Below are 571,701 nucleotides of genomic sequence, written 5' to 3' on the forward strand. Positions count from 1 at the left end.
GGAGAGGATGAGGAGCAGAGGAGAACAAGATGGCCTGGGAGGGGCATCATGTGCCCAGTGGGCTACCACCTCCCAATGAACAGGAGCAGAGCACCTCCCAAGTCTAACCCGGAGCCCGTGTGACTCGACTCGATGGAGATGTGCAACGTGTCCAAAGGAGAAGGTCAGGTGCATACCATGGGAAAGCCGTGGTCCAGTCATGGCAGCCCGCCTGCTGAGATGACGATGCTAGCAGGAGTGATGACTGGGCTGAGGTGCACCAAAAACGGGAGAGGACGGGGTAGCCAGCATTCCTCCAGCCATGTAGTGGCATCCAGCAGGGGCCAAGGTCCCAGACAACGGCAAGGAGGAGAGGTAGTGGACAGGGTGGGGCCCCACGCATTTCCCACTGTGTGGATCAAGCTGCATCCACCATGGGGGCTCTCCAAGCATTCGGTTTCCAGGGAACAGAGAAGAGCGGGCCCTGGGTCGCAGATGCAGGACCAGGCCCTGGAACTGGTTCCGGGACCCGTGGCCCCAGGCCATGTTCCATTTGGCTCCTTTCACATCTACTTGGTTATCGTCCATAACCTCTCTTGCTTTCTTTTTTTTTTTTATCTCGTTTTATTTTTAAGGCATATCATACATGGCTGTTTTATATCCTCTATCTGAGCGTGCCAATCTCTCCAGTCCTTGAAGGTGTGAATCTAACAGGCTTTTTGCAAACTTCAGCTCATTTTAGCTGCTTGTGCACCTTCTGGTTTGTCATTATGAGTTCAGATTAGGATGACGTGAATCTGTAGGATCACTTAAGGGACAGGCCTTAAGACAGAGACCAGCCTCTCGGGGGCTTCTCGCTCGGTTCTTCCGGGACCCCAGGCACCACCAACACTTTCTTCCCCTTGGGGTGCTGGCTTGAAAGGAACCGAGGGCCCATGGCTTCCTTCCTTTTACCCATGGGTCAGTTAAGATTTCTGCTGGGCAGCCCCGCCTCTCTTACTCACCTGTCCGTCTGTCCCGTCTCAGCTCACAGCTTGTTTTTCCGCTTCTCTTTAGACACTCATTCACTTTATCACAATCCCAGCTGTGTCCGGAAAGCAGTTTTCCTTGTCTGCCCAGGATCTCGTTGTACGGTAGCAGGTCATCCAGGACGTCATCCTGCAGAAGTGGGAGTCCACATGTCCCCTTGTAATGAGCGTCCCGCTTCCTTTGTGTTTGTGTGTTTATGAGAATCCCCTGCCCTTCTGTGCACAGGGCCGATTTCCACATCTCTAAAGTCCACAGGTTCAGACCTTGGTCAGAGCTCATACCATCAACAAGTCCTGAATGCACTTGCGACCTTATATCTAGGGGTCACCTGGAGGCCAGGGACAGACCACGGGGACCGAAGGCCACTGTCTCCACAGTTCCCTCCAGGCCTGAGGGCAGAAAGGAATTGGGGAGCAATCTTGCCCTGCCTCCACGGCCCTGGCACTCACCACTCACCTCCTGTCCTTTCTCAGAGCCAATGAGGACCTCTGCCCTCAGCCCTAAAGGAACGCATTTAGGAAAAGCAGCAGAGCATCCTTCTTCCACCTAAGGGCCCGGAAGCCTGTGGACAGGAGGCCCCGTCTCCCCTTTAGCTGATCCCTTGCCTCAGCCACACCTCCTCGGAGGGGAGGCCTCTCTGGTCAAAGGCAGGCTGCAGCAGCCTTGACCGGGCCTGGCCGGCCTGAGCGGGGTTGCAACCAACGGCTGGAACACATCTCAGGGTTTCCTTAAGGTCCAGCACAGCCAGTCACCCTCTGCAGAGGCCAGAGCATCTTTGGTGGGGCCTGGTATGTGCATCCTGCCTCTCTGGACCATCCCTCGCCTGGTGGCAAAGTCATAGTCAAGGTCGTCAAGGTCAAAACACGGCCTGAGCTGGAAGCCTCTGGCCCAGGCCACAGCAGACAAAGCCTCGCCCAACAGAAAGCTTGCAAACCCTCGAGGTCACACGGTGCTGCATGTATCCAAACCCAAAGGCCCGAAGCCACGCATCCTCACCAGGCGAAGCCCCCTCGCCTGTGCATTCTTGCCTCCCTCTCCACGCCTTCATTTCTCAGACTTCCTACCTCTGGGCATTGGGCGTCAAGTCTTCAGCTTATACTCAGAACCCTTCTTCCCTGCCCCAGCTCAGAGCCAATTGAAAGTAGGAGAAAAAAGAAGAAACATGGAGCCCAAATTATTGCCCTTAAGACTAATAAATTGAATCTCTGCCTGGCCCTCTCAGGACGCTCCCCTTGGCATCCGCCACCATGTCGCGAGAAGCCCCAGCCACGGCAGAAGCTGTGTGTTGCTGCTCTGGCCAACAGCCCCGCCGGGGTTACCAAGCCCCAGACTTCAGATGGCCCATGGTAGGCTCCAAGCAGCCCCAGCTGATGCCACGTGGGGCCCACAGGAGCCATCAGTGCCCAGCCCTGCCCCAACCTCAGGGTCCTGAGCAAAATAACTCTGTCATCCATCACTTTGAGCCAAGGAGCTCTGGAAGTTCATGAGGAACTTGGGAAAGGATGGCCAGAGGCTTCCGAGAGGGCAGGAGGGGTCCACCGGAAGTCTGTCCTGCCCACCGCAGCCTGGTGCCTGGGGTCGGGCCCCAGCACCCTCCCTCCCACCTCTGGTTCTGATGCTGCCGTCTGCACCATCGTCTCCCCACCATTTGTCTGAGCATCTCAGCCCTGGGGCCGCCACTCCCATCACACCTGATTCCCGGAACCCAGACAGACCCAGCACCCAGCCCTGAGAGCCACACAGGAGGGCGTGCAGCGTCTCTCCCCGCACAGGGTTGCCCTAATGCTGAGACAATTTCTGCTCCAGAGTGCCGCCCAGGCACGGCAGCCCCACAGAACCCTAGGACATTCCAAGCCAAGCCCCCAGCCTGTTTTGCAACTTCTGGCTGACGGCTGCACGGCCAGATGTGGGCCAGAGCATGAAGTACGCTTTGATGTTTCTTTACTAATCTCTGGGGAATCTGCAGCCACCCCCACAGCGCACTACCCCTCACCCCCAGGAGAAAAGAACCAAAGAATCGCTTTCCTGGGCCTGGAGAGGAAGGGGCCTGACGGGCGGCCGCTGAGGGGCAGCAGTGTCGTCTGGCCAGGACAAAACTGGAGTGCATGGGGGCAAAACTACGTCGGGGTAGATGCAGCTGGAGGCAGTGAGGTGTGGCAGGAGCAGCCTGAAGGTCTGGCCTCAGGGGAGGGGCAGGCTGCTCCCACAGTGGGGGCCGGGGCAGTGATGACCAAGGAGGGACCTGCCCAGGGGCAGCCCTGACCGCAGGAGCCCCACCTGCTCCTTGTACAGCCCTGCAGGCACGCGGAGGGATGCAGGAGCGGGGCACACTCTGGGGTTCAGATCCGGGAGCTTCCTAGGGCCCCCGTTCCTCCCCCTCTTTGGGCTTGCTCAAGATTACACTGGGGAGAGCATCCGTAGAAGGTCCTCTGGGGTCCTGGGGCGCTACGTACACAGACTCCAGCGCCCCTCAGCCCCACTCTCAGCCAGGCAGGCCCAGCAGCCTCGCTACACAACCAACCGCCCTTGCACTGGTTTTCTCTGTCTTCGTGGAAAGATCTCCTTTCTCACTGCGGTGGGAGGCGCCAGGAAGCGGAGGGGTTAGGTTTGACACCATCAAGTGGCAGCCATGACCAAACCGTGTGACTGTGCGTGCAGGACAGCGTGATCCCTCCTTCAGGCAGATACACTGTGTGCCGCAGCTCGCATCGTATCTCAGCTCCATCAACCACCTGCCCCAGGGTTACCCCCATTTTACAAGTAAGCGCACGCTTGTCCAGGACACTTAGGTAAGGCTCTTGAGATCGCACAGCCAGGAGGTTCTGGAGCCTGGGCCCGAGCCCTCCACCCCGGGGAGAGGCAGTCCTTAGCTGGGGGGAGGTGGGAGGGCACGGGACTGCACAGGGTCTCAGGCACCAAGGTCTGTCTCCTCCATGCAGCCGGTCCCCGGCCCGGTCCTGGGGTCCCGGGCAACAGAGACAGGGCTGGGGTAGGTTCCATCCATCAGGGAGGTGTAGAGCCGACTGAAACATGGTTCCCCAAACACCTTGGAGACCAAACCAGCCTGCCCCGAGGTTGCAATTCCAACACCTCAGATACAAACAACACAGAGAAACCCCCCCTGCCTAAAACGTCTCTCTTTGGGATGCTAATTACGTCCCATTTTTTTACATGAACCCTGTTTTCACGGGTGCTCAGTCTGTGAAAGTTCAGGAGCTCCACACGGATGATATGTGCACTTTTCTGCATTAAATTAGATTTCAATAAAAGGGTTTTTTTTAAAAACTACATTTCAAGGCAATTTTCCCCAGAAAGGTCTTCCTGGCAGTTGCTTTTGAGCTGTTCTGCTCCCTCCCTGAGGCTTCAGGCAACTAGAGCCTTGGTCCTCATTTAAATCAGAAACACAATATTTAAAGAACAATTTCCCTTTAAAATGATTTATAAGCCATGGAGGGCTGTGTCACTGCGACAAAGAATGTGACAGCTCTTCATGAAGCGGTGTAAACAAGTCCTCAAGGCTCGCGGTTGGGGCATAGAGTCAGTGTGTAATCAGGTATTGCTTGCTTTATTAACGAGACAAAACAAAGGAGGAAAGAGTATGTATGTTCCTGGCTGTATATGCATAGACGTACCCGGGACACAAGAAGCTGGTAAGTCTGGAGCCTCTGGGAAAGGAAACTTCTGGATGGATGAGGACTGGGCTAAGAGAAAGATGCTTCTTTCCATGGTATCCATTTCATACCTTTGAATTTTGTGTCAGGTGAATTATTACCTATTAAAAATTAATTTGGAGTCCGGCCCCGTGGGCTAGCAGTTAAGATCAGTGCGCTCCACTTCGGCAGCCCAGGTTCACAGGTTCGGATCCCAGGCACAGACATACACCACTCATCAGCCATGCTGTGACAGTGACCCACGTACAAAATAGAGGAAGATTGGCACAGATGTTAGCTCAGGACGAATCTTCCTCAGCAAAAAAAAAAAAAAAAAAAAAAACACACATCACATTAATTTGATTACTAAAAAGGTTAAGCCTTATAAAAAGAAGGTCATGTTTTCCATTATCGCTCATTCTCTAATCAGGTTCCTTTTCATGGGCTTCTCTTACCTAAAAGGAGGAATTCGAAAATGCTTCCCACAAATGCCATTTGTAATAACAGATGCAAACATTGTAAGCGTGAGGAATTGGGGCTTGCTCTTCAGTAGCTGAGAGAAAAGACAATTGTTTTCCACATTAAAAGTGTACGGGAATGCACACGCTCAGTGCACACGCTGATCAAAATTCCCCAAATGATACTCAATCAGAGCTCATTTTCCCAATTAAAAAAGGCATATTTAAGCTGCGGAAAACAGTGTAACAATTTCTCAAAAAAATAAATGGAGAACTCCCATAGGATCCAGCAGCTCCACTTCTGGGGATATATCCAAAAACATGGAAAGCAGAGTTCTGAAGATATTCACACAGCCGTGTTCAGAGCAGCGTTATTCACAACAGCTAAAACGTGGAAGCAGCCCAAGTGTCCATCGAGGGATGAATGGGAAATGGAATGCTATGTATCCACACAAAGGAGTACTATTCAACCTTACAAAGGAGAGGAATTCTGACGTGTTACAGCATAGGTGAACCTTGAAGACATCGTGCTAACAAACCAGATACAGAAACACAAATAGTGTACGATCCGGCTTCCATGAGGGGCCGCAGTCATCAGATTCACAGAGACAGAGAGTAGAAAGGTGGGTGCCGGGGGTGGGGGATAGGGGTGAGTGTCTAATGGGGACAGACTTCCAGTTTGGGAAGATGAGAAAGTTCTGGAGATGGATGGTGGGATGGCTGCACAACAACGTGAATGTGCTTAACGCCACTGAACTGTGCACCGAAAAATGGTTAAAATGGTAGATTTTAACTTATGAACACTTGATCACAACATTTTCTAAAAAGCGTATATGATGAAAGAGCCTTCCTTAAACAGAGTAGCCATTTCTGTCGTTCCAGGCTACAGCCCAGCTCAGGGGACACGCACAGCATGATCTGTAAGATTCTGCCCCAACTTGTAAAAAGCCGGAGGCGAGGCGTTTACAGACCTGACCACAAACCGCCCGACAGCCCAGCGGCCGCCTGAGAGTTGGTCCGAGAGCTGGTCTGAGAGCTGGTCTGCAGGGTGTCGTTCTTGCTGCCCAGGTGCCCTGGCCGTCGTCTTCCCAAACAGCTCTGCCGTGCTGGCTCCTCTCCAACCCACCCCAGGAGCTGCCCAGTCACCCGCCTCCTCCCCTTTAACTGTCAGTCACCAGTCACGGAGGGACTTAGGTTAAAAAAAAGATAATTTCCCCATTTTCAATTTTCCAGAAGCTGAGAGCTTCGTGGGTGGGATGAGAAGAAGGAAAAACACATTTTCCACCTCTTCCATCTCAGTCCACTCTCGTTCATAGGGGCCACAATCAGGTAAACAGTTGCAGATTCTAATACGGACATTAAAGCTCAATTTGCCAGGAAAAGGGAATGCAGGAAAGTTGCTGTGAGGTGGGTCACAGTGGCAGAAACACTTCTGCCTGCACGCAGAGACCTTGTCACTCGTGCAGGCCACAGGAGCCCTGAGTGGGACAGCTTGGTCACTGCACGGCCACACTCAGGCCCTGCTGGGGCTAGGCAGGGCTCCGGCAGCTTCTCCCCGGGGTTGTGCTCAGAGGCGGCAGTGGGCTGCAGCGCCGGCCTTCTCTTTCTGCATCTGTGCGTGATGACCATCCCATACCAGGTTCTGTGCTGGGCGAGAGAGCGTCGAGGACCAAGACGGAGCCCGTCTGGGGCTCCCAGAGCCGGTTGTCAGGGCAGCGGTGGCACCTGGAGAGCCAGATGCTCACAGACAGCCTCTCAGTTCAGCCAGCCACCCCCACCCCCCACCTCAGCAAGGAGGAAACTGAAGCTCCGGAGGTCAAGGGCCTGCCATCTCTGACACATTCTCTTTATCCTGGGCGCCTCCAGAGGCAGAGTTGAGTCACAGACTTAGGAGTGGGTGGTCTACTTGGCAAAGCAGTCCCAGGGGGCAGGAAGGCCTGAGACGGTCGAAACGGGAGAAGGGGATGCAGATCCAAGGGTGGGATGGCGCTGGCCAGCACTGCGGGGATGTTTGTCCTCCAGGTCCAGGACCCACTGGGCGTGAGGTCCCGTGGGCTGGGTGTGCAGAAGGGCCGAGCAGGGCATCCGGCAGCAGAGAAGCCCCCGGACATACCCGTACACAGGGGTCTGCCAACAACGGCTGAAGTAAAAAGGTGGAGAAGAGGGAAGGTGGGGTGCAGAGGGACCCATACAACAGCTGAAGGCGTTGAGGCCCGGAGATGCGAGTGCTATGTGGAGAACACAGAGCCACAAGGGAGGCCAGCTGCCCGTCCCCAGGCCCACGCTCTTCCCACCAAACCAGCCACCAGTAACTTGAAACGGGAAGCTCGGCGGCCCCAGGGGGGCCCAGTAAAAGTCACTGCTGTAGAAGCACTGGGCACTGATGCCACCACTACCAGGAGTGCTGACAGCCCCACAGGCACTGAGCGCCTGCTGTATGCCTGACACAGGCACTGGGATCCAGAGAAGGGTACAGTTAGTCCCTGCCCCCGAGGGGCTCACAGGCCAGAAAAGACAGAAAAACTTGCAAATCAAGAAGAGATTGAAAGATATTTTAATCTTTGTTTGCTGGGGAAACAACAAGAAATCAGGGGATTGGCCGACTTTTCCTGGAGAGAAAAGAGGCCCTCAAAGAGGAGGGGACACCTACGGAGACTCAAGACGAAAAGGTGTCTGCAAAGCAGACCTAGGAAGGGGGGCTGCAGAGACTGGGGGCAGCTCGAGAACAGAGTGATGACACAGGACAGAGGACTGGGCATGGTTAGGGGGATGTCAGAGTGTTGGGGTTTATCCTGTGGAGTGAAGATTGGGGGAAGGTTTGGCCTGAGAAGAAACCAGAAGCTCAGGCCACATCTTGGAGTGCCTCGTATGTCATACTCAGTGCATCAGTTAGCTATTGCCTTGTAAGAAGCATCCCCAGGCCTAATGGCTTAAGCAACAACTATTCATCATTTCCCACACGTCCGCGGGTGGACGAGACAGCTCCACTGACCTGGGCAGAGTCCTCTCATCTCCACCGGGCTCCCCCTGAGCTTAGCCTGAGTCTGGCTGGTGGTTGGCAGTCTGGGGCAGTTTCACTGCTCCCCAGGTGGTCTGTCATCCTCCAGAAGGCTCACCCTGGCTTGTTCTCGTGGTGGAGGCTGAGGTGTGCAGACAGGAGAGCCACAGGGCCCTTGACCCTCTGCTCTGCACCAACACACCCCACTTCCCCTGCACTCTGTGGGCCAAGGCAAGCCTCAGGGTCAGGCCAGATGCAGGGCGTGGATGCTGACTTCCCCTCTGGATGGCGGGAGCCACCGGTCACATTGCAGAGAGAGGTGGAGACAAGCACCACTTTCTCAACGCACCACATGGCAGAGTACAGCACCCTCTGACGCTGGACAGCCATTGGGGGGTTTTACTGGAAAGTGAAAACATCAGATTTGTTTTTGGGAAAAAGAATTAGCCAGTTGACTCGTGGCTGCTGTGTGTCCAAGTGACAAGCCCTGGTCCGTCTGCAGTGTTCTTGCTCTGTGGTACAGCATCAGCAGGCGTTTTTCTCCTGGAGGTTAGAGTTCTTCTGGGTGGAAGCCTGGACTGTAAGCACTGATGGTCCTCATCCCTTTACTCTACAGACAGGATGTGGATCCGGGGAGGGAGGTGACGGCTCCAAGGCCAGGTGTCCCCTTGGGAAGAAGGGGACCAAGAGCTGGGTCTGTGGGCCACCAATCCACTCTCTTTCAACCACAACAGCTTCACCCCAGTTTTCTGGCACGCTCCTTCACGCCTTGAAAAGATAAGTGGCAACAACTACAAAGGCAGTTGGAGAGGAGTTTAGATACTAAAGTCCTGGTTTTGACATATATTGATCAGATTCAGGGCTTTTGGATGTAAACAGAGAAAACGAACCAAAATTAGAAAGAAGGAAAACCAGGGCGGGCCTGGTAGCATAGCGCTTCAGTTTGCACACTCCACTTCGGCGGCCCAGGGTTCGCGAGTTCAGATCCCAGGTACGGACGTACTCATCGCTCATCAAGCCACACTCCGGCGGCACCCCACATACAAAGTGGAGGAAGATGGGCACAGATGTTAGCTCAGTGACAATCCTCCTCAAGCAAAAAGAGGAAGATTGGCAACAGATGTTAGCTTGGGGCCAGTCTTCCTCACAAAAAAATAAACAAATAAAAGAAGGAAAACCTTGGCTAGAAACTTTTCTAATAAAACACTCACAGCTTGATACACAGACATTGTTAACTTTAGTGGGGGCCGCTGCCAACTTTTCCCAGGCCATTGGTGCATGAAAACAATGTAATATAGTGATTCAATTTTCTCAAGAATCAGTTAGCAATTAAACCGAGAATGTTTGGGAACAGATATTAAATTCTAAAGAGAATTGCCATTTAAACTTTAACTTTTCTGAGCAACGAAGGGATAATAGGGAACAGCAAGGAAGTTTCTCTTGAATCTCAGTGAGGAAATTATAAAAATTGAGGTCAAATGCCCTTTGGGATTCTTTAAATGAATCGGTGACCTTGATATGGTGCTAGAAAGCAGCAAGGGCATTGGGGATTGTCTAATGGGGTGTTCGTCTGCCTTTGTCCCAATTATCAGATCTGGGGACATCCAAAGAATTCTTGGCACATTGGTTATGGGTCATTGGAAGCATCAATTGGTCTAAGCAGATGGTTCTAGAAATATAGAGTCTGTCTACTGTAGGGAAAATACGCATGAGCAGGAATCATTCCACCTTACCTTCATTTCTTCATTCATCCAACAATTTTCAATGTATACTTAGAAGATGCCACATATTGGGCATAGACAAGGCCCCACAACACAGCAGCGAACACTGTGAGTGGGGACCCTGCCTTCCAGGTTCAGAAGCCTCAGGGAACTGCAGGGGAGACAGACAGGAACGCGGTGCTCAGAATCCTTATCTTTGTTAGAGAAGACCCAGGCTCCGCTGCCGGCTGGGGTGTGGACAGTTCACCTTCTTCTTGTCTGTTCAATGAGGGCTAGCCTGGGTTGTCTCCAGTCTCTCCATCACCCCATGGTTTGTCAGCAGCGGTTAAGAATCCACAACACGGAGTTTGAGGTTTAATAAATCCTCTGGCCTCCTCTTGTTCAGCCAAACGGGTCTGACCCGTCCATCCGGCTTTTCCAGGGCTTGGTTTTGGCGCACACACGCAAACACTATGTGAATTTTATCAGGAAGCGCTTTAGAAATGTAATTAATTGTTGTGGAAATTTGCTATTTGCGTGGACTGTCGATTACTCACGCTTATGTATGCCAAAGGGCAACAATTTCTTCAGAACCAGGATAACTGGGACCAACAGATCAAATACCCCCACACGGAGAATCGTGTCGTTGCTGGAAATTCTGGTTGAAGGAGGAACATGGGCAACCTAAATCTCCATCAGGAAAAAAAATGGTCTGAAAATGCTAAAAAAACACAAACAAACAAACAAAAAATGAACACACACGCAAACAAAACACTCTGTAGAGAACAGTTGAGGGAACTTTGTGTCGACATCCCTCTTCCGTAGGGTTCCATGGTAGGGCGTCAGTACCAGTGGTTGGAAGCTACAGGAAAGTTGGTTTTTTATTTGATATAAGGGAAATCTAAACTCTGAACTGTCTGAAATAGAATGGATTGCCGTAGGACCCACATTTCTATTCCTCTAAACTATTCTTCCCACCTGCTGAATTCAACAACTCCCTTCAACTGGCTGTTTCTCATGGCTTTTCAACAAAACCCTCCACACATGTACAAGATCATGTCACCTGCAAACAGAGAAAGTTTTGCTTCTTCCTTTCCAATTTGGATGCCTTTTATTTCTTTTTCTTGCCTAATCGCCTTCTCTCTGTCTTAAGCTAACCATCACGGTGTCCCTTCCTCAGCCAGGCCTTCCTGGCCGTCTGGTCTGTGGCTCTCTGCCGCGGCACCACGTTCATTGTTTGCATGGCGCCTGTCACAGTTGATGATACAGCACTGACTGAGAGGGGTGTGTTTACTGTGTGGTGGGCAGAATAACGGCCTTCCAAAGATGTCCACATCCTTATCTCCAGAACCTGTAAACAGGCTAGGTTACATAGCAAAAGGGAAGTCAGTTTGCTAATCAGTTGGTCTTGAAATAGGAAGATGATTCTGGATTATGAGGTGAGCCAGGTGTAAAGCCAGAGGAGTCTTTGAAAGTGGAAGAGGGAGGAAGGAGAGGGAGTCGGAGGGACCTGCATCTACAGAAGAAGGAGCAGCGTGTGTGCTGCCGGCTTTGGAGCTGGAGGAGGGGACCACAGACGAGGATTGCGGGCAGCCTGTAGAGTCTGGAAAAGGCACAGAAACAGACCCTCCCCCAGAGAAGGGGAGAAGGAACCGGCCCTGCCAACGCCAAGATTTTGGCCCCGTGAGACCCATATCAGACTTCCAGCCTCCAGAACTGTAAGATGATATATTTGTGCTGTTGACGCCAGTGTGTTTGTGGTAATTTGTTACAGGAGGAACAGAAAACTCATCCATGTGTCTGTTCTCTCTCTCTCCGTTGTCAAGTCAGCTCCACAAGGGCAGCGATGCCTCCCTGCACTGCTGTTCGCACAGACTCTAGCAGAGCACTTGCAATATAATTGGTGGTCTGGGAATATTTGTTGAAAGAATAAATGAATGAAGAATTCAAAGAAAACAATCACTAAGATTAAAAGGTACATGTGTCTTCAAGTCCACACGGGGATGGCAAAGAGTGTAGCAACTCCAAATAGAAAAGGAAGTCAATCTTGTCTTTAAATGTGTTTTGTGTTAGTGAGGGGGTTCCGTTCATCCTCTGACCCCACACACTGCTCCTCCAAGGAATCGAGACCCTTTCACCCCGTTTACAACGTCCGCCGCACACTGTCATGAGCTTCATATTTCCACAGAATTGGAGTCTGGCTCATGCTGGTGCTTTTGTGAAGAGGCAGATCGAGCTTTGTGCTGTAGCCAGCACCCTGGGCAGGTGTCAACGTACAGGGAGCCCAGCACCTGAGAAGGGAAGGCGGATGAAATGAGCTTCATCTTCTCCATCGTCTCTCCGGCCTCTTCACATGGAAAGAAAAACCCAGTGATGCATAAGGCGCTGGTTCCAGTGATGGAAGACCTGGTGACACAGTGAAGGGTAGAGACGATGAGGACTGAGTCACCTACAGGGAGGGAACGCCGGGGAAAAGCAGACATCTCTCTCTCCCTCCTTCTCTCCTCCTCTTTCCCTCTCCTCCTTCTCTCTCTCTCCTCCTCTCCCTCTCTCTCGTGCCCTCTCTCTCTCCCTCCCCCTCCCAGCCCCCAGCATGGAAACACATCCCCAAGTCCCCTGGGAAGGACTCAAACATCCTTGGGAAGGTCAGTAGCAGTTTGGCGTGTTTGGTGAAGAGAGACCAGCCAAATACGTGTAATCAACAGGTGAAAGTGAAGAGGGCAGGAATTGAGCTAAAGGAGAGAGAGCACAAAAAGGAGAAACGGTAAACCTAAATAATGGGGAACTTAAATTAGCTATGGGAATAAACAAAGGTGTAGGCAGTGGACAATTGGACCCCTATCTGCTGGGAGAAGCAGGAAAGGGACCCTGAAGGGTTTCTGGGGAAACTGGAGAAGGACCCTGGGGTGACCTGGAGCCTATGCCACTGGGAGTCGGGTCCCGGCCCTGTGCTGGCTCAGCCCCACACCCTGGGGAAGTGGGCAGGCGCCCCGTGGGATGATGGCCCCACCTCCTCAGGGTGACAAGGGGTGACTGAGGGGAGAACGTCTCCAAAAGGTAGGAGCAGAGTAAAATGAAGCCAAAGGGATGGGAACAAGATAGGGAACTGGGAGTGTAGCTGCAAGAAGGAAACGACACGGCCGTTCATCGGGAGTCAGCCCTGGAGGCCCATTCTAGAAGATGACACCCTACAAGGCCCTCGTAGCCTTGAGCTGATGGTTCCCCACTCGGGCACCTGGCCTGATGCGTTGGCATCTTGTGGGAGGCAGCCTGGGAAGAGTGACCAGGACAGCTGCCTACTGATGGTTCTGTCCCTTCTCTGTTGGGGACCACCCCCCCGAGACCCTGGGCGAGCACTCAAGGGCCTCAAGCCCAGGAGCCCACAGCCTCCTTCCCAGCCTCCTCAGATAACCCTGCTGCCTCCCTACAGGGTCTGGCCTTCTCCTCTGCAGGGGACAGAGCAGGCCCTGCCTGGCTTCCGGGGAAGGGACGGTGGGAAGATGGCCCTTGGAAACACTGTCGTCCTTCTCACTGACGAGTCCACAAGAAAAAGGAAAGTAAAAGTCAACCGTAAAATTCTATCTGAATCCTCGCTCTATGATGTGCAGGTCTCAGAAACCAACAGCGAACAGTGTATTCTGTGCCGAAACCCTAGAGTGTTCCCCTCGGGGTCAGCGCCTGCCTTCTCCTCCCCTGCTGTTGACCACTGAGGTTAAGTCACAGCCAACGCGACAGGAGAGAGAGAAAGGGGACGGATGGGGACAGAGGAAGTGAGGAGAGGGCGAGGGAGGAAGGGGAGCGAAGAGGAGGGTAAGGGAAGGGAGGGCAAGAATAACCTAGAACCATTTGGCCTGGGGAGGCACAGAGAGGCTGTGTTATGGGAGTCGTCCTGGATCTTCACAGCGGATGACACGTGCACACCACGATAGCTTGACCTCTTCCATCTTAAGGTTTGCGTGTGCCTAGGACTGAGTGCTGTGGAAGAAGCGCTGGGTCATTGATTTTGAGGCCTTCTGCCCACCATCCCCCTATTACCCGCTTGTCCCCAGCCTCTGCATCTCCTTAAATACATTTGCATTTTAATCTGTAGCTTGCTCCTCTGTGTTTCTCTGCCTTGGGTCTAGCACCATCACTTGCATACCTTTCGCCAGCCAACACAGGTCAGAAATATTTGCCACAAGAAAAAGTAAATAGAAGAATAAGTTCGTTCCACAGCCATGGAATGGATCCGTCAACTCTACCATGTTGCAGAATTCCTCAGCTCAGGGCAAAGGCAGCAAGCTCGTTGGCTGGGAGGGGTTACCATTACCGTATATGATCAAAGAAACGGGCGTGGGCAAAAGCATGCTGCTTTCATTGGCTGAAAGTATAGCAGAACTCCCAGGGCGTGAGGACCACGGATGATGAGTATACTGTAGTGGGTTATTACAATGCTTAAAGGAAAACATTTCAGAGACAAACAGAGCTATAATTTCAGAGACAAATCGATGCTCCTTGGGTCGGCCTTCAACACAGGATGCATGGATAATCTGTCAGAGTGTGACATAAAGAAAGACCCTCCCACAAACAAAGAACGAACACATGTAAAGATTTATTTCACTCATTAGTGAGAGAACCAACAAGACGGCTAAGCTGGTAAAGAGCATTTGGGGGACTGGACATTTGTAAGCAATGGAGAAAGAATGTTGAACCAAGATGGCTGGGTTAGATGCAAAATTGGTTCGTAAGGGTGAGAGCGCCATAGGTTGGAGTCCTCTTTTCTAAGAGTCGGGCACCATTTGCGTTCCTACTGAGCGAAAATCTGCAAGTTCACTTGAAATTTCACAAAGTCTTGGCTCTACTTGGTAAACAGTGGGTCAAACATAGATTCGTTCCCCTGGAGAATTAAATAATCTTCAGGTAGGCTATTAGACAATGCTCCAGGATGACATTGAAAGGACAGCAGCCACCTTTTGGCTTTATTTACAAATTTTTTAAAAAATAATTGTTCTTAGCAGGATGTTAGAAAAGGGGAAATAAAATTACCGTTGTTTGTAGGAGATACTATTTACACATAGACAAATTCAAGGGAGTCGCTGAGAAGCCTTTAGAGCGTGTTATGGGCTAAATAGGTCCCCTCGAGTTCATCAGTTGGAGTTGTAGCTCCCAGTACATCAACTGCTTTTGAAGATTGGCCCTGCAAAGAGGTGATTAAGGTCACTGAGGTCACTAGGGTGGGCCCCGATCCAATGTGACTGGTATCCTTATAAGAAGAGATTAGGTTGCTGACACAGACCGAGAGATGACCGTGTGAAAACACAGGAGAAGACAGCCATCAACAAGCCAGGGAGAGGGGCCTCGGAAGGAACCGGCCCTGCCAGCACCTTGATCTCAGACGTGCAGCCTCCAGGCCTGGGAGACGACAAATGTCTGTTGTTGAAGCTGCCCAGTGTGTGGTACTTTGTCACGCAGCTGCTCCAGCAAACTAATAGGGAACAGGTCACCCAGTGTGACGAGTCAGGGCCAGTGTGTCTGGGAGTGCAGAAAGCCCCAGGGGCAAGAGGGGGGAGATTCATCCAGGGTCCACTGTCCACCCCACCTCCCGGGTGGGCCCCTGTCCCCCAGAGCAAGGGGGCCCCTCACTGCCACATCCTGCACCAACAGGGCTGCAGCCAGGGCCAGTGCTTTCTTCTAATTTGCACGAAGGCGCCGTTCAGGCCAGCTGCACCCCTGAGCAAGGGATCCAGTATGTAGGAAAGACTGAAGCACCCCACTGACATGTGCGAAATGTCACAGAAGAGAAATCGTGTTCTTATTTGGAAGAAAAGCCATAAAGTATCTGGCAACATGTTTAACAAGAACGTTCATGAGCTACAGAAAGAAAATTAGAAAATTTCCCTGGAGGGCTTACTGTTCAACCAAAGACGTGTCTTGTGGCCGGATGTGAAAATGTGCTGGGTGAGGATGCGAATCTCCCAGACAGAACACGAAAGTCCACCTGCTGCCAACACCATGAGAGAGTGGTTCACTTGAAAAGTTGATTCCAAAATTCTACTGGAAGCATAAATATATAAAAATTGCCAAGAAATTTATGAAAATTAAGGCTATCTTGCAAGACTTTGCCTATTGTCAATAAGTCAAACTAAAAAATTAGATGCTGGCACAGAAATACACAAACGGATCAAAGGGATAGACAGTACAAAACGTCCTCCAAAATGGCCATTAATTATAATATTATACACAATATAGCTGGCTTTTCAATGCAGAATGGAAACTATTCATTAAATAGAATCGGAAAAATATGTTTCCCATTTGAAAAGCAGACTCTTATTCCTATTCACGTCATACTGAAAAATAAATTCCTGACAAATTAAATATCTAAATATTTTTAACTACAAAGAAAGCAGAAGAAAATATAGGGAAATAAATTTTTATAATCCTGGGGTAAGGAAGGTCTTCATAATCAGGAAGTGAAATCCAAAATTCATAAAATAAAATGTCGACACATTTGGGCTCATGCCTCTTTTAAACTTCTGCAGAGTTAACAAAGTTAAAATGACGGACTAGGAGAAAACATCACTAATAATTATAACAGGCAAGGGGTCGACATCTCTAAAACCTAATTCATAACCTAAGAGGATTGTGTAACCTAAAAACTTTGATTCTAAATTTCTACCGAAAGCATAAAGATCTAAAAATTGCCAAGAAAATTTTATACATCAATAAGAAAAATTTAGCAATTTGTTGGAAAAGGTGCAAAATGGGAGACCTATCTGGGTCATGGCAAACATTCTACATGTCCACCTGGATGGAGGATTCCCGGGTGCAAAACTTTGTAAATACATAAAATGTAAAAATACGTACAAATTCATCAGGCTGTACACAGAGGACGAACGTACTTTATCACTTTACTGTGTCACGTTATATTTCAATAAAGGCAGTGTAGAAGCGTGGGGAGAGCATGCGGATATCAGCCGGAGAAGAGAGGATGTAAACACTGGTGACACGTTCTCATGGTCCCCCCGTTCCATGTCTTATCTCCTTTAAACGCTCAGTCTTGTCACTTCTCACTCCCCCCATCACCCCCCCACCAGATGACCAAGCTCTATCTTCTTTGGCCTCTCCAAAATGTCATATGCAAAGAAAGCGCCAGGCAGTGGCCGTTTCCTGTGGGTCTGCTTGTATTTGGGGACCAGCTGGGTCCAGCAAACTTGGCCAATGGCTACAGCTGGGGGTGTTCAGATAGTAGTGCTTTTCAACATTCTCCCTGCGTGGCTGGGCCACCCTCCTGCTCGGACCACCAGCCCTGCCACGGCCCCGTGCCCTCTTTCGCACAGCTCTCCCCAGAGAGTCGTACATCGATGGGCCAGATAACCCCAATTTGTAGTAGTGTGTGTATGAGTGTGTGGTGTGATGTGCCTGAGTATGTGTGTTTCTGTGGTAAGGTTGTGAGTGTTTGCGTGGTGGTGCACAAGTGTGTGGGGCTGTGTGTGTGTGGTGTTTGTGTGGTGGTATGTGTGTTTCATCCCAGCCTAGAGCACGTAATCAATATTCCAATTTGCCTCCGCCCATCCTGAGGCTAGGACCACAGGAGAGTCAAGAGACAGCTGTGAACTCCGAAGCCACCGTCAGAACTCAGGCAAGTCAGCTTTCCCCGCAAGGGCCCCGGGGATGGGCAAGGGATCCTTGGCAATGGCTCCAAGGGGAAGTTCCCAGGTGGAGGAGCAGAGTTAGGGCCACGTGGTCCAGACAGACTTCCATCTCTGGAAACTCTCCCACCTCAGAGCATCTGGGTGCTATTTTTATCAAGAAAAGTGGTGTTTTGTTAAGAAAAGTGTCTTTTCTCACAACCTCATGCCTAATTGACAGAGAAGAAGAGGTACTGGGATTGCCCAGAAGTCTCGAGCCCCTCTCTCTGTTTTCAGAGCAGGCAGGTCCTCCGTGTCACCTGGTTGTCACTCTTCTGTAGAGGGCAAATGGTGTGTGTATAACACTAAATAACAAAACTAAATGAATGTGAAATACTCCACCTTGCACATTATGTACAAATTCTGCACAAATCCATTGGGTATGCACAGTCTCACGAATGCTCTAAAGGCAAATGTTATTATAGAAACTTGGTATAAAAAAACTGGGGCTCTGAAATGTAAGAGTCTTGCCCAAGACCACACCACACCGCGAGCGGAAGACCCACATGCACACCGGCCGCTCAGTCGCTCTGGGGATGCTGATGAAGGTGTGGCTTGAAGGGGTGGCGTCCGAGACCTCCGTGGAAATGCATATCATTCGAGGGAAGTTAAGGTGCGTCTGGACCCCACTGACTTTCCCAGATGACCCCACCGAAGGGTCAAGGCCATCAGCGCCGTTGTTGGAGTCCCCTCGGCCGTCCTTGGAAGGGGCCTCACTGTGCGGGCTTCTAGTCAGTGCATCTCTCAGTGTCTGAACGAGGTTCCAGCAAGAACCAGCTCCAGAGGCTTCCTGAGAAGGCACATTCCGCCTCAGAGGAGAAGGCGCCAGTCTCTGATGGCAGCCCTGCACCTTTAAGTTCCGGGGGGTTTAGTCCATCTGAGCTCAGCATTCTCCTCAAGACACGTTGAAATGAATTTCCATGTTTCTAAAGTCATGAATTATTGAAAAGCACTCAGGAATTTTGTGTTCCATTTATACGAATCAATGAACAGAGAGCTATGTTCAACCTTTGCTCTGCTGCTTATGGCTTATAAAGACAGCACAACCCAACAGCATCAAATATATTTAGAGAGCAATCCTCGTCACAGTTGCAATAAGTAAAAAGAATGCCTTTGAAAGGAAGGTGCACAACCTATAGGAAGCAGACTAGGTCACTAGACACATGGATAGATTTTTTTTTTCAATTTTCACAGATATTTTCAAAGGTACACAAGAGTAAAGCAGACGGCATGATGAATTTCCAGGAGACCGTTGGCCGGCATCGATATGTACCAATTTTGCACTTCTTCCTGTATCTCACTGTTCCACTCGCCTTAAAACCACAATGTATTGAGATAAATGAACTGAAGAGCTGGACAATGCAAATATACTATGCAAACGTACATGGATAGTAAATGTGAATGTTCTAAAAATGACAATAATCTTAAATAAGACCTACTGCAATCCCAATGAAAAATTCCAAAGGGAATTTTTTTACACTGTTAAAATAATTCTAGAATTTAGGCAGATAAAAAATGAAACACATTAGGGACCGGCCCATTGGCATGGCAGTTAAGTTGGAACTTTCCACTTCTGTGGCCCAGGGTTGGCTGGTTCGGATCCCGGATGTGGACCTACACACCACTTGACAAGCCATGCTGTGGCAGGCGTCCCACAGACAAAGTAGAGGAAGATGGGCATGGACATTAGCTCAGGGCCAGTCTTCCTCAGCAAAAAGAGGAGGGTTGGCAGCAGATGTTAGCTCAACACTAATCTTCCTCAAACAAAAAAAGAAGAAATACATTAAAATTTCTGAAAAGCACTTGAAAAAGAGGGCAAGTTTGATGTACTATATATTGACTCATAAAGCAATGAAAAAACACCATCAGGAAAGCAGACCTTTTTGATAAAGTTGGGGTAGAGAAGGGCTTTCTGAGTCTAACATCAAAGCCAGAAACCATTGAGAAAAATATTAACTAATTTGGTCTTATAAATATGTAAGGGACCGGCCCCATGGCTGAGTGGTTAAGTTCACTCGCTCCACTGCGGCAGCCCAGGGTTTCCCTGGTTCGGATTCTAGGCGTGGACATGGCACCACTCATCAGGCCACGCTGAGGCGGCGTTCCAGATGCCACAACTAGAAGGACCACACAACTAAAACATATACAACTATGTACTGGGGGGATTTGGGGAAAAAAAAGAAGATTGGCAACAGTTGTTAGCTCAGGTGCCAATTTAAAAAAAAAAAAAAAAAAAGCGTAAAACTTAGAAGGGCTGGCCCTGGTGGCATAGTGGTTAAGTTCTTGTGCTCCACTTTGGTGGCCCAGGGTTTGCCAGTTCAGATCCTGGGTGCAGACCTAACACCGCTCATCAAGCCATGCTGTGGCAGCGTCCCACATAGAAGAACTAGAAGGAGTTACAACTAGGATATACAACTAGGAACTGGGGCTTTGAGGAGGGGGAAAAAAAAAGAGGAAGATTGGCAACAGATGTTAGCTCAGGGCCAATCTTCCTCAACAAAAAAAAAAAAAAAGGAAAACTTATCCACATACTTATAATCTAAAAGAAGGTAAAGACCAACTATTATAATTAATAACTGAATTTGGTAAACTTGACTGATATAAAATCCACGGGCAAAAATCAACCTCATTTCCATGTGAGTAACACACAGATAGAAAAAGAAATTTAGCAAAGACAGTATTTATCTGGAAATAAATCTAACAAAAGATGTACAGAACCTTTCCACTGAAATCTACAAAACACGATTGAGAGAAATTGAAGACGTTCTACGTAAAGATAGATCTAACAAAGGAACTACAGAATCTCCTCACAGAAATCTGCAAGACAGTAGTGAGAGAAATTTTGAAAGTTCTAAATAAGTGGAAAGCTTTGCCTCCACCAGCACAGCTCTCCCCCAATTAATCTATAAATTCCGCACAGCCCCAATTAAAATCTCAGCAGATAACTTTTGCAGAAACACATAAGCTGACTCAAATACTCCTATGCATCCAAGGTAATCTTGAAAAACAAGAACAAGGCTTGTTACAAACACGATTTATTATGAAGCCGAAGTGATGGAGCGAGAGTGACATGGGCACAAACACAGACAAACCCCCCAGTGGTACAGAGTAGGGTCCAGAAGCAGACGCACACGTGCACAACCAACGCTGTGGGGAAAGCACTTCTTTTCCATAAATGAGTTTGAGTCATATCTAAGCATATATTTAAAAGGATTTTGTGCATTTGAGCAAATTTCCGTCTAGAAAAGCTGTGCAAACTTAAAAGCTATTAAATTCTTAATCATCACCATGTAGAGTCAGTTTTAAAAATCTTTTCTAACTTGACAAATAACAACTTTTTTCATCGTTTGCGAGCCTAGATGTTGTCTTCATCTCTTCATTGTACATTGGTGTTGCTTCTTTTTTTCTCCCCCCCTGAGGAAGATTAGCCCTGAGCTAACATCTGCCAATCCTCCTCTTTTTTCTGAAGAAGACAGGCCCGGAGCAAACATCCGTGCCCATCTTCCTCTACTTTATATGTGGGACGCCTACCACAGCATAGCTTGCCACGTGGTGACATGTCCGTACCCGGGATCCGAACCGGCGAACCCCATGCTGCTGAAGCAGAACGTGTGCACATAACCTCTGTGCCACCAAGCCAGCCCCTGGTGTTGCTTCTTTAATGAATCATCTGTTTGTGTCTGTTGCCCATCTTTCTATTGGGATGTCCACAGTTTCTCGCGGTGATTTGTGGCACACTTTGTAATCTCTTTTCATATGAAAGGTTTATTTCTTTATCTGGTGCATTTTGAAAATGTCGTCCCAGCCTTGCCTCTGGCTTCTGGTACTCGTTGAGTTGTGGGTGGTCGGTGCTCTGATGCGGCCTCAGCTGGCTGGAAAGAGTAGCTTGGATGGGCCGTGTCCCCTCCAGGCTCTTCCAGTGACCAGTGATACGAAACCCTGGCCCAACTCTGAAGGGCCACCTGCTTCTGACCTCTCTGCGGGCTCCGCTGCGGCCTTCATTGAACCGCATGGGGACCCAGCTTCTCCCTCTGCCCCAGCCTGCCTCTCTCCTTTCCTTCCTCCGTGTGGACCCCAGGGCCTCCCAAGCCAACTTGCCACCTGCTCATATCCCTCTCAGAGCCCGGCCTGCAACGGCGCTCGACGGGAAAGAGGACCTTTATGTTGTCAAATCTGTTCATCTTTTGTTTTACTGGTTTTGTGTGTTTTCCTGCACTCCCAAGACAATGTGACTATTAAATATTTAGACTTAAAGTGTGAAGACACCTGGAATATACATGGTATAAAATATAGAGTCGAGAATCTAACTTCATTTTTCCCCTGAAGGCTTAGGTGGAAGTCGCAATGCCACTTATTGAGCAATCAATCCTGTGCCACTGATTTGAAATATCACCTTAATAATAGAGTAAATTATTAAGGATACAGGATTTGTTTCTGGGCTTCCTACTCTGTTTATCCCGCCTGTCAGTCTATTCCTGAGCCAGCCCACGCAACTCTGATTCTGTAGCTCTCTGCTCCAGCCTCTGACACGGCAGGACCTGCGTTACTCTTCCTGTTTATTAAGAGTGTTTGTTCTGCTCTGTGCATGTTTCTCATGCTGTTTTATTTTTAATATTTTTACAATCCTCCCTTTATCCTTGGATCTCAGCCTGGCCGCACCGCCTAAGTCCGGTGACATCTATCTACTGACTCATGACAGCCGTGTGTCTCAGGACCCCTGCACGGCACCAGCAGAGGAGCACTGAAGACTGGTCCCAGGACCAGGTGGGGAGGAATTCACTGATCTTTCACTCTAAAGCGCTTCCCATTGCCCCACACTGTCTCCCAAGCAGATATCTTGTGTTAGGACTAATTTCAGAGAAACGTCCTTCTCTCTCTTTCCACGGTTGCTCAGAATCCATATAATCGCACAAACTCTTCATCGACTCGATTTCTTCAGCTTGGGCGGCCCCCGGTCAGAATCTCCAGCCCCACAGATTCAAGCACGCGTCCGGAGGACGTTCCCAGAGTGTTCACCCCGGTGTGGACATCTGCACGGCCCCGTCCTGCTCTGCGGCTTCTCTCTCCCTCTCTCTCCTTGCTTCCTCGGATCCTCGTGCTGCAGAAAAGGAAGGAAGACGGTGAGTGGGCTCCCCGTGGGAAACGAAGGCCCAGTGTCACCCAGCAGGCAGACCCCATCGGCTCCTCAGCGTCCCGCTCACCTGCAGGAATCTAGAATTTTCTTTCTTCCGGTTGCTGCGGAGGCTGCTGCCCTGTTTCCACTGCTGCTGTTATTTTACTCACTGCCGCTGTCATTCGTCTATTCTGAGCCCATTATGTGCAGGCACGTAAACGCAAGGACGGGACAGAGGGGCGGCGTCTGAGATTTCTGCTCTAGAAACACAGACAGGCCTGGTTTCCATCGTCCTGATGGTCTTGAGCACCTGAGGGTGGACGGCTGAATGGGGTTAGCAGCCGCCTCTGGGGACAGAAACTTTCAAGCCTTTTGCTCCCTTTTCAAGTACGTGAAGTCTTCTCTTAGTTCCAACCACGTTAGAACATCTGCTCTTCGCGCCTCACGCTCGCTTACCAACCCTCATAAACAAGACTAAAAGGAAGAAAAACGAACAGAGTCTGTTTTCCTCCGCTGGCAAGTAAACTCTGAATTCACGAGACCTGCAAAGGCTCCAGGATAGCTCGAAAAGCCGAATTCCCCCCGGCTCACGGCTTCGCCCAAAGTTCATGCGGTGACAAGCGCCCCCAAAGGCAAGTTAGGCTGGAGGAGCTGGAGGACAGGAGGCAGCCACAGAAGGCGCCGCCACGCTCTTCGCGGGACGGGCGCGAGGTGGGAACAGGGAGGGAGGGCTTGGGGGTCTACTGGGGTTTGGAATTTATAAAATCTCTATGAAACCCTAGATCCAGATGGGTCCGGGTCTTCATCTGGCCCCCATGTTGGGGAATCGTCACACACAGGCAAAAGCCCCCAGCTTCTCCTGGTCAATGCTCCTGAATTCACCTCGAGATCACATCCGCAGCTTCCTAATTGCACCACCTTGGGCAACTTGCCTGATCCCTGACCTTCAGCTTCCTCATCTGTAGCAGCATATTAGTGGCGTAAATTAGGTGCCACATCCCAAGCAGATGTGGGTACCGGACTCCTCTTATGTGCCTCCCTGGGTCCTTAGCCCCATGGCCCCTTGGCCAGTCTTCAGCTGGCAGAGCCACGTGGGCAGACAGGACAGCGACACACGTGCCCCCTGCCTCCTGCTACCAGGAGTGAGCAACACTGTGCAGCCTAGACACGCAGAGGACGGGCCCGCCAAGTGCAGCTCGCAGATATATTCTTCCCTCCTCCCCTGGCGGACGCCCCAATATGCAGTCGTTCATAGGCATGGTGGGGATCGTTGCCCAAGGCCGGACCCCCGGGGCCACACAGCCCTCATGCACACTCTGTCCCCTCCTGCCTGCAGCGCTTGCTCCCCACTGTCATTGCTCTGGGGCTGCAGTCCCCACTAAAGTCCAGCACACAAAGTCCCCCGGGCTGGTTTCCAGGGATGTGCTCGAGAGTTCGATGGGCGGTCAGCTGACAATCCTGAGGGGCCCATGGCCCTCTCAGATCTCTGCTTCTTCAGTCTCTGCTTCCGAAGGAGGAGGACGTGGGGGCTGGGAGACCCCACAGTGCAGCCTGGCCCTCCAGCTGGTCTGGAAGCTGCTGCCTTGGATGAAGGAGGTTCAGGCACGGGTGAGGCCCTGTCCTCCAGGCTCTCAGACCCTCCCTCCCTCCTGCACACCCGCTGGGAGTGTGAGCGGAGGCCCCTGCCTCCCACAGCAGAGGTTTATGTGGATCAAGAGATGCCGAATAAGGGAGGCTTATGGACTCTGGAGGAACCACAACTCCACCAAGAGCTGCGTGAATGCAGGGCCTCAGGGGTCTCCATGGGGACGTCCACTGAGTGAGGACAGAGTGAGGTGATGCTCAGCTCTTCTCCTCTCTGTCTAGCAGCTCTCACCTTTGAGTCAGAATCCAAAATAAGCGAGAATGAAATTCACAAGGGATGTCCCCCAGGCTTCCTCTGGATCTTCCGAGACCGAAGCCGGTGGACGGGGCACCCGAGGGCCCCTGGGAGGGTGGGGCTCCCCAGGGGGCCATTCTCTGGGTTTGCTCTGCCTGCCTTCAGAGGGAGTTTGAAAGCCCTGGGTTGTGTGGACCAGGCAGTCATTTCCAATAATAATAACAGCAACAACATCAACAACACTTTGGTGGCGGGACGAGAAGGGAGGATGTGGCTGAGGATTCTTTTATAACAAATGAAAGAGGGCAGACGTGGGGGCACCCACAGGCCTGCAGCCCAGGGTTCTCTCCCCTGAGGGCTCAGGTCAAAGCTCTGACCCCAGCCCCGTGCTGGGGAATGAGCCTCCCGGGGCAGGTGGAGATGCCAGTGGCCACCTCTGGACACACTAGGACCCACCTCCCTCCATAACCCGCCTGGGGTTTCATTTCCTCGGGCCCAAAATGGGAACCGTGGCGGCCTGGCAGGGCTGAGGGAGGATCGGTGCAGAAGGCTCTCTTGTGCCATAAGTATCAACAACGTGACTTCTTTTTTTTTTAATCTTTCTACTTTGAAATAGTTTCAGACTTATAGAAAAGTTGCAAAAACACAGCACAGAGAGTTCCTTCATCCTTTCACCCAGCTTCCCCTAGTGTTGACGTCTCACCTCCCCAGGGTGCAAGGATCAAAACGGAGAAATTCACATGAGTCTGAGAGTGTTAGCTAAATTACGGACTTTATTGGATTTCATGTTTTCCACAAGTGTCCTTTTTCTGTTCCAGGATCTCACATGGCATTTAGCTGTTATGCATGACTTCCTTTCGAAAGACTCCAAGAACTTATTTATTTTTTCAGGGTGTCTTTCGAAGGACCTCATGCCACCTCCTTGAGAAAGGAGTGCGGGCGTGGGTGTCCTTAGGGGACAACCGACCAGTTACCCGATATGGCAAATGATTCCTCCTGCTATGTGCCAGGGAGTGTCTCCTCCAGCTTTGGTAAAACAGCTAAGTGGACATCTGGAGCCTGACCATCACAAGGTAGCCTCGGGTCACTGCCATCCAGGGGGACAGAGGGAAGTGCCCAGTTTTTCTCCTGGCCAGTGCAGACAGCTGCCTACCCAGCCACACATCACATAACACAGTCATTTGGAAAGGGTCCTAAGCCTGCCCTGAGCTCAAGAAGGATAACAAATAAAACCTGGAGCCCATTAGGGTACAAGGATGCTTGGAAGGCCAAGTGCAACTCTGCCTGGTCCATCACTGAAATGATAAACCATCTGCTGAAGAGTCTCCCTAGGGTTGCCAGAGATGTGGGCTGCTTCCAAGTGCTCTGGGACACTGTGGAAAGTCTTTCCATGACCGGCGTCTCCAAGTGAAACTTTGAAGGAGAATGCTGCCAGCCTCGTGGCTTCCCAATTCCAGGATGACCAGTCAGTTGAACCAAGCACATGGCCAGGTGACTGTTGAGTGCAGGTTGGGAACCTAAAATTCCAAAGGAGGTAAAAAGCACAGCCCTGGTCTCAGAGCCTTTGCCCTGGCAGGGTCCTGGGGTAGAGGCAATAGTTAGTGACGACCTGGAAAGGCTTCATGGACAAACACTCAATGACTTAGCCGTCCAGGCTAAGAGAAGTCCAGCAGGAAAACCAAAGGAGACAGAGGAAACAAGGTTTGGTTCAGTTCCCAATCTAGCCTGGCTGCGGGCAGGCACACGCCCCTCTCTGTGCTTCCATCGCCCCTCCCCAGCTCATCCCGTCTCCTGGCACAGGGAGTTTCCCAGCTGCTGTTCCCTTGTTCCAAATGCCTTCCACATCTCTGCTGCCTGAAGAACTGCTACTTGTCCTTCTAGGCCCAGCACCCTTGTCGCCCTCCATCCGCATAAACCCTGCGTGAAGGGGGCGCCCCCACAGTTCGTTGCCAGGGCTCCGCCGGAAAGCTCTGGCTGCGTTTTGCTGAAATTCCGTGACTGCCTGTGGTCTGTCTCCCCATCCCACTGGGATTCCATGTGGGCGAGGTCCACTTCGAGTTCTTGTCTGATGCTTGTGTTCCCAGCCCTGAGCACAGGGCCTGGGATGGAAGGGGGGTTCCCCAGAAGCTGGTTGGAGGAAGGGAAAGAGGAAGGGAGCAAGGGAGGGAAGAGGACTCATGCTATTTCCCTAGGGAGTTAGAGAAGGCGCTGGCAGATAGGACTCAGCTCATGGCCAAGCCTGAGGAGCTCAGACCAAAGCCTCAACAAAACTGGTGGAAGGGACATCCAGGCCTTTGCATCAGGAGTCCTTCCCTCCCGCTGACGGACCTCAGAAACATCCAGATCAACTGCCCTGTGAGGTCAGGCGAGGAAGCGGAGCCCTAAAAAGAGAAAATGGCTCAGAGAAACTAAAAGCTGCGTCTATAGATGCCTTTCTTCAAAGTTAGGGACGGGCTCCTAAAACTAGAGGTACCCAGAGCACCTGTGGGGGCCCGAGGCTGGAGGGCCAAGACGCAAATCAGCGCAGAGCCAAGCTCCTCAGAGAACAAAGGAAACTCCGGCACTCAGGCTGCCCGGGAGCATTTCTCAGAAGTGACTTTAGCGGTAGCAGTAAATAGTCCTGGTAAACAGTCAATGTAACTGCAGTCACGCATCGCTTAACAGCAGGGGCTCCTTCTCCGAAATGCATTGTTAGGCGATGTCGTCATTGGACCAACACCACAGAGTGTACTCACACACGCCCAGATGGTACAGCCTGCTGCACACCTCGGCTACATGGTACTGATCTTATGGGACCATTGTCATCTATTGGGTCCACCTTTGACGGAAACATCGTTGTGTGGTACATGATGGTGAATATTTTCAAAGCTTGACATTGTGGTGCAAAAATTGCTTCTAATCGTGTGGCAAATATTTGTTGGAAGTCCATTATGTACCTGGCACTGTTTTGGAAGCTTTGGGACTTGGGTGAACTTAGGAACCAGCGATCTACCCTGCAGAGCCAGCGTTCAGGAAGAAACCAGGCCTTCTGAGCGCCATCAGCAGCTAGATTGTACGTCTGGTGCCAACGTGCCCGCACGGCCTCGGCTCTCTGGAGTCCTCTCTCCTCTGACGTTCTCTTCTTCTCCTCGTTCTTTATAATCTTTGCCATATCTGGACTGAAGACAATTTATCAGAGATATTGATAGAGATGCTTTTGGACTTTTTCCCTCAAGAAATAAGGAGGCAAAATTAACATTTTGTTTTTAATTCAACCTCATAAAATGCAAAGAATGCTAAACAAGCGTTGTTCAAAAGACTAAAAATTAAATACGACTTGTAAAGCTTATTTTGTTTAATTTTGTAAAGGGTAATATACCTCCCGCTTCAAAAAACCTCCAAGGGCTAGAAGGATAAAGGAATCGAATGCCTCTTATTCTGCCTGGTATTATTACTGAAATGTTGACTTGGAAAGGGTGCAATGTCCTCTCCAAAGTTATCTAGACAAGCACCCTCTACCCACACATTCATAATAACTGTCGACCTAGCTTCCTGTTTATTTAACTATTTTAAAGTGCTTAATAATCTGTGTAAAATTAACCGCTTTCCCAAACATATTAGTTATTGTGGTATTTTAATCTTTCTCTAATAAATATACATCTTGATTTCAGCTGACGTGAAATTTCAACACATTAAAAAAACGAGGAGATTGCCACTCCGAGTTCCCCCAGCGTGTGTCCCGTATTAGAATGTAGAGACATACTTCGGTCACATCACTGACGCTGTGCTTTGCTTAAATGACTCTGACGGCCACCTGGGGGACTGCGATCCTCGACGGCCCACAAGTTCAAGACAGTTGTGCTGAAGTCGGTGTTCAGCTGTTGGGCCAGACAAACCCCGAGGTGAATCTCAGGTTTTGACGCCAACATTCCCCTTGCACAAACCTCAGGCTGGATTCAGAGGGAGGGTCCGTGAGTAGGACGGAGGCCCGGGCAGCTCTGGTGGGGTCCCGAGAAGCCAAGTCTCGGGCAGGAAAGTTGCAGCTGTTGCACGTGAGGGTCACTGGTAAGCCCTGGGCAGAGCTGTTTCCATGGAAGATGGGACAGAGGTCACAGGGAGAAGGGGCTGGACACGGCCTGGGAGGTGAGGAGATGGAGCCAGGGAAATGGGCCACAGCTAAAGGGTGATGTGGGACGAGGGCACTTTCCCAAGAGCCAGCAGGACCTGCCTGTGTGAGGGGGCGGATAATCCTATAAAACCGGAGATGCAGAGACTGGAGGAATGACGCTCTCAAGGAAGTGAGAGGGCACAGCTCCGAGGACAGACAGAGGGCTCGGCGGTTGTCAGGAGCACGGACACGCCTCCCGTGTAATGAGAGGGAAGATGGGCAGACAGGTGGCAGATCTGGGACAGGAGGGATGAAGAAACTTCTGGAAGCTTCCATTTCCTCAGACAAAGAGGAGGTGATTTCCTCTGAAACTGAGGGATGGGGAAGTATGAGGAGGGAAGAGAAAATAGAAAATAGGTTTCTCACAGATAAGGGATGAGCAGAACTCCTGGGGGCCCGTTTGAGGTTTATGGTCCTGAGTTTAAACTATATCAGAAAAGGGGGGAGAGTTGGTCTGTTGGGGTAAGAGTTTCGCCCGGAAGTATAACCAGGGGGAAGAAATGGGTGAAAAGTGGAATTGCATGCAATCGCAGCTGGGAAGAGCGGCAGCCAAGACAGGAAGCGGTGTGGGAATGATACCAGGATGCGCTGCAGGGTCCTTCAAGAACAGCCTGAGCTGGGCGGAGGCATCAACTCGGTGACCATCCACCGCCTCCTCGTGCCGGCACCACGTTAAGACCCAGGCTTAGGGAACTCTGCTGCCGAAATCTACATCAGTGTCATGAGTGCCCTTGTAGAAAGGAGGCAGAGAGATCTAAAAATGCAAATCTGTCCTGTTCCTCCCAAAAACTGAATCTCAGAGGAGGTCATCGTGGGGACCCACCCATGCTGTTTTGCCACGTCACCCACCCCTGCTGGCATGAGGCACCATTTTCCGTCGGTGGCAGACGGAATCCATGGGTCAATCCTGACTCGCCTCTAACCCACCACGAGGTCGACCTCGCCAGCCTGTAGGAAGGGCCAGCTGAGCGTCACGCCCAGGATGACAACCCACGAGAACCACCCCACAGGTCACCCTTGACTTTCCTGAGAAGAGATGGTGCACCAGGCCCGCTTCTGAGCCCCAGCTTGCTGGGGAGCCGGCGCCCAGGCCCAGAGCTGGACGAGTCCACCCGGCACAGCCAACACCCCGCACGGGTGTAGGAAGCCACCAACCACCACCAGTTCCGTGCTGATTAGCAACAATGTGTTTAATAGAAATTTCAAGGTTCATTACGGAATGTGGATTAATTAAATGGAGAGGGAACATAATGAAAAATATTCCCGCTGGACACATAACAGTAGGTCCGTTGCCACCAGAGGAGAGGGCATGAGAATGTAGGGACCTGCCAGAACTCTCCAAGTTTGCGCACTTGAAAACGAGCGAGGTCTTCCTGCCACGTCCTCTAAAGCAAAGATGGCAGCCGTGGGAGGCAGACTGGGCCTCCCTCCCGCTCTCTGTCGAATTCGAGGGGAGCTGAATTCACCCCCCAGCAGGCTTCACATCACATTCCAAGTCATTGGCTAATGTCCCCCTGGGACCTTGGAGTTGGCTGAGCTCACGTTGATGCCTCTCTGCACTTCCTTTACCGAGGGTCCTGGGAGGGAGGAAGGAAGGAAAACACACATCGGAATTCGACGGATGCATCAACCCGGGTGGGCGCGCAGCACCAGGAGGAGGCGCCACAGCGGCTCGTGGCTCCGCATGTCCTGCTGGTCCGGGAATCCTGGAAGGTCCCCCAGCGTCTCCTGGGGATGCTGCCAAGGTCACCTCTGAACTTACTGACGGGCCAGTGGGAGCACGAGGAGCTGGTCGAGTTTGAAAAACTGAAATACTGAGGTAGAAACCCCAGTCCCCGGGGGGATTTGGGCTTGAGAGCCCATGGCCGTAAGGACAGTGGCGCCAGTCCCTCCTCCAGCTGCCTCCGGGCCTTACCTGATCCAGTCCTCGCCAGAACCCGCCTGTAAGCGCTGTTGTGCCCATTTTACAGCAAAACACTGTGGGCAAACTACTGCGACACAGCACAAATAAATCTCACTGACAGAGTGCTAAGCGGAGAGCAACAGAGTTAGCAGAGTGCAATGTGTATGACGTCGCTCATACGAAGGTAGTGGAAGTGTTGAAAGATGGTCGTTACCTTGGAGGAGGCAGGAGGGGATGAGAGGGGAAGGGGGTGAATGCTTCTGGGCCCCCGTCAATGACCTAGTCCTCCTTGTGGTGGTGGCTCCGTAGAGAAGTTCACTGTGGGATCGTACATCCATCTGAACACTTGCGATGCGAGCACTTTTCCATTATACTTCAATTAGAAACATCTGTTTTAAGTATTACTAAGTACTGGGTCCATCAGTTGTCCTGCAAACAGCATTTTCCTTTGTTCGTTTCACTAGTTATCCTTCCCAATTTGCCCAAAACAAGAAAGTTTAATGCGTCATAAAATAAATGTATTTCTATTACAGATGGGGAGAATGTTGGTAAAAATGTATGCAGGCTCAGAGCAAGTGGCTTCCCCTCGGTCCTGGAGCCGGGCCGATGTGGGTCTCAGCTCCAGGTCTCTGATGTCACATTGAGGGTCCTCCTGGTGCTTTGCACCAGAGTGAAATTTCGCTTTCCTAAAATGAGACCAAGGGCACAGGTGGCTATGATCGCCGCCCGCAGAGCTATTCTGAGAGGTGTTTGTTGTGGCCCATGAGGGCCTCAGAGCTGTGATAGAAATTACAAACTCATGACCCCAGGGCTAAGGCCAGGAATGCATCTCAGTTCTTGACTTCCGGACTACTGTGCTGACAAAGTCAATATTCCAAGCACCCAATTATCTCTGAATTTTCCTTCATCCTCCTAAATCAGCGGGATTTGCCCGGAGGTATAAAGGAGGTTAAAATCCTTTTCCTATGCAGCAATTACTCACACCAGGCCAACCGCATTCAGCAGAGGTAAACTTCTTACCCAACTTATATTCCATGACTCAACCCTCTTTAAGTAAGAGAAAATGACAGTCCATTTCTGGGGGAAGACAATTACTTTATAGGGATTTCAAACAACTTAAGGTGCTCTTTGTTTTTGTATTGCATTGTATTTACTGAAGTCTTCAAGAAGGATGCAACTCAGGGCTCAGCTCACAAGATTTCGCACCCGGAAGTCAGCCTGCCCGTGATCTTCCCAGGCCGAGAGGAAATGAGGCTCAGAGAGAGGAGACCACTATGCAGGGCCCATAGGTGGAGGAGGTCATGCTGCTCCAGAGCCAATTTCCTCTCAATCCAAGGCTGGTGACCCAAAGCCCCCTCCAAGATGGGGTCTGGACCAGTCTGCTGCTTCCTGCTAAAGAGACTGATAAACCTGGAGGCTAGACCCACACACAGGGAGTAGGGAGGAAGCAAAGCCCAGAAACCACCCGTGGATTCTTCTCTCACACTGAGGAGGAATGACAGGCACAGAACGCCTATGCGATTCATCCTTAGTCACCAGGACTCTTAAAGCCAGACCGGGGACGTGAACATGGGCTTCAGGAATTCATACACGATAAACGCCCAGAGCCAGTCAGCAAGAGACGGGGAGGAAGAAGCCCACAGCAGGATGGGGGCTGCAAGACACCGAGAGAACATTAAAGAGCGAAGACTTCATCCGAGCACCTCGGGGAGCAGGGAGGGGTCCACACGGCATGGAAGGGCCAGATTACAATCTTTTCCTCATGCAACCCTAGCCCGTCCATTTATGGAAGGCAGAGACTGGTACCCAGTGGTCTCTCTGTTGGCTGGTCAAGCCCACATGGAGAATTCAAGGCAAGGCGGTCCATCCTTTTTTCATGTTTTCACGGTGTATTTAATACTTGGACATCTCTAGCTCAGGCAGCTTGTCCTGAGGTTCATTGCACTAAGTCGCATCCTGGGCTCTGGAATCTTTGAAGCAGAAACAGCAAGAGTTACCAGCAGCAGACCCAGCCCTGGAGCAGCTGTAAAGGCAGTGTTTCAGGAATAGGGAAAATAGTTCCAGAACGAAGGTCTTGGGGGGCAAGAAAAAGAGGTGAGTAAGGACTAAAAATGTAGATAAATCTATATGAACACTGACATAAAAATTATGGTAATAAACCCTAATTAGGTGAGAGAGAGAAATAAAACATTAACATCAATAATACTGCTGGCAATATGATCAAATTTAAAATAATCTAAGTTTTTTGGATTGTTCAGAAGGAGGGTGGATGTTCTAATGAAGTTTAGGTTTTGAGTTCAGTTTATATGTTAAAATTCTAAGGGTTACCACCAGAGGGATAAAATAGACTGTAGTTTCGCACAGTTGGAAAATATAGAGAAGGGAATATGGAATTTAAATATGTAATCAGTTCAAAAGGAGGCAGAAAAAGACAGGAGAGGTGTAGAAAAAAGAGAAATCACAAGATAAGATGGTAAAAACAATTCAAAATTTATCAACGATCACAAAAGAAATAAACGGAAAAATTAGACAGTTAAAATAGTGGTCAGATCAGATTTTTTAATTTGAATCTAGCTATAAGCTGTCTAAAAATATTTAAAACTTATGTAAATAAAAAGTTGGAAAAGAGATATAGCAGACAAATATTAGCCACATATACCAATAATTAGATTCTTTTTTTTTTTTTTTTTGGAGGAAGATTGGCCCTGAGCTAACATCCGTGCCCATCTTCCTCTGCTTTATATGTGGGACACCTGCCACAGCATCACTTGACAAGCGGTGTGTAGGTCCACCCCCGGGATCTGAACCAGCAAAATCTGGGCTGCCGAAATGGAACATGCGAACTTAACCACTGCGATCTTGGGCCAGCCCCTGCATGAATAGATTTAAAGATTAAAATATTGTGAGATAGAAGGAGTCTCCAGTGAATAGCGGTGAAAGTTCAGTTCACCAGGAGGACATAAAAATTCTAAACAAAATGGACCTATTATGGCCTTAAAATGTGTAAGACTGACACTAACAGACTCTCAATAAAAAAGCGGTAAATCTACCATCAAGAAATTTTAATGCATCTCTCTCAGTAATTAAAAACTCAAACACAAAATGAATAAAAGTGTGGAAAATTTGAATAATCCTATAAGCTGGATCTGATGAAAATACATAGAATCCTTCACCCAACAATTTGAAAAGACATATTCTTCTCAAGTACATATGGAACATTCGTGAGAACTGACCACGCACCAGTTTGCATTTAAAAAATTCTTAAAAATCATTTTCAGACAGACCACTCTCTCTGACCACAATTCAATTAAATTAGAAATCTACCATAAAAATAACATATGCTTTGGAAATTTAAAACCACATTTCTAAATAATCACCTCAGGATTCATGGATTAAAATTTAACACAATTTTTTAAATTTAAAAATTCTTAGAGCTGAAAAATTATGAAAAGCTTACATATCAAAACTTATAGATTCAGTTTAATTTAAAATTTTAGGGCTATTCAGTGTCTTCACTGTGGCGGTGGATTCGGGAGCCTACACGTGGGATTAAATTGTGTAGAACTAAATACACGCACAAATGAGCGCATGTGACACCGATGACATCTGAAAACAGTGGATACATTGTATCAAGATCAATTTCTTGGTTATTGTATTATGCTAGAGTTACCCAAGAGGCTACCTTTGGGGGAAACTGGGTGAAGAGTACAAGGTACCACGGATCGCTCTGTGTTGTTTCCTACAGCGGCATGTGAATTTACAGTTATCTCAAAATAAAATGATTTTTAAAAGGAAACTAGGTGTGGTGTAAATTCAGTGACGGAGACGCGCCTAAAGCAGGATCTGCCAGCATCCCCTCATGTGGATTGTATTCGCTTCCTGAGGCTGCTGTAACAAACTGCCATAGACATGGTGGCGTAAAACCAGACGTCTATCATCTCACAGTTCTGGAGGCGAGAAGTCGGAAATCCAGGAAGGTCCCACTCCCTCCGGGGAAGAATCTGCAGCCGCATCGCCCCCATCTCTGCCTCTGTGGTCCACGGCCTCCTGCTCTCCCCTCCGTCTTCCCTCTTCTGTCTCAAGCCTCCTCTGCCCTTCTCTTATAAGGACGCTTGTCATGGAGGCCTCGGCTGGATGATCCAGGATGAGCTCATCTCAAGATCCTCAACTTAATCACATCTGCAAAGACCCTTTTTCCATAAGACAACATTTACAGGTGCCCGGATTAGGATGTGGACATATGTTTTGTGGGGAGCCACCATCCAGCCCACTGCGTGGATGAAGCCATATGTGCCCTTGGTTTTGAGGACCCCAGATACGGTGGGATCCCTATCATGCAAAGAAGTCTGTGCAACCTCGGGAAGAATTCGAACCCCCTCACCGCCCCCTGCACCCCACCCCAAACCATCCCACCCCTGGATGTTCATTGTCCAGGTCTCAAGGAGAGGCTAGCTGTCAGCGGGCTGTGGGGGCCTGGACTGGCCTCTTGCTGAATGAGCAGCTGCCCCTGCGGACCTTCCAGGATGCCCTCCCAAAGTGCCCCTCGGGCTCCCGCTGCAAGTCCACAGGAGCAGGAAGTGGAGAAGAAGCTGGTCTTGGGATGGGGATTCCTTTGATAATCAGGAGAGGATGCAGATTTGGCCTGGGCACGGGGACCGTCTGCTCCCCGCAGGCATTCGCGGATACAGCCCTGCCTGGAGCTGCAGCTCTGAACCTAAACCCCGAACGAGGACGTTGCAACCATTTGGGAGAGTTCAAGTTTTTAATTATTCCAGGAAAAGTTAATTACAACTCAGTGGCTGCTTACTCGGCAGTTTTCTGGGAGCAAACAGATTCTGAGCAGCCGATGGGGGGCTGGGAATTTCCTGTGTGGGGGCCACATGGAACTCAGGAAACCCGGTGCCAGCCAGGCACTGCCACCACCACCCCGTGACCCAGTGCGAGTCTCTTCTCCCCGCTGTGGTCGATTTTCTTTACTCACTGAAACGAGGGAGTGGACCATACTGCTTCTCCTGCTCTAAGATGCTGTGTCCTGCTCTGCAAGGCTCCTCCACGACGTCGTCTGCCTTTTGCATACGCACCAGTTCCTTGTTGCTTTGGAACAACCACTGCTCGCATTGGCAGGGCGTGTAGCAGGCTCCAGATTCAAATTCTGACTCCGCGTCTTATTGCCTATGCACCCCTTGGCAAGTGACTTAAGCTGCCTGAGTCCCTGGGACCACATTTATAAAATGGGGATGATACACCACCTGCCTCATTAGGTCGTTGTTAGGATCAATGAGATGGTGCGTAGGGCACTTAGAATAACGTCTGGCACGTGGTGTGCACTCAACAGGTATATTGATGATGGCGATGGTGATGGTGATGACATCATCGTTTGGGGCTGTGGCCCAAATAACATTCTCCTGGTCCTTCTGATGCCAACCCCTTGTTCATCCTCCCCACTATCTGATGTCCCTCTCTTAACAAGAGAACACAAGAATACATCATTCAAATCAAAAAGGGGCCAGATCAGCTCGGCCAGGGTCAGAAAGACATGAAAAAGGGTATATAGAGCTCATTCCTTTGCCTCTGCAGGCCTGGCCAGACATCGTCCTGTTCCAGCCCAGCCTGCAGGCCGCCCCACTAACCAGCATTGAGACCTGCGAGGAGAGGTCTGTGCACCCGTCCAGCTTTCTGCAGTGATAAGCTGGACTCGCTGGGCTCCCATGTTTCCTCCTCACAGGAACCTCACCACGGGAGCCCGGCTGCCTCTCTGCACCCCGACATTTGCAGGCTCAGGGTGTCCCCCAGGTCTTCCCCGAAGGTCAAAGCTTAGGGTTGAGGGTGAGATGCAGAAGCTGAACCAGGAAGGTGGGTTATACTGTGGGGCTGACAGCCGCCTGCGTGTGCCTCGCGCTCAGGGCAGCCCGGAGGCGTTCCTGAAGACTTCAACGTGCCTGCCTCGAGCGTTCTTTGAAAAGCCTGAGGCAGCCTTGCGGTGAGAAGCAAAATCAAGTTACTGTCCTAAAACAAGCCCACGTGCACTTCACATCTCTTTAACCTGCTGCATCCTGCATTCACTCGCCCAACACGCACAGGGCGCCTGCCCATAATGGACAGGTGCTTGGGTCCAAGGCAAATACATAGGACAAGCTTCTGCCCCCAGGCACCTAGTGGAGTCACAATGCTGGGCCATGGGTCCTGGAGCACCCAGTGGGCCAGGACGCGGGCAGGGGAATTGCTCTGCTCAGGGAGTGCTTCCCCAACCGACATCACAGTCGCAGGTGTCCCAGGCAGAACGCAGGAGCCCCAGAGCAGAGCCTGGGCATCTGCATTTCAACAAGCAGCCCTGAGTGGGCGAGGGTGCAGGGAAGGGGCTGGCCTGGATGGGGAGCAGGAGTGGAGCTGTGGGCCTGGTGACCCGTCAGGGTGGGGGTAGCATGGGAGGGTCCCTCCAGGGCAAGGCAGAGGAGAAGACGCCCCCACTCCTGCCTCATCCACAGGCCCCCCAGGACCCCAGTTCCCTGCCTTCTGACTTTATCTTAGGGCACAGCTTGGGGTCAGCACCCGTGTGGTTCACTTCTGGGAGGGCAGAAGGGGCATTTGGTAGAATAATGCCCCAGGGTGAAGGACCCCCACCCCCGGCACCAGGTTGCCATCATCATCAGTCAGTCCCTCAGGCCACACACATTTATTGAGCACCTACTCTTTTCCAAGTTCCATGCTGGATTATGGGGGTTCCAAAGAGAAACCCCCCATCAGGGCCGGGGGGCTCGGCCCTGATGTCGGCTCACTGGCCTACTGTGCCGATTGGTCCGAGGTGGGTCCAGGACACGAGACAGAAAATAGAGCATCATCTGTGTGAGCATGAGCTCGGCTCCAGCAGAAACCAGAGGCGGGCTGTGTCTCAGAGCACCTCGCACCGTGTTAGTCAGTCTGCAGCGAAGGACGGCCTAGGGGGACACAGGCAGGGCGTGGGAGGGTGGGTGGTCTGGTCTCCCTTCAGGGAGGGCGGGCGCCGTGCTGAGCTGAACGGATCTGCAGGGGCTGCCATAACTCCGGGCCATCACAGGCCCGGCAGGCTCATGGGTAATCGGCAGGAGACGTCTTTGCTCAGGTTCCAACTGGCTGGCCAGTGGCGCTGAAAGGGGCTTGGCCAGCAACGTCTGACCGATTGTGGACAGTGTGGCTCCGAGCACCTGCGTGGTGGAGCTGGCAGTGGCCTTTAGCTCTTTGGAGGGACAACCTGTTCGCTAAAGTGGCGTCTCCTCCAGGGGGTGGGGATGGCAGGCAAATAAGAGGGAGGCGGGACACCGAGGCTGAAGTTGTCTGCTGGAAATCTTCAGTCATTCTCATGTGACATGTGGTTGTGCTGCAGTTACTACTGCTGCGTGACAACCACCCCAAAGTGTGATGGCTTCAAACAGCCACAGCATTTCTGTAGTTACAAACACACAGTGTGGGTGGGGCTCCCTGGGTGCAGCTCGTCTCTGCTCCACACGGGTCAGGGAGTAGCTTGATCAGGGGCTGGAGGATTCCCTTCCAGAACAGCCCCATCACAGAGCTGGCAAGCAGGTGGGAGCTGCAGCAGCCGGGGCTGGGGGCTGGGGACTGGGACCGGCCCCTCTCCACGTGGGTCTTTCCACAGGCAGCTTGGGCCTCCTCACAACATGGCAGGTGGGCTCTGGAGCGAGTGCCCCAAGAGAGAGGAAATGGAAGCTGCCACTTCTCACAGCCTGGGCCCAGAACTCTCACAGCGTCCGCCCTGTCTTAGTGGGCAGGCAGTCAGAGAGCCAGGTTCAAGGGGAGAGAATTCAGACCGCACCTCTCCAGGAGCGAAGTGTTGAAGAATTTTGAGATCACGTTTCAAAACCATCACGTGGAGAAAAGCATCTTTTGATTGTGACTCTGGGCATGTCAATCACCCTCTCTGGACCACACTTTGCAATCATTTTTTAAAACAATCAAATTAATAATAGCTAACGCTCTGCGTTTACGCCGTGCCTGATTCTGCTCTAAGCACATAGATCAAGTCTTTGGATCCCGGTAACAACCTGAAAAGCCGTCACCCTTCACACTCGGGAAAACTGAGATTAAAATTCGGAGCGACTTGCCCGAGATCACGTGGCCGACAGGTAGCAGGTGTGAGATTAGAACCCGCGCCCTTGGGCTCCAGGATCAGGCTCTCCACACGGCCCCAGCTCCTTCTCCATCCTTGTGCACAGAGCTCGAGAATTGCCACTCGGTCAACTGCCTGGCCCTACGGTTGAGTGGCTGGAAGAGGAATGAGTCAGTCAGTTAGCCCCTTCCGTCATGCCCATGAACTCGCCTAAAGGTGAGCGGGAAATCCAGGAGGAGCTTCACCCAGCAGACTCACCCACCAAGAGTATCGAAGATCCACATCCAGAAAGCGGACCCATGGGGACTCCACAGTCACCGGGCTCAGCCCCCCATTCCTGGAGGCCAAAGACAGGGATGGGACCGGGTGTACCCAGAGGGGCTCGGGGACGGCCCCCTGGAAGAAGGGACGACTCAGTGGGGAGCGGAAAGGTGAGTGGAGTTTGTCGGGACTGGGGTGGAGGGAGAGAGTGTGTTCAGACAGAAGGGATCCGTGGGCCAAGGAGGGCGGAGTGGACACGTGGCTCAAGGGGCGCTGAGGGCCCAGAGCGCAGGGCAGGCAGGGTCACAGCAAGCATGTTCCAGTGCCCCCTCCGAGCCAGGCTCCCCGAGCTCACCACAAAGCTCCGGCCAGCATGTTTTCTCGTTCTTTCCGCATCTGGGCGGGAGGCGCGAACGTGTGGGTGCCCTGCAGCTGCTGGGGATGGTGTACCCCGCCTCCACGCCTCCCTGTACCTGCCCAGCTCACCCAGAAAAACATTTTATGGACACATTGTCCAGTATTTAAAAAAATTATCTGTAGGATGTAGAAGCCATAATCAATCCGTCTGTACCCCAGAGGCTTCGAGCTACTGTATACATGTGGACAAACTTACTAACACAAAGCGGTAGATAGTTCAAGACGTGCTGGGGAGACAGGCATGCCCCGTGACCTGGCGCAGCCTAGGGAAGCTGAGAAAGGTGTGGGGGGCTATGACCGACACCAGGCCAAGTGGAGAGAATCAAGCCAGGTCTTAGAGGACATGAGTGAGTTTCTCAGGTTGGATGGGGAAGGGTGTTCCAGGCAGGAGGCACAGCACATGAAAAGGTCCTAGGGCACATTGCTGGGACATAGCACCAAGCTTCCAAGTGACCAGTGACTCAGACCTGAACTCTTCCTCATCCTGAGAATGGAGAAGCAGAGTGAAGGAAACTTCTTACCGCTCCATAGACAAAATGCTGCCTGGTCAGCTTGATCTTGCTGTTCCTGATCCCCATTTCATACTGGACCACTTCTTCTGGTGTCTCCCTGATGCTGCCATGACGGAGGGATAGGAGCCTCTCACTTATTCTCCAGATACCATCATGCACAACTCCCTTCCTGGAAGAGGGCATGGCCTGGGGTTTGGGAAGAGTTCCTCATGGCAGGGATGGCAGGGCGAGTTCCTGCTCCACGGGGAGAAACTTGTACCCCCTCAACCCCCTCCAGGACACACCACGCACCTGGATCCCCTCCAGCTCTGCCCCGATGGGCATGATGGGATTTCACTTCCCTGTCTGGGGCCAGTTTCCCCATCTGTGAAATGAGATGATGGGACCAGATCGAAGAATCCCAAACCGTCTCCAGGGCAGCTCGGAGGCCAGGGGAGTGAGGGGGGAGCAGGTGACAGGGGGGCCCCAGGAGCTCTCCCCAGGTTCACCAGCCCAGCTCCTCCATGATCTGCTTTATATATCGAGGCTTCACGCACACATGCAGACATACCCACTGCACACACACACATGCACGCACAAGAGGTTCTCGTGTTCAGAAAGAGAAAACTCTGTTGGTAACAGGCTTTGGACTGGCTGTTCCCCGGCGCCCCTCTGACCCCCACTCCTGCGCGGCCATCTCCCAGTCAGCAGGTCGCCGCACCACACGAAACTCGGAGGAAGGCAGAGCTGTTTGGAAAGGTCAAGAAGGGATGCGTCATTAAGGGAGCCGCCTCCCCAGGGACGGCTGATCGAGGCGCTGCAACGAGAGCAGGGTGGGGTTTTCATGGCTCGGGAGGACACGTTAACCCAACCTGCAGCCCTGCATGTTTGGCAGAGGCCCAGGGCCCCGGCCAAGCTCCCTCACCCAGGTCAGCGACTTGGGCTGGTGGGGCAGGATGTGTGGACAGCTGGCGTCCAGCAAGCTATCTGGGCCCTGCCCATATTAGTTTCCTGGGGGCTGCTGTAACAAATTACCGCTACCTGGGTGTCTTACAACAGAAAGTTACTCTCTCACAGTTCTGGAGGCAGAGGGCCAAAATTCATGCTCCCCCCCGAAGGCTCTGGGGAGGAGCCTTCCTGCCTCTTCCTGCTTCGGGTGCCTTGGGGCATCCTTGGCTTGTGGCCGCATCTCTCCAACCTCCGCCTCCATCTTCACCCGCCTCCTCCCCTCTATGTGTCTGTGTTCTCTCCTCCTCTTATAAGGACGCCAGTCATTGGATTTAGGACCCGCCTAAACCTAAGATGATTTCATCCACGATTCTAAACTATTTACATTTGCAAATCGTTTTCCCTGTTTCCAAGAAAGGTCACTTTCTGAGGTTCCGGCTGGACGTAAATTTTGGGGCCACATTTCATCTGCTACCCCACCTCTCCAGTTCCTCTCCAAGCGGTTCCTGGGAAGTGCCTGCCCTGCCGGATTTGAGAAGGTGGGAGGGAGGAGGGCCAGCACTGAGGGTGACAGTGGGGGGGGCCGCCCTTTGGGAGGCGGGTCCCCGGGGTCAGGTGGGAAGGGGTCCCTGACTGCTTCCACTGGCCAAGGGCCGAGTCAGCAGGGCCTCTTGTGTACTGGTTTTCCTAACTCTTTCTGGCCTCAGACATCTCTGGTACCCAACAGAGCTTGGGCCGCCCTTCCCGTCCCCACCGAGATAGGCAAATTATACTCAGAACTGGAGGGTCTGACCCCCTTACTTCCATTGGAACCGCCGCAGTGTCAATCAAACCGACTTGACGGGGCATGCTGGCTCCCCACCGAGAAGACGTAGACAGTGTTTTACCAGGTGTGGGATCTGCCAGTTTAACAAGTGTGGGGTTCATGACTCACATGTTTTATGGAATAACTTTGAAACCCCATGATGCCACGATAAAAAAAAATTACTCCTCCTCAGCTCTATAAAGATTTTTGGCCACGCTACAGGTCTTAGTAAACACTCTTGCTCATTTAGGCGTCAATTAATTGCATGTGATTGGCAGAGGTACAAGCTGATTCTTCATGGGCCTCAAACGCTGGGCCGTGAGGCAGAGCAACGACACCATCGGCGCCGGGTGACAGCTCTGTGGACCGTCCGTAGCATCCCTGCATTCCAGACTGGCCTTCCCGGCACCTAATGCGCGTCCACCTCGCGCTGGCCCTGGGAAAGGAAAAGCGGGTTTGGAGTGAGTTGACAGGAAGGCACCGGGCCGTTGATGACGAGGTCAGGAGTGCAGCCACAGGAGGGCACGGCTGAGAGGAAGGGGACAGGCCACCAAGTTGAGGAGGTCACGGGAAGGTCCTGGAGAAAGAGGACAAGAGCAGCGGTGTGGAGGGGGGAGCTGGGGCAGCCTATTCAGGAGATGGAGGAGCAGCAGGAAGTCCACAGAAGATGGCATGCAGAGGGACAGCAGGCAACACAGGGTCCACGGGTGGGCTTTTGGAGGACAGAATGGAACGTTCTAGAATGGGAACAGAAAGCAAGACATACCCTGCACCACATTCCAGCCCTGAGGTGGAGCTGGGGTACAGGGACGGTACCACCTGGTTCCAGCCAAGGCCAGGAGTGGACAGAGGTTCAGAGGACGCTGAGGACACACGGACTGGACTGCTCTCCTCGCCCTTGGAGAGCTCCGACCTGCCCCGGGCACGTGGCCAGCCCAGCCTGCGATGGCCGAGCACAGACTGAGGCTAAGTCCTAGCCAGCAGTGGCACACACCTGTCACACAGGCTTCCCATCCTGGTGCCTCATTCCTCTGGCCCCACACTTGCCCATGGGGGATGGGATCCCCGAGGGCCTGGGATTTGGGTCTCGGTTCCACCCATGACCCAGGCCTGAGTGTTTTCGGAGCACGGCTCTGGAGTTGCAAAGGGCACTGTGACTGCCGTGAGGCGGAGAGAGGGCGGGAGGCAGTTGAGATGGAGGCGAGCTTCGGGTAGGCACGATGGTGGGAAGGCCCACCCCTGGGTGGTCCCTGGTGAACAGGGACGTGAGGCCCGCCTCTCAGGAGGTTCAAGCTAGTCGAGAATGCCCAGCTTGCAGGGGTGGGACCCAAAGGGCTGCTCCCTCCGGCAGAGAGATGGAGCCTCCAGTCCCGACCCCTCCAGGCCTGGGTCCTCTCTCCAGCAGTAGAGGGTATGGGACTGGATGATCTCGAAGCTTCTTTCTGGCTTTTGAGCATAAATGACCTCATTGCTGCTCCAGCCTGGCTCTCCTGAGTCCTTGCAGCTCTTTTCAGGACCCCCGAGGGTGAGGCTGCATGCTCAGGAGTGGTGGGGAAGGAATGTGGACATCAGGGGACACTCCCGATCAACAAGCTCACGACTTGTCCTCATCCCCTCGCACCTCAGAAGGCCTCGATTCTTTCAGCATCATTCCAAGGGGACGCAGAACCTTCCTGTGGCCCTGGAGGCACCACAGGCCATTTCCGGGTGGCTGGTCCACCTCCCTGCAGTGGGGCCACGGTCCGGAGCCCTTTGGTGTCCAAACTCGAGGCTGCGTGCACCGGCGGGAGAGCTCCGAGCCACGTACGGAAAGAGCACGTTCATCTCGGTTGTGTCCTCACCAGCACCCTCTGCTCTGCCTCCACCACCTGCAAGGCCAACTTTGTAAAGAAAAGCGAGCCGGTTCCCTGGCTAAGCCGCTGCCTCTGCCCTCTCCTCCTCTCCTGAGAGGGGAACGAGCTGCCTGAGGCCGCGTCTGATGAGCATCCTCAGCACACATTGCCGTCAGAAGCTATTACGAATTTCGCTTAACACAGACGAGGGGCGCACCGCCTGGGACAGCAAGGAAGCAGCATCTTCAATAAAACCGTCAGAGATCTTTCCTCTTGACAACAGACCGGCGGCGTGGGGCAGAGCAGAATCCATCCTTCTGCTTCCATGGGCCCAGATGACTCCCTTAAAAGATGTCAGATGCAGAGCAACAAGACGTAGACCCTTGACACTGTCTTCTGAGGGTTTCTGAAGACGGCTGTGAATGGAGGGAAGCTGGGAGACCACAGACTTCCTGGTGATCAGGGCTTCGTGAGCACGTCCGACGATGGCCAGCCCTTCTGTGTCGGGGCTCCACTGCCCTGTGATGGGAAGACACAGCCACCCAGGAGCCAGCCTGCCTGGCCCCATCCTGCCCGGTTCTAGTCGCCCAGCCGGCCCCTGCCGCGCCCCCGCACCCACCTGCCTCTGTCTGGGCTCTAGAAGCGCGTGCTGCAGCTCCAGTCTGCACTGCAGCGGAGGTAGGCTCGAGAGTGGATGGAGGACGCATCAGACATCCGTCCTACAGGTAACAGGGGCACCTGACAATAGATGCGAGCTGCAGGCGATGAAATGGGGTCCAGGGCACCCGCCATCCACACCTGAGCTTGGTGTGACCCGGGCAGTGCTCTGGGCACTCTCCTCTGAACGTCTGCGTGTGCTCCAGTGGTCACTCAGCCCAGGGACTATGGGGGGCATCCTCCAGGCACATTCTGGTGGCCTCTGGCTCCCAGCCCCAGGCTGCAGGGGCAACTACAAGGCTCACGTGTTGCTGGCTTTGGACATCCACCCAGAATTCCAGTCTGCACCCTCGATGCACACTGCAAGCAGCTTTAAATTCCCAAACCTCTGAGATGAGGACCGAGGTCCAGGGTTGAGAGCCAGGGAAGGATGGCTCCCTCTGGCCGCGTCCCAGCTGAGGGCTGTTCCACGCTGGGCCCCCAGGAGCCTCTGCACAGGACTAGCCAGTTGCTGTTAAGCCAGGCTAACCAGTCCAGCCCAGGGAGTCTCGTTCCAAAGGTGGAGGCACGGAGGGGAAATTTTTGTCAATCCACAACAATTTTAAGAGCTGAAGTAACAGTTTCTCAAGTTTCAAGGCATCCACCCACTGGCCTAAATATGAAACAGGAACCCTGGGCTGGACGAGGTTCTAGGGGTTAGGATGATGGCGCTGGCGCCCTGTTTATCCCCACCCCCAAGCCCGGAGCATCCGCAGAATAATGAGGCTGGAAGGGTGGGCTCCTGTGGCACAGGGCCAGAAGGAAGAATCTGCGGAAGTTTCTGGAACTGGCTGCTTTCTTCTCTGCCCATCTCAATGATTGCCCCCTGGCACTGCCTGGTTACAGCAGGGTCCCGAGCCTTGGCACCCCATCATCCTGCCATGTGGTGGGGGCCCAATGCCCTGGGGTGTGGGAAGGTGAGGAGACAGCCTACGCATCAGGGACGTCTCTCAGTCCAGCCAGTCAGGAAGAAAGAGGTTTGCGCCCAGGACACCAATGGCACAGCTGTGGGGCAGGGCGTCAGCTCACCCTTCCATAGGCCTTGGGACACCAATGCACAACCATCTGCGTGGCTGGTGACCCCTTCTTCCCTGCACACCCCCAACACACACACACACCCTCTTCCAGCCTCCTCGAGAAAATCTGCTCCACCAACAGGTAAGGTTGTTGTCCAAACCCTATTAGCCCCTGTGATGGCTGATTTTAGGTGTCATCTTGGCTGGGTCACAGTGCCCAGTGGTTTGGTCAAACACCAGCTAGTAGTTGCTGTGATGGTATTTTTTAGATGTGATTAACTTCTACAGTCAGTTGACCTTAAGTAAGCAGATTACCCTCCATAATGGGGGTGGGCCTCATCCAATCAGTTGAAGGCCTTAAGAAAAAAAGACTGAGGTTTCCTGAGGAAGAAGCAATTCTGCCTCAAGACTGCAACATCCACTCTGCCCTGGATCTCCAGCCTACTGGCCCGCCCTGCCGATTTCAGACTTGCCAGACCCCACAGTCACAGGATGGGTGTGGGTGTGCACGCGTGTGTGTGTATATGTCGTAACAGTCCTGTCTCCACAGAGTCCTGGCCGATACAGCCCTTTAATGCAGGAGACATTTTTACAGGGAGGACACTTAAACATGGAGAAACACATGTGCACACACTGGTGCTAGAGGTCTCACGATGTTTGCATCGTAACTAAAGGGACCGGGGGCTACATAAGGCCCAGCACATAAAGGGGAAGTGAAGCGGGCCAGGAGGGGTCCGCCAGCTGGTGGGGCCCATCTTTGCTCTGTTGCCCTCCTGGAGCTAACGCACCCGTGTCTTCCTGGACGCCAAACTCATCCCCTCCACAAACTCTGGGCCCCCTCTGCGAGGATTTTGTGGGAAGGCTCCCGTGCTAGGGGGCTCATCTCCCACCCCAAGCCTCACACACCCACATCGTAGTCACACCCCTCCATGTTGGCTTCAGGGGCCCCACCCCCCCACCTCAGCGGGCCGGAACTCTCACTGGCCACTGCAATGGGCACTGGATGCGCTGCCCAGATGCCCCCTGAGACAGGACTGCTGGGCACATCACTGTCCCCTGCCGGCCCCTCCACAGGTGGCCTCAACTGCACACAGCATGTCCTTCCCAGGGCCACCAGATCCGATGCTGGCTCAGTGGGGGGTGTACAGGCCTGCCACCTGAGCCGACTCAGCACAACTCTCAAGGTCATTCTGGCGACCCATGGAGTGAAAATCTAACACTGAGCAACATTATTTCATTCAACAAACATTTCTGAACCTCTATCACGTGTCAGGCTTACATTCTAACAAGCAAATAATCAAGAATACATGAGATGGCGCTAAGAGCTCGAAGGGCAGTGAAGCAGCGGGAGGTGGTGGGGACAAGGTGGAGGTGGCACTTGGGACAACATCACACAGGACGGTCACCAGCCACCTCTGAGGAAATGGAAGGCAATCACTTTGGTTTTAGAATGTTCTATGCAGCCACTTCCTGGCGATAATCAGATACTAAGGAGGATGGTCTCCCAAGGCCACTCTTAGGTTGAGATGGGGACAGACTCCCCCCAACCCTTGAGAAAGAATGGATGTCAGTCTACCTGGAGGTCTTAGGGCTCATTTCACAATCAGTTCCTTTTCATAAAGTCAAGGGCAGCCCAAAAGCTGCCATCAGTCTCCTGCTATCCTTGATCAACCTTCCCATAATGTGGTCTGCGGCTGAATGGCCATTTCAGTGTGCCACAAGGAAAAGCTCACCCCCAGAACCCTAGCTGTGTGCTTGCCCACTTTGGGTGGGCCGTCCAACAAACCACCTGTCTGCTCTGGGGAGAAGGGAGATGTTCTAATTGGATCTAGTAGCACAGCCCCAGGCTAAGGGACGGAGCCGCTGGCTTCTGTGGCTTCCATGCCCTTCAGGATAAAGCCAAACTCCACCCCATAAAACTGCAAATAAGACTTCCGCTTCTGGCCGTCCTGCCTAAAGCAGCTAAAAAACCAGCAAACTATAGAAACAATAGTTTTCAAGACACTGGAGTGCAGGGAACAAAAGACAATGATCCCAAGACGGGGAAACAAACGATGCGAGGGCTGTGGTTGGCTCCAGGTCATGGCACAGGGAGGGGAGACACAGATAGAGCCCGCAGACCCCCCAGATTGAGGGGCTGAGGGTTCAGGCAGACCACAGTGCCTGAAGTGCTCATGTCAGGGTGCTGGAGGTGATGGACAACTCTGGAAGTCTGTAAGGCCTCCTGAATTCTCGGCTGAGTACCCATAAGTGCCTGCATGTGAGGAAACTGCTCCAAACTGGAGAAAGAACCACCTGAAGTGGGGAGAGAAGAGTGCTGACATTCACACAGGGCCAGGAGAAGCTCCCATCCACACCAGCGAGAGTGCAGAACCCCACCATCCACAGGGACCAGGTGGAGGGCTCAGAGGGGTTTGCCCCAGTAACCAGGCAAAATTCACGCCAGGCTGAACACTGCTCTGAACCCACCTGACAACGCTTGAGAGCAAGACCCAAAAGGATTGAAGTTTTTCCAATAGCTTCACTGTATTTCAGCACAAAGTCCAGGAGTATTCACAGGAAGACAAAAATATCCAGCACCCAAGAAGGTGAAATATACAATATCTGACATCTAACCAAAAATTGCCAGACATGCAAAGAAGTAGGAAAATATGACTCATGATGAGAAGAAAAGTCATTTGAGACCAACCAAGAAAGAACACAGATGATACAAAGATGGGGCAGTGAAAGAGTTATTCTAACCGTTTGTTCAGGAAGCTGGAGGAAGGATTGAGTATGTCAAGTAAAGACATGGAAGGTACAAAAAACAAAAAAAATAAACAACCAGTGAACTTCTAGAGACAAAAAAACCACAATGTCTGAGATGAAAAATACACTTGATGGGATTAACAGCAGATTAGACACTGTAAGGGAAAAGATTAGTGAATTTGAAACATCACAATAGGAATTTTCCAAAATGAAACACAGACAGAAAAAAACTGGAAAAGAAATGAATAGCGTATCAGATGGCTGTGAGATGACTTCTGACCATACATCCAGGACAAACTCTGCTCCTCTGCACCAGCCACCAGGACACCTGCCCAGAGCAGAAGATGGTCTCTAGCCTGGAGGGCATCAAAACAAGGAGGAAAGCGAGGTTTGCAGAATGAGGGGCAGACCTGCCAGAGTAAGGAGGGCATGGTCAAAAGCCACTGCAGCTGGCCAGTCTTTACCACCCAGACTGCTATTCTGGTGCACACATGTGTGTGCACACACGAGCCATGCATCCACATGTGCAACATACATGCCTGCACACATATGCACGCAAACATGCACCCATGTCCACACATATACACACAGTACATTCACCCACTCCTGCAGGAGGGGTGGAAGGTCCCCAGGGAAGGTCAGGGAGGCTGTGTTCCAGGTAACTGGCTCCCAGAGCTGCTGACACGGATCACGGAGTACCACTGGGAGGAATCTCTCATAGTGAAGAGGACACACCCCTGCAGCTTGCAAGCTCACACGCCAGAGACTGAGATGGACTAAAGAGTGGTGGTTGGTTGGCCAATGCAACAAATACCCATCGCATTTGGGCACCCTGTGGTGCAGCCCAGAGGGGTCTCTCAGACCTCCCCTGCCCACTTTCAGCCCAGGAAAGGGCTGGAAGGGGGCAAATGCTGCGGAGTGGTCTGGAGCACTGCCAGCTTGCCATCAGCATCCCTCGGGAACCAGGAAAAGTCCCTGAGGGAGGAGATGAGGGAGGAGCCTGGGCAGAGCTGGGAGCACGTGCAGGCAGGTCTCCTAGTCTGAGAGCCCACCGCCCGAAGCAGGGAGTAGAGGGCCTCTGTGATTCGATTTATACGACAAAGGCACAGTTTCACAGACACGCGCTTCCCTCTGAAGAGAGGTGTCAGCAGCACAGACCCCCGTTATCGCTGCTCTAAATCACATGGTGCCCTGGGACAAAAATAGAATTCATTTCAAATCTCATTTCAAGAAAAACACAATGTAAATAAAGAGAAAGAGATGAATTGCTAATTAAATCCTTTTTAAATTTAGTATAAGATTAAACGGAAACTTATGGAATCTGCAAGTTGGCATGCGGCAAAATTTTTTTTCCTTGAAAAACACTAATTTAGAAGTGACGGACTTATTTAGCCACAACTTGATATTGCTATTCTGAATAACGTGCTCTCAGGGAGATTCCGAATGAAGCCCGCAGTGTGAGTATTATTCCTGGAGAATGTCTGCCTCTCCCGAAGGAACAGGATGCAAGGAATGCACGGCCGGGATGACCCTAAGATCTCAGCACGAGCCCTTTCACTCTGGAGCTCCGAGACCAGAAATAAATCCGAGGAAATAAAGCAAAAGAAGGACAGGCAGCCTTCACCTCTGCGAGGGGCGGGTGGTAAGCCGTTGAAGCGTGCAGTGAGGGGGCAGTGGGGTGCCGGGGTGCCCCCACTTCAGGAATGCACATGCAGCTCCTCGTTAAGATCGTAACTTATGGAAAAGGAGCTGGTCCTCCTCGGTACAGTACCCATGGCTCCTCTCGTCAGGGTTTTAAAAGGAGGGGCATCTTCATGCTACAGCAACATTCCCTGGGCCCTTTCCCCCCTTCCTAACCATCCTGCACCCCCATGCTGCTGGGGACCCTCCCTCTAGAACCCTGCATTCCCCAGCTCTGACCCCAGCTCTGCACACAGGCCCCAGCCTTCCGCTTCCTTCCTTTCCCTCCCGCTTCCGACCTGTCCCTCACCCTCTTGATTCTGCATGAGAGTCAGCCAGCGCAGGGCCGGCAAATACAGACGTATGCACACGTATGCATGTGTCCGTGTGGGTGGGTGTGAGTCCACGTGTGTACGTGTGTGCCCATGTGCCTGCATGTCCACAGGATTGTGTGTGTACATGTGCCTGTGTGCGTGAACACACGTGGACATATGTCCACATGCATGTGTTTTATCAAATATTTTATTCAAATGCACAAATTACAGATAAAGATCAAGCCATATGTATTTTTCAAAGACACTTTTCATCTAAAATTCAAAATTATTTATTAAAATGAATGGTGAAAACAACCCATAATAAATATTGAAATTTTAAATTAAAATTATTTCAACAAAGCTGACTTTTTATTTAGTTTGTTGAAAATTAAGTCTCTACTTGGAAATGCCATTTTACTTTGCAAAAGTCCCTTCCTCTCGCGCTCTCTGAGGAGGAAGATCGGACCAGCTGGTTAATCTGTCTGATTTTATCTAAGCACCTGGGCCCCCAACCCTCCTCACCCTCAGAAGGGGTTTCCTCCACACTGTCAGCAGCTCACAGACGGCACAGCCCGACACGACCACCTTTTCTTTCCGGGACACAGGGCAAGAAACGTGGCGAGGCGTTCCTCCAGGGCCTGGACCCCCAGGTGCATGTGCATGCGTGTGTGTTACAGTGTCCTCACAATAGTGCAGGGCCCAGGGCAGGAACCCCTGTGGCTGGGTCTAAGGGCGATAACCTGTGTGTGCAGTCACGCACACACGTGTGAGGGTGTGCATGGCACGTGCACATGTGAGAGGGTTGTGTATGCACATGTGCATCAGGTGGGCAGTGTGTTTGTGCACGTGGGTGTCCGTGGATGTGTGTGCTTGGGTTTGCGGGTGCACACGTGTCTGAGGGTGTGTGCACATGTATGCACAGACACACTCATGTATGCGCGTGGCATAGACATGGAGGACGACCGATCCACCAGGCAGTCACCACACTCTGCTCCACTTCGTCTCCAGGGCACAGGGACTCAGGCCCCGAGGGTGTCCCTTTCATTCTGTCCAGTTTCCCTCCTCAGGCCCCGCTGGCGTCTTGGGCAGTCTGACCCGGGAAGGAATCACTCTGACCCCCGGCTGTCCCCCAGGGGGTGGGGGCACAGCCCTGCACAGAGGGGTAAGTCCTCTCCCCACCCTCCAGGGGCCTGGGGGCCTGTCTGAACCCTGGGACCACCTCCTCCATGTTGGTAATTTCACTCTTGGGGGCATGCTGGGTTTCTGTTTGGCTTTGTTTTTTAGCTTTTGGTAGTAGTTATTAATGTTTCTCATTTCCTCAAAAATTACAGCTGTTGGATGTTAATGGAGTTAATTGTTACTATTCAGCAGCTGGAGTGGCAATTTAGCACCTGCTAATAAAGACGTGTAGTGTGAGGTTTGCACGAAATGACCAGATGATCCCGTGTTAGCATGTCACTCCGTGGCAAGTGGAAATTACAAAGGCAGAGCGAGGGGCGGGCACCACTGTCTGAGAACCCGCAGGCGTGTGGCACGTCTGGGCCGTGAGCAGGCCTTCTGTGCTCTGCGCACAGCACAGGCCTTGTGCAAAGTCCCCTTGTGGCTGTGACGTTTTCTACGAGAGTTTCAATCAGATGCGCACTGAAGAGATGTCTGTGTGTCACAGAACAGAAATGGAACCAGATCCTGGAGAGAACCGTGATGGGCCTGCCCGGCCGCTGTTCATCCTGGGCCACAGGTGGGGCCCGAGGACCGAGGAGGTGGGCTGCTCGAACATCCCAGGCTGGCACCGAGCTGTCTTCACTATGAGGTCTGGGGCAGAGCTGGTAGGCGAGTGGTGGCTGGTCTCCTCTTGGAGTGACAAATAGAACACAGATTTCTCCTCCCACGCTCTTCCCAAGGGGTCTGGGGTCGAGCCCTCGGGGTGGTATCCCCCAGGAAATGATGGACACACTGTGGATCCCAAGCCCTGTGTTAGCAGGTCTGCAGAGACAACCATGCCTCGGGGGTCACGAGCCGTTCATGGCACAGGAGAATCGTGAGTACGAGCTCCCACCTTGGCTCCCGCACTGCGCGCCCTGCCCCTCAGTATGACTCTCTCAGTCATGCACGAGCCCTCTCGGGTCACTGAGAACCGGGTGGTAGGCTTCACCTGGGACAAGGAAGGGTCTCTTCTCCAAAGCCACAGGCTGCAGCGGTGCACTGGAGGCGGCCTTCACCACCTGGCAAGGACAGGTCGCACGCCATCGCCTCCCAACTCTGCAGTGAGGACCTCGTGCTGTCAGCGTGAAAGCAGCCACGGCGGGAGCAGAGCGTTTGCTTTTAGGAGAGCTGGTTGTTTACCCCACACCAGCACACCACAGGCCTGGGGCCCTGGAACACCTGTGATGCTGCCTGGGGGTGCCTTCTGTGCCAGTATCTTCTTCCAGGTAGACAGATGCTATGCCTTCTTGCTGTCTTGAAAAGCAAGAGCAGAATTGGAGGTTTCCAGGAAAAAAAAAAAAAAAAAACAGGAAAATAAACTTAAGGTAGAACATTGCATTTTTCTCGAAGCGTCTGGCCTAACGTGCCACATGCATGAGCTGTGTGGCAGCTCTTTAACTGCTCCAGGCCTTATTCCCATATGTCCTGGTGTGTGGCTGTGTCCAGAAGGTCGGCGTTCCTGACACCACCAGGAGCGGGGTTCTTACACAAAGCAGCTTTTCGACAATAGATTCTTTGCTTTTAAAAGTTCAAGATGGGGGGCTGGCCCCGTGGCCGAGTGGTTAAGTTCGCGCGCTCCACTGCAGGCGGCCCAGTGTTTCGTTGGTTCGAATCCTGGGCGTGGACATGGCACTGCTCATCACGCCACGCTGAGGCAGCGTCCCACATACCACAGCTAGAAGGACCCACAATGAAGAATATACAACTGTGTACCGGGGGGCTTTGGGGAGAAAAAGGAAAAAATAAAATCTTTAAAAAAAAAAAAAGTTCCAGACAGGAGGTCTACTTTTAAGGGAATATCTCGGTTTATCATCCGTTAAACTCATTCCGGCGTTTGCACAAGGAGGGGGTAAATATTTAGAACACAGCTCAGACGGTCGCCGCGTGCGGATGAGCATCCGTGTCTGCTGCGTGCACATGCGCGTGTGTACGAGGTGTGGCTGAGTCTGTGTTGTCAGCGAGCTGGCGCTCAGCACACCGGCAAAGACCGAAACAGCCTTTGTGGATTAACTGGGTGGGAGGCTGCTTTCCATGTGGTTCCCACGTGGCAAACCTTGTCTGTGAGCTGTCACCTCTCCGAACGTCACATGTCAGCACTTGCAGAGGCTGTGAGGAGCTGCTTCCTAAGGAAGACCGAAGGATGAAACGTGGGGAGAAAATTGAATCGGCCCAGGCCAAGTGTACACGGGTATTGGATTTTCGGGGGGAATCAGATTTGCTTAGCTCTCTTAGGACTTGCCGAGCGCCAAGCAAAAAGTCTAAGATTTTGAGACACAGACAGTCCCACAAAGTTTGAGGCTCTTGCATCTTAGGGGAATTTTTTTATAGCCCAGAAAAATCTAAGACATGTGACTGTGCAGGCAGTGGGGCACCGTGAAGCCAGAAACCTGGCAGGCTGGCCGGCTCTCCTGGTCACTGGCCATGGGCCTCTCTGGGATGTGGTCTGTGGACACTTGAGGCAGTTCCAGCACAATGCACCAGGAGTCTGTCACCCCCTCCCCCTTGCTGGGCTGGGGTGCAGCCAGGAAACCAGTGGGAGTGGGCACTGATGGAGGTGTAAGGCTAAACTTATGTGTCAACTCAATCGGACACCCAGATATTTTGGTCAAACATTATTCTAGGCGTTTCTGTGAGGGCTTTGGATGAGATTAACATTTAAATCAATAGACTGAGTAAAGCAGATGGCCCTCTCTGGTGTGGGTGGGCCTCATCCAATCAGTTGAAGGTCTGAATAGAACAAAAAGACTGAGGAACAGGGAACCCCTCCTGCCTGACTGCTGAGCTGGGACATCAGCTTTTTCCCGCCTTTGAACTCAAACTGAGACTTCGACGCTTCCTAGGTGTTGATCCTCCAGCCTTTGGACTGGAACTTCCACCATCGTTCTCCAGGGTCTCCAGCTTGTCAACTGCAGATCTGGGGACTTGTCAGCCGCAACAATCATGAGAGACAATTCCTTATAATAAACCTCAGATATATATTATATGTATACATAATAAATATATACTTATAATAAATGTATGCATATGTATAATAAATCTCATATGTGTATATATGTATGTATATATATATATATACGGTTCTGTTTCTCTGGAGGGTCCTCACTGACACAGGGGTCCAGCGCCCCGAGGCCACAGCTGGCTGACCAATGGTCCCCTGGCTCAGGCTTTAGCCCCGGCTCTCATCCAGGGCTTCCTGCATGGATACCTGGGAAACGTAGCTTGGTACCCATCTACCTGTTGCTCCAGCCCTGCTTCTGCCACCCCACGGGACAGCGTCCCTTGCCTCACCTGGTCGCCATCCCACAGCTCCTGGCCGCAGTGGCTGCTGCACGAATGCCCAGCCTGACCATTCCCCCACCCAGACACCACCGTCCTCCCACAGTGGGCTCCCGCCCCGCTCTCTTCAGGGGCTAGGCTCTGCCCTTGGCCGCATCCTGTTGCTGCATCAACCGTCTAGTCTAGTCCTGCCTGGGACGGGATGGGGATGACTCAGAGACCCCTGCTGGGGGCGCATTCATCCGTCCTCCAGGCCCTGATCCAGCGCAGTGCCACAGCCACGGGCAGAGCAGAACACCCCCTGCTTCCAGCAGCTTGAGTTCTGGTGCGGGAGAGGGGTGTCCTTCCCACCCAGAGGGACAAAGACCATTGGGGTTGGAGTTCTGCCTCTTCTCCTTTACAAAGCTCTCCTTGCCCCCCAACCTGTGTCCCAAGGCTCAGAGGGAAACCAGGGTGATGTCAATCCATGCTGAGGAGGGTGACTCTCGTGTGCACTTTGAACTCACCTTCCAAGTGAGTCAGACACGGGACGAGGCACGTGGACCAACTCAGGGCGTCCTCTGGCGGAGGGCGGCCGGCCAGCTTTCCTCGCCTCTCTGGGTAAAGTGACGAGTGCAGATCACACTAGAGCTGTTTGTACTCTGGCGGAGTGAAAGGATGGACCGCCACCTCCTCGGGAAGAGAACAGGCAAGAACCGTGGGCTTCTATGGGCTGTCGTGGGTTAACCTCACCACCCGGATCCCTCACAAACCTGCCTCAGCCTCTGGCAAGGCTGGTAGAGCTCCTGGTGTGCAGGCTCACTGCTGGGGATGGCGGCGGGGATAGAGAAGAACCAGCGGCCACATCTAGAGCCGTGGATGGTGAGTCAGCCACCCCACCGAGGACGAGGGCAGGAGGAAGTGTGCAGTGTGCATGAGGGGTCGTGGGCTCCCTGTGGAGGTCCCTCATGGGTTCAGGGCATTGGAGAGGCTTCTGGAAAATATCAGTGGGAAAGCTGATTTCATGGCGGCCTGTAGCAGGAGGCCAGTGGAGACCATCCACCCATGCACGACCGAGCCTCGCAGCCTTGGGCCTCACAGCCACACACAGCTTCAGAACCACTCAGACACCTTAGATCCCTTGCAACAGGCGGCCCCCATGCATCCACGTGTCCGTGGTCTCCTCAGATCCTCGCCTCCCTGTCCCGAAGCTGACTTCAGTTCAAATCGACAAGCTGTGGACAAGATTTGCATGAGCTCATTCATTCCATTACTCCAGCACACAGGTGCTGCTGAAGTGAGCAAGCTCCTCGTCCATGGGAGTATTCAAGCCTCGACAAGACAGATGGGGTTTTCAGCTGGGCAGCTCTGCATTAGACAGGATAGCAAGCCCAGCAGCATCCAAGGGTCCTCCGGATAGAGATGCAGCTAAGCTGGGCTTACCTATGGGTAAGACAAGGATGCTGATGGGCAAGAGGGCAGGGCAGAGCCAGCCACCTGGGCAGTGATGGCCAAGGGCTGCTCCCGGGGGGTCAGGCAGCACCAGGACCTGCAGACCTCTCTCTACTGAAACACAGCCTACCTCCTTGACCACAGAGGAGCAGCCCCTTGTCCAGGAGGACACTGTCCCCGCTATTCCTGGTCCTCAGCTCAGCTGGGGAGCATTTCCAAACAGCAGAAGAATCCAACAAGGAATGCCCCCGTTTAACTGCCTCTGCGCCACTCCAAACCAGAGTTATCTCCATTCCAAGCAAGGGAGAAGAGCAACAGCATGGTGAGGCCCCGCCAAGTAGAAGTCTTTCTCACCTGTGGCACCCCAACTGTCCCCACATCAACCCTGCAGAGTATTATTAGACGCTCCTTTTTAAGGAAGTTAATTTTCCCGAAGTCGCACAGCCACCAGTGATCCAGAGGAAGGGTCCGTGTCCACTGGGAACCCTGCCTGCTGTCCCGTTGTCTGCTCTCGCTTCTTGCACAGAACGGAGTGGCCCATAGTGACGCTGAGTCAGCCCCGAGCTTCTCCCGGCTGCGTCCGTTCCCTGCCCGCCCTCACCCCCGGCCTCCGCCATTGAGGGAAATTTCCACTGAGGGTCCGAGAGGGAAGCTGAAACTGCTTCCAGTCAGTTTAGTGGGTATGGCATTTCCTTTTGGGGTGAAGAACATGTTTTGGAACTTGACAGAGGTGCTGGTTGCAACACATCGTGACCGTGCTCAATGCTGCTGAAACATACGCTTGAAAATGGCTAATTTTATGTTGAGTGAATTTTACCTCAATTTTTTTAAAAAAATGGCTTCAAGCAAAATAACAGTTGGACCTCAGAGACAGGTCAGCAGAGACGTCAGCAAACGTCTATGGAGCCAGGCGCCCCTGCTCTGTCACTCGCATCCATGAGCTGAGCCAGGGATAGCAACTGTCCCCATTTACAGTTGGGAAAATGGGGTCCATGGGTCCCCGAGGTCAAGTGTCACCCCACCACCGTCTAGCAGTGACCCTGAGCAAGTGACATGGTCCCAGACTCCTGGGAGATAGAGAGACAAGACAAGACGGGGCTCTCATCGAGTTGCCCTCTGGGGCCGATGAGACACATGTGAGCTGTGTGTCACTTGTGAATGGTCCCTGGGACCTGAGACATGGGGACCACCCAGAATGGGCCCAAGAGGAGTTTCTCAGGCGGGGTTCCTTGGAGACGTGGCGCTGCTCTGTGGCTGGGGAACCATGGATCCCTCTCAGTCAAGGTCCATCCAAAAAGCCAACACCCTGGCCCTGGGAGGGGGCTGGACGGTCTCAGCATCCAGACAATGGGAGAGCAAGGATTACATATGAACATTCCTCCTGGTCCAGGATTCTGTGCTGAAGACATGACTCATTCCAAACCGCAGAACCTTCAAGTTAGACAGATGGGGAAAAACGCGCTGAAATGTGCTTGTCTGCCTAATTTAGAATAATTGCGATCCCCTACATTAGGGCATCAGGCTTTCGGCATCTAGTGAGATGCTTGGGGTGAGAAGGGGAGAGCTTTCTGGCAAATTAAGATGAAGCTGAAAAGGCCAGTTTGCTGGCTTGTACCCAGCGCCTGTCATTTTCCCTTCATCCCCGTGTGGCTGTACCAGGCTACACGTCAGGCACAGCTCACCAGTCAAAAACAAATCGCTAGGAAATCAAAAGCTGAAACCCTAAAAAGAGAGAGAAGAAGAGAAGCAGGCGGTGATGGCCCTGCTGGATCTGGGGGTGAGCACAGCCCCCTGATCCCTTTCTCTGCCCCCCACACCCAAATGTCCCAGAGAGATGCTGGCTTCACCTGGCTCTGTGCCTCCCATGCAACGGGGTCCGGAGTCACTCCAGGGTCTTCTTTATCCAGGTCTTGGCTCCCGGCCGGCTCCTGCTATAGCAGAGTCTTGTTTTGCCAAAAACTCAAGGAAAGAGAATTTTACAGCTGGGACAGACAGCATGTCTCCAGTGTCAACAACCTCATGCCACAGATGGGGGAACTGAGTCTCCCCATCCCAGGCCCGAAGGAAGGAAACTGGGTCAAGATCACCAGAATAACTGAAACCCAGGCTTTCTCCTTGACGCTCTCTGTTGAGACCTGCTCCGTAAGCATCCAGAGGAGCCGGGGGCTCTCGTCCCACCCACTGCTTGTCCCCATTTTATTTGCACAGATCCCCACCAAATTCCAAGTAACTACAAGCAATGTAGAAATAAAGACCAGGATGGCACACCAAGTTAGTCATCATTCTTGGAAGTCCCAAGTCTTCCTGACACCTTGAGACTGAGGATCCTTCTATTTAAACCACAAACTGGGAAGTCCCACACGTGGCCTGTAGGGGCTGACCCTTCATCTTAGTCAAGCCATTGACTGGAACACCAACGTCAGCAGCTCAACCACCATGAGATACAGAAGAGACAAAAGAACAGTCACCATGTCGTTTCCGTGGAAGCAGGGCTCTGTTGACATTCTTCCGAGTTCCTATTCAACCAGGCCCAAGGAGGAGCCCGCTCCCCCCGTGTTCCAACGCGGCTGCCATGAATTGAGCGGAACAAGCCGCCTCTGCTCCTCTGTGGTCCAGCCACTGAGTCCCGACTCTCAGAGCCCCTGGGAGCCACCCTCCATGTAATTCAAGTTTTCCTTCCTGATGGGCGTAGAGGTTTTGGAACACGAAAGTGAGCAAGGCAGCAGTCACACCCAGGCGTTAATCGTTTTTCCAGCCTTGCTCTGAGTCACTTTGCAGTCTTGTCCATGCTGTTCTCAGAGCCCAGTGTGGGGCCTCACACAGCACAGGTGTTCCACAGGTGCACACTGAATTGAACATCGCCTTAGACGCATTTGTAATTACTGTTTAGTTAGATAGCTTAGGCTGCCCTCTAAATTTTCATTGTTATGGATCAACCATCAATAGCCAATGACGTGCTGACGTGGTGGACCACGTGCGGGGCCAGGCTGGCTCCACCTGAGTCAGTTCCTGGACGTCCTCGTCCTGTTCCCATTTCTGGCGCGTGAGGAGCAACAGCTGGGACTGGAGGTGGTGAGGCAGAGGAGCAGGGTCTGGCCTGGGCGCCACCACCTTCTTGATGAGAGACTTTGGATGCTCCAGGCCACTCTCCAGGCCTGGCTTTCCTCCTCTGCTACACACAACACAAGGGTCTCAGGTCCTCACAGGGTCCCAGCTGTCCCAGAAGGGTGGTCTGTCACTGGCTGGCTGGCTCGCAGAAGCACAGGTACTGGCGGGAAGCTGTAACCAACTAGGGTCATTTTAAACACAGTCCTGATGATTAATTGATTAATTTTTGGCCATGGCCAAAATGCCATTGGCCTTTTCCCAAGAGGACAGCCTCTTCTTATGCACACACAGGCTTCCAACAAGAACACGGTGAGGTGGCTACCTCCCCCACTGATACAACTGTTTGTCATCTTGACCTGAAACCCTAAGAGTTACCCTGGTCCTGCTTATACCTGGGCTAGGCGCTAACCAGGATGATGGTTGGCATTTTCTTTATTGGTAAGGTGACAGCCCAGCGTGTTGAACATACGTGGATGCTGGAGGCAAACCTCAGCTCGGCTCTTGCCTCCTCCACCTCATCTCCAGGAACCCCGGCTCATTCGTCTGTGTATGCTGGCAATCACATTGCTCTCTGCTAGGACCGTGGCAAGGATTCAGTAAGACCACAAGTACAAGGGCTCAGCTGAGGAAGCCAGAGGGAGGGCCAGGCCACCACAGCTCCTGTCTGTAGGAAGGCCCCCTCGCCAAAGGAACAGACACGCTTTGGCTGGTTGGCCCTATTTGTCAGATGCAAGGTTGCACTTAGGGAATCCTGCAGAACCCGAATTGGCTCACCTTGAGCAGCTATTCTTCTTCAGGACATGCCTAGGACAGAGTTTCTTTCCCTCTCTGTTTCTGCTGGTGAGCAGTTCAGAAGGCACTGGAAATTTACGCCCTGAAGGGCAAAGTTCTCTCCTTCCAACGAAGATGTCCCCTTGCCGCCCACACGCCACATCTGAATGCCATGTTTGTGTTGGATCATAATTAAGGCTGATCACGTTTTGTACCTAACGTGGAGTGACATCTTTTGAATCTCTGCATATTGCTGTTTTCACTGAGCCACATGTAACACTTCAGAGTGCCAAATGCTTTTTAAAAAATAGATCTGGCTCTGAAAGAGTGCTACAGAATAGCACTGATGGAATATGGCTTTTATGAAAACACAAAATGTTAACAGAAAAAAAAAAAGAATTGAAAGAGTTCTTTGGAAAGAGATGTTTTGCAAAGAGCCGTTTGTTCTGGGCGCAGATTTCCGGGGTGAAAGCAGTTGGAGAGGAGTCTTCCACGTGGTTTCCGGGTCTTTAAAATCCCGGTTCCCCAGACTGAGAGCAGTGTAGACCAGATCTCACTTCCCACAAAGTGGAAGAGCCCCCTGACTCTTCTGTGTTGTCCACACGTGGACAGGGTTAGAGAAACAAGACGTGACATCGGAGACCTCGGAAGTAGAAGCCACGCTCCCAGGTAGATCCTTTCCCGCTCACTGCTGGCCTGACAGGCCCCAGCTTCCCATCGTCCACTAGCACTGTGACCCTCTTGGTCCCCGTCCTTCCGCCACGCAAGCCTTGCCAACCCGGCGCTGCGTTTCAGCTGGTTTTAGTCACTTACAAGCCATGGTTTCGAGCCTTAGAACATGCTCATTGCTGCCCAGCGAGGTGTCTACGTGTTCATCGTCTGCTCTTTCTCACTGTCCCCTTTCCCCTCGGAGACAATTCCACCACCTCCTTATGTGCCTGGAGACCCCACCAGCCTTCCCAAAGCCCTCTCTAGGTCAAAAGGGTTTTTGTCTCCAGGACAAAGGGCTTTGCTCTTCCATCGCAGGCTGCTCTTTGCCTTTGCTTCACCTTCTCCGGGCTTCCCTGGGACCTTACTCCACCAGGCATGCACCCTCTCTCCTGAATCTCCAAGCTCTCTTCTCTTATGGCTGTCTCCCCTCATCCTATAAATGCGATCTGTTATCCCATCACAGAAAACAAACAAGGCAAGACTACAGAGACAGTAAAAAGATCAGGGGGACCAGGGCTCAGCGGAAAGGGGAGAAGGATGCATGGTGGAGGACAGGTCAGTTTCGGGAGGCGAAACTATTCTGTAGGATGCTGCAATGGTGGATATATCACAGGATGCAGTCATCAAAACCCATAGAACTTTAGAGCACAAAGAGTGACGCCTAAAGTGAACTACGGACTTTAGTTAATAATAATCCATCAATATTGGTTCATGGGTTATAACAGGCCTACTGCACTCACGCACGACGCTAACAAAGGAAACTGCGGGGGCGGCAACTCTCTGTACTTTTGGTGCCATTTTTCCATAAACCAAAACATGCTCTAAAGAAATTTTCTATTAAAAAAAAAAGGCAACTGTTCCCTAGGTGAGTTTCAATTAAATGGCAGAGTGAGAATAGGTGTTTGGCTCACAGAAGCCAGTGGAAATCACGTTGGAGCTGGAGAAGCCCGCGCCACACAGGAGACCGATGCCGTCGCTGCAGGAACTTCTGCTAGAAAGCCCAGTATGTCTGCATCGAATGAGAGAAAAGAGACTGCTCCATGGCAGCCATTCTCTGAAGAGGAGCAGAGTTCAGAATTAGAGGGACGATGCCGTGGCCTCACCCCACCGATACCCTCGTCTCAGAGGCACCGGACAGGCACCAGGCAGAAGGGCAACTGCCAGGACCTCTCCAACACACACCGTGATGCAGGGAAAGCCAGCAGAGCAGGGGTTCCTCACAATGAGAGAGTAAAGAGGGGAAAAAAGGTTTTTGTCAAGAGAAACTACAGGGCAGAAGACACAATCAACAAAAAGGGGCCCTCTGAGGTCAAGCAAGACGACATGACATGAGAACAGGATTGCTGAGCTCTGGAACATAAACCCTCCAAAGACCCAGGCCACTGAGGCCACTGACCCGAGAGGGGAGGCTGCAGCGGAGGAATTCTGCAGGGGGCCAGTTTTCCATTCCACGGAAGGGCATTCTCAGACACGCAAGATTTCCTCACATCGACCGCCCAGGAACCCCTCTCCCAAAGACCTTTCCAGAGGCATAGGCAATCCCACTCAAAGTGCAGTCAAAGTTTAAGAGTTAAGAGTGGGAGACACATGGGTAAAAGGTCTGCAAGGAAGTACTGAACCCATCTGACCCTGGATTTCGGTCTACACGCTTGCTATAAACACGGCTACACGAGACGCAAATGTTAGCAATAATTCCCTAAAGAGCATCAAACTCCCCGATTAAGTGGCGAGGACTCTGCTAGAAATAAATCCAGCATCTCTGTCTGTAAGGACCAGGTGACATTGTTCTCAACCAAAAAACCCAGATAAAATTGAAAAATTCTCAAAACTAATAAACATACCAGCTAAGAAACTAAAAAACATAAAAATCACCAGCATTCCTATATATTTGCAACTATTAGAAAAATTAAAACAAAAATGCTATTACTGAAAATCAGCAAACTTTTAGGAACGAATCTAATGGAAATTATGTGGAACCTATTAAAACATGCAGGCTTTACTGAGGCAGGTGAAGAGCATTGGAAAAAACAGAGACTCCTTGTTCCTGGGAAGGACGTGTCCACGTTGAGAAGACATCCATCCTCTGGAATTAATGGACATGTTTGGTACCATTCTAGTACAAATTCCAGTCGAATTTTGGGAAGAACCTGACAAAATAATTCTAAATTTTATTTGGAAAAAAGTAACCAAGCAAGATTGGCCAAGAAACAAAATTTCAGGGTAGGAGAGATGAAGAGAGTTGTAGAGAAAGACAATGGATAGTACCAGTATCAAATATTATAGTATCTCATAGAGTCCCAGATAATCACATCAGTGGTACTCAAGCCAGATGGTGTCCAGGATGCTCAGCTGGAGCTTCTCTCTCCACCTCCTTCTTCTCCTCCTCCTCCTCCTCTCCTTCCTCAGTTTGTGACCTTCAGTTTCCAAGCCTGTGGGTTGGAGAGGGAAGAAGGTGAGGTGGGCCAGGAAAATCTCTGAATGGCTCCCTTGTAAGTTGGTGTAGCGGGTTGAATGGTGGTCCCAAAATGATATGTCCAAGCCCTAACCACCAGAGCCTGTGACCGTGACGTTATTTGTGAAAAGAGTCTCTGAAGATGTAACTAAGGATCTCAAGATGAAACCTTACTGGATTACCCAGGTGAGCCCTAAATCCAGTGACAGACACCCTCAGGTGAGACAGAAGAAGAGAAGCCACAGTGAGAAGAGATGGCCATCTGAAGACAGAGACCAGGGCAACATAGCCACAAGCCAAGAAACACCTAGGGCCACTGGTAGCTGGAAGAGGCAAGGAAGGAGCCTCCCCTAGAGCCTTTGGAGGGAGTACTGCCCTGTCAACGTCTTAATTAAGGACATCTGGCCGCCAGAACTGTGGGAGCACGTTTCTGTTATTATAAGCCACCCAATTTGTGGCCATTTGTTAGGGCAGCCAAGTAAACTGAGACCGCTGGTCCCTGGAAGGGGTAGGTGGTCAAGGCCAGCTCTTTAGTGTCTCTATTCCAGCAGGTCCCTCTTCATCCTTCAGGTGCTCAAATTCCCACAGAACCTCCAGCTTCTCTCTGTTGGGGATATTTGCCCTCCGAGGTGGGCTTCTTGAAAAGGTCCTAGGGTGACCCTAAGCCTGCTCTCACACACGTGGTCCATGGACCACACAGTCAGTGGTCCTGGGAGCACCAGACAGGCATTCTCCACCCCACAAACACCACCCACACAGGCTCCCCCCCAACTCAGCACAAGCTCCTCCTCCCATCGTGGCCTGTTCATCACCCTTTGATGCCTCAGGAGGAGTCACTCTGACCCCCAACTGCAAGGGACAGATTTTGAGCTCTCTGAGATGCCCTCTGATGCCCTGCTCCCATGGCTGGAGGCGAGGAGTTGGGGGAGGGCTCCAAGCCCACAGCAGCAGCTCCAAACATCACCCCCTCAGGTCCTGTCCCCATCGCCAGTCTCACCCCACTCCCCTGGAGGAGTTGAAGGAGCATCCAACCCCTTCTTAGCTGCCTGCCTCCTATGAGTCCTTCAGAGGGTCGGTCCACCATCAATATTTAATATCTACTGCCTTACCTCCCTGTAACATACATAAAACTTCTCTCTTTATAAAACTGACATCACAAATCAGTGAGAGAAAGGATGGAGTATTCAATCCCGGTGCAGGAAAAATTGGTTTGTACTTGGAGGAAAAAGTGAGGTAGATCCAGAAACAGCAAAATAAATCCTGATAGATGAAGAGTTTAACTTTAAACATAGTTAGCATGTGGGTGAGTATTGCCCTGATTTGGGTAAAAAAAAAATCTTTTCTACCTCCAAGTCCAAAAAGGGAAGCCATCAAGGAAAATGCTAAAAAATCCAGATACATAATGACAAATAGACATGATTACCCCAAAAGTGAATTAAATCAGAAGGCAAAGAGCAACCTAGGAAGACGTCTTCAGCAAACATGACTCAGCAAGACAGGATTAATGGCATTAATCTTGAAAGAAATCTTGCACATGAATAATGTGGTTGGAAGCCTCCAAGATGTGCCCCAATTACTCCCACCTCCTAGTATTCACGTCCTTCTGTAATCTCCTCCCCTTGAGTGTGGGCAGGACCTATGACTTCCTTCTAACCAAGAGAATATGACAAAGGCAATGCATGTCATTTCTTTGATTACACTACGTGAGATTGTAACTTTCATCTTGCTAGCACCCTCTCTATTGCCTTCTCAGCTTGTGTGCTCCCATGAAGCACACTCTCCACGCCTTCTCAGCATGCAGAAGTTGAGGTTCAACTTCATGAAGTTGGGGGGGCCACATGGTAAAGAACTGAGGGCAGTTTCCATCAAATAGCCAGCTAGGAGCTGAAGCTCTCCGTCCAGTGGTCCACGAGGAACTGAGTGATGTCAACAGGCAAGTGAGTGTGGAAGTGGATCCATCCCCAGTCTAGCCTTCAGATGAGACCCCAGCCCTAGATAACACCTTGACTGCAGCCTGTGTGAGACCCTGAGCAGAGGACCCAGCTAAGCTGTGCCCAGAATTCTGACTCATGGAAACTGTGAGATAACAAATGTGTGTTGTTTCAAGCCACTGCATTTGTGGTGATTTATTATGCAATAGTCAATAACTAATACAAATAGTAAAAAGACATCCAGCTTTTTGGAAGGCGGCGACAGAGTCTGTGGAGCCCCCCAGGAGCCAGAGCTCTTGTATCCCCTCTTCTCTTCTACTTTCCCTTGCAACCAATAAATGCCATTTGTACCATAAAAAATAAATAAATAAGTAAAATAAATAAAACTAAATGAAAGATAAAAAGACGTCAAATTAGAGCTGGACCGTTTCACACTCCCAACCAAGATCCCTCCTGTGCTTTGCAGGTGACCCCTCTCCTCTAAGAGGGTCCCACGAAACTCGCATAACGAGCTCCCTGGAAGCATCCAACCCACCAGGAAATAGCCCCAGAAGGTCAGGGGCATCTCAGCACCACCTTCCATCAAAATCATGGTGAAACCATGAGTGCCGAAGTAGTGAAAGAGCAAACACTACAGTGTTGGCTAACCCTCCTCGAACACATTTTTACAGGGTATGCTCAGATCGAGATTTCTTTTCCAGGAGGTGGTGGAGCAGGGAAGAAAGCTGACCCGCATTCAGATCTTGACGGCATTCATCAAGAGTATATAAGAAAAAATATATAATGCTCTAGTATAATGGAGACCCACAATAGGTGTCCAATAAAAGGCAACGAGTGTTTCACATGGTTGTCCTTGATCTTAAAAAGTCCCACATGTAGTGTTTGAAGACGTGGAGAGAGATTTCATGGTTGGCCCTCCCTACCACTTTTTTGAAGGTATAAGTCCAATCTTCGCTAAAGAAAGTTTGGGTGAGCAGATGGTTAGATGGAAGAGTGGATGGGAGGACAATGGATGGACAGACAGATGAAGGATGGATGGATGGATGGATGGTGGGTGGATGGACAATAGACAGATAGATGCTGGATGGACAGATGGATGAATAAACAGTTGGCTGGAAGACCTGATCAACTGATCCATTGGTTAATCAATTGGCTGCAACATGCCTTTTTGCATGTTTTGTTCGGGCCCCAGCATGCAGAGTTCCTGAAGGTGAATGGATGTGGGCTGGCAGGCTGGTGCCCTGAAGCCCACCTGCAAAAGGCAAATCTGAGGAGCATGGACTCATCCAAACACAAAGACAGACGCAGAGGGGAGTGGATATTCTGTTAACAGATTCATGCCTTCGAGGACTCACGTCCATACCCTCTGGAGAGAGGGCTACCCGACAGCAACTAGCCTCGAGGGGAGCAATGTCACTTGCCTTCTCCAGTAAGCTGGGCCTAGAAGACCACTGACCCAGGACAGCAGCACAGGTCTCTCCCTGTCCACGTCCCCTGTCTCATCAGTTGGGTGTCACTAGGAGCCACAGGACTCCCCCCCATCACCCTCCAGGGTAAAGAGAGCTTCCCAGCAGTGGCCAGGGGTGGATCCCCAAGATGATGGCAGAGAGGGACAGTCCAGCACGTCCAGGAGGAATGAAGTCCGAGCACACAGGAGAAGGTCTGGGGCCACCCAGGAGCCAGAGGGAGGAGGGCTTGTCAGGCCAGGTCCCTTCCTCTGCCACCCCAGGCTCCCTCCCACTGCTCTCTGTTCTCCTCAATGTCCCGCCCCACTTTCCTTCCTCTTAGGGCAAGGTGCGCATCTCTCTCAGCTGGGGCGAGTGACAGGAGAAGAGTGACAGGAAGAATGACAAAGTCAAACTCTCCAGGCTGGGGTGGGGGAGTCATGGGGGGCGCTGGACCACAGATGCCGGGATGGAGGATGTCCATACAGCTCAGAGCAGATTAGATTTGGATTTGTGTGTTTTCTGGGAAGGGGGGCAGGGGTGTGAAATGGGAACTCATCTTTAAAAGATCTTAGGGTGAAAATACATAATCTTTTAATTAAAATTTTACTGAATTTTAACTTGAATTTCCCCATCTGCTTCCTTAATTATGCCTAACCCTAAACCTAACTCTAAGCCATCTGCGTTCTTGTCTCATTAGAGTGGGGTTATTTGTGTGTTTGTCCGATTCCTGCAGGAAGCAGTGAGTCCCTCTCTGGGGACTCAGGGAGGAACCAAGTCTGAGACATTCTGGATCTTTAGAAGAAAACGGATGTCACACCGTGGGTCTCAGAAAGGGTTTGTGGAACAGACGCTTTATCGATGGAGGTCGGAGGAGTGGACAGAAGCCTGAAGGGACGTGAGGACAAGCAGAGGGATGGAAAAGTGGGTGGATCCCCCTGCACGCTGGGCGAGCCATCTTTGGTGTCACTGTCATTCGGCTGTGACTTCGAAAGTCAGGTCAAAGGAGAGAGCGAGCCAGAAGGGAGGTGCCGCCTCTTACACAGACATACTTGTAAATTTTGTGTAAACTTACTTAAATGCTTTTTTCCAAGAGTCACAGGGTTTGTTCTCTGTCAACGGGGCTGAATCAGAAGGAGCAGCAACAAGACCTTGAGCTTGGAGTGGAAGCCTTCACTCTGCAGCCCCTGAGGATGGACAGGGATGGGCTGGGCGGCCGCCGAAGCCGAGAAGCATCAGACTGGACTGAGCTAAGAGTCCTTATTTATTTACAGATACGACCCCCACACAGGCTGCCACGCCCAGAGCCCGGGGGCTCCTTGAAGTCAACCACTTACCACCGGGATGACGCCATGGAAGGCGCTCGGCTGTGGCAGGAAAGTGCTGACCGCCCTTTACGGCATACTTATGAGCATACACTAAGCACTCAGTAGATGCTCCCAGTGGGAGTGTTACCATGTGGGATCCTGCAATAGGGCTTGCTCAGCGAAAGAGAGTGGGCTGAACTCCAACTTTGGAGACACTAGTCTTGTGAGCCTGGCACTCTCTATCTGGGCGCAGGAGAGAGGGGGCACCCGATTTCCTCAGAGTGCCCCTGTTCCTGTGTGTTACCTGCCCACGTCAAATATTTACATGGAGCCACTAAAACGTGTGCGAGCCCGGGAGTGGGAGGAGGAAGAGGAAGGGGCAGACGCTCAGGAGCCCTGGGCAGGCGGGACCCCAGAGCAACCTGCCCCTCCCAACTTGCGATGGCTGACGGTCCCTCCCCTGATCTCCCCAGCAGATGGGACAGAATTAACTCCCAGGCAAGGTAACCGTCCCCTTGTCAAGTGGACCCTTGCACGAGCACATACGTATGTATACACATGCATATGTGTGCGCATGCATGTGGCACTCGCCGTGTGCCAGACCACTTGTAGACACAAACTCACTTCCTCCTCCCGAGGAGGCGGGCACTGTCATTACCCCGCTTCACAGATGAAGGAATGGAGACACAGAATAGTCAAGGGATCTGCCCGGCTGCACGGGGTCCCCATGGGGGGATCCACACGGCTGAGACCCGGCAGCTGGCTGCAGCAGTGGCTCTAAGGTCAGGGGTCTCACGATGGGCCTGCAGTCCCAAGTCCAAGTTCGGCCGACCACAGTCCCCAGGCCTCCTCCCACTTCCCTTGCCCTCCATAACGCCCCCATGAACACACTCGCACATGCACACACACACTGCTGATTCAGAAAACTGACACAGGACTTTGGGGAGTAGGCAAGAAACGACTGTATTTAAGTCACAAATGCTCATCGATTCATAAAAAAAGATTTTTACCCCCCAAGAGTAGGAAAGACATCACCCAAGAATAAAGGGCAGAGCTTTAAAATCAACCAATTTTTCTCATTTAGCTCACCCCTGCCCTTGTCTGCCTGTATCTCCTCCCACTGGATCTGGGGGACTCTCGCTGTGGACAACAGAGGTGGCCAAGACTCCAGACAGGGAAGTGACAGGTCAGATGTGCATGGGAGATGGCCCTGGACATGGGAGAAGGACCTGAGGCAGGTGGCCGGAGTAGGTGGGGACTGGCCGGCTAGGAGACAGCGGCCCGGGGCAGGCAGGGACCGGAGAGCCCGCCCTCGCTCCTGGAGCTCCCCCACAGCCTTGGCAACATCGGGTTCCAGAAGCCGGGGGGCCTCCAGACTCCGCGTGGACAGTGGAGGGGATTCTGTGCCCTGCAGGCAGGTCTGCCCAGACGCCCCCGTGGTGGCCCTTGTCACTACCAGAGAGCAGCGTGTGGAGGATGCTTCAGTGAGATCCGAGGCCGACAGGGCGGAGAAGCCCACAGGCTGGCCCCGGCCCTGGGCCCCCCTGTCCCATGCTGCCCTGGAGGATACGAGAGTAATTTCAGGCTTTGGTTGAAGAAAAGCTCACTAATTATGGAAGAGGAAAGACTGTTTCTGTTCTCAGTAGGAGGCAGATTTACTTCCTTGCGTGAAGGTATTTCTAAACACAGGTAATTATAAAAATCATTACCCCCTCAAACCAGTGTGGGAACCATATGGTTGGTGAGACGTTCATAAATAACGATCCTGCGCAAGCTCTCTGAAATAATATTTCCTATTTGTTTTACACCTTTCTGGGGAAAATAAATCTTCTGGCATTCTCTCACTTGGAAAACAGGTTGGCAGCAACTCTCCCTTTATCAGTGGAGAAAGCAATGAATAGAAATTGCTCTCGGTTCCCAGCCGGTGGACGTGGAGGCGCAGCTCCTTGCCTCTAAGGCCTCGGGGCCCAGACTTGGGAGACAGTCACAGGCCGCCCGGGGGTCCTGGCTCACCCCACAGGAGCTGGTCCTGGCACCCTCGAGACCAGTCACTCTCGGGGCTGCCTCTGCTGGGGTCCCCTGGCCCCAACTGGGTTGGAGCTCAGCTTTTCTCCAGGTGACTTGTCAAGGCCCCTCTGTTGGATGTTCTGAGGACGATGCTTGTTTTACACTGTGGAGAATTTCAGGTCTATACAAATGTGGAGTGTAAAAAGCCCCAGGAACCACACTGGTCTTGTGGGGACAGGGTCCTGCCCAAGCAATAGGGGAGAAGGCCATGCTGTTTGGCCAGGTCGGGTGCAATGGTGAGTCAGCAAGATGAGGCCTTGGCAATGTTCCACCCTCTCCCCACCCCACAGCTCCCTGCTCCCACGGGACCCCCTTTGACCTTCTTTGATCATTGCTGGGCTCCATCCCACTTCTGTCTTCCCTTTATTCTTCCAGGGTCTCAGTGTTTTGGTGTTTTTTTGCTTGAATTTAGAAAGTGAATACTATTTGTAACTCTCTGCTGAGGATGCTGAAGCATTCTGCAAACTTTCCCAATTCTCCTTCTGTAGGTATAGCTTTCAAATTAAAAAAACAAAAATCCTTTGACCTGCTTTTCGTGAGAGACAAGTCCGTGCATTGGAGGGTCTCCCGCTCCCTCTGGACATCAGTCCCCGTGTCTCCAATACTTTCACCTGGTTCCCTGAAGCGCCATCTCTTCACGGGCCTCCGTGCAGTTCCATTTGGGGGTTTTATTCATTTTCTCAGGGTGAGCTGCCATCCCACTCATCACCCCATCAATGGCAACGCTCATTCAGGAAGTTTAGAGCATGCCCTCAACGAAAGGGGATCTGAGGGGCAACCACGTGACAAAGTCCTTTACGGCTTTGGATGACACCCTCGGTGGGCAGAACATCCTCCTCCATAGACATCATCCCGCCACCTCTGCTCTTGTTTCACCTGAAGCTGCAGACGTTTCTGATGGGTTCAGTCCACTCCACGAGTGTTTATCGCGCAAACACGTGTTGGGTGGTGGGCTGAGCTAGGGGACCCAGCAGGGGCCAGTTCATTGCACTTGGCTTCTGGAAGATTCTCTTTGATGTTAGACATTTTACAAGGATGCATCTTGTCCCTCAGTCACTGCTGATTCAGTACAATAGGGATTCCATGACTCTGCTTTTTCCAATCTTCGTTATTTCTCCCCTACCCAGAAAGTCCCTTGTGATGGCACTACGATTTCAGCATCGTCTTTCTTGCTTCTTTGGAAAGAGCTGCTATTATTTACAGATTGGCACTTTATATTCTAGTCTCAGTGCTTTTCAAAACCCTGCTCCTTTATCTAAATTTATTCTCATCCCTTTTTGTTCAGGAGCCATTGCCTGAGTTTATCTTTTGTTTCGCTCACCAAAATTTTGGCACGGTCAATCGGTTTTCACGCCTCCTAACAATGACCGTAGTGACACCAGTGACTCCAATGGGGCAGCTTTTGGTCCAGACCCTCTGCTGTTTAGCTGTAAGACGCCCTTACATTTCTTTTAAGATAAATTATGCCCATCCTGCAAGGTATTCTTTTCAGAGAAATATGTGAGATTAGCATTGCTGGTTGCCAGTTCCAATTTACTGCTTTTTCCTTCCCTTTTTAGGAAAAAAGATTTTTGATCCAAAACTTTCTCTTTGTTTGCTGATTAATATTTCCTTAGAGTTTACTTGTTGATTCTGATTGTGGTTCAGCGACTTAATGTACAAGTACAATGCTCAGCCTCGTGCCTAACACACATTGAATGCACACTAGGTGTTCATGCCGGTCGTGACTACTGACGTCCTCGCAGCCCATCTATTAGATATTCCACCGTAACTGGTTAAATTCTTGGCATATTGTTCATTCCACCATCCCAGAGGCCCCCCGGGTTGACCAGCTATAGTCCTACTCGGAGACAGCTCTCATGGCCAGACCATCATCCATCTGAAGATGGGGCCCTCATCTGTGGGTTTCTCTGGATGCAACGGCTGCAGAAGAAAGCGCTGGAGAGAGAAGGGAGCTGAGGTTGGCATGGGTCTTTGGGCATCCACTCCCAGTGTCCCAACGGGCAGACGCCACCAAAGGTGACTGTTTGACCAGAATGCCTGTGGCCTCAACCTGAGTAAAAGGGTGTCTCCGACTGCTCAGAAGAGCAAATGATGCATCTGCCTTAGGAAACTGCCATCCGATGTGTCCGCTGGGCCTCTAGGTGCCCTCTTGGCATCAGCTCTGACACTCACAGGCCACAGCCCCGTCAGAAGGATGCTCTGAGGTGCTGTTCTGAATTTCAGATTTCTAAGAATTGTTTTCTAGTGGACACATGACAGCTCTAAAAGATTGTTGAAAGGGGCCTCAACGCCCCCATTTTTCACGTTTCAATGTCTGCTTTTTGCCCACGTTGCTTCTCTGCAGGCTCATTTCAGTGTCGAAGATGATGACCAACAAGGATGCCCACAGCCAGCTGTCCTCTAGAGATGGTGAAGGCGGGATCGGTCCACCTATGGAGCACCTGGCAGCACCGTCGTCTGATGCGGTACCCGTGCCCGCCCTCCTCCAGTTGCCACCTCCAGCACTTGGTTGTGTGGTGTATCCGACAGCGAGATGGAGCTCCATTATGGTTGCCAAGACAATGACTCAGGTCCATGAAAAGGAGGGGTCCAAATAGCATCCACAAGCTATTTTTAATGCAGTATGAACCTTGCGTCTGCTGACAAAGAGATTGTCAGGGAAACAGATTTACTTCAAGTGTTACATATACTCACCATGGCTACGACTTGGCACAAATATTCAGTATTTTATGTCAATGGGGCAAAGTTCAAGTAATCACCATAAATGTGCACTTACATTGTGAAATTATCGCCACAATCAAACTCATTGACATATCCATCACCTCACATAGTTACCATTTTCTTTCTGTTTTTGTGTAGTGAGAACACAAGATCTGCTCAAGCACACAGCGCAGCGTTATTAACACAGTATTATTAACTGTAGCCCTCACGCTGCAATTAGGGCTCTCAAACTCATCTTGCATAACTGAAACTTTGTACCCTTTGACTATCTCCCGATTTCCCCCTCCCCCACCCTTCTGGCAGCCACCATTTCTCTCTCTGTTTCCATGAGTTTGACTATTTCAGATCTGCATATAAATGGGATCATGCAGATTGGTTCTTCTGCGACTGGTTTATTTCACTTAATGCCCTCAAGCTTCACCCATATTGTCATAAAAAGCAGGACTGCCTTCTTTTTTTGAGGCTAAATAATATGTTATTGTATATTCACACATTTTCTTTATTCATTCATCCACTTAAGTACATTAACGTTGTTTCCATATCTTGGTTATTGTGAAAAATACTGCGATGAACACATATCTCTTCAAGATCCTGATTTCACCTCCATTGGATATATACCCAGGAGTGGAATTGCTGGACCGTGTGGCAGTTTTATTTTTAGTTCTTTGAGGAACCTCCATACTCTTTTCCATAATGGCTGCACCAATTTATATTCCCACCAACAGTGCACAAGGGTTCCCTTTTCTCCACATCTTTGCCAGCATTTATCTTGTGACTTTTTTATGATAGCCATCCTAACAGGTGTGAGGTAATACCTTATTTTGTTTTGATTTGCATTTTCCTGATAATTAATGATGCTGAGCACTTTTCCGTGTGCCTGTGGCCATTGGGATGTCTTCTTTTAAGACGTGTCTATTCAGGTCCCTTGCTCATTTTTTAATCAGGGTATTTGGTTTCTTGCTATTGAGTTGCATGAGTTCCTTATATACTTTGGATATGAATCCTTTATCAGCTATATGGCTCACAAATATTTTCTCCCATTCCGTAGGTTGCCTTCTCACTCTGCTGATCGTTTCCTTCACTGCACAGAAGCTTTTGAGTTTGATCTCGTCTCACTTGTTAATTTTTGCTTTTGTTGCCTATGCTTTGGGGATCATAGCCAAAAAAGCTGTAGCTAAGACCAATGTCCTGAAGCTTTCTCTTATGTTTTCTTCGAGGGATTTTATAGTTACAGGTCTTACGTTTAAGTCTTTACTCCACTCTGAGTTGATTTTCGTATATGGTGTAAGACAGGAGTTCAATTTCATCCTTCTGCATGTAGATACCCAGTTTTCCCAACACCATTTGTTGAAGAGACTATGCTTTCCTCATTGTGTGTTCTTGGCACTCTTTCAAAGATCAGTCGACCATAAATGTGTGCGTTTATTTCTAGGCTGTCTATTCTGTTCCACTCCTCTACGTGTCTGTACCGTACTGTTTGGATTACTGCAACTTTTTAAAATCAGGAGATGCTTCCAGCTTTTCTTCCTGCTCTAGATTGCTTTGGCTATTCTGCTTTTTCTGTAGTTCCATATGAATTTTAGGGTTGGTTTTTCTATTTCTTTAAAGAGTGTCATTGGGATTTTGATGGGGATTGCACTGAAATCTGTAGATTACTTTGGGTATTACGGACATTTGAACAATATTAATCCTTCCGATCCATGAACATGGAATATCTTCCATTTTTCTGTCTTCTTTAATGACCTTCACCAACGTTTTACCATTTTCAATGTACAAGTCTTTCACTTCTTTGGTTAAGTTTATTCCGAAGTTTTTCATTCTTTTTGTTGCTATTGTAAATGAGATTGTTTTCTTAATTTCTTTTTTGGATAAGTCATTGCTAGTGTATAGAAATGCTGCTGATTTTGGTATCCTGCAACTTCACTGAATCTGTTTACTAGCTCTATTACTTTTTTTGTTGATTCTTTAGGTTTTCTCCATATCAGATCATGTCAGATGAAAACAGGGATAATTTGACTTCTTCCTTTCTGGTTTAGATTTCTTTTCTTTCTTTTTCTTATCTAATGGCTCTGGCTAGAATTTCCAGTATTATGTTGAGTAGAAGTGGCGAGTGGGCATCCTTTCCTTGTACCAGACTTAGAGGAAAAGCTTTCAATTTTTCCCCATTATGATGTTAGTTGTAGGCTTTTCATATGTGGCCTCTATTGTGTTGAGGTAAGTTCCTTCTGTACCTCTTTTATTGAGTTTTTTTTAATCATAAATGGATGTCAAAATTTGTCAATGCCTTTTCTGCATCGATTGAGATGATCATGTGATTTTTATCTTTCATTCTGTTAATGTGGTATATCACAGTGATTGGTCTACACATGTTGAACCATCCTTGCATTCCATGGATAAATCCCTCTCTGTCATGGTATCTGATCCTTTTAATGTGCTGTTGGATTCAGTTTGCTAGTATTTTTTATAGAGGATTTTTTAAAATCTATATTATTCAGGGACGTGGGTTAGTGTTGGTTTTAAGGAGCTCACCATCCACAGACCTCCAGCTTCACATTCAGAAAAACAAGATGCCATTAAATCAAGAAGTCAAAGAGAAAGTTCCTACCAAAGATTTATATGCAAAGCATCAACCTATCATACTTTGACAGTTCAGGAGAAGACGGCTCTGTACAGAAAGTTCCCACCCTGGATACGTCCAACCTCAGACTTTGACAAAATTTTATTGTGGAGATTCTTGGTAAAATTCCTTTTCTCCAATGAAAACCATGGTTGTCTAACACAGATCTCCCAAGGGGGTAATCAGAATCACTAAGTCACTGTTCCAAATACTGAATGGATTTTTAACACAGCAATTTTTTTTAAAATGTAACATAGACCAAAATTACCACTCCTCCATTTGCAAAGATATTTTAATTGACTTATACTTTTCTTCACTGCAAATAATTTCCTCAGATATCTTTGTCCAGTCATTCTGTCTTTCCTTCAACAAACTCATGTCCCAGGTTCCACACTTTGGGAACAAACGTGACCAAAAGACCAGGTTCCCTCCCTCGGGGTCAATCTGGCCCAGTGTGGGAGACAAACAAGGGGTCAGGGGACGCACAGGGCCAGGGAGCTATCTCTGCTATGAAGGAAGGATAACAAAGCAGGGTGAGGAAGCAGAAGAGCAGCAGGACATGGGAGGAGCAGGAGTCGCTGGTGGGAAGGCAGAGCCAGGAAGACGGGGGAACCGCAGTTGGGAAGGACTGAGGCAGGAACATGCTTGAAGACAGCCAGAGCAGGGAGAGCTGGATGAGAGGGCGGCAGACCAGGCAGGAAAGGCAGGAGTGGACCAAAGCAGAGGCCTGGGTTTTTTAACTGGGCAGTGATGTGATCTCATTTGGGCTTTAGAAACAACCACTCTGTGGAAAACAGTATGACAAATCCTCCAAAAATTAAACAAAATTACTGTGTGATGCAGCAATTCCACTTCCAGGTATACATCTGAAAGAATTGAAAGCAGGACTCAAACAGACATGTGCACCCATGTTCACAGCAGCGTTATTCACATAAGCCAAAAGGTGGAAGCAACCCAAGTGTCCACTGAAGAATGAGTGGATAAAAAAACTGTGGTATATCCATACAGTGGAATACTATTCAGTCTTAAAAAGGAAGGAGATCCTGTCACATGCTACAACTTGGATGAACCTTGAGGACATTATGCCCAGTGAAAGAAGACAGTCACAGAAGGACAAATACTGTGTGATCCTAGTTATCTGAGGAACCTAGGACAGTCAAATTATAGAGACAGAAAGTAGAATGGTCAGGGGCTGGGGGAGAGGGGAGAATGAGGAGTTAGTGTTAAATGGGTATAGACTTTCAGTTTTGGAAGATGAAAAAGTTCTGGAGACGGATGGTGGTGATGGTTGCCAACTCCAGAGACGGGGCGGGAAGGCGGGCTCAGCGGCACCCCCACTATGTGTGCAGAGCCCACTGGCATCTTGGGGGAGGTGGCAGGAGCCAGGGTGGCTGCCAGCGGGTCCTCTTGGCATGTTTGCCACAAGGCAGGTGCTGACATGGCCAAAACCACCAACATCATCTTGGGGATAGTGGACATAGTAACAGAGATGAAAACCCATTTTCCTGCAGTTAGAAGATATTTGTACACCACCTTCAATTAAAAGATATGCAGAAATTCTATTTTAAGACATAACAGATGGCCCAGACAGAGGGGAATACATTGAGCTTATATAAAAAATAAAGTCAGGCTCTGGGCGTAATAGGACAAGGAAAGAGTCCGTCTAGAGAGCAAACCCCCTCAAATCCTGAGGGGGATTAACCCGGTTAGTCTGGCTCATCTAAACACTCGAATAATCAATCCATGCCCTGCCTGTTACCCCATGACCCTGATTTCACTATTTGCCCCTTTAACCTTCTGTTTGTGGACAGGAAGTGACGTGCAAGAGAAGCTTCTCATGCAAGTTAAAACTCAGCCCTTTGAGGGGAGAATGCATCTGGGCGTCTTGTCTGTAAGACTGAGAATGACCTAGAACCTCAGCCAGAGGGCAGAGGGGAAAAATGCAGAAGTCGTGCATCCGGCTTGATGTCTCCAGCCTGTCCATGGCCACATTAGTTTCTGTGGCCACCGTAACAAATTACCACGACGGGATGGGTTAAAACCACAGAAGTGGATTCTTTCACGGCATGGGGCTCGGAAATCGGAAACCAAGGCATTGGCGGGGCCTCCCTCCTCCTGAAGGCTCCTCAGGGGGTCCCTCTCCGCCTCCTCCAGCCGCTGGGACTCATGGGCGCTCCTTGGCTTGTGTCAGCAGCCCTCCTGTCTCTGCCTCCGCCTGCACACGGCCTACTCCCCTGTGTCAGCATCCCTCTGCCCAAATTGCCCTCTGCTGATAAGGACACCAGCCGTGTTTCAGGCCAGCCCTGCATCCGTCACTGCTGCGGGTCCATCCCTTCTCCCCTGGCTTCTCTCTGCCCCCGGCCCTTTCTGCTCAGCCTTAAACATATGGAATTTTCTCATGCTCGAGACTTCCCTTACCCTCCACCCCCTTCTACCTCTTATGCCTTTTCTTGTCCCTTCGTATTTGGCTGCTGGGGTTGCCATAACAAAGGACCACAAACTGGGAGGCTGAAGGCAACAGAGCTTTATCGTCTCACCATTCAGGAGGCTGGAAGTCCAAAATCAAAGTGTCCACAGGGCCGTGCAGTCTCGAAGGCTCTAGGGGAAGAGGCTTCTTCACCTCGTCCTGCTCCTGCTGGTTGCCAGCGACCCTCGGCCTGTGGCTGCATCTCTCCAGCTTCTGTCATCCTCGTCACCTGGTGCTCTCCTGTGCGTCTGTGTCTCCCTCCTTAGGAGGACACCACTCACTGGATTCAGGGCCCGCCAGCATCCAGCGTGACCTCATTTTAACTGGATTACCTCTGCAAAGGTCCTATTTCCAAATAAGGTCACAGTTATAGGTTCTGGGGTTAGGACTGAACACATCTTTTCGGGGGACAACATTCAACCCAAAAGGGTGACCCATCCAGCTAATGAAGACTGCAGACGTAACAGGGAGTACAAACGTCAACTGCCGTGTTTGTTCCGGAAGAGAGTTTTGAAGGGGACGTGTTTCCTTAGATCAGACAGCAGGTTCCACGGCCAAGAGTTGTAACAGTTACCATGTCTCGGGCTGGAGAACGGTTTCCGCGGGGCATTAGTGCCAGAAATTAGTCTTTAGATTTTGTGAAATCAAGTGAATCCATTCATCTTGACAAATATTTGTGACTGCATACTGTCTGCAGACATTCATGCCGGGCGCCACAAGGCAGGGACAGACCCGCCACCACAGGACGAAAGAGAAGGTACAGGGACTTTCCTGGGTGGGGGGGAAGGGCCAGGACCTGCCTGGGTCAAGGCAGCTGGCACAGATGTGGGAGTCGGCTGGATCACTGTGTGTTGCTGGGCGACACCACATCCGAGGGTCAGGAGGGAGCCAGGGCTGGAGGCACTCAAGGGTGCCTGTGAAATCCCAGCACAGAGGTGACCACGAGCCCTGATGTCCCCAAGCACCCAGCAGAGGGGACCACGAGCCCTGATGTCCCCAAGCACCCAGCAGAGGGGACCACGAGCCCTGATGTCCCTGAGCACCCAGCAGAGGGGACCACAAGCCCTGATGTTCCTGAGCACCCAGCAGAGGTGACCACGAGCCCTGATGTCCCTGAGCACCCAGCAGAGGTGCCCAGGAGCCCTGATGTCCCCGAGCATCCAGCAGAGGTGACCACGAGCCCTGATGTCCCTGAGCACCCAGCAGAGGGGACCACAAGCCCTGATGTTCCTGAGCACCCAGCAGAGGTGACCACGAGCCCTGATGTCCCTGAGCACCCAGCAGAGGTGCCCAGGAGCCCTGATGTCCCCGAGCATCCAGCAGAGGTGACCACGAGCCCTGATGTCCCCAAGCACCCAGCTGAGGGGACCACGAGCCCTGGCAGTCTGGGAGGGCAGAGAGAAAAGAGGTGCCTTGGATGGGAAGACACAGGCAGAAGCAGCAAGGTCTGCAAAGAGGAGGAAATGAATGGTCAGTGGTGACCCCCAGGTACCATCCTAAGGAGGAAATCTGGATGTCATCACGGACACTTTACCCGATTGCAAACCTCCATACCTGGGCATAGCCAAAGAAAATAACAACACAGCGGAAAAATGTGGCAGACGCAGGGGTGCTGCCTCTGCCATCCCAGCTCCAAGCACCCACCAGGCCACTGCTGACCCGGCCTCATGTTCACAAGTGGCACCTGTGTGGGAACAGTGGGGGACATTGGGCTAATCTGGGACAGGCTGGCAGTGGGCTCAGGGCCGTCTGCCCCTCCAACCAGCAGCCTCCCTTATCAATTTTATGAGAACGTCCCTCCCAGTGAGCTTGTCTTTGATAAAGAGGCCCAGAGGGTTTAAAACAAAAACAAAGATTTGAAACGAGCAGGACAATGGGGGCCATATCAGCAGCTCGTGGATGAACTCGGCCTCCTCGCACAGCGATTCCAACCTTTGCACACGGGGCACATGTGGGAAGGTGATTGCAGCTGCGTGGCACGCAGTGGTGACCAGAGGGACAGAGACCACTGGCCCGCCCTTCCCGACCCGCCGCCCCCGGGTCTCAGCGGAGGGGAGCAGAACCTGGTCACCTTGGGAGGCGGACAACAGGGCCCAGCCCCTCAACAGGGAACGCTGCCTCGGGCTGAAAGATCGCTGGTAAAATCGTGAACTTTCCTCATTTTGCGAACCCTGGAAAGAGGAGTCCCTTGGAGATTGAAAGCCTTTCTAGAAGATGCGGCAGGAAGCCCTGGAGGCCTGAACAGGAAAGCCAGGAAGTGTGAAGAGGCCCCTCCTCCCAGGGGGCAGAGCTGGGACACACCCCCCCCCCCCCCCCCCCCCAGCTCCCGGCAGAGACCCTGGGGAGGGGAAGGGGAGGGGTTGCTGGCAGCCAGAGGGTCTGCATCCGGAAGGCCAGCACGGCATCCCAAAACACAGAGGGCGGGCAGCACTCCCAGAGCGCCTGCTTCAGCGGGTCTGGGGGTCCCAAGAACCTGCATTTCTAACAAGTTCCATGGTGCTGATGCTGCGGCTGGAGGAGCCCGCTCTGCGCGTTCTTAAGCTGGGTGCTGGGCTCCTGTGTGCTCTGGTTACTCCCAGGCTTCATCGCCTGTGTGTGAAACAGACTCTGAGTGTGCATTACCTATTTCAGGGGCCTTTTTTAATGTCAAGTGGAAGGAGGTGGAGGAGAGTCCCCCGAGGGCCCCAGGAGAGGCTGGCGGTGCCACAGGACCACGACTCAGAAGCTCCCTTGTGTGCGTGGTTTTGTTCCTCTGTCACCCACAGAAGGGATGAGGGATGTGTCCCAAAGAGCTCCTTGTCTGCCCTTGTGTAGGCAGGGCGGGGTCTGTGTACAGTGCCCCCGGTTACGTGGACCCGCCAGTAGCACTGTGCAACCCCGAGTCAGGCCCTGTGCTGAGGATGGAGATGGCTCAGTCCTGGCGCCCAGGGGTAACTCCCATCACAAGAGGCAATAAGGGTGGGAAGACGTGGAGAGAGGACACGGAGCCTACAGGGGGCATTGGGGTGGCTCAGAACCATCCAGGGGGCACTAGGGTCCCGCTACCCACATCCTCCCCCAGCAAGAAGCCCTACACAGTGCCCACGACAGCCTCTGGAGGATTTTTTTTTTTCTTTTTGTAATTGAAGTGAAATTCACATAACATAAAATTTACCTTTGAAAAATGTACAATTCAGGGGCATTTAGCACATTCACGATGTTCTGCAACCCACACCTCTGTCTAGTTCCAAGACATTTCATCACCCCAAAAAGAAACCCCTACCTATTAAGTAATTAGTCCCCATTCTCCCCTCCCCTCAGCCCTCAGCCACTAATCTGCTGTCACCGAATTTGCCTGTTCTGGACGTTTCCTATAAATGGAGTCATACGATACGGGACCTTTGTGTCTGGCTTCTTCCACCGAGCATCGTGTTTGTGAGGTCCATCCGCCTTGTAGCCAGCATCAGCGCTTCGTTCCTTTCTGTGGCTGAATGAGAGTCAGTTGCATGGAGAGACCCCAGTGACTCATTCCTCATCGTGGCCATCGTGTTGTGTCCACCCTTCGGTCATCGTGACTATTGCTTGCGTGAACATTCGTGCACAAGCATCGGTCTGAGTCTCCGTTTCGGCTCTTTTGGGGTCTACACCCAGGAGTGGGATTGCCGGGCCACGTGGTGATTCCATGTGGCGCTTTCTCAGGAACCATTATGCAGTTTTCCCCCGCGGCTGGAACCCCGCCTGCCCAGGACAGCACACATAACCCGGCTCTCGGGCCCCCGTCCCCTCCACCCGACTTGCCCCGGGGAGAGGGATAAGCTGCAGGGGAGGCCATGGAGGTAGGGGACAGGGAGGGCACAGGGACAAGCATCGGGCACGTGTGGGGTGGGTAATGGGCACCATTTGTGATATTCCAACCAGCCGACTGCCAGAAATCAACCCACTGTTCCATTCTTCTGAGACGAAAGGTAATCTAAATACTTTTCAATTTGCAAGCGGGGAAGTATTAATGAATGATTTATTCTCCAGAGATTCATATTGCTTCTGTTTTTAACTCGTAACCATTAAGTTTAGCTTGCTTTAGAGAGTGACCTAGTTGGGTAGCCCGGTTTAGCCTGGATTCACAGTGGCCCACAAAGCAGGCTGGTGCCGCATGGGGACACGGCCTGGCTGCACACTCGGCAAAGCGCTGAGATGGGGGAGCTGGGGCCGAGTTCTCCGACCTGCGCGTGCATCCATCTTCCTCAGGCGCAAGTCCAGCCCTGAGCTTCCCTGCTCTAAAACCTTCACTGGCTCCCTGTTGCCTTACAAACCAGACCCCAGCTCTCGAGCAAGAACCTGCATGGGCTGGTCCCAACTCTCCCAGCAAGGCCCCCTCTGTGTACCCTGCAGCCCGGGGTCTCCCTCCACGATTCCTTGGCTTCTGCTTGTCTTTGCTTCAGCCCATCCAAACCATCACCCCTTGTCCCACCTTCAATGCCACCCCTCTGAAGCGTCCCTCCATCCACCCAGCCATCAGGAGTCCTGGCAGGTGGAACCATCACAGCAATTTCTGCTTCATATGCTGAAGCACAGGCCCACCTTGTCCCACTTCATTGTTCTCCCTGATGACCTTGGGCCATCTCTCTGTTGACCTTGGGCTATCAAACTTGCTTCCTCCAGCTCAGCTCTCCAGGCTCTTTGAGCCCACAGTTCAGATTCATCCCTCCGGCTCCCTAACCCCAGGAACCTCGGGGAGAAAAGCCTGTTTGGGGAACATCTCAGTTCACCCCACTCCTGACCAACGAGTGCACGGTATTTTGTGTGACTTGATGGCCCCTGTGCCCATTTCTGGGGCCACACAGACAAGTGGACAGCGTCCTCCAGTCTCTATGTCCATGGGAAGGTCAGTCTCCCTGGGCGTGGGGATCAGGGTGAGGGCGACACCATTAGCCCTGCACTCTCTCTCAGCCGCTTCCACCTCCACCCATCCCAGGGCTTCCTCTCGGCCAGTGCCAGAAAAATCCCAAGTCCACCAGGCAGGAGGACTGAGCCCAGCTCCCACAAATCTAGAGCCCAGGGAGCCGGCCCTGCTCTGCCCACAGCCTGTGGAAACCCTCCTACTGGGACGTGAGGTCCATGGGGCAGGAGTGCCCCACAGGCTCTGGACGGACCAGGCGCCCAGCGAACAGCCACTGAATGTATGAATGAATGAATGAATGAATGATCTCCCCTCAGTTCATCACAAGTCCTGACTGTTCATTCACTCGGCACATTTTTTTTTCCAATTATTTTATTGAGGTCATAATGGTTTATAACACTGTGTAATTTTAAGTGTACATGATTATATATCAGTATCTGTATAGACTGCATCGTGCTCACCACCAGTCGTCTAATTTTTATCCATCACCACATCAATGTGCCCCTTTACCCCTTTTGCACACCCTCCACCCCCTTCTCCTCTGGTAACCACTGATATGTTCTCTTTATCCATGTGTTTATCTTCCACATATGAGTGAAAGCATATGGTGTTTGTCTTCCTCTGTCTGGCTTATTTCGCTTTACATGATACCCTCAAGGGCCATCCATGTTGTTGCAAATGCAATGATTTTGTCTTTTTTATGGCTGAGTAGTATTCCATTGTATACATATACCATGTCTTCTTTATCCATTCATCAGTTGATGGTCACTTGCGTTGCTTCCACGTCTTGGCTATTGTGAATAACGCTGCAATGAACATAGGGGTGCATAAGTCTCTTTGAGTTGTTGATTTCAAGTTCTTTGGATAAGTACCCATGGTGGGATAGCTGGATCGTATAGTAGTTCTATTTTTAATTTTTTGAGGAATCTCCATACTGTTTTCCATAGTGGCTGCACCAGTTTGCATTCCCACCAGCAGTGCATGAGGGTTCCTTTTTCTCCACATCCTCTCCAACGTTTGTTATCTTTGGTCTTGGTAATTATAGCCATTCTTACAGGTGTGAGGTGATAGCTCACTGTAGTCTTGATTTGCATTTCCCTGATGATTAGTGATGTTGAGCATGTTTTCATGTGCCTGTTGGCCATGTGTATATCTTCTTTGGAAAAAGTCTGTTCATATCCTCTGCCCATTTTTTGATTCAGTTGTTTTCTTGTTAAGTTGTGTGAGTTCTTTGTATATTTTGGAGATTAACCCCTTGTCAGATATATAGTTTATGCATATTTACTCCCTGTCAGTGGGCTATCTTTTCATTTTGTCCATGGTTTCCCTTTGGCACATATTTTTTGAGTGTCTGTCTGTGCCTGGCACTAAGGAAGTCATGAGGGCTCCAGAATTAGCAGAAGCAAATATGGTGGCACCTACAGTCCAAAGCACAGACCAATAGTAACCAAATGGTTGTGTCTAATTACAAACAAGAGAAGGAACCCAAAGGGAAAGTACCCGGTTATCAGAGGCACCTGGTAAAGGAATCTGACCCAGACCAGGGAGTCGTATGAGGGTCCTCTAAGAAATGATATCTGAGTTGAGAACTGAAAAAGGAATCAGAGTGAACCAGAAGAAACTAAGAGAGGAAGGAAGAGCACTCTAGTGAGGATAGTACATGCAAATGCCCTGTGGTCATGGGGAGCCCAGTATGCCCCAGGAAATGAAAGGAGCACAAAGGGGCTGTGGTGCCTAGAAATCGGGGGATTGAGGTGACAATTAGGTTGGAAAGCCAGGCAGAATCTGAAGCATGCGTGACCTCAAGTAGGTCAGGTCAATGAATGGAGTCAGTGACTTAAAGGAGGAAAGCTTTGAGGGGAATTGAAGGACCTCTAAGAACCCCACGAGGAGATGCTGAGTAGCAGGTGGCACAGAGGGTGGAAGTCCAGCGAGGAGAGCTGAGCAGAAGAGCGAACGTGGAGCCAGAAGCGTGCAGGTGCAGCTGGGCAGGGGGTCAAAGAAGCTCACCCAGAGAGACACTGGGAAGGGGAGAGACAGACGCAGGCTGTGCCTGGCTGCCCTCAGCACCCAACGCAGGACAGGGGACCAGCCCACAAGGAGGCAGATGGCACAACCACAGAGGCAGCAGGGCGGGAGGAAGAAAACACGATAGGAGCCCGCCTCACTCCCGCTCGATGCACCACACTGGGCCAGTCATTGTCCCCCCCACCCCACCTCACCCTGCATGGGCCTGCCAACTGGTCCCCCACTTCAGTGCACTCTGTCTGTAGCCCACTTGCCAGCCACGGTCATCCTTGAAAAATCATGTCCCTCCCCCTTAAAAGTCTTCCCAGCGTTCCCATTGCGCTGGAGTCATTTTCCATCTTCTCTCCACGGCCCCCGAGACCCACGTGACGTGCCTCTGCAGTGTCGACGGCCTCGTGCTGTGGCCCCCTCTTTCCAGGCCCCCAGGACTTGTCTCAGTTCACGGAGGTACCAAGCGTGCCCTCTGCCCAGCCCCTGGGTGGGGACAGGGGTACCAGCCGGGGCATCTCCTGGTCCGGGCTGTAGTCCATCCTTCTAATGACCATCAAGGAGGCTGCCCAGAGCCCCAGAGCAGAGGGAAGAGGAGCTGAGAACACAGAGCCCAAAAACTTGTCGGACTCACCCAGCAGCACACTGGCAGTGCCTTTCCACATCTCAGAACATTCTTCAGTCCTGGGCAGACCCGCAGCTCCCCACTTCAAGCTGCCTTGGCCATCCTACAGTGTGAACGCTCCTCAGCCCCCCTTCAACTCCCCTTCTGTACCCTGGGGTCCAGCCACCATAACCCTCCCACAGTTCCCTAAACTCAGTGTCTTCTTGAGGACTGTTTTAGTTGCAGATGCCAGACTCTGTACTCCAAGCAGCTTAAGCCAGAGAGGGAATTCTTTGTCTCCTTTAGCTGGGAAGGATGTTGGGACCCCACAGAACTAAAAAAAGAGCTACAGGACTTGGGGCTTCATAAATGGGAACTGAGATTCCACTTAGCATGTCCTCCCCCGACTCTACTTCCTCTTATGAAACTCCTATTCATCCCTCAAGACCCTATGCAAGTGCTACCTCGTCCAAGAGGCCCCCACTGCGACTCCCTCAAGCAGAGTCCCTCTCCGTCCTCTAGGATTTCAGAGATCTGTGTGTGTGCCTCTTTTATTGTACTTTTCACAGTGTAGAAGTATTTTTCACACACCCACCTCCTCCAGGAACCTATGACCTCTTCAAGGATGCAGACCACGCTATATCCTCTCCCCCAGAGGCAGCCCATTCAGGCACGCATAGGCTCCCAAGAAACGGACTGAATCAGACTCAGACTTCAAATCCCGTGCTCCCTCACTCTGCCTGGGGCCAGAGGACATAAAAGAGCCTCGTGAATGTATGGGGATGGCTGCCCACCAGGCCAGCGTCAAGGCATCTGCAGCCCCCCCAGCGGGGTTCTGATGCTGCTCCCCTTACACACGGCAACCCCCTGTGTTTGCTTACTTGATACACGTCACACACGACCTGGGTAATTACAGGCTGCTGTGGATTCGTCTCAGCCGTGTTGGGAAGGTCCAAAAGCAATTACCGTGCAGCCTCCCTGTGCCTGGGAAGACGGAGTAATCAGGGCTAATGACACAGCACTTACTGTGTGATCGCCCCACCGCCACACTGTAATAACCATGTAATTAAGTGGTCACCAGTTCCCGCGTAAACACGGCTTACCCTGGATGGGTCTGTGGCTTAAACAGCCCCACGCGCTCATTTTAATTTCAGAGTCTTGAATGGAAAACAGTCGGTTGGCAGAGAGAGAGAACGGGATGGGAAAACGTGAGGACCTGGGGAAAGAGGAACATGCCATTTCAAATGGCAGCCTCACAGGTGTGGGGCAGAGGGAGCAACAGATCAAGGAACCCCAGGAAAGAGGGCACAGAGGGGGTCCCTGCGAGAACAGACCAGGCGCCATGTGCACAGCCCTGTGTAAGCTGTAAAGTGCCAGCCGAGCGCACAGGCTGTGTGATTAGATTATGGCGGGCCCTTTGGGACTTCAGTTCTAAAAAGAATACATTCCAGACCAGGCAACAAAATGTCCTAAGGAGGACCCCCTCTTGCCCAGGGTAAAATCCTGGGTTGGGCTGTTCAAAATTTCTATTCTATTTCTGAAAAATCCCAGGTCATCAGAATGGCACAGGAGTGGGGACGTTCTCTTACTTCCCAATATCCTGTGAGCACCAGGACGGCAGGTACCCTAAGGAGGCTGTGCCAAGGGACAGCTGCTCCTCGCTCGACCACGCCCCAAGGACTGGACCCTGCCTCCTCTGGGACAGATCTAAAGGGCCATCCCCACCCCAGAGCTGCCTACGGGATTGGCCGAGGCCCCGCGGCACCTGCCTCTCGGTTCACCCTCTCTCCACCAGGTCCCACTCCCCTTCCCCGCTTACAGGCGCTGTTCCTGAGAGAGGCTCTGAGATGGAGCTCATATGAAGTTTGTTCCCTGGGGAACCAGGTCTGGGCAGGGGGCACCAGGAGGGGTCCACCAAGCAGGCCCTAAAGGTGGGTTTGCATCTGGATCACCTCCTGGCCAGCTGGCCATGAAGACCCAGCATGGCATAGGTGACCGACTCGCGGCCCTGGTAGGCTCTGATGGCACTGTTGCTAAGACTTTTTCCAATCTTGAACCAGAGGGACCTTTGTGACAATGAGCGTGCTGTTGGGTGCCACATCTCAGGTGATTGAGAGCTTGGGGAAGTTGAACGATAGGGGCTGTGGCATCAGACAGCTGTTGCTGGAGCTGTTGATGTGTTACAGAAAGACAGTGAAAGACCAGACATAATCAATCACCATTTTAAGGCAAAGTGAGAAAGTCAGAGGGCCTCTTGATAGCACAGAAACAGATTTTCACCTCCCACAGCCAGAGGGCAGAAAACTCTAAGGACCAAGTGCAGGATGTAATTATGGTGAATTCACTTCCAGTTGCCATGGTAATAAGTCACCACAAACTTAGTGGCTTAATGCAAATTTAGTGTCTTACAATTCTAGAAGTCCTGAGCCTGAAATGAGTCTCACTGGGCTAAATCCAGGGTGGGCAGGGCTGTGTTCCTTCTGGAGGCCTTACAGGAGGGCCCATTTCCTGGTCTTTTCCAGCTTCTAGAGGTGCCCACATTCCTTGGCTCGTGGCCTCTTCTTCCATCTTCAAATCCAGCAATGGCACATTGAACCACTCTGACCTGCTTCCATCATCACGTCTCTGTCTCCAACTCTGGCCCTCCTGCCTCCCTCTTCCACTTACGAGGACCCTCATGATTATATTGGCCACCCAGACAATCCAGGATAATTTCTTTATTTTAAGATCACCGATTAGCAACCTTAATTCCATCGGCAACCTTCATGTCCCCTTGCCATATAACATAACATAGTCATGGGTCCCAGGGTGCCATGGAGACAGGACATGGACATCTGTGGGGAGCCATTATTCTGTCTACCCTACCAGATGGGGTAGCAGTGCTCCAGTCGAGTTTGAATTCCCAACCACGGAAGGTTTTCCAAACCAAGGTCAAGGCCCTTCTTGAAAAGAATGGGACCCTGAGACTTAGGGTGGGAAAATCTGGGTGGAGGCACTCAAGACCTTGAGTCCCCAGGTCCCCCTGAAGTCTATGAACCTACGAAAGAGGCCGCCCCCTCTCTGTCAAGGTCTAGCGCTCGCCTTTGCTTGAAGACAATGCAGAGACCTCTCCTCTGCAAGAAACACATGTCCCCACCCCCACCGCATCCAACCCTCTTTCCCTTCTGGCCACCAGACCAATCACCAGGGTCAAACCACAATGTAACCTGGCTGGGAACGTCCTCGGCCTGAAAGGGGAGGAAGGAACTACGCCCCAGTGGAGCTGCAGGACCGGCCAGCACGAGCCAGCAGGATCCAGGACAGCATATACAAGACTGCATCCCGAGGTGCTGGATCCAACAGGGAATATGAGAGAAAGCTGGATGAGGGAGCTCATGGATCTGGGGCACTCACCTGTAGGACAAGATGTCACACCCTGACAAGGCCCCCAGGAGATGGTGAGACATCAGGGCTCACACAGAAATGCCAGCACTACCATGTCAGACGGTGGAAGAAGGACGGAAAGGCTTGGGGAATTGGGAACTCTGGGGTCGACAAACCACGTGAGGCTGGAAAACCCACCTGCTGACCATGTGCCACATGGAAGATGCTGGAGGACGCTCCATTTACCAAAGCAAGAAAGGACATATTGGTGACAAGGGCACCAGTGTCATTGAGAAGTTCGGTCGTGGTGGTCCTCTGTAGCAATGGGATGACAGTAGGAGCTGCTGTTTCAGAATGTGGCTCCCGTATCCACCCCTCCCTCATAGCCATGGGGATGACAGGACTCCCAAATGATGGAGGCTGAGCGGTGGCACTTAAACGTCACAAGCAAGGTGGGCGTAATTACCGTAACAAGCAGCAAGATGAGGAGCAGCCAGGAAGGCCTGACCTACAGAAAGCTATGAAAAGGGTTGAAGGAACCCAGGTTCTCAGGGGCGAGGGAGATGAGCATCCGTCCACTTCCAGCTGTTCACCCAGAAGAAGTGAAAGCAGGGTCTCGAAGAGGTGTGTGCACACCCGCATTCACAGCGGCACTATTCACAACTGCCAAGACGTGGAAGCAACCCAAGCATCCCCTGAGGGATGAATGGATGAAAAAAATGTGGTCTATCCATACAATGAAATATAATTCATTCTCAAAAAGAGAGGAGATTCTGACACCTGCTACAGCATGAATGCACCTTGAGGACATTACGCTCAGTGAAATAACCCAGACGCAAAAAGACAAACACTGTGTGATTCCACTCATATGAAGGACCTAGAGGAGTCAACATCATAGAGACAGAAAGTAGAATGGTGGGTGCCCAGAGCTGGGGGGTGGGGTGGAAATGAGGAGCTGTTAATGGGGACAGAGCTTCAGTTTTGCAAAGTGAAAAGGTTCAGCAGATTGCTTGCACAACAATGTGAATATATTTCATACTGCTGAGCTGTACACTTAGGAAAGGTTAAGATGGTAAATTTTATGTTGCGTGTTTTGGGTTTTTTGTGGGGTGTTTTTGGTGAGGAAGATTGGCCCTGAGCTAACATCTGTGCCAGTCTTCCTCTATTTCGTGTGTGGGACGCCTGCCACAGCATGGCTTGATGAGCAGTATGTAGGTCTGCGCCCAGGATCCGAACCCGCGAACCCCAGGCCACTGAAGTGGAGAGCGCGAACTTAACCACTACACCACTGGGCTAGCCCCATGTTAAGTGTTTTTTACCAGAATTAAAAATAATTTTTAAATGTAAATGAGCATCCCATAAGCATATTGCTTAAATTTCACAACCAAAGAAATCAAGAATGGACGATCCAGGGCTAAGGGCAGCCCTCTGATAAGGAGTCGTGGCCCAGTGACCCAACCGCCAGTCCATATGGTTATGACCCCTGGTCCTTCCCCAAAGCCAGCAAAGCGACAGAGGTCCTCGCTCCCGGGAAGCACACTTCCACCAGGGGCCGGCCAAGGGAAGGAGCTGCCTTCCCGGCAGGACAGTCACCCTGATGCTCTGAAGGAGGGGAGGGGGGGCTCTCCCTAGGTGGAGGCCACGCCTGCTGGTTCCTCCCGCCCATTTTCGATGGTAAATGGACACAGGTGGCCCTAATAAGGGCTGCAGCTTATCTCACGAACCTTCCTTGTGAGTTTCTCCAGGAAACCATATCAACCTCATGTATGTTCCCGGATGGGGTAGCTGCAAAAGAGGAAGCAAGGAGATGGAGGGCAGGTGGACAGACCACGTGAGCACGGGGGAGCACCCCCACAACCCCCTTTAGGATGGGGGCACTTTCCCGCTGCTGCCAGGGCACAGCCAGCGCCTCTCTGCAACCTGCCCCCAGCCCAGGGCCGCCTCTCCCAAGGCGTCCCCCCAACCCCCCTGAGGGCTGATGCAGGACCCTAAAGGGCCATCTCAGCCCCGTGGGGGGCACTGGCTGAGGCTCCCCCCGCCCAGTTCAAGCCCTCCCCCTCGCTGACGCCGTCCTCACCCCCTCCAGGCGTCTCCTCTGTGCTCTCCCCTCCATCTCAGGCCTTCCCCAGGGAACCCCCCGAGGAACACGTCCGAAAGCGAACCGACTTTCTGTCCCAAACCTGCTTCCCCAGCACGTCTGTCTGCTCCGCGCGGGAGACGGCACCACCATCGGTCGTTCGCGCAGACGCGGCATCGAGGCGCCAGTGTCGACCTCTCTCCCCTCTGACCCACCCGGACCTAGGAGCAAGCCTGTTCGGATCCGCCTTCAAAACGTGATCGGAATCCGACCTCCCCCGCTCCGTCCCGCCTCCGGACGCGGCCTCCCCGTCTCTCAGCGGGAAGACTGCCCCGCGGCCGGCCCTCTCCTGAGCGCGCCACACACTCACGTCACACGCATCACACACGTACTCACACACGACACACACTCACAGACACCACACACACACACATACTGACACACACTCACACACCACATATACACTCACACGCAGCCTGTTCTCATAGCAGCACAAGCAGACATCTTCGCAGATCCAGATCCCGTCACACCTCCGCTTAAAACTCCCCACGGCCGCATCACACCCAGGGGAACCCCGGTCCTTCCCGTCCGTTGGAGACCCCCCCCCACTCTGACCCGCCCCCTCACCCCCCCTTCCTCAGCCCCCGCGGCCTCCTTCCAGGATTGAACCCAGCGCATCATCGGCCCCGCCTGGCGCAGGCCGCTCCCTCTGCCTGGAGAGGTTGTTCCCTAAGATGAGTACGGCTCGCCCGCTCACCTAACTGCCTAACTCGGGTCGCAGCTCCAGCGCCACCTCCTCAGAGAGGCCTCCCCTGTCCGCCCCAGCCAACACCGCCTCCGTCCCCCTGCACCCTCGGCCTCCTGCCGTGAATGGACCAAGGAAGCGCCGGCAGCCTGGAGGCAGGGCGCCCGGACCGTCCGGGAAGGACTTTGCAGCCTGAGCCTCACTGTCCACTTCCGACCCCAGGCAGGGCCGGGTGCACCAGCCGAGCTAACTGTGGAACATCCCCAGGGGTGATTTTCCCTTTTCTGCGCTCACTCCCTTGGTACCAAGCTGATTCCTGCTACAAACAACGAGCGCCTGGACATTTACCAAGTGAGGGAGAAGTGACCGGGGCCTGGGACACCGGCCACCCGCTCCAAGATGCGAGCGGACCGCTGGCGGGTGGGAGGAGCGGGGGACCACGCAGTGGGGAAACCCGCGTGCCCGTGTGGCCAATGGGTGCCCTGAGATGAAGACCACGCCCGCCCGCGTGGCTCCGCGCCCGCTCCCGCTCCTGCCTCCTCCTGGTTAGCGGCTCCCCCCCAATTACAGGGGCTTGGAGGGCATGGCGCCCAGGAGCCACGCTGGTGGGGAAGGGAGCTCTGGAGCCTGACGGAACCAACTGGAAATCGGCCATGAAAGATGAATTAAAGGGGCGCGGGCCCACCACCACCCCGTGAGGGCTTCTACCAACCTCTGCGGAGAAGCACAAAACGCGAGAGCTTTGGTCTTAGTTTACTCCATGTGGCTTATTTAACAAGGAGAGACGAAAACGATGGCCTCTCCTGCTCCCCAGCCACGAGCGCCTCACACCTTACAAAGGGACTGGGGTGGTCTGGGTGGGGGTTGAGGGAGCAGTGAGGTCCGCAGATGGGCCAGCCAGGTGCCAACCAGGTGCCCCCAGGAGCTCGCCGGGTGCCCGCCTGGGGCTCTGGGCACACTCTGCCTGGTCTCTGCCATCTCCTTCCCCAGAGCCCGTTACTTCTCCAGGCCCCCATACGGAGGCACAGTCCAGCGTCTTCTACTCCGAATGTGGTTTCTGACGACTGCAGCACACGCGCCACCTGGGAGTTCATCAGAAATGCCACCTTGGGAATGCAAACTGGTGCAGCCACTATGGAACACAGTATGAAGATTCCTCAAACAATTAAAAATAGAAATACCATATGATCCAGCTATTCTACTTCTGGATATTTGTCCAAAGAACACGAAAACACTAATTCAAAAAGATCTGCGCACCCCTATGTTCATCACAGCATTATTCCAAGATGTGAAAGCAATCTAAGTGCCCATCTACAGATGATTGGATAAAGACGACGTGGTATATGGAATACTACTCAGCCATAACAAAGGATGGAATCTTGTTGTTTGTAACAACATGGGTGAACCTCAAGGGTATTATGCTAAGTGAAATAAATCAGACAGAGAAAGACAAATACCATATGATTTCACTCATATGAGGAAAATAAACAAACACACAGACACAGAGAACAGACTGGTGGTTACCAGAAGAGAAGGGCAAAAGGGGTAAAGGGGCACATGTGTATGGTGACAGATAAAAGCTAGACTATTGTGGTGAGCATGATGGAGTCTATATATAGACAGATAGGTAGATAATATCTGTATATATAATAATGTACACCTGAAATTTACACAATGTTATAAACCAACGTGACCTCAATAAAAAAAAAAGACAAAGGAATGCCACCTCGCTGTACCCCCAGCACTGTTTCTGCCCCCTCCTCCTCCCCCTCGCCCCAGGCAGTGGTGTGCATCAACCTGAGGCTGCACCCCACTGACTCCTCCCCAGCCTTCAGCTGGGACCTCCCAATAGAGACGACCCACCCAGCCTCTCCTCTGAGCTCACAGGACAGCCCCCTGGAGGCCCCATGGCACCCGGAATGGAGGTCTCACCCCCACACATCTGTTTCCTCTCCAGGCTCCTTCCTTGCTGAGGGGTGCCCCTTGTCCCCACTCCCGATTGGGGTCAAGTGAGCCCCTTTGCTGCCCTCTCCATTCTCAACTCCTCCTGCTGTCACCCCCACCTCAGCCTCCCCTTGCTCCCCAGATTATGGTCACAGCCCTACCCTTCAGTGCGCTGCAGGCCCTGACCCCATCTCCTCAGGGATGTCAGGAGGGAGGACCCCTGGAGCCAGTAGCTCCCTCTGTCTTTGCTTAGATGGTGAATAGGTTTCAACCTGTTTGTCAATTCTGAGTGATTGGGAGGGGCTGCCAGGAGCATTGTGTTAAGAAGGATTCTGAGGCGGCATCTGCTAGGTTAGCCACAGCTGTCCTAGGACAGGGAAGCAAGGGTTGAGGCCACCTGGGATCCAGGCTCTTAGAGTCCACAGGTCGTTCTCACCTTCGCTGGCTCTTTGTGGCTCCCCTCTCCTGCCTCTCTGCCAAGTGGAGCCTCCAGCTATGTGACGGAGTCGGCAGGTGGGACCAAGGAGCCACCCCTGTGAGGTCATCATGCCAGAAAGTAGTGACGTCAGCCTGAGACCCCGACATCAGAGTCCACACTTTCTCATCCAGGGAGGTGAGGGGCGAGGGTGTCCCCTGCACCCCTGGGAGGCAGCCTTTCCTCCTGAGCAGGCCGTGCTCCCCAGGAAATGAGCCACACCCTCTCTCAGGAGCAGCTAGGAGCTTCCATGCTGGCCGGGCGAGTGGACTCGGGCCAGGAACGGGGGATCCTGGGCTGGTCCCCAGCAACCTGGGCGCACCCGGACCCCTCCAGGGCGTCCCCAGCTCTCAGCCAGCCCCACCCGACTTTCCTGGGACCACGAGGGCTTCGTTTAAAGGGTGCTTCTGAGACACTCAGTCCAAAGCCCTCATTTTACGCACGACAAAGCCAAGAGCTAGAGGGCAGCAGCCAGAGGCACAGACCCCTGGGAGCAGAGACCCCAAAGGGGCCTGGAGAGGACGCCGGGCTGTGGCGCAACGTCCAGCTGTCTCCTGGGGGCCCGGGGCCTCAGTTTCCCCAGCGGGGAGCACCCACCGCTCGCGGTACCAGGGCCCCGCCCTCCCTGCCCCGCTTTCCGGCTGCAAATGGCTGCAGGCGCTCCGTGTTAGTAGCCGCGAGCGCCAGGCTGATGTTCAAGAGCCTATTTAGAAAGATGACCTATTTTTAGCTGAATCTTCTGCCGGTTGCTAAATATCTGTTTAAATACATGAATTAACACATCTGTCAACAGTACTCAGAGTGGGACTAAAACACGCTCTCACGGCAGAAGGTAATTTAAAACAAAAACGCGCGGCGTAATGAGCAGCTTGGAGCGCGAAGCCTGCGGGTGGCGGCTCCCGCGCGGCGCCCTTGTTCTGGCTCCTGGGGGGCCGTGTCCATGGCAACCCCAGCAGGGCCACCGCGGGGGGCCACGACCACCCCTCCAGACAGGACAAAGGGTGCCACAGGACTGCGGAGGGGCGGCCCCGCGGGTGTGAGTGCAGCGGCTCGCCGCCACCTGCCCCATGAGTAGCGGCCTCTCGGTGACACCAGGGCCGTGGGCTGCGGCTGAATGGAAAGAACCGGTGTTTGAAGTCGGCTGTCAGAGCAGCGCTGAGTGTGGGCGGTGGAATATTAATTACACCCCGCAGGGGAGCTTCAGCTCAGACGTGACAGTGGCACTGGGGACCCGCCTGGAGCTGCCGTCCCTGGGATCTGAGAGGAGGCTGCAGAGGATGGATGGACAGAAGTACTTTCTGGGGCCCAGGTGTGCCCTGGCCAGCCATCCCTCCTCCCCTTGCCCACCAGCAGGCTGCAAGGCCACCCCACGATGGCAGCATTGCTGACCCCTCCAGGGTGACCAATAGGACAGTCAGCCTGCACCCTGGATTCCCGGAAGGATGGACCCTGTCTAATGGGATCTCATCTTGCTCTGTGTGGGGATAGTTCTGGGCATGGATGTAGCAGGCACCAGAGAACCTGAGTTGTCAGCCCAGACTGGCCACTGCCTTGTCACATGGCCTCCAGAAAGCTTTTCACCCCGCTGCCTCGGTTTCCCCATGGTTGCAGTAACAGCGACTCGGTCCCCTCCACGGACCGTTGCATTGATCAGAAGCACGTAGAATAGTTCAAAGATCTTAGAGTGGGCAAAGTCAGGACGGTGTCATCTTCCCTCTGGTGTTGTGAAGCCACTTACCTCACCCATCCTTTGCCTCAGTTTCCCTCATTGGATAATGAAGGTGAGGGATGCGAAGGAGAGAAGTTAAGAGGGTGCCCTGGATGGTGGGCAGTTGTGAGAGAAACGCCAGGCCCTGGCGAGAGAAGGGAAAACAAATGAAGATGTTCCCACTTATGGCACAGGGTGTTTCAGAGATGTCTGGGCCAGGAATAGACAGACGGATGGGCAGAATGACCCTCCACCCTGCGAGGCTGCTCCCTGCCAGCTCCATTGGGGATCAAGGGGCCGTCCCTTCAGACAGGGCAGCCCCCGGGCCTTTTCCGGGGAGGGCTTTGAGCCGGGGCCGGCTTTCTAGTCCTGCACCCAGCACAACAGGGATGCTTCTCACGGCCTCTGCCAATGAAAGGGAGGAGAAGGGCTGTGGACACCTGTGAACACACGAGGTGAGCGAGCTCGGCCCCTTCGGATTCCCCAGGGGGGCAGGAACGGGATCAGTGGCTGCGGAGTCAGCACGTGCACCCCAGCAGAGCTGACCTCTCCTAAGAACTCGCCACGGGGTTGTCCACCCTGTGGGGAACCGGCCCCTCCATCTGCGGGGTGGGAAGCCCAAAGGGGAATCCGAAAACAGATCCTGTAACACCAAAAATAATTTGGGGAAGCAGCTGGGAGGAAGACTGCGAGGAGTGATTCATACCACTCAACAATCTGGCCAGGAAACGGGAGGATGTCCCTGCTTTAAATGAGTTCCTGCAGACCGAGATCACTGGATTTGAACGACTGAGCCGTGACCTTTAGTCAGCAATAAAACGCCGGGCGGGACAAGTGTGTTCGCTGGTTAACTGGGGAAGCACGGACTCAACGCTTCTCATCGTCTTCCTTCTGCTAAGATTAAAGGCAGCGGGCAGATTCCAGGAACAGAAATGGATCGATACCCCCCAGTTCCTCTCTGAGCTTTGGGGGTACCAGTGTCATGATTACTATCCCCAGTTAATGGGACAGGAGTGATGGAGGGGCCCCCAGGGGCCCAGGGGAAGGCACATTCTGTCTTATTATAATTACCTACTGTTACTTCTGAAGATGAGAAATCTCCGAAATTACAAAGACATTTCGTTAATATGCCAACATCAATGACATTGATGGGACTCATCTTAGCTGTGGCCGCCTTCGAGAATCCAAAGGTAATAATAAAATTTCCAGGGGAAATTCACATACAATTTTGTCATCTAGAAAAGAGGAATGATACGAAGCCACGAGGCTGTTTTTGAACAGATACACCAAATCTTATGTGTCTCTGTGGTCCCGAGGAGAGTAAGGACCGCTCTCAGGAAGCACTGGGTTGCGTGGAGCTCCACCAAGAGAGGGGGGGTTCCTTCAGAATGGCACCAACAGGAGCTGGGAGCTTGTTAGAAAGGCAGATTCTCAGGCGCTACCCCAGGCCCAAACCCCAGCCCTGTTGAGTCAGGATCTGCATTTTTATAAGACCCCAAAGACATTTGTGGGCACGTTTGAGTTTGAGAAACGCTGAACTAGAAGACACCGCTGTGTCTTAACCACCGTTAACCCCCAACCACGTGATCCAGAGCTGACCATGGTCCGCTTCTCCAGGTCTGGGTTTTTCTGTAAACTTCTTCCTCCTCCCCACACCTTCCATTCCCTGGTTAGTAGGGAGCTGCGTGTGGACAGACTTCATCTTCCCGAGGGTGGTTCATCTACTTCCATTCCTCACTGCTGTTGCATGAATGTGGGCCCCCCGCCCCCAGGACACGCACGGCCTGCGGAGGCCGCTCTGCAGAGCACGTGGATGGCTCCAGCTGGGCAGGGATGGCTGCCTGGGCTTCAGACGGAGACAGGTGCGGTCTGAGCTGACCGCTTCCTGCAGGACTTTCCCACTTTCTTTATATGAAATTTCTTCTCTGATTTTTTCCGTTTCCCATCATTAAATACCTCCCTGGCAGCAGTAATGAGCACTGAAGTCAGCCTGCCTTTAAACTGTTTTCTCCTTCCGTGTGTGTCTCTGCAGGTGGAGAAACAGGTAAACTGAGGTTCCAGGAAGGGACGAGAGGGAGAGCCGGGTCCTCTGGAGGTCTCCCAGCTGCTGTCCTCACTCACAGAATCAAGCAGAACATCCACGTGCTGTTTCTTGGCTCTTCTTCCGTGGCCGGGGGTTGGTTTGTTTATTGTTTGTTGTTCCGATCAGAAAAGGCCATGAAGACCTGAGACATCTTGCGCCCATGTGTTTGCTTCCATTTTCTGAAAACCCACTGAAATGACCTAATAAAGGTAAAGTAAAATATCATCTATAGCAACACCTAGAAACAGAGAAGCATGGTCGATGAAACAGACTTGGAGAAATCTCTGGAACACATGACACGGATGCGATTGGCTGAGCACAAGGTGGATCGGGCCAATATGACCCAGGATCAAACACATGTTGGGGGCAAGTGGTGGGGGGGCACACTGGCAAGTAACTACTGGAAAATCCCTCAGCCCGGAGTGGGAGGGTCAGGAGCCAAGGCGGGCTGGGGACAGTCTGAGAGATCCACTTGGACAGACTTCGTGAGCCATGCCAGGCAGCAGGGGGCAGTGGTCAGTGGCTCCTACTTCCCCAGGCAGAACCCTTGCTGAGTGAATACGTGGGAAAAGGGTGGCCATGCCCTCTGTAAGAGAAGGCCACCAGAGCAAACACAGGAAAAACAGAGGGCTCCCTATGCCCTTGACCGCCACGGCCACTCCTCCCTTCCATGCCTCTGCCAAAATATCTCGTTTCAGATGCAGAAGCTTCTGAGATTGCACCAGCCGAGGAAGAGGCATGGAAGGGGGGCCTGGGAGCGGTAACTGAGGAGCAAAGACAGGATGTGGGAATTCCACCAGAGCCCCAGGTCCAGGGCAGCTGGCCAGAGTGCCGGCACCAGGATGCGTCAGGAAGGGACAGCACAGGGAGTGAAGTGAGGTCTTCGTCACCAGGAGCCTCCACAACACCCCAGCTCACTGAGGAACTCTTCCTGGCCATGTGCGTAGGGGGAAGTCTCCAGCAAGCCCACCCGCCCACTCACTGCACCCGGACACAGCCCAGCCATGCAGCCCACCGTGCTAGAGGGAAGAGGAGAGAGACTGCTGATGGGGAGATGCAGTAGCGCCCACATCAGTTAGCCACATGGACACGTGACACAAACTCAACGGAAGCGTGAGGCGCAGCAGCGGGGTGAAGAGGCGGCAGGTGGGCAGTGAGAGCAAGGACCCTAGGGAGACAGATATAATGCATAAAACAGGAAAGAAGTGTTGAAGAAGCCAAATTTGTAGTCACCAAAAAATTTGAGACAATAAAGTAATTCTAACTGGAAACACTTGGGAACCCCATAAACAGTCTATTAACTTTGCTTTATATATTTTGAGAACTATAGGAAATTTTGATAAATACACTTTATAGTAATAATCTTCAATATACCTTTTTGATTACTGATAAGATTAAAGTTAATAAATATAGAGAATATTTGAATGTGATTATAAACATGCTTGATTTAAAGGCACGTGTAGAATCTGCCCTAGCTGTTAGAGAAGATACATTTTTCCCAAGCACATATTAAGCGCTTATATAAAAATTGACCATGGGGCCAGCCTGGTGGCGCAGCAGTTAAGTTCACACATCCCGCTTCAGCAGCCCAGGGTTCACTGGTTCAGATCTGGGGTGCAGACCTATGCATCACTCATCGAGCCATGCTGTGGCAGGCATCCCACATAAAACAGAGGAAGATGGGCATGGATTTTAGCTCAGGGCCAGTCTTCCTCAGCAAAAAGAGGAGGATTGGCAGCAGATGTTAGCTCAGGGCTAATCTTCCTCATTAAAAAAAAAAATTGACCATGAACTAGGTCATAAGGTAAGTCTCACCAAATTTCAAAAGCTTTCATACAGATAATGTTTTCTTACAAAAGCAACTAAATTCAAAGTCATTAACCAAAACATATATATTTTTAAGGATACAATGACTTACAATGTCAGAAATGGCAAACTAGGTAATTCTGGAAAATCCTCCACTCAGGACAAATAGAAAAGGTGGATAAAATATAAGAAAATCATTTACTTAGTGATGTTAGCAAGACAATGAACATAAGATAGTAAACATAAGATGACAAGGTAATGAAGAATTACCAAAAGAAAGGATTCCACAGGTGTGAGCCCAGTATTTGGATCCACTTTCACGCTTTTGACAAAAATTGGATACTGGCACCCATTGAGGGGGGGCACTGTTAAGCCCTCCATCATTTAGGACAAGAATCAAAAATGCTGTATCTGAAAGTAAGGGTGAATTAGAAGTGAAAGAGTCCTTGAACAGCCTACAGTTAGTTTTGAGGCCTCTGAATAGCCCAGAAAAATCTCAGGTGATCCGCCCATTGCTACTGTCTCTAGACACCTGACAGCCACAAATAAACACATTTTCTGAATGAAGATAGCATCATCCTAGCTCTTTAATTACTTCTACAGCAAATTTTCCAACATAATGTCCAGCACAAAATCAAAAACAACCATGCATAGGAGATAAGACAATATGAACAAGACCCAGCAGAAATAGCAGCCAATTGAAAAAAATAAGCATGTGCTCCAAATATTGAGATGAAAAGAAAACAGACTCTAAAGTGATTATGTTCAAGGAGGATAAAGACAATATTTAAAATTTGGCAGTGAACTGGAAAATAGTTTTGAAAGACCTCAGAATTTTTTAAAGTATTGAAAAATGAAATAACTGAACTTTTTAAAAAAAAAACTACAGGGATGAGTTTAACAGCAGTTTAAAAACACATAGCTGGAGAGAGAATTGGTGAACTGGAAGATAACAAGAAGGAAATACCCAAAATGAAGTATGAAGTACAGGGGAAAAAAAATAAAGAAGGTGACATATGGAGAATTGAGTGAGAAAATTTAACATACGTTAAGTTGAAGTACCAAAAAAAGAAGAGAAAAAGAGTGGGGCAGAAGCAATATTTGAAAAGATAATGACTGAGAATTTTCCATAACTGATGAAAGACATCAATTTACAAAAGTTAGTGAACTCCAGACCAGATAAATAAAAAGTAAATCATACCTAGACACTTCAGAATGAAAATGCAAAACAAAAAAAAGACAAGAAAAACTATTTTAAAAGTGACTAGAGGGGAAGAAAATATTATCTACAAAAAAGTAACTATTACTTGATAAACAGTTGACTTCTCAACAGAAACAGTGAAAGTTAGAAGAGAAACGATTTGTATCTTTAAGATACTAAAAGGAAATAACCATCAACCTAACATTGTATTCCCAGTGGAAAAAAATCCTTTAAGAATGAAGATAAAATAATGACTAGATACTCTCAGACAAAAACTGAAAGAATTCATCACCAGCAGACTATTATTTTAAAAAATTCTAAAGTTTTCTTTAGATGAATGATTTGAAGGAAGAAAATGATTTGAAGAGAAAGCTGGAAATACAGGTAGGAATAAAGACCAAGAAAATTAATAGGTATGAAGATAAATCTAAATAAATACTGACTTTAAAGATAATAAGAAGAAATTAATGAGATTTTAAACAGAGAGAGAATTAAACACATGAGAAGAGCATATAAGTTGAAAGGAGAGTAGATGGAAGAGATGATATCAAAGACCAGTCCTGCCACATGGAGAAGTATGATTAGAGACTCGCATCCTTCATGTCTCCAAAATTTGGACTAGAAAGGACTGTATCCTCCTAGGTAAGGAAAAACCAGAGGAACTAGCAGAAAAATCATCCCGGTCCTGATCAAAGCAGGAGAAATATAGTACCTGAGAAATTATAACCATACCAACACTTGTAAAATTTGCAGCCCAAATTCACGTGACCTGTATGGTTGATAAAACCTCAAGTTTCAATTTATTTTAAAGTATTGCTGTATAGATATTCCCACAAATACTGTACAGAAACAGATGCATATTCTCTCTGGAGGAGTACATCTTCACCTTAGGCCTCAAAGACTATCCACACTAATTTTTAAGAAAAGAGTGCTTCCCATAAAAAACTAATCAGGCACACAGCAAAACAAGTCGCCATCAGTAAGACAAGTAGAAACAGCAACTTGCAAAATCAGACCTGAAAATCTTCAGACATTGTCATTTTCAGTCACAGTTTTAAAAACAAGTCTATGTACTGTGTTTAAAGAAATAAAACAGGGCCAGCCCTGTGGCGTAGCGGTTAAGTTCGCACGTTCTGCCTCTCGGTGGCCCAGGGTTCACAGGTTCGGATCCCGGGTGCGGACATGGCACCGCTTGGCAAAAGCCATGCTGTGGTAGGTGTCCCACATATAAAGTAGAGGAAGATGGGCACAGATGTTAGCTCATGGCCAGTCCTCCTCAGAAAAAAAAAAAGAGGAGGATTGGAAGAAGTTAGCTCAGAGCTAATCTTCCTCAAAAAAAAAAAAGGGGGGGGGGCCAGCCCTGTGGCCGAGTGGTTAAGTTCATGCGCTCCTCTGCAGCAGCCCAGGGTTCAGATCCTGGGCACAGACATGGCACCACTCATCAGGCCACGTTGAGGCGGTGTCCCACATCCCACAACTAGAAGGACCTGCAACTAAGATATACAACTATGTACCAGGGGGGATTTGGGGAGATAAAGCAGAAAAAAAAAAAAAAAGATTGGCCACAGTTGTTAGCTCAGGCACCAATCTTTAAAAAAAAAAAAAAAAAGAAAAGAAAGAAAGAAAACACAAGCTTGAGAATCTCTGTAACACACAGGAAACTATAACATGTGACTTAGCAGATTTGAAAGAGATTCAGATAGAAATTGTAGAAACTAAAAATATAACAATCAATATTACAAATACAAGGGGCAGAATTAACATGGTATTGGATACAGCCGAGGAGAGAATTAGTAAACTGGAAGAAAACTCAGAAGAAATTGTCCAGAATGTATCACAGAGAAACAGAGAAATAAAAAATATGATAGAAAGGTTGATACGTGCACAGTGGAGTGGGAAGTTCTAACATTATCCTCCTGAGTCAAAGTCTCGACAGAAAATAGAGAATAGGGCAGAGATATTAAAGAGAGAGTAGCCAGGATTATTCGTAACGTCTGAAAGATAGCAATCTACAGATTCAAAAAGCCCACTGAATTTCAAGTGAAAGAACTAAAAAATAAATCACAACTAGACACACTCTTTAGTGAGACTGCATGTCATGAAAGACAAGAAAAAAATCTAAAATCTGTAAGAAAAAAAGACTAGCTTATTCAAAGGAATGTAAGTTAGCTAACTTCTTAACAAGAACCACAGAAGCCAAACAATAGTGGAATGAAATCTTCAATGTATTGAAGGAGAACATGGCAATCTAGAATTCTAGAATGCTATAATCAGAAAATATATCTTTCAAGAAGGAGGAAGAAATAAAGACATGTTCAGATAAACAAACAAAACACAACAGAGAATTTCCCATCAGTAAGGGCTAAATAAAGCAGATCAATAATCAGTAAGGATATAGGTCTGTACAATAAAATTAACACCCTTATTGAATATATAGAAAATACTCTGCCCTTCAACAGCAGAATACACATTTTTCTCAAGTGCATATGGAACACTTACAAAAACAGTTGACCATGTGCTGGGCCATAAAGTAAGCACTGGCTCACAGAGGGCAAGTTCTCTCGCTTCAGAGATTACACTACAAGTGACAACAAAAAGATAGCTAGAAATCTCCATATGCTTGGAAATTAACGTGCTTTTGAAGAACCCACAGGTTCAAAACATCACAAATGAGATCAGAATTTATTTGGACTAGACAGTAACAAATATTACACAGCAAAACTTGTGAGATGCATGTAATGCTGTATTGAGAGGAAAAAAATATAGCCTTATGTGTCTATATTAGGGGAAAAAACCTAAAAGTGAGTGAGCTAACCGTTCATCTCAAGACATTTTGAAAAGAAAAACAAAATAAACCCAACAAAAATATCAAGAAAGAATATTATTCATGGGACCATAAAATAAAAAGGAAACATTTATGAGAGCAGATAAACACTGATTATTTGAAAAAACTACTAGTAATGTCAATTCTCTGAAGAGAGTCATTAGGAATAAAGAAAGAAGGCATACATGGACAGTGTCAAAAATGAGAAAGGGGACGTCACTACAGGCACTGCAGATATGGAAAAGGTAGTAAGAGGATACTGTAAAAACAACTCCAATCATTTTTGCAAATAAATTTGAAAGTTTACACGAAATGGGAAATTCCTAAAAGTTTATCAAAACTTAAGAAGAAATAGAAAGCCTAGAATCATTAAAGAAATTTAATCATTAGTGAAATTTTTTCCTGTCAAAGAAAACCCACTGGAAAATTCAATAGAAAACAGGATAGATAAATAAATTGCATGAATTCCATATACTGGATACTATAAAGCAATAAAAATGATCAAACAGCTGCACTTAAATAAAACTCACAAAAATAATTTTGAATGAAAGAAGTAAATACCAAAGTACACCTATAGTAATATTCCATTGATTTAAAATTCAAAACTACTGTAGGGGCCGGCCCAGTGGTGTAGTAAAGTTCTCATGCTCCGCTTCGGTGGCCCAGGGTTCACCAGTTTGCATCCTGGGCATGGACCTACTCACTGCTTATCAAGCCATGCTATGGCTGGCATCCCCCATGCAAAATAGAGGAAGATGGGCACAGATGTTAGCTCAGGGCCAATCTTCCTCAGCAAGTAAACAAATAAATAAATGGTAAATAGATAAATAAATAAAAATGTAAAACTACCCTAACAGATTGGGAGACTCTTGCTTTCTGAGAAGGAAGGACAACCATTCTCCCACAACCGGGATGGCAACAAGAAACTTTGCCTTCTTCAGAACTAAACCACAAAATTAATTCCAGGACCTGAGTCAGTCTGTGAAGCTGAATTGTGTGTAACATAATGAGTCTACCCTCCCCTCCCAGCCGTCACCATTTGATCCTGGCCTATCACTGCGCCTGGTACACCGTGGATGCTAAAAACATTGCCACTTGTAGAAAAAACCATCAGGGCCTCTTGCCACTTCTCAGACATAGGTCAGCTACCAGTTCCATCAAAGCTGCAAGCTTTGGCAATTTGGGAGCTACTGAGAATAAAGAAAAAAGCTTCCAAGGCACACCCTGGGAATTTTTCAACATCCCCTTTTACAAAAATCTCCTACTTGACACTCCTGAAAAATAAAGTGCCTCTTTAGGACTTCCTTTTAATGCAAGGAAAAATTCCTCAAGATGAGACCAGCTCTGCCGTCCATCACCAGGAGGACCAATTCCTCCTACAGGATCACGTCACTCACATTAATGTATGGTAAAGATATAAAGTGTTATAGCAGGCCTTGTGAGCTGACTTTCTAATTATAAATTGGGCTTTTCTTTTCTCTGCTTAGTTATCTAATGGGGAAGTCCCACATTCTTAGCACATTTGAAAAAAAAAAAAAAAAGCCCTCTGTTGCCAAGAAGTTTTCAAAAGTTACTATTTTTGTAGGGCCTATAAAAATTCAGCATATTCACTCTCCCTGCTGACTCAGCAGAAGCATTTAAACTCGCAGGCCCTATTTCCAGAGCCCGGTTGCCATCTGGGCCTTGCACAGATGTTTTGGCAGGACGAGAACCCTCCAACACAAGTTTTTGTTCATTGTATTAAACAAAAGCGGCCCTGTTAATTTCAGTTCCATTCAGGACCGAGTTTGGAGCGGGGGAGAGAATCAATATTTGCTAAGAGGAGAAAATCAAAATCAGTGGGAGGAAAACAATTATTTTCTGGCTTTTCAGAGAATATTACAAATAATGATGGTTCCAAACCAGAAAAAAACTGTTCAAAGAATTGCCTGACATGAGCCTTTAATCTGTGGTTCAGTTTACCCTCCGGTTCATTCTTTCTATGAAGAACTTGAATCCATGAAAATTTTTGTAGGAATACAAACTAATTGCTATGCAAATACCAACCTTCTCCCATGCAGAATGCTTTCTGCTGGAAGGGATCACAGAGCAGCCAAGCTCATTGCGACAAGCTAGGGTGGGCAAGGGGGCGAGAGATGTTCGCCATGTACGATGGGCAAGGTTTGGGTGGCTGCACGTCACGGAGGTATAGCGTGTTTCTCAATTCCAGGCATTAGACAATCCGGAAAATGAACCCTTCCCAGCGGACTCCTTCAAGATCAGCCAAGAAAATTGTATCCTTTTCCTTCCACACCCCTCTAAATGTTCTTCCTTAAAACGTTATTAAGGCGTGAACGCTGGTGGAAGAGAAAGTAATGGTTAATCAGATGCAATCATTTATAAATAGATGATCACTCATCCAAAATCATTTTCTCCCTGGAAAGAAGGGATCATTAAGCCCAAGTATGAGTCACTTTGTTCACCTGGGGATTCAGACTGGGTTTCACAAAGACAGAGGACCGCATGTCTTAAACCCCAATCCATCAAGGACTTCGGAAATAAGAAAGGAAAAGGGTCCCGATGCAGAAATGGAATGTAAGTGTCTCTCCCTGCTGTTTCAGCCAAAGGGCCTCCCCAAACAGCTGTCGACCACTCCTGGCGCCAGGTGCCCACATCATGGATTTCTCTTGATTTAAGCCACTTGCCCAGTGCAGCCAAGGATGGAGCAGGTGCTGATAGTCACTGACTCCGTTTGATAGATGGGGAAACTGAGGCAGTGCTCACTGAACTAGCACAGCAGGAAACCAGCTTTATTGACACAGCACGGCAAAGGAAGCTCTCAAATTCCTCCCCCGCCCGTGTCTGATCCATTTAAAGAGCCATCACCTGTGGCTACTGGGGCTGGGCTTTGCTCCATTTCTTTCCCCGGGTGGTTCCCATAATCCATGACTCCGTAGGTTGACGTTTTACTCATCTTTCCCTAAGTGTGTTCTTTTTCACACTCAGCAACGTTTAAATACACAGCTCAATGGCGGAAGGGCCAGGACCAGGACTCAGCCCACTTGACCCCAAGGCTAGCGTCCCGGACTTCCATGAGTGAGAGAAGAGTCAGGACTCCCCCGGAGCATGAGGATCGGTGAGCAAACCAGTATTTCTTGCTGGGTTGGTCATGACTCCACTGTGACTTCACAGCCACCGGGAAGGAGACGCAAACACATTTAGCCACCGCCCGACTGTGGGTGAGGAACGGGTTGTTTCGGCCCTGGGAGCACACAGGCTACTCCTATGCGAGTGAGACATGGAACCCGGCCCCATGTCAACTCCAAGGTGCACTGGGCAGCTGCTGTGGGCCAAGGACTCGGTGACACGGGGAGGAAGGATGCTGGCCCTACTGTCGCAGCCCAGCTAGGAAGGCCAGCTCCGCATGTGATGCGACTTGAGAAGCAGCGAGGACGGGCTGTGACCCAGAGGTCCCCGGGGTGGTCCCCAGAGCTGCCGGAGTTTGGAGCAGACAGGCAGTTTCAGAAAGAGGTGGTCCTTGGGCTGGCCTTGAAGGATGGCAAAAGTGGCCTCCAGACCGCAACAGCAGCCCCAGGAGGAGAGCACCTGCCGAGGCCTTCGGTTAGGGAAACGGGAGTGAGAAGGGGAGAGAAATAGTGGAGGCTGGGAAACTGGGCAAAGGACATCAGTGACGGGGACCCTGCAACCCGCCAGTAGGAGCATGCCGAGAGCAGACAACAGGCTGAGGGATGGACAGGGCCATGGGCGCTGGTCCTGGCTGTATCATGGGCAATTCTTGGAGCTCTCTCTATGGCAAGAAATCAATTTTGTAGGGATTTTTAACAATTTTCCAGGTTGCTTAGGTGTATGTAGGAGGTGCATTTGGGTTTGGGACGTTAAATATCAGTTCCCCTAAAGATACCTTCCTCCCAATCGCAAGGGCTCCACTTACTTAGAGGATGCTCAGCAGAGACTCCTGAGATTCCAACAGGGAGGAGCACAGGACTGTGGCTCTTGGCTAGAACTGGAAAGGGGAGCTGAACCCGAGAAATCTTAGGGCGTCTGAGAGCTAGTGTCAGACGCTGGAAACTTTTCATGTAGAAGGTAGAAGAATGTTATCTGGTGTAGCCGCATAGCACAAAACAGTGATGGAAGGGAAGGAGTAAGGAGACATGGACTTCAGCTCAACAAGTTCTCCAATGAGCCAGACTGTCCAGCAACGCGGGGCTCCCAAGCAAGGCAGGGAGCTGGAGGACCACCTCCCAAAAGCAGCCCTTCGAAGAGTCCTGCTTTGACCCAGAGATTGAACAAAATGACTTCTGCAGCTGCCTCTGTGCCAAGGCGCCAGGATTGCCCCTATGAGTCCCTGGTGCTGCTGTGCACAGGAGTTGGGTCCAAAGAAGCTGGTCCCATCTCTGTACACGTCCAACATCCCAAACCACATGTGCCCCATGCAGGGACGTGCTGGAGCCTGCTCGTTCCTGCTCCCAAGACGTGAAGTGCCCTGTGGACTCTTACCCCCTTGACCCCTGACCTCGGTGTCAGATGCCTTTCTGGTGGTGTTTCACAGCTAGCTTCGACTCCCAGAAGCCAACTGGGCATCTTCCCAGCTCTGCTTTTAGTGATGTCACATTAGCAGCTTGACATCTGCCACAGTGGGAGTCTTTACACCAGAGAAATTGGCAAATGCTACAAATTAGGGCTTTTTGTTTGTTTGTTTGTTTTAGAGAGCTGGTTGTTAAGCATTTACCAGCACACCACTGGCTCCAGGGCAAAATGCCTAGGTTCCCAAAATGTTAGAGTCTCGCTTCTCCTTGACATCCCATCCGGGGCCCTCTCCATGCCCTTCCTGATGCTGGAGCTCATGTTCAACCTCACTGAGGCAGCTGTGCCTGTCTTCTCTCTCCTCCGCCTCTCCATCCTCTGCCACTCTGCATACACTCCCACCGTCTTGTGACACGCAGAAGATAAGGAGCACCCACTCAGCGCCTCCCATGACCCAAGGCCTGAGATGCTGAGCTGGCTGAATCACCCTGGGGGCAGGCACTCTCCTAGCACTGTCCGCAGGCCACAGAGGGGCAGCCTGAGGCTCGGAGATGCCCAGTGACTCGCCATAAAAGGCACAAAATCCAGACAATCCGAACCAGTGGTTGATCAAACATTGGCTTTTCTTTAGGGGAGGGTTGGAGTCCCTGCATAATTTCCTCCTAATAGCTCGTGCTTCACCCGCTCCTTCAAGGAGATTGTATTCCCCTGGGCAAGAGGGAGAAGAGAGCCCAGGATTACAACTTGCTGAAGGAAATCAGCAGAAAGGATCATTTACGTGGGTATCAAAGGCGTCACAGATACGCACAAAGGTAGCAGAAGCCCATTTTAACACTCGCTCCTGGGAACAAGAACAAAGTTTTCCTTAGACACTTTCCCTCTGACCACAGAGGTGCCGCCTCATATCTGAGAGTAATTTGACTTGTAGAAAGGAGGGGTCTTGGGCAGTTCCAGAAACTTCTGAGTCTGTTTCTTCATATGGAAGAGGGGACAATGCTGCCCCTCCCTCCCCCCCCCCCCCAGGACTGTGGAGGAACCAAGAGAGAAAAATGCATGTGAAAATACAGTGCAAATTATAAACCCTTCATAAATGTTATTCTGAAGAACCAAGTGAAGCCATCGTGAGGCCAACTGTAATGACAGCTTATAGTTTAGATTAGAAAATGTAGGCAATGGAAACTTCCAGATGTTCCAAACAGAAACTCAGGATCAAAGGGCTTCTTTGGGTTTCAAATTATTACGGACACTTATCCAGAGGCCCAGATCTCGACTGTCGCGTTTTATGATAAAGGCCCAAGCTCACAGGGGCTGCATGGCAAATGGTGGGCATCGGGATCAATCTTTCCAGCTGCTCCCGCCTGACACGGTTGCACGAGATGTTTGGAAAAATGCAAAAGGAAAGTGCTGGCAGATGAGGCCCGAGGGCACTGAATGACCCACGGGAGGACGTAAAATTCTTTCTGTCCTCCAGGCCTCTGGGTGGTGTTTCCACCTTGGTCTCTCCCAAGGAAAGGGGAAAGCTGAGCTTCTCTCCCGGGCTCTGGAATATCGGCACGTGTGCGCCTTGGACATCAACGCCAAGCGGAGACTTCATGCGCGGGCCAGGAGGACTGACCCCACGAGTATTTTCACAGCTGCAAGAAGACTTTTCCACTTGAGCCTTTAAAAATAGGTTGTCATCCCCCCCGGGAGGGGTAATGCAAGTCAAATCCGTGGCTGATTCCAACTCAAAGAAGTTTACAGGCGTGTTCTGTTTGTTTGTGCCTCATCACCCAACCCAACCGAGCCTCAGTCACCACCCGGCCCCCAAGGGTCTGATGCAGCCCCTATTGTGTGCTCTGTCGGGGGCATCTCAGAGTCCAAGCTGGCGGATTCCTAGTGGCCCATGCCAGAGGGGGAGGCGCAGGCCCCCTGCCCGCGTGGCATTCAACAGCTCAGCCCCAGGGGGCCTGCCATCCTCCGTTTGCCAGCAGCGGCATCCAAGCTGCCAAGATTCAGCTTCAGAGAGAGAGCAGCTGGGCAGAGCCAAGGATGGGAGCTGGCTTTGTTCCCCGGCCTGCTGCACCACCAGAGCTGTGCCCCCCAACCCGGCATCGGGGCCAAGGCCCATCTAATTGTTGACCCACGTGTATCTCCCACTCTGTCCCGCAGTGCAACAGGCGGCCGCCTGGAAACAACACCGACAGCAGTGTGAGGAATGATTCTGCTGCTCGTGTTGGTCAGACAGACAGCGCAGCTCAGCTCCCTGGGCAGAGTGGGCGCTGAAGGCAGCAGAGAGCCTTCCATTCTGAGCTGACCCTCTCTCCCTCTTCTCTTTGCCCTTCCACCCAAGCCGGGCCACTGGTGGGCAAGGAGACGACAGATCTGGGGGCTTAGAGATGTATTTTATATGCAGTTCAGTAATTTTCCAGAACAGCTGCAGCGAGACCTGGGTAATTTCTCTGGGAAGACACTCTTCCAGCTTTCTGTTAACCCACCGAGGAATTCTGACTGCCAGCTCCTTGGGAGGCGGCCTAAGGATCTGATGGCGCAGGAAGAGGTCAAGGTCTGGGCCCGGAGAGGGCAGCTGGCGCACCCACTCACTGATTGGGCAGAGTCCCTGCACCCAACTCAGCATTGGGAACTGGGATTCAGACAGGACGGGCACTCGCCCGCCTCAGGGAGCTTGCAGGCCGTGGGGGAGACAGGCAAGTGGCAGAGGGACCTGGCTAGGGTGCAGGGCTCGGGCCAGCCACCCACGTGAGCCATGGCTGAGGGCCCATAGGGGTAGATGGAGGTGTGATGGTGCAGTCTGGGAGACGAGAGCTCTGAGTGCCATCCTGGGATGGCTTTGTGGAATGACCCAGCACACTAGCAGCAGCCGGCGTCCAAACCTCGTGCTAATGTCAACCTGTGCATCCCTATCACACTGAGGGAACCGAGGCAACAGCCTAGCGTCTTTTGTGAGCTACCACCATCCACACACCATCAGCACCACCGCCCCTGGAGGGAAGAGAATGTCATCGGATTTCAGAGACGTGGAGACAGAGGCTCTGGGAGGTCGATAATTTTGCCAAAATGTACCCGATAGGAAATGCTGGAACGGGACCCAAGCCCAGAGCTCCTGCCCCAGTTCTAGGTCCTTCCCAGGACATCCTGTTGCACCTGCAATGATCCGGCTCCTCAGATGCCCGGAAGAACTTCGACCCGGAACTCCCGCCTTACGTGGCTGAGCCGTCCAGTGCATCTCAGAAGTTCTTGTTGCCTCCAGATTCTCCGCACACAGAAACACTCAGGAGCTTCTGTGCAAAGCACATAGTTTGGTCCTCCCTTCTTTCCTCATCCTTCCTACAAGGGCATGGAAGGGAACGCAGACCGCCGCCCAAATGAGAAGGGCAAAGGCTGGTGGCGCAGAGCCTCCTCCAGCAAGGGAGGTGGCACCGTCACTGGTGTTTGCAGAGACTCAGGGACGGAGAGCTTGACAGTGGACAAAGGGGGGCGCAGGTGGGCCCTGCTGGGAGGCCGTGGCTCTGGGGAAGCTGTGAGTGGGCTCACTGGAAGCAATACATCCATGGGATTGGTTGGGGTGTATACTTGGCTTTCTCCAGTTGGTCCTAAGTTGGAAGTGGGGACAAAAGTTAGATATGCTGCCAGTGATTACTCAAGTACTGTGGTTTGGAGCCAATTGTTACAGGGGTTATTGTTTCCCTTCCTGAATTGTTACTAGAGATAGTCCCTGACTTCCTACCATAATACAAGTCTGAATTGTAGACAGCGGGCTGGCTCCTGGGAGGGTGACTGTCGATAAGGGGCTGGTGTCCCGGGCTGGTGGCTGCAGGGGGTGGTCAGACTTCTATTTTTATATCTGGTCTGGCCACTGTCGCTTTGCATTTCAGTCTCTCAACAGAGAACACAGCCCCCCAACCCAGGGGCCTGAGGATACCAGAGGGGCTTCCCCACCGGGCAAGTGAACTCTGGGAGAGCTGGTTGACACGTGGACCGAACAGCCTCTGGGGCTCCAGCAGCCCCACTGCCCATGTTAGGGTCAGGCTGTGCATTATTACCTACAACTCAGGGGAGGGTGATGTCACTTTTCTTATTTCATTATAACTGGATTTAACTTTGTTTTGAGGTCTCCAAACTCAGTCACTTCTGGTTTAAAACTTATCCTCTGTTGGTCCAGGATTCTCGTCACTTCTTCTCTGCTCTTCAGGTGGCCACTGGGTTCCAGGGTGCCCCATTCCACACCACCGCCATCACTGGTGTCACTTGCAGGGGTGTTGGCCTCCACAAGGCATGACTCCTCCTGCCCCACCTTGGTCAATGAGCAGCCTCTGTCCACAGCGTGTCTGGAGCTGATGGGAGCCTGTGGCCTGGCACCGCCCCAGTGAACACGAGGTTGCCCACTGGGTGTCTTCCTGACCCTCCAGCTGGCCAATGCTCCCTCAGCTGGCCTCTGCACACCTCTCGGACGCCAGGACCCCCCTGCCCTTCTCTGGGAATCTGCCTGGACCTTCCCTGCTGTGATTGCTCATCCCCTGAGACCAGACCAGCCTGGGCTTCTCCGAGGAGCCCTCACCCCTTGGGCTTTACCTGAGCAGTGAGCCACACCCCCCGGCTCCATTTGTGAGCCCCTAAATTTATCCAGGGTCCCTATCCCCACTCACAGGGATTAAAGCCAGCAGGGGAGTTGGGGAGAGGAGGGGCATGCTCAGGGCTCTCCATTCCAAGTTCTCCGAAGCTGCTCCTCCAACCTAGAATCAGTTCTTATCTCCCCATGCCGCCTGCTCCTCCCCCATGGGTGTCAGGCGGGGCGCACCTTCCACAGCAGAGCCGGCCCAACCAGGAGAGGGCGGCCCGGGTCAAAAAGTGACCGGGAGGGCCAAGGTCCAGTGAAGAAGGTGCAAGAAAAGCCTGTGCCCAAAAGTAGCCACATCTAGGAGGCAGCAGGCAGGTGGGCTATGGTACAGAGCTAGCAGTGGGGGCCAGGGGTACAGTGGAAACACTGCAGACCCAGCACAGAGGGCCCGACTCAGGCAGGGTTCGGAGAGCTGTTCACATCCCTGTGTGGCTGTGGGAAGGTGAGTCCATGTCGAGATTTGATGGTGAGGTTGAGAAAAGAGGAGACAGAGCCCAGATCTGTTGTTTGGGTGGGCCCCCTGACTTCTCTGAGCCTCGACTGCAGAAAGGGATGCTGTGCTCCCTTGAGCCAGGTCCACGCCAACGAGGGCCACGGTGAAGTCCTGGTGCAGGGGAGAGTTTGGGGACCATGAGCTCACTGAGGCCTGGCAGTGTCCCAACACCACCTGCTCCAGCTGCACCCTGCACAGACAGCCCTGCCTCGCCACCGGGCGCCACCTCCATCCTTTCTTCCCGATGTCCCTTCTCTTCTGACAGGCACTCTGGGGGAACCCTGCTTCTTCTCCATGGGGGGCCAGCAAACTCATCCTGTCTCCCGCCAGGGTTACAGAGGCCAAGGGCCACAGTGCCGGGCCTGCTGGATGTTTCCAACTGGGTACAGAGCAGGGTGGCGCTGTGCCTGGGTGAGTAGCTGCAGTGATGCAGCCCCCACCTGAAGGGGACAGGCAGACAAGAGCTCAGGGTGCACCCGGGGCCACCGCACCTCCAGCCAGTGCTCAGAGTGTCCCAGAACTGGAAGTCCGCTCCCAAGAGCCTCCCACGCCATCCTCTCTGGGATCGTCCACACATTCAGCCTCCAAAAGCGAGATGTGATAATGAAGCAATTTTGTGCACACGCGGCGCGTCGTCTTCTAAAGCTCTCGGATTGCCGCGGCTCAGCATTCTGCCTCGTGCAGCTGCAAATCAAAAGCTTCAGAAACGTGTATCAACTCAGACCGTCTCTGAGATTGCATGTGATTTCCATGAGAAGATGCTTCCTTTCTTCCCCTCATCCTTTTCGCTTGGCTCTTTCTCTCTTTTAAAGAACACAGTCATTAAAGAAGATCCCTGAGAAGAAACAGAATCTCAGATATGTGTTAAGATATCGCAGAAGTTCTGATTTTTCAATACCCAATTCCCCCAAAAATTTTGAATTAAGCCGGTTAGTTCCACATTTACAGAAACGCTGGAAATTTTCTGGGAAAATTATTCAGAATGAAATGAGTAGCTGATACAGTCTCTCTCTCTGCTCTCAATCTGCCCAAAGCTATTCTTTCACTCATGAAAGTTTTATGAATGAAAAACACCAAGACCACCGGCGGCTTCAGTGTGTCGGCAGCCACAGCCGGACCTCAGGTGGGACGAGGCCTTGAAATGTGCATTACAGGACCTTCTTGGTGTCATCTGAGTCTCTATCGAATTTGTGTCCTAGGACCTTCCTGGACATAAATGTGACTCTATATCTTAACAAATGACCTCATAACAGTCACCTTCCTGTTTAAGTTCACTAATTTCTAAAATCACAAACCCCCACCCCATCTCAGATCAAAATAGCATATGCGATTATTGCCAGCTCAGTGTTAAGCTCTCTTGGTAATTACATGAGAGCGAATTTAAAATATGTATGTATATTTGAAAATAGTCTGATAATATAATACCTTAGTTCAATTAAATATTTCAGTTCCATTGCAATATAATTATCAGAATTTACTGTGTAATGGCATTGCCTAATGGCGCAATATGAGACTGTGATCATTTCAATAATTCTTTACATTTCATGATTCTTCAGAAAGAATAATCTTTGTTATACTGAAATGGGATGTTCATTATAACCAGGCTATTTTTTCCATAAGACATAGTCATAGCACCCTAATGAGATATAACTAATAATATTCTGTCATTATATTTGTGTTTGATTATGTAACATATAGTTTTAATTTTCCAACTGGCCTAAAGTAAAGTTGACCTCAGATTTTAAAACATGTATGGGGGAAAAAACTTTGTGCAGTTTAGAAGTAATTTTCACGAGGCATTTGTCAAACACTGATGTGACAAATACGTTCTAAAACACTGTCTGAACACTGTCACTGTGGAAAAAGAGATATATTCTTTATAATATTCGAAGGACAGCCAAGAACACAATGGTGAGTGAAGAAAAGCTGAAAGTACTGTGCTCTTGTAGACAATTCTGGATCTTCCAATACAAACACAAGAAAAAAAGGAGAGAGAGGGTGAGAGACAACAATTTCTTTGACTATCATTGTAACTTGTCAACTCTGGTCGGAATCTTCCCTTAACAGCCTTATGGGTTCGTCCACATCACAAAATCTGTGTGCTGCCTCCATTAGGTGTTCTGCCTGGAAATAAGTGAGAGTAAACAGAAAAAGATGATAATAATTTAAAAAAAATTTTAACAAGTCAGAATGAGTGAGCTTTTACATGAACTAACACTCAGTTGAGAATCTTTAATGCCTGTGAAGGAAGATGGTTGAGTTTTAAGAAAAGTTTTGAACTGGTCCAGATGGTGAAGCCATAGCTCCCTTTATATACTATGACCTTCTCATTCTCCTGGGAATAAATCCAGGATATTTTTTTTTTATTTTATCAGACTCCTGAAAATCACTTTAAGGAAAAAAAAAGATGAGGCTTCAAGTGTGCATAAAGAGATGCAGGGAGAACAAATCTCTTAGCAGCTAGAATCAGAACTGTTTTTAGGGCAGAATCTACTTTTACGGCAAACTTCCCCACAGAAGATGAATCACCAGTTTGCAGTTTTGAAGAAAGAGCAAAAGACTAACCTGCACGAGGCCCAGAGGACTTTGCTGGCTCTTGGGTAGATCGAAGGAAAAGGAGAGAGAGAAACACACAATGTGTGACCTGTGCAAACAGGCTTTCTGTTTTCGAGCTCCCACCTCTGCTTTCAGCAGATCCTTTAGGTTGAGTCACTCAACACCAGCTCCAAATCCCCTTCCCACCCTTCTGTCTCTGCTATAGGGAATGGAAATTAATAATTCAATCTCCCCGCTCCTCCTGAAGATAGTGGTTGCCATATCACACCAGAGCAGCACGTGCTGTCCTGAATAAAAAGATAAAACCTTACCCGAACACAGCTCTTTACCTCTTTTTCCTTCCCCTTTCTGCCTCCCTGAAATGTGCATGAAATATGGAGAGGCAGCATCCCTATTATGACCATGAGGACAAAAGCCACAGGTTAAGAATGGTGGAGCAGGAGGGTGGAAAGATTCTGGGTCCCTAAGGACAGACTTGAGTAGCTTCACTATCCCTAGGCTGTTTAACTCTAGACTTGTTGTCATGTGAGGAAAAAAAAAAAAATGCTTTCCTCATCCAGAGCCTGAGGCAAGGGTTAAGTGCTGGCACTTAGTTTGCAAGGTAAAAGAGGCATTAGGCCATGGCAGAGTGAGAAGGAGGCAAGGTGATGATGTATTGTCACATTGCCCACTGCCTCACCAAGGAACACAGGCTGTTTGGCAGATGCATCTAACTGCACACATGGGATATCTCTGGACAGAGTAGACAGACAAATGTCTTGGAACAGTCTGTCAGAAGAAGAAGAAAAAGGACTCTATCTGCCTAACTCCCTCCCATCTCTTATTTCTGATTGGTCAAAGATTTCCCCACAAGCTGTTAACTCCATCTGATTCCAGGTTGCATCCTCAGACCCCTTCGGCAGCTGTTCAGGATGCCCGATTACACACCCTATGGTATGGGGTGAGGGGTAAAGGAAGCCAGAACTCCAGGGGCACAGCTGGTCACTCTGACTTCACAGAAGCCATCAGGGGGATGCCTGGCTCTCCCTGGGCAAATGAGTAGTTCATCCTGATGGCAAGTACCAAAGGCTGAGCAGAGCCAGTGTCCCCAGGGGTGGCTAAGGCAGAACAAAAGTCTGAGGGCCCAGGGGTGGCAGCACCAGAGGGAGGCAGGGAGTGCATGGGGCCTGTCTGAAAGGCCCTGTCTGCTGTCACTGGGGTCAGTCTAGCATTTTATCATTGGCAGCTGAACTCTTTCTAGTTGATAGGCTCTTTACTCCATGCCAAATTTTTATCAAAGTTTAACAATTCACAAAATGCTTGGTCAAATTAGATTTCTTTGGGAATTGTGTGTGTGCGCGTATGTGTGTGTGTGCAAGAGACTTTTCATAAAGCTAAATATATTAATTTTAATTTTTGAAATGTTTCTTTTGTTTTTAAATAATTTTGTTTTTACTTTATAGATTTTAAAATGTCCTTTATTTAGTGACACGTTGGTGACAGTAGATGGTCAATTGTATTCACATATTCATCCGTTTCTTGTTAAGCAAATAAACAAAATTTTCTCTGTGTAAAAATTTCAAGCATTATAGAAAAATCTACAACCCCCTTGACCATGAGCCGCGTCACCATCACCCTCCCAACGGCAATCCAAGGCCTGGCTTTGCTGGAGAACCTTTTGGTCCTTCCCTATGTTTTTGTATACGTGCATTTTTCTTCTGAGTTCTGTTTTCTGTTCCATTTATTTACTTTTCTGAATTGATGGAAGAAATAAAAAGGAACTAAATAAACTATAAACATGAGAGAGGAAATACTTGCAAATCACATACCCAACAAAGGACTTGTATCCAGAATATACCAAGAACGTGCAAAATTCAACAATGAGAAAATAAACAATCCAGTTTAAAAGTGGGCAAAAGAATCAAACCGACACTTTGCCAAAGAAGATAGACAAATGGAAAACCAGCAAGTGAAAAGGTCCTCACCATGACAAGGAATTAGAGAAACGCAAATTAAAACCATAATGGGATGTCACTACACACTTACAGAATGGCTAAAATGAAAATAAAATAAGTAAACCTACATCCGTACATAAATAAATAGAACCTGACAGCATCCAGTACTGACGAGGATGCAGAACACCAGGCACTCTAACACACCATTAATGGACATGCAAAATGGTACCACCACTCTGGAAACCAGCTGGGAGTTCCTGACGAATTTGAACATACACTTACCATATGACCCAGCAATCTCACTGTGTTTATCCTAAAGAAATTAAAATATAGGCTCACCCCAAAACCTATGCATGAATGTTTACAGTAGCTCCTTTCGTAATTGCCAAAACTGGGAAATGACGGAGTGACAGCAACATTTAAGGTTGCTTCGCCAACAGTGGACTTTAACTGATGTGGAAGCAGAGGTTAAGAGGTTGGTTTCTACATTTAACAGCCTTGTCAGTCTTGGGGACAAAAACTGGAGTCTGGGGCCTGCTGAGGGCAGGGAGCCTAGTAAACAACCCCACACTTTAGGAAGAGACCCCACAAATCTGAACCCTAGGAGCACTCATACAGTAAGAAGTGTTTAACAACTGGCTCTCCAAGATAAAAAATGCTAAGTGATAGCATTTGCTAATCTCCATGGTATAAACGCTCCCAGGAGAGCCAATTGTGAGCTAACAATGCGACCTCACTGAACACGTAGTTGGGCAAAGACGTGCATAATCAGCCCTCACAAGCCACTGCCAGCTGGCGCCAGCACACCGCTTCCTAGAAGTTAGGATGAACTCGAGTTCACTTGAAGTGGCTCTGTGCTCAGCTCTGAATCATCAAAATGGTGCAGAAGATCTCCCAACTCCTGAAATTGGATTAAAGTGATCGGAGATTCGCAGTGACTCTCAGGGGCCTCACAAGAGGCTCACAAATAAATGAAACTCCTCTGCAAGCAGAAAGCATAACACGGTTCTCAACTTTCTTCTGGGGAAAAAAAAAAAAAAGCACTGGTCACCACACCAGCAATGATAACCAGGTGGATAAGTAAACAAGACCACATGAACGAGAACCCACACAAACCACAGACTAAAGACACAGGCCTCCAGGTACTCAGAGAGCAGAATGACCAGGAAAGAAGCCACACACTAAATCAAACACACTGTATGGTTGGTTCCATTTACACAAAGGTCAAAATGGCAAAATGAAATTCCAGTGTTTGGAGATGCAGCTTTAGTTTGAAAAGTATAAAGAAAAGAGGAAGCAAGTACAATAAAAGTCATGATTACAGCTGATTTCAATGGTGAGAAGGGGCTAAGACTAGGAATGGGTCTACAGGGGAGGTTTCTTTGCTGGATGGTGATAACTCTGGTGCTTAATGTGTTGTAATTTACTAAACTGGAAATGTAGGTTTTATGCATTTTTCTCTTTATATTATATTTCACAGGAAAAAAGTTGACAATAATACATCACATTCAAGTAGTCTCTATCCAAGTAATCCAGAGGTGATTCAATACTTGAAAATACATCAGTGTAACTCTCTATAATAATAGATTAATGGAAAAAGAATCTCAATTTTTATTTGCCAAATGAGAGGGCTTTGATGAATTAAAACCACATGTGCATGTTGAAAACAAAACTCTTAGGAAACTAAGGATAAGAGAAAACTTCTTTTCCTAATAAAAAGCATCTACCAGAAACCTAAAGCAATGACCATACTTAACGGTGAAGTAGCAGAAGCATTTTTCATTAAAGTCAGAGAAAAGGAAAACGTGTTCATTTTCCTCACTATCATGCAGCATTGTACTGGAAGTTTCAGCTAATACAGTGGTAAGAAAAAGGAATACGGAGAATAGCAATTAAAACGGAAGAGAAAAAAATTGTCATTCTTTGCGGCTGTATCTACTAGAAAACCCAGGAGAGGCAAGCTGCTCCGCATAGATGCTCACCTCTCAGGGTGCCATTTGTACGGAATGCAAAGTGCGTGATGCTTCCTGGAGTTGTGTAGAGATCCTGATCAACAAACAAACTAGTAGGCTCATAAGAATTCACAAGAAGATAGGATAGCAGGTTAAGATACACAACATTCACCCTGAAAATGTAATAGTAAAAGATTTCTCGTTCACAATATCAACAAAAACTATAAAATACCTAAGAACAAATCCGATAGGAAGTGTGCTTTGTCTGTCTAAAGAAAACTGTAAGACTGCATGGAAGATTTTTGTCCAGTCTGACTCCAAGAAAATAGAGAAAAATATCAAATCATACAGACACCAACTCTTCCCAAATTATCTTGAAATTCCAACCAGAATCCTAACAAGATTGCACATGGACCCTGAAAAACTGTTCCTAGAATTCACGCATAAGTAGACGGTGCATGAATAGTTAGGAGGATTTGGCAAAAAAACAAGGTGGGACACTTGCCAGCCAGATATCAAAATACCTCACAGAGCCATCCTGAGTAACGCATGACCTAAGTAACAGCATGACCGACGCCCGACCTGCTTCTATTTCCTGCGGAAGCTTGTGGAAGTGCCTGGCTTCTGCTCCCAGGTGGATGTGGGAGTGGACAAGATGCAACAGGGGTTCCTGGGGCTCCTAGTCCACAGGTGTGCTCAAAAATCTTATAGGGGACTCTGGACTCTACTAGAACATGGAACTGGGGAGTTGGTAAGTGGGCTTCTTTCATAATGCAAGGGGCAGGAAGTTCCCAGCTAAGATGAGAGCCCAGTATGTGTACCTGTCGTTAAAAGGGATGCAAAATCACGGGGGACCCCCATGAGACAGAGAATTCATTAACGCGCGTTTGAGCTTTCACCTTCATCATAAGAATTTTCTGAAATTTCTTTTCCAAATATTTATTTTGCTTCAACTTTTAAATTTTGGGGTTTTTATTGTGGTAAAATATATTTAACATAAAATTTACCATTTGAACCATTTTTAAATGTACAATTCAGTGGTATTAAGTGCATTCACATCGTTGTGCAACCATCACTGCTATCCACCTTCAGAACTTTGTCAACGTCCCGAACTGAAACTCTGTCCCCATTAAACAGCTCCCCATTCCCCCTCCCCCAACCCTGGCAGCCCCCATTCTACTGTCTGTCTCTATGAATTTCACTACTCTAGGGACCTAATATGAATGGAATTTATATACAGTATGTGTCCTTTTGCAACTGGCTTATTTCAGTGAGCATAACGTCCTCAAGGTTCATCCATGTTGTAGCATGTGTCCGAATTTCCTTCCTTTTTAAGGCTGAATAATATTCCATTCTTCGGATAGACCACACTTTATTTTTCCATTCCTCCACTGATGGACACTTGGGTTGCTTCCACCTTTTAGCTGTTGTGAATAATGCTGCTACAAACATGGGTTTCCTAATATCTCTGAGTCCCTGCTTTCAATTCTTTTGGGTTTATTCCCAGAAGTGGAATTGCTGGATCGTATGGTAATTCTGTGTTTAATTTTTTGAGGAATATTTCAATTTTTAAATGCATTGTTAATCTACCATAATGTGTTAGTTCTATCATAAGTATTCATGTACTTTTTTTGTGTGTGGTTTAGAAAGAATCCCAAAGCTTGGGACAGTTTGGGAGAGGAGCCTTGTTTTTCAGCTTTAAGTACGGTGTAATGTGGCATTTGTAGAACAGACAGAATGCTGAAGGATCGCACAGCTTTTATCAGAGCAGATCTTTTACACTTTATGAAGCTGACAATTGCATCTGGCTTATGATTGGGATGATTGGGGAATGGCAGCCCCTTGTCTAGGCTTTGTCCAACCAAGGGCCACCTCCCCAAGGGCCTGAGGAGCTGTGTGGCCTCAGATCCCAGCCTGGCCATGTAACGGTTTCTCCCATGAGGGTCCTTGGGCCAGATGCACGCCTGGCCGCCTGCAGCCACCCACTGCCCGCTCTGCACTACCTGTCCGCATGCCAATCCAGGCAGCTGCTTTCCATCTAATCTCACACCCCAGGAAGGGCAGCCCAGGAGCCTCCTATCTCCGCTGTTGGCGGGCGGAGAGAAGATGGCTTCGATTGTTCTCCCCATCTGTGCCTGACGTGGGAAGGAGAGCAGTGCTGCTTCCCTCTTCCATTGAACCCACTGTCCTAATCACGAATCAAGAGTTAAGGGAAATTTTTAAAATTAAATCTGAAACCACAGGATATGTACAAGAGGGTGATGATTATGCCTGGGAGTTTTGATCAGTCACAGCTGTTCCATTATGTTTGTTTACTTTAGGGTAGAAATGGCCCTTTGAAATACATGACCAAAATAAACACACTGGCAGCTGGAGTTAGCCTGGGTAAGTGAGCGAGCGAGCAGAACCAGCCCAGGGAGGCCGCCGGTTCACAGTCCCCGCGTCAACGGCAAAATAAATACTCCCGTGCTTTCGTCCCGGCAATACCCGAGAACAGACATCTTCTATGAAAAATCCTATTGGAATCTGGAAAGGATGAAATTTTGTGGAATGCCACATTTCCAGCAAAAGCCAAAAGTTTTAGTAAAACACAGAATATGTAACTAATGTGGGGCTACAAAGAAGCCACAAGGATAGTATAACACATTTATACTATCAATAATGATTATATGCAAATATTTATTGAGCACTCCCTGTGTGCCAGGCATTCTACTCTGTGCTACACACCCAGCAATGGAAAAGAAAGTCAAAATTCCACTCTCACGGGAAAACCAAAATCAACAAGAAAACCCGTAAATAATATAATTTCGGGTAATGGTAAATGCTATAAAAAGTTTCAATAACAATCAATTTAATTTAAACTCTTACACTTGGTTGATCACATATGTGTAAATACATGTTCATTGAATTAGGATAAAAACTTGATATTTTTATAAACCCAAAATCATCTGTCATCAAAAAATCAACAGAGGAAGATAAAAACAAAGAAAGTCTTACATTTTCCTCATCTACCCATAAAAACGTGCATTGTTTATAAATTCACCATATTTCACTTCCTTTACATAACTCTTTTTGGAATGTTAGGAAGGTTTTCAGATATGAAAATTTTTTATTTCAAGGAAAATGCTGAAAAAAATTAAATTTGAAACAATGGCATTTGTGTCACAATCAGCGATAATAAAATGACGGTTTCTGACAGTGTTTCCCTGTTTATTGTAATTGAAACCACTCTATGAATAAGAAACTACTTATAAAGACATGCTGTGTTAAAATGTCTGTTTCCAAGATAGAGGGGAATCTCAGTGGTACCACGGTTCTCAGAGCCAATGACCCGGAGAGAGAGAGAATTGTGTTTGCTTCTCATTCCCTGTAACACGAAATGCGTCAAAGGAGAGAAAACAGAACCGGCAGAACAGTTACACGAAGAGAGATTGTGTAGGGATCTCTCTACACATGAATGACTTGACCTGATTCTGATTCTGATTTTGCTGGAAGAGGACGGATTGGAAGAGGTGCATAGATCTCTGTTTGTTTCCATTTGAGGTGCAGACTTATCCATTGGTTAAAATTTATACTGCATGTCCCTTATTCTGGATAAAAATGTGACTGAATTCAGTAGAACTTTTCTAGATTACAGACAGCTAAATCATGTCCACCATGGTCCTGTTACCTCTGAACATCTGTGAAAAAAATTTAAATGATACTTCCTATCATTTTGGAATGCTTTAGGCTGCAAGTAAAGATCACCCAACCTCAGTAGCTTAAACTCATTGGTGTTTATTTTTCTCACATGCAAACAGTCAGGGAGTGGACCACCCAAGGCTGCCATAGCTCCTCCTTGGCACCCTCCAGGATCACAGGCCCCTCCTCATTTTCTGCTCCAGTATCCTTAACAAATCAACTTTCATCTTCATGCTTGTTGCCTCCTGATTACGGCAGGCTGCTGCACCTCCAGCATCACCACCAAGTTCAAGTGAAAAAAAAAAGAAGAGCAAAGGGAGGATGGCATCTGAGTCTACCCCTTTTCATCCAGAAAGAAAGGCACCACTGGTAACTCACCTCACTGACTTCCATTTACATCTTGTCGTCAGCATCCAGACTCCTGGCTGCCCCTAGACCAAGTACTGACCACAAGAGATGAGATACCAATAATGGGTTAGGTCACTCAAGATTGAAGCCTCATTCCGAGATGAGTGGGATGTCCCTGAGATCTAGAGGATGGAATTTCCAAAGGTTTGGTCTTTTCTATTTCATTCACTGTTGTGAAACTCTATTTCCAAAAGATGTTACTGGCATCACAAACTCTGAGCCTGTAATTCTCTACTTCCCCAGTGCCCCGGAATCCAAAGTAAAAAGATGTCCATGTTGCCCAGATATCCAGGACAGGAGGGGCTCAGGAGCGGTAAGTCAATGACCCACACTGAGATGACAGGAGCCACCGTGCCTGGGGACAGTGGAGGAGGAGAGCGGAGAGTGTTGGTTCTGAGTGCTGGTGGTACAGGAGGACTAGAACTTCCACACCCAGACTTCAGGCTTCAGTGTGTCAGCAAACCACTGGCTCCTCCTACTCCGGCTGGTCAGGTCCTTTCAACCCTTGATGGGAAGTGCTCATGTGTGGCCATTCCACACGCTTCTTTCCAAACCTCCTCTTATTTCCAGGAGATCTCTGAGCACATGTCCGGAGAACACCGTGTTATTTCTTCAGATGCCATGTTTGCAGGCATGATGTCAGCGCAGCGGGTGGCTACTGACAAGAAAAGCAGCTGAGCACCAAGAGTCATGAAGAGCTATCCTCTTTTCGTCCTTTGGGCTGCTGGTCCTTCTTTCTCTAATTCTGAAACAGGCTGTGCTGTGTGAGCCAACATAGGAACATGGCTGACGGCTTGATGGTTGTTTCTCTCTCTCTATTAGAAAGGTCACCAACCAGAGTACAATAGCTTACTTACTCCTGGTGACGCCCCAACTCTGTCTCCAGACACTCAGCCTCACCCCCAGCAGGGCTGCCCTTGATAAAATCCGCATTTTCATTAACATGCAAATCTTGGTGTTCGCAAACCATCTTTTTCTGTCCTTTGTCTAAAACGACCTGTTTGACGTAAACCTCAGTCTTTGATTTTGTCTCACAAATGATACTTTTGGGTCTCGTGCCCTCTTTTTTAAAAACACCTAGGCAAAGTTGTTTTCCACCAGGGCAGACCGCTGTGCCCTTTGCCTCAGCCACCAGGCTTCTCCCACCGTTAGTTCTGTTCACCTGGCCTCTCCCTGGGCCGGGCCCTGGGTATAGATGGCATTTTCCCACCGAGTCCATCCATGGGTGTGTGCTAAGTCTCCACAAATGCCCTTTGCCAAAACTAATATTCTTACAGAGAGATCTTGGCAAATCACGCTTTTAATTTCCCAATTATATTTTGAACTCACTGTGAAACTTCTACTGGGAAAAACCCAAAAAACCTCCAGATTTTCATATGCTCAGATTCATCGTTACACCCCCAGGGGCCCTGTTTTCCACCCACTTTAACCGTAGAAGGTAATGTGCTGTGTGGGAAAAGCCCTGGGAGCTGGCGACAGAAGGTCCGCCCCTGGCTCTCCGTTATCAGCTGTGTGACTTTGGGAAGCTGCGCAGAGTCTCTGAGGATTCAGCTTTCCTCTCTGGAAAAGAGGAATGATAATAGAGAGATTTCGGGTTGCAGGAAGGGTCATGTGGCCCATACGCAAATGCCGAACACCAAGCCCGGCAAATAGCAGAGGTTCACGTAAATGTCAGTTCCCTTTCCTGACCCCTCCCTTAAACCACTCAGAATTTAAAAATAGAAGTCTTATAGGGAGCAATAACAGACTATCGGTAGGAAGACTCCCCAAATTATCACTCAGTGTGACTCTTCTGTTCTCAAAATTCACCAATGCTGGCAGGATCACATCCAATTGAACTTGACCTTTAAGAAGAAGAACTGAGAGGTCAAGAAAGATGCCGAATCAGGAGCCCAAGAACTTCATCTAAATGGGAGTGGGAACTCTGTGAAATGGCCATGAAGGGGGTTGGGAATCAGAAGTGAGGGGGCTCTGGGTGAGTCCCCTAGGATCGGAATCCTCCAGATCAAAATCTCTCAGAATCCCCCGACAGCAGGGTGAGCCCTCCTCTGGGGCTGGAAATCCAGTGCTACTGCAAAGGGAGGCCACCCTGGAATGCCGGGTCCAGGTACCGTCCTCTGAACCAGCCCTGCACTTTCCATTTCTGCCCGGAGCTCTCATGCCTCCTCTCCCCGGCAAGTGTTTCAGCCACACCCATCCTCTAAAGTCTAGCTCCCATCCTACTTCTTTTGTGAGCCTTCCTAGGCATTTCACAGAAACCCAGGGGGATTTCCTTATTTGCCAGTCACCTAGCACAGCTGTTTGCAATCTTGGCTGTCCGTTTGACTCCTTGATGAGCTTCCAGAATTACTCATTCCCGGGCGCCACCCCCAGAGGTATATTGTGTGCGTGAACTGTTGCGATGGGTGCTGGGGGAAGGGAAGATGAATAAGACACCTCCAACCCACAGATATTTACAGTCTGACAGAAGAAGTAATGCATGCATGCAAATAACCATTACACAAGATGGGATTTGTCAGGGGCTGAAAGAAAATAATGCCATGTTCTCAGAAAAGCTCAGACAAAAGATTTCTTCTGGTCAAAAGATCAAGAAGGCTTTGTGCGGCTGGCCCGGTGGAGCAGCAGTTAAGTGCTCACGTTCCGTTTCTCAGCGGCCCAGGGTTCACCGGTTCGGATCCTGGGCGCAGATATGGCACCGCTTGGCAAAAGTCATGCTGTGGTAGGTGTCCCATGTATAAAGTGGAAGAAGATGAGCATGGATGTTAGCTCAGGGCCAGTCTTCCTCAGCAAAAAGAGGAAGATTGGCAATAGTTAGCTCAAAGCTAATCTTCCTCAAAAAAAAAAAAAAATTAAAAAAAAAGGAAGGCTTTGTGGAAGAGAAGGAATTTAAACTTCCCTTAAAGCATAAGAAATATGGGGATATATGTATGTACACCTTGTCCTCCCAAACAGTCCTTGGGGGTGGGCACACAAAATCTGTAAGTTTTTTTATTAGTATCTTGAGCGTTTTGAGTTGGCCTCTAAATAAGTTCTCATTGATTGAAGAGAGATCTTAAAAACCTTAGTCTAGAGCCAGCCCTGATGGCCTAGGGGCTAAAGTTCGGTGCTCTTACTGCTTTGGCGGCCTGGGATAGGATCCTGGTCAAGGACCCACACCACGCATCCGCCACTACCCGTGCTGTGGCAGCAGCTCATGAAGAACTGCAAGGACTCACAACTCGGCTACACAACCCTGCGCTGGGGCTCTGGGCAGGGAAGAAAGGGAACAGAGCAAGGCTGGCCATAGATGTTAGCTCAGACAATCTACCTTTCCCCTCCCCCACCAAAACCAATCCTTACTTTAAAAAATACCTTAGCCCAGGGGCTGGCCCCGTGGCCAAGTGGTTAAGTTCATATGCTCCATGCACGCTTTTTGGGGGAGAAAAAGGAGAAATAAACAAATAAAGTCTTTAAAAAGAAAAAATACCTTAGTCCACAAGACTATAGGGTAGCCTATCCATCGTTACTTCCCACTTCAGAAGACTAAAAAAAAATCCAGCATCTACTAACGGCGTTTACTTAAGAAGTGATTCCATGAAAACAGAAGTTCCACGTAGAAAGCAAAGGCAAACCGTATCAAACGCCTTCCCATCCCGATGCTGGAATTCTTTTGGGCCCAGGTACACAAGCATGAGCTTGCCCGGTCTCAGTCTGGGCTACAGCTACAGGAGGCCAACGGATCAATGCATGGGTTGTGGCATTGACCCGACTACCTGGTGACCTGGCACTGAGACTCCATTCACTATTGGACATTTGTGATTCACTGGGTGTTCCAAATGACTCAGTCTGAGTAAGAGTGCTGACATTAATTGCTGCCATATCATTGTGTTCCTTCCTCCCTGATCCACAGACATAACCTTTGGAAAGTGCCACGACGGTTGGCTTGCATTTATAAACAGGAATTGGCTATCAGATCCCTCGTGAATCTGTTTTGATAATAAAAGAATTTTACAAACTCAAGGTTCATGCCGGGAGCTGGGAGCCTTTGTCTTCCTTCTGGCCCATGTTGTGGAGAGCACTCCAGTCTCCTCGTGCTCTGCAGGAATGAATTATCAAGAGGGCATGTGCTGGATAGGGCCTTCAAGGGCAACAGACAAAACACAGTCTTTTAGAGTAAGAGTGAGGATTTATAGGTAAAATGCAGCTATTCTGAGGCTCCTCAATGAAGATATACAATCTGAACACAAGGTGAGCATTTCGCTCAGTCTGTGAAAGCCTGGGAAATTTATTTTTTGCAAGCTTTTACAGTCCATGGCCTTCCCATTCAATCTTGAATAATAGCACTGAATTGAGCTGTAAAAGCTTCCGAAGTCTGAAGCCTTTTGACAAGTTAATTTAGCAGTATGGTAAAAAGTTTTTCCCCCAAGATAGAATAAAGCCATCATATCATGAACGTAGCAGCCATTCAGAGGAAAGAAAACACCATTAGGATTAGAAATGATGTGCTTTATGGAGATAGTTTGTGGTTTCGTGTAATCTACTATCAATATTTCAGGAGAAAGACGCTGCACTCATCAGTCAGCTGGAAGTCAATATCTCCACTTAAAACCAACACCCAGGGGCCAGATCCCATATATATTTTATTGGAAAAATAACATTCCCTATGTAGTTTTTCTTTCTACAGTCCTTTAGATTCTAATTGGGGGATGGAGGACCGTGTGTATATGTATATATGTGTATACTTGTATTACAAAGAGGTCTTTTTTTTTTTTCCCTAGGAAAAAGCAAGGAAAAGAAAGAAGCAATATTTTCTTTGACTCCCTCCTGCACACACATACCTCCCACCCACACTTTTCCCCCGGCTCCTGGAAGTTGCTTTTCCTTGTTCATTCAAAGGGAAATAAGATGAACTTAGTCACTTTCTTTAGATAAGATGAAAGTCAATGGAGGGTGGTTTTTCATTTGTTTGTTTATTTGTTTTTAGAAATTTAAGTCAGTAAGTCAAAGCACCTGGCTCAGGGTGTTTCTCCATTTTGCGACCCGAACACAAGAAAGGAAACAGACCTGCTATCTCCCCTCTGGCATCTCAGCGGGCGGTTGCTGAGAATCTTCGGGGAAGGGAAATATTCACCTATAAATAGGATGAATGGTACAGATCCGGCTTTGTCATGAGGGAGAAAAAAAGCCAAGAAAAATTAATTATATTTAACAAAGAAATGCTTCACATGCCATTTGGTCTTGTGCCCTGAATATAAATCTCCAAATGTTTCTCACTTGAATATTTTAGTGGAGAAAAAAATAAAATTAAAATTAAAAAACAGATGCCCTATTATTGTGTTTATCTAGTGACTGCATGGGTTGCTTTGAAGCACTCGTGGGCGGCCAGGCAATTTCAGCAATGGTCGAGGGGCCTGACCCCTCTGGTTCCTGGGTAGAGGACGTCTTACAGACTCCAAGTCACGCATCCACAGGAGGGGAACTGCTTCTAGGTGACTCTTACCTTTGGTTTATGGAGCAGAGAGTGATTTTTCGCATAATAAAGGAGAGATTATTTAACGATTTCTCTTCTACCAGAGCATTTTAGGAAGAAACTGCCCAATGGGTTGGGATTGAAGAAAGAGAAATAACAAAATTTATGGTGCTGGTTCAAAAAAATAAGTGTATGCTTCAAATCAGCTAGATCTGGTTCCAGACTCTACCGTCATCTCTTAACAGATGTTGCTTGAATAATTCACTCAGCGGATGCTCTCTGAGTGCCTACTATGTGCTGGGCAGGATGCTAAGGGCTAGGGCTACAGCAGGGACTATAAAACAGCTTAGTCTCCGCACACCCTCACCACCCGCCATGGAACTTAGAGTCTAGACATATGTCCTTAGGCAGGTTCTGTGTCCCCAGGTCTCCTGGTCCTTGTCTGTCCAACAAATAATAAGAGCGCCTATCTGGTCTGGTTGTTAGGAGGATCAACTGAGAAAAGACTTGCCCATGTGCCCTTGCACGTGGCAACTGCTCACATGTTTAAATGGCGATCAGGTGGCCCTTGAATTAGTCTACTGATAAGTGATGGCAATATCTGGTGGGGAGGGGAATGTTAAAAAAGATTCACAGAATAATAAGGAATATTTTCACTTAAAAGAGAAATTGTGATAAAACACCATTTCTCATAATAAGTTCCTTCCTTCTAAGCAAAAATGATTCAATACATTGTGGTCATTTGAAAAGTAAATTTGACTATTTGCCCACATATATGTATTCATTTGAATTATCATTACGATCTTTTGGAATTTCTTTTGTGTCTAAGAATAGAAACTACTTGTTAGTGAAAAGATCATTTGATCTTCATATAGAAATAATGGACGGCAGTCGTGTCCATAGAATTTAACTCTTAAGACTGATACCCAATGAAATTTTGTGTTTCAATTGTACAACTACCATGCTCAGGATTAAGAAATAATGCACAGTTCTTGTCTTTTCTGGATCACAGAAATGATGTTCATTCAACATGCATTTGTTGAGGGCCAGGAGCTGTGCAAGGTGGAAAAAGTAGAGCAGTGAATGAGAGAGACAGTTCTAGAGAGCTTCTTGTCTAATGTGGAAGACAGGCATTGAATAAATAGCCACTGGGTGTTTAAATACTAATAAAATCTTGAAAGGGAAAGGCTCTGTTCTTTAAACTGCCCTCCATAATTTTATTATGTGTGCATGTATTTTGTTTTGTGTGTCACTATCAAACATTTCAAGCTTACAGAAAGGTGGAAAGAATAATTAATGAGCACGTGTTCAGGCATGTTGTTGCGTGTTCATTCCATTTTGTTGTTGTGCAGTAAATATTGTGTGGTTATTGTCGGTACGGATAGACCTCTGTTTGTTGATTCATTCAATTGTTGAAAGACTTGGGTTGTCTCCAGTTTTGGGCTGTTAAGAACAGAGCCGCTATAAACACCGTGTATAGGCTTTAGTGTGAGCATCTGTTTTCGTTTCTGCGGGGTGAATACCTGGGCACAGGATTGCTGGGTCATACGGTAGGTGTACGTCTGCCTTTGGGAGGAAAACTGCAAAACCGTTTTTCGGAGTGGCTACACCATTTTGCATTCCCACCAGCCATAAGTGAGAGCTGCAATTGCTTTGCATCTTTGTCTGCCTTGTTGTCATCATTCTTTTTCACCTTAGCCACTCAAATAGGTGTGAAGTGGTATCTCATCATGGGTTAATTTGTATTTCCCTAATGGCTAATGCTGTTGAACAATGTTGTCTAACTTGTTATCTTCCTTTATAGTTTATGCTTTTTTATGTTCTATATAAGAAATCCTTCCATGGATCACAAAACTATCCGTCTCACATTTACTTCTAAAACTTTAAAGTTTTGCTTTTTACCTATAATTTTTTTTATGCCAAGTTTATGTGTTTGGTGTGAGATAGGAATTTTATTTTGGTTTTTTCAATACGGTTAGCCAATTGTTCAAGGGTCAATTATTTAGCAGTCCTTCCCCACTGCTCTGTCCTGTGATCACTGTCACAGAGTAAGTTTCCATACACAGTGTCTGGCCTCTACTCTGTTACACTGCTGTCCCCAAGCCTATATCACACAATCGGATTCCTAAAACTTAGAAGAGATCTTGATAGCTAGTAAATACAGCTTCCCTCACTGCCGTGTATTTATCAGAATTGCCTTGCCTATTCTGGGCTCTTTGCTATTCAATCATTTTCAGAAGCAACTTGCCAAAAACTGCACTGAAGTTATAAAACAAATTGGCAAGAACAGCCATTTTTACAATTTTGAGTCTTTCCATCCACAGACGTGGTGTTCATTTCATTGAATCCAAGATGCCATTGAGTAAAAGACACACCATCATCTTACATGCTATGAAGAAAGAAAAAATGCTGCCACTTGATCTATGACCTATGACACAAAGCTAAGGCACTGTTGATTTTAAGACATGTCTGATTTCTGAGATGTTAAAAATGTGAAAAAATGCATCTTTCAGAATTGATGAAATTTGGTCTATGTTTCCAGTTATTTGGGTCCTTTTTAAATATCTTTCAATAAAGTTTCATAATTGTCTCCATAAATACCTTAAATTTTGTTAGATCTATCCCAAGGTATCACAAGGTTTTTGCGTTATAAATGGCATCTTCTTTACAATTCTGAGTCTTTCTAAATGGTATATAGGAACACAATGAATTTTGATATATGGATCTTATATCCAGCAATCTTGCCGAGCTCTCTTATTAGTTCTAATAATTTGCCTAAAGGTGTTCTTGGTGACATCTTTTTGTAATTGGCTTCCAACTCAATCACATTTTGGTGAAAGCAAGTGAGCTGTATGGTATTAAATCTTTGGAAGATGTTGAGATTTGCTTTGTGGCACAGTATGTGGCCATGGCCAGGTTTGTAAATGTTCCATATAAACCTGAAAAGAACGTGTTTGCTAATCTAGAAGTGCAGAATTCTTTCGATATATGAACATTCATATAAACTTGTTAATTTTATTATTCAAATATTGTACATCAGTTACTGAAAGACCAGTGTTCTCCACTAACATGGGTTTATAAATTTCTCCTTGGAACTTTTAAAATTATTGCTTCATATTACTTTGAGACTAAATTACTAGATGCAAAAAAGTTTAAACTGATATACCTTACTGATGAATTGCCCCTCTTGCCATCATGTAGTGGCCACTTTTGTCTCTAAGGCGTTCTTTCCTTGGAGTCAATTTCTACTGATATTGTAATAACAAAGACTTGTTTTGATTAGTGGTGGTCTAGAACACCATTTTTGACTCGGCATATTATCAACTTTTCATTATTCTCATGTTTATGACCATCACTTATAAAAGTAGGGAGACAGATTGTAATTTTAAACCCAGTCTAACAATCTGTCTTTAACTGGAAAATTTAGCCATTTACGTTCATTGTGATACCTGACACATCTGGACTTAGTGCCCAGTGTTACTCTGGGTTTTCTGCTTAACCTGCTATTTCCATGCTTCCTTTATTCTCCTTCCCTAACTTCTATTGGACTGATAGGTTTTTTCCCTCTTTTCTTCCTTTATTCTCCACCCACCCCGCCCCTCCCCCACCCTTCAGCCCCTCCCCCACCCCCCCGCCACCACTCCGCTTTGGAAGTTGTACATTCTATTTCAGGTCTTTCAGTGTTTCCTTTAAAATTTGTAACAAGCATTTTTCCTTTAACAAAATCTAGAGTTAAACCTCCCAGATAATACAAGAATCTTAAAATGCTTAAACTCTAATGTCCCCTGCTCCCTTGTAAGCTCCACTTTGTCATTATACATTAGAAAGCATCGATCACGTTATTTTATACCATTGTCTGCTATAGCTCTCGCCCGCTTAGATTTACTCACACACTTAAAATTTCTTTGCTCAGCATTTTCTTGCAGCTGACTTACTGTCTTGGCCAGGACAGGGGCCAGGGGGGTGGGGAGTCCTTTGCTATCATGATAACTCTTACTCCACAGGGGAGAGAACTAAAGAGAGGGCTCTGCCATCTGCTAAGTACACCCATCCCAAGATTAAACTAATGTTCACATATCAAAAGGATTCTGCACTCTTAAATTAACAAACAGTTTGTTTTTCAGGCATATATGGAACATTTACAAACGCTAGCTATAGCCATATTTTTGTTTATTGTTAGTGCCGTTGAGTCAATTCCGACTCCTAGTGACCCTGTGGACAGCAGAGGGGAACCATACCCCGTCTTTCTGTGCCATCCTCTGTCCTGCCGGCGCTCTGTCAGACAATGGTCTGCTGCTATTCATAGGGTTTGCATGGCCGAGTTTTCTGGAAGTGGGTGGCCATGTCTTTCTTCCTCATCAGTCTTAGTCTAGAAATGCCACTGAAACCTGTCCACCATGGGTGACCCTGCTGGTGTTTGAAATACTGGTGGCATAGCTTTCAGTATCATAGCAACATGAAGCCACCACAGTATGAAAACCAGCAGACAGGTGGTGTGGTTCTCTGACCAGGAAACGAACCCAGGCCGAGGCAGTGAGGGCACCGAATCTTAACCACTAGACCACCCCATGGCCACATACTAGGCCACAAATAAATCTTAACATGTACCATGAATTGATACCATACACACTCAGGGACTGGGGAAAGGACTGCAGGGTGGGTCTGCAAACCCTTAGATGCCCCCATGAGAGAGACTTGGCCTGGGAGGAAGAATTCCTATGTGGCCCCAAGACTCAGAGCCACCTAAATCCCTTCCAGCATGCCTGCCTCTCAGAGCCACCTAACTCTCAGGGCCGAGGCAGGTGTGGCACCCGTCTCTCTTTCACTGTTGGCCACTGTCTCCAGGGGATCTTCTGGCATCCTGTCAGCTCTGGCTCCTGGTGTCCTTGCAGGATGTTAAATCCTGAGTCACAGAGGAGCACCCCATGTCAGTACCCTCTCCCCTATCCGGCTTCTGCTCTGCTCTGCCTGGGCAGCACCCTCAGGATCGCCTGCTGCTGTCCACACACTACTGGTCAACTCCTGCAGCTCTTTATCTGATGATCCCTTTCTTCCTTTAGCAGGAGGTGTAAGTCCCCCGCCCGGCCCACGCATGGAGTTGACCTTTGCTCTAGAACCAAGGAGGGAAGATGAGGAGTGTCTGGAGCTGGGCGAGCATCACCTTGTGAGGCATCCTCTCAGCTGAGGCTTCGCTGGCCCCTCCTCCAGCATGCAGGAGGCCGCTTCTGCTGGCCCAGAGCATTTAGGAGAATCCAGAGGCTTGAGGTTCTCAGCTCATCTTCCCTAATGTTCCTTTTCTACATTCAGGATCCCACTTCTTCCCCAGCAGGCCCTTGACTTTAGCAACAGAAACCTGCTGGGGTATGAAGTCCACCTCCATTGTGATTCCGCCACCCTTGTGCTCAAAGCGGATCCCGGTTTCCCCTCCAATGGCAGAAGCTGACAGCCCCTTTCACTGCTGCCTTCTGCATCATGCCCTGAGGCATTTCCTGGCTGGCACCTTTTGTTGTCTTCCTTCAGAGCTTCTGTTGCCGCCAATAACCGGGAAATCAACTCCACCATGCTTGTAATTGCGATTTCCTCCGCATCTTCCAAGTACAGAACACTGCACTACTCATAGCACTCTCTTCCACTTTGCTTCATCCCCATCCAACTACGGAGATGCCAGTCTTTGTAACTGTGATGTCAGGACACACCAGGGTTATCACTGCCCCATGTCCCTCCAGCTGCAGGACCCTATCCTGAAGGTCAGCTTCCTAGGACCAGTTCTGGTACCATGACTTAGGTTGGGCTCCCACCTGTCCCTAAGACAAGGGTTTGAGCGCAAGTCATTTACTGGGGAGGCGACCCCAGGACACAGGTTAGGGGAGTGGCGACATGAGAGAGGGAAGGAAGGTGGCCAACAAAGGGTGTGCGGCTCGTTGCTCTGGGCTCCTGGGGCTCATCCTGATGGGACGTCTGGAAAACGCCCAGAGCACCTCTCAGAGTGCGGTTGATCTACAAGTCCTCTCAGTCCTTAGAAGGCTGTTCCAGGGCTTCCTCCCCGGCACTTCCAGGCTGCCCTCAGGCAGAGGCTGCAGGCGCTGCAGTGGGAGCCCCAGTCCTGGTGCTCCAGAGCTGCGAGTACCCAGGGGTTTGGGTGAGGGACCCACATTGTCTGCTCCCTGGTGTAACGTCCTTCCTGCCCAAGTATATCCTTGCTTAGCTCTCTCAGTGTTTGGAAAACGTCATTATTTTACCTTCAGCATTGAATGAAAGTTTAGCTGGCACAGATCTCTGGGCTAACCAATACTTTCTCTTAGCACTTTGAAAATGTGACTTTTGACAGTTCCTTAGGAGGCAGTCTGTTGTGTCTTCAAGTTGCTTTGTGCAGAGCTGCTTTCTTGCTGGCATTGTGCAATACTGCTACTGCATGGCCTGGGTGTCGTTACTTTTATTTCTCTCATCCTCGGAACTTGTAGGACTTCCTGAATCTGAGCTTCCTCTTCGTTAGTTAGTTCTAGGAATTTCCCAGCCATTTCCTCGCCCCTCCTCCATTCTCTCCTCCTGTAGCGCCCTGTCGGAGATCAGATACCCCAGAAGCAGACTTTGGGGCGAGCATTCTTGTGCAAACGATTTATTGAGGAATTGCTCTCGGAAGAAACTATAACAAAGTGAGGGCAGGGGAGAAGCTAGGCAAAGGTGTGATTTAGGCTCAACCCCAGCTCAGGAGCGTGCCTTGTACCATGGGAGGTTGGGCCTTTTCTACCCCTATCAGTCATCCGCTGGCCTTGGGAGCTCCCCCTCTGTGAGGGGACGGGGTAACCTCGCCAGCATTTCTAGGTGAGGGGACTCCCTTGTCTGGAGAAGGACGCGGCTGTGAGCCATTAGCAGGCGATTCTTCCTGTAGCTTGGGGTTGGGTGCCCCACCCCTACCTGGGTAGAGGAGCTGGAGTGAGGGCATCAATGCAGCCACGATCTCCTACTAAATATTTCCTTCCATATCTTTTCCTCTGTGGTCTGCATTTGGATAATTTCCTCGGATCTATCTTCCGGTTTGCTAATGATGTTTTCTGCTGTTTCTAATGTTTTTTTTTTTATCTTCCCCACTGAATTTTTAATTTTAACAACTACATTCTTCATCTCTAGAAGTTTTATTTGGTTCTTTTAATAATTCATCTTTTCTCTTTCCTTTTGTCTTATTCTTTTGTTGCATATTCAATTCTTCCTTAAGTGTGTTCCTAATCGCTAACATATGTTTCTTAAACTCACTGATATTTCCTCGGTTTCCTGGGTGGAGGGCTATATTCCTGCTCTTTATGTATCTGCTGACTCTTGCCCATGGCGACTATTTCCTTTGGGTTTTACAATTTTAGGTCGTGAGCTCATTTAGAGTGAGGCTTCATCTGCAGGTTGAGGGTGCGTCCCTCGTTAGTCCGTCCGCTTCTGCCGGATGCCACAGAGCACCCCATACTGGACTTCTTCCTATGTGCCTTTCTTGGCCCGAGGGTTCCCAGATCCCACAGGTGATATGAATTCAAACCCAAGCGAGCACAGCGCTGTGGCGAGTTCTCAGGGGAGCCTTTTCCCCACTGAGAGCCGAGGTGGAGAGGGAGATGCTCTTCCTTGTCTCTGCTCCAGGAGGCAGATTTCTTTCTGGTCTGTCCTTTCACCAAGGATGCAGAGTGGACCTGAGCATCACGCAGGAGCCCCAGTGTGGCTCTCCAGTGGGGCATTTAAACCCAAGGCCCTGGATCAGACAGATGGGCAAAACCTTCCTCCTAATTTAAACATGCGTGGAGGAGATTTCCAATCTTTACTTCGTTCTTCATTTTCAGCCTCTGGGGATTTCCCTTACTTTCTTATACGCTTAGCCATGTGTTTTTCAAAATGCTGTCTTTTAGGCAGAGTCCCTAGGTCTTCTGTAACGAGAATGTTTTCAGGGAAACTAGCAGGGCACCTCGCCAGAATCCTGCACTTTGCCCTCTGCTGCACCACTGAAATCTTAAACTGCAACAGTAACCTCCTTCCACAACCGCCCACATCTCCAGTCCTTCTGGTCCCTTAAACTGAGCTGCTCCTGAGGCATCTCACTGAAACCCCGAGTTCCTCCATTCTGACTTTTTCTATCTCCCACCCCTTCCTGTCCCATCCAGCCTGGACCCCATAGTGGATCACGTCCACCGCTGTGGCTGGTACCCTCAGGGTCCTCATTCCTTTCTCTTTCATCCCAGCCACCTACCTTGAATCCATCCATCCAGGGGAGTTCATTGCAAGTAGGCTTCTGAGCCCTACTAGAAAAAACAAATGAACTTGGTGTCATTACAAACACACCGCCTTTGACTTTGTGGGGCCCTTGGCACCACTCAGCAATCCCTTTTATATCCCCACTCAGCTCTCCCTTTGCCACCCTGCCAAAGCTGTTTCCAACAGGCCTGGCTTGTAGCAGGCACACCAAACATTGCTGGTCGCTATCATTACTGGCCCTCCCTGGCTCCTGTTGCTCAGCTGGGACGGTATCTATTATAAAATTAAGGTGCCATCCTGACCACACCTAGAAACATGTCTCTCTCAGGATGCACACTCTCCTCTTTCCCTTTAGAGTCTTCTCCTGGTCCAGGATTTTTCTGTCTGGGCTTTTCAGTACTCCTGAACAAGAGGGCCCCTGGCCTGGGCTCACACTCCCCAGGACCCACTCTGACGCTCCTCCAGCAAATCTTTCTCCCAAGGTGAGAAGTCTGTGGGGCCGAGTGGTGGTGCCCATCTGGGGCCCGTGCTCACCCTTCTACATCCTGCTCCTGGGTGACTGGGGCCCAGGGTTCCCTGCCCAAAAGGCCAGAACCCATTTCCTGAGCCCATGCAGGGGCTTCTTCCTCAGGTCCGTCTCTCCCAAGTTAGATGGCACCCTGGGCTGCCGCCCTTAGGGCTGGGGGACACCAAGTGTGCAGACGGCAGGAGAGCTTGGACCAGTGGGCTGGGGTGTCCGCAAGCATGGAAGTGAAGTGCGTTAAGGTGCGTGATGGGGCCAGAGGTAGGAAGACAGAGGGGACAAGCCAGGGCCAGGGCTCCACTGTGACATGGAACCCCGAGAAAGAGCTCTAAATTCCAGACAGTTACAGAGCGTGTGTGTCAGAGAGGGGGACACTGTGCACATTTGATTGAAGTTTCTTAGCCTGATTTGCTCTTTCTACGTTTTTAGACATGTGGTGTGTGAGCCTGCACTGGCCTCTTGCCCCAGGACCCACGTGTTAGGGATGGCCTGGAGCTTCCATCTCGTCCTCCACATTGCCGTCTGGAACCATCTCAGGCCACCGCCCACTCCTCTTCCTTCTCCTCCTCAGCCACAGACATGTTCAAGGCTCTGCACAGGGAGAAAATAAAATCCGTCCCCCAGGTCTCCCCACACTGGCTCCCTGACTCCCTTTTCACTTCACGCATCCGCCGGGTGACCATGCAACTTACCACCCACACACCTTTGAGCCTGAGGGGGTGCTACCAACAATTTCACTGGGACGGCAGGCGAACCTAGACCTGGTGGCCACCTGTGTGCGGGACCTGCCTGGCACACCACTTCCAGCTCTCTTGGGCCCCATCCCATCCCAGCTCTGCTGCGGTGGCCACTCTCCACAGGCTCTGCAGGTGCCACCTGGGGCCCCTCACTTTGGTCACCTGCCCCAGAACTTCTCTGATGCTCAGGGTGGGGTGTCCATGGGACTCTCTCAGAACTTGGGTTTGCTGGACCTGGAAGTGGAGGGACTTCTCACCTGGGGGATAAGCCTGGACCATTAGGGGAAGGTTGCTAATGGATAAATGCCCCCCTCTCCTTCCCCCAGGCAGACAGTTCTGGCCAGCTGGGTAACACAGCCCGGTCCCCTGTCCCTCATTCCAACTCCCTTACTGTCCACCCACTCCCTCCCTGGCCCCTTCAGCTACTCCCCATATGCTGATGGCTCCAAATTTTATCTCAAAGAAACCTAACAAATGAAAACCAAACAAACAAGAGGATATCCCCATCTTTGGTAGCTGTTGGTGTCATCTGCCCAGTCAGGGGCAGCTTCATTTAATCAAGGATCCAAGCCAGAAACCCTGGCAGGAGGAGCCAGGCGAGTTTCCATACCAGCTCTTCCCTATGAGGCAGTTCAGGACACGGCTCACTACTTATTCTAATCGCCTGGCTGAGCATCCTGCTCTGGAGAGGTTCTGGGGAGAGAGCCTTGGGACAAGCTGCAGGGAGCAGGTGCCTGGAAAAGACGGAAATCCTAGGGCTGGGCGAGGAGCCTTGAACTCCCCCTCCACTGTTCCTACCTTGGTCTGTCTTTGCTGTTTCCGTCTCAAACTCAACAGCTCTTCTCGCACCTGCCCTGCACCTGCGCTTCCGTGACCTGCCTGGCTCTCTCAGCTACACCTTCCGTAGTGAACTTCACACCCTTTTGGAGGCTTTTGTTTTTATTACAAAAGTAATGCATATTCACTGGAGAATTTGGAAAGCTGGGACGAGTGAAAAGAGAACAGTACTCTCGCATCTTCCACATAGAAGGCATCAGGAACATTTTGACAGACTTTCTCTGTCTTTTCTGTGTCTATAAATGTTTCATTTATAAAAACTGTATCACATCGTAATGATATTTTGTGGTCTTCCTTTCCACTTAAAACTAGTAAGAATTTCTTTCCATGATAGAAATCCCCCATTTTAGTGGAAACTGGGACATATATATCTCTATCTCCCAATCGTTCTTGCTGGGAATCTTTTAGCTAAATCTTTATCAACATCCATATTTATTTCATTCAAAGGAAGTTCTAGAAGCGGAATCACCAGGCGGAAGATTATGCAAAACGTTAAGGTTTTATTTGTGTCTAGTAAGTAGCCGTCTAGAAGTCTCCACCGCTGACACTCGCTGTTGATGTGCAAGTGTGTCTGTTTCTTCACGTTGGCTTTCATCACATAGCTAGAGAAAGCGATGCGTCTCTCTCGTGATTAGGGAGTAGAATGTCTTGTCATGTTTATTGGGCGTTTCTCCTTTTCTGTTTTGCTTGTACATGTCTCTGCCCGTCTTGGAACGTTCATTTTTGTCTCTCAGCTCTGAAAGCCCTTCTTCCCATGAGGGAGATGTAGCCTTTAGGAAACATCATGCACACGCTCTGCACAGTACTTGGAAGCTTGTGTTGTTCCTGCACCGAGGGGTTCCACCCCTCCCCCCGAAATGGGGCAGCCTCTGCCTCTAATATTTTTTCTTTGGAGGTAAAATCTGCCTGTGAAGGGCACAGCCCTTAAATTCAATGAGTTGTGACAAGTGTTTACCCCTGTGCAAGCTCCACCCTGCTCGAGATGTATATCCTCTCCATTGCCTCAGAAAGCTCTCTTGTGCTGGGTTTCCCAGTCAATCCTCTGCCAAGGACCAGGCTTCTGATGTCTGCCCCCACTGATTCTTTGGGCGGGGTCCTGTGCTTCACATGAATGGAGTCACAGAGTATGTACTCTTGTATCAGACTTCTTTTATGACATTTTTGACGTCCATCCATCTGGATCAGTAGTTCATTCTTTTTTATTGCTGAGTAATGTTCTTTTGTATGAATATGCCAGAATTGGGATTTATCTGTTTCCCTATTGATTGTACCCAAAACTTTAATTGTAACGTAGTCAAATATATTAATAATTCCCTTTACAATTGTTGATGGTATTTTGGAATTCCGTAACCCTATGCAAGGTCCACTAACATGTTTTCTTAGTTTTTTTTTTTTTTTGCAGGAAAAGATTTGCTCTGAGCTAACACCTATTGCTGATCTTCTGCTTTTGTTCTTTTTTATTTCCACCCCACAGCCCCAGTGCAAGGTTGTAAATCATTGTTGTAAGTACTTCCATGTGAGCCACTGCCATAGCATGGCTACTGACCACACCCGGGTGGCCGAAGCAGTGTGAGTGCCAAACTTTAACCACTGGGCCATCAGGGCTGGCTCTTTCTTAGCACTTTTATGGCTTTTGTTTTTTCTAACAGTTACATCTTTCCTCCATCTAATGAGGTCGGATTCCAATTTTATTCTTTTCCCTCCAAATGATTAGCAGGTGCTCTCCCACATGATTTTCTCACCGATTTGAAAAGGCACCTTGATTATATGTCATATCCTTACAGGGATGATGTTTGAAATACTTACCAAGTGATATGGCGCAGGCACTGACCAGCCTGGAAGGATGTCTGCCATGAGCAGCTGGGACGGAGGAATCCAGTGGCTGGATATCAGCCGGATTCTTGCATTTGCTGGGGGCTGTACTTTCCTTTATTTTCCATCACTCTTGGCCAGTCCACCCTGTTTTCATTATGCAGCCTAGATAATATGTTTTGTTTTCTCTCACATCACTCTTCTTTTTGACTGTTCTCAAATGTTTATTCTTCCAGATGAACTATTCAACCATTTTGTCAATTAACTCCTATGAAGTTCCATTGGGATTTAGTGTTACCTTTAGGTATTTAAAATGTTTTTTTTGTTAATGTGATGGGGAATTTTCCATCTTGTTTTTCTAATGCATATAAAGTACTTAGCATAATGCCTGCCACATAGCGAATGCTCAAAAATACGAGCATTTATATTATCAAGTGTTGTTAGTATATCTGAGAGTTATTGGTTTTTTTGGAGTATTTACTTTATAATTGGCCATCTTGGTGAACACCTAATTCCAGATTTTTTTTTTTAGTTTGAGTCTTCGGGGCTGTCTTTATTTCTGATGGAAGGATTCGTTTCCTTCCCTTAACACTGGGATTCATTTTCCTTCTGAAGCAAAATGCTTTGAGTTTGGGACTCTCTGGAAAAGGCCTTTGTATGAGCCCCACATGGATGTTACCTCGTGTTTTGGCTGTTGCTGACCTTTCCCCTCACGCTCAGCTCCAGTGTTAGAGACTTTCCTTCCATCACGTAGATCTCTCTTGTACTCACTCTTCATATAGGCTGTGGATGGGTCTCCTTCAGCCAGACAGCCGCTCAGGGATCTCAAGACAGCCGCCCAGGCTTCCAAGTCTCTCTTCTCCAGCAAAGGCAGGTAGGGATGTCCTACACACTGGGCCAACAGTTACCAGATGCCTCACTCTCCGGAGGGCTCTCAGGACTGCAGGCGAGGAGGCCTGACTGGCACACAGCAATGGGACCACTCATCCCTCTGGATGGAATTCTACCGTTTAATGAATGACACTTAGGAATCCCAGAACTCTTCCATGTGACTTTTTCTTTAGGCATAGAGCTCTCATTTTGTACTTGTAAAATTAATTTTACTAGGCTTATATGCAGCATTTCCCCTGCATTTCTCTTGATTATTGTATACTTTTAATAATCTGTGAAATGAATTTGTACTTAAAATTTTTTTTTTAAAGATTTTATTTTTCCTTTTTCTCCCTAAAGCCCACCTGGTACATACTTGCATATATTTTTAGTTGTGGGTGGGTCCTTCTACTTGTGGCATGTGGGATGCCACCTCAGCATGGCCTGCCAAGCGGTGCCATGTCCGCACCCGGGATCCGAACTGGTGAAACCCTGGGCCACCGAAGCGGACCGCGCAAACCCAATCATTCAGCCATGGGGCCGGCCCCTGTACTTTAATTTTTATCATCTAAATATGACTCAGCTGCTGATCCTATCTCACCTTATATGAAAATTGATGAATGTACTGCTTCTATCATCAGCCAGATCACTAGTGGTAATTTTCTTCAGCTATGTCTTTTGTTTTAAAATTTTGCAATTCACCATTCATTTGCTTTAAAGTTAAGCTGTCTCGGGGCAGGCATTTCTACCTACAATGCCCAAGGCTTTCTTTTTGGTTAGTGCCATCGAGTCGATTTCAACTCCTAGTGGACAGTGACCCTGTGGAAAGCAGAGTGGAACCCTGCCCTGTCTTTCTGAGCCATCCTCTCACCCGCCAGCACTGTATCAGACAATGCTCCACTGCTATTCATAGGGTTTTCACAGCCAATTTTTTCGGAAGTGGGTGGCCAGGTCCTTCTTCCTAGTCTGTCTTAGTCTGGAGGTTCCGCTGAAACCTGTCCACCATGGGTGACCCTGCTGGTATTTGAAATACAGGTGGCACAGCTTTCGGCACCACAGCAACATGCAGCTGCCACAGTATGACAACCCACAGATGGTTGGTGTGGTTCCCTGAGCGGGAAATGAGCCAGGCAGAGGCAGGGAAAGTCAAATCTTAACCACTAGACCACCACAAGGTTTTCTAATCATTACTTATTATTTTAAGATAGTAAACATACTGCAAAATTGTGCATTTTCATTTTGAAAGTTTTACTTTTACCCACATAGCTACATTTTTTCCTCCAAAAGTCAATGATCAAGAACGAGATGAAAACTAGTCTTTGTTCATTTCTAAAAGGAAAGGCTCTCAAAGTAAGCAATCACACATGTCTGCCAACATCCCATGGGCTGACTTTGTCACACAGACTCCTGCAGGCTTCAGCTCTTTGCCTCTGGGGTTATTCTAAGATCGATAATTAAACTGAGCTGCTTTCTGATTTTCTTTTAAGTTCTGGAAAGTTAAAAAAAAATTCAAAAATTCCTCATTACAAAACAAATAAAAGAACATAAAACCACAAAGGACTGATTTTCATTAAAACAGATATGCTTCTTTTCTCCCCTGAAAAAACATCTGGGGCATAAAACTTGGAAAAGCTCAAGTTTAAGTTAATGTGTGATGAAGGTTTGTCAGTGTCTTTTTTTCTTGATGTGACAATGAGCACTAAGGGTGTCGGTGAGGGATGGGTGTCTCCCTCCCTACCTCCAGCAGGTAATTTGAGATAACCTAGTCACCTCTGGCAATTTCTCCATCAATTTTTCTTCTTTCATGACCAAGTTCTCAATATACCCAATATTCCTTTTTCCACCTAACATGCTTGTACATCTTCCTGTGTAGTTCAGTGTGACGCTGTCTCCTAGTTCATGCAACCAGAGCACGAGAAATAAGGACATTTCTGTACTTGAGGTAAAACTCCCTTGGATGCGGTTCTCAAATGACCTACCTCGATTCTGCTTTCTAGGAAAGACGCGGCTTCAGTTAAGCGCCAACATATTTAACAGAATTTGCTTATTAAGATCCCAAGCTTTCTGAGCAGCGCTCATCATTTTCGTGAGTTGTGAAACACGCTCAGAGGTCTCAAGGTATCCTGCAAGGTATAAGGTTTCATGGAAGCAAGTTATCTGGACAACCCTTTCAATTAGAAATATAGACGTCATACAGCACTTTCATTGAAGGAAGTGTTTTATCAACACAACAGTGATAAGATGCTGCAATCTGAATACCATTGTTTCAGTCTCTCACTCTATCAAGATTCAGTCCTGCAAGAACTGCCAACAGGTGTACCCTCCTGTGGGTCTGAACACGCACGACGGCCTCAGCCACAGGAACCAGGCGGGACTCACGAGGCGGGTGCCTCACTCAGCCTCGCTTGGTGAACACATGGGGTTCTGACAAACACTAGGGGCACCGAGGCTGAAAAGCTGTCACTCCCGTCGGAACGAAATGGCCAGGGGGGTGGTGGCCGGAGACCCCACCGCGGCCTCTGGGTGAACGGCGTACGGTGCCTTACTGCGGTCCCCGAAGGGCCACGTGCGGGACACGACGTGGTCATTTAACACGGCTCAGACCGCCCCACTGGCAGCCTGAAAATACTGGGCACTCGGGCCAAAGAAGCCAGCCAGGACGCCGGAGCAGCGCGACACGGCTGGCACCACCGGGTGAGTCCGCCGTCTCCTGCAACCGACCCTCGACTTGCGGCCGCGGCATCCAAGTGGCCGTCACCTCGCACGGTCAAGGCCCTTTCCCGCCGGCGCAGGCGCGGTGGGTCGGCCCCACGCCCCTCGCCCCGGAGGCCGCGTTCCCGCCGCGGGGCAGGGCGGGGCCCGCCGCGCCTGCGCGCTCATCCTCCGCACCGCCCCTGCGTCCCCGGGCGCACGCAACACCACGTGACCGCTGCCAGTACCCAAGATGGAGGCCGCGGCCAGGCCCGACCGGCTCCGCGCCTCATTCCGCTCCCCAGCGTGCGCCCGTCAGGCCCGCAGACCCGCAGGCACGCGATCCTGACCGCCGGGCTGGCGTGGGCCAGCTCTTCGGGGCTGCCGAGTGGGGCTCGCCAGGGCCAGAGCCCGTGTTTACAGTCACCACCGATCCCGGCTCCCTATGCTTTCTCAACCGCGAAGCGCCCAGCGGCTGCCGCCTGGAGCATCCTTTAGTAGCCCCGCCCTCTGGATTGACAGCTCCGACAGCCAATGGGGTCCAGGACGTGTGCGGGAAGGCGGGCGGGGGTGGAGCATCCCTGCCGTTCGTAGGGCGTCCGGCATGGCGGTTGGCCGCGGCGGGACGAGGGGCGGGAGCCGATGGGGCGGTACCTGGGGCCCAAGCGGGCCAATGGGAGGACGGTCGGGCGCCAGGGGAGGGCGGGCGGAGGGCGGGGCCGAGCCGTAATTGACGAGCTCTTCATTAGAAACCGGGCGGGCGGGAGCGGCCCGTGAGGGGTGGTGATGCAAGGCCGCTTCAGCCAATGGCTGCAGCGCCGCCGGCGAGGGGGCGGGGCCGGAGCGGCTGACGGGCGTCGCGGCTAGCCTATTAGCGCCAGGCTCGGTGCTGGCGGGGGGAGCAGCATCATGGTTCAACGTGGGTCAATTTTTTGTGAATGAGGAGGGGAGGTTGTGGGGCCGCCGCCGCGGAGCACCGTCCCCGCCGCCGCCCGCGCCCGAGCCCGCGCGCCCGCCCGCCGCCCGCCCGCCCGCGCCGCCGCCTCAGCCGCCTGGGCCCGGCGCGCCGCGGCCGCGTCTCCGCTGTCGCCGCCGCCCGAGCGCCCGCCGCTCGCCCGCCCGCCCGCCGCCGGGGTGGTGGTGGTGGCGGCGCAGGCTGAGGAGATGCGGCTCGGAGCGCCCGCGCGGGGCTAGAGCGCCCGCCGCCGCCGCCGCCGCCGCCGCGGTAAGCGCAGCCCCGGCCCGGCCGCGGGCCATTGTCCGCCCCCCGCCGCCCGCCCAGGCCGCCGCTCCACGCCCCCCGCCCGCCGCCGCCCGGCCCGGCAGGTGGACGCCCGGCTCCGCGCCCCCGGCCCGGCCCGGCCCGTGCGCCCAGGCCGCGCGCGCCAGCCCGGTGCTCTCCGGAGCGCGAGCCGAGCCCGCCGGACCTCCCCTGCAGCCCCGACGGAGCGAGGGCCACCGCGGGGCGGGGGGCGGGCGGCCGGCGCTCCCCGGGGGCGCACGCCGCCCCGCGCCCTCGGCAGGTGGGCCGGGGGCCCCGGAGCCCGCCGCACCGTTTATGTAACTTTGTCACGGCTGTGAGTTTGCAGAAAAACGTCCCTCCCGGGCCCGGGGCGTGGGGCGCGCCGTCCCCCGGCGGGGGTGCCCCCGGCCCGTCGCGGGAGGGGCGGGGTCTGCCCGTGACCCCGAGGGGTTGCCCGCAGGATGTCCACGGGCCGAGCCGCGGCCCCCCGTCCTGCCCGGAGGATGGGAGCCGCGTTTCCCGGCATCGCAAACACACAGCACGGGATTATAAGCAAATTATCTCGTATTTACATTGAACGTTGAATTATTTGACACTGTTGTAGCAGGAGACCGCGCGTATCGGTTGGCAAGGCCGGGGGTGGAACCCAGTGTACTCATTTAATGCACATCAAAAATTTGTAATAACTCGCAGCCGCTGATATGAGTGTTTTCTTTATTGCATGTTGTAAATTGACCTGCTGTGACACAATTTTCAAATAAAGCGTGGCAGAAATTAAACTTAAGTTATTTTAAAACTAATGACTTTCTTAACTAAATCCTAATTGCATTACTGTAGAGACCTACCTAATTGCTTGCTGAGAGCGGCTCTGCCTGCCCTCGTGGGGGGAGTGGGGGACAGGGCCTGTTACTTTCCTCGCTTTACTCCGGCTTTTCTGTTTATTCCCACAAACCACCTAAGCATGGCAGGCCTGGGAGTAAACGCGTAAACAGCCCTCGCCCAGCGCCAGCCCGGCAGGCTTGAGGGAATACTTACTGGTGGGTTTGCTCCTTGGCCTGGTTTCACTTTTTCTTTTGTAATATGATCGCGGTTGCCTGGAGTTTTAATTGCTTCTGATAATTCGGTGCATTATTTTAGGGACTGTCCTAGGAAAGCTGGTGTGGTGGTTTCAGAATCGAGCCAGGAAACGTGGTGGTGGTGGTGGTGACTGGGGAGGAGGGAGAGAGATGGAATTAAGAAAACTCAGCTGCTTGTACACAAATATACACTACAGCAATTACAAAGCAACAAAAGTTATTGCAGAATTTTGCAGTAACTATGGCAACACAATTACTCTATTATAATTGGAAATGCAAAATGCCACCCTGTTAGAAGTTTCATCAGAATGGAGTTTTGGATATCCAAAAGATGTGAGATTTAATTTTTTTTTCAGGTAGCTCCTGAGAATTCTACAATCTGTGTTCTATTATCTATTTTTAATTCCGATCAAGCTTTCCGAGATATTCCACTCCCTTGGATCTGTGGCATCTTTCCCCAGAACTCACATTTGTGTGGGAGGGAAGTATTTTCCTGCCTTAAAAACACACACCCTGACACATTGTAAGACTTCTCTAGCTTTCTGTGTTCTGGGCTTTTATTTTAAAGATCAGATACTATCCTAAAGAGAGCAGTAATCAATCAGGAAAGAAGCAGGATTTATGAGGCAGGCAGATGGGACACTGTTGGCAGCGTGAGTGCTCCTGGGGGAGCCTTGGGGCTGGGGTGGTGGGGTGGTGGATGACTGGTCTACTCTAGGTCTGGAAGGCCTAGGGACCAAGGACAGATGTGGCCTAAGCAGCCCTGAGCCAAGAGAGAATGTTCTGTGGTCAGCAGCTTCGTAGCCATGCAGAATAAACATCTCCAAATGCCATGTTCCCAGAGGCCTTGGGGGCTGTTACTGTAGCAAGATGGACAGAACAACATGGCACCGTGGCTGTGTGCAGCTGGAGCGGCAGATCTTGACCTTCAGTAGTCAAGAGACCTGCTTTATAAGGATGCCCCTCTTGATGTTTACCAGGAGGACTCTAGTTCTGGAAGTTTCCACACATCGTGGGGTTGCTGCAGTTTAATTTCGTTATAACTCTTTCCTTTTAACTACTGCATATTTATGCCCAGTAATCGACTTCCATTTTCCAGCTTCATTGTGAGGTTTCAATGCAGCATGAATGGCTTTGAATTCTCATCCTTTGATGTTGGGGGTGGCACCAGAGGAAAGGGACTTTGTGCCGTCTTAACTGCCAGAGCAGAAGAAACATGTCATTGCTCCTGTAGAATTCGTCCATACTGTTCTCTATTGAAAACGGCTGTGCTTTCATTGCTCAGAAGCTGCCACGAGTAATAGATTAATACCTGATGTAGGGAGCGAGGGAGAGGCAGGGAATGAGAGCCCACTGCTGCTGCTGGGAGGCCGAGGGGCGACAGCCTGTGGCTGGGCTTTGGGTCCCTGGACCGGAATCCTTGACTGTGCAGCTGGGGATACAGCCGGCCCAGCCTCCCTGGAAGCTTCGGATTTTACCCTCGCGCTGCAGCCAGCGAAGCTGGGCCTGAGCCCCTGCTGTTCTAGCCAGCGGGCGAGTCGCTCCCCATTGCTTGCAGCTGCCCTCGTGGGTCCTGGGCGGGCGGCAGGGATCCAGTTTGGAGGGGCTTTGCTTCGATCTCAGATGGTCAGCATATGCTGGAGTATGCAGCGGGCCTGGAGCTCTTGGCCTTGACCTTAGAGGAGGGTACAGCATCTTCTCGTTCAAGTCAGACGAGGGCCTCTGTGTCTAAAGCAAGGCTGCCTTTTAACAGACCTTAGCAACGTATGTTTACAGAGCGTTTCTTAGGGGAAAAACTCACTGAACTAAGATCAGTGTGTTCTCTTCATAAGGTCACTTTTCCTCTCTTGGGCTTATATGAGTGAGGAGGGGGTGGGTGGGGCCTGTTTAGGGTACAAGGTGGGCTGCGCATCTGCAGCTGCTGGTGGCCTCTCTGCTGCCTTTCCTGACACGCCTCCTACTCACTTCCTGGAAGGAGAGTCCAAGGCGCAGGTTGCCTCCACTGTGACCCTTCACGTAACCGTGGGGACACATCAGCATCTGCATCAGCCGACGCAGAAACCAGAATGTCTTTCCCAGCAGACGTCATAACACTAGCAATTGTAACAGACCAGTAGCTGACATTTAATGAGCATCTACTTGGGCCACATGCTGTTGTGCATACTTGACGTATATGTCTCAGTTATCTCTCCCCGCAGCCTTAGGAGGTGGCTCCTACTGTACCCATTTTGTGGAGGAGGAAGCTGAGATAGAAGTGAAGTGGAGCAGCTGATATCCCTTGCTGGATCAAGTACCGGATTGATTCCCTCTTCCCATGCCTCTGCTTCCTGGCCAGTGATGCTCTTAAAGTTGAAATTCATAATCATCGAAGTGTTTGGGAGAGCACAGCCTCTTTGGGAAGAGGACAATTTGGAACACCTTTTGGGTGTAGTGTTGTGTTGGCTGTTGTTGGAGCTGTCATAGCTGACTCTGGGTTTCGGTAGGGCCTAGGAAGTAATTCTGGCTTTCTCGTGCTGTCTTCTGTTATGTGTGTGGCATTGTAGAGCTGGAAGGGATCTTAATTATATTGGCTGGTGGGTGTTGCATCCCATCCTTGGCTCTCCCCTTGAGGCTGCTGGGGGCGGGCGAGGGTGGTGGAGGGCGCCTGGTGCTGCACATCCATTTCAACCAGGGCAGTTTGCCGTTCCCTTTTTTGTCTGTAGGATTGCCTTGAAGGTTTTATTGGAAGAAAGCATTCCAAGGACCAGAAAGTTTGAAAAGTCATTTATTTAATCTATTCTTATTATAACAACCGAGCCAGAAACCTTAAAGAGAAACTATTCACAGATTTAACAGTATAAGAATTGAAGTCTCTTTGGCAAAGGATTCCATAAGCGAGGTTAAGAAACAATGAGAAAAAAAATATGCAATGTATTATGCCTATATGAGCTTAATAGGCAATATGTAAAGAGCTTTTACAAACCAATAAGAAAAAGGATGAGCATCCCTATTGTGAGATGAGCACAGCACATGAATACTCAAATCACAGTGGCTAATGATAGAAAAGACTTAGCTTTACTAATAAAGAAATTCAGCTGAAAGGAGATTCCATTTATGCCCATCGTGTTAGCAAAGGTTGAGTTTGATAACACCCATTGATGGTGATAATAATACTTCCTATCTCATATAGTTTTTTGTGAAATTTAAGTAAGTTAATATATGGAAAGTGCCTAGAACAGGGCCTGGCACATAGTAAGCCCAATGTAATTGTTGGCTATTATTATTGTCAATACTTAATTACTCTCCAGAAAAGTTTTGTGTGTCAAATTTTTGAATGGTCATTCCCCTTGTCCCAGCAATTCTTCTCATTGGAAGTTATTCTTAGGAAGGAATGTGATACCAGCATGGAAATCCAGATATGTATAGGATGTTATTGCTATCTTGTTTATAAAGGTGATACTTACTGAATACATGTTGATGTTTCCATCGTGTGGAATATCTATGCACAGGCTCATAGAGAGGCAGAAGTGTGCAGGGTGCTAAGTGAGGAAAGCAGGTGCCAAGCTCACCCAGAGGATCCCTTCTGCTTTTTAAGTACTTCAGTCTCTAAAGTGGTAATGGTGGCCCAATAGGGTCTCAGGGAAGTGGGGGGTGAGAGGCTTTCCTTGTCTTTTTATTTTTTATTTATTTTTTTGAGGAAGATTGGCCCTGAGCTAACATCTGTGCCAATCTTCCTCTGTTTTCTATGGGACACCACCACAGCATGGCTTGACGAGCGGTGCTACGTCTGCGCACGGGATCCGAACCTGTGAACCCCAGGCCACCGAAGCAGAGTGCGTGAACTTAGCCGCTACACCTGCCACCAGGCTGGCCCTCATTGTCTTTTTATATCTGTTGATATTGTATAAATTTCTGCTGTAAGCATGTGTTACGTTTTAATAGTAATACTTTTTTAAAAAAAAAAGCCTGGTATTTCCATTGGGGAAAATACTCTTCGACTTTATTATTTATAAAGCAGAAAAAAACCAAGTTCTTAGGAAGTTGATAAATATGCTTAGCATTAGAAAAATCTAGGGGATTTGTTTCTCTGACTCCCTCGTAAGCCCTCTGAGGGGGTGTTGGCCTCCTGGGTCTGGGCGGGCTTTGCACAATCCGTGCTGCAAATGGTACCTAAGGGGTCTTGGCCAAAGCAGGTCTGTACCCATCCTTTCCTTGCTCAAAACCCTGTCATCGCTTCCCATTGTTCTTGGGATCCTGGAAGGCTGCCTGCCCCTAGCCTCTGTTTCACCAGCCTCATCTGATGCACCTGTCCTGTCTGCTGGGCTCCAGCCCCCACCTGCTTTGCTTCCTTGCTGTCTGTAAGCTGCCTTTGGCCCCAGGGCCTTTGACACACCGTTCCCATTTCTCGGAACTACCTCTTTTCATCTCCATCTTCTGTGAGTGCTCAATCCATACTCATCCTTTGATTCCCTGTTAAACCTGGCCTAACATCCTTTTTCCTCTGTCCTAATAGGATCACTTGTGTAATTTATAGCTCCTTGTGACATAAGTGGCTTAATGTCACCTCTCAACAGCTGGGGACTCCATGGGGTTGAGGGGCCTTGAGGGCCTCATGCCTGCTTCGTGCCCCGTGCTTGGCAGTGTGGGTGCTCCCTGAATGAATGAATGAGTGGCTGGATGAATGGCACGGCGTAGGCCCCAGGCGGAGAGCCTGGATGAGGGCTGGTCCTCGGCCTCCTGGCCCCTCTGGGTTTCTGCCTGTGCTCTGGAATTGCCTGTTTCCTCCCTGCTGCAAGCTGGGAACGTCTTGGTCCTGATTTTGGAGATTACGTGCTTTTAAGTAGATGCCATAAATACAAGTCAAGTGGGTTCTGTGATGCAGAGAGGAATGAGAGGAAGAAGGGCCTGAAACACACAGCTGTCAAGCGGCAAATGGGGCCATTGTGCGCGGCCAAGGCGCGTGCGCATGCTTGTCCTGCGCCGGGGCTCGGGTTCCAGGTGGCCAGCCGCTGCTTTCATTAAAGGCGTTTTCCTGTGTTTATTTCAAATTGGAATTAATGACATTATTTCATCATTTCTTGTTCAAACTCAAAACTTTAATCTGATACCTCACTGTGGTTGCGTGTATGAGCCTTTTGGAGTCTGCTCTGTTAAAAATGTGAGTGTTCGGCTGTGTGCGTTCACTGTTGTTTATGAAGTCTTCCGTCTGGGTGAGTCAAGTGCTTTTGTTGGATTGATGTTTGAGCCTGAAACAATAAATCGGTTCTTACGGCCTGAGAGCCTGAGCTGGCCCTCCAAGTGGGAGTGTTGTTCAGACCGTGATGGAATTGCGTGTTCCCTCGGGAGCTGCTGGCATCTGGGTGATGTGCTATTTGCTGGAGTGGGTCTTTTTCAGACTTGGGAGGAGAAGTTTTTGTGACCAGCGCCCCCCTCCCCTGCCTTTCTTTGGTGGGGGTGGTTGGGAGCGTGTTTCCTCAAAGTTTCTGATTGATCAGTTATTATTTTGCAAATGCAAAGCCTGCACCTACCCCAGGGAGGAAGTTTTCCGTGGGAGGGGGCTGAGAGGATGGAATCGGACCAGTGCTCCTTGCAATGGAGGACTTGATGGCAGGTGCAGAGGCAGCTCCTGTGGCCCCAGTCTTGATCAGGAAGACCCGGCCACTGCCCTCAACGAGCTTGGATGTTGGTGGGGACAGGGAGGAAGAAGATAAACAGACACAGGTGTACCAGACCATGGGGGGCTGAGGGCTCGGCGGAGACAGCGGCCGGGGAGGAGGTGGGCCCTGGTGAGGGGGAAGACAGGAGGGGTGCTGGGAATGGGTGTGGTTCCTTTTAGCCAGAGCCAGAGTTGTGGGGCTGCAGCTCTGGGTGGAAGAGCCATCCGGGTCAGCTGGTGGCCAGGCTCTGAGGGCTCTAAGGCTGGAGTGTGTGAGGAAGGATGAGCAGATCAGAGGGGCGGGCTGGCTGGGGGGTTGGCTTGGGACGGACTTCTTGCTTCGTCCCGCGTGCACAGTCTGCTGGTGTTTACTCCAGGGTTTTGAACTTCTTTTCTTTCTGTTCCCTGCGAGGTGTGATGTCTCAGCCTCTCTTGGTCCATCTGGTTGGGGCAGCATGGTGACGGAAGTAAACATGCGTGGTACCTCCCAGAGGGCCCCCAGGTGGCCCTGGCGCAGCCAACCCCTCTCTGGAGTGTGCTTGGCCTGTGACACTGTCGTGGAGGGCTCTGGGTGGGAAGCCAGGGCAGCTTGCTCCGTGACGGGCACGGAGGTCCTGGCTGCTCCCCCCACCCGCCAGGGCCACATCGTGAAGTGAGGTGGCAGCTGCTTTCCTTCTTCATTTGGCCAGTGTGACTGAGAGCTTCCTTTTTGTCAGGCCCTCTTCTAGATCTGGGACGACTCAGAGTAGCTCAGGACCTGAGCTCCATGGGAGTCAGTGTAGAGAACATTCTGGAAGGGACCTGAACCAGCCTCTTGCACTGAAAAGGTCATAATAGGTGGTTTCAGTCCTCATTCTTTGGAAACCTTTCTTGGCCAGCATAAGGGCTGTGTCGTAATTCCTTCCCAGGCGCTCCAGGTTGGAGGGGCACACTGAAGGAGACATCACTGGGGCGCTTACTTCTTACTGCTGTCTCCTTGTGAGAACCTTCTCTGAAGCAGATTTCCTTTGAACGTTTATCACCTGGCCAGTCAGGCAGCAGCCTGAGCGCATCCCTAGTTGTCAGCTTGGGTGCCGGCGACCTGCAACATCCTACTGTGCTTCCTGCTGAAATCCCCAGGGAAGGCTGGGCTGGCCTGCCTGCCTCTCTGGCAGCTGCTAGTGGCCTCCTCTGCCGCCAGCGGCCACGAGCCTCAGGCGAGATCAGGCCCCAGCAGAGGAGCGGCCAGCTCACCCCCCGGGCTGATGGGAGAGTCGACCTTTCGGGATGTGCAATTTACAGACAGCAGTGTCAGATGTGTGCCTGACTCCTTCCCCAGGATGACGATGTCTTTCTGTGTCAGAATGGATAGTGTTCTTCCAAATGTGGGTTGCATTTTTCGGAAGCTGTTATTTTCAGAATTCTTCTAATTAAGTAGAGGACGAAGCAGAGAGAGCAGCAAGGCGGGTGGAAGGACTCTGCTCCTATTTCGGGTGCTTGCTTATCCCAGCTGGTTTCCTTAGGGGCATGGGGCTAAGGGTCTCACTTGGGGATGTGCTGATGCTGTTTATCGGGGTGTTCATTTGCCTATAGCATAAAGAGGGGTTTCCGCAGGTGCAGACCTTTTGTTTTTCACGGCTCAGGGGTGCTGAGGACTGAAGGTGGGTGTCAAGTCGGACCTGGATTGAGAGCCCAGCTCTACTGTGACCCTGTGGTCTGGCTGGCGGTGCCTCGCCTCTGTGTGTGCGGTGTCCTACGTGTAGGATAGGAGAAGGCCTCCTCCCCGCGGCCAAGGGGAGGCCAAAAGGGGGTGCTGGGCGTGTGAGCCCCTCCTTGACGCTCGGCCCTTCTCCCCTCCTTGCAAGCAGGTCTCAGGTCGGATGTCATCTGCTAGGGGACTATTGCTGCCTGGGCCTTTGATGTCTGTATGTCCCTGCAGGACTCCCTGAGGCCTCTGCACCAGCTCAGGGCGTCTCTGCTGTGTCTGCTGAGGTCGCAGCAGGGGGAGCCTCTCCCAAGGACCTCAGTTGCATTTGGGAGCGAGGTGTTCTCTGTCCTCATGGGCACTGTTTCATGGCTTACAGAGGTCCTGTTCTTGAAAGCTCAGCAGCACCTGTTCAGCTGCAAGTGGAATGTTGTGATCTCCGAGTGCGCCACTGTGTGTGTTAGGCACCTGAATGGCTGAGTGTCTGCGGCCCGGCACACGGGGCCTGGCCACAGCGGTGGCTGTCCTGCTGCACCAGCGCCTTGGCTGTGGTATGATTCGTCCCTAGGCCAGTGGTGCTGAGGTCCCTGGCCCGGAGGGTGATGCATGAACTGGAGTGATGGACATTTCGTGCCGGGTCTGTGCTGTCCACGACACTTCCTGATATTCCCAGAAAGGGGACCGTCCCAGGCTGACGTGGACCTGGGGTGACGTGGATGCATGTTGCAGATGCGGTTTCCCATCTCTTCACTGTTCTTTATCACGCGCCAGCAGGGAGCCTTAAGGACAGAGTGCTCCTCACCCGCTGCCACTGTCGGAAGATGACTCCATGTGGCAGCAGTGGCTCGAGGGAACCTGTGTTGCCTGGGTGCCTGGGCTCTGGGTGTAGTGGGCTGCAGGTCTGGCACTGGCTCCTGGCAGGGCGAAGCGTCAGTGCTCCCTAGGGAGGGTGGTGAAGGACTTAGACATGAGAGCGGCTGGGTGCTTCTGGTGCCCCATGGGCACAGCCCTCCACAGGTGGCTCTGTGGGGGTGTATGCAGGGGCAGGTGTGACCATGTTGTAGGTCCCTAGGTGGTCTCTGGTGAATGGAGGAGCAGGGACACCAGGGACTAGACTGTGTCCTCTCTGGGATTATGGGAAAGATGCTTTAAGAGAACAGTTTGTGAGCAGCTCTCAGTATTGAGCAGGAAGATGTTTCTGGTAGCTCTCCATCAAAAAGGATCTCTCCGTGGCAGGTTCAGAGAGTACTGTGTCCTCCAGGGAATTGATTGACTTGCTTTCTGGGAAAGTTTAGGTAAAGAAAGCGTTCAGGTGTGGCTTGATCCAGCTCCTCCACCATGTCGACAAAAACTTGTTTCTTTTCCCTATCTTGGGAGAGTTAGCTTCCTGGTCCTAAGATGGCCCTGCCAGCTGCTCTCAGGGCTACGCATTTCCTGGTTCATGCCTACCAGGAAAGACAGCATCTTTGTCCTAGTGGAAGCCTTGGATTTACTGTGCTTGGTCTGGCTTAGGTCACTTGTCCACCTCTGAGCTGTCACTGTGGCTAGGGGTATGGAATGCACAGAGTGGCTCAGCCTCTTCCAGAAGCTTGCTGGGAAGTCAGCTTCCCTCATATGAAATTGCTGCTGGCGGGAAGGAAGGGGAGAGAGGCTGGATGATGAGGAGGGAATGGCAGACAGCATGCTCCATGGAGCCCCTCGCTTTCCACAGCCCCAGCGGCAGTTCCTGAACAGCCTGTTGTATGGGCCCACTGTGTCTTGTGGAATCCCACAGCAGCATCTGTGGAGGAAAGGATGGTCCCCATTCATAGGGGAGGGAGGGGCTCAGCAGGGTCTGGAAGTGAGGCCTTGACCAGGACTTCTGTGACAGCGGATGTGGGGCCCATCGGCCTTCTTGTGTTTCCTTCTTCCTGGGCATACCCTGGGCCCTGGAAGTCAGGGGCATGTGGCTGGAACTGACCCGTTGGCAAGGTGGACGAGGTTACAGAAGCTCGTCAGGAAGAGTCCTCCCCTCTCTCTCTCTGATGGCTGACTCACTGGATGGAGGGCCCTCGGAGTGGGGACAGTGGAGCCACAAGATGGAAGGGGCTGGGCCTCCCCATGCTGGTGGGTACCTCCAACTGACTGGTCCCATTGCCCTTGGTGCGATGGGCCTAGGCAACCGAAGAGGACCAGGGCAGCTGTCTGATGATGCTCTGGCAGGGGAGTGAACCCACAGCAGCTCTCCTGCCGCTGCCGAGGTGTCCATTGCCGATCAGGTGGCATTCTGAGAAGGCAGGGTGCAAGTCCTGCTGGCTGGAACATGGCCCAGGCCTGGCAGTTCCGGAAGCCTTCCCCCTACCCCCGATCTCATCTGCCTCCTGCAGGCAAGGGGTGCATTGGAAGGAATGTACTTTGGGATCAGACAGATGGGCAGTCTGGGCTTCAGCACCCTCCGGTGTGTCAGTGTCAGTTATCCAGCCTCCCTGCGCCTCAGTCTGCACATCTGCAAGGTGGGCCTGAGAATTTCTGCCTGGTGGATTGTTGTCAGGATCAAGCGAGATGAGGAGGCCGCTGGCCTCTCTTACACCTGCTGCGTGGCGTGAGATGGAGGGGTGGTTACCCTTCCTTGGGTTCAGGTGCCCATAGGTTGGGAAGGACCCGCCCAGCTGCCTCCTGCGGTATTTCTTTAGTGCTGGGTGCTGTCCTGCTATTAACTACTGTCTGTTAGTCCCCAGCACCCCTGTGGCTCGGATACCCTTGCTCCTGCCAGCTGATGTCGAGGCTGCCGACAGCGGCTCTGCGCCCACACCTCTCTTACGCACTAGTGGGAGTGCACGGTAAAGCTGTCTGCCCCTGGGCGGAAGTGCGGCGCATTCTGGGATGCACTTCGGGGGTCGGAAAAGCAGGGCAGTGAGGGGCTCGGTTTTAGAAAGGGGCCTGGCTGTGCTCCTGGTGCAGCCGCGGACCAGCTGCTGCCAAGGATTTACCCAGCCTCTCCCAGCTTCAGTTTTCTCTTCTGCACAGTCAGAGCAAAGAACCCCTGACCTGGCCGAGCTGTTGTGAAGATTAAGTGTGATGTCCCGAAGGCGGGGGTGCAGGCCTGGCACAGGTGTGCGCTCAGAGGCAGCAGCTATTCCTACTAACGGAACACTGGGCCCTTTCACGTGTGTGTGGAAGGTGTGGAAGGTGTGCGAGGTGGAGAACCTCAGACCTGCACACCCACAACCCCCCAAGGAAGTTTGCCTTCTGGGGGAGATGGGGGCCTTTCAGAGCGGTGGGAGGTGAAGGCCCTCCTGTGCATCGTGTCGGTGGTGGCTGGCCCTGTGGCCTTTGCTGGGCAGGGGAACAGCCAGACAGTGTGAGGAGCCAGCAGCCTGTATGGCGGTGCTGAGACTGGAGGTGGCCTCTTGGCCTGGCTGGGCGGGGAGATACCCTGGCCCCTTGCTAGCCCCTGTAGGGCCATCTCTGCTGTGGCCACACTGGTGCTTGTGGGCTGGACAGCTGCTTCAGTGGCGACCTCGTCCAGGCCTTGTGGTACCCGGCCCTTCTTTCCCTCTCTGCCGCAGCTCACAGTTAAGTTCTGGGATGTATAGCCCTGGCAAGTGCACCTCCCCACCCCCTGGACACATGACAGGTGTGTACACACACGTGCAGACATGTACGCACAAGCAGGGGCGTGTGTGCAATATGAAAGTCTGGCTCCGCTCTCGTGATTCCTCTTCGGCTGACTTTAGCCGCTCACCTCCAGCCACCCACCGCTTAATGAGGAACAGCGGAGTTTCTGGAAGGAGGGCATCTGATGACGGTTGGGGTGATGAAATTCTCCCTCCATGGAGTGCAATTCTCCCCCAGTTCCTCATCTGTTAGCGTACATACTTTGTTTTTAATCTCTCCAAGTTTGGCTTTCTCAGAACGGGGCTGTGTGCTCCGTCAGTGGTCTTGCCCCGGGGAGTTTCAGTCTGTGTTGTCCAGTCAAAGGGGCGGGAGCTTCCCTGGGGCCAGGGTGGCTCCCGTGGGCCCCTGGGACGTGGTTCTCTGTCTTCTAGACTCTGGCTGGTTTTTCTCATGAAAGTTAAACAGTTACTCCTGCAGCTGGTGTGGGCGCAGGCTTTCCTCCAGGCTGCAGCTCTGCTGTTACAGGGTCCTGTATTATGTTCCCGGGCCCGGGTGTGGTCTGGAGGCTGGTCCGGAGGAACCTGGGGAGCGCCACGGAGGGCTGCAGCCTGTCGGTCAGCTGGAGTCGCCCAGGCCTCTTCATGGCCCTTTTTTTCTTCTCCAGTATCTGGGATGCCCTCGCCGCAGCCGTCTTTGCAGGAGAGCTGCGAGCCGGGTCAGGCCATGGGGGCTGCTGCCAGCTCGGCCCCTTGCGGCCGGGGTGCCAGAGCTGATGTCTGAACTGTGGAGATGGCATCCATGTGGTGCTGTTTTATTTGGAACAGAAAGGAATAAATTGTCATTGATTATCAGGCAATCTTTCAGCGTGGTGGATTTGAAAATGAACTTTTCTTTGTTGCTTCCCTGGGGCAAATGTGTTTGCTGTGGACTTCTCTGTGATTCTCGGAGGAGCCAGTGCCGAGACACCTGTTCTGGTTGAGTTAAGAAAGAGGCCCCTGGGCTCAGGCCCCTGCCCCTGCTCTGGCCCCTGTCTGCCGGGCACGATCTCCCAACAGCCAGTGTTAATCTCTTCCTTTTCGGATTCCTAACTCACAGACAGGGAAGTTTTCTCACAAACTGTCAAACCTCGGAGGTGAAGTGTGAATGACAAGGGTCTGCTGAGTGACTGTGCCCTTTACAGGAAGAAGCGGAGGCTCGGAGCAGTGCAGGGCCTCCGGCGGGTGATGGTGGCAAGGGCACTGAAGGGGGGCGCGGGGCATGGGACACGAGGGAGCTGGCGTGGCCCCTCCACCTGTGCTGCTGGGTTGGAGCTGGTGAGGGGGCGGCCACAGGAAATGGGTGTGTCTTCCTGGGCATTGAAGACTGGTGAGGAGGGAGTGAAATCAGCAAGCTGGGCAGTTACGTAAAACTCCATAATACTAGAACACACATGCGTGTGACGTGGGTGTGTTAGGCAGCAGAGTGGACATTTCACCTGATTTTTTAGATAAAATATAAGCTGTTAGAGAAAGCCCCCACCTGGGGTGCGCTGGCTTCTCCTAGCCTGCCTGGCCCACGGGAGCTCTGGGGGGTCTCTGGGGAGGAGTCTGGGAGACCCGCTCCCTGTGGCCCTCTGTGCTCAAACTCCTGTTGGACCCATAGAGATGAGAGCCCTGTGACTCCAGGGGGTTACCTAGTCCCGGGGTGGGACTGACCTAGGTCACTACTGGGTGGTCCTGCAGTTACAGAATGAGAAAGGTGTCTGATGAAGATCATTTCTCTCTCTCTTGTGTTGCCTGAGTGTCTTTATTAAAGAATTGCCAATATCGTTAGTATTAAGGGAACTAAATTGGGAGAATAGACCAGCAATACAAATAAGCAGTTACTGTAATTGGGAAAAATACTAATGATTAATTTGCATACGTGGCAGAAGCATTTTTTTACGACTGCCTTGATAATAAAAGACAGCCTGAGTATCACAAATGCAAACAAATAAATCCATTAATTCTCCTATTCATTTTTTTTAAAAAAAATGGCATCCCCGGCTTTTACGGTGACAGTTTAATAATTAGGGTGCCTAATTTTAATCTGTTACGTGGGTGCGTGCCCTGCCTAGCTTAGGAAACCAGCTTCTGTTGGTGTGATTCTGGCTGTGGTTGATTCCGTGCGGAGTCCCGAGATCCGGGGGACCTCAGGTGAAATCTGGGCCTGTCACCCGCTGGGACCGTGTGTGATTTGTATCACTCTGCTTTGGGGGCCTGAGCAGCCCCTGAGCTGCGTGTCGTACAGAGCCAGCCAGTCCTGGCCCATGGAGGATGTGTGTGTTACGTGGACTTGGCGGTCGTGCCTCCACCACATGCCCTTTCAGCAGGAGTCGCACACACTGGAGGCTGCCTCGGGTTCTCACCCTGGGACATTTTGATGTCCCTAGTCCCAGGTTGAGAATCCCTCTTGTCATAGAGTGCAGAGTACTAGCATTTCCTGTAGCATTAGAGTAAGTGACACTGCATTCGGACCACGATGGATTTGGTTCCGCTGCACAGTCATCAAACTTCAATAGTAATTTTGAAACCACCGGGGACGAGTTACGCACGTCATTTACCAGGTAGGGCGAGGAAACGAAGTCAGCTTTCCTTTATGTTTTTTTGCATGTGATGCAAGTGTACTTTTATTCTCTCCTATTTTCTCCTTCTCCTTTCTTTTCATTTCTCTTTCAAATTTAAAAAATGGGTTTCGATTCCCCCAGAACTTAGGTTTTCCTAGCTAGAGCGTGTTTTGCATGCAGATGCAGTTAGAGATAACAAAGAGGCCTGTTTGTGTTGTAGTGACTACATAAAAAGAAAGGATATTGCTGAATTGTAAATTGCATTTTTAGAATATGCTAAAACGAAGAGCCAGAGTCGTTTGTCTCCCGCTACAGCTCCACTCGCCGTGTGTTTTCACTGCGATGATGGAGAAAGGCGGTCCAGGGAGGCAGCGCCCTTCCGCCCGCTTCTCAGACTGTTTCCTTCATCAGAACATTGCGTGGCAGTCACGTGTTCAGGTGACAGCTCACTTACCAGCAGTCTACTGGAAACGTCCTGATGTGTGTGCCCGGGGGGGGGGGGGGGGTTGATCTCAGTCACTTCCAGTCATTTTCTCAGGGTATCAGGACACAAACATTTGTTTGTTCTGTCGCATCCTGGGGATGCCACCAAACGGTGGCCTCCCTTGGTGGTAAGTGGCTGCTGTGTGCTGGGAAGTCTAAACTGGTGCATTTCCTTATTTTCTGAACCGGGATTGCAAGGCTCGGTGGAGAATGACACTTAGCATGCTTCTGTGAAGTTGGGGACAAGGGAACGGTCCATGTAATAAGCAGTTTGGACAATTCATTGGATTTGTGTGTGTGTATATGTCTAGCTTTAAAAAAAAATTATTTTTAATTGTGGTAACAAACACATAACATAAAATTTGCCAGCTTAACCATTTGTAAGCGTACAGCTCAGGAGTGTTAAGTATATTCACATTGTTGTGCAACTGATCTCTAGAACTTTTTTGTCTTGCAAAACTGAAGCTCTGTACCCATCAAACATCAATTCTATTAGATTTTTTTTAAAGATAGGTGGTTCTAAGGAAACACAAGGTTACCCTCAATCCCATAGTTCACATAAATGTTTACTAACTCTAAAGGAAAAGATGTTTAATAAACAATAACTATACATGTATGCATCTATATAAAATGTGTATGTATATGTATGTTAATATCAGTATATAAATAAATGTATATAATGACATGTACTATATATCAAGTTAATATAATATTATATTAATTATATAATATGTTAACTGTGCACACATGTGTATGTGTGCGTGCACATATATTCAATTTACAAGGACTGTCCTTACAAGGAGATCTCAGTTGCGTGGGTCACTGCTGAGCTTGGCCTTCTGCAGCATTATTCCTCTTTAGGACTGTGGTCCAAATTCCCAAGTCCGATCATGTCATTCTCTTTCCCCAAATGACGCGGCTTGTGAGCTGCTGATTCTCCCAATACTGTGTCCTCGACCCCAGGTCCTATCACCTTTTTCCCGCCTGACCTCCCAGCCCAGTGAAGTGGTTGCGTTCCTGGCTGGTGACGTGCCCCCTCACCTGCTTCCTGCTGGGTACCCCCCCACCTGCCTTGGGACTGAACCCCTCTACTGCCATACCAGCTGCCCTGCAGCCAGGCCATGAAGGGGATGTGGCCACCCCCCACCGTCAGCTCCTTGGTTCAGCAGCATGATTCTGTCCTCCCTCTTTCTGGGTGGCAGCACTGCTGGTGCGGGGTTCAAAGGATCTTGTGGTTTCCAGTGGAGGTATGACTGGGTGACCCTGCAGCTGAGGGGAGCCCCGAAAGGGTGCGGCACCCACCCTGGGGCCCAGCAGGGCTGCTTGGAGTCTGCCGGCCAGGGCCGGGGACCAGGTGAAGGAGGTGGTGGGAGGGCATTTTGGGTGGAGAAGAGGCCCAGCAGAGCCAGGGCGGCCTGAGCACTGGCTGGGCTCTGGGCTGGCTCCAGCCGAGGTGGCCTCCTGTGCCCCGGGAGCTTTCTCTTGTGGGAGCAGGGAGCAGACCCTTCAAGGGCTTTCTGGAAGTGCGGGGGGTGCAGGGAAGGGCAGGCTGGAATTGGAGTTTAGGAACCGTGTGGAGGCCTGGCAGAGGCAGACCATGGTATCAGGGCGGGCAGGCCCGGGGGTGGGTGGGGGCTCTGTGTGCACGAGGAGTATTTGAGGTCTTGATATCTCTTGATAATCGCCAGCATGTCAATTGTCACCACGTTTTCTTATTTCCCTGGATGCAGCCTGATTGTGTCCCTCTGTGCTTACACACCTGCAGGGGGCCCCTGGACTTGCAGGAGGCCCTCCTTCCCTGCTGGCCAGCCCCCTGCACCCCAGCCGCTGTCCCCCGTCCCCTGAGCATGCGTGCAGTCCCTTCCCTCCTTCTGGGTTCTCCTTCCTTTTCCTTTCAGAGGACCAGCTTTTTTTCTGGACTTGTCTCCTCCCCTCCGGCCCTCCGGCCCTCCCACCCTCCCCCCTTAACTTAAGCAAGCAGGAGACTTGCTGCTCCGGGCTCCCTGTCCCCTGTAAACTGCTTGCTCTGTGTGTTCCCTGCATGTCTGTCTCTGCTGGACTGGGGCGGCCCTGGTGCTGCCCTCACATCTGCTGCTGTGGGTCAGGCGCTGCAGGTTCTCGAACTTGCTCAGGTGAGTGGGTAGGCTGAGCAGGAGTCATTTTCCTTTGGAATGAAAGAGGGAAAAGAGAGATGGCTCCTGGGTGACTAGATGCAGGTTGGAAGTCTGAAGAGAGGTGAATTTGTTTCCCGTTGGTTTTGGAAAGGCATTTGTACCTAAGGCTGAATTGCCTGATTCTGCCAAGGCAAAGGGGAACATGAGCTACAGGGAAACCCTCGAGTGAAAGAGGGGGCCCGGGGACAGTGCAGCCAGAGGGGCTGGCATCAGATGTGTGACTGGACCTTCATCGCCCAGGATCCCAGGGCTCCCTCCGTCCCTCCGTGGCGCTTCCTGGCATCACCTGGTCAGAGTGGCCCTGACCCGGGCCGCCCCCCATCCTGACCGCTCCAGGTTTCTCCCAGCCCTCCTTACCCCTCCTTACCTCTGTGTCTGCTTGCTTGTCTCCTTCAGGTAGCACGAGGCCCAGAGCTGCCACATACGACCATGGGGACACCTTCCATGGATGACTGGGGCTCGGCTGTGCAGCCACGTAGGGAGCAGCTGGCCTGATCTGTGTGGACAGGGCCTGCTGTGTGAGCCGCATGTCCCCACTGCTGTGCCCCATGCTGGCCAAGCGGAGGGTGCTGGGCCTTGTGGGCAGAGGTGCTGCCCTGAGACCAGCATCCCCCGGAGCCTCCACTGCTGGCTGACAACTTGCCTCCCCCCCAGGCTTTTTGAAAAGCAAGGAAAGTTTCAAATCCAGGCATTTTGATTTCCATAGAGCTTCAATTTCTAGAGAAAATTAGAGGTCATTGAGATGAGTAAAAATTGGGCAGGTAAGGTGCTCCATCTGGTATTTGGAGATACCGTCCCAGCTAGCAGCTTAACGACGTGGGTGGAAAATTTGGGTGCCTCAACAGAGCATGGCTGTTTGTCTGCCCCGACCTGTCCACTGGCCCCATGCTCGTGGGTCATGTCCGTGATGCCTGCCCCAAGGGAGGGTAGCTATCCTGGAGTCAGGGCACACCTCACCCCTTGCACCTCTGTGCCAAGTTCTGGCACCAGCTGGGACATGCTGTGCGGGCTCTGTCCCTCATTAGCAGATGATGATGAGCATAGAAGGGTATGGGGGCTCCCTGCCTGCTCGCCTCAGGACCGAGTTCAGGTTTGTCCTGTGGGACCGTGCTCTGCTTGTTTATGGGAAAGTGAGGCAGGACACACTGGGGTCTCAGGGGGGCTGAGGGCAGGATCCTGAGGCCCGCCTTCCCTTACTGTAGGTGACACAGATGTGGGGACATCTCCGCAGCGTAGACCCCGTTGGTGGGCGGGAGGACCTTGGGGCCAGGCGCAGCCAGCAGGACAGGAGCGCTGTGTTTGGGGGTCACAAGTGTGCTTCTCAAACTGACTGCATGTGGACTCCCGAGAGAGGGAGGCACCCGGACGTCTGGAGGCTCCCAGTGCCACTGTGCTGAGAACCTCCTGGCCCGACCCTGGCCCGGGGACTTGGGGCCATGGGGACAGCATCCTGTCATTGTCACGTAAATGCACTGCTGCCATGAGCAGGTGGCAGCAAACCGTTGCTGATGGGACATGTGCAGGCGAGGTGGAGCTGTCAGGCGACGTTTTCCTGGGCTGGTGTAACTGATGTCAGAGGTGACTTCTTTCATAGACAAGACCAGAGACAGAGCCAGAGGAGGTGACATTTGGCAGAATTGCTAGCAGCCACAACTGCTGTCACTCAGGGGTGGTTGGGAGGCCCTCAGGAGGAGGCGCCAGATGCTGTGGGCAGCGCCTCCGCAGACTGGGTGTGTCCCTCAGCTCCATGAGTGTTCACAGGCATGCAGTGTGGGTCTGGTGGCCGTGCCACGGCTGCTCGGGGTGTGCAGAGGTGTCTGTCTGGGAGGGGCTGCCCTGGAGTGACTGGCCTTTCCAGTCAAGACCTCTGCTGGAAGCCACCTGTGTACGCGGTGCTTTCCCATTGTCGTTGTCATGTGGTCACTTTTGTTGTGTGCTCATCTCCGTGTGCCAGCGACATTTGGCCTCGGGCTTGCTGGAGTTGGAGTCCACAGGGATCTGCTGCCCAGCTGCGAGCTGTGTCCTACCCACTGGTACCAGTCTCCTCGTCCTCCTCTGCTCTCTGCTGGGCCTTGCGTCTGCCTCGCCGAGGTGTGATTGACAGGTAAAATGGTGTACATGTGCGGTGTGCAGCGGGATGGCGTTATGTACATATACATCGTGAGATGATTGCTGCCGTCGGGTTAGTAGCATAGTAACACGTCCTTTTTTTTTTGTACGTGAGAATGCTTAAGATCTACTCTTCTCAAATTTCTAGTATTCAGTACAGACCTAACTGTGTCACATGCCGCACATCCCATCCTCAGGCTTGTCCATCTCATAATGGGAAGTTTGTACCTCTGACTGCCATCTCTCCATGTCCCCCACCCAACCCTGCCTGCTGTTCTTTTAGCATCACTCAAGTGTGGTCGCTCGGCTGTATTCAAGGACACTCAGTGAGCTCAGGAGGATCAGGGTCCAAGGCACAGGAAAGAACTGGAAGGCGGGAGAGCAGGCCCCGGGCCCTGGTCTCGTCTGCTCTGTGTCTGATGGCGTTCATCACCCCACCCGGGCCATGATGCACAGTGGCTGTGAGGTCGCAGGTCTTGGGTGTGGTCCGAGGAAGGCCTCGTTACTAACAGCAGTGGACACACGCTTTAGGGCCAGGCTGGTCAACAGAGTCCGTCTCCTGCCTCTCATGGCAGGCAGCGACAGCCCAGAGGACTGTCTAGAAGTTTCCGCCTAGGGGGCCATGACCAGACAGTGCCTTCCTTGGGGGCAGGAGGGGTGGAGTATCGTTGCCCAGACTTGTCAGCCCTGCTTTAGGGCCAGTGCTGGAAACAACACAGTGTGAGACGAGCAAGGGCCCAGAGGTGGCCCAGCGGCTGTGGGGATGACGATGATGTGATGACACCTGTAGTCGGATGGGGTGGCCACCAGGCACGAGTCCTTTTATCCAACACTCTCTCGACAAGGAACAGAGACAACCCGGGCTGGGTGGGTTTGCCCGCAGTCCAGCTGGGTAGTAACTGGTCAGGGTGGAGCCTGGGGACCCGCATCTGCTTGGGCATCCAGACTCCTCTGGCCTCCTGAGTGCCGCCGAGGAAATGCCATCCAGGACTCCTGGCAGTGCTGGGCAATGGTGCAGCTCCGCCCCCCGTGCAGTCCTCCACACCCAGCTTCTCCTCGGCTGGCTGTTGGCAGCCTTGTGTTAGAGACGAGTGAACAGTCTGGACTGGACAGAATAGTGAGTTACTGTGTAGTGTGTCATTGCAGTGTGCTGTTTGTGAGAGGCGAGGTGGCGGGTGGCATCCAGTGCCACTTTGTAGATGGCTGTGAAGTGTCACTCAGGTCGGGTGCTCTGTGTGCCAGTCCTGGGGCAGGACTCCATCCTCGCTGCGGGCCACCAGACGCCCCAGCCTGGCTGTTAGGACAAGTGATGAGTGGTCTAGTCCAGAGTGCCAGGCACAGGGTGGGCGTTCGGGAACTGTTTGGGGGAAGTGAATGGACCTGGGGGCAGAGAGACTGGGGGTTCCTGGCCTTCCTCTCACACCTGTGACCCCCTCCTGGGCCCTGGCTCCCACGCCTCCAGCCTCGCCGGCCTCCTCCTGTGTTGCTGCTCTGTCCTGCTTGCCTTCCCTTCAGCCCCTTCTCCCAGGTTGGCGCTCCTCACAGCACCCCAGGCCCTCTTCTCACTCTGCACGTCCTCCTGGGCTGAAACCCTCAGATCTCCTGAGGTGTCCAGCACCACCCCTAACAGACAACTCCCCCATCTGCTGTCTAGCTCACGTCCCTCTTCAGTCTTAGACTTGCATCTTCAGCTGCCCCTCAGATGTCTCCCCTTGGATTCCCACCGACACCCCAACCTCCCTGTCTTCACTTCTGAGCCCACCGTCTCTCCCCTCCCTCCTGCCCAAGTCCTGCTCTCCCTTGCATGATCCTTCGTGGTACTTTCATTTGGTACGGAATTCTTGATTCAAAGTTAATTTTCCTTCAGAACTCAGAAGCCAGTATGACAGGGCAGGCTGGTCCTGTGTTGCTGACGAGAAACCTAATGCCGACCTGTTTCTCACTCACTTTCAGGTGTCTTATTTTGATTTTCTCTAAAACTGTAGGATCTTCTCCTCAGTCTGGCATTCTGGAATTTTCTAGTGTGGGACTTTTTATTCTGGTAACATTGGTTTATAACATTATACAAATTTCAGGTGTGCATCATTATGTATTTTGATTTTTGTGTAGATTAAGTCATGTTCACCACCCAAAGACTAATTACCATCCCTCACCACACGTGTGAGCCTAATCGCCCCAAAGACTAATTACCATCCCTCACCACACGTGTGAGCCTAATCACCCCTTTCGCCCTCCTCCCTCTCCCTTCCCATCTGGTAACCACCAATCCAATTTCTATTGCTATGTGTTTGTTTGTTGTTGTTTTTCTCTTCTATTTATGAGTGAGATCATGCGGTATCTGACTTTCTCCCTCTTACTTATTTTGCTTAGCATAAGACCCTCAGGGTCCATATATGTTGTCACAAATGGCCGGATTTCATCATTTCTTATGGCTCAGTAGTATTCCATTGTGTATATATACCACATCTTCTTTATCCGTTCGTCCCGTGATGGGCGCTTAGGATGCTTCCAAATCTTGACTGTTGTGAACAATGCTGCAGTGAACATAGGGGTGCATGTATCTTTACACATTCGTGTTTTTACGCTCTTTGGATAAGTACCCAGCAGTGGAATAGCTGGATCGTATGATAGTTCTATTCATGAGTCTTTTGGGAATCTCTATAGTGTTTTCCATAGTGGCTGCACCAGTTTGACTCCCACCAGCAGTGTGTGAGAGTTCCCTTCTCTCCACATCCTCTCCAGCATACATTGTGGGACTTCAAAAATTTATCCCAGTTGGCACATAGAGGACCCCTTCATTTTAAAGTCTTGTATGTTCATTTGGGGGAAGTTTCCTCCTCTTCCTCCTGTCATCATCATCATCATTCCCTTCTGGTCCCTGATGGTGGAATTCCTGAGTCCATTTAGGGCCACCTTTGTTCTCTAAGATTTACTCCGCGAGACCCTCGGTCCCTCTGGCTTTGGTCTTGGCTTTTGCCTGCCTGCACTGCAGGACTTCCTCCTGTGGCCTGACTGCCTGTGTTGGCAGCCGTCAGTGCTGTTTGCTGCCATTAGGGTCTCCATCCTCTCTTGCTCTTGGTAGAGGTGCTGGAATTACCTCTGTTTCTTCTGGGGTCAGTTTTTCTATTTATCTTGGTCATTTTTTTTCTTGCTTCAACTTTTCCCTAAATGACTGGTGAATTATCTGTTCATATTTAAGGGTGAAAGGAAGATAAATTCCAGATGGACTCAAGGTGTGAATGTAAAAAGGAAAGCAAGGACTCTGCCGGGATGGCCTCGGCATCAGGGGCCCCTCCTCCTAGGTCCAGGATCCCCAGGAGCTGTGAAGGACACATCGGACAGTGTCACATTTAAAACTTCTGATTGGATAAAGATACTATCAGTAAAGTCAATAAGTAAATGAGAGTTTTGGAAACATGTGTAACATCTGACAGCTGTAATAATATTTCTGTTATCCAGAGGCTTCTCACAAACTGGAGAGAAAGACAAGTGTAGAAGCTGGACACAGACTGGGCAGCACAGGGGAGCAAATTGAAAGGGAGAGATGCTCAGACTCCCTGGTACATCCTGGGGAGAGGGGGCACAAGCGCTATGGAGAGGGCTTGCACTGTTTACCCAGAGTGGCAATAGGTAGAAAGACGATGTCTGTGCAGGAGGGCTGTAAGGGGACAGTCTTCTCAGCCGAGGCTGGAGGAGGGGCGGGCAGTGCAGCCTCTGGAAATCATTTGCTTCCATTTTCTGAAACGGGAAACACACACACAGATCCCTGGCCTCGGCGCGCACTCCCAGGACTGTGCCCCATAGGAGCGCAGGTGCCAGCACGGAAGGATGCTTGCGCTCGGTGGTCCTGGTGATGAAACAATGGGAAGAAAGTCTGTGCCTGTTAGTAGGGGAGTGGTTGGCTAAATTTTGGCACAACCACACGATGGAATATTCCAAGAAATACTGTTGAATGAGAAAAGTAAGATACTGAGAAAACTGTTTGATAAAATCACATTTTTGTCAGGCAAACAGTGACCACCTGGTGGGTGTATCTACGTGTATATATCTGTGTGAGTGTGTGTGTGAGAAAATGGAGAAAATTGTAGCCTGTCCCCATGCAAAAGATCACCTGTTGGATGATTGATGTGGGGAGAGGAGGAAGAAGAAAGAAAAAGACGACTGCTCTAAGAATAAAGCGGTGTGTCTCCTGTCGGTTTATGTAAACTGTCCATCCACGTGCATTTGTGCATAGATGACGTGGAAAGACGACAGCCCGGCTGCTGGCCAGGGGGCGGGTTGTGATGTTTCCGTGGAAAACGAGTTGCGGAGCCTTGTGGGGTGTGGGTCTCTTTCTGGTAAAGACAGAAAGGGGGCCCATCCGTGTGTTTGTGGGCTTGTCTCCAACTGTAGGAGCAGTGGCAGACCCCAGGCCCGAGGGAGGACCCTGGTGAGCTTGCCGGGTGACTGGGGAGACAGATCACCCTTGTATGTCTCTGCTGTCTTGTGCACCTTGTCAATGGAAACGTGGGTGAAGAATCGCTTCGTCAGGGAATGAGGAAGCGGAGGGCTGAGTGAGCTGAGGGGGGCGTGGGGCCGACGGGAGCTGGGGGTTGGTGTTGGGCGGGATGGACTCTTCAGTGCTGAGTGGAGGGCTTTTCTTCCTGGACTCCCTGTGGGGCAGCCAGCTAGCCTTCCGGGAGCTCCAGAACTGGACCGTCACAGAGGCCCTCGTCGCCCGTGGCCCTGGCGCCCGAGACTCGCAGGGATGGCCTGGGGAGGCGGGGCGCCGCGGACTTTGCGCCTCCTTGGTGCTGCTGCTTGCTCTTATCAGTTTGCATCTTCTAGATGTTTGTGGAACATTTGTTGAAATCTCTGACTGCCAAGGCCTCCTGACTCCCACGGGCTCTTCACTATTTTGGGTTTATATCTGATTTATTCTTGACCCTCATTTAATGAGACAAGGAAGGGGTGGCCCCTGAGCTCAGCTCACCATCTTGAGGCAAAATGCCCTTGGCGATACTATAGTCAAAGCTCCAGGCCGCTGCCCCGCCTGTGCCTGCCACGCCTAGGTGAGCAAGGTCTCCCATGCTGGGCTGCACTCGTGTGAGTGTGTGAGGGCGTGTGTTTGCTTGTGGGCATGCATGTATGTGTATGAGTGTGCGTGTGTGATTGTGTATGTGTGTGTGTCATTGAGCGTGTGTTTGTGTGATTCTGTGTGAGAGTGCGTGTGTGCACCTGTGTAGGTGTCGGCAGCAGCCGTGAGCCCGGCCTTCGTGGCCTGGGGCTGGTGCAGGCTCAGAACAGGTGTCTGCACGGACAAGGTGGCGGAGTCCCGAGGACCAGGAGCTCTGCCCAGAGCCCACTCCCCATCCAGGCCAGCCTCTGCCTGTGGCTGAGAGGAGGGGCTGGGCCCTGTCCACCTCTGTAGGGGATCATGGCCTTGTGGGAAGCCCTGTGGTGGACACTGTGTGGCACACTGGCTTCTCAGAGGGCGGGGGTGAGAGCCATGGTCCTAAACCACAGCTGGTGTCACTTGTCAAATTAGGAGATCGCCCTGTGTGGACACTCCCCACTCAACCCTGATGATTTAGTTAGCTGTCTGTAATTTAGCCTGAGGATGGTTTTAAAGTAATATTTTAAGAGAAAAAGACCGAGTGCCTTGTGGAGATGGGTCCCGAGGACAAGGAAGAATCCTGAGTGTAGTGATGCTCGCCCTGGGCCCCCTGCCCAGCCCCTCCAGGGCCCGAGGCCACCCGAGCGCCCAGCCTTTCCACCAGGTGCCCGGAGTGGGGGCAAAGGCAGACCAGGAGGCGGCTCTCCGCCAGGACTGCCTTTGATCGTACGATATCGAACGTCACCCGAAGCTCCGGGCCGCACTTCACAGGCCACATGGCTGGTGAGGCAGACGGGGAGTCGGGACTCGCGTGCTCCCTGGGTGGGTCCGTCTTTGGGTGGATTCAGCTTTGCAGGTCTGCTGGGTGACAGTCTTTTAAAATGCTCCTTGGGTTGGTTTGTCTCCTGTCCCCGAGGACCACGCCTGCACTCCCTACCCTGGGGGCCGCTGGGCCCCTGCCTGATCTTCCAGTGGGGTCGGGGTTTCTGTTCCCGTTCAGACACTTCCAGAACTTTGTGATGTTCCCATCAGCATGGAGCTTCCACCTTACCCTTCACTCCCCAGGTGGTTGCGGGTGCTCCGTGGTCAGGTATCATAGTAGCGAATTTGTATTTTTTAAATCCATTTCCCCGTGTGACCCCTTGGGAAAGATCAGGAACCTGCTGGTTACAGGTTCATGGAGCGGGCAGGCGTCTGTCTGGAAGTGAACTGCGCAGCCAACCACATTGCAGATTGTCTGTTTTCCAGGAGAAAGAACAGAGTGGAAGTGACAGGACTGGCTCGTCCTGGGAGTCCCTGTGGCCCGAGGTGGAGATGGGAGGCTAATGGTGGAGGGACTCATGCACTGTTCACGCAGTTCCACAGGTGGCGTGGGCTCCAGCTCCTTCTCTGCACCCTGAATTGTCCCCTCTTCTCTTGAGTTGTTTTTTGTGAAAGTGACCACGTTCTCTGCTTCTTCCTGAGAGAATGGCTGCAGGCCTGCTGGCACAGGATGGGGCGTGCTGTCTTCGCAGCGCGGGCCCCAGGTGTGTGCGCCCTCTCTGAGTACCAGGTGCCTGCCATAGGCCCGTACGGCATGTCCCTCAACGAAAGTGGGGGCCGGCTGTTAGCCGTGACCTGATGATCTGCAGCAATTTTGTTTATTTTTTAAATAGAAGTGGTTTTGCTTTTGTCATTATAATAAAAGTGCTCCTTGTAAACAGTGTCACAATAAGTAAGTTTAGAAAGTAGGAACTTAAAGGAACCCCTGAATTCTGCCCATACTTCCTAGGAAACTGGGTCAGTGATGGAAATACCCCTTCCGCATGTCCAGTTGGCTCCCAGCCACCTGCCCTTACTGCCAGCGGTGTGAGCTCTGGGCACGGACTCGCTCTTGGTCCAGACACGCATTTATTGGGACTGAAGCTGAGAACTGTGGGCAGTTCAGACACAGAGGCCCTGGCCCCTTCACACCGCTGTCCCTCTCAGGGACCCAGCTCTCTGTCCAGAAGGAAGCTGACGGGGGCAGGTGGGTGGGCCCATCCATTTCAGACCCAACAGTCAGGTCTGTCTCCAGTTTTCCAAATTTGTCTGACTTCTGTCAATCCTGAATTATTTCAAGAAGCTCTTCTGTTGCCTTGATGAGACCACCTCCACATGAAGAATGAAAAAATAAAATGGTGCACAATGGGATGTTAAACCTTGGGATCTCAATTCAGTTCAGGGTCTCCTTAAGTCGCCTCTGCCAGTGTTACTTGAATTCCTCAGTTAAGTTCTTTCTTTTCTCTGCCGGCTTCACGTCTCGTATCTGGCATTTAGAGACGTCAAGCGGAGTCTCCTAAGGAAGAATGTTGGGAATACGTCTACACAGCAGTGGTTCTCCAACTCTGGACTCAGGGGCCCTTACACTCTGAAAATTAGTGGGGACCGTAATGAGCTGTTGTTTAAATGACTTATATCTATTGATATTTACTGTATTGGAAATTAATACAGAAATTGAAAAACTATTCATTTAAAACTAAACAAACCCATTACATAGTAATACAGATAACGTACTTTTTAATGAAAAATAATCATTTTGTAAAACAAAATATATATGAGAAGAGAGGCATCGTTTTACGTTTCTGCCATCCCTGGAATGTCTGGCTTGGTGAAGACAGCTGGATTCCCTTCCCGCCTCTGCATTTAATCTGCTGTGATTTCACCCCTCATGTAGCCTCTGGTAAACTCCTCTGTACACTTGTGAGGCAATGAGGGCGAGGAAGGCAGGTCACATCTTACTGTCATCGTGGGAACAGTTTCGACTTCACGGTCCCCTGTCGTAAAGGTCTGAGGGAGGCGGCCCAGGAACCCTGGACCACACTCCGACAACCACTTTTAGAAGCAGTGGTTTCTGTCAGGTTGGGAGAAGGATAAGGAGGAGGTTTAACCTTTATCAGTGGAGTTGCTCAGTCATTTGGCCAACGCAGTCCACTGTCACTAAGCTGGTTTTCCTTCTCATCTGACTGTCAGTGATGGCGGGTTTCATGTGTGCGGGCGGTGAAGCGGTGTGTACTTGGGTTTATGGTGAGACAGTTGAAAGGTTATGAGGCTGTGTGTCCCCTTCCCTGGGGCTGTCCTGTGTGTCACACTGATCGCAGCCCCATTTTTCGAGGGGGTGTTGCTGCCATCTGCCCGGCACACCCCTGACCTTTGGTTGTCTCATGTGGGTTCACGGCCACTTGATGTTAAATGATCCATTGAGTTTTACACTTAAAAGTCAAATCCCCCGGCCCCCTGTCTGTCTGCCTGCTGGAATCTTTCCTCTGAAATTATGTTATTTAGCAGCTAAAGGAAACAGGTATTGTTTTATCTGGACGCTTTATCCATTTGGACCCTTAATCTAAAAAGTTTATTTTATCAAGAAGTTTCTACATGTTAAAGCTAGAATGCAGCTTTTTATCAATAAATAGACATGGCCATCTGGAAAAGGGATCCAGAAGGTTGGGAGCTGTTTTCTTGTGTAGAGAGAATTGCTGCTGTGTTGCTCCTGACGGATGACTGTTCCTGTGTGTGTGCATGCTTGTGTGTGTGCGCGTAAGGGTCCCGATGGCCCTCGTGTTGCTTGCTGCTGCTGCCAGTCTCCTTGATCCTCTCAGCATCCTGCTGTCTGGCCCCGCCAAGGTGGACGGAAGGAGTCTGGGCTGACGGAACCCTCGCCCTCTGTTCAGTGTGGCTTTGGTGTTAGTCAGATTTAGTGAAATGCTTCTTATGTTACTCCTGTTAGAGCGCACTGAAATGGAGTTTTATTACTTTCAAGTATAGAGCCTGTTATAAAACTAAAATATAAATTTGTCCCAACAAATTATGGCAAAAAAATCTTGTCTTCTCCTATGTGGCCATCTATCATAAAATGACACTCTTATAAAACATAATTAATTGCTAGACCTGACAGCCCATATTTCATTGAGAATGTTTCCTGAGCAAAACAATGTTTGTTTAAAAAGCTCACCATATAAATAAGATGCAGAAAAATCACTTAGTCAAGAGTTTGTTTTTTGATTAAAATTTATTAAAATTTAAATTAGTTGTAGTTAATTAAATTCAAATTAAATAACTAGTCAATTGAAAAATATTCCAATTAAAAATTATTTCATGGATATTTTTTCTGTCCGATAACAACTTAGGATGTCTTTGGGACTTGCATATATTCCCTCAGTTAAAATTGCCCTCCTTGTGTTTGCATCGATCGTCATGGACTTGGAATGAGTCCTGTGCTGTTTCCAGGAGGTTTAATTCTTTCAAGAGGGGGTAATTTGGCAAATATTTCCCATGTCCATGCTGACTGTGAGCATATAGCTGCAAGAACTGTATAATATTTGTCATTGCCCAGAAAGTCTAAGTAAAATAGTGCAAGTGAAACAGAGCAGCCAAGCGTTGTTTTGGATCTTTCTTTGATGCGAGATGGTGTTTGAGTGGTCGATTCTGTGCCTCTGTCTCCTAGCCAGTGTTCAGACGGCTGAGTTTCCACCAAGGAAACCCTCCCCTGACCTTCGCTTGAACCAGGAAGCAAATCGTGACCAGCATTCCTTGCGCCCCCTTGTTCCTCCTTCCACTCGCTCCCCCCACCTGTCTTAACTGCTAACAGCATGGATTAGTTTTACCTGGTTTCAAGTTTTATACACCTGGAGTCACACAGCATGTGCTCCTGTGTGTGCATCTGCTCCTGTCAGCATGATGTTTGTGCGGTTCATCGGTGCTACTCCTGGGTGTGGTTTGTTTATTCTTATGCTGTAGAGTATTCTGTCCCATGGCTGTACCACAATTTATTTGTCCATTCTACTGATGGACGTTTGGGAGCTTTCCAGTTTTTGGCGACCGCAGCTAATGCTGCTGTGTCATTCTGGTAAGTGACCCTGGTGACCAAATGTGTGTATTTCTGTCGAGTATGTCCTCCGGCGTGGCTTTGCAGGGGCACAGGTTTGTGTATTGTTGGCCCTGGCACGTGTCACGCGGCGGGCTGCAGAGTGGTTTGTCGTTCGCACTCTTGGGGCGGAGAGTGACAGTTGAAGTTCTTCCGCATCCTTGCCAGCACTTGGTTCTGCTTTGGCTTTTAAACTGAAGCCATTTGTAGTTTCCCGCCGTGGTTGTAATTTGCATTTCCCTGTGATTATGGGTGCCAAGCCCCTCTTCATGTGGTTAACCATTGGAATCCTCCTTTGTAAAAAGTACCTGTGCATCTCTTTTGCCCATTTTTTATTTGGGTTGTCTGCCTTCTTCCTAATGATTTTAGAAATTACTTATGTGTTTTGGGTACCAGTCCTCTGTGGGGTGTATGTTGGGCAGACTATTTTCTCCTGTTCTCTAGGCTGACTTTTTACTCTTCTACAGGGCCTTTGGGTAAACCAAAGTTCTTAATCTTGTTGCACTAAAATGTATCATTTTCTTTCTATTATGGTCAGTGCCTTAAAAAAAGATTTTTAAAACCTATTGAGGAAATCTTTATTCACCTGCAGATGGTTTTCCTCGTTGTCTTTGGGCTAGGCTTTGTTGCCTTACCTTTGACCTTTAGGTCCATGGTCAAGCTCACACTAGTTTTCATGATGGGGTGCTGCCCTGGTCATGGTTCATTTCTGTTTCCATATAGATAGCAGTTGACCCAAGCACTGTTTATTGAGAAGACCCTGATTCCCTGTGGATTTGGAGTGCGCTCTTCCAGAATAAGATTACTATATTTGTGTTGGTCTCGGGCATATTCTGTTCCTTGTTTTGTCTATTCTTACGCTAATATCTTAATTACATAGGATTATAATAATTACTGATATTTAATAGTATAAGTCCTCCAGGTCTGTTTTTCCTCAAGATTGCTAGACTTTGTGCTTCCATGTAAAATTTAAAATTAACTTATCAATTTTCAAAAAAATTCTGGTGGGATTTTAATTGAGATTGCATTGACCAATAATTTGGGAAACATTGACATCTTAACCATATTGGATTTTCCAATGCATGCACATGGTATATTCCTTCATTTATTTAATCTTTAATTTCACTTGGAATGTTTCATAGTTTAATGTGTAAAGTTCTTAAATATCTTTCGGGAGATTTAGCCCTGGATATTTGCTGACATTGTAAATGGTATCTTCTTTCAAAGCTTATTTTCTACTTGTTTGCTGCTGGTATGTAGAAATACAATAGATTTTTGTATATCGACCTTGTAACCAGTGATCTTAAGTTCACTTAGGAATTTTTATGGTTACTGGTAGATTGTTTTGAGTTTTCTATGTACACAGTGTATTGTCTGTGAATAATGTGGTTATCTTTTTCCTTTCTACTCTTTGTGCCTTTCATTTCTTTTTCTTGCCTTGTTACCCTGGCTAGCATCTCCAGTATGGTGTTGAATGGAAGTGGTGAGTGGGGTATCCTGACCTCATTCCCAATTCAGGGAATGGCTCTCTGATGCCTTCAGCTGATGATTTGCATCCTTCATTCCACATTGGGGTGCTGCAGGCTGCATGGCTCTTGGCCGTCTCTTTGGTTTGACTAACAGCTTGCTGTACCCCCCCCCCCCCCCCCCCCAGCCAGGCAGGCTGAGGCTGTGGTGGGGAGGAGTACGGACTTTGAGCTGTGGTCATTCTTTGCCCATGTGACGGGATGCGGAGGACTGTGGTGAGTGAGAAAACATGTCCTCCTTGCACTGCCACATTTCTTTGTGGTCACCTAATGAGATTTTTAAAAGAATGTTCTCTTAGGGATTTATAGTTTCTAAGACTTTTACTCTTTGGAAGGTTTATGGCCTATTCCGTGAAATTGGGTCAACTGAAATTTCCGAGGGCAGCTGCAGGCGGGAAGAACTGTAGGTAATCCTAGATTCAAACGTTTGGTGAAGGAAACGTTAGCACACACTTAAGCTGTATTGACGCATTTAGTTTCATTTATTCTGTATGGAGCAGAAATAAAAATAAAGAAAGAGATGACTTTAAATAAATACATACTAGTGTCAGTGGCTGCCTGGTTAGTGGAGCGACCATGCCTTTCTTTCTAAAGGTGCTTCTGGGTCAGAATGACAGACTCCTCAGTGCTCTCACCCTCCTGAGTGTGGGCTTTTGATTTGTGTCGTAAATCAGGAAAGAAGGCCGTCATAAAAGTAGTGTATTTCAAGTCATAATATGCTCAACATTTGCTAACATTTATCAGAAGGATCTGCTTTATTTAGAGACTACAGATATGAATTTCAAATGTTCTTCATGAATAGGTTTCAGAAACCTTAAGCTCCTGTAATTTTTGAGATCTTAGTACCATGTGCTGTCTGTGTGTTTTCTTAGAAAAGCAATAATCTATTGGTTAGTAGAGTATCACACTTGAATTTTATTTTATTAAAATGTTAAGTTCCTCGTGTATTTTTACATTGTGAGCATTCCTTGGGTTGTTCAGAGACGTTCCATCTTAAGAGATGCTGATGCAAATGGGAGAAAAGAGGAGAAAAATGGTAAACGAGTCAGACTACTTTAGTGATAGGCTCTCCTCTTGGATTGAATGGGAAAGATTTTTCTTTCCTGGTGGGGCTGAGGTGCTGTTGCTTTCTTTGTCAGGAGTTTAATGTGGTTTTCAGCGATAAAGTAGTTTGTTCTGAACTCCTTAATTTCCGCCTCTGTCCCACCGTCTTCACGAAGGTGTGCGGATTCCTGTTTAACCTGGGTGTGCTGAGGGATGAAAGGCTCTTTGAGTTCCTGTCGCCTTTCTTTCTAATCGCACGCAGCCCCTGCGGTCCTCTCTGAGGCAGTGGCTGTCCTGAGGCCCCCATGCTTGGATTTCTGGAATCTTCCACATTAGATGTGGCCCTTAGCCTCTTTCCTGTGACCTCCAAAAGGTGGAGCACTGTTTCTTTTGCAATTCGCTTTTGACTTCAGCCCCTTTTGAGGTGATTTCTGCAGTGGATTCAGGAAAACTTTTCAGAAGTTTGTTGAATTCAGCACAGTTTTGTTGCATGGCTACTGTGTGCGCATCCCTGGGCTCCAGCAGTGCAGCCGCATCCCTGCTATCATGGGGGTTCCATTCCAGCCGGGGTGGCAGGGGCTGACGATGGAGGAAAAATGAACAAATACAGTGTAGCATGTCAATATCAGAAAAAAATAGAGTTTTGGGGGAAGAAAGCAGAGTGAGGGGAGCGATGCGTGGGGTGGTGGGCTGCGGAGATAGGTCAAGAAAAGTGGGGGGCAAGCCCCACGGATGTGTGGGTGCAGACTTCCAGAGAGGGACGGACGCAGGAGGTCGGCTTCTTGTGCCTGGCTCTCCAGGGCCGCTGTGGGCTCTTGCGCATGGCTCTCTAGGCGGTGCTGGAGAACGGGCGTTTCCCAAATGCCTTGCCCGCTGAGCCTTTTTGCCTAAAGCCTCTCCCGTGAGTTCCACTGAAAGCACTCTCCGAATGCCAGCTTACTCCAACCCTGTAATTTTACAGGGGAAAAGCAGCCCAGAGAAGGCGGGAGACTGGTGCAAGGTCATCCAGCTCGCTGCAGCAGCCTGGGCCAGATGGAGCTCAGGCCTCTCCCAGCCTGGTCCAGCACTCTCTCCTGAGCCTGTACGGTGGTGTGAAGGGACAGTGTGTCCCTGTTGGTTCTCACGGAACTTACAGCGGAGCGCAGGAGGCAGACGTTGCTCAGCCGAGCCAGCAGATGCCGGCTAGAGCCCAAACTGGCCGAGTGCTGCCGCCGAAGCTGGGAGCTGGGAAGACCTGAGTAGTCCCAGCTGTGGTGGCTGCTGTTGGGGCCCCGCTGAGCCAGTCTCCGCAGCTCCGACCTGGGGGTCCCCTGCGGCGCTCTGTGGCATTTGTCTGCCCAGTCCTGTTCCTTTTTCTTCTGGTCACAGCGTTTCGGCTTTCTGGGAATGACCTCTTTCCCATTGGGTTCACTTTGGTGGGGCTGCCAGGCAAGGTGTCTGTCCCTGCCCTGGCCAGGAGGTCTGACTCACACAGCCCAGCAGGTGTGGGCCCCTTGGGATAGGAGTCCCAGACAAGCTTCCCTTGGGGACTGTCCATTGCTTCCTGCCCCCCAATTCCTCCAGCCGGCTGGTTCTCCAGCTTCCTTCCAGGAGGTTCCTTTGTTTGACTAGATCCTCCAGGGTCCATTTCTGTTGCTTGTAACCATGAGCCCCTGACAGGTGCACCATGTTCTAACAGGCCCGCGTTCTGGAACCCGAGGTCTTACCTCTTTTGGTTCAAGCACTGTGTTCCGGTTTCTCGCCCTTGGAGGAAGGGCTCGCAGACCGGGCAATGAGGTTCCAGCTATCGGGGTCTAGAACTGGTCCTTCAGCCTCCTGGTTCTGGGTCCACTGTCATCCAGATTCTCCTGTCTCTGCTTCTCTGAACCCCAGCTCCCACTGCCTTTCTCTCGGGGCTGTGGGCCTCGGCACAGCCTGGCTCTGAGACAGCCTTCACCAGAGGCAGCCAGGAGATGGCCAACTCTGGGCTGGCAGGGGCCACTGGTGGCCACAGGGGAGCCCCAAGGCTGGGAGTGGGCTGAGTGGAAGGATGTATTCTCCTTGGCACTCCTCAGGGTCCGAGCCCTGGCTCTGGGAGGGGTCCCCTCTGGGGAGGGAAGCCATATCCGGGTTGGTACTGTTGCCTTGGCCTGTCCCAGAGCGCAGCCTAAACTCTGTACTGCTCAGTCACCTTCAGGGACCTCTGCGTCCCGGGGTACGGAGGACAGGGTATTCTGCAAAGCCCCACTGTTTATCACACAATTGGATTCTGGAGAAATTACGTCAAAGGTGTTTATCTCATTAGCTTGGCAATGCGTTTAAAAGTAAGAAAAATCTCATGTGGTAATTGGGTTACACAGGTGTACCCACTTTCAAAATTGCACATTTGGACATTTCACTGTGTGTAAAAGGGGCCATAGGTGAAGCAAGAATGTCAGGAGGCTGGTGGTTGTTGAAGCTGGTGCTGTGGACTCATTATACTATGCTGTTTACTTCGTACATGTTTGAAATTTCCATAATACAAAAGCTTTTTTTCTTAAGCAGGAGAAATTTGCATTCAAACCCTGTAAAATCTTAAATTTAAATTGCAAATATCAATATGAATACATTTTTTTCCCCACTTAAAAAATTTGTATTTCTTACTCTTCACATATCCAAAAAATAAACAAACAGTTAAAACCAACCAGGATGTGGGAGAGCCCAAAATGAAATACAAATCCTGACAAATGAATCGGGCTCTATCGCAGGTGTGTAACCGACTGCACTGAGGGGGACGGGAGACAAGAGCTGACATGCGGGACTTTGGAACACTGTGTCCTGACCGCATACTGTGGGGCTGGAGGCAAAAGGAATTGGATATAAATGCTGGATGGAGTCTTGTCCGTGGATGTGTTTCTCATGTGTGGGGGCCAACAATTCTCAAACGACTTTGTGTGTATCCTAGAACAAATCAGAAAAAATATCATAGATAATAAGAACCAGGTTTCTCACTGTTGGAGAAATAAGTTGAAGATAAGGAAAGGGGGAGACTGAAATCCACCCCGTGACCTTGGATTGGAATCCGAGGTCAGGATAAATTCATGATTTTAAAAGCATAAACATAGGAATATAAATGTGTGAGTGGTACGCATGCGTGCTGTCTGCTGGAAGGGCCTACGATGACACATCTGGCACCCAGGTCTTGGTGCCTACACACAGTGCTCCAGAGAAGGGAACCAGGACTCCCTGGGGAGGTGGGTGATCCAGGCCTGTGACAGGGACTTCTTGTGGAACCAGAAAGTAAGGAGGTGCTAAAAAAAAGAAAAAGATTGGGGTGTGGGAGCTTGTCAGAAAAACATAGGAGCTGCCAGTGGCCAAAGCTCTAGCAACAAAATACATAATGATAGTATTGGAGTATAACACACAGAATAAAATAAATGTTCATGAGTGCATACTGATAGAAGTAATTGATTAAATAGAAAGATGGAGAGGTGACAGCTCATCCTTGCAGCAGAATCCTAATTAATCAATGCAGAAGAAAGGAAGGAAGTCAAATATCATCAGCCTCCATAAAGATGCCCAATGCATTGATTGTGGTCTCTCTCTTCTTTAGTGAGCTCCGTAGTTTGGGTTTTAAGGCATTTGTTTGTTTCGTCTAAATTCTCAAATTTGTTGGCATAAAGTTGTTCGTAGTATTCCCTTACTGTGCATTTAATATATGCAGGGTCTATAGTTAATCCTCTCTCTCATTCTTGATATTGTTAATTTGTCTTCTTTCTCTCTTTATTTTTCTGGATCTGTTTAGGTAGAGGTTATTCATTTTATTATCTCAAAGAATCAGCTTTTAGTTTCATTGATTTTTCTCTTTTCTATTTCGTGGATTTCTGCTCTTTGTTGTCTCTTTTTTTGCTTATTTTGGGTTTGATTTATCCTTTTTCTAGCTTCTTAAGGTGAAAGCTGAGGTCCCTGACGTGAGACCTTCATCGGTAATATAGGCCTTCAGTGCTGTAGACTTCCCTCTGAGCTTTACAGATGTTGATATGTTGTGTTTTCATTTTCCTTCGTTTCAAAACACGTTCTAATTTCTGTTGTAATTTCTTCTTTGACCTATGAAGCATATTTATTTTCTAAATATTTGGAGTTTTCGAGATATCTTTGTTATTTATTTCTAATTTAATTTCCAGTAGTCAGAGGACATACTTTGCATGACTTGACTTGAGTCCTTTTAAATTTATCCAAACTTGTCTTATAGCCCGAAAGATGGTCTCTGTTGGTAAACATTCTGTGTGCATTTGAAAAGAGTGTGAGGAGTGTGGCTCTGCTGCTGTTTGTAGAGTCTTCTAGAAGCGTCCTGTCAGGCAGGTTGGGTGGTAGTGTTGTTCAAGTCCTCCCTGTTCTTACTAATTTTCCGTCTGCTTGTGCTAACAATTGCCGAGAGCAGGGTGTCGAAATTTCCAGCTAAAACTATAGGTTTGTCCATTTCTCTATACTTCATTAATTTTTGCTTCATGTATGAAGTTCTGTTATCAGGTGCATAAATGTTTAGGATTGCCATGTCCTCTTGATGAATTGACCCTTTATCATCATGAAATGGCCTTCTTTATCTCTGGTGATAGTCTTTCTTTAAAACTTACTTTGATGGTATTAATGTAACCGTTAGAGCGTCATTTTGCTTAGTATTTGCATGGTATGTCTTTTTTCATCTTTTACTTTTTACCCATTTGTGTCTTCATACTTAGATGGGTTGCTTGTAGGCACATATAGTTGGCTCTGTGATGCTCGGGGAAGGTTTATTTTACGTATAAAATGCACCACCTTCCCCTCCGAACCATTTTCAGCCCTGCCTCCGACACGGTTCCTCGTTACACTCTGACAAAGTAGGGTCTGGCTTTTTTCTCCAGTCTCACCATGTCTGCCCTTGAATCAGCGTGTTGAGACCACTTGTTGTGCTCATTGATGGAGCTGGCTTTAAAGCTGCCAATCTGCTATTCGTTTTGTGTTTGTCACTTGTCTTTTTTGTTCTTTCTCCTCTTTTTCTTTCGTTTGCATTGAGCATTTTTATGATTGTAGTTTATTTCCTTTACTGACTTGTTAACTGTTTATATGTATATATGTAACATATATGTATAACTTTATATATATTCACACATATGTATATATATGTAGAATGCTATTTCTTTTTTTTCTTTAAAGTGGTGCTTTAGGGTTTATTGTGTCGTCTTCAGCTCATCACCACAGTCTCCCATCAAGTGATGTTACCCCACTTCACATCTAGTGTAGAGACATTGTATATACTTCCATTTCTCCCTCCTCGTCTCTGTTATTTTTGACATGTGTTTTATTAATGCATATGATATAAACTTCTCAATACGTTATTATTTTGCTTTAAACAGTTCTCTTTTAAAGAGATTCAACATAAGAGAAGAATCTTTTGTATGTATATATGTCCCCTATATACATATAAACTTTTATAAGTTTACCTACATGGTTGCCATTTCCGATGCTCTTCACTCTACGTAGATGTGTGTTTCCACCTGCTGCTGTTTTCCTTCTGCCTGAAGGACTCCTTTAATATTTCTTTAGTGCAGGTCTGCTGGTGATGAATATTTTCAGCTTTTGAATATCTGAAAACATCTCTGTTTCACCTTTGTTTTTGAAACATATTTTCACTGAGTATAGCATCCTAGAGCCAGCTCTGGTGGTCTAGTTAAGATCTGGTGCTCTCCCCGCTCTGGCCCAGGTTCGTGTCCCAGTCAGGGAACCACACTGCCTGTCCGTCGGTTGTCTCACCGTGGCAGCTGCATGTTGCTGGGATTCGAAAGCTGTGCCACCGAGATTTCAAATACCAGCAGGGTCACCCATGGTGGACAGGTTTCAGTGGAGCTTCCAGACAAAGACAGACTAGGAAGAAGGACCTGGCCACCCACTTCTGAAAAAATTGGCCGTGAAAACCCTATGAATAGCAGTGGAGCATTGTCTGATAGAGCACCAGAAGGTGAGAGGATGGCGCAGAGAGACAAACAGGGTTCCGCTCTGCTGTACGTGGGGTCCCAGGAGTCGGAATCCACTTGATAGAAGTAACAAATAGCATTCTAGGCTGACAGTTGTGTTTCTTCCCCTCCCTCTTTGCTTTGGAAAGTGTTGCCCCACTGTCTCCTGGCTTGCATTCTTTCCCCTGAGCAGTCTGCCGTTGTTCTAATTTTTGTCTTTCTGTCTGTGATGGGACTTTTCTTCCCAACTGCTTTTATGACATTGTCTGAAGACTCGTGTTAAGAAATTCGACTATGTTGTGCCTTGGGGAGTCTTCATGTATTTTGTGCTTGGAGTTTGTTGAATTTCTTGGATCTATGGGTTTATAGTTTTCATCAAATTTGGGAACTTTTAAGCCATACTTCTGCAGATGTTTTCAGTGTCCTCCCTGCCCTACAGCCGGGACACTCTCTCCGGGCAGACACCCGGGACGACTGTGGGGCTCATCTCGTTTGTTTCTCTTCTCCAGGATTACCATCCTGTGTTGCCTGGTTTCCAATGTCTGAAAACCATAGTTTCATTTATTTTATCTGTTTCATGTGGGAGAGTAAATTTGGTCTTTGTTACTCTGTTTTGGCTAGAAGCAGAGTTCTGATTGTCTCCAGGGAAATTTTTAATTGTCAAAACTTTATTAGAAGCTTTTGGTTTAAAATAAATAGCGGTAGCATCAATAGCTAATATTGGGACTCTTCTGATGTGCCAGCGCTGACGTGGTGCTTCTCCTCTGTTAACCCATTTAGAACCACACCCCTGTGATGTTCATAGCACTGTTTCTCCATCTTCATTCCCATTCCTGTAGGTTAGGAAGCGGGGCACAGAGAGACCACATAACTCTCTCAAGGTCACCTTCATGTTAAAATGGGGATCTGAGGTTCAAATCTGGAGCCCAGGATCCTGGCATTTCTCGTTTTCACCTCTATGCTCTTAGCCGTTAAGCTGTACTTCCCACCAACAACTGACTGGAAGTTTCTGAAAAGCCTTTCGGGTTCTCCTCAGAGACCCAGGGCACAGGGTCTGCTGATAGACTCACTGTGGCTGAAGTCGGAGGACCTGGGCTAAATGATGCCGATAGCAGTTCACCTGAGAGCAGGGAGGGAAACCCTCCTTCCCCTCTGTGTCTCCTGTGGTTTATGGTCACCCTCCAAACCAGCTGGAACCCTGGGAAGCTGTCCCTATGCTGCATGGAGCTGCTTTTCAAACCCTATGTCTCTCTGCCCCATGTGGACCCCTCCATTGATCCTGATAGCTTCCAGAAGGGGCTGGTCTATGTAGAACATGGTCTGGGTACAATGGAGAGCATTGTGAAATGATGGGCCCAGGTTGCTTTCTGGAACCATTTGAGTTCCTACAACATTGGGTAGGCTAGTATGGGAGCAGTCAGGAAGGGTCCTGGGTGCAGTGCGTACCGGGTGTTATGGGTTGAATTGTGTCCCCTCCAAAAAAGATTTATTGAAGTCCTAACCCCAGGACCTCAGAGTGTGACCCTATTTGGAAATAGGCTTGTTGCAGATGTGATCATTTAGGTTACATTGAGGTCATATTGGAGTCAGTGAAGCCCCTCATCCAGTGTGACGTGTGTCCTTATAAGATATTGTGGAAAATAGCAGCAGCAATGTGGAGAACATACTTGAGAACAGGCCTGGGAATGCAGAATAAACAACAGATGTGCCAGTGGTGAGAGAGGCCAGATACGATGGCGAGCTGCCAGCCAGATAGTAAGGAGTCTCAGAAGATGCCACAGCAAGTTTAACACAAATAATCATCATAGTTTCCTTGGGGAGCATTTTCCTGAGCAGAGAGAAGACCTGTATGTCTTGAAAGGTTCATGTTTGGAGCAAAATAAATGCAAAGAGACTCTTACCGTATATCTTCTGACAGCAGTTTTGAATTTCAAGATTAAGGAAAAAAAAATCCTAGCAGAGTCCTGACAGAAGAAAATGACAACAACAACAGCATCACTGGAACTCGGTCCCCAAGGGTGACCTAGAAAGGAGATGCTGTTAAGCTGCACTTGGAGTTCTCTGCCGTGCAGAGGGTGGGGCAGTGTTTAAAGATTTGGAGGGAGAAATGTTTGTGATCTGAGACTTTTATACCCAGCCAAGTTGTGATTTTTGTGTGAAGGATACAGAGCCATCTGAGATTTGCAGTGGTTTGCAATATACCGTCTACGTTGCCTTTCAGACAATGATGTTTCATTCTGATCAAGAGATGAGTAAGAATTCTGAACCTGAGATAAATAAGTCACTGTGTTGCCTAAGGAAATAACCAGATATAGAACAATAATCGTAAAGATATTATTCACAGAGTTACAGATAACATATAATTGGAAACCGCCTCAATAGCCGACCTTCAGTGAGTAATCCCTTACATGATGAGTTAGTTAGGATTCTTTGGTTATAAGCAATAGGGGGGAAAATCCTTGAATAATTTAATCAAGGACAGGGATTTGTCTCATGGTTAAAGGAAGAGATGAGAGAGAGGCCTCAGAAGCGCCTTGAGACAGGTCAATAGGAGAATCTTCATCCTTACCGTTTTCTCGATTTCCATAATCTAATTATAAAAGTAATACCTGTGAGTCACAGAACAGTTTAAAAAGTCATCCATGAGCCCATCACAGAGGCCAAGCCTTGCTGTCTGGACTTCTTGGACTTGTCTCTGGGCCCTTCTGTTCCGTGACTGACCTATGGAAGAGTCTGGTCTTGGACAGAGGATCTGATGAGCTGAGCTAGAGTCACGTGCCACCCTTTGGTCTGGCCACAGTGCCCTGTGACGGGCAGGCTCATCAGGACCACCTGCAGTGGGGAAGGGGCAGCTTCTATCACAAATGGACGGGAAGCAGCCCTTCAAAAGGTACTACCAAGAGTTGTTAATGACACTGGAAAATTCTCGACTGTGAAATCAACAAAGAGAAGAGGATGTACAGCTGTAGAGCTGGCAGTCTGTATGGGCAGAAGGCAAAGAAAAAAATGTCAGAATGTTTAGCAAGTGTTGGCCTCTGTGTGATGGCATCGTGGATGACTTTTTAAACACTCTGATGAGCACGCGTTACTTTTATCATTAGAAAATGGAAATACACTGAGAAAATGGTAATTATAAAGATGGAAACATGGGGAAACATTTAAGGTGTGTTAAGTGAGGGAAGCTGAAGTCAGACTTAAATTCTGTGATTGCAACTGTGTCACAAATGTTTGTGGATACAGGCTGGATGGGAGTGTGCCGAAATGAAAAAACGTGTGACAGGAGTGGGCTTAACCTGATTTTTCTTTTAAAACACTTTCTGTCGATTAGTGCCGAGACTGAGAAACTCTACTCTACAGACACCATTTTACACATAATATGTATTTTACACGTAGTAAATACACATATTTGCTAACAGATTCCAAGTGGTTTGTATGGGTAGAAACTATTCCATATGAACTGTTTCACCAATCCATGGTCAAAACAAGAGAGAAAAACACTAAATCAGTTTCCTTAGCTGGATGTTGCTGTCCGGACAAGAGCCCTGCATCCTCACGGAAGCCTCTCTTCTTTCTCTAGCCCCACAGGTCACCTCCTTCCTGAGAGCCGGTGGGAGACCCTGCCCTCCTCTGGGATTACGTGGCCTGGGAGACGTGGTCAGCGAGGCTCGGAGCTTCTGTGGCTGTGGTCCAAGCCTGCCGTGGCGGTACTTGCATGTGTTGGTGGAACTTTGGAGCTTGTTTACGTGGAAATTCTGAGCCATTTTGAACCGCTTGAAGGAGTGAGCTGCTAGCATGAGCTCCCAAAGCCATCCAGGTAAGGCCCGGCCCTCGTCCCGGCAGACAGCGTGCTCTGCTCCACGGAAATGGGGGCGCCGTGCCCGCGGCTTGCTTGCCGGATTTTGGACTTTTGCTTTTCTTAATAATGGCCACTGTTGGTTTATGACAGCACCAAGTGCAAAGAAGGTCGTTTGTGCTTCCTCTCAGTGAAAGGACCACTGATAAAGGCGTTGCGGGGATATGGGGTGAAGTCTCTGGCCTTGCTCTGCAGGCCGACTTGCGTGGCACACACGTTTCTTTGATGCCAGGAGAAAAGCATTGCGCCTTAGCAGGGTCATGTTTAAAGGTCAATTTGAAATTTGGAGAGTGGATGTCTTATCCAGTTTCTTTGGTTCTGGGGTCTCGGGGGGACAGCATTGCTCCTGTAACCGGGCCTCTGGGCTGAGTCTGAGAAGCACAGAGGTCGCGCCCCTCCGGGTGGCCTCAGGAATGGCTCCTGGGATTGAGTGCTCCTCGTTAGGTGCTGTGCTAAGCATTTTACAAGCACTTTGTCTTCACGCTGCCGCAGCGGTCTCAGAGCTGGAGGGAGGATGTGACTTGTCTAAGGTCACAGAGCTAACACGTAGCCAAACAGGATTGAAACCACCTTTGTCTGGCTCTTAGCTTCAGAAGCGTGTTATGGGCACATGTATTTAGGATGTCTCTTTCTCCCCTGGCAGAGTCACAGTGCACACACCCGATGGAAGCCTGAGTCCTGCCTTGGCCTCCTGACAGCTCTCAGCCTCTTGTGGGACTTGCGCAGTGCTCTGCCCAGCTGGCATCTGCTTCCAGTGCAGTGAGGGCTTTGGGGACACTTAGATAGTAGGTCTGTCCTGAGTTTGTGTGAGAGGGGAGGTTGCGGCCCCCGGACAAATGCTAGACATCCAAGAGACCCCGGTGTCTCCGGGTTCGGCTCAGAGTGGAGGCTGAGGCTGAGGATCTGGGTCTCTCTTTTGGGACTTCCCCAGAATGTTCTCACACCTCCCCTTGGCCTGGATTGGAGTTATCTGCAGGCTCTGGAAAGCAGGACCCTTGGTTGTATTTAGATATAAAGGCTTTATTGATTTAAATTGCTGACTTATTGATTGATATAAAGAAATGATATATGGTCATTGTAAAACAAAATTAAGCAGTCTGGATCGAAGCATGTAAAGTCAGGACTGAATGGTGCCCAGCTCTCTCCCTCCCACTCGGAGGGGCCGCTGTGGAGCTGGCAGCCTGCCTTTTTCCTGTGCCTGAACGTATGGGGGTGTGTGTGTAAACGTTTAATAGAGAGTAATCATCCCATGTGTGGGTTCTGTGTTTTATTTTTCACATTTTAATGCATTATGAGCATCTTTTGATGTTAGTATGGATATCAATCTGACTTTCTCTTTTCCATAGCTTGTAGATGGCTATTTCTGTGGTTGCAGCACTATTTATAGTGCAGCCCTATTTATAGCCCCAAATTGGCATCAGACAATTACTGTGCATACATTTTGCACATACACTTCTATAAGTATCTCTGTTGGATCAATTCCCAGAAGTAGAATTGCTAGGTCGTTGGGCATGTGCATTTAAAACGTTAGGTTTACTGTCAGATTGCTCCGGAAACTCTGTCTCAACTTATCTGCTTAATTACAGTTTATGAGGATGCATATTTTTCTTCGTCCGCACCAGCACTATGTCAGCATGCTAGGGGAAAATTATTGTTTGGATTCACATTACTGTATAAATGGGGATGCACATTTTTGTTTGACCTGGTATAGACATAATCAGATTTTGTACGTGCCACCCAGGCATTTGAGGAGAAAGGATGCTCTTTTTTTCCCTTTTTGTTTCTTTTTTTGGTCTAAAGAAGTCTGTATGTATACATCAATGCTGTGTGTAAAGTTCTCTAATTCATATACATTATATACTTCTGTATAGGAGTATATGTATGTGTTCTTTATCTGTTATTTTATCTATACATATTAACTCAATTGCGTTATTTAAATCACTGTAGCTTTACTCTTTTTTTTTTTTTTTTGGTCTGCTTGATTTCCGGGAAAATGTGAAATTTTGATTATAATTTATAATACTCTTTTTGCATTATTGACCGTTTTTTGCTTTATATATTTCAGTGTGATTTTCAGTGCTTAAAAATTAATGACTATCTCTTGGTAGCCCAGGTCTCTTCATAGAATACAATGTGTTTCTTTTTGTTTAAGGCTTCTTTGCCCAGAAATTTATCATGTCTCCTAAAAGTACTTCTGCCCTTGGTTTCTTTTGGCTAAGAAGCATTTGTCAAACAAACAAATCCACTTATCTTCACCTCCCAGGCCTTTTCTTTGAGGCTTATCTCTGTGGACAGCAGAGAGCCGGGTTTTGCTTTTTTCCTCCCAAGAGTCTTTGCCTCTTACGTGGGGAATTCGTCCATTGATGTTTATTGCAGTGGCTGTCCTGTCAGGTTGTGTGTGTGTTGTTGCCACCCGCTCCCCTGCTGTCTCTGTGCCTCTCAGTGGGTCAGAGACTGCGGATGAGATGGAGCTGGTGAGGGCAGGGCTTCCTTCCTGGCCTGAGCATCTTCCCTTCTCTTCTGTTTGTGGATGTCTGTTATGGTGTGCTAGGGTCGTGAGGCTCACTGGGCCCTCCCACTTCTCTCGAGTGCTCAGATCTCCTTAAGGGGTCTACCCTCCCTCCCAGAGCTGCAGCAGGGTGCCTGCCACTGCCCGGATCAGCACACAGCCCTGTTGCCCCACCAGCTGCCCCAGCACTTCCTCTCTGCAGTGTTTCGGGCCGGGAGTTGGACTGAGCTCTGAATCTGTTTGCTCCCTCATTTTTGAGGCTGTCCCCTGCCTGGGGTGATGGACTGCTCGCTAAGATTGTTTTCCCATCACTTTGATCCCATGGGATTTATATTTTCTAGGAAATTCCTCCAAGTTTCTTGTCCTTTGATATTTTCCTGCTGTCTAACATTGTTATAAATCCTTTCATATTTTTGTTTATATTTTGTCATTTTAGTAGATTTTGGGGAGGAAGAGAAATAATCCTCAATTATTCAGTTTGCTGTTTTGAAGGGAAGTTTCTAGGTGTTCTTTGTCTCTTTTCTTCAACCCAAGGAGCGAGTCCTGTTTCTGTGTCAGCATCACTTGATGTGCAGTCCTCAGGCACTCCTGGCTGCATGCCCTCCCTCTCTCCCCTGCCTTCTTCCCCAGCCCGCCTGCCCGCCTGGCACGGGGCCCTGCTGTGCCCTGCGCCTGTGTGGCCCTCACTCGCTGCCTCAGCCCTGTCTGGCCCAGGTAGACTCCAGCGGCCGTTGGCCCCTCCCCTCACCCTTGCAGTGCAATCTGGCTTTGCCTTGATGGTAAAATGACCTTTTTATTTGATGTGCATAGTTTTTCTCTCCTCTGCTTTTCTTTAAACTCGCTCTGGTGTTGGGTGAGGTATGCATTATGATTTTATTGCTGTTCCTTCTCAACTTTGCCAGAGCCAGGCCCTGTCCTCTGACGTAAAAGCTCTTAACGGTTGGGCTTTTATTGCTCTGAATAACTATTTCTAATGATGTGAGTGGCCCGGGGAAAGGGCCTGAATTGATTTAGCCTAGAAGAACTCTTCTTTGATAGTAAGAAGAATGAGAAGAGGTTCTGCAGTGTTAGGCTTCTTGCCTGATCTGGCTCTCCAGACCTTTTCCTGTTGGGGCTGTGCTGAGACAGGTCACGATGGGTTTATCAGGACACAGGGCTCTGCTTTGAAGGTGAGTTCCGGGCTCAAGACTGAGGGAGCGTGGACTCGCTTGGGGGCCTGCTAGCAGGACAAGCAAGGGCTCTTTCTCCCCTCCCTCCCTCGTCTCCCTCCCAGAACGGCCTGCAGTCTTGCTTTGTGGTTCAGGTGTGCCTAGGATATTGGTAACTTGGATGGCTTACAAGAAAACCAGGCACTGTCACTCGGTCGCCTTGTTTTTCCCTGCTTTTTCTCCCCAAATTCCCCCAGTACATAGTTGTATATTTTAGTTGTGTGTCCTTCTAGCTGTGGCATGTGGGACGCCGCCTCAGCGTGGCCTCATGAGCGGTACCATGTCCGTGCCCAGGATCTGAACCGGTGAAACCCTGGGCCGCCGAAGTGGAGCGCGTGAACTCACCCACTTGGCCACGGGGCCAGCCCCTCGGTCGCCTTTTTAACACCACTCACCCCACCAGTGCAGTTTACCTTCCTTGCAGTAACGTTTCTGTCTAAAGTCCTGATGAGACGTTGTAAATCTTCAGGAGCTCCATGATGGAGTCTCTAGGACCCATGTGTGGGCTTCCGGACCATGCTCTTGGTGGAAAACTGGTCGAGCAGGACTGGAATCGAGTATTTCAAGTGTCCTATCTCTCCTGCATCTTGGTCAGAGGCGTGTGTATAGTGTTTAGTTAAAAACAGAGTAACTGTGTTGAGGGAAACTTGTATATGTAAGATCAGTGTTTGAATTTGGACCATTCTCCGATTCTTAATATTCTGTCAAGTCTGAAATACCCCATCCACATGAAAGCAGCTAGAAAGTCTGTGCCGACAATAACTTAGTGATTTGTGAGTTTCGACACAGTTTGATCTCCTCAGACCCTCGTCCAGTTTTCAGCCTGTGCGTCTCCCGGGAGAAGGCTCTGCCCTGTGGCTGGGCCGAGCTGGGAGTCGGGCTGCTTCATCTTCGTGCTCCAGTCTTCCTTTCTTTGATCTTGAGTCTGTTTATTTCAACCAGCTTGGCCTCCAAGGTTATTATATTTTGATATAGAAATTATCTCAGAAAGAAACATTTTTATCTCATTTAAATCATGCTTTGCAATGATTGAATGTTTCAGGAATATTGCAAAGTTTTAAGGAGAGGAAATGAGTTTTGAGGACCTGCAGTTAACATAAAGAAAATTCTGAGCTGCTGGGGACAGGCTGATGGTGGACTCTGAGTGAGGCCCCGGGCCCTACGAGGCAAGTGGAGAGCTGGGGAGCAGAGTGGCCTTGAGTGAGGCCAGGGGAGGCCCAAGCCCGGGGAGGCCCAGTATGAGTGGTGTGCAAGGCAGCAGGTGCAGCCAGCTGGCAGGAGTCCTGGGAGCTTAGGCAAGGAGACAGGGTCTGAGTTGACGCCCATCAGAAGACGGGGAGCAGCTGGCGACAGCTGGAGAAGAGCTTCTTCGTGACCTTTCTGTGAAGGCATGAGAGTCCCCAGTGGCTGGCGGACCTGGGGGAGTTCTGGGCAGAGGGGACTGAGGCTCAGGCCTCAGGACTTGGCGAGAGTAAACTGTTCCTTAACGCCATGCCACATGCAGGTATTTGAGAGAGGGCAGATGGAAACGCCTCGGTTCTTCAGGATAGTGTTGGGATGGGGGAAGCTTGCAAGCCTCTGGTGCTGCTTGCTCTGCTTTCTAAAGGAAGGGTTTCAAAAATACCCCTGTGTGTCTTCTTCTGTAGCGCGTGCCTGCAGGCCTTCTCCGGGCGGCTGGCACAGGAGCATTCGCAGCTCTTGAATTGTCACCGTACCGGATCCTCCATGCCATCATTATCTGAGATCTCAATCAGACAAGGTTTGTTCTGGAAATCATGGAGACGTAACGACTTCTTTTTCAACCTACTTTTTTTTTTTTAAATTCTCAAATTGTGTTTTGTCCTTTAAAAATCACGGATACTCACTCGTTATGAAGAGCTCAGAAAATTCACTGTCAATGGAGCATTGATGGTTTGTTTTGGCAATCTCTGAAAATTCTTATACAGTTTGTGGAACATTTGCATTTATGTCCTTTTTTTCAAAGCCACCATTGTGGAAATGCAAATTTCTGAGTTCCGAGATGCTGAATGTTGGATGATTAATGATATTGAAATTTAAGAATGAACTCCTGGTATGTATTTGACATGGAAAACCTGGTATGAGAGTCATTAGGAGCCATTGAGTGCAGCTCGGTGGTGGGAGAGAAAAGCTGTGATTGAGGCGCCTGGCGAGGGGGCAGGTCGGAGGTGGGCAGATGTGCAGCCGCCTCCAGACGCTGGGACTTGTGGGGCTCTCTGGCACCGGAGATGTGTAAAACTCACAATAGTAATAAATCCACACTGGTTACTCGCTGACTCCAAGTCAAACCCTGCTGGGCTGTCAGGTGGCCAGGAGGCATTAAGACTTGGTTCTGAATTGTGTTTTAGTTATTTCCTTTCTTTTGCGTGATAACCCTGTGAAGTGAGCTCGAACAGCATTGTTCCCGTTTTATAGATGGCGAAACCAATGTTTATTGCTGTCACGTGCTGAGCCTAAGGTCGGGCAGCGAATCAGAGGCCAACCTGGAACCAGAGTTGGTCATCTGCCCTTGAGAGATGTGTGTCCCTCTGCTGGGAAGGTGCAGGGCACACTGGACCCACTTAGGAATTGATCCTGCTGACTTGCGTGGAGCTGCCAGACCAGGCCAGGCAGAGACAACAGGCCCCTCAGTACAGTGTGGTTCATGTGGTAAGAGGGTATGGGCAGGCGGGCATGGAGGCCCCCTGGAAGGGATGTGTGAGGTCAGGACTTGTGACCTGAGTCCAGAAAGCAGGGCAGGAGCTTGCCCGCCTAGGTGGGGAATGGAGGGCTGAGCCCAGGACCCTGGAGTAAGTGCCTGGCACGGCGGAGGAAGGAGACTGGGAGCGGAGAGATGGGCGGCGGGCATGTGGGTCTGGAGCAGGGGGCGCTGCTGCTCCCTGGGTTGACGCTATCCCATTTCCCTCTCAGTCCCAAGACCCTGGAGGAGTGGAGAAGGGATTTTGGGTCTCGTGTCCCCTGTCCCCTCCCTCACGCTGTGCCCTCTCCTGGGACACGTGCTGTGTGTCCTGTCATTTAAATGAGCGTAGTTTTGCTGTGGTTGAAATTCTTGGCTTTCGTGCAGCTTCCTATGTGTCTTGAGTATATTTCTGAACTTCTTCTGAACTGCTCTCTGCCAGTCCTTAGAAAGCTGGGACGGAAAGAGCTGACTGGGTGACCGGCATACCAGGTTATTTTGGGAGATTTTGGTTGAAACTTTTCATTTTTCTTCCACTTAAGAACCTTTTGTTTGCTTATTTCATGAGAACATGATAAAAAATAGACACTTTTAGGAAAATTATAATGATTAAAAAAATCAAATGAGACAAATAACTGTAAACTTTGTAGAATTATATCTGGCTTTTTGTTTTTAAATTGGTTTGTTTTTAGCCACTTAATCAGTAAGATATTGGGAATACTGGCCTTTAGGAAGGTGTGATAAGCAATGGATGATGAAAAGAAACCTTATCGTGTTATTTTCATATTTGCCTCTCCCTTCTTCCTGCTTCCTACCAAGCAAATAGAAATAGAACAGATAAATTCTGCCTCTCACGGACCGGGCACTGGTGGCCTGGAGCCTGGTCTGTAGGAGCGCGGCCTGGGTGTGGCGGCGGGGGGGGTGGGCCGCTTCCCTGGAGGACCGCCTGGGGTTCGCGGCTCTCAGCCGTTTGCTGGGGCCATGAGCCCAGATGTTCGATGGCGGCCTTCGTCCTGTTGGACTTCAAGCTCCATGTCACCCTCAGCTCTTATCCTCTCCTCCTCCTCCTCTGCCCAGTGTTGCCATTGCTATTACCTGAATGCGATGATCTAACTCAGAACTGGAACGTTCCATGCTGAAATGCAACTTTAGAGCGTTTGAGATTTTAATGTGAAACACAGTGTGCAACTTAACAACCATTTTCTAACTTTTACTGTTACTGTATACTTTTAAAGATAGTGATAAGGCTGATTTAAAAGCACTTTCTTTTATCTATTTATCTTTGTTCCATTTGAAATAGCATTTGTAAAGAATTATGTAAAATTGGTTTAAGCATCTTGATGCTACTTATTTTGTGGTCCCCAATTGGGGGAATTTGACTTCTGCGTATAAGTACATTCTCCTAAGTTTTAGCTGAGCTCTTTGACTCCGTGTACACGTTTGATGTTGAGGGTTGTAGTGGTGAAGCCGTCGTCTTCAGAGCCTTCCGCTGAGGGAGCTTGTGTGATTGGTGGCAATTTGTTTATTTTTTTAAGCTTTAAACTCAGGCTATTTTTGAGAAGATTGCTCCTTACGATCCGGTTGTTAGGTGCTGAAGCCAAGAGAGCACCATACATTTGAAGAGGTACAGATTCAATTTTGATTTGTTTGCATTCATACCCAAGTTTATTCCTTTTTAAATATAGATGAATTTTCCTAGGAAGTCCTTTGTAGAAGTTGGACATCTGTTGGAACCGTGTCTCTCCTTGACTTGCTGATTCAGTAGGATTTGTGAAATGCTGTTGGAGTTACAGAGGATCCCATGGGTTGTCCTTAGCACACTTGGGTTTTCTAGACGTTGGGCAGGGCGCCCTTTCTGACCTGTTCACGTCTGTTACAGTAATGGTGTGTTTAGTGGAATTCCTCCAGGATGGAACAGTGTGACGGAATTCTCGATGCTCCCCCTCTTCACATCCACGTTGATTTACTTCACATCCAGGGCTGATGGACAGATCCCTAAAGCCCCGTCTCCCCGCCTCGGTCTGACGTACGGGCTGCAGACCTGCTTGCCATTCTTATGTGCTTGCAAAGCCCACAGCCCAGCGCTGTGCTTGCCTGCGCACCTGTGGTGTCCACTTTGTGTTCCTGCTCACCCGTGGACGGCTCCAGAGCACTGGCTGCTGGACTGTGGTCTCACTGGAAGGATCGGGGAAGGGAGCGGGGCAGGGTTAATTGATTTCTTTCTTACGTGCCCTTAGATAAGGAGTTTTTAGAAAACTTGAGAAGGTACTAGGAGAAAGTAGAGGCATGAGAAGCAGAGATTGTCATTGGGAAGTGTTAGCAGAAGCGAGAAATGAGGAAGCTTATTTTCTGTAGGGCCAGATACTTCTCATATGTTGAAAATCGAGTCATTGGTGGCGATGGTGGTGATGGTGGGATCGGGATCCCCCTTGGAGGCATGTGATGGGTGTCTGCAGTCACTGGTTAACTGGCACTGGGCCCAGTTTTCTGAGTGACAGGGACTAGGGTGTGGTTGCTAAAGAGGGAACCAGATCTTCAGTGGCCCTCGTCTCCGGCAGGCTCCCTGTCCTTGGTCTTCTGCGTCAGGAAAGGGGTAGCAGGGTGCCTGCTCTAGACCGGAGGCCGTCAGCGCATCAGTGGGGTCTGCATGGTGGGGAGCCTTGCGTCTTTGCAGGCAATGCTTCAATCTTGGAAGGTGGTTCTTTTCTAAATATGCGTTTTGACGTCAGTATCCTTGAAGACTTTTGAGAGGAGGTGTTTGTCTTCACTTGCATCAGCTACAAGGGGAAGATAAAGGGTGAAGGCATTTGATGGCTGGAGGGATGCAGAGATAAATCTGAATTCCATGTGGATGGAGGACGTGCCGAGTCCGCAGTGCAGTATTCCCTGCCCCAAGCAGCCCAGCCTTTAGGAAATGCACCAGCTGGGATCTGAGCTGCAGGCTAGGAGTTCGGTTAGGCCATCCGCGTCGGGGCCTCCGTGCCCTCTGAGAACTGTCAGATTGTCCATGGGCTTTTACATCTTTCCATGATTTGGTTCCCTTCTGTTATTCCCCAGTCATAGGCAGCATTTTGTAAAATGTTATTTCTCGGAGTGGTGTGGAAAGTCGGGTGGGGCTGTGTCGACACTAGCAGGTGAGTGGCACAGGTCAGCCTCTCTGTGGCCTGCTGGGCACAGCAGTGGTTCACAGAAGGGCTGGGGGCTCCTTGGAGGCAGGGGAGCAGCAGCACCTGGCAGGTGACTAGCAACTGTCCTGAGCTGGGAGACGGTGTGCCCTGGCCGGCTGCAGAGACTGTCCCAGCCCCAGGGTGTGTTACAGTGGAGGACATCTGGCAGGGGACCCTACCCTTGCTTGTTCCCTGTTTAGGTTTCCAGCCTTCTGGTGTCCCAACTTGGTACCTCCATGCTCAGCTGGCCAGCACCTGTGTTGAGGGTAAAACTCACATGGCCTAGTGGCCCTGGCCTGGATGTAGAGGTCACTTTCTCAGTTTTTGGCTGAGTTTTCCTGAACTCTCCACGAGGTCATAGGACTTGATGCCTGAGCACCATGGGGAGGGATGTTTCTTTGCCTTTGTCACTGTTCTCACGTCTTCTGACATTGCACAGATCCTGTTATGAGTGGGTTTGCTGGACCAATTTGCATGGATGTGGCCTCAACAATTGTAGTCCCTGAGGAGATGGTGGCTTTTTGTTTGTTTGTTTGTTTGTTTTTGGTGAGGAAGATTTGCCTTGAGCTAACATCTGTTGCCAATCCTCCTCTTTTTGCCTGAGGAATATCGTTGCTGAGCTAACATCCATGCCCATCTTCCTCTGCTTTGCATGTGGAATGCCACCACAATGTGGCTTGATGAGTGGTGTGTAGGTCCGCGCCTCAGATCTGAACCTGCGAACCCTGGGCCACTGAAGCAGAGTGTGCAAACTTAACCTCTCGGCCACTGGGCCGGCCCCCGGAGAGGTTGTTTTTAGCGCCTTCCTTGTGGATTTTGGGGGATTCTGTGTGACCCTATGGGATGAGTCTGCTCTGGAGCTCGGCTGAGGGACATTATTTCAAGCATTAGTACTATCTATGAGAAGGAAAGAGCAATTTGGGTGTTTCTCAAGTTGTTTAAATTGCCTGAGAGAACACTATTTTAGCATTTCCCCGCAGTTTCCAGTTCTGAAACATTTGGGCTTCCCCTGGGGATGGGCCGGGGGAGGGGCCGGGTGGCCACTGGGCGGAGGCAGCTGCGTCCATTGGCCTCTGTGTGCTGAGCGTGCGTCACTGCTGAGGGCTTTCTTGCCCTGTCTGCCCCCTAACGGTGGGGCCGCGTTCCTAGTACCAGCCCCTGGCCCTTCAGAAGCACACCTACCGACTTGATTTTGGCCCTCAGGCCGGTGCTTGCGCGTGCAGCACGATGGAGTCGGTGGTCGGGCAGACAGGCGATTGCGGGTCTTCTCTCCCAAAGACCTTCACTGGGGCCCTGGGGAGTAGAGTTCTGGGCAGGATGACCCTAAATTTACAGTCAAAACCCAGAGCCTTTGACAGCGGATAGTAGGTGGACGTCCAGTGTACCCCAGGCCTGGCCCGCGCGGCTGGTCACACTCGTCCTCGCCTGGAGGGATTTGGATCCAAGACGGCAGCCATTGTTCACCTGGACAAGAGTGGGCAGGTGGCTCAGTGTATGAGTTCCTGTATTCATTGCAAGACGCTGGTTAAAATCACTCGTCAAGAGAACATCTTTACCGTTGTTTTTTATAAAGCCAGGTTCTATATACTCTGGTTTTATGTAAACTAAATACATAGTTTTCACAAGTTTTTGTTAAATACGGGTTTCCTATGCCTTCACAATTTTTTTGGATCCCTTTCAAGTCAATTTACAAGCATGTTCTTACTGGAAACAAAACTACCACTGGGAAGCTGAAACTAAGCTCCTGTAGACTTAACATGGGGCAAGAGCTGCAAGGCTCTGGGCTGTGCCCCGTGTGACACGAGAATCCTGCTCCAGAACCTTCCACCAGGGGCTTCTGAAATGCTCTCCGTGGCTGTATCTCCCTTTTGCTTGGGATGCTTATGAAATCTTCTGGATTGACTGAGCTCAGAATCTCATTGAATACAGTGGTCTCTGTCAGTTCCAAAGTATATCCATCAAAATCCATGGAAATCCCATGACAACTGCAGCAGATTTAGGAAACTACCCAAGAAATATAGTATGAACTTATTTTCTCATGTCTTATATAGTGATATGTCAAGTTTAAACGTCAAATTCTAGTTTTGGATTTGAAAAGCAAACACGAACAAACTTTGAACTTGAATGTGACATTGCTGTCTAGCAGCATGTGAGTTAGTGACTCCATGATGTTTGATGGTCACACCAGTCGGAGGGGGCAGCTGAGGGTCAGTTTCGAGAATCACATGGAATTCGGTGTGCTCTGCAGAGGTTGGAAAAGGCGTCACGATGAAGACGTTTCAGATACTGCTTGAACATGGGTAAGTGGGGGCGGCGGCCATGCTTGGGTGAGAGGAGAGCGTGGTGGGAGAGGCTGCGCTGCCCAGCGTGCAGGGGGAGGTGGGGAGGTGAGGGAGAGGCAGCCAGGCAGGCCTCCAGGATGCACTAGCTTTGGGTTGCAGGGAGGCAAGCTGGGAGGTGGAGGAGCAATTCGTTTGGGAACTGAGATAAGACAGATGCAGGTGGTGGCCTGGAGCCCCCAGCTGATAGCTGAGGTTTCTCTCTGCTCATCCTTGGTACAGGCCTCTTCTCTGTGAGCAGCCTGCCCACCTGGCTGGTGGGTGAGGCTGAGCTGCGCCCTACTCCAAGGCCATCATTGTGTCCCGGGGAACGTCATTCTGCATGCTCAACCTGGCTCAGACCCATCTCTGGTTCTTTCTCTAAGACTAGCCCCTGGGAGTAGAAATCTGAGACGTTCCCTCCCTTTTTCTTTTTCTTTCCCCCCTGCAGAGATAGCAGTGCACAAAAACAAGCCAGCATTCCTTGTTCTCATTATTTGTCACTTGTCCCGAGCCTGGGCTGGGTCCAAGCTGCTATTTATTCCGCCGGGGCCGGGTCTGAGCCCTCAGCTGAAGCAGTTGTCCTGCTGGGCTCGCGCCTTTCCTGGAAAGCTTCGTCACGCATGGCCAGGGCCGCTGGGGTGCATCCTCTCTCCTCTGTCGCCGTATGTTTGGGAGCAGACGTTGGCTCTGGGCTGCTATGAGGATGTGCTGTGAATTCATCCTCCTCCTTGGAAGCAATTTGGGAGCTCAGAGGAAAGGAGGAGCCACAAAATGTCAGACCCAGCAGCGGCCATCTGACTTGGTTGCTAATCACCACGATGTGTGATGAAGATGGAAGCATTTGATTTTTTTCCCCTCGTCTGCCCATTGTAGGCCTCAGTTTGTTTACTCTCCTGAATGCTGATTTCTTCCAGTTAGAAAAGAGGTAACTGTTTTCCGCAGATGGAGCTTGTGTCGGTGAGACAGGAGGCGCGGGAGGGCCCTGGGCGGGCAGTGGCGGTGCTGGTGTTAGGCAAGGGCACCGTGCACGCTCAGCCTTCCTGGAGCCCGGGCGTTTATTGTCCTGGTGAGGACAGCCCTTTGCTCACTTGATCTTCCTCCCCCTAACCTAGAACCCCAGTCTCGCCATGAGAAAGAGATCAGATTCCAGTAGAGGCGTGTTCTCTATTTACCTGCCAGGTCCCCTCAGTACTGTCAGGGCCATAAAAAGAAGGGGAGTCTGGGAGACTGCCGCAGCCAGGAGGAGCCTAAGGAGACGTGATGAGTAAATGCCATGTGGGATCCTGGGTGGAAAAAAGACATCAGGGGAATCCGTGGAGGTCCGGATGAAGTATGGACTTTAGTTAGTAATAATATGTCAGTGTTGGTTCGTTAGTTGTGACTAATGGGCCAGAGTAACGTGAGATGTTACTAAAGGGAGCCTGGTGCAGGTTGTTGTTAGTGGGGTATATGGGAACCCTCTGTACTGTCTGCTCCATTTTTAGTAAGGTCTGTTGATGAAACTTGAGCTACAAAATAAAGGAGATTTGTAGACATTCTCTCTCGCTCACTCTCTGGGCGTGAACGCTGGTACACTCGTAGATATTGGGGCTCCTAACTTGTACATTTTTCCCTTGGGGATTATTCTGAATCAGTGGAAGAACAGCCTTCTTCTTTTTCACGGCTGTGTGTGGATGTGATGACATTCATTGAGCAAGTCCCATGGTGGGTAGTGAGTTTGTTTCTAGCCTTTCCACTGCCGCTGCTGTAGACCGTGCTGCCCTGAGCGCCCCGTTCCACCGTGAACTTGTTATGGGCGTGTAACAGGTGTCCAGAGGGCGCACACACCGTAAGTCCTCAGCTTGATGGAGTCTCAGCCAAGGAAACACCTGTAACTGCCGCGCACATCAAGAAATGGAGCATTCCAGCCCCCAGAAGCCCCTACGCGTGTCCCTCAGTCCCGGCCCCATCCTCCCCCTGCCCCCGGCAATTGCTTTTCTAGCTTCTAACAACTTGGATTCATTTTTCCTGTTTTTGACCTTCTATAAATGTGATCATAAAATATTTACTCTTTTTGCCTGGCTTCTTTCACTCAGTATGTTTGTGAGACTTACTGACATTGTGGCTTAGAGCCTTTTGTTCATTTCCATGGGTGTGTAATATTTCATTGCATGAGCATGGCACAGTTTACTTATCTGTTCAATTGTCAGCGACATGTGGGTGGTTCGTGGTTTGAGGTTGTTACATATAATGCTGCTGTGACATTCTTGTGTACGTCTGTCGGTCCGCATCAGTATGCATTTCCTTTGATAAGGTGTGTGTGTACCCCTCGGTTTTTCCGATTGACTGTATCCATCTGTGCTCTGAGCTATGAGAGATCCGCTGGCTCCGCCCTCGCCAGTGCTTCGTACTGTTACTCTTTCTCATTTCAGCCACTGTGGTTTATCTTGTATTTTCCTGATCACTGAAGATGTTGAGCATCTTTGCATATATGGACTGAACAGGCAGATGTCCTCTTGGGGAAGTGGCTGTTTAAGTCTTCTGCTCATTTAAAAAGTGGGCTTGTCTCTGTCTTCCTCACTGATCTGTAGGCGATATTTATAGACGAGGGATGAGTCCTTTGTTGGCTACTGTTTCCTTCGCTATTTCCTCCAGTCTGTGGGTTGCCGCTTCAGTTTATTAATGATGCTTTTTGATGAACAGATGTTCTTAATTTTAACATAGTCCAACTTATTGGCTGTTATTTATGCCTGCTTGAAGGCCATGGAGATACTCTATTATTTTCTAGGAGCTTCATTGTTTTACCCACTCGCATTGAGACCTATGGTCCACCTGGAATTGATTTTTTAAAAAAATACAGTGTGAGGTAGTAATTGAGGGTTACTTTTCCCATTTGGATATTCAGTTGGCACAACAGTGTTTATTAAAAACATTCATCCTTTCCACTGCTCTTCAGTGTCACCTTGTCATTAGTCAGGTGTCTGTGTATACGTGCGTCTCTCTCCGGAGTGCATCCTAGTCCATTGGTCTACTTATCTCTCTGTGCGACAGTGTAACCCCATTTTAACTAACTGTAGCTTTATAATTAGTCGCAGTGCCTAGTAATGTGGCTTCTCAAACTTTTGATCATTTTAAAGGTTGTCTTGGTTCTTCTTACCTTTTGCATTTTCACATGAAGTTTAGAGTCTCTTTTTTCCTTAATATTGGCACCTGAGCTAACATCTGTTGCCAATCTTCTTTTTTTTCCTTCTTTTCTCCAAAGACCCCCAGTGCATAGTTGCATATTCTAGTTGTGGGTCCTTCTAGTTCTGCGACATGGGACGCCGCCTCAGCATGGCCTGATGAGCGGTGCTAGGTCCGCGCCCAGGATCCGAACCAGCCAAACCCTGGGCCGCTGAAGCAGAGCACGCGAACTCAACCACTCAGCCGTGGGGCCAACTCCTTCATATGAATTTTAAAATCAGCTTTTCAGTTTCAACAGAATATCTACTGGAATCTCTTTTTGGAGTGCATTGACTTGCATGTAAATCAATTTGTTTCAAGTCTTCCAATCCATGAACATATCTTTCTATTCATTTGGGTCTTTAATTTCTTCAATCACATTTTGTAGTTTTCAATGTAGAGGTCTTTTGTTTCTTATGATAGATTTACTTCAAGGTATTTTTTTTTGATGCCATTCTGTTTTTAAAATTTCTTTTTTTCACTTGTGTTTTGTATTTAGAAATCTAATTAATTTTTGTATAGTGACCATGTCTATAGACAGCTTGCAGAGTTTTCTTATTATTATACTGGTTTATCTTAGATTCTTTTGGGTTTTTTTTGAATTGGATAGTGAATACTTTATTCTTTGCTAATTTTTAAACCTTTTATGTCTTTTCCTTGCTTTGTCGCCTTGTCTAGGACCTTCAATCAGATGTTTAACAGAATTGATGGTGGTGGACGTCTGTGTCTTGTTTGAATGTCAAGGGAGAGGTTTTCAACATTTCCTGGCTGTGTATGAAATTTGCTATAGGCTTTGTGTAAATAGGGTCTATCAGGTTAACGCAGTTCTGTTCTTAGTTTGCTGAGTTTTTCTCGGGAAAACCGGTGTTAAAATATTAGGTTGGACCATGTGATGTTGCAGATGGGTGATCTTTTTCAGTCTACACAATGGCACTTTCATTTGGTTCAACTTAATGTATTAGATTTTTTTCTGCTTCTATTAATCGTATGATTTTTCTCCTTTATTTGACTCATGGGTTAAATTTTCATGATTGATTTTTGACTCAATTTTTGATTATTCCAACTTGATTTTAAAATATCTTGTTTCTTATATACTGCTGGATTTGTTTGATTATATTTGGTTTAAATTTTTTCATCTAAGATTGACCTGTGGTTTTTTTTTTTCTTGAAATATCCTTGTTAGGTTTTTTTTTTAATGAGGAAGATTGTCCCTGAGCTAACATCTGTGCCAGCCTTCCTCCATTTTATATATGGGACAGTGCCACAGCATGGCTTGATGAGCAGTGTGTAGGTCTGCACCCGGGATCCAAACCCATGAACTCCGGGCCCCCAAAGCGGAGTGTGCAAACTTAACCACTGTGCCACCTGACTGGCCCCCGTCAGGTTTGTTATTAAAGTTATGCTGACCTCTTAAAATGTGATGAGGTTGTCCTCTTTTTCTATTCCCATGATTGGCCGGCTCCTCATTCTTTATATTGTTTATTTGTTCTTTCTCTTTTTTTCCTCATTAGAGTTGCTAGGATAATTTTATTAATATTTTTAAACAACCATGTTTAATTTACTTATCTTTATTAGAGTTTTAGAAAGTCAATTTCTACTCTTACTGCTATTATTTCATTTTATTCTTTGGCTTTACTTTGCTCTTTTGAAATAAATATTTAGATCATTGAATTTTTTTTAAACTTTCTTCTTTTGTAATATATGCACTTAAGACTACTAATTTCCACCTATATATAGCTTTAGCTGGATTGTGCAAGTTTTTTAATATCATTTTTCATTATAATTCAGTTTAGAATAATACCTAATATCTGATTTCTTCTTTCACACATGGGTTATTTAAAAGAGTATTTCTTTATTTCTATCATTTGTGAATTTTTTAGTATTTTGCTTTGGTTATGGATATCTAGTTTAATTTCACTATGGTCACTGAATTTACTTGTATGTAATTTCAGTTTTTCAAAATTCTTTGAGTTTTGCTTTATCCTTGTGTTGTCTTTTGCGTATGTTTTGTGTATACTTGAAGGGACTATGTTAGTTAAGATTTGTCACTTCCATGTATGTCGGTTAAGTCAATTTGCTCCTTCCTCCCAGTGCAGTGGCCTCTCAACTGTGAGCTGGGTGTTCACGTGGACCCCTCGCCTTGGCAGGCGCTGACCCTCTTCATCCCCCAGGGTCAGCGCCTCAGCCTCCAGGCAGAGGCTTGTATCTCAGCAGGTGCCCCTCGGGGAAAAATGAGCTCAAAGTAAGCCCCCTTCTTGCTTTCTTTCTCTCTCGTATTTTGGCCCCTCAGGTCCTGGCTGCCCCAGTACCTCTCTGATGCCAAGGCTTCTGTCATGCATACATGTATTTTATGTGTTAACCAGTCCTCTTGTCCTTGGCTCAAGGGTTAGCCTGATATGAACTAGTTTGCTGTAGCCAAAGTGGAAGGCGAGGTTTCCCTGTCATTGCCTGGTATCGAGCTCTCAGTCTTATGATGGAGATGTGTAATTTTCAGTGTGTTGTCTGCGTCCATGTTCATTCTTGGTTAAGATTTCCCAGGGTGGCTGGACAGCTTGCACTGATCTTTCCGTTGCAGGGGAATAACTGCCGGACGTAATTTAAAGAGGACTGAAATGTATCTGCTGCCTTGAGCTGCTCTCATAGCACTTTTATTCAGATATTTTATGAGGTGATTTATGTCGCACCTTGTAAACGGTCACATCGCCCAGATCTGGCTGCGGCGCACTTGCTGAGCGCCTGTCTGCTGCCCTCACTCCCTCCCTCCCTCTCCCTTGGTTTTTACCAAGTTTCCTTTTCTTCCCCCAACATGAATGAAGAATTTATTCCAGATTTAGCTTGAGACATAATTTGTAGGACATTGCTTTTCATGCCATTAATGTCATGACTGTAGAGTCTTTGGTTTCCCCACTGGGCAGGGCGGAGCTCATATGCGACCTATGGTCTCTCTTGGCCTCATTTTTGTCACTCGCTGAGCCAGGGGGCTAAATTAAATGATATCTTAGTTCCTTCCGACTCAGATTCCATGATCCTCACTTGCATGAGGCAGCCAAGGCCGAAAGATTGGAAGTAAGCCATAGGTCAGCAAATAAACGTTCTAGGGATTTTCGTACCTGGGGGCGGGAGTGCAAGACAGCGGCTCTTCATCAGGGGAGGCTGTGGGTGGGAACTATTTTCCCACAGTAAAATTCACCTTTTTCTTTTTGTAGCCCATGCACTCCATATAATATGGTTCAGTTATAAATACCATGTTTGGTCTATTATATTTGGAAGTGCATTTTATTCATATAATTGCTAATTTAAATCATTTAAGGATAAATACAATTTTATTTTCAAATTGGGTTACAGATTGCTTCCTTTTAAGGAAGCCAGCATTTTTATCCCCGCAGGAGGCGAGGCTTTACGATCATCTCAGCTTTGCACTAAAACCGTTATTTGGTTATTTTGTTTTTCCGGAATGCTGGTCCTCCTTACAGATAACAAAACAAATACAGCGTGAAGGTTGGCTGACAGGGCGGCGGGTGGCCTTTGCCACTCCTCAGGCTTCATGGCGGTCTGTTTCCTTGGTGATGGAGAGCAGACTCTTAGAGCAGGGGGAGAGCGTGCTCGCAGGGAGGGCCAGGGCTGGTGGCATTCCTGGCTGCACCTCTCCCTGTTGCCTCCTGCAGCCCTGGATGCCAGGTGGGCACTGGGGTTTCCAGGTAGCTGATCGGGGTCTCCAGTGGTCCCTGTGCAGAGGGCAGAATCTGCGGCTGCCACTTGCTGTGGTTGCTCATGCTCAGCGGCTCCTCTCGTGGCTTGGGGTCCCTGTCCTTCTGAGCATGGGCTCTGGCCCCCTCCCTCCCCATGGTCTCTCGGGTGTCTTGGTCCAGGTGACAGCGGCCCCACAACCAAGCTCTCGCCTGTGGTCTGGGAGGTGCCAAAGTCAGTGCCAGGCCCGCCTCCGCTGCTGCGTCACCAGCATCCAGGGTGGCGAGTGCATCCCCAGTGACGTCATGGCGTAGGGGCACTCCTGCAGTAGCTGGCGCGTTGTGTTAGGCCTGGCGGAGGCAGCGTCCCCGTCGGCAGCGCTACAGGGCTGTAGTGTGTGTTGGAGGCGTAGCTGTGCGTGTTCCTTTTGGGTCAGAGGAGGCCGCTCCAGCAGATCTTGGCTGGGGAGGAGCACCCGTTTCGTAGCTGCCATTGCCCCTTCTCAGTGTCCTCCTCACAGCTGGCAGTGAGGAGGGTATGAGGAAGTGAAGCGGAAGGTATGCGGGTGACAGTCGGGGGCACAGGAGTTGGGCCTACTCGGCTGCAGTGCTTGGGCCACTCGGGACCACTCACAGGGTCCCTCCTGTTCTCCCCTTTGCTCTCCACATGCAGCCTCTGGACATGGACAGCTTGGGCTCAGACCCCAGCTCCTCCCTGCCTGACCAGGGACCCTCCCTCTGGGCTGGCTTCCTTCTCTGAAAAATGAGGACACAAGAGGCCCCACCTTATAGGGTCATCCTGAGGATTAAATGAGGCAGGCATGTCGCCCAGTGCCTGATTGTGCCCAGGACGGCAGCTGCTGTCATCATCACGGGAACCTAGAACCATCCGAAGCCCAGGGCTAGAGCGCCTGGCAAGCTTCAGGTCGGTCAACCTTGTCAGACTCATGCCCTTTTTGATAAATATAAATACCCTGTGTCCTTCAGTGTTTGGAACTTCAGAATGACTCTGGGATCATTTCTCAAAGCCAATTCCAGCAAGGGTGTTTGCACATGTCAGTCTCCCTCCCCCGGCTGAGAGCCACCTGCCCGTCTGGCCTAAATGGTCCCACCTGCGGCTGCTCCCAGGGCCCAGGCGGCACAGAGGAGTGGAGCCCGGCCGGAGAGGAGCCGGGGCGGCGTTGCTCCCCTGCCCTCCTGGGCATGTTGCCCAGCCCCACCGGGAGGCCCTGCTGTACCGAGACAAGGGACCAGGAGCAAACTTGTGTATTTTAGCTCTTTTCCTTTGGTGTAGTGATTGTAAACTTTAAAAACCAACTCTGGAGAAAGGGATTTTACTGACAGATGACAAAGATCCGGGCACACATCATTCCAATCAGAGTTGGCAGTGGTCCACTCGGACCATCAGAACGAGGCCTTCTGGAGTGGTCTGGGCCTGGCGAGGGCGGGTGCACAGCCCTGGCTTCTGTTGGGGAGGTGCGGCTGGCAGTGGGCAGGGCCGACCATGCAGCAGGACTCCCCACCCTGTTCTGGGGCCCTTGGTTTCCCTGCCCGAGTGCTCTGCTTGAGCTTGACCCTGTGGCCTGTGAGTCCTGGGTGTGCTGCTGCTCCCTGGCGGCCTGGGGCCTGGAGGAAGAGCTCAGCTTACACTGTCAGCCTTTCAGGCAGGGCAGCGGCCGCCAAGTGGTTTCTTAAAAAGAATTCCTCCTCCCCTGATTAATTTCTGGCATGCGGTGTCAGGGAGCTCTTGCGTCAGTAAATCGTCATAAACCCTCCGTTGTCTGGATCAGACATAAACACCAAGCCCAGCTCCACCGCTCCTGACACTCGGCCAGCGCTGGCCGCCCTCGGAGCTCCAGGATGGGCAGCTGGAGATAAAGGAGCCGAGCGCCTTTCTGTCTGTGACAAAGCTCTTTCCCAGAGGGCGCCCAGCTTGGCAAATGCACGTTCTGTCGTCGGGGGAGGCTGCTGGGCACAGATGGGATTTGTTTACTGGAGTGTTTCTGTTTCTTCCTCCCAGTTCCTCATCTTAGTGATACGATGTCTTCACCATTGGGACCATTTTCCTCCTTCCAGTGGGTCTTCTGTAACAGTTTAGAAAGGCCCCTGCGTGTGAGGTTTCAGAACGTCATTTCACCCTCTGGGAAGCCCAGGGGTCATACAGCGTGGCCCTCTCCTGCATCAGGACCCCAAGGCTTCCTGTGACATTCTGTAGAACTCTTTCTAAGGCTTTTTCATCAGCGTTTGAGATCTTCAGAGCCCCTGGGCTGAATTTGTCCTCATCTTTTTTTTTGTATTTTGTGGAAGCTTTTCATCTGAGGTGCCCTCCAGTGCTCTGCCTGTGTCATCAGAAGAGCCAGAGACAAATGAATTGCTCTCCTCACAGGCCTCAGTTTACTAGTTAGCATGCTCCCGACGAAAGGGAGTAAAATGTCCCTATGTCCAGGCTTCTCTGGGGTTGCTTAGGAGAAAGAATTTGGGCCTCTAGCTTTTTCTTGGGTGGTTCGGGCAGTTGGCAAATGGTAACTGAGCTGCTAGAGGTGGATGATGCCAAAGTTGTGGCTTCCAGGATGTCTTCAAGAAGCTGCATTCCTAACAGGCACGTGAGACGACAGTCCCAGAAGGCAGCAGCTGGCAGATGCTGAGGGACGCGTAGCGAGGGCCTTGTGCACGTGGCCCGGGGTAGGCCTACATCGACCTTCAGGAGAAGGAATGCATGCGAGCTAGTGGAAGCAGGAGCGTCAGGAACTGGGGGGGATTTGGCCATGCCCTTGAGCTTGGCCAGTGGGTCCCTAGGCTTGCTCCAGGGCACAGGCAAACTTTAGGGAGGTGTGTCAGGGCCTCGTGTTCTGACTCCCATCCTGTGAACCAGGCACAGTTCCCTGCAGAACGTCCCTTAGATAGAGCCGCAGCCCCAAGACCCCGTCCACTCTCGGCCCTGGAGCTGAGCTGATCATCTGATTTCAGAGTCTTCAGTTTCTGCTCATTTTCTGCCTGTGCGCATAAGCCGTGGCAATGACCGTGATTCTAAGGGAGATCCCTCAGTGAAAAACAAATCCAAGGTGTCCTGAATGTGAACTTTGTATAAAATTGAGAAGAGACTGCCCTGTTGCAGTTGCACAGCAAAGAGCCGCGTCCTGCCCCCTGAGAGCGGGACACGACTGAACGGCTGGGAGAGCAAGTGTCTGACCCCAGTGTGTCCTCTACTGCAGGAGGCAGGGCCACGCCACTTCTCTGCTGTGTCCCCCGGCCCCTCGGGAGGAAGGGGATGCTTATGAAGCCTGAGCTTGTCTCATTTATGCCATCAAGTCATCTAAGTGGGATGGGGGGACACTGAGGCTAAGCTGTGGGTTCGAAGAAACCGGCTGGCTGGTGAGGGTAGAGCCAGGCCCCGGGTGGCCTATCTGAGCCCCAGCTCCTTGGTTTCCTTGGGGCGCTGCATATCAGAGATTCTGAAACGTTTGTTCAGGAAGGCCGTTAGTTAATCGTTATAGTCAATAGTCAAAGCGTGGTATTTTCCAGAAACAGGTGCAGATTGCTAGGAACCCCTAGTGAGTGATGTGGTCTGCCTTGCTCTTTGTGTCTTGTGCCTTGAGCTCGCAGGGCTGGAGAAGGTGGAGTCTGTGGGTTTGTGTCAAGCTGCTCTTTAGGAACACGGCTGGGAGCATCTTCTTTGTGGTCGGGGGTGGCGTGTGGACCGCTCACCTGCCCCACGTCGCCGTTGAGAGTCCTCAGGTGTTGTGGATGTGGTGCTTTGGGGAGGGAGAGGCAGATGGAGAGGGGAGGAGTAGCTTTGCTGGGACGCCCACGAGAAAGGCCCAGAACTTGAGTAGATCATCCGGGTTTTAAAATCGTGCCGCCAGTGGCTGCTTCTTTCAGCCCCTGGCTGTCTTCATTTGTGTCTTGAAGGTGATTCCACAGCAGTTAATGAATCAGTCCCTTCTTCTCTTTTGACACTTGGGTGTTATTTCAGTCTATTTACCAACTTGTTGGTGAATGTCTTTGTTCTCCACACTTCTTTCTTTGTTGTGGTAAAATATGAATAACATAAAATTAACCAATTTCACCTTTTTTGAGTGTGCAGTTTGGTGGCATTAAGTTCTTTCACAATGCTGTCCAGTCACGACCGCTCTCTATTCCCGGCACTTTTTCATCTTCTCAAACTCTGTCTCCAGTAGACAGGAACTCCTCTCTGCCCTCCCCCAGCCCTGCTCACCTCTCGTCTGCTTTCTGTCTCTATGACGGTGTCTGCTCTAGGTGTCTCATACAGGTGGAATCATACAATATTTGTCCTTTTGTGTCTGGCTTATTTCACTTGGCACAATATTTTTAAGATTCATCCATGTTGTAGTATATATCAGTACGTATTCCTTTTTAAGGCTAAATAGCATTTCATCGCGTGCATCTACCCCATTTTGCTCATCCAGTCACCCACTGTTGGACACTTGGGTTGTTTCCACTTTTTACCTATCGTGAATAATGCTGCTGTGAACATTGGTGTGTAAGTATCTGTTTGAGTCTCTGCTTTCAAATCTTTTGTGTATATACTTACAAGTAGAATTGCCGGGTCACATGGTAATTCTATGCTTAACTTTTGAAAAACCGCTAAACTGTTTTCCACGGTGACTGTGCCATTTTACATTCCTACCAGCAATACAGGAGGGTTCCAGTTTCTCCACACCCTTGCCAACAGTTGTTATTTTTATTTAAAAAAAAATAATAGCCATTCTAGTAATGTGAAGTGGTATCTGATTGTGCTTTTGATTTGCATTTCCCTAATGACTCACAAATTGAGCATCTTTTCATGTGCCTCTTGGCCGTTTGTATATCTTCTTTGGAGAAATGTCTGTTCAAGTCATTTGCTTATTTTTTAATTGGGTTTGTTTTTTGTTGTTGAGTTGTAGGAGTTCTTCATATGTGCTTGATAAATGCTTTGTAAATATTTCACCCATTCTATGGGTTGTCTTTTTACTCTCTATAGTGTCCTTTGATGCACAAAAGTTTCTAATTTTGATGAAGTCCAATTTATCAGTTTTATCTTTTGTTACTCGTCCTTCTGGTGTCATATCCAAGACCTCGTTGCCAGATCCAGTGTCATGCAGATTTTCTCGAATTCTGCGAGGAGTTTAATGGTTTTAGTTCTTAGATTTAGGTCATTGATCCATCCATCTTGAGTTAATTTTTGCACATGGGGTGAGCTAAGGGTCCATTTATTCCTTGTTAGTGGATGTCTCCTTGTCCCGGCTCCCTTTACTGAAGAGGATGTGACTTGCTCTTGCAGTTTCTCTTTAGGAGCATCATGAGCTACAGCCCCGGGTTGGTACAGGTCCTGCCGTTCTTAAACCAGGATGTTGCAGCCGCATCGACAGTTTCTCCTCCTCTGGCTCCACTTCCTGCTATCGTGTCCTCAGGTCGGCACCTTATCCACCACACTTCGGTTTTGCCCGAAACTTCTCTGGGGATGGAGAGTTTGGGAATGGCCGACATGGCATTCTCCAGAAGACAGGACAGGCAGCACTTGTCGTAGGGTCACTGTTGAGGCCGACCGCTGCCCGTTGCCCCACGTGAGTGGGGTCGTGCAGGCCACTCTCTCAGCTTGCCTACACCGAGTCCTGATCGGTGTCTCCTGGGGACCTGTAGTGTGGTGGCGGTTGCGAGGTGGCAGGTGGGCTGTGAGTGGGGAAGCTGCAGTGTGCACACGCGGACCTTTTGGCCTTGCCTGACGCCTGCCAGAGCAAGCGCACAACAGCAACAGACTTCCCAGGGAGCTTGATTTACTAGTTATAGGATTTATTTATTTTATTTAAATGTTTAAATATTGCTATTCCTGTATTTAATTGAAACTACTTAAAGACCCAAATTACTCTTGTTCTGTTGTTTTGATTTTCATTCCTTATTAACCTTACTGTCTTGGGGAGTGGGGAGTGCAGGTCTTTCTCCACACTAAGTTTGCACGGGTGAGTTGTAGCAGAATTGGTTTTCTCATAGGACGCCTCACAGCTCTGTTTCTGTTGGCTAATTGTGGTTAAATTTTTGCCTCTGCATCTCCAGTTTAGCTTTGGAATTGAGGCTCTTCCGAGAACTTCTGTTCGAAGGTACCCCTCAGATACCCCAAGGTCCCTGTTGTTGTGCTATGGCTGTTTGTTTTTGTAACTGCCATCCAGTTTCACACTTGGAATTGTGTTAATCCTCAGCGTTCTCAAAGTGTCATCAGCCTTTGTCAGTGTTGAATAAATGCACCCGCTTGTGTGTGTGTCCCATTCAGAGACACATTTCGTAGCTTGTGTTCTAGGTGAAGCAACAGAGAATAGATTTCATTCTGAAATTTTCACTGTTTCTTGTAAGATAAAAAATTTAAGAGCAATGCATGTTCTTGTCTTTTTTTAAAAAACTGAGTGTTTTATGATAGTCCTCTGCCCTGCAGGCCCTGTGGCTGTGAGACCCAGTTGTTCCTGAGCTCCTCCTTCGGGTGCTTGCTGCTGTCCCACAGGATCTTCCTTCCCCTGCAGGCCTGCCTTTGGAGGAGACGAGGGAGAGGCAGGAACGTGGCCTCTTCCCTGCACCCATTTCCACATGATGTGTTGTATTGTCGGGCTGTGAGTTCTGGCAGGCGGCACCTAAGCTGTGTGCCTCTGTCCTCTCTGGCTGAGCACTGGCAGCCGTCCTTCCACAAGACAAGCTCTTAAAGCATCGGCCGGACTTAATGGAGTGGTTTTGTTTCTGTGAATGCACTTTATTTAATAAAGGAGAAAATACTCCCTTCTCCCTGGTTTTAAAAGTGAAGATGGGGCTGGCCCCATGGCCTAGTGGGTAAGCTTGCATGCTCTGCTTCGGTGTCCCAGGTTTGCAGGTTTGGATCCTGGGTGTGGACCTACACCACTTGTCAGCCATGCTGTGGCAGCAACCCACCTACAAAATAGAGGAAGATTGGTATAGGTGTTAGCTCAGGACCAATCTTCCTCAGCAAAAAAAAAAAAAAAAAAAAAAGTGAAGATACCTTATCTTAACTTAAATTCAGACTTTGCTGAAAGATGTAAAAAAGAGAGGAAAACACACCCGTTACCTCACCAGACTGATTAGCTGAGAGGGATGCGGTTCTGAGAAAAATCACAGATTACGTTTTGTATAGATTCTCCAACAGGGTGTCTGTATGCATATGTATATCTATACCTATACCTATTGTGTATGTAATATAAGAAAATGGCATGTTTTAATAGCTGCATGATATCATTGCTTGAAAATCCTCTATTTATGGGATTTTAATTTTTTATTCTGTGGTACATACCACCATAGTGGGACATTCTTGAACACGTATCTTTGGATTTGTGGTTGATTGTTTTTATTATTATTGTTTTATTGGGATAAAGGCCTAGAAATAGCGTTGCTGGGACAAAGGGCGCACATTTGTAGTACTTCTCACCAGGCCGCCCTCCAGGATGTTAGTGGCCACGGCCCCACCAGCTGTTTCTGGGGCTGCCCCTCCGACAGCAGCAGCAGCAGCTCGTCGTGGGTTCCTTCACTGCAGGACAGAGGAGAGTGCACAGGAGCCTGCCCGGCTGCTCGCAGCAGAGCTCGGTGTCGTCACTTGTCTGTCCCAGGGGTGGGGCTGTGGGGGATGGGGCCAAGGGACAGACCCAGGCCACCTGTGTGAGGTCTCGGCACCCCGCACCGAAGCAGAACAGAAGTTGCGCAGAGAGCTTCCCTCCGCTGCGTCCCCTCCCCACCTCACCCACTCATTCAAGCCAGACGTCTATGGAGTGTCTCCTGTGTGCCAGGCAGTTCTGAGCCCCGGGGTCTCCAGGTGAGCCACTGGGAGCAGCCCCACCCAGGGGCACTCAGTGCTGGCGGGGCAGTCAAGCAGGAGACGGGGAAATAACCGTGTAATAGTAAAAGTGGCCAACAGTGAGTGGGCCTGCCGTGCAGCTGGCCCTTTTCTGAGTGCTTTCTACGTATTTGCAGATTTAACTCTTGCAGCAGCCGAGGGTGGGTTATCATCCCTCCAGTTTCCCTGTTTTACAGATGAGAAGCTGGGGCACTGGGAAAGGCCGCGTGTGCCCTTAAGCGTGGGCTTTGCTGCAGTCCAGCGTGGCTTCAGGTGTTGGTGGAGCCGAGAATACTGAAGGTGAGGCTGGGGAGGGGCCCCGGGAAGGTGCCTGGCACGCTCAGGAGCCTGGATTTCTTCTGAGTCTGATGAAGGCTTTAGAGGGTTTTGACCAGCAGAGCGACATGTAAGTTTTGACAGTGTACTCTGGGCTGCTCGGTGTGAGCTGACTGTACGGAGGGGCATGAGGGCCGGCAGGGCCAGCGAGGCAGCTGCTGCGGGATCCCAGGCGAGAGCTGGGGTGCTCAGCCGGTGTGGGGTCGGCCTCGGCTGAGAAGTGGCTGGAAGGTGGAGCTGATGGGAGCTGTGGGTGGCTAGGAGGTGGAGGAGAGAGGCGTCCCTGACTCTGGCAGGGCTTTGGCGTGGATGTGGGGTAGGCATGGGGACCTAGCTGGGGACGCTGGGCCCCTGTTTCCAGAGGGGACTTCAATTGGGCAGGTGGAGCCAACAGGCTGGGATGGCTTCTTCCCGAGGAAGGCAGAGGGAGGCCGGAGCTGCGTGTCCTCCACCCAGGCCTCACTGACAAGCAGGACGGAGAGCTGGGTTCTGCTGCAAACCACGGGGCTCGCGCTCTCGCTGACCAAGGGTGTGGTGGGCCCAGAGACCTCACTGAATAACCTTGTGAAGAAGAAAACCTGGTCTTCAACTGGCTCCCCTTCCAGGCGGTAGTGACTGAGACACTGCATTTTCTTTCATACATAGTCTTCTGCTTCAGCAGGTATAATTTTCTTTTAACTTCATTCCAAGATTTGTAATGTTTTTCTCCTTTATATATAGCATTGCTTTATCGTACTTTTCTTCTAAACGAATGGTCCTCAAGGTGTGGTCCATAGACCCCTGGGGTCGCCAGGCCCCTGCAGGTGGTCTGCAAGGTCAGCATGGTATTAATAAGAGCACTGAGCCGTTGCTTTCTTCTTTGTGGTGTTGACGTCTCCACCGGTGGACGGAAACAGTAACATCGGTGGCACTGCCAGGCCATCGCAGGCAGTGGGCCCTGGCTCCACACTGCACCAGGGGTCATTGGGGTCCTCACCGCCCGCCACTCTCAAGGAAAAAGGCAGTTGCACTCAGGAATAGTCTCGATGAGGCAGGACAAGTATTACTTTTATTTTATGTGTAAGTCTTTCCCTGGGGGCACGCGTCTTTTCTGAGTGCTGTGTGACGAAGTGGGCGGTGCACGCAAGCACTCCTGCTGCAGACACAGTGCAGTGATCAGCGACTGGACTAGGAGGAGGGTGTGCCCTGCACTGCCGCTGAGCCACCCACTGTTTCCATGGGATGCCGTTCCTACTTGGAAGAGCAACCTACAGGCAAACTGGAGATTCAGCCTTGAGGACTCGCCAGATATTTTCTTTAAAGATGAAGTGAGGCTGCCACTTTAAGGAAAACAGCTGACAGTGTGTGTTGCCAGTGATGACATTTCAGCTTTCAGTGAAAATGAGAATTTTGGAGCACGTGCACCCACCACATCTTGTCTGCTGACACGTGTCAATGTTGGGGAAGATCTGAGTGACACGGTTCTTTCCGCATGACCACGTGCTGGTGTCCCAGACTTGCTCAGGGTCAGGATCCCCTCACAGTGCCGGGTTCTGGTGCAACCAGGTCCACACTGCAGCCAGCAAACTGCCATTGAGCGAGCTTTCATGGGGTGCCAGACAGGGATACCCACAGTTTTCAGAAAAGTCTGTGGAGATGCTCCCCTTTTCCAGTCGCAGCTCTGTGAGGTGGGTTTCCTTCGTCACTGCCACTGAACAACCTGTCACAAACCACAGAGCACAAAAGCAGAGGTGACAATCCCGCTAACCTCCACTGTGCAGACGCTGCCGAGATTTCAAACGTGAAATAGTACCTCACTCATTGCTTTGTGTTTTGGAAAAGTTACTTATTTTTTCATAAAAAGAGGTAAGTTATGTGAACATTCAATGGCATTCATTATTATTGTTGAATGAATATTTTAAAAAGTCCTAAGTTTTAACTTCTAATTTGTGAATATTGATGGGTATAGCCAGATAAACAAAAGCTCTTTGGGGTTCTCCGCGATGTCTGAGAGGGGGGAGGGCCTGAGACTAACCACTGTGAGAGCTGCTCTCCTAGGCCGTCTTGTGTTGCCATGCATGTATTTTTAAAAAACACTGAAAGATGCTGTGTCCTCGGTGTTCTGACCCTCAGGCCTTCAGGAGGCTGAGAAGTCGTGATGTGTGGGCAGGGGGACGTTTTGGTCTTATTGGGGTGCGTGTGCACCTATGGGGGGCGGTCCGCCAGACCCTGGGGGTTGGGGCTTCTGCGTGGCTCCGCCGTGGTGGGCAGGCAGCCTTCTAGGACGACCGAGCTGCCCCAGTCCACAGGCTCTGCTAAACAGGATTTGCGTCTATTTAAAATGTATGCTTCGTATTTATGTTACATTTAATTATAAATTATTATGGCTTAAATAAATTGTAGTTGATGAAGAGTAAATTTGCTGGAAGTTTTGTTCTCATTTCACATTTTGTCATGTTGCAAAAAGGCAAACTTCAGGGAAGACAGCAGCCTACTCTGGATCTTTAGAATCCTTCTGAACCCAAACTGTCAGAATAAATATAGTCACGCTGAAAATAAACGATGATCATGTTAAAAGTGCCAAGTAATAAAGAAGACAAACAGGAAGAACCAGGAGAGATCTAAGAACAGAGAAGAAAGTCCATCCAATAAGAAGTTTAGGTAGAAACATTCTTAGTAAGTGAACTTTTTTTTGCCATAAAAAAAAAGATGCCAATATTGGCTGTCTTTAAGATTGCCTAAACCTAGAAAAATGTAATCTAATTTTGGGAGGCTTAACGTGCCTTAATGCTAGAATCTTTTAGAGACAACAGTAAAACAAAAATTATAAGCACATTGTACTTATGAACAGAGATGTAAGGCCCTGAACAGAATATGGGAGAAAAGAATACGAAAGCACATTATATGGTTATTCATTACCAAGAATTTTATTGCAGGAATGTCGTTATACAAGGAAAGTGATAGAATTTATGTAAATGTGGGGGAATGTTTTAAAAAAAGGTGAGATAAATACTCCAATTTTCATAATTGCTAAAAAAAAAATGCCCCCAATTGGGAGGAAATATATAGTTTTGTAAATAGGTTAAGGATGTTCAAAAGCAGAAGCAAACCTTTTTCACGCTGGGGAACTCTGAGCGAGCAGGAGCTGTGTACTGAGCACCGGTCTTCCCTATTGCGGGAGATGTCGACAGTTTCATTAGGACAGGAGAAACCAAAATAGATTAACATAAAAAACCCCGAAAGACTCAGTGAATTCATAGATTGTAGGAAACCCACGGTAGTCAGCCTATTCTGTATTTGTCAGTAATTAATAGAAAAGTTCAATGACAAAGTAGATAGTTTTGATTACGTAAAATTCTAGATTTCTGCTTAATAAAAGAGACTCATAGTTGTATTTCCTTATTTCTATATTTAGCACATTTGGGCTTACTCATATCATTTGTCAGAGGCTGGTGGAGTTCAGCGTTCCATTCTCTGTAATTCTCTCCACATTTATTTTGTGTGTTGATTTATCATTTTCTTAGCTCACTTTACTCATTCTTACTTGATTTTTTCCACCCATTTATTTTAAATTTTAATTATGAAATATTTTAGCTACTAAAGAACATACATCGACGCGATGGCATCATTTAAAGAAGAAAATAGAGCCAGCAGCAGTGTGCTCCCTCCCCTCTATAAGGCAGAGCCCGTTGTCAGGACTTCGACATTTTTGCTCATCATTTCTTGGCTTTAAAACATTTATGTACTGTTGTTCATCGCTTAATGATGGAGATACATCCTGAGAACTGCGTCGTTAGGTGATTTCGTTGTTGTGCGAACATCACAAAGTGTGCTTACACAACCCTAGAGGGTACAGCCTGCTACACACCTAGGCCACAAGGTACCGATTTCATGGGACCACCGTCCTGTGTGCGGTCCGTCGTTGCCCGAGACGTCATCATGCCGCGCGTGGCTGTACGTGTTCCTCAACAATACGATTTTAGCTTTATATATGGTTGAACTTTGTGTAGATGGAATCATACTGTATGTTTTACTTTATGATTTCTTTTTAAACAAAACTATTTTGGAGAATGATTCCTGTTCAGGCATGTAGCTGTGATTGACTATTTTCCTTGGTTTTTAGTAATCCACCTTTTGAATTTTCATAACGCATTCATTTCCCTGTGCATGGCCATGTGGCTTGTTTTCCGATGTTGCTACCCTCAGACATAGTGTTGTGAACATTCTCTTGTGTGCTGTCTGGTGCACGCGTACATGGGTCTGTCAGGGTCCCAGTGCCTCGTGGTGTCAGACCATCTCGTGTTGGCCGGTCTGGTGAAACTGAATCTCACTGTGCTTATTCTAGATTGCCAGGAAACTTGAGCATCTTGTTCTGCGCATTTATATCTTCTAATATTAAGTACGTTTTTCTGTTCAGTTGTTTGTTTTATTTTCTTATTGATTTATAGAATTGATGTGTATGTGTGTATGTGTGTGTCTGTGTGCATGTGTATTTCCTTCCAGCAGCTGAATACAAAGCCGTTGTTAGATATGTATGTTGCTTTTTACAGATGTTGCTGTCTTTCACTCTGTGGTCTCTCTTGATGAACACTACTTCTTAATTTTAATGTTGTATTTATTAATCTGTTATTGTTATTGCTTTCTATATTCTAGGGAAATTTTAGCCCTTAACTTGTTTTGTTTTTCCTTTTAGTTTTTAATTTTGCTATAATTTCAGACTTGCAGAAAAGTGAGAATCCTACAAAGAATTACTGTGTACATTTATTTATACAAATTTTTTTTTTCAGAACCACTTGGAAGTTAGTGGTTGAGATGATGTCCTTCCGCTCACCTAATCCAGTGTGCATCACCTGTAAACAGGGGCAGCCTGTCACCTGCACTTGGCACAGTGATCAAAATCAGAAAACTACCACTGACACACAGGTGTTAGCTCATCCTAGGCTTTATTCGTGTTTTGCCAATGGTCCTGATGATGTCCTGTCTCTCAAGAGAAATGCCGAGTCCTACGTGGCATTCAGACCTCATGTCCCCAGGTCTCCTTTCCTCTGGAGCAGCGTGTGTTTCGTGACATGAACATTTCGGAAGAGTGCAGGGCAGCTGTTGTGTAAGATGTCCTTCACTTTGGGGTTCTCTGAGATTCCTCCTGACTGGGTTCAAGTGACGCCTTTTGGGCTGGAGTCCACAGCAGTGGTGCTGTGTTCTCAGTGCCTCATGTCCAGTGGTCCGGATGTCCACCTGGCTCATTTCTGGGGATGCTGACTCTGACCCCTTGGGAAGGTGGTGCTGCTGGCTTCTCCACTACAGAGTGACTAGTCTTCCCTTTGTAATTCAGAAGGATCTCGGGGGAAATTCTCTGGGACTGTGCTGACACCCTGTTACTCCCCAAGTACTGACCCCCAGTTTCCGCCTCCATTGGTGGTTCTTGCCTGAATCTGTCATGGTGATGCTGGTAGCTGTGGAGATGTTCTAGTCCTGTCATTCTTACTCCTTTAAGTAGTTGACTTTCTCCTGTAAAGAACTTGCCTTTCTTCCTTATTTGCTTATTTGTTTATTTACGTTTGTTTGGACTCATGGACTATTTTATTAACTGAGTTATATTCCTTTGTTATCATCGTCCGTTTTAGTGCCCAAATTGTCCTGGTTTGGCTGCTGGGCACCCCTTCATGCTGGCTCCTCTGGACATCTGAGCCCTCTTTACTTTCTGATCCAGTAAGATGGTCTGGTCTCTCCTGGCGCTTCCCCTGCCCCAGCCCTGGAGCCAGCGGTTTCTCCAAGGAAGCCAGGTGTCTTTGCAGGGACTGGTACTTAGAAAGCACGTTCTGTGAGCTGCACACGCTCATAGCTGCTAGGCCATTCCAGCAGACAGAGCTGGACGTCCAGGGAATGGATGTCTGTGCACACCCCACCCCCCCACATACACACCCTATCCAGATCTGTTTCCATATACATACACATAAACTCCGTGAGCTCACACCTGTACTTCCAATGGCAGTCCAGCCTCACAGTGGCTGCTAACGACCCTTTCTCTTTTCCGTGGTTGTTACTCTCTGCTCTAACAATGCGAAACTCAGCTCCCGGCCTCCATCATCTATTTATTTATTTGTTCAATCCCAGAATGCTCAGAAGGAAATTGTTAATCTGTGCCTCTGTGAAAAGACACCCACTAACTGGAGTTCACCCTTTGTTTGGGGCGTATGGTCCTAATATAGTCCAGATACTGTGTCCCAGAGCTAATTTGGGTGGTTCTCACCCCTGCCCTGCCCCACGCCAGTGTGGTTGTTATTGGCTTGAAAGGTTGTTGGGTTCATTTGTTTCTATTTGTATTTCATTTTAGAGGGCCTTTTTTTTTTTTTTTTTTTTTTGCCCTCCACATACCTTTTGATTTTATTTATTTTCAGTTTTTGAGTATATAAAACATGCACGCGGTTCCTAAAGCTAGAACTGCAGGAGAAATTAGACTCAGAGGAGTGGTGTCCCTCCACTGTCCCCGCCCCCAGCCCCGCCCTTGCCCTTCTGAGTTGCCTTCTGCGAGAATGAGCAGATCCAGGTACTGATCTCGCCTTCTTTCTTGCACAAGAGGAACGCCATCCTGCGGGTACCTCTTATGCACTTGGCTCTTGCCACCTCAGATCACATCTTGGGAACCCCTCTCATCCCTCCCAGAGCTCTTCCTCGCTCTCTCCGACAGTGACATGTGCTGTGACTTACGCAGCCTCTCTCCTCGTCTGGACGTCTAGGTGGATCCCAGCATTTACCCTAGAGAAGGGTGCTCCGTGGATAACCTTGTGCCGACTCACGTTCCCGACGTTGGAGTTGTGTCCTCAGACTTCATTTACACAAGAGATTTCCATCAGAGATGAACAGATAGATAATTTTGTTAGATTTTGCCAAATATTCCTGCATGAAGCTTGTACCAATTTGCATTCCCCCTGGCAGCGTACGAGCGTGCCTGTTCCCACGCGGTTTGGAGAGCAGAGGCTATTACATTTTTGCCCATCTGATAGATAAGAAATGGAATCTCAGTGTTTGGGTCTTTTTCTCTCTTTATGCCTTTGGCCCATTTTTCTGTCTGGATTTTGGTCTTTGTTCCTAAAGTTTTTAAGAGTTCTTTATACATGAGGGACATTAGCTTTTATCTGTGAGATACATTGTAAGTCATTTCTCCCAGTTTGTCAGCTGTTTTTTGAATTCTTTTGCCACATGCCCCCCCACCCATGTTTCAAACTTCTCCGTTTATTTCCTTTTTCTTTTTTAACTGCTTCTGGATTTTGAGTCGTGTTAGAAAGTCTCCTTCTCCCCAGTCCATGCTTCCTTCTGGTGCTTGTGTGCTTTCCTTCCCTACAGTCAGGTCCCTGATCCATGTGGAGTTTACTCTCGTGTCTGTGTTAGGTTTGGGTCTAATTTTACCTTTTCCCAAGCGAGTACCCAGTTGTCCTGGCACCATCGATTCCACAGCCCTTCCTTGGCCCAGTGATTATCCTGCAGCGGAGTTCTGCGTGCTTCGGGTCTGTTTCTGGACACCCTGGTCTGTCTGCCTGGTTATGTGCCAGTCCTTCACAGTCTTAAACACAGGGACTTCCTAGGGTGTCTTAATGTCTGGCCGGGCTCTTTGCTTTTCTTTCTGAATGCTTTTGTAGCCCTCGTGCATTTGACTGAGTGTCTCTCCCGTTGTCTTCCTTTCCTCCTGGGACTCTGCCTGGACGCGGTTGGCGTACCTCCCTCTGCCCTGCAATCCTCCAGCCTCCTGTACTGTCATCCCGTTGTCTTTCTGTGCTGCCTTCTAGATTATTTCCTCAGTGCCATTTTACTGTTCGCCGATTCTTTCGCCAGCTCTAAGTGATTATTTAACGCCTTCATTTAGTTTTAAATTTTAATTCTTAGAGTTTTTATTTCTACAAGTTCTATATGGATCATTTTCAAATGTGCCTGATGATTTTTGATGTTAGTAATAATAACCAACACATTAAATCTCAGTTTACCCCTTACATGTCCCGCTGGGGAAGGTTTCGGCTGTTACAGTCACCCTTTAGCAGGTGAGAAGCTGAGGTACAGAGGGGTTAAGGGACTCAGGGTTGTGCAACTGCTGAGTGACGGTCCTGGATAGTCGCTTGCTCCCCTGGGACCCTTGGATGACTCTGTTTGTTTCTTTGAGCCGTTGTGGAGATGTCTTTGGTGGTCAGGTCAGATTTTCCTGTAATCCTTGGGAGTTTCCCCTGCTTTGTGATTTCTGTTGTGACTTCATGCCCTTATAACGTTCTGTGGACATTCTTTTGGGGTTGACAGTGTGCTCCTACAGGGAGGATGCGTGTCTCTTTCTGCCTAGTGCTGGCCAGAAACACGAGTGGGGACCCCGGGATGCACGTAGGTGTTGGTTGGGTCTCAGGGTCATCTGGATTCCTCCCCAGACCACTGCAGGGTGACCTCTGGTTACGGATTTCAGGGCAGCCTTCTTTCTGGATTTGCCCCCTCCAAGCCAGCATCAAGCCCCGGCATGAGTGCGTCCTTCATCAGGGCTGTTTCCCGGCTTCCTCTCCGGGGGCAGCCACAGTCCACTCCCCTCCTGCCCAGGCCCCCAGCTTGGTCTCCTGGCCCAGGTGGCCTTTGACAGTGACCCAGCAAGCTGCAGCCAAGGCAGGCGGCCTCAGGACAGGCTCCATGTCCTTTCCTCTCTGATTCACCCTCCCATGAGAGTTCCTGCCTTCTGAGGGGGTTCCTTACTCTCCTATCAGCCCAGCTGTGCATGTTGAAGGTCTTAAAAACTCACCTGCCACACTGCCAGACGCAGAGGCCTCTCCCACTCCTCGCTCTGTCCCCAACGCCGTAAGTTGGCGTTCTTCTGAGGGCACTTATTTTCACAAGAAACAAACTTTGTATGTAATGTCAGGCAGAGAGCCTGGAGCATCTGCGGGTACGAGGATGCTGGGGGCCTGACCAGCCGTGTCGGCTAAGTGATGTGGAAAACTGCAATGATTTCTACCTGCCCTTGGCCTCTCGAGAGCCTGTGAAGGGTCCAGACTGTTATGTCAGAGCTCTGTGCCAACAGCCGTGCCCCGCCAGGGAGAGCATCCTGCGGTGAGCTGTGCGGCCCAATTTGGTCTAGTCCCGATCTCTGTATCTTGAGAGAGAACATTCCTCGTGGGATCATCCCTCGGGCTCTGCTGTAAGCCCCTTACTTGTACGCCGCTAAAATTAGCCTCTGGCTGCTGCAGGGACATTTACTTCAGCTGGTTTTGTCAAGTGCTTTTGTTGCTTTTCATTAGGAGTATATTTAAAAATGTGAAATGAATTCAAGCAGGAGCCAGACTCTGCTGCTAGCACATCTGTGTGTTGGTGAGAGGAAGAAATGAGGGCTAGATAAGGGGGCGGAGCTTCCGACCCCCCCTTCATGTTGCCAGCGACCTCTTCACGGTCCCAGGCACAGAGGTTAAGGCTGAGCGAGGGAACTTCTTACCACCAGCTCCTCTTCTAGCCCCCAGCCCTCGAGCACCCCCGTCTGATGGCCTAGCCACCTGCAAACATCTTCCAGGAGCTGTAGAATTTCATTCCATAGATGAAGAAGACAAGAAGGAACCTGGTTTCCCCAAGGTCACTGGCTCGTGCCAGCCCCGGGCCTTGGGCCAAGGGCCGGGCCTTCTGCTGGGGCCCTCTCTCCATGTTGCCAGGCTGTGTCCGCAGGGACAGAGCAGATGGACGGTCACCTGATTTCTGTCATCCGTGCTGCAGGACGGAGTGGAGAGCTGTGCCTCGAAGGACCGGCACAGAAAAATTAACTGCACATCCTTGGACGTGCTGGCCAAAACGCCACGGTCCTTGTTCCAGACGCTGTTTTCCATTTTCATGGAAGGCAATATGAAAGTTTTAATTTAGTTGGACACGTAAAGAATGAATTTGGCTTTCCTCTGCAGTAGTTGAGTTGTTCATTTTTCTTAACAAAACTGTAAATAACAGTCAAGTGTTTGCTTTAGAATGGAGGACAATAGGGGAGATTTTTACTCCTGGATTTACTGTCTGGCTTTGGCCTTCTTTCAAGTAATTGAGGAAGAAAGGGCAACATGTGAAAGCCGGCCTGCGTGCGTGCGTGCGTGTGTGCCTGCTTGCGCTTTTATTTTTGACCCTGCGGTGACCAGAGGTAGAGATGTACGTTCTGTGCTGCATTCCACGCAGGGTGTGACAGCCTGGGGGGGTGGGCTTTCGTGGCTGTCTCATGGACTGTTTAGGGGAGGGATGACGGTGTCTCCTAGCTGTGTAACGTGTCCTTGGAACCCAGGGCAGAAGTCATAGCAATGGCACTGAGGTCACTTAGTTATGAGGGAGCAATTGCTGGGGCTCTGGCGAATGTTCCCCCAGCGCCACGCCGCTCTGCTCCACAAGCTCACCTGGCCAGGTCTGGTGTCCAGTCCTTGGCCTGGGTGGCACCCCTGCTTGGACTCCCTCAAGGTGACAGTGCGTTAGGCCAGCAGTGAGCACTTGCTGGCATCTGGGCTTGCTTACGGTGACGCTTTTATCTTATTGCTGAGATCCCTCAAGTCCACACTGAGAATATCTGGTTGTGGTTTTCGTGACTTCGGACTTGCATGAAGACTTTTATTGAACAGGCTTCTCGGTCTCCCCCCACGTTACTTTAGAGCTTGAGGGACCTGCGGACTCTTTGCTCTGGGGGACTTAGGAAGTAATCCTTTCTGAGCTCTTTGTTCTCGGGGGAGGCCCAGAGCCTCCCGAGGGACATAGCCAGCCCGGCTGGAGTCCCCCGCAGCATCACCCTGGGGAGAAGTGGCCGCGTTGTCATCTACGGTGCTGTTAGAAATTCTCGCACGGGAATTTGTGTAAAAGTGTAGTTTAAAATATGCTTTTTAGCCTTTATTTAAAACAGAAACATGAAGTTATATAAGAAACTGAGTTTCCTGTGTGTGATTTTGTGGGAAGCAGACTGTCCTCTCCCGTCGTGTTCTACTCTGCAACTTACCTGTGAAATCCAGGTCAGGGGCTTCCATTCCTATGAAGTCCTCAGTATTCACGTCGTTTCATGTCTTCGGTCTGTCATTTTCACCTTGCTGGTAATGCTCAGGCCTTTCCATTTCCCGGATGTTCAGAAAGAAATGCTAGGTGTCATGTGTCTGTGGATCGAGACAGCTGACGCTAGCTAAGAACACTTCAGCCTGCTGTTTGCAGAGCACGTGACAAATGCTGCCCTGTGTAACGGACCACATTGGCTGTCTTGAGGCTGTGCTGCATCACTGGTGCCAAACATTGCAACATCGTGCAAAACAAGTGTGCCAGTGACCCTGGGCATCTTGACTCGCATGCCATGAAGGCTGCTGAGTGCGAGAGTGGACATGCTGGGTGCCCAGGGGTGAGGAGAGCTCTGGATGGGGCTGCATGTTGGGAAGCTCGGCCATGAGGCTGCCGAGGGGGTCTCCCCACTCTGTGAGATTCTGTCTTCTTTGTAAACCAGAACTGACACCCTTGACCTGCAGAAGAAACTCTGAACCAGACAGTCTGTCCCATGCCTGTGTGGCTGTTTTAAAATGTTGGCAAACAGCATTGGCACCTGTTGGAGATGATGGTGGGGTTGGTTTGCAGGGTGACCTGATCAGGATTCATCCTCTCTCACTGGCTGATTGAGTAAAGTGTAGTGGGGAATGCCAGTGACTGTCCCCTTTGCCCTGAGGCCCCAAGGGCTGCCTAGCGGCCCTGCCCAGGCTCAGCTTCCTGGTGAGAGGCAGCTGGCAAGGAGTGAAGGTGCAGGTCTGACCCCAGTGGTGCCAGTGGGCACCTTCCTTGGGGACCTTCCCGCAGGCTCAGGCCGCAGCTCTTGTCGAGAGTTCTCAAACAAGGCTTGGGCACTGGGGGGCCTGGAGCAGGCACTGGTTTATTCTTTCTCTACTTTTATAGGAGATGCACCCCTGCCCCAGGGGAGGAGAGCTTGGTCCTGGGTAGGAGTACCAGTGGCAAGCCCCTTCCTTGGGGGTCTTCCACATTGGGGCTGGGGTGTCTGGTGGTGGAATTGGGGATGCGTAGGCCCAGGAGCCACCACACTTGGTTTTGAATGCCAGAGAAGAAGCGAGATGGGGCAGAGGGCAGGCAGACCACTGCTTTAGGCAGACCTGGGACGTTTGGTGGCGCTGGACCCCAAGGCTCCCACGCTGCCTCATGTCCACCTTTCTGAAGGGTCTCCCGTTTCTGGGAGCTGCCCTGGGGACTCTGCAGCCAGTCCTCCTTGCTGCTTATGCAGGTGCAGGTTTGGCCTCCATCCTGGGCAACCCCCAGAGCCTGGACTTCTACTGAATTCAGATGACAGATGTGAACCTGAAGGAGGCAGGAGTGGAAGGGAAGGGTGTGTCTGCAGTCTGCGCACATTGATATGCAGACACTGCCCCGGGAGAGGAAACTGGGACGTCCTGGTCAGCGGGGAGAGAAGGGGGAGTTGAGGCCCGTGGGAAGCCCGGGAGGGGAGCTGGCCGGGAAGGGCTGGACCTGCTGTCCCGGCAGGGTTTGCTGTTCTGTCCCATCCGCCGTCCCTGTTAGGACCGTGGGGCCGGATCCGTCTTCCCACTCTGTGGTTCAGGCACAAGTTTGCGGTTGATCCTAATGCTCAAACCAGCGCTCCATGCCCTCCAGGCCTGCACACTTCTGTGGGGACCCTGGTTGTGAGGGGCAGAGGGTCTGTTTATTTATTCGGGGGCTTTCTTGTCTCAGTCTGACTGCCCCTCGACGGAAAGCTCCGTGAGAGCAGGGCCAGCACGTAGTCGGTGCACGGTAACGTTCGAGTGGTTTCGAGTGAAACTGCAAGTACTTGAAAAGCTCTGCCAGGGTCAGCCATCCATGGGCGTCCGCCGAACGTCGAAAGGCATTTCTCAGCCTGTGGCTGCACGCTGGGGTAATCTTCAGGTGTCAGGTCACAGAGGTGCCATTAAACCATTTCATCTAGGGGCTTTTTTAGGGAAAAGTGTGTTTTTCAGTGGCCCTGCTTTGCCTACGGCGACCCTGGCCTGGCCTCCGCTGCTGGAGCATATCAACTCTTCTCGGCTGCTCGCCTTGCCCTGGCCGTAACCAGATCGACACAGTAAGCAAAGGGCAGCACGACTGTCCACAGCAAGGACCCCAGATTAGGAAAATGGCCATATATTTACAGAACATTTTCCAGAAGCCCCTCACCTGTTAGCTGGGGACATGGCTGTCACCGCAGAGGGCGCCCTGACATCTTCCACAGCCATCCTGCTCTCTGAACCTCTTGCTCACAGGCGTGTTTTCCGTCTGCTCCGTGGTGTTGGGGTCTAGCTCCTAGCTATGCTTTGGGGGCCTCTGTTGCTCATCCCCTTTGGTGACCCTTTGCCCTCTAGGGGGCACAGGGCCAGCCCTGCCTATGAGGGGCTGGCTGCCTGTGCTGTTTCCTCTGCCTGAAGTTCTGGCCCGCTCTGCCTGTGGGCCTCAAGGACCTGCCATTCCTCAGCCAGGCCTTCCCGCAGCCCCAGCCTGAGGTTCCCCAGGGGACACTGCCCTCTCTTACAGCCAAACTGTGCCATGGCGTGTGGAAGGTTGCACTTGAAATAGCTCTTCCCCAACAAACACACACGGTCTCTGGTGTAGTGAGGAGGTGAAATCCAAAATCATTACACACAGTGTTGTCCTTCCGACTGTGCGGAGGCCTCGACCAGCCTGGGGGAGATGAGAAACACGAGGAGCCCTGGGGCTTCCCCCCACGACTGGGACCTGCCAGCCCCCAGCCCCTGCTCCTCGGGTTTTCTCCCAATCAAGTCGGCCTTGCTGCTCCTGTGCGTTAATAAGAAAGTTTTCAGTTCTCACTTCCCCGTGGGCGTAGCAGTTCACCTGGCGGCAGAGCCATGGCCCTGGACCCCTCAGCCGACGACACTTTGCTGGCTGCGTGGTATGATTTCTGCCCTGCAGGGAGCCCTTAGCAGCCTTGCTGTCAGATGAGCGCCTCCCCCGTGGAGGCTGATTCTTCGTGACCGAACTCACGGGCTGCTCCAGGCGACTCTGGAGAAACTCCGTGTCCCTGGCACCCTTGTGCCAGATGCTGGCCACCAGGCCTGCCCTAGCCACCCTCCCCCGTGCTCCGGTGGGTTGAGATGGCAGATGGCAGCCCTGGAGGGGCAGCTTCCAAAGTGCATTCTCTAGAGGGGCTCCTCGCTTCCACGCTGGACGTCACGACACTGAGAGCTTGAAGTGTGCGGTGGCATTGACAGTAATCCTCACAACCTCCCAAGTAAGCCGAGGGGAAGGTGGAACATTTGCTTCTAGATAAGGCTCCAGAGCTTCTAGAACATTCGCTCCAATGTTCTCCCTCCGTGTGCCGTGAAGTCCTCCTTCTGCCCTGGGTTGGTCCCACCCGTCTCCTCGCTGGCAGGGGCTCCTGGCCTTTTCTCATTCGATCCTCCATGGTCCACTGTGCGGCCACCTTCCTGCACATCTTCGAGGCTGAGGCCTCTTTCCAGGTGCAGGAAAATTATGTTCAGGCCACAGATGACTTCTACTTTGCCCACTTTGAATGTGGAAGAGAGGAAGAAGTTAGGAACGGACCTCAGTCCAAATCAAAGCCTCCAAGCAGGCGGGGTCTCGCTTCTGGCTCCGAGGGCGTCAGCTGGGAGTCCTGAGTTTAGCTTGGAATGGTGCGGCTTCCGCACTAATTCAGATTTGGTGAACTCTCGTGAGCCCGAGTATAAACAGCCTTCTGGGGCGTTCTCTGGACATCTTGAGCCGAAAGTCTTGTGGCGACCCCGCGTATCATCTGCTTGTTATGTAATGTGACAACATGGGTATGAAATAGAAACCAGATGTCGGGGCGGAGCGAGGCATTCTTCATCAGCGAGCGCCGGGAGGGCGCGACGTGAGCGCTCTCCTCTGTTGCGGGCTGAGCCCCGGCAGGACCGGCTTCTGAGGGGCTCCTGGGATCTCAGCAAAAGCCTTGGCTGAAGGTAAAGTCCACGTTCAGTGTGATTAACTCTTTTTTAAGCAACTCGTAAAGGATTTCCCGGCTCTGTTATGTAACTGCAGAGCGTTGTTCTGAGGAACCTGGTGACTTGCTACCTAGAGTCAACTTAGGACGTATAAACTCAGTGAGTGGGGGAACAGTGGCATTGTGCCACCTCCGCTGGCCTCGATGCGTTCTGGAGGGGTTTGGGTTCAAGACTGAAGGGGATCGGAGTGTCGGCTGGTGAGGGGCTTGACCGCGTGGCAGGGAGTGGACCTGAGGCCACATGCAGAGGTCCGTGGGGAGAGACGGCTGCTGGCAGACGGAGTTCTTGGTGTAGAGGGGGACTCAGTTACCCAGCTGCCAATGCTAGAGGTCTGTGGGGCCAGCCCTGCGTCTGGCTGCAGGGTTGCGCTCGATCTCCCTGGAACCCTGAGGCCACTCTACTCTACATGGACTCTCCCATGAACACGGCCCTTTGCCCTTTTGAAATATGCAAAACTAACTCACCTACATCAGAAGTATGGGGCCTCACTTGCTGGGAGCCATGGACGGCTGAGGATGCTGGTTGCGTATTTTTCTTTTGTGTAAACACCAAAAATATCTCCGTTATTGTTATTTTCCATTGGTGCCGATCTTCCAGAGAGATCTGCAGATGCCTCCTTTGTTCAGAAGACCCTCTGGAAACAGAAACCTAGGAATCTTGGCCATGGTGCTCACTCCTGAGTCGCCGTGAAGCCTCGTAGAAGTGTGAAATTCTTATTAGGAAAATCCGTGCTCAGTGCCACTCAGGTTAGACTGTCATTCTGTGTCACCAGCCCAGGGAGGCAGAACCAGGTCTGTGGCTAGTCCCAAGGGTAATGGCCTTCCCCTCCGGGAGTCTCACTCTGTCATCTATAAAACGATGGCTAGTATTTATGGAGTGCTTTCTGGGGGCTAGGCCCCGTGCTAAGTGTGTGAATGAAATTTCTTACATAATCCTCAAAACACACCTGTAAAAGTAGGTCCTTTTATGACCCCCATTTCACAGAGGAGGAAACTGAGGCACAGAGAGGGTGGATGCCTTGTGCAGGGTCTCAGGGTTAGGGGCTGCGGCTGGGATCAGCCCTGGCAGGGCTGCAGGAGCAGGGCTGTCTTGCTTCTCTCAGCCCACGCTTGTGTGGCCTTCCTTTCTGGCTGGACAAGGGGCCTTCCTTGGGCCTTTGCTGCTGGGCCTGTGTGTTTAGTTTGTGTGTGAACATCAGAAGCGAGAGGCGGAGATCCTGATGTTGACAAAACATGATGCTGTAGAGACCAGCGTGCGGCCATTCCTGAATCCACGGAGCTGGGAAGAAAATGTACAACTCTCGAATGGCCTGACTCCGTTTTGCTGGTTCTAAATGAGAACTTGAAAAAAATCCCCCCCGACAGTTTGGCAGGCCCACTGTGGCTGTTGGAACATTATCTGAGTAGGTGGAGCTTCTCCTGATCATTCTCTGGAGCGACAGCGGTCCTCGGACCGTTTAGATGGCCGTGTTCAGAACCCACAGCAAGTCCTGGGAGGTTTGGGGAGCAGCAGCGCCAGTTTCTGGGGCAGTGTGAGAGCGGCTCGAGGATGTGGAGGACACGGCCTCCTGACCACTCAGCCCAGGACCTCTGGCCACCCAGCCCTCCGGGGGTCCAGGCACCTGCTCCGAAAAACCCCTTCTGTCCCAGGTCCCAGCAGGGGCCGCCGGTGTTACTGGGAGGCCGCTGTCATGTCTTCAGGCTCTGTGGTGCTTTGTTTCTAAATATAACCCCTTCTTCGTGTTTCTAAAAACAACTCATGTTTCCCTGAGGGTCCTGGGTGCAGCCCCCGGCCTGGCCGAGGATGGCCACTGGGGCATGGAGCCCACTCCGGTTCCCGAGCTTTGCGCCCGGGGCTCTTCTCTTCCTTCATGCCAGGTTTCCAGACCCTTCCAGGCCCCTGAGGCCAAAAGAAAGCAAAGTGCACGGGGGCACAGCCTGGAAAGGATCATTCTGACAGCTCAGCCCTTGAAGGGCTCGCTGGAGTGTTTGAGGCCAAAGATGAACTGGAGGAGAATGCACAGTGTCACTCCCTGGCCTGTGGCCCCTGTGACTCCTGCTGCTCCCCAATCCTGCCAAGCTTGGGTACGGAGCTCCCTGGGGAGATGGGGACAGGAGGCTCAGGCCCTCCCCATGAACCCCCAAACATCCCTATGCATCTCAGCAGCCCTTCCAGAGGGTTCTCTCACTGAAAGTCCCCACCAGGCATGGGGCTTGGTGGGAAATGAGGCTGGGGTTACCTGGTTGTCATCTGGAGCATCTAGGGTGGAGTGGGGTCCTGCCTTTGCCCCCCATCTCACCCCCTTATCACCATTTAAAACCAGGCAGGCACTGGGGCTAGGCTGTGCTGTGCCCGAGGGCCTTGGTCCTGCCGTCAGCTGGGTGGAGCCAGGGGTACAGGAAGGACACTTGGGGAGCTGGGGACCTTGCCCCAGGCATCTGGCCCTGCTGTTGAGCAGGCATCCAATGGTTTAAATGAAGAACACATTTTCCAACTTACGTTTTGCGTGGTGATTGTGAAGACCTGGAACCGGAGTGTGGTCAGTGTGGCGCTGACCTGATGACTAAGACAAGGTCTGCTGTGGGGCCCAGATGCGTGTTCACACAGGCTCGCTTGGCCTCGGATCAGGTATTAGTCAAACACTACCAGCCCCCAGTGGGTGACATTTAGTGAACAGGCCTGGCTGGGATGGCCTCTGAGACCCTTGTGTCCATCAGGAAGTCTGTGTCCTTGGTTGCAGTCACTGACCTCTGACCTGGGTCAGTGGCTCACATCCCACCAATGGGCCTTGGCAGTCACTGCAGGAGCTGAACTTTTCCTGCCTTCTAAGTGTATGAAGAGATGGGAATGATAGGAAAACAAGGGGAAATCAGGGATGTGATCAGAAAAGTGACTTCCTGGGGAGGAGCTGGGTCCTTATAAACCCAGAGCCCTCGTCAGTTCCTAGAAGCAAGACTGACCACAGGTGGCAGTATTCTCTGAGACCTTGAATCATTAAATAATTATGTAAATATAATGATTCTCACCTACTAAGCCAGGCAGTCTAGAACGCTAGCAATAATTTCAGCGAGGGGGGAGTCACCATAACATTGAGTTTACCCACAATACTTCGTTAATCAGATACTGGTGACTTGGTGTTTCTCTGTTTTTGCTGCCTGCGTGGTCGTCCTGAATGCTGCTTGGATTCTTGGCCTGTGAGGGCAGTGACAGCTGTGTCCCCAAAGGTGTCTAGGTAACGGACGTCGGAAAAGTGTTTGCTAACTTTAGATTCATCTATACAAATTTAAACATGTGCACACGTCTGTGTGTGTGTGCGTGTGTAAATATATTTAAACTTGAAATACAAAAGTTTCATTGGTCCATTCGTCTAGGGATGGCCAGACTTTAGTAACTAAACAAAACTAAGCTGCACATATGCAAATAATTTGAACATGATTGAAAACCAAACTGAGTTCTCATTTATTCTGCCTACAAATGTGGAAACTTCTAGAACTTATTTTGGCATTTTCTTTTGAAAATAGTTCATGCAGAAATAGTGTTATATGTACAAAAATAGGAAAAAAGAAAAAGAAAAATGAGAAAGCCTCTTGCCCCTTTTCGGGCCCTGGCAGGGTGGCTTCTACAAAGAAAGGGGGAGAAGCTGGGCCATCCTGCCACCAGCTCCTCGTGCCTGGGGAGGACGCCACCAGCATTCACTTGCTGCCATGGCATGGCTTCAGGGAGACCCCGGCTCCCCAGTGAAGGAGGTATAGACGCATAGAGCGTCACTGAACTGCACTCAGCAAAGCTGTCTGGGCAGAAGGAATGAAGAATGTTCCTGCCATTGCCCGGGAAATGTAATGAGGATGAAGGTTTGCCAACCAGACTCTCGACATTAGCTACCAGTAGACCTGCCACCACTTAGAGAAACCTACAGACACCAACACGCAAGAAAACTGATCACTTGGTTATTGTAATTACAGTTAGAAAACACAGCAAAAAAAATTCACATGAGTGTGGCTATATTCGTGTTATTCAAATTAATTTATTGCCTCTACTTAAATTGAAAAAACTCTTAATGAGCCTTCAGCATGTGCCAGCACGGCGATGGGTGTGTTTGCCCCACACGAGGGTTTTGCTAAGAAGACAGCCTGCTGTACAGGCCACTGCCTCCTGACACACCCCAGGCCAGCTGGAGGAAAGTGCTGGACGTTCCCGAGTAACGGGAAGGGATGACGTCTGGACTGTGTGGACCTCGCCGTTTGCCATTTGCTGGGCTGTGTGGGTCACCACGAAGATCTTGGCTCTAAACTATTTGCATTTTCATATGGTTTTCTTTTTGCTAACTTTAGAAAATCACATGTGGAATCTTGTTCCTGCTTGGGACGTACGCACTGGGTCATTCCTAATCCCTGTTAAATAGATGGGGAGACAGACAGTTACCCTCAGTGTCCACAGGCATAGGGAACAGCACAGTGGTTGGGCTTCTAACGGGATGCAGTGGTGTTTACGGAGCCCGGCAACAGGGAACATCGTCAGCTGTGTAAAACTTTTCCTCAGGCCCGGATCCCCTTTTAAAACAGCACGCCTTTTGAAGGAGCAAGAAGTTTCAACAGACTTGAACAATTTATTTTGCACACTGAGTTCTTAGTGTGTTTGCCTGTATGTTACGTTCTTCCAGCTGAGCCTCACGGGAGCCCTGAGAATTAAGTGGGGCCTGGCGTGTTAATCTGCTTTTTCAAATTATTAATAATGGAAGTGACACCGAGCCGTCACCGAGTATCGTTTCATGCTCCTGACTCGCCCAGTGTTTACATGGCTTATGTCATTTGATCCTCTCAGCGGCAGATACTAAAAATTCTTGGAGCAGGTACTGGGTTTGCTGACTCCTGCCGAAGCTCACGTGGATAAGGGCTTTCCAGCTCTGGCTTTGCACATTTGCTGCATTTAGCCCATTTTGCATATGAGGAACAGACCCAGAGAGGTTAGGCAATTTGTCTGAGGTCAACTGTCATCACTGGGGAAGCTGGGGGTGGGCCACAGGCAGTCTGGTTCCAGAGCTCGGCTGGCAGCCTTGCAGGGTGTACTCAGCGAGGGGAGGGGCTGAGGTGGGAGAGGGTAGGAAGGATCCGGGAGGCCGATGGATACAGAGGCACACGTCAGGAGCTGGGACCTTGGTGCTGAACATTGACGGGAACACCAGGGGAAGGGGACCTTGGGAGTTGAATAAGTTCCAGGGTCCCCAACAGAAACTCTTGTGCCCGGGCCTTCCCAGGAGGTGTGGGTGACCGCAGGGCCCTGCCACGGATGCAGAAGACACAGTTGCCAAAGGTCCTTTTTAAGAATGGGGAACGAGGGCTCTGGTTGCCGCAGGTTGCAGTTTACAAATGAGCTATTTTTACAGATACACAGGCAGCGCAGGGCTGACTTGAATTTTTCACTTGATTAGCAAATCACTGAGGCAACAACTCAACTGGTTGGTTTCCTCAACTGTGAGCTAAAAAAAAAGAGGCTGAAAACGTTATGATGACAAGAGGATTTCAAGAAGAGAACAAAGCAAAGCAGCTGTAGTGAGAAAATAAGTGGAAAAGCAAACGGGTGGGCGGCTGCTCATCCACCATCACGGCTGCCCTCACACCCCGGGGTCTCAAACCCTCAGGGCCACGCCAGAGACGTTTGGAAATGATTGCAAAAGGATGAAGAATATTTCCCTTTACAACTGACGGACAGGTCTTGATGAAGAGGGGAAGTGAAATTTCAAGCAGGCACCAGAGAAAAAAATAAGTACGTTTGAGTAGATAAAAAGCAAGAAACATTTATTTCAAGTCATCAAGCCCTGGGGGCTGCCAAGGAGCCCCGCCCCTCAGATCCGCCGATGCCTGTAGTTGCTCTGTCTTCTCACCGAGCCAGAGAGGCTGGTCCTCCAGGGCCGGGCGTCCATACACCAAGGTGGCCTCCAGGTGCCCGCTCAGGACAGTGAGGCGATACTGTCTCCATCCCCTCCCTGACTTGGGCTCCTTCCTCTCTGTCGTGCTCGGGAGTACTAGTTTTCATGTCCCAGACAGCAAGGACCCTCTGATGGGGAGGAGTCCTACCACAGAGGGACTTCAGGGGAGAATAATGGGGCTTGCTTTCTTAAGAGTGAACGATTTTCACATGGTTTTCTTGATGGACAGCTCGTTTAAAACGCCTCCCATGCCTGTGGCCGCTGCTCTCAGGCCCAGAGGGAAGCAGAGGAGGGCGCTCGTCTCTTGGGGAGGGGGGGGTGCCTGGAGCCAGGGTTTGGCGGCTGGGCCATCTCTACCACATGTCCCTGGGGTGCTTGGTTCCCTCCACTGCACAGCTAGCAAAGAGACAGGACTGGTTGAGAAGTTTGGAGCACGTGGGGTCCTCTCCAGGGTGAGAAGCTGTTCTTTCCTGATGTGCTAGGTATCTGTGAGGTACATCAAGGAGAGGTGCGTTTTTCGAGAACCTAGATTCCCTGGAGAGACCTCCACTCTTTGCCTCCATTTCCCAGTGGGGCGAGCCTTAGGGGTAGTCCTGTGTGATTGGTCTTAATTTGACCAATTTGCTGGCACTTGCACCTTGCGCTGACTCTGAAGCAGACCCACCCAGAGGTCCCTGGAAACTTCTGAGTCGTGGCTCCTTTGGCCGACATAGGTGTCTGGGTTTTGCCACCGCCTGCCCGTTCACTGTGAAAGCTCGACACACTCCTCTGGAGAATACTGTTTTCCACCCAGAACAGAGTCCTTATTTTTTCAAAGTGAGACCTGCAGGAGTCAGAGCTTCTTCTCTGTCGGCAGAGAGCTGTGGCATTAGGGGTTTTCTAGTCCATCTGGTGAGCTGTCTGTATCATCAGATGTCACTGACTGCACCGATCCCTCTTTCCATGGCTATGGAATCACTTATTCCTGACTCCACAGTGATGACGTGCTAGCAGAGGACTCGAGGCCTCCTTTGTGTATTTTTTTTTTAAGAAGAAAAAGCTGAGTAGCTTTGGTCTTAGGCATAATCTCTTCAACGGTAGTGAGCAACCAGGCTTCCGACGGAGAAACAAACCGCGGTCAGAGATTCCGTCCAGCAACCACAAGTGCAGGAGCACTGTAGCGTTGATTACATCTGCCTCCTACATTTTTCATAAACAAATGAATAAAGCATCAGCAGGATTCAAAATGTGGCCCAATGTGGAAGGCCCAGCTTGGCATCGTTAGCTGTTGGCCCGCTGCTCTTGTCTGAGACTTGTGGTTACTTTAAGAGCAGATAGAGGACAGTTACATTTGGGCCAAACAGGCAGGAGGAACATTCCACAGGAGTGAGAACCTCACGAACTGTAAAAATACACCACAAAACCTGTTATCATTTCCGATAGTGGCTGGAATGGGAGGCAGGCTTTTCAGAACGAGAGCACAGCGAGAGAGGAGGTGCTCTCCTTTCCAGAGGGTGCCTCCGTCTGGTAAGTGAAGGAGGTGGGAGCCAGGCATCTCCCATAAGGGGCTCCCGTGGAAAGGCATAGTTCCCCATCGGGGCTGAGGGAAGAAATAGGAGCAGACGTGGCGGAATAGGCACTGCCAGGGCGTGGAGAAGGGTCAGAGCTTCCTTTCTCAGCCCTTCTGGTCCCCGAATGGGGAAAAGCAGAGAGCAAACGCCCCTTGCCTCAAGGGAGGGCTCTCACATGGCCCTGTGGAGACTGGTGCCCCTGCAGCCCTGCGGGAACAACGTGGATATGGATGGATAGAATGAGTAAAATGGGCTTCTTGCTTTTTCCTTCTCCCTCATTTCTTCCCACCGTCAAGCAATATGCAGTCATGGAAAAGGAGAGAGGAGGAAAAGAGCAGTCTGGAAAAACTCTGTAAGAACTGGTGAGGGGAAAGTTGGGCGTTTTTACAACTCCCTGGGGTTCACTGGGAACCGAAGGTGTGCTATTTCCACTTCTGTACTTCACTCCCATTCGGCAGGAAAACTCAATCCAGCTTAATCCACATTTATAGAACAGAGTCAAGTACGTTTGGGAGGGTTTTTCCCCCTGCTCGCTTGGAGGAAGAGGGAAAGACACTGGAAACAAAGGCAGCCTTATAAAGAAGAGACCTCCTTGGTCCTCTAATCTAGAACTTTCTGCGAGGATGGAGATGATCTGTAGCTGCACTGACAAATTTGGTAGCCACAGCCACGTGTGGCTGGAGAGCACTTCAGATGTGGCTACGACGACTGGGGAACTGAATCTTAAATTTCATTTAATTTTAATTAATTTTAATTTAAGTAGCCACACGTGGCTGTGGCTACCTATAGCGCAGCTCTAAGGAGGCTCTAGACTGAGGGCTCGAGGATCCATTCTTTATTCAGTTATTTGAAAATAGAAGGTTTAATCCTTCTGAATTTCCCAGGTGGGATCAAAAAGAGAAGGGGTTGTGTTGGAGTAGGGGTATTGGAGCAGTGAGTGGCCTGGGCAGTGTCAGTCCTGCTGAATTTTTGGTTCTTCTCAAGGCTGTTTGGAAGATGGCATGAGGGATGTCCTGAGATACAGAGACAGACGCACTGACTGTTCTAGGCAGGGTGCATTTGGTCGAAGGAACAGACCTTCCCTGAGTGGCACGAGAAAAAGGGGTGCATTGATGGAATTCAGGAGGAATGCATGGGACACAACTGCAGAGGTCCTCGGGCAAGATCATCCACTCTTCTCTGTCTTTCTCTTTCTCCCCACCCGCCACCCCCGGCCCTGTGTTGGTCTCCTCCCCCTCTCCATCTGCTCTGTCCTCAGCTGTGTCCCTGCAGGCTCTCGGCCAGAGTCCTGTCGCTGGTTTGGCTTGTCTGGTGTGTCCCTCTCATGTTACACGCCCCGGGAGCAGGCAGCTTGAGCAGGGCGGGGAAGCTGGACATGCAGGCAAACGGACGACCAGATGGGCTGTACTCAGTTTAGGGTCTGTGAAGTCACTCACTGGGAGTCAACCAGTGTAGACGGAGCTCGCTCCTCGATTCCACCCCTGACTCTTCTCACTCAGGGGATTCTATTCTGTTGCTGTGGATACTGTTGAAAATTACTTAGCCAATAAGTAAATGTTGGTCACTAGCCTGTTAAACATCAATACAAATAAATGCACATAGCTGCCCTCGAATCGCACACGCGTGATAAAGGGCACCCCGCCAGGGCGTGCTCACCTCTTCTTGCTTCTGCCTCCAAGCACCGTTGCTGCACGAGGGGAGCCGGAGCATCTGTCTGGGATTATGCCACGCAAGTGTTTCACTTGAATTGTTCAGATAAATTACAGTGCCTTTGTCCTGGCCATCGCGCCACGTCGTGCCCGTCTGACATAGCTTTGCTTGGTAGTAGCCTTTCTGCTGTTAAAAGAAAAATTTTTGATCATTGATGTGTTGACTTTTGGGGACTATTCATGGTGGCCGGCTGCCACTCACTCCCAAGGTTTAAATATTTGACAAAGAAGGGGTGTTTGCTGACACAGTACATTTTTGAGCGAATAATATTATTCATTGTAGGACACAGTTAAGTCTAGGAGAGGTTCTTAGTAATTAGATGAAAATAATTCTGAAGTGTTGTGATTTATTGAGGTCTGTGCCATGTGCAGCCCCTGTAGGTGAACTGTGAGGATTTCCACCTTGGTGGGTTCTGGGTAAGTGGCTCTAACGTGGTTTCGGGGCTTTGTCAACATAGCGGATGTTGCTGTTGATCCTTGACGTGCTGTTCATTGGGATTTAGAGGAGGCAGAGTTTACAGTGAGGATGTGGGGAGAGGGGCCGCTGCCCCCCAGGGTGGTTGTGTAGGTAAATGAGGAATCTCCTGTAAAGTGCTTGCAACTTGGGAGACTTGTGAGCTGGAGTGACGATGGTGACAAAGGGATCGCGACAGCGAGGGTCACTGGACCCTAGAGTTATGTGCAATGCGTGCACATGAACTTAAGATGCCCCATGTCTCCCCTGAGATGCAAGGGCTGCGGTGCGTATGGGTCCCTACTATGAGTCGGGTTCTGGAAGCATCTTGTCTCATCCCGCTCTGATGCCTAGGTGGCCTGCTGGTCTCAGAGAAGCCACAGCTTGTCCAGGGGACCAGCCAAATCAGTCTCGCAGCCTGGCTTGGAGCCAGGTCTGCCTGCTTCCAGAATGCCCAGACATTCCCCTACTGAGCTCCGAGCTCGCTTTCACCCCAGCATTTGGTTAGGAGAATTATTTGGTGTTTCTTATATATGTTTTGGTCCACTGGTTGTTTTATTGTGTGAATATATTGTGTGTGCATTCGTCCCTTGTGGTTTCAGCAAACTTCCAGACCCACGATGCACGGGTATCTCTTCTGGTCTTTGCTTAGTCTCTGGCTTTTCTTCGCACCCTCTCGTCCACATTGGTGATGGCGGTGGCAGGGTAGCGGCATGCAGCAGCAGCGGTCATGATGTTGGACTTGGGCAGCTGTGGGACGGGCCTGTCGCTCCATCATCGGAAGAATCCTATTTACCTTTCTGTTTTGAAAATTATCTGTCACTCACTAGGTCTCCATTTTCTCAGAGTTTCTCGAAGTTCTGGAGTGGTGAACACAGTCTTCCTAAGGTTCTGCTCATGTTTGTGGTCTCTGAGGTGGCGCAGCCTGAGCAGGCCTGTCCCCAGCCTGTGTCTGCTGGGCTTGAGCAGGGGATGGCACTGCCCCGAGCAAGGTCTTGGATGACAGTGACTGGTGGCTCTGTGGGGAAGGTCTGTGTGATGTTCGTGTGGCCTGACACCCACAGGGCCTCCTTAGCTGATGACAGATGGGGCTAACAGTGAGCGAACTCAGGCAAGGTGACATTCTCACACGTGTTTATCAGGTAGGTTTCTCTTACGGGTGGGGAAGCTGCAGCACAGCGATGTGGCCACTGGGCTGTCACGTGGGCGGTATCTGAAACAACAGCAGTGAACCAAACACAGGCATAAAGGCAGAGCCTTCACATGCATGTCAGGTCGTGGTCCTGCTGTGCCCTGTGCCGTGGAAGAGGTGCTGGGTGCCGTGTGGGCTCTGGGGTTTTCTGTCTGCGGAGCTGGGGAGGGGTTCTGCTTCCAGTCTGAGCTGCTGCTCACCAGCTGGTGACCTTAGGCTGGTGACTTAACCTCTACGTGTCTCCACTTCTTCCCCGTAAGGTGAGATCATGTGACACTGCTCTGCTAGGGTGTCTGTGAAGAAGCAGTGGGAGAAGACACTGGGAGGGGGCACTGAGCATGCCGCCGTGGCCGTGGCCCACAGGCGTGGCTGCCCTTCTTTGTCCTCCCCCGAGTGTTTTCTGGGTCCCTTCTTAGTGCAGAGAGAGTGTGCCATCCTTTTGGGGGCACCCAGACCCAGCAGAGGCGACAAGGGGGTTTGCAGAAATATGGTTACCAGGCAGACAGTGTCCTGCCTGAGGGATGACTCCATGGGGTCAGGCAAGGTTGGGGCTGGCTCTCAGGCTGTCCTTGCTCACGTGGTGCCTCCTGATATCTTGTTTGAAGTGGCTGCTGTATCACGGTGGCCATTTCTTTTTTTAACTCTAAAGAGGATGCAGAATACTTTGAACAAAAATTCTAGTTAGAGAAAAATTGGGGCTGACACCTGGAATGATTACACTTGTCCCTGGGCTGCTAAGAGCAGGTGCAGAGGGGTCGCAATTGGTGAAGAAAATGCCAGTGGGTCCACGGCCCTGGGTGGTTTTCATTTTTAAGGGGTATGTGTGTGTGTGTGTGTGTGTGTGTGTGTGTGTGTGTGTGTGTGTGTGTGTTGTTTTTAAATAAAACTTGGGAAGAGCTGTGCTCCTCCTTCTCCTGGGAAGTCTCTGTGGGAGACTCTCTGGCTGCTGCTGTTGCCGAGGCCTGGCGCTGGTCACCGTGCCCTTTCTGCCGGACCACTTCTCCTGTGCCTGTGGTTCCTGAGCCACAAGTGAACCTGGGCAGAGTGGAATGCTGAGCGGGGACGGTGGGCTCTCCCCCAGCGGCAGCGTGGGGCACTGCGTAGAGGGATGGGCAAGAGAATCGCCACTGCTTCCGAAGGGAGCCCTGCAGTGTGATAGTGACCCCACAGACTGAAGGTGAGCAGACCCCCGGTGTGCGGCTCCACCCTCAAGCCCCTAACTGTACTGATGTACAAACTGTGTTTTCCTTTGTGCTTTGTGTTAAAGTTTGCTGCTGGTTCTGTTACCCTTGGTCACTTTTTCAGAGAGGTTCCAATTAGGAAGTAGACAAGAACAGCTCCTTAATCATCATGTGGTGACCAGGGGCAGAAATGGAAGTGTGCGTGTTTTGGATGCGTCGGCGGGAGTGTCCCCCTCCCCGAGGAGGCAGAGCAGTGCGGGCTCCCCTGGGCAGGGCGGCCATGGCACCTGCCGCAGCCTCCAGGCGGGTGTGCTATGTGGCCTGGGGTCTGGCCAGAAGTAGCAGGTGATGGCTGGGGCAGAGGATCTGCCTTCTCTTGAGGAAAACATGATGCTGTGAAAGGAGACCCCATGGGCTTCTTCAGGGCTCACACCAAGCTCTGGGTCCCCTGAGCACCAGTGCCCAGCTCACGTCTTGCATGAGGCTCTTTTGTGGCTTGCCGGCTGGCCGGTCAGCAGCACCAGACACAGCTTTCCTGAGTCAGCGTGGGGTTCCTCTCTGCAGTGCAGTCGACTTCAGAGTCCCACCCTCTGAGCAGGCCACCATGTTGATGGAGCTACAGATGCCCCTCACCCCCATTTCGGAGGTTTGTGCGAGCGCCTGCACCTCAGGGAGGTTTGAGGCCACAGGAGCTTCCTCGCTTGCTCATCCTGGTCCCTGTTTCTGGCAGATCGTCCGCAAAGTGTCTCAGTCAGGCTTCTGAGGCTGGGAGGGAACCCTGGCCCCAAGGGCCTTCCGATGCTTCCATCCTGGCTTCTAAGAGGGCCTGCCCGGGTCCCTGACAGTGTCTGGGGTGAGGGCGCAGACCAGCCCTTATGTTAAGTAGACTAAAGCTAATTCCTTTTTTTAAATATAAAAATAAACAGAAATGAAACTTCTGTTATTTTTTTCTGCGCCCCAGGGAACATCTTTTGGAAACCATGTAGATCACTGTTTCATTTCTTTGGCAAGAATAATCAAATATTGAATGTCAAGGGAAATTAGAGCAAAGAGTTCTAAGATAGTCTGATTTGGATAGGCCTGGTGAGTGAGTTTAACCATTAATCCAGTGTTTTCTCAATTTATCTGCCACCAAGAATCTCCTGGGCTCCATGGAAAACCCCGATTCCTGTGCCCCAGCCTCAACCCCGTGGAAATGCCTCTCCAGAGTCTGGGGGTGTGGCAGCTCCCATGTCATTGTCCCAGGCGAATTGGGAAGGACTGCGGAGGTTTGTTATTTAATGAGTTATGTTCAAGGAAAAGAAGCCAGGAATGATCATATAAATGCTAAGTCCTGCAAAAACAGGGAGAGTTCTCTTAAATGCCAGCCGGCATTGTGTCCCTGACCCCAGGAAGCCCTGCAGGGCATCTGAGGCCGCGGGAAATGCCATGACCTTTAGCATCTAAGTGTCAGTGCTCTGCTGCTGGCCGTGTGCATTTGAAAAAGAGAGACAGTAACCAGTGAAACGAGGGAAAACAAAAACCGAGCTGGGCTTCGGTGCTGCAGGACAGGGCTATGACCTGAGCATGAGGGCAGGGACCCCACAGCAGGCTGATAACGAAGGCTCCTCCTTGGGGCAGCGACGGCATCCCTTCCCAAGGCGCCCATGTGGCCAAGCCTGCCATGTGTGCACGTGTGCGCGCGCCTGCCTGGGTGAGTGTGAAATCCACAGGTGCAAATGTGCCCTCTGAGCGTGATGGCTTTCTGACTGTGCAAGCAGAGCCCTCAAGGGCAAGGCCGCTGGCATCAGTCCTCTGAGGCTTCTCCCTGGGGACCCTGGGTAGTCTTGGAGCTCTCTGCGCCCCAGTGGCCTCCTCTGTAAAGTGGGGGCATTGAGGCTGCTGGCATCCCCAGTTCTCTCGTGTGAAGATTCAGGTCGGTTCGTGGTCGAGTGCTCGTTGCTGGTGAGCCCCAGTCACTGGCTCTTACCCGAGGGAAAGGTCAGAGCGGTGGCGCCTTGAAAGAAGCTACTGCAAAGGAAGTGTGTGTGCAACAGAGTAGTGGAGCATCTGGAAGGATCATCCAAGTCCCTAGGTTCTGGGGTCTTAAGAAGCCCCTTACCTGGTTCAGAAAGAGGGTGGCAGAAGATGGCCCTTCGCTGGTCTCTTGGTGCAGAACACCGTTGGTGGTGATTTTGTTGTTGCTGTCGGTTTTGGTGAAGACATTTTACTTAAATTATAAAATGAAGCTCAGTGGGAACAGTGGACTAGACACAAACAACTTTAGAGGGGGTAAGAGGGAAAGAAGCAGCAAATTGTAAAGTAAGAATGACCAGAACCTTCTCTTTGAACAAGCAATCATGCTTTGTTCTTTTTTTCTAATCATAAATATGGCAACTGTTTATTTTAGGAAATTTTTCTTTTAAACTGAAAATCTTTTTTTTTTAAGTTTGGCACCTGAGCTAACATCTGCTGCCAATCTTCTTTTTTTTTTTATTCGTCTCCCCAAAGCCCCTCCATACATAGCTCTGGGTCCTTCTAGTTGTGGCATGTGGGATGCCGCCTCAGCATGGCCTGATGAGTGGCACCATGTCCACGCCCAGGATCTGAACTGGCGAACTTAACCACTTGGCCACAGAGCCAGCCGCTATTTTAGGTAATTTTTAAAAGAATAAAAACATCTGAAGATGGGATAAAAGATCCCTCCTAATCCTCTCCTAGTCCTGTCACTCCGAGGTCACACTGTGACCACTTTATTGTGTTTCTTTCCAGTCCCTTCTCTTCTGTCCTTGTTCTGTCTCCGTGGTTTCTATATAACCGGCTTCTGGATAAATGTAAGATTTTGCTGTTTTGCAGTTTACACAGTTTTACTGCATTGCTTAATGACGGGGACGCGTTCTGAGAAACGCATTGTTAGGTGATTTTGTGGTTGTGCGAACATCATAGAGTATGCTTGCACACACCTAGATGGTACAGCCTACTGCACACCTAGGCTATGTGGTGCTGATCTCATGGGGCCACCGTCGTAGGTCTGGTCTGTCATTGACTGAAACGTCATTATGCAGCGCAGGACTGCATCAGAAAACCCTTTGCGAATGGTTAGCAGTGAAGCTTGTACTAGAGGGCTCTGGTCCCAAAGTTGACCTGACAATGTCTCCACTGTTGGATGGGTCGAGCCTTCGAGGCTAATTGTTGATTATGATCATCCCTTGAATAGGAACGGGGACATAGCTTTTCTGGCCCTCTGCCCTGTGCGAGGACTCACCAGTTCTGATCATGTGACTCTCACAGTGTCCCCGAGGGAGATGCTGAGGAGCCGGGCTGCCTCTGAGGTCTTCCAGGCTCCCCCGCCTCCTGCTCCTGCTCCTGCTCCTGCTCCGGCTTAGCCCTGACAGCTCTCTTTTCTGTGTCCAGCCCACCTGGACTGAGCCTCGCCCATGATGGACTTTGGGGCGCCCGTGGACATGCCCTTTGTTCCTAACTGTTCGGCACCACTGTTCTTCCCTCCCGAGAAAGATAGCATCCCTCCCCTGAAACCTGGGCCAGGCAGGACTCCCCACTCTTCCCCACCCTCAACATTTCATCAGGTTCCCAGATGCAGTTCTTTCTTCTAAAAACCTGCTTAATCCCTCTGCTTTTTTGCTGTCCCCACTGCCACCACCATCTCTTTCCTGGAAGCTGAGTAGAATCCGGGTTTCCCACCAGCCTCTCCCAAGGCTTCCAGAGGAAGCTTTCCAAAATACACATCTGATGGTGGGTTTCATCGTCCCTGGAAGCAAGGACAGGTCCCTCCAGGACTCCCCCAGCCCTCCAGCCTCAGGGTCTCGCTTGCTTTCCCTTGGGGAGACACGTGCGTGGTTAGTGTGGTCCTCCTCTGAGTCACCAGGGGATGCAGCACATAAATGTGACTGAAAACACCCTGTCTTGGGAGAGGTAACTACTGTTCGTATGGCAGGAAGTGGAGGTGGGGGCTGGGGAGAAAAGGGGGGATGATTGTAATGGCTCAGCTCTTTCTAGACATGTCTTCTAGCAAGATTGCTTTCTTTTTTCTCACTGCAAGTGGCTGACTTAAAGTCCCCGTGTTGCTTTAGCCCGCAAGGGCCCAAGCAGGTGCTTAGCAAGTCTTTGTTATTGCTTGTTTCCCACTATAGTCTTCTGAGGCAGGATGGAGCCTGTGTTTCTGCCTTCGGGTCTTTGTGCCATCCATAGTACATACACCTGAACTGTGTGTCCGGGCGCCGCAGGTTCGTATCTCAGTGCAGGGTGTGGATGGTCCCGAAAAGAAGGGCAGCTGGTGGAGGGTATGCCCAGTGGTGCCTGCACACGGCAGTGGGGCCTCTTCAGGAGGAGGGCTGGGCCATCCCTTCATGGCAAACAGCGTGGGGGTCCCAGGCTCTGCCCTGGCTCGTCTCCTGCCCCTTGACCTGCAGCTGCTCTCCGTGGTCCTTCCACGCCTCTGCTGGCATCGGGTCCCACCCTGCGGGTTGGACTGACCCCCTTTGACTGCAGAGTGTCGGGCAGCTCTGCTCAGGCGACTTGCCCAAGCACCCCTATGTCTGCGGCCCCACCCAGCCCCACTTTTCTCCCGCTGCTTGCCAGTTGGGGACCCCGCCTGCGCCTCTCCCGTGGTCAGTGGGAGCTGCCCTCAGGGATTCACACCCACCGGATAGTGCAGGGCAGCACTTCTAAGATGGGGTTTTCTGGAAGCCCTGCGTCTTGCAGGATGTTTACAATTACTCACTAGCAGAGCTGGGCGGGAAGAGGTAGGCCCTGGAGTCTCAAGTCCCTGGAGCTCAGTGGACAAAGAGCCTTTCCAAGCCCCCTATTTCCGGGTGCATGTAGCCCGTGCAGTCGTGGGCCGCTCAAGGGGCGCGCTGGGAAGAGCGGTTCTGAGGGTGCTGAGTGGGAGCACACACAGGGCAAGAAGCCCTCTCCCAGGCTGACTGCTGGTGGTCCCAGTGCCAGCGAGTCCTGGGGAACGGGGACCATGGGCCACCGGGTAGCTGCCACTGGCCCCAGATCTGAATCTGCAGGCCAGGTGGGTGGTCCCACTTTATTTCTAGAGGGATGTATAGCTCCTTTTTATTAAACAAACAAGCAAACAAACTTTATGTAACGGGTCCTGTTTATTGTTTGGGTGGTAACGAAAGTTGAAAATGTTCTTTTCCCTCTTAAGTGCCTAAATGGGCTTTGCTTTGAGTGCTAATGGGCTGACTTTTAAAGGGGACTGCCCACCCCAAAATCCACACAATACAGAGCTTCCATCCTACCGCTTTTCCAAAAAAGGAAACAGTATCTCCTCTACCCCACACCCCTCTTTACTAGTAGTTCCTGTTGGAGAATTGGGGTGTTCCTGAATTGCACATGTTATTTGGCCTGGCCCGTTATTTTGGCCTTAATGTCCAGATAGGACACTGTTCTTTGCTCTTCTGGAACTAAAGATACACATTTTAAGTCAGGGGGCTGGTGAGGCAGTCTGTAGTTTGCAGACCCTGCCAAGGGTCCCGGGGCTGCTCTGGTTTCCTGCCTGGGTGGCCCGGTCAAGGCCAGCCCGTGAGATTCCCTGGCCGCTGCTCCACTCCAGGACAGCCGTGTTTACCCTCCATTGCCCTGCTCATCGCAGAAGCTCTCGAACGCCTTTGCGTCACGCCGAGAACAAACAAGTGCTGAGAGGGTTTGTGTTCTGGCCATGGAGGAGCAGCCAGAGCTCTGTGTTTGCTGCGAGGCAGGCCTGGGGGCCCTTTGATCCTTTGATGGGAAGGGAAGGACAGGGCGGGCAGGTACTCCTGGAGCTCGGGGCTCTGCCACACAGCGGCTCTGGGACATTCTGCCTCCGAGGGCCCGTGGCTGTGCGTGCCACATCCGCAGAGCACCCCACATCCAGGGCCCCACCTGCTTGCCCTCTGCAGTGCGAGCTTGGGCCCTGAGAGCAGCATCCTGCCAGGGATGCGCGGGGGTGTGTGGACACAGGACAGGGCAGCGGAGGAGGAACTCCTGGGGACACGGGTGCTATTTTCATGCAGATGCAGCCAGCCACTTCCAGGAGGCTGCCAGCCTGAGTTCACAGCTAGAGAGGCTGTCGGAGCTTAGGCCCTTTTTCCGGACGGTGCTGGCGTACGTGTTAAATCTTTAGGATATATAAAATGTGTGGACTTGGAAGAACAAGATAAAAAGCCCCCACATAGATGTCTCCAGGGTGCCCCCCCCCCCCACCTGCCAGCTAGCACTGAGAAGTAGAAATTAACCTAAATTAGGAAGATAATTGTTCCCGTGTTAATTGTGGGTTGTCCTTTAAAGCTATTTTCGTTTGTGAGGTCCCGGCGGCAGGCTGGCTTCGGGCCCTGCCGTGCCTGGCTCGCGTCGGCGCCCCTCAGAGCCAGTGTTCGAGAAACGGGTGTCGAGTTCCGTTGTTTCCCTTGCCACCTGCTTGCTCCAGTCTCTGGATGACCTTCCCCTGAAGTCTCGCTGTTGACTGAGTGTCCCCCAAGACCCACCCTGACGCCGGGCAGCCCCTCCCAAGGGCTGCGACGCTGTCTGTCAACACAGGCGACATAAACAAACGCCTGGCTATTTTCAGCGCCTGCCCGGGTGGTGTCACAGCTGTCGGCTTGCGCGCTGGCCACCGTGGACTAGGCCCCAGCTCTGTGTTTGGCCCTGGCCAGCCAGCGATGACCTGAAACCTCTCTTTGCCATGGCTTTTGGTCTTCTTGTAACGCCCCCGGCACTTGGCACTGGTTTCATGATAAAATGATGTGAGCAGGCCCTTGCAGGGATGCTATTAGGGTTTCTCTTCGTTGGGAACTTGGGTTTCTGTGTGAAAGCACTCGAGTGACATGGGGTCATCTTTGTCCTGTGCACACACCACCAGGTTCGGGCAGGGGGCCCTCCGAGTTGCTTTTTTCATCAGTTTTCTTGCTGCCTGGCTCGACCAATCTATCAGTCATGACTGGATGAGTCTTTTAAAGTAAAAAACTCAACCCCTGTCCTCCCTAGGGAATGAAGAATTGCTGACTGAATGCTGTACACCCTCCCCACCTCAGAGGCCAGGCAGGAGCAGTGTGGTAACAGGACGTAGTGCTGTTAGTGTGTGTGTGTGTGTGTGTGTGTGTGTGTGTGTGTGTGGGTAGGTGTCCCTCCATTGTTGCAGCTTGCCTTGCCTGTCTGCTCGCTCTGAAGATTGATCCTCCAAATCCTCTGTCCCTCCAAACTCTCTATCCATGATGCTGGAGGCTCCCAAGATCGTCACTTTGACCACCACCTGCCCTTCAAATGCAGCAAAGTGTCTGTCGACACTGTAAAATGGACTGCTCATTGGTGCTGGTGTCCCACATCACTGCTGCCGTGTGTCCCACAGTCATTGGTGCTGGTGTCCCACGTCACTGCTGCCGTGTGTCCCACAGTCAATGGTGCTGTGTGTCCCACGTCACTGCTGCCGTGTGTCCCACAGTCACTGGTGCTGGTGTCCCACGTCATTGCTGCTGGGTGTCCCGCATTGCTGCTGGGTGTCCCAGTCCTTGGTGCTGGGTGTCTCCATAGTCTGACCTTGTTATAATTGAGGAATTAACTTAGAAGACAGGGAACCACATAACAGTAAGATCTGATAATATGGGAAATGTTAGTTCACATTTGGAAAAGAAATAATTAATTTTAGTAAAAATTGTTGATACATTTGAGATTTTAAATTAAGAGTGTTGATAAAGCCAAGTTTTGGAGTCTAAATTTGTATGAGCTCTTGCTAGCTTTTTGCTGTTTGGGGTGCTCTGATCAGAAAATAACACGTATTCTCTGTTCTTGATAGAGCCCCGTTTATTTTATCCTCTCATTCACTTTACCTGAAGCTAAAATGGTGAAGAAAGATTGTGGTGCTTTTTTAAAATGAGCGGTGGTGGACCCCCATAGGATGGGTTTTGGGGTCACCTGAAGGATGATCACGCAGCAAGAGTTATGTCCGCTTGTGCACCCGTGTTCAGAGGAGGGAACTGAGCTTACGAAATGAAGGAGTGGTCTCAAAGCCGGCCGGACTGCGGCTGGGCAGAGCCGACCCCCATGGGTCGGAGTCCTGGGCCCCTCCACTAGGGCTGGTGGCCTTGGGAGGTCATGTCGGTTCTTGTGGCCTCAGGTCTCAGAGCAGGCGAGAGCAGGGCCTGTTTGCTTGGGCCGCTGCGCCCACGGAGAGGGCGGCCCGTGACTGCTGCTCCCACGGCGTTTGTTTTTATTCCATCGCCCATGCTGCCTCCCCTCCCTGAATTTTAACTGTCCTCTTTCCGTTTCAGTGGCACAGTGCTGGGCTCATGGTCAGAATTCGGAAAGGCTCAGTGAGTAAAGAAGGAAGAAAATGTGATTTAAAACATTTGAGTCAGCTTAGTTAGCACAGAAATAGACATACAAATGCGTCCACGTTATAACGCACAAAAAGGTTATATGCCAAAATTGTTCCTCTCAAATCACAACTTGCCTAAGCCACGAGCAGACCTTTGCTTTTGTAGTTAATGCTTACTAAAAAACAAAACAAAAACCTTCCATACCTCGAGGTCATAAAGGTCACCTTCTATATTTTCTCCTGTAACTTTAAGTCTTGTCTCTCATATTTCAGTCTTTGATTTTTGTGTATGGTGCAAGGTAGGGATCCATTTCATCCCCCCCCCCCCCCATTTTGATAACCATTAGCGTATGAAACTACACCGTTTCCCCAGCATAGCCACACTGCCAGCTCAGGCATGGATCAAGTTCATGCTGTTTCTGGGCCTCTGCCTGCTCCGGTGGACATGAGCCCTGGGCCAGGACCGCACTGTCTTCTTACAGGTGCTTCCTTCCTGCTCTCCCTCCTTCTGCGGGTGTCCCAGCTCCCCCTGGCCGGGACTCCTCTGGAGACGAGAGTACCCTGGACAAATTCCTTTGAAAAACCGAGATGGGTATTTTGATTGGCATTGCATTGACTATATGGGTGAATTTGGGAGAAGCGGCATCTTTCCAGGATTGCGTCTTTGCCTTCCTTTGCACACTTATCTTTCTGTTGGTAGATCTTTAAGATCTTTCAGTAGATTTTTCTACTTTTCTCTATAAAGGCCTTGCACATGTCACGTTGCATTTATCCTGTGGTAGATTCTAGGGTTCTTTTCCTCCGTTGTAGATATCTTTTTTTTTAAGTTTTTAAATCAAGCATATGGAAATGCAGTTGATTTTTGTATTTTATTTTTATATCCAGATTCCTAAAATCTTACCATTTCTAAAAGTTTTCCTGTAGCTCTCCAGGGTTTCTAAGACAGAAGTCATTAACCATAGTGATGACAGTTCTGCTGCTTTCTTCTAATGACTGTATTTATTTCCCTTGTCTTATGCTCTAGCTAAGGGGCCCAGTTCAGCTTCAAACAGAAGCACTGGGCTTCCTCCTTTCGTCCTTGACATCGAAGGGAAGGCCTCTGACCGTTCCCTGCTTGAGTGGCGGTTGTCGTAGGTTTTTGTAGATTCCTCTGTTCAGATTAAGTTCATGGATGAGTGTGTTTCAGTAGCTGGGAGCTTTCACTGCATGTACTGTGATGATCACATGATTTCCCCTTTCATTTCTTAATGTGTGAATTATACTAAGAGATTTTCTGCTCTCAAACGTCCCTTAATTTCTTGCAATAGATCCACCTTGTTTGTGATAAATACTATACTTTTTGTACTCGGCCAGATTAGGTTTGGTAGTACTTGAGGATTTTTTCTCTCTCTTCTTTAGTTGTATTGGCCTGTAATTTTCCTTTTTTAAAATTTTTTTGCTGAGGAAGATAAGCCCTGAGCTAATATCCATACTAGTTTTCCTCTTCTTTATATGTGGGTCGCTGCCACAGCATGGCTGACGAGTGATGTAGGCCTGCGCCCGGGATCCAAACCTGCGAACCTGGGCTGCCTAAGACGAGCATGCCCAAGTCAACCACTACGCCACAGGGCCCACCCCACATTTTTCCTTTTTCAGTGTCAAAAACCTTTATTCTCTGGGAGAGTTTGTATAAGGTTAAAATGATCCATTCCTTGCAAGTTTGGAATAATTTATGTCAAACTATTTGAGGTTCCCATTTTCTTAGTGGGTTGATTTTTAACTGTTAGTTAATGTCTTTAATAGTCACTACTAGTCTGAGTTTCTACTTCTTGTACTAATTTAAGAATTTTTTAGGAATTTGTCCATTTCATCTACATTTTAATTTTTATAGCCATGGAGTTGTTCATGGTATTTTCTTATCTTTTTGAATCTCTGCTGGATTTGTAGTTATGTACCTTTTTTCATTTCAAGCATTATTTATCTTTCTTTTTGATCCATCCTCATTTTAATAAATTTCCACTTTGACTTTGTGGGTTCTTGTAGCTGTCAGTTTGCATTCTAGTTGTTACATGTCTGCTCTCATCTCCTGCTTCCTCTGCCTGCAGTCTTGTGTCCTTTCTCTACCTTTTGAGGTTGAACAGCTCATTCAGCCTCTCTCCTGTGGTACAGACTTTCTCCTTGACGTGCAGGGTGAGGTGTATCCAGCAGACACTCAGTATTGTTATTTTCTCTCTGGTTCTTGGAAGTCTTGTTGACAGTATGCACCTTTGGTGTGATAAAGGAGAATGGCATGTCACCACTGTGGTCTTCCTTCTGGAAACGTACAACCCCAGGCTAATCATGAGAAAAGCACCAGACAAGTCCCAGTTTAGGGACATTTGACAGACGACCTGCCCAGTACTCCTCAAAACTGTCCAGGCCATCAGAGCGAGGGAAGTCTGAGAAACTGTCGCAGCCACAGGAGCCCAAGGAGACCTGAGACCTAATGTCATGTGTGGTGTCCTGGGTGGGCTTTGGGCCAGAAAGAGGGCATTAGGGGAAAACTAAGGATAGCGGAAGATAGTGTCGGCCTGAGGTAATAATAATGTCACTGTGGGTCATTAATTGTGGCTCAGGCGTCATCCGAAGGTGGGATGCCAGCACACATCTGTCCTTCTGGTCCAGCGCTCCAGCCCCAGGACCCTCAGCGCTTGGCCAGGTTTAGTTCTGTGTCCCGTTTACATGCCGTTCACTCCTTCCTGTTCCTAAACCCTGCTTCTGGGGTCGTTTTCTCTTTTCTTGATGCATTTCCTTTAGGAATAGCTTTAGCAGATCTGTTGGTGATAAAAATTTGTTTTCTATTTACCTGAAAATGTCTCTTTGTTGCCCTCATTCTTTTTTTTTTTTTTTTTTTTGAGGAAGATTAGCCCTGAGCTAACTGCTCCCAATCCTCCTCTTTTTGCTGAGGAAGCCTGGTCCTGAGCTAACATCCGTGTCCATCTTCCTCTACTTTATATATGGGACGCCTACCACAGCATGGCCTGCCAAGCAGCGGTGCCATGTCCACACCTGGGATCCGAACCGGCGAACCCCGGGCCGCTGAGAAGCAGAACGTGCGAAACTTAACTGCTCTGCCCCTGGGCCAGCCCCTCCCTCATTCTTGAAGGATTGTTTTACAAAATCTCAGGATGATTTGGCCCCCCCCCTTTTTTTTTTGCTTTGTGGTGAGGAAGATTGGCCCTGAGCTAACATCTGTTGCCAATCTACCTCTTTTTTTTTCCCCCAAAGCCCCAGTGCATACTTGTATATTCTAGTTGTATGTCCTTCTAGTTCTTCTGTGTGGGATGCCGCCTCAGCAAGGCTTGATGAGTGGTGTGTGGGTCCACGCCCAGGATCTGAACCGGTGAACCCTGGGCTGCCGAATTGGAGCGCACGAACTTAACCACTATGGCACTGGGCCAGGCCCTCTGTTTCCCTTTCGTGGCAGTTAGATGTCTTCCAGCTTCTGTCTCTGCAGTGGACGGTGTGACATCACTTAGTGTCTCTCCTTCCTCGCCTGTCTCTTCTGACTGGCACCTGCTGCACCTTCTTCTTCTGGAACACACCACGGTTTGTGATGATGTGTTCCGGGGGATGCTCTTCATTCTCTCGATATAAGTTTTCTTTCTGTGCCAGTGAATTTGTGTTTTTTATCAACTCTAGAAATTTCAGCCAATATTTCTTCAGCTGTGGTTCCATTATCTGCATTCTTCCCGGGGTCCTGCATGGACAACTGTTAGGCCTTCTCATTTTATTCTTCATGTCTTTCAACTCTCCTTGTATTTTCATTCTCAGTGTGGCCTCCCTCTGTTCACCTAATTTCTTCATAACCGTCTTCTAACTCAGTTTTCTTTTTGGTTTTGCATGGTATCTATAGCAAACCATCCTGTGAGATTTTTTTTTTAATTTATCCTTTAGTCTTTTGTTTTTTTCTAAAATGATTGATTTTGACAGTTTTGTTACTTCCTCTTTTTTTATTTCTTAATTTTTTCAAATATCTTAGTAAACTTTTTATTAACTCAAAACATACATACAGGAAAATGCACATAAGTGGATAAAACATTAACGGTTTTTTTTCTTTAAAGTTTCAGAACTAGTCACTCGATATGCTCTTTCTACCAGTGAGTGTCCGGAGTTGTTGTCTGACCCTGTGTTCTGCCGTCGGTGCTGCCTTTAGTCTTGTCTTTCCGTGTCCACTTGTCTTTGGTTGGGGGCTCTGGTTTAGTTGGTCTGCACATGTGGAAAATGTAAGGATGGGAGTGGAGGATGCTTTTCTTCAGACAGGCATTCCATGCGCTTTTTTGGGGAACCCGTTCTCGATGTCCTGTTGGGAATCCCATCGGGGGCACTGTGGCAGGACCAGGCACCCCACGTCCTGAGCCAGCACCTCTGGGTGCTGCGTGGCCTCATCCTCGCTCTAGTCCATGTGTCGCTGCCCGGCTCAGTTCAGGTTGTTTTTATTCTCTTATTTATTTCTGGCTCCTTGGAGGGGTCCCTTCACTGTGGTGAGCCCAGCCACACCACAGAAACTATATTTTATTCCAAATGTAGGTTTTTCCACAGCCCCAGAGCTTGTAAGACTGGTTCCGTCTCCCACACTCTCAGAAGAAGAAGCTTCCAGAAGCCCTGCCTCTGCCAGCCTTGTCCCCTTCTTCGTTTTCTCCATTGAAGCTGAGATTCCAGGTCCTCACTGGCGACCAGCCCCTCGCTTAACGTCCATCACATTCGCCTGGCAAAGCTGCGGCCTCTGTGGCAATCCATCGTCCCCATCACCGCATCCTTCACCAGGCAGGCGTGTGCTGCTGGAGGAAACCTCAGCTCCACTTTCTGGTCTCACTTCAGAATTGTGTCCCCCACTGCCACCAAGGCTTACGCCCTCCTCCCCCGCCCTGTCCTGGTGCAGCATCGGCCCTCCCACTCTCAGATGCTGACTCTGCCCCTAACGTCCTGGACTTTGAGCCGGGCCTTCTAGGTGCCCCGAAGGAGGATTTGTCAAGATGGGAAGGTGGGGCACGTTGTGCTTAGCCGTTTGCTAGATTGGTGGATAAATTTAGTTTACTTCCTCCTTGCTTTTGATCCCACTCCCTCCTTTCACCCTGAATACACTCTCATTTTTCTTGTATTTTCAGTCACCTGTCTCTGGCTTTCTTTCTAAGCCTCTAAATATACTCTAGTCACTTACATTAAAAAAACACAACAGAATGAAACTTGGCTGGTCCGGGGTCTCCCTCCGGCCCCAACTCTCTCCTTCACTTCCTGCGTGACTTCCAGTGGTGATAGGATGGTCATATACTTTATTGTCCAAACTAGGACACTCTTAAGAGTGAGAGGGCAAACTGGGATGTGTGGCTGCTCGGCATGTGACGCCTCTGTGGGCCCTCGCAAATCCCCTTGGCCTCAGCTCCCATCTTGCCACTACTGGGGCCATACTTCTGTGTACGCTGGCCCGGCTTCACGCAGGTGCAGCCTTGGCTGTCCCCTGCCTTTCGCCTCCTCCCTCTGCTTCTCTTGGTGTGGACACCCAGGGGCACTTCACTGGCTTTCATGAACATCGACTGGCCCCACATGGAAACTATCCCACAGGGTCACCCCTGCCCTCTGGGGGATGGGAGCCAGTGGAGGAAGGCTTGCTCCTTTCTTTCCCCAGGGAGACAGTCCTGAGATGCTCGCCTAAGGCTTCTAGGTGGGTCCTCTTGATGGAGGATTCTGTTGGCCGTAAGTGGCCCAAGCAGCAGCTACTGGATGATGCGTTCTTGTGCTGGCTCACTGCCACCCTTTTTCGCTCCCTGCCTCTCACACCCACTCTTGCTTCTGCCCACGCCCTAAAGTCCGACTTCGCTCTGGAGAACCTAGAACGCCAGCCCCCTCCATCAAGAAGCCAGCCTGTGCTGCCGTCTGTCTGTCTCCCATTTGTCGTCAGCTCACTCAAGTCACATTTGGGTCCCCCAGTCCCCTGACCACAGCCGCCCACGTCGGGGGACTCCTTCCAGTTCTTCTCAGTTTGTCAGTGGCCTAGGACGAGGAAGAGGGGCAGTGGACATTGAGAGCCGTTTGCAGCAATTGGACATTACACAAAATGTCCTATTTTACAAAAGTGCTGGTGCAGCAGATCAGAACTACAGCTGGCTGGAGGAGCCCTGGCCGGGCTCTCTGAGCTGGCCTCACCCGCTGCAGGTGCGGCCCTGTGGGGCCAGCTGTCCACTTCCATATCCAGAGGCAGCTCCATCTCACACGGCCGAAACAGCACCCAGCTTCTGCATCTCACTGTGGCCCCCCCCTCCAGCCCAGGTGTTCAAGCCAGAAGTCCAGGAGATGTTTTTTATTTTTCTCTTTTACTAACCCTGACCCGCAGACGGTCACCGCTTCCTGACGGCTCCTCCCCAGAACTCTGTGGGTCTCGCCTGTTTCTTTCTTACTGGCTCTTGAGAACCGATTGCCCAACACAGCCATTATGAAAATGAAATTACGTAAACTTACAGCTAAATAAAGCATATTGAAAACAAAGGTAATAAGTACTTAAAGCTCACCACTTCCTCATTACTTGACGGCGTTGCTCTCTGATCCACTCTCGGTCTGTAGCGTCTGAATGGTGGAGATGCCCATGGCCTCACGGGGCCCTGAGGACTCTGGCTCCAGCCGGGTCTGCACTGCGCCCACTCGCTGTGAGCTCCAGCACCCCAGGCTCCCTGCCCCTGGCTACTCCCTCTGCCTGGAGTCCTTTCCCTCCTGATTTTGGGATCCCCAGGGACTCACCTTCATTCTGGCCCTAGCTTAATTCTCGGCTCCTGAAGCCTTTCCAGCCGCACCCCTGCATCCTCCTCTGCAGGCCACTTCTGACTGACTTCCTTCTGGATGATGATTAGCACACTCTTTAGTTTATTCGCAGGCTTCCTAGGCTGCGCATCTACCCTGTGTCCTCAGCTGCCGCCCCAGAGCCTGTGTGGACACGGACGACGTTGGTGCCTAGAAAGAGCGCGGGTTTTGTTTTTAAGATGGTGCACACACACACAGGGACAAGGGTTGAAAGACTCTTATAGTCTTCTGTAAACAGCGGACACTCTGGGGATGCTGACACTGACGTTTCCTAAGGCAGGGCCGAATCGCTTCGTGTGTCTCTGGCAGGAAGGCCACAGGGATGCTCCCACGCGGGTCAGGTTTCCTTCTCCACCCTCTTTGAGTCGCTTTGAGGCTTCAGTGTTGGGGCTGGTGGAGAGCAGCAGCCGCCCGCTTCATCTGTCATGTGTTCCGTGCCCCGCTCTGCCCCTCGGAGGATGCGGCGGGCTTGGGTTAGTCATGCTTACCAAGACCGCCTTGTGCGGTGGCCACCGACTTCCCAGAAACAGCGTCGTATTTATCCACCTCCTGGGGGGTTTCAACGTGAAGGAGGTTTGGCTAAAAAGTGTTCGGGGGTCTGGGGCTGCTTTCTTTAGTTGAGCATCGCAGGAGGATGAGGCACACAGGCATCTCCCTTCCGTCCCTGTCTTCTGGGTTGTCAGCATAATTACAAGTGAGAGAATGTAAAATGTACATTTCTAGATGGCGTGTGTTTTTTTTGTTGACAACCATGTTTTCCCCGATTGACAAACAGAGCCAGAGTGTGCCTCAGGTGACAGGAAGAACTGGGTCAGTCCGTGGCTAGTTCCTTAGCCCGCAGACCTGGAAGCCCAGCGTTCTTGGAGACAAGTGCACCTTGGAGAGAGGGTCCAAGGGTCCCCTTGTTTGGGGTCACGAAACGAGACACTCCTAAGAGGGGATGCACATTCTCCATGGACCACGGTTATTGATTCTGGAATGTAGGGAGGGAAACTTCTCAAGTGCCATCCTCACAGCTTTTGGCCTCGTTTAAAACGTTTGTAAACGGTCCTCTAGAAAGTGTGGAGGACCCCAGCGAGAGGGCTTGGCGTGTGCTCTTGTTCCCAGGACGGCCACCTCTGATGAATGACGCAGCCTGCTCGGCGGCCGGCCGGGTCTCTTCTGGTGAGGGAGTAGACACGTTCCCCACGTTAATAGCCTTATTCCGATTTCTTCCCTCCGCCGGCCTGTCAGGGGCTGGTTCTGGTCCTACTGGTCACCACTTGCAGGAGGCCTTTCTTTGTGTTGGGCACAGTGGCTGTTTCACTGGAGATTTCCTGCTTTTGCTGCTGCTGCTGATTTTGTTTCTTTTTGAAGCCCCCTCGTCCCTTTGCCTCTCACACCCTCCCTTCTGGTTGGGCCATGTCCCTCCACGCTCTATCTAGGGGATAGAGACTGTCCCATCTCTGCTGAGAGAGTGAAAAAGAGTGACTTGGAGTCAGCCAGGCCGTTCTGAATCCCAGCTTTGCTGCCTAGAGATTGGGAACTTTACTTAGTTTCTCGGAACCTCGATTTTCCTCTTCTGTGAGGTGGGTAGAATGAGAGCCACCTCGTGCATTTATTATAGGGCTTAGGGGATGGAGTATAAGCTTGCAGCCTACTGCCGGGTAGACAGTTTGTTCACTGATTCACTTAACAATTCATTTACTCAGTCCCTGTCTTCAGCACAGAAAAGTAAGTGTCTCCTGCAGGCACAGGTTTCAGGCCCCCCCACCACCAGGAGGAAAGTCTCATGGGCAGCAGCAAATCATTGCTTTGTATTCACAAGTAGAGACTGTTATTAAATTTGAATTTGAAAATGCGCTGAGAGCAACGTTGTGAGGCTGGAGGAGGGCCCAGTGCGTGTGGGCCACTGCTGCTGTGGAGTCCAGGCTCTTCTCCCTGCCTCGGGGACGTGTGGCCCCACACCTGCTCTGCCCCTCTCTGGGTTCCAGTCTCTCTGCAGCCGCCCCTGAATCTCAGTCTTTCCTGTTGAAGGAGGAAGAGTGCTGCCTCACTGTTCACGGGCAGGGGGGTGATTGTGGACGGAGGGTCTGGAATCTTCTTAGAAGGTAAGTTAAAGCAGGACAAGATCCTCTGCAAGTTACTTTGACACACGGCGTAAGATATGTCTCTGTACTTAAACGTTTTAATTTTTCTTGGGAAATTAGATTGTCAAGCATTTTTAAAGCCAGTGCGTCTGCTAGCCTTGCGGAAAATCTTGGTTGGTGGAGACACCTCACCTATGAAGGCCCCCGCTGGAGGAACAGGCCCCACTTAGTGGGACCACACCCTTCCTCACCCTGTGGCTTGACGCTGTCTTGCTGATCTGTTCTCTTTCTTTCTTTCTTTTCCACGTGGAGGGGCTCAATGACCTAACAGTGCTACACCAGTGGTGAGCACACGTTTATTTCTCAGAAACCCTCCAGTCTCCCGGTGGCCCTGGGTGCCGGTGAGCTCAGTGTGGAGGCGGGCCTGCTGGGAGAAGAGGTCTCTTAGTTTCTTGCTTTGTTCCCTCCAGACCCGACAACTTGAGTGCTAGGAGTTGCTTCAGGCCCGTGGCTACCGGCACCGCCCTGGCCCCGGGATGGAGCTGCCTGGAAAAGCAGCAGTACTTTCTGTCACAGCTGTGCTGTTAATGTCAACACTGGGGAGGCCTGAAGTGTGTGCTTCCTGCTTGGCCGCTCAGGCCTGCTGGGGTGTGGCCCCGTGTGCCCCCTTGGGCCTGCACTTCGAGCTTGGACTGAAGGCACTGCTCTGCCCGCCTTCCCTCCCGGCATTGGCCCCTCATCCTTGTACCTTCGGGAAGGCCCAACGAGACAGGGAACAGGAAAGAAATTGCCCTGCCTGTTCTCTGGGGAAGCTTGAAAAGCTGCTCTTGGCTGGTCTGTATGCTCTGAGCCTGACGTGCCTTGCGCATGCTGTTCCACCTGCCCACCTGTGACCTAGTAGGTTCCTGCTCATTCTTCAAGGCCTCTCCTCCTCTGGGACGCCTTTTCAACCCAGACAGGCAGTGGGGGGCTGTGTCTTCCTTGCCCCTTACATAGCCCCTTGGGGTGGCGCTCGGCACCATGGGAGGATTTCCAGGGCCCCTCTGTCTTCTCACCTCCCCATGAGCTCCTGGAAGGCAGCAATCCCGGCTTTCCATCTCTCTTTCTCCCCATCCTAGGTGTTTGTGGCACCCGAGGGGCTGGGAAGTGGGACCAGGGGCTGCAGGAACGGGGGAACCTGGGGTGAGGTGGAGCTGGTGTTCAAGGGCGCCAGCATCCCCCAGCACACATGCATATACACACTGGCCGTGCAGGCACAGGGCTGGTTGGTCACTGCCACTGCCACAGCCCTCTCCCCCTTGTCCTCCTCGTGTCTGCCCTGCCTCACTGTCTGTTGGCAGGGTTAGAATCGGAGTGCTCTTGTCTGTAACTGTAATACTGCCACGACCGTTGCATTTTTAGGAGCCTGTATGTATGCATATATGTAAAAGTTCAAACTGGCACTGCTTGCTGGAACTCGGGGACATTTCTTGGTGACTCAGCAAGCTTGAGCTCCTGCCATTTCTGTGTGAGCCCTGTGCTTGGACAATTATGAATCATTTGCTTGCCTCTTGATTTGCGTCAATCAAACCACATGTGAAGAAAGCAGCAGTGAGTGAGGCTTTGCCGGCAGCCTGGCGTCCAGCGCGGGGGACACTCGCCAGGGACAGCCTCAGAGGGCCGGCCGCCGCTCGTCCCGGTGGTCTGGGCTGCGGGCCTGGGGTGGCTTCCGGCCCGGCCCCCGGCCCCCGGCCCCTCTCTTCCCCTCCCGAGACCGCCGCTAGCCACGCGGGAGATGGGCGCAGCAGTAATTACGGCTCCCTGCGCCTCCTGGTTTCCTCTGTGTAATCCTGCGGCGAGGGGACATTTTGACAGTTATGGGAATGTTTACAGTTTCACAGAGCGCTGATCTTTTCTTCCCTGTCACAAAATCATTTTAGGACATGGCTCTTTGAAAAGATTCCTTGTAAGAAAGACTTAATTAAAACGGAATGTCACTGTCCCCCGCCCATTACAGCTGGGAGAAGCGCCATGGAGAGGACTGTTTCAGAACGGGGAGGGGTAGGCCCGAAAGGATGCCCCGGGAGCTGACGTGGGGTGGCCGTTTGTTTTAATGTGAGCCTCAGGTACTTCTGAACCTTCTGCTTTTGGAGCAGCCCCTGGGTTGAGGTTTGCACTCGTTGGAGTCACGGCACAGCTGTGCTCAGCACCGCCGAGGAAGCCCCGCCACCCAGGGCCGCTGGGACACGCTTCCCATCACACCAGCAGTTCTGTGGTTTGGTTTGTTTAGTTTTGTTTGAAGTAGGCAGATTAGGTCCTCATTTTTACTGTAAGGGTGACTTTTGTTATTATTTTAGTTTCAGTTTTAGCTGATGTCCTAGTTACCTGGCTGATCACTGGAGCAGCCTCTTAGAAGAAGGTTACCCTCTCCCCGCCCCGGGCTTCAGCTCTCAGGAAATTCCACACCTTTGCCCTTAAAATGCGGTGGAACTGCAGGGCACATTGGAATAGTCCTAGTTTTTACCGCCTTGTGGCAGTGACCAGAAATATGCTTAGGAGCGACTGCTCCGGGGAATCAGACACTTAAGTGCATGCGAGGCACTCTGTCTGCGGAAGTTTCTCTCTGGATCAGCTGAGAGAGTGGCCCTGCCATGACTGTCAGTCCATGTTTGTGTCTGCAGCAACCTGCAGACAGCCGGTAAACACCAAAACAGCAGCAACGAGACAGAGCCGAGCAGCAGCTGAGTCCACATCTAGCCTGCTCACTGGATATCTTTCTATTTTTTGTTATGGAAAATTTCAAACATTTACAAAAATGAAAGAAGACACAACCATGAGTGGCTAGGCGGCCATATGCCGGCTCCAGCGACGACTGACCAGGGCCGGCCCCACTCCATCTGTGCCTCGTCTCCCGCACTGGACTGTTAGGAAGCGATTCTTGCTGTCATACAGGTGTCTCCACAGTTCGGCCTCTTGTTAACGTGTAACCATCACACTGTTATCATAGTGGAAACATTGATACTTTAATGCTGTCAAATAGACACTGTTTAAAATCCCCAAATTTCTCTAAATGTTTTCAGTTTCTTTTTTTTCTGGTTGCTGTTCAAATCCGTGTTCACTCAGGTCCATACGCAGTTTCTCTCCCTCTCGTCCCTTGCAGTTTAGTTGTTGGAGAAGCCGGCTGGTTGTCCTGGGCATTTTGTGTCCCTCTCCCTCCGTCTCTGGTAGCTCAGTGGTCCAGTCTCTGGGCTGTGTCAGATCAGGCCGGCTCTGGCGTGGGGGTTTCCACAGTCCCCTGGCTGGCTAGCAGTTCTGCTGGTCATTGCCCCGCCTCTTTCGTTGCTTCTGGGGCCTGCAGAGCGGTATTGGACACCTCCCTCGCTCCTCAGGCCGTAGGTAGAAGATGAGGGCGAGAGGTCAGATTGGAATGCTGTCTGCATTTACCGGTTTTTGAGTGATGAACTAGTTTGATATCAAAGGGCGACCAATAGGTGATATCAACTTTATTTTTGAGTGTAGCTGTGGCTCGTGGACTTAGGTGTGTCTCGTGTGTTCTAATCCTTGCCTGTCATCACCCTTATTGACATTCAGCTTGTCCCATCTTTGACCAGTGGGAGCCCCTTCAAGCTGGCCCTTGATTCCGTTGATATGACCCCTGTCATCTTTGATAGCTTCCTGGCTTCAGTATGACAAGATGTTCCAGGCTCCCCAGACTGGAATCGGCCACTTATCTGACAATCTCCCATCTCAAGATCCTTAAGTTCATCACGTCTGCGAAGACTCTTCTCTCATCTAGGGTCACATGTTTTCAGGTTCTGGGGATGAGGATGTGGACATCTTTGGGGGCCATTATCCAGCCTTCTGCCTGCCCAGACTTCAGATATACGGTTCTGACCTCTGACAGTGCTGGCCACCTGTAGGCGGCTCTCTGGCCTGGTCACCAGGGAGGGAAGAAGCCGTTTCAGGAACGTGGATGCAGCTCAGGGTGAGAGGGCAGACCAGCGAGGGCCCGTCTCAGAATCTGGGGGCCAGAGTGAGCCCTCTGCTTCCTTGTCCCTTGCAGGTGCCTGCCCGCTCTGCCCGAGTTCAGATGGCGTGGGGCTGTGGTGCCTGCATGCAGGACAGCTGTGCCCTTGGGGAGGAGCTGCAGTGCTGGCGGCGATGGTGGTCGTGGCAGGCCGGGTGCGGGAGCAGAAGCCCTGGGAGATGTGCACTCTTGGGGCCCTTCTCACCTTCTCACCTGTTGGCCTGCAGTCTCCAAGAGTCTGTTTGCCCTAATTGTTATCCTAACGTGTTGTGTTCTGAGAGAGCATGTGCTTTCCCATCACTCCCTCTGTCAGTTTCTACGTCATAGCTCAGTGTTGTTTTCCTGACAGTGAGCGGGTGTCTTCCCCGCCCCCCTCGGCCCCCGGTCCTCCCGAGGCACGGTCCCTAGCACCAGGACATGCCCAGTGCGTTTGTCCCACCAGCTGGCTCTGCTGCCACCCAGCCTCTCCTATGTTCCCCCCTCCCGTACTGCCAGAGGGCGTGGGTCCTGCCCAGCTCCCTTCTGTGGAGGAGAGGAGGGTCTGTGTGCCTGGGCTGGCACTCACAACCGGGTTCCCTGTGTCTCACCAGGACTTGACTGGAGAGTGGAGGACCTTTGCGGGGGAGTCTCTTCGGGAGCCTGGCTTTGCTCCGGGCTTAGCTGCCTGGCTCCCGTGCTCTCTCCACGCCCCAGGAGCCACCTTCCTGCTGCACTTGTCCCATTTGAGAGCTGTCGTCCATTCATGCTCTGGGCCAGAGAAGGGAGAGATGCAGACCTCTTGTGAAGGTGGCATTCCCTTCTGGATGTGCCTTTGGGTGCCCTGCCCAGGCGTTGCCGTGGGCCCTGGGGATCCCCCGCGTGCTGGCCTCCTCGCTGGCCCTGCCTCCTGCAGGTGCACAGCAAAAGTGCTGGAACGGTGACCAGAACAGGCAGTTTGCTTGCAGAGGCGAGAGGGGTGGGTGGGTGCTCCTCAGGGACCTGAGAGGGCCTGAAAGCTCTGGGGCCGCCTGGCTCAGGCAGGGCAGGCCTCCGTCCACTCGGGGCTGCAGGGTGCATCCTGGAGGAGGGGCACCATCAAACGGCAGCCTGTGGGCTGCATGGTGCGCAGAGCACATGCCCCGTGATCTGGGCTGGGCCTTCTTCTCCATCTAAGTGCCAGGCAAGGCGGGCCTCCTCGCTCGGGAGCCAAGGCCTGGAGTGGCAGACAGTGTCCCAGGCCTCTGGATGAACTGTGACGAAAGGGATGGGCTCCTGGGTGTAAAGAGAAAGAATGACGCTTTTCACTGCGGGACTGACGAGAACAGGGAGACGAGACATTTATTTACTGACTTACTTCGTGACAGCTTTACTGAGCTGAGTTCGCGTCCCATATGACTCACCCACTTCAAGAGCACCATCCGTTAGTTTCTAGTGTACTCACAGAGTCGTGCACCCGTCACCACGGTCAGTTCTAGAGCTGTGCTGCCCACCAGCAGTCGCTCCCCATTTCACCCAACCCTTCCCCAGCCCCGGCAACCACTAATCTACTTTCTCCCTCTATGCATTTGTCTCTTCCGGGCATTTCATTTAAATGGAATGATACGGTATGTGGCCTTTTGGTGACTGGCTGCTTCCGTTTACAACATTTTAGGTTCATCCGTGCTGTAGCATGTATCAGTACTCATTCCTTTTCATTGCTGAGAAACTCTCCATTGGGTGGATAGACCACACTTTGCTAATTTCTTCATCTGTTGATGGACTTGGTTTCTACTTTTTGGCTGTTAGGAATAGTGTTGCTGTGAACGTTCATGTACAGGTTTTTGTGTGAATATGTGTTTTCATTTGCCTTGGGTATATGCCTACGAGTGGAATTGCTGGGCCGTGTGGTACCTTGATGTTTAACTGTTGCGGGAACTGCCAGGCTGTTTTCCAAAGCAGCCGCCCCACTTTGCGTTCCCACCGGCTGCATCTGAGGCTCTGATTTCCCCACACCCTTGCCAGCCCTTGTTGTGATCTGTCTTTGACTCTAGCCATCCTAGTGGCTTTGAGGTGGTAACTCATTGTCGTTTTGATTGAAGTTTCTCTGGCGGCTGATGATGTTGAGCTTCTTTTCATGCACTTACTGCTCATTTGTACATATTCTTGTGTCTATTCAAAGCCTTGCCTATTTTTTAAATTGGGTTATTTGCCTTTTTATTTTCGAATTGCAAGTGTTCTTTGTGTATTCCAGATACAACTTATATATGATTTGCAAATATTCTATCCTACTCTGTGAGTTGCCTTTTGATTTTCTGGATGGTGACCTTTGAAACTCAAAGTTTATAATTTTGAGGAAAGCTGTTTATTTTTTCTTTTTGTTGCTTTTGTTTTTGGCTCCATATCAGAGATATTTATTGACATTGAATCGGATTGAAGGTGATGATGCAGGCCTGCTCTTAGGCCTCCTGGCTTTTGACTGGTGTCAAAATGTAAATGCTAAGGCTCCTGGGGCTGTTAGGAGAGCAGCGTATTTCGTGGCCTTGCTCGGTGCTGTGGTGTTCTGACAGTTTGCTGTTCCCACGGTTGTTTTTAATTGTACATCCATGGGAAAATGGCCAAGTAAATTCAAGGTTTCACAGAGAGGCCGACTTTCTTTGTTGCGTTTTTTTAACTGCGGTTTTTCATCATTATTGTGCACAGTGTTTCAGAACTTGACATCATGTGAATTTTCATCGAGATTGGCCTTGCTGGTCTTGTTGAACGTCCCAGCTTTGGAGAGTTCCCCCCTAGACAAAAGTTCCGGCCATTCTAAGCCTCCGCGCTGTTCAGGTGGACAGTTCCCCTGGTCAGTGGGTTGATTGTGGGGCACAGAGCCGTTGGAACCGCGTCTGTGAGATGCACATCCTGCCAACCGAGGCTGGGAGCAGGGACTCTGCAACCTGCCTGCCGGGTGCAGACCTGACCCCCCCAGTCACCTACTGCCGCCAGACTCAGCCACCCAGTCTTCGTGTCTGTAAAATGGAGGTGATGGCAGCCGCTGCCTGAGTCGGGAGGGTCCACGGTCAGTGGATGGGATCTGTGAGGAGGGTGGGTGGCTGCTGTTGCTGTGAGCAGTCACCCACAACACGGAGGCGTTTTCTCAGCTCCTGGCTCCGTCCACTTGAGTGTCTTGGCAATTTGAAAGGGGCCAACATTTGACTCCTAGAATGCAGCTTGTGAAACTTGGATAACTTTAGAATAGGCTGCTGCTGGCTTTGGCTGTTTGAAAACAAAACATTACTAAAGATCAATCTTTTTACTAGTATTTAATTCTGAATCGTTCATTTCCTTCAGATGCAGTTTGATGAGAAAGTGAAGAGTTGTGTGTCTTTGTCAAATAAACCCAGTCCTTTGATTTGCAAGTAATATTTGAGCTGTCCAACTAATTAGGGTATATGAATATTAATCCAAACATTCACCATCTTTCACAATGAGGAAGTGTTGCGTTGCATTGTCCTTGCCACAAGCAAGCCTCCCAGTGTGTCATTTGCTCTGCATTTGGTTTTTCCAAGGTCTGCGTATGTATTGGTCTGAACTAAGAGCCACTTGAGCCCACGTGTGCTGCTCACAGGTAGTGCTCGCTCCGGCGGACGTCACTCAGCCGCTCACCGTACTGCTTTCCGTTAAGCGCTTGGTGTAGCGGGTTAGAAACAGACAGCTCCCTATTTGTGTGCCTAATAAATTATGAAAATGTCAAGTGAACAGGGAGCAGTGCTTCAGTTCCCAGGGGACATTAAAGTATTGTCAAACCCCTAATGAGGGTGTAAGTGTTTAGTTTCTTAGCTCCCCAGCAATTTCATGCTTATCCTGCACTCTCCTTTTAAAGGTCTCCTCCTTTTCTTCATTGCTACACTTCGCTCCGGTTCACTGCAGTAATTGCTGATTTTTTGCATGTCATCAGCTATTTGTTCTTTCCAGTGGAGCCCATGGGGGGACAGCTAATGACTGTCCCATTGAGGCTACACGTGTGTCCCTTCAGCTTGCTAGGAATTTCCCTCTCTGTCCCCCCTGTGTTTCCATCGGCATCAGTGAATGTCTCTTTTTATTCTCCATGAATTTTGGGTATTCAGATGTGGGAAGGGCAGCAGGGTATGCGCACAGCTGCTTCAGGTCTGGCCGATCCCTGGGGATGTTCGGGTTCCAGAAAGGTGGCGTGGCTCTGCGACCTCAAGGGCCACCTGTACAGCACCGACTCTTTTTCTCGGAGTCACCTGTTTGTGCTGCGTAAGGACCTCATTTAAGGGGAGAGATCAGGTACACGCACTGTGCTGGTTTGAGGAGCAGGGCCCTAGGAAGCCTTGGCAAGTCCTGGTGAGGGAGTGAACGCGAGGTACCACGCGGGAGCCAGACCCTCATTGCTGGCCTTGGGCTGGTACTTTGTCACGTGTGCACAGTGTGCACTTTCCCCACTTAACGTGTACTTGTCGGAGTTGCAGTGTCTGGAGGTTTAAATGATTTGAGTCGTCTTCCCATATGTCTTCAGGGCAGGAAGTCGGCTTCTGAACACGTGGTGATTTGGTGGTCCTGGTGGATCAGGGGAGCCCTCAGGAGGGCATCCTAGTAGCTGACCTGGGGGGGCAGGTGTAAGAACCTCTCCCTCCTGAGTTGGCTTAGTGATGGGAGGCCCCTGTCTCCCAGGCTGTTCTGAGATAGAGCAGGTGTGTGTTTGTGGAAATGCTTGGTGAGAGTGAGCACTGATGAGGTGTTGCGATTCCTTTTGTGATAAAGTCAGAACTGGGGAGAGAAATTTGTTTACCTTCCTGATGAATATCTTTATCTTTGACATGTGGCTGGCTGTTCACTCAGCATCTTTCCATAATCACACTTTACCCCGAGAAATTCTAAACCTTACTCTAATCTCTGATCTCTTGCTTGCTTGCTCTTTTTGAAGTGCAGAGGGGGCCTGCTGTCTCCAGGATGGCCACTGCCTGGCCCCAGAGAGGTCAGGCCTGCAGTGGGCTGTCGGTGGCCTGGCCTGCTCTGGCCGCTGGTCATGGCCACCGCCCTGGCCTGGGAGCGCCAGCACTGTTGGGGTTCCGGGCTTGCTGAGAGCTGTGTTTGCCCCCTTCCAGTGCCCTTTCTTACAAGAGAAGGGGCTCAGCAGAGGGAATGAATGCAGAATTAGGCAAATAAAAAAGTGACAGTCGAATGAATATTTTCTGCTTATTTTGGTAAATGTTTCATTTCGTTTGGACAAGAGTTAGAGAAAATTCTGATTTGTGCATGGAATTAAAGTGTAGCTTATAGTTTGGGGAACAGTGTTTTGAAAAATGCTTGGCGATCTTTGTCTTTTTAGGAAAACGCTTTTATTCTTCGATGAGATGGCTTTTAAAAGACTACGTGTTAGGAATACAAAGAATTACTATCCAAAAATCCAGAAGCTAGAAACAATGAGTAACAGTAGACTTCCTGTTGCAAACTGACCAACTGATCTAGAGTAGTCTCTGGTCATTGGCAGAGGGAGAGGCTGGCAGGGCCGTGTAGGAGGCCTGCACCCGGGTACAAAGGCCCCAGGGACGGACCACCATCTGGCTTCTCCCCCATGATCTCATCCCCGTCCTCATGTAGTGAACACCTGGAGGCAGAGGGCTGCTTGTGCGCAGGCCCTTTCATGTGAGAGCCCTCATGGTCTGCTTGGCCCCTTAGCACCCTCCTGGCACTGCTCCTGAGGAAGTGCTACGGAGCTGTGGTTTGATATTTCCGGCTGTGGCTAGTTTCTTGAGTGTACAACTCTCTCTATAGCTGCTGTATTGTGTGGAGTCCTTCCGGGCGCAGTTACAGATGTTTGCTACCCTCACGGTGTCCTGAGTGGCTGGGAAGTCTGCTGACCGCTGTGTCGTGGAACCCTGGGTGGTGGCTAGGCTGTGACGTGGCCCTGGTGGCCCTGGCAGGGGTGTAGGGCATCAGTGCATTTCAGACCTGATCAGCTTCCCCGCGAGGGTTCAGTTCTGTCTGAGGCCAGCGGGAGTAGGATGGCCTGTTCAAACGGGGACAAAGACTCGGAAGCAGGTGGCTGCCCCATCAGCTTTCACTCACCCACCTGGGGCTGCCCTTGCTGAGCTCAGAAGGCGCCCGGGGGGAGCTGAGCAGATTGGCTCTGTGGCTTTGAAGGCTGGTGCCGGCAGGTGACAGACGTGGGTGTTTTTCTTTGTTTTTAGAAGACCTGTTTGTGAGTGTGAGCCTTTGGCTTCTTGTGAGGAGTAATTTTTTTTGAAATCACACCCATTGACGGTCTCAGAGAGATTTCCTGATAGGAAAGTCTGTTGCTGTATTTGCTGAGAAATCATAAGTTTGAAAAGGAAGTGTTTTGCAGCTCTGTTTATGAAACCTCTGGAATGTTATTAGAAACTGTAATTTGTCTCTGAGAGGTGTGCTTGACCCTGGGGGTCAGCACACCTGTGTGGGGAGGGCCACTTGTCACCCAGGGGTCAGGTGGCTGCGTGCTGGGCCTGGTGCACAGGCTGACCTGGGGCAGTGGCATTCTTTCCTTGGGTGCCACTGGGCTGGGGGTGCAGGCTCACAGCAGCCGAGGGAAGTGGGTGGGCCCCAGGGCTCACTCGAGGCCCTTGGCTTCGGCCGGTCCCCAGCTGCCAGGCCTTGCTTCGTGGCCCGCCTCAGTGGCTGATGCCCCGGCAAGGCGCAGCCCTCTTAGGAGAAGACCCTGCCAGGCCTGGAACCTGTGCCCCCTCTTTTCTGGGACTTGATGGGGACAGAGGTCTTATGAAGGGCTTTGAGTTCCACTGAGAAAGGCTGATTTGTTCTTCTAACTATGGCACCAGCTCCCTCTTCCTCTGCAGGTCAGGGTAGGCATATAAATACAGTATTGTTAAAAGCCCTTTGTTGACCAAATAGGATCGGAAGAGCCTTAATTCATCTGCAGGCCATTTGTCCTGTTTAGTCACGTGTGGTTGGCCGTCCGGTCTGTGCCGTGGGCAACCGCGTTTCTTTTTCCAAGATAAACCCTCGCATCTGCCGAGTGACCTTTGTGAGGAGTCTTGCATTAGCACATTCTTAACAGACATTTAAAACCAACCCAACAAAACCCATTTCCTGCCCCCATGCTCTTTCAGCATGCTCATAAATGTAAATTGCATTTGGAAATGCCTGTGTTTAAATTTGCAAACCGAAGCCTAATTTAACCTTCAGTGATGCTCCAGAGTCTCGGCTGACGCCGGCTGAACTGATGGAGGCGAAGCGTGGATAACTGTGCCGGGAGTCCGGCTTTCCTTCTCTGGAGTTGGCGCGTGTGGGCAGCTCCCACGGTGGGCAGGCTTGGGGAGAGCGGCAGCCCAGGAAGGACATCAGGCTGGGCTCCCTGTTTGGATTAGTGAAGTGGGCCGCTTTTCCTCCCCAGGGCCGTGGACCCGTTCACCTTCCCTTCATCCTGCCCTGCCTTGGGGTCACCGGGTAGCCACGTTAGAGGAGGTGGCTGGGAGGTGATGTGCAGCTGAGCGTTGGGTCACCCAGGCCAGCTGCTGGCTCCCCGTTCCCATTCCAGGACAGCAGCACCTACAGTGTCATCCTCCTCTCTGCCCCTCTGTCTCTTTCGAATCCTTTCAGATGCGGTAGATGCCTTCTAAGGCCTTCTCATCCTTCTCCACCGGCCCTTCTAGAACATGCTCTCAGGCGATTGCTTGTGAGCTGTGTGCAGGAGGCCTTCTTCCTTCCTTGCCCTGCTCCTGTCTGCTGGCTCCCCCGTTCTCCCACAGTGATCATATGCAGGCCCTCCCCCAGGCCCAGCAAAGCCCCTTGGATGTTGGTACCAAGAGCTGCCCTGCCAGGGGAGCTCCAAGGCAGAGGTGGACACCGACGCCCGTGCTCCGGGGGGGCAGCATTGACCTGCTGGAGGGGGAGCAGTGGGCTGGGCTGGGCGTTCTAGTGAACGAGCTTCAGGGCAGCTGGTCAGTGGCCCCTGTGTCATTGGAACCACTCTGATTTCTGGGTGTGGAGGCTGGAGCCCTGACAGTACACAGATGCTGAAGAAATGGAGCATTTTTATATTTGGGTATGAAGCAATGACTGCGGCGGTGTGCGTGTCAGGCACGGGGTTTGTCTCTGTGGGGCAGACCCTGAGTCCTTCAGTCTCAAGTGTCTCCCTCCCAGGTCTCGGCTTCTCCTGGGGTTGACCTGTGGCCTTTGGTGGAGCACAGAAGCTTCTAGAGCATCTCAGGGATGCTCTGACCTTCCAGTGAGGACCGTCCCCTGGCCTGACACTCATCCTGCTCACCCAGGACACCAGCTCCTCAAAGAGATGCAGGCCATCCAGTCTCCTGCGTGTGTCAGGGCAGGCTCAGAGTCCTTCCCCGCACTTGTGGACCCAGGGTGTCCTCGTGTGGCCCCCACACTCCACCTGGGCCTGACCACACCTCTGCTGGGTGTGCTGGGCATGAGATCTCAGTGCTGCAGCGAGGCCAGGGACTCTGATGCTGGCACAGGGCATCAGGGACAAGCCCTATCTCTCGGAGCTCTGCACCCCACAGGGCAGAGGTGGGTCCTGGGCGCTGGTGGCATTACCTCATCTCTGATTTGGTCAAGCAGGGGGAAGGGCGGTCTCAGGAGACCCTGCTCTGCTTCTAATTGGATTTTAGCTCTGCCTTCACAGAAGCTTTTCTCTCTCCCCTTCCTCCATTATTATTTCTAAAATCTCAAGGAAAATCCATCCCTTCCATTTATAATTCCACAGAGAACCAAATTGCTACTCTGTCCCTAAAGCGTGTTATTGTGGCCTCTGGCAGTAAGCCAAGGTGTTTGTAATCCCACTAAAATTCTGGAATCATGGAAATTTAGGATTCCCTCAAGGAGACTCTGAAGCGGGAGACGGTTGCTGCAGAATCGCCCCTGGAAGCCCTGTGGGATGGCCGGCGGCCCTCCCTTGGCGGGCACTGCCAGCCCCTGTGGGGAGCGGCTGGTGGCCTGCAGCTTCACCAGGGTCACGGGTGCCTCCACCCACCAGGGGGCCATCGCCTCTGTCCTCAGTCAGAGACTCTGTCTGAAGCGTTTGAGGGGCAGGCACCGTCCCCTGGGGGTGGGACCTCACAAGGGGACTGTCCCCCGCGGCACTGTCATGGTGCCCAGGGGACCCGAACTCTGGCCTCTTTGGGCACATACCTTCTTGAACTCCTTGGTCGCCACAGGTCACTGGTGGCAGGACATGCTGCTGAGTTGGGCGGAGGCTGGCCCTCCAATAGGGGCATTGAGGGAAGATTCTGGAGGCGGTTGCCCTCTGAGAGAGGCCACCAGCACATCTGACCCCTGTCCTGCCCTGGGGGCAACACCTGTGTCTCAACCATCCCCCATTAGGAAGCCGCCCCCGGTTTCCCCAGGGGCTCCCGTGCTCTCAAGGAAGGAGAGAGGCGTCCACACCTGCCTGGTCTCCTTAACGCTCCTCAGGTTGTGGAAGGAACCAGAAGGCTCTCCCCGTGAACCTGATTGCCCTTGGAGAGGCTGTGGTGGGGCGTCTGTGTGATACTTAGTATGCTAGCAAGGTGTCGGGTTTTGGTAATAGTTGATAAGTATTTCATCACGTCGTCGCAGGCTGTCACACAGATGTACATAAACAGGAGTCCTTGAGGACTGGCCCCCCCCTGGCTGGGAGCCAGCAGCCAACAGACCGGCTTTCATCTTCATGGAAGCAGTCGAGCTCATGGGAGCCACAGCAGCGCGTCCTCCCCAGTGGGAGGCTGGACCGTGTGCCCTCCTGACTTTTGGTCTGAAGACCCTCTCTCCCTCCCTGTTCTCATCTCTGGCATATTTTATGGGTTATGATGTGTCCTCAAGAGGGAACTGAGTTTCCACAGTGAATTCCAGGTTTGTCAGTGACTCTCTCACATGCACATTTCTTGTTTATTTACCTTCGTAGGATGGGCTATGTGCTATTAGTCTTCACCCCAACACACACCCACAGGGGTAAGGAAGAGAATGGCCACGTGAAAACTTAGTGCTCACACTGGGTGTTGGTGTGGGGGCCGGCGTTCTGGAACTCGGGGAGGCCTGCTCAGTTCACAGGAGAGCTGGGCCAACCCTTCCCAGACCAGCTTGTCTGTGCCAGTGGCAGAGGGTGACCCTGCCCGCTGAGGTGGCCCCCCAGCGCTCCGGCCCCAGCCCTCCTCACTGGGAGCAGGGCTTTCTCTGTGGCTGCTGTCCATGCCTCTCAGGTTCAGGGCGAGAGACCCCCATCAGGAAGGACAGGCCGGTTAGCACAGGGCCGCGGAAGCTGCCTTCCTGCCCTCCGTGGGAGGGGGAGGCAGGGCGGGGCCCAGGTGAGGGCATCCCGGCAGGAGGCTGGCTGGGACTCCACCGTGGGCAGGGGAGCTGGGCACCCCACTGGTGGGCTGTGGGAGCCTCCTCTGCCCGCCAAGCACTCCAGACTCCATCCTTGAGGGGCTAGGGAGCCACTGAAGGCTGCTCTTCGCAAGAATGATCTGCCCCACTGTGCGTTTCTAGAGGCAGTTCTGACCTCAGGACTGGGATCGTGGGAGGGAAGAGACGAGGCCTGCAGCCCCTGGGACATTCTGTGCCATGTTGAAAGATGGGGGGAACTGGGTCATTCACTGGACACTAGACCCTGTTCGAGATGCTTTATATGGAGTGACTTCTTAATCCTTACAACAAGGCTGTGGGATCCAGGTGTCATCTCCCCATTTGATGCTGAAGAAATTGGGATGCATAATGGTTAAGGAAGATGACAGGGGTCACACAGCTGACCGGGGAAGCCAGCTTTGAAGCGCGTGTCCAGCTCCCCGTCCATGCTCGTACACAGAGGGCTTCCAGTCTTTGTTTAGATGGGGTACCCCAACAGGCGTGCACGTGTGCATGCACATGCACATGTGTGAGCGTCACCAGGCACCTGCAGACAGGCCTGGACACGTGGCCGGCAGAGGGACCCCATTGCCCATGCCGCCCCGACGGCTGCCTTTTAGCTGAGGCTTGCCGCCCGGCGTTCCTCAGCTCGCAGGGCCAGTGCCCAGGGTCGGGTTGGGAAGGGAGGCAAGGGGGTGGTGGTGCGCAGGGAGGGCCAGAGAAGTGCTGTCATTGGCTCCCGGGTCTGTGGCCTCCCTCCGTGGTGTGGGCTTTACTTTGACAGCTGGTTCTCTTCGGTGTCATCAGATGCCCTCAGAGTAATAAAGGATGCCTCACCTTCGCTTGTGCCCTCCCTGGGCCCCCTCCCTCTCTCCATGGCCGTATTTCCCAAATTCCAACTGCAACCTGGGGCGCAAGCTGGCCCATAGGCTCTGGGCTGAACAGAAAGGACTAGAGAACACCAAGGCCTCCAGTGGGAGGAGCCTGCAGCTTGGACCCTGACCGGAGTGAGCATTTATTAAGCCCCTATGGTGTACCCCTGCGCTCTGAAGTCTCCAACCTCTTCTGGCCGCCCTGGGCCCTGAGGAGTGAGTGGCTTGGTTGAGTGCTGTGTACGGAGGGTGCCTTGTGCTCCTGAGACCCCCTGCCCCCATGCAGGGCACACGGGCTGCTGCTCATCAGCACGGACTTGGAGTGGAGGTGGGTGTAGAGTCTGGCAAGAGTGTTTTAAGTGGATTAGGAAGAGGAAGCATGGGGCGGGAAGCCAGGGGTCGTGGGAGGAGCCCCGGGTAAGTGTCTGAGCAAGGAGTAGGACAGAGAGCCGGGGGGTGGCCCCGTTCAGTTGTTTCCATTTATTTCAGCTACATTTCCTTGTTTGCTGCGGAGGCTTTCCCCGTCGTTAGACATCTTCCTACGTATTTGATACTTTTTAATGCTACTGTCATCGGTTTCTATTAGTAATTTTTATTTTCCGTTGGTTGCTGGTACACAGAAATACAACAGAGTTTTGTATGTTGACCTTTGATTGATCTTGCTGAATTCTAGTACTATCTGTAAATTCTTTTGGATTTTCTACATGCTGAGTGCAAATGATGACATTTTATTGTTCTTTCCATTTCTTGTCTTTTATTTCTTTTTCCTGCCTTAGTGCACTAGCTGGGAGCATTGGTACAGCTCGAGTAGGGGGCATTCTTGTCTGGTTCTGGTCTCAGAGGGCAAACTTTGACTACATTGCAATTGATAAGACGTTAGCTACAGATCTTCTGTCTGTTTTATAAGTGCCCTTTATCAAATCAAGGCTGTGCCTTTCTGTGGTAGTTTCCGATGAGGTTTATTTTTTCCTGAACGTATGTTGAATTTTATCAAATGTTCCTTTTGTCTCTGTTGAGGTGATATAAATTTTCTTCTTTATTTCATTAATGTAGTTAATTTCCCTGACCAATTTTTTTTTTAATATTAAACCAGCCTTTTATTTCTGAACTGAATGCACATTGACCAACGTATAGGTAATATCCTTTCTATATGTTGTCAGAATCAGTTTACTAATATTTTGTGATTTTCACTTTTGTGTTAATGAATAAGTTTGACTTGTAATTATTTTTCTTGTAATCCTCTTGTCAATTTTTGGTATCAAGGTAATGCTGTCTTCATGGAAAAGTTGAGGAGTGTTTCCTCTTTTTATGTTCTCTGGATGACTTTGTGTAAGGTTGGAATTATTTCTTAAAGGCTGATAGTACTTTCCAGTGACGTCTTCTATGTCTGGAGTTTTCTTTATGGGGCAATTTTAAATTACAGATTATATTTCCTTAAAAGTAATTGGACTATTCAGGTCTTCTATCTCTTCTGATGTTAGTTTTGATAAGTTGTGTTTTTCTAGCAATTTTTCTATTTTATCCATATTTGCATACAGGTTTTTTTTTAAATAAGATCTTCCTGTTTATCTTTTGTTTTCTTTTTTTTTTGCTGAAGAGGATTAACCCTGAGCTAACATCTGTTGCCAATCTTCCTCTCTTTTTGCTGAGGAAGATTCTCCCTGAGCTCACATCTGTGCCAGTCTTCCTCTGTTTTGTACATGTGTCACTGCCACAGCACGACTGACGAGTGATGTAGGTCCTCGCCCTGAACCCGCAACCCTAGGCCGCTGAAGTGGAGTGTGCGCACTTAACTTTTCCACCACAGGGCCAGCCCCTGCTTCTCTTTTTAATATCTGCACGATCTATAGCAGGGTTTCTTCACCTCCGCACTCCTGACATTTGGGGCCGGTTCTTGGTTTTGAGGTACAGTCCCGTGCCGCCTAGGATGTTGAGCAGTGTGTCTGGAGCCTGCCCGCTGGATGCTGGTAGTGTTCCCTCTCCCAGTCGTGACAGTCGAGATCTCTTTTCTTTATCATTCTCATCAGACATCTTTCCATTTTATTAGTCCTTTTAAAAAACCAATTTTTGGTTTTGTTAATCCTATTATATCTCTTTTCTGTTTCATTAATTTTTGCTCTTTATTATTTCCTTTTACTTTCTTTGAGTTTAATTTGCTTTGCTTTTCTAAACCCTTGAAATGGCAACCTAATATGTGCATTGTGGGCCCGTTTTCCTCTCGTGTGGCTCTAGCTCCTCCATTCCCTGTAGTGAGACTAGCTCGAGTGATTGCTTTCACCTTTATCTCGTGCTCATATTTTTTGAAGAAATCATGTTGATCCATCAAAAATTGATCTTCAGGGGCCAGCACCATGGCCAAGTGGTCAAGTTCACGCGCTCTGCTTCTGCAGCCCAGGATTTCACTGGTTTGGATCCTGGGTGCAGACGTGGCACTACTCATTAAGCCGTGCTGAGATGGCATCCCACATAGCACAGCCAGAAGGACCCACAACTAGAATATACAGCTATGTACTGGGGAGCTTTGGGGAGAAGAAGAAAAAAAGAGAAAAGAAAAAATTGATGTTCAGAGTGTATTTTCTCAAAAATAAAATCCCTTCCTGTATGAATTGGAGGAAGAGAAAAGGCATAAGATGGTTAGCAGTGTGTCTGGGAAATTAGTCAAGTTGAGATTAAATTAATAACTAAATTAATTATTAAAGGGGGTTATTAGAAGGTTTAGTCTGTTATTTACCCCAAGAATTATTTGTCCAAATAGGTGTTTTGGAGTTTTAATGGCAAGTTTATGTGAGAGCAGATGTTTATTTTGAGGGACATCTGGAAGCTTCCAGGTTCTTCTCCTTTCTTCATAGTCCATTCCGTGAAGATACTTGGTCAGGTGGGTCTGATCAGTAGTATATCTGCCTTCCAGGCAAATGGAACAGTAAAGTTAGCATTACTGATGTCCTGAGGTCAGACTGTTTCCAGGTACTCTTGGTTGGGTAGAGATTTTGAAGTTGAATATATTTGAAATCTGAAGGACCTCAGGTCAGTTTTTTTTCATATTATTTGTTTCCTCATTTGTAGCGTGGTTTATTCATCTACCCGCCCACCCACCTATCCACTCACCCGTATTCATCCATCTGTCCACACAGTCTTCCTGTTGCTGAACTAGTTATTGTTTTAGGTCATGGATACAAAATTTTGTCCCTTGTAGGAGCTCTTGGTGTTGTGGCAGAGGCAGAAAAGTAATAGTGGCGTGATCTTAGGATGTCGGTGTTGGTGGGGAGCCTTCTGGATCACCACCCTCGTCTGCTGCAGAGTGAGGTCAGAGCCTTCTGAGGGGAGCCAGCTTTGGTTATGTGTCGGGTGCTCTGATGGCAGCCTGGTGCCTCCCAGTTTTTCCTTTCCAACATGTGTTGTTCTTCTGAGTGTGTTTCCCAGCAAAGGAATTTATAAAAAGCAATCCTAATTTTCTCTTTAGTCAAAACTATTGAACAAGCAAAATCCCACACACAAAGCCAAACCTCTGCAGAAGTAAATTCCGGAATTCATTCTTGGATTTGTTTCTCTCTTGCCTTAAAAGTGAAGAAGCCTCCCCAGGAACCCCACCACACTTGCTTGCTTTCTGTTCTCTTCAGTGAACTTCTTTTTGTGACTCTGGCTCTCTGGAAATCTGTTTCAAACTCTAAAAAGCAGCTGGAACACACTCGAGCTGCTCAGCACAAACTACAAAGTGATGGCATTGACTGTGCAAAACAGATGCTGTTTGCATTCAAATAAAAGACAAACATAATATTTGCATTAATAGAGAGGCTTTGCAAAAGTATTTGCATAAAGTGGTTTATCCTCTTCCAAGAGCTGGTTACTTTTCACTAATTTCTGAGTGTAGCAAAGGATAAGCAATCTTTTGCTGATTATTTCTCACAAAGAGTTGCTTTTACACAAGTGTAGCTGATTTCAGAGAAGGGCTCTCCGACATGCAAATGTGGTGTCAAGTGGAACACCGCATTGATTGCTGTCAATCAGATTCTTGGTCGCTTTTTGTGTTTAAAAGGAGGATTGATGAGCCATTACTCTGTTCTCAGTGGTACTAAACTCTGCTTCTGCAAAGAGTTTTGCAAAGAGTTACTCAAACTGGGCCATATTTCAGTGGTTGCCTCTTTAGAATGAGAAGAAGCCAGATAGTGGGTGTGTCGAGTGCTTTGGTACCTGTGCAATTTCAAGGACAGCTGTGCTTAATTCTTATTTCATTGATGAAGACTGTTTAAGAGTATGGATAAAGAAATCAGAGCAAGGTAAAAATGATGGTCTGTCAAAGAGAAGTAGAGCCCGGAAACGCATGCTGTTAAGTCTTGCATAATTATTCAAAAACAAACAAATTTGCACATGAATTTCCTAGCCTTCAGAGTGAGGAGGGAACCTTGTTTATTTTCAGGATTTACATTGTTAAGAGGAAACCAACCAGGTGTTTCACATAGTGGCTTTGAAGCCCATGCGCGCACAGACACTCACACAACAACAACAGTTTGAGGAAACGGTATTACGGATAATGAAAGCAGCCTTTGTAACTGTATGAAACTTTGTGTTAACTTAGTATCCAGTACTTCCCTGTATCTACTTAAATGTTTGCTAGTGTTTCACCTCACCCTTGCTTCTAGCATCTTATTCTTTTCACCATGGATGTGATTGTCTTCTTTCTGAAATAATCCTTTGTTGTTTCAGCCATGGTTTCTGAGTGGTAAACACTGAAGTTTTGTCAGAAAAATGTCTTTTCTCTGGAATAATAGTTTAGCTGGGTATAGAATTGTAAGTGGCAAGTTTTTCACTCAACAGTTGAAAGCTATTTTGTTGTCTTCTGGCTTTCTTTGTGGCTGTGGAAAAATTAGCCCTCAGTCCACTGTTGTCTCTTCTTAGGTGGTCTGCCTTTTCTGTCTTGGCACTTTCACCATCTTGTTCCACGTTTGATGGATCTATGGATATTTTGTTGCAGCGGGTCTAGATATGGATTTGTGTTTGTTTATCCTGCTTGGGATGGAGCATGCTTTTTAAAGGTAGGGACTCTTCTGTCTCTGGAATTCTGGAATATTCTCAGTCTGGAATATTCTATTTGACTATTACCTTTTCTGCATTTCCTCCATTCTTTAATGCAGGAATTCATGCCGTAGCTGTGCATCACTTAATGATGACGTTCCATTCTGAGAAGGGCAATCGGGGATTTTGCTGTTGCGTGAATGTCAGAGAGTGTCCTCACACAAACCTAGACGGTATAGCCTACTACACACCAAGGGCCACATGGTACTAATCTTATGGGACCACATCCTATATATGGTCCATTGTGACCAAAACATTGTTGTGCTCCCTGTGACTGTAGATCTGTGTTGGACCAGCCTTTCTCTTTTATCTTTTTTTTTTTTTTTTGAGGAAGATTAGCCCTGAGCTAACTGCTCCCAATCCTCCTCTTTTTGCTGAGGAAGACTGGCCCTGAGCTAACATCCATGCCCATTTTCCTCAACTTTACATGTGGGATACCTACCACAGCATGGCTTTTGCCAATCGGTGCCATGTCCACACCCGGGATCCAAACTGGCAAACCCCAGGCTGCCAAGAAGCAGAACGTGCTGCGTACTTAACTGCTGCGCCCCTGGGCCAGCCCCTCCTTTATCTTGTTTTCCTTTTTGTGCTACACTCAATGTAGTTATCTAGATCTATCATCCAATTCATTATTTCTGTCTTAGCTGTATCTAATCTGCTATTTTCAATTCTAAAAAATTCTTTTTCACAACTTTCCATTTCTCTTTTTCTAGGGTTCCTGTCTTTTATAATTGTTTCTTTCCTTCATTTAACTTCTTACTTTTTAAACACATGCATGTTTTGTAGTCTTTTCCATATTGTTTTATTCTTTGTAGGTATTTTGGAGTTGTTTCTCTGTTTTGTTGTCTGACTGATTCCAGCGTAGTGGATTGCTTCCATGTACCATTTGTGACTTTCTGTTTTCCTTGTTAACTCCTCATCAGCAGAAGGGTGTTTCCCTCCTCCCCCGCCCCCTCCCCACCTGGTTCTTCCTCCTTTGGGTGTCTCCGTGCCCCGGATGGTGGCTATAGCCCTGGAAAGCCATTTGTCTTTGCTTTCCTGGGGCTCCAGGGCTTTCCAGGCTCTGGACTAGTTTCTGCCTCACTTCCTAGACCTAGGATTTCAGAACTGCTCAAGTCCTGTGACTCTGGAGGCCACACCCATGTGGGCGCAGGCTTGGGGCTTCGGCTTCTCTGAGGAGCCTCTTCTAGCCACCCTCTCCTGCCTCCTTGGCTGGGGGTGGAGTTGTCCAGCCCCATTGGCATAGACCTGGTGGCCCTTCTGGAGTTCCATCCTTATGCAGGGCTCTCAGTTCCAGCTCTCTGTTGGGCCAAGCTCATGGCCACCTCTCCCGCCCGCCCCTGGGGCCAGTTCTGATCACCCTGGGATGGCAGCTGGATCTGAGTGCACTTGCTCAGAGTACTCTCTTTGCTTTTCCCTCCTGGTAGCTGGGATCTTCTCTTTCTTTAAGCTCAACTCTGTATATAATATTAGGGCAGGATTTAATGTATCTTATACTGACTATTTCTATGTTCTTGAAGTAGGGGGTGAGGGGTCCTTACTGATTAGGTCTATCAAGATAGGTTCAGGTACCTGAAGTTGAGATTGACTCTGTTTAACTCTGTGTTCTGGACACTAGTAGGACCTGTGTTTTCCAAGGTGTGAGTTTGGTTTTGCCACCAGTGTCCCTGTAACTCAGAGTGTCAGCCAACAGCTCAGAGTCCCCCACTGTTACCTTCCGCTTCCTCTTCTCTTGTGGATGAATCGAAGGCTTGCCTTCTTCCTAATTGTGTGGATATTTTAATGCTGGATCAGTCAGAACCGAGTACCCACCTAAGGGAGCTCATTTTAACTAGCGATTGCCTTCATGCCCACATGTCGGACATAATCTGTCTCTACAGGTATAAAACTCAAAGAAATTGCTTACAGATTAAGAAAGGCTGTTTTTTGTTTTGTTTTGGTGTAATTTCTACAGATTTCCTTTGCCTCACAATTCTGCTCATTGTTGGCAAACTAACATAGTGGTACGGGATTTTTCATCTGCGTTGAATGTTGAATAATATAAAATGGATCTATTCCAAGAATTATAATATCTTGTGAGATGATGAAGACATGTCACCAATTCATGTACTCTATAAAGGAGGTAAACTCTGGGCATAGAAGTGTGTGTCAGGCCCCCGCTCTGCCCCAGGCCCCGCTGGGCAGTGCACAGCGGGCAGCTTAGCCAGGGGAGCCTCCAGCCTCCTAGGCCAGTGGGCCCTTCTTCAGGAACCAAGGGCAAGCAGAGTGTTACCTGGTGGTTTGCTTGTAGAGAACAATCTGGATGGTAACAATGGGCATGTACTTGTAGGGGGGAGCAGGAGAGAAATGATTTTATTTCTACTTTTTCTTAATTCAAAAATTACTCCATTATAAAACATAGAAGTCAGGCCAGCCCTGTGGCTGAGTGGTTAAGTTCGTGTGCTCCAGTTCAGTGGCCTGAGGTTCACTGGTTTGGATCCTGGGCACAGACCTAGCACCACTTATCAGGCCATGTTGACATGGCATCCCACGTAGAAGAACTAGGACAACTTACAGCTAGGATATACAGCTATGTACTGGGGCTTTGAGGAGAAGGAAAAAAGAGGAAGATCGGCAACAGATGTTAGCTCAGAGCCAATCTTCCTCACCAAAATAAAAGAAAGAAAAAAGAAGCGATTATAGTCTAAAAATTTGGGTATATATGTTCTTAGAACTGTGAAGCTTTCAAAATTTGGAAAGTTTGTTTTTAGAAGCCATTTTTAACGTACTGGCTATTTGGACATAGTCTGCCTCTTTCTGGTTTGGCGTGGGGCCACGTCTGTCCTCTGGAGGAGGAACAGGGAGGGAGTGGCAGTCAGGCCCATCGGTCTGTCCATCTGACAGGAAGACTCCCCTGGGACAGCAGGGCTCTGGCAAGCGAAAGCTTCCTTGCTGTTCTGTGCTTTCCCTTGTGTCTTGTGATTTTCCTCTTTAGTTATTTCTGAAACCTTGGAAATTAGCAACCTGCTGGTGGAAGTGAACGTCGGAGGACCGGCTCCCACTGTGTTAGTTCCCGTGGCACGTGATGCTGCTGTTTGTGCGCAGGTCCTATGAGCTGGGTGTCAGGCCGGTGGCTTATGCGGCGGCCTAATCTATTCCTCTCACCTGGAGGTGAAGAGTATCATTTCACCCATTTTGCAGATGTGGAAAATGAGGCGAAGACTGGCCTTGTCGTTTGTGTGAGGCCGAGGGCCCCTGGGAGCGGGTCTGGACTTTGGTGCCAGGCACTCAGCTCTGCATTCGCAGCCAGAACCTCAGTGCCACCTGCCGCAGGTGCCCGGGACTGCTCAGTAGTCGTGCGGAAACCACAGACTGAAAAGTATAAAAAGGACAGAGATCCATATCCTGTCACCGACAGCAGCATAGTTAACATCTAAGAGCAAATTGCTGCTCCTGTCAGTAGCTCTATTTTTAGAAGATTAAAATAGAACACGATTCAGTGTAATCACTGTATTTTTAGAAAGTGAAGTTTGTGGTGTATAAAAACGGTTACAAAAGGAATAATGATAAGGTTTAGTTCGTCTTGATTTGGGGGAAGTTGTATCTGTAGGGTGTATCCATATTGTGTGTAACAAAAATGTAACAGTGTTTCCACAGATTGCACGCCAGCTTTTCAGAGGACCCAGAAAAGCTCATTTTCTTGGAGGGAGGGTGTGCTGTGGTATTCTTGAATCAAATAAGAAGATGCAATTATCTTGAATGCACATTTACACCTTTGAATAGCTGGCAGCCTTGTGCAGTGGGGAGAGCATTTTCTAGGCTTTCTCTAGGGAGATGCCTGTGAGCGCATAAACCAGGAGACAGTGTGTGGGTCACACTGTGGTCGTAGCTGCACACGACCTCCCTGGGGGACTGGAAATCTCCGTAAATCAGCTAAAAGGCTAACAGCTGGGGCATTTGGGAGGCGTAATTTGTGTGTCCTCCTCTTGTTTTTATAAAAATTATGTTTTAAAAACTTTGGAAAATTTAAAAAACAATGTGCTGTATATTATTAGGTCGTACAAAAATTAAGGAAAAGAAAACTTCCTGCAGTGGTTTACAGCTTAGGACACAGAAACCAGTCCTCTTGAAAGACCCTCCCTCGCTCTCCCGTCAGCCCTCGGCCTGGTGCTCGTGTGAGCACATGTGAGCTCAGGACTACAGAAGGACCAGGTGGCTTTGAGGAGGCCCTTTTGTGTGCCCGCTGGAGGTGGAGGGTACCACACGGGCAGAGGAAGGCCTTTACCCAGTCCCAGATCCAGCAGCTTCCCCTGGCGTCATTCACGAGACAATCTTCTGTTGTCTTCCTTTTGCTGCGAGCCCTAACAGCAGGGCCCTCCTGGAACGTGACAGTCCGGGGTCAGGCTATGGAAAATGGTCTTTCCATCCAGTGTACCGGCAGCTAGGTGGAGCGTGGCAGCTTCCAGGGAGGAAGGTCCTTTCCTAGACGCTCAAGGGCTGGATCCCTTGAGATCCACTTCTCCTGAGAAAGGTTGAGATGTCAGGAGAGCTGAACGTCAGGTGTCACTGCTGAGAGGGAGCACTGAAACCATTGGGACTTCTGGATGCTTCCACTCAGTGGCCTGCAACTTGGAACAGTATTGTGATTGTGAACCTACTGCTCTTGCCCCAATGTGAGCTTCTAGAGGGAGTCTCAAGCCCATGGCAGCCCCAAGCCGCAGACGGGGACAGGTAGCCCTGACTGGGCCATGGGAATGGTGGGTAGTTCTCGAGTCACATGGACATGAGTTTCTGGTCACATTGGCACTGTCTGCAAGTCGCTGTCACCCCCACTGGTTCCGGCAAGGGAGTGCAGGGTCTCTGGATGCGTCTCCGGGGCTGGAGGCTGCATGCTGAGGATGAAATGGTGCTATTACCTGGTCGTCTCCTCTGAGGCCTGTGTCTCTTGAGGGCGGACGCTGTGCCTCAGTCAGCACGGGCCTCCCAGCACCTGATGCCGTGTCTGGAGCACTCAGCTCCTGACAGTGTTTGTCAGAGAAATGGAATTAAACCAGTGTGCTTTATTTACCCAGAGAACATCTGTGCGTCACAATGGGAAACGTGTAGCGACTTCACAGGGTGACAGGTGCTGCAGGCTGCCCAGGGAGATGCTCCGGAGGCTCAGCAGCAGCGCACCCCGAGGCCATGCCCCCAGCCCAGGGCCGTGTTCTGAAGCACAGAGCTCCCGCTGGGTGCCGTGCTTCAGTGGCGGAAGCTCGTCTGTAGTGGGGCAAGAGAAACGAAACCGCTAGGAAGCGCCCAGCCGGATAAATGACACATACTTCACCACTTGTGTCTATTTTACTCGCTCTCTTTCCTGACACACGATTTCTGGGTGGAGTGTGTATCATTTAACGTTAAACCACCTCCCACTATTTTTTTTTCCCCAACAACTCAGCTAAAGAAATTAATAAATATTTCAGAAGATGCTGCTGGGTCTCTGGATGGTGGGAGGTAGGACAGCAGTCAAAACAATGCTGTTAGGGTTGGGGGAGCAGCATTAGGACTTACAGACTGGCAGCATGAGTGGAATAGTCTAGACGAAAATATATATTAACGTGAATTTTGAACCATTGACACAAATCCTGATCATTTTGGTGTTTTGTTGGGGGTTTTTTTGGTGAGAAAGTCATAAAGTAACTATCAGAGGAAGTTTTGAAGTTCTGTCTGCTCTTCAAAAGGACAAGTAGGTCTCTTAGAATTAACAAGGTCAGTAAAATGTGCCTTCTTGGTTTCCACCATTCTCCCCCAAGCATAATACCACCTGCAAATCTTTTTGTTGTCTTTGCACCTTAGCAAATGGCTTTGCCTTGCAACACCCAAATCTAGCCCATCCAAAGTCCTGATGGATCAATATAGGTCCCAAATCGGACCACTTCTCCCAGCTCCGTGGCAACCCCCTCCTCTGAGCCCTGGGCCCGAAATCGCCCTGCTCTCATTCCTGCTTCCAATGACCCTCTGCTCCCTGGCCCTGGTGGACATTCCACACGGCACTGAAATGAGCCTTTAAGGCAAAAGACAGAACTCAAGTCTCCCAGTGGCCTTCAGGACCCGTGGCCTGGCCCTGGCGCCTCCCCGACCCCATCTCCTCCCGCTCTGCCCTGGTTCCTCGGCTCTGCTGCGTGGAGCCCACCAGGCTTGATTCACCGCAGGCCTAAACTTCTACTCGCTCGTCTAGGATGCCCTTCCCTGGGGGAGTTTACACGGCTCCTTCTCACGTGTCATTTAGGTGTCTCCTCAAATGTCACCACCTCACAAGGGCCTTTTTTGGTCACTTTATGTACAGGAACGACCCCCAATCACATTCTACCCATGTGATTTTTGTTTCCAGCACATGATGCCACGTGATCTCTTGTGCGTGTGTCATTTCCTCTTCATGCGTGGAAGGTTGGGGTGCAGGGACTCAATATTGTTGAAAGCTGTATCCCTTCACACGTTAGAACACGGCAATGACAATTGCTCAATAGCTAGCTCAGTGAAATTTGTTGAATGAATGAATGAATGAATGAATGAATGATGTGGTATGGACCCTGTAGCTTGACTGGGTAAGTGTGGAGAGACAGAAGTGCGGTTGGTTCTGACCTTGATCAAGATGACCTTCATGCTCTCTCTGTCTCTCTCAGTTTCATCGTCTTTAAAATGGGGCAGTAATAGTATTTATGCCATTCGTTTCCCTGTGAGGACTGAATGAGCTAATGTGCATGAAACAGTCCGACGAGTGTCTGACTCATCATTAGTGCCCGATATAAGTGGGCTATTATTTCTAATTTAGAATGTAGACTTTATTGCATTGTTGTTTAGTTCTGGCAAGATCTGGCGAGCATAATAGTTTAGAAAGATGAAATATGCGTTTAGTGAATTGAAGTAAATATTGTCCTGAAGAGTACTCGGGGAGAAAGTCCTTCAACCCAGGGTGCCTGTTGGCCGTCACTACAGCACGCTGTCAGCAGACATTTGCCAAGCGGACCACCAGGGCCGCGTGTCCCTTGGGCAGCTGCACTGGGGGTCAGGCCGGCTCCTCCCGGCCCCTACATGCCTAGCGTGGTGGAGCATTACTTGAGTCTGCCAGGTGCTGACACTTCTGAAACGTTGCATTAAGGAAGCAGGGCAAAGAATCCTTTTTCTCTAAGAACGGGAAATGCTTTAGGGGCCAGTGTTGCTGGAGAAAGGGGGAGCCAGGCCCCCGGCTCTGTTTTCCATCTTGCCCAGGCCTCCTGGGGCGCATTCCCCCTTAAATGCGATCCAGCCGTGGACTCAGCGCAGGTAGCTGCGCAGACTTTCTCGAAACAGCCATTTCTGGTTCATTGTTCTGAGTTAGTGACGCATTACTCATTAGCTGCTTATTAATATGTACCTATTTTCTGGCTTCCTGTCACTTAACCACAAACACCTTTCAGCTAAATTTTAATGCTCAGCATTTCGGAAAGTGTTCTGGGAGGATGCTCATCCATCAAGTGGTTTTAGTTGCTGACTCACATTTTCAGGAGACGATTTGGCCTGAGTCAGATTTGGCCTGACGTGGGACCACACACACGTCCCGTGTTCTGGCAGGACTGTGAGTTGGCGTCGCTCAAGTGTGGGAGGAACATACTTTGTGCTCTGCTCTCGAGGAGGTGTTTTATTTACTCCCTCCATCAGTCTACGTCTCCACTTAACAGATGAGGAGCCTGAGTCTGAGTTTAAGTAACGTGATTACTAGTGAACCTGTACATGGGTGGAAGCCAGCCTGTCTGACCCCAGGTCCCAGGGGGCCGCGCGACCTCCAGGACACAGCCTCCTCCCTCGCAGGAGTCGCTCTGTCCAGGTGAGGGCTTGAATTCAGGTAGGAATTTTGTTCATTAGGCTGCTTGGCAGTTAAGAGGCATTAGTCCAGAAAATCAGACGCCTGCAGAAAAACCGCCCTGATGGAGACACTTAGAAAGTTTGCCTTCGGGTTTTCACAGACGCGCAGGTCGGTCTGAGCAGTGGGAGAAAGTGTGGTTATGCACCAGACATAGCAGAGCTAATTTCCAGTCTGCTGATAACTACCTTACTTTTTGTCCTTACTAACTTCATCCAAGGGAACCCATCCAGAAAACTTTCGTGTTAGTCATCGAGATACGTACGAATTTGCTGTGTGTTCTTTGCGGTGGCCCCGTGTCAATTCTGTTGGGTATTATTTCTTATACAGACTCTGAGAAATCTGCTCATCTTACTTCCGAGGTTATTTTCCCCTCCTCCGCCTCTAGGACTCTACAGACAGCTTGGGAATGACTCAGCCGGTTGCATCCTCCCCACAGGGCAGATGGACATCCTCTCCGGAGCAGAGACGGATCTGTTTTCAAAGGCAGGCTGGGACATTTTCTCCTGATTTTCTAAATCACTTATTAACGGTTGAGCTGGGCTGTGCTGCTCGGTGGGGAGCAGCTGAGAGCTGTCCATCTTGGTGTTGTCTCACTTAGGGAGCAAGGAGAAGGACCAGACCAGTCCCTGGAGAAGTGTCTGAAAGATTCCCTGAGAAGCTCCCTCCAGGAAACGTCCCCTCCAGCCAGAGAGAACAGAGTGCGGCTTCATCTGACCTTCCAGAACGCGGCTGCCCGGACTCCAGCAGCACCCACCCGCAAAGCTGTTCTCTTTGACTCGCTCCCTCGTGTCCCTTCTCTGTCACTCGCTTGGTCAGCGTTGTCCAGCTGTGTGCTCGGGCCAGGACTCTGTGGGGACAGGACAGGCCCCACTCTGCCCTCGGGGGGCTCATGACTGTTCGCGGTCTGCATTATCCGTATTCCTCCTTGCAGCTGGTGGTCAGGGCTCGCCGTAGTTCCTTCCTCCTGCCCAAAGCTCTCTGGTTTTGTGGATCGTATCTCAAACAGGTGTAGGTGAGGCAGCAGTTTTCCACTTTTGAATTTTCCCAAAGAAAACTCCCGAGTCCTGGGCTGTGACTCTTCCTTCCCTGTTTTCTTTTCTCTTAGCTTCAGCCATCCTGCTTGGTGTCCAGCGTCTGGGGCCGAGGCCATTTGCACGCTTGGGCCTGTTTGCCCTTCATGAATTCAGGTGTTAGAAAGTAAGCCTTGGTCGGGGTGCAAGAGAAGCAGGGAAGGGCCTGGGGGGGTCCACCGGCCAGCGTCACGTAGACCCCGTGTCGGGGTGCACAGCAGGCCAAGGCCCTGCCCACACGAGCTGAGTTCAGCTGGACTTAGGCAGGGCCCCGTGTCCTGTTCATCGTCACATCTCAGCTGCCCAGGACCTGTTTGCTGCGTGGAATGTTAACTGGGACCGTTTGCTTGCTTGCACAGCTAGGGCTGGTAATAACCTGAAGATTGTTACGACTATTAGTGAGACAACTAGTTAGACTGATGATCGAACAGATGTTAAGGAGGACAAGTGCTATGGAATAGGAAATGAGGGCTTGTCTTTATTCTTGGCATCGCTTGAAAAGTTTTATTATGAAAAATTTCACACACGTAGGAAAAAAGAGAGACGTTAGTTCATATAGTGGTCCCCCTGTGCCCATCTCCAGCCGTCAAAATCCTGAGCTTTTGCACCATTCCCACTTCATTGGTCCCCCTTCTCTACCTTAATTCCTGGAGCATTTAAAACAAATTCCAGATGCCACAGCATTTTCCCATAAATACTTCTTTGTGGTTCTAACGGATACATTTCCATTATCACACTCAACAAAGTGAATAAATAATTCCCAAATATCATCTTATACGCAAGCTCTGTTCAATTTTTACTGGTTGTCTTAAAAAATGTCTTTTGACAATTGTCTATTCCAGTCAGGATGCAGACGTGACTGACTGACATGTCTGAGATCTCTAACCTGTAGCAGGTCACCCCGTCCCCGTGAAGGAGCTGGGCCACTTGTCCTGGAGTTTTCCCGCCTGCACATCGTAGCCCCCTGGTCTCCCTTGAACATGTCCCTTTAAACTCATATTTCCTATAACCGGCAGCTAGAGCTAGTTTTGATTTTTAGAGGAAGACAAGAATACTCCATAGATTAGCCTTGACGTTTTAAAAGTCTGCCTGATTTTCCTGAAGGAAAAAATATTGCTTAGAAACAAGAATATATCTTCCATTTTCATTTTCTGTAATAAATACACATAAACTGTGTGGGACGTGCCTCAGGAATTCACAGCACTTACCTCATTAAAGTTTAATTCATATTAATGGGCAGACACAAGCTTTATTACAGAACTTTGGTATTTTTCAATAATTTGCACGCTGAAGAAAAGAAACATTTAATGGATTGGGACTCTGGAGGCTGGCAGCAGAGCTCACCCAGGGAGGTGCCCGTTTGGTTGGCCTGAGTCTATGGAGCGTCAGGGCAGGTGCGGTCTGAGCTGGGCCCAGGGCACTGCTGGAGGTGGGCTGTCAGGGAGGGAGGACGAGGGCTGGGTGAGATGGAGGAGAGGGATTGGGGGGGGGGGTGCCCAGAGGGATGGAGGGGCATTCAGCAGAGGAGGCTGGGAGCAGAGAGGAAGGAGATGGGATAGGAGGGGCAAGTTCTGCTTGCAGTGGGAGTTGGAGACCCCTCTGAGCCGTTCAGGTCAAGGGAAGGGGGAATTGAGTGTTTTGCTGACCTGATGAATCATTTCCATGTATGAGCTGACATTTCTGTGTACTGAGTCCCCTTTTATCATTTAAATGAATAAGGGGATCAAATTTCCAGTAAAACAGGTCCATAGGTTACTCAGGTTAGGGGCAGGAATTGTCACTTCACGTTGACATCCTAGGAAGGCATGCTGGCTGCTGAATCCGGACAGACACGCCCGCAATTCCACCCTGACTTGCACGCTATGTGAGGGGGGCTGTGCATAATTGTGCATCCCACCAGGCCCTCCAGAAGATGGGGCAGTGTTCAGCGGGGGAGCCTCTGCCCGCAGTGCTTTCTCACAGACACCTGCCGTGTGCTGTTGGCCCGGAGGCTGTCTTCCTGAGACCAGGCCTGCAAGCAGACAGGCTTCCCTTCCATCTTCATTCAGGTCACAGACAGGCCTGAATGTCTTTCACTAGAAGAGAGAACCTCATAATTGTTTGTCCTTGTAAAGGCTAATCTGTTTTAAAAAGCTTTTTTCCTGCGTTGAGTTTAATAACAACACACACACACACACACACATTCCTACTGCACGAATTCTGACTTTTCTCATTAAGTTGAAGTTTAAGGGTACCTGGGGCCTCTGCTGTTCCACATCAGCCCTCGGGCACATACGCATTCAGTATCCCCAACACATCGGAGGGAGGCCGCCTTCACCCTTCTAGAACTGCAGATGGTTCCAGATTTGAAATGACAGGAAGGGCGCGACGCCTCCTTCTCAGCTGAGGCCCCCCCATTCAGAACATAGTGTATCCACCGCGTCTGCTCCATCTCGAGGCCGCCTCCCTTGGCACAGTGCCCGGCCCCCAGTCCAGGAAATGGTGCCATCTCCCCCTCCAGAACCTCCTGCTTGTCACACACGTATGAGGGAGCAATAAGCGGATCCCAGCGGCAGCATGAAAGCCGGCACCAGACACTGGGGCTCACACATTTACTAGGGAGGAACTCATTTCCTTTGCAGACATTCTAGCAAGTTCCCTCTTAGATTAGAGTTCACAGAAGATTAGAGGAGAGGGGGAAGAGGAGGAAGGGGGAGGAATACCATCATTCTTATGACTAGAAATGTGCTGACTACTCGCCAGGCCCTGGGTAGCCCTTGAGATGCAGAACCACCTCTCACACCCATCTTCCAAGCAGGGCTGTGGCTGGCCCTGCTTCAGAGAGCCTGAGAAATTCAGACTGAGGGCCAGGCTCACGGCTTGCGTGCAGGCAGAGCTGGCTTGAACCAGGCTGGTGACTTCAGGGCCTTCACACCCTGCTCTCCCCGAGCACCAGCAGCGGTTCTGGTATGGTTCTGGCCTGGCCCTTCCTGTCTGCACCTTGGCTCCTGCCCTCTCCTTTGGGACCCAGACCTAGGCTGCCCTCTGTCTCGGGTGTTCCACGCTGCCTCCCTGAGTGGGTCTGCTCATCTTGTAATAACTCCTGAGAAGTAAGGGAGAAGGAAAGCTCGTGTAATTTTTAAGTGTCTGATGGAAAGGATAAAGAGCAGCTTCATGGTGGAGAGACCTGAGGAACACACCTCAGCCAGGTGATCAAGGTCAACATTAACGGTGATGTGTCATCTTGGTGGTCTCTACCCTCAACATGATGTGATGAGAATGGCGCTTCACCTCTGTGGTCTTTCTTCTGAAAACACGCAACCCCGCTCCAATCACAAGAAGAACGTCAGACAGACCACGATTGCGGGACATCTGACAAAATCCTGACCAATTCTCCTCAAAATGATCCAGGCCATCAAAAACAAGGAAAGTCTGAGGAACTATCACAGCCAAGAGGAGCCTCAGGAGGTGTGACACCTAGATGTCATGTGGATTCCTGGATGGGGTCCTGGGACAGAAAAAGGACATCAGGGAAAAACTGGGGAAACCTGAATGAAGTCTGGACTTGAGTTAATGATAACTCAGACGTACCATCCTAATGTAAGATGTCAATCGGAGGGGAGGCGGGGTGCAGAGTATGCAAGAACTCTCTGTATTATTTTTAATATTTCTGTAAATCCACAACTGTTCTAAAGTAAAAAGTTTGCATAAAAAAATAAGAATGGATACTAAGATTGGCTAGAATAAAGACTTTGAATTATTACTGCCGCCAACACCCGAGATTCCGTTACTGTGTGTCTGAGAACCAGCTCTGTTAAAATGATGACATATGTACACGGCTGTTATGTAAAGTGGGTGACATGCAGCTCTGTCACCCCCAGTTCACTTTTTTCATCTACATTAAACAATCCCCACTAAACACATTTGAGAATATTATCTAAGTCTTTTATATTCATGACCACTGATGAAGTGTGAATTAAGACTGAAATGTGGGGATAGGTCTCCAACTCTTTGGAGTCAAAAGTAGAAAAGCTCCTTAGCTGGAATCCTAGCTGGCCTAGCTGGAATCCCTTAATATCTGTATGACTTTATTCTCTGCCTCAAAACTCACTGGACCTGACCAAGTTGGTTTATCGCAGGAATGCAAAGTTGGTTTGACGTGAGAAAAGAAATTTCACCATATTTCCAGATGGAAGGGGAAATTATTTATTAATATGAATTGATACAAGAAAACAATAAAATTTGGCATGCGTATATGACTTGAAAATAGTCTTGGTGGACTAGGAATAGAGGGGAACTTCCTTAACCTAATAAAATTATCTGTCATAAACCCACAGCAAGCCTGATACTTACTGGTGAAACATTGAAAACAGTCCCAGTAAGATCAGAAACAATACAAAGGTGTCCTCTATCCCAGTTTCTATTCAATAATACCATAGGTCCCAGCCAATAGAATAAGGCAAGAAAAAGAAAGAAAATACCTGAGGTCTGGAGGGGAAGACACAAACTGTGATTATCGTAGGTGACAAGATTCTGCATGTAGAAAATTCAGAATAACTTCAGATAAATGATTAGAATGAATATAAGTTTAGCAAGATGCTGGGATACAAAACCAATATATCAAAATTAATTGTATTTCTATGTACCAGCAGACAGAAATCAAAATTTAAAATACCAATTATAATATTTTACTTAAAACATCAAATACCTAGGAATAGATCTAGATGTTCAAGAGCTCTACACTCAAGATTCTAAAACTTTTCTGAGACAGATGAAATGAAGTGATATTCTAAATTCATGGATTGGAAGACGTAATATTCTTAAGATTCTCTTCTCCCCAAATTCTAGATATAGTGCAGTCCCGGTCAGAGGTTTCTTTTTCTTTTTTTTTGGTGGAACTTGACAAGCTGATTCTAAAATTTGTGTCGTGGAATAAAGGACTAATATTGCCCAGATAATTCTGAAGAAAAAAGGGATTCTTGCCTTGCTGGATCTAAGAATTACTATAAAGTTGTGGTAGTTAGGACAGTATGATTATTGGCACAGATATAAACAGATTGGCCAGTGGGACAGAGATCTGGCTTGTTGACAGAACTAATGTTGCTGATCAGTGATGAAAGTAAGACATCTTAATAATGGTGATGGGACATTTGGCTGTTCTCGTGGAAAAAGACAGAAAAACAAAAACCCCTGTCTCGTACCGTATACGAAAGTCAATATCAGAGAGAAATGTACACATAAAAGGGAAAACCACAAAACTTTCAGATGACAGTATGGTAAAATACCTTTGCAACCTCCAGGGAGGGAAGAATTTCTTAAATCTGACACAGAAAGTGTAAATAAGCTTTACAAGAAAGATTGATAAATGCGACCTTAAGGAAAGAGAAGGCATAGTCTCTGAGATGATGTCTGCAACATGTCATTGACAGAGGATTCCTGGTCAGAATTTTTAAAGAATTCCTCTGAAGCAGTAAGAAAAAGACAACCCAATTAACAAAAAAATGGACAAAAGACTTGAATTCAGAACAGCCAGTAACCATGTGAAAAGATGCTTGGTGTCATTTGTCATCCGAAAAGGGCAAATTTAACCTCAGTGAGATGCCCCTTCATCCCACTAGGGTAGGCTGGGTAGTGTGGGGGGTGGTTAGGAAACTATTTCCCAATTGTGGGAATCACACAGTTTCTCCCTCCTCCCTTCCCCTCCCCCTCCCCTCCCCTTCTCCTTCCTCTGCTCCTCCTCCCTTCTCTCCCCTCCCCTGCCCTCCCCATCTGTCATTAGGTAACCTGTGTGTGTGTTTTTCATGTCCTATCTTTATTGGTCCAAGAACCGTCATTTCTTGTTGGCAGTAAAATGCAGATCCTCTTTAATTATGTGTTTCAGGGAAGGGCTTGAGCCTTTTCATTCAGTATCTGTAGTTTTTGTTTTGTTTTTTTTTGTCCTATAGATTCTGTGGGAGTTGTCATAGAAATTGCCCAGTGTCTGCATTATGCGAGTACCCACTGGGTGACTGCATGGTCTGACCCCTGACCCTGGTCCGTGCTCTTTGGGATGGGCCGGGGCTGGCTGCTGCGTAGGTCTTCATTGTGGGGCCTCCCTGGGCCTGTGGCTCTCTACCTGCCTGATTTTCCAGCGAGTTCTGCAGAAGACCTTGTGGGCCTGAAAAGTGAAGGAGGGCATAAATTATAATGGTGATGTGCCTTCATTTCTTTTTTTTCCCCCTTTTCTTCTCTTTTTCCTGTTGTTGTCTCTTCTTTTCCTCCTTTCTTCCCTCTATCTTAATCGTGATTAGGGCACATTCCTGAGGCCAGGGGGAATTCGGCCTTTGTGATTTGAAGCCCTGGGTTGAATGGCACTGGTCTTGGTGAGTAACCTTTTGCCCCAGGTCCAGTTCAGGCTTGTGACTGGTCTCTGTGACACAGAACTGGGGTCTAGGGGCACTAACTGCATGGCCTTGGGCACAGCGCTCAGGCAGGGGAGAAGGCCGGGCAGGTTGGAAGGTTCCTGTGGCTCTGAAGACCATGATTCTAGTTAGCTACACCTCCTGCATATCACACAGGGTGGAATTCTGCAAGCCAGCTGTGTCCATCGGGAGGACACTGAATTACAGCGAACCATGACATTTAAGCTGGATCCTATAATACCGAAACTGACCGTGCTGTTCCTTTGCAAGCGTGATTCAGTCAGCTCCATTTGCGTGTGCGACTGTGTTCTGTGTGCACACTCGTGGTGAGTCACATGGTGGAGGAGACACGGAGGACACTCGTGCTCCCAGCTTCCCCTCTTCTGCATGTGGGGTTCATCTTCTACTCCCTGAGCTAATTCAAACACCATTTGAGGACATGAAGTACCATGGTCCCACCAGTGGGGTTCCACAGTGAGATCCTCAGGTGGAGATGGCTCAGGAAGGAAGCCTGCTTGCAGCTGGTGTTCAGTGTTCCATGGCCCGAGGGGAAGTGGTACTTTGACTCCCTTCTTCCCTGTCTCCTTGCATGTAAGTGTTTAGTTTCCTACCACTGCTTTCTCCCCAGTATTAGAAATTTCAACAAAGAGGCAGGTAAATGTGGAAATTACGCTCCTCATTACTCATTTCCTGTTAGCTCACTCTGGAATGTGGTGTCTCAAGTAATAGAATATCAAGAAGCAGTTGTGCGTAGTTTCACAGGTCAGAGTGTTGTCTTCTTGGGCACGGCCACATACTCCACGTATGTTTAGATACGGCTCTGGTACCCGTGATGCAGAGCGACGATGCTGCTTCACTCCGTCGGCGTGGCCAACTTTCTTGTCTGTGTACTTTCGCATCGGTGCTGCCCATCACCCGCACACACAGGGCCCCGCTGCAGGGGTCATGGGGAGTTGGCGCATCTTTTCTCGGTAATTAGATTTGAATCCTCAGAGGCTAGAGGAGGGCCCTGCATGCCTCTCTGCTCCCAGTGGCCCCAAGCCTGGGTCTTTGTCCTGTGATGTTGGGGTCCTCACCACATGCCCAGGGCTGTACATTCAAGACTTGAGGTCTGGGCACCCGAACCAGCTAACGCTAGGCCTCCGGAGCCAGTATTAGGAGATACTGATGCCTGTCTGGATACCCAGGAACCCGTTCCTTTCTCTGTGCACCACCTCCCTGCATCTGGTCTGTGCTTGGTGACTGTGCCATTGCTTGCTTCTGCCCAGAGACACCTCCCAGGCACTGGGGCACTGCCCAGCTCTGTGGGGCAGGGCCTGCCCATTGCTGTTCCATCAGCACTCTTCTGTGAAAATACCTTGTAGTTTTTGGCTTCTGTAACCCTCTTTCCTAACGAGGAATGCGGCGTCTGCTTATGGTGTCTGGGTGAATGGTGATTTGCAGAGGAGCCAGGAGAGAGAACAGCACAGGGCTGCTGGTGATGTTTCCAGCTATCGAGGGCTCATGCTGCTTCCTGCTTTGCGCTGGAAATGTTGCGTGACAGGCCGATGTCCATGATGGCTCCTCTGCAGTACATATGTATTCAGAGACCCTCCTGCTGTTTTCAGACAGTTTCACATGGTGGCCCTTCTCTGGAGAGGCGAGGCGCTTAATATTAACCTAATGCAAGTCAGAGTGGTTTTCACTCCAGATCTTTCTAAGTCTGACATCATTCCACAAGGATGTGAAACTGTCAGGGTCAGGATTTAAATTTACAGGGTGCCGTGCCAGCCAGCCCAGCAGTGTCCCTCTCACTGAACCGGGTGGGGCCTGTCAAGCTTTAGGCTTATATATGGAATCCATCATGCTCTTATCAAACGACCTTTTCTGGTGTGCCAGCTAGTTCATACATACGATTAATTTACTTCTGATGACTAACTGGGACTTAACCCCAGTCTCAGTGCCCAGAAATTTCGTGTGAGCTGACTCAGCTGAGCCATACATTGATTTAAAACACATGGGCCATACTTATGAATACACTGATACCACATATCCGTAACTTACACTCTGAATTGATTGCACTGAGATTTGATGCATCTTCCTGCTTTAGCGTGGGTCAAAGTAGAATGTATTATGCACCATTTGTGCACATGGCTTTGGAGTAATTAGCCCTGCAGGGCTGGGGGCAGACGTAAGCAGCTCACTCCCAAACTCGAGAAAAGGTCACTGCGTGAGCTGGGATGCTGGCCCCGGGGCTGCCTCTAACTGCCACTGGAAGCTGGACTTGCCTCATTTGCAAAACGAGGACACTGCGTTGGCTTCGGGGTTCCTAAACTGTTTCTGCCTCTAGAGCTTTCACTCAGATGGAATCTGAAGGTGGACATTGAGGAGGTGACAGTGGAAGAGGGCAGTTCAGGGGACATGTATTGGCTAGTGGGAGCCACAAAGAACGCTCCAGTCCCCACGGATCCCCAGATCCCAGTGACGAGCCGCGGACAGGACCGCTTTCTGAGCACCGTGCTCCTGACGCCAGCCCAGGGTAGAACGGCAAGCTAGATCAGGGTTTTCAAGAGCACCTTCTGGTGTTTCTGAAAGTGTTTACAATGGGACTAGAATTTTATAAAATATGGACATGCTTCTCTGAATTGTTTATAAAGGAAATAAGTTCCATGTGTTCATTTTCAGGAAGAAAGGTTTATAAGAACTTCCCACCCGTGTCTCGAGGTCTCTTTCTGGGTGGCAGTGAAGGTGCTGCTGCGACACGGGTGGGACTTGCCGTTCAGGGTCCAGGCGTCTTGCGGGGCCGTGTTCCTGAGCAAAACCATCGGTGCTGATGGTTGGGGTGATTGTTTGCTTCCCAGATAGAGCTCGGGCCTGTTGCTCCTCTCCTGACTCTGGGGCCTGGGCTGTCTCAGCCCCCAGTGCCTCGCATCTTCTTAAAGCTGTTTAACGTCTTAAAGTTGCCAGCGTCGGGGAGAACGTTGCTGGTGTGGGCGAGGGGACTCCAGGCACTGGTGTTTGGTCCTCTGGGCTGCCCTGGAGCACCCTTGCTGCGGGCGGCAGGCCTGGGCAGCTCCGTCCCTCTCCCCTGGGTGCGGTGAGCGTGGCTCACGCAGGCCTCCGTGGCAGGCACCTCAGAAGGCCTCATGTCTCCCTCCTTTCCTCGGGCGGGTTCAGATCTCAGAGCGCACTTTTTGATCTCTTCGGGGTTTCGGATTTTGCATGTCTCCAAAGACACTAGGGGCTGTGTAACACGAAATTTGCAGGCTGTGCAAGGTAATATCCATTTAGGGTAAAAAGCAAGCTTTTGTTACAAAGTCAGTGGACCTGATGTTATTTGTTTTTGTCGTGATTTGAGAGTCTGGCTAAGGGAGCTGATGGCTGCTTTGTGACACTAGTGCTTTACCCCGAAATCAGTAATGAGGATGACCGCCACGTCAGCATCAGTGAGGACGTGCCTGTTACTGCAGGCTGTGTTACACCGCTTGTCAGAAGCTAATTTTAAAAGAAAAGTGTGATTCCTGGAAGTTTCGCCAGAGTTTTCTTTCTCCGCTGCCTGAGAGAATGTGGAGGATCTGGGCAGTCTGCATGCAGCGCGCTCCAGGTGTAGGTGTGGCTGGGAGCCAGTTCCGGCTCTGCAGTCAGTCTGAGTACAAGCTAAAAGTGGACTCAAAAGACGTGATTCCTTCGCTTGTAAATACCTGGCCAAGTATTTCCCTAAAAGCGTATTTGTGAGTCGTAGTCCGTTTCCTTGGCTGTCCTGCAAGCACACCCCACAGCTGTTGGCACTGGGCTCCCGGGGCTGTGTTTCTGTTAGCACCCAGGCCTTGGGTCCGTATCTGGGAGGAGGCTGAGTGGCTCTTCTGCTTTTATTATCTTAATGTTTGTGGGCTGTGCAGAAAAGCTGACTTCTGATAAACACAAGTAGGTATAATGTGGTTGCTGAACTGAAGTAAACCAACGAGGCTGAGCCAGATGCCCTCAGCCCAGAAGTCTGTGTGGCCTATTTCAGTAGAGGACTGTTTTGGTTATTCTATGCAAAGGGGCTTTCGTTTTCTGATTCAGCAAGTAAAAATAACCTGTGATGGAATTAAAACCGTTCTCCTTTAAAAGTAAGGACGCGTCCATTCCATTGTTTGCAAGGAGTCGCTCCTTGAAGACTCTGAGTATGCAGTATTTTCACTGAAATGCGAGCAGCCTCTGAAGCCACATATTTTCTCTGTCCTCCAGATGGACTTTCTGGCCGAGACCAGCCAGTGGAGCTGCTGAACCCTGCCCGCGTGAACCACATGCCCAGCACAGGTAAGTCAGCGCGCCCAGCCCTGGTGAGGCCGGGCTCCCCTGAGGGGCACTTTGAGGCTCCACTTCACTGGGGGAGTATGGAGAGAAAGGGGGTGTGTTATCAGGTCCGTTGAAGTCAGGTGCTCTTTTCCTGGGGCATCTGTTTTGGAAATGAAATGGGCCTGGGCTTGATGCTATTTAAGTTTCGGAGAAACGCACATCCTTTCTGTCGTGAGCTCTAGAGTGTGTGTTCTTCCAGGAGTGCAAGTTGCTCATGGGAGGTAGAACCCCAGGCCCTGATCTGCGTGAGAGCCTGTGGGCAAGGGTGCTGAGCTGGACCAGAAGCTCCACACCGTGGTGTGGCCGGGCTGCTAGCTAGCCTTGGGACCCCGGGCAGGTCACACTTTGTCCACGGGGCAGGCATTTCATTGGTGAAGTGAGTCAATGAGATTGGCTTGTAAGCACCTTTACATTCTTTAATTAACAAAAAAAGCATCCACTGTGATTATAAATCTCTCATTCTATCTGTAATATTTCCAAATATTATGCTTTAAGCAATGTCTTCCAAATCTGTGTGGCCGTGGAAACTTTTTTTTCCTTTTCTGTAAAACATCTCACCTCCTGCTGTCTAGTGTCCTCCAGGATTTCAACCCAGAGTACTGTTCCTCACAGGCCACTGGGCCTTCTGAGAATAAAACGACGCTCCTAAAGGCCTGGGGTGTAAAGGAACTGTTGTCACTGCTCCACATGGATTCTTCAGCCGGCGTTTTGAGGGCAGCTCTGCTGGACCCTTGCCTTCTCCGGGCCCTGAGGCCTCCGTCTCTGTGGTTTTTGCTCTGCAGCACCTCCTGGACCCTAGCCTTCCTGTGGCCTGCTACACTCGCTCATTCTGTGGGCAGGGCTGGCCGGGACAGGGGGGTTCACCTACCCCAGCCTCCGCCCTGGCCCCGTCAAACCTCCCCACTGCCTCACCTTCCCCAACCCCTTCCAAAGAAGTGGGAGCTGGAAGTGAGTCTTGAGGTGTCAAAGAAGAGATTTCTTTCTTTGCATAGTGATTCTCTGAGGGCTGCCAAGGATCGGTTCTGGCCTTTCCCCAAACACAATGGCCCCCTTGTTCCCCTGCAGTGCTCCTAGAAGGCGCTCCGTGTCCCTGGGGCTGGGCCCTGGCCCCCCGCAGGGATGCCCACAGTCTCCCTTCTCTCTCCTACCGTCACACTGCTTCTTCACCCTCCACTCCCACCCATCAAGAGGAGACTCTTTACCCCAGGACACTGGGACCCATGGAGGGGGCTTTAAAATAGTAGATGAAGATGCTCAATTTTTCCTTCTGGCCCATGTAAAGTACACAGTGCTGGTTTGCATTTTCTCTGGAGTTCATTTTGCCAGTGTTATTTTTTGCCTACACACTGAGTCCTTGTGTAGCTGGGCATTTTAAGACAATTTCCTGGTGCTCACCCAGGTGTAGGGTGGGGAGGGATGTTCAGAAAGCTTGATCGGCCGTGGAAAGGTGGGAAATGTGTGTCGTTTTCCAGTGAACCCTGGAGAGGTGGGCTTCACATTAGTTTTCTGGATTGGGAAGCTCACCCTGCCTGTTGAGACTTATGTGGACTCCTGGTTTAGCATAAAGACAAACCATGGACTTCAGTTTTGGATGGAGGGGACCTGAAATCCTGGTGACCCATTGACTCTGTGACCTTAGGCAAGTTGCTCAATGTCTCAGTTTTCTTTTCTCATTTCTCAGAAGGGGATAATAGTGCCTTCTCTGCAGGCGTCTTATAAAGATCAAATATATGTATGTGATTTTTAATAGTTCCTGAATAAATGTCTCAATGTCCCACTCACTAGTCCTAAAGACAGTATGTGACAATGACAGTTCAGGGTCGTAGGACAGTCCCTATGGTCTGTTACACCCCTTCTCTTCCTTTAGGGGAACGACCCAACTTGAGAGACGGCGCGTGGGGCAGGGTGCCCTCGTGAAATTGAAGCTAGTTGTTTCACTCGCTCGTAACCAGATTCCCATTGGTCAGAGTCGAAGGATAATGCTGCGCCTACTGGTGTTTTAGCAATTTTTTTTTTCTTGCATCATTCGTGGTCAGGGTTTGCAGCATGATTCTAAACTAGTCTATAAGCAGCGTCCATGAGCAGCCGGCAGAGAAAGGAGGTGCACTCACACAGCAGTAGGCGTAAAACGCTGATCAGGAAGCCTGTGTGTTGAGACGTGCCTTAGAATCTGCTAAAGTGAAGGGTGTTCTTTAAAACTCCATTGATGGTCATTCCAACCTGCTGTAAAATACATTCTACAAAGAAATATTGATCTCAGTCTATATAATAGTTTGCAAATTAATTTGAAAATTTCTTGAAAGCCGTGTTTTTGTGATAGGGGAGCAGGAACATTTTTCGGTGCATTTTTATGTTAATCTCAGTTTGCTGTTGCACACTTTCTAACAATTGAGTTTAATCTTAAGTACTCTTTTGACACTTGGCAGTGTGAAAACAAGCTGATATATATATATAGATCTATAAAATTTGCGGGAATTTCTCCAACATTCACCATGGGAATTGTTCCCTGGAACACACACTTCTTTGAGGAGGAAAAGTGCCCCATGGCCTCCTCACCCTTGACCTCGTCTCATTTCTTGGCTGTTCCTGGTTGTGAATGGCACGATACGCAACACAATTTTTTTTTTTCTGATAACGGTACTTTTTAAATACAGTTAGTCCTTATAAAGTCTTACTTCAAATGAAAAAGCACTAGTCTGACCTTTTATTCTTGTGCCATCTCGAATTGTGACTTTAGATAATTCATACAAGGATAATATCTCGTTAGAAAAGTCCATATCGTAGAAAGAAAAAGCCAAAAGGCCATTTATTTTGGACCCATTCTGAGTTCTTCACCTGCCCTCTTCACTTCTTACACGTAAACAAGCCTTTCCTTCTTTTCATATTTCTCTTTCTTTTCTTGTTTTTTTAAGGTTTATTTGTGAAGTTGTGGTACCGTAAAAGAGAACACACAACCATTTGCCTAGCACTCAGACATAGACATTCCTAGTGCGGTTCACTGTTAGCATCATATGTCTTCACTGTGTGAAGCAGGGGCATGCCATGAGGCCACACCCTTTTGCCCTTCCCGGGGGTTGGCATTTTCCTTCCCGGTGGGGCCTTGGGGCTCAGACACCATGGCTGGGAGGATGTGGCAGGGCTTGTGGACAGGTGTCCCACCAACTTAGCAAGCCACGTCCTCAGTTCAGAGTTAGGGGGCAGGAGAGAAGGTGAGAGATGGCCATCTGGGAGAGTGAGAGCTGTCCCACGTCACCCCCACCGGTGCCATGTGCTTGGATTATAGGGAACTTGAAAAGATTGAAGTCATTCATTTCCACGTCATCGTAATTTTGTTAAAGGAGTAGACTTTTTTCCTGATTATCAAAGAATGTGTCTTTGTTATAGAAAAGACACGTTGTACTGAACGCATTGGGTGTTGGTTTCCAGAACTGGATGGTGAGCTCTCTCAGCACTGGGCAGTATAGACTGTCCTCAACTGAGTGAAGGGGTTGGAGGAGAATGCCCCAGTGTCCAAGAGCAAAGTGGAGGAAAACAGACCCTGAGTGAAACAGGATGCATGTACTCAGCCCTTACTGTTAACTCAGTGGCGGGCTGAGGGTTTCCGTCCATCATTGCATTTACTCATCCCAGCAACCCAGTGCCTTTGCTGCTGTTGGCACCTCCGTCTTCTGCAGGAGGAAAGTGGGATTCTCAGAGGCACGGCCGCTCTCCCAGGTCACCCAGCATGTCAGTTATGGGGCAAGGACCCCTTTCTGCTCTTCGCGTGTGCTATAAGGAAACAGCAGCCTCCGAGAATGTCATGAACCTCTGTGCCACCAGGAGACATGGCTGCTGATCCTCACGATGGGGTGCTGTGCTAGAGAGAAGCATCTTCCACAAGTTCCTCAGATACAAGATGCTGCTCCCTTGTCCTCGGGACATTTACCGCTATAAACATGTGCTTCTGTCAGAGCTAGGGAGATTTCTTTTCAAAGCTATGTAACAAAGGAGCAATTTTTAAAAGAAAGTTCTGGAATCTTGAAGAAACTACAGAAACTCTAGCGAACTTATCCAAACTAATAAAAAAAGTGAGGTTTGGCCTTAGCCATGGATTCCCAAATCTTAAAGGGTATTTGACCACCATGCTGTCAAAGGGGTTATTGAGTTTCTTGACACTCCTTGAATTTTGGATGAAGAGCTGTTTGAGGTTGGCTGGTGCCTGACGCTTATGTTGCCTCCCGGGCTTGTCTTGTTGTTATTGTTGTTTTGTTTGGTTTGCTGGGAGGAAATGTGAAGCCAAAACAAATAGGAGAACATATGTGACCTCAGGGAAAGCTTCCGGAAATCTCCCTTCATTGGCGCAGGAAGCCATTAATTGCCTTCATAAACAGATCTCCAGGTAACAAAGCCTTAGTTGTAGTATTTCTCACTTGATACTCCTTTGTGTGTTTTGAATGTGAAGCTGGGGCTTCCGGGTTTTGGAGGGAGTACAATAAAGGATTAGAGGCCACCTTTGGTGGTTCCTAAGGGTGCCTCCTGTGGAAGTACACAGGCGAGAGCTCTCTTTGGTTTCCTCCTTCTGGTGCCCATCTCAACTCTCTGAACTATCCTTGTTCTCCTCTGCCAGGTGGGTGGGGAGACGTCCTCAGTGATGAGCTCAGGCCTGGCCCACAGGCTGGGCTGCCCCCTGGCTGCTGCAGGGCGCGCGGGTGCATGGCGGGGCGGGCAGTGCGTGTCTGCCAGCCTGAGTCCCCATGTGCACCAGCGAGATAGGTTGTCTGCTTTTCCTGTTCACTTGTTCGTTTTAATTTTTGGAGAAAAATTAAATATAGATCAAAAAGACATCAAAGTAAAATCCAGCAGTTTGAAAAACTTAAAAAAGATTCCCATAGTTTGTCTGCTTAGTTTAAACAAGTGTTGAGAATTTTTCCACTTCCTTCCATCCAGTTCACCTGCAGGCCTGTGTGAGTAGCTGTGACCTACAGGCCACATTTAGACGTCTGCAGCCCACATCACTTCCCAGCCTGAGGGTGATTACAGCTTTATCCGTGGAGGCCGTGCAGGTGTCATGTGCGTTTATGAGCTGTTTGGAAAAGCCTCAGAGTCGCTTAGGGAGAGGAGGTGAATTTACAGCGGAGAGTAGCTCTGGACCAGAAGGGCGCTGTCCTGCCCTCTCCTGCTGGGTCACCGCCTTCTTCACTGGGTGTGGGGCTGAAGAATCCTCAGATTCCTACTTTGCCTCCACGGTTGAAGATTTATTGCCACTCAGAATGTAAAAGGTGTTACTTTCCAAGCCCTGCCCATTGCAAACATCTTCTCCAGTCCTTCCTGGTCTCCAGCCCTCCTTCCTGTGAATCTGCAAGCAGCCCTGTTTTCTCTGCTCCTCCCCCACTCCTCGGCCCCTTCCCGTCAGATCTGTGAGCTCCCACTGCCTCTGTCTTGGAGTGTGGTGGTGCCAGGAGCAGCCTCGCGTGTGGTACAAAGGCTCAATGTCTTCCTGTCCCATTTCTTCTCCTCCTTGTTCCATTCAAGAGGGCCCCTTTCCTGCCCTCCCACTTTGGGTTTCGTATGAAAAGAAGTGAGCGCCCGATGAGGACTGGGCCCAGGTGAGCCAAAGCAAGCTGAGAGCCTGGCAGACCTGGGCGCAGTGAGTCTGCCTGCCTCTGACTGGCCGCGTGGCCTCAATCAGCTGGCTTGTCCTCTGAGCCTGGGCTGCCTCTCTGGCGTCGCGTGGCTGCTCAGCCTGATAGAGCATCAGGTGACCGGAAGGCAGGGCAGGCGTCTCAGGCACACTGTGTGGAGCACAGGAGGGGCTCTGTGATGCTCTTCACCCCTCTTCTGTTTCACTGCACTCTGACTTCCTGCTGCACTCAGGATCCCCAAAGTCTGGGATCTGCTGCTTCCTCTGGTGTGACCACCTCCACTCTGCCAGCCCAGAAGCCCTTGTGATGGCGTCCTAGGCTGCTGTTGAAAATGAATCAAGACCAGCCAGGGCAGGAAAGCATAACAGCAAAAATGCTTTACATTACGTTGAGAAAGCCTCTGGTGAGGATTCGCATCTGCCTGCTTTTCTTTTAACGCTGTATGTTATGGTTAGAGACACGTCTGCTTTTTCCTATATCGAGCACCCAAACCTGCTTCATGTTTAATGCTCACGTGTCTATCCTTACTGCTGAGCCTGGTGAATGGGCCCTGGCCACAGAGGGAGGGCTCGTGTGGCCGTGAATCAGCTGGCAAGTCCCGGCCTCCTAGCTGCCGGCTGTGAGGTGCACGTGTGGGCGTGACTCCTGTCCACAAGAACCTCAGGTGCTCGGACCGGACCTGAAGAGCTGGGCTGTGCTGACCCTCAGAAACCCAGGGCCGAGGCAGTGCTCACGTGCCCATCCATCCTTCCGCTGGGGGACCTGGAGCTTCAGGGAGAAGAGTGACCGAGGCTGCTGCTTCAGGACGGACCTGGGCGCGCAGCACTTCCCGTCAGAGCCTCTGCGAGTCCCTCTTGACTCCGATGAGTTCACCTCTGGGTGGGATTTACAAAATAGCGCATCGCGTATTTCCCCCAAACGCAGTTCTTTAGGGGATAAAGTTTTGGACTTTGTGCTTTTGTGCCTCAGAATGGTGTTTCCTGAGAACAGACAAGCCCTGCTCTCTCGTTTGTGCTTTCTGTGACATCAGCCAGCCCCTCTGCCTCATCAGTCCCCATGTCACTCCCCGTCTTTGGCCTTCATCTTTGGTTGTAAGGGCCTGGGCTGCCACACTGGGAGCTGAGCTGCAGCCTGGCTTCTTGGTGTCTTAGAGCTGGGAGCCATTGGGAGGGCCTGGCTGTGCTGGCCACGTCGGGGTTTCCGCGAGCAGAGCGCTGTGCTGCTTATCTCCTCTGGGCTTTTTTTTTTTTTTTTTTTTTTTTATTAATGTTATGATAGATTACAACCTTTTGAGATTTCAGTTGTACATTTTTGTTAGTCATATTGTGGGTACACCACTTCCCCCTCCGTACCCTCCCCCCACCCCCCCTTTTCCCTGGTAACCACCGATCAGATCTCCTTCTCAATATACTAATTTCCACCTATGAGTGGAGTCATATAGAGTTCGTCTTTCTCTGACTGACTTATTTCGCTTAACATAATGCCCTCGAGGTCCATCCACGTTGTTGTGAATGGGCCAATTTCGTCTTTTTTAATGGCTGAGTAGTATTCCATTGTGTATATATACCACATCTTCTTTATCCAATCATCAGTTTCTGGGCATGTAGGCTGGTTCCACGTCTTGGCTATTGTAAATAATGCTGCGATGACCATAGGGGTGCAACGGACTCTTGAGATATCTGATATCAGGTTCTTAGGATAGATACCCAGTAATGGGATGGCTGGGTCATAGGGTATTTCTATTTTTAACTTTTTGAGAAATCTCCATACAGTTTTCCATAGTGGCTGTACCAGTTTGCATTCCCACCAACAGTGTATGAGGGTTCCTCTTTCTCCACAACCTCTCCAACATTTGTCGTTCTTGGTTTTGGATGTTTTTGCCAATCTAACGGGGGTAAGGTGATATCTTAGTGTAGTTTTGATTTGCATTTCCCTGATGATTAGCGATGATGAACATCTTTTCATGTGTCTATTGGCCATATTCATATCTTCTTTTGAGAAATGTCTGTTCATGTCCTCTGCCCATTTTTTGATCGGGTTGTTTGTTTTTTTGTTGTTAAGCAGTGTGAGTTCTTTGTATATTATGGAGATTAACCCTTTGTCGGATAAGTGGCTTGTAAATATTTTTTCCCAATTAGTGAGCTGTTTTTTTGTTTCAATTCTGTTTTCCCTTGCCTTGAAGAAGCTCTTTAGTCTGATGAAGTCCCATTTGTTTATTCTTTCTATTGTTTCCCTCAACTGAGGAGTTACAGTGTCCGAAAAGATTCTTTTGAAACTGATGTCAAAGAGTGTACTGCCTATATTCTCTTCCAAAAGACTTATTGTCTCAGGCCTAATCTTTAGGTCTTTGATCCATTTTGAGTTTATTTTGGTGTGTGGTGAAAAAGAATGGTCGATTTTCAATCTTTTGCATGTGGCTGACCAGTTTTCCCAGCACCATTTGTTGAAGAGACTTTCTTTTCTCCATTGTAGGCCCTCTGCTCCTTTGTCGAAGATTAGCTGTCCATAGATGTGTGGTTTTATCTCTGGGCTTTCAATTCTGTTCCATTGATCTGTGGACCTGTTTTTGTACCAGTACCATGCTGTTTTGATCACTGTAGCTTTGTAGTATGTTTTGAAATCGGGGATTGTGATTCCGCCGGCTTTGTTTTTCTTGCTCAGGATTGCTTTAGCAATTCGCGGTCTTTTGTTGCCCCATATGAATTTTAGGATTGTTTGTTCAATTTCTGTGAAGAATGTTCTTGGGATTCTGATTGGGATAGCATTGAATCTGTATATTGCTTTAGGTAGTATGGACATTTTAACTATGTTTATTCTTCCAATCCATGTGCAAGGAATGTCTTTCCATCTCTTTATGTCATCGTCAATTTCTTTCAAGAAAGTCTTGTAGTTTTCATTGTATAGATCCTTCACTTCCTTGGTTAAGTTTATCCCAAGGTATTTTATTCTTTTCGTTTCGATTGTGAATGGGATAGAGTTCTTGAGTTCTTTTTCTGTTAGTTTATTGTTAGTGTATAGAAATGCTACTGATTTATGCACGTTAATTTTATACCCTGCTACTTTGCTGTAGTTGTTGATTATTTCTAATAGTTTTTCTGTGGATTCTTTGGGGTTTTCTATGTATAAGATCATGTCGTCTGCAAACAACGAGAGTTTTACTTCTTCGTTACCTATTTGGATTCCTTTTATTTCTTTTTCCTGCCGAATTGCTCTGGCCAGCACCTCCAGTACTATGTTGAATAGGAGTGGTGAAAGTGGGCACCCTTGTCTTGTTCCTGTCCTCAGAGGGATGGCTTTCAGCTTTTGTCCATTGAGTATGATGTTTGCTGTGGGTCTATCATATATGGCCTTTATTATGTTGAGGTACTTTCCTTCTATACACATTTTACTGAGGGTCTTTATCATAAATGGGTGTTGGATCTTGTCGAATGCTTTCTCTGCATCTATTGAGATGATCATGTGGTTTTTGTTTTTCATTTTGTTGATGTAGTGTATCACATTGATTGACTTGCGGATGTTGAACCATCCCTGTGTCCCTGGTATAAATCCCACTTGATCATGGTGTATAATCTTTTTGATGTATTGCTGTAATCGGTTTGCCAAAATTTTGTTGAGGATTTTTGCATCTATGTTCATCAGTGATATCGGCCTGTAGTTCTCCTTCTTTGTGTTGTCCTTGTTAGGTTTGGGGATCAGAGTGATGTTGGCTTCATAGAATGTGTTAGGGAGTTCTCCATCTTTCTCAATTTTCTGGAACAGTTTGAGGAGAATGGGTATTAAGTCTTCTTTGAATGTTTGGTAGAATTCTCCAGAGAAGCCGTCTGGTCCTGGACTCTTGTTTTTGGGGAGGTTTTTGATTACCGTTTCTATTTCCTTACTTGTGATAGGTCTATTCAGATTCTCCATTTCTTCCTGATTCAGTTTGGGGAGATTGTAGGAGTCTAGGAATTTGTCCATTTCTTCCAGGTTGTTCAATTTGTTGGCATATAGTTTTTCATAGTATTCTCTTATGATCTCTTGTATTTCATTGGTATCTGTTGTGATTTCTCCTCTGTCATTCCTGATTTTATTAATTTGCGATTTCTCTCTTTTTTTCTTGGTGAGTCTGGCTAGGGGTTTGTCAATTTTGTTAATTCTTTCGAAGAACCAACTCTTTGTTTCATTGATCCTTTCTATTGTCTTTTTTGTTTCAATATCGTTTATTTCTGCTCTTATTTTTATTATTTCCCTCCTTCTACTGACTCTGGGCTTTGTTTGTTCTTCTTTTTCTAGTTCTGTTAGGTGTCGTTTGAGGTTGCTTACGTGAGCTTTTTCTTGTTTAGTGAGGTGAGCCTGTATTGCAATGAATTTCCCTCTTAGGACTGCTTTTGCTGCATCCCAAATGATTTGGTATGTCGTGTTCTCATTTTCATTTGTCTCCAGATAATATTTGATTTCTTCTTTAATTTCTTCAATGATCCATTGTTTGTTGAGAAGCGTGTTGTTTAGTCTCCACATTTTTGCACCTTTCTCTGCTTTTTTCTTGTAGTTGATTTCTAGTTTAATAGCGTTATGATCAGAAAAGACGCTTGATATTATTTCAACTCTCTTGTATTTATTGATGTTTGCTTTGGTTCCCAAAATATGGTCAATCCTTGAGAATGTTCCATGTGCACTTGAGAAGAATGTGTAAGCTGCTGTTTTTGGATGAAGTGTTCTATATATATCTATTAAGTCCATCTGGTCTAATTTTTCATTTAATTCTATTATTTCCCTGTTGATTTTCTGTCTGGATGTTCTGTCCATTGGTGTTAATGGTGTGTTGAGGTCCCCTACTATTATTGTATTGTTGTTGATGTCTTCTTTTAGTTCTATTAAGAGTTGCTTTACAAATTTTGGTGCTCCTGTGTTGGGTGCATATATATTTATAAGTGTTATGTCTTCTTGGTGGAGAGTCCCTTTTATCATTATATACTGTCCCTCTTTATCTTTCTTTATCTGTTTTGCTTTGAAATCTACCTTGTCTGATATTAGTATAGCGACACCTGCTTTCTTTTGTTCGTTATTAGCTTGGAGTATTGTTCTCCATCCCTTCACTCTGAGTCTGTGTTTGTCTTTGGGGCTGAGGTGTGTTTCCTGGAGGCAGCATATTGTTGGATCTTGTTCTTTGATCCACCCTGCCACTCTGTGTCTTTTGATTGGGGAGTTCAATCCATTTACATTTAGAGTGATTATTGAGACGTGGGGGCCTTCCACTCCCATTTTGTGTCTTGTTTTCCGGTTTTCTTCAGATTCCTTTGTTTCTCGTCCCATGGTTTAATCTGTTCTGATGTAGAGCTGCTACTCTCTGTTGTTGTCCTTCTACTTATCTCCTCTGCTCTTGGTTTTGTAGCCCCTTTCCTTTTTTGGATTTTTCAGGAGTGAGGGTTTTCCTGAGGATTTCCTGAAGAGGAGGTTTTGTGGCAATAAACTCCCTTAATTTTTGTTTATCTGGAAAAGTTTTTATTTCTCCATCGTATTTGAAGGATATTTTCGCTGGGTAGAGAATTCTCGGCTGTAGATTTTTGTCCTTCAGATTTTTGAATATATCATTCCACTCTCTTCTAGCCTGTAAAGTTTCTGCTGAGAAATCTGCTGATAGCCTGATGGGGGTTCCTTTGTAGGTTAGTTTCTTTTGCCTGGCTGTCCTTAATATTTTCTCCTTGTCGTTGACTTTTGCTAGCTTCACTACTATATGTCGTGGAGTTGGTCTTCTTGCATTGATAAAGTTTGGAGATCTATTGGCTTCTGTCACCTGCAGATCCATCTCCCTCACCAGATTTGGGAAGTTCTCAGCCATTATTTCTTTGAATAGGTTTTCTGCCCCTTTCTCCTTCTCTTCTCCCTCTGGTATACCTATAATCCTTACGTTGCATCTCCTAATTGTGTCTGATAATTCTCGGAGAGTTTCTTCATTTCTTTTAAGTCTTGCTTCTCTCTCCTCCTCTGCCTGCAACAATTCTATATTGCCATCTTCCAAATTGCTAATTCTTTCCTCCATATTATCGGCCCTACTGTTCAGAGCATCTAGATTTTTCTTAATCTCCTCTATTGTGTTCTTCATTTCCAATATTTCTGTTTGGTTCTTCTTTATCGTATCAAACTCTTTTGTGACATAGCTCCTGAACTCGTTGAGTTGTCGGTCAGAGTTCTCTCTTAACTCATTGAGAATCTTAATGATGGCTGTTTTGAAGTCGTCATCATTTAGGTTATATATCTCATTTTCTTTGGGATTGTTTTCTGTGTATTTGTTACCTTCTTTCTGTTCTGGAGATTTAATGTATTTTTTCATATTGCTTGATGTTGTTGATTTGTGCCTCCGCATGGAGATAGAGTTTAGTTGCTCCTTTCACTTGTTTCAGCTGCTGTGGTGGGGGGAGCCGCTGTTTATACTTCACCAACCAGGAACCCTGTCCGTAGTTGCTAACTGGGCCTGGGCCCCTCTTCGTAGCCACAGTGGCCCTTTGTATTCCCTCCTCTGCCGTGGGGGCCGTCACAGGGGGGCTTCAGGCTGCAGGTGCCTACTGTTGCAGCCCACCTAGATGTGCTCTCTCCTTGGGGTCTGCAACGGTGTTATGGGCTTTTCCTGCGGCCAGGGGTGGGATCACTTATATTTGTCGCTCCGTTGCTGTCGGCACCCACCAAATCTCACTTGTCCTCTATGGGTCGCAGGAGAGCTATTGGCATCTTCTACAGTCTGTGGTTAGTACACCTAGCTATGCTGCTTTTGCCCTGGGGTCTTCCAGCCTTGTGGCTGGCGGCTGGGTGCCTTCTACTGGTGCTGTGCAGAGGCTTTCCCTAAGGCTGCTGTGAGCCTGTAGGGTTTCCCACTAGGCTACTAAGCTGGGTCTCTGGAACTCTCTCCAGCCCCAGTCCTCTCCGAGATCTCCGGCAATCCCTAGCCTCACGGGGCGGGCAACGGCAGCTGGGGGTCGCCCCGCCCTCAGGGCTTCTCTCCGGGCCTCTGCCGGAAGCCCTGAATGCTGGGCGTGGCCCCTCTGCTAATGGCAGACAGAGAGTTTTGTCTGCTGCCTGGCGGAGCTCCGGCGCTTCCCCTCCGGGTCGCAGGACCGGCCTTTGAAAGTTCCCCCCGCCCCGGTCCTCTCCGAGATCTCCGGCAATCCCTAGCCCCACGGGGCGGGCAACGGCAGCTGGGGGTCGCCCCGCTCTCTGGGATTCTCTCCGGGCCTCTCCCGGAGCCGTGACTGCTCAGCGTGGCCCCTCTGCTAACGGCAGACAGAGAGTTTTGTCTGCTGCCCGGGCAGAGCTCCGGCGCTTCCCCTCCGGGTCGCAGAACCGGCCTTTGAAACTTCCCCCCGCCCCGGTCCTCTCCGAGATCTCCGGCAATCCCTAGCCCCACGGGGCGGGCAACGGCAGCTGGGGGTCGCCCCGCTCTCTGGGATTCTCTCCGGGCCTCTCCCGGAGCCGTGACTGCTCAGCGTGGCCCCTCTGCTAATGGCAGACAGAGAGTTTTGTCTGCTGCCCGGGCGGAGCTCCGGCGCTTCCCCTCCGGGTCGCAGGACCAGCCTTTGAAACTTCCCCCCGCCCCGGTCCTCTCCGAGATCTCCGGCAATCCCTAGCCCCACGGGGCGGGCAACGGCAGCTGGGGGTCGCCCCGCTCTCTGGGATTCTCTCCGGGCCTCTCCCGGAGCCGTGACTGCTCAGCGTGGCCCCTCTGCTAATGGCAGACAGAGAGTTTTGTCTGCTGCCCGGGCGGAGCTCCGGCGCTTCCCCTCCGGGTCGCAGAACCGGCCTTTGAAACTTCCCCCCGCCCCGGTCCTCTCCGAGATCTCCGGCAATCCCTAGTCCCACGGGGCGGGCAACGGCAGCTGGGAGACCTCCGTGCCCTCCGTGTCTCTCTCTGGGACCCTCCGGGCGCCCCAAGCACCAGGCTGGGTCTCCCCGCCAATGGCGGGGAGAGACTCTCCCCGCGGGCTCAGGTGTGCAACTCCAAAGTTTCCCTCTGCGTTTAGGAGTAATTGCGGGGGGTTTAGGTAGGGTTCTGGTCACCTGTTTCCACCGTCGCTCCTCTGTTGTGTTCTCGCTCCTGGCCTAGATGTGTGTGGATCCTCTGGGGGCGTCCGTTGGAAGAAAGCCGCTTGCGGGTACTAGGCTGCCCATCGGGGTCGGAGAGTTTTCACCTATTTCCACATCCTCCCGGAGGAAAGTCCATCCGCCTTCCGATGTATAGTCGCGTGGGTGTCTCAGACGTCCTGAGATGTTGTCTGGATATCCTTTGTCAAGCGATAAGTGTCCAAATAATTGTAGACTCGAAGGGCAAGAAACAAAGAGGACTACTCACGGCGCCATCTTGGATCCTCCCTCCTCTGGGCTTTTTTTAGAGCTGCAGGCACACAGGCCCCGCTGCGGGACGTCTGGCTGTGCAGGAGGGCGAGGGGCTGGCTGGATCTGGAGAGAAGACAGAACAACTCCCCTTTGCTTTCCATCCCTCACTCCTTGGGCCACTTCTTGATTTCTCTTTTTTTCTCTTTTCCTACTTTCTCTTTTCTTTTTCTTCTTTGAGTTCTCCTGTTTTTTCACTCAAACCTCACCAAACCAGGGGCCTCAGGGATGCAATTACGAATGCCGGGACACTCTGGAGAGAAGGATGTGGGCATTGAGGTTTGCGGGCTGCGTGTGGCAGGAGCCCCCTTTCATCTATGCTGGGGAGGAGTGTGTCAGATTCACGACTGGGTGTGAGCCCTGCTGGCAGCAGGCCGCCTCCCAGCATGGCACGGCACGCTACTCTCCTGGGGACGGAACCAGGGGGGGCGCAGAGGCGACCCTGGGGTGGCAGAGAGGGGGTGCCGTTTGCTGGGTGCCTTCTGCTCTCACCTGCAGCCCCCTGCGCCTCGTCTCGGGGAGGTGACCCGGCACAGGTCACCCGGTGAAGCAGGTGACATTTGCCCTCCGAGTGACAATGTGGTCCACCCTCTGGCTTGAGGACTCTACTGTGTGACTGTGGAGTCCACTGAGCCTGGGAACCAGTTTTCACTCGGAATCCTGGGGTGTGGTGCCCTTGCCTTCCAATGGTTGCCTTCTGTCATGATTGACGTCTGATGGCTTGTCCGCCCTTCTCTCTGGAGACAGCCCCGTCTGCCTGTTTCCTTCTTCCTGCGCAGTGGGCTCCCCCAAGCTCCTCTTGTCTGTCTGTCTGGGCTCTGCCTTCTGTGGTGACAGTCTTCTTGGCCTGTCTGGTGACCCTGCTGTCTACTCATCTTTAGGTGAGGGCACCCAGAGGCTGAGGGACCCTTAGGGGTGTGGGTGGTGCCAGCAGCTTGGGGCTCCCCTACCCTGCTCAGGCGTGTCTTCCAGGGTGCTGGTCAGCCCCACCAACCTCGCGGAGGGGTGTGGGCATCCTGCAGAAGGAGACCAGGTGGCTTGCAGCAGCACACCAGCTTCTCTGTACTCAGCCTCGTCCGTGTGCTGCCCTCTCCCTCCCCACCAAAGGAGTCTCTGGGCTTTGCCAGCTGTGCAGGCTACGGGAAAAGATCTGGGGACCCCTGTTCTCCTGGAGCAGATGTTCCATCTCCCGGGTTGAGGGTCCTGGTGCTGCCAGCTCTCAGCCCCAGAGGCTTGCGACTGAAACCAGACCCTGCTCCCCTTGGCCCTGGGTGTGAGTCAGGTTCTGGTATCTGATAAGGCAGGTACCCATTACTCACCTCTGTTCTCTCTGACTTCCAGAACTTTGTTCTCTCTGCTGTTTGCAGAGAGATTGATTTTTATTGATTTTTTTTTTTTTAATAATCCACATACTGTTTTAGTGGGATCTTGGGGACGCAGGAATAAATGATGGTGTTCAGTCTGCCATCTTAACTAGAAATGTCCCACCTGTGCCTCCTCGGTGCACCCACGGCTGGCTGGCTGAGCCCAGTGCCCACCCCCCTGGCCGAGGCCCCGTTCTGCCCAGCACGTCCTCATTCCCCAGCTGTGTTCTTTGAATCTCCCAAGTGCTCGAGGGAGGAAGATAAAGGCCTTCCCTGTCCTGGGTGGGAATTGATTTGTTTGGGTTATTTGTGTTTATCACACGCTGTTCCACTCCATTAAATTTTGTATTGTCGTTGTTGCATAGACCCACAGAGTTATATAAAGCTTACCGTGTGACCTGAAGAAAGGCACAGAAACTAAGAAAGAAAACGTTGAGAGGTTACAGCATCGAGGGCCGTCGGGGCTGTCTGAGAGGTGTGTCAGCTGGCTGGTGCGCCTCGACCCGTCCGCACGTCCACACAGGCCCAGAGCAGGGGCGGTCAGCAGCTGGTGTTTCTCCATCTTACAGGAAGGATGTGTGGCCCTGGCAGCGGTGACCTAAAGACCTGTGTTGATACAGAAAACTGCCCCTTAATATCCTCATGGGATATTTGAAAGTGACTATTAGGTGGAAGAAAGGTTTTTTTTCCAACTGAGATTTGGTTTGGTTTGTGCATTGCAAGTGTCACTGAGGTCAGAGGTCATCTGGCAGCGCATTGATGTGCAGGACAGCGTTTTGCAGGTGAGGTGCTCTTTGTCTTTTCCTCTTTTGTTTCCAGCTTTGTGTCTATACTTCAGAGTCGCAGAGTGGGAGGGACGTGTTTCCTGAGTCTATGACTGCCTTAAACGGCAGGTGTTTGAAGGCACGTTCAGCCCAGAGCAGGGGGACGATCCTTGTTAACTCTTGTCCCTGTTCTGCTGTTGTCATCTCACGGAGGGGATTTTCATTTTCGGCAGTCATGCTTTAACCCACTGTAACGTTTCCATCACACCAACAAGCTGCCTTCCGGGAGGGTCAAGTATCATCTAGCCTCACTGCCCTGTGGACTGTCCAGCACGCCCGAGACCCGACCCAGGCCTGTGAGTTCCCCAGCCGGCTCCCGAGTGGCCCAGTGGAGCCAGGGTCTGACCAGTGTCCCTGGAGAGTGGGTGGTGGCGGGAGCAGATGGGAGGAAGCAGGAGGCCTGCCGCTTCAGTCAGGAGCCCCAGGGGAGGGCGCTGATGCTCCTTTCAGTCCAGCAGATGCCTGCTGATCACCTGGTGCCCCGCAGCCTCAGGGAAGGACCCTGGAGGGGAGGCCACAGTGGCCGTGTGCCATCCTCCTCCCTCTCTCCCCTGGGGCAGCCCCACCCTCCCTCTCTCCCGCCTCCCTCCTTCTGGTAGTGGTAGGAGTCTCGACCCTCTGATGAGCTGTTGGGCTGGGCAGGTCTGGTGGTAGTGGAGCTGAGGGCACTGTATCAGTCACCTCTAGCTTTGTCTGTTTCATTATCTTTCAAAGCACCAACTTCTGCCTCTGCTGGTGCTCTATTGGACATTTATTTTCTGCTTCATTAATTCGTGTTCTTATCTCTATTCTGCTTTTTTGGGGAGGCTTATTCAGATATTCTTCTTCTAAATTCTTAGGTTAAACTTTGAGCACATTCATTTTTAGCTTTTCTTCCCTTTGATGTAAGCCTTTAAGGTCGTATACTTCTCTCTGGGTACAAATGAAGCTGCTTTTCATAAGTTCTAATTTGTAATATTTAAGTTCTAATTTATAATATTTAATCTGTAGCCTCTTTAAAATTTGTTTGATGGTTCTTTTTTCTTTGAACAAATGAGAAATTTAGAAGTGTTTTTCATCTGAAGGTATGAAGTTTTTCAAGTGATCTTTTTGCTATTCATTTCTAATTTACTGTATATGGTTAGAAATTGCTAAACGTCTGCATTTTGTTGAGCCTTGCTTTATGTCAGTTTGTGTGAACCTTCAGTGTGTGCTTAAGCAGAGCTGCGTCCTCCAGCTACTGAGTGCTGGATTCTAAAGGCACTCCTTCAGTCACGCTTGGGGGATCGGTTATGTAGACCATTAGAAGGTTTTAGAAGGTGGTAAATGCCAAAAAGGACAGATGGAGTTCTTGTGGGGGTGGGTTTGTGCAGTTTTAAGTAAAGTGGTCAAGGAAGGCCTCCTTGTCAAGACGTTGGGCTCATCCGCTCATTCCCTCATTCATTGTGGTTGGGCCTTCTAGTGCCAGTCACTACCCTTGGCACTTGCGATACATATATTTATGAATGAAACAAAGATCCCTGTAGTTGCGGAGCTCGTGTTACAGTGGGGGGAGAAGACAACCGATAAACACAGGAAGTAGACTTTGTAGCAAGCAAGCAGGGTGGGGGGGTCAGGAGTGGCGAGATTCAGAGTCGTGCATGTGGGGCGGGTAGGCCTGGTGGAGCTGACATGATGGAGCAGAAATCTAACGGAGAAGGAGCAGGTCAGAGGACCTGCAGGAGCAGGAGCGGCCAGTGTAGAGCCCACAGAGACAATGCCTGGACGAGCCAAAGGCAGAGAGGAGAGGAGAGGAGGTTGGCCCCATGACTGGAGAATAGCTGCGGTGGGCTGCCGTTGGTCACAGAGGGACTGGCGGGCCATTGTAAACAGTAAGGCTCTGCCTTTGAGTGAATGGGGAGCTCCTGGAGGTTCTGAGCAGAGGAGTAACGACACCTACCTTATCTGACTTAATGACTGTGGTGCCTGCTTGGGGGAGGTGAGGAGCAAGAAGCCTGGCTCAGGCAGGGTGGAGACAGCGGGCGCGGTGAAAATTGTTCAGATTGTAGAAATATTTGGATTTACTGAGGTTGTGGATGGGCAGTGAGGGAACAGAGGGGTCAAGAGTGACTCCAGGATTCGGACTTTGAGCATCTGGATGGCGGAGTTGACATGAATCGAGGTGGGGAATGTGGAGGAAGCCAACCTTGTGGGGATGTGGAGGGCTGGTGTTGGGCATGTGGATTGTTGGAAAGTCATGCCATCTTAGAGCTGTTGAGTAGGCGGTGGTGAACATGAGCCCCACCTTGCCAGGGGGCTGAGGCTGCGGGCTTGAAATCGGGCGTCGTTGGCGTAAAGATGGGATGGAAATGGACCCCCCCAAGGGAATGGATCTCCATGCAACGTCTGTCAAGCAGGCATTGTTAGTAATTGTTTTTTACAGATGATCTTTGCTTAGAGTTAACCAGTGCGTTCTCCGCCAAGTCATACTTTGTGCAGTGTCACTGTTTCCCAGGAGAGTTACCTCCTCCGGGATTTCTGTTTTACCTGAGAGTGAGGGTGTGTCCACTCTGGAAGCAGGCCGGCACACCACCGTAAGCAGGAGAGGTGGGTCACTGAGAATTACAGGAGTGTTGCCATGGTGATGGTACCAGGTAACCGTCCCAGTGCTGCCCCATCCTTCATCCAGGCACTGCGTGTTCCTGGCCGTCAGTTCTTCCCAACTAGGATGTGTAGTAGTAGCTGCAGGTTAGGAACCTGGCACTGCGAGAGGCTGAGTAACTTTCCTGGTTACACATGCGTTGTGGCTGGATTTTGACCAAGCGTTCCAGGTGTTTCTTCTAGACACTGAAGTCTGAACGTAACGCCCTTTCTCCTTCTCTCCCCCAACTCACACTAAAGTCCCACATTTCCAACTACCTGTTGGATTATCCCCCACGACCCACGACGCCCTCCATAGATTCTGCTTTCCTCGTCGGACATTTGAGGTTTCCAGAAAGCCCAGGTGGGATGCTCAGTGCTGCCAGGAGGGCAGCCCCCCGTCTCTACCCCATGCTGGAAGGGGCCAGCTCACCCCGAGAAAGACAGCTCTGCTCAGGCCGGTCCCTTTGTTGCCCTCTCTTCTTCTCCTTCCACCAAGTGGAAGAAACACCTTCTATTTTTAAACATTTCAACTGTTACTATTAAGTAATAGTGCTTCCTACTGCACCCAGCTGTTAGGTGAAACAGAACCAAACGTTGGGAGGTTGCTAAGAAGGAAATTCTGAAATGTGTTCTTTGTATTATGTAAACTTGACCTTATGTAACTGAAATGGCAAGGATGCTTGCGGAGGAGATTTGTGGCCTTCCTAGACCACTGGAACTATTTTTAATTTGCAGATAATGTATTTTTATCCATTGAGTTTAGAGTAATCAAAATGGCTTTCAGAGGGTAACTTGTGATTTATGCTGCCTGGTGGGAGCACAGCCAGGCCCAGGGTGTGGGCAGGTAAGGGAGCAGGTGTTCCAGGGGGTGTAGCCGGATTTGAATCCAGGTGTCCACACTTACTTGTTGAGCGACCTGGGCAAGCTGCTAACACCACTACAGCCCGGGTTTTCCCATTTCTGGCATCTGGTCACCACTGGGACCACTTCCTGGGTTGTGAGGACTAAAGGATCTAACGCCGGTGGAGCGCTTTTAACAAGGGCTCAGTAACAAACATTAGGGTTTTTTGTTACCGGTTTTGTTTTATTGCCTTTGCATTGTAACTGTATAATCTTAGAGTCCTTGTCCGGTAACACCTTGTTTGTGAGAGTAGGACACAAAGTCTCAGATGGACTGCTCTGTCACTTGTTTCTGGAGGTCCTGTTTGTCTTTAGTGGCTGCATTTGTACATGAGACCTTAGAGCACGTTTCACCATTTTTTGCACGGGGTAAGGCCTGGTTCTATTTATAGTCTCCCGGAAGTACATTTGTACACTTCTTGAAAGCCAAGTTCCTTGCATGCCAGGTTTTTATTTACAGCTCTTGCTCAATTTGAGCTTGCAGATATTTCCAAAAGACAGTTTTTCTTCTTGGGGGATAGAGAACAAATTAGAAACATTAAAAGGATTTTCTAAAGAGCTTTCAGGATAGTTCTGAAATGGGGGGGGGCTGTCTAACACTTGCTTCATCGTGAAAGCACAGAGCGCAGGAGCACAGATGGTTTTGCTCTCTCCTGCTAGAACCCTAGCTGGTAGAGCCAGCACACAGGAATTTACGCACACAAGATTCCGCTCAAATAACATCATGGGCTGTCACGAAAGCCAGGAAAGTGGGAGTGACGTGTTGCATGTGTTTCTGGACTAGATTTACTTGTGGCAAGGTGGTGTCCTCTGAAACCTGGGTGGGAGGATCGTTGAAGCCCCAAAATGGCAGCCCGTGTACAGCCACATTTGTGTCTAAGTAACTTTATTTTGTGTAGAATCAGATTTGGAACACGTTTTTGAGTGAAGGTTTTCTGCATTGATACAGCTTATTACTCTGAAGAAAAAACTATTTAAGTGATCTGTTAGAAACGTTTTCTTTTTTCAAAGTTCTTAATAACTTCAATAGTTTCAGCTTGTCATTTAGCAGGACTTTCTGAAGACATATGCACCAGAAAAGAATCAAACCAAGTCTTGTGGGCTGTATGAAGATGGCTCGCCCACCAGTGAAGACTGGCTGAAAATGAGAGTTTTGAGTTTATCGTACATTTCAAGCAATCCTTAGGAATGTAGACATACGTGGAAATAGCTCCTCTTCTGTTTGAAGTTTTCGTGTTTCCTACTGTCAACGCACATTGAAACGCAGTCAGAGGCAGAACCTGGTTGAAGGGTATATGGGACATCTCCATTATCTTTGCAGCTTCCCATGAATCTATAATTAGTTCTGAAGTTCATAACATTAATGAGAAAAACCTGTTTTTAAAAATATATGACTCACTCTTTTCCATCTTTTATCAGTTTAAAGTTGAGATATTCTATTCCATGAAATTACCAAAAAAAGTGAACGTAAATAGATGAAAGAAAATGGAAAATGTTGGCGATTGTTAAAGCTGGATCCATGGGAGTTGGCTGCATTCCCCCCCTCAATTTGTGTGTGTTGGAGATTTCTGGAATGAGAGGGTTGTGTTTCTAATGCTGTGGGCTGCTTCCTGACAGCCTTTCTCATCTGTGAGCCTCTCCACGTTCTCCCGTCCCCTCAGAAGCACAGCGCACTGTGTCTACGCTGTGGGTTTTACCAATTCTACTGATTTTCTGTTCCTGAATCATGAATTCCTTTAATTTCTTTCATCTTTATCATCTTCTTCCTCTTTTTCCTTTCACACCATCTGCTTTAATTTTCTCTTTCTTTTTCTAACTGTTTTAGTCCAATGCTTCATTTATTTGTTTGATCCCTTTTTACAATTACCTCAGCGTGTAAGATTATGGATTACTCTCTGAGCTCAACTTTAGGCCATTCCTAAAATTTTTGATATGTGATGTGTTCATTATATTTATTTTATAAATTTTCATTTTTACTTTGGATTTGAAGTATTTAAGAGACAGGTATTCAGTTTCCCTATAGTTGGCTCTTTGTTTTTCTGCTGGCTTTATTAATTTCTGGTTCTGTTGCAGTGTGCTCAGGCAGATGATGGTCTGTATTTGGTGTGTTTGTGTATGTATTTGGAAGTTTCCTGCGTTCTTTATGTGGCACTGATTTTTGCAAATGTTCCACGGGGGCTTGAAAAGAGAGCCTAGATCTTTCCTGATACGGAGTTTGAAGCGTATCTTAGCTGAAGTATTAACTATATCATTCCAGTCCTCTGCACGCTCATGTTTTGTGCAGTTGGCGTCATAAGTGAACAAGGGCAAGTTCAAATCTGCTGCTAATGCTGTGTTTCTGCCGTTTCTTCTTGTCCTTCTCTGTCCTCTGTGTCCTGTCTTTCTCTAGAAGGCACCCATCTCCGGGACTGTCAGATTCTGTGAAAAGGGCCTGTTCCTTCTCCAGCATTTGCTTTCGGGTTACTCTTGGCGGTACTGATATTTTGACCTCACATTCTTTTGTTCCTTTTTGCCCATGGTGGCCTTTTTCCATTCAGTTTGAGTCTCTTAGCTCTCGATGCTTTCTGTGTAAATGATATATTGTTCAGTTTTTTTTTTTACCCGATCTGATGGTTTTCGTGTGAATATATCCCATTTACATTTGGTGACACGTGGATATGTTTGGCTCTAAGTTTTTCACCCAATTCTATCTTCTATTTCCTGTGTTAAATACTTCTGTTTTTGACTTCTTGTTCTTGGGCTTTCTGGAGTTTTCTTTGGTTTAGTGTGTGTAGTTGTGTTGTCCTTCTTGTCGTTTAGAAGGCAGCATCCTCTCTTTACTTCTTATTATGGGACCATTGATAGGTTCATCTGTTTAGCTGAACGACTGTTCTGGACACGGCGACCTTCGGCAGGATTTGTTGAATTGCTCTGAGAGTGGGTCCCCAGCACACTACGCTTCCTCCCGTTTCTTTTCTCTTTGTCGCTCTCTGATTTTGTTAGCTGTAGTGTTAATTTTAGTTCTGGTGATTCTCTTTATAACATATAAATATTATACTTATACTACCATTTATTGATTTGTTAACCTTAAAATAGCCAGCACTAGTGGTCTAGTGGTCAAGATCCGGGGCTCTCCCCGCCATAGCCCGGGTTCGTTTCCCAGTCAGGGAACCACACCTCCCGTTTGTTGGTTGTCGCACTGTGGTGGCTGCCTGTTACTGTGATGCTGAAAGCTGTGCCAGTGGCATTTCAAGTACCAACAGGGTCACCCGTGGTGGACAGATTTCAGCAGAGCCTCCAGACTAAAACAGACTAGGAAGAAGGACCTGGCCCACCCACTTCGAAAAAAATTGGCCATGAAAACCCTCTGAATAGCAGCAGAGCATCATCTGATACAGCGTTCGAGGGTAAGAGGATGGCGCAAAAAGACTGGACAGGGTTCTGCTCTTCTGTCCACAAGGTCACCAGGACTTAGAATCGTCTCAGTGGCACTAACGACAACAAACCTTAAAATGGTATTGGTTTATCACTAAGAAAGGTGAGAAAAATAATACATTAAGTTTCTTCCCCCACGTTGTGGTTTATTACTCTTTCCTTTTAAAATGCGAAGTTAACTCAGGGTTTCCAAAAGTTGGGTGTAAAGACACCATTGGTTTGATCATCACCGAGGGGAGTAGCTGCTGGCTCTGGAAACCCTCCTCCTGCCCGTGCTGCCCTCAGGTCTGCCTCCGCGGCCAGGGCCCCTCCAGGAGCCAGGCAGAGGGTGTCCTCCTCCCCAGGCCCCATGACCTTGGCTGCGGATGCTGCTTGGGCTCTGCCGCTGCCTCGGGTCCTACGTCCAATGTCTGGTGGCTGCCCTCAAGTCCTCGGGGTGGCCAAGGGGGTTCCATTTTTAGTGACCCACTCTTGGGGATTGTATACCGGGGGAGGGGAAATGGCGCGAAGTGGAATAGTTCTTGAGAGTTGTCCTTAGCTGCCTACGTCTATCCTGCCAGACCAGGGATTGTGGCATTTAGAGACTGTTGAGTTTATGGGGTGCCCAGAAAGGCCCTCCTTCATGGGCAGGTTCTGCGTCTGCTGAGAAGCTGCCAAGTAAGGCAGGTGGAGCACAGAGCGTCACCTTTCTGGCCGGGAGCCCTGAGATTGGAAGACGTGGCTCATTTGTGGGACAGTGCTGTCCAAATACTGAGACCCTGCAGGCCCCCGCCTAGGGTGGGGGCCACAGTGATGCAGCCCTCCCTGACCTGGTCCCCGGTGGGAGCAGGTCACCCCTGGGGAGAATGCGTTTAAGGGCAGAGTGAGGGCAGGTCACGCTGGTAGAGCTTCACCCCACGAAGGCGACCTTCAGACGCTGTTTCCTAAAGCACCTTGCGTTCCAAGAGAAACCCGTGAGTGCTCAGGCCATGAACCTGCAGTGCAAGATAAAATTTAAAAACCAGGTTAAACGAGCCTTCGTTTATACACAAGGTTCTGATTATGAGTGGTCCAGGGCACGGCAGGTATGGGCCACAGAGCACCTCGTCCAGCGTGACCTTGCAGCCGCTCTCTCCAGGCACCTGCGGTGAGCAGGTGGACGTGCTCAGCAGATGGCAGTGTCGTTAAAGTGTCATCGTCCTCATCAATCCTGTTTATTCTAAGGGCATGCAATTAAAATATAATTTTTTTTTTTGAGGAAGATTAGCCCTGAGCTAACTGCTGCCAATCCTCCTCTTTTTGCTGAGGAAGACTGGCCCTGAGCTAACATCCATGCCCATCTTCCTCTACTTTATATATGGGACGCCTGCCACTGCATAGCCTGCCAAGCAGCGGTGCCATGTCCACACCCAGGATCCGAACCAGTGAACCCTGGGCTGCCGCAGCGGAATATGTGTACTTCACCACTGAGCTACTGGGCCGGCCCTAAAATATAATCTTTTAGAGCCAATGGTTTTTGGAAACTTTTAGTTTTTTTCTCTAGGAAGCTGAATGAGAACGTTCCATTTTTGTTCTTGAGTGGAATTCAGCATATGTATTACGTATATATAGTGTATGTGTTTGTATGTATATGAACATATATGTGTCTATAAACGATATGTGTATTTTTACATTCAATGATGTGGAAAATGTTCATGGTAATTACTAGGAGAAAAACTGCATTATATGTTCCTAATTAAAATGTATAAACTATATAGAATATAAGCATATGTGTGTATACTTAAGAGCTTATATATTTGACTTTTTTAACAATTTAGGGTTTCATGTGTTAAAATATATTTTAACAATAAATTTGGGTGCATGATATGGATACACCACAGCTTTTACGAGTTGAGTCAAAGGTATAAACATTTATATGGGGATTTTAATGCATGTTCCCAAATTGCCTTCCGAGAGGCTGTTCCTTTTGTATTTATTCGCAATGACTTCTGGTGACCCAACAGTTGTGGACTCTTTGACTGTCTGTGCTAAGCTGGGACAGCGTGTGCACAACTTGGTAAATTTTCTAAAAAGTCCTTGAACTGTACATTTGAAAGGGGTGGAACGCAGAGTGTGCCTCAGTAGCAGAGCCTGGCTACTTCTCACTCCCTCCACCACTTTGATGGTGGTCCAGACCACCACGCCTCTCCCTGGACCGTGCAGGTGCCTCCCCACCTGTCCTTCCTTCTGTCCTGGCCTCCCAGTCTGATCCCACCCTAGAGCCAGAGTGTAGTAGAATAATGGACTGCCCCCATCCTCCCCCCAAATGTCCACGCTCTAATTCAGAATCTGTGGCTATGGCACCTTATATGGCAAAAGGGACTTCACAGGTGTGATTAAGTTAAGGATCTTGAGATGGGAGATCATCCTTGATTATCTGAGTGGGCCCAGTAGGATCACGAATGTCCTTAGAGGGGGGAGGCGGGGGGGCTCAGAGTCAGAGAAGGAGACGTGAGGACAGAAGCAGGGGTCAGGCTGATGTGGTTGCGGCTTTGGAGATAGGAGGGACCAGGAATGCAGAATCCTCCAGAAGCTGGGGAAGGCCAGGGGCAGATTCTCCCCTAGAGCCTCTGGAAGGAGTGCAGCCCCACTGATGCCTTGATTTGAGCTCCCTAAAACCCATCCCGGACTTCTGGCCCCGGAGCTATAGGATAAGTGTGTGTCATTTTGCGCCACTAAGTTTGTATGAGCTTCTTAACATCAGCGGCCACAGGAAACTAGTGCACAGGATGACCTTGTTAACACTACGTTGGGCCTGGTTCAGCTTTTCTACACCCTATCAGTGTGATCTCCAGAAGGTTCCTCTACTTCTCTGTGCCTCAGTTTTCCACATCTGTCAAATGGGGGTTCGCAGGCAGTTAGCAGCATCTACCTGTCCTACTTGCCACGTGATTCACCTAATTACCTCCTTTGTTGTTGCCTCCCGGCCAGGCTGTGCACTCCACGGAGGGCGAGGCCTGTTCTGTGTGTTCACTGCGGATGCTGGAGAGGCTCTGGGAGGAGGCCCAGCCCCGTCCCTGTCAGCTAGCACTTGCATGGTGTTTTCATTTCAGTGTGTGTGCAGCCTGGAGCTGTCCCAGCATGGTTTCCCAGCATAAGCACACCTGGCATTTTTGTTGCTGAGCTGGGAGAGAAGCTCAGGCCCCTTTCAGAGCTGAAGAAACCAGACTTGTTGTGAATATGTGGCCCCAGCCTCGTTGGAACAGAAGATCGATGGGTCTCCAGCCCCCGGGTGGATGTGGCCACAGTGGCAGGCTGGCTCGAACGTGAACTCTGGGGTGGGTACGTTCTCCTGGAGAGGGAGGTCCTGGAGTGAGGGTTGGAATTTTAGTCTCAGTCTTCAGAGAGCAGGAGGTGGGTGCTGATTCTCTCACCTGGCACCTGGCAGTGCCATTGACTTAACTGTGTTTTCGTTTGGTTTTGTTTTATTTTGGTCTAAGTGGGTTCTTTTTACATCCCACTGAGGATGAGTTTTCAGCAGTGTGGCCAGGCAAGCAGCATCCGTCCGTGTCGCTGGTGGTCCCTTAGGTCCCTCCTTGCCCTGGCCCAGCTTTGCGGGAAGTTCTGCAATTCTGGGCTGTGAGCAGTGCTAAGCCCGCCTATCCCCCTCGCTCTGGCCTCTCCATGTTCCCAGCACAGTTCGGGGTTCTAGGGGGACCACAGAAAGCAACACAGACTGCAAGCCTCTTCCCCACCCTTGGGTGTTTGGGGTGAGTGAGGGGGCAGACAGTAAGCTGGTGCAGGCTGTGCAGAGAGCATCTGTTCCATTTGCCTTTCTGCATTTCACACCAGAGGCTGTCCTCAGTGTCTGCCCCGTGGCTAAGAGTGGGTCTCCAACAAGCTGGGGTGGCATGTTGACTGGTTGTCTCCCCGGCCAGCTGATGGGCAGGGGCCTGGTCATTTCCCAGGGGTCCCAGATGCCCTGACCTGTTGTCCTTTTCTCTCAACACGGTCCTTTTACCAGAGAGTCCCAGCTCAGCTCCCTCCTGGGGTGCAGGCCTCGCTCCCACTGTCCTTACCCCATAGTGCATCAGCTTTCACTGCCCCAGCATCATTTCTGCTCTGCTCTGCCAGCTACTCATCAGCTTCCAGAATTCTATGGCTGTTTCTCCTTGCATGATTGGATTTTGGGGACAGATTTCTATCTTTTTGTTGCTGCTCTTGGGGGCGTTTTCAGAGGCAGTCAGATGAGTGCCATCGACCCGTGTCCTTTACAACAAACAGTTTTTAAATGTCAAGAATGCACCCCCCTTGGGGCCAGCCCAGTGGCGCAGTGGTTACGTTAGTTCACACGTTCCGCTTCGGCGGCCTGGGGTTTGCCAGTTAGGATCCCGGGTGCGGACATGGCACCACTTGGCAAGCCATGCTGTGGCAGGCATCCCACATATAAAGTAGAGGAAGACGGGCACGGATGTTAGCTCAGGGCCAGTCTTCCTCAGCAAAAAGAGGAGGACTGGCAGCAGATGTTAGCTCAGGGCTAATCTTCCTCAAACCGCCCACCCCCAAAGAGTGCAATGCCCTTGGCTCAGCCAGAAGGTGGTTGGGTGTAAAGACCTCTTAAACTCATACTTTCGCAATTTAAGTCAAAGGCTACTTGGATTCCTAATAATACTCCAGAAATTTAAAACATCCCAGTTCACAATCATTTCTATCCATTTCTTTTTAAAAACACTTGTCAGTTGGCTTCAAAATTAAAATCTTCATGAAACGAACAAAAACCTGCCATCCCCACGTTTTCATTGATCACTTTAGGACCTTTTAGAAGTCTTCCGAGCAGTTTTCATTTGTAAAGGAGATATTATTTAAAATGACCCTCCACTCGATGAAATGATCTTTATGAAACGTTAAGCAAAGGGGAATGGGCTGCATTTTATCTTCTAACTGATGTGTGAACTCGATGCCCACAGAGCGCTCGACCCCGCCCCACAAGGCCTTTTGTTTGTTTGTTTCTGCGGTTTTTGTTTGCTTGTTTTTAAAGAAAAGGCGTGAAGGGCTGTACTAGCCCTCGGATTCTGGGGAACACGTCAAGTAGCTTAAGAATGTCTGAGGCTCAGTAAATGCAAAGTGGGAGAAGTCCCGCCTGGATTTAAAGCTGCTTTTGCAGCTCTAGCTGCTGAATGACTGTGGGTGGAGACCGCGGGCCTCCCTTGAGACAAAGCCCCAGGGACCCGGTCTCCTGTAGTTGGCTGGGGACTGCATCATTCAAGTTGAGCAAAGTAACTTGAAAATGGCGTTTTCAAATGCAGATATCATTGACGTTTCTCTCCTGTGAAGATAAAACTCGACACTATTGACTTCTTCATCTTCATTTAATCCCCAGTCAGTACGATTGTAGGGGCCCCTGGACCCGCCTGGGCACCATCACTGTTGGGCCTGTCAGACTCTGGGAGGAGCAGCTGGACCGGCCGGCCCTCGGGGAGGCTAGAGCGTTCCTTAATTGCGTCCAGCTTCCTGGAAGCTGGATTTTATGCTGCTTAGTGATTTTGTATTGTGAGGGTGCCAATTCTTTGTTTATACTATTAAAAAAAGTAAGATGGAAGAAACAATATATTTATTTCCATCTGTCAGAAATTTTCATTTAAAATTAATTTTGAGTAGATCAATTTAAAATGGAATTTAAATGCCTTTTTTGTGAGCAAGTGGTTTTAGGCGATTAAAGCTAGATGATGTCATCATGCAATAGTGCTTATAATTAATTCCCAAGTACGTAGCATTTGAGATTTCTTCATCTCGCCTTTCGAGGAATGCATAAACAGGTCTTAACAAGCGAATGTCTGCCCCTTTTCTGAGGACAGAGTTAAACATAAATGGCCCCTGGGTACCGTGGAGTGTAATGCAAAGCCTCTGCGATGGGACTCCTGCAGGCAACGCTCTGTAGGACCAGGTCCGGTGCCTCCCTCCCAGGTGCCCTGGTTGGTTTCCACGGGAGCTCCGAGCGCCCCCACCCCAGCCTCCCACCAGCTGTGAACCCAATGCTGATCGTCGTGTGAATGTTGTTCTTGTTCGGGCCGAGTGTGCTCTGTTCCTGGGAAGTCAGGAAGGTAGGATTTTGAGCTGTCATTCCGTCCTTTTATCATCAGAGGACCCAATGAGCCATATTTGGTGAAAAGCGGAGCGAGGCATTTCCCTGGCTGATTTCTGAGGGGCTGTTCTCCCCAGGGGTCCCCAGGCCCTTTTGCTCACAGACCTATCAGGAGTGCGACTGCTCACGTTCACAGAAACCCGTTCTCAATTTTGTCTTTGTCACTGACTTGCTTTCTTTTACAAACTAGTTTTGCCATAGATGTTTGCTTCCTCTTCCTCAAACAGCGTACTGTTTGGTTTTACTCTTTTGAGCTTTTTAAAAGTGGTATCGTACTGATAGTCTTCTGCAGTTTGCTTTTTTTTTGTTAACTCAGTATTGTTTCTCAGATTCGATCACATCGTTCTGTGTGCTGTAAGTCCTTCCCTGTCGCCACTGAAGACAGTTCCACACTGAACATCCTACCGTGTCTCTGCTGATGGCTCTTTGCGCCGTTTCCAGTTAGTACTGCTGTAACGAATAGTCTTGCTCACTCTCCCTCTGCACATGTGCAGGAAGTTTTCAGGTCTGAATATACCTGGAGTGGAATTACTGGGTCGTAGGACCAAGATTCAGCTTCATAAGAGAAAGCCGGTGGTTTTCCAGAAGACCCTGTCTCGTTTGTCCCGCCCACTGCCCATGGCCTCTCCAACCTTGGTACCCTGACAACGTGCAGGTGTAAACCAGGACCTCATCGTGGTCTGGTGGGCTTGCCTTCATTGCTAATATGGTCCAGCTTTTTAGCCTATTCATTTTCTGCTATTAAGAGCCCTTCTTCTGTGAAAAGCCTGTTCATATCTTTTGCCATTTTTCTTTGGTCTTTTTTGTACTGATTTATACGAGTTACTTATGTATTATAGATACAAGTCCTTTGTCGAGTACTTGTCAGTTGCGTATAGTGTTGACTGTCTTCTCCAGGGCTCAGCTTTTCCCTATGAAATAGTGTGTAATGAGTGGAAATTCTTAATGTAAATGTAGTGAGATTGGTCAGTGTTGTCTTTTGTGGTAAGGACTCTTTGCACCTTGAGTTTTTCTTTCCAAGGCCACAGGTATATTTTCCAAGAGCATCTTCTAAAAGTTTGCGAACTTTACCTTTCACTTTTGAGTCTTCACCCGGGTGGAATTAATTTTGGCCTGTGGTGTGAATAGGGATGAATTCCATCTTCCTTCCGCAGACGGAGGCATTAAAGACTACCTTTCCTGTAGTTACCTGCAGAGGACTCCTTACCGCCTTCTTCAGGAGCCCTGGGTGCCTTTGGGTCTATTCTCCCATAGTCTGAGAATCCGCCTGTTAGGCTCATGGGAAGCTCTGCGTTGGATCTAGCGGTCGTCTGGAGAGAGCTGACCCCTTTATGATAGTAAGTCTTCTCGTCCTTGAACATGGTCTCTCTCCATTTAGTTCAGTCATCTGGAATATCTGTCAACAATCTTTCATAACATGTATCCATAAAGGTGTCTCCTATCTTGTGTTAGATTTAATTCTTGGTATTTTTTTAACATTAGGTTTTCTACTTGGTGCGTTATTTTGAAACGCAGTTGTTTGTGTGTGTTGACCTTGTTAACTTGTACTTCTGTTAACTTCTCTGTAATTCTTTGTTTACTTTTTTCTTTCTTTTGTTTTGTTTTGATGGGGGAGTTCTGTACTGGCAATCACACAGTCTATGAATCGTGGCTGTTTTCTCTTTCCCTTTTGCTCCGTCAGATAGCTCCGCTGGGGTGCTGGTGGCTGGAATCTGGTCTTGTTCAAGGTTCACCCTTAAAAGCACTATTTGCTGTGGCTTTTTTATAGATACCCTTTTTCAAGTTAAAGGAATTCTCTTTTATTCCTAGTTTGCTAAGAGCTTTTATAATGAATAGTTGTTGGATTTTATAATATGCTTATTTTCATTATTAATGTAGTGAATTACATTTATAGATGTTCTATATAGATGTTGTGTTTCTATTTTAAAATACTACCTATTTTGGTCTGTTATCTTTTTCATAGACTGCCAGATTAAGCCTACTAATAATTCATTTGGGAATTTTGTGGCTATATTCATGACTAAGACTAATTTTTCTTTTTTACACTTTGTCTCGTTTTTGTAACAAGGGTTTATAGTAGCCTCATAGAATGAGCTCAGAAGTGCTCTTATTTTTCTGTTCTCTATAAAGTTTTATTTAAAGGTAAGTGAGCATCAGGGGCCAGCCCCGGGGCCGAGTGGTTAAGTTCGTGCGCTCTGCTTCGGAGGCCCAAGGTTTCGCTGGTTGGGATCCTGGGCGTGGACACAGCACCGCTCATCAGGCCGTGCTGAGGCGGCGTCCCACAGGCCACAACCAGAGGCACTCACAGCTAGAATATACAACTATGTACTGGGGGGCTTTGGGGAGAAAAGGAAAAAAAGGGGTGAATGATCAGTTAGTGGTGAGTTTGATAGTACTGTCCCTAATATGGTCTTTGTGGAAGGATTGGAAAGTATTGAGTCAGTTTAGTTTCTGATTAGAAGTTTACTCTGTTTTTTCTATTTTTTTTCAACTTGGGAAAGTTATATTTTTCTAGAAATGTGTCTGTTTTATATAGATATTGAAGTTGATTGAGGGGCCAGCCCAGTGCCGCGCCAGTTAAGTGCGCACATTCTGCTTCGGCGGCCCGGGGTTCACCGGTTCGGATCCCGGGTTCGGACATGGCACCGCTTGGCATGCCATGCTGTGGTAGGCGTCCCACATATAAAGTAGAGGAAGATGGGCACGGATGTTAGCTCAGGGCCGGTCTTCCTCAGCAAAAAGTGGAGGACTGGCAGCAGATGTTAGCTCAGGGCTAATCTTCCTCAAAAAAAAAAAAAATTCACTGGCCTAAAATTTTTCCTTTGATTTTCTTATATTTTCAATTTCTGTCATCTCTCGTTAGGTGACCTCTTTAATTCCTAATGTTTTAAATTTGTGCTTTTCTCTCATGTTCTAAATCACTCTTATCAGAACATTGTCTATTTTATTGGTCTTGTCAAAGAACCAGTTTTTTATTGTGTTGGTATGTGTGAATATATGGAATGAGTATTTTCCATTTCATCTATATATTTATTATCTCCTTCCATCTGTCTTCCTCGAATTTCTTCTAGTGTGGTTTTCCTAGCTTCTTAAAGATATACCTAGCTTATGAATCTGCATCCTTGGTATTGTCCAATGTAAGCATTTAAGACCATCAGTTTTCCTCTAAGTACAAGAAGAGCAGAGCCTTGCAAGTTATTATATGTACTTTTTCCCTTATCTTTCCATTCTAATTATTTTAAATGGTTGTTATGATTTCTTCTTTGACTCAGATATTTAGAAATGGAATTAAAAAAAATTTTTAACTTTGTATCATAGAAAATTTTAGAGACATGCAGAAGGGAGAAAACAGTAGAAGATGCCCTCATGTTGTGGTCCGCCGGCTTGGGCAGTGTCAGGTCGTGCCCAGCTTCGTGTTACCTGTGCCCTCGCTCACTCCTACCTGCACCCCCACAGTCATTTTGCGTGAAACCCCACTGTATAGTTTCTTCTCTGGCCGATACTGTTCTAGTCCCTGTCTCTCTAAAAGATGGGGACTCGGTTTTAAACAGAAGTTCCATGCCATTTTCATATTTAGACAAGATGAACAATTGTCTTATTTCATCAGATCTTCACCTAGTGTTGATCTGTCCCTGATGGGTCTTTCAAACATTTTTTTTAGTTTATTGTTTGACTCAGGATCCAGTCACTGTTCATACGTGGTGACTGGTATGTCTCCTAAAGTCTCCAGGGAACCTGTAGCTTTCTCCTCCTTGCCTTTTGTTGTTATTATTTTTGACCCTTGCAGTTTGTCTTTGAAGATACTGGGTTGTTTTTCCTGTAGAGTTTTCCTGTGTTCTAAATTTTTTTTTTGAGGAAGATTAGCCCTGAGCTAACATCTGCCACCAATCCTCCTCTTTTTATTTTGCTGAGGAAGACTAGCCCTGAGCTAACATCTGTGCCCATCTTCCTTTATTTTATATGTGGGACACCTGGCCACAGCATGGCTTGATGAGCAGTGCCTACATCTGCCCCCAGGATTAGAACCAGAGAACCCCGGGCTGCCGAAGTGGAACGCACAAACTTAACCTCTGTGCCACTGGGCTGGCCCCAACATATTCTAAATTTTGCTTGGTTTCATCCCTGTCTTGTCATTTAAAATGGGTCTCTGGGTGCCCTGTAAATTGGTAGTCAGATCTAGAGGTTTGATCAGATTCAAGTGTGATTGTTTTTGGCAAGACTTTATAGATGGAACGTGCACCCCCATGGGGTGGTACCCAACTGTGTGTGTGTGTGTGTGTGTGTGTGTGTGTGTGTGCTTAGCAGCCATATTTATTTTTTTCTCCTTAAAATTCTTTTTGATCGCCCTACCCTGTGAAAGTCATCTACTCTATTTCTAGCGGTTAAGCGTGAAACGTTTACTCTATGAACTTAAATGTGTGAAGTCATGTGTCCTGCCCCGGGCTCCAGGGCCGTGGCGGTTGTAGGACACTGCCGCTCTCCCCACCCTCCCCACTTGCCTCTCTGCAGTCTTTCCGTTGTCTGGTCTAATCACAAGGCGATCTTGTATTGTTCTTCTTCCTCTTCTGTTCAGGAAATGTTTGTTTGGACTCATCTTCTATTTATCAGGTTCTGTGCTCACCTTTTCTTCCTGCATCCCAGACTTTGTGGGCTTTATCTTTACCGGAAGGCACGTCGGTGAGTTTCAGTCTGGCCCACATCTGCATATATTCTGCGTTCATTCTTGACAGTTTCCCTGGGCACATGATTCTAGCTTGATGAGTGTGTTCCCTTGGCGCTCAGAGACAGCTCACTGTTTTCTGCCTGTGACTGCGTGCCCCTTGTGGGGCAACCTCTCTTGTATTTCAGGGCCTGCTGAACTTTTTTTTTGGTGTCTGCGGTTCTGCTTTGAAAGTGTCTTGATTTATTTCTTGTTTTCTCCTCCTTGGTTGTGCTTTCTGTGTCTGCAGATTCATGTCTTCCACTGGTTCTGGAAAATTCTCAACCATCTCTCTGCAGAGGTCTGACCTAAGTGGAGGTTCCCAGTTGGGAGCACATATCTAGAACCCGACATCCAGGACTGAAGCACAGGCCCTGACCCTCCCTGGCTGGGTGGTGGGAAGGCCGGGCGGCAGGGTTACTGTCTCATTTCAGTGGTTGAGGGGAGACAGCCGGGCTGGAGGATTCGAAGTCTCAACAGTCAGCCTGGGGCCCTGTTGGGGGTGGTGAGAAGGGAGGGGAGCAGAGCGTCCTTAGAAACCGTTAGAACCTTAGAAACACAGAAATGTGAAGACGGCCTAAATTCTGCTCCATTGCCTTAATTCTCTTCCCTTCATTCTCTTGCACTACAAAGAGCTTTTTCTTACTTTCGGGAAGGGAGAGAAAGAGGGAGAGAAATCTGACTTATACTAAGCAGCTGCTGTAGGCTCAGCACTCAGACCTGACGAATGAAAGCCAGTGTTTTTTTCTCCCTCTGCATCAGAAACTAAACAGACTCTTGTTTCTTTGGAGCCTTATAAAGCTAGAGTGTTTCTGGGTCCTCTTCCTGTCACCTGAAGCTGACAGTTCCCTTTTGGTCCCCTGTCTGTCTGTACTCGGGGACCCCTTGCCTGTGCTGCTGTGAATAGCGCAGTTTGCAGAGCAGGAGGCTGGGCCAGGGCGTGGGGGCAGGGCCACCGGGCTGCCTGCTGCTTTGTGTTGAGTGGGGGCGGCCATCTGAGGTGGGCTTGGCTAGGAGGTGGCCTGCTCCCTCCTGGGGTTTGTTTGTGCTCCCGGGACTTGGAGGCAATGGGCAGATCTGGTCACTGTGCTGCCCCCATGAGGTCATAGCTAGAGAGGACGGTGGGTGGGCTCCGTCTTGCCCTTCCTTCCCAGCGTCTGTGCGACTGTCCTCAAGCAGTAACCACACCGCCTTTTAAAGAAGATGGTCCTGCGACGGTCAGTCTCAGTCTGTTTGTTTGTAAAACCCCAAGTCTATTTCAGTTAATGAGCTTTTCAGTCTCAAAACCAGACGACCTGTATTGATTTCTGGTTCTAGGAGAGGGACATGATGCTGCTGGTCCTTCCTTTTGGGATCCTGGAAGTGTGATCCCTCATTATTGTGTTTTCCAATCAGACTTCTTCACTTCTGGTTAAAGTACAAAATGGAGTTTTCCAGAATCAGCATGGTCACTCATGTTTTTATCCTTTAGTCCTGTATGAATCTACAGCTGGTTTTGCTGGAAATAACTTGATTATTACAAAGGGAAGCTCCTGCTCACGTGAAAAGGAGAGTTGTCCTCCTTAGGGTGCTCGCCACTGCCGCCATCCCCACCCAAGGGTGAAGGTGCTTCCTTCAGACAGGGAAGGCCCCCCAGGCCCGACAGTGTCTGCTCTGGGCCGTGGAGTCTGCCGGGTGTTGGGAACCTGCTGGGCTCTGCTGCTGGGAAGGAAGGGGCTCCAGCGCTCTGTGCTCACCAATCCCACCCCGGACACCAGGCTGGAACATTCTCTCGTCTTGTCTCGCTCTAATGTGTGGAGCTCATGGAAGGCTGTGCTTCTGGAAGCTCCTGGAAGCTTCTGGAAGGCCAAGCTGCCTGAGGGGCTGGACACTCCAGTGCCTGCTGTCCTGAGGTCTACAGAATGGCTGGTACCCAGGAATGGGTGAGAACAGGGCCTGTTTGCTGGAATACTCGAGTCTGGGGTGCAGGTTGACTTGCCCCGACCCAGGCGGTTATGGGCTGCCCTCTTCCTTGCACTTATCCGTCAGCTCTGCTCTCACTTGTTGCACATGCAAACTGGCGACCTCTCGGAATCACTCCCGGCGTCCTGACCACCAGGTTTCATCTTGCCGTATTCCCCCAGTGTCAAAAGCACTTTCTGGGTCCTTTGTGGGGAACAGGGTTCAGGACCGTGTGAGGCAAGATGGGCTCAGCTCCGCCCGCCCCTTGTGGGTATTCATCCTGCTGAGTTGGACGCCCCGAGCAATTTTCTCTCCCCATTTGCACGGTCCCCGTGATGGATGACTCCAGGTTCAAGGGTGCGTCCTGGTTCTGGGATGGACCCCGGATCACACACACAGCACCAGCGACATGCCAGCACTTCTCACGTTAGCCTGCGTTGCTCTACAACATGCAGGCATCCTGTTGTTACCCTGATTGACAGAGAAAAAAGACCAGAGGCCAGGGTGCCTTCTCCCAGGACATCAACTGAATTTGAGCTCACACAGGCCCATAGGTCACATGCCTGTCACACCCCAGGCTGCAGGTGTTAGCCTTGTGGTCTCCTCGTCCTCCGACCTCACCTTGTGGGCATTTGGACAGCCCAGGTCCCTCCAGTGCATGTCTGAGAGGTGGCATCCCAGTGGCCCCAGCCTAGATTTCTCTCATTGACTTCCTTGGGAATTCCGCCCTGTTGCCTGGAGCTGGAGGCCACAGGATTGGCTCCGTGAATAGTCCCCATCTCACACTGACGTCCCACGTTGGTCTGCGGGATGTGGATGGAGAGAGTGCGTTTTCAGGGCAAACCCTTCCGGGAGCACCTCGGCCTTGCCTCCCCCACTGGAATGTTCTCTCTGGTGCTGGTGGACAGCTTGGAGAAGCCCAGTCGGGACCTTGTTCGGGGAGCGGGGGCGAGGGGAGATCCTCAGGAACTGTGGGAAATCCCCCTTTGGTGCAGGTCCTGCGGCTGAGTTCCATGCCTTATTAGTGTAGTGACGGATCTTAGACTTTCTGCCAGGGAGAAACGTTTGGAAAACTTGTAGTTTGGGGAGGTGGTGTGAGTTGGGTGGAGGTGAAAGCTGACTTAGGTAAATAAAGAGACGGTGGAGTAAAATATGCACCTGCTGTTAATTGTAGCTTTTTATTTTTAGCCTTGAAAATGATATTTCAGCGATTTTCCGTTTCTATCTCTGTGCTCAGCAGGTTTGGCGCACTTTTAAACCTGCCTTCCTGGAGCTGGCTGGTGTGCAGACTCTGCGGGCTGTGCCTGTGGGGCCGTTGTCTCAGGCTTGAGCAGAGCCTGGCAGGCTGACCCGTGCCTGCCCCAGCCCCGGGAGCTTTTCAGGAAAAGTAGAGAGTTGGGTCATGAAGAGCACTGAACTGCAGGGCGCCCGAGCAAGCCAGTAATTACAGGGGAGACCCGGCCCTTGGTCAGGACCGAAACCAAAGCCGGAGCCACGGGAGGGAGCCGAGGGGTCAGGCAGGCCTGCTGGGGGTGGGAAGCGCTCCTGTGGGTGTTTGCACAAAGCTCCCGCGCAGGGGTTCTTGGGGTCGGGGTGTCTGATCACCCAGCATCACGGGAGCACAGAGACCCTACTCACCGCAGCAGAGCAGAGCCCCGGCCCAAAGTTGTTCCCAAGTCCTATGCTGCTGACACCACCCAGCCTGAGAGCCACTGCCCCAGGGTGACCTTCGAGGCCCTGGGCTCCCCCGCCCTCTCCCCTGCCACACCCTGCTTAGGATACCTGGGGTCCAGTTCTGAGTTTGCCTTTGCGTTTGCTGTGTGGCCTTGGGCAAGTTACCTCGACTCTTTGCACTTCAGTTTCCTCGTGACTCAGACAGGGATAAGCTGGTATCTCTCAGGATCCAGACTCATTTGTGTGTACATTAATTGAGTTAGCACATCTCGAGCCTCAGGCAGGGTCAGCCCACAGGACCTGTGATCCCGCAGTGATGACCAGGAGGAGGGGGAGGACGGGGTCAGCCCACAGGACCTGTGATCCCGCAGTGATGACCAGGAGGAGGAGGAGGAGGAGGACGGGGTCAGCCCACAGGACCTGTGATCCCGCAGTGATGACCAGGAGGAGGAGGAGGAGGAGGACGGGGTCAGCCCACAGGACCTGTGATCCCATAGTGATGACCAGGAGGAGGAGGAGGAGGAGGACGGGGTCAGCCCACAGGACCTGTGATCCCGCAGTGATGACCAGGAGGAGGAGGAGGAGGACGGGGTCAGTCCACAGGACCTGTGATCCCGCAGTGATGACCAGGAGGAGGGGGAGGACGGGGTCAGCCCACAGGACCTGTGATCCCGCAGTGATGACCAGGAGGAGGAGGAGGACGGGGTCAGCCCACAGGACCTGTGATCCCATAGTGATGACCAGGAGGAGGAGGAGGAGGGCGGGGTCAGCCCACAGGACCTGTGATCCCGCAGTGATGACCAGGAGGAGGAGGAGGACGGGGTCAGCCCACAGGACCTGTGATCCCGCAGTGATGACCAGGAGGAGGAGGAGGAGGACGTTTGCCTTGCCGGGACATCATCGCCTGCGTCCAGCTTGGAGCAAATGCTCTGCTCTGGTGTATTTGCCCTTGATTTTGAAAAGTAATCAACTCCCTTCTTGTCTAGATGACAGAAGCAGGGGTGAACCACAGCCTACAAGTGTTCTGCTCTGATTTCTAGAACTCGCATGCACAGAAACGCAGCTCAAAGGGTTACATTTAAAATAAGTGCATATGATGCGTGTCTCTCCCTGCCCACACCAGCTTGAACAAACCTTCCTGTATATACATCTGTAAAATCTATAAATGCCTGCATGTGGATTTATATTTATTTCTTACACTTTACCTCAGTTGAAAACAAAACAATGCAAAACACCTTCTTGTACCATAATCCTTTTTATTTTTATTTAACTATAATTTATATTAGTGAATTGTTAGCATAAGCTTATTTCTTTGGCATTGCATATATACATCTAAATGAGGCAAAGAGAAGCGATATATGTACCCATTTACATATGAAGCTAAGGTAGGAGGCACTTATGTTATATACATTCCCTATGAATATTTTTAAATCTTTACATTAAAAAATACTTCCGACTTCTCCACCTCATCACTTACACACACTCGATGTTAAATAAAATCGCTGTAATTCAGTTAAGAACACCTTTTGGGAAAATGTTACTGCATATAAATCAGTATTTTGAATGGAACTTGATTATGACTGTTCAATCCTTTTGAATGATATTTTTAATAAGTTAGGCATTCCCAGGTTCCACGGCGAGATGGCAGATTGAACACATGTCTAGTTTCACTCTGCTGAAACACAGAAGAACGCCAGGAAATATATATGTGTCATAAGCAGTGCTCACCCCACACCCAGACTGTGGTCTCTAAATACTGTTTCCCACTGAAGGGACTCACTTCTCCTTGGAGAAATGTCTTGATTCCATGTGGGGATCAAAAAATTCCCAAGAAGAGCCCAGAACATCTTGTCACAGCAGAACAGAGGGCTGTTCCAAGAGCGCTAGCGGAGCCAACCTGAAGGGCTCCTGCTGTTTGATGGGGGACCATTTGAGTGTTAGTCAGAACAGAACTGTGTGGACTCAGTTCATTATGATCTTGGAAAAACAAAACCTTTCTCATCGCTCACATATGGAGGATGCTGGGAGACCAACTCATTTTTTTTGTTTTCTTTAGTGAAGAAGATTGGCCCTGAGCTAACCTCTATTGCCAGTCTTCCTCTTTTTGCTTGAGGAAGATTGTCACTGTAACATCTATACCCATCTTCCCCTGTTTTGTATGTGGGATGCCGCCACAGTGTGGCTTGATGAGCGGTGTGTAGGTCTGCGCCTGGGATCCAAACCCACGAACTGGGCCACCAAAGTGGAGCACACAAACTTAACCACTACGCCACCAGGCCAGCCTCAACAATTCATTATTTTTAAGAATTGGCAGTAACGGAAAAGAGTCAAGCACTTGCCCTGTCTTTGTTCTAGAAGCCGTCTGTCAGAGTAACAAGCTAGTTAATGTGGGATCATTTCTCATTAGAGAAATGGTGTAGCTAGCAAACAGGGAGGGGCTGATGGAGGTAGAAAGGCACTGCTGACAGCTCTGATGAAATCATTAGGCAGTGATTACATCAGCTGCTCACAACGCAACAAAGCCGTGGAGAGAGCAGGAGCTCGTTCCTGGACAGGTGGGTTTCTGGTAATCAGGCCTCCAGAGCCCACGCCCAGCATACAGCAAATACCGAGACAGGGAGTGGCGCTCATGTGCACCCCAGATGCAGTCAGCAAAGTACAGACGTGCAGACTCCATGGCCAGATGACCAGTGTCTTCAGCCCATAAGTTGGTGGAGTGCAGGGGCAAGGGAGAAGAAGCCGGAACCTTTAGATTGGAAAGAATGTAAGAGAGGTATCAGCCAATTGCAATGTATGGACCTCATTTGGGTCTTGATTTGAACGAAGTTTAAAAAACATGTATGAGACTCTCTAAAACATGGGGACACTTGCTGGCTCTTTGATAATATGATAATATGAAAGCAGATGCGTAAGTCACAACTGATTTGGCGGCCCAGAAAAAACCAGAGATCAAGTGCAGGTGAAGCCAAGAGCCCGTTGGATCAAGGCCACCATGCCACCAGCCTCGAAGAGCAGCCCCTTTCCCTCCAGAAGTGAAAAGAGAGTGGCCGAACGGGAGGTGGCATAGAAGCAGATGAGTTAGACCCCAACCACCTGCCCCACTGTGCTGGGTGATGGCCCCCCGCCAGGTGGTGGCCGACTGGAGATTTTTTTCTCTGGAGAACATAATCCAGAGGCCCAGCCTGGGACTCTACAGGAACAGGGGCATGGGTTAATATGTTCTGGATGAGACCAAGCGCAGAGACCCTCACTCAGGACCCTGAAGGCTCAGCTCAGCCTTTCCCTCCAGGCCACGATTGGAAGGCTTCTCTCTGGGGACATATTGCCAGCCTAAGCGGGAAGGCCTGTGGGTGCTGAGCCTTGGGTGTCCTGACTAATGCCAGCTGCACGCACCCTCCCGTGACGCTCAGCGTTGAGAATCTCACGTGGTCCACCTGCAGCTCCCAGCTAGAGTTCACGCCTCCGCTCTTGCCCAGGGACATGGCAGGGGTTGTCCGGCCCCTGCCGGCACCTCTAGCCAGGAAGACAGAAGCAAAGCAAACAGAACTTGGAGGATGCAAAGCCCATGCAGAGAGAAGAAACTCAGTAAGGCATCCTTCCTGTCCTCAGAGATTGGAGAAGATGCTTTGTTCAGAAATAAGAACAGGACGGCATAAGAAAGGATATCTGGGGTCTTGTTTCCTGAATGTGGCTCTTTGATTTGTCAGTTGAAAACTTAATAGCAGAAATTATGCTAAACTCGATGAAAAGGTTAGAATATACATTTAAGGAAATCTCATCTGAAGTTGAGCATAAGACAAAGAAAAAGAAAATGGGGGAGAGAAAAAGAAATAGGAAAGAGGGAATTAGAGGATGGTTCCGGGAGATTTGCCACCCAACTATTAGAATTTTCAGAAGGAGAAAACAGAAAAAAGGAAATCATCAACAGAATAATTGAGGGACGTTCCCCACAGCCAGAGGACAGCAGCCGCCACGTTGAACGGGCTGCCTGAGAGCCTGTGCCCACAGTGGATGAGGGATCCTCCCCAAGCTGTATTGTTTTGAAATTTCAGAACACTGGGGACAAAGGAGAAGATCTTACCAACATCTAGAGAGAAAAATCAAGTGACAGGCAAGGGATGCAGAATCGGAACAGCTTCACATTTTCAGTATCGGGAGCGAGACCATAAAGCCGAGCCTTCGCAATCCTGCAGGAAATGATTTTCAAGCTAGAATTCTGTATGCAGCCAAAGTAACAATACATTGAGAGGAAAATAAATACATTTTCAGACAAGCAGAATTTACCTCCCATGCCTTCTTCTTCAATAAACGATTGGAGTTCCTGCCGAATGAGAGAGTGAACCAAGGAAGGAGATGAGTGGATGGAGGAATTGGGCCATCTACTCTAGGACAGAGACAAAGGGGATCCCCTGGAGAAGGGGAAGGCTCCCCCAGGATGGGCTGTGCAGGAGACACTGGGACGCTGGCCTGAGCTGGAGCTCTCTGGCAGGTGTGTGGAGGGAGGGCTGGCCCCCAAGCTGCCTGTGCACTGTGCCGTCCCCTTGCCATGCAGACAAGCCAGTGAGCCTGCCCTAGACCCTTCTTTGTTGCTGACCTTTCTGGACCATGTTGTCCCTGCTCCCCTCCCTGCCCTGCTGCCTCACCCACCTGAGAACTCACATTTCTCCATGGGGCCTTCTGCCTGGCTCACTCCTGAGGACTGGAGGCAGGCCATAGTAGATGTAGAAGCAGGATGCTGGGCAGTTGTGGGTCATGTGACTACCCTACCAGATGCCACAATGCAGGTGGCCCTTGGTTTCCCAAGGGTCACTCACGACCTCACCCCAGAAGGTGCTCTTTCTTGTCAACTGTACATCCGTGGATGTTATCACCATACAAGAAGCAAGGGGATGCTTAACAAAGCCAGAATGTTGAGGGTTGGGGGGGCATGTGGTTTGGAGGGCACAGAGAGCAATGCCCAGCTCCTTTAGGAGGAGGTGGTTCACTTCATTACTCTTCTGTGACCTTAACATACATGTTCTTCAATGTGTATGACACAGTTCACAGTAAAAGATGGAAACATTTTTCAGTAAGTTATGCATTTCTAATATACTCTTTCCGTCTTTTCCCCTCCCTTTCCCCCCACCCATCTCCCTCCCTCCTTCACACACAGGCAAAATGTCAGTGTCAGAGGAAATCGTGGTTACATAGTTGAAATATCTATTATTTTTCCCTAGATTTGAATGAGTCATTCTTGACTTGAACAGACGCTAAACTTTGGCCATGTTTCTAAAGAATAGTGCCTCTCTTTATTGCAAATCTATATGATGGCATGAAATGGTATTCTGGAAGAGGACCTACCCGTGGAATGGAAAATTAGTGTCTTTTTTTATGATCATTTATTTAAAAAGAAAAGAGAGAGACTAACAGATTTTTTTCTATTTGTGATTGAGAACTTGTAATTCACAGCAGAGGCTTGCCATTTCTTATTGAAACCCTGAATGTAGTCTTTGTGCTGTGACTAACGTCATGAGTCTGATTGTATTAATATGTTTCTCAAGGCACAACCTATAAAAGCAATTTTCTGCTCTGCCATAAAATATTCATGAGAATACAGGCTTTTTTGTTTTGATGCTGCATTCTTTAAGTAGAGAAGGTTTTATTGTTTTCTTCAGGGCGCTTTGGGTCAAAAGCACCAGCAGCTTCTGTTGGGAACTCATGGCATTTCAAATAGTTTTTGATACCAAAATAGTACAAGTCATGTTTGACGCACCCACCAGCAGCCGGAATGAATGGGGATTGTGGTTCTGATCTCCACAGCTGGTGTGCAGGGCAGGGCCCGGGGACAGCGTCAGCCACTGCCCCCGCCCACCTGGCCTCCTGATGTTGAGCACATTAGAAGTGAGAAGGCCGCATTTCTCAGGGGCCCTCGCGTGGGTCTTCTTGCCCCATGAAAGTTGAAATGCTTGTTTTGGGGTCTGACTGTGAATGCAGCATTGTTTTCAGGGGTGAAGAAATGGCAGTAGCTGGTTATGGTATATCTGATGTGGGTAATGTATAGCTTTTCATTCTTCTTGCTCTGCCTTTAACTTTATCTTTAGCAAAAGAATGAAGTTTTGTGTGATACTCCAATGGAAAACCGAGGCGGGACTCCCATCCCTTTGTAACATTTAGGAAATACATAGGAAATGTGGCAGGGAGAGCATGGTGACATTCTGCTGGAGCCAGCATTTGCTCATCAACCTCCACACCCACGTACGCCTTCTCTCTGTTCCCCCTGGGTTGGGGGGCTTGTCGGCAGGTCTCCTCGCCATCTTAGCAAACTCTTCATCTGGACCCATCCGCTCTGTGGTGTCTATGGAGGAATTAACAGGGGCTGCCAGGCAGTGTTTCCTTATAAGATTCCCTGTGATTCCAGACCCAGAAGAATCTGAGAAGAGTTCGCATAAACAAACTGAACCTCACTGGTGTGTGGTGGGTGTGCACAGCCTGACCCACCCCGTTTCTGAGAAGGAACCATCGAAACAGCCCAGGCCTGACCCGCCACCTGAGTGTCTGTTTTTGCCTGCAGCATCCTCCCTGAGGCCACCACCCTCTTCTCCTTCAGTCCCCAGGCCCCTGCCGCCAGCCCCCGTGCCTGAGGCCCGCCTCCCCCACACTGCCAACACCCTGCCCAGGCCTGCAGGCATGCTCCAGGATTTGCAGACACAGGCCTGCTCTCTGAGCGGGGATCTGAGCTCCTCCTCTCCATCAGCATCCCCACGACCCTCCACTTATGCCCGGACCCCTGGGTTCTTGCTCATGCTGCCCCTTCCGTCTCGGGAGATGCAGCCCCCGTGTGGACCCTCCCCAGGCCTCCCATCGGCCCCACGGCCCTCTCCTGTCTGGTGTCCCACACGGGCCTGCTCCAGGCTGGAGTGGCAACTGTCCGCCAGCGCTCAGCACAGAGCAGAGACCCCACACGTTTCTTCAGTAAGTGAAAGCATGCGTGGAAATGTTTGGCTCATCATGTTTTTGAAGTTAATAAAAAAGATACCTTAAAAGCTGTCTTATGTTCAGTGTTTAAAGACATTAAGTACTAGACATTTCTGATGGTCCCCTGACCCCCACTATGAACAATTAGAAATAGGAGAGGATGTGCTAACATGAGCAGCACACGGGTCTTCCTGTGCCAGCTTCTTCGGGACTGCCTTGCGTAAGATCTTAGGTCACCTCGGCACGTCTTAGAAGTGGGGGTCTCACCTGACTTTACCCCCATGGAGCAAACTAGGTTATACAGCGTACAAAATGCAGGAAAATAAGATTATTTTATTAATTCCCCCTACTTATTAAGCTAAAATATCGCTGCTTAACCAGATAGATGGAGTATGAGAGATTATAGGCCCGTCTCACCTGCAAATGTACTCAGACATTCTTGATAAAGCGGTTGTGGCTGACTCCATCAGTGACTGTGCAGACCCGGCGAGAGCGTCAGGCTTATCCCAGAGAGCAGAGGCAGGCTGACCGAGGTCTGTGAGCCACTTGCCTGTGATGTGTGAAGTCACGAGGCAGGTTAACAGGTCAGTGGAGAACAGCTTTCCGGTGGCATCGGTGGATGCCGAGAGGGAACCGGGAGGACCTGGCGCCCGTCCCAGGGGCGATGTTTTAGGAAGTGTCGGCACTGTCGTGCTGTGAAGGCAGGGAACGTACCCCACCTCGAGAAAGCAAGACGTGAACCGAATTTCCTTCAGGAAGTCGGGTCACCCTCTCTTTTCCTTTTCTCTGAGCCTGTGTACTGAGCTCTTCTCCCTGTACTCCATAATATTCCTTAAAATTTTGAAAGTCTGAAGCAAATGGGGGGAAATATTGAGGTTTTATAAAACTGGTATTGTTTCTGCATTTTGCTGTATTTCGTAATAAAAATGATCTAAGAAAAGAAAGGAAATTAATGAAATCCAGCCTTGAGCAGCTTGCGGGGAGGGGAGGCAGGGGCCGGGTACCACCATTCCCAGCCTATTCATGAAAACACAGTTTGTGTAGGTTTTTCTCACATTAATATCAAATAAAACCCTCTTAATATGTCAAGCCTCATACCCAATTAGAAGAAAAAGTGCATTTAAAAAGTTGAGGGTTGCCCTTCACTGATTTGGGGAAGAAACAGAAGAGAAACAATCCGCTGGTATTTATCCTGCACTTGTTGGTGCTTAAAAGGGGAGAGAATTAGATATTTTCTTAAAATGATGGAATGTGAGAATTTTCTAATCTCCTCCTGGGTGGTTCTGTCTCTTTCTCCGTTCCCTACAGCTGCTCCAGGCTCTGGGCCTCCAGCACCGGCCCTGGAGGCTCCAGGTGGGAAGAAGCGGGGCCTTGGCTGCAGGTCCTGGGGAGGGAAAGATGATGATTTCAGTCAAGGAGCCAGGGAGGCTCATGTCCTGGGCTCCGCTCCATCCCAAGCAGTGTCCTGGCCTCTGTCTACCTGAGCTGTGCCCTGCAGGCATGATGACTGAATTTCAGTGGAGGACCCTGGGGCTCAGAGAGGCCAGGTGACTGCGTCGGCTCGGGGGTTGGAACCTGGGGCTTCTGCCTCCCAAAGCCGGCCTCCCCATCAGCAGCAGCGCATCCCAGCCTTGCCTTGTCCGAAGATCGGCCCGCTTGGGGCCTGCTGCCTGGGAGCTGACCACAAAAATGCTGTGTCCCAGGGGCAGTTCCACTGATGGGCCCTTTTACTAGAATCCACGGGTTGTAGGGCTGTGGATCACAGACTTCCCAAGGTTTGGGGTCATGTTTAGGACCAGAGGGCCCTATGATCTGGGTGGCAGGTCCTCGGGCATGTGGGTGGGCCACTCCTAGGGAGACACTGGGACAAGGTCAAGTGAATGACATGGCCTGATGTGCAAGAGTCTCGCAGAGATGGTCCTAAAAGTGAGGAGCTGGTCCTTGGTGGCCCTCGTCTGTTGAGTTTGGGCTCCCGTCTGAGCCTTGACACTCCAGAGGGTGAGGCCCTCGTCTTCTGACCCAGGCCCCATGGGCCAGTGTGCATCAGTTGATGAAGAAATGAGCCCAGAGCATGTTATGGGGGGAGCTTTCTGGAAGGAACGGGAGAGCCCGTGGGCCTCTGTGCTGGGATCTGTGGGAGGAGCACAGGCTGGTGGGCTCTCACCTCAACCTGCCCCCGGGCTTTTATGAGCAGAGCACAAGGGGTGTCCATGGCATGTTCAAGAAGCTTCACTACAGTGTCCCCGGGACTGCGCTGGAGGTCACACTGGCTCACAGGGAGCACCTGCATCCTTCTCATAAGTAAACCGTCATAAAAGGAGTTATTTTGTGATATCCACGATTTAAAACTTTCTTTCTGCATCCTTTTTTCCCTTTAATTTAGTGTTGAATTGTAAACGGTGAGATTGATTCAGCTTCTGTTTCTAATCAAAGTCACTCGTAGCTTGTGTTTGGCAGTACGTCAGTCCAGTGAAGGAAAGCCATTTCTCTGTGAATTAGTCCAGTGAAGGAGACCGTTCCTTCGTGAGGTCCAGCAGCACGTACCCCTGATGAATGGACTGGTGCAGGCGAGCCGGGGAGCGTTTCATTGGCTGCAGTCGGTAAACATGTTTTCCGAGAGGGCGCTCGCTTCGCCATGGAAACGGGCTCCCCGTCCTGAGTGTCTTTCTGGACCACTTCAGGGGCACACACTGTTCTGTGGTTCCTGCGCAAACTCTTCAGTGGCTTCGTGAACAAGAGGAAACGCGCAGGCCAGTTTGTTCTCTACTTACTGGTGTTTAGCTCTCTTCAGAGCCTTTGTCTTTCTCTTTCTCTTTGTTGACTTTCAAAAATGATGTCAGAAAGGGCATTGGGCCTGCAGTGGGGTCCTTTGAGAGAGCGGGCCTCCCCTGTGGAGAGTGGGGTAGGAGGGGAGAGAGTTTGTGCAACTGTATCCTGGTCTGACCTTCCACTGGTTTTTGCGTTTGGGCAATGGAACCCCTCAAAGGCCTCCAGGTCCTGCATTTTGAGCCTGTTGGGCAAGAGAGGGGGAAGGAGGCATGGGAAGGGTGACATGTTCTTTAGCACGTGGGCACCCCTTGACGGCTGCAGTGGCTCTCTAGGGCCGGGTGGAGGGGCTCGGGGCCGGGGATGCCGTGCTGCTGCAGTGACAACGGCGCTTCTGTGCTGTGCTCTCTCCGCAGTGGACGTGGCCGCGGCGCTGCCTTTGCAAGTCGCCCCCCCGGCGGTGCCCATGGACCTGCGCCTGGACCACCAGTTTTCGCTGCCCGTGACGGAGCCCACCCTGCGGGAGCAGCAGCTGCAGCAGGAGCTCCTGGCCCTCAAGCAGAAGCAGCAGCTCCAGAGGCAGATCCTCATCGCCGAGTTCCAGAGGCAGCACGAGCAGCTCTCCCGGCAGCACGAGGCCCAGCTGCACGAGCACATCAAAGTAAGTCGTGGCCGGCCGGCCGGCCGGGAGGAGCCGTCCACCACGGGGGCCTGCAGCAATGCCACGCTCTCTGTAGCACCGAAATTCCGCTGCTCAGGACTGCTCCCGATAACCATCTGTAGTGCTAGGATTTACATTCAAGGGTATTCCTTGTAAATAGTGGCGGGTGTGGCGTCTAGTGGGAAACAGCACTTGAGAGTCACGGTGTAGAAGCGGCCTTAAAATAGGGAAAATGCTTATCTAATTTCGTCTACAAAGATAGGATGTGTCTATAAATAGAAGAATTAGCAGCCAGAAGCAGCATCAAAATATTACTTTATTTTTGTACTTACTCTCTACAACTGTTTAATCTGATCCCAGATTTTAAAATAAGATACGTTGGAAAGAAACAGTTATTAGTGATATGTAATGAAGTCATATTATGTAGTTGACAGACCAGTTAGAATGTCTGTGATCATAATAACGCTCTCACTGTATTTAGAACTACATAGAGCAACAGTGTCAGTAGAAATATGCAGGGTATATTAAAATTGCGTATGTAATTTTACATTTTCTAGTAGCCATCTTAAAACGGCAGCTTGAAACAACAAACGTGTTATCTCATAGTTCCTGTGGGTCAGGAAGCTGGGAGCTGCTTAGCTGGTTGTTGTGACTCAGGGTCTCTCATGAGGCTGTGGTCAAGCTGTCAGGGCTGCTGTCTCATCTGAAGGGTTGGCTGGGGCTGCAGGATCCCCTTCTGAGCGTGCCCAGGAGGTTGTGGGCAGGAGGCCCCAGTCCTCATCACGGGGGCCTCTCACGGGCCCAGCTTCCCCAGAGGGAATGATCCAAGAGGCCAAGATGGAAGCCTCAGTGTCTCCTCTGACCTAATCTTGGAGTGCCATACCCCTCCTCTGCCTTATTCTGCTGGTCACACAGACCACCTTCAGTACATCCCGGGAGGGGCATAGGCAAGGGGTAAATACCAGGAGGCAGAGGTCACTGGGGCCTTTGGGAGCCTGGCCACCAAAAGGTAAAATTAATCTAGTTTATTTAAGCTCGTGTTTCTGCAATATAGTATTTCAACGTGTAATCAATATAAAAGTTCTGCCCGTGCTAAGTCTCGGTAAACCGTTGCGGTCTGGACACGCAGGGCACCCCTCCCTTTGGACCGGCTGCATTTCAGGCGCTCCGTGACCGCATGCACTTAGTGGCTACCGTGCTACACAGCACTGAGGTGACTAATTAACAGCCCACACTGTGTGCTTCTTGATGCTTCCCAGATGCCCTTTCGAGAGAACAACATGGCCCATGGATAGATGTCACTAAGTCGGCCTTGGCTTCCTCAGACATTAGCCTGCACCCAGATGGCCTGTGCCCACTGGTGCTGTGCAGAATAACTGGTGCATCTATGTCTGTTTCTGCCTCTCCCCAGTAATTCCCTCAACTGCAGGATCCCGGTTACCCCTCCTTATAATGTAAAACACTTAGCTCACTGCATTCATTTAATAATCGTTGGGAAGGTAAATGTGACGGGCCCGTGCTACCAGTTCTGTCTGTAGACTCCCCAGCAGAATTGCTGGGCGAGGCCGCCCAGTGGTGTCACCTGGCTCAGCGAGCTGCGTCACAGTGCCCAGCGCGCCCCTGAGAATGGAGCCAGAGGCGGCTTGGAGTCCACATTCCAGGCTCCGAAGCACGTGTGAGCATGTGTGTGCTTCCGAAGGCCTCATGAGACCCCAGAGTGCTGGAGAGCCACCTCGGGGGCCCTTGGTCTTTGGAGTTTTGGTTATCACTTTGGTTTTTGTTGGTTTGGGATCATTGTTGCTGCCGCTGCTGCTTCCCCCTGACTCAACTGGCCCTCCCAGGTTGGCACCAGACAAAGCCAGGAGAGGATGGCCTTCCTGAGCTGCTGGACGTCCAGGCCTTCTCGTTTTGCTGTTAGAATTCTGAGCGACCCCGTGGTCCTGTGTAACAAAGATGTCACCAGTCTCCATGGAGACTGGCCCACGAGCAGCCATCGTGATCCCTTTGCCTTTTAACGAGCGCACTCGGGTTTGGGGTGGAGCGGTTGAGGGTCCTCAAGGGCACCCACAATGCCTTTGCTTCCCCGACACTGAGCACAGATGCTCCCTCGCCCACTCTTCCTGCTGGGACGACGGAGAGGGAGGACCCTCAGGATGCTGATGTGGCGTGGCCCGTCGGAGCCTCCGTATCGCTGGCAGCTGCTGCTCTGCCCTGCAGTGGACTGGCCCATGTCCCGCTGAGGGCCCCAGTCCTGCTGCGTTTGGCTGTGAGCATAGCAGCTTGCCTCTGGTTTCCAGGGCTGGGAGAAAGGTCTGAGTTAGGCTGGCTGGGGAAATGGTCACAGGAAAATGCAGTTACTCCAGGTGACCGCCCGCAGCCCACACAGTGGCCTCGATTTGCAGGCGGTCATAACTGACAGGCGCCCCCTCAACAGGCTGCTGGTTTCATTTTGCCTTTGAAGCTGTAGCCTCACATTTCTGTGACTCCTAAAAGCAATTTAAACAATCAGACTTGTGGCGCTCTCACATCCAGTGCGTGTGCTCGCCCGTGTCGGGCGTGTGCTGCGCTGCTACCCGACAGCATCCTTCTGAACCTTTGCCCTCACAGTCCTGCATCTTGTCTCACCTTGGAAGTCTGCAGGATTGCTGCAGTCTCTCTTTGCCTGTCCCTCCAGATAGTCCCCTTTTACCCAGCCCTCCCCGACCAGCGGCCCAGTCACTGCTCTCCATCTCTCGAGGCCGCAGCACTGAGTGCCCTGAAGGCCCCTTTTCCCCACATGCTGCCCGGCCTGACACTGTCCACAGCTCTCACTCTGCGCGCAGCCACGCCCTTCCCGTCTCCCTGCAGGCCCCGCACAGCGCCTGACTGAGGGGCGAGCTCAGCAGCTACTTGTTGAATTGCGTGTTTTTGAGGAGTCCCGTCCTCACCTGTTAGTAGAATGGGGAGCATTCAAACAGCGTGTGATTGGAAGATGGGCCCCGGACTTGCACTGTCGATTTTCATGCCCAACTAGGATTAAGGAAGACACTCATTTTTTATTTCTCCTTTATTCAGTTGAATTCGTAGCTTTTACAAGAAAAAAAATGAATGAGAAACTGAGAGATGAACAAGCCCCGTGTATGTGAGAATCGTCGGGGGCGGCAGTAAGAAGCAAGAAACGTCAGGAAGACCCCTGAGACTTGCCTTTGGTGCTGTCACCTCAGGGCAGGGCTGGACTTCCCCTGGCTGGGGGCCTCCGCCTGCGGGGGGGTCTTGCTTCCTGGACCCCCTGTTTCTCCCCCACTGGTGCTCAGGAGTCATGTCACTGCTTTGGGGATGGACGAGTCTCCTTGCCGTCTCCTCCTGTCAGCCCCTGCAGCCTCCAGAGCAGGCTCCGTGCAGCCTGTGCAGGGCAGTCTAGCCAACCAGGCGCTGCGCACGCACGGTGTCCCCAGGGGAGCGTGCCCTGACCGCATGGCAGGACAGGCCGGCGGACAACAGGAGCCCTCAGCAGTGTGGCTCGAGGCCTGGTTCTCAGAAGCACGAGACGAATCTCAGGGCTACGTGTTGTCTGCATTTTAATCATTTGTTTTATTTTTCCATTTAAAACGGAGATCATAAAAGCTGTTTAAACTGTGTAATTGTATCATTACATCCGTCGCTTTTGTTTTGATGATTTAAACTCTTCATGAGCCATCATACTGTTAGTGACATTTGGCAATGGTGTTTGTCAGACAGATTTCTTGAGCACACAGTCTAATTAGTGTCATCAAATCATCAGTGAATTTGGATAGAATTTTATAATTAAAAAGGAAATTGTTTTTAAAATCCAATTTAAATTGTTAACTTGGGATAAATAAGATCTTGTGTAAGTTTCAGCGTGAGAATTGCCCTCGCACTTGATGGCGTTTCTCTGCTGGTCGGGCTGCTCCACGCCCATCCTGCACAGCTAGTTCTGCTCTCTAGGATGGGGTCCCCGGTGAGCCTGTAACCGAGACAGAGGGCTGATGGAGTGAGAGAGTTTGGGGGTGGCAGGTGTTTATGCCCAGAAAATTGTTAACATTTGAGCAACTAGGACAGCGTGGACGCTTCAAAGACCATTATGTATGTTTGCCACTTTGGGGGTTTGTGGTGTTATTTTTAATTTTTTAATTTTATCAAGAAATACCTGTTTCTGATGTTTCACGTGCAAAAGTATCATAGTGTCTGCCCCTCCCTGCTCTGCCACCTCGCTTCCCAGGCCCGAGGTCTGTTCTGACACGTGCTCCCTGGTCTCCATGGCCAGCTCATCCTCCTGTCAGAGATCCCATGCAGTGATTTCTCCCTGGCAGCAAGGACTTGGCTCCGTCCCCTCCCACACACATACACGTGCACTGCCACTTCTTGGGTGCCTTCGAATACTTAGACCAGCCTTCTGATTAGCGAACTGTTCAGGGTCTCCGCTCCCGTGTCTGTGTGGTGCATACTGCTTGCACACGCCGTGCAGTGACTGTGGGTCCTTGCTCATGCAGCTCTTGGCTTTCACTGGAATTAATCGTTTCCTCTCTTCCCACTGCCTCTGTTCCCTGTGCCCCTCATGCAGATCCATTCCACAGGCTGAGAAACCCGTAATCTCTATTCAGTGTGGGCAAACACAGGGGATGGCACTCACGGCTGTCAGTCTCATGGTTCTTGTACAGCAGACTAAGTATGATGATACAATAACATGATTTTTGTATTTCAAAGTGTCTGAAATCTGAATCTGCCGCATCTTTAGATCAGAATCAATGATTTAAATATTTATTTTATGGAGAAAGGAGAACAGTTGTAGCATATAAGCCAGCACAAGGTCCTTCCTGCTTGAGTGGTGATGGCAGCCACTTTATAAGACTGCAAAGACGCTATTGCAGGAGTGTCGCAGTTAACTTTTGCTGTGTAACAAGCCACCCCAAGTAGAGTGCTTACCACAGCAGTCATTTTGTTTGTGGAGGGTCGTGTGAGGTGCTCTTCAGGTCTGGGCTCGCTCTTGTACTCCTGTGATCAGCTGTGAGCTGCCTGGCAGCTGGGTGACCAGGAATGGCCTCACTCTCTGCTCTGGTGGTTGGCAGACTGTTAGGGCTCAGCAGTTTATCTGCCGGTTTCAGCATTCCACTCTCAGCAGGACAGGTGTGATCTAAGCCTCTGCTTATGTCACAGATGCTATTGTCCAAGCAGCTAAAGCAAGTCTGAAGACCAGGGTGAGAATTCACATGGCAATGTACCCAAGGGAATGGCTGTTGGGGGGCATGCAACAAACAGGGGTGTAAGCAGTAGTCGTTTCCAGGAGGGATCCTCACTCTGGTTCAAAGAGGGTGGGAGAGGCGCCATGACGGGACTGACTTGGACGGGAGTCGGGGTGCATCACGAAGAGGAAGAAGTAGGCAGGGCTCGGGGCCTGGCTGGTGGAAACCCACAGTGCAAGCCAGAGTCACTGTCTTGGCCGTCTTCTGGCTCTGGATTCAGGCCTGCCGTCCCTGCACCTCCAGCCATGGGCACTGCTGTTCTTAAAAATGTATGTTGTTTTCATGTTTTGCACGTATTTATATTTTTGTATTGGGAATGTAGCCCACATTTAGCTTCACTGGTGGAAACATTTTAGGCGTGGTTTAATAGAACGCAGTGTTGACCCTGATGTTTGGGTGTTACCAGAAGTGCTGCCACCTCATTTCCCTGGTGGCTGCCACAGCCTTCTCTGTTGGGGGCATTTCTTTCACTCACTTGCTCTGCATCTTCTAAAATTCTGATGCCAAGCCTGCTGTCCAGCCCTTCCTGCGGTCTCTGTTCTGTGGATTTGTCTCTCTTTTTTAAAAATATTATTTTGTTGTCCGTTTAGTGGTTTTAGAGAGGAGTGACTGCAAATGCCTGTGTTCAGTCGGCCATGTTCACCCAGACGTCTGCCCTCTTCTTTAATCGTTCACTTTCGGGGTTCACTTACGGGCTCGGCCCCGCAAGCCTTCCTCGGAGCCTGCCAAGCAGTGAATCCTCTGCACTCAAGGAGGAAGAGCGACTGATAGCGTGGCCTGAGCATCAGCGGGAGGAGGAGGAAGGTTCCGGGCCTCCGGGCTCCCCAACAGTTGTGTGTGAGCAAGAAGCAGGGTGGGGCCTGTGTTTGCGTCCCAGGCAGTGTTGTTTTTACAGGGAAAGGTTTCATCATAATAACTCTCTCTTTCTGATCACCAAAGTCATTAACGTTAATTATTGACTAATTGGAAATTACAAAGAAGCTGCTGCAGTGCTGTTAGCTGGGAGAGCTGTTCCCTTTTGGAGTGACTCCCCTAATCTCACAGATCGTGTGTGTGTCGGTATATGGAACTGGGATCCTTCTCTGATCTGTGTTTCTTATTTACTAAATTAACATTTCCCTGCACCATTACACAGACTTCAAAAAGATGATTTTGTTTGTTTTGTTGTATTCTTACGATGCACCGTGATGAATTTAAACAACCACTAAGAGTTGAACATTAAGGTTATTTCCAGTTTTCATCCGTGTTTACCTTCCTTGTGCGTGAATCATATGCCTTTGTCTAGACAAAGTAGAAATGGGATTGCTGACCCAAGATACAACTACTTTTCTATGTTTTGTTACTGACTGCCGTGTCTCTCTCTAAAAGCTGTATCTGTCCTGAGTGTGCATGTGTCTGTCTGGTGTGTGTGTGTGTCTCTCTCACACACACACCTTGTTTATTCGTAGGCAAAATAGCAAGCAACAGTAACTATGATAGTGAGCACTTACTGAGCCACCCCAGGTGGTGGCCACCTGTGCTGGACACCCCACGGGCACCCTCACTCCCACCCCCAACCTGACCCAGGAGAGGGGCATGCTGTCCTCGCTCTTCCACTGCCAGGAAACAGCGGGCGGCCAGTGCTGTGACTGCCGCTCCCAGAGGAGGGAGCCGGACTCGCCCCGCAGTCCGATGCATTCATCGGATGTGTTCATATTATGTTTTAAGGGTTCTGTCTCACATCGTGTCTGCATTTCCTCTGTTGTGGTTAACCATATTTCTGTATGCTTAATGACTTTTTACATTTTTCCTACTGACTGTTGTTTTCTTTGCTGTGTTTCTGTTGCGATGCTGGTCCTTTTCTTCTGGGTGTAGGAGTGCTCTTTGTAAATTAAGGGCATTATTTCAGTGTCCATCATGTGGTGTCATTGGCTGTTAGTTTCGTTTGTAATCAGGTAGTTATCCACTTGTCCTGTCCTCATTCATGGATCAGAACGTTTTTTCTAAATGGTTAAAAATGCCACTTCTATCCCATAATAAGTATGTGTTCATCTGGCTGAGCCCATCTCCCCGTTCTCTGTGTCCTGCAGCCACACCCCGCAGCGTCCCGCGGGAGCCTCTGCATCGTTTCAGCATCTGACTGTGCATGTCTCCCCCCCACACACATTTTCTCCCCTCTGCATTTCCCTTCACTTGCCTTGCCCGTTTATTCTTCCAGACGAACTTCAGAATCATTTCTCATAAAGTCTTCCAAACTTGTGCTGGAAATTTTTTGAAGTTACAGCAAGTTAATAAATTAGCATGAGGTCTACTAATAACTTTCTGATATTAAGTTTCTAGTCTAGGAACATGCTGTTACTGTCTGACGATTTGGGGCTTCTTCTGTGCCTGTGAAAAGCCTTGTTTTAACTTTTTCACGTAAGGCTTATAGATTTTATATTTAATTATTCTTGGGTATTTTATGCTTTTTCTATTATGAATAGAATGTGTTTCTTCATTTTATTTTCTACTTGGTTACTGTCAGTGTACAGACGAGCTCTTGATTTTATTATTACTTTTTAGCCAACCAATATGCAGAATTTTCTTATTAGTCCTAATAAATTTATTGTTGGTTATTTCACGTTCTCTAGGTAGACAGTAACGTCATCTGCAAACAATAATTGTGTCCTCCTTTTTTGTTTAGCTGCATTGCCTAAAGCTTCCATAACCACGTTGAGATCTGGGAAAGTTATCTGTGACAACCTCCATGGGTTGGGGCTGCCAAGGCCGGACCCCCAGGTGTGGATAGGTCACTGCCTCGGGTCCTGAGGCCCATTCTCTCATCCTGCTGTGTGGCTTGTAGGAGTACCGGGAAGGGTCGGACCTTTTTTCCCCATGCTGTGGATCTCCTGCAGGGCCACCTCGGGAGCGTCCCTCTCCGGGTCCCATACCGTTTCTCCCATAGCGCTGGGCCAGGCACCCACACTCCTTGGCTCATCAGTGAATGAGAGCAGCTGGCGCTCCGAGGGCAGAAGGTCTCTCCCGGATCCTGTGTGGAGAGACACTGGCCTTGTTCTCTTAGAAGAGCTTGTTCACAGGGTGGGTGCTAGGGAAACGTCGAGTTAAGTCATCTTTTGAGCTATTTTGTTGTTTTCTAGTACTAATGAGGGTTTTGGTCAGTTTCATCACATGTGAGTTTTCCCGTTTCCTTTGCCAGTTCAGGGTGCTGTCTCCTGATGCCCGTTAGGCGGGATGGAGCGCGAGACTGAGAACCTGGTGTCTGCCTGGGCTTCCTCAGCCGCTCTCTGCCCCCATTCCTGTTAACCTGTTAGCAGCAGCGCCGCCGTGAGGCCCCAGGAGACCCTCCAAGAGCCTGCAAGAGCAGGGCGCGAGCAGCAGCCGTGCACTGCCGTCGTCTCACGCACCGCACCCTTCTCTCCTGATGGAGCCCAGAGACACGCGGATTTCCCCATGAGAAACAGCTGTGCTTTTTTTGTCTTTTATGACAAACATTGTTCCTTCATGTTTTTTTAATGGTAAAATTCACATGACATAAAATTCGTCATTTGGCCATTTTAAAGCGCACAGTTCATTGACGTTTAGTACATTTACAGCATTGTGCGGCCACTGCTACTGTCTAGTTCCAGAACGTTTTCATCCCACTCGTAAAGAGACCCTGCTTCCTTTAGGCAGTCGCTCCCCGTTCCCCCATCCCCCAGACCCCGGCTACGCTATCCTGCTTTCTGTCTCTCTGAATGTGCCCATTCCAGATATTTCATGTTAATGTAATCATAAATACGTAGCTTTTTGTGTCTGGCTTCTTTCACTTAGCGTAACGTTTTCAAGGCTCATCCACGTTGTAGCCTGTTTCAGAATGTTACTCATGTCTACAGCTGAGTGTGTTCCACTGTGTGGCTATTCCTCAATTTGTTCATCCATCCCTCTGTTGATGGACATTTGGGTTGTGTCCACCTTTTGGCTCCCGTCCACAGTGCTGCTGCGAACACTGGCGCACAGGTTCTGCTCGAGCACCTATTTTCAATCCTCTGGGGTACGCACCTGGGATTGGAATTGCCGGGTCATGTGGTAACTCTGTGTTAACTCTTTCAGAAACCACTAAGCCCCTAACTCATTTTTTTAAAATTGTGGGTAAATCTGCATGACATAAAGTTGACCACTTTATCCATCTTTAAGTGTCCAGTTCGATGGCAGCAAGTACATTCACACTGTTGTGCAACCATTGCCACCATCCATCTCCAGAACCTTTTCATCCTCTCAAACTGAAGCTCTGTCCCCGTTAAACACTTTGACTCCTGGGACATCCCTTCTCCCCCAGACCCTGGCAACCACCTTCTAGTTTCTGTCTCTATAAATTTGACTACTCTAGGCACCTTGTAGAAGTGGCATCATATATTCATCTAGAACTTATTCTTAATTCTAATGTGGGTTTAATTATAAATTACAAGGGTTTGCGGATTCAAGATTATGTGCCTGTGGCAGAGTACCTAGAATAAGGCAGTGTCATCTGGCAGGCACAGTCATCACACATGGCTCTGTTCTAGACCCTCATGTGCACAGCCCGGGGCCTTCTTCATCGCAGGCATCAGGTTGCAAATGCAAGAGAGAAACGTCCAGAGCCCTGGTGCCACTGCAGCTGCCCCTCCCCATGGCTGGCCACACTCTGGCTCTGGGGACCCCCAAATCTGGACTTTTCTCGTAGTTCCTTAGTTGATTTTACATATGTACATGAAGTACTCACATGAATAGAAATGAATCGAATGGGTGACAATCGGGGTACGATATCTTTGTAGGAATATTATGTTCTACATGTTGGGTAATGCCACGAGGGGAGAAATAAAATAGCTCCGTTCAATTCTCTCCCGTTCGCTGTGTTCGGAGAGCACACAGCAGCAGCTCCGCCTGTGGGCTTTCCTAAGAGTGTGGGCCTCTGAGGCTGGATGTTGATCAGTAAACTGATGCTTCAATGTGGACACAGAGGTAATCGACACCTAATTCAACCATCGGGCATTCTATTGTGTTTCTAACAAGAAGGGCAGAAATGAGCTGGGGTGGCGGAGTGCGTCAAACCTCTCACAAAGTAAATGGGTGGGGCATGGGTGAGTAATGAGCGTGGTAGGGGTTACAAACCGCGTCCCCGTCCTCAAGGAGTGCCCAGAGAGCAGACAGAAGGAGGCGTTGGCCAGGTCATCCTCGGAGCACAGTGAAGTCATTGTTCTCTCCTGGTGGTCAGGGTTCAGGGGTCCCCAGGGCTGGCTTGTGGCAGGCTATGGGAATGAGCAGCTGCCAGGGGCACTCCATGCTTCCGGAAGCTTCCCTCTTGCATTTTGGCTTGAATGCTTCTGGGGTGTGTATGCAGAGGGAGAATACAAATGTGTGTGTGGAGAGAGAGTCCAGTGGTGTCTGGAGCCCCGGGGTCTGGCAAGTTACAGCAAGAGCGGGTGTGGGGAGACCTTGAGTGCAGGACTGATCCGCAGCACATTCCTGGGGTACGCGTGGCCCCCCAGACTCCTCCGCAGCTTTTGTAGCCCCCTGAGACTTGCCTATTTGGGGCTCTGAACAATAGTTCTCTTCAGCCTTTCTTCCACTTATTAACAGAACTGTCAGCCCAGCAGTTGCTTTTTGCCAGTTTTTCGTAGTTCCTGGTGGATTTCACTGCATCATCTTAGAGGAGAAATGCGACTCTTCAGTAAAGGATGTACTTCCAGGGATGGTGTTTTAGACAGATCCTGTCCCTGCCAGCACCAGGACCCCATGGGTTCGAGGGCCATGGGCAAGGAACCTGGGAATGCCCAGTCGGGGGCTGGTGGAGCCCCACGCTCCCGGCATCAAATGACAGCCCCACTGTGGCACTGAACAGCGGAGTCAGCGCTGAATTCCGGAGCCCAAGCCTCCCTGTGCACCCTGCAGTGGCACCAGGTGGCGACAGGGCCTCCATGCTCCATGCCTGGTGCAGCTGTCTAGCCGGTGCCGTCCCGGGAGACGGGGCTCGTCCCCCAGGCTTCCTGCTCGTGAACTAGACTGCAGCAGCGTCCTTTGGGTAGGTCTTGGCACATCTGTCCAGTTTTATTTTCTCAGAGCGAATCCTTTCATATGAAAAATATTGTATGCATGTTACACATTTTAAAACATCTTGCAAATTGCCCTCCTGCTAGGTTTGTGCTCCCTCCAAAGGTGTCCTCAGCCTGGTCCTCTCCCTTCCCAGGCCTCGCAGGATATTTCCCGTTTAATTGGTGAAAAATAAAAATTATTCCCACACTGTTTTAATTTGTGCGTCCTTTTTTACTAGTAAGGATGAATTTTTCTATATAGCTGTCCGTTAGTGTGATTTGTGCTGTTTCCATGGCAGGAGAGATTTTTAAGAGCCATTTAGTGGAGAGTATGACTCTTTTCCTTGCAGGGAGAGGGAGAAAATTGAAAGGAAGCCTGGCTTTATGGCACCGGGAGCCTGGACATGGTGTTTACTCTCTTTATTACCTGTTGCAGGTGGCTGAAGGATGTTGCCCAGGCCCCGGCTTCCAGGTCACTTGAGGCAGCAGTTTATGAGCCAGTAGGACACACTTGGGTTGTTGTAACCCTGGTACCTGGGATAACTCAAGGCCACGTGGTGCCAAAGTCCTGCGTCACCCCTGAGCCTGTCTGCGTCTAATTAGTGTGCTTACAGTAAGGAATTGCTTGTAAACGCAGTGCTTTGGGCTTCTAGGAAGTTGTTTATGAGCAGGTGGATGGCCTTGTGTGACCCGCTGCCCCGAGGGGCATGTATGGCCACTCCGGCTGCCGTCCTGGGCCCTGCTTTCCCTGTGCTGCCAGGAACTCATGGCACATGAGTCTCGTGCTTTATAAGGTACCCTGCTCACCTTTAATTGTGCCCTTTAAACTGTAGGCTGCTTGTGGGCTGTGGAAGAGCAGGAACTTTCTATTTCCAAAGGTGGCAGCTGGGGAAGCGTATGTTCTCCCAAGAAAACCTTGTCCTGCATTGACCTGCAACATCATTTTCTCTCATTGTTCCTCACTGTTTGCTGATCGAATTTGCTGCCTTTGATCTGCTTCTTTACCCTCATGGGCTCCCTTAGACTTGCTGTGTCACGACAGTAAGGTCTGCAGAAGAGAAGAAAAGAGGACAGACACAGTCTGAGTCTGCTGACAGCCTGGAAGCCCCCAGGAAGTGTCGCAGCTGGTGGTGAGCCCGGGAGGGGAGGGAGCCAGGATTCTCTGCAGAGGGAGAAGACCCCCCCAGTGGTCTTCAAGAGGATGCAGCTTCTGGGAGCTGAACCTTGTAGGAGAAAGGAGAGTTACACCAATGGAGATGGGGGGTGGGATGGAGGACACATCAGGGAGTTTTGAGCACTGCTGGTCGTGCCATGAGGCAAGAGGGAGGAATGACTTTGAACGTACTGAAGTGAGGGTGCCTCTGATTTGAGCCAGTCAATCCAGTGAGATAAAGATGGAAATGGTTCCATTTCTGAGGGCCCCGTAGGGAACATTTTAGTCCCAAATGCTCTATAAATTCCGTGGCCAAAAAGCATATGTTTCTCGAGGTCAACAGCAAGCCCCCACAGGGAGAGAATACTCTCTATTTGTTTTACTCTGTGTCAAAAATTATGTTCTGGCAGATGAGGGTAATTGAGCCTGTCCTGTACTTGCCTCAGAAAGTGGGTGAGACGACGCCTGAGGAGCTCCTTGAGCATCTTCAACAAAAGCTCCCCCGCCAGCGTGTAGAGGCTAGAACGCACAGGGGTCCCGGCTCCACTTCCTGGTGGACGTGGACTTGCACCCTTGTGGTCCAGCATTTTATACCGTGTTCTTCTGTTTGGCGCTGACCACACCAGGCTCTTAAAATGTCATGCATTCCTCAATGAAGAAGGCGCTTAAAATCTGTGGGTCTGTTTTCAATTTAACCTTTTCAGAGTAACAGCGAAGTAGGTGGCGAGAGCAGCCATTAGTGTCGGTTCTCCTGTTAGTGATGGCAGGTGCGAGGACCTGTTTGGGGGCGAGGGGCTGTGGGACAGGCGAGCTCCCCACCAAGGAGGGGTGTGCTGAGGAGATGCAGCCTGCAGCCCTGACCTCACCGCGCCCCTTCCTTGTGAAGTGGGGTCCCTCTGTGCTCAGGATGGAAGGGAAGGCCTTGCCTGCCTCATCTGCTTAGCTGGGACCTGGGTTACGTGGGCACCTGGTGATTCCACCAGCCACTTCATCCGTCTCTGGAGCCTGGTCCGGCTCTCCGTCCTTTTCCTCCTGGCCCCAGTTGTCCTCTGTTTAGGTATGGTGTCTCACCAGCTGACGCTGTTGCCAGCAAAGCAGGAGGAGAAGCAGAAGTGGAGGGAGCCCGTCACTAATGATCAGGGCCACACTGAGCAGGGTGAACTGAGCCTGTGACGCCCTTGTCCTGGGAGCAGGCAGGTGGCTGTGGCTGGCTGAGCAGGGTGCCCTTTGCCATGGGCCCCGGGACAGGCTCAGGCCATTTCCTGGTGCATTGTTTCTGTGTAACTAGCATAATTTTAGGGGCAGACTGGCACAAAACATGTTGCACCCTTAATGGTTAATAAAAATCCAACTTAAGAATATTTCTGTTGAGGCCAGTTAACATAAGAGAGATGGGAAAATGCTGGTTGGTGGGTTTCTATTTGAAGTCAGGTGTGTGACTAGGCTGCAGATGTCCTCAGACATTGAATCAGTATCTTCCAAGAGCTAGGGTTATGGGTGACTTTTTATGTTGTTCTTATTTTCACATTTGCTCCCCTGAGTCTATGGTGCATTTAAAATCAGGAAAACGCTCTTGACTTTAAAAGGAAGCCCACTGTTAATTCATGGGGACATTGGCCCCTGTGGGAGTGGGTGTGTGTGGCCATTAGACATCCTTGGGCTCTTGAGCAGGCTGTGGCCGTCGGGGACCCCGTTCCCAGGACACATGTGGCCCTCACACCCCCCTCAGCACATGTGGCCCTCGGGACACCCCTGTATGCTGAAATGCGGGCACCTGCCACCCCTGCCCTGCAAGCACCCGTGACACGGGCCACCTCAGGCCAGGGAACTTGACAAGAATAAATGTCCGCGGCCTCGGCACTAAGTGTTTTGCAGAATCCCAGGGCCAGGGCGATGGGCTCTGAGCAGCTCTGCGAGCAGTCCCCGTCTCAGTTAAGTGTGGGGTGTTGATGTGCTTTCATCGAACTTGACTGCTGCTAGTGATCGGTAATCACTGATCGGTCGTCATTGATGGTTAGGACAAAACAGAGGCGCTCCGAGCGGGTCAGGTGCCCAGAGCCCAGGAGGGTCTCTCCTCTGCTGGCGCACGGACGTGCACCTGTCCCCAAGTTCTGTCCTTCACTGTAGCGGGGTTTTATTTTAGTTTACTTTTTAAAGTAAAAATCTGGTTGAGTTTCCACTTGAATATTTGTAATTAAATTCCAAAGTCAGAGTCAAAGAAGCGGAATTCTCAGGATCTGATTTTTTATTCTGAGCTCAGTGTTGGCTTGAAAGTGCATTCAGTATGAAACTCTGGTTAGAGTAATGTGACCTATCTTCTCATGGTTTTTATTTTTTCTTAGAAAAATTAAAGAGTAGACATCTTATTTTAAATTGCTCATGATAGTTCCTGCAAAAACTCGCTTCTCGACAATTCTCCTTCTCCCACAGGATGGCCTTAGCCTTCGTACGTGTTAGCGAGGTACTAGCTGAACATAACTGTATGGATTTCACCTGAGTTAAAAATTAGCACATCTCAACGTTCTGTTTCTTGTTGCCTGAACACTGCACCCCATGACAGAGCTCCGTTCACTCCCCGCGGAGGGTCAGTGATGTCCCTGCCCTCGGGGAGATGTCTGGGGGCAAGGACGTGTTTACGGTGCCACACTGGGGTGAGGGAGTGGAGGAAAATAAAGCGGGCTTCCTTGCATTGAAATTCATCTCCACCTTCCAGAAGCCGTGGGCGTAGAGGAGCAGTTTGTCTAAAGACCAAGAGACAGGCCTGAAGTGCCATGTGACATGTGAGTGAGGGGTGTCAGGGTCTGGTTTGTTCCATCACCTCTGGTTTGTGCGCTTTAATATCCAGGGTATTACCTTCTATGAATCTATAGTGTAGAGTGCCATCTGAGTGGAACGGAGCGTGAGACTGCGCGGCGTTGCTCTGGGGGCCTTTTGGGGGAGCCAGAGTCACTCTTTGTAATTGCTACTTTCGTTAAAACTCCACGACAATATTGTTTTCCTGGGAGTTTTGTCATCCCGCGAATTTCAATCACCAGTGTCTGTGGTGGTGGTTTCCAGTCTTTTTGTAATGATAATTGAAAGATCTCGCTTTCCTTCCGGGTTCTGGCTGGAAAGTAAATATTTTGAGACCCTATTAAGCGAATTTCTACCTGGTCCTCATTTGTGCATTAAGTGAATACTGAGCAGTGGAAAGGGAACTCAGGCCTGTACACAGCAGTTTCAGGGTGTAGGTAGTACCAAGAGGGGAGGGATGCTTAATTATCAGGTCCATTGCTCCAGATATCATGGTATTGGTCTCCCGACCTGAGCAACACCAGGAAGCCAAGTTTTGTACATTTCTTAAGACTGGCGATGCAGGTGGAGTCCCAGAGCTGTTGACCGTGGCCTGGTAACACCTAGTGAGTGCATTTACCCATGGACCCAGCCATGGGGCCCTTTGGCGAGGTTCTCCAAATCCATAACAAATATTTCTCTGGCAGAAGTACCTTCTTTGGTGTGCGGCCCTGTGTTCAATCAGAGCGAGTGTGACTTTCCCACAGTACGGCTCTGAGTACAGAGTCTCTTGGAATGAAACTGATAATGAGGGACACGTTTCATCCCCATTCAGTTTGCTCTTTTGTCGCAAATTTGGTTTTCCTCTTAAAAGGTAAGAAAACCCCACTGTTTTGACATTGTTAGTAGAATTCTTGAGCTGATCTTACAGACGTGCACGGCGATGCAATTCAGAGGGACTGAAGCCCTCATGGTCAAACCAAAGTGTATTGACTGTTGGCAACAAACACTGCAAAATCAGGAAACCAGTTTTGAGATTTAAAAAATTCATTCCTACGTTCTGTCCCACTTGTGCTATGTTTCCCTGGAGTCCCCTGGGCGGCCTCAGTTTGATCTTAGGATGACATGGCTACGTCCCCAAGAAATGAAGCTCTCCGGATGCCATCTTTCAGAAGTAAAAGTCTGACAATAATGATGATGACAGAATACAGGCGTGAGCTCACAGCCAGACCTGTTCTAAGTGTTGTCTACTGTCATCTCAGTTAGTCCTCACAGCAGCCTGAGCAGACAGGTCCTGGGACTAAACGGAGGCGTGGACGTGGGATGTATTCGACGGAGTGGGAGTGGGCAGAGCTGGATTCACGGCTGGGCTGTCTGGCCTCAGCACTCTCCTCTGACCATGCTCAGTGGTGCCACCAAGAAAGTCCCTTGGAAATCAGTGCCATCCAAGTGGCAAACCAGGGCGTGGTGATGAGAAGAACAGGAACAGTGCCTGCCTCCCTGTCCACTGTCCCCAGTTCATGTAGGTGGCTTGTTCGGAATGTATTTCTTTTTCTATAGGAAAGCTCTTGGAAGAGACACTCAGTGTCCATGGGCCCCAGAGCTGGACGCTGAGCCCTGACGGCCCCACTACTGGCCCCTGCCCTGTGCACACTGCGTCCTCATGTGGTCTGCGAGCCTGGGGCACCTGCCTTCCAGGAGCAGCATCCCCAGGGGAAGTGTGTGCTGCTGCCTGAGGGCTGGACACTGGCTGTCTGTCCCCTGTCCTGGGCACCTTTGGGGCCTGTGGCCTCTCTGCCTCCTGCTGCCTGTGTGGCTTTTGGATCTAGCTACGCCCCCCTCTCTGCTATTGTGTCCCTGTGTTCCTAGCCGGAAATGAATCCCCTCCCCTCTGTGGAAGGTGTGAGGTGACCAAGATTGTGGACAGGGGCTGCGGGTCCCCTGTGGTCAGTAATGCTGACCACTTAGTCTGCACTCGGTAAACCCTTGCTGCATGTGTGACCACAGGTGTGACCAGACCGGCCCGGGCAGAGCTCGAGGCCCTGCTGACAAGTCCTGCCCTGGCCCTGTGTCCTGCGGGGACTCTGCCATCGGGCCACTTCCACAGCAGCAGGGCCAGGAGGCTGGGAGGCTGGCCGTGCTGGCTGCGGAGGCACAGCCCAGGTGGGCCGGCGAGGGCCGCGGTGTGGTCTCTGTCTTGAGGCTGGGCACTGGGTCTCCAGCAGCACTGTGTGTGACGTTGTGGCAGGGCCTGTCTGGCCCGTCACTCTGCCCTCGGGTTGGGTGGGTGGCTGGGCACCCGGCAGGGCATCCGGCACCCCCTCCACACACACGGGCGTTTATAAGTTGGCGGTTCTGTTCTTTTTGCTCATTCATTGTTATTGCCAGTTTCTTCTGAAATTTTGCTGAATGCTGTTTTTACTGGCTAGCACACATGCGCCCACGCCGGGGTTGTCAGCTTTATTTAGAGAATGAAAGAGTGAGAATTTTCACCTTATAAATTTTCACAATTGATGTTCTTTTTCTGTAACGTTTTTGGTAGAATGTGATTTGAACTTCACAGAAGTCACAGACATGGGGTGACATATTGCATCTTTAACAGGAAGGAGCTCTAAGCAATCTGAAATCCTATTCTCTTCATTTACGTGTTGCTCTAGTTGATGCAAAAAACTGAGTGATTCCACACTCACATTGACAAAAGGCCACCGTGGGAACTGGGGCTGGGAGCCAGGTGAGGCCCCTGGGCGTGGGAGCCTCCACATCTCCCAGGGGGCCTGTGGCCGGAAGAGGCTCAGCCCAGGCCTTCTCTGCAGCCTGGACCCTTCCTCCCCTCGAGGGAGGTGGCTCCCAGCAGTGACCACCGGGGTTGGCATGGGGGTGCAGCGTGCGTAGGGGCACTGAGCCGGCTGGTCAGCCCAGGCTCTGCCTCTGAATAAGGGGCCAGCAGGAGTTTGCACATGTTCCTGGACACACAGTGCCTGCTCCCCAGGGCTGGCCGGACATCACCGTGAGGGCATGCGCCCACAGAGGAGGGCAGCTGCATCGCACACACACACAGGTGGCTCACGTGTCTCCGTGTCGAAGTGTGTCTTCTTGGGCACAGTGGGCAGGAAAGCCTCCCTCCACCCCCAGCACATCGCCCTGTGCGCCTCACTCTGTCCTGGTTGTCCCCTGGCTGTGCCCTGATCCTCTAAATCTGCTCCTCTGCCCCTAAACCACTTCCTCTTGTCTTGTTAAGCGTGTTGCTCTGAGAGTACAGCGTGTCATCATAGCACAACTGGAGACAGCAGAGAGCTGAGTGAAGCCCCTGGATGGGCCCCAGGTGTGTGGGCCTGCCCTGGGGGCTGCGCCGTGTCTGCACCGGGCGCCCTCCAGAGGGAGCAAGCCAGCCGCGCTCATGCTCACCCACTGTCCCCCTCCTCTGTCTTCTTCATCCCCAGAGCCACGCGCTGGGGGCAAAACTGCCATCTGCACAGAGGCCCCGACCACTGGTCACCCTGTGGCTCAGCATCCCTTCTGAGACGCTCACCTCAGAGGAGGGTTGCAGCCACTTGTCAGCTGTCAGTGTCACCTGGGAAGAGCCCTCGAGAAATGTCAGTTACCAACAACTGTGTCAACATTGCTTTTGTTGGCACCACAGTCCCTCTGTGAATGCCTGAAAGGAGGTTTCAGTCTGTCCCACTCCCCCGACATTTGACAGCTTACATCTGGGGGAGAGACACTTGCACGTTACGTGTCCTCAGTAGAAAGTTCTGGGGCTTCCTTGGTTGCCAGATTGCTGGCTCACCCAGCGTCCTCTTTCCACCCCCGCCTAGTGGGGGAGAGACCACCAGAATCAAATAATGGCAGGGAGACTAGGTGCTCACATGGAACATGCTGGATGGGGGGCCCTGCTTGGGGAGGTTACTGGGGAGGGAGGTGACACGCTGGGGAAGCTGGAGGGGGTGCAGGAGCCAGGCTGGCCATCTCCGAGGGCTGGCCCTGGGGCCGCTCATGCAGAGGCCCTCAGTTCTGCAGGAGATGGCAAGTGGCTTGTGTGGAAGCCAAGGGAAAGTCTGTGTAGGCGGAGCCACGGAGAGAGAGAGACAGAGACAGGGAGAGACAGGGAGATAAAGGGAGAGAGAGACACGGAGAGACAGAGAGACAGAGAGAGATAAAGAGAGACAGAGATAAAGAGAGACAGATAAAGAGAGATGGAAACACAGAGAGAGGGAGACAGAGACAGAGGCAGAGAGACAGAGTGAGACCAACTGAGACGGAGAGGCAGAGGCAGGTACCAGTGGGGCCTGGGCGTCCTGAGGTGCTGCACGCGCCAGAGCTGCTGGCGGCTGCGGGAGCCCCCTCGGAGTCCCCTTTGCCACCCCTATCCCACACACCCCGGCCAGTGCTGCGCTGCACTGGGCTTCTTCCTTTCCATCTTGGCCACTGTGAGGGGTGAAAACGGGGTTTGATTACTGGTGAGGTTGACATCTTTTCCCGTTCATTTTTTTTATGTATACTTTTTTTTTTTCCTTTTTCTCCCCAAAGCCCCCCGGTACATAGTTGTATATTCTTTGTTGTGGGTCCTGCTAGTTGTGGCATGTGGGACGCTGCCTCAGCGTGGCTTGATGAGCAGTGCCATGTCTGCACCCAGGATTCGAACCAACGAAACACTGGGCCGCCTACAGCGGAGCGCGCGAACTTAACTCCTCAGCCACGGGGCCAGCCCCTCCCGTTCATTTTTGACCACTTCTTCTGTAACTGTCTCATCCTGCTTGCTCACCTTTTCTGTGGGTTCTTACCATCTTCTTAATTTACAACAGCCATTGTGTCACGTTTATCTGCGTATCAGAAATGTTGCAGAGAGTTTTTCTCTTCATCTTTTGCCTTTTAATTTTGTTAACAGTATGTGATAAAGATAATTCTTTATGTGGTCCATGAGGTCATTTTTGAAAACATGCAGTCTGACTTATAAACAGCAGAACATTCAGATCATGCAGATTGAGTGTACTGTCCAGTGCGTTTTGACGGTGTGAGCGCCTGTGGAAACACCGCCCCCACCACAGTCCGCAGCCTAGGAAGTCCCCTCTGCCTTCGTCTCTGCCTCGCCCCGGGAAGCGGCCTTCTGCTTTAGCATCATGAGGTGGTGGGAGCTCCTGTTCTAGAACTTGCTATGAGTAGAACCTTTGCGTGTTGACCCTTTCCCTCGCCCTTTCTCGTGCCCCCGTCCGCACCAGGCGTGCTGATTTTTCTTGGTTTACAGCCCGTCCGTGTTTCTGTGGTTTGTTCTCTTTCATTGCTAGGTAGTATTCTAGCATCTGAATACACACCCTTGTCCGTGTGTTCATCTCTGAGGGACATGTGGGGCGTGTCAGCCGGGCTGTCGTGAGCAAGGCAGCCGTGTGCATTCTTATGCACGGCTTTGCACGGATGCGCCGCCGTGTCTCTTGGGTAAGTCGTAGGAGCCAGATTGGACACGTGTTTAACTTGGTAGGAATGTGCCAAGCAGTTTTCCATTTCATACTCTTTTGTCTCATTCTCAAAAGGACGTTCCCAACTTGCAAGACTACGTAAATCATCATGTATATTTTCTTCTAGCAAATCCATGGTTTTTATTTTCATTTTTAACATTTAAAAGGTCAGGAGACATTTGGGGCCTGGAATAGACCTCTGTCGTAGGATTGAGCAGAGCCAAGGTAGTCTTGTTAGAAATGCTGGCTGTGTAGACGAGAGCAAGGCCCCGATGACAGCACCAGCGTGGAGACGAGCTGGTCCTTCAGTGATCTTCTTGTATGTGTGTCTGTCTTGTTCTTCCTGATTCGGAGCGAGGCTCTGACCATCTTTGTCTCCTCCTTCCTTGCTCGCAGCAACAGCAGGAGCTGCTGGCCATGAAGCACCAGCAGGAGCTGCTAGAGCATCAGCGGAAGCTGGAGAGACACCGCCAGGAGCAGGAGCTGGAGAAGCAGCACCGCGAGCAGAAGCTGCAGCAGCTCAAGAACAAGGAGAAAGGCAAAGAGAGTAAGTGCCGAGCCGACCACCAGGGCGCGCTGCTCCCGCCTCCCCTGCACCCTGCCCCAGGAGCCGCGCGGGGTGGGGCCGCCTCCCTGGCTGGAGCCTGCAGGAGTCCCTGCACGTGGCTGGGTTTCAGGTCACCCTTAGCTTCAGAGACATGGGGAAGTCCAGGGCTTCATCTTCATGTGGCGGCTGCCAGGGCACTCAGCATACTTTTGGTTTGATTTAAGCATTTTAAAAAATATTTGGCAGACTCCTAATGGACTGAAAAGATATTGAAAACCATGGAGTGCACCAGATGCCTGGTGAGTTTCCCCTGGGAGCTCAGTGCTAAGTCTTTGAAATTTGTTTCTTTTGAGGGCATCTTGTGATTGCGTGAAAACCAGGTGTTAGCTTGTAGGATGGCCCGCAGCTGAGGGGACAAGGCTTCAGGCTTCCCTCAGCTTACTTGTCACATTGGCTCTTTCGACCCTGATTTCTGGTGTCTGGTAGTGGCTGTGCATGTCCATCTGAAGACCAGTGTGGTCCATTATCTTTCAAGAAGTGCCCAGATTTCATCTTAGCGAGGCAAAGAGACTATTTTGTGTGCTGTTCCCTCTTTGGGAAATTAGGGTGAATCCTGTATTTCTCAGGGAAGAAGCCACGGCCCTCTCTGACCACCCGCTGCCGGGCAGAGCGCCCTGGACTCGCACACTGAGGACAGTTCCAACATGACCCGTCTTTGTATGGCCTGGCATGTCCTCCAGTGGGCGCCGCATCCTCCCCAGGTTGTCATGAGGGAACACCTTCCTCGTCTGTATTTGTGCTTCCTTCTTTTGACAACTTCTTGTTGTCAGTGATGACCCAGGACCAGGTCAGTGGGGCGTGTGCACGCTCACGTCCCAGGTTCTGTTAGTTTCTGCCCAGGACCACAGTGCTGTGCTGAGCATGTGTGATCCTTGGTAATACGGAAAATAAGTCAAGATGGACAATTCTCTCCTGGATCGGGATCGGGGTAATGATGGTAGGACGATGTACTCTTCCAAGGTTCCTCACTAATACACATAAACTGCAAAAATCCTTTATCTTCAGCTACTGAAAATGGTTAGCCGTCTACACAAGTCATTTTAACAAGCTTTTGTTTACATTTTAATTTACGTATGCGCAACAGCATAAGGTGTTGTGTTCTCAAAGCTTTCCTGTCAAGCCTGTTCTCTGAAGTTGTTTTAAAAATCTTTTTTATTGGTATAAGATACATATGCAGAAAAGTACCCGGTCTGCAGCGTATGGGGACTGTCGGGGAACTTTCCGCAGGTGCATGTCCCCGTGTGCCCACCACCCAGTACAGCACCAGCAGCAGCACCCCGAGCCCCTCGTGCCCCCCTAAAGGTAGCTCCTCCCCCGACGCCAACGCCGAAGAGCAGTTTGCCTGCTTTTGAAGCTTATGGCAGTGGAATCATTATGTGGAGGTTTCGTGTTTTGCTTCTTTCCCTCAGCATTATGCCCGTGAAAGCCGTCCTCACTGTTGTGTAGCAGGAGTTCATTCATTTTCCTAACCGCGTGCTGTCCCACTCACAGACACGCCGCCATGTTCCTCCATTCTGTAGCTGATCCGTATTCGGGCTGTTGCCTAATCAGACCTGTTACAGGTAATGACACTCCGTGTGTTCTTGCATGTGTCTGTTGGTGCGGACAGGCAGATGTGAAGTGGCACTGGGGAGCCTAGGGCGTGCGTGTGGTCAACTGTCACACGTGAGGCCAAACAGTTGCCAAAGTGCTGGTACCCATTTCCACTGCCACCAGCCTTGTGTGAGTTCCAGTTGTTCTGGATCCCCGCCACCACTCGTCACTGTCGGTCACTTTACCTTCAGCTGTGAGCAGTACCCGCTCGTGGCTTTCGCTGCATTTTCTGACAACCACTGAGACTTAGTGCCTTTTCCTGTGCTTACTGGCCAAACAGATGGTCCCTTTTTGTGGAGTGCTTGTTCAGATCTCTTGCCTATTTTTCTGATCAGTTGTCTCTCTTTTTCTTGATTTGGGGTTGTTCTTTTTATATGCTAGAATCAAGCCATTTGTCAGTTTTTCGTGTTGCAAATATCTCCTTCCACCATGCTCTCCTCCTTTCACTCTCCTAATGGTGCCTTTCTCAGTGCCAATGCAGCCTGATTTATCAGTCCTTCCTAAATTAGAATTTGAATGTAATCTAATCTGTTTTATTATGCCTATAGTATTTTGTACGTTTTTATAAATATTTCCCTTTCAAAAAGAATATTTTTTCCTAAAAGTAAGTAGCTAATGGATTCTCTTCATTTTCAGTTTATTTCTTTATTTAGCTGTTTGTAAGTTCTTAGTAACTTTTTTTTTTAAGATTTTATTTTTTCCTTTTTCTCCCCAAAGCCCCCCAGTACATAGTTGTATACTCTTCGTTGTGGGTCCTTCTAGCTGTGGCCTTAGTGACTTTTGATGTATACATTAACAGCTTTTACAGTCGTTAGTTCCTGTAGCATTTTACTCTTAAAATAGTATACTTTAAATGTGCTTTCACTTTAACTGAAAGTTTTAAGGTAGAAAGCACATCAGGAACGTTTTTACTCCACCTGAGATCTAATTTTTGTACCAGTATTTGCAAGGAATTACTAAATCTGGGTGGTGTAGCTTGTTCTGTCGCCCCGATTAGGTAGGACAATGACCTCCAGGCTCAGTGATTGCCCACAGTTGAGATCGGAAGGGCGGACAGAAGGCCATCAGGCGAAGCCCCGTTGTGGAGTCTGGTTGGCTGCATATGCCCCTGGTCTCTGAATAAAGGCTGGGGCCCTCTGCAGTGGCTGACACGGCGGACACCTCGGCACTCGTCTCTCTCACCGCCCAGCCCACTGGCTCCGAGGACACTCCTTTTCCACACCACCTCTTATGTGTGTTGACTCCCTTGTGTCCAGGGACCCTGCTGGCTCAGGGTGCTGCCCACATAAGTGATGCGTGAGCAGAGCCAGGAAAACCCCCAGGTGTCCTGACACACCAACGTGGAGTGGAGCGCGGGCAGTACTGTTTTCATCTCTAACCCCCCTGGGTGATTCTAACGTGCAGCTGGGCTGAGAACCGTTAGGAATCTGAGTGCATAGAGGCTCCACGGCCTGCTACCTGGGGCCTGCCATTGGGTGCTGCCTTCCACTTGAGACAGTCGCCCCTGGGGACAGCAGCACCCGGTCCTCAGGGGCGCCCTGTGCTAGGGGCTCTGCTGCGGGACAGGATGCGTGCTGAGGCTGCATCACACGTGGCCTCCAGCTCTGGTCCTGCTCCATTTCCATTCTTCTGTGCTTTTCTTGTACCTCAACACACATCCTACTTACGTACTTTTCTCTGGAGGTGGGAGAATGGTGTTTATCAAAGAATGGAAGTTCCGATTGTGAGTATCAGCTGGTTGATGTGTGCCCCAGCTAACCAGCAGACACCAGTTTTTCAGATTGCTAAAAAAGCAGCTTGGTCTAAGTTAGTCCTCGTAGTTAACCAGAATCTTCCACTAAGAAGAACATCTGAAGGCTCACAAAATATGAAAAGACTTAACTCCAGAAACGTGTTAGATCTGTTTACAAGTCAAAAACAATTTCTGCAGTACCTACGAAGCATCGCCCTCTTAACTGGAGCGCTGGAATGTTCTCTGCGTCCCTCCAGGCTCGTCACGAGCAGCCACCCGGCGGTTTTCAGTTTGTGGATTTGGGTGGTCAGGTTTTATTATTAATAATAAACTGTGTACAGTGTGGCATTTGGCACGCCATGTAGGCTTCGCAGCCTCTGAGTGTGGTCTCGGGAGGAGGCAGGCCCGGCCGGCCGCTGCGGTGGACGCCACTCGGGGGCTCTTATGTAAGCGGGGCCGCGGCCGGCGCCCTCACCTATGAAAGGGATTCTTGTTTATGCTTAAAGGGCGTTTGTGGGGAAATGCAAATGGCATTAAGCGTCTCCAGTTTTTAAGCATTCGAGAATGCAGTGTAAAGCATCTATTGTTTCATTTTTGGGGTTTTTTTTTAAATTAATTTCTTATTGCATATTTAATTGTTTTGTTACACTTGTAAACGTTTACGGTACTTTTAGTTTTAAATAATTGTGCAGTTTTCTTAGACTTCTTGATACCAGTTAATGCTACTAATTTGATAGAACAATGAATTCTCAGAATTTGTGGCAGTTTTCATCTCATTCAGCATGAACACACCATCTTTAATCAGTTAAGTTTTGTTTAGATTAGTTACATTTAAGAATCTAAGGTACGCTGTATTTTAACGTAAATGTAAGGGGAAAAGTCCCGTAGAAGGCAGCTTTTGCCTTCCGAGCAGTTTGGAGCTAATACGACTGCATTTGTTTTCACTGTTGCTTACGAGCACAGCACGGCTGGGAACAAGGTGCCATTGCTTGAGAAGGCACTCACTTTGTTTACAAATGGCTCCAAAAGCTGGAGTTAAAAGATGCTGCACCTGATCCTGAAGGGAATCCTCTATCCCCTTTGTGAGGCCGCGCCTTCCTCTGAGGCGCGACTCCCAGGAGAAGCCAGACTGGAAACATGGGACAGATTTGTCATTCGCTCATCGTGTCCAGCTGCACATGCTCCTAAGCCTCCTGGGACCCACTGCAGCTCCTCGGCCCGCCCCACCTGGCCAGGTCCTCCCACCCTGTCTGCAGCCCCTCGGCCCTGCCCCATCTGTCCAGGTCCTCCCACCCCACTGCAGCCCTTCCGCCCCACCCTACCTGGTCAGGTCCTCCCACCCCACTGCAGCCCCTCCGCCCCACCCCACCTGGCCAGGTCCTCCCACCCCATGTCTGCAACCCCTCAGCCCTGCCCCACCTGGTCAGGTCCCCCCACCCCATCTGCAGCCCCTCGGCCCTGCCCCATCTGGTCAGGTCCCCCCACCCCGTCTGCAGCCCCCGCCGGGGGCATCTGCTGTTCTTGGTTCCTCCCTTCCCTGCCCAGTTTTCACCTCCTCACCTGTCTCAGATCTCGCTCCCACAGTGAGTGAGGGGCTTGGCCTCTTTGATTCACTTCTTCATCCCCATCAGCCAGATCAACCCTGGCACTTAGTCAGGTTCTGTAAACCCTGTCAAATTGAATGGTAATCAATGTGAATTAATTTAAAAATAAAAATAAAAATTAGAGACATTTGGTATTCGGTTATTGGATGTGTTTTACTGATTCTAGAACTTTTACTTAAAGTGGAGAAATCTGTTGAGAGATGAGTCTAGAACTAGAAGGAAGAAGATCAGAATCAGCATCTTCCTTTTTGAATTCTCTCCTTATAAAGAGCGAAGAAGATTCCCTTTGTGCGCTACACCGTCACGCCTCTGTGGCTGAGCGTTACTGCATTTGCTGCAGGCCAGGCCCACGTGGCTGTGTGAGGACGTGAACTCCAGTCTTGCCCACGGCGCCCTGCGGGGAAGAACCCGGTCAGTCAGCCTCCACCTGCAGGCAGCTGGGGGAAGTCTGGGCAGGGTCCGCTCTTGTGAGCACATCATCGTCTGCCCCCTCTTCTCAAGTGGCCTTAGTCCAACATGTCAGGGGGGCGCTGTGGCATTCATTTAGTTCATTTAAATCAGTACAGAACCTTCCAGATCATTTTATAAATGGGGAAGTCTGAGTTCTGGGAGCTGGGCTCGTTTTCCTTTGACTCTCTAAGAGCCTGGTGAGGTGCCCTCTCCCACCCTTGAGCTGGTTGAGGGGCCACACATGTCCACGGCCACCCTGGGGACCCCTTGGCCCTGCAGATGCACCTCCTCCTGTGAGGATTCTGCAGGTAGCCTAGGGGACAAAGGTACCCTCTGTGTCCTGGCCTGATAGGTGCCTCAAAGGTACCCTAGCCCCAGCCAGGTTCGGGGGCCAGCATCTCCTCTGGGTGGGCAGCTTCCCCTCACCACGTCTTGCTGTCCCTTCCTGTCACTGGGCCTTAGTGCATACCCTCACTGCTGGGCCTGGGCATGTGCTCCTTGCGCTTCTCGGAGTTCGGGAGCCCATGATGCGAGCCTGAGGGTGCAGCCGAAGCAGGGACAGTCAGAGACGTCTGAAGGTGGTCCGTGCGGCTCGCTGTGTCCCTAGAGCGCTCGCAGGGGACAACAGGTGAGGGAGAGTGGAGCCACAGAAACAGGTCTTTCCTGAGAAGGTCGAGGCTAACTAGCACCCAGCCTCGGTTTGCTGGGGACTTTTGAGGAAGTCCTTATCCTGCACACTGACACTCTGCTTCTAGTCCTGCTTCCAATCACCCTCTCCTTCCGGAACAACAGTTCTGGAAGGACCTGAAGGTCATCTCCTCTGACTGACCATTTGGGTCCTCCCCCTCCTCCCCCTCCTCTCCGTCCTCTTCATGCAGTCTCACCACTTCCCTGCGCTGCCAGCAGCCCTGCAAGGTGAAAAATATCCCAGATCCTCATTTCACTCTTCCTGTCTTTATCAGCGAAGTCACGTTGCTCGCAGATGTGCGTCTCCCCTGCTGCAATTGCTCCCTGTACCCTGTGTCCTCGTCTCCCCACCACCCTGCAAGTCCTCTTCCTCCTGGTTGGGAGGCACTCTGTGTACTGATAAGCTTAACCCTTTGTGTCTTTGCTCAGTGTCCACCTGGAGCTGGCAGGCTGTTGTAGGAATGCCCAGTGACTGCGTATCTGGGTGTGAGCTGATTCCGTGTGTCTGGGAGTGTAATGTTCTGATGGGTCCACTTACAGACAGGAAAGATAATTAGGCTAACAGTGTTTAGAGGGGGCATTCAAGTCTAGCCCTGGATATGTTAGGAGGAACTGAGGAGCGTTGCTTGGAAGTGGATTTTGTACCTTCAGCCGCTTCCCATGGCCTGGTTCGGTCACCCCTCCCCTGCGCCCTCTGCACCGAGCATCGAGCATCACTGGGTCTGTAGCCTCTCTGTCCACTGCCAGTGCTGTACACTGCGTGCAACTCTTTACCTAACATGCAGAGCTCCTCTTCTTGAGTGATGATGAGGTTGTTTCCTCGGACCTAAGAAGACCTGAGAAACAGCTGTGTGTTATGACGGAACCTTCCCAGCATGCTTTGGAGTCAGTTTAGAGAACTTTCTTTGTGTTTTTCTGGATGATCTTGTTCAGGTCCCGCCACAGCTGTTCCCAAGGGGTTTGTTGCTACCTGACCCTCGTCCACAACGCACTGAAGTACTGATGGATAAAGATGAGGATCAAGTGGTACTCCTGAGGACAGATAGATGAAGACACAGGGTCGAGGGTAATCCTGAAGACTGATAGATGAAGACACGGGGTCAGGGGGTGATCCCGAGGACCGATAGATGAAGACACGGGGTCAGGGGGTGATCCCGAGGACTGATAGATGAAGACACAGGGTCATGTATAATCTCAGTACTCATAAAGATGCAGGGACCCACCTGCATTGTGTGGCCGATGGCATGGCACAAGGTGGTCAGTTTGTGGATGCACTTTGGGAAGCACTTTAGAAGCTGCTGCAAGGGCTATAATGTTTCTTTTGTTAGATGTAGTCATTTTACTAATACCTCCCAAGGAAATAATTTAAACATGCACAATGATATTTACTCATAAATGTTCTGCAACATGGTTTCTAACATCAACAACCTAAGGAATAATCTGAAATGCCTCCCAGTCAGAAACTGGATTGTAATCTCTGCTTTGCTCCCCTTGTGATGTGTTTTCTCACTGTACAAATGCTGTGCACATTCTGTATGGTGACATACGGGGAATACTTAGGCTCTTTCCGAACGGAAGCCTGGATACGACAGTGCTGCGTCGTCTGATTGTGGCTCTGAGGAAACAGAGTCTGTGCTAGCAGGTCTTCTGAGGGGGCAGGCTTGGCCTTTTATTTGTGTGGGTCTATTTCTCCAACTTGCCGGTTTTCTTTAATGGGGCTGTGACTAATGGCCACCACCCCAAGAAAACCCCAAAACACACAGTTTCGACTTTGGTCCACTATGGTGAATACACTCTGGCTAAGTACTAGCTGCTCAGCTGGGAAGAACAGAAACCTCCCTTTGGGTCTGTTGGGAGTGAACTGGCGGCTTGTCTGCAGGAGCGTGAAAGCGAGCTCTTCCTGGAAGCAGCCTTCATCCCCGTCCCTGGTCCTGGGTCCTGGGTCCTGGGCTGATGCTCAGATTGCACAAAACCTCCTATGTCAGATTCTGCTTCTTTTGCTCTAGTGAGAAAAGACCCACCGGGGCTGCCGGTGCTTAATTCAGAATGTCCTTTTATGTAAGAATATGAAAACTTCCTTCAGAAGTGGGTTTTGTGTTAGGTAACAATAAGTCTTTATGCTGATTACACCTGCGTTTTAAATAGAATGCAATTATGTAAAAGTCTTCCTGGGAAGAAGCCCTCTTATTCAAACTCTCCCTGTCCCTCTCCTTCCTTTGAGGAGCTTTCATGGCGTCAGCAGCAGCATCCTGAGTAAGAGGCCCCCTCCCTTCCCTGGCACACAGCTCCGCGTCCCCCCACCCGCTGCTTCCTTGGGGCAGAGCCTGCAACCCCCATCTCTGTGCCTCCTCCCACTCCAGGTGCCGTGGCCAGCACGGAAGTGAAGATGAAGTTGCAAGAGTTTGTCCTCAACAAGAAGAAGGCGCTGGCCCACCGCAACCTGAACCACTGCATTTCCAGCGACCCCCGCTACTGGTACGGGTAAGTGGGGATGTGCAGGGACCGTGGTCTCCTCTATGGGGCCCCCGCAGCATGCGATCCATTGACAGAGTTGAGCATCCAGTCCTTCCCCTCTAGGCCCAGGTGGGAGGGTGTGGAATTAGAGGCCCCCTAAGCACAGTAGCAAACAGGAGTGTGATCAAAGCCTCTGATGTCCATGCGCATGGCGTTCGTCCAGTTGGGAGTGGGCTCGTCTTTAAATGACTGAGTGATGCTCAAGGGGTCGGCACTTGCCCATTACAATTCCTGGCTTCTCATACTATTCTTTTGGCCACAGAAGGAATGACTTAAACTGGACCTCTGGTCTAAATTGTCTGTATGCACCTACTGAATTTCTACCCAGTGTTTTACTGATTCTTAGGCAAGTCAATAAGCACTGGTGGTATTCTTACTATTTTTATGCTAAGAACCCTCTCCCAGAGCCAGCATAACTGACAGAGACCACAGAAGAGCCTGTTGGTGCTGAGAACTGGAGAAAGTAGATGTGTTGTAAAAAACTCACCTTGGGTAATGATGCTCGTGTGCAGAGGGATTGTCTCTCCAGGCCTGTGCATGGTTCTGTGCGAGGTTCACAGATCACTGGCCGATGACACAGGCTGAGTTTGAAATGGAGTGGCAAGGAGATCATGTGGCTTTAAATAATGATCAAAGGTGACTCACAGATTTATGCCGAGAAATACAGTTTTCTGCTGCTTTCAAGGGTAATTCCATTTCTTGATGCACCTCCATAGGGTAGTTTTCATAATCAAAATGTGATTATCATTCATTTCATCAGGAAAAAATGTAGCCATTCTCAAGCCCCAAAGCAGACAACTATTTCTAAAACACCACCAAATCCCACTGAAGTGGCCGCATTTTTTTCAGTAGATGACATTATCATAACACAGCAGGGCATTCTTACTCCAAGCCTATCATCTGCTCCCCTTAAGCCCTTTGTAGCTGTTACACGTTGCACAGGCACTTAAGCTGCGCTCGCACCAAAATGTGCTGTGGATGAATTAGGAAATTCAGCCAGTGACACAACTGGCCCAGAGGAGTGAAGGCCACAGCGGTCCATGAAGAGCCGCAAATGACAGCCACGAGCCGCAGAGCGACCTGAGCGTGGGAGGATTCGTTAGAAGCGAGGGTGACAGCGCAGTTGGAGACCCCGTGTTTGTGGGGCACCGATCCATGGTCTCCCCACTGGTGATAGCCACCGGGTTTAGTTGTAGGAAAGCTCCATTGTCACCCACAGGGGACAGGTAGATGCAGCAAAGTTTAGTAGTTTGGGTAGCGGTTGAGATGGCATCCATGAGGTTCAAGGTGAAAGCAGCAGGAAGGGAAGCTGAGGTGGGACGGGTGGGGCGGGTGGGGCTCAGGGCTTGGGAGGCACTGGAGGAACCTGGGGATACAACCTGTAAGGATGGCAGGACGGGGAGACGCGCTCATGGATCTGCCAGTGGGCGGGAGGCCAGGACCGCTGGGGATGGAACGTTCGGAAGACGTGATCACCGTAGCGGGAAGCGCTAGGGACCCCTCCAGAGGCGGAGCGGCTGTGGGGGAGCTGAGGCTGGCGAGGGGCTTCAGGAGCAGTGGTCAGAAGACTGTCGGCCGAGCAGATGTCAGGTGCTGGGAAGCAGGAGTTGCAGTGTCCACATTAGAGTTCTTGGATGATGACCACAGTGACATGGAGGAAGATTGGGGCAGCCAGTGCCAGGCTCCCCCATGAATGGGCAGGAAGGTGGGGCTGGGAGACCAGATTGGCAGGACAGAGGCTGTGATGGTGGCTTTGTAGGTGAGGGGAGGATGGAACCCGTGGGCTGGGAAAATGCCTCCCCTCAGTCCAGTGGGCTGTGGGGAAGGGGGTCTCAGGCAGAAACGGGGAATTGAGGAAGGAGCACGGCGGGCATGTACTGAGAGGTCGAAGTGAGGGAGCGGCTTTAGGAAGCAGGGTCAACCGGGAGTGCCTGGGAGCGGAAAGCGGGAGAAGGGCCTCGGGACAAGAAGCTTTGCCTCCAGAGCTGGCCGGGGTCCCAGGAGGAATTGACACAGCTACTCCCTAGTGAGCAGGGCGGCCCCGAGGTAGGCCCCCCACCCAACGAGGCTTGCTTGCCCTGGGTTCATCGTGTGGTGGGGTAGGGCGTGCAGGCTGGAGTGGGAAGAGCTTGGTCTGGAGGAAGTCAGCAGGGCCGGGTTTGTCTGCGTGGAGTTGGGCAACTACCTTGTTTTGTCACCCTAAGCCAAACATGGAGGGAACTATCCCATTTTCTGGCTGTGTCATGTCAAAACTTTGTCAGATAAAGGGGTCTTCGCAGGGAAAGAACCACACCTTGACCCCAGCTACAACCACACACGATAGTTAGCACGAATGTTGAAGACTGAACATAAGAGCTAAACCAATGGAACTTGTAGAAGAAAACAGGGTGAGTTTTCGTGACCTTGGAGGAGAGACAGACAAAGAGTTCTTAGGACACCAAAATCGTTAACTATAAACCAAAAACTCAATTAGACTTCATCAAAATGAAAAACGTCTGTTCCTTGAAAGGCACCATTAAGAAAATAAAAAGGTGAGCCACAGACCAGAAGAAAATATTCACAAAGCATATATTGACGGAGAGCTTGTATCCAGAATATATAAAGAGCTCCTACAACTCAATAATAAAAAGACAAGCAAGCTACTGAAAAAATAGAGACAAAAGAACAGATCTTTCACAAAATAAGATGTACAAATGGCCAGTAAGTACCTGAAAAGATCATTAGTCATCAGGGAAATGCAGATCAAAGCCACGGTGAGAGGCCACCTTGCATGCCCTGGGATGGCTGACACGTAATAAATCAAGTGTTGGTGGAGGTGGGGAGCCCCTAGCCTTCCACACGTGGCCCGTCAGGATTGAAAGGGCGCGACCACTTTGGAAACCATTTGGCAGTGTCCTATAAAAGTAAACATACACCTACTCTATGACCCCGCCTTTCTCCCTTTGGGGTTTTACCTAAGAGGGATGAAAACTGTCCGGACGACGCCTTGTGTTCTTATGGTCATAGCGGCTTTATTCGTTATTGCCAAAGTGTGGATGCAGCCCCGCGCCCGCCAACAGGTGAATGTGAGACCCCCCCAAGGGCACCCACACCCTCGACAGCTGCTCAGCAGGACACACGTGGGCTGCTAAGCTCTGCACAACTCGAGAGGGTCTCAGAAACGTGACGCCTGGACAGAGGAGCCAGACCCAGTCATGCCTCGTGATGCCGCTCCTGTGCAATTCTCGAGTCCGCACAGCCAGTCTGTAGAGGCAGAGCCCGTCGGTGGCTGGGCAGGGGGTGGAGATTGCCTGCCAAAGGGCAGAGGGAACTTTCCGTGGGGGTGACACTGTTGTCGTTATTGGAGTGCTGGCTCCATGGTGTATACGTGTGTCGAAGCTTCCTGCTTTAAACTCCTTGTACTAGACTGTTCTGTCCATTGTGCAGCCACATGCCACTTGTGGCTCCTGCGCATTGAAACGTGGCCATTCTGAATCGAGGCGTGCTGTCAATGTCACACACACCGGATTTCAAGGCCTCGGTATGGAAAAAAGAATGTGAAATATTTCATTAATAACTTTTAGATTGTTACATGTTGAAAATATTTTGGATATGTTGGGTTAAAGAGAATACAAAAGGTAATGTCACCTATTTCTATTCATTTTAACGTGGCCACTAGAAAATTTAAAGTTGCACACGTAGCTCACATTATAATTCTGTTGGACAGGGCTGGTTTAAGCGATTAAGAATTTTATTTACTGGGACCGGCCCCATGGCCATGTGGTTAAGTTTGTGTGATCTGCTTTGGTGGCCCGGGCTTCACCCGTTCGGATCCTGGGCGCAGACCTCTGGCACCAAGTCATGTTGAAGTGGCATCTGCCGTAGCAGAACTAGAAGGACCTGCAACTAGAATATGTACTTCTACCTACTGGGGGGCTTTGGGGAGAAGAAGATTGGCAACAGACGTTAGCTCAGGGCCAATCTTAAAAAAAACCCAGAATTTTATTTATTATATTTTTTATTTTTATTTTTTTTGGTGAGGAAGATTGTCCCTGAGCTGACATCTGTGCCAGTGTTCCTCTATTTTGTGTATGGGATGCTGCCACAGCGTGGCTTGATGAGCAGTGTATAGGTCTGAGCTTGGGATCCAAACCTGTGAACCCGGGCTGTCAAAGTGGAATGTGTGAACTTAACCACTACGCCACTGGGCTGGCTGCAAGTTTATTTATTTTAAATCACTTGCATAAATAAGGTATCATGGGAAAAGCCAATTGTTGATAGAATTTAAATGGTTGAATGTGAGTTGAGCTTTATTTTGTATGACGAAGTCGTGTTTAGAGAGAGCAAAGAGGTGCTCCTTCCCCCGTCTTCATCAGTGAGGACTGCCTTTATGGTAAAGCGCCCTTGTCTCCCAAGACCCTGTGGGGTGCCGCACAGCTGCTTCCTCCCCAGGCCGGTGGTTACAGGTTGGAACCGTGGAGGGTCACTGCTGGTCAGGACGAGGTTGATGGAAGGAACCGCTTTTCAGGCTCTGCCCGGGTATAAGGGTGTGGCGGGTGTGTACGTGTGACTGGGGGCAGTGTGAGTGTGTGTATATTTCAGAGTGTGTGAACGTAGGAGGTGTGAGTGTGCAAGTGCGTGTGCAGCCAAGTTGGACGTTACTTTTGCTCACACTCCCAGACCCTTGTTGACTGGGGGCACGGTGTTGGCCCCGACTGTGGCGTGAGTGGGCATGGGGGCCCCAGCAGAGGGCCGGCGGGTGCGTTTTCCCTCGGGAGGCCCTCAGCCTCTAGCGGAGCTTGTTGGGGGCCCCTGTGATAAGCGGTTTTTCTCAGTTTTGCACGTTTCGGGGCAGCCAGGCTGTGGTGACCTAAGTCTCTGAATTTGCCTGTGATGGGTCAGTGCAGCTGCCGGCTCCTGGCCCCCAGGATTCTCTGCCTGGGACGATGCCGGGCACTTTAGCCCAGAGCTCTCAGGGCCGTGGCACAGGCAGAGACCATGCCTACTGCCTCCTGTTCTGGCTCATTTGAAGGCTAAACGAGAAAGCGAGGACTTTAATGCTGACAGCATCTCAAGAGATCAAAACAGAAGAGAAAATCCAGTAGATCTTAAGCAGATCTAGCTTTTCCAACTTCTGGCTTGATTATAAATAAACTCTACCATTAAAGTATAATAGCAATACGTATTATTGTTGATAATAATATCCTATTAATAATAACTTGTACTTTTAAATCACTTGAAACACCTCAGATCTTTCCGTGTTTCTTATGAAGGAGGAGGCGAATTCTTTCCCAGGTTGTGACCTGACGTTGAAGGAGAAGTTTACGCTGGCCAAGGCCACGTTCCCTAGGATATAAGCTGAAGATGTCATTGGGTAAAGGGAGTGTTGCTTTCAGTCGTTTAATGAGATTGTGAGAGAATGGCCCTCAAGGTGAGGCCTAGGGTTGTCCTGGTAGAATGACAAGTTGAAAGGAGGGCTTCCTGCCAGAGGAGGTGACCCCACAACAAGGGCACAGCTGGCATGTGGGTGCACCTGCCCCAGCCCTGAGCTCCCAGCCCCGAGCTCCCAGCCCCGGCTGCACGGCAGTCGCCCAGGAAGGTGAGAGCATGTCCTGTTGGAGGAGTTGGCGCTCTTGGCGGTGGTGGGGGCGCAGCCAGGCAGGGCTGTGTTCCAGGGCTTTCTGAGCTCTCCTCAGGGTGCGCAGCGGGGTGGTCCCCGCAGCCCAGACATCCGGGCTGTGCCCACTGCATTGGTCTCCACGATCAGCACGTTCTTCACACGAGTTGACTCTCAAATATTTAAATATCCACCTGTCAGCAGTTAAGAGCTCACATCCTTAATTCAAATAACACCAGGTGTGTGGATGTGGAGTACTGTGTATTCAAATAAATAGTCTAACAAGTTCCAAATAAGTAAGTTGGCAAATTTGTTTCAAGTCATTAAGCACATTACACGGTTTGAAGACTCACAGAATTCATTACACCTTCGGTGCTTCGGGCAAGACTCAGCTGGCGGCCTCCCCAACAGCAAGTTTGCTGATGGTCATCCTGAGGGCGGCCAGCACCCCATCATCTCACGCCCCTCCCTCCCTCCTCTGAGACTCCTGTCGAGCCATTTTAAGGATGTTGAGTCGTGCCTGGCTGTTCCTGAAGGAGGTCAATGTCCGAGATCACCTCCCAGGGCAGAAGGTGCTGGTTGGTGCCAACCCAACCCCCGACAAGGAAGAGGAAATGACAGGGTCAGGGTGATTCTGTTCTGGTGAAGGCACAGATGAAGACTGGGTAGTTTCTGCTGAAGGGAAGTCCCCATGTGGCTCCTGCCCTCAGGGACCCCAGACGTCCCTAGCACTCATTCCTGAGGTGCCCCCACCAGGCCTCGGCCACCTCCAACCACACCTTTACTTCTGACACCTGGAGCCTGCCTGTCTGCCTCTGCCCCTGTGCCCTGTGAACAGGCCCCTCGGGGCCGATGGTGAGCCTGGTGGCCAGACAGCAGGCAGTGCAGGAGGCGCCTGCGAGGCACTGGGCAGGGCAGAGTGCGCGCCAGGACCGCGGCCGCATCCCTCACACTGCCAGTCAGGCAGAGGCTGCGGTCAGCGCTGGCTTTTGTTTCCTTTCAGTCTTGCCCCAGAGAGGAGGCCAGTCTGCCAAGGTGTCAAAGGAGGGACCATCCGTGGAGACCCCTGCTCGGGCTTCAGTGGACGCTTCTTCTGAATAGCTGTGCTGTGCCCAGGGTTCACTAAGGCAACTCTCTTTGCCTCTTTTCTCCAGGAAAACGCAGCACAGTTCCCTTGACCAGAGCTCCCCGCCCCAGAGTGGGGTGTCGGCCTCCTACAACCACCCGGTCCTGGGAATGTATGACGCCAAAGACGACTTCCCTCTCAGAAAAACAGGTCAGTGTGCGGGGCCTGCCGTGGCTGGGGCGGGGTCTCGAAACTGGCACCCCCATGTCCCTTGAGTGTGGAGCCACGCTGCCATACTGCACTCAGAGGAACGCCCCTGCTCGTCTTGAAATATTTGCTTTTTTAGAGCGTCATTTAATATGACACCCTAAGCATTCCCTTATGGTTGACACCAAAAGCAATGAGCCTCATGCATGTACACCTACTTTTTAAAACTTGAACTCATTTTAAACAGCATGTAAACTCACTCTTCTTTTGGTGGCGTGCTGTACTTTGTCACAGCCAAGCATCCCCTGGTGGCCGTGGGGACACAGCAGCTCCTGCCCATGGGCCTCGAGGTCTTTCAGCAAATGAACGAGCCAGCCAGTGTGGCCCTCAGCGCCGGCTCTGGGCAAAGCCCAGGCAGCGGGGGTGGCTGAGGGTCTCAGGCGGGGGGAAATCTGGATTAGAAAGAAACGCATTGTGTCCTGCAGGGACATCTCAGGGTTGTGTGCAGCAGTTCTATCATAATCCAGAAGGAGAAGGATGTTTAGACATAAACTGCTCTCTTGGACTTTCTCCAGAGGTGATGGTTTAAGTGGACAGTGGCTTTTCAGAAAGATCAGAGTGGCCATGGGCAGTGCCTTGGGGTGGCCAGAAGGGCAGCGGCCAGAGGAGGAGTGCCTTCCGGAGGCTTTGCTCTCGAGAGGTGAGGGTCTGAGCTGCAGCAGGCTACAGAGCATGGGAATGCCCTGGTCTCAGATGCCGCAGGTGGAGTCCACGGCTGCAGGGCACTGTGGGAAATTCTGGGGCGCCCGACTTAGTGGAAATGAGGCCCGTGTGACACAGCTCTTTCTTTGGAAACACAAATTTTGTTTTATCCAAAGGATTTTGGTTGATTCTGGACAGAATGTTTGAAAGCAGCTCCTTCACTGAGTGATGAGGCATTGGAGGGCGTGGCTAGGGGCTCACATGCCGCCCCTTCCTAAAGACGGAAGACTTGGGGCCTCTCGGCAGGTGGAGCTGTGCCCCAGAGAGGACTCGGGGCAGCAGGCCAGGGAGCAGACCCAGAGTCGGGAGCTGGAGGTCGCAGGGAGGGAGACTCCTGCTCAGCCTCCATAAGCCTTGACCAACATTCCAGGTGTGTGAGATGGAGTCACCCCGTCAGTAAGGCCACATCCCTGGCACTGGACCTCAAAGGCCTTGACTATGATGTTCGAGGGGTTGGCAGAGCCCCTCCAAGTAGGAGGGGAGGATCCTGCAACCGTGGGCAGGGTTTCATTTGACTGTAACCCCTTATTGGTAACAGCGAATGCGTGGCTTCTGTCTTTTTCTCTTCAGTGTGAGCGTGTGCTTCTCATTTGTCCGTCTACTGAGCATGCTCTTGGGTTTCACCAAGAGAGAGCCCATGAGCTCGACAGACAGAGGCATCTGTCGGGATCTGGGATCCTCTCTCCCAACGGCCCTCCACACCCCCTTTCTGGAGACTGGTGCTGTAATTAACCAAACTCAGATCAGCAAAACGAGTTCACGGTGAGCGGCAGGCACTGTGGTCAGAGAGAGACTCCCAGGACGAGGAGACAAAGAACATGCCTGCCCGGGTGCCCTGGCCCTGGACAGAGTGAGGACAGGGGGTGGCCCCACTCTGGGAGCGTGAGGGTGGTCAGGTGGGTGGATGGAGGTCATGGACTCCACGGTTGGACAGCTTGGGTACATCTTTCCTCTTGTTTTGTAGCTCTGTGCCCCCATGACAGATTCCTTAGGTTCTCCTGGCCTCACTTTCTCCTCACTAAAGTGGGGCTAAGCACACCCATGTCCTCCCAGCTGTGGGTGCAGCACCCAAGGTCCTGGAGCAGTGGAGGCAGGAGGGGGCGAGGGCCGAGCACCTGGCCACCGAGCAGAGCATCTGTGTCTCACTAAGGGCCCCTGCTTTTCTGGAAACACATCTGACTCTTCCTCTGAGGTCCCAGGAAAGGACAGTGAACACCACCTGCCCCGTCTGGCCCCAAAGCAGCTCCCCAGCATGTGCCCACACCCCCAACTCAGAACAGAATTGGGAGGGCCCATCAGCGGGTGATTGCTCTGGTCCTTCCCCTCTCAAACCAACAATGTCGGCACCGCCTGGGGACCGGCTCCTGTTATAAGACACAGAACCTTGCACGGGTCATCTGTAGCAAGTCCTGGGAGACTCAGGGTGTGGGACAGTAGACTCCTGCCTGGCCCTCAGCCCGCTGCTGCTTGTCAGAGCTGTGTGGCTGTGATCTTTGTCCCATAGGCCCCTGACACTCCTCCACTTTTCCTGGCTGCCGGCTCCTGCGCTGGCTTGTGCTTCTAGGTCCACTGGAAGCACAGCTCTGTCTGCCTCGAACCTCGTGGTACAGCACCGCCCCCAGCCCTGCTTCCCTGAGAGCCGAGGAGAATCTCCTCTCCACGCTGGGGAAGAGCTAGTGAGAATTCACAGTGCTCCAGGAGAACTTAATTAAGGCTTGATTGCATTATCAATTTTTTAAAAAGGCATCGCTAGCACATTAATAATATTAATAATATAAGGATTTCAGGGGAAACGTTTAAACTACTTAAGGGAATGAGTGTAGTTAGGTGTCCTGCATCACCCGAGAAGTGTCCACTCTCAAACCCTTGACGTCGCTAATTCTAAATAATTTACGTTTGTGCATTTCTTAAAGAATCGATAATATGAAAGACTTCATTAAATGAAGTTTTAGTTAGAAAATGCCTGAATGAATTAAAATGACAACCTTTCATAAATGTGACGTGCACTTAAATAATTCCATGGTTTCGAGTTTACCCTACTTTATGTTGACCTTGCACAGTTGCCCACTTCTGGGTCTTTAAAGGCAGTTACATGATATGTAAACAGAAAAAATGCACAGCCACGCTCTTGCTGTTCTTCAACATGTCCTGCATTTGTGGCACGTGCTTGGTGGCCTCCCTGGGTGACATTCACACCTGTTCTGCCTCATGAGAAAAGCACATCCACTCGTCTGAGCATTTGCATCTTCCAGCGTTTATGCCTCCTAGCCCGCGGGTGCTGCTGGCATCCACACCCAGCTTCTTCACCTGCTGCCTGTGATTTGAGGGAAACCCTTGAACCTCTGTGCCTCCCTCAGTTTTGCCAATGACCCATTCCTGCCAGTTAGCACCCCCCAGACCCTCCCCTCAGTGCCCACAATTCAGCCGGCAAGAGGAGGGAACCAGCTGCTAAACGCCCCTTCGGGAAGGCCACACGGAAATAAACAGTAACATTTACAGGCAGGCATCTGGCCAGCAAGGTGTGCCTTGTGCTGCTGGGGTTTCAGGGCTCGTCTCCTAGCTCTTGGCTCATCCTCACCATCTGAGCACCCACCTCCCTGATCTGGGAGTCCCACTGCCCTGCCTGAGGCCCAGGGCCCGGCTCCTACTTCCTGTTGGAAGCCCTGCCCCTTTACTGGTGAATGACAGCAGGGGGTCACCACTTCCCACCAGAGTGTGGCTCAGCTCGTTTCCTGGACAGGTACAGAGCAGGCGAGGTGGTGCTGCCCCTTCCCACTGCCCCCTCCAGGTGGTGCCTCAAAGACTACCCTGACTCAGAATTTCTGAGCCTCTTCAAATCTTGCAATGAAAGACATATTGGAATTGTTCAATGTCACGGATCCCCACCACCATCCACAGATCCTTCCTGGGGTTTGTGGGGCATCAAACAGCTTAACCAGAGAGTTCATTTAAGCAAAGCAGCAACCCCACATTCATACTGAAGAAAGGATGCTTTTCCACTTTTAAAAGCAAACTGAGTTTTGTCCTACTCATGATGTTTAGGGACTTTATTTTTCTCTAGTAGCCTCTTCATCTATACATTTTTAAAGATATTAGCTGCCGTGAATTTTTTTATAATGATTCTTATACTGCCCTCTTAACTTCTGATTAATGAAATGAGGCCGGAGCAGAACAAAACAATCTGTCGTCACCTGCCACCGCTCTTTCCTCATTCTGTCGGCGACTTCTGGGAGCTCAGCACAGAAAGTCGTGCACTACATGGAACCCTATATCCAGGCCGCTGACCAGCTCCTGGGACACAGCGTCCTGTCGGCAAATGCAGGGCCTGGCTGACGTTGACCCGGATTGTGCTCGCCGTGTATTTTAGGAAGCAAGCCCCAGGCTGATGCTCAGTGAGAAGTCGCTCCCCTCGGCCTCATTGAGAATTATTACACTGACCGCAGGCCCCGCCCTCAGCTGAGTGAGAACTGGGAGGAGGCTGGGCTGGTTCAGGGCACCGATCTCCTGATGGTCCTGCCCCGGGGTGGACCTGGTGGTGGATACTGAGGCTAATTGCGCTGCCTGGCCATCTGGCAGTAAGTTGGCATGCGGGCACAGTTTCTTTCCCGCACTTAACCGGGAGGGCCTAGCTGAGGTTCAGGGATGCGCTGCCTCCGAGGCAGCACGGTGGACCCGAGCCAGAGCAGCAGCAGCTTCGCCACCTGGTCCTGTGCAGTATGTATGTAGTGAGCATTTGTCAAGTGCATCCTGGGTACTGGACCTTGAGCTGATGTGATGGGTAAGGGACAGACCGAGATTCTCAGTTGCCTCCAGTCCCGAGGGAGGAGGCGAACGTCAGGGCAGATCCAAGGGGCCGGGCCAGGAAGGGAGCCCGGACACGTCGGGGCAAGGCTAAGTATTCCCCCAAATACGGATACAGTGGAGTGAGGCCCCATCCCGAGTGTCCACAGAGACCCTGACCCTATTGGGCTGGCCTCCGGGCACCAGGGTGCCGTTCCGTCACCAGAGTCCCAGCATGGCCCCACCGTCTTCTGCAGGGTCTGCGGGAGGTGAGGCAGTAGGCAGGAGTCTGCAGAGGACCGGGGTGGACGATCTCCCGTCCACCCCGCAGCCGCAGAATGTGTCAGTCAGCAAGTGAGTTCCCCTGCGGACTCGGGAGCTGAATGGGATCACCAGTAGTTTATCTGCATCAGCGTGGAGTCCACTGAAGTTACAGCGGACGAGACAAGGCCCTGTTTGTCATACCTGACACAGGCCTCTACAGCTTGGGGAGGGGCTGTGTCATGCACAGCCAAGGCTACTCACCGACAGCCTGTGTCTTGCATGCACTGTCTTGCGTGCACTGTGTCTTGTGTGCTCTGTGTCTTGTTCCGATGCAGTTTGCAGGAGTGACAGCACAGGTTGGTGGTGCGGGCAGGAATGGGCCACACCTGCACTGCCACATTCTCAGAGGTGGGTTTTCTATGTGTCATGTGCAGTGTGAGCGGTGGCCCTTCGGCTCTCACTCAGGGCCGGAGCTGTGACTCTGCCCTTTCTGAGCTGCCTCTGAGCCAGGAGAGGGAAGAGACTATACCTGGCAGCACTGGCCTGCTGAGCTTCTGGCCACCAGGTGGGCAGTCTCCCTTGGGACTCGGGGGCGTTTGTGCTGGACTGTCTTCCATCGACTTTGTGCTCTTAAAAAATAGGTATGAATGTGTTCAGAAGGATTTAGAAAGGCTTTGTTCTGCTTTTCCAAAGAAACTTCTAGAGACGGCGAGTATGGTTAGAAGCTAGGCAGCTTCTATGTGGAGAAATTGGCTCACACCTTCTTCTGTGCTCCATCCTGCAAACTCTGACGTCTGTCAAACTTGAACTCCCTCTAATATGAAAAGTACCTGATGAGAAATTGAACTAGTATTTCTCAAATACGTGTGTTTGACTGTCCAGTGGTACCACACTGGGATCGATGACCAACTGAAATGAGCTGTGGAGACATCGCTCGATTGAGCAGGAAAGAGAGAGTAGAAAACCCCTGACTTCTAACCATCATGTAGAGTGCTTTTTTAAATTAAAAACACATAAGTGATGCGTGCTTATAATAAACTCAAACCCACACATCCTGAATCTTACTTCTCAGAGACAGCTCCTGTTGCTAGTTTGGTGTCTGTCTGTCCAGATATTTCTCTGTGCCTGTGTGTCAGGGTGTATCTGTGTGTGTATGCAACATGTGTGTGTAGTTGTCTTTTTGTTAACAAAAGTACCTGCTTTGCATTTTGTCCTGTAACTTTATTTTCCAATTAATATTATAGTGTGGACCCCATTCCACTTCAGTGTATAAAGATCAGCACCTTTTTTATATTATTCCAATATGTGGATATTAGATGAGTTGCAACTGTTTTCTAGTTTTTATTTTGCCAACAAACATGGGTACCTTTGCTCACTTGTGCAAGTATTCTGTAGGATAGATTTCCTAAAAATGGAACCGCCAGTTCAAAGAGCACACATTTTCTAACATGCTGAGCAAATTATACCGCAACAACAGCTTATCAGAGTCTGTTATCCCCCTCACTAAGAGGGGGCGAGCACAGTTCATGCTGGCCAATTTGAGGCCTGAGTAAATCACACTCCCTTTGATGCTTTAATGAGTAATTCTGTCATCGTTAGTAAAGGTTGGGTATCTTTGTGTGTGTTTTCCATCTTCCTTACCAGAACGTAAGCCAGATGCAGCAGGGACCAGGTGGCTGTGTGGCAGAGCTCCTGCATTCCGTTCCTGTGGCCCACAGTGTGGCCGCTGCCCCCGAGCTGTGCAGCACAGGGTCCTGGCCAGAGCCTGTCTGTCTTGTCTGCCCCTTAGGCGCAGCACCTAGAACCATCTGGACACACCGGGAGAGTCCCTGAATGTCCACTGGATGAGTGTTTGTGGCAATTCATTCATCCCTTTTTCAGTGGCTGTTTGAGAATTTGACGCCCTTCTCAAGGCTGACCCTGGGTCCCCAGAGTTCTGGAACTTACAGGACCCGCCCAGCGAGGGGCTGGGGGCCTCAGGTGCCCTGGGCCACGGAGAGCCCGCTCCACACCAGGTCTCCCCTGATGGAGCAGGACGTCTTGAATTACTTTGTGAGCAAATTTCCCTGCTCTGCTTATTCTGTCCCCTTCTGGTGCTTCTGTTAATTTGGTGTTGGACTTTTTCACTGTTTTTCAAATTTCTCAACTTTTTCTTCGAATCTCTTCAGTGCTTTGATTTTCCGCCTCGTGGCTTTATACTCTTCAAAGTTTCCTGCCCTGTCCTTTCAGGATTTCAGGAGGGAGCGGCTGTGAGCGTGTGCTCTCTGCGCTGTCCACGTGCCTGTGGCTGCAGCCACACTCTGAGCTTCCTGGTGGCTCGGTCTCTCCCTTCCTCGCTGGCTGTTGGGCGTGGAGTCAGGCCCATGAAGCAGTGCTGCTTCCACATAAACTCACCTCTGTTTGTGTGCCGAGTGCCCTTCTGATCCCTCTGCCCACCTGACCGTAACCAGAGACAGCGTCCTGACCCTGGACGCTGTTCTGCTGTGCCTCGGTCAGGGAAAACAGAAGCGTTCGTCACATCAGTGTCCAGACAGTGGGGTCGCTGCGAGGGCTGCTTCTCGACAGAGGAGCTTCCTGCACACAGAGGGGCCGGGGCCGGGGTGGAATCGCAGGGTTGAGAGAGGATGGCTTTGTCTGCCTTCGTCTGTCATCAGCCTGATGGCCTTGAAGGAGAGACAGCCAGCCCCGCCTCCATGTGCTCCAGGACGGGCAGGCACTGTGTTCATGGACAGTTAGTGCCCACCATTGCCCCTTTCCTGTTAGCCCTTGCTCGCCTGAGCCCCTCTTCAGAGACGCCCCAGTCTGTCAGTTTACCTGCAGCCCTGTTAGAGGTACAGAACGGTTCTGGAGTCACTCTGCTTGGCCATGTCCTTTCGAGGACCTCAGGTACAGCAGGAGCCGCTCTGTGGAGCCTGTGTGGCCACATGGTCTGTGTGTGGCAGATACGATCTTGCAGCCTGCCCTCGTTGGGCAGGTGGCGGCACGCCTGCATCCTGAGCTCTGGCTGTGGCGCAGAGCTGTTTGGGTTACAGGCTTTGTGCAAGTTTTGAGAAACGTGCTGATGAATGGCAAGACTATAGATGCCCAGATGCTCTGTGGAGTCCATATAACTCATGTCAGTCTCTCGGTCCCAGACCTGCGGCAGCCAGAGAGTGGGCCTTCTTGGGACGGAAGTGATGGGAGGGAAGCGCGCCCTCTGCCACAGCTCAGCGCCGGCTGACCGGGGGCTCCCTGGGAGGGACCGCCACCCTGCCCTCCTGGTCCCCACGCCTGCTGCCAGCCCCCTCCCGGCCCTGCCCAGCACATTCCATAGAAGAGCCCCAGCGGGACATGCAGGCCTGGCTTCACATATCCCCAGGCCATGGCAGCATGGAGCCTCCTGCTGCTCAAACCGCCCTGCAGGCAGGGCCGCCACTCCCCCGCCACTCTCCCCCACCCTGGTTAACGCTCTGCTGTCTTGTCCTGAGTGAAATTCTTCACATCCGGGACACAGGCCTCTCGTTTCCACTTTGCCCGGGCCCTGCTCGCTAGAGGGGCCACCAGGTGGAGCCAGCGCAGGACAAGGTGGAGTCCTGCCTTGGGTCTTCCCCACAGGAAGGGCACTGCTGAGGTCCCCTGGAGTCAGGGAGGCTGCACATACCCTGCAGCGTCTCATGCTCAAGTGTGGGGGTGGGAGGGAGTGGAGGAAAAAGATAGCAAGATAGTTTCAGCTAGTGAAACGGCGCCCTGAGGACAGTAAGGTCCTGTGGCCGTGTGGGGTGGGGTGTCAGGAAGCCTGGGGAGGGACGTTGAGCTGAGGCTGAGGACAAGCAGCAGTGGCTGTGGGAGGTGGGTGGGCAGGGTTGGGGGGAGGGGCAGGTGCAGAGGGGCACAGGGCCCGTCCGGTGCAGTCTGTAAGTCACACCAGGGGTCCCTGGTCCTCGGGCTGGGGACATAGGAGGATGAGCGAGGCCCAGGGTCTGGCCGTGCTGTCGCTGAGCCAGGGGCTTTGAATGGGAGAGGACCTGCGGGGGTCGGGGCTGGGTCCCGGTAGCACAGCCAGTCCATAGCTGGCCCAGGGTGACCAGTCAGCACCTTCCACCCGCACGCCATCTCCTGATGCTACACGGTCTCCGCTCCGCCATGTCGGGGCAGCCACCGAGCAGGGACCTCCCACGGGGTCAGGGGCCACTGACTCCCCTCGTGGGGACTGCACTGCCCTGGACCTCAGAAGCAGCTTCTCCCCACAGCCCGCAGCTTCTGTCCCCAGGTCGGACAGATGTGTGTTGACACCCCCTGTGTCAGCTGGGATCCTGGTGGTGGGAGAACAGGTATTGTGTTCTTGCCCACTGACCAGCTGGGCTTTTGGCTTTTTTTTCTTTTTAAATAGCGATAAGTTAGAAACTTGATGTGAAAATAGAAGTGAATGAAACTTGAGTCTACTGTGGTCACCTCAAAATAAGTGCTAAAAAAAGTAGGTGTGGATCCTCTCCGCCCTGGGGAAGGCTGTTTTGTAGTTGAATCCTTTTCACCTCGTTGGGAAGTCCTACAAGTGAGTGGGCCCTTGCTTTACCGCCCACTGCTGCAAAGCAGAAAGGCCACTCTCCCTGTATTCACGCCCTCCAGAGCAGGCCAGCATCTTGAAAAGTCGGGCACCTTCTTACGGCACGGCACGTCTTTGATCTCTCTGGGAAGCTTTGTTTTGGTGGTCTGCTTCTGCCTTTCCTTCCTGGACCCACAGAGCAGCTGGTCTTCCCCTCCAGCCTCTCCTGGGGTCACCGGGCATCCGGGACTCCTCAGTCCTGCTCTTTGTGCTCCCCAGAGGGCAGAGTCTCAGTGGTCGTGAGATGCATGCATGGCCTGATTCTTTTAACCCAAACCATCTGAGCTCTGATGCCGGCGGGGGGAATTCGATTGTTATTTCTTGTTGTTCTGGAGAACAGTGAACTTCCTGTTCCAGAAAGTTTAAAAGCAGCAGGGTTGGTGACTAAAAACAAAAAAAAGAGCTAAAACCTCACTCACTTGCAAATCTACAAGTAGTAGAAGTAGACCATCTCTGTGGTGGCGGTCATTCCACCGTCCCGGCCTCGTGGAGCTGGAGGCTCCTGTGCCGCGAGTCCAGATGGAGGGTGTCCCCGGGGGCAGTGAGACAGCCCTCTTCCTGAGGCAGCCTCACACGGAGTACCCCAAGCTCCCCACAGTCCCCCCACCCCAGAGGTGTGACTTAATTGGCCTGGGGGTGGCCTGGTTCCAGGTGCAGAGGCCTGGGCACCACTGTGGTCTTCAAGTCGCAGGTTTGCAAATGGCTCTGTCCACACAAGCAGAGCGCTAACAGAGCCACACCACAGCGGACACCTGTGCCCTGGGGTCGGGTGGCTCTGGGGAGACAGGCACTCCCCGCTCTCAGGCCTGTGGAGCTGGTGTGGTGCATCCTCTCCTTGGGGCGGGCTTGGCCTCAGCACCCTCCTGGCACTGGTCACAGGGGCTACCTGGACCTCAAGCGGGCTGCTGCTCCTGGGCTGTTCCAGTGCAAGGAGTTTTCGAGATGCAGGTGAACAAGAACGTGTGTGGTGTAGAAGCTGTAATAAGATTCATGGGCCGGACCTGACACGCCGCTGGTGGTCAGTTTTCTTCCCAACTACTGGTAAAACGCAGTGACAGTGTCATTGCAATGACTCCACCAGCACACATAGATATAACCCCATGTCCGGAGAGATGAAGCCAAAGGCATCAGGTATGTCTTATTCTTATTTGGAACTAAAACATCCTGCACTCAGGCCTCAGGAACACGGCCTTTGCTCTGCCCTGGAACAGCACGTCAGTGTTAAGCGAATATTTACCCACTGTGCTGTTTTTAAACTGCTGATGAGATAACCTTGACCCCAGTTGTGTCTGCCTGGCTGTAATGACGTCTCCTTTTCATGCAGCTTCTGAACCCAATCTGAAGTTACGGTCTAGGCTAAAGCAGAAAGTGGCCGAGAGACGGAGCAGCCCCCTGTTACGCAGGAAAGACGGGCCAGTGGTTACTGCTCTGAAAAAGCGTCCCCTGGATGTCACAGGTACGTTAGACCAGTTGTTAGAACCGCGCTGCCCGCCCACCTGCTGCCTCCCCTCGAGGCCCTCCTGCTGCGATCTTTCCTTCACGCCTCTGAAAGCTGCCTCTCCGTGGGGCTCCTCGGCTCCGGGTGCTCTCATTCCCCCAGTGCCAGCAGCATGCGTCCCCGAGAACCACAGTGGGTGCCCCAGCAGGGGGTCTCCAGGATCGTCCCTGCACAGCATGTCTCTGCTCCCAGCGTCAGATGCTAAAAGCTGCTGTTGACAGGCCCAGGCACAGCCAGAGCCGTCGGTCTGACGTTGCACGAGATGTTTACAGGAATTTTATGTTGAGGTTTCTCCGAAGGTGGGGTTTTTAACTGATCTTGCCTATTGGTGGTGAGTCACATGTTTCTGCCTTGCTCCACTGCCCATTAAACAGCGTCTTAACCGCTGGAGAGCCTTAAAGTCTCCCTGGCCAGAGTCCGACAGGTGGGCCGAGCTGAGTGAGCGGGAGCTCACTTGTCTCCACTCTAGGCGAGCACGTTGCTCTCGGCCCCCATCTAGTGGCCGATACTCAGAAGTACGCCCTCTGGGCCAAGCCCCTTCCCAAGGACCCCAGTCCTGAGGGGCACCCCCTTCCCAAGGGCATACCGCCTTCCTGAGGGATGCACCTCACTTCCCAAGGTGTACCCCGCCTCAAGGTGCACCCCTGCCCCAAGACACACCCCCACTCCAAGGGTATACCCCTCTTCCTCAGGGTGCACCCTGTCTCAAGAGCACACTCCGTTTTGAGGGTGCACCCCACTTCCCGAGGGCGCCCCTCCACACTCCTGAAGTCATAGCACCAGGCTAATGGGGCTGTTCAGAGGGGGCCTGGAAGCAAGCGGGGAAGAAACACATTTGCACAAAATACAGTTTGATTCGAAAACCAGGGTTCTCATTGGTAGGCTGTCAGTGCCACATTCCCAGGGAAGGAGCGAGGGGCTCCGTGGTGCTGGTCCTCCATGTGTGCGTGGCCAGTGCCTCACACACACTCTGATTGCAGTCCCAGGACCTTCGGGATGAGACGGGAACCATGGCCACTGCCGGAAACCACACAGCGGGGCCGGTGCCTCGTGCCCTGTCCTGCTGCCCTTCAGGGTCCTTCAAGCCCAGCTCTGAACCCTAAGCCAAGGGCCTGCTTCTGGATGTTTCTGGATGCACAGGAGAGTCTCAGGCCCGTGCCCTGGGGAACCCCGTATGTTACCATCTTCATTTTCAATGTAGGGTCTGTCCTCTGGTTGCTGTAGTGGAGATCAAGACATAGTGTCATCTGAAGTCCCACTAAGTCTCTTCAGCTGGGGGGACTCCATTCCACTTGGGCAATCCACACGAGTGCAGCCTCGTTTCCTCGTTTCCTTTGGGGAGAGCCTTGTCACGGGCTGCACCTCTGATGGATGGGTGAGCCCTGCACAGAGTCCTGGCCACACAGCTGGTGAGACGGCATCTTCGGCAGGCTTGTTTCTGAGCGCTGGATCTAGCGTTCCTGTCGTTAGCCCGTGACCTCTTCGTGCTGCTGTGAGTCAGGAGTGCGCTGGGCATAAAACTAGCAAGCCCAGGTCCTCTTCCAAGAAGCTCAGCATCTAACCTGAGAGACCAGACCACCGCCCATCACATGTGGGATGCTAGCAAACCACGCATGCCACACCTGACAATGCTGGGTTGTGTTACAGAGAGTAAGGCACCCAGGGGTGAGGCCATTGGTGAGAGCTCCACTAGGCCTGAGAGAGCTCGACGGCAGAGAGACGAGAGGTGATGGGTTTCCTGGCCAACACAGAGCCCCAGCTGGCTGGAGCAGGGGAGCAGAACTGACCTTCCAGAAGACTGGAAGATGCATCCACTGGGTTAACTGGTGCGTGCATTTGTCCTGACGTCTTCCTTCAGCCATGTGAGCTGAGGGTGTGGCATCGTCTCTCTTTGCCTCGGTTTCCTCTTCTGCGCCTTCCTCAGGGTTACTGAGAGACGAGGGAGCTGACAGAAGCACAGCTCTTGGAACCAGCCCTGCTGGCTTGGGAGCTGTGGAACTGTTGCTCTTGTCCCCACCATCACCCTCGTCCTCCTCACTGGCGCCCAACGTTGTATCTGGAACCAGTTTTTAGTCTGCCAGGCCCACCGGGCAGCCCCAGGCAGCACTGTGGTCACCAGCCTGCAGTGGGTTTGGGCCACACTGCAGTTGGTGTGAGTGAGTGCCCGTGCGCTCCTGGGCTGGGAGACCCTGGGGGCCATTCCCCCTCCTGGCTCTGAAAGGTGGCCTGGCTCAGCACATCCACCTCGGGAGCTCTCCTTAGGGGAAATGTCCCTCAGGCTCCCTCCGGTGTCCCAGCGTGCCTGTCCTTCCTGACGTGTGCGCTGTGCCATTGCAGATGGGGTCGGGTCTGAGTGTTCAGTTCTGAATGGTAGTCACTCAGAGGAGTAGACTGCAGGTCAGGGCATGTTTCCTTCGGAAGGTCTTACCAGGTGGTGTTATTGTGAAAATGCCTTTAAATCAAACAGAACACATAAAAGCCAGACAAGCCCTTATGTGAACATCGAGTGTCACAGAGGTCTCCAAGTGTGTGTGCGTGAAAGAGCAAGCGTGGCGCCTTTGGAGCGGAGGGGAAAGCTGCGTCCAGCATGCTCCTCTCCTCCGTCAAGTCAACCTGGAGCGAGCAGGGCCTCCGACGAGCAGGGTGTTGCCACTGGCACCTTTACGGTTCCTTGCAGAATGTCTCCGGGTGTAGATGACACTGATCAGTCACAGAAGCCACCGGCTGCACTTTCCCCGGATGTTTGATAATCATGTAGGAAAGATGAGAGGATTCAGTTCAAAGTGAACGCCAACGTGGGTGCCTCTGTCAGTAAGCACAGTGAATTTGACCTTCACGGGTCAGAGTCATTTGGCTTCTGTGTTTCCTGGTCTTTTGTTGTTAGAATATTAGTAAGTGTTGAAGGGCTTATCTTTCTGGTGTTTAAGATCATCTTGAAATTCAAAAGAGGAATAAAATTGATAACGTGCACAGCTTAAAAGGCTCAAGTGGGGCACCCAGGAGCCGTAGGTTTGCAAAGCTCCCAGGGAAGTCCATAAATGAAGGTAGGGAGGTAGCCCCTTGTCCCTGTTGTGAGGCTGCGGTCATGTCCACTGTGCCTGTTTGGGGACTATGGTCGTGTGCTTTCTTGCTGCTGTTTCTGCCAGTCAGCAAGCTGAAAGCAGAAATCCACAGGAGGCCAGTGCAGCTCAGGCCCAGGTAAGCGTGTCCTGTGTCCTGGCCTGGGACCTGTACGCCGAGTGAGGCTCACGAATGTCTCTCTACCCTGCAGACTCGGCATGCAGCAGCGCCCCGGGCTCGGCGCCCAGCTCGCCCAACAACAGCTCCGGGAACGTGAGCACGGAGAACGGGATCGCGCCCGCCGTCCCCAGCATCCCGGCCGAGGTCAGTGCCCAGCACTCCTGTTGGTTTGTGTTTTCCTGTGCTGGCCCTGAGGCCGAGTCAGCGAGCTGAGTTGCTAGACATGACTGCAGGGTGCAGCTGCCCTTCAGTCTTGACCTTCCCAGGTCCGGGTGAGGGGAACTGACGAGGGAGGCATCCTGGAAGGGACACCATTTGGACTATGTCTTCCTTCCTGCCACTTGTCACTGCTTCTCATTTAAATGCAAACAGGAGGTCCAGATATGAGGGTTCTGTGTCAGAGAACAGCTCCCAACCTGGTCTTTTCCCCTGGCCTCTTTCAGAGTGTGTTATGTTAGGTTGATTCAAACGCAGCCAGCATGCCGCATGGTGGCTGCAGGGGCAGGAGCATGTAGGAGGGAGTTGGGCGGAGAGGAGCCGTGTGGAGACCCCTGGGATATCTGTGGGTTGTGCCCTTGACCAGACCTGGATTGGGCGGCTTCCCAGGCAGTGGGTTCCAGGACCTTCACTCCCTGTGCTCATTTCACTCCTTATTCACTGGACTCTTTCCATTGATCCCACAAGTGTCTCTGGAGCTCCTACCTCGTGCCAGCTCCATGTCAGGCCCTGGGAATCGAGGGCCAGGCGGCCAGCCCCAGGGCGTGTGTCCGCATGGCTTCCTGGGCCACCTGGGAGGGGCAGGTGCTGACCAGTAGACTCAGGGAAGCAGAGAATTCCACGCTGGCAGAGTGAGGCCCTGGGCTGGGGTGGCCTCGTGGGGAGCCACCTCAGCACTGACGTCCTCGGTGAAGTGAGCCAGAAGTGCTGTCTGCTTCATGCCACGGACAGTCCTACTGAGTAGGAGGTGCCTCTGAGTTCCTCTCAACTTACAGGAGGCTGTAATTATCAGATAGGGTTATTTTCTTTCCTCCTTAAATGCTTAGAAGTGAATCCTGCCCTTCCAGAGGGTCGACAAATCTGAGTTGAGATACACAGGCACAAGTACTTAGCTTTTTCAGTTCAAATTTCCAGACACTTTATGTATAAACAGATTTTTAGAAACCAAGATTACTGCAGGGATGAATTTCGCATGGCTGCCTCTAGTTTGCTTAACCTCAATTTTCTCATCTTTTTCCTTCATACATCCGTTTCTTTTACTACCTGCCCTGTCAACCTACCTGTCTAAGTAATTATTAGATCATTAAAAGTTTTATCAATCCTTCTCTGTAAGACGAGGTCACAGCTGAAGGTCTCCCTGTAATTAGCTTTAGAACTCCACCTAGAAGTTGCTTCCTGGAACGAGATGTTTGTGCTAATTACGTCTTGTCAATAGCAGTCATGGATCCTGATTTTTATTTAATATGGGCAGTTACATACCTAATGGTTCCTATTGTAGAATGCCTGCTTTGGGTGGATCTGCATGGTTCCAGTTTAAAGTATGTGTTAGTTTTTACAAATCACGTGTTAATGTAAGTTAAGCTACTGCAAATTTATAGAAGGTGTCAAAGGATTCAGAAGAAATGTACAAAGTAGAGGTGTTCCTGTTTTATACCAGATGTCGGCAGGATGGTCTTTGAAAATTTGGTCACGCATGGATGTCTTTGGTGGATGTCAAGTTTTGCTACAATTGGAGAACTTCCGTGCTTTATGAAGCCAAGAGCTGGCCGCTCCTTCTCTGGTCCAGAGGCGGCGGGGGGTCCTTGTGTGGGTGGAGAAGCAGCAGGAGCAGAGTCTCTGGCCTGGCTCCGCACCTCCTTTCACTACTGTACCGTGAAGGCCCCTGGACTGAGGGAGGCTCAGCATCCCCACGCCCCTCCTCCTCTACATGGAGGAAGCAGGGCTCCCCGACCCGCAGACAGCTCCTCCTCGGTGGAGGTGCTTTGTCCACTTCAGAAGCCCAGGGTGATTCGGAGGGAGGTGTGTCCGGCAGGCGCTCTGACCTCGGCCTGGACTTCCTGCGGAACACAGGCGGCTGGCGAGCCCATCACAGGGCAAATGGAGACGGCCAATGCCACAGATGCGGACAATGTACAGATATCTCAGAAGGCTGCTTTATTTCTAAAGAGAAATTAGATAAAAAAATGCCCTTGGTTATAGAGAGGAAGTTATAGCTTTGCAAACATTACAGTGTTTGCTGATTCTGTTCCTGGATAATTATAAAACGGTAGAATCAGGTTTTTCTGCAATCTCAGCCATTTTCTCTAAAGCATAGCTGGTTGGTATTTCTTCTACTTTAGACAGAAAAATTTTTGGTCTAGGAAAAGTGCTTTCACAGGAGCCCTTTGATCATGACTATACAGTTGAATGTGAGCACACTAGAGATGGCCTGAGCAATTTCTCCAGGACAAGACACGTGACGTTCCTGCAAGTGAAGAAGGCCGTTCCATCCTGTTTTGCCCTTAAAGCATGAGGACGAGGTTTCTCAGGTGTGTGTGTTTCCAAATGGCACTGAAATATGACACCATGAAACACAGCTGCTAGGGGGTTCTGCGAGGTGAGGACCATCCACACACTCGCGCCCCTAGGTGGTCATCACCCCGCCGTCCAACAGTGGGGGGCAGTTTGGTAGCAGGGGCTACATACAGACAGCCCACCATTGTTCACAACAACTTGGAATAGCCTTCAGCTCGTAAGTCTTCTCCTTGGACATGAAATTTTAAAGCACCCGAAGTGTTTCTCCTCCTTAGTTACGTAGTCCGCTATGACAAGAACTAGAAAAATCGGTTACGTGTTCATTACTAATGTTATTTTCTGTCATGCAGATTTCTGTCTGCCAAACCCCACATGTTCATCGTGCAGAATCGCTCCTTTGTTCTCTTATCATTTGCTCATTCATTTAACACACTTTTACTGAATGTCTACTGTGCAGGGGATAGAGTGAATAAAACTGTGTCCTTCTTAGCCAAGAATGTTTGTTCTAGGAGCAAACAGATGTGAAGCTTCACAGTAACCCAGCCCCTCGCGGACTGCTCCTGCCGCCCCTGTCTCTCTATCCTAACAATCCTTACTCTTGACTTATGCTCGAGTAATCTAAATCTGCTGTTTAAGAAGTGCGCGATTCCACAGCCTGTATGTCTAACTTAACACATAGTAAGTTTCTAAGTAATCGACCAGACTTTTCCTGACCTCCTGTTGGGTAAGTGCTCCTCACCTCTGTGGACATGGCTGCAGGGAGCACCCCTGTGGCCAAGCCTTCGTGTGCATCCGGATAATTTCCTGAGAGTTCGTTCTGAGAGTGGAGTTAGAGGATCAAAGGTTAGATCAATTTTTAAGGCTTTTGACATTTATTGCCAAATCATCCTGCAGACAGAGTGTGCCAATTTATAAGCCACCCAGCAGCGGTTTCTGTTTCTCTGGGCCAAGATGGTCTTAGCAGTTTTTAAAAATATTTCCCAACTTGATAGGTTTTTAAATATGTTTTTAGATATTGATTCTGAGGATTTTTTTCACATGTTTATTATTCCTCAATATTGGTTCTTCAGTCATTTGTCTTTGCCATGCACTTTTCTCCTTAGTTGTTTGATCTCTGAGCTCTTTATGTATTAACTGTCTGTCCCATACATTGCCAGTATTGTTGTCATTACTATTTGTCTTTTCGTGAGGGAATTTTTTTAATCAATATTTTCCTTTTTGGTTCTGCCTCTGATGTTATGTTTGGAAAGACAGTCCCAACTCTAAGAACATATTTTGAAATATATTACCCTAGATTTTCCTCCGATAGTTTTATGGTGCATAAGCAGTTTGAATTAGAAACAAACAGGAGTTTGATGGATTGTGAAGCCGAGATTTAAAGTGTCGTGCTCGCCTATCTGCTGATTCGTGCGTGTGTTTCTGTACTCTGGTATCAGAATTTGGCATGGCCTGCCCTGAGTGTTCTCTGTTGCCCTTTCTCGTGGTACGTGTCGCCCATGCTTGGCTGTAGCAGAGTCTCTGTGATGGCCATCGTGTGTTTTGTCTCCAGACCAGCTTGGCGCACAGACTTGTGACTCGGGAAGCCTCCGTGGCCCCGCTTCCCCTCTACACATCTCCGTCCTTGCCCAACATCACCCTGGGACTTCCTGCCACTGGCCCTTCCGCTGTAAGTAGGCATCCGCGGGTCGGTGTGGCGTGGGATGGCTGTCGCAGGGCCATAACCGTGGACGTCACCGATGTGCCTCTCCAGGGGGCAGCAGGCCAGCAGGAAGCTGAGCGACTCACTCTCCCAGCCCTCCAGCAGCGGATCTCCCTCTTTCCCGGCACCCACCTCACACCATACCTGAGCACAGCGCCCCTGGAGCGGGACGGCGCGGCGGCTCACAACCCCCTCCTGCAGCACATGGTCTTACTGGAGCAGCCGCCTGCACAGACGCCCCTCGTCACAGGTGAGCGCCGGTCGGGCCTCGGCCGCGGCTCCGGTGGGTGGGGGGCCTCGTCAGCTCAGAGGAGGCCGGCAGGCAGCCACCCCCGGGGCTTCCGTGCACCGCCCTCTCGTGTCGGGGGAAGGTTTGTAGACCCAGGCTCACTTGAAAAGCCAGGTAGGGGAATGAAAACAGCTGTCAGCTGTGCCGTCTGCTCCATCGCTCCAGAGCAGGTTGACGGCTCGTCTGACTTGTGTTTCCATCTGGATCAAGTTGAACATGTGAAGCAAGCACAGAAGTGAATCTGGTAAATAGTCAGTTTCTATTAGTAGTAAAAAGTTTTAAAAATGTGCCCTGGCTAAGGGATGGTTGTATTTAGAAAAAAGTAGGAAATTTGTCATGAAATTTTCACAGTGGCAGTGGTATAACCATGTCACCTAAGGAGTGAGGGAGCGTGTGGGGTTTGCTGTGAAGCAAGGATGCGCCTCCTGGACATCAGCAGCTCACATCTGTGCCCCATCCGCAGCTTCATGTTTGGCTGCCTGGAAGTCTGTTTATTTGTTCAGAATTAAAATCTGAAATCACCTCAGGGCCACGCATCTTTTAAACTCGGACGTTTAACGTGGTGGACAAGGCAGGTGCTGGGCGGTCCCAGAGCCTCGGCCTGTGACAGGGTGGGTATGATCTGTGGGTTCGGTGTGGTTTTCTGGCTTTGTGCTCCTTCCTGTCCCTCGAGCACTTGTTCTGTAGAGTCACCGGGCGGGTCTGGGCACACGGGGCCGTGTCCTGCCCCCGTGGGTGTCTGCGTAGATGGCGAGCTCCATCTTCTAGCAGCACACCTTTGTGTCTGTGTGTCCTCAGTGTCCCCATGTGCTTGCATTAGCGTCGCTGCCCTTTACAGGGCTGAGAGGTCCGCAGTGTGCCTGGGGGAGCGGGAGCCCCACGGTGCACCTCCCTGACTCTCAGGGGATGGGTCGTGAGCATCTGGATCCTGAGGGCTGTGTCTGAAATTGCACCCAAGTCTGTCAGACGCGCAAGATCAGACATCGGGAGTGCGTGCCATGGAGGAATCTCGTTCTTGTATCATTTCTTAAAACGTCAGATAGGCCTGACCCTCTCTGTGATTCTGGACCGCTGCTCACTTCACTTCGTCAGGGAGCTGTCTGTTATCACTGCTCTCGTCCCCTTCTCTGAGTCACTGTATTGTCCATTAAATAGCGGCCTTAATCTCGCGTGGCCCAGGTTCTGGGACAGTTGCCTTCTCTTGTAGGACCTGAGTGACAGCGTTCCATAAATCTCACCTCTCCAGTAACCTTGGGAACTCGCCTCCTCTCGTGGTTGACGAGGTGGCTTCTTCTGCCCTTTGCGTGTGGTCTGGTGGCCCGTTTAGTTACGACGGCTGCCAACAGCTTGCCTGCTGGTCCTGGGACTCACTGGGGTACCATTTCTCAGGCCCTTTGGCATCAGGGCCCCTGGCCTCTCCCCATCCCGCCTCTGCCCTCCTCGCCCTGCGTGCTCGCCTCTGTGCTGCCGTGCTGCCCTGTGCTGCTTCGCCTGGGCTGCCTGCCTGCCCACCCCCAATCCACAGGCCCCCTCTCTGCTGCACGGCCTCTCCCGGCTGCGGGCTCACCCTCCAGGCACCCCCGACTGGATGCAGCACAGTGCCAACAGCACAGGCTCCTTCCTCCCCAGCTCTGTGACCTTGGAAGTCTCCCATTCTCTTTGTGCCTCAGTTTCCCTTTCTGTAAAGTGGGGATGGTAGGAGTGTCTGCCTCGTTGCGTTTTCCAGGGTTAGATGAGTTGTGTGTGTTAGCGCAGGGTGGCACCCGACAGAGCTGAGCCCTCTTCAGATGTTAGCTCTTATGGTTGTAGAAGTTACTTTTGGTTTTGTCATTTTTATTCTTCAACCGCACTCTCTCCCTCACTTCCCCCAGCTGGACCCTGTCTGTCCTTCCTAGGGTCTCGGGGGCCCTCCCCCGTGCCCTCCCTGTGAGCACGGCCCTGCCTCTGGTGGTCTCTCGGGCTCCCCCTGCACCCTGTGGGAAGACGCCTCCTGGCCGGGCCCCTGCCTCTGCACCTGTCCACCATCCCCCCCGCCTCTCAAGGCCTGGGCAGCCCCCCAGTGCTGGAGCGCCAGCCACATGTGGCCATTAACTTTTAAATGGGAAGTTAAAAGCAAAGTGAAATTCGGTTTCTCAGTCACATGGCGGTGTAGCAAACGCTCGTGTGGCTACTGGCTACCAACTGTAGGAACCTGGAGCATTTCCATCAGCACGGAAAGTTCCGCGGGACAGCCCTGGCCTGGAGTGACATCCCATCTCTTTCCGTGGAGCAGCTCTGCTCTGGGCCTCTCCCTTGCCTCCCTGCGCAGCACCCACATGTGCTGGTTCCCTTCTCCCTGACTGGGCCGCTGGACGTGGCTTCTGGAAGCCGCTGCCCTGCCCTGAGAGCCCTTCTCCCCCCAGGCCCGCCTCCCAGCAGCGTGGCCCCCTCCTGTGCCCTGGCCACAATGGTACCCTCTGCCTCGGCGCAGCTTCTGCTGACCCACCATCTGTCCCTCCCACCTGACTCCCTCCCTCCTGAAGGACACACTCTGGACTTTGCCATCCCCTTCCTTCCCCCGCACCCACGTGGTGTTTAATGCAGAGTAGGTCCACAGTAAATATCTCTAGGATCGAGCCAAGTGAAAGCCAGGTTCTGAGGGGCTCGTGTCTGAGCAGGAACAGGAAGAATCCCCACGGGTTTGCTTGTGTCCGTTTGTCTGCATTTCCACAAGGGGTCGGCCGGCAGACCTCCCTTGTTGCTGATAGTCATGTCACGGAGGATGGATGGACAGAATGTCAGAGCTACAACAACTCCATTTCACAGTTGCCTCAGAGAGAGAGGCCCTGTGGGAGGAGCGTCTGGCCCAGGTGCAGGGGGAGCGCAGGTGCGGGGTCTCGGACGCTGCGGGGTCTCGGACGCTGCGTCCCTCTCCCCCAGGTGCATGCGATGCCCCGCCTCTGTGTGGCACGCGTGTTCTCTGGACTAGCTGCCCAGGTAAGGGGCCAAGAGACAGTAGTTGTTTGCTACGATCTTCTGAAGATAGCAGTTTCCTGATACAGTCCCCGAGATTGCCTCCGAGGACCTAGCAAAGGAGGTCGGGAGACCATTGCAAGGCGAGGCGGAAACTGCTTTTGGCCAGCAAACAGAACTTTTGGCCAGCGTCTCCCATACGCCAGGCCCCTGGGAGACGGGCCCCTGGGAGCTCTATAGTTGGGGCGTGTGGAGGAGAAGGCAGGGCTGGGCCGTGCAGCAGGTGAGCCTCAGGGAAGGCTTCCCAGAAGGGGCATCGTCGCTGAGACCTCGGGCAGCAGTCACAGGCAGAGAGGGGCAGAAAGGCCAAGTAGAGGGAGCGGGTATTGTACCTGTGGTGGGGCTGTGTCACCCAACATTCTAGCCTTCTGGCCACTCGGAATATGCCGCCAGCATGGTGAGGGGAGCTGACAGGCAGCCACTGCCCCATTGTCACAACTCGGCGCAGGGGTGCTGCTGGCTTCTGGAGCAGTGATTACAGGCTTCCCTTTAGTCCTGATCATGCCCGAAAACAGCGAGTCCCTGCAGTGGCTGGAGCACGACTCACTGTGGGGTGCCCGTGCACCTGGGCCCCGGGCTGTGCTCTCAGCCCCAGGCAAGCCCTCCTGCACCCAGGCTCCAGCAGAGGCTGACAGGTCCAGGTGGGCGGGCCCCTGTTGCCCTGGTTTCTCAGAGCGCCCGGGGTACGCTGACGTGCAGCCGGGATTGCAGACCACAGTTAGAGCCGACTCGTGCCTGGTGTGTTCTCCTTTGAAGGGTTTTGAAAACTTTAACTGTGGCCTGAAGGGCAACGGAATACAGCAGGTGGATCTGTAAGGACGCGGGGAGCAGGAGTCCCTCGTTTGCTGGACTTCATCTGTGTCGACAGAAGCCCACCATGAGGAGGCCAGTGCTCCGGGACTGAGCCTTCTGGCTTTTCATCCTCCTCAGCTCTTTAACCCCATGTCTGGTGTGCTGTGTCTAGGTGGGGCCTCTGTTTGCAAACTCCCTACTTAGTGCTAGCCACCTTACACCCCAGATGACAGGGTAAGTGCCGGCGTGCTCGCCTAAGAAGGACCATGTGTGTCATGCGTGTTCTCCCTGGACCTCCGGGAAGCTGGCCCGGCCCCCTCCCCACTGGGAGGAGCAAGAGTGTGTAACACGGGGACTCCTCTCTCGGCACCCACACGGAGCTGGGGTGTTGTCGGTTCACTGGGCCCTGGAGGGACTCCTGCTGGTGCCGTGGGCGGGAAGAACAGAAGCCTCGGGGTGGAGCCTCGCAGCCAGCCCGGCGCCCAGTGAGGGAGGCCTCCCTGCCCAGAGAGGGTCCCCAGTCCGCCGCGCTGCAGAGTCAGGCTCTGTCCCTGGACCTCGCTGGCTCAGGCACAGCCTTGGGTCACCCAGGGCAGAATTCGATCTGAATGTTCTGTGGTGTTATGCTTGAAAGCCTTTTACAGCACTCACCGGAAACCACACAGAGGGGGTCATCAGAGACCCTTGTTAACAATCTGGCTTCTTTAGCTTCCGAGTCAGAAACCACCTGGCCGCTAATGGGGTTGCTACGCAAAGGTCAGGACACCCAGTTTTGTGTGGTGCCGAGCAGTGGATTTGTCCCCCAGTGTGGTGGCCCCAGAGTTGTACACCCCAGGCACTAGGGTGCAATTCGAGGTGGGTGGGATGAGGCCCAGAGAAGCTGAGGGTGGGAGACAGGAACAGAACAGGGTCGAGCTGAAGGGCATCCACACCAGGCGGCCCCATGTCAGACGGGAGCACTCACGGAGTCAGGCTCTGAGAGTGAGACTGTCCTCTGTCTGCTGCGTCCTCAGGGAGGTCCACCCGGTGAAGGAGTGTCTCTGCTCATGGGAACGGCTGGGAGCCTGTGATGGTGGGGAGGAGCCCCTGGGGGAGCCCACGACAACCAGCAGAAAGCAGAGTGCATCCACCTGGCCGTGCGAATGCCTTGTTCCTTATCCTCTGTTGAACCTGGAAGCTCAGTCTCAGGGTCACCCTTTCCGTCTAGAACCAGAAGCCTCTGTGCAGATGTGAGGCAAGGCTGGCCTGGCCGACCCAGCACGGGCGCTGCGGCTTCATCCCTGACTTGACCTCCGTACTTGGGTCTCCACTGAGGCTTAAAAAAAAACTAAGGAGAATGTATTTTATCATCTTGTTTTCTGAGAAGGGAGCTTTTTGGTAACTGCATAAGCTTTACCCCCATAAATGCAGCTTTGTGTGGCTCAATTCCTTATTTCCTCCATGAAATATTAAATCCCCCGTAATTCCTACGTTAACAGTTGGTGAATTCTGAAATACCTTCTTTACGAGGATATCTTCTTTTTAACTTTTCTAGAAAATTGAGAGGGAATGATTCTACCTTTCGAGTTATTCGCTTTAATTTAGTAACCAAGCAGATAATAAAATTTAAGATAACTTACCTTCCCAGAAAACAATGCAGTTAAATGAAAAGCGATGGTTGTTGCAGGGACTCTGGGTGATGAAGTTTGAGAAGGTGGTGAGGGACAATTTACTAGAGTTGAAGCTTTCTTTTCCTGTGTGTGTGCTCTATTTGTATACAAAATAGTATTTTTACTTTAGAAATAGCCCCCAGGAAGGGACAAGAAAAACACTGAGTACACTGCCCACCGGGGGTCTTAGGCTCTGCTAAACCTGATGACACAGCCCCCCACTGGCTTTGGAGTCCCGGGGGACAGAGAGGGCAGGAGCCACCGCTTGTCAGCAGGGCCACCTCGGGGCGAGGACAACAGGGCCACCTTGCGCAGGTGTGAGGATGTGCCCGGTTCGGGGAGTCGTCCACTCTGGGCAGCCGAGAGCCCGTGTGGCCAGTTCATTTGCTGTTTCTCCCTGTCAGACGCCCTTGAGCCTGGAGTCGTTTTCAGCCTGAGCAACGTTGTTTAGAGTGTGTCCACCTCAGGTTAGCAGGGGAGCAGGCACTCAGGCAGCAGGGGAAGGGGTCTCTTAGACCCTCTTGCTCATAGAACAGTGGAAAAATGGTCAAGTACCTAAACCAACAGTTTGCCAAAGAAAACATACAGGTGAGTGAAAAGCACACAGAAGGAAAAATGTGTAGCTTCCTGAGTTCACGTGAAGAGGCTGCATTTAAAACAAGATTCACATGCAGATTAGCAGAAGCTCGCCTCCTGTCAGCACAGACTCTAACTTAAACCCCCGGGCTAGCACAGGGGTGGCGAAGCGGCCGTTCTGTGCAGCTGGCGGCATGTACGTGGGCAAAACCTTTGTAGGAATTTGTAGAGAGAGATTTTGACATATGCACCAGGGGTTTTGAAAGTGTTACTGCCCTCTTTGTGTATAAAATCAAAACTTTAAGAGACCCTTAAAATGATTTGATCCCTAAGGACTGTTTTTTTCCCCTCAACCTTAGTTTCTGTGACAGTTCCAGGAGAGCCACCTCTGTGTTCTTCCAGAACACTCTGGAGGCCAGCAGAACCATCACCTCCTTGCTCAGCAGGCGTGTGGCCCTCTTGTCACCCACAGTGCTGTTCAGATCAAAACAGACCTTTCTAGGGCCTGGGCCCCTCTGAGGAGTTGCTCTCGGGCAGGGCGAGCTTGCGCTGAAGCCTGTGGCACAGAACACCCATTTACAGCACTGACATGGGTGTCAATAGACATTTGCCTCCAAATGATGGTCTCTGTTTACCGGAGCCCTAGCTCAGGGCATTTGGCATGTGCCCAGAGTCAAGCCCAGTGGGCTTCAGGGAGGAGGCGCCCGGGCCGGCAGCTGCGGTTCCCAGTGGCCTCCATCCGTTACTCAACAGCCCTCTCTCCCCTCCTCTCTTCTTCCTCTTCCCCTCTGCTGTTTTTCCCTCCATATTATCTTCAGACTGGTATCTTTCAGGCCTGGGAGCACTGCCCCTGCACGCGCAGTCTCTGGTTGGTGCGGACCGGGTATCCCCGTCCATCCACAAGCTGCGGCAGCACCGCCCGCTGGGGCGCACGCAGTCGGCCCCACTGCCCCAGAACGCGCAGGCCCTGCAGCACCTGGTGATCCAGCAGCAGCATCAGCAGTTCCTGGAGAAGCACAAGCAGCAGTTCCAGCAGCAGCAGCTGCACATGAACAAGGTGGGTCTGCTGGTGGGGCGTGCCCCTCGCGGGCCGGCAGCATCTTTGCAGCCTCGCTGTCCAGTGGCCCTTTCTGGCCTCGAGAGAGGCCAGGAGACGTGAAAGGCCAGTGGACGTGGGCTTGAGCACGCGTGGCCGGGACTGAGAATGTCACCTGGATCTAGAACTCCAAAGCAATTCCTCTCTGCAGGGGGGTGACCGGCGTGGGGTCGGGCCCTGCGTCCCAGTCAGCGAGCGTAAGTATGGCTGGCACACACTGTGCCTGTCGCACATGTGTGTCACTGTGTGGTGTGTCCTACTTAGTCAACACTTTCTTCTTGAGTTTCTTGAGGACATCTGTCTTCTTTAAGCAAACTCAAGACAGAAAGTCCCCAACCCTACAGTGGCCTGGAGCCCCAGAAGCACATTTTCCCAGTCACTTGGCAGCTGCAGTGTGGCTACCTATTAGAATAGCATCATCAGAAGGGCCTTGATGCCCAGCCCAGCCCACAGAGGTCTCCATACCTACAGTCTTACGAGTCACTCACAAGGCCCATTTCAGCAGGAAGTAGTGGGAAGGGTCAGTGTTGCTGTAGGAACACGATGATTCTGAGTAACTTTTTTCGAATGCTGACATTTGAAATAAAGCATCTTTAATATCAGAGAATGAGGTGAGCCACTTAGGAAGATAGTCCAGCAGCTCCTCAAAAGGTTAAACCCAGAGTTACCATGTGACCAGCAGGTCACACCTAGATACGTGCCCAGGAGGAATGAGGACGCATGGCTCCATGCTCGTGAATGTACGCGTCACGTCCTTGAACGTGGCTGGCGCGTGGACGCTCACGGCAGCGTGGTTCACGATATCCAGACGGTGCCAACAGCGCCCTGCCCGTCAGCTGAGGGACGGTTAAACAGAATGTGGCACATCCGTGCTGTGGAGTATTATTCAGCCATAAAGGAATGATAAACCTTGAAATGGTGCTGGATGAAAAAGCCAGACAAGGAGCCCACATATGACGTGATTGCATCTATATGAAAAGACCAGCATAGGCAAATCCTTGCAGACAGAAAGTAGACTGGTGGTTGCCCGGGGCTCAGGGAAGGAGCATGAGGAGTGACTGCCAATGGACACATTTCTTTTTGAGATGATGAAAATGTTCTAAAATTAGATTATGGTGATGGTTGCACAACTAAGTGTACCACAAACTACTGGATTATACAAGTGTTTTTATTATTGAAAGTGTGAATTTTACGGTGTGTGACTTACATCTCAATAAAGCTGTCACAATAAGAGGACGAGATGCTCGAAGGCGGCTTTGGGGATATTCGGAAGGAAGCGTTGAGAGCTCTGGTGATGTGGGGATGGCTAGACTTGCTTCTCGCTGCGCCTCTGCTGTGAAGGCTCCCCCGCGGCTCCCCTCCTGCAGGTGGACTCAGCCATTGGTCCCCACGAGTCAGACGCAGTTGGGCTCTTCTCTCCGGCTCTGAGGAATGAAAGGGTCGAGGGGAGAGGGTTAGGGATGAGGGAGATGATTCGGCATAAATGGAGGAGGCCTGGAAGGATCTCGTATCTAGATTCCCAGGCAAGTGTGGAGACAGAATCGAGAGCGGGGAGCCCACCCTCTCGGGGTGGGACGCTGCATGTGGCCAGCCCTGACTGGTGGCACCGGCAGCCCCTCATGCTCACCTGATTCCCTTCCCTCCAGCCCTCCGGTCCCAGCCCAGTCTGGGTGTTGGGTCAGGCAACTAATCTTTAGAGAAGGAGCATCTTCCCACTGTCACACTCCCAGGTCTCGGCTCCTTCACGTCTTGGCCCGAATGTCACCTCTTGATGGGCCCCAACCCTCAATTAGAACTGCTGCTCAGCCCTGTCCTCTTCCCTTGCCTTCCTCTGTCTGCCAGTGAGGTGCCCGCTCCTCACGTCTGCTGTTCATGTCTGGTTCCCCTGCTGGACTGTCAGCCCACAAGGATGGGGTCTTCGTGTTGTTCACTGGTGGACCCGAGTGCCTGGCACGGTGCCCACCCCTGGCAGGTGCCCGCTGTGTTTTTGTCAGCATGTTGCTTGTTGCAATGACAGCACATCTTTCCGAGGCTGCTCCACCGCTGAGACTGGCCCAGCCCCCACAGTGGTCCACAGGCTTTGACTGCATGGACCTCCAGGACAGTGGACCTGCCTCGAGCAGCATCCCTCGGAGCTGGCGGCCACTGTAGCCCAAATCCGCCCCAGTGTGTTCCCCCTTACAGGGTTGAGGAGACAGGTCCCCTGGCACCCTGCTCCTGAATGGCCCGCTGCCCCTGACCAGATGCCCAGCGCAGGCCAAGCCCAGGTCCCTGCTGCCCCCTGGGCACCAGGAAATAGGCTCACCACTGTCACCCCAGAGCCCCCTGGGCCCCGCAGGCTCTCCTAGCCAGACAGCACAGGGCAGTGTCAGAGATGGGAGGGACCGCCAGACGCAGCCCCTCTTGTGGACGGGAAAGGTACTCACTCACTGGGGGCAAGACAGGAGCTGCCATGTCTGTTCACTCCCATGTGTCAAAGGCACGTCATATTCGTCTTACTAATGCGAACTTGTGCTTCTTAATTGTCTTATGTCATTATCTGAGTGATGGGGTAGGAGGTTTGGGGAAGATAGGAAACACCCATTCACATGTGGTATATTCTCGAGCAGAATGATTTAGCAACTGGGAAATCTCCCTGGATGCTGTCGCGTGATTAATTTCCGGTGGGAACGACGGTTGATTGAAATGTTTATACACCGTGCTCCTGGGATGCTCAGGGAGCGACGATCGTGTCTAGGCCCGTCTAGCACCAATCCTGCTGCCCTTTATCCTGGAGGATGACTCTACCTTCCCTAATGGCCCTGGAGCCCGGCTCCTGGCAGCTCCCGCTCCTGCAGCCCTGCGCCTGTGTGCTTGGGGATCGCAGCTGTCTCCTGCATGGTCGGCTGCCGGCCAGCCTCTGCCTTGGAGTGCAGCTGCTTCCATGATGCTCCCCTGTGAGAGATCGGCCATTCCCAGTTCCTGCAGCCCCTGCAGCCCTCCATGGCCGCTGCGGTTTCCCGGAGGCCCACAGCCTAGAGACTGCCCCATCTGGCTGAGGGAACTCTGCGAGGTGGAGAGGACGGGCCGGAGCTGGCTCTGCTCACCTCCCCGGCCCATGATGGGAGTGATCACCGTGGCTCTGCAGCTGTGTATCAGCTTCCACGTCAGGGCCCAGCACCTTGCATGCAGTGGGGTTTCATAAAAGTTTGCTGTGTGAAGGAACATTCTGGAGAATGCATGCCATCAAAGGGCAAGTGGAGCTTAAGCTCTGCGACTGAAGCCACCCCTCTTTGCTGGGCGTGCCTGGGCATGGCCTCAGCATGGTCTGGTCTGTGTAAAGTGGGAAACGTGTGGAGGCGGAAATGGCTTTTTCTTTCTGTTAAAAGAGAATATTTGAGGCCCCTCTCCCGCAGGAGCAAAGAGGCTTTGCTGTGGAAGGCAGTTCTTGCAGGGTCCCTGAATCACACGACAGCTGGACCTACAGTGTCGAGCATTGATGCATCCCTTGGAGGGGGGCATGTCTCCCTTTAACTCGACATTCTTGATTTTGAGGAGGAAAACGTGGACTCATTTATTTGGGTGGTCTAATTACAAGCGTGTCTAATAATCTTTAAATATTGGCATGGTTACCAGTTTGGTTTTGGCCCTGAATGCCAGCCTGGCTTTTAGAAAATTTATTGTTCCACATATGGAGCTGCATTCATTCTTGTATAATTGCTAAAGGGGGCTCCAGGTCCAGAAGGCCATTGGAAGACAAAGAGCGGATCCGCTTGTCTAGTTCCCTGTTTCACCGCCAACATCCCCACCATCACGTCTGTCTGTGGGAGCCTCACCTCCAGGCCAGCTCTGCTGGGTGGCCCGGCCCTCAGCCCAGCTGGTAGAGAGCAGAGCTGCATCTCCAAGGCAGAGGGAGACCAAGTGGCCTGGCTCCACGAGCACCACGTCCCTGCTGAGCTGAGACCCCTGGCAGCCGTGTGACCGAGCCTGCTCTGCATCACAGGGAGGCCACTGACGCCAGCCACCCGCCGCTGTCATGGTGACATCCCTCCCAGGCACCCTCTGAGGCCTGAGGGGCTGTGGCCACCCCTGGGGAGCGTCTCTGTGCCTCCAGATGGGACGTGCCCTCCAGGGAGCTGGCGGCAGCTTGGGTGTCCCTGCCCCGCCCAGAGCTCCTTCCAGCGGGGTCAGCATAGAGTCCTTGCCCAGAGCCAGGCTGTCTCTCGTGGAAGCCCAGTGTCCCGACTCCTCTGGAGGGGCTGGAGGCCTCTACTCAGATGCCTTCATTCTCCGAGGAAGCCAAGAAGAAAATGGGAGAGGGAGCCCAGGGACATTCCGCCCGTGAGCAGGCCATTCCATGCCCCACTCTGCTGTGTCCCTCTGACCATAGTTGGCCTCCTGGGCAGAGCTGCCACTGGGCCTTTGCGATCTTCCAGCTCCTCCCTCCTCCCCCTCTGATGTCCCGGAGCTCCCACCCAACCACCATCCCAGGGCTGCAGCCCCCAGCCGTGCCCCTGCCATGCCCTGCCGGGACACGCTACATACACGAGGTCGTGACCTCAGGAGGCTCCCTAAGAGTGTGAAGCTGAAGGAGGAAGGGAGGGGACGCCACACTCCCAGCCCAGGCCGACCTGGAGCGGAGAGCCGGGTCACACGAGAGAGAGGGCCACAGGAGGTTACCGGAAACTTCTGAGACTTTCGCACATTCAGCCCTTCAACCCTCCCAGCATCATTCATGGAAAGAAGTAGAAGGCAGCCCACAGCTGCGTCCTGATGTCAGCGGGCACCCAGCACCTTCCCCACAGAGAAACCCGTCCACACTAGCTCAGCCACCGAGGAACCAACACCCCCATGACGGGACGCTCGTCCCCACCTGAGGTCCCCAAGAGGCCCACCAGTACCCACCAGTGCCCTGCCCCACACTCCTCCCTGGGCCACTCCTGAGGGCATATCCTCATCCACATCCGGGGCGTTTTACAGAGTAGCTGGTTGGACACTTCCGTGATGTCAGCCTTATACGGGTCACCTAAATAGGGCGTGTGATCTGCAGCCGGACCCAAATCAGACAAGAAGGGCCATAAGCGACGTTACTGGAACAGCTGAGGAAACTTGAATACGTACACTGCAGTGGATTCTCACTGAACTCATCAGCAGGGCTCCCCAGGGGATGGCTGCGCGCAGAAGGCCGGACGCGCGTGCACGCCGTTCCCGGGCTGGGTCGTTTCTTGCTGTTTCTATCCAGCTGAAGGGCACATGGGGTTCCGCACGCTGTACTTGACATTTTCTGAGGTTTTGAAATTTAAAAGAGCGTGTTGGAGGAAAGCTGGGATTGGAGCGTCCCTGTCCACAGGTGCCCTTTCTCGTGGCTGCTGTCCTCTTCTCCGCTGTGATCAGCATCTCGATAGTCACAACTCGTTTCCTCTGGGGATGCCCTGGAGGACCCTGGCTGGCCCCTCTCCTCCTCAGTCACTTCTCCTGGGGCCTCCAGCCCAAGAACGGACCAGGGCCCTGTGTCCTCAGACACACTGACCACCTCGGAGCTGGGCCTCCCGAAAGGGTCTCAGAATGGCCCTGGGTCCCCCAGGAGCAGGCCCAGCCTCCAGGACCCCTCCCTGCAGGGTCAGCCTCCGGTGGCCACGCCACTCCTGCCCCCACACCTGCCCCCACCTGGTGCAGACGCTTTCCCCTCTCCTGGGGTTGTGGCCTGTTGCCTGCCTGCCCCCTCATGAGTGTCCGAGAGCTGACCCCAAGCCTGCAAGTGCCTTTTCCGCTCCCCAGGACAGCGTGCCCCGTGGCCCCATCTCCTGGCAGACGCTGGCGCTCCTTCTGGCTCTCTGGCCCTTCTCCGGTGTCCCTTGTCTGTGTGGCTCCCTGCCTCTCTCTCTGCAGCACTGGCTCCGTGAGCTGTGCGGGAGCTACTGTGCCTCAACTTCCCAGGTGCTCAGTGCTTCCTGACAGTCATCTCCAGCCCTGACCTGTCTCCTGAATGCCACCCTTGGACCCACTTCTCAGGGGATGTCTCCTCACGGGTCCGCCAGGCGCTTGGATTTCCGCCTCTGAGCCAGGCTCCTCCCCTGCCCTTCCTGCCGCGCCCGGGCCAGCCTCCTGCCTCTGAGCAGCAGCTGTCCCTTGCCCCTGGCCCGGTATCCAGGGCCCCCTGCTCACTCTCCACGGCCACGGGGAGCCAACACTACTGCCTGGCCCTCCCTCGCTGCGCCTGGACCCAGCCCCTCTGCTGGCCTTCCCCCCCCGAGCCTGGCTGAGCCCCCGCAGTGTCACTTCCCTGCACGGACTCCCCAGCCCCGCCCCGCCCCGCCCCATTCTCAGTCAGACCTTTCAGGATCTTCCTGCAGCGCAGGCAGGAGCATCTGAGAAAGCGTAGCCTCTCATGCCTGTGGTCCTGACCCCCCGTCACTTTGTCCTCAGCCCTGTTGCCAATTCTTTTGCACCCTTGCCCTCCGGCACACCATGTGTCTCTGTCCCCAGTGCCACTCCCATATCCATCCTGGCTGCCATTGTTCCCTCCTTGTGGACCCCTGCCCACCCCTCTGCTCTGACATCCACTCACCAGGTGTGACAGCCAGCCACCTTCTCAGGCCCCCACTCACTCGCCCGGTAAACCTCCCATCAGCCACTCAATGAACCCCATCCTGTTACCTGTCAGACCCCACCAGGCCGTGTGTGACAAAGGAACGGGGAGAGTTTGTGACCTCGTCGGCCCTAAAGCCAAGGCTTGTGCTGCCATGTGCTGAGGTCCTCTTGAGGCCAGCGTGGATGCGGGAGGCCGGGAGAGGCCCAGCGCCCTCTGCTGGCGGGGACATCATCCCTGCCCCTTCCCAGTCGGGGTCACAGTCTGGTGCCCGAGTGGACTTTGTCCAGCCAGGAGCTCACGGTGGGCCTCGCGGGCTCCAGGTGTGCAGGAGGAAGAAGATGGGGTTGACATGTAAGAGACCATCAGAAATCTCAAAACCGTCAGGATTTTAAAACACTATTTTTAGTAAACCTGTGTGAGAACTCTGTTAAAGCAACTGGATATAAGGTTGGCAGGTTATATATTTGGAATCAAGTCTTTAGCCTGCATGCCGTCTTCCTGGCGCTCTCTCGCCTTGCTGGCTTGCCTTCTGGAATCTGTACTAAGCCTGCCCCGGCCGGCGCTCTGCTCTGTTCCCCGTGCTGCATCGAAATTGTCTGATGAGCAGTTGCCGTGGGGTTGGAGATAAAGAAAGTGGCTGGTGGTTTCCTCGGCTCGCTTTCACAGTCAGGCTTCACCGTGAAGTGTTTATTATAAGCTGATTAAGGAGGAGCATATAAAATGCATCCCCAGTCCAGTCTGAGCTCTGTTTCTCACAGCAAGGCAGGGCAGGTCCTCCGGGGTGCAGGCTGAGCTGCGTCTTGTGTGCGTGTCTACACACGTGGCTGGGCCCTGCTGTCCAGCTGGCCCCCGGTACCAGGCTGCTAGGACACTGCGCTCACACAGAGTGCCCACGAGTCCGTCCCTCACGGGCAGACTGCTCCCCGCCACGGCGTGGGCGAGAACACAGGCGGCTCTGCGCAGACTTTTGAAAATACTGAAGCTCAGGTGTGAAAAACGCTGGGCTGCCTTGAAAATCTGTTTCCTTCCAGAAACAGAATCAGAGTGTGCTGGAAAGGTTCGTTCTCTGCACCAGGGCGGTTCTCTCACGAAGACCTCCACGAGGGGCTTCAGAGCGCCCCTTGCGTTCTCAGAGACAAGGCCAGGCACTCTGCCCATCAACTCGTTTCCCGTGGCAAACAGATCATGTGTTAAGAGAGACCCTTAGAGTTGGGGTGCTGGGGAGGCGTGGAGGGATGTGGAGCACGCAGGAGGTCACTCACCCTCACGTGGAGGGCAGAGAACACCTGGAGGCCTAAGGGGTGTCAGGAGGGAGCCCAGTGGAGAGGGCCGGGGAGGGAGGGAAGCCGTGGGGAGCCCATCAGGAGGACCTGCAGCTGTGGAGGACCAGGAGGAGGGAGCACGTGGGGCAGGGACCCGCGGACAGCTGTGGTGTGGCTGGAGCGTAGAGTGGCAAGTGCAGAGGGAGATGGTGGAGGAGCTCACAGCGGACGGCTGGCGGGGAGGCATTTAAGGGGCTTTAAGAAGGGGAGCGCACCATGAGGCGGCACGTTCCAAAGCTCACTGTCACTGCCACGTGGAGACACACTGGAGAGGGGCCTCCCGGAAGGCCGTGGCTGTAATCGAGGCAGGAGACGCCATTGCCTGATGCAGGAAGGGAGCAGGAGAGCGCGGATGGGGAGGATCGGCGACTCCAGAGACGTCTCAGATGAATGGCACCTGGGCAGTGTCAGACGGGCACCACAGAGGGAGGGGTCAGTGAGATGCTCAAGTTTGTGACTTCGCAGCTGGCTGGAGAGGGTTCCATTTGCTGAGAAAGAGTCCGAGAGAAAGAAGAGGTTTAAGCCTCCCTGAGTTCAGCGTTGGGCCGTGTGTGCGGTGCCCGTGGGCGTCCACTTTGAGCCAAGAAGTCTAGCAGCCGTCAGGTGGCAGGTCTGGAAAGGAAGAGCGAGGTCTGGGCTCAGCACCTGCGCTTGGGAGGTGCCAGCACGTGGAAGCTTCCTCAGGGAAAAGACTGCCCGAAGGGGAGGGAGCCGAGCAGCAGGCCCTGACCGAGCGGTGAGCAGGTCAGAGGAGGAGAGCAGAGAGCCCCTGTCCTCCAGTGCTGAGAGGCTGCGATCATCGCAGTGTCCTGGGACTTAGCAGCAAACACTGGGGATGTGGGTTTCCAGTGGGGTGGCGGGTGGAGGAGGGGCAGGCGGTGTTTCTCTCAGTGGCTGTGGCCATAGGAGTGGGGTTGGCCTCTCCACTTCGCGCCTGGGTGCAGACGCGGGTTGATACCCGAGACTTTGGTTGCACTTGTCTTGCCTGGCACATGAGGTACTCAATGTGCCAGATGCCAGTCTGTCTCCTCCTGGGGCTGGGGCCTCAGTGTTCCTTCCCTAGGTGTTCCGTAGGTGAATGACCATGCCTTGTGGCCTTAGCTCAGCACGAGGAGGCACCCTCAGGGGCGTCCCTCCCTCTGTGTCAGTACAGAGCTTGTGATGTGCCTGTTCGTCCGATAGTCCCGGCCACCCTGGATCACCCACGATCTCTGTTTTGCAGATTATCCCCAAGCCCAGCGAGCCGGCCCGGCAGCCCGAGAGCCACCCTGAGGAGACGGAGGAGGAGCTCCGCGAGCACCAGGCCCTCCTGGAGGAGCCCTACCGGGACCGGCTCTCCGGGCAGAAGGAGGCACACGCGCTGGCCGGAGTGCAGGTGAAGCAGGAGCCCATCGAGAGTGACGATGAGGAGGCCGAGCCCCCGCGGGAGGCGGAGCCGGGCCAGCACCAGCCTACGGAGCAGGAGCTGCTCTTCAGACAGGTGACCGCATGGGCAGGGGCACGAGAGAGGGGACAGGACAGGCCGGGTCCTGGGACAGCCACATCCCCCATGGAGCAGTGCCCTCTGGCTGGGGGTCAGTGGACACTGGAGGGCCTCTTCCTTCCACTCCTGCCTGTCCAGGTCCTCGGCCGTCGCCCTGGGTGCTGTGGGAGGGAGGTGTGGTTGGGTGTCTAGTTTACGTTAGCTGTACTAGAGACACTGGCCATTTGTCCACTGTGGTCATTTATGCACCTGCTTTCCAGCCAAATGCTTGCTCCAAGCCCCCTCGGGATGATTTTCTTTCGGGTCTATAGGCTGTAGATAACGTAAATCCAAGTGTTGTTAGGATTCAGCATAATCACTAAAGGCAGGGGTGGGAGACTGATTTTTCAATTGATCAGAAAGGTAGGCAGGACCTTTTGGGGCCAAGGAGACAGTGCTGACGAGCCTTACAGACCCAGAAAAGCAGTGTGATGCAGGTACCCAGAGCCATAAGTTTCCCAGGCACCGACATGGAATAACCAAACTCACAGGAGACTGATGAATAGATCCAAGGAACGATTTATTAATTTATAGTGACAAATAAAACTACCAAGTCAACAAAACACGAGGACAGCCGACCAGTGAGTCAGAAACCCTGAGTACCACCAGGGCGGCTGCTTGTTCCTGATAAGCAGGACACAAGAGCCCAAGGTGCCCATGTAGTGGGATCTGATCATCTCCTCCAGCAGTGGGGCCGCATCTGGGGCGCAGGGCCCTGGCTCATCTGCTCCCTTCTCGCTAGACTTTGTGCTGGCTGCCCAGCCAGGCGCCCGCCCCCTCAGCTCAGCTGTGCAGCCGCGGCAGCCCCTCCGCCTCGCCCAGCAACGCCTGGGCAGACTCGGTGTGACCCACAGGAGTGGCTCTTTGATTTCTCTCGAGACCCCTGGTCGGCAGCAGGCCACAGCCTTCACGCTGACTTTGTAGCGCTTTCTCTGTCTCTCCTTCCGCTGCCGGCCTCTCTCCCGCTCCTCGGGCCTCTTTCCGAGCACCCCAGCAGCCGCGCTGCTCCACAAAGTGCGCGGACCCAACGCTTCATGGGAACCAAGAGGTCACTCCAAGAGAGGCCACCGGCTTCTGCCGTGCAGGCTCCTGCCTGGCTGGCCATCCTAGTCGTTAGGACCCGAGGGGGCTTCATTCCCGTGTGGCTGGTAGAGCCTTGAACGTCTGTGAGGGACGCACACTTCTTATCAGAACTGAAGGCAGTGGGTCCCTGGGACACGTGTGAAATCGGCCGGTGCTCAGGTAAAGGTTTAGGGCCAGCGCCCTGTAGAGGATAAAGCGGTCAGCGTTTATTTAGTCGTACTCCACGCCGGCAACAGTTATTAGGAACACTTATTTTCTGTGTTCTTTGGAGAGGAACGAGCAGAGCTCCTTCTCAGGGGAACGTGGCACATGGAGTAGTTTGCCGACGTAACAGAAGTCTGGTATCCGGTGTTCTGTAGCCTGGGTGCCTTCAGGAGAGGTGCTGGCAGGTTGGGGCGGCTGTGAAGCGGCCTGTGAGCCCGTCGGAGTCGGGGAGCTCCCCCAGCAGCACTGGTGGTGGGAAGCCAGCTCTAGGGCGGGGAGGCCCCGTGGGGCAGCTGCCTGCTCCTGGCCTTCTGCGGGGAGGTGGCTTTGGGCCTCCCGTCCTGGTCCCCCAGCATCTCGGGCTCTCCTCCTCTGGCCCTCCACCTCTGCTTCCTCGCAGCAGGAATTCGGGAGCCTGGGCAGAGGGGCTCGCTCCCCCTCTGGTGACATCTCGGGCCTGGAGGTCGGTCCTGGCCTTCCAAATGATAGGATTGGTGCATGGAAACGCAATCTCGCCTCGTGGTGGAGTTTGTAGGCGTGGGGGCAGCCCCGCACCGCAGGGTGTCGCCTGCCTGCCCCCCATTCTCAGGGAGGCCTGGGGAAGAGGTCCTGCCGCTCCCGGCAGCAGGGCAGCTCCTCGGGGCGGGGCTGGTGGGCCCGGCTCCACCTCTCTCCCTCCGGCCCCGCTCCGCCTCCCAGGGGGCACTCAGCTCGGGGTCTACCTCGCTGCCAGGCCCGGCCCCGGCCGAGTCCCCCGCTCCGCAGACCCAGCACCCGCCCCTGCCGTGGCCCTAGGTCAAGCCCCTCTCCCGCCCACCTCTCCAGCCCTTCTGGAGTCTTCTCGCGCGTGTTCCTCCCTGGCTCAGGGTCCGAGGAGAGGAGACAAGGTGAACTAGCGCTGTCCACCTCAGCGAGGCGAGGACGCAGCCCCCGCTCCCGAGGGTGTCAGGCCCGCCCCGTCGCCCGGGGCCCTCGGGTGCTGAGACGCCTGCTTCAGGGCCTTGCAGAATTGTGCTTTTATGGAAGCCAGTTCTTCACAAAGAAACGTAGTTTCTGTGAAAAACAATTTTTCATGAAAGTATGTGTTGAATTATGCCTTTTTCGTCCAGCTGTTTTTGCTCAAAGATGGCTAAAGCGGGGTCCTGGGGAGTCTCCTTCTGGGTCCTCACCCACTCAGAGGGACGTCCACACCCTCCCGGCGCCCCGCCTGGAACCTGAGCGGGACCTTCCTAGCTTCAGTGCCCTTCCTGTCCTCGACCGGACATGGGGCGGCGAGAGACCAGGAGAAGGGAAGGGTCTCCAGGGAAGAATTAGCACTTCTGTCCTGTGACAGGCTTTTCCCTCGAGTGTCTGGCTTGAGATCAGACGGAGGAGGCGGCCTGCAGGCTGGGCCCCTCGGGCGGCGGGCAGCTTGCCCCACCCTGCCTGCCCGGCGGCCTCCCGCCGCGTGCCACACGTGGGTGAGCAAGTGGATGGGGAGTGAGGGATGGAGGAATGACGGGCACAGCACGTCGCCCTACCGCCGGGACGTGGGGGTACCGTGAGGCGTACAAACGCTGTTTCCTCTGCCACCAGCAAGCCCTCCTCCTGGAGCAGCAGCGCATCCACCAGCTGAGGAACTACCAGGCATCCATGGAGGCCGCGGGCATCCCCGTGTCCTTTGGCGGCCACCGGCCTCTGTCCCGGGCACAGTCGTCTCCAGCGTCTGCCACCTTCCCCATGTCTGTGCAGGAGCCCCCCACCAAGCCGAGGTTCACCACAGGTACTGTGCGTGGAGAGGGCAGGCCGGCGGGCCAAGGGAGGCCATGGGGCGGTTCGTGGGGCAGGGCCGTTGTGGCCCCGTCTGCCTTGCTGACTGAGCCCATGTGTGAGAGGTGGTTCACAGCTGGAGCGGAGTAAGTGGGGCGCCCCTTTGGGGCCTGTGCTCTCCAGAGGGTGAGGCATGGGGCTGAGGACAGGCCACTTCCAGGGCTGGAGGGCCTGGCGACCTCACCCCTGGCCCTACTCCTGGGCATAGACTAGGAGGGGACCAGATGGATCCATCACTGAGGCTCCCTTCTCGCCCCCCATTCTGTGATCCTGGGGGTCTGTCCTGCCTCAAAAGCTCGCCTCCCCTTCCCGGAGAATCCCCTTCTCCTCTGCAGAGCAGTCTCCCCAAGGGCGGCTTCCTGTTGGTGGTCAGCAGGGTGACAAGCTAGCCCTTTCCCACCAGTCCCTCCTGGAAGCGAGCCTGCGTCCAGGGCCTTGACCGTGAGGCCCAGGTAGCTGACGGTGTCACTTCCACACTGCACGTCCTGCTCCTGTGAGCACAGAGCTCAGCCAGCCCCCACGCTCTGGCTTTCTAGAGCTGTTTGTCCTTGTCCACAGGCTGTTGCCAGCAGCCATGCTTCCTCGGTCTGCACGGGGGCCGGGAGAGGTCTGCAGCAGGAAGCCTGTCCTGGCTGAAGGCGCCGCTCCGCAGTCAACAGTGGGCACTCGGCGGGCGGGCAGGTGTCCGTCCACCTGCTCTGAGGCTCTGGGCTCCCAGGCCCGGAACTGCCCGAGTGCCACAGTATTGCCGCCCAGCCTGGTCGGGAGGGCAGTTCACATGCTCTCATCGCACGTTTCCTTTCACTGACACAAGAAAAGGTTACCTAAACACAGAATGCTTTCATCCTTCTTCAGACCGTCCTCATGCAACGTCTTCTTCTGCGTGCCGTAAGACCTAAATGTGGCTGAGTTCTCTTCGTTGGGTCCTAGAAGGGTACTGCTCACGTTCAGAGAAAAATTCTGTGGTACTTATCTAGAACTTAAATCGTTGCTCTTCAGAAAGAAAATGGCAAAGAGTCACCAACAGAGTCAGCAGGTGACCCTGCCAAAAGGGCAGCCTGGCCGCTGGCTGAGAGGAGAAGAGCACGGCCCGGAGAGCAGAGACCCCAGTCCCGCAGCCACTGTGGGGGGCTCCCATGTGGATGGGCACGGAGAGGCGCACGCGGGCCCTCGCGTCTACATGCGTCACAGGAGCGGGCCAGCAGGCCCCCCGTAGATGTGCTTTCTTAGTTTGTCGTCATGATTCCTTTTCACAAAACGTGCAGAACAGAATGTGCTCACTGTGAGAACACGGGGCGGAGCTCTGAGAAAGTGGTGCTTGCCCTGGGTCCCACTCCCCAGGGGGGCCGCTGCTAGGAGAGTTTCGTTTAAATCTCCCAGTTATTTCTGTGCACAGCGGATGGACAGATGGGCGCAGACACCGTTTATTTGACAAGGGCAGGCTCTCTGGCGCCCGTATACATTTGTTTCTTGCTCCGCCCTCTCCTTGGCTGGCCTCCCACGTCCATGCACATCCATGTGGCTTGTTCTTCGAGCTGCCTGGTGTCCTGGCTGGTCCACCTCAGCTCTGTACTCGGGCAACCTCTCCATCACTCTGTGCTCCAGTTTCCCGTCTGTCAAAGGGAATAACAGTGATGTCCCCCTTGAAGATTCCAGCAGTGTGCCCAGTAAACATGAGCAAACTGTTTTATCTCAATGATGCTGTTGAATGGGTCGGCCACAGTCATTGTCTTGATAGTCATCTGGATTGTTTATGCACATGTGTACATGCATTCCACATATCCATGGGTATGTGCATGTATATACCTGTATATATGGGCATGCATTGCCATTATAAGCCACTAAATGCACCCTCTTATACATCCATATCTGGTGCACACATCTTAGTGCACTGATTGTGAGTTTCTGTGTTTGGGTCCTGTGAGCCCGCTCCTAACCTGCTGTTTTTTTACCAGAAGTCTCACCTACCCGCCAACCTCCACCACTCAGTTTTGCTACTACACCTCGATCGAATTCTCCCAATGCAAGGGGACTGACTCCTGTTAGCCCAACTCCCAAGAGACTGAGTGAGGAGGTCTGGGACCTCTAGGTCTCCAGTTGGACCCTATGGAAACAGGCTCATCTGGAAGCTCTGCTGCCCTGGGGTTGGTGATGCTGCTGCCTCTTTGCAGCAGGAAACACACAGAAGTAGTAGCGTGGGTCTGTCTGACCGTGCGGCCAGTACCCTACAGCACAGCTCTCCCAGCTCTCTCCGCCTGAGTGAGCAGGTGTTAGCGACAGGTGCCCCTTAGCAGAGACCTGTCTGCCGAGGGCCTCCGTTCACCCAGCCCGGCCTTCCCGTTGTCAGGACCCTGGGAGCCCAGGTGTGTGAGATGACACAGACAGTGCTGCAGCAGGGACCGTGGGCCCCCCTCCTGGCAGATGTCACCAAGGGGCCGACCCTTCCCCCAACAGGAGGGGCGTAGGACGGGCACACCCTGGAGAAAGCTGTCGCAGGGGGCGCTCGGCACCCACCTGCCCTCGCCGCTTTCTCCAGCCTCCTCATGTACGGGATACAACCGCCTTCGGGGCATCTTCCTGACTGAGTCGGGCGCTGTGATGGGTGTGGGAGCGTCACCGCTTCCCCGCACAGCGGTGCGCAGGCTGGCTCCGAGGCTGGTCGGGCTCCCTCCCTGCGGGCGGGCGCGATGCTGGGCACCGCCAGGCCTTACAGCTTTCGGCTGCGTCCCGAATGGGCCGTGCAAACCTAGGCAGTTGGCGCAAGTTTCTGAACTCTAGTTCTGTCCTTTCTATGTTATTTTAAGTGCACTTGTGTTTGCCTGTTGGTGTGTGTGCTCTCACACACTTGTCTCAGCTACTCTGGAAGTTTCTAAGGGCAGGAACCGAGTCTCACGTCTTCTGAACCCCCAGAACCTCAGGCAGTCCTCAGTCCACCAGAACACTTAACAGAGAGGGCGGTCCCTGACCAGACAGACATGGATCTTTGGACCAAACTCTTGTTTCTGGAAGTCAGCACAGTCCTCCATGACATAAATGCCACATGCCTGATGGCCGAGAGATCTGAGTCGGGAGTAGGCCTTCTCATTCCTTTCTTCTTGACCTGCTCCCGGCAATGCAGGCCACTCGGCTGCCCCGACCCAGGGTGCTGGTGGCTCAGACTGTTTGGCAGGTGCCATGAGCAGGGGCTCGGCCTCGCGTCGTGGGTGGCTGCTGCCGAGGACCCTGACAGCTCCTCTGACGTTGGCCCGCTTCTGCCCTCTGCTTCAGGCCTGGTGTACGACACGCTGATGCTGAAGCACCAGTGCACCTGCGGGAACACTAACAGCCACCCAGAGCACGCCGGGAGGATCCAGAGCATCTGGTCCCGGCTGCAGGAGACCGGCCTCCGAGGCAAATGTGAGGTGAGGCTGGCCCTTGAGTGGCAGGGAGGGGGCCTCGGAGGCCCGCAGGAATCAGGGGTGGATGGTGTGGCAGCCGGAGGGGCCTGGGAGCGTTTCCTCAGTGACGTCGGGCACCTGCCACTGCACAGGCCTGCTTCTCAAAGAAGCCAGGCTGTCTTCTAAGAGTTCAACTATTCTCTGTAGGAAGGCCTGCCTCTGTCCTACACCCCTCCCTCGTCCCGCACCCTCCCTCCTCCCGCACCCCCTCTCCTCCCACCCTCTCTCCTCCCAAACCCTCCCTCCTCCCGCACCCCCTCTCCTCCCACACTCTCTCCTCCCAAACCCTCCCTCCTCCCACACTCTCTCCTCCCGCACCCTCGCCTCCCACACCCCCTCTCCTCCGGCACCCCCTCTCCTCCCACCCTCTCTCCTCCCAAACCCTCCCTCCTCCCATACTCTCTCCTCCCGCACCCTCGCCTCCCACACCCCCTCTCCTCCCGCACCCCCTCTCCTCCCACCCTCTCTCCTCCCTCACCCCCTCTCCTCCCACCCTCTCTCCTCCCAAACCCTCCCTCCTCCCATAGTCTCTCCTCCCGCACCCTCGCCTCCCACACCCCCTCTCCTCCCGCACTCCCTCTCCTCCCAACCCCTCTCCTCCCACCCTCTCTCCTCCCACACCCCCTTTCCTCCCACCCTCTCTCCTCCCGCACCCCCTCTCCTCCCGCACCCCCTCTCCTCCCACCCCCTCTCCTCCCACCCTCTCTCCTCCCACCCCCTCTCCTCCCACCCCCTCTCCTCCCACTCCCTCTCCTCCCAACCCCTCTTCTCCCACACCCCCTCTCCTCCCACCCTCTCTGCTCCCAAACCCTCCCTCCTCCCGCATTCTCTCCTCCCGCACCCTCGCCTCCCACACCCCCTCTCCTCCGGCACCCCCTCTCCTCCCACCCTCTCTCCTCCCAAACCCTCCCTCCTCCCATACTCTCTCCTCCCGCACCCTCGCCTCCCACACCCCCTCTCCTCCCGCACCCCCTCTCCTCCCACCCTCTCTCCTCCCTCACCCCCTCTCCTCCCACCCCCTCTCCTCCCACTCCCTCTCCTCCCACACCCCCTCTCCTCCCACCCTCTCTCCTCCCACACCCCCTTTCCTCCCACCCTCTCTCCTCCCGCACCCCCTCTCCTCCCACCCTCTCTCCTTCCAAACCCTCCCTCCTCCCGCACCCCCTCTCCTCCCACCCTCTCTGCTCCCAAACCCTCCCTCCTCCCGCACCCCCTCTCCTCCCACCCTCTCTCCTCCCAAACCCTCCCTCCTCCTGCACTCTCTCCTCTCGCACCCTCGCCTCCCACACCCCCTCTCCTCCCACCCCCTCTCCTCCCACCCCCTCTCCTCCCGCACCCCCTCTCCTCCCACCCCCTCTCCTCCCACCCCCTCTCCTCCCGCACCCCCTCTCCTCCCACCCCCTCTCCTCCCACCCCCTCTCCTCCCACCCCCTCTCCTCCCGCACCCCCTCTCCTCCCACCCTCTCTCCTCCCGCACCCCCTCTCCTCCCGCACCCCCTCTCCTCCCACCCTCTCTCCTCCAGCACCCTCTGTCATGTCCCCGTCTGTCCTGCACACCCTCCCATCCACACACTCTTGCTGAACTCCTCCCCGCCCCCCGCTTACTTTCTTTCTGATCATTTCCTGGTCGCACAGCCAGGCCATCCTCAGGCCTCTGCCGCCTGGCAGGATCTGGAGGTTCACAGGAGAGGTCTGTCCTGTTGGCTTTGTGTTGAATGTTCTTTCACTTTAATATTTCCAAGAGCTTCTCCGAAGGTGTGGGGAGAGCCTCAGGCCTTTAGGGTCTTTCTCATAATCGAAGTTCTTGCCCAGGAGCAGAGCGTGTGAGGATGGAGTCTGGTCTGGTTAGAACTGGATTCACGGGCCCAGCATCTCTACCCCGCCTACTCTAAGTCCAGTGAGAAGGTTCTGGCGACCCTGTGTCTCCAGCTCTCCTGCTTTCTCTGCTGCCTGGCCGTGGTGGTGGCTAGGCTCACTCTCAGACAAGGAGGGCTGAGCCCCCACCCCTGCTTGGGGCGTCGGAGGCACAGTAATTCAGAGGCCCACACATGGCTGCAGTGGCCCCAGGGCCTGCAAGGACAGGAAGCCCCCGCTGAATAAGCTCCTGAGGTTCCTTTCTCCTTCCGATGGGGGAGCAGTGTCTCCATGAAGTGACCCACTCGTGCTTTTTGCCGTGGAGAGCGACCATCATGAGGAGTCGGGGAGGCCCTGCCGACAGTGCGAGCATGAAGAGGGGGGCTCCAGGCCCTGGGACGCCTCTGTCCGCGTCTGGGGAGTGGGTCTGGCAGCTCTAGGATGATGGCCCCCAGTCGGCCATGTGTCTATCAAGTGGGAACCTGCTGTGTCCCCACACACACTAGGACTCCCACAGAACTGGGGATAGGATGTGGGAGGCACATGCTGCTCTGCAGAGTGGCCCTGGGAAGCTAGAGCCCTGCGGTTGACAAAACCATCCGCATCCATCCGTCACAGCCCCGGTGCCCCCTGGGCCAGTGCCAGGAGAGCACATTTGGCCAGAATCCCAGTCCTTGCATCCGCCCGTTCCTCCTGTAGAAGCTGGAACAGTTAGGAATTTAAGTCAGTCTGTTTCACGTGACCCCCATTTCGTTATGAGTTTTATGCTGGTACGTGATCTTTGGAGGGGGAAGGGCACAGAGGCTGTTTCCGATTCCTGGCATGAAGTGCCATCTGGGGAGGAGAGCAACCCAGGCCTGGTGGAGTGTAGAGTGGAGCGGGTGGCCCTGGCCTAGGATCCGGAGGCTGCACCACTGGGGGGCAGCATCGCCCCGGCCACGGGCTCCAAGGAACCATCCATTCCTCCTCCTGCGCCCGCCCCGCAGGACCCAGCCTCCCTGGCGCTGCTCCTCCAAGGGGCTGCTCGGGGCATCTGAAGTCCCCGTGACCAGGCTCTTACCCCCTCGCCCTCCAGGAGGCTCCACTCAGGCCTGAGGAAGTCCCTCAGCTAGCAGGCAGGAGGGAGAAAATGGAAACCCCCAGGAGAACAGAGACCGTGCCGCCCTCTGCCTTCCTTAGGCACCGCAGGGGGGTCTGCCGGCCTTGTCTGGGTCACTGGCCACAGGGGTCCCCAGTGCCAGTGAGGAGCAGGGTCTGTGGGGCAGTGAGCTCAGACCTGAGCTGGCAGGACGGTCGGGAAGAGACCTGGGTGACACATGGGGCTTCCACGCAGCACGGCCATCAGGGATGCAGAGCAGGAGCCCTCGACTTGGGTGGGGATGCTCACCTGGGGGTGCACCTCCTGGTTCAGAGGGTAACACGTGGTCACTCAGCCCAAGGGAATGTGGCATCCCTGCCACCACTGCCCCGGCGCTGGACACGGGCTGTAGGAATTGGGCCTGGATGAAGGAGAAGTTAGAGGGACTGGCAATGCTGTGCCTTCCCAGGTCCCCAACCACTCGGGGGCCAGAGCCAGCCCAGAGCCCAGGCCTCCCGGTCAGCACCCGAGCTCTGTGTGCTGGGCTCCCCTCCCTGTGCTGCTGCGCTGGCTTGAAGCAGTGGTGAAGGGTGTGGCGTGGGGTGGGAGAGCTCTTCTGCTGGCCCGTGACCCTCTCTATCCATCAAGGACCTGGCACGGCGGGCTTGCATCCAGCCCCCTCTGCTCTTTGCCTCCTGCATCAGCAGGCGTCTCTTGGGAAGCTGTCATACTATTGTGAGCAGTTGCAGGTCCTCCCCGGAGGTTTCACGGGTGAGAGCATCCCCTGGCCTGCCTCTGTGCCCGGGAGCATGGCATTGGCCTCAGTCAGCCGGGCATGCCCTGGACCACCACCCTCAAGGCCGCAGGGTCAAGGTCACTTCTTTCTGTGTTATGCTAACCTGAAAGCCACTACAATGTAAAATGTTCACTTTAGTCCCACATCATAAACCACGCTCCTTTTAAAAGGTTAAGTAAACGTAGCTCAACTAAAGCATAGTAACTTTTATGTTAATTACTGGGAAAAATCTGAAAACAGCCCAGGAGTCTTGATCTGAAGAATTTCCAAACTGAAGGAAAATGCAGAGGACCCGCAGACAGCGATCCGAGGCTTCAGGCTCTCGCCCTTGCTGTGCGGAAGGTCACTCTCCCTGCCACTCAGCGATGCTCAGGAGACTTGGGTCCCAGCTTCCCCCAGATGAGACCTAAGTGAGGGGCTCCCTTGCCCTGGCAGTTCCCCTCTCTTTTAAGACCAGGCCCCAGCAGTTGGAAAGCAAAGTAATCATTTGATGCCAGATCATTTGGGTGACAGTGGGGGTTAAAGCATTGAAGGCTGGAATTATCTTTTTAAATGTTTTTCAAAGTTATAATTAAAGTGTAAACCCTCTAAAATATTTTTAAAACATTTTTAAAATGTTCTATTGGATGATATTTGCTTTTATTTTGCAATAAGCAAATAATTTTGTGCTTGTACACATGTAAAATTCAGTTTCCTTTCGGCTCGTGGTTTTCCTGGGAGCCCACGGGGGAGAGGTGAGCATCCTCTGCGTTGTGTCCCCACAGTGCATCCGTGGACGGAAGGCCACCTTGGAGGAGCTGCAGACGGTGCATTCAGAGGCGCACACCCTGCTCTACGGCACAAACCCCCTCAACAGGCAGAAACTGGACAGTAAGAAACTTCTAGGTATTTCAAGGCCTTCTTTACCTTTACCGCCCGAGGTTGTGTTTCCAGCCCTGTGCTCGCTTGAGGCTGCTCTGCGCCTGGTCGTGGAAGTACCATCCAGGGCAGGGATGGCCCTCCCCCGCGGTGCCCGGGCCAGGTTCTAAGGTGAGGGCTCGCGGAGAAATTCTCACCCTCAGCACTCACGAGGCCACTGGGTGCTTGCCTTATGTCAGGTGGGGCCGAGAGCCACTGGTTTTGCAGAATCTTCAGTCACAGAGTTTAGATCGGGGTCCTGGAGCTCCCGACCTGTGCCGCCCAGCCCGGGCCGACCATGAGCCTGGATCAGTTGAGCTCCACTTTAAGACTCGTTGGGGGAAAGGCAAGAGGTGGCCTAGAGAGTGTTTTCTGTGGGGTGAGGCAGGTGGGCGGGCAGGCAGCCCCCACAATAGGGGCTTTATAGGGGAGATCTGGGAAAGAACTTCCTCACAGGCCTCTCCTGCTTGGCAGGTCGTGAGAGTCTGGCCACGTAGGGTCTTCCGCAGAGGCAGGAGGTCCTGACAGACGCGCAGGGCCCCTCGGGCTTCCACGTGCACCCCACCCCAGTCAGGGCCTGCCTGGGTAGAATTCCCCCCCAGCTTCCCAGCCGCCTTGAACCAGGACGGTCACCAACTGTGGTTTCCTTCCCCGATCTCTGCCTTCACCCCCTGGGGAGAGAAGCCCCCATGGCTCCCCCTGAGCCTGAGTCAAGACGGGCAGAAGGGGTCCGGGAGGCACAGACCCTGTGGTGACCGGCAGGGCAGAGGAGACGGGTGGTCTCTGTGCTGTTTCTCTCCTTTCTCTGGAGACGTTGGGAAGGTCTGATCTGTGCCAGGCCCTGTGCTGGGTGGCCGTGAACCTCACGGGGTCCCGCTGCAGGGTGGCCTTCCTTCATTCACACACTCGTTCACTCAGGGAGCACATCTTCTGTGCTGGACGTCCTGAAGGGGCTGAGCCCCCCGATGGGGATGAAGTGGCCCCTGCCCTCAGAGAGCGCGGAGCTGGTGGGGCTGTGAGGAACCATGTCGGCTGTCTCCCAGGCTGGCTGGTGATGCCCCACTGCCCTGTAGTAACAGGGCTTTTAAAAGACATAAACACTGGCACCTGGGGAGACAGGACAGGCTCCAGCAGCAGGAGTACCTAGAGGCTGGAGAGCAGGTGGACAGCAGTGCTGTACAGCAGATGTCAGAAAGCGGACTCCTGAGCCAGCACTGGGGACAGAAACCGCCTGACTCAGGCCACCAACTCAGACAGCTCAGGAAAGGCAACTGCAGAGACGCCAGACCTGGGGTGGAGCTCAGACAGGGGTCTGTGCCAATGGGGTCTGGGAGGCTTGCGTCCCTATGTTTTCCCAACCTCACAGCCCTGGAGAGAGAAGGCACAGGGACCCTGGTCTGGGACAGACGTCAGGCGCAGGGCAGGGCAATGGCACCAGCCTCCCTCCCACCCCCCTCCCTGCTCCTGGCACGCTGACCTGTACCCCCAGGCAGAGATAGGATCCCCCTCCTGAGGATTGAGCAGCCCAAAAGAAGCTGACATCGCGGGCACCCGGACAACAGCCCCCCAAGATCCCCCACAGAGAAGCTCACAATTCCTAAGCCCACCATGTACCCGAAACTTCCAGCAGCTCTTAGATGCTCCCTCTTCTTCTCGAGGGGCAACCAAGGATTAGCCACACCTGGGAAGGTGCTTAGCTTAGCTCTTTGGCGGCCTGGGGTTTGCCAGCTCGGATCCCGGGTGCGGACATGACACTGCTTGGCAAGCCATGCTGTGGTAGGCGTTCCACGTATAAAGTAGAGGAAGATGGTCACAGATGTTAGCTCAGGGCCAGTCTTCCTCAGCAAAAAGAGGAGGATTGGCAGCAGATGTTAGCTCAGGGCTAATCTTCCTCAAAAAAAAAAAAGTAAATTAGTCAGTTGTTTTACCTACAAACAAGTTCGTTCAGGAACAACCAGAAGAATTGCAGTTTGGGATGTGCATGCTGTGGTGCACCATAGGGAGACCCAGAGTATAAAGGAAGGGAACTGCTTTATACAGGAAAAGGGGGAGTGGGGAGGGGTTGCTTAGAACTAAGGTTCATTGGAGGCGAGTAGCAGTTCAGGGTGGTGGCCACTTCTCATTGGCTGAGTGTGGCCATTTCTCATTGGCTGGGCTGTTGCCGGAAGGGGAGAAAAATCTTCTTTCCTCCTGCTGAGTAGTAAAGTAATGAACGCCTTCCTGGGGAGATGCCAGCAAAAATCTCTTCCTGATTGGAGTAATTGACGATGCATGAGAGCTCCCCCGACAGGACTTCCCGACTCTAATTTAGTTGAGGTTTCATTCATTTCATAAAAGAAAACCAAAACTATCATCACTACCCTTAAGGAGAGGAGCTGTTACATCCATGTAGCATGAACAGGTGCACTGGAAAAGGAAGAAGACAGAACATTCAGAGAAAGTCACATTAAACACGATTGAAGAAATGGAGAATCCTCAGGCTGGCTGGTGAGTTGAGTCAGTCCCCTGGAAAGCACAGCAAAAACGTGACAAGAGCTGGAAATGGGAGAGGAAGAATAAGCAAATGAATGGAGTGTGCCAGGCACGTGGGGCCCAGAGCAGGAATGTCTGGAGAAAGTGGAGAGGAAGGGAAGTGAGCATCAGGGAGGAATCGTGAGCAGGTCCGAGAGCTGAAGGACGAGCTGTGGGCTGTGAGCACCCACGCCGGGAGTCAATGGGGAATGGCAGAAAGGCGGGGACAGGAGCAGATGCTGCCGGATGCCACGGAGACAGCCAGGTCTGCTCGGGAACCAGGACGACCTCAGGCTCCTCAGTAGCAGCATAAGGTCTTGCCAGCTCTGAGGGAAGATTCTCGCCAGCCTGAAGTCTTTACCCAGCCAGGCTATTGGTCCAGCATAAGGGTGAAATCAAGGCACGTTCAGACATGTGGGGTCTCAGGAATGTCGCCTTTCCCGCACCTTCTCTCAGGCTGCTGGGGGACATGCTCCACCAAAGCAAAAGGAGAGGAGAGAGGCACTCTGGACCACAGGCAGGAGGTCCACCCCTGTCTTGTCCGTTCAAGCTGCTGTAACAAAATTCCACAGACTGGGGGCCCTATGAACAGCAGAAATTTATGGCTCCCAGTTCTGGAAGCTGGAAGGCCAAAGCCATGGTGCCAGGATGGTGGGCAAGGACCTCTTCCAGGTCACAGACTTGTCGCTGTGTTTTCCATGGTGGAATAGGGAAGGGGGCTCTGTGGGGTCTCTTTGTGAGGACATTAATCCCATTCCTGAGAATTCCACTCTCATGACCTAATCACCTCCAGCGGCCTCAATTCCTAATGCCATCACATTGAGCACAAGAATTCCCACAGGTAAAATTTGCAGGGTCACAAACATTCAGGCCACAGCAATCACAGAGGCCAGCCCCTATAGGATGGCAAAGGCAAGTCTAGGAGGTGGTTGTGTTCCCCATGTAGAAACATCCAGAACAGTGTGGCTGAGAGCCTGCCTCTTGAGCTGTCTGTACCAAGAAGTCAGATGCTGCTGGGCCACCATGCTGACCGGCTCAGGATGCTCAGAGGCCTGTCACAGGGTCTCCTCTGGCTTTCTCTTGTCTTAGCAATGTAGCTCCTGCTCCTCCCTCCAGGCCTTGCTGCCTGGATCATCTGGGGGTGCACTTCACTCACCCAGGTCTCCCACCCTCTAGCAGCAGAGGTAGGTCATGGTAGGCTAAGAAGGACACCCAGCGTCGCTTACCCCCCTCCCCCAGCCACCTCCTGGGCCTGGTCCACAGCCCTGCAGGATACTCCTCCTGTCCTGAGCCCTGTTCCCCAAGATGCACTCGGAACCTCGGGAAAGCTGACGCCAGAGTGTAACCCCGAGACTCCCTCCAGCATCTTGTCCTGGGAGCCGTGACCTCACAGGCACTTTGGTCCTCTGCTTACACAAAGTATAAGAGTACCCAGTCCCCGGGATGCTCCAAGATCCTCCAGGAAATGTCACTCCTTCCAGGGAGGAGCCTTGGGTGCCTAGAATGGTCTCCTCCAGCACTGCAGAGAAGACTGTGTCCCGTGATGTCCCTGGTGCTGCCAGGGCACAGATCCGGGAACCTCTGACTCCTGCAGCCGCTGACAGTTTGCTGGATGGCCCCAAACTGGAGAGTGGTCCCCACAGTCACTGAGAGGCATCAAGCGTGGGCTCTCCCCTGAGCAATGTGCAGCTCCACTGGCTACCCGCATTGTGTAACGGTGAGGGCTCTTCCCGGTTCCCCCAACACTTCCTGTCCCTCTTTAAAGGGCCGGTTGGTTGTCAACCCACTACCAAGAGCCCTGTGAGACTTCAGTCTTCCAAACTCGTGAAATCCAACAGGGTGGAAGGTTCAAGTCATCTGGAGGACTGTTTCCACATCAGAGGTGGGCTTGAGTTCGGCCAGAGGGTGGACTAGGTTGTTAGGCCGGTTTCCAACTAGGCTTAGGACAGATGAGGAGAAATGAAAGAGAAACTGGATGTGTGGGAGTCCTTAGGGAACAGTAAACGGTGGGTGTGCTGGGGGCCTGGAGCTTTCCAACAATCGATGGACCTTCAGTTGCCTCATGGGCCCTGGTTGGGCCACGTCGCGCCCTCTTGTCAGCTCAGGCCGACATCGCTGGTCCCGGGAAGCCCCCTCTCTCATCTCTGGTTTCTTTCTCGAAACATTTTTCCATCTTCATACCTCACTCCTCTCCCCGTGGCAGCCATGTGAGTGCATTTAGTGTTCATTTTGTTAGCCGCGTATGTTGTTGTGAAATGTATATTATCGTGAGAGAGTGTGAGTGTTTAATTTACGTCAATGACACTATGCATCATTCTATTTCCTTTTTCTTTTCTGTTAAACTTAGGGTTTTAAAATCTGTTCCCATTGCTGTGAGGATACCTAATCAGTGACCTTCTCCCCACTTGAGGTCTATTTTTAAATTTCTGAGGATTGTCCTAACCCAGAAGCTTCATTACCGTCAGTCTGAGTATTCCAGACAGAGTAATAGCTGGTGATTACCTTAGATGTCGTTACCATAACCCTAATTAGGTGGTTAAACACTACTGTGTGAGTTCCCTTCCTCTTTTAATCGAATCCACAAATTTCTAAGCCCTATGCAGAAAGGCCTGTGTAGTTAGAGCCGCGACACACAGATGGGCCAGGCTGGCTGAGGGGGCAGCAGACACTTGAGGGGGCTGGTTCATCCCCACCCTGGACATTCCTGGAAGTTGGGGGTTTGTCTTCTGATGGCAGCGACCTGGAAAGGGGTCTGGTCTGGTGGCTGAGGAGGGTGGGGGCACCGCGTGAGTGCCTGGTGATACTCAGGTCAAGGGTCACAAGAGGACCCCTCTGCTCACAGCAGTGTGAGGGGCAGTAGTAGCTACAGAAGAGGAACCAGGGTCTTCCCCACGCCCGTCAGCCCCCAGCCTGCGTGTCAGCCGACCCTCTGAGATTGGAGAAGCAAGGGTGGTCCTTCATTCATGGGCCCCCATCTCTCGGCCTGGAGGTTTTGTGGCCTGGCCTAAATGATGGTGACCCCAAACCACAGAAGGCCAACATGGGACACCCTGGAGCAGGGCCTTGGGCCGAGGTGCTGGGGCAGGAGGAGATCAGCTGTCCTGGGAGCCGCCCTGGACCCCTCAGGACCTCGGTGACCGGAAGAGCCTCCAAGTTATGTGCCTGCCACCCACCCAATCTCAGCTTCCGTGCTTAAACACGTGATCGCCCACCCTTTTCTTATTGTTTTGGTCTTTGCTTGCTGGATAGTGAGCAAACTCAAACTACTCAGATGATTTGTGGTTTTAATGTAGGCATTATTGGGTATAATCAAAAATAGAAATCCAGTCTCTTTGCAGAGCCCCCTTTCCCTCATATTTACACGCACACACAGATGTATATGAATTCATGTACACTAGCTCTTGAATTATTTGGTAGAAAGCTCTTTAAATCCCCAGTGTCGTGTTCCTGTGTGTTGGGATAGTGATCTGAGAAGGAGCCATCACGAAGCCATTGTTAGCCCCAGTGGTCACCTAGGGCCATTTACCACTTCTGAAAGGTGGGCCCAGCAGGGAGTGGCATGTGCGCTGTGATTCAGTTGATGAAATGGCCATTAGGTGAATCAGTTACAGGACAATATGAGGCTTGGCGCCCGCACCCCTCTCTCCTTGCTTTGCTCCCACTCCACCAGCTTGTCCTCTCCCTCCTGTCGGCTCCCCTGCTGTGGCCCCAGCACCTCCCACAGGCACCTCCCCCCTCCCAAGCCCCTCAGGAGCCGCCATCCTGGCACGTCATTTCCCTGCTGGCCGGCACACTGTCCACTTGCAGATCTGCTCATTGCTGGCTGTGGGCTGGCAGTAGGGGCACAAGGGAGAGCAAGGTGGACATGCCCATCCTCTCAGGGACAAGGGCTGGAGGCCATGTGGCTCCATCGAGCAGCAGCTTAACTGATGTTAGAATGTGCCCCGTGTCCACATGCAGCAGTGGGAATGAAGGTCGGGAGCCACGGATCCAGGCAGTGGACGGTCGGTGAGATGTGGCATGGAGCAGAGCGGGTGGGGCGCAGGAAGAAGCAGACCCTGGGGACCACAAGCTCAGGCACCTCAGAGGTGGCAGGGAAGGGCGTGGCTGTGGTGTGTGCTGTTGCCCTCAGTGCGAGCTCACGTGAGAGCACCTGTGGGAGGCGAGGTGACCGGCTGAGAGTGGCAGGAAGCTGCGAGGCCAGAGCCTGGTCCCTGATGTGGCCCCTTAAGGCTCAGTGCCTGGTGTGGTTGGGGCTGGAGCCAGGATGAGGTGGGCAGAGACAGACCCTCGGGAATACCCAGGCCAGTGTGGAGACACAGCACAGACCCCTGTGAAACTCACGGTCGCCCCTGAAGAAGGGCGCTTGTTTGGAAGAGGGGGCACCTGCAGCATCCGAGCAGACCCGAGCCCATCAGCCTGCTGGTTTCTCTCAACCATGTGAGGACACTGTTTACCTTTTCAAGGAGTTTCCCGGGGCCTCTGGACCTTCCACACAGGGCTGAAGGTGTCACCCGCTGCCCTCCCTCCCTGCACCCGCCTTCCTGTGCACCGGGCCTTGCACTAGGGGCCTGGCAGGGACACCTACGCAGACACACATCAGTCCTCGGTTTAGAAGTGAATGATGCTACCGAGCTGCTCTGTGCCAGCAGCTCTCCTGGGCTCTTGCCATCATCGCCCTCACTCCCCCCATGCACTCTGTGTTGCGGAAGTAGTATTCTCATTGACACACGAGGAAACTCAGTTCTCATCGAGGCCCCCTGCTGCTGAGCTTTCCAGACAAGAGTCAGGCCAGGCCCTGTGACCCCAAGGGCTGTTTTCTTCCTGGGGCCCCAGGAGTGTGGATTCATGAGCATCCTGACAGGAGCCAGTGTTCTGGACCAGGCAGTGGGTGGCGGTGGGAGTGGGGCCTCCCCACAGTGGCACAGCCCTGCCAGGTCCAGAAAGTGGGTTGTGAACTGGATGAAAGAACCTGCCAGAAAAAGTCTGGGGGCCCTGGAGTCAGGCGGGAGGGAGCTGGGGAGCAGCCAGGGCCCCGCCTGAGAGCCAGGCAGCAGGGGAGGCTCTTGTGGCCACTCCTGAAGAAGACAGTCCTGCCTTGTCGCCAGGGCACAGGCCTGAGCCCTGTGGGAGAGGGAGCCTGCTCCTGTGCCATGGGACTGGGCAGGCCTTCCTGGATGGCCAGTCTCAACACTGTGCAGGTTCTTAGCTGTGCACCACCTCAGTGACCTTTGAACGTTTGTAAATGGGGTGGGGCCTGCACATTCGCAAAAGATCCCTCTGTGTCTAAAGGGCTGACCACAGGTGTTGAATTCTGGGCCTCTCTGCCTCCTTTGTAGCTGGGGAGGGCTGCCGGAGCCTCAGGACATAGGAGTGGAGGGCCGCCAGTGGCACTCACTGAGGAGCCAGGTCAGGTCCGTTGACAGTGACCCTTGCTCCAGATGCGGCCTCTCAGAAGCACAGGTTGTTCCATACCAGCTGCATGCGCTCCAGCTGGAAGCAGGAGCCGCCCATGGGTGCCTCCCCAGCCGTGAGGAGTAGCTGTTGCCATGGAGAATGAGGGGTCTCTCAGGGCTGTGTCCCGCCATAGGCGCTCCTGCAGCAGGCTACTCGCATAGGGCAACTGACCTGTGAGACGTGGACATGTCGTGCGTACTGCACAAGAGCCAGCGTGCCATGAGGGAACCGCCGTGTTTGCAGAGCCCGCGCTGGGCTCCGCCAGGCCGGGCACCGTGTGACCTTGCCCTCCTGACCTCGGCTCTCCTTCTCCCCGCAGGCTCACTCACTTCGGTGTTTGTCAGGCTGCCCTGTGGTGGTGTCGGGGTAAGTATTTCTTTAATGTGTAAATAATGTCCTGTTTGTTCTCGGGGTCCCAGTGGTCACAGAAATCGCTGCCTGGCTCTCTGCAGAGTGGATAATTGCTGCCAGGTGTTTTCCATAAACAGGGTCTGCCGGGCAGGGCGGCCCCACCGCTCACACGTGTGGCTTCAAAGGCCCTGGGAGCCTGGGAGCGTTTTGATGGCTGGACCCGGGCACCTTCCTCGGGGAAGGTCGTCTGGCACCCACGGCTCACTTCAGGAAGCAGGCCCTGGTGTGCAGGCCGGTCTCTCCTAGCTTGCAGGGCAAGAGTCAGCTCATCTCAACCCAGGTCGTGAATCCATCACTTTGTAGGTGTCTGTGATCCTGCATCCAATTGCCGACCCACACCCACCCGTAGAGCTCTGAGTGCGGGATGGAGCATGCTGTGTGTGGACCACGCGCAGCTTGCAGAGCCTCTTGCAGGCTTGTGTTTGCTGCTCCTCTATGAGCGATGATGCTTTTAAGCAGATCTGGTCAGGTAGATGCTTAAGGGGATTCAGCCTTTCCCTGACCCTGGCGTGGGCTGAGCTATGAAGGACATTCCAGTCTGGGCATCTGCTCCTCCCTCGGCGCAGTGAAGGTCAGGTGTCCACAGCCAGAGCTTCTTATTAGTAAAGAGGGCGCTCCCCTCGGCTCCCCTCCTCTTGGATGAGGGCGGGGTGAGGGGCAAGAAGAGAGACCTGCAATTTGAAGGCGAGGCCGCGCCTCCTCCCCGCCATCTGCTGGCCCTCGAGGTCCCGCAGCCCGGGAAACACTGCAGCCGGTCACAGAGGGGCCGGACAGGGCCGAGTGGACCACAAAGCGTGGCGGCTGAAACGGCACAGCGGCAGCGTGTGCGTAATTACAGATCGAGGGTGAAGCTCGAGGTCTGGATTCTGTTATGGAAATGAAACAAAATTGTTTTCTTCCTGAGTCTTTACAGAAATCGCCGCTTTGAAAATTATCCCGTCAGAAAGAGAATAAATGGCGTTTATTCATACCACCACCAAGCCCTCCTAGAGTTATTTTATTTCGTATTGTAAATAGGCTGCAATCTCTTAATTCAGGGCAAATTTTTGGCCAGACTTGAAAAGGTTCGGACTCGCACTGCCCTGCAGCCAGCGCCCTTTGCGAGGCAGGATTTAGTTGGCAAGTGAAGGTAAATGGGAACGCAGACCTGGGACCTTGAGCCAGGCAGCCCCTCCCGGGCGTGAAGTCCAGATCCAGCCCCAAAGGCCAGCCAGCGCCCACCTTCACGTCCGCACAGGATGCTGCCCAGCACGGGGACAGTGGGCAATCTCAGCAAGTCCAGCTGGGTGCAGCGGGGAGCCCGTCAGAGTGATGAGGGAATGAGTAAGCCAGGGTTAATTGTAGGGACTGCCCTCTCTCACTTGTTCTCCGTGATGCCCTCTGGCAGGAGGGCAGGGAAGGGGGTGTGCAGCCCTCCCGCCCTGGCTGTTGTGGACCTTCTCCGTTGCGGGGGACAGCTGCAGTCCTGGGGTGTTGGGGAGGCAAAGAGACCCCAGGAGCCAGAGTGTGGGCGGGAACGTGCGGGTCGGGTGATGAAGCAGGTGAGGAAGGCCACCCTGCTTCTCCCAGAAGTCACTGTGAGTTAACGTTTAGGTTGTGTAATGGTGTTTTGAAAGGTTAGAACTCATTCTTAACTAGAAGTAGACGCTTTGCATTGTTTTCCTTGTTTTTCAACCAAATAACACTTCTGTGTTGCTCGCCTCCTGACTCTTACAAGCTTCTCATTGGTGGGGACTTGTGTCGGGGAAGGTCTTCCATGCCGTCCTTGGCCCAGCCCTGCCTGGGGTGGCCCCCTCGCGGGCTCTGGGTGCCCCTGGCACCTAGTGCTGTGCCCCGAGCCCCGTGGCATCTAAAGGGCCACGGTGTACCCAGAATTGGCCACCCCCAGTCTGTCCACCTTAAGTGTCTGTAAGAAGTGGCCTCTGCATTGTCCTAGGTCTTTAAGAAAGCTCAGAGTGGATGCTCGCTCCTTCCTTGGTTCCTGCTCGTGCATTAGTCAGTGCCCTGCTGCTCTGCCCCCGGCGGGACCTGCTCTCGGCTGCGCTGCGTGTCCGAGCCGCGCTTCCATGGAGCCTCATGCTTCTGGAACTCAGGCTCCCACCTGACCGTCCCAGGCTGGTCCTTGGGACGCTGTGGCCAGGAGGTGGAAGATTTCGTTCCTGAAGCAGTGAAGGTCTTGTTGGGTTCTCTGGGGGCAGTGGCAGTGTAGAGTCCTGCGGTGGGGCTGGGGCCCTCTCCCTCGCTCTGGACAGGATGTCACAGGACCTTGTGAACCCTGGGGTCATGCACGAGGAGAGCAGAGCACAAAGACCCTTCAAAGCACACCAAGGGTCAGTCCATCTTCCCTCCCAGATCTGGTTACCTAGTCCTGAAACCCAAATCATCACATTTTGAAGAGAAATAAGCTGAGTGCTTTTGCCCAAATCACCTTTGGTCCTCAGGGGCGCAGGCTGTGGACCAGCCTGCCAAGGACATCATCAACCTCTTGAAAAGCTCAGGAACCTCAAGACTCTCCTTTGAGGGCTGTTACCTTCCATTTTAGTGAATGGATTCTCCGGCTAAAGGAGCGGGTCCAGAATAGTTGCATGAGAATGGCTGTGTCCGTGCATAACGGTGCGGTGTTATTTAGAACAGAAGCCTGTCTTTGAAAGTTGAGTATCAATGGCTGCGGAGAGTCAGCGAAGTGCAGAGCATTCTTCTGACATTTGGAAACTATTTAAAGAACATAGAAGTTTGGTCATTGAAAAGAATAACCTTTGCAGAATAACACTCCTCAGGAAATGGCTGGAACCCCTCGTAATGTATTTTAAATCATCGTGCTTTGAAGATGAAGCTTCAAGACTTCATTGAAAGAAATCCATCCGCCCCACGTAATGATAAGTGTCGGGTGGGCAGGGGCCTGGGCGAGCCTGCACGTAGCTGGGCTGGGAAAGGATGGGGACAGGCACAGGTTTGGCCGACACCTTTGCGCACAGCTGCCTGGGCCTCCGTCTCCAGAGTCCCAGGGGCTACAAGTGCTTGCAGGAGGTGAATTGGGGAAGGAGGGGTCCTCAGATAGACTCGGCAGGTACTGTCTTACAGGTTACCTAGCCTGTTAGTGCACGATTTCTCAGAGCCTTCACTAGGCTGGGTGCATCCCCAAGAAGTGCACATGAGTCCCAAGTGTGTGTGTGGCCAAGGCACCAGTTACCCCACACCTGGGAATGGTGGCTCGGGTGCCTTAACCCGACCCCCAGGGGCCACATGCTTCCCCTCGGCCCTCTGACCCCCACCCCCAGGCTCCCACAAGGAGACTAGCTCTCTGCAGGACTGGCTGCCGAAGTCTCTTGGTCGTGCTTCTCACCCATGTTAGCCAGGGCTTTAAAAAAAAAAAATCAGATGCGCCTGAATAAATAAATAAACCAGCACACAAACAGAAATCACCTGACGTGTTTGCACTGCATACGTTCTTCTGTTTGAAGGGAACAGCTGGTGGGGCAGCCGTGCAGTCACCTGGGCAGAGTGGGGAACGGCCCACCAGGAGGTTTCCGAGGGGTCCTGAGTCTCCTCCGTTCCTGCCCCTTTTGAGCCTCTAATTAAATTCAGCACAAAAGGAAGTGTTGGTCGAGAGAGCCCTCATTCTAATTTTCCTTACATTTCATTTCACTGATTATTAGTATAACTCTTAACTGCAGTTGCAGTAAAATAAAAAAAAAAAAAAGGAACTAACTAGGTAACCTTGGCATCATTGCTTTTAGCTTCAAGTATTTTGAGGCAATTCAGAAAAGAAATGACACCTCAGAAGGGGGTAAAAACATGCATGATATTTTGGGTGCATTCACTGTTCTTTTTCTGATTAGTGTTTTTTTGGCACGTCTTCCCAAAAACTGTCAGCCGGCCTGGGAGCTGGGTATGTTCCACAGTTAGTAGAGAAGAGATGAGAGCCTCTGCTACTGGCGGTACAGAGGCGGAGCCCGTGGGCAGAGGCTGCATGGCCGCCCGGAGGTGGGGTGTGACTGTGGCCCAGGACACTGGCCTCACTGCACGAGTATTGTCTCCACAGGTGGACAGCGACACCATATGGAACGAGGTGCACTCGTCAGGGGCGGCCCGCCTGGCCGTGGGCTGCGTGGTGGAGCTGGTCTTCAAGGTGGCCACGGGGGAGCTGAAGGTCAGTGAGGACCCGGCAGACAAGGGCTCCTAGAAGGAAACCTGCCAGGAGATTTCCAGCGGGGGAGGGAGGGGACGGCCCACTGCGATGCCCCCTCCAGGCAGGCATGAGGTGATGGATAGGAAGGACGGCTCCGTCTGGGGGAGGGTGGATCCCGTCCTGTTGATCACTGTTGCGTCGGAAGGAACATGCCCACATTTCTGAAGACGTAACGGTGCAGTAGGCATCAGGGACCTTGGTCTTGGGGGCACTTTGTACTCGTAAAACTGTTGAGGACCCAAAGTGCTTTGGTTTATATAAGTTAGGTCATCAGCATTGGCCAGACTAGAGATTAAAACTGAGAAATTTTTAGAGTATTTATTAACTTAAAAATAACAACAGGCTGGACCAGTGGTGCAGGGGTTGGGTTCACATGTTCTGCTTCGGCAGCCCGGGGTTCGCCAGTTCAGATCCCCGGTATGGACCTACACACTGCTTCTCCAGCCATGCTGAGGCAGACATCCCACATATAAAGTAGAGGAAGACGGGCACGGATGTTAGTCCAGGGCCAGTCTTCCTCAGCAAAAGGAGGAGGATTGGCAGCAGATGTTAGCTCAGGGCTAATCTGCCTCCAAGAATAAATAAATAAATAACAATAATGTCTGGCATAGTCGGTCAGCTGGATTCTCGTACCTCCTTCTGCTTCAGTCTGGCAACATGCTGTCTTGGGTGAAGTACTTGAAGAAAACCTGGCCTCCCACAGATAGAGAATTGGGAAAAGGAGGAGTATTTTAATAGCTTTCTCAGATAATTGTGGATATTCTTTGATGCTACACCAAAATTCAACAAGTGGTAGTTTCTGTAAGATTGCGTACAGTGTGGAAGCTGAAACAATGTTGGCTTTTCCTCGTCCTCCATGTTAAAATCCACTGGCCTCTTGCACACTGAGTGAATCCGGGCATGACTTGATGGCACAGGGCGTTGGTCATTTGGAAATAAGGGCTCATTGAATTATGCAGATCTTCCAAATCTTGGCACATTTTACTGTACGGTATCCAAGAAATCACTAATTTGCAACCGTGACCATCAGGAGAGTCTTCTGAGTCTGGGAATGGCTGTGCCACTCACAGTGGCAGATCCACTTTTTCCAAACTTTGAATTGTCACCCGAAAGCCAAGCTCTCCTCCCTGACAATTACGACTGTCTGTCGCTCTCCTTGAGGTGACGGGCTCACTTTGTTTAGTTTTGAGAATTGTCAGTTTACCCAAGTTGGAATGACCCATTTGTCTTCAGTCCTTCTTTCGAGGGAAATTGGCTTTCCGTGGAAAAAGGAGCTGGCACAGCTCGGAGCTCAGACAGTCGTTCTCCCCGGAGACAGGCCTCATGGGCAGCGGCAGAGCTCTTCCCATGGCCTCCCCATGTCTTTACGTGGAGGTGGAATGGTGTGTGTTCAAGGGTGGAGATGCAGGGTAGTCGGTCAGCTGTCCTGCTGCATCCAGAGCGCTCTTAAGTGGGCCTGCCTTCCCGCCCGCAGACCAATGGTGGACAAAGATAGAGTCCTCGAGCTTTCCGGGCCGCTGCCTCACTTCCCGCTGTGGCTCCAGCCATCCACCCAGCATTGGCTTCCCACTGTTGGTGCGGTTGTCTACACAGTGGAAAAGGCAGGCCCCCTAGGGAGCACGAGGACCCGGGTCTGCGGTCTGCACTCTGAGAACCAGGGCACAGTGTCTGTGCAGGGACAGGAGACGGTTCCCCAGTCCTGAGTGTCCTGGGGGCGGGGGCTCCCAAGTGAGTGCCTCCCTTGCCCTGTCTGTCCCTGAGCACCGCTTCCCACAGCCCACTCACCAGTGGTCAGCCGGCCCTTGGGCGCTAGTACAGAGCTTGAGCACACAGCTTCCTGGTGCTGGTGAGACCAAGAGGTGCCCACTTAATCCGTTTTTATTACAGCAGCTACAGAGCAGCTTGAAGATGGTTCTTTAAAGTATGAGTGACTTAGAGGTCCTGCTGGGTGGCGGGCACAGACTCCTTTCCAGCCTCGGAAATATTCCTTCTAGGTGTTAATGGACTGTTCGTTTTCGGCGCTGCCTTCTCCCCTGGCAACTGAGTTGCAGTAACAACAGAGACATTCACGTTAAGGCCACACTGGGCATGGGCTCTGCGCAGCCATGAGCCCCTTCCGTTCTATCTGCAGCCAGGGTCTCCGTCCAGTTGCTTCCTGGGGATGCTGGTCATGATCAGAGGGGTCCTAGAGCACCCCCTTCTCTCCTACCCAGACTCCCGAGCTGAGCAGTGCCCACTTACCAGCAGGCTGTTGAAGACAGAAAGTCAGGAACAAGTTCACCTTTTATCTTAGTAACTTGTGACAACCAAAGGCCTCTTTAAAAGAAGGGACCCAGATGTCGCTGATGCTTAGAGCCAGCCCTTTATCCTGTCCGGTGGCTGTGTGCCCGGAGTGTGGCCTGAAACTGTGTCTCCAGTACATTCCATAACAGTTTCTCACTGATATGAAACCAATCTTTCATCCCTGTTTCTCCCCCCGTTTGGTGTTCTGTGTAGAATGGCTTTGCCGTGGTCCGCCCCCCGGGACATCACGCAGAAGAGAGCACACCCATGTAAGTAGACTCACAGTCCCCCGTGGGCAGACTGCAGGTTTCCGGCTCCTCTCCTTAGGGGGCCGGGCCAGCACTCGAGGGCAGCGGGGGGACCTTGGTTTGCCATTTGCTAAGCCCTCCTGTGATGTGTACTGTGTCCTGCACGTCAGCAGCTCCCGAGTGTCCCTGATCCAGCACGAGGTCGCCAAGGTGCAGCTCTGGAGCCGCGCAGGGCAGCTTCCCTGGTGGGCGATGGTGAAGCGGCGAGTGGGAGGAGTGGGGCAGGAAGAATCCACAGAAGTTGGTCTAGAGAAGTCCTAGTTACGTTTGTTATAGAAAGTTGGGACAGGAAACTTAAATTGTAGTCCCAAGGTCATGACCACACGGGCCAGCTCTCTGGACTCTTTCGGGTTCTGGATACCCCTGACTGTGCACACATTGGAGGAGCTAGCCGAGGGTGTGAGTGTGGCGTGTGGATTGGGGAAAACCAGTGCAGGTGGGACGCACCTGGGGCAGGGTGACACGGCCTGACCCTCAGCCTCAGCGGCTGGGCACTGAGGGCCTTTGCTGCCTGGGGGTGATCACATCCGCCGTCTCTGGTGTGGGACCTGGGAACCACTGCCATGAGCACGCTGGCGTGGGCAGAGCATGCCCCGTGCTGTGGAGACAGGAGGGCCACTGCTGCTGCCTGGAGGGAGGAGCGGGTGGCGTTAGGCTGTGCCTTGAGGAACGAGGAGCAGTTTGTCAGGTGGCAAAGCAAGGAAAGTGCACACAGAGCACTGTTGGGAGAAGCCCAGGAGCGCAGGCGGCACAGCTGGAGCCAGACCAGCAGCAGCTAGAACAAGGCGGGACCACCGGCTGGGCTCACCCCGCCTGAGGGAGCCTCTGTCATTCCGGATCGGCAAGTGAGGGCATGAAATCCCTTTCAGAAAGGAGCCTCCTCCTGTATAGAGGGAAGCGATCCTAACCCTCCAAGAGGGGACTTGGGCTGGAGTCTGTGCAGCCTCACCTGAGAAAGTGTGGGATACTCCACCTTCCAGAACACTCCGTGTTACTTAGAACAGGATTATGTTTGCTTCATTTCTCTGAAGTTACTTTTCTAATTTGAATCTAAGTTGTTGGATACTCTCAATAGTAAACCCAAATGGACCAACGGAATACGAAGGACGTTTCAGGTGTTTTCGGTGAGCTCTGAGCCAGCATGGCCGGGCTTGCTGTGCGGGAGAGGTTGTGCTCCTGGCTGTGTGGGCTTCCAGGTTGCTAGCCGGATTCCAGCCATAAAACAGCCCAGGGCTCTCAGTTTGTAAGTAATTCAGGCAAAGGGAAACTGAGATGTGGAAGATTTGCATCTCTACTAGAATCACTCTCTCACTCTCTGGAATGAGACTCTAGAGTTACGCTAATCCCTGGATGGACTGTGTATGTCACTATCATATGTCTTAGTAACCTCGGTGCTCTGTGGACCACAGCGTCTCCCGAGAGGCCAGGGAGTGTTCTCTGGAGGCTTCGGGGGGTGAGCCGGGGCGAACATCAGTATAAAGTGAAAGGGATGTTCTTACCGTGGGAGCCCCACGTCTACCTGCAGGAGACTGTGTGCGCACATTTGCGTGTGTGTGTGCGTCTGACTCTCAATCACAGCTTCAGTTAAGGTTTCCAGACTGCTTGATCAGGAGCCGTGCACTCCCCAGACCCTCTTAGCATCTCCTGGGACTCTAGGTGGTTCTGTCGCAAGTTGTGTAAAAGCCGATCAAAAGCTGCCTTTTTTCTTCTGATTCTCCCTGCAGGGGGTTCTGCTACTTTAACTCTGTGGCCATCGCAGCCAAGCTTCTCCAGCAAAGGCTGAACGTGAGCAAGACCCTCATCGTGGACTGGGTAAGTGGGCCTGTTCCCGAGAGGAGCTGGGGAAGCCACGAGCCCATCGCCATTTTGCCCCGAGCAGACGTGCGGGTGTGGAGAGAGGAGGCGGGCACCTCTGCCTCCACCAACATTTGGACGTGGGGATCTTAAATTTCTGCAGACTACCGCAAAGATGCAGAAAATAAAAGCCCAAACCTGTTACGAGTCAGTTTGATAGCTTCTATCAGCCGATCCTGCCAATAACCGGGTTCCTGAAATGTCTAGAAATATGCCCGTGGTTGGGGGCAGCAGCCAAAGGGTGATCCTAGGCAGAACCTCACTGGGCAGCCTCCTGAGGGACCGTGAGAAATGCCGGTGGAGCCAGAAGTGGGTGCAGCTAGTGACAACAGGAATGATAGCAGGCAGCGTGAGGTGAGGCAGCCTCTGTGTCCGGCTGGCCAGCACATCTAAAGCACGTAAGCCAAGGTCTGTACGGTACGTCATAGAACTGTGCGCTGCGTGGGGCACTGTTACAGTCAGCTGTCTACAAGTGGTGCCCTCGGTGTTGCCTCAGTTATGGGGAACACACGCCCCAAAAGTCTCGACGTGTCTGCACAGCAGCTGGTCCTAGCTGGGGCATCATGTGTATGTTTCTTGCCAATCCCACTGGAGCTGTCCTTCCACATTGCCTACCATGAGCACAGATCACTTTTATGAATAAGAAAGCAGACTGTGCAGGTCCCCGGGGTTCAAATCACGGGCAGGCATGCAGCTTCTCACATGCACACGTTGCATAAAGCGGGCCGCCACCCTGGTGGAGGCCCCGCTGCCCCACTGTTGCACTTTTAACATGTGGGCGTTGTGATTAGGGAAGCAGTTGGTCGTTTTCATTCGGGGCCTGGGACCCCCTGTGCCGTCGTGTGCACGTGTCACTCAGCCCCGTGGGATGGTCTCCTGCTGTACCCTAGCATCTGGCACAGTGTTGGCTCCTCACATGTGCCCAGAAATGAATGGGTCAGTGACATCCCTCACAGTGGGGGCCAAGGGAATGGCTCACTTTTCACAGACGTGGCAGGGCAAGAAATGGACCAAATGGCTTTGTCTGGGAAATTGTGGCCTGGGTGCGGGACATGGGAGGGCACACTGAAACACCAGCCCCTCTTTGCAGGAATCTGCAGCGGGCCCTGGTGCTGAGGGTGAGGGACACAGTGACACAGACGTGGACACCACCCCGGGACCTCTTCCTTCCGTTCCCTTGGCCCCGCACCCTTTAGCTCACATCCCCCGAGCCATCAGCCACCCTGACCAGAGGTGCTCGGTTCCTCTGTGCGCCCGAGAGGCGTCGTGCCTGGTGCTGAGTCAGCTCTCCCTGCTCTTGTAGGACGTGCACCACGGAAATGGGACCCAGCAGGCATTCTACAACGACCCAAATGTCCTGTACATCTCCCTACACCGCTACGACGACGGGAACTTCTTCCCGGGCAGCGGGGCGCCTGACGAGGTGAGCAGGGGCCCCGGTCAGTGTGCGGGACTTCGAGGAGGCCAAGGCAGAGCCGCCCTGGAGGCGGGAGGGCAGGTGGGCCACTCCTACCACACGGCAGCCAGGGCTTCATGCTCGCTGAGCCGCAGACTGTGATCTCAGGCAGATGGCAGCCTGGATGCCGGCGCGTGAGCACACGTGGCCTTTATTTTGTCTGAAGTACAAATGAGAGGCTGGGGATGGTTTCTGGTTCTAATCTGGACAGGCTGAATACTTATGAGCGAGTAAGCGTGGGGTGCCCTCCTTCCCCCAGGAGAGGCAGCTTTGTGCAGCTGAAACTCATCCCCAGGCCATGTCACTTGTCCTGTCCTTTGAGCAGGACGCTTGTCCCGTCCTCTCACTGTCCGATGCCACACGGTGGGCCCCAGGAACAGCAGGCTCAGAGGCTCCTTCGTGACACCCTGATCCCCAAGTAGAGCCTGCCCTCGCTCTGACCAAGAGGCCCCAACAGTAGGGGACCCGTCTAAGGAAGAAGGCTCGTCTGCCTCTGGGTCTTATATCCGGGTGGGAGTTGGAGGACAGCCTCACTGGCAGATGTATTCTGGTTGCCCTCTGTTGGTGTAGTAGCCCCCGCATTCTGTGAAAATGCTCCATCATCAAGATCAGCACATCAGAGGCTGCGGGGACGAGTGACACTCTAGTGACATGTACCGAGGAGCACAACGCACAGGCTCTGTGGTGGGGCTGCAGCTGTCCTAACTGGAGAGGCCCCTGGTCAAGGGTCTGTGACACGTGTTTCTCTCCTCTGCGCAGGTGGGCACAGGGCCGGGCGTGGGCTTCAACGTCAACATGGCTTTCACCGGCGGCCTCGACCCCCCAATGGGAGACGCGGAGTACCTGGCGGCCTTCAGGTGAGTGTCCCAGCTTCCTCTCCCTCGGGGCATTTCTGAAACACTCGGAAATTCCACACCTGTGTTTCCGCTCTTCCTCCGCGTCACTGCTCTCCTTCGACCCTCACCCTCCGTGTGAGCACTAGACTTGTCTCAGGAGCCCTTCTAGCAGCCTCCAGGCCGCACCACGCAGAGATCCACATTTCTTTAACTGCACTTTTGAGGGATGGGACTCCAGGGGGCTCCTCTCAGTTTGTGCTTCAAGCCAACGGTGGAATCTTCGAGACTTTCTTCCCTTTTGTCTGCCATGTTCCGCTTTTGTGCATTAAATGAAAAACAGGACTCCATTTTGGGTCTTGATGGTGAGAAAGTGATGGAGACCAAGGCAAGGGGTTTAGTGCCGGGTGTCAGAAAGTGTTACATTAGTGAAAGGTGGCCACTTTCAGAATCCCCTGATTTTTCTTCCAACAAATCTTTTGTGAGAGGATGGGAAACAGAAGTAAATTGTTCCTCCTCTATGAAATAAAAATCGAGGCGACTCTCCCCATTCGTGCTGCTTCCTTTGCATTACTCTGGTCCCTGACAATAGAGCCTCAGGGCGATTTTCTTTAAATGCCGTGTTTGCTTTTGTCATCAAATGGTTACTTCTACTTTGCTCTGGGCCAGATTGAAGTAATTCCTGCCACTGACAATGGATGCTCAGCAGAGCGCAGTTTCTGCCTGTCTTAAATGGTGGCTCCCACCTGCCCCATGGAATGAGTGCTCCAGGAAGTGGTCCTCCTGCCCCAGTGCGGGTCCCAGGGGCCCTCGTGGGGAGAGTTTTGTTTGGTGGCAAAGCCTAACAGACTTTTGGTCTCCATTAGAAAGCAATCAATGCAGCAGGGATTAGAGTCCCATAAAGGCTCTGGTGACTTTGTCTCTTTGCGTCTCTCTAATTCCATGCTCTTGTCCTGCTTTATCGAAACGGAAAGCACACGCGTGCAGGCGTGCGTCTGTGTGACGCATGTGTCCCTGCACATGTGTGTGCACATGTGTGTGTGTGTCTCTGCGACTGCATGTGCACAGGGCTCTGGTGTAGGCTGGTCTGTAGATGTGATTTTGTATGTGTGTGCATGTGTGCAGGGGTGTGTGTGTGTATGTAGATGCCCATGTGCATGCACGTGTGCCTGTCTCTGTGGCGGGTGAGACTCCATAAAAGGACACGTCTGTAAGAGTTTAGCTGAGCGTCCACAACGTGCTCTGTGGAGACCCTTACATGACCCCTCGCCGCCTCTGCCCGCTCACCTCGAAATAGGGTCCTAGTCCCCAACCTCAGAATGGTTGTCAGGGTCTGGTGATAGAAAGGCCCAGCCCCTGGGTGGCTCTGTCGATGTAAGTCCCCAGCCACAGCCACTCAGTGGTTCCGAGAAATAAACGGCTCACATTTGATTCAATGGAGACGGAACGTCAGCTGCTCAGAGGTGACCGCGGTCCCTGCGGAGTCCTCCCCTCCTAGAAGGCCCGTCCTGAATCGCTTTTTCCTCTGATCTCATTGCTTTAATTTTGATGCTGCTGCTTACTCTTGCTGAGGTATAAAGTAATTTTAGCAGTTGCTCTGCCTAATTTAAGGAAGAAGCACTCCTCCAAACACATACAACATCTGAGAATTTGCTGACGAGCCCGTGAAGATCAGCTTCGTGCAGTCTGAAGCTGGCACCTCAGCGCCTGGGAGTTGTGGCTGCCCGTCCTCGAGGCCCTCAGGCCGGCATCACTCTGCCGTCCGCCCACCTGGGAACCGGCCCCCTTATGAGGATTCTTTGGAAATACAGTGCCGGGACACCCGCCGTGAGAGGCGTCCATGCTGCCCGAGTGGGCATCGGTGCCACCCTGGGGCCCTAAGGCCCGATGTGGCCGAATTCTGGTGTGGGCGCAGCTTCCTTTAAACTCGGGTTTGAAGTGGTAGAAACGGGTAGCTCCCTCTTGCTGCAGAACTCTTCCTTCTTCCCGGCCAGGTTTCCACTGCTCTGGCCTTCATGCCCGGTCTCAGTGGCCCTAGGGCTCTGAGCCTGGGGTGAGATGCTCAGCACCTCGGGGCTGGCCGGTGGGCCGATGGGGGGGCGAGGTGGGCCTAAGGTCATCCTCCGGCCCTCGGCCCCCCAGGCAACCTTTAAGATGAACCTTTCACTCTTGGTTGCTGCTGACATTCTGTTTTAATCTTCTGCCAAGTGTGTACATGATGATACCTTATCAAATGAACTTTTTAAAGCTTAAATAGCTTCTTTGAAAAGGAAAATTGTTCCAGGGTTTTTTTTATTGATTTTAATGGAAAAGAGCACTTGGAAGTTTACAATTTATGGTTCCCTGGTCATCGATCCGATGGGGGAAGAAGGGTCAGGCCCTGCTTTCCCCTTTCTTCTGCGCTTCTCCCCCTTTTGGGGGGCCCCATGGGACAATGTGTGCCTTAAAGGCAGCACCTTGTTACTCAGAGCCATTGCCTGCCACGTTGCATTTCAGGAGATCAAGCCTAAGATGAAGAAGAGATAAGAAAATTGCCCCTAATGAAATCCAGAAGCAGCAGCACTTTCTCCGCGGCCGGGCGCAGGCGGAGACTCGAGGAGAAAAGGGAACCTTAATTCAAACCAGTGCGGCCAGACGGCTTTGAAGTTGCTGAGCGAGGAGAGGGCTTAGGGCCCAGGAGATAATGATGCTCTTTCCTTAACCCCTCGCTTACCTGCCATCCGCCCACGAGCCTCCACCCCGGCAGCAAGGGAATCAAACGGGGATTGTTTTTGCTTTTGAGTCGTAATTTGGATTTAAGTGTCACATTATGAAGTTTACCCAAGATGTCGGTGAAACTGGACTTTCTAAAGTGGCAACTTCAGTGTCTTAATGAATTGAGATTTGCCTTTCAATTGAACAACTGGACAGATTCACTCATTTTCCCATCGTTTCAAGGATGACATGAAAGTTGAGGCTCCTTTCATTTTTGTTACTCCCATATGGCATTTTTGGGGATTTTTTTCTTTTTTTAACAGTTTTATTTTTTTACTGTTGTGGTCAAATGTTCCTAATAGTTGTTATTTCCACCATGTGTGCGTGACCGGTCGGCTGGTGCTGGCCGCATCCGTTCACAGGGCTGTGTCTATTCAGAAAGGTTATGCCCGGGGGCCCAGTGCTCACATTGTGAGGAGATTTGACCTAAACCATTGGCCCTTGTTTTCTAAGGCAATGATGTCTCTTTAAGGGCATCCACATCTTCTCCTATGCAGATATTTTATCTGAGGACCACCTAGGGTGATCTTAGAAGCAAAAAATGTAAGCTGAAAACTCAGAGTTTAGCACCCTCATGTTTGGCGGCCTTCGTGGTACCTGCCCTCTCCCCACACTCGGGGATATAAAAGGTGGACACACACAGCGGGCGGCAGGGCCCTAGGCAGGCGGCTGTGGCACACCGAGGTGGGTTGTGATGGCGCCGTGCACACACACCTGCCCCCCAGGGAGGAAGCTTCCTGGCCGAGTCCCTGAGGGGTGAGCCCGGACAGGTGTTGGGAGCAGAGTGCTCCCCTGGGAGCAGGGCTGGGGTGTGACCCACCTGCCTGTGTGGGGCCGCCTTCAGCTGCCTCTGGGGGGCTTGGCCGGGAACCTGATAGTGGAGGAGTGAGTCAAGGGGCTCCGACCAGGTGAACAAGGTGGCTGGTCTGCGCATTTGACGGCCGTCTCCTGGCAGCTTGGTGGCACTCCTGGATTCAGGGTGAGGTGGATTGTGCTGGGTCTGGTGGATGAGTCCAGAGAAGGATGACAGAGCCTGACCAGGACGGGGAGTAGGGGTGGGAGGGGCCACCTCAGGACATATTTGGGAGTGGGGCGGAATTGAGGGCGGGCAGCGTGTCCTGTGAGCTCTCAGGTCGCTGTCTGGAGAGGAGGATGGGGCTACCACACAAAGAACCGGGAGGAGCAGGTTGTGGGTTCAGCTGTGGATGCTCACAGTTTAGCAGGTTTTCAAGAAAAGCTGGAAAGTGTCCCTCTGATTTGGCAGTTAGGAGGCCACTGGAAGGCCAGTCTGTGGAGGCTGGGGCAGAACGTTCTGGGCTGGGAGTGCATGGGATGTGAGGACGAGAGCAACGCCCGCTCTCTGAGGATCCGGGCTGAGGAGGAGAAGGGACAGGAGCTGGAGGGGCACGCAGGCCCAGAGGGCAGTGTCCCAGTGGGGAGGCCAGGGCCTGTCCAGCAGAAGGCAGGAAACCAGGAGAGAACATGGGGATACCGAGGCAGAGACCAAGGTCGGCTTCACGCAGTGGAGCAGCGAGACAGGCAGGAGAGGCCAGGGGATCCTGAGCCCGCGGTGGCCCCGGTGCCTGGTGGGTGGGCCCCTGTCAAGGGTATGGGGCGTCCTCAGCGGGCTATGCTGCCTCTGATATTGTATTCCCAGGGGTACCTGAAAGGAAGAGGGTGCCAGGTGCTGAGGAGGAGCGGAGAGCACTGTGAGGTGGGTGGGCTGGCAGCCAGGGCCTCCAGGGCCTAGACAGCCCATGCAGTTGTCCGAGAGCCTCTATCTGAGGTGGGCAAAGCCCTGGGGACAGTGACAGGGCAGGGAGCTGAGAGCACATGGGACCCTGGTGGGGAGCAGTGGGGACTGTGTGGGGTGGATGCTGAGGGAAGGATGGTGCGGGGCCGGAGGCCTCCTGGGTTGACCACAGGAGGGGCACGGAGAACCCCTTTGGGAGGAGCAGTGAGCAAGATGGCGAAGAAGGGCGAAAGTGGCTCAGCAGGGCACCTGCTCCACCCCGGGAGCCACAGCAGCAGGGAGGGCTGCTCCCACCTCACCAGGGCCGAGTCTCGGAGAGTAAAGTGCAGAGGCTGGAAGCAGGAGAGCACGCGGGAAGGGGCCTGTGGAGCCGTGGAGCAGTGGGCTGGGGCCTGGTGGGGACAAGAGCGGGCAGAGCTGGTCTTTCAGTGTGGGGGCATTTCAGACTGGCCCCACCGTCCAGCCTGCCTGGCAGTCCTCGCTCCCTGGTCGGCCGCAGTGCCTGAGGGTGGCCAAGGGCTGTGGGCAGGGGAGCTGCAGTGGGCGTCACAGTTGGTGGCAGCCAGGCTGGAGCAGTTGGATGCCCATCATTTTATCTTTGTTCTGGATCCGACTCTCAGTAGACTTCAAATCCTTGACGGGCAGTCGCTCCAGCCACTGTCCTGGCACATCTGGCGGAGACCATGGGTTTTGGTGACTCTGAAAGGATGCGGTGGAACTCCTGAGCTCAGCGACACCGCAGCTGGGCTGGTTTCAAGGCCACACCCACCATGCAGATGTGCGCTGATTCCCGATTTCTGCCTCCTTCCTGCCTCTCACAGCAAGAATTGCACGACGCACCACTAAAGGAATTTGTCATCTATTGAAACACTGTGATTGTTAAAATTGTGTTGTCAGGTACCCAGGGCCACAGCCTCCTGTGGAAGTGGCTCAGTTCGGCCACAGCTATTCTTCTGTGAGGTGGTTCCTGCTCCCTCACCCTGCTACAGGCATCTAGTTGCGAGCTTACCCACAAACCACAATGATGAGGAAAGAAGACTGAGGATGCCCACTCTGAGCAGAGGCCCTGGCCACAGGAGCTTCCAGGCTCCTCAGGAAAGGACATAGTTTGTGTGGGTGATGCTTATGGGGCACTTGGGGATCAGGAAGGAGCCAGGGATGCAGGGAGGGCGTCAGCCCTGAATCCTGTCTCCACTGGAACCTCTGGCGCTGCCCCCCCGGGTTCCCAGATGCTCCCTGGCACAGGTGGGCACAGCCCCCGGAGAGACGGCTCCGGGGCCTGTTAGCCATGCCAGGCTGGATGCCCCGAGGCTTGTGCTGACCGTGAGCTTGGTGGGTTTTGTTTAGGGTCCTGATGTAGCAGACGAATTGAAGGGTCATTTCTTTCCAGAAGTTGGAACCAACTGTGGAATTAATCATTGCCTTTAGATCCCATTCTGGCTTTCGGAGACTCTGTGTTCATACACCCCGTGATCTGATGTTTCATGGTGCCTCGTGGAACCCAATTCTGTTAACTGTCAGTGCCCCGTGGTATCCCCTGGTGCTGTCTCTTCCGCAGAGCAGCCAGGGGCCGATCCGGGGCTGCGGTTCTGCACGTTAGCAAGTCGCACTCCACTTGCCCACTCTGTTGTCCTGGCTTGCTCCCATCCTGGACGCCTTGCCCATGGAAACCGCAGGTGTGGGCTGGCCAGTGAACACAGGACTGAGGGGAGGGCACGGTGCCGTGTGCGTAGTGAAGGGCAGCGTCCCCAGGCCTCACCTGGGACTGCCCTGTGAGCAGAGTGCGCAACGCGGCCGTGCAGAGCAGCCTGTGTCGCCCTCGTGCTCCCCTGCGCTTGGGGTTTGCAGGGCGTTGTCCCATCTGAGCTCCACCCTCAGGGACAGGCGCATGCTAGGGGGTCTGGACTTGTTCCCAATACCCTCTCCTCTCCCCCACTAAGGGGTCACCGTTGATGGACACCTGCCCGTCTCTTCTCTCGGAGACCTGCCCACTCCCCTACCTCTCAGCAGTCAGGGGACCGTCTGCTGCCTTGGGAAGCTCCCAGCCCACCCGCTCTGCCCTCAGGTTGCCTTGTAGGTCAAAGGTGACCCCACAGAAACACTCACCTTAAAGTGACGGTTGAGAGAAGGCCAACAGCAAATATTTAGCTCTTATTTCCAGAGACTAAGTTGTTTATTAAAGTTTAACTCAAGATAAAGTGTGAGGCCAGTTCCCCATTCTCTTTGCAGCACCTACGAAGTACGATGTTCTCTCAGCTTCCCTCCCACATGAGGATGCCGGGCTGGTGACGAGGCAGAGCTTCTAGAAGGCGGGTTCTCAGGATAGTCAGGGCGCATTCGGCCCTCTTCTCACAAGTCCCACTGAGGGCCAGTGACATTTCTGAGGGTGGACCGCACGTCGGTGCTGGAGGCCCACCAGCACACACCAGCACTCTGTGCTACTTCAGATTGTCTCAGCCTTAGTGAGCGTTTGGGGTCACAACCTAGAGGGTCCAACCCAGGAAAACACGGGAGGGTGTGTGCATGGACGTCCACTTTCCTGGCTGCCCACACTCGTGTGTGGCCGATGTGCTCAAGCCCCCCCTACACACACGCGTACACACATATGTACACTCTCTCACACCCACACCCACGGGACCGGCCGTGTTTTATATTTTATTTTGCTTGGCTCTGGGGCGATGCCACACACCAGGCACAGACGCCAGGGACTCTCGGCGTTGACTTCGTTTAATGATGATTTTAACAGGGCTGTTTTTTTAATTTTGTGGGGGGATTAGAAATGAAATAGCTCAGCAGCACTTCAAAGCAGAGCCCAAAAGCCCGCCACATGCACTTGCTTCAAAACGGCTGCAGAAGCTCTTTGTGAATGAGCTGGGGTCTGCATAAAATGTCTGTGGTTTTCATTGAAAAAACGTCTTGGCTTTAAAATCCATACCAAAAGCACGCTGAAACTGTTATTCCACCTGAAGACCAGGTTAGTGCGACAGGAACGTCATTAAAATAATTAAAATCCAGTCTCCAGGGGCTGACAGAGGCAGTGAAAGGCACTGGCAAGTGTCAAGTGTCAAGCGTGGCCTCACTGGGCCATGCTGCCCGTCAGGAGCCACTGAGGAAACCCCAGGTCCTTGGAGAGGGGACCGGGACCTGTGCCTTTGGGAAGACAGGCCACGTCTGCTTGTCATTGAGAGAAAAGCAGACGACTTCCTGGATCCTGAGGCATTCGCTCCATCCTGCCACTGCCTAGAGTGAGAATTTCTCAACTTCCAGAGCCCATGGCAGGACCGGGAACACACACTCCAGAACATGCTCTGAAGCAAAAGCTCTGTTTAAGAGGCAGTGTTTCCTCCTTTGTGTTTACAGCGTCTGTTGAGCCTTTGTGGCAGCGTCGCAGTGGACACAAGGAAACATGAAATCTGAGGCTGGTGTCACGCAGTGCAGGATGTTATGAAAGTCGTATTGACAGGCGTCTGGAGCAGGGCTTGGCAGGCTATGGCCCCTGGGCCAAATTCCACCACGTGTTTTTTAAGTAAAGTTTTACTGGGACACGGCCATGCTCACATGTTCACGTATCATGTGTGGCTGCTCTTGCCCTACAAGGGCAGTGTTGAATGTGGCACCAGAGACTGTGTGGCCTGAAGACTAAAATATTGACCCCCTGGCCCTTGTAGGAAAAGAGTGCCAGACCCTGGGTCCTTTGAAACTTCTTTCCTGAGCCTGTTGCAGACAGTTCCAGAGGAAACTGAACTGGGCACAGCCTCAGAAGGAAGAAAAGTGAAAGCATCGAAATGTTCAAAAGCCAAGCCCGGCCTTCTTGACACCGCAGTCCGAGGTTCCAGAAGTGAGCTGCTCGGCTGGCGAGCTGTGAAGTTGGTGCTTGTCTTTGTGGATGACTTCTCAGTGTCTGCCCTGAGTGGACGAAAGCCGCAGAGGGCCCTCGCGTCGCGCAGCCGAGCCTCCTCTCTCGGAGGCGCTCGCTCTGTGGGTCTTTTGGAACCAGGTGGTGTGTGTTCCCTGGAGCTGGAACTCGGTGTTCCAGCTGCTCCGACATCCTCGGTGTCCTCGGCCGGCTCCTCCCCGGGGCTCCTGTGTGGGGGGCGGGCAGAGGTTCCCCTTATTGCAGCCCTGAGGGGTTTTCATCACCGCCGCCACCTGCAGCCAGATCCTCAACAGCACTGCAATCTAGAAGAGTTCCTGAATGGAGTAACATTTAATTTCGAGCATTTTTGTTTCTTTTGGCCAAAGTGGGTACCTCGTGGAGTTAACTTTGCTGACTTACGCGATGGCTTTCCTTTTGAAATGGAAGCTGAAGGAGAGACTGGAGGCTTTCACACCAGCCCTGCCGCCCTCGGCGCTGGTGTTCCAGACTCTGCAGTGTGGGAAGGGAGCATGGCCATGCCGGGCGCGCGTGACTCCCTGTCCGCATGGGCCTCTAAGAGCTGTCTGCAGGAAATTGAGACTGCGAGACAAGCTAGGCGTGCATGCTGGTAGAAGCTGCAGGAACACAGAGCCTTTGCTGCAGCAGAAACTTGTTGAGCAGCTCTGAGAAGTAGGCAGAAGGCTTACCAACCTTGGGGGAACCGTAAAACCTGGCCCTCTTCAGCGAGGGCTGAGTGACGAGTCCAGCAGAGTCGCACAGCACACGTGCGCAGTCGCAGGCTGCCTTCCTCAGCTGCTGCAGGAGCACGGGCCCCGGGCACCTGTGGTTCTGCCCACTGTGCCCCCAGAGGGGAGGAAGGAGAGTGAAGTCAGTGGTGATTAATTCCAAATCAAATAGAGCAGCTTACGTGACATGGGTCTCCTGGGCCGCCCCTGTAATAGATCCTCACTTATAACACAGCGCCCATGTCTACAGGTCGGGCTGACGGACTGCGAGCTCCCGGCTGGGTGTTTTGTGTTAAGAAGTGTATTTCTACTTTTCAAGTAGACTCTTTCCCTTGTTCCCCTACTGTAACTTAACCACTGGATTTCTCTGTGAATAAATAAATATTTTTAACCGTCAGCTCTCTTAAATTTGATCATCAGCTCCCCCTTTAAAGATCTTAAGTACAGAATTTCTTTTTCATTAACCCGATGCGTCACCCTTGCCTCCATGCTCTTTGGTTATCCGGTCATTCATTGCTGACCTTGCCCTGGCCCTCTGGGGTCAGTGGCTCCCAAGCCTTCTCAGCCACAAAGCTCTGGGACCTGTGCTGGAGGCAGTGACTGTGCCTGTCCTGAAACAGTGTCGGTGTAAAGTGAGCAGAGGCGTGAGCAGAGCTGTCCCCACCAGCAGGAGGGAGACGGTGGTGGCGGGGGCGGGGGGGAAGACGGGGAGGACCAAGAATGAGAGGCTGGAGATGATCCTTAGTAGCCCAGCCTCCTGCTCCACTCGCTCCAGGTCAGGGCAGCGGTTGCCGGAGAGGGGGCCAGGTCACAGATCACCTCCAAAATGTGCAAAAGACGGCCCACGCATGCACTGCCTGTGCTGCACTGGGCCCTGAGCCTTCATATTGGGGCTTGTGGGTTTGGGACACCTGTGAAATGAGCCGTGTTCACACCTGGGCTCACCAGTGTTTCTTGCTCCTGCCCTTCGCAGAACGGTGGTCATGCCCATCGCGAACGAGTTTGCCCCGGATGTGGTGCTGGTGTCATCAGGCTTCGACGCTGTGGAGGGCCACCCCACGCCGCTCGGCGGCTACAACCTCTCAGCCAAATGTAAGTGGGTTTGCAGGCTGCCCAGAGCACCCGGGGCTCTATGTGTTTATGATCCAGTGTGCTGTGTATTTCAAGCCCCTGCGTTAGTGACAACAGAAGGAAACTAACATTTTTCGTATTACCCAAAACATGACAGTGCCAGCAAGCCCAAGAACATGGGGCTAGCCGAGCGCGGGAGGCTAGAGACCAGGAGGCCCCAAGCACACCCTGCCCTGGCAGTCGTGCTGGCGTGAGGTCGTGTAGCCTTTGAGCGCGGTGACCGGGGTGCACGTTTGCTCAGCTGAGACGCAGTGCCTCATGTCACCCACGCTGACCGGGGAGGAACCTATGTGGAGGGGAATAGCTGAGAGCAAGTTCACTTCCAAGTTGGAGGGGAGCAGGGAGCCCCACATCCGTGCACGCTCTGGGCGATTTGCATGGGACGACGGCCCTGCTTTTAACCAGGAGAAAGACGGCTGTGCAAAGAGCCCTGCCTAGTGGTGGCTGTGGCCTGTGCTTCTGCTCTGTCACAGCAAACCACAAAGCAATGTGCATCTCCTGGCGTCGAGCCTCGGGTACACAGAAAGGCCCTGGATGCACCCCAGCCCCCGCCACCACTGCCCAGCACCCCGGGTGTCACAGCAGTCGAGGCACCTGGGATTCTCTGGGCTCCTGGACATGGCCCTCGTGATTTGTCTGAGGCCCTAGGGTCCCCTCATGGCCCATGGTTCCTGTCAGTGCAGATGGTTGAGGAGAGCCCGTCCACATCCCTGTCCCTCACATGGGGAGAATATGGGCTCACAAGAGGAGAAAGATGGAAACAGAGTGGCCCTGGGTGGCTGTGCTCCAGCACAGGACCTCTCAGAGTCCCTGTACCCCTGGTCGTGGGCCTAGTGGCCAACGAAGTGACCAGGCAGAGGGCAAAGAGTGTGCACCATGCCGGGCACCCCTCAGTGCCCGGCCCAGCCTGCCGCCACGTCCTGAGCTGCTTCATCCTTGTGGCAGCCTCGAAGCCGTGGGCAGCATCTCCATCGGACGGAGACAACCCAAGGCTTCGGAACTTACGGCCTCCCCAGTGCCTGCGACTGCCGGGGAGCACAGCCCAGCGTTGGGCCTGGTCTGCTGATGGCTAGCCTGTGATGGGGCCACTAATCAGGGTGGCGCAGTGCTCACCGGCTCTCTAATAAACGACAGACTGTCCCGGCCGAGGGTGGCAATCATCATTACCCATCAGGCGCTTTGGGCCCGTGGGAGGGCGATGTGGCTGCATTGGGGGGACTGTGGCTACTGATGAAAGCCAGACACCCCAGACACGGCTGTGTGAGAGTCTTGGAAGTGCGCACGTGACATTAATGTGCGTGTCTGCATGAGTGTGTGCGTCCACGCGTGTGCCCCCCACATCGGCTGCCCAGAACCCCCTGGGCCCCTGGGAGGATGCGGCCATGCCCTCACAGCTGCGGGCTGGGGTCCCGGCTGCCCACCGAGGCCTGGCCTCTGTGGTCCCAGCATGAGAGAGCCGACGGGCTCCTCCCTGCCCCCCAAATGAGATGATTTGCGGCATTATAAAATCAAAGCCTTCAGACCGTAATTCCTACTCTCAAACAGATCAAAAAGAGTCCCAGCCCGAAATTCTTCGATGAATTTATTACAATCAAACCTGGCTTCTATTATATGTTTCGGTGTGCCAGCCCCCTGGGTCTCCATAACGTGATGTAATGTGTTTCTGGGGCTTTGATCCACTGCCAGGCAGGGGCCCACGGCCCGCCCCCACCCTTGACTTGCATCTCGCATTTCTGTTGCAGGTTTCGGGTACCTGACGAAGCAGCTGATGGGCTTGGCTGGCGGCCGGATTATTCTGGCCCTGGAGGGGGGCCATGACCTCACGGCCATTTGCGACGCCTCGGAAGCATGTGTTTCTGCTTTGCTGGGAAACGAGGTAGGAGGACCAGGAGGCCACGGCTGCTCTGTGCGTGGGCCCGGCCCAGACCTGGCCTATTTCACTTCACTGTCTCTCAGTGCCAAATGTTCCCTCCCAACCCCACTTAGTAGGGCTGTTGTACATCTGACAAAACTGTGTAATTACAGCCAGAAGGAGGTGAGCACAAGGATCATAAGAACCCTTTTCTCTTGAAAAGGTGGTTCAGCATTCTGTATGTTAAAGTGCCTCACCTTTACGTGTGGGCCACATGGAGAATATATGAATCTCTTGGTCTCCTCCTTCATGGACAGTCAGTTCCAGAATTTCTAAGGCAAGTTCTGAGGGGGGGTGTCACTATGCAGGTCAGATATTGGGCCTCCGTTCACCGCAGCTCCTGATCGGCAGCCCTGTTGGCTGCTCTGACCCCGCAGGTGACGCCCAGGGTCGGGGCACTGTACTGTGTCCCACTCAGGCCACAGGACAAAGTCAGGGAGATGCTGTGGCCTGGCCTGCACAGCCGGAGCTCAAAGGCTCTGGCTCGGGAGAGGGAACTTTTGAGGGTTCAAGGGAGAGAGCCACTGGGAGTGTTCCATTCCAGGGTGACAGCAGGCGGGGCCGCACCCTCCCGGCTGGCACTCCAAGTGGACGGGATGGTGGGAGGGGATGGGCTACTGGTGACAGTGTGATGTCCAGCCTGCTGAGCCTCTAAAGTTGGTGACACAAAACTGGTTTGTAGCTTTCATTTTGAATTTCCGAAATGTGCTCTTCCTGAAACTTGAAATTTACCCACAGGCCTGTGGTTATGGGGCCACGTACCTGTGTCCTGACCCCACCAAAGGATCATGGGCAGGTTCAGGTTTCCCCATGGCATAGCTTTCTCTCATTGCTCGCGGTGACCTTACCACGTGGGTCCTAGAAACAAGCCGGCTGGTGTTGTGGGGGGCAGGGCCAGCGTACCCTGGATCACTGGCCCAGCCCGCAGCAGGGAGGGGCCTGGCGCCCAGCTCGCCAGACACAGGGCCTTGACGGGCACAGGGCCCACGGTGGGGACGCCTGGACCTAGCTCATGAGCTCCACTCTCATGCCGTCCCCCGGGGCTCTCCTCTCCTCACCGCATCACACGACACGGGGCTTCTCCAGGTTCGCGATGCATGAGGACACTCTTCAGTAGGGCCAGACTTACCTGGATGTCCAGTGAGGGCACCGTTGTCTCTGCCCCCATGCTCCTGCTGGTCACCACCCAGAGTAGAGAGAAGCCTAAGTGACAAGGCTCTGACCTGAGGCTCAAAGACGCACAGCTCAGGAGGAACAGGCTGCACCAGAAATGCAGCCTTGAGCACATATGGCAGGAGGAGGGGGATGCCTGGATCCACAGGCCACTAGGGGAGGTCCCGACGTCCAGTTGAGAAGAAGTGGGCGAGAGAGAGGGGTGGCCCCGAGGAGTGATGTTGGGGCGGCTGAGGTGGAGACAACCCAAGTGGCCGTCGGGTCATGTTCAGGACTGTGGGTCAAGGAGGCACTGGGCTCTGCTCAGCCAGCTGGTGTCCTGCTGGTTGGCATAGAGGGCAAGGGCGCCCCTCCCACCCCCACTCTCTCCTCTCTGTCAGGAGACACTGAGGCCGAAAGACCCAGAAACCCCCGGAAAGGGTGATGCGGTGAGGCTGGCTGCAGCCTGGCTGGGAAGGCCCCTGATAAGGCCTGTCTCATGTGGTGTGGAGTCAGCAGTGGGCTCTCCCCCTGGGATGGTCAGAGTGCTAGGGCTCCTCCAGGAGACCAGTCACCCAAAGCTGTCCTGACCCGTCCCTGAGGCTGCCCTCCTACACCCCCATCAGCAAAGTGCATTAGAGGGCAGAGTCCACGAGATGCTCGAGGAAGGTGCTGACGGGCGGAGCGAAGGGGGGCTTCAGGCAGGTTCTTGAAGGTACATACAGTAGTCCCCCTTATCCACGGTCTCGCTTCCACGGTATCAGTTACCTGTGGTCAACTGCGGTCCAAAAGAAAGTTCCAGAAATAAACACTTCATAAGTTTTTTATGAAACTTAGGAATTCTGAGTAGCATGATGAAATCTCGCATCTTCCTGCTCCGTCCTACCTGGCACGTGACTCATCCCTTTGTCCAGCGCATCCACGCTGCAGACGCCGCCACCCATCAGTCACTTAGTAGCCGCCTCGGTTATCACCTTGACTGTCAAGGTACCGCAGTGCTTGTGTTCAAGGCACCCTGGTTTTCCATAGTAATGGCCCAAAGCTCAAGAGTAGTGATGCTGGCAATTCAGGTATGCCAAAGAGAAGCCCTAAACTGCTTCCTTTAAGTGAAAAGGTGAAAGTTCTCGACTTTGAAGAAAAAAAATCATATTCTGAGGCTGCTAAGATCTGTGGTAACTTTTATTACAGTATATTGTTATAATTGTTCTATTTTATTCTTAGTTATGGTTGATAATCTCTTACTATGCCTAATTTATAAATTAAACTTATAGGTATGTTTATATAGGAAAAAACATAGTCTATATAGGATTCGGTACTATCCACAGGTTTAGGCATCCACTGGGGGTCTTGGAACGTATCCCCCACAGATAAGGAGGGACCACTGTATTAAATTTGACTGCATCCAACAAGGTTCATGGGGCGACACATTGTAGAGAGGTCTCCCGTGATGTGATGCAGGGCTCTGTCCTCAAGCCATTTCCAGTCAGTGTTGTTCCCTTTGACCTGAGTGAACTAACAGAAGGCATGCTGTGGACAGGAGGATGAAGCATGTGGATGTGCCCCCCGGGCTCAGGGTGGACAGAACTGACAAGATGGCGTTTGGAGGCAAATGTGAGGTCTGCAGCCCAGTCCTGGCGGGCCACAAGCTGAGGATCAAGTGTGAGAATGACTTGATTTGGGGTTAAATCCTCAGGAAGCTCTGCGTGTGTCCTCCATGTGAGGTGGCCTGACAAGGAGAGGGGGGCCAGGCGTCCCTGGAGAGTGTGGTACCCAGGGAGGAAAGCCATCACAATCTGCCCGGCCACGCGCCCCGCTCTGGGGCCACTCCTGAGGAGGGCATGACCAGATGAGCACAGTCCTGGGGCGGCAGTTGGGGAGAGGGCTGAGCCTGAGGCTCAGGGGGCAGTCTGGACCCTGGCACCACGGTGACAGCACCCCAGCTCCTGCAGGGAAATGCCTGTGCAGCCACGTGCTCCGGGGTCCCGGGCTCATGCCCCCTGCCCTCTGCTAGGGCAGGTCGGGCCGGCGTGGGGTGTGGGCAGGGGGCTTAGAGTGGGCGGGCGCCTGGGTGGCTCCACTCCCCCCTGACAGCCTTTGCTTGTCCTGGATGGTGCTCGTTTAACCTAAGTCACATGGACCAAAGATCCGGGTGCCATCTCATTTCTGGTCAGCTGGTTAGTGATATGCTTGATATTCTCAAATAAAATACTAGTCTGCGTTTTAAAGTGTCCACAACACATCACTTGTCCTTTCTCCACATAAAACAATCCTTTCCCCCTTGTCTGCTGGAGTTAAAAGATGACTGATGTGTGTATTCAAACCCCCCTAAAGCTTCTGGACTCCCCGCTAGTCATTTTAGAACAGCGACAGAGAACTTGACTTTCCACTGGGGCCTGTTCCTGCTCCCGACGTGTTAGCTCTTTTTACAAGAAAATGTTCTTCTACTTAAACACATCAAAAAGCAGGAAGCCCCAGTTTTATCAAGGTCTCTTAAAAATCTTTTTAATGCAAGAAAGTTGGACTGAGCCCTGCTCCTCCGCCCCGCGGCCTTTGATGAGCGTGATGGACGGCGTGCCGGCCGGTTTGGCACGCACGCACTCGGGCGGCCAGCTGTGGACAGCAGCGAGCTGCAGGGGCTCTGCCGCCTGAACCATAGAGGAGGGAGAACAAAGCAGAAGTGGGGCCACAGCGGGCTGCTCCCAAGGGGGGCGAGCACCGTATCTAAGGTCAGCATTGCTCCCAGGAGCCATCTTATATAATAGTTTCAGCTTTAAGTTACATGCAGCTATCAGTGACAACTGACATGAAACATCATTTAAACGTGTTGCACAGTGCGGTATAGATGGAGGCGAGGGCGTCCAGTGGGTGGGGTGTGGGGCGAGCTGGGCCCAGCTTCCGGCAGTCGTGTCAGTCACCCCAGAGGCGAGGTTTCGTTTGAGCCAATTTTCTCTTTAGTCCTGTGGCACTTCAGGGCTAAATGCCACCAGTTCGCTCCACCCAGCTCCTAGATTAGAGGGGGAGCTTCGTGGAGGGTTCCGTGAAACTGCAGCGTTGGGAGACGGCTTCACTCAGGAATGCGGCTCCCCCATTACATTCTTGTGCTTGTGAAAGCTGTGGATGCAGAAAAGCTCTGAGTGACTAAAAACGATTCTGTGTGTAGGACACGGAACCCACCGGTCTGAGGGCCAGGTGTCTGCTTCCAGCCAGCAGGCTCTCCCGCCCTCCCTCTCGCACATGCACACGCTTGGGTGCACACACACGGTCGTACACACACTCACACAGGCACACTCGCACTCCCAGTCACGCTCACCTCGGGCCAGTAGTGACCACTGCAGCTGCACGTGGGAGCTGGCAGCAGGCACAGGGTCCGAGTGCACGTGTTCCTGCCTGAGGTTGTGAGTCGCCTCCTGTCTCCGGCCAGTCTCCAGGATCCTTGCTGACCGACATTCGGGAAGGTGGCCCTTGCCCCAGCCTTCAGTTGAGGAGGCGTGCCTGCACGTGGCTCGCCCCGTCCTCTAGTTACAGTGGGATGCAGGAGAAGTGGTGAAGCGCTGACCTTCCCAGCCCCCCTTTGTAAACGAGGATGGGAGAGTCCCCTCCGTCACTGGCCACCGGGCTCAGCAAAGGGCAGCTCGAGAGGAGGATGTCCTCCTGGGTCCAGGTGCACTCGGACCTGTGTCCCCCTTGTCCAGCAGGTCCCAGTACATCAGGCACTGGCCACCAGGCTCCCGCTGTGGGGCCAGGCAGCAGAACCCCGTGTTCACAGTGCTCAGCATCTGTGGTTGATTTTGTCTTTAATGCCTCTCATCTTCCAAGAGGATCGCAGCATCTACGGAAGTGCAAGCGAGACAGGCGAGCCGGGGACATCCAGATGGAGTGAGGAGGGAAGATGCGGTGGGCTGGCCCCAGGTCAGCCCAGGGTCACAGGAGAGCGCTCTCTGTCCTGATCTTCCACGCGCCTCCTCCTTCCTCAGGGAGGGCTTTTCTGCCCATGGGCTTCCTGAAGAGAACCCGCCACGTTCATTGCACACCAGCTTCCCCAGTGCATCACGATGAAGCACGTGCCGCCCATCCAGTTTCTGGGCCCAGCAGCGGGGGGAAGCCCAGTGCCAAGCTGGACCGGGAGCATGGGCCTCGTGTCCTTGGCTGTCACATCCCCCCAGCCATCCCCCAAGAGAGGAAGAGTGAGGAAGGGGCACACTCACCCCTTAGGAGCCATCCCCACCCCTGCTCCGCAGGTGAGGGGGACCCACCCAGGAGGAGCGGCCAGCCCTCCCCCGCAGCTTCCGAGAGTCATTTCCTTCTGACGCTTGTCCCTAGCCCACTAGGCCCACCAGCCCGGCTTCAGGGCCTCATCCTGCCCCACTTTGCAGTGAGGAAGCTCAGGCAGTGGTGGGTGGAGAGCTGGATGTGACCCGCCTCACAAGGGGCTGGTGTGTGTCCCCCTGGGTGCACTTCCTCTGGTGGGTGCTGAGTCTGTCCTTTAACCTTTTTTCAGAAGCCATCATGATTTTTACCCATCTTACAGTTTATTTTTGTTTTTTAAAAGTCTCTTGCAAACCAGCCCATCATATCCATAAGCATTGCGTTTTCACCAGACGGGCCACGAACACAGCTTACCGACTGGTCGCCGGGTAATTACTGAGTCCCTGCTGTGCCACGAGACCAGGTTCCAGGCCCTGAGGCTGCCCAGTCTAACCAAGCGGGCCCTCCCAGCACTCACCGTGGTGGAGGAAATAGCCCCGACTTCACAAGTGACCCCTGAAACAGCCATGAGGAAGGACAGGTCTGGGGCGTCACTGCTCAGCTGCAGCCAGAGAGCATGCGGTCCTGGGAGTGGCCGTGGAGCTGTCAGGGCAGCAGGGGTCTGTGGGGACGCCATTGGCAGGAGGCTGTGAGCTGGAGCCACAAGGAGTGACCAGACGGTGGCTCGGCCGGGCCCCAGGAGGCCCCTCTGCATGGAGCCAGCAAGAGGATGGGAAGGAGACCGAGTGTCGTGGCTGCAGCCGAGGGCAGAGAACCTTCCGGGGCTGGTCCCAGCATCAGATGCTCCGGGGGAGATGAGGGCTGGCAGCAGTCCTTTGGAAGCCGCTCTGCTGAGGCCAAGAGAGCTGCAAGAAAGTTTCCCTAGAGAGAAGGGCAAGCGCTTGGGGCAGCAGCTGGACAGCTCCGGGGCAGAGAGCCTGGCAGGGAGCCGGCGCTCGGACCTCGAAGTGGGGGACTTAGCAGGACAGTGTCTTGGGCCATGGGCAGGGACGGGGGAGGCAGGGTGTGTGTGGTCAGACACAGACCCAGGTGGCCCCGTGTGACATCCTCTGTCTGTTCTGGGAGGAAGGAAAGGGGGCACCTGCTGGGGTGGCTAGGCTGCCTGAACTTGGACGGGGCTGTGAGTGCAGGAAGGGGACTGAGCTGACCAAGCGTGGCCGGGGACCGTGGCTGCCCGGAGGGGCTCTGAGAAGGGCTCCCAGGGGGCTCGAGGTGGGTAGGCCTGAGGACAGGGGCCTGGAGCCTCCATCATTATTTTAGTTTTCCTGGCCAGCCTAGATACTCCCAACAAAGTGTGGCCCATTTTCTACCGGGATATTTTAAGGACTGTTTTCTTAGGATGCTGTGATCTCTTGATTCTTCTTGCTTAAACTGCAGGCCCCTTTCAACTGCAGAGTAGAAAAGCGATTTCCATACTGATACAGACACCGAAACCCTTACGGCAGTCTCAGACCATGACCCGCGGGTCTCCCCGCCTTCTGCTCCAGGGCGGCGCTCTCCCAGTGCTCTCCTGCCCCCTTCGCTAAGGCCACCTCTTAAAGATTGAGCTGCACATGAACCTAATTTCTGATTTGGTTCTGAGGTCTGGCAGACTCACGTTGGGGTGAACGTACTCTCGGGGCGCAGAGGCCTGTCTGTCATGCCCGGGACACAACATTGTCCGTTTGTTCCCTGAAAGGGCCATCTCCAACGGGGGCCCGCAGAGCGACTACAGCTTTAGAAGTCATTGAACTGATGCTCCAGTGACATTCTGCTCCCGCTCAGCGCCCCTTCCAGGGCACACAGCCAGGTGGCCACCCAGGGCTGGTCTGGGAGGGTTGGCGTGGCCCTGCTGCCCATGCTCCAAGTCCCCGGACCACACTTCCCGCTGGCTCCTTCTGGCCATGCAGGGCCTTGGGTGGCCTCTCTTGCCCTTTCGATCTCTCCATTCAGTGGGCACCATCACCCATTTCTCTGCTCCCCGTGGCTGCCTCGCCCCTTGCGCCCTCCCCGCGGTCCCCTCCACCGCTCTGGCCTCACCCCCTGCCTGGCCCAGCAGCCTGCTCCCTGGGGAGTGGGGCTTTGCTCTTCCCATTGCCTGAGGGGTCCCCTGGCCACGCGTGCCCCCGCCCACCTCCTCCAGGTCTTGGCTCAAACGTCACCTGTTCAGTGAGGTCCCCCTGGCCACTGCGTGCATGAGTGACCCACCCACCCCAACCCTGCACCCAGTGCTGTGTTCCCAAGGCACTTGGCACCTCTGACACTCTGTCTGATTTACTCACTCATTTTGGGTTTAGCTCATTGGCTCTCCCGCACTAGTGCGACTCTCTGTGAGGCCAGGGGATGTTTGTCCATCTGTCCAGAGAGGTATCGCAAGTTTATAGAGTAGTGGTTGGGACTCAGTAGGCTGCTCAATAAATATTTATTAAACGAAAGAATAAAATCCCAGTTAGTAAGGGGCTAATGCTTTGAGATGTGAAGTTTCTCTCCCTCTCAACCCGTTTTTCTGAAGTTGAGGCCAGAAGCTGCCGGCTCGTGTCTCTGGCCCTGGAGCAGAGCCCGGCTCCAGCAGGTGCTCGACGGACGCCGTTGAAGAACTGATGAAGTGCGGCCAGCAGCGTGCTGTCATTCCAGCTTTTACTCCACTTCTGCGTTACAGCCTCACCCCTAAAAACCCAGGCACACGAGCTCTGTCCTCCCTCCGTCCTTCAGCGAAAGCAGCAGAAACACAGCCTGTGCCTGCCCTCCATTCGCTTCCCTCCATCCGGGCGCCTCTTTCCCGGGGACCCCAGGGCAGACCACACGCTCTCCCCATCCGCTCTGGAGAGGCTCTAAGGTGTGCTGCAGGCGTCTCCTCTCGCTTTCTTGTTGGGGAAAGTATTTGCCAGAAAAGCCAAAGAAAATGCAGTTGAGGCAGAGTTTAGATCATTTTCCCCCTTTTTCTCACATTCTTTTCCTTTAATTCCATGTAACTTCGTAACGGACAGGGGGGAACAGACAAGGGAGCCAGCACAGGGCGAGGACCCTGCTTCTCTATCACCCTTTATACAAACACGCAGTGAGACCTCCGCTCCCAGACGCCTTTGCCAGGGGCCAGGGACAGAGGACAGTGAGCCCTGGGAGGCATGGGGCGGGCCGACCCCTGGGATGGCTGGAGACGAGGGGAGCCGCCATAGGAGTGGGCAGTGGGGGTGGCACAGACAGGGACGTGGGCACCACACTGCTGGGACGTGACTGTGGCAGAAGGAGTTGGGAGGAGGGCAACATATGACCCTGGAGGGCCAGCCGCCACTGGTGTGCCGAGGAGGTTGGCCATGGGGAGCCACCCGAGGATGGGCGAGCAGCAGAACCAGGGTTTTGTTGTAGAAAATTCCCAGTGACTTCCTCTCACACGTGTGTGTATGTGCAGGCTCTGATGAACCCCTCTGCTTCAAAGTGATAGATAATTTACGGAATGAGTTACTTTTTTAAGCCAACTTTTTCTTAAAAGTGGTAAAACTGAAATTCTGGTGTGAGATTAGGGTTGGGATGGAACAGTCAGGACCCAGCAGGCGATGCTGCAGTGCTGGCCCCAAATCTGAATGGCTTATTTTCTGCTCGAGCTGCATGCCCAGCAAGGGGCCTGGGGCTCTGCGTCGTGTCACCCTCAGCAAAGGTCTGGCAGACCAGGCCACACCGAGGAACACTGCCCATCTTCACAGCCAAGGCTGGACAGCTGAGCACAGAGGAGCCGTCCGGGTGCAGCTTCATTCTTAACTGTCCTCCGGCCTCAGACTCACCGGGGTTGTTCCAAGTTGGTGGTTAGTCAGAGTCAGAGTGAACTTCCTGTACAGCCCCCTGGGACACGTGGGCAGCCGCGTCTCTGAAGTGAATGTCTAGTAGAGGGAGAGGTGGGTCCCAGCGACACGTTTGCCACCTTTATGAGATGAAATCAGAGTGCTTGTCCCACAGCCCCTCAGCAGTGGGTGACGAGTCTCAGCCACACTTAGCATTTGACCTCTGCCAATGTGATGGGGTGAGACAGCACCATGGGCGGGTGGAGATGGTCATTTCCCCGTCGCTGTGAGGCTGAGCATATCTGTTGGCCACTTGGGCTTTCTCTTCTGGTGAAGTGTGTGTCTTCTGCCCTCGTTTCTATCAGACTTTTTCCTGTTTATTCTTGGGGTGGGGAGATTGGACGGATGGATGGGTGGGTGGGTGGATGGATGGATGGACAGTTAGGAGTCACCGCTTTTTCTGTGCTCTGGAAGAGTGAGTGCACGATCAGATTAACCTGTTCCTTGACTAGCAGGGCTCTCCTGAGCCGTGGGTTTCCTTTGGGTGAAAATTTTAAATGACTGATTCATTTTCTATTCTTTCTTAAATTAATTTTGGAAAGTTACATTTTACCACGCAATTATCCATTTCAGCCAAGTTTTCAGAATTATTGACAGAAGTTAACAGTGTTCTCTGATTATCTTTTTCATCTCTGGTGTACCTGTAGTCATGGCCCTCTTTTCATTCCTGATATCTTTATTTGTGCCTCCTCTGTAGTTTTCTTGATCAGTCCTGCCAGAACTTGCCAATGTAATTTAGTCAATTCAGAAAATCAACTTTCAGCTACAGTATCTTTTTTTTCTTTCAAAATCTATTTCTGCCCCTTTTCCGTGTATGTTCTCTCCTTCTTTCTCTGGGACTGTTCTGTTCCCTTGTTCACTTCTTAAAACGAGTATTTACTTTTCAGTCTTAGTTTCTGATGTTTACACTTAAGGTTATAAATGTCCTCAGCACAGCGCTCAGCTGCAGCACACACTGTGATATGTAGCATTTTCATCATTTTTTACTTCTAAGCATTTCCTAATTTCTGTTTTGACTTCTTTGACCCACAATTGGTGTGTTTTTTAATTTCCAACCATAATGACTCGTGGTTCACTTGTTATCAATTCCTAACAAATTGCATTGTGGAAAGAGAAGGCTGTCTGGTTGGCATCTATTTGTGGAGACTTGCTTCACAGGCTAGCCTGTGGTCATCTGCGTAGGCCTTCCACGTGTGTTTCAGATAACGCGTCTCCTCTGTCTGTTTACAGAGCTCTGTTTATGTCCGTTGAACCAACCTTCCCAGCGGTGCTGTTCGCATTTTGGTTTTCTCTGTCAACTTCTGTCTGCTTCTCTGCTCCTTCTAAGAAAGACACATCAAAATCTACTGTGATGGTACATTTATCCATATCTCTTTTTAGTTCTATCAATTTTGCTTCATACATTTTAAAGCAGTTTTACTAACTATGTGCAGATTTTAAATCACTATAACCTTTGGATGAATTGAAATTTTTATCATTATATAGTGACCTTCTTTATGCCCAGTTATGGGTTTTCCCTTAAATCTGTCATGACAAATATTGAAGATGTTCCTGGCCCCCTTTTGCCGTGCGTATCACTTTTCATCCTTGACTTTCAGCCGTGCTCCTGTGTTCCAGATTTTTCCTCTGCAGGCAGCATGAGTCTGGATTTCGCCACTGTGTTTTATATCCCACCCAGCAGTCAGCGGAGGCTTCGGTCAGTACAGCTGGTTCGATCACATGCTGTTTTGTTTTGTTCACATTTGTTTCTACCATCTTATTCTGTGCCATGTTTGCCCCCCTCTTGGTGGCTCTTTCCTTTTTCTCTTTTCTTGCCTCCTCGGTGTGGTTGAGGATTCCCCACGTTCCATCTGTTCCCTGTGCCGAGTGGAAGGAGACAGCCGACCAGTGTTGTTAGTAGCGATGCTTACAGATGTTCACACGCGCCCCAACATGCTCAGGGACCCATCCCTCCCCACACACCTCGGCCGGGCTGCCCTGGCCCCGGGTGGGGGTCACAGATCAGACACAGGACTCCCAGTTGGACGTACTTATGCTAAAAAATTACTTGCGTATCAGAAGTTTAAATGTAACTGATGTCCTGTATGTTTATTTGCTAAATCGGCAGCCCCAGCGCCCCGTCCTGGGTTGTGTGCGATCACTGACTAGTGTTTCTTTTCCCTCTTTTTTTCTTTAATTTCACTAATTAGACATCACTAGTATTGTTTTATGTTGTCCCTATTTATGTGGCTTTTCCTGCATTTATGCCATTTTCTCTGCTCTTCACTCTTTCTCATTTCTCCAACTGTCATCTAGGATCATTTTCTTTCTGCCTTAAGCACATCCTGTAGAATTTCCCTTTCAAGTCGTTCTTTCACCCTCCCTCCTAATTGGTGGTCTTGCGGGGCTTACAGGCTGGGCTGGCAATCATTCTCTCCTGACACACTGAAGACACTGCCCCCGTCTCCTCGCTCCTTTGCTCTGAAGCAATCTGTGCCTGGCCGCCGGCTGCTCCTCTGCAGACTGTTTCTCCAGCTGCTGTAGGAATTCTCTGCTTGTCTTTGATGCTCCGTGGCCTCGCTCTGCTGTGCCTGACGTGGATTTCTTTTTCAATTCTTCCTGCTTGGCTCTCATCCCCTTCCTGAACTGAGGATTGGGACCGCTGATCAATCCTGGAAAATCCTCAGCCGTTGGCCCCTTAGGAACCCTCTCCTCGCTCTCATGGGGACACTGAACAGGTAACCAGGTCCCTTCTCCTTCTTTCTGCTCCTCTGTCCCTGAGCTGCATTCGCATCACTTCTTCAGTTGTTGCTTCCAGGTCACTAATTTTCTCTGTCGCTGATTGGTTGAGTTTCTGTTTTCCGCTGTTAGGTTTTCATTTCGAGAAGTTCTGTTTGGCTTTCTTTCAAGTCTTCCAGTTCCATTTCGGGAACCTCTGCTTCTTTCGTCATACATAAATGTCTTTTATTTTTAATACCTATTAAACATGCTTACTTCTATTTGATGACTGCAGTCTTTTAGGATCTGAACCTGTATTTTTTGGATAAACTTTTTATTCTGGGACGGTTTTTGATTTACAGAAAGTGGCAGAGCCAGCACCCGTGCTCCTGTGTGCCCCTCCGACGGTCCCCTCTGTTGTAACCATCTGATGTCAGTGGGACGTTGGTCACACCTGGGAACCAATCCAGCACGTTACTGTTAATGCCAGACATGCTGAGGTCTCACCCGTTTTCCCACGACACCCTGTTTCTATTTCGGGTCCCATCCAGGACCCCACTCATCACTCATCCAAGGGCCTTCTCAATGCTTCCTGCCCGGCGGTGCTGTCCACACAGCTCAGCTCTGCCGAGGCCGACCGTGAGCACCTGGTGGAAGTGGTGTTTCTGAGGTTTCTCCACCTGCACTTCCCCTTCCCCACAGGCGTGCCCTTTGGAAGGAAGTCAGCTCAGGTCACACTCGAGGGGACAGGTGCAGGGGTGTTAAGCTCCACCTCATGGAGGGGGTGTGCACATAAGTCATTTGAAACTCTTCTTAAGGAAGACGTGTCTCCTCGTTGCTTTGTTTATTTCTCCAGTCGCTTCTTTATATCGCTGTGGACTGTGGGTCCTTGTTTTCTGCCCCGAGTTACGATTCAGCAGTATGTGACGCATCCCTTTCCGATTGGCCCCCTGTCGGCCCCTCTGACATGCCCCATCGTCCTGGCTTTGAGTTCTTCCTTCCTCTGCCCTGCAGGATGCCCCAGGCCTGGAACCAGCCCCTCCTCCAGGAAGGCTGCTCCTTTTCCTGGAGAAGGCAATTAGAACCTGGTTTGTTCTGGCCCAAGCGCATGCTGGCCAGCTCCTGCACTTTATGACAGTTTTGAGTGGGAACTTGTGCGTCTTGGAATTGAGCTGGCGCGCTCATTGGTGGCCTGGTGCGGGGACGTATGCCTCAGGAGAGGGTCTACAGCTGCTCTGCCAGGCATCTGGCGTCGTGGAGCTGACACCGCAAATAGAGGCTCTCTGCTCACAGTGTTTAGAACCCGGCGGATCCTCAGGGGGCTGAGAACAAAGCTTTCTTTGCCACTTGTCTCTGCGGGCACGCTGTCTGTGTGCCTGCTCTGCTGGCTCTCCCCAGAGGCTGCAATCATTCCAGCCTAGGCCTGCAGGACAGGGCCTGTCCCCAGGATTCCTGACCTCCCTGGGCAGGTTCCAGCTTCACTGCAGATCCCCCCTGGTTTTGTAGGCTAGTCCAGTTATCGAAAGGTTTTTTACTTGTTGCGTTCCTATGATCTATTTCAGCCCACCACACTTAGCTGTTAGCTTGTGGACGCTCTGGTCGGCCTCACTCGACTTGTCAGTGTACTCCTTGTTATTGTCAGCTGCCAGCACTTAAGGAGAAACCTGGAGCAAAGTTCCCTCTGTGAGAGGTTCCACTCCCTTCCTTCCGTTTACCTTTTTCCCCATTATTAGGAGAAAACTGTGAACAGGGGATACTCAAGCATTCTTATTTATAAGACCAGGGACATGAAAGTGATATTTCATGATAAGTGAAAGGGTATTTCATGATAAGGAAAGTGATAAGAAAGGAATCATTATTTCCCCAGATGTGACGCTGTGGTGTAAATAGCGGATACCACACTGACGTCCTCCTCCAGCCCACTCCTGCACGCCGCCCGTCGTCCTGCTCGCATGGGAACCCACGAACACACCTAATAGTCTCCCAGGAAAAATACCTTAAAGAAAAGAAATCTACTTTTCTAAGACGTTTATATAGTAAATCCCGAAACCACATTTGGCTTTTTAAAGTTATTTTCTCTTCTCTGTTGGCAAGTACCCTCAAGAGACCCAGGCTGACCTTGAACATCCCACTTGAACACACACAGGGATTATACTGACATCCTTTCTATTCACTATGGTTTTTTTTCCAGCTTGATCCTCTCCCAGAAAAGGTTTTACAGCAGAGACCCAATGCTAACGCTGTCCGGTCCATGGAGAAGGTCATTGAAATCCACAGTAAGTCGCCGGCAGAGTGCTCAGCAGCGAAGCCCCCTGGGGGTATCAGAGGGAGGACAGGGAGGAGGATGGGTGGCAGGGAGGGGGACTGGCAAGAGGAGTGTGCAGGACTCCATGTCCCCACCCCGTGCCCCTCTCCATGTCCCTGCCACCGCCAGCCCAGGCCTGCGTGACAAGGCCTGGCGTCTACCTAGCATTGGACAAGCTGGTAGAGACTCACTTCATCCCCATTAATTTCCCCACCACCTGCTAGAACAGCATCGGCAGCTCCATTCTACAGGTCCAAAGAATTGAGGCTCAAGGAGTCTGTGACATCACTTGCTCCAGGTCCCCAGCTAGCAGGGGTGGGGCGCGCACACGAACCCATGTGCTAGAGTTTGGTCTCCTCCCAGGGACCAGAGAACCCGCTGCATCAGCCCACATGGCCCCTATTTCCTGCACTGCCCTCCAGTGGCAGGTCCTGGGGGCCCTGGGGGCTGGCCCACAGCCAGGTGACTCCTGCAGTCACACCTTGTCTCACGTGAACTGGCACCACCTCGTCCTCAGCACAGAGCCGTTTGTCTTAGGTCTGAGGATGACCCAAATTGTTGAGACTGTCATGGGTGGGTGCACACCAGGGGTCTGCCCTGTGGTTCCCTGGCCCATGCTGAGCTCCTGGCCTTGGAGCTGTTCCCACTGATCCCCAACGAGGGACCCCTGGTGGGAAGAAGTGCTGACGGTCCACTGGGCCTGCTCAACCCCCCTGCACTGTCCCTCATGCCCAGGTCCCCTAAGGTTACCCCTCAGCATCTCAGAGGGTCAGGGGAGGGGGAGACCCCTTAGCACGGGCGACAGTGTTCCTGCGCTCGCCTGCTCCTCACGGCCACCCCACAGTGAGGAAGGGGCCAGGCCCCAGGACCCCCACCCCACGCAAGGTGCTCGTGCCTGGGGAGGACTTGATTCCCCGGCGGTGCGGAAGCTTTTCCAAAGGGCCCTGGTCTTTGTGAGTTTGGAATCAGGACGCCCCTGGCTTCTGTGTCCCCAAAGAGAGGTGCTTTTAAAGCCACTCATGCAAGTCACGCTTGAGCCCCGTGGGCGCCCTGTCCCCGCGGAGCGCGTGACCGAGCCCTCCACGCAGGCCAGTACTGGCGCTCGCTGCGGCGGCCCTCCTCCACGGCGGGGCACTCGCTCGTCGAGGCCCAGAAGTGCGAGACCGAGGAAGCCGAGACCGTCACCGCCATGGCCTCGCTGTCCGTGGGCGTGAAGCCGGCCGAGAAGAGGTGAGCGCCTCTGCGCCGCCCCGGGGCCCCCAAAGCCACTGGCCTGCGGGGCACGTCTGTGAATGGTGACTCATTCCGCGGACGACCTGAAGCTTTGCGCTCGTGTCTGAAGCCTGTGGCTTCTCCGCGCGCTCAGCAGGGCCCCCCGGGAGGGGTGGAGGGCGGGGGTCCCCCGCGGCTCCAGCGCCGGGCCAGCACGGCCAACTCGGTCCCGTGCGAAAGTCCCTGGAAACCCTTGCAGAGCATCTGCTCCTGAGCTGGCGGGCGGGGCCCAGGCTGGGGTGCGGCGGCCTGCCGCGGGAGGGTGCGCCCCGGCGCGGGACCCCGGGGGCCGCCGGTAACGCGCTCGGTTCTCTCTCTCCCCGCCGCCCCGGGCGCCGCGCAGACCCGACGAGGAGCCCATGGAAGCGGAGCCGCCCCTGTAGCCCCCGACGCCGCGGCTCTTGTCTGTTTGTCTCTGTCTTGAAGCTCCGCCGAGAAAAGCTCCTGCTCCTCCGCGTCCTGCCGCGGCGTTCTCGAGAGCACCAGGCACGGCGGGCGGCCCGGAGGCCCCTGCTCCGCGGACCCGGGGCTCCCGGCGGGCGGCCCTCCAGGACCCCGGACAGACGCCGGGCCGAGCGACACGCGGACACGCGCGGAGCCGGGCGCGCGGCTCCCACGGGGCGGCCGGAGGGAGGCGGCTGCGGCGGCTCGTGGCGGGGCTGCCCGATTTAGCTGACACGAGGAAAAGAAAACGAAAATCAAAGATCTAATAATACAAAACAAACTTGATTAAAACTGGTGCTTAAAGTTTGGTTATTACCCACGATTCCACAGTCTCCGTGTAAACCACTCATCTTGTAGGTCGTGTTTTTAAAGAGCAAGTTTCTACGGCTCCGGCCGCCTCCGACCCGGGCGCGGTGGGGGCAGAGCGCACGCGCGTTTAAGGAAGAAAAACTGGACAAAACAGAAATGCGAGCCTGCAGGGCTGGCTTTGGTTTCGCAAAGCCTTCGGAAGATGCGAGTTTGTGCCTTTTTTTTAATTGCTCTGATGGATTTTTGTGGCTGGGGTTTCTGAAGTCTGAGGAACAATGCCTTAAGAAAAAATAAACAGCAGGAATTGGTGGGACAGTGTCCTGTGGCTGGTGGGGCCTGACAGTGCCCTGCGAGGGGCAGGGGCTGTAGGGTGCTGGCCTGGCGCTCAGAGCGGGCGCAGGCCGCTGCCGGCTGCTCCAGGGGCTGCAGTCCTGCGGCCCTGCTTTTGCTTTATTGCTGTTGAAGAAAAATGGAGGTAGTTCCAAAAAAGTGGCAAATACTGTTGGGAGTTTTGAAGTCCAACAAATTTTAAATGAATCCAAAGTGTTCTTTTCTCGTCCATCCTGTAACAATTGAGCATCTCCATTTGGTCGTGAAGCATGCCCTAGGCACACTTTCAGTGTTACGATCGGAATGCTTTTTATTAAAAGCAAGTAGCATGAAGTATTGCTTAAATTTTAGGTATAAATAAATATATATATGTATAATATATATTCCAATGTATTCCAAGCTAAGAAACTTGATTCTTATGAAATCTTGATAAAATATTTATAATGCATTTATAGAAAAAGTATATATATATAATAAATGCAGATTGTAAAGGTCCCTGGCGAATGACTGACTTGTGAATTAGATACCAAGGTGCTCATGGAAGGGATCTAGTCTGGCACTCGTGTATTTTTGAACTCCACATCAGACAGCGTTCAGATCACCAACACATTCGCCACTGGGCAGCTACCCTGAGAGTTTGTATTTCATTCTGATTATTTTCTAACAGAACTCCTTCTCGCTCCAAGCCTCCATGCACATATGTACCTAATGAGTTTTTATAGCAAAGAATATAAATTTGCTGTTGATTTTTGTATGAATTTTTCACGGAAAGATCCCGAATAAGCCTTGTTTTGTGAATTTTACATTTTTTCTCACCATTTAGCAGTTTTCTGAATGGTAATACTGTCTAAACCTTTTTTCCTTTCTAATTTCTTGCTTGTACATTTTTTTTAACTTTTAAAGGTTTTTTTTTATGATTTTCATTTTTGTTTCTTTTTGTACAGTGAGCAGTTTTCTGCAGCACACAGAACTGTGGCCGCAGAGCTTATTTTCAGAAAGTGAGCATCAAATGAGGAGAGGGGCCTGAGGTCTTTCGTGGTGGTACCAACCATGTGTCTTTCCTGGTTCTGTCATAGGAGCTGTATCCAGATGCGAAGGGGCTTTTGGCCCCTGCACAGCAGTAGCGTGATTGGGGGGGGGGGGAGGTGTGTTCCCCTCCATAGGGGATGTGGGGGGATCACGCATGGCAGTGAGCTGGGCAACTTGCCCAGACACCACGGGCCATCGGCAGTCCTAAAACTCATGTTTAAACTTCTCTGACCATGTGGTCAGGATAGAATTTTAGCTTCTGTTTTCCAAAGACCTTTTAAGCATGTCAGCAATGCATGGGGCCAGAGTGGGGCCTGGCCCCCATTCCTGGTTTTTCTGCTGCAGCCACATGGCCCAGGCCCCTGGCTGGAAGCAGCAGGCCCTGGACTTTAGAGGCTGCGGCTGCAGAGGCCCTCACCGCCTGGCAAGCCTGCAGGGGCACACAGGTCCTGACCAGGGCAGCCAGTCTCGGCTCTTTTTCTCTTTGACGGTTACTGACCATCACTTTTTACTGGTAACTTATTTTCCAGCACTTGAAGCCACCAGTTTCATTCCAAAGTGTGTATCGAGCTCAGACTTGTGGGACGAAGTACAGGCCCAGCGTGCCCACAGGAGGGAACCCCAAGGCAGGTTTCTGAGATTGGTGACGTTTACAGGGTAGCTTCTGAAAGAGACACTGACACAGCTGGACTTTTGACCCAATATATCCAAATTCTTGGATTGGCTTGGTCACCAGGATGCTGTTGGTCAAATCCAGGGCAGCCGTTTGAGAGCAGGGCAGAAAGGGCTCAGGATGTGTTTGACCATCTCCTCCCTCCTGGCCACTCTGAAGCCCGACTTGACGGGAGCCGGTGTGTGGGAGCAGTTCCATCCACCCCCGGCGTGAGCAGGGCGCTGGCGGGGCCCAGCGGCCGGCTCTTCTGGCCTCCTCGGGCTCCTCGGCACAGTCCGTGGGGACCCCTTGCCCCTGCCCTCTCTTGACCAGCCGTGGCTCTTGGGGAGTAAGACATCATCTCACGTTTTTTACAGATGATGCGATAACGTGGACCTCTCGGTGGTCACGTTATCATTGTGGGCACTGACTTCCAACCCCATTCAGCAGAGATGGCTTCTACAGAGGGGCCCTGCCGGGGGAGTGTGTTTCGCTGTCAGCTCACTCCAGCTTCACAGACGTGCAGAGAGCGTGACCATGTAGCCTTTTCTTTCCTTTGAAGACACACTTGGCCCTCTGCACGGCCAGACGTCCAGGGCGGACGCTGGAGGGCCTGCCCCAGGCTCCTCACGCCTCCCCTCTTGGCTCCCTGGACCTCTAGCCTTTTCCTCTCTTTGCAAAGGCCTTGGGGCCCTGACCGGGGATCAGCAAGCGAGCACTTTATGTCCCTTTGCGGGAAGCCCCACGACGCTGCCGGGACTCGCGGTGTCGCCCCTGCCCTCTTGGCTTTCCAGCTGCGCCACGACGCGCCCGAGCCCCACCAGCAGGCGGCCGTCCCGGGGCCGCACCCGACCGGCCGGGACTGGCAGCCCCTCCGGTTCCCAAGGGCCTCTTTGTCGAAGTGTTTCAGTTTTTCTTTACTTCTTTTGAAAGTCTGTTTCCAGAGGAAGGACCGTTTTGTATTGGACACAAAAGTAGGTCTGATTTTTGCAGCTCTAGCAAAGGAGTTTATTGTTTTTAATTTTTGATCAGAACATTCCTTCTTCCTGGTCACAGCCATGTGCTCATTCCATTCTTCTTTTTGTAGACTTTTGGGCCCACATGTTCTCTGGGCATTGATACATATATAAATATATAAATATAAATATATATGAATATATTTTTTTAGGTTTCCTACATCTGGAGGTTGCATGGACTGTAACGGCCGCATGTCTTTATATTGTATACAGATTTTGCACGCCAAACTCGGCAGCTTTGGGGAAGAAGAAAAATGCCTTTCTGTTCTCTCATGACATCTGCAGATACAAACGATGGAAATTTTTCTGTAAAACAAAACCTAGAAGGAGAGTTGGGGGGGAACGTTTGCGTCTTATTGAACTTATTCTTAAGAAATTGTACTTTTTATTGTAAGAAGAATAAAAAGGACTACTTAAACATTTGTCATATTAAGAAAAAAAGTTTATCTAGCACTTGCGACATACCAATAATAGAGTTTATTGTATTTATGTGGAAACAGTGTTTTCGGGAAACTGCGCAGAATTCACAGTGAACTGCCTGTCTCTCTTCAGTTGATTTGGAGGAATTTTTTTGTTTCGGTTCTTTTTATCTCCTTGCACGGGGCGAGGCGCACTGTGCCCACCGGCCCCCGTGACCGCTTATTCTGATGGAGAACCGGGTGGGCCCTGGGAAGCCCCTTTTCCATGTTGACTTTTTAATTACTTTTAGATGATGTATGGCTAAGATTTCACTTTAAACTAAGCAGTCGTGAACTGTGTGAGCACTGTGGTTTAAAATTATACTTTGCATCGAAAGGAAAGCATTTCTTCCTTGTGATGAAGCGGAGGCTGCTCCGAGCTCAGCTCCCTTTGTGTCTGACATGATTAAAAGTCTCCTGTCGAAAGAAAAGGAAAGCGGACAGTTTCTGTTTGTTTGCTTTTTTGATGTGTGTGCTCCATAACGGGGGCGCCATTTTCCAATGATGAGAAAGACAAACTATATCTATAATATATATATAAGGGGGGCTGACCCTGTTCACCCAAGAGCTTACTACCGACGTGTTCTCGAAAACACGGTTGGAACGACAGCACATCCCACCCAATGCCTGTCCGCGCCCGCGTGGGGCCGCGCAGGAGCCGCGACTGTGTCCTCTGTAATCTCATCGGTTCTCTCTGACCGTCTGGACCTTCCAAGGGTTCGCTCTTTTGCTCAGTGGGGTTGCAGATTTTGTTCTTGGTTTTCCCATTCTTGTTCTGTTCCATGTGGGTGGATTTTCGCCGACCGCGGTGTCCCCCTCCGACGGCCGACTCTGTTCAGTTCCCCAGGAGTCCAGTATTTTGTACCTCATCCTTCAACTGTTACTCTTGTGGTGTAAATAAAGACAGCATTAATTGCCCTCCTATCTCTGGTTTCTGCCTGTGTGCTCTCGTCCTTGTTGGCTCTCGTTGGTGGGGACCCTGTGGGGCTGTCCTGCCCGCATCCCGGGCTCCCGTGTTGAAGGATGGGGATCACTTGGACCCATGGGGGTGGCCCCTTGGACCCAGACCCATTCGCAGCCCTGTCACCCTTTGCCCATAGAAGCAGGTCCCATGGGAGTGTCTTCATTTTACATGCCCAATAATTCAAGTCCTTGAACTATTTTCTCCCCAAAATCCTGGGCTGCAAATGACCCTGGAGGTGAACAAGGCCAAAGAGAGGAGACCAGGGCAGGCTCGTCCACCTTCCCACAGCCGGGCACACATCTCCCCAAGGCCGGGAGACTGCAAATACCCAACCATGACCCGCCAACAACACACTGCCACCCCCAAGTGACCATTCTGCTTCCCCAGGGAAGGTCACACCCCTTCCCGGGCCCGCACGTCTGGTGACTAACCAATTAGGGGGTGGAAGTAAAGGTCAACCACCTCGGCCCAACTCAGGGCAACTCAGGAGCCATTTTAGCTACTCCCAGTGGGGTTGTCAGCCTGCTTCACAGCCAGGCGTCTCCCTCTGCAGGGTCCTGGGTCTTTCCGATCCCTCTTACAGCTGTCGACCCCCAGGGCACTCCTTCAAAAGCATCGTGCTCACCAAACTCCACCTTAGGATGATTTCTGGGAACCAAACCTGCAATACCCAGGGGCCTCTGACCCCATTTCCTGGGCTCCAAAGTGAGGCGTGTGGAGCACAGCCATCCCAGCTGACCCCCAACACAAGCAGAGCCGCTCCAGTCAACTGGTGAGCAAGAGATGCCTGGAGGCAGAACCCTGAGGTGGGTATTCATTACACAGCATCCATGCAGCCACAGCTGACTCATAGGGGCTGTGCGGAGGTGAGAGGCTAGGATGTAACCAGAGCCTTTTCATGCTTAAGGTTGATGTTTATGAGGATATATTTATGAATTTACCAAAAACAAGAGGATCTAATTCCAACAGGAGTGCTCTTTTCTAAAACAGACCGAAAGGAAAAGCAAGCTTGAGAGAGGAGCCTGGCTCGAGGGCCAAGAGACCCCTGAAAGCAGCTTCTCTTCACTGTCATTACACTGTGGGCTTTTGGTGACACATCTTTTGGGTCATTTTATCTGAAAGTCACTTTTTTGTATATTATAAAGTATTGATACTCTTTTACCTTTGAAATTATGAAATACTTCAACCACACAGAGAAGAAAAGAGAACAGACTTGTGTGCCCACCATTGAGATTGACAACATAGTCACAATTTTTTAAAGATTGCCACCTGAGCTAACATCTATTGCCAATCTTCTCTCTTTTTTTTTTTTTTCTTCTTCTCCCCAAAGCCTCCCCGCCCCACCTGGTACCTAGTTGTATATTCTAGTTGTAGGTCCTTCTGGTTGTACATATTCACATTTTGCCATAAACGTTGTAACAAATAAAACATGGCGGACACAGCTCAGCCCCGCTTTCCCTCCCCCTCCCCAGGAGTAAACACGGCCCTGGAATTCGGGGGTGGGCTCCTTGTGCATGTTTTTGCATTTTTGCTGCATAACTTTCTCTCTGTAAACGTAAATCTTAGTGCTTTTGATACATGAGTTTGTGACGTGGTGTCATACTCCATGTCTTCGCTTCTTGCTTTTTTAACTCCGTGGTGTGTTGAGATCCACCCGTATTGATGCCCATATCTCTAGGTTATTCCTTAGAAGTACTGGGTAGTGTTTGTTGTATGATGACCCCACACTGATACGACCATCCCTCTTTTGATAGACACGTAAATTGTTACTGAGTTTTCTCGTCCACAAGTGACGCTGCACTGAGCGCCCTGTGTCTCTTCTTGGGCACAATGGGGGGCTCTCTCCACAGTGGAGTGGCGGGGTCCACCTGGTTTCATTCTGTTAGATGGTAACCATCACTCTCCAAAGTGAGGGTACCAATTTCCACTCCCGCCAGCACTGGTTGGATAAGAGTTCAGTTTCCCATAGTAGCATCCACCTTATTGTTACCACACTCTCATTTCAGCCAATCTTTTCAGCATGAATATGTATTTTTTGTTTTAATTTGCATGTTCATTAGTTAGAGAGTATTAGTTATCTACAGCTGTGTAACAAGTTACCCCAAAACTTAGCAGCTGCACACAACAGGCACTTCTTGACTCTGGGTTGCCATGGGTGGGAGTCAGGGTGTGGTTTGGCGGGGTGCCTCTGACTCAAGATCTGTCTTTTTTTTTTTTTTTTTGAGGAAGATCAGCCCTGAGCTAACATCTGCCAATTCTCCTCTTTTTGCTGAGGAAGACTGGCCCTCAGCTAACATCCATGCCCATCTTCCTCTACTTTGTACATGGGACACCTACCACAGCGTGGCTTGCCAAGCGGTGCCATGTCCGCACCTGGGATCCAAACCGGCGAACCCCGGGCCACTGAAGCAGAATGTGTGCATTTAACCGCTGTGCCACCGGGCCAGCCCTTCAAGGTCTTTCTTAAGATTCCAGACAAGCTGTTGGACAGGGCTCATGGGGGAGGGACCCACTTCCAGGCACACTCCCATCACTGTTGGCAGGTCCCTGTCACTCGCCATATGGGCCTCTCCACAGGGCTGCCTCACGACCTGGCATCCCCCAGAGCAAGTGACACAGCTTGAGAGAGGGCCCCCAAGACAGAGGCAAAGCCCTTTTATAACCTGATCTTGGAGGTGACGTGCCACCACTTCTGCCACATTCTTGTCACTTAGAAGTGAATCAAGAGGCCAGCCCACACTCAAGGACGGGAGGTTGCCAAGAGCATCAGCACCCAGAGGCAGAAATCTTCAGAGGCTGTCCTGGAGGCTGCCACCCCACACAGTGAAACTGATCATCTCGTGAGCTTATTTACTTGGTTTATCAGCAAATCCTGTCAGCCTTTATGTCCCTAATTCACTCAATCAGCTGCCCCCGGCCCAGCGCCCCATCTCTTATCAGGCTCCCCGCAGCTCTTTCCCGCCTGGTCTCCCCACTCCTGCCCTTCCCCCCTCTGGTCTCCTCAACACAGGAGCCAGATGACCCTGCCGATGCTCTGTGCTTGAGCAGGACCCCTCTGCCCCTATTTAAGGCCCCCGGGACTCTCCATCTCCCCGTGACCCTGCTTATCCTGTGGGCTTCTCTGTCTTGCATGCTAGATGTAGGCTTCCAGACTGTTTGGGTCACTCCTGTCTCACCAGAGGTCAGAACACAACAGACCCCCACAAACAGGTTGAATGAATGATTCCAGGATTCATTCTTCTTGGCCCGTTTACTGTTTGGTTATCAGAGTTGGGAAGCAGAGAGTTTTAAAATCTATTTTGGTGCGAATCCTAATCCATTATAAGTTTCAAATATCTTCTTCTACTCTTCAGATTCTCCCCACTCTCTTTTTTTAATGGAAAAAATCAACATAAAAGAAGCAGAAAGAATCGTGCTGAGCCCTCGCTTGTCCATCAGTCTGCTCCGACAGCTGCAAACACCCTCAAGTGTGTTTATTCTACACCCCGCCACGCAACAGGATGATTCTGAAGCAAATCTCAGATGCTTGTCATCCACCTGTGAATATTTCAGCAGACACCCCTCAAAGACAAGGACCCCTTTCTTCAACACGACGCAAATACCGTGTCACGCTGTAAAAACAGACAGTTCCTTAATATCATCAGCTATCCAGCCAATGTCGAGATTTCCCCAATTGTCTCGTTGTTTGTTTTTGTTTTCTTGTGTGTTTTTCACAGTTGCTTTGTTTCCGTCAGGATTCAAACGATGCATCTGACGGACGAGTCCCAGCTTCTCCTAACCTCTGGCTCTCCTCCCTCTAGTTTCCCCCACAATGTACCTGGGGAAGGAACCAGTTTAGGGGCTCCAGAGTCCCTGGGCCGGCTCCTCCTGCACGTGTAGAGGAGGGGGTGGGTCCATCCAGACCTCGGGCAGATTGGGGCTCAGGCCCTGGGCAAGCGCCCCTCAGAGGCCGGCGGGCTCCTCGTCACGCGCCCATGGGACTATGACTTATTTCATTGGAGAGTTGAAGATGTGAGAGCTTTCTCACCGTGATCCCTTCTACGCACATTAGATATTTAAATGTATTTAAATCAGCAATAGGTAAGCAATTATCACCAAGCTTCTGGACTCAACATTTTCTTTTAGAAAAAAGTAAACGCTGAAAGATCACAATTATAAGTCAAAAAGGCTTCCCATTCAGTGTCTCATTGATACTAAATCTTTAAACCAAGAATTAAAGGGCGGTGACATTATTCGGTTTAAATAACTATGTAAAACTTGAATTTTAATTTTCAAATGCACTTAATATTCCTACTCCAAGCAAACTCCTTGGCAGATTAAACTCTTTTGTGGTTTAAATTTAAAAGTAACAACGTATTTTATTTCTCTGATGGTAGTGCAAGTTCCAATTTGGAAAACTAGTATAAAAGTGTCACATTTTAATTCATGCAAGTATTGGGATCTATGCGCAAAAACTAAAATGGGGACAACGTTCTTGGTTTTTTATGCTGCTTCAAAGTCCTTGATCTGGTGATATTTGAGTGTAGGAAAACGTAAACTTGGGTTTGCAGCTAAATTGTGTTATACTTTAAATACTTAGTGTCTTTTAAATCTGATTCTTGTGAAACGCAAACAATATTGCGAACTAGGAGGCCCCAGAAAGCTGTTCTAATTTGGATGCAGTTGTGGGTGTTGTATTTGCCGGACACATTCTTAACATCAACATGAGCTCAGTCTCTCCTGGAAGCCGACTCGAATCCCTAATGGTCGTTGGGGCTTCAGGCTCATACGGTGTGAAGTTCGTACAAAGGCCCCTTGAGATGCAATGACTGCCAGCAATCGAGGGTTAAACACACGACAACGTGACGTAGGATGACAAAGCCAAGATCTGCCTGATCACACGCGATTTCAGGTCGAGATTTCAATGAATGGTGGATGCAGGTACTTGAAAGGAAGGGATGGGATTCAAAGGGTTGGAAAAAAGGAAATGAAAGGCTCCAGGTGGAGCCCGCCCTGGCATGGAGGCGGTGGGCTCCTGGAGGGAGCAGCCCCACCCCAGAAGGAGGAGGGTGGGGTGGGGGCTGGGGAGGACCCGAGCAGGGTGGGTTCAAGTCGGACCCGCAGGCTGCGCCCACCCAGCTCTGATGGAGAAGGGTGGAGGGCACACACCTTCCTGTCCTCCCTCCTGTCTCTCCCTCCTCCCTTCCTCCCTTCCACCCTCCCTCCATTCTCTCCTCCTCCTTCCTTCCCTCTTTCCCTTTCTTGAGCTGCACCCCTCATCCCTTCTCTGCCCCACTCTCCCCTCCCCCCCTGCACCCCTGTGAGGGGGCAGCAGCTCCCCCCAGAAGAAGAGCTGGGCAGTGACAACGAGAAGACCAGAAACCCTTAAATAAACTGAGACTCTGATAGAAAGATGCCAGCTTCACCTGCCTTTATGGAGGGACTCAGTAAATGGCACCCAAGTTCAAATGGCTTGGAGGGGGCGGAGTTGTTGGTCTTACAGAGTTCATGGACAATAACAGCCATCAAAACTGCAAGAAGAGCGAGGGGGTGGCGGAGCCTGTGAGGGTCCTCACACGCGTTATAAGACAGGTGAGCTCAGGCTCAGCCTGGGGCAGAAACACAACTACTTCTAATGAATTTAAAATAAAAAGCTCAGTGAATGCATCGGGCTGGAGTTACTAGTTACCCTGTCTGGAAAAGACCGCTGTTGATATTTTCCACCAAATGTCAAAATAAATCTGGCTGGGTGGAATATAGGCCATGGAGCCATCAACGCGTTTTGAGAGAAGGTCCAGGTGTGTGGTCTTCATCTCTCCAGTGCGGGCAGGACTAAGCGCGTTTACAAGTCACAGAAGCGATGTGGTCGTTGAAGTGGGATGCTAGAAGGAAGCCGAAGCGTGTGATGCTGGAGGCGTGGAACGTGCTGCAGGCTTATCCCCCGGCGTGTGCGGGAGCCGGCCGGGATGTGGACGCGGGAGCGCGGCCAGGAACACGGGCTTCCGTACACTGCTCTCCTCCAGGGCGTGCTTGAACTTTCCCATAATGAAAAGCTAGAAAGAAGCAATAGGAACGAAAAACCACAAAGGAAGAACATTGATAAATGTGACTAAAGAAAATACAAAAACTTCCAATCTAGCCACACTGAACCTACCAAACAAACCTAGGAGCCAGTGCAACAAAGTGCGTGATTTTTTAAATTTGTATGAGCTTTGCAGACATTGTAAATGTTGAGTCTTTGTTGCATTGGCTCCTGGAAATCACCAGCAGACAAGTCACAGAAGATGAGATACAATTGTTCAGTGAACACACAGAAAGCTGGTAAACGTTGTGAGGGATCTAAAAAGTCACCAAAGGAGAAACACTACTTGGGGGCCGTATGGATTGAACTGACTTGATCTGTTCAGCGCTGGGAGGGCGTGTGGACAGAGCCCATCGTTGGCGGGAAGGTGGCTGCCAGAGACAGACGCGAGAATGTTTATTAAGACCCTTACAAATGGCTGTGCCTCGACCTGGTAGCTTCACTCCTGGGAATCCGTCCCAAGGACATAAATCTACTTACAGACACATTTTCTGCACAGAGATGCTCATTTCAGCATTATTTAAGGAAAAGTCAGAAACACCTGGAAATATTTAACAGTGGGGAGCGGGGTGGGCTGCCCATCACTGGCCCGCTGCTGGCTGGATGCACTGGAGTGGACAGTGGACGGAGCGTCGTACACAACATCAACATAACAAAAACAGAAGCTGGGCCTTCGAAGAATGCATGGAAGAGGAGAGGGGAGGGGCGCCGTCATGTAATGCACTGTGGATGGACATCATTTCCTTTTTTGATAGAGGGGAGTGTATCTTGCTCTGAATAATGCATCATATTTACATTAGTGAAGATTACTTTGTTGTTGTTGTTGTTGTTAAGGAAGACTGACCCTGAGCTGACATCTGTGCCAATCTCCCTCTATTTTATATGTGGGATGCTGCCACAGCATGGCTGCCAATGAGTGGTGTAGGTATGCACCTGGGATCCAAACCCAAGAACCCAGGCAGCTGAAGCAGAGCGTGCAATCTTAACTACTACACCACGGGGCTGGCCCCGTGAAGATTACTTTAAAGTCATTTTTCCAGCCTCTGCCCCACAGAACAGTTTCCACAAGGAATTTAGTAGCTGTTCCGAAGAAAAATGTAGAATGCTGGGAAAAATATTTTCTAGCACAGTCGCCTGAGTTCCAACCCCCAAGCCCAGAAGTGATCCACGTTCCAGTCTCCTGGGGGCAGAGGTCGCACGGAGGGGCCCACCACAAGTCACCTTTTCCTGGTGGGGGACCTCCACCCAGAGAAGGCAGCTGCCGGGGAGCCCTTCAGCTTCCCAGCCCTTCTGTCCTCGCAGGGCACCCAGCAGAAGGTTTGGGGTGATGCGGCCTGAGCCGTCCTCCAGGACTGCTGCAGGGACCCCTGAGAGAAGGTCTAGGCACCTACGGGGCCCTGTGCTGGCTGTAAACGGCTATTATCAGTGCTGTTACTGTCCCACAATATTTCCTTTGTTCTCCAACGTCATTATTTCTAAGATGCTCAGCCTAGTTCAGAGTTAAAAGCAGCTCCTGGCAGCAGGGGCACAGTGGGCGCTGCGATGCACCTCCCAGAGCCCCCGCAGAACTGAAGGGCTCGCTGCCCACTCCCCGGCTGCCCACCCTGCCGGAGGTGGCAGCCCTCAGCCCTGAGCCCTCTGCCCTGAGCCTGTGCCAGTGACTACTGATGTGGGATTAGGGGAGCCCAGCCCGCCCTGCGATGAGGTCAGGGCAGAGGGCAGGCCCTGCAGCAGAGCCCAGGTGGCTGAGGCCTTTGTTGCGACCTGGTGGCAGCTTGGCATCTCCCTCTGCCCGGGCCTGCCGGCTCACTTCCTGTGCACAGGCTGAGCCCACGAGCACCTCCCGACAAGCCCAGACAGTCAGCTCTGCTTCCTGGGGACCCAAGTGGCCACTGCCATATGTTACGGTGCCATCGTTTATGAGATACACTTTAAGAAGGTGGGAATGTGACAAAGGGACGTTGGGAACAAGCGAGCAGAAGGACGCCCTCTCAGGCTGCAAGGGCAGAGACTCCGGCCCTCCCCGCCTCTGCTTGTCCTCCTGCTTCTCCATGGAGCACTGTCCTGCCGCCCGGGCCATAGGGGCCCCCCAAGCTGCGGGCTTTGTTCAAGTGCCCACTGCCCCAAAAAACTCCTGCCTTGGAGTTTCTGCTTCAGGGGAACCTGCCAGGGGTCTGTCAGTCTGTCCCTGAGCCCGCTGAGGCACAGAACACCTGCTTTCACAGGCGTGAGCCCCGCAAAAACCTCAGGCACCAGGGTCGAACTGACCACCAGAGTGGGAGACTTGCTCCATCTGGCTGGCAGGGCTCCCTGAACCCACGGCACGGCACAGGTCTCGCCTCCGGGCCTTTGCCCCTGCTGTGCCTCCGCCTGGAGTACCCTTGCTCCACGTCCTCCTGCTGACCCAGGGGAAGTGGAGCATCCTCTGTGAAGCCCTCCTTCCCCCCTCCTCCAGATGCTCTCCAGAGACACAGAGAGGTGGCTGGGGAGGGCTGGGCGGTCCCCTAGAGTCTCGGAGGGGCCTTTGCTTCCTTCGGACAGTGACCTCAGGCCAAGTCCTGCCAGCCGATTTCCCCTGGAGACCCCCCCTCAGACCCTCTGGGGAGCAGACCGGCTTCAGCAGGCTCATGTCGTTGGTCAGCAGAGAGATGAGTCCTGGGCCCCAGAGGGCTCTGCTTCCCCAGCCAGCCAGCTGCTCAAGGCGCCTGGAGCAGCCAGGGAGGGACCAGGACAGTCAGTGACAGGTTGATTAGGGCCTGAGGCAGGCAGGACCTTGACTTGGCTGAGGCTCCTCCCCCGACTGAGCTGGGTAGGGGGAGGCACTGCTCGCATTTGCCTGGAGACCCTCCTTCCTGACAGCTGGCCCCTTCTGGCTGAGACAGGCAGTAGTGGGGTGAGTGGTGACCCCCAAAAGACATATTCATGTCCTAAACGCTGGTACCTGTGCATGTGACCTTATTTGGAAAAAGGTCCTTTGCAGATGTAATTGAGTTAGGGATCTCGAGATTGGATCATCCTGGATTGTCCAGATGGGCCCTAAATCCATTGACAGGGGTCCTTGTAAGAGACAGAAGAGGAGAGACATGAGGAGAAGAAAAGTGGCCTCGTGAAGACAGAGGCAGAGGCTGGAGGGATGCGGCCACAAACCAAGGGGCGCCTGGAGCCCCAGAAGCTGGAAGACGCAAGAAGGATGCTCCCCCAGAGCCTTCAGAGGGAGTGTGGCCCTGCGACACCTTGATTTGGGACTTCTGCTTTACGAACCGTGAGAGAACACATCTCTGTTCTTTGACGCCCACGAGTTCTGGTACTTTGTTACTGTGGCCCCGGGAAACCCATTCAGAGGCCATCCCCAGTGGGCCTGGGTGACATTCAGCTCAGCCTGGGTTAACGTCTGAGGGTCATCGTATGCCTAGAGGTGACCCACTACCTCAGGGGTTCTTAACCTGGGCCTCGGGGGTGTCTGTGGGGGCTTCAGGGCTCTGGGACCCCCTTGACATTGCATACAACGTTCTCGGGGGGCAGGACACGGGGCCTTCATCAGCTCCCGCATCTCAGACTGATTCTACAGTCCTCTCTCCCAGTCCTCGGTGGCCCCAGCCCCTGCAGTACCCACAGGCAGGGCGACTGCCATCGTCTGCCCCCTGCAGAGCTCCTGGGCACAGGGACAAGGTCTTGTTTTTCCATCCCCAGGTCCAAGCAGGATGTGGCAGGTGGCAGGTGCTCACGGAGTGTTTGGGGTGCTGCCACGGTCAGGGCCAGGCTGCACCGGACAGCACAGAAGACAAGGGTCACGTCTCAGGCAGACCCCACCCGGGGTCTCTGCCCCATGTCATCGTGGGACCCTCTGCCCCATGTCATCCTGCGTGGTCAGGACAGCCTCCTGACAGCGGCCCGCATGGCCTGGCTGGACTGATGTGATGGTCAGAGCAGGCTGGACTCTCCCTCGGGCCTCGGAGCATCTGGATATGGCCGCAGTTCTGGGCAGCACCACCAGGTGGCGCTGAAATCGCACCGGCCTCCCCGGGTGGGTCCCAGCGGGTGGGGGGCTCCGGCCCAGCCCCACTCTCCCTCAGTCCCCAGCCCTGACTCACCTTCTAAGTTGATGGAGGGACAGTGGTGCAGCTTGCAAAAGTCAGACATTTCAAACAACTCCCCAATACCCCACAGAAAAGCGAACTTAAGAAGTGAGACTCCTCATGCTGGGAAGCCCTAGGGCCCTTTGGTGCAGTTCTGTCTCCTGCTCTGCTGGAGGACCCCAGGTGGAGCCCACTGCCCCAGGGAGCAGCTGTTGATGTCTGACAGTGAGGACCCCTGTGGGGGGGTCTGCCAAATGCTGAGCTGAAGGTGGCCCCCTGTACCCAGCGATGGCCCTGCTCCTCCTGGCCCCACAGCTTGGCTCCTCTCTCTCTTTCCATTAGCTCAATATGGATTTGCTGCTGGGTGCTGGCCTCAGGCCAGGCCCCATCTGGGTGAACAGAGTGAGGTCCAGGGAAGGGCTCACGTTCTGGTGGGGACAGGAAGGCAGACACACAATACAACAAAAAAGTAACTTGTCTTGTGTGCTGGAAGGCAGAGGCACTAGGAATGAGAGTAAGTGGTGCAGAGTCGAGGGACCCACAGAATGTGGAGGTCCAGGGACCACAGGGACAGCAGGGAGAAAGGAGGGCTCCGTGGGCCAGTGCCCAGGCTGGTCAGAGAGGAAGAGGACTCAGGAGGACTGTGGCAGGAAGGCCGGTGAGGTCCACGTGGAGTGTGAGCCCTGTGACCACATCCCCCAAGGGCTGCATCCTGGAAGATGGACACCCAGTGCCTCGATTCCTCTGACAACGTGGTCCTTGCATGCCCGCATGCCCGGCATTCTACCGACCCAGGTGGGCTGCACTCCATCGGAACCCTGTGTTTCTGTGATTTCAACATGAGGATTACAACGAGAGCTGCTGTTTACTGGGGGTTTGTGATGTTCCAGGAACTAAACTCCATGCTTAGGTATTTGACTTGATTCAAACGGACAACAGCCTTGAGAAGGAGCCGCTACTCTTTACAGAAGAATAAACTGGGGCTCCAAGAGGCTAAGAAACTTTGAGCTTCCATGACTGTTTTTCAGTAGCAGAGCCACCTCTGGTCCCAGAGCCACCTCCTGCCTCGAAGCCGAGATGTTGACTGCACCACACGGCCTCCAGCAATAATACCATTTGAATATTTGCACCTTATTTTCAGCTCCTTTTGAACTAGAAGACTTTAAAAATACTCAAGGCTTTTTCACTGGACTGTTACTAAGTCTTGAATGTCAAAGACTAGCCTCATAGGACTTCCCATCACTGCTGCCTCCCGAGTTTCCTTCTTTGTCTACTGGTTCTGTTGTCTAAACCCCCTGGAGTGAGTTGAAAGGTGGCCAACAAGAAGATGTGTCCATGTGCTGTTCCCTGGAACCTAAATGTGACAGTGTTTGGAAAAGGGGTCTTTGTAGACGGAACCAAGTTGAGGATCTCAAGACGAGATCATCCTGGATTAACTGGATGGGCCCTAAACCCAATGACAGGTGTCCTTCTCGGAGACACACAGAGGAGACACAAGGAGAGAAGAGAGGAGAAAGTCACGTGGAGACGGAGGGAGACTGGAATGAGGCAGCCACAAGTCAAGGGGCGCCTGGAGCCCCCAGAAGCTGGAAGAGGCAGGAAGGATCCCCCCAGAGCCTGGAGACGGAGTGGTCCTGCTGTCACTTCAGTGTAGGGCGTCTGGCCTCCAGCAGTGTGAGAGAATAAATTCCTGTTGTCGTAAGCCACTAAGTCTGTGGTAATTTGCTGTTGGTGACCCCAGGAAACCAAGACACCCCTCCTTGTGGCTGCTAGGAAACTGAGCTCCCCAGGGGCTGTTCTCCTGCCTGGGTCCCCATCGGTCGGTGGAGGGAAACCCGGTTATTCTAAGCCCGCTGCTCTGCTGGGATCTCGACTGTTAAGGGCAGGCTCTGCTCCTCATCGCGAGAGTTCAGCTTCCTAGATACAGGTCTCCGTTCCAGCCTGGCAGCATCTTTTGGAATCTAAATCCATTTTCCAACTATTGCTGTCTCTGCTACATGGACATTTAGTAAACAAATCTTTGAATGTCTTCATTCATGGTTTTGATTAAAAAAAACAAAAAAGACCAGGATGGGCAAGGACAAACGTTGAGGTCAACCTCAGAGATGACCTTCAGGCTGCCGCTCTGCTGACCAGACTTTTAAGGAGGTTGACTTCCTGGAAGTCAGTGGCCAAGGCTGCTGGCTGCCCATTTTAACATCATCCTCGCTCCTCCTCAGTAGCAGAACCTTGATCGTAGGCAGGGCTGCACTCACCCAGGAAAAGGATTGCATTTCCCATCGTCCCCTCCACTTAGCTGTGGCCGCATGACCACGCTCTGCCGATGGTGTGGAAGCAAAAGTGAATGTGGGAGTTTCCAGATAATTCTTCGCAAGGGAGGTGCAGCAACCCACGGGCTCAGAGAAACCACTTCAGGCGTTAGAAGCAGAAGGGGATTTAGCATCGGCAGTAAGGATTTAGAACTCGCTGAGGGCTGAAGGAGTGAGCGACACGGCTCCACTTGCACACTCGGTTTAGATGTCTCATCACCGAAGCTGAGACTAAGACCAGGAACCCACACTGTCACTAACACCACTGCCCTTGCCACATGCACCTGCCGCACCCACAAAACTGGTGTCCAGACGCTGGGGTGTGGACTCGCCACCAGGACATGCGCACTTGCCAAGCTCGCAGCAGATCATCTTCTGCCTTCTAAATCTCGCCTGAGTCCTAACAATTGGGCTGAACCTAAATTGCATCCAGAATAGCAGCTGCAAGGGACGCTGGGAAGTGCGGTTTTCCAGGGCATGGTGTGAGTAGATGAGAAATGAAGTTTGGCCTTGTCGTGCAATAGAGGCTGAGTTCTCTGGGAGGGTGATTCAGCCAAAGAGAGGAAGAGGGGAGGACCCAGATCCACAGTGGGAAAGCCTGGGTGTGAGTGCTGTGGGATGGGACAGAGCAGAGGGGATGGGTCAGGGCTTGGGGCAGACGTGGGCAGGGCAGGGAAAGCCACCTTCAGCATCCTGGGAATCAGAGAGCTTCTTGGAACGTGACCACAGGCCTCACCCCCATTCACAGCCCGAGGATGGAAGTCAATGGGACTGCGAGAGACTTCCACAGGTCCAGCTGTGGGGCAGGGCAAAGGGTTGTTGGTGTCCTTGTATCTCTCCCCAACTCTTTTCACCATTCCTTGCCACCCAGTTTGGTGTGATTTTGGAAAACAACTGTTCCATTTCTCTCTTAAATTTTCCCATATTTTTATACATTTTGTCCATCTTTTCCTTTATTTTTCTGCCACATGGTTATACTGAAGTCCTTTTCTAAATGCCACCATCAGTTTTAGATTTTGCAAGAGTCTGCTTCTACTAGCTGTTTTTCCTCTTGACTGTGAATGCCATTTTCCTGTTTCTTTATCAGTTTCGTAAGTTTTGACTGTATATGGACATATTATGTATAAGAACCATGGAGTCTGAGGTCGATGTTATTTTTCTTCTGAGAGGGCACCTCTTCTCCTCTGTTCGTGGAGTCATTTAAGAATCAAGCTGGATAAGGGCTGGACTCCAGCTTTCCTTAGTGTCAGTTTACCTCTGGATGTGGTTTTGAGGGGAGGTGCTTCTGAGCTTTGGGTTATGATCATCACAGGCCTCTGTCTCTCTGCCCAGAAAGACTTCAGGCTGGAGGTGGAATTCAGTCCACCCTTCCATAGTTGTAGGCCTTTCTCTGCGACCTCTTGCCCCACTGCTTCCAAAGTTTGGCAAAAGTTTTGAGGAGAAGACCAGCCACATTTTTGAAACAGGAATCCTCCCTGAAATAGGGTTTCGTTTCCACACACTCAGAAATATAGGAATTTCCATCTGCCTTGTAGAAATTTCCTAAACTTCCACACAGTCTCTGGGTTCAGCCAATCAGGTAGGAAAGTGGCTGCCTTATCTTTAGGGTTCCTGACATAAAATCATTGCATCAGCTCCAAGCAGCCTCTGGAAGCTTTTCTGGTTTTCTTCCCCTGGCAATGCTCGTCAGCACTCTTTGGTGGACCCGTTATACATATGTCTTCAGTGATTTCCATCAGGGCGTGTGTGCTATTTACCATTCAGTTGATTTGATTCAACACTATTTTGTATACTCATTTTCATTGATCAACAGAATTGGCATATTGCTGGTATTATTTTCTCTCCTGGTTTTTATTAGAAACAAATATTAATAAATATTAACTGTGGACTATTCTGGTTGGTATGAAGGAGTGTTTGTTATATTTACATACTTCCATATTATATGTTTATAGTTTCTCAAAAAACCCCAGTCACATCACCAATATTATAACATTAAAGCGTATTACCAAAAAAAGTTAAAATTTTCTCATACTGAACAGGCCTATGACAAGTTAAAAAAAAGAAGATAAATTAGTAATTACAGATCTTCCCCCAAAAGACCCCAGACTCAGATGGCTTGCCTGGTGAATCCTATCAAATACTTAACAAAGAAACATACCAATCCCTCATAAACTCTTTCAGGAAATAAAGGAAGAGACAACTCTTATTCTATGAGGTCAGCATTACTCTCACATGAAAAACAAGCAAAGGTATCACAAAAAAAGAAAGCTACAGACCAATATTCATGAACCTAGACCCCATGATCCTGAACAAACCATCAGCAAACTGAACCCAGCAACATGTAAAAAGGATGATACACCATGACCAAGTGGGATTTATCCCAGGAATGCAAGGTTGGTTTAACATTTGAAAATCAATTGATGTAACTGTGAAATACTAAGAAATATATATATTTGTCTTTGCCCTCAATTCCTGCTAATATTGCTCTTTGACCCTGGTTCATAGACCTCTTGCAATTTCCTGAGTAATAGGGCTGTCTACACAGATCTCTTAAATCCTTTGGACTTTCTGGATGATGGGAGCATCTTTTGTTCTAACGAGGCAACTCTTGGTTGGGCCATGGATGGGGGCTGGTTACCAGAAAGATTGAGTGGTGATTAGAAGCTTGGTACTTTCAGCCCACCCCCCATCCTCTGGAGAGGGGAGAGGGGATGGAAACAGAGTGAATAATTGATCACGCCTAGGTGATGGAGCCTCCATAAAAAAGCTGGAAGTGTGGAATTTGTAGAGCTTCCAAGTTGTTGAACACACGGAAATCCTAGAAAAGTGGTACACCTGGAGAGTGCATGGGAGCTCTGCCTCCCTTCCCCCGTGTCTTGCCCTATGCATCGCTTCCATCTAGATCCTTTATCATATCCTTTTATAATAAACCAGTAAACATAAGTAAGTATTTTCCTAAGTTCTATGAGCTGTTCTGGCAAATTATCTAACCTGAGGAGGGGGTTATGGGAACCCCAACTTAAAACCAGTCAGAAGCACAAGTTACAACCTGGACTTGCAATTGGTGTCTGAAGTTTGCGGCAGGGGTGCGGGGGGGGGGGTCAGTCTTGTGGGACTGAACCCTTAACCTGTGGGGTCTGCACTAACTCTGGTTAGTCTCAGAATTGAATTGAATTGTAGTACACCCAGCTGGTGTCACAAAATTGCTTGATCTGTGGAAAACCCTGGTCACAGAAGTGTTCTGTGTGAGTGTGTAAAGAAAACTGTGAATTTTTCCAAGATAGTAACACATCAACATTAATAGAATAAAGGGAAGAAACCACACAGTCATCTCAATATACACAAACAAAGCATTTGACAAAATACGGTATTCATTCCTGATAAAAATTCTCAACAAATCAGAAATGTAAGGGAGCAAAGGTGAGGCCATCTTGTTTTGCTGAATGGCCCCAGCCTCTCCTCTGTGTGACTCCTTGCTGCTCTGCATGTACCCTAAAAAACTTCACATGCTCTTCTGATTGATGGCCTCCACTTACATACGTGCTCCCCAATAGCCTGATAAATTAAAACTTTGTTCTATGAGTTTCCCTCCAGGAACGGGCTGACCACAGACCGGAAACACACCTACAAGGTGCCCATCACAGCTGACAGAAGAATGGCACAATAAAAGACCGTGGAGTCTGTCACGCCTGAGGGAAACCCCCTCCTTACTGCCCATTTTCCGTATATAACTGCCTCAAGATTCTGTAATCCTTGAAGGCAGTTTTTTGAGACACTAGTCTGCCATGTTCTCGACTCTGCCCCCTAATTGAATTAAAACTTCCTTTCTCCATCCCTAACTCCTGATTAATTGGCTCAGATTGTGGTGAGCAGAGCAAGCCTATTGCTCAGTATCAGAAATAGAGGGAACTTCTTTATTCCCAATAAAGACCACTAAAAAATCCCACAGCAAAATCATACTTAATGATGAGAGACTGAATGCTGTCCACATAGAATTGGGAAAAAGGCAAGGATGTCCAGTCTATGTTTATTTAACATTTACTAGAAGTTTAGCTAATGAAAAAAGGCTGGAAAAACATTAAACTCATCTAGATCAGGAAGGAAGAGGCAAAAATGCCTTTATGCAAGATGACGTGGTAGAAAATCCTAATGAATCCACAAAAACGAACAAATCCAATAGACGAGTTCAGCAAGATTACTGGATGCAAGATCAACATAAAAAATCATTTGTATTTCTACATACTAGCAACATACTATCAGAAAGTGGAATCGAGAAAACACTGCCATTCAAATCAAAAAATAATTTTAAAAAACCCTTAGGAATAAACCCAAGAAGAGAGGTACAAGACTTTTACCTTGTAAACTATAAAACATCGCTGAGAGAAATTAGAGACGATCTAGACCGTTGGGGAAATATTCCATATTTACGGATTGGAAGGTTCCATATCTTCAGGATCATAATTCTCCCCAAATTGTTCTATAGAGTCAATGAAATCCTAGAAAGATCCCAACAGGATGCTTTTGTAAAAATTGACAAACTGACCATAAAATTTCCTTGGAAATGCAAAGGATTCAGAATAACCGAAGCGATTCTGAAAAAGAACAAAGTTAGAAGGCCTTAAACTACCAGATTTTAACACTTTCTCTAAAGTGACAATAATCGTGGCTGTAAGCCATTGGCATAGGGCAGACATATAGATCCACGGAATAAAAATTAGGAGTTCATAAATAAATGCTTTCATTTGTGGTCATTTGATTTTCAACAAAAGGCCAAGGAAAACCAATAGGGAAAAGAGTCTTTTCAACAAACGATGCTAGGGCTATTGGTGTCCACAGGCAAAAAGATGGATTTGGACCTCACATCATACGCAAAAAATTAACTCAAAGTGGGTCGTAGACCTAACTTAAAACTCTGAGAAGGAAACCCAAAGGAAAATCTTTGGAAGCTTGACTTAGGCAAAAAGTTCTTAGATTTGTCACTAAAAGCATGATCCATAAAAAGAAAAAAAAGACAAATTGAACTTCGTGAAGATTAAAACCTTTTGCACATCGTTAGACACCGTTAGGAAAATGAGAAGACAAGCCACAGACTGGGAAAAATTATTTATAAATTACATATCTGGTAAAGGACTTGTATTCAGGACATATAAAGAACTTTTACAACTCAATAAGAAGAAGATAAATGATCCCATTAAAAAATGGGCAGAAGATATACATAGCTATTTCACCGAAGTAGATGTATAAATTACTAATAAGCACATGAAAAGATGCTCAATATCATTAATCCTTAGGATTAATGCAATCAAAACTGCAACGAGAGACATCCACCAGAACGGCTGTCCTCCAGGAGACAGACGATCGGAGAGGAGGAGGAGGATGTGGAGAAAATGGAACCCTCAGTCATTGCGAGTGGGAATGTCAGATGGCACAGCCACGTTGCTGGTGAGAGTGTAAAATGGTATAACCACTTTGCAAAATGGTTTGGCAGTTCTTAAAATATTAAGCATGGAGTTAACACATGACTCAACAGTTCCACTCCTAGGTATATACCTGATATGTGGGAACGTTTGTGTTCCTCTCAGATCCACCTGTTGAAATCCTAACTCCCAAGGTGATGGTGTTAGAAGGTGGGGCCCGTGGGAGGTAACCAGGTAATGAGGGTGGAGGCTTCATGAATGAGGTTCATGCTTTTATAAAAGGGACCCCAGATTGCTCCCTAGCCCCCTCCACCATGGGAGGACACGGCGAGTAGGTGGTCTATGAACCAGGAAGTGAGCCCCCAGCAGACGTGGAATCTGCTGGCACCCTGATGTTGGACTTCCAGCCTCCAGAACTGTGGGAAATAAAGATTTGTTGTTTATAAGCTACTCAGTCTCTGGTGTATGTATGTATTGGGTATATAATACCCTAGAGAAACGAAAATGTGTCCACACAGGACTTGTATGAGAATGCTCAAAATGGCATTAAACCATCCAAATGTCCACTATCAGGTGGCTGGATGACCAAAATGTGGTCTATCCACACAGTGGAATACTATGCAGGGGTAAAAAGGAACAAGGTATTCACACATGCTACAGCCTAGATGAATGTCAAGAACATTATGCCTAGTGAAAGAAGCCGGGTGCAAAGACTCCATGTTGCCTGATTCCATTCATATAAGATGCTCAGAAAAGGCAGATCTATGGGGACAGAAAGAGCATGTGGCTGCCTGGAGCTGGCTGTGGGAGCAGGGAGGGCCTGCAGACGGGCGTGAGGAAAGTTTTTGGTTTGGGGTGATGGGAATGTTTGAGAATTGGATGATGGTGATGGTTGCACAACTCTGTAAATTTACTGAAAATCATCGAAGTGTACTCTTACAATAAGTGAAGTCTGTGGCACACAAGATATACCTCAGTATAAATAAATCAGGAAAGGAAACTTCTCTGTAAAATCAACATCCGAACAAAACCGCTGTTTCAGTTTTCCCAGGCTCTGTCGTAACCTGAGCGAACGCTTACGTACGTTACTGAGCAGACCCAGTCTCATTTTCCTTGGTCACGTGGGATTCTGTGTTCCTGAGGAGTCCATCGTAGCTCCAGGAGGAACCCAAAACCACTCAGGTTCTTTAAGGAGTTAGAATTCCATGCAAGGGATGAGGCGCCTACGGTTGCTGGAGGGGCTCAAGCCCCAGATTCCAAGCTGGCCCTCGTGCCCACCGTCTCTGATACCACTCCTGCAGTGACACGGGCCACAGGAAGCTGCCGCCGCTGTCACTCTCTGCCGAGAAGCTGGAGGTGGCACGACGAACGGCTGCCGCAGGACGGCCTTCCTCATTCCAGGGGGGCTCACATCCCAAACTCAACCTACAGGCGGCCATGTGGCCCTTGGCTTTCCATCCTTTCCGGACGGATGCTCGCAGGCGATGGAGCTGACCCCCTGGGAGCCTCTGCCGATGGCAGAGCGCCCCTCATGCAGGCGCTGGAGCTGCCCTCATCCTCGGCTGCCGTCCCAGCGCTGCTCCAACGTAAAACCTTTATGTCCAGAACACTCATGGAGAGCTTGCACGGTCAGGTGCACTTCTAGGCGCTATTCAAAGGCCCACTCATCCTGTCCCATCGCCAGCCCAGGAGACGGCGTTCCTGTCACCATCCTCATCTCGCAGATGAGCCTGGTGCCTCCCCAGGAAGTGGGGCATGGTGATGAGAGTTAAGTGATAAAGTTGTGTTATATGGGAAAAAGAACCTCCAGGAAACATCACCAAAGTGTTTCTTTATTCAGTAAATAAATTCCTCTCGGTGCAAAGTGGTGCCTCCACCCTGTCTTCACCCCCTGGTCGCAAATTCCTTGAGATTTGCACCTTTAGCACCTCCTGGAACAGCGCAGCCAGGGTGAGGAGAGGACAGCTTGCGGCTCTCAGTCTGTTCTCTGCGACCTCAGGGAAGAGGGGCCCACGCACAGGCCAGGGCACAGCCGTCCACTCCTCATAACCTTGGGGTTTAATGTTCGTGCTTGGTTTTCAAATTCTAAGTGTACGGTGCTTTCCGAGGGTTGTTGGGTGTCCAATTCTTAAATGACCGGCTAGCTGGAACATGTCACCTCCTGAGCAAATATCCACTCGCTCAGGTGCCTTGCCGTTGGGTACGTTCTTCTTGGCACAGGGTTGTGTCTGGTCAACTGTGGGTGCTGTGGATACTGACACGCTCCAGTCACAGACATCGGTTTCACCCGCTGCGTCTCACCAGCTGTTCACATTGGTTTTAATCTCGTATTTACAAATGTCTTGAATCTGACATTTTGTGGCGTTTTCTGTGCTCCTGTAGGGCCTGCGCTGTCCCGTACAGCTGCCACTGGCCACAAGTGACTATTTCAATTAAATCCAAGTTAATTAGAGTGAAATGAAATGAAAGGTCCATTTCTTTGGTCACACTCGCCACATTGCAGGTGCTCCACGGCTGCACGTGGCTGGTGGCCGCTGGTGGACAGCCCAGGGACAGGACATGAGGAGGGGTCTGGTCTGGTGGACGGTGCTGCTTGGGGCAGCTGGATTTCCGCACTCACGTGGCACCTGCACACGGGCTCACCCCAGCACTTGTGCGTCCCCTGCGATTACTGGCTGTTTCTCTTTGGAAATCAACTTCCTTGACGATGGCGAGCACGTCTTACCTCGGTGGGCACAGAGCAGGTGCTTGTCCGTGATTCCTGAAGGAAGGGTCGGCTTGAGGTGGGTTGAATGGAGGAAGGTAGGGGCCGTAGCCAAAGGGCTCCCTGTGCCAGGAGGCAGCCGCTGTGGCTTGAGAGGAGGCTGGAGACGGATGGTGATGAGCAAAGGGGGTGAGGCTAAGACCAGAGGCTTCCTCGCTGTTTCCGAGGGCCTGCCTCCTGCCGCCATCTCAGGAACCTCTGCTGCAGGTCCTGTGCCCTGGGCTGTCGCTCTGGACCCCCGTGGTCCTGCATCCTGAGGACAGTCCTCTGATACACTGGCCAGCATCCCTGCCTCTATGGCCCCCATGGCCCGTCTCTCGGTGAGGAACTGGATTGGGAATTTGGCTATGGGAAACCAGGGGCTGAGTCAGCCCCTGGGAAAGCTGAACTGAGAGATCACGAGGCCGGCTTGGAGCTGGGAGACTCCCCGGGCCCTGGGCCAGGGAGGTGACAGGGAGGAGCAGAGGGAGAGAAGGAGCAGAGCGGGGAAGCCAGGAGAAGAAGCCTGAGGGGGGAGCCGCAGGACCCCCAGGCTCCAGCCCGCGCCCCGCCTGGGCATCTGTGCCCCTGTGCTAGCCTGAGTGCGGCTCTGGCCTGGCGGTCCGTGGGCTGCCCTGGGTCCTGGCTGTGCGGGTGGCACTGGCCCACCCAGCAGACAAAAGGCACCGGCCTAGGGGCACTCAGTGGTGCTGTGCAGAGGCCGTGCCTTGGCCCTTCCCCTGTTTGGAGAAACATCTGGTCCTGATTGTGTCATCCTAGAATATAAAAACTCTCCTGGGGTGGTGAGGGGAAGGGCTTGGTGGCCCAGCGTTCTGGCATCCCCACACCATGCGGGGCCTTCCTGATTGCCCAAGGCCACCTGCAAGGCCCCGTTGTGCCTGCCACGACCTCACCAAGCGTGGTGGCCACAGCTGGGGGAGCTGTGCGTGCCATTAGCTTTGCAGGCACGCAAGTCTGAAAAATTGAGAAATGACAAATTTGTGCCAGAAACTTAGACCGGACGTGGTGCTGACATGATGGATGGCGGCCGGGGGGCTGGGCTGAGACACCTCATAGACATGGGGGCCTGGAGATGGGTCTTTAATTCCTTCAGCTTCATTAGCTATAGGGAAAATATTCTCTCCTCACTCTTGGGGAGTGTCCTCTTGAAAATTCCGAGACCTGCCACGTTGACATTTCCTCCCCACCACAATCGCCCCCGTTGGTGTCTGCGCAGAGACGAAGGGCCAGCCAGTCCTTGTGAACTCTGCAGGCCATGGTGTTCTGGCTGTTTCCTCAGAACTGCCCTCTGCCATCCGAGAAAAACATTTATGCTGGGTAGCTCAGGCTGGTTCTTTCCTTTCCCCCACTATCTGTTGTTTAAATCCTTTGTTACTTTTGTTTTTTCTTATTTTTCCTAGTGTCCTACAGATCCGGCCAATATTTCAGAACACACCACCGTGAATCAGATACAAGTTGTCCCTGACACTCCCGTCAGGCCGAGCTTTGTGTCCTGGGGAGGATGGAAATGGACGGGACGCTGGCCTGTGGGAGGGTTTGGGTCTGAGGTCCTCTGTGCAGCGGGCCCTCCTGCTCTGTTCTCGCTCTCTTTCCAGCATCACTTTGTTCCTGTTGGCTGATGGCCCCCCGGGGACAGACCCCCAGGAATGCACTTGATATGTTGACTGAGAAACTGCGTGTGTGTCCCCCTGCTAAAAGTGAGCCAGAAGAATTTTTTTTCTTTTATCCTATAGTTGGCTATATATTTTCTCTTCCTATCACCAACATCCGGGTAACATTTGCTCTAAGCCACTCAACTCGACAAAGCTGAATCTTAGGCCATGCTACGCGAGGGGCCGGGCTTGAGTCTGGCTACAGCTGGCCCAGCTGACCAGAGCTGTCTGCGTCGTGATGCTCGGAGGCTGTGGCGATGGGGATGAGGTGGTGCTAAGTGGGAAGAGCGTCCTTGTGGACAACACAGGGACACGCTGGCTGGGCAAACACAGACCTCCCGTCTCTAACACGCCCGGGATGTGCAACCGTCTCAGCCAGAAGCAAACGCAGCCCGCCGTTCTCCCGCGACTTCGACCTTCTTCTGTCTGAGATCGTGGTCCAGAAGGGCCACCAGACCTCAGCCTTGGAATCCCAAGGAGTCCGTCTCCCTTGCTGAGAAGGCTTTAAAACAAAGTATCTTAGTTAAAACAGATTCTGTTTCACTCGGGCCTTAGTCCACTCTCTGCACCTGTGTCGAGGGAGACGAACAGTGCAGGTAGTGGTACCTGTCGAAGGTTCTCTGAGTGCTGGCCCCGAGTCACAGGGCTCAGCACGCTGCCCCTGGCAGGACCCCTGCAAGGGGACGTATCAGATTGGGCGAGGCCCTGGGGACATGGGGGTCCTGGAGCCCGTGTGGAGATGGGGTGGGGGCCGCGGACCACGGCAGGCCACCTCCAGGGCCCCGCACACTCTTATTTATGAGGGTTCCCTGGGCTTGCCAGAGTGGGAGGCGCTCGCGGGACCTGACCCCCTGCCCGGCTCTGAGCGTGCTGAGGGATGGAGCGGGCCGCAGCTGCAGCCACCCACGGAGGAGGCCACGTCCAAGCGCAGGGGGAGGCGAGCGTGGTAAAGTGGAGCGCATACTTGTGTCCTAAAATAGATTTTATCTGAAAAAGAAAACAGATGGAGATGGAGATGATGGTTTTTTCTTTTGCGAAAAACGCAGGAAGCAGCATAAAGCTGCAGTGCTGGCTCCCCCCCAAACCCCCCAGATGAGCTTGGGCACTGCCTAGGACCCCACTTCATGCCGAGTCAGCTGTTAAGGCCTGGCCGGAGTGGGGGCTGCGGGACGGGCAGGTGTCCTGAGCAAAGCGAGTTAACCAAACCCTCCCGTCTCTTTCTCCATCAATGGTGATGCAAAGTCAAAGAGCAACCACAAGGGCCTCAGTCTTGCCTGACAGCAAGACCTGGAGTGCCGACCACGACCGTGGCCGTGGCCTGGACACCAGCAGGTGAGGGGCCTTCCACCCGGGAGGTGGTGCTGGAGGGAACCTGGCGGCCAGGTCATAGAGGGGATCCTGGCCGGGTGGCCGTCTTGGGCAGCATCTCCAGATGCCCCAAACCTTCTCCTTGCTGGGCTCTGCAGCAGGCAGGCCCTGGTCTGCAATCACGAACGCTGGGCAAGACCAGTGGATGGAACCAGCAAGCCTTTCAGAACGTGTTGGTGAATGATTCTGGAAACAGAGAGGCCAGGATTCCTGGCTGCCATTTACAATTGACTGTAAATTTTTGTTTTGGGAAAGACTAGAAATGTTAACAGGTCCATATCATGATTAATATTATCTGGGTGAAGCCTTAATTCAGCAGGATTCCTCTTGACTCAATTTGTCATCGAGTGGCTCACTGCACAATGATAGAGGGAGAAAAGTCATTAAATTTGAGTGAAATGGCTCCACTTATTTGTGTTAAACCTGCTCAGTTACTATATCTGTCTGGGACGATTACGAGTGTGGATCATAAACATAATTCTTAGGATAAGATTTTATGACTGGCAATTAACTTAGAGATAACCAGCTTCCTTCTGTTTGATAGATTATAGATTTGTGCCAAAGCTAAGGATCCATTGGTTCTCCAACAGGGGTACCCTTATGGGCGTGGAGATTGCTGTAATGGGTGTGTCTACAGCAACAGAGTGTGAACCACCCCTCACCTACAGACACGGGATCTTAGGATGAGCCCAAGAAATTCACAGGCAGTTGAAAAAGTTTGGTTAGGCATGAGAGAGAATCAATTCCCAAGTAACCCACCAAAAAGAGGTGAATGCTCTGAAACTTTATACACCTGAGCTGCACCATCATACACAATATATTCTTATCTCAGATTCTGTGATCCAAAAATGGCCTGTGTAGAAGAGGCTGCAGCCACGTTCCGTGGCCCAGAAAAGCTGTACCTGAGCAGGTGAGAAGGCCCGGGTCACTTTGCGCCAGGACAGACGTGTTGATTCACGTAGATGTCTCGTAAGCACACAAAGCTTGGCGATCAAAGGTTTGAAAGTGCAAGACAGCTTTGTGAGTATCCTGAGCTCTCTGCCAGCCCCCGGGCACCAGCTGGAAATGTGAAGCAGGAGCTGGCAATTCAGAAAGATAAGGGCAACTGATGCTCTAATAGTCGCCAAGGGCTGAAAGCTTCTGAGATCTTTCCCGTGGACTCTGGTTGTGTTTTCCGTGACCCGAGTAATTCTCTGGAAACGAACGAGTCATGACTGCCCTGGTGATGAAGGCTGCCCTCACCTGGAATTGGGGTTCGCCCTAGGACCCCGTTCCCAACCGGCTGAGAGCCAAGAGCTAATAGTCCTCAATTATGCCCCACCTCAAAGCACAGAAGATGGGAGATGGAGTCCAGACTTCGCAGCACTGATGGGGTTTGCGTTTGAGAGAAGAGAGCATGGCCCACGCTGCTGTTCTAAGCTCCTGATTGTTCCACGGAGCGCAAGGAGCGTTGCCCAGACAGGAGCGATCAGCAATAGGGCTCCCCACAAGGCTGCTGCAGGTGGGAGCTGCCGGAGTTGAGAAAAGGGTGGAATTGCTGCCCCGAGCTGCCCTTTGGCACTGCTGGCATCGCCATTTGGAAGAACTTACATGGCAATCCATGGGGCTCCAGCTGAGGAATGTTTACAGACACTGAGCACCCTGGTCCTTGAAGTGAACTCCGTGCCAGCAAGGCCACATCCTCGTGTGGCTGGATGAGAGAGGGAAGACCAGGAGGCCATGGGGTCCTGAGCCCCAGGGTTTACTGGCACTACCAGCCAACAAGATAGACATTATGAATGCAATCGGGGTGAAGGGAAAAAGAGAAGAGGAGTGAGGTTGGAGACAAGAGTCAAATGCAATGCCAGAGGCACACCGAGTGGTTCTGTGCGGTACCTAGAGTGGATTGCAAATTAGGCTCTGAGTGTCCAGCTATCAGAGCAAAGAGGGAAACTAGCTTGTGCCTCGTTTCCCTCAAAACCTCCAGGATGGCCCACGGAGGCCGTGGGGTCTTCGCTCATTGTTCTTAGGTTTTGGGTTTAAAATAAGCACCAGAGAAGGGAAAGACGTCACTTGACTTGGAAACAAGACTGACTAGTCTGGGGGAAAGAATGGCATTTTGTAATTATCTTGCACCCGACAGGGTCACCACACACTATTGCACAAATGCAGTGATTCACAGATGTTTCTGGAAGTCAGTCTCTTCTCTCCATCTCCTCCATCACACCCTCATCCAAGCCAGCATCCCCCGTCAGCGGTGTGTCTGCAACAACCCCATAACTGGGCTCCTCATGTCTGCTGCTGCCCCTCAGGGCCCCCACGGGGACCCAGCTTCCCCAGACGGCACGTGGCTCCAACCTCGTTCCGCCGGAGCTCAGAAAGCTTATCCAACCTGTCTGTTATTTTAAACCCAGTCCCGCAGCTTGCCACAATATTTGGGGAAGAAGTGAGGATGGTGCAGATGGCAGGTCCACCTCCTGGGAGGGAAGCCGCTAGACCCCACCACACGGGGCACGTGGAGGAGAAGCGCCATCAGCGGGAGGCGTCCAGGAGCCTGGCACTCCCAGAGCACACGGATCTATCGATTTTGTTATCTTTTCCTTTGAAACATAAAAATGAGTTTTTATCCAACTGTCCAATTTGTCTTTATAAATAAGGATTGAAGAAACCAAGAGAGGGGCATTCTCTACACGGTTTAGTGAATGAGAGGCAGCATCTCCATGGCCCTACACCCGTGAGAAGTGATCTGGATGAATTTCTTCACCCGCAGTGCTCATCCAAGGCAGATGTTCTACCGAAAACGGGCAGCTTGAGAGCACTCGATATTATTATCGGGATTAATTTTGTAATTATTTCCATATTTCAGATGAGTACTCCTCAAACTGTCTGTGATGAAGGACCAGTGTTTTAAAATGTCCCATCCACTGTGGGCAGACACTTTCATGAGATGCAAAGATGTCGTGGCCAAGTCGAAAGGCGACACAAGGACCCGCAGTTCACTCTCAGTTCTGTCCGCCATCGGGGCGGCGGCTCACGGTCCCGGCCCACAGCGCTCTGGGGAGCGTGTTCTCCGCTCTGTCGGCAGTAATGGGCTTTTGGCCGATGGGCTGTGCGCCCCACTCTCCACAAGGGCGTGTGCTGGCCGCACGCGATGGTCACTGATGAACAGGGAGCTGGCTGGAGATGGGCATGGTGTTGAGTCTCAACTGACCCTTGGGCCTCCCCTTGGTGGACGCTGGAGGCGCTGGGTCGTTTTATGGGGATCTCATCACTGTAACGGTGCTAGATTGATTTGGTGCTGACGTTCCTGCTCCAGCTGTGCGTCACGCAAAGTCTGTGAGGAGGCTGTCAAACTTGAACCCTATGTGGCAGGATGTCAGACATTGTTCCTTCCCGAGTTTGATGGCCTTTCATATTTGTGACACACACAGGCAAAGGCAGAGACGTTTGTACACAGAATATTTTCAGGAGAGAGAACAAATGGGAAGCAGGAGCGAACCCGCAAACCTTAGGCCAGCCCCTGAATCCTGGGGGATGGAGGAAAGACCGGGGCGTCCGGGGGCTCCTCATTCCTAGCTCGCCCCCTCCCACGCGATCCCAGAGGCAGGCAGGAAGCTGTCACCTCTGTGATGGAGACCGGATTCCGGGTGGTCCGACGCTGCTCTGCGTGAGTCACTTGGCCAGGGAGTGAGCCAAGCTGGCTCCCCGACACCCACATGTCCTCACAGCCCAATTGTTTTCTGCACATCTTTGTATTCACAAGCAATTCTAAGGAACTTTTATAACCTTGTAAAAAACACAGCCATCAACTGCAGAGAAAATGCACATCTAAGCTGAAAAGCTGGATAAGGGCGGGAATGGGCTGGGTTCCAGGCTGAGGTAGAAGGACAGGTCCCCCGGGGTTAAGACAGAAGAAAGGCATCCCCCCAGGTCGAGACGGAAGAATGGGGTCCCCCTGGACTGATGCAGAAGGACAAGATCACCCTGGACTGACGCAGAATGAGGGGGACCCCCCAGGTTGAGGCAGAAGCACGGGGTTCCCAGGAGGGAACCCTATGGGCCCAGCTCTCCCTTCCATTTGGTGGCCCTCAGAACCCTGGGGCTCCCCGAGCCTCCACTCTCAGCTTCAGGGCCCCGCTGCACTCTGACCCCCACACACCACCCCCCCCCACCCCACTCAGTACATATTCCAAGCGTGGTCTGACAGCAAGTGCCTGGCGGCCAGTCTGGGCCCGCACTGCCGGGTCTCTGAGGGTGGGGTTTCCTGGGTCCCATGGAGAAGCTGCCTCCCCCGCTCCGCCGACCGGTCAACGTTGATCAATTCTCTTCCAAGTTGATCCCATCTATTCATTTTTAGAAATTTCTCAGGATCCCTGGAATGGGGAGACCTTGCAGCCTAGCCATGGGCCAGTTCTTACTCCCATTACTTGTCTGTCATTTCCATGGGGCTTGGGGAGCAGGAGGGGGGATCGTGTGGCCTCAGCCCGCCATCTTGAAGGGACGTCCCGGTCTCTGCTCCTGGGGAGAAGGAGACATTCTCCTTCTGGGCGCACCGCTCACCAGGGCTCAGTTCTGCAGTCTGTGTTGTGGAAATTCAGCTCTCTTAGCCGTTAAGAAAGTCAGGAAACCATCTTCCCCCCTTATGAAGGTGTTCCAGGCTCATCACGTGAATGCGGGACCGGGGCCATCTGCTCTGACCCCGTAACTGCAGGAAAGGGAAGCTCAGCAACTCCAACACCCAGAATATTATTCAAGGAAATAACCAAGCCCGTGGACCACAGTTCACTCACGAGGGCCTTTACTGACTCCCTGCTCCTAACAGCAGAAGAACGGAAGCAGGTTGAATATCGAACAAAATGTCCCTTTTTACAGAATGAACCAATTTGGGGACTGAAAAGATAGCTGGTGATCTATGTATTGACAAAGGTCCACAAGTATAATCAACAAAGGTCATCAGTGTTCCTTCTGTAGGGTGAGTTATAAGTACATTAGAGGGCTGTCAGTGTTGCTTATTTAATTGCTCTTCTTAAATTTTCAACAATAAATGCACCTTGCTTTTTGGGTTTTCTTTTTTTCTTTTTTTTGCTGAGGAAGATTCGCCCTGAGATAACATCTGTGCCAATCTTCCTCTATTTAGTATGTGAGTCACTGCCACAGCATGGCTGCCAATGAGTGGTGTAGGTCTGTGACTGGGTTGCCAAAGCGGAGCAGGCTGAACTTAACCACTAGGCAACTGAGACTGCCCCTGCACGTTGCTTCTTAATAAGAAAAAAGGGTTATTAGTTAAAAAACAACAACGAGTGTTAAAGTGAGGTGATGGCAGAGCTGAGACTAGACCCTCAATAGCACTGGACCAAGTTCATGTGCAAAATCCAGCAGACCAGGTGGCCAGCATCTCTGTCACCAAATGGCTCTCGGATCCTCCCTCTGAGGACTTCCCTTGGACAATGTTTCCCACGGGGAATGGCAGTGCTTGCTGAGGGCTCCTGCGTGTGAGTGTTCTGGGGTCCACGTGAACTTCCAGTCCAGGGGGCAGCCAGGTGCGCAGGAACAGAGCCCAGGGGGCAGCCCCTCAGAGGAAGGCAGGCAGGGGCCAGTACAGGTGTCCCAGTCAAAGACCTGATGCCCCACAAGGTCAGGGCCATGCTGACCTGTCCATCTTCTCGCCCAGAGGCCAGCCTAGGCCGACACACAAGGGGCTCCAGAAACATTTATTGATTGACTCACTGACAGGCCCCTCCTCTTCCTTGCCCACACTCCCGGTGCCTACCCGGGTGCACCGTGCATAGGGAACAGGATTCCACTGCAGGACGTGCAGGGGGAGTGCAGCACTGCACAGGAGTCGCCTGGCAGAGCATGCCCATCACCTGCCCTCGCCTTTGGGACCCTCTCTTCTTAGGGTCTGCCTCCCTCAAAGGGACACTCTGGACCCGGCTGGGCAGGGGGCTGGGAAAACTCAGCTCACAGTGCAAAGGGGAAGCGTCTGACCCAACCTTGAACTTTTCTGGCAAGGAAGTGAAATCCATGAGGAAATACAGGGAGTCTGGGCTTCTTCATGCTCTGCGGGGAGCCGCCTCGGGGGCGGTAAATCAGCGTGGGAAGGAGCAGGAGGGTGGGGCAGACGGGGTGCATGTGGGGGGCTTTGATTGGAGGGGTTTGCTTTCTGGGGACGGCGACGTTCTGAAGGGTGTGCGTGTGTATGCACGTGTGTGTGCTGTTGACGTCCTCTGCAGGAAGCATGTTTGTCTCAAGGCCCCTGGAGCCGGGACAGTGGGGACATCCCCCAAAGGCTGCTCAGCTCCCCTGGGCAGGGACAAGGCTTCCCTTCACCCCCATCCACAGGGAGGATCCCCCAGATCCCCACCCCCGTGCAGGGCCTTTGGAGGTGGATTGTCCACAGGGAGGGGTCCATGTGGGGTCCCCATGGAGGACAGCTCTGTGTCCAAGGACAGAGGCCTTTATGAGCACACCCCACTGTCCTCTCCATCTTCTACCGCACGCCTGTGTTCCCTCACTTCCCCCTGTGCCCATCTTGTCTAGGAGCAGAAATCCTGGCTGAGGGCGGGGAGGGGAGACATCCCTGTGTCTGTGGTTTTTTGGGGTCTTTGTTCCTCCTCAGTGTGGACTGGGGGTGGCCTTAGGAGAAGGCAGAACCCAGAAAAAGCCCCAATGGACACTTGGAGATACCCCTCGGTGCTCCCAACCCCCTTCCCCGTGTGGCGCGGGGGCAGCCCTGTCTGGTTTTGACTCTAGTCTCGGGTCTTTCCTGCTATGGTGAGTTTAGCGTCCTTAGCAGAGCTCGTGGCCTCCCCTCGCAGGGTCATGGTGGCAATCAGGTGGGGATCAGATCCAAAAAGCACCTGCTCAGTTATGGTGCCAGCTCAGTCCGTGTTCTCCTGCAGCCAAACTCCTTGAGGGAGGGGGCCACAGCTGGGGGTGTGACCCCACCCACCAGTGTGCCAGGGCAGCCTGGTCGCCCTTGACGGGCAGGCAGGAGCCATCCAAAGCCCACCTCCCGCTTCCGGAATGCTCGGGGGCCCATCCAGAGGGTGGCCAAGGACTGTATCCGCTGGGTCCCTCCCAGCCCGGGAGCAGGGCCCCCGTCGCCTCCCCCTTTGCTCCGGGGGGCTGGAGCTGGCCTGCGTCGGTGGGTCCTCCTGCAGAGGGCTGCTTTACAGGTTTAAAAGGACCTTCCCTGGGGAGCCTTGGTGATGTCCTGAAGTGCTGACAGGATCAATACTGGCCACTCTCAGCCTAGAGGCTGCGGGCCAAGGGGTGACCTCACCGCGGGACAGCTTCCAGCGCCCGGCAGCTCTGGAGAGATAACGAACGGGCAGTGCTCTGATTAGATGGGAATCTCGCAGGACTGGGGACAAACGGGGCGGGGTAGACGCGGGCTTGGGGGGGAGGGGGCAGGGACACCTCCATGGCCAAACCTCAGGTTCAAGCAAACATGGTGGGCTGGGGTCCTCCTTTGCGGGGCCATTAGGTCCAGAAGATACTGGTGCCCAGAGTGAGCTCTCGCCTCCCTCAGCCTTGCAGATACAGCCAGATGTTCGGGGTCGGGGAGAGAATGATGGCGCAGGCGGGGCAGGGGCCGAGGGAGGCTGCCGGGACCTCCAGCCAGATTTCTGACATCCTTGCAAAAAAGCAACACTCAAGACAAGCGCCAAATTTCCTCCTTGGAGAGAGTGATGGGGAGGAACGAGGGAGGGCACAGAGACCATATGCGGCAGGGCAAGGCAGTGTGTGTGCTGGGCTCTGGGCCGTGGCCGTGCGGGAGGCTAGGGGGACTCCGCCCGCCCGCCGCCTGGCTCCTTCGCTGCGAGGAAGGAGGGAAGTTGATGGGAAGGAGGTGGGCGTACAGAAATTTCATGTGAGTTTTTAAAATCCTTCTTAATTTGAGACTGTGCTGGAGCTGCCTGCCGGGGCGGAGGGCTGTGCACTGGCCCCACGGGGGAGACCGGCTTCTCGGCCCACCTAGTGGAGCTGTATGGGAGGGAAAGAGAGGACTGGTCCCATCTTCGCCACCTGCCTGGTGAGCACGGTGACCTGAGCCCCTCCCAGGACAGACGCACCTGTGGTTTATCTTCCCCTAAGGAAGAAACAGAAGGTCACTGATGTCCACTCCGTACACGGCAGCTGCTGGGCACAGATGTGGGGCCTCCCTCCACAGCCCCAGCTGGTGGGTCACCTTTTCCTCCAACATTCATTTCCAAGACTATCACAGTAACACAACACAGGAGGCAGAGGGACAGGACTCAGGGACTTGCCACCCTCACGAGAGGGGTGGAATTCACATCCATGGAGATGGTCCCCCTTCCTTGGGTGAATCCTCGTGTCCACACTTCCGATGGCAGGTCCTCGGTGCCTCCCTGGCGCCACTCCATTGCTAGGTGGTGCTGGCTCTCGATTTTGGTTTTGCAGGAGACAGGATTCTCTCTGGTACCTTCTACGGTTTGGCCCCTTGGCCCCAGACACAGCATGGGCCATTCTCCACCGCTGCCATTGGAGGATGCCCAGCCTGTCTCCACCTGGCCAAGCTGCCCCCAGCCCAAATTCTTTAAGCTGTATCAACAGGAAGGAGTTTCCAGGCTCTCCCTGCCCTACCTCAGTCTACGGTTACGATGCGTCCCCATACATATGTGCCCTGCACCCAACACCCCTTTCCCTCAGCCACAGGAAGCAAAGTCTCCACGGGGGCAGTGACCAGCCCAGGTCACACTGCCAGACTGGAGCTCAGGGCTCTGGGCTGCAAGCCTGTGCATTTCCCACCACACCAGCAGGTCCTAAAAATCATTCTCCCGCAACAGCAGAACCATTCCTTCAAAAGAAGCCTTGATCAGAAGATCAACGGGCACAAGCTGCTGAGGGTGATAGGGGACCGGCAGCCATGGCCACTGCCCTGTCCCGTTGCCCCTCCCTAGTATGGTCATCCTGGAGTTTGTCCCAGGGACCCGCTAGGGGTCGAAGGAACATGGACTTAACCCACCTGGGCTACAGGGGTGGGGTGGGCGGGCAGCTTGCTCTATTGTGTTCAAGTGGGACATGCATCCTATTGCCGCCCTCCCAGGTCACTTGGGTCTGTCCACGGGTAGGGAATCCAGCGGGACCATCTAAGGAAGCCCACACGGCATCCTGGGGACGAGTGGGTACACCTGGGTCCTCCCAGAAGCTCCCCACCGGGCGGTGCTGGGAGCAGCTGGACCTTGGGGAAAACGGCTCCCAAGAACAAGTTTTGCTGCAGAACCAGAAGCAACTTCGATGACAGATTTGGCGACCATTGATTTTCTCCCCATGAAGAAGCAAAACATTTCATGGGCTCATTTGGTATTAAATCAATTTAGAACATTATAGAAGGACATTAAAAATATTTTATTCAGAATCTCAGCATCTAAACAAAGCTTCTCTCTCTCCCTCTCTCTCCTCCTCTCTCTCTCTCTCTGTCTCTGTCTCTGTCTCTCTCTCTCTCCATCTCTGTCTCTCTCTCCTAGAAAGTGGTCGCGTTGGGTCCACACTGGCTCGTCATCTCCCTTGATGGAAGGTACAGCTGACTCCCTGACCTCCATTAGATGTTACATGTTTGTGTGTAACATACGTCATGATGCCTTTTGTCTGGTTCTAGTAAACACACTGATTATTTTTGAGGACTGTATGACACATCTTTGCACAGATACACCCCAATTTGTATAACCATACTTTAGCACCGAAAATTTGTTTCCAGTTTCCCATTTTTCAAAAACTTTTCCTTGAAGCTTTACATACAGGCAAGTTTCCCAATATTTTTAAAAAGAACTTTAAAAACAGCCAAATAAATGTCTGTGCTTGAAGAATACAATGAAGCAACTTTGAGGTCACAGATAACCCTCCTCCAGCCGCAATTCTAGCAGAAAAATTATGTATGTTTGGATCTGCTCCCATAAGTCAAATTCTTCATGCTCAGCTCTCCTTTGTAGAGGGGAGGGTTCTGTCTCTTTTATGAATTGTCCAAATCCCCAAGGTGGAAATACTTTGCTGAGCAGATTAAAATGATTCAAGATTAGCTAACCTGCGTTGGCCGGGACGGGCTGCTCCTACGAGGAAGTGGGGAACAAGGGGTCATTTCAGGGCCATGTTCACAGCCGAGCCACCTCGCCATCGGAAAAGGCAGGGCGGCCTGGTGGGTAGCACACAGAACTTCCACCCCAGCCCCCCATCTGCCTCCCTGGTTGCCCGGCCCGGGGTGGTCTCACCAGAAGTGGCTCTGATCGGTCATCCTCTGTTCCAAACTCTTTCCCCAGCTGAGCTTCGCCTGTGACATGAAGCCCAGGTTCTTCAGCGAGGCATCCACAGGCTTCCACGGCGAGGAGCGAGGGGCTCTGTGAGTGCCCACCACCTGCCCGGCTCGGCCACAAGCACCCCATCAGGACCCTGGTTTGCATCCTTCGGGAGGTAGCTGGGGTCCGCCTTGGGTCACCTGCTGGTCAGAAGCACGGGTGCCTCCAGTAACCAAGTTACCATCACCAACCTCCTTTCCAGCTCTCCAGTCCCTCTAGCCTGCAGCCAGCCTGTAGCAGTCCCCTGCCTCCCATGGGGCCCACCATCCACCTCATGCCCAGCCTGTTCCCTCTGCTGGGAATGGCCATCTTCAAAGGGCCACAGCCCAGGCTCAGCTCAAGGCCACCTCATCCTCAGGGTCCCCTGGGCATCCTCCCTGAGCCTCTCCAGACTTTCCTTTGTCACTCACCCCTCTTGACTTTGCACTCCTGTTTTGGATGTGCATGTCCTGACCCCTGGCCCACCAGATGGTCAGCTAGAGGGCCTGGCCCAGGCTCGGGGAGGCGGCAGGGGCCCTAGGTGGGTGAGGACCTGGAAAGCAGATCCAATTTGCTTCTGGTCCCTGAAAATGATGTGACTGTTGGGCTTTACTGGAGGAAAGAGCTGGATTTCCCGGCGGAGGGAAGAGGAACGGCGAGAGTCTTCCTCTGTAGGTGAGACTGACTGGAGCTGACATTGCATGTGTCTCTGGCTGCTGAGAGGCCAAATGTGACAGGGCTGGAGGAGGCCCCGGAGCTTCAGAACACTGTTAAAACCTCCCTCGGTCATCAGGTCCCCCATGGCTGTGTCATCTGCCACTTCTGCAACGTTATCTTCTCCCCCGGCCTCTCCCTCTCCCCTCTTGCCTCTCCCTGCTCTCATTATAAACGGATAACTGTGGATGGACTGCACGAGGGAAATACATTAAGCTCAAGTAAGAGAGTTGTTAATGCAACGACATCATGTGCATCGTGTTTGTGAATTGAGTCATCACTCCCACTGCCTGATCTTCTAAGGCATCTTTGAAAAGCCTGCACTTCCCCAAAGACAGCAAATAATGTGTTCTCCCCTGAGAAAGATGCTCCCAGTCAAGGTTCCCCAACCTGGGGTTCCACAAAACACTGGTCCACTGGGGTGTTAAGAGTTTTGTTGCATAAAAAGAAAAAAAATGTTCTTTGTTCCCGTGGTTTTGGGAAATGCTGTGATGAACGGGTTTATGTTATTGGTCACAGGGCTTCTCAGAAGCTTCAGGGTGCCACGGCGAGCCTTGGGGAGCTGCCAGGGACGCAGCACAAGGCGACTCCTGAACTGGCTTGACCGAGCACTGGCCTCGCTGCTTTTAGGGGATTATCTGCCAGCATCTCCCAGAATGTGCTCCGTGGGACCTGTTCTAAGATGTGTTTGCTGACTGCTCAGATGAGGAGCTGTGGCATGCCAGGGGCTGACGACTCAGACGCCTGCAGAGGACTGGGTCCTGACAGCGTGATGGAAGCTGCTTCCGTTGGGACCAAGCTGGATGCTGCCAGGTGCATTGCCTTTTAAATCACCCTGTGGGCCAAAAAAATAGCCACTGGCATTACCCACCAGTGCCCCGCAGTGGTCATCGGCACCCACCTCACCCATGGTCGGTTGGCCAGCAGTGCCTGGTCTGTGTCTTCCTGTTCTTTTCCGCAGTTGGGAGGGAGGGTGGCCCTGGATCAGCCAGGCAGGAGGCCACAGAGGTTACGGGGATCCCCGTCTGGTCCTGGCAGATGGTTTGCAGCTCTCTCTGCAGCCTCTCCACTCTGGCTGCTCCCCAAGCCCTGGAGGACCCTGCGCTTCGTTGTCAGAGGTCTGCTCCAGGGCTGCTGGGGACGCTGGATGAACAGCTGCATCCCTTTGCCCCCAATTCTGGCTGCCCTGTGCAGGTGCACAGAGCTCCCCCTACAAGCCTTTTCTGCCCGTGCCGCATCTGCTCTGCCCAACCCCAGCTCCTGTCCACATCTGCCCATCCCTAGTCACTTTAAAGGCACCTGAGGCCAGAACCGCCTGCACTGGCCACGTGACCAGTCTCTAAGGCTCTGTCCCCTGCACCTGCCCTCCCATGCCCATGCTTCCTACTAAAGCTACAGGGACGATCAGAAATAAGTGAGGAGCATTTTCCTGGCCTGAAGGTGAAACAACGCATGCCAGGTTAAAGGCAGCGCCAGTGAGGGAGCCCAGCCACTTTCTGACCGAACCGTATGTGTGCAGAAGGAAACCTCCTTCCTAAAACCACCCATCACCCCACCCAGCAAGTGTGCGTCCCCTTAAGCAGCCCTGTCCAAGCCGGCGTGAGTGCTCACACCTTCAGGCAGGGTCTGATCAAGGGACAGCAACAGAGCAGTAACTTGAAAAGGTAAAGTTTACTATTAGGAATTATTATCTAGCAACAGGGTGAGCTGCTGAGGGGCAGAGAGAACCCCACAGAGTCAGCAATCTCAGGGAACCTGCTTTCTGTGGGGTCCACAGGAGTGCCCTGGAAAGCCGCTTGCTGGGGACCTGGAGACTCCCTGGAGAGCCAGCCAGGGGGTCTGTGGAACTCCTGGGAAGCCACCTCAGAGGGTGCTGCTGAAGCTCCCACGGAAGAAACCCTCTGGGGGCCACCGGAAGTCTCTGGGAAGCGGCATGCTGAGGAGCCAGCAGAACGTGCTAGGAGGCCATCCACATGGTGGTGCCCTGAAACTCGCTGGGGGCGTCCCATGCCCTGCTGGCCTCTGTCCAGGAGGGACACCCTGGAACCTGGAAGAGAAGCCCCTCTCTCTGCTGTGCCCTCGCTGTGTCCCTCCAGTGCCCCCTATTGACAAAGCCTAACGTTGTACCAGCCGGGACCGGGACTCGTTTACAGGGTCCAGATCCAGCATCACTCCGCAGGGCCGGCAAGGACGGATTGGGAGCTGAGGGGAAGTAAAGCAACACCCAGCAAACATATTTCTTTGTTTCTTTGTTTATTGCATACATATACCATTGCAGTACTGTACTAGGTACTTTAGTACTGTACTAGGTACTTTAGAAACACAGGAACGTGTGTCTTCAGCGTGAGCAGTGCTGTTGACCATGCCTGGTTTAATAGTTTGTGACATAGCGATTCAAAGGTTTGTTTCTAACATCATTTTAATTGCTTACCAAGTCATGCAGACCCAAAGAGAAGAATGCATTAAGTGGCTGTACTTAGCAAATCGTGCATTTAGTTTTCAATCTCATCCACAGTTACACAGAGCTTATTGTTAAAATTTTGTCTAGTCAATGTACATCTTCCCTGATGTTAATATTTTGCTCTTGCAAATTAATAGGGAAGAGCTGTATGTTTAAATTTTTTAACTAATGGATTTAAAACTCACTAGATCACATCATTTGGGAGATTTTCAACAAGATTTAGAAAATTCTGTCAAGTTTTTAAAGTGTCCAGATGTAAGAATTTTTGTGGATGCCAAATATCGTTTTAAGCCACAAGATTATATAACAGTGGGAAAACTTCCAAACACCAATGTTCAAAGTAAAATCTCCACAGAATCATTTTCTTTAAAAAAAAAAAAAAAGGCCCTTTTCTCATCCTTTATTAAAATGTCAACTGTACCTTGAAGGGCAGACAGTGTTTATTTTTCCAAAAAATATCTGCAAATAGCACACAACTCTCAGCCACTGGTCATCTAGAAAAGGTCAGCACATAGAAAACACTTGTAATTTGTCAAAGAAAAGTGTGTCATGTCCTCTCAGTGGTGGGGAGGAACATTAGGAGGGTGTTCAGGGAGCACTGAGATGTGGACAGGTCCCCTCTCCTCTCCCAGCTCCTCGGCAGCGTCCAGTGACTGCAGGAGCCTGGGGCAGCTGGCTGGACGCACTCGTGCCCTGTGAACTGGGTGGTCAGTAGTGGCAGAGTCAGAGCCCAGGGGAAGGGCCCAGACCTGTGGCAGCTGACCCAGAAGAAACAGTTATGGAGCCCACGGAACAACATCCAGGGGGAGCCGAATGGGTGGACTGAGTCTTCTCTACTCTCGAAGGGAGGAGGGAAGAGAGTCCTCCAGGGCCTTGGGAGTGTCTGAGAGCCGTGGGGTGGGAGATTCATTTGATTTTTCTACCTGCTGGAAATTAAGACTATTCCAGCAGCAAACTTGAGCCCTAAATTTGTGACAAAGGAGGAAAAAAGAAAGAACTGCCCCTCTGGCGGTGGGAGACGGGAGTGAGATCCTAGTTATCAGAGAGAAGAGCAGAGTAAACTGTGCAAAAATGTGACCTGTGAAACCAAGCGGTGGGAGGAGACAGATGAACACCTCAACTAAAAATGAACAAGGGCATGTAAGAAGGTCCACATCCCAGCGCTGCAAAGAATTCTAGAAGCTTAAAGATGTGATTTCAATGTTAAAGTACCTGGAGATTGATTAAAGAAGAGATGATGATGCAGACCTGATCAGTGGTCCTGGAAGAAAAAGGACAGGAAATATCACAACAGACGAAGGCAGAAAGATGAAGGATGGATGCAACAAAGGAAAACACAGAAGACTTGGAAGACAGATTCAGGAGATCGAATGCGAGAATCACAGAAGTTCCAGAAGTAGAAAGAAATGACAGATGGGGGAAAGGCAATAATGAAATATTAGAAGAAAACGCCCCCGAGTTAAGGAAAGTCTGGAGACTACACATTGACGGGCTCACTGGGTTCCAGGTTCCACGGATGAGGGAGATACAGTCCGTGCTGTGTCTGCATACATACTCTATTATTCCGTTTACATAAAATTTCTAGAAACAACAAATCTATAGTGATGGAAATCAGACCAGTCATTGCCTGGGGCCAGGGCGTTGACCAGGATTGCAAGGGAAATTTTAATCAATACACGGATGTACAAATTTGTCAAAACTCATCAACATGTACAATGAAATGGGTCCACTTTATTGTATGCAAACTTTACCAAAATAAATTTGAATAAAAAATTACAAGCTCTACAGTTTCTCCATGAAGAAAAATAATCCAGCAAATTTTCAATCAAAAGAAATATGTGGGGCCGGCTCCATGGCCGAGTGGTTAAGTTCGAGCGCTCCGCTGTGGCGGCCCAGGGTTCGGAACCAGGGTGTGGACGTGGCACCTCTTGTCAGGCCACGTTGAGGCGGCGTCCCACATCCCACAACTAGAAGGACGGACCGGCAACTAAGATATACAACTGTGTACAGGGGATATTTGGGGAGATAAAGCAGAAAAAAAAAAAAAGAAATATGTTTCCTTAAAAACCAAAAGAGTATCAGACTTCTCACTTACAACACAGATGCCAAAAACACTGGAAGAGTATCTACAGATATTAGAGAGAAGAGACTACAACCCAAGAACCCCTGTTCCCAGTAATGATACTATTTTGTTGTCAGGTGAAAGAGATATAAAGATATAAAACTCTCTCACAGAGTTTATCTCCCGAGTATTGCATCTAAGAAAATAAGCTCTCAGTTACTTAAGGAACTATTAGTCATAAATTCTGTTTCTTGCTGCTGAAAGCATTCCGAATGGATACAATTATTGACATGGAGGTTCTCAGACAACTAGGAATAGATAGGATCTTTCTTTCTTTTTTTTTACAATGTAACAATTTGATATTTGCATATATTTTGAAATGATCGCCACAACGTCTAGTTAACATCCACGAATTCTTTCTTAATATGATAAAGAAACTATCCGTCACGTCAACAAAAAACATCGTACTTAACATGTGGCAATGATGAGAGATTCTCGATGAAAGTTAGGAATAAGACATAAATGCCCACGCCTCCTTATGGGTATGTTCTGGAATCTTAGCCAATACAAGAAAAATAAAGTAGTATTAATAGTAAAAAATAGAAGACAAAATAATCACCATTTGATGATGATTAAAGGAAATTCAGAAAAAAAATCTAAAATTTGTTATAGCCAATGAGACAATTTAGTATTTTACATATTAAATATGTAAAAATCATTTGCTTTCTTATATCTGAAAAATATTTTATAATAAAAAGAAAAAATTATATTGTCAACAGCAAAAAAATATTTAAAAAAATAGGAATTCATTCCATTAGAAAGACATAGGTCTTCAAAGAAGAAAACTACAGAATTTTTATGAAGGACATAGAAAAAAAAATTTAATAAGTAGAGAAACAGATCATGTCCTTAGATGTCAAAGCTCTTTATTGTAAAGGTGTGAAACTCCTTCAAGTTTCTTAATTTATATATTTAAGTAAATTTCAAGAAAAGTCTCATAGAATTATGTCAATTTGTTTTTCGCTTTCTTTTCTTATTTTTTTTTTTTAAAGATTTTATTATTTCCTTTTTCTCCCCAAAGCCCCCTGGTACATAGTTGTATATTCTTCGTTGTGGGTTCTTCTAGTTGTGGTATGTGGGACGCTGCCTCAGCGTGGTCTGATGAGCAGTGCCATGTCCGCGCCCAGGATTCGAACCAACGAAACACTGGGCCGCCTGCAGTGGAGCGCGTGAACTTAACCACTCGGCCACGGGGCCAGCCCCTTCGCTTTCTTTTTTAAAGAGGGAACCTTTTAAAAATACTTCTCAACCTCAACACCTGCTGGAATGAAAAACTGGAAAGAAGAGCCACAATTTTTTTAAAGTTAGGAAAACTGGAGAACAGAAATTTGAAATCCATATCTTAAAATATATTATGAAACTATAATAATTGAACTGTGTGGCACTGATGCTCAGTTAGAAGGAAATCTCCCTAGAATGCCCAAGAAAGTCCAGAAATGGATCATAACACGCCTGAATTTAGTATTTTACAGGCGAATAGAAAAAAGGTGATTTCTTCAAGAAACGGTGTGCAAACTCTAAAATAACCAGAAGAAAATGTATGTGGATATTTATCCGATATCAGGGTAAGAAAAGCCTTGCTAAGTTTCTCTAAAGGAAAATATTGCCTTATTTGATTATGTAAAAACAAACAAAAATCTCTTATTCCTAACACAATTAAAACTGGCAAGCTAATAGAAGTCAGTTATATCTCAATTTTGAAAAAAGAATAAAGCATACATTAAAAAACTGATAAGCTAAAAACTGGAATTAATTATTTGCAAAATCAGTGATGCACTGGGGTACTCAATCCATCTTTGGTTTTAAAACACTAGTAAGAAAAAGCCCTCCAAGAAAACCTGATAATTAATTAGACTTGGAGCTGACATCCATCACGCCCAGGCACTCTTCCTAAAGTTTCCCGTGCCTTTGCTCACATCCCCCCACGACTGCTCTGTGGGGTGGGCGGGATTGTTAACGCTCCTTACAGGTGAGGAAACTGAGGGGTTAAGTAGCTGCCCAAGGCCCATGGCAGGAAGTGGGTTTGAAGCCAGGACTGCGCGCTCCTCCACCACATCATTCTACCCCTGACCACAACGGGTTCAGAAGAGGAGAAATGGAAAAAGCCCATGGATTCTTGAGAAATCGAAGTAAAAGCCGTGAAATGTCATTTTACGCCTGTCACAATGGCCACGTGTGGAGAAGCACATCGTCCTAGACCACGGCCTTTCTTTGTCTAAGTCGCCTGTTCCTCCAGCAAGGGGCAGGTTGAAGCTGATTAGTGGCCCTTGGAGAGCATCCTAAATCTGATGCCGCCAGATCATGAGTTCCAGGAGACCACTGGGACTGACCGGGAGCGAGGCTGACCAGCAGGTGCATCATGGCCAGTCTCACCGAGACGCTGAGGCAAAATTGTGCGATAGAAATCCCCTTCCTTTCCATGGTCCTCCTCTCAACATCAATGGCTTCTCTTCAGCATGGCGAGGTCTCGGTTCCAGCCAGCATGGCCCATTCCATCCTGGGCTCTTCTGGGCACCCCCCACTTCTCCTCTTTCTGCCTGGAACCTGGTTTCTTGTGACAGTCCTCCGAGCAGCGTCACTGGATGAGAGCTCTCGACAAGTGCCGACCAGGTCTTGTCTCTCCCTTGCTCAATAATCCGCCGGTAGCTTCCCATTTACCCAGAGTAAACTAGGAAGTGCCCACAAGGGCCTGCCCATGCCGGCCACCTACAGACACCCTGGCCTCCTTAGGCCACCCTGCTGCCATCCCCAAGCACCAACCCCACAGGCCAGCTCTGGGTTCACAGAGGAGTTCTGCTCGTCTCCCCTTAGGGTCCCACAGGAGCACTGCCCCCATCCCAACGTCATGACCCTTGGCCTGGTTAACATCTTCAGGTCTCAGATTCAATGTGGTTTCCTCAGGGGACCTTCCTGGGACCGTAGTCTCAGTTAGACGTGCCCCCTCTTTCCAAAGCAGTTGGCACTATTCGAAATTACACATCTCTGTTTTGTTTAGGGAGCGTCTGTCTTCCCCACTGGACTGTGGGACCCAGGAGGGCAGAAGCTGCCTCCAATGTGTTCACTGCTGTGTCCCAGGGCCCAGTGCAATGTCTAACCTGTAGCAGAGGACCAGCACCATCTGCAGAACTGGGTAGGAATCCCAGGACACGTGTTAAGGCAGGTCAGGTGGACCTGGGTCAGCTCTGGCATGACACAAGGAAGACAGCAGAGGGCCCTGGCAGGATTGTCAATGCCGGGCACAGACTAAGACGCTGCCTGGTGGATAGCACGGAGCAGTGGGGGGAGCCACCATGAGCAGAGAAGCTCTGAGAACCTGGCAACTGGGGACCAAAGCAGAGTGAGGGCAAGTTCCCCAGTCTTCAGGAGAGCCACAGGGACATCTGGATGTGCCAGGGCAAGACGGAGGGCCAACCCAGGGCTCCTGCCAGCCTTTGTTGGTGTCAGACAATAGTGTGAACTCTGATGGAGACATGAAGAATTGCTTCTTATCATGAAGATTTTAAAAGTATCTACGTTTTAACGATATCGCAATAAAAGTTTAAATGTGCTCCCATCTCAGCCTGATGTGATGGACGAACAAATCCTCTTCAGGGCAAATTGAGGAGTCTGGTTGAAAAAAAGGATTGATCCAACAGAGAGGAAAAGGCTGTGGCGAGGATGAAGACACAATCACGGGCTGGAGCATTGCAGCTCAATCGCTCCATGACTAGAGAGGGTCTGTTGGGGCCAGGGGACCAGGTTTCCCTTATTTACCAAAAATAATTCAGATTGGTGGTGTTTCTCTCTCTACCCAGAGCATCTGTTGATCGACTCAGGGATTGACAGAGCACTGTTGCCGTGATGTAGAAATCCCTTCCTGATTGGAGTAGATGAGCAGCCCCGCCCTGTTCCCGTGGTGTGCTTGTCCTGGACTTTACAGGACAGGAAAAGCCCCTCTGGGAACCACTCAAGACGGATGAGCACCCCCAACAACCCCTGTGAAAAGCATCACTGTCCCCTCCCCCATCATTACCAACATGGGACATCTGTAGCAACCTACTGTGTGCGAGGCATGGGGCCCCTGCTGTGGGGTCAGAGAGGGAATGATAGGAGAGAAAGAAAAGACGTCTCTGTTCTCAGGGGTTCTCCATTCACCGGGGTAGACAAAACATGTGCAGAGAGATCAATCACAATACATGGAGCGTTCCCTCCCTGACAAATGAAGACTGTCACCAGAAAATTCTATAGGTTCAAAACAGGCTCTGATGCATTTATTTGTTCAAGTGATAATTATTGAGCCCCACTTCGAAAGCTAGCAGTTGGGGCCATATCGCCTAGAAATGGAATCCTTGTTGGCTGCATGCATGGCTGCCTGGAATAAAACTACACTTCCCAGCCTCCAATGCATGTATGTATGGTCACGTGACTAGGGTCTGGCCAATAGGATGTAAGTGGGAGTGTTCTGTGCTACCTCTGAGAAGTGTCCTCAAGGGAAGCGGCTGTGTTCTTAATCATCTCTTCCTCCTTCCTGCTGTCTGACACAGGGACATCCTGGTCAGAGCTTGGACAGCCGTCTCAGACCGTGAGGACTGCCTGGCCATGGTACAGCAGAGAGAAGAAGGAGCCTTGGTCTCCGATGACTGTTTGGAGCAGAGCCACCCAAACAGCCTGGACCGTGTGCTTCCGGAGTTTTCACTCGAGAGAACAAGACAGCGTATGGTTAAGTCAGTGTTAATTTGGGGGTCTCTGTTACTTATAGCTAAACCTAATCCTGATGGATTTAAGCAACCACTGTGCATCAGGACCACGTGGGAAGGACTGGGCTGTAAGAATGAATGAGACAAAGATCGTTCCTGCCCCCTTGGAGCTTGCAGGCTAGTAGGAGGGACAGAGGAAAGACCAGGGGACAAACGGACAAGGAAGCACATCTACACATGCTGATGGATTCAGTGGAGAAGCTCTGGAAGCTTGACAGTAACAGAGACGGGGAAGAGCAGCGAGGGAATGTGTCCTGAAGGAGGCGGGTTTAGAAAAAGTGGGAAGAGGATGAAAGGGACATTTGTTATAGGAAGTTGTCCAGTTATTAATCTTGTTCAAAATTCAGAAACCAAGGGGCCAGCCCAGTGGCACAGTGGTCAAGTTCGCACGTTACACTTTGGCAGCCCAGGGTTTGCTGGTTCGGATCCCAGGTGTGGACATGGCACTACTTGGCTAGCCATGCTGTGGTAGGTGTCCCACATATAAAGTAGAGGAAGATGGGCATGGATGTTAGCTCAGGGCCACCCTTCCTTAGCAAAAAGAGGAGGATTGGTGGCAGATGTTAGCTCAGAGCTAATCTTCCTGAAAAAAAATTCAGACACCAGAAGAGAGAGACAGATCTGCTGGCAGCTGACAAAGGCATTTATTGAAGGGGTGGGACCCAAGCCCGTGGCGTGGAAGGTGAGGTATTCTCATGTGTGGGCAGACAGTCTCTGGGGTGACCCTCCTCTGAGTCAGCCCCTGCAGTTGTAGCTGGATTTGGTCGGGGTGTGACCAGCTCAGCGAGCACCCATCCCTGGCCCCGTGTCTCTGTACCCAAGTGACACAATCGCTCTTTGTGAAAAAGTCGATTCCTAGGCCCTGTCTGCTGGAGATTTCTGATTTCCTGAGATTGAGTCAGCATCAATGAGGTCGCACAGCCCAAGGAATCCTGGGCTTCCAGAAACTCAAGGTCCTTCGGTCCAACCACCGCCCGGCTGAGACCCTCTCCCACACTCTGGCAGAAGGCCCTCGACTTCCTGTGCGACGGCTGCCAGCGGTGGGCGTGTTCTGTTCTGCGAGGGCTAAACCAGCCCTCTCCCAGTGGGAAATTATATTATATTGAACAGGAATCTGATCTCTCTTCTAGAGCTTCCTCTGGAACCACAGAAAATAAGATTAATCTCTTTTCCAAAAGAGAAGCCTTCCACTATGTGAGGTCACTGATCATGACCTTTAGGTCCCTTTTCTTTCCGGCTACATCTACTCAAGGCCCACAACCACGGCTAGCTTTATTGGCTGACGCTCAGTTTTCTGGAGCAGCAGCTTAGAAAGGGCAGCCTCTTCCACCAGCCAGCTCAGAATCAAGATGAAATGGCGATGATAAAGGCAGTAATGTTTGTGCCATGTTCCCCAGAGGCACTCCACATACGCAGACTGTGGATCTGTAAGGAGCCCTTAGACTATTTAGGAGAACCTCCTGTATTGGTTTTCGAGGGCTGCCGTAACAAATTTCCACAAACTGGGTGTCTTACAGCAACAGCAATGTATGCTCCCACAGCGCTGGAGGCTGAAGTCCAAAATCGTGGTGTTGGCGATGTTGATTCCTCCCTCCTAGCTTAAAGCAGTTGCTGGCAATTCTTGACGTTCCTTGGCTCGTAGACGCATCACTCCGGTCTCTCTCTTCACGTGGCCTTCTTTCTGTGTCTCTGTGGCTCCTCCGCTTCTCTTCTCTCATCTTCTCTTCCACTCATTGTTGGATGAAACCAGATGATTTCATCTCGAGACCCTTACCTTCCTTCCAACTACAAAGGCCCTTATTCCAACTAAGGTCACGCTCTGATCTTCCTGGTGGACGCATCCCTTGGAGGTGAACCATTCACCCCGCCACACCTCGTACTTTACAGATGAATGCATCGGTGTTCAGAAGAGAGAGGCTTGGCGGGGTGTCCCCACTGAGTTGGTGAGGAGATTGTATAACAATGCTATGAGACACTAGGAATGACACAGTGACACCTCATTGACCCAGCACTGCTGCAAAATGGGGTGTTTTCATGAATTTTCCAGACCATTGATGCCTACCTCTTTAAGAGACAAACTTCTAAAAAAGATACTGCTTTGATGATAAGCATTCTAAACCATATAAACGCCCTCCTTCAACTTACTAAACAGACAATAAAAAAAGTGAGTTGCCATTTTGTCATTTTCTCAGGAACTCCAGGTCATCGCTAGGAGCAGCCAGTAAGTGAGGCTGTAACGTGATGCGTTCAGGTCCAACTCAGTTGGGTGGGCTGCGGCCTCGACGCTAAATGCCCCACATTCCTGAGCTTTTGGACTGGGTGCCTGTCAGACGTTCCCCCAAGAATCGTCACTTCTCAGAATGGCAGCTCATTCGTTCATTTACAGCTCTTATAGGATGTGTGATGGGATAGTTTTTTGGGGGAATTTTAATCTTTATTTTGCTTTCTGGATTTCTCTCCCTCATCCAATTTCAAGCAGATCACCGGCTCTTTGTGATTTTCTTTGCCTTAGGGATTTTTCTTTTCCAGGCAGAAAGCCAAAGCAGCTTGAAGCCAAAGGCTCTTTCTGTCTTTTGTAAAAACCTAAACCCATTTCGTAAAATCCTAAACCCAAGGGGCGAGTGGGAGGGAGAGAGAGCGATTCCCCGAGATTGGGAAGAGGACAGAGATTGGCGGTCCCCGAGGGCGCAGGATCTGAGCAGAGCCCAGAAGCAGAGTCCAGGAAGGAGTGAGTTCAGAGGGCTGGCCGTTCTGTGCCCCCAGGGAGGCCAAACTCAGGCATGATTCTCTTCTTTGACGAGGATTCCGGAGCGCCAAGCACGGCTGCCAACAGAGGGCAGGAGAAGGATGTTGGTGAGGGTCCTCCGTGGTGGATGGCAGCTCAAGGCTCTCCATGCTCTTCCGGGCACCATGGAAGCTTCTTGACTCTTGAGTGTCTCTAAGAAGGGAGGGAGTGTATTTTCTGCCAACCCCATAGAGTGGGGCTCAAAGTTGGGTTTAAGAAAATCAAGAAATGAACCTTCTGGATTTCTGGACAACATGGCATTATCAGCTAATGCTCTGAGGTCTCTTCTCTGCTCCAGATGCATAGCAACAATAGGCACAACATAATTTTAAAAGTCACAGCCACACTACAAAACAAGACAAACATCTCAGAGACAGCAACAGAAGACGGAAAGCAGTGGTTGAGGTGTAGGTTGGGTGCATGCTGGGCTCCACGTCTGAATTGACAGAGGTAATAACAGTGACAGAAAGAACCCCACCTTGGGAGGGCAAGGGACAGAGTCTGGCGCACTGCTCAGAGAGCCCCTCATTCAAAAGAGGAAGTGGAGTGGCTGGCCCAGTGGTGCAGTGGTTAAGTTCTCACATTCCGCTTCAGTGGCCTGGGGTTTGCCAGTTCAGATCCCAGGTGTGGACATGGCACCACTTGTCAAGCCATGCTGTGGCAGGTGTCCCACATATAAAGTAGAGGAAAATGGGCACGGATGTTAGCTCAGGGCCAGTCTTCCTCAGCAAAAAGAGGAGGACTGGCAGCAGATGTTAGCTCAGGGCTAATCTTCCTCAAAAAAAAAAAAAAAAAAAAGAAGAGGGAGTGGAAAGAAACTTCCAGTTGAGTGCAGCCTGGGGCTTCAGCTTCTACAGAGGTGAGGACCCAGCGAGGTGGGAGGAAGCAGCCTCACATCTAGGACCTGGGCTGAGCACCACCTGCTCAGTGGCTGAGTCTGTGATATACCCAACACTCTGTGGGAGGAGAGCTCGGAGCCAGTGCTGTGAGACCTGGTGCAAGGAGGGGTCCCTGGAGGCTGGGCGGGGACACATAAAATCTCTTGGTAGACAGGATCAAGTGTGTGTTGGGGGAAGCATGGATAGGGAGAGAAGGAGGAAGGGTGGAGGGAGAGGAGAGGGGGAGAAAGAGAGAGGTAGGCAGGAAGGGAGAGAGAGAGAGAGAAGGGGAGAGAAGAGAAAACCTCCTTCCATCCAAGCTATATCTGGAAATCTAAATACACAAATCTGTTGAGATAACTAACACCAAAAAAGCCAAATAAAATCCACAAACTCATTCCCTATTAAATGAAAATACAGCAATCTTAAGATGTTTTTAGCATCTCAAAAAAAAAAAATAGGCAAGTAATAGCCTAAAAAGAGCAATAAGCTATAAGCAATAATTGGCGGAAACAAAAAAGATCAGAACTGATAGAAATGGTAAATATCTAATTAGAAACCTGGAAATGAAAGAGACAGTCACTGAAATAGAAGAGAAGCCAGTAGGTGGAATAACACCTGGAAGAAATGCAGTCAGAGAGATAGTAGATGAATTGGAAGATGGCTGTAAGGAATTCACCATCCCGTCAAAACAGCGGTTAAAATGTAAGCCAACATGAAAGAGCAGGTAGGAGACTTTCTGGCTTGGTGGGGCAACTCCCACCCAGCTGAGAGGAGTTCCGGAAGGGAAGAGCTGAAGGAAGAGAGGAGAAGTAACACCTACAGAGACGATGCCAAGAATGGTCCAAAACTGAGGGAGACCCACGTGGTCAGAGGGAAGCCCGCACGAGTGTCTAGCAGGAGCATGAACATGCACCCTCACCTTTAGCCGCTGTAGGTTGTAGAGTGTCTCCAGACAATGAACAGTTCACTGCAAGAATACTAGTCACGGTGTTGCCTTTATAAACAATGATAATGACAAAGATATGGTAAAAGATACTGTATCTCTTTCCTTGTTCAGAAAGAGGATGTAAATTCTTCAGACTCCTTTAGAAAAGATATAAAGTTAGGAATGTACACTAAAAATGAGGGAGAGCCATGACAAGAATAGAAATGAAACCTGTGGTCTCCAAAACATTGCAGAGGAGAAAATAAGGAATCAAAACACTTTATCATGCCCGGAAAAGGCAGAAAGGATCAAAGAAGCAAAGGAAAATAGTGGTAAGTGAAATATCACGTAAGAGAGTACAAATAATTTCAATGATTTTGGCACTCAGTGTAAATATAAAGGGATAACTCGTGTGTAAAAAGAGGAGACTAGAGGATGAAACCTCCATCCCCAAAATTCAGCTCAGTGCTGCTTGCAAAGATACGCATAAATAAACGAGAGGCAGGTTTAAAAAAGGAAGAGCGATACAAGGATGCGCAGCAAATACAAATAGCAGAAAGGCTGGCGTCTCAGACATAAAGCAGTTAGATTTAAGACAGGAACTCTCCCAGGCCCTGTGGTCGGGATGGACTGAGTTCTGCGGAGGGGACAAAGAAGATCCCAGTCTCAGGGCTTGAACCCAGGGGTAGTCTCTCGCCCAGCCTCGGTGCCCTCCTCCATCGGCTGCAGCACTGCTCCCTGTTGTCCCCACTCTGGGACCAGGACCCAGGCCAGTGAGCAGCCTCTCCTGGGACACTGCTGATCTCGTGGCAGAAGGAGGAGAACACCCAGACCACAGGCTGGCCCTGAGTGCCCCTGCCTGTGAGCGTCCACATCACGTCACCCACATCTCACGGGCCAGAGCAAGTCACGGGCCCTCCTGAGGTCAGCAGGTGGACTGTATAATCTCACCTCACGGGAAGGGAACAAATCACTGTGATTGGCAACAATCTACCGCACAGCGATCAGCAGAAATACCATGTGATGATGGAAGGACCAGTCATAGAGAACGCCGAACTGTCGTAAACTTGCATGCACTTACAAACCGAGCATTTCTTGCATGAATCAGTTTTTTCACTCTGTATGGGCCCGGCACCTTCCCGAGGCTTGCCCGCTCGTCCTGTTTCCACGCTGACCACTAGAGATCACTATCAGGGGAAGTCAGCACATCTACTTTATTCTTTTCTGGGAATAAAGCTCCTGCCCAAAGCTCCCTTCCAAGGGTGTTGACCCTGTGACCGAATCACACTGGCCACAGCCTCCTGATCTGGGGACAGGAAATTAACCAAGGCCATCCCTGGCAGACTAGTGATGACCTTTGACCTGGCCTGGCCTGAGAGTTCTGCTCAATGGGGACATTCTACCGTGGATCATGACAAAGGCCGCAATCAAGGCCAAAGACCAAGACCACAGGCCAGTGGAGAAGGTCAGCCTGTGGTGGCCAGGGCCTGGAGGGGAGTCCCCCAGAGCCAGTGACAAACAAGTGTGTCCTGGGTCCTCTGGGGGCCTGCTCTCAGCTGGAGCCGGCATCTCTGCTTCCAGCTTCTCGTCTCTCTTGGGTTAACTCTTGCCAACTCGGATCTTAAGCACAACTTTGTTCCCTGAGACAGGAACAAAAGGCACAAATAGCAAGCCATCTTAACATCACATTTAAGCCCTGGGAGCTCAGGGTGGGGCCACCTCGTGGATGGATATTTTTACGGCTGCTCAGGGGACTTTGAAAATTCTTCTCCATTTCAGGGTTGTATTTCAGACGGTCGGGATTTCTGGAAGCCCGCGGACTGGAGCAGGAAGAATGCCGGCTTGGTGTCGAAGGAATGGGTTTTGATCCCGGGCTCCTCCTGCTCTTAGCCCCGTGACCCCGATCAAGATTTAATTTCTCCGAGCTTCACTGTCTTCTCAGAATGAGAAAAGCTTCCTGCCCACGTGAAGAGCTCACGTGCACGCCAGCATCCTACAGACATGGGTCCCGTGGAGCAATTGCTCCACCAAAAAAGCTGAGGCGGGTTCAGAGACTGGCCGGGGTCACCCACTTCCCTGCGCCAGCTGCCCAGTGGTCATTTTATTTCTCTCTCTTGGGCCTTCCTCCCTTACAGCTTCCACATCTCAGAACACGAGTTACAAACCTTCTCCCCGACACGCAAACAATGCATGCACTTAAAAGCCACATAACACTCCATCTAAGGTTTAAAAGTGCCTATTTTAAAAACACAAATCCATGTCTTTACTAAGTGTGGGTGGGTCCCAGAGGGGCTTCAGGGAGCATTTGCCTTCTGTGGTGGGGGACACGCCGATGCACAAAGGGGCTGGCTCTTTTGTGGGGACCTGCCTCCTGGATTGCTGGGGGCTGCACTCCCCGTGGAAAGCTGAATCAGGTGCTGGTGAAATTACAGAAGGTGACCCGGCCAGGTCCCCTGCACTCAGAAGGGCCCAGTTCCAGTGATCCCCACCCTTCACCTCCACCAAACTGACCTTCCTTCCCGGGTCCTGCCTTCAGGGGATATTTCGCCATTTAATGATTCAGAGTTTACCAAATGCTTTAAATCTTTGGCTTCAACTGAGCCCCGGCCACAAGGCACTCCTGCGCCTTTGCAGCCCGGGGCCCCAGGGGCGTGGTCACATGCCATTCTGCAGAGACAAGGTGAGTGGGGTGCCAGGGCCTCGTGAAGGGCCCCCTTGGCCTCCTGAAACCAGCTGTTGTTTTCCTAAGCCCCAGGCCCTTCATTAATGGCTCTTGGTTGTTCTGCAGCCAAGGGCAATAGTTTTGGGTCCAAGGTGGGATTAAAAGTCTTAATCTTTTCGGTGTTACCAGAGAAGGCAAGAGGCACTGGTGTAGATGGGAAAAGTGCTTTCTCACAGTCTTCTTCAGTGCCCAAAAAGGACGGTCACCATGGTCGTGATGGCCACCGCAGCCGCGCTGGCCCACAGCAGCCTCTGGGACAGCAGGCCCTCATGGTGCCCAGGTCTAACCTCCGGTCCTCGGCAGGGAGGCCGACCTGGGGCTTCAGGGATGGAGGGGAAAGGCGATATTTTAAAGAGCTCTTGAGCTTTAAGTGTTAATTTTAGGTCATGGAAAAGTCAAGTAGGCCCTTTGCAAAACAATAAAAATGTTATGGACTCTTCGCTGCACACTGACAGCTAGTGGGGAGAGCCGGCCTCCGATGATCTTTTGTGAGTTCGGGAAGTTTTACTGTGAAACGTGGTTGAGCGGTGGACCTCCAGGCCCTGGCGAGCCTGCCGAGAGGCTGGTATGATTTTTACAAGGCAGCCAGCAAGGGGCTGAGAGCCAGCGCTTGGTCAGGTTGTGTTTTTACATATATTTCCCCCTTTTTATCCTTTAAGGGAGTTCAGCCCAGCGCCTCTGGAAGATGCTCTGGCTGAGCTGTTGATGGAAATGGGCTGCAGCAGAGCCACCAGGGCCAACGAGGAGCCCGTATGCCGAGGTTTCCAGGTGCCAACAAAGAGCCAGTGCCGAGCCTCCTGAGGGGACGACTAGGGGACATGGGGGCCGAGGGGCGCATGCTCCCAATATTGTGTCTCCGTCTGTGCCCCCGGGCAACAAGTCCCTGGCTTAGGTTGCCTCTCCCTGGAGGTCTTACTCGTCATTAGCTAACCGGCCTTCTCACCTCCAGGTCACAGTTTGCTGGCAAGCCTTTTCCAGTGATTATTAACCCTTCCTGCACCAGGGGTGGCTACAGGGAGGGCCTGGGGCCCGCCGAGTCGTGGCCCTGGGTCTCTGCTTGGACACCACCTCTGGATCCGTGGCCTGGTGGGATGGGGCAGGAGAGCTGGTCTTGGGCGTTTCAGAGACTGGCTCTGGAGTCAGCTCTGTCACTAACTGGGTAGATGTCTCAGCCTTGGGGCGACCCCTCCTCTGAAAATCGGCCTCACTGTTCACAGTCCTCCCTGGGGGCTGTGAGGCCTCACTGTGCTCAAGGATGTGAAGCTCTGGACAGATGCCCAGGGCGCTCACAGCTGTGGAAGGAGCTGAGATTTGCAGGCATCTCTCTCAAGCTGGATGACACCCATCAGGCTGCAAAGAGCCGGGCAGGACCGCTTGGGTTGCTTCCTCCTTTTGGCTGCTGTGAATAATGCTAGTATGAACAGGGGTGTGTCTTTGTCTTTTATGACCCTGACATTTTTGAAGAGTACAGGTCAGTTGTTTTGTAGTGTGTCCTTCAACTTGGGTTTGTCTGATGGCTCCTTTGTGTATGTTTCGCATTTTTGCGTTGACGTTGTGTCCTTCCTGGTGCGTCACTGCAGGAGGCCCATGAAGTCACTTTGTCCCACAGTTGGGGCTGTGCTTTGATCACCTGGTTAGAGTATGTCACCAAATTTCTCCACTGTAAAAATACCCTTTACTCTTAGTAGTTGAAATAGCCTGGGGGGGTGGTCCACTGAAACTATGGACATAAACTCTTTCCTATTATATTTGGACTCATTGGTTTTAGCATCTATTGATGATTCTTGCTTGAATCACTCATGAGTATATTGGTTGCAAAGTTATGATTTCTTAACTGTCGCCATTCCTTCCACATTTATTAGTTGATATTCTACCCTAAAAAGAAAATTTTCCTTCTCTTGTTTGTTTGCTTTCTAAAATTAATATGGAAATATGGTCTCTTTAAAGAATTTAATGCATTTTGGTGCATTGCTGTCACTATTCATTTTGATGCTCAAGTTGTCATAGATTCAACCAGTAGGAGCCTCTTCTTCCATTCAGTATCCTTTCATCCTCTCTTGAGCACTTCTTTACTTTCTGGCAGAACAAGACATCCTAGGCTGGCTCATCTTTTTTGCTTTAGCCCCGGAATCAACCATTTCCCCAAGGAACCCTGGTTTTTTCAGTGGAGAGTGGATGGCGTTTAGGGACTAAGTCTGGCCACTCATGTGCTCATTGCTGATGGATGTCATTGCTTCTAGGCCCTTTCAGTGGACAGAACCAGGACACCCACATAAATAAGAACACACGCACGCATTTTAAAATCACGAGTTCATACTGACGGTTCTCGGGTAAGTCCAACCCCACAGACTTCTTCCTTACCCTCTGCTGTTCCACAGTTGTTTCTCCCTTTTTCTATAACATCAGTGTAATTACTCCTTAACACAATCGTAGAGTATACACAGAATAGTTTCAATGACAAATGTTCAAGATTTATACCCAGCAGAAATATCTTTTTCTCTTTAGGCCGAGGGTATCCTCAAAAGTTACTGAAATAAATTCTTTTATTTTTCTTCCATGTGGCCATTGTTCTGATTACCTGTTGCTGTGTGACAGAGCACCTGAAACGTAGAAGCTTAAAAGCCTTTTATTATTATCCCCGACAGTTCTGCAGGTTGACTGTGTTCAGCTGAGTGACTCTTGCTTGGGTGTCTCCTGTGGATGCAGCCAGTGGGGGGTTGTGGCTGGAGACGTCCGAAGACTCAGCAGGGCTGGCTGGCCAAGACGACTTCATTGATTGTGGTGGATACATGTTGCTCTCTACTGGCCTCTCTCTAGCAGAGTGGCCTGGAGCTCTCACCCAGCAGCTCAACCCCCTAAGAGGGAGAAAGTGGAAACTGCCAGGCTAGTTTTCAGCTACATCTGGAAGTAGCACAGCATCCCTTCTGCCAGGTGGGGGCTAAGGCTAGGTGCCACCTGGGTCAGCTATCCAATATGGCTCCATTGCTCACGTGCCCAGTGCCTCAGTGCCCCTCCGCATGGCCTGCCTCTCCAGCAGAGGAGCCTGGACTCTTTATAGGGAGGCTGCGGGCTCCAAGAGAGGAAGTGGAGGCCACGAGGCCCATTGGGGCCTATCCCTGGAGCTGGCCCTGCATCAGTTCTGCTGCATTCCACTCATCCAAGCAGTCACAGGAACCTCCTCAGTTCGAGGGGGTGGACAGATTGGCACGCCCGCTTGAGAGGGTGCATGTCAAGGTCCATTGCAGAAGGGTTTGTGGGATGAGGGATAAGGTCGCAGTCACCTCTGGAAGGTATGACCTGCCACAGTTATGGCAGCCATTTGACGTGTGGTTGGGTTCATCTGTTTCTAGTTGTATACAATTTTAAATTTTTTCCTTCCTTCTTTGTTGACTTAGTTTTTTGAATATGTAAGAAAATTACTTGATTCCAAAAGTCAAAAAGGGCTATGGTGTACTCAGAGAAGTAGCAGTCCCTCCTGGCCCCCTCTGCCAGCCCCACCCCACCCCAACCGCCCCGGAGGAAATCGATTTCATCCGTTTCTGGTTTTTTCTTGGTTTCTTTTTGCAAAACTGTCTATGTGCTTTTTCTTATTTCCTTTCCTTCCTTACACAAGAGTCAGCCCGCTGTGCAGACTGCTTTGCACATCGCTTATATCACTGAGCATATCTCGATCTTCACTCCCTGTCAGTTCACAGCAACCTTCATTCTTTTCACAGCTGCATCGTACTCCACTGTGCAGACATTTATTCAACACATTTCCTCCATGTGGGAATTTAGCTTGTTGCCAATATTTTGTAATTACCAAAAAACAGCACCCTGCTACATTAAATAACTTTGTATGAAAGTATTTTTGTATAGTGGGGGCTTATCTTTGGGGTAAATTCCTGGCATAGGGATTACTGGGTCCAAGGGTAAACAGATTTTATAGTCTTGTTAGATATTGCCAAATTCCCACTTAGAAGGATGCGCCATTTTGCATTTTGCATAATATGTCTGTGTCTGGTTCCCCACAGCCTCACCCATAATGTCCATTATCAAGCTCATCACTTCTTTACATGGTAACTAGTCTCATTTTAATTAATTAGGAGTGAATCTGAACATCTTTTCAAACAACTAAGGGAATTTATTTTATTTTAAATTGTCCATTCATGTCTTTACCCATTGTACCACTAGATTTGTGGATCTTTTTTCCCTTGGAATTTTTATTTATTTATTTTTTGAGGAAGATTGGCCTTGAGCTAACATCTGTTGCCAATCTTCCTCTTTTTGCTTGAGGAAGATTGTTGCTGAGCTAACATCTGTGCCAATCTTCCTCTATTTTATGTGGCATACTGCCACAACATGGCTTGACGAGCGGTGCCAGGTGCCTGGGAACCAAACTCACGAACCCCAGGCTGCTGAAGCAGAGTGCGCAAACTTAAGCACTACACCACTGGGTGGGCTCCTCGCTTGGATTTTGAAGAGTTCTTTATACATCACGGAGATTAGTCTATTATCTGTGACATGCGTTGCAAACACTTTTCCTCAGTTTGCCATTTATCTTTTCAATTTTTCTTTTTTCTAATTGCATCTTTTCTTTAATTGCATATGGATTTTTAGCTGTGGTTAGGCCTTTCTCCACGCGTAGTTATAAAGGAAGCCACCCATATTTTTTTCTAGGACATTCAGATCTCCACTGACTTCACTCCCTCTTTACCATCCCTCCCTCCTGGGGTGACGAAGGAAGTCTGAGGACACCTCGCCCAGCTGGACTCCTCCACCAACTGGGGAAGGCCCCTGGAGAGACATGACAAAGCCCATCAGCAGGAGCCTACCCTCCTTCAGGCAGAGCCCGTGCACTGTGCTCTGGTGGAACGGTAACACGTGTGAGCGTCTACACTGCTGGCTCCTGGTTCAGAAGCAGCAAGTTAGAAGAAAGGTATGCTGGAAATAGCAGCAAGTGACATCTGACCAGCCCGACACCAAGGTTCCCCCTAGAAGGCAGGAAAAACTATACAAAACAGGAAAAATAATTAAACGTTTTCTATTATGAAAATTTCCAAACTTATACAAAAGTAGAGAATACCACAAACCTCCAGGTACCTGCCACCCGGCTTCAACCAACATCACTGTTTGCTGTGCTGTTTCACAGAGAAGAATTCAGACAGTCCCCAGTCAGAGGGTCCGGTCCCGAGGTCTCCCTGGGGTCTCCCACCATCCCCCATCAGTTGGCCCTGAGGTCGTCTCAGTGCTGTGTCTCAGCCCAACAGAGACCGTGTGTGTGTTGGCGACCTTGACTCCTCAGAGAGACAGATGCTGTTTGGTGTGCCCCCTTTACGAGGTGGGCGAAGCGACTAATCCATTTTCAAGGAAAGATTTCTACCAAAATGCATCAGAGTTTCGATTCTGAAAGTGGTGTATGCCGGGCTCCTTGGAGTTCCTCTCCACCGCAGAGGGTTCCAGAATAGCTGACTCTCTCCAAGCTGGTTCCCTGTGGAGATCGGATTGATTCTAGAAGCTGGTTCCCTGTGGAGATCGGATTGATTCTAGCTGCTGATTCTACTCTTCCTGCCTTTACAAGTTTTGGCGTTAATGCCGGCTTTCTGAGTTGCCCTCTGACAAGCCTTAGGTTTGTATTAAATAATAAACAGGGGACCAGGCCCGTGGCCAGTGCTTAAGTTTGTGTGCTCCGTTTTGGGGGCCTGGAGTTCACTGGTTTGGATCCTGGGCACGGACTTACACACTGCACATCAAGCCATGCTGTGGCAGCGTCCCACATAGAAGACCCAGAACGACCTACAGCTAGGATCTACAACTATGTACTGGGGCTTTGAGGAGAAAGAAAAGAAAGAGGAAGATTGGCAACAGATGTTAGCTCAGGGCCAATCTTCCTCATTAAAAAAAAAAGAAGCCTATCTCTAAAAAAAAAAAAGAACAAAAAAATCCATCAGCAGAAAGCTTTCTTTAAAAAACCAGTAATAATAAACAAAACAAAAAAAAACAAACAAGAAATAAACCGATGCGTTTATGTCAGTGTTGTTATATGAGAGAACAACGCCCACCGGCTACAGAATCCGAGAGCCAAGAGACGAGGAGGAGAAGCTACCTTTTTGTTTTTGCAGACGACATTGTAACAACAATGGTAGGCGTTGAAAATGGAAAACCTCCTCTCAGTCTGCTCGGGGCTAATATAACAAAATGCCTCGGGTGGGTGGTTTATAAACAACGGGGATTTATTGCTCACGGTCCTGGACGAGGTAAGGCCAAGATCAAGGCACCAGCGAGGTCGGGTTCTGGTGAGGGCCTCTCCTTGGCTGGTAGCCTCTGCCTTCTAGCCGTGTCCTTAGAGGACGGAAGGGGCCAGAGAGCCCTCTGAAGCCGCTTTTGCGTGGCACTGGTCTCATTCATGAGGGCTCCACCCTCAGGGCTTAATTCTCTCCTAAGGCCCCACCTCCTAACACCATCACATGGTTGGGGGCGGTTAGGGCATTAGCATCTCAACGTATGAATTTGGGGGGGACGCAAACATTCAGACCATAGCACCTTCACTTAACTGTTTTCATATTTTTTCCAATTCCTGCCACGCAAATACGTAACTTCTGTGTATTAAGGTCATCATATAAATACCATTTCACTTCCCACTCCTTCTCTGAGCGTTGCTTCACTGGCCATCATCTGAGGGGCCGTGTGGGCATCACATTCTTCCCATTGTTATCTCTTGGTTGTGTCTCATGGCTTCTGGGAGGGAGCGGAAGGGTGGCTGTCTCTGATACAGCCACACCAAGGGGACACTGTCCCAAACAGAAAATGTGCGGACGCTGGTGCTCAGGAAGGGCGGTTCAAAGAGGGGAATGGAGAAAGTTCAGGGAGAGGAGGTGCCCTTTGGAAGATGTCCTTCCCTCTCGGATGGGCAGGGCCGTTCAATCGTGAGAGGGGGGAATGACGAGAGTCAGAGAAACTGATCCCGAAGTCAGAGTGTCCACATCCCTCTGCTCAGGAGGAAGATCCGTGTGCGGAGGGCCATGGCTGGGGTGGGGGGTAGAAAGAGAGAGAAATGGTTGGGCTCCCAGGTGGATGATCCTGGGTCCTTTGCAGGGTGCATGAAGCTAGGGAGACTAGAGGACAGAAGGCCAGTGCAGGGTTGGATGATAGGGGCCTGGGGTGGGGAGACTGCTGTGTGGAGGGGATTCGGAAGGAAAGAGAAAAAGAACCAGAAGAAGGAGGGAGCACTGGGCCTGGGTGTCACCTGGAGGTGGACCCGCCGGCGTACTGGCTGGCTGCCGTTTCCCCAGCACCGTCTGTGCTGAGCCCTCTTCCTCTGGCGCCCACAGCTGTCTGCAGCCCTGCTACAAGACCAGCTGTCCGCAGTGCCGCCTCGCTGCCCAGGATTGGACAGTGATGGCAGGACCTCCTGCGTGTTCCGACTGGAACCTCGAGAGGGCCCCAGTGTCTCCCGCTTTGGGCTTCCGTGCCTCTGTGAGTTCGAGAGCCCATGAATGCGGCTCTGGGCTGACGCTCAGGGGAGTTAGGTTCTGTTGCTTGCAGCCAGAGACCCCCCCAAAACAAGCCCCCGTGTACAGGTGGGCCGAGGATGTGGGCTGAGTGAGCAGACAGGCAGGGCACGGCCGTGGGACCCTGGGGGTGCAGGGCCAGGAGTCTTATTAACTGTTGCACAGAGGCCCCCGAGTGTACCCTCTTGGGGAGTCAGAGTGGACTCTGCACCCCGTTGGGAGGTATCTGTCAGGATCAGCCAGCAGTTTCCAGCTCCTTCGATGCGATGGCTTTGCAGCTGTGCATGCGAAACAGACAGACGCTTAATTTCCCATCGGACTGCTGCTGTTCTGTGCCAAGGAGGAAGCAGGAAATCGCCCTTCACTTTTTGGTTACTTTTCCATAGCACTGTGCCACTTGTTTTATTTTAAATTTGCCAGTTCCATGGTCTGCCTCCCATAGGAGTAGATGCTTTGGTTTCTTCTTGAGCATCTACAAACTTTCCACTCCTGACGGAGCAAGCAGAGCATCCTTAAATCACAGAGGAGAGAAGACAGGGAGGGAAGAGACAGAGGATGCTTGGCCAGCTTTCCCTTTTAAACACCCGGCCGTGGTCCTCGAGGGCCGACCTCGGCCCAGAGCTGGCCCACAGGTGCCGCCCCCAGGGAGAAGGGCAGCCTCCCTCCTTCTTGCATTTTGCTTGATGACAGACCTCAGAGAATTTCTGGAGCAGAGGAAAAGAGCATAATAAGCTTAATTTTGGAATTGTAAAGGTTATTATTATAATCATTTCCCTCTGAAGAACTGTAAATAATTCATTTGCAAAACTCCAGGGGAAGTCTCTAATTAGAGTCTCCTTGGGCACTCACAAAGCTGCTTCCTCCTCCAGTTGCGAAATCTCTCTGGTTTGGGGTTTTTTTGTTTTGTTTTCACCCTCTCTCCACTCGACAGGCTAAGAAATCAGCCTCGCATCATTTTTTATGTACTCAAATTGTATCTCCAGAGTGCCTGCCGCTCCCTCACTTGGGGATGCTCCCGCGGTAGGCGCCATACTGGGCGGTGAGCTGGCCTGTGCATCCATCTTTACACTCTTCTAGCATTTAAAGAGCAGATACATTTCCCAGGATCAGGGGCTCCCCAGGTACCTGACTGCCTTGCGGCCCATGCCTGCTCTCTGATCTCCACCCAGAAACCAGGCAGATGAGGGCTGGTCCCCCCACGGGGATGGGCGGAGTCTTCCCTGGTGACTCGAGGCCCCGGCTCCAAAGGCCAGTGGGGGCTAAAGCAGGAGGCGTGGGCCTCCGATCATCATAAAATGGCCTGCCTCCCTCTTCCTGGTCCTGCCCAGGTGACCATCCCCAGGTGCACTCGGACAATGGCACAAGTGCCAATGCCACATCAGGAGATGCTGCTGAGGAGGGAGGAGAGAGTTTCTCAGGGTTGCGCCCACCTCCAGGGTTCTGCTCACCTCCCCTGAGCCTGGGGCTGAGGGCACAGGGTGTGGGGTGGTGGTGACAGAGTGGTACTGCTTCCAACCGAAAAGTACAAATGTGGAACCAGCCCTGCCAGGCTGGGTTCCGGTTGACACCCATGGCTGGGAGCCTTCCACTCACTTGGATGGGCGCCCTGACTCCCTGGGATGGTGCACCTGGAATCCTCTGTACGTTTGCTGGTGAGTCTTTTAATGGTGCCCAATACTGCCCGCCACTAGAGGGGCTCACTTATGTGCCAGGGAGGGGCCCTGTCATCACAGGGGAGGGTGGCCATCTTTCCCGGGCCCCCTACTTGAGCTCAGGGTATGACACAGGTGACTTCAGATGATGACCCACGTGACAGCCGTGTAAGGGTCACTCTCTTATAAACACACACAGGCAGGCGGGCCTGTGGTTTCTGCAGAGTCTGATTCTGACATTGGATGGGAATGGCAGAGGAGATGGTTAAACCAGAAAATTCATATTTGACAAAAAACGTGCTGTCCCTTGCAGGAACGCTGGGTGAACATGATTGATTTTGGAGTAGCCTTGCCTCGAACCTGGCCCTGGGCCGGCCCCTGGTGAGCGCCTTATGGACATGGCTCCAGTGTCCCTCTGTGTGGTAGGTGAGATGGAGGAGCCCCAGAGAGAGTGGAGGTGGGGAGACCCGGCACCTCGGAGTAGCAAGGGAAAGCCCTCGCCAGAGGGACGTGTGGGCTTCAAGCCCCAGCACTGCCCTGTATGGTGGTTAACTTCTGGGCCCCAGCCCCACGATGGGGCCTCATGCCTCAAGGTCAGGGCCAGGCTGCCCAGACCCCGAATTCCTGCTTGGGTTCTGTATGGAGAGCTTTGCTGGTGTGTTTCTCACGAGGCCCCCCTCGATTGGACAGCCTGTTCTCATGAGATGACTGGATCTGGGGTGGCCGATGCTCGGAGGCTGCCTTCGTTTCCTTCTGATTTGAAGATAGCCGGCTTGTGAGGTGGTAACCTCATAAACTTGGTCTTATAAACGCCGGTCACTCCAAATGTGACATCACCTCTCCAGACTCAAATAGATGGAAGTAACCCCCGAGTGGCGGCCACAGAGAGAGAATTTAATGCAAGGGAGGGCCCCTCCTTCCATTGTGTGGTTATTGCCATGAGAAAGGATGGAGGTGTTGTCTCTGGAAGTTTCTCTGCGTGTCCCTCTCTCTAATTAAGCTTGTCCCTGATTACAACTCTGGAGGTACCTCTGAGGAGTCCTGGGGGTCCTTCTCTGGGCTGATAAACTCCAGAAAGTTCGATGAAAGCCAACGTGAATGAACTCAATCTAAATTCATAGGAAAATGCTGTGTGATGTTTAGAAAAGAACAGAAGATGAAAGCCATTGGCACAAATCAAAATATGTCTTCTTTAAAACGATGGTTAAGTACATATTCATTTACCTGAATTGTACCCGTCTTAGGAATTTTGTACTTTTGTTCTTAGGAAGAGTAGATTTTTTTTTTCACAAAAGTGAATGCTTAGCTCACGATACAGATGCACCACGTTAAAGCTGACTTCAATCAAGATTTTGAATGTTTGGTTTCCCCCAACTTTGATCTACATTATTTTAAAATATTTTTCCCCTAAACAAAGAACGTTCCACTCTTCAAATCCCGCAGACCCTGTCCTGGAAGCCTGGTGAAAAGCGTTTCAACAAATCAGGATCGCTTAATAATTATCTTCCCATCTCTGAGTCAGATGCCTGATTCTGACTTAATTTTATAGCTAAAAGCAGACAAACGAGGTTGGAAGCCAAGGGGGCCTCCTGCTTTCTTTAGTTGCCTGTTGGGGAGTGAGAGACTGAAATGCAAAGCGACAGTGGCCAGACCAGATATAAAAATGGAAGTCTGACCACCCCCTGCAGCCACCAGCCCAGGACACCAGCTCCTTATTGACAGTCGCCTGCTAGGAGCCAGCCCGCTGTCTACAAGTGAGACTTGCATTGTGGTAGGAAGTCAGGGACTATCTCTAGTAACAATTCGGGAAGGGAAACAATAACCCCTGTAACAATTGGCTCCAAACCACAGGACTTGAGTAATCATTGACAGCATATCTAATTTTTATCCCCACTTCCAACTTAGGACCAACCCGAGAAAGCCAAGTATACACCCCAACCAATCCCATGGATGCATGGCTTCCAGTGAGCCCACCCACAGCTTCCCCAGACCCACGGCCTCCCAGCAGGGCCCACCTGCGCCCCCCTTTGTCCACTGTCAAGCTCTCTGTCCCTGAGTCTCTGCAAACGCCAGTGACAGTGCCACCTCCCTTGCTGGAGGAGGCTCTGTGCCTCCAGCCTTTGCCCTTCTCATTTGGGCAGTGGTCTGCGTTCCCTTCCACAGGAGAAGGCGCTCTGAGGAAACAGGGGGATGAGCTGGCTCTAGACAGCAGCATTATTTGCTCATCAAAGAGTGGAACTGACAGGTCAAAAAGGAATGGCAGTAAAAGTGGCCACCCTGAGTGTGATGGTTGATTTTATGTGTCAACTTGACTGGGCCACAGCTGTCTAGATATTTGGTCAAACGTTATTCTGAGTGTTTCTGTGAAGGTGTTTTTGGATGAAGTGATAGACTGAGTAAAAGAGATGGCCCTCCCTAATGTGGGTGGGCCTCATCCAATCGGTTGAAGACCTGAATAGAAAAAAAAGGGTTGACTCTCCTGAGTAAGAGGGAAGGCTTATGCCTGCCTACTTTTGAACTGGAACACCGTTTTTTCTCATGCCTTTGGACTTGAACTGAAACATTGGCCCTTCCTGAGACTTGAACCTGCTGGCCTTCAGACTAGAACGTACACCATTCACTCCCTGGTCTGCAGCTTGCGGACTCACCCTACGGATTTTGGGACTTGCCGCCTCCATAAATGCGTGAGCCAATTCCTTATAATAAACCTCTTTCTCTATGTGTACACACACATCCTGTTATTTAAATTTCTCTGGAGAACCCTGACCGACATTCTGAGGCGTCTCTTGGACAGCATCCTGGGCGGGCTGAGCTGGTCATGGGGGAAGGCCTGGGCAGAGACACAGAGCCCTGGACAGTTTCACTGAGTCACTATTCTAGAATGGGTACACCACAATAGGCTCATCTCAAGGTCAATTGCTTTAATATAGAAAATGAGTTAGCAGATAAGAGGTGATAAACAACCACATCACAGACTAAGAAACAGTATGGTAACAGCCAACATTCATCTAAAATGTTAGCAAAGTAGGAGTAGAAGGGAGCTTAATTTAGCATGCTAGCAAACTGACCTATTGTTAAACACCACTCTTAATGTGAAAAAAATGAAGCTTTTTCCTTAAGATCAGGAAGAAGGCAAGAATGCTCTCTCCCCTCACTCCTGGTTAACATGGTCTTGGGGTCCCAGGCAGCGTCGTGAAGCCAGGAACAGAAGAACAACAGAAGGATTGGCAAGCGAGAGGCAAAACGGTCACAATTCACAGAGGTGGTGACTGTGTGTTTAAAAGCACACAAAAGAACCCAAGATGAACTTATTAGAATCAATAAGGATCTCACAGAGTTGCTGCATATAAAATCAATACACAGAAATCAACTACGTTTCTATACCAGAAACAAATAGAGAAAGAAACAGAAAGCATATAATTTAGAAGAGCATTAAAGAAAGTGTTGGTCCCCGGGAATAAGCTTAAACAAAACATACCAGAATTCTATGGAGGAAAAAGAGAAATTATTTTAAAGACAATTTTTTAAGAGACATAAATAAATAGAGGGCTATATTATGTTCATGGATCTGAAATACTTGATATGTAAAGATGTAAATTCTTCCCAAATAGGTACATAGACGTCATGTGATCCCAATCAAAATTTTCATAGTTTTTTTGGGGTGGAATTTGACACCAAATGACACTAAAATGTATCTGAAGAGTCAAGAAGAATAAACACATTTTTTAAAAACAACCACACAGTGAGTACTTGACCTATGAAACACTTATACTTATTATAACACTATGATAATTAAGATAGTGTGACATCGGCCTAGGGATGGACAAGCAGAATGATGAAACAGGATGCAACACCTTGGAAAAGAATCTTCCATAGAGAGGTCCTTGATACGTGCCAGAAGCGGCATTTCAGATCATTGAGTAAAGGATGAACTTTTCCATAAATAGTCCTGGGACAAGTGGCTATCCATAGGCAAAAATGGAACTCGATGCCATTTTTGGAAGATGGTTACGTCAATATATCTCCCATCCCGCATGCTCTTTCAACGTGACACCAACACTCCTCCGTCAAGAGCTGGGTCTATGTTCTCTTCCCTCGGACCCGGGCGGACTTCAGTGAACACTCTGCCCGACAGCAGGTGCAGAAGTGACTCTGGGTGGCTGCTGGGGCTCGGTCACAAAAGCCAACACAAATTCCACCTGGCTCTTGCTCTCTTGGCCTCAGGGTTGACACTCATCCACCTTGACACTCATCCACCATGCTGAGAGGAAGTGAGATCCAGCCCATATGGAGAAACCCCTTCCGTGTGAAAGGAAATTGAGTTCTCCGGCTGAGAGCAGAGATGAGCCTTCAGATGGTTTCGGCCCCCAGCCTTCCAAGGTTCCTCAAAGCCAAGACACCGTGGGACACCCAACAGACAAACAAACAAACAAACAGAAGACGCTTCCCTGCTGTGCCCTTTATCAATTCCTCACCCGCAAAATCTGTGGGCACAATGGATGGTTGTTTTACACCACAAAGTTTTGGGACAATTTGTTTCATGGCCCTAGTAACTGGACAGTCCCCTACCTCTCATCACACGCAAAATCAATTTTGGGCAGGTCACAAGCTAAAAACAACGTTAAACTACAAAGCTTTCAGAAGATCATACAGAAAACAATCATGACCTTGGAGTAGGAAATAATTTCTTAAATCAAACACAGAAAGAATTAACCCATGAAGGAAAAGGTAATTAGAGTGGTCTCCAGTAAGCACAGGACCCTCCAGGGCCTCAGGAGGTGCAGTAAGGCAGTGGAAAGACAAGCCACAGAGTGAGAGATGGTATTGCCCCACCCATCCCTTCCAAAGGGCTCATGGCTAAGACATACAAAGAATTTCCTCATGGTGATAATAGCGGGAACCTGAGAACCCAGAAGACAAAACAGGCAGGAGACTTAAGAGGCGCCTCATGAAGGAAGACACTCAAATACCAATAATCTAGTGAAAATGTGCTCCATGGCACCACTGGTTGAAGAAATGCAAACTAAACCACCTTGAGTTAAGGCCACACACTCTCCAGACTGGCAAAAATAAAAAAGCATGACAAAGTGGCATGTCACTGAGAGTGTGGCCCAATGGGAACTCTCATGTACCACTGAGGGACCATAAATTGTCCCAACCACTTTGGAAATGGTGGCCTCGTCTAGTAAGGTCGAGGACATGCATCCCCGTGAAATGGTGTGTCACTCTCTATATGTCCTAGAGAAACTTGTGTGCATGGGTACTAGGAGGATGTTCCAGAATCTTCACAGCAGCACTCCTCATCATCACCCTGAACGTCCTTCAATGTATAATGGATAGATAAATTGTGGCATATTTATTCAATGGATACCAAACGTAACCAACTGTAGTTACATGCAGTGACATAGAGCATCTCACAAACGTGATGAGCCAAAGAGCCAAAATTCAAAAAAGTACATATGATCCGATTCTGTTCGTATATGGTTCAAAACCAGGAGAAACTATGCATGTTTGGGGAGAAACAGAAAAATGAGGGATGGCCTTTGCAAAAGTTAGGACAGTGGCCACCCTTGTGAGTGGGTGGACAGAGGGAGGTTGTAGCTAGGAGAGGCTTCTGGGGGCCGGAGATGTTCTACTTCTCGGTTATAAGAGATGGAGCTTTGCAATTATTTTTGCAATTGTATTTGCTTTTAATTAGAACCAAGCTTTTACTTTTTGCAAAAGCAGCATATGTAGAAAATTAGAAAACAATAATAAGTAAATGGAAACACTATATTCCTATCACCTAGACATTGCCACCATTAATAGTTCATTATATATTGTTCCAGATTTTTTTCTAATTACATGTAATGTGCAAATACCTTCCTACCAAAATGAGATCGTACTGTCCATAATTCACCCGTTAAAGTATATGATTCTACAGTTTTTAGTATATTTACAATGTTGTGCAACCATCACTACTATCTAATTCCAGAACATTCTCATCACTCCTGAAAGAAACCTCATAGTTATTAGCAGTCACACTCATCCCTCCACCCCAGACCCCGGCAACCGCTAATCTAATTTCTGTCTCTGTGGATTTTCCTACTCTGGATATTTCATGCAAATGGAATTACAATATGTGTCCTTTTGTGTCTGGCTTATTTCACTTAGTATAATGTTTTCAAGATTCATCCATATTGTGGCCTGTGTCAGCACTGAGTCCTTTCTTATGGCTGAAGGACATTCCATTGTATGGATAGACGACACTTTATTTATCCATTCATCAATCAATGGAAAGTTGATTGTTCTCTCTCTTTGGCTATTACAAATAATGTTGCTACGAACATGTATGTATGTCTTTATATGCACATATGTTTTAACTTCTCTTGGGTATATACATATGAGTGGAATTTGTCTGGGTCATATGGTAACGATACGTCTACCGTTTTGAGGAACTTTCAAATTGTCTTGCAAAGTACCTGCACTGTTTTACATTCCCGCCAGCAATGTATGAAGGTCCCAACTTCTCCACATTCTCACCAACGTTTGTTATTGTCCACCATTCTGATGTAGCCATCCCAGTAGACGTGGTATCTCATTGCGATTTTGTGTGCATTTCCCAAATGACTTATGATGTTGAACGTCTTTTCGTGGGTTTGTTGGCTATTTGTATATCTTCTTTGTTGAAACATCTTTTCAGATCCTTTGCCCATTTCTTAATTGGGTTTTCTTTTTACTGTTGAGTTGTAAGAGTTCCTTATATTCTAGATACTAGTCCCTTATCAAATGATGATTTGCTAATATTTCCTTCTATTCTGTGGCTTGCTTGTTTTGCTTTCTTAACAGTGTGCTTTAAATCACAAATGTTTAAAATTTTGAAGCCCTCTTTGTTTATTGTTTCCTTTGGTTGCTGGTGCTTCTGGCATCACATCCAAGACACTATTGCCTACTACAGAGTCGTGAAGATTTACATCTAAATTTCATTCTAAATCATTTATAATTTTAGCTCTTACATTTAGGTTAATCCATTTTTAGTTAATGTTTTGTATATGGTGTGAGGTTAGGGTACAACTTTCTTCTTTTGTGTATGTGGCTATCTGTTGTCCCAGCACCATTTGTTGAAATAACTATTCTTTCCCCCTAGAATTCTTTTGGCATCCTTTTCTGTACATCTCACGTCTTTTTTGTTTCTCTATTTCTGCCTTCTTTTGTGTATTAAGGAGGTATTTCCCAGTGTACCATTTTAATTCCCTTGCCATTTCTTTTAGTATATACTTTTAAAGATATTTTATTAGCGTTGCCCTGAAGATTACAGTTAACATCTTAATGTAGAGCAATCTAGTTCATATTACTGTAAACTTAATTTTAACAGTATACAAAAACTTGATTCTTATATAGATCCATTAGTTTCTCCCTCTTTTGTGCTGTTTTTATCATACAATTTATGTATTTATGAGTGTAACCCCTCAACACAGATTTATAATTATTGTTTCAGGCAGTTGTTTTTGAAATCAGGTAGAAAAAAAGAGATTTACAAACAAAGACACGTACATATTGTCTTTTATATTTACCAATGTAGTTACCTTTATAGGGGTTCTTCATTTTGTCATATGGATTCCCATTACTGTGTGTTGTCCTGTCATTTTAGCCTGAAGAATTTCCTTTAACGTTTCTTATAGGATAGGTCTGCTAGTGACCAATTCTTTGAATTGTTTCTATCTAAGCAAGGCTTAAGTTCTCCTCCTTTTGGAAGGTTAGTTTTGCTGGATGTAGAATTCTTGGCTGACAGTTTTTTCCTTTCAGCACATTGACTATGTCATCCGACTACCTTCTGACCTCTATGGTATTTGATGAGAAATGAACTGTCCATCTTGTTTATGTGGATCCAGTGTACGTGATGTGTTGATCCTCTCTTGCTGCTTTCAAGATTCCTCTTTATCTTTGACTTTGACAGTTTGATTTTAATGTGTATAGGTATGGATCTCTTTCAGTTTAATCTACTTGGAGTTAACTAAGTGTCTCAGATGAGCAGATTAAGAGTTTTTGTCAAGTTTAGAGATTTAGCTTGCTATTTTTCCTACTTTTTCGTTTTTTTGAGGAAGATTGGCCCTGAGCTAACATTTGCTGCCAGTCCTCCTCTTTTTGCTGAGGAAGACTGGCCCTAAGCTAACATCCATGCCCATCTTCCTCTACTTTATATGTGGGACTCCTGCCACACCATGGCTTGACAAGCAGTGTGTAGGTCAACACCCAGGATCTGAACCGGTGAACCCTGGGCTACCAAAGCAGAATGTGCAAACTTAACCACTGCGCCACTGGGATGCCCTGCCTGTTATTTTCAAATGTTCTTTCTGCCCCTTTCTCTTCCTCCTCTTCTTCAGGGACTCCCATTATGTAAATATGGGTATGCTTGATGGTGTCCCATAGGTGTCTGAAGCTCTGTTCTTTTTTCTCCATTCTTATTTCTTTCTCTTTCTCAGGCTGGAAAAACTTCACTGACCTCTGTCCAAGTTTGTTGATTCTTTCTGCTGACAGCCCAAATGTGCTGTTGAGTGAAGTTTTTATTTTTGTTGCTGTACTTTTCAACTGCAGAATTTCTGTGTGTTTCTTCTTCTTTTTAAATGACTTCTATCTCTTTATTGATCTTCTCTATCGGTGACACAAAGTTCTTGTATTTTCCTTTGGTTCTTTAGACATGGTTTCCTGTAGTTCTTTCAACATATTTGAACTAGCTGACAAATTCTTTGTCTATTAAGTCCAACATCTGGGCTTCCTCAGGGACATTTCCTACTGGCTGCTTTTATTCCCCTGTACGGGTCAGACTTGTTTGTTTCTTTGCTTGTCTCATCCTTTTGTGTTGAAAACTGAATATTTTAAATACTATAATATGACAACTCTGCAAATCTAAGCCTCCTCCTCAGGGTTTGCTGTTGTTGCTGTGTTTGCTGGTTTACTGACTTTCCTGAACGAATTCTGTATTCTGTGTCATGTGGGGCCACCGAAGTCTGTGCTCAGGTAGCTTAGTGACCTGCACATGATTGCACAGAGATTTTCTTAACTTCCTGGAACTGATAAGTCTCAGAGCCTTCACTGAGGCACTCTTTCTGAGTGTTGGGGGTGATGCTTCAACTCTCAGCCTATAAGTCTGCACAGGCCTTCACCTCCTGCTGGTACAGAGCCTTGGTTCATCCGGTGGTGAGACCTAAGTCCTGACCAGGGCTTTCCTGGGCATGTGTACTGCCTCGAGCATGCACGCAACCCTACACACACACAGACATCCACGTTCCTGCTATTTTTCAAAGCCCCCTCTGGACATCTCTCTCTGGAGCTTTTCCTTTTAGTATTTTTTGGCATCTTGTTGTTTTCCCTAATTCTTATCACCACCTCAGGCTGATGTGATGAACCACAACTGTTTCCAGGGACCAGGAATGAACAGACCGAGGGATGAATGGGGAATGGGGCTTTGGAGGAGCTCTGATTCAATTTTGCCACCTGCAGCAGCTGCCGGGCTGCTGGTCATCACTGAGCCTGTGGGACCACTGACTTTCAAGGCCACTGCAGAGCTGAGGGAGGGAGATGGCAATAGATCAAGCAAGAAGGCAACAGAACCCACTGTGCTTCCAGAGACTTGACTATTTTTCTTGAATAAAGGCTCCCTGGATTGTTGTGAGCCTTTGGTTAATTTCTAGAGTTCTGAAAAGGTTGATTTTGACACTTTTTACCAGCGTTCTCATAGCTTCTATATAGAAAATTTTTAGAGGTCCTTATTCTGCCTTCCCCACTGACATCACCCTGCAATTATTCTCAATTTTACATATGGTTTATGTAGTCATCTGTATTTAAAATTTAAATTTAAAAAGAACAGAGACAAAACCAGCCTTGTGTCCTCTTATGCTCAGTCACAATAATAAATAGCATCTTTCTGTCTTCAGAGTGTTCAAATGACTCTGAAATGCCATAGGATAGCCAATCCAGGTTTCATTGTTAGATATTTATGCCAATAAATAATGCAGACAGAGGAAAGGCTATATGTGCAAAGATGCTCATTACAACATTGGTCATAAAGCAAAACATTGGAATCAATCTCTAGGTCTGAATTAGGAGAAAAAGTAGGTAAATGACTCTGGATTTTCCCACTGGAATGGTCCACCCCAACCTCTGAAATAATTATGAAGACTAACAGTAACATGGAGAACTTTTTAGACTGTGTTTATTGAAAAAGGCAAAGCAAAACTTCCGTTTGCACCATGGTTATAACTCTGGAACGATCGTATCTGTGCGTGTACCATAGCCAGAAAGGAAGAGAGAAACACGAACACTATTTGTTAGGGTGGAGAGAATAGTGGGTGTTTTAAATTAGATTTTTTTTTCCATCTTCTTGTTATGCTATGAGGGCAATAAATTGAGAGTTTAAAAAACGGGTCAACACGTCGAAAAGAAAAAGTGATTTCCCCATAGCCCTTATGTGCTGGACGTGGCCCAGGTCAGAGGCATCTGTGGCAGAGGCTGCCAGAACCCAGGGTGATTCCTTGATGAAGTGACCTGGGGACAGATCTCTGCCTCATCAGCCATGGAGAGGGGCCCCAGGGACCTGGGATGGGGCTGGAATGTGGCTCCTTGCCAAGCAGCCTGGAGATGGGGAGGAGGGAACGGAGGAGGAGGAGGAGAAAGGTCCTTTTCCCTCCCCTCCTAGTGGAGAAGATATTTTTCCAATAAATAACTGTGAAGTCACAGATGAAATATAAGCCTCATGAATTATTGGGCCTTTTTGGGATCCAGGAATCTTTCAGTGTCTGGACAAGGTCACAGAGCTTCTGACTCTGTGCCCCCCACCCCCGCCACCCCAGGGGCACTCCCTTCCTGGTGATGACGAAGCCACGACCCCAGCCCACCCCTACGCCCATTCCACTCCCTCCCCCTGAATTTCAGGACTTCGAGCTTGGCTCCATAGTCCAGCAGCTCTCATCCTGAACTTCTTTCCTGGTTTTTCTTCTTTTTTTTTTAAATTTGTTTTCTGTTAAGCATCTGAGAAAGGAATGGAAGAATTAAGTGGAACATGCTTTGGAAATAATTTGTCAGACCAGTTTCCCCAAAGTGGGTTCCTTGCAGGATGACCAGCTGTCCTGGTTTGCCTGGGTCTGAGGTTTCCCAGGACACAGAACTTGTACCACAAAAACCGGCAAAGTCCTGGGCAAATCCTGAGATGAGAGGGTCACCCTAGTTCCATGAATCTCTAGTTTCGTAGGTTGGTACTAAGTATGATATGAAAATGGTTCCCTGATCACATAGGTTGGCAAAATACTGGATGGAATGAAGTCAAACAGATATATTTGCTGCAGGACTTGTCAGAGCCTTCATATGCTAACATGGTATATGCCGATATGTATGAGGCAAGGTGCTAATATAGGTATGCGCCGATCCATATTCAAGGCCAAGTGTCCCTGGTATAACAGAGCTTTAAAATCTCTCTCTCTTTCTCTTTTTTTTAAATTAAAGAGAGAAAACATTGATCTGAGGAACATAAAGGCTGCCGGGGCTGGGTGGGCTGTGGACATCTTCTGGAAGGGAGGGAATCAAGATCCTACTTCCCTCTTCCCAGGAGTGAAAACCTGCCAGATGGCCAGGGTGGACCCCTCCAGGGTGCCGTTAGGGGGAGAGGAAACCCTGGGATTAGCAGCCACTCCGCTTCTGCACAGAGCTGGGTGCGCCCAGGACTGTGTTTCCGGGTCTGTGACACCCAGAAATGTGTCCTCCACCATCCCCCTCAGCCCAACCCACCAGACAGGGAAAGGTCTGCTCCTGGTGAGGGTGAGTCCCGGGGGGGCTCTGGGGGAGGTGCTGTCCCCCTAGAAACCTGGGCCATTGTCAAGTGCTGGCCCTTCTCCAGGTGGCGTGTTGGGACATCCCTACAGAGGTGTGCTTACACTCAGCTCCCCAGACGGCTTCACTGTGGGGGCTGCGCAGGGTCTGGAGTCCAACTACGTGTCCTCACTTACCTTCTGTGCCCCGACTTGTAGAAGGCACAGTCATGTCTTCCTCTCCAGCTGTCAGGCAGGAGCTGCGAAAGAAAACCCGGAGAGGGAGCCTGGCGCAGCCCCGCCTGGGTCTCCATGTGTTTCTGCAGCCTCCGGGGCACGCGTGGGGCCAGGATCAGGCAGGAATCTGTCGCGGCTTCCAAAGACGGGGCAGTGCAAAGCCCACCCCACCCCACCCCCAACATGGGGAACTCAGCCCTGCAAGGTGATGGAACAAGCACAGGGCTGCCCCGACCCTGACCTTTCATCTTCCTCCCTGATGGGCTGCACGAGGGGGCCTGGAAACTCCTCTGCTCCAGGCTGGGGTTTGCATGCTCTTCCGCTGGACTCTGGGGTCAGGAACATGGCTGGATGCCGAGAGGCAGCTAACGGCCTCACACAAGTCTCATGGGCCCTGGGGAGGGAGCAGGCCTGGCCTGTGCAGATGGGGACAGCGGGCTATGGGAGAGCAAGGGTCATCACCAGGCCCTGCCCTGGGGGCCTCTGCCCCTGGTGGTGGGCTGCTCTCCCCCAGCCTCTGGCCTTCACAGCCTCCAGGTGGAGGAAGTGTGCCTGCAGTAACTCCACTGGAACCCGGCCTGGCCCTGCCAAGTGTCCAGACACGTCGGCTGTCCTGGAGGAGACGGCTGGGAATTAAGGTCACCATCCTAAAAGTGAGATGGGGCTGGTGTGGAAGACCAGCACAAGGGGCTCTCCAGGAGGGCCCAGGCTGCTGAGCTCTGGGGAGGCGGCCGCTGGACTCCGCAGGAGCTTGCTTGTCCCTGGGGTACAGGGCCTGTGCCAGGCACCATGTCCCCCAGGGGTACACAGTGCATAGCCCGCGAGTCCCTGAAACGCACGATTGTGCGGTGAGGACCGTGCAGGGCCCGGTCATCAAGGGGACTCTTGTGTCCAGAATTCTGTTTGCAGGGGACTCAACAGGCCTCGCCGGACTGATGTGGATGGCATCTTGGGGCTGTTGATTGAGCCTGAGATTTTTGGGTAAAGATGGGGTGAATGTCACTCTTCTCTCTGGCACCTTCCTGGGCAGACAGAGGGACCTCGGCAGCACGAGGGACATCTGGCATCTCGGGGGATGTGGGCTCAAGGTGTGCACTGGGCAGAGGCACTCAAGATGTCCCGGGAATTGCCTCCGATTGGTTCAGCGGGGATCCCTGAGACCCACAAGGGCACTGAGAGGGATGGGGCGCCTCAGGTTCTGAGCGAGATGGTGGACAGAGCAGGGCACCTTTTTGGGCAGACAGAAGGACAGCTTTCATGTCAAGGACAAGAGAGCCCCAGCTCCCCATCCAAGCCGGGGGGCCTCAACCCTGGTTGCAGAAGAGCAACACAGCCTCTGTGGGCAGCGAGTGGGGGACTGGCAAAGCTTTCCATGTCAGGGCGAGCAGAGAGCCCCCTGGGTCAGCCTGGAGGACCGGGAAGTGGCCCTCAAGGTCAGCCCCTTGGGCAGAGCTCAAGGCCTGCTGCAGTTGCAGATGGCAGCCACCAGGTGGCACAGAAGAGTCCAGTTTGGGCAGCTGTGGCCGAGTGTCCGCAGGCTGGCCAGGAGGACGTGGGAGCCCCAGGCTCGGCCCCCCTCTGCCTTGTGCCTCTTCAGGCAGGTGAACCTCAGGGAGGAGAGGTGACAGGCACAAGTAATTATCCACAACAGGCATATAGACCCAGGCAGGGGTGGGGTCTGCCTCCACAAGGCCAGGGCAGCTGTGCCCAGTGATGAAATAAGCAGGGAAGTGGGAGCAAGGATTCCAGGGACCCGGACGCCTGGCCTGGCATGGTGCACTTGGAGCCAGAGCCCAGCCAAGCCGCAGTGCGGCCCCACCTGCCCGCCAGCCGCCTCCTGGATGTCTAAACTCAGGGCCTGCTCACCAACATCAGACCACATGGGCTGTGCCATCCCATGGCCCTGGCCCCGGGGGGTGGGACCTCTGCTTGTACGCCCCTTCCTGGGGTAGCTCCCCTCTTTCCCCTCCTGCTTCCTGCCGTGCAATGAGGCAGGTGAGGTCTGCGGGGACAGAATACGTTCCGCTCCAGCTCCTTGCCCTGAAGGTACCTGTGGACCCTCAGGCTTGGGGTCAGCAGGGAGGGCTGCCACTGGGCTTGAGATTTAGGAATTGTCCCTGTACAGGTGGGAGATCGCCATGCAGATGGGCTGAGCACCTGGGTGTGGGAAGGTCAGTGCACAGAGGAGAGGTCAGCGTGCAGGTGGGAGATCACCGTGCAGGTGGGGCTGAGCACACAGGTGTGGGAAGGTCAGTGCACAGTAGGGAGGTCAGCATGCAGGTGGAAGATCACCGTGCAGTGGGGGTGAACATGCAGGTGTGGGAAGGTCAGCAGACAGCGGGGAGGTCAGCGTGCAGGTGAGAGATCACTGTGCAGGTGGGAGGTCAGCGCCCCTGCATCTCTGGATGCAGGTTGATCGTGGCAAAGGGCACCCGGTGACCAGGACTGGATGATATTAGTAATAATAATAGTGACATAATCTGGTAGCCAGAGTTTGTGGGTGTGTGCTGGGCATCACTTTCTGAGCCTTTTAATACCTCACTTGATGCTCCTGATGACCTCTGAGGAAGGTGCTGCTGTCCCCTGGTCACAGGTGAGGGCAGAGGGGCAGTGAGGCCCACACCTGTCCGAGGCCCAGGTGCAAATGAAGAGGTGGGCCAGCAGGTGGGCCTGAGCTGCTTCTGGAGGCACCTGAGGTGGCCTGGGTTGGCCAAGCTGGCTCTGTGCGCATCCTAAGAGCCCCTCCCCAGAACACCATGGCACCTGCCTGGAAGCCCAAGGGGCCCGGGACGGCGCCCCATTCAGAGGTGTTTGTTCCCAGCCTCTGTCTCTCTCCTGGTCACATGTCACACAAAGGGTTTCAGCCCCAGCCCGAGACACCGTCTCCGGAGTCCACGGCGGAAACCAGTGGCGGAGGGCCTGTTCCTCCTCCGGGTCATGCGCGGACACAGGGAGGGTTCAGATGCGTCTGTTCCCCCTTTAACATTGACCTTCGATCTTTCTTTATTCTCTATCCCTTTACCAGGTACTGACATGAAGCTCTTGGCCTTCAGGCCCTCTGGCCCTGCCTGGGAAACCCCAAGCGAGAGCATAAACTCCTGTGAGCTCCCGTGGGAAGGTCCGGGCCGGACAGCGGGGCCAGGAAGGTGACAAGCTGGTTACTGTCCCAGGACTTGCTCCTTGTCAGGTCTTTCCTCTGCCTGCAGACAGGCCCGCCTTCCTACATCCACTTCCCTCCAGCTGACCTTCCCGGTCACACCGAGACCCCTCCCTGTCCAGCACCAGGCCGTCCCCTCTCCCCCGGCTGCCTGGGGTCGGGGGTCCCTCTTCTCTAGGGCCACCTCCTGCCTATGTGGCTGCTTCTGGGTGTGGCAGGATGACCTGGAACTCCTTCTCCACCCAACCCTGACACATAGGACACGCACACGCCACAGCGTAGCACATCCACCACACACACTGCACACCACGCACACACTGCAGACACCCACAAACACACACACTGAACACCCAACACACATCGCACTCACCACACCTCTATCAGGGGAAGCCGGTAAGGCATTTACAGCACAGCTGAGTTCAGGAAAAATCCAATACTTTTTGGAGGGAAACGAATTGTGGTTTCTTTGTGAAAGGGCAGACCAATGCCATGCCGACAGGAGGGCTGTGCTTTCTCCATGTGACACTGGCCCATGTGGATCCTGACGGGAGTCACCCCCCACCCAGGATGCTGGATGGCTGTTCTCCCTCCTGCCTCTCTCTTCCCCGCCCCTCCCCTCCACCCCTCCTCCTGTGTCAGGCTGACTCAGCTCCATTTCTCCCACCACCTCTGGGCCCACCTAAACCATCACTCCAAGGCCAGGATCCCGGCCAGGATCCCAGGTCCTGGGGCTCCAGACTCAGGCTCCTCCCTGCCTCCAGCCGGCTGCCCTCCCTGCTGCCACAGCCTCAGCCCCGCCCCCCACACACCCCACCATGCTCAGGTGAGGTGAGGTGAGGCCAATCTACCTGGGCTCCCTTGGGGCATTCTGCTGGCGCCCGGTTAATTCTGAGTGCTGGCATGACGGGGGATGCCAAGCAATTGGTGAACACTGAAACGTTTTGGGGAGGCAGCAAGGATCTGGAGACATGGGGGACCCCTCTCCTCCTCTCACACGGCACCATGGCAGAGGCAGGGGGCAAAGCAGAAGGAAGGTGGCGAGGGGTGGACAGCCACATGGGACTCTCCATCCAGGGTGTCTGATTGCCGCGTCATGTTCTGGCTGCTTGAACAAATCCTGCCGAATCCTTTCCTGAGTTTCCCCATCACTGTGAGTAACTTAGCAGACATTTCTAACTTTATCAGCAAGGCATGGCAGAGGTGGGAACAAATCGTGAATTCAGCGAGCAATCTTCCCTCCATCTGAAACGCCGACATCGTGTACTGTCTCATCAGGAGTCGTAGATGCCGCCGCAGTTCCTGCTTCAGGAGGGTGGCAGGTCACCAGCAAGGAGGACCATTTACAGGAGCGCTGCCTCTCACCTGTTCTGTTTTGCAGGTCACCCAGCCACTTAGGCGAGCAAATCTGCGTGCGATTTTGGGGAGGCAGCTCTACTGTCTTACAAAATAATTGGTGACAACTTCTGGAGTTGTGGCATCTCCCTGGGGTCCTTGACAAACCAGCAAGAAAGCACATCCCTTGTCTTTCTCAGGCCCCCTCCCCCCAGGCCCAGGTGAGGGGCCACATGGGTGGCACGCACACCTGAGCAGGCCATGTGGGTAAGGGAAGGTCCTGGAGGCCAGGCTGGAGGAGCAGGAAGGCAGGGAGGAACTCGGGTCCCCATGGGACCACCGGGACCCCTGTGAGGTTTCCCCTTTTGCTCTGGGTAACCCGAGTCCCCCTGCTTCCCGCTGTGACAGGCTGCTGGGGTGGGTCCTCCCCAGGATCAGGACCAGGGTGGCAGAGGGGGCTGGTCAGGCCCCAGCTCAATGATTTCACTTTTAAACAAACCCATCACGGCTGAGTCTTTCCTGGAAGGCCGAGTCACATAAATCCTCATTTCATGCCACCTCGTTTTCATCCAGAGCACTGTCAGGGCTATTTTGAGAAGGAACCAGGAGGTCAAACGGTCAGGCTTTAGCGGCGGCGCGGGTGACGGCTCGGGGCTGGAAGCCAGACTTTGGAAAGACAAAGGGAGCCCCAGAGCACGGGGCCATGTCTCCTGTGGGGTCCTCGGGACAGCGCCCCGGAGCTCCAGCTGGCCGTGCCCGTTCAGTGCTGACCACGCGGGACAGAGAAGTGGCTCCCCTCATTTTATGTTGGAGGGGCTAGCAGTGACCTTCTCTTGCCCTGAACGAGCAGATGCATGGAAGGAAGGGTAGCCAGGACCTCAGAACACACCCTGCTTTTTTCCAAGGTCTGCAGATCACAGCTTGGAAGCACGATACCTCACATTTGAACGTCCCCATTTTCAAAGCCTGTCCTCACACGTTATCTTGCTTGGTTCTCACAGCTCCCCCCCCGCCCCAACCCCAAATGAAATAGGACAGGACGAGCATCCTCTGTGCAAATGAGGAGACTGCTGCTCGTGGAGCTGGATGGTTCCCCAAGGTCACAAGAAGGAGATGACCTGGAAGCTTCCAGTTGCCCCCGGTCCATCTGCTAAGAATTTCCTCAAGGGTAATGCTCCCACCTTTACATACAGTTTTAAAATTGTCCACCAGTCTGCAAGGCTGACTTATTTTCCCCACAAGGTGATGAGACAGCCGAAGCTTGGAGGCTTACATCCTTTGCCCAGGGTCCACGGCCACTTAATGAACAAGAGGAGGGCTTATTAAGCTGCCAGGGCACCAGCCCTCTTTACTATATCCCACTACCCCCAAGACTCAACAGTGATTGTTTTGTTTGCATGTGATGTTGTGGGTCTGTACTTTGCCTTGACTGATGAATCTGCTCTATAACTTTCAGCTCAGGAGGAGAGAGGAGTAAGAGTTTCCATGACCCAGGCCATTCTCAGATCTTCTCCTTGCCAACTGGGCTGTCATATTCTATGCCTCTTTGGTATAAAAGATTAAATTCACCAAATATTTATAGAGAGGAGCATGCATGACAGGCTCGGGGCAGAGTTTGTGTAAAGACCTTGCAGTGGGAAAAGGGAGACGGAAGGAGACGGTCTGCCCAGAGAGACCCAGGAGGGCCTCACGGAGGAGGTGTCGCAGGAGCGGGGCCTTGAAGGTACCTGCGCTGTGGCAGCCGGAGCCCGTGGGGAGGGTTGGGCAGCCCAGGGCTGAGCACAGGGCCGAGATCGGGCGCCGTGAGAAGCTGTGTTTTCGTTGGCAGCGCTGCCGCTGAAGCCATTTTCCATTTGGATGGCTGCATCGTACGAGAATGCAGGTCATTGAGTTTAAAAAAACACTTCCCTGGACTTTGTGTATATGTGAGTGTGTGAAGAGAGAGACTAATTGGCTTGTCTGAGAGTCGACGTGTGCAGAATCTTTGGTTGAAAAGAGTGGACCATCTAGTTATGTCGGTGGTCCCCGCAGGGGTTGGGTGACAGACAAAGAGAAGGACCTTACAGTCAGACGTCCTCGTGTGAAAGTCACAGGCCCAGCGCTCCAACCGTGAACAAGTCAACACGTAGGTAAGGAAGCATCAGTGCAGGATGCTGCCGAGAAAGAAAATGCCCATGGGTGAGCGGGTATGAAGAACAGGAAGATGGAGTCTCAGGGCGTGTTGACCCGGGAAGGAGGGTGAGCCCTGGGGTCAGAGGCCACAGACCACAGACAGGGCAGCAGAGAACTCAGTCACTGAGCAGAAATGCGCCCCAAACCCGGGGCCCCACGTGTGCCCGCGTCCTAGGAGCCGACACCTCCAGTTTTAGGTGAAGACAAGATGCTTGCACAAGGGTCACAGCCACCACCTAAATAAAGCCAGCCAGGGCCTTCTGTCAGTTCGGCGGACTTTCTAATTATCTGCCAGCAAGAGTTGTAGCTCCACAAGGCACAGTCCAGAAGCGAGGGCTTGAAGCATCCTGGGTGGCCTCAGGAACCCTTAATTAAACAAAGAGCCAGGCGTCCGAACCGCCCCAGTCACTGAGAGCCGATGACAAACCCCTGCCTTTCCCAGGACTTGGGTCCCAGCTGATGCTGGTGAGCTTATAGTCCTTGCAAAGGTGGTCTTGCCTGCGCCCCAGAAAACCCTGGTGGGTGAAAATAAGTGGGGCTCACGGGGGCTGATTGGGGCTGTGAATCACCAGGAGCTGTCCCCTCTGCCCACGGCGGTCATCACTGGGACCTGGAGCCACACGCTGGCTGGCCACTTCATGATGCGAGTCTCAGCTCTTGTGAACCCCTTTCTCCTCCGTTCACATCAGGGACGTCACGGTCCCCTCCCTGGGGCCCCAGAAGAGGATCAAGACAGTTAGCACAGAGCCTGACTCTGAGGGGCTGGAGTGGGTGGGGATGGCTCCTGGGCACCCGGGGTGCTGTGCCCACGTCTGGTCTTGAAGGTGCCTCTCAGTATGTGGCTTTGCCCCCAGTCCGCCTGCCTTACCCTTCAAAGGAATTTCTTGGCTTCAGATGGAAGATGCCGTGGATAAGAAAAACACCTTCCTGAATACCGCAGAATAACCCTGCGAGTTAAATCACCTTGGTGGGAGTGCTGAACCGGCTTCCTCCGCTGAAGTAATTAATGGGATGGCGAGAGGAACCGCCGAGAGCCGGAGCCCCAACTGCAGCGAGCACCAACAATTGACAACACATTATTTTAGCGGTAAAGAGCCCTTGGGGACCTCCCACTTGCAGGTCAGCTGGCATGGACGCCGATCCCAGCCCGGCTCCGTGTTTACTGAGAAAATATCACATGCCTCCCCATCTGCTATTACGCTTAATACCTGAAACCGATCCACGCAAAAACAAAGGGCATTTAGCAACGGGGGCAGGCTCCCCTTTGCACGTTAAGGGCGTCTGATCTGAGTGGGTCTGCGGTTCCTGGAGTCTCACACGGGCTGGTTCCTTCTCCTCCTGTGTGGTGGGAGGGCAGTAATCCTAGGTGCCAGCCAGGGAGGGTGCGAGGAGACCTCCCACCACCTCCACTTCAGCCCTGACCAGTAGGCTGCCCTTCATCTCTCTCTCTCTCTCTCTCTCTCTCTCTCTCTCTCTGCACCCTCGCACGAGGGCCTGCTCTTTGCCCTTGAACTTCTCATTCACTCACCAATATTTACTGTGTACCTACTATGAGCTAGCGTTTGTTCCAGGAGCTTAGGATGCATCCATGAAGGAGCTAAGAGAGACGGAGGTCCCTGGTGGAATTGATGTACTGGTGGGTGCAGGGGGCGGCTAATGAGCAAGGAGCAGCAGTAAGCTACAAAGTATGTTGCAAGGTGGTGGGTACCAGTGACGGAGAAAGATGGAGCAGGGTGAGGAAGTGGCGGGTGGGCTGTGTTTGGGATGGGGCGGACTGGGTGGGCCTCGGGGGGTGGTGACATGAAGCGGAGACCACAGGTGGAAAGGAAGTCCCGTGTGGACATCTGAGGAGAGGATTCCAGGAGTGGGGACAGAGCCCCACGTGGTGGAGGAAGGCAGCCAGCCTGACCGGGAGAGAGTTAGAGATGGGGGGGCAGGGCAAGACCCTGAAGGGCCTTGTGTTCACTGCCCGGGGCTGCCGCAACAAATGACCACAAACCGAGTGGCTTAAAGCAACAGAAGTTTATTTTCTCACACTTCTGGAGGCCAGGAGTTCGAAATCAAAGTGTCAGCAGGGCCGCGAGCCCTGTAGAGGCTTCGGGAGAGCGCTTCCTTGCCTCCTCCAGCTTCTGGTGTCCTGTCGCTCCAGTCTCTGCCTCAGTCCTCACCGCCTGCCTCCCTGGGTCTCTCCTCTGCTTATAAAGATGCTTGCCATTGGATTTAGGGCCCATCCAGTTAAAACAGCATGATCTCATCTCAAGATTCTTTACTTAATCACATCTACAGCGACCCTTTTTCCAAGCCTGGTCGTGTTCGCACGGACCGGGGGTTAACACTTGGAGACATCTTTTCGGGCCCATTATTCAACCCGTGGCAGCCTCCGGGGCAGGCTCTTTGGATGAATGGGATTGGCGTCGTGTGTGTGCTGGTTGGAGGTATTTTGGGGCAGCAATGTGGGAATCCTAGATCCTCAGAGGGAGAGAGTCTAGAAGCGTTCTAGTCCAAATTGTCACAAGGCCCTTTGGGGGCAGGCTGTAATCTGAGCTGAAGGTTAGATGCTCCTGGGTGCTGAGTCCTGCCTTGGGCTCTCCCTGTCTGCTGGACAGGAGCCGTCAGGAAACAGGGGCCTGGGCCGGCCCCCCTTGGTTATCAGAGGAACCCTTGAGGCTTCTCTGCAGTGAGATCTCTTATTCACACACTCAGCAGATGCCAGCAAACACCCACCATGTGTGGGCACTGTGGTAACAATCGAAGGTGGGCAAGCCCCATCCAGCAGGAGAGACACAGCCCACATTCGGCCCGTGACAGTGATGGAGAGGGCTCAGGGCAAAGAGAGAAGCGTGCTGAGCCTGTGGGAAGCTGTGAGAGGCTCAGCACGGCCTCACGTGGGGGTCTAGGGGGTGGAGGTTGGCTCTGCAAGGACCAGCGTGTTGGGAGAGTGGGAGTGGGGAGGGGGTGATGGTGAGGAGGTTGCTGCTGGCAGTGGGGCCAGAGCATGGAGAGGGAGGTGACGGTGGTGGTGGGAGGTGAGTCTGGGGAGGTGAGCAGGAGCTGATCTCGAGAAGCCTGCCTGGCAGACTTGGGGTTGGAGTCTCGGGTGGACCCCAAGCTGGAGAGTAGTCTGGCTGGGTTTGCTGCTTAATAGATTGGTCACCAGGAAGGAGTGTGCAGGACACATTCGGCATGAGGGGCACCTGAGGTCCACGGTCCCAACAGTATTTTAGAATTGTGACAGAGGCAGCCGGGCTGACAGTCCCAAGTGCTTTCCCACCACAGTCTGACGTCACTCCCCAGGCCATGCTGGGGGGCGGGAGGCCTCCCTGCGTTTCGTGGGAAGTGGGGGAAGGAGACGGGTCTCGGGAATATTTTTGTGTCTTCTTTCTCAAATACCTGGGTGTTCCCATCTTGACTGGAACGTTGAAGAGCCTCCAGGTCCCATCCTTGGTTCCGGCCAAGCTGCTGAGCAGAAAGCGAGGTCAGGAGGCTACCAGCGAGGGCCCAGGGCCTGGAAAGAACGTCTGGCATGTAGCCTTCATGGGGAAAGTTGCAGATTTACTTCCTAATGGCAAGAAAAGGGAACATGAAAAGAAATAGAGAAGAGGAGGTTACAGGTTGCAGAGCAGCACTGAGACAACTTTCATCTTATTTGAAGGTGGGACAGAGGAGAAGAAAGACATCTAACTGTGTCCATCAAGCCCTTTATAGAATATGGATAAACTATCTCCTTTCTGTTTCATATGGGGAAAGAGTCAGTTAAATGATCGGAGTGATAAAATAGCGACTTCTTGTTAGAACACCTGGTACCCAGTATGTAATAGGACCTTCGAACTCAGTTGCCCATTCAATAAATAGCAGAGGAGACAATAGTTAAGGCCCAGACCTCCTCCTGGGTCTGAATCCCAACTTCCCATCTTCCTCACGTCACGCCTTGGGCAACTCACTTGCTCTGAACCTTGGTTTTCTTATCTGTAAAACGGGGCAAAAGAGTGCTGACTTCTCAGGGTCGTTTTGAAGATTAAATGAGATCATGCATGTAAAAGCCTTCATATTATCACCTGGGAAGCATTGAACAAAAGCTGTTATTATTATTATCATTTAAACACCAGCCACTGCATCAAGGGTTAAAGGAACAATAGCGATCAGAACTTCCATCTAGAGTTTTGAAGTTTCGTGGGGTAGGCAGTCATGAAAAAAATTATTACAGTTGTAGATAAGTCACTTTGCACATTCAGATAAACAAATAATGGGTTCTCCCTGGTGAGGCCAAGACAGGATTCCATTGCAGGTCTAGGAAGTGACAGCAGTATACACAACAATTTAGCTGTGTTATGCAAACGAGCTAAAGATGACCCTGTATCTTCAGAGTCACTGCCAGGTGCTGGGGTCAAAGCTGCATACACAGGAAAAGTCATAGACGTAAATACCTTAAATACAAAACAAGGAAGTCCTAATATAAAGAAAGCGAACATTGAGCTAAAAAGAAAAATCACGCATGAAAAACTAGGAAAGAAAAATAAAGGAATTTAGAAATTCTGAATTGAAAACAATAGTAGAATTGATAGATAAGATTCAAGAGCAGTTTCTTTTAAACAAGATCAATAAAACTGACAAAATCACTGGCTGGTCCTATTTAAAAGAAGAGAAAAAAACCAAGATAAGCAAAATTAGGAAGGGAGGAAACAACAAATTATGACAAAATGGTGCAAAATGGTATGCTAAAAATTTTTAAATCGTAATGAAATGGATGATTTTAAAAGAATATGCAAATTGCAACATTGATTTCAGAAACAATAAAATCTACATAAATGAAAATCATTAAAATCTGAAACCATTGTGAAAGTGTTATCTCCAAAATAGGTGCCAAGTTTAGATGGTTTAAGGGTGAATTATTTCAAATGTTAGTAGAACTTATAATTCCCATGTTATACACAATTATGTAAAACATAGAAAAAGATAAAACATTTGCCAATATATTTTACAAGATTATATAACTTTAATTCTCAAGATTGACAATGATAGTGCAGAAAAGAAGACTATGGCACTTACGAAGAGAAGCCCAAGAACACGAAATAGAATACTTGCAAATCAACCTCGTAGTCAAACGAATATCACATCCTCAGCAGGAAGGATGTGTTGTAGAAATGCAGGATTTTATATTAGAAAACCTGCCTGTTTCGTTTCATTTAGTAAGTCAAAGAAGAAAAAATGTGAAACTGTTCACAATGGACAGAGAAAGCCAGGAATAAAAATAATAAGAAACATGCAAAACCTTTGTGAACAGAATCCCAGGACTTTATTGGGAGCTAAAAGGGCACCTGAAAGAGTGGAGAGGCGTTCCATTCCCTAAAAGGGAAGATTACACATGGAAAATAAAAGAATCTCCCACAAACCAACCAATAGATTGTCTACTATTGGAATTTAGGTCAGAGGGTTTGGGGAGAAAGAGAGAAGCAGAAATCTGATAATGGTTCTAAAGTTCATTAGCCACCTTTTTTTTCTTTTTTTTTGCAAGAAGGGCTCGTTTCACGTTAAGGAATGTGTGGGAGTCAGAATGTCAGATCTCGTGGGACACTGAGTGGACACACAGGCTGGCTGCAGAGAGACCGGGCCAGGAGGTGCTCAGGAAGCTCTGAAGGTGGCAGTCCTGGTGTCCATTCATCCTCTGAGCCTCTCCCCTGTGGGACAAGTCCGCTGCCTGCCTCTGCCCCTCACGTCCCCATCAGCCTCTCCCTGTCCCTCTGGCTCTGAATCTTTTCTTCACAGCCTTTCCTGCCTCCTAAGTTGTCTTATTCTTAAAGTCAGCTAGTGGGGTGGTGGGAGACAAGGCTTTAGGGATAAGCCAAACTCAGTCAGAAGGGGCTTGCTGTCTAAGCTGAGGGATGCATCCATCAGGGCAGGGGAAACCTCGGAAGAGTTTCAAACAAGCAAATGATGCAATGGCTTTGACGCAGGTGGAGGATGTGGCAGAAGGAGCTGCCGTGGCTTCTGAGAGAAAGGGGTGGCTTCCCCGGATGCTGAGAACCTCTGGGCTCTCTCCTTCTGCCCCTCAGCACGTTACACCATCTCCAAAGGTTCGACGCCAGATTCCAGGACTGTGTCTCAGGAGGTCAAGGGGTTAAAGGCTGACTCTCTGAGTCCTGTCCTTCTGGTACCACCAGACAGACTTTGGATCCGTGGTCCTCAAACCTTTCTTTTAAAAAAATTTGGAGAAACCGTGTACCCTGCATATATTCTAAGTTCACGTGTACAAATTGAATCATGTGTTAAAAAGTTCCAACGTCTATAATTTCCAGGATATTATAAATAATAGATTGAAAAGCAAAACTGTTGCTTTATACTTTTAAATGTATCCATTAGAATGTAAATATCATAATGAATCCGTGCCTACTAATGTCAACTTGGAAAATACGTAATCAGCTCTATTTATCAGAAATTTCGCATGTCACCATTTTCCTCTTCTTCTCCTCCTCCTCCTTCTTCTTCTTTTTTTGCTGAGGAAGATTACCCCTAAGCTAACATCTATTGCCAATTCTCCTCTTTTTTTGCTTGAGGAAGATTAGCCCTACGCTAACGAGTGGTGTAGGTCTGAGCCTGGGATCCGAACCCACAAACACAGGCCACCAAAGTAGAGTGTGCCAAACAACCACTATGCCATGGGGCTGGCCCCACCCTTTTCTTCTTTGACTCCTAATTCCATTTCATTTCCTCCACTGATGTTTATCTTAATGTATATTAAGTATATTTTTTGCTTGAAAGTTCTTGTAGATCACCCTGTTATTATTTTGTTTCCTGTTATTCTTGTTGTTGTTTTTGAGGAAGATTAGCCCTGAGCTAACATCTACTGCCAGTCCTCCTCTTTTTGCTGAGGAAGACTGGCCCTGAGCTTACATCCATGCCCATCTTCCTCTACTTTATATGTGGGACGCCTACCACAGCATGACTTGCCAAGTGGTGCCATGTCCGCACCTGGGATCTGAACCCACGAACCCCAGGCCACCAAAGCAGATCGTGCAAACTTAACCACTGCACCACCAGGCCGGCTCCTATTATTCTTATCAAAAACAAAAATACTTACATATATTGAAATTTAAAAATTTGTTTGTTTCCTGTGTTCACAAATCTCTAAGTATTAAAACTCTTTTTCTTCTGGGTTAAAACATCATTGCAGTTAATATTAGTTACTAATGATCAAGATTATATAACTATGTTATAAAAATTGATAAGTACTAAGCATAGAAAGCAACATTTTACTACAAATTATGCTCAAATTTTTCTATGCATTTAATAAACGAAAGATACATGTTTGCCAAAACTAATGGGTCTGACAGCTGAAAAACTCTTTTATCTTTTTGTTAATATGAGATGGAAAATTTTAGCTATTTTCTAAAATAGATAAGATCAAGATTAACTGAAATCAGAATGAACATTTAATTAGATGCTATGAAAAATATGTTTTAAGTATCTCATTAAAGAACAAACATCCCATCCGGAAAAAAATCAAATGAAACATTTATCCATGGGTATTTCCAATATTGTATTAGTCAGCTTTTGCTAAGTTAGGCCATGTAACAAAGTAGCTCGAAATGTCAGTGGCCCACAATGCTCTTGTTTCTTGCTCATGTTCCGTGTGGGCTGGGGCTCCACTGTATGCGCCAGGATCCAGGCTGAAGCCATCACTCTCCAGGACGTCTCATTATCTTGGCTGAGGGCTCGGGGGCAGGAGTGCTGGTGTGAGCTGTTGGGTGTAGCATAGGCTGTGTTCACTCACACTCCATTGGCCAAAGCCAGTCACGGGGTCATGCCCAGAGTCAGCCGCGTTGGCCTGCTGGGAAGGAGGGCTGAGTCATCACAACCAACGTTGTCACGTGCCACACATGATTCTTGAACACCTTGGTCATCCCGGAAAACATTCCAGTTATCTCTAAAAGAATTGGCATGTCTCGTCTATGCTCCATTAGCTGTTTAAGGCTGCTTTTTTATCCAGCTCGTGACATATCCTAGCTAACTCTTCTTGCTTAAATATGTGGGACAAGAGCTATTTTTAGTATCCAACATTCTTAGTGATGTTCTTCTTGCTTCGCCCAGATTCTTTCTCAATAAGAATGAATTGTTTGATATTGATCGAGGGGAAAAAGAAACAAGGTCAGAGAATAAAAGTCATCATTCTTCCAGCCACCTCATTTGTAGCGCCCCCAGCGACCACCTGTCACCCTTCACAGGAGTGTGTGTCCAGCTGGGAAATACTCGGTGCCTGAGGGGTTGATCTTCCCTAGATTAATTATGGAAGAGGCTTCCTCTGGGGTGGGGGCCTGGCCATTTTCCCACCCTGCACAGGTGAGCACTCTGGTCTTATCTGTAAGGTGGAGAGGAGCTCCTGGGAGCTCAGGCACGGTCTGGGCAATCCCTCGAAGTCTGGAGGCCTCTGCCCTGAGTCACTCTGTCCTCATCGAGGTTCAGGGCCTCAGTCTTGGGTGTGAGCGGGGCTCTTGGGAGACACACCAAACCCTCAGCCCTCTGCTCTGGAGGAGGGGCCTTTTCTAGAAGGCAGCTTCCCACCCCTGCCCATCCAGCCTAGGGTTTGTCCATCAGGGGGGTCTCACTGCCCCCTCGGCCTGGGCCCTAGTTTGGGGCAGATCTATTCTGAAGAGTCTCCCCTGGCAGGTGCCCGCCCACTGGGTGATTTGGGTTCTTTCCCACGTCCAGCTTCAATAGGTCAAACAATTGCCCCACACCACACAGACCACTCTCACCAAATCTGGGCAGGGGAGGGGGTGACAGGAAGGACGCACAGACGTCACATCTCAATAGACGCAGAAAAAGCACTTGGCAAAATTCAGTGTCTATTTATGATTTTAAAAAAAGACTCCCAAAAAAATAGGAATAGCAATGAACTTTTCAACTCAACAAATTACATCTACTAAATGTCTCCGGCTAACGTAAGTTACTGTGAGCCGTTTGCTTTCCCTCGTGATCAGGAAGCAGGCAGGGATGTCTCCTCTTACACTTCTAGTTACTCTTATGCTGGAGGCTCCACCAGGACGACGAGGTGAGAAAAGAGCTGAAACTTGTACCAGTGGAAAAGGATGAAGAGCTGTCTATGTGCACAGATGATAAGATCATCTACGTAGAAAATCCCAAAGCATCTGAAAAAAAGCCACTAGAACTAATAAGTAAGTCTGGCAAGGTGGCAGAATAGCAGATCAATGTTCAAAAGTCGATTGTATTTCCGTTCACAAACAAGAATCATGTGGCAATTGAAATTTTAAAAAATAATATCATCTACAATAGCATAAAAATATTAAATACTCTGAATAAGTTTAACAAAAAATGTGCAAGCATGGTGTACTGAAAAGCACAAAATAGATGGAAATTAAAGAAGATCTCTCTTAGTGGAATGTTATACCATGTTCACGAATCAGAAGATTCAAGACTGTTGAGATGCCAGTTCTCCTCAAATTGATCTGATTTAATGCAAACCTAATAAAAATTCAAGCAGCCTTTTTTGGGGGTAGAAATCACAAAGCTGATTTTATATATATGGATATACGTAGAAAGTACATATATATATATATATAAAGCTGACTATATATATATATATATAAAGTGCATATATATGTAAAAAGTACAAAGGATCTACAGTAGCCAAAATATTTTTTTTTAAGTAAAAAGAACAAAGTTGGAGGACTTTCACTGCCTGACTTCAAAGCCTTCTATAAAACTACACAAATCAAGACTGACATTGGTGTAGGTTAGTCATATAGATACACAGAACAGCACAGAGAATCCAGAGGAAGATTCAAGCAGACATGGTCACTTGATTGTCCACAAAGACGCCAAGACAATTCATCAGGAGAAAGGATAGTCCACCAGCAATGGAACAATTGGATATTTACACACAAACAATGAGCTCTCCCCTTACCTCACACCATGTACAAAGTTTATAGGGTGGCTGGCCGGTCTTTGTGAATTTTCTTCCCCATTTTAATAGGAAGCAGGGGAAGCCCCTCCAACAGGTCAACCCTGGACCTCACCCCACGTCCCAGACGAAGACACTGAGGGTCAGAGGAGTTAATGAACTTGTCCAAAGCGGGGAGTTAATCTGTGGAGGGACCCATTCAGGCTCCAGCTTCCTGCCTCCAAGGGCAGCAGACTTTTCAGAGGTTCACGTTGCTTCCTGGGCCCCGGCAGTTCTAAGAGGACCCCAGGGGGGATGAACGAGGGGGACCTTGTTCCAACGGGGAGTCAGTGAGGGCATCTGCTTAAATCGATGCCTCAGGGACCAGGGAGGGCACAAAGAAAGAAATGCCTGAGTGGAGGCTCTCCTGTGCTATCCCGGGCAGGTGGGCGCAGGGCCAAGGGGAGGGGCAGATTCTGAAACTTGACCTCAGCACTTGCTGGGAGGACAGCGAGGGGTGCCTGCAGCCTGGAGCCATTTAATCCGATTCTTCTTGCAGCACCCCTGGACAACGCACCCCAATAACTCCAGCAAAGACGTCTTCAGATCCAAAGTGGTGGGCCAGCGTCCCATCCCACGGAATTCTCGAGGGCTCTGACCCATGCCTGCAGACCCAAGGCCGGGACAGGCTGGGAAGGGACACTGCTCTCAGGGTCCTTGGGACCAGACACAGAAAACCTGAGAAGCCCAGGATGGACATGCATGTCTCTGAGCTGTGGTGCCTCTCGGAGGAGATGTTTATCCAGCCCAAGGGGAGAGATGAGGGTAGATAATGTTCCAGAAGAGCTGAGAGCCTTCTCCTGGGTGGGAATTCAGGGCTGATCCTTAATTTGGATTTTCTTTTTAAAAGAGGGTACTTTTTTATTGTGTTCTTTGAACATCGCAGTCAGCTGGAAACAAAAGAAACAAAGTTTGTACTAAACAGGAATGTCTTTTATGACGGGAAAAGGACCGAGGGAAGTGACCGCCAGGATTTCAGCTGCAGGGGTGACCTGAGGGGACAGGACAACAAAGTGAGTCAGTGTAGGGGGGCTGGAGAAGTAGGCTGGGTGCCGGCCTGCCTTTGCAATCCCCTGGGAGGGACACAGCACTCCCTCAGCCTGCAGATGGAGCCTCCAAAGGAAGGCTTTGTCCCGCTCAGAACCTTGCAAGCATCCGAATCACCCACAGCACCCACGGCGAGCTGGCCCGGCGCCCCCACAGGTCCCCCTGGGTTCATCACAGACCTGCCAAGTGCCCCCCGCAGTGGCCCCGAAGAGGATGCTGCACTGAGATCGCCATGAGAAATCACCCTGTCTCAGGGACAGCTAACATCCCCGAGGGG

General features: G+C 51.1%; 1 protein-coding gene across 11 annotated transcripts; it reads left to right on the forward strand.

The window, feature by feature from the left end:
* The first annotated feature begins 145,421 nt into the window (after positions 1-145,421).
* HDAC4 (histone deacetylase 4) lies at positions 145,422-481,314 on the forward strand. Of its 11 annotated transcripts, XM_044751535.2 has the most exons (27): positions 145,422-145,600; positions 187,033-187,269; positions 298,162-298,233; positions 345,908-346,152; positions 367,190-367,340; positions 375,827-375,947; positions 382,731-382,852; positions 393,562-393,693; positions 397,007-397,119; positions 401,036-401,152; positions 401,237-401,435; positions 408,322-408,560; positions 417,715-417,972; positions 420,877-421,063; positions 424,378-424,511; positions 429,040-429,160; positions 437,460-437,506; positions 441,594-441,701; positions 444,237-444,292; positions 446,056-446,143; positions 447,489-447,608; positions 448,401-448,498; positions 458,557-458,675; positions 460,457-460,590; positions 474,748-474,832; positions 475,950-476,091; positions 476,477-481,314. In XM_044751535.2, the coding sequence occupies exons 2-27, from the start codon at positions 187,248-187,250 to the stop codon at positions 476,514-476,516; spliced, it is 3,270 nt and encodes a 1,089-aa protein (XP_044607470.1). In that variant the 5' UTR covers positions 145,422-145,600; positions 187,033-187,247; the 3' UTR covers positions 476,517-481,314. The 11 variants fall into 11 exon arrangements, with proteins under 11 accessions (XP_044607470.1, XP_070345350.1, XP_070345342.1 ...); XM_070489249.1 differs by lacking the exons at positions 145,422-145,600; positions 187,033-187,269 and adding an exon at positions 190,836-190,986; XM_070489241.1 differs by lacking the exons at positions 145,422-145,600; positions 187,033-187,269 and adding an exon at positions 193,545-193,692.
* The last annotated feature ends 90,387 nt before the right edge of the window (positions 481,315-571,701 follow it).

This window comes from Equus asinus, chromosome 19, assembly GCF_041296235.1.
Source record: "Equus asinus isolate D_3611 breed Donkey chromosome 19, EquAss-T2T_v2, whole genome shotgun sequence".
NCBI lineage: Eukaryota > Metazoa > Chordata > Mammalia > Perissodactyla > Equidae > Equus > Equus asinus.

Bases quoted from the DNA above. Each gene is read 5' to 3' on its own strand.
- HDAC4 (XM_070489241.1), top strand. From the start codon at position 193,560: ATGTGTGTCCCTCTGCTGGGAAGGTGCAGGGCACACTGGACCCACTTA. The intron at 421,064-424,377 runs GTACTGTGCGTG...CCTCTGCTTCAG, and splicing joins CAAGCCGAGGTTCACCACAG to GCCTGGTGTACGACACGCTG. The intron at 460,591-474,747 runs GTAGGAGGACCA...TTTTTTTTCCAG, and splicing joins CTGCTTTGCTGGGAAACGAG to CTTGATCCTCTCCCAGAAAA.